Source organism: Capricornis sumatraensis, chromosome 8, assembly GCF_032405125.1.
Source record: "Capricornis sumatraensis isolate serow.1 chromosome 8, serow.2, whole genome shotgun sequence".
Taxonomy (NCBI): Eukaryota; Metazoa; Chordata; class Mammalia; order Artiodactyla; family Bovidae; genus Capricornis; species Capricornis sumatraensis.
In genome coordinates this window covers 33,015,267-33,591,982 of record NC_091076.1, presented here as the reverse complement: position 1 = coordinate 33,591,982, position 576,716 = coordinate 33,015,267, and the positions used below count along the sequence as shown (strand labels likewise).

At 47.6% G+C, this 576,716-nt stretch overlaps 1 protein-coding gene and 1 non-coding gene across 2 annotated transcripts; one reads left to right on the top strand and one right to left on the bottom strand.

The window, feature by feature from the left end:
- Positions 1-66,654: 66,654 nt before the first annotated feature.
- On the bottom strand, positions 66,655-66,727 carry TRNAE-CUC (transfer RNA glutamic acid (anticodon CUC)). Its single transcript has one exon. It is a non-coding gene; the product is annotated as a tRNA-Glu (tRNA).
- A 32,719-nt stretch (positions 66,728-99,446) lies between these two features.
- Positions 99,447-538,667, top strand: TENM4 (teneurin transmembrane protein 4). The gene is made up of 30 exons (XM_068978818.1): positions 99,447-99,669; positions 104,069-104,338; positions 281,735-281,990; positions 291,886-291,984; positions 293,529-293,764; positions 326,934-327,104; positions 334,088-334,302; positions 336,326-336,536; positions 379,664-379,765; positions 381,677-381,871; positions 387,975-388,175; positions 412,404-412,589; positions 420,905-420,931; positions 429,501-429,647; positions 442,094-442,310; positions 465,405-465,524; positions 471,386-471,647; positions 474,197-474,464; positions 476,452-476,595; positions 478,726-478,975; positions 480,834-480,854; positions 487,737-487,969; positions 492,093-492,247; positions 497,852-498,729; positions 514,651-514,823; positions 519,545-519,780; positions 523,096-523,392; positions 526,837-528,451; positions 534,867-535,009; positions 537,909-538,667. Exons 1-30 carry the CDS (start codon positions 99,447-99,449, stop codon positions 538,665-538,667), a joined length of 8,310 nt encoding a protein of 2,769 aa, XP_068834919.1.
- Positions 538,668-576,716: the final 38,049 nt, after the last annotated feature.

The window sequence follows — 576,716 nt, the reverse complement described above, 5'->3', positions numbered from 1 at the left end:
TTCTCTTGCCTTGGAGCTTCGGATCTAGAACATGGGCTCAGTAGCTATGGCACATGGACTTAGTTGCCCTGTGGCATGTGGAATCTTCCCATACCAGGGATCAAACCAGTGTCCCTTGCATTGGAAGGCAAATTCTTAACCACTAGACCACCAGGGAAGCCCCCTCATATAGATCTTGTACAAATTTTGTTAGATTTATACCTATGTATTTCATTTTTCAGATGTGTGGCTGTAAATAGCAATGTGGTTTTTAATTTCAAATTTCACTCGTTCGTTCTTTCAGTATGTAGGAAAATGACTGACTTTTGTATATTACGTGTATATACATACTTGTATATTACTTGTATATAAACTTGTATTTTGAAACCTTGATGTAAGTGATTGTTAGTTTCAGGAGTTTTGTTTTGATATGTGTTTGCTGGTTTTGGCCACACTGGGGTCTTGCTGCTGTGTGCAGGCTTTCTGTAGTTGCAGTGAGCAGGGGTTACTCTCTGGTTGCAGTGCACGGGCTTCTCATTGTGGTGGCTTTTCTTCTTGCAGAGCACAGGCTCTAGGGCCCGTGGGCTCCACTAATTGCACATGGACTTAGTTGCCCCGTAGGTTGCGGCATCTTCCCGGACCAGGGATCAAAACTATGTGCCCTGCATTGACAGGTGGACTCGTAACCACTCGACCACCAGGGAAGTCATTGAGAAGTGTTTTGGTGCAAATTCTTTTGGATTTTCAAGGGGATGACCGAGGATGAGATGGCTGGATGGCATCACTGACTCGATGGACGCGAGTCTGAGTGAACTCCAGGAGTTGGTGATGGACAGAGAGGCCTGGTGTGCTGCGATTCATGGGGTCGCAAAGAGTCAGACACGACTGAGCGACTGAACTGAACTGAACATAGTCAATTGTGTCATCTGCAAACAACGACAATTTTATTTCTTTATTCCCAATCTATATCCTTTTGGTTTCCTTTTCTTATTAACATTATTACATTAACTAGAACTTCTGGTACGATGAGAGAGGATGTCCTCATCTTGTTCCAGATCTTAACAGAAAAGTGTCAAGTTTCTCATCATTAAGTGTGATATTAGCTGTAGAGTTTTTGTAGGTGTTCTTTATCAAGTTCCCTGGTGGCTCAGACGGTAAAGCATCTGCCTGGAATGCAGGAGACCTGGGTTCAATCCCTGGGTCAGGAAGATCCCCTGGAGAAGGAAATGGCAACCCACTCCAGTACTCTTGCCTGGAAAATTCCATGGATGGAGGAGCCTGGTGGGCTACAGTCCAGGGGGTCACAAAGAGTTGGACACGACTAAGCAATTTCACCTTTATCAAGTTAAGAAAGTTCCCCTCTATTTCTAGTTTGCTGAGAAATTTTTATCCTGAATTGCTATTGGATTTTGTCAGATTTTTTCACATGTATTGATACTATCATGTGACTTTTCTTCTTCAGCCTATTGATGTGATAGATTACATCTATCTATTGGTTTTTGAATGTTTGATCAACCTTGCATACCTTGGACAAATTCCATTTAGTTGTGCTGTATAATTCTTTTTATACATTACTAGATTCAATTTACTAATATTCTGGCAGGTATTTTTACATCTCTGCTCATAAAAAATATTGAACTGTAGTGCACTTTTAATGTCTTTGTAGAGTTTTGGCATTAGGGTAGTTCTAGCCTCATAGAGGGTGGGCTGCCATCTATGGGGTCGCACAGAGGCGGACACAACTGAAGTGACTTAGCAGCTTAGCAGCAGCCTCATAATGAAAAGGCAATGGCACCCCACTCCAGTACTCTTGCCTGGAAAATCCTATGAACGGAGGAGCCTGGTAGGCTGCAGTCCATGGGGTCGCTGAGACTTGGGCACGACTGAGCGACTTCACTTTCACTTTTCACTTCCATGCATTGAAGAAGGAAATGGCAACCCACTCCAGTGTTCTTGCCTGGAGAATCCCAGGGACGGGGAGCCTGATCAGCTGCCGTCTATGGGGTCACACAGAGTCGGACACGACTGAAGCGACTTAGCAGCAGCAGCAGCAGCAGCAGCAGCCTCATAGAATGAATTAGAAAGTATTCCTTCTGCTTCTGTCTTCTGGAAAAGATTGTAGAGAATTGGTATAATTTCTTCCTTAAATGTTTGGTAGAATTTACCAGTGACCCCATCTGGGTCTGGAGCTTTCTGTTTTAGAAAGTTAAGTATTAATTCAGTTTCTTTAATAGCTATAAGCGTATTCAGATTTTCTATTAGTCCTATTTATTTTTAACTGCATTGTTACAAAAATATTAGGACACTACAAATTGCTGGAAACAAACAAAGTGAAGCATAGCCATGACTAAGCACCATGACTACCATTTGTTAAGTGCTCCTGCTGTTGCTGCTGCTGCTGCTAAATCGCTTCAGCTGTGTCTGATTCTGTGCAGCCCCGCTCCTACAGACCTTCATTGTGTAGCGTGCATTGTTATTCTCAGTCAGCAAACAGGAAACCTGATGCTTAGAGAGATGAAAGGACCTAGCCAAGGCAACACTGCCGGTCCATATCAAGCAACATCTAGTTCTGCCCGATTACTTCCCTAGTGTTCTAGACACTGCACCATAATGCTTCTTCAGTCTTTAGGATAAATAGTTTTTATGTATCTCGAGGCCCCTGTGAGAAGACCCCTGTCTGATTTCAGGCTCCGATTACCTCCCCTCTGGCCACATTCCTATTATGGTAGCTCCACCCTCAGGCATGTCTGAGTATAGGATACAGTCAAGAATACAGGGAAGTTCTGGTAATCCATCCCCCCCTTCTCTTTTGTTTACCAAAAATGCATTTTTAGAACCATGGTAATGAAGCTTGAACAGCAAAATCACTGTTTACCCTTTGCATGGTCCCTTGGTTAAGGATCAGTCCGTACCTAAATATATTTATACAAGATGGCAACATTGAATTTCAGTGGCAATCCACAAACTCAGACCTTAGCCTTTGGTGTCAGAGATACTGATTCAACTTCCAAAGCTACTGTTTTCTCGCTGTTTGCCCATGGGAGAGACCCTTAATCTCTCCAAGCCTCCGTTTCTGTATCTGTAAATTGGGATAGTGTTGCAGTGCTGAATTCATCAGAGGGTTGTATGAATTAAGTGAGATAATGCCTATGAAGCACTGCACTTAAAACAGGCTAGACCTGTAGTGAATGTTAGCTCCAAATCACACTGAGTGCTTGTGTGTATGTGTGTGTTGGCTGTTCAGTCATGTCCACCTCTTTGTGACCCCACGGACTGTAGCCCATCAGGCTGTTCTGTCCATGGAATTCTTCAGGCAAGAATACTGGAGTGGATTGCCATTACCTTCTCCAGGGGATCTTCCCTACCCAGGGATCGAACCCAGGTCTCCCGCATTACACGTAGATTCTTTACTGTCTGAGCCACCAGGAAAGCCCCTTTGAGTGCTTACTATATGCCAAGCCCTCTCTTGTATCCCCTGCTTGATCTTCAGATATGTTCATTGTCTGTCCCTAATAGTAAATGGTTTTTGACTGTACATTCTCAGCATTTTCATTTTTATTTATAAATTATATCCATGATTTACTCTCAATCCATGTACTAAACACTAAGAAACTTTAATGTTTCTTTTTGTAAAATTGAACAGAGAAAGAGAGATGTTCAGATATTTTCTTCCCAAATCCCAAAGGGATGGGTGGTCTTGAGCACCCTGTTTTGGGAATCTCTGGTTTAGCTTATTTAAGACAGAGACTGGCCAACTTTTTCTGTAAAGAGCTAGGTAGTAAAGATTTTCATCTTTGCACATTCTCTGATGCAACTACTCAACTCTGCTGTGTAGCCCCATAACAGCCAGAGAAAATAGGCTAACACATGGGCATGGCTGCATTTTAATAAAACTTTATTTACAAAAACAGGTGTTGGCCACAGCTTGCAGGCCTCTTTCTAAGACAGTTTGTCCTGCTGGTTAAAGGACTGCCCAAACCAGAAGTACTTGCAAATGTTGTGAGATAATTGGTAAAGAGGAAATTTTTAGGTGATGGATACTATAGCTCTTTCTAAAGTGTACAAAGTCTATTTTATTCTGATCATCATCATTGTTATTATTAAAATTAAACCTTTTCTCAGACATAAGTGAGCAAAGGCACTGGCTTCCTTTTACTAACCTAATTATGTAGGCATGATATGGAGTCCTGGGTAAACAAGAGCAGCCCTAGCTGAGCCTCTGCAAAGGAGAGAGATTTTTCTGTTTGATTTTCTTTCTCAGCTACTTCTAACCCCTTCACCTGGTCCAGATACACACACATGTGAAAGGACAAGGTCTTTTCTGTGAAAATTAAGGGTCCTGAGCAGAGACATACAAAAGATTAGTGACTTCATGAAGGAAGTGGCTTGTCCATCACTCATTCCTGCTGCCCTCTGCGTGCCAGGCGCTGTGCTGAGTGGGGGAGGGGCACGGGGAGGCAGAAATGACTGAGAGGCGCTGTCTGCCCTTGAGGAATCCACTCAGGAGTTTCTCCCCTGTCAAGGTCCCCAGGGATCTCCGCATTGCCAAAACCAGTGGTCGTTGCAAGGTCCTCACGTGACTTGACCATTTGACTCAGATGATGAGCTTTTCCTTCACGTGTTCTCAGGGACTCCGGGCTCTCCTGGTCTGTCTCACCTCACCACCTACTGCTTCTTCTGCCTCTTTTATTCCTTCCACTGAATCGCAAACCTGTGAATGCTGGGAGGCCCCAGGGCCCAGTCCATGGGCCTTTTCTCATTCTACTGTCTGCTTCCTTGGAGATTTTATCCAGCCTTAGGGTTTAAAGGGATTTAAATGTAGATGGTTCCCAGATTTTTATCTGCAGCTTGGAGCTCTGTCCTGAACTCCTAATGCACACATCCACCCAAATGGGTAATAGTGCTTTTCAAACCCAACACGCCCAAGCCCGTTCCCAGGTTTTCTCCCTCCCCATCACCAACCTGTTCTTCCCATGGCAGCTCAACTCCGTTCCTTGCATTGCTCAGGCTAATTTCCTGAGAGATTTATTGTCTCTTCTTTTGCTTTCCTGTGCCGCTTCGCACATCCAATCCATCAGCAAGTACTGTCAGCTCCACCTTTAAGAGCAAATGAAGAATCGAGCCACTTCCCATCACCCTCACCTGGTCATTTCTCACCTGGATTCTCGCAGGAGCATCCTACATGGACTTCCTGCTTTCTCTTTGCTCCCCTCCCACCTGTTCTCATCATTCTTCTGCTCAAAACCTTCCAGAGTCCCCATCTCAGAGGAAAAGTCAGAGTCTTACAGTGCCCGCAGGGCTCTACACACCTGTCACAGCAGCATCTCACCCTGATGCCCTGGCCTCATCTCGCTCTCTCCCTGGCTCCTCCCAGTCCAGTCATGCCAGACTCCTTGCTGCGCTGCTAACACACCAGGCACTCTTCAGCCATAGCCCCCTGGCCTTTGCTGGACATGTAATGCCCCCAGCTACTGCAGAGCTTGCTGCCTCACTTCCTGCAGGTGTCTGCTCAATGTCATCTATTCATGGAGGCCTTCCCTGACCTCACTGGATGAAGCAGACCACTGCCACCAGTCTCCCCCTCTTATTCCCCTCTATTTCTCTTCATAACATTTACCATCATGTAACCAGCAATATGTCATATATTTGTTGTCTGACTTCCACATTATACTCCAACACGCTGAAGCTTTGTTCATTCAATGCTCTAAACCTGAAACAATACCAATAGGTGCTCACTGAAGCTTCACAAAGGCATTGAGGAGGGAGAAAAAAAAAAGAAAAGAAAAATGGTCTAATATCCACTAGAGCTTAGCACTAAGGCAATTATGTGTAGGACAGTGGATGCGGTAGCTCTGAAACTATGGAAGCCCAAGGGGGCTGCAACCCCTCACTCTTATTTTAATTAGAGCAATTCTTCTTGTATCTGTCTGTATACTCAACACCAATATAAATTCCATTTTAGGGGGAAAATTCCCACTGCTAAAAAAAAAAAGTATTTAAGCAATTAATTAAAAGCAACCGTTCCAGGCTGTGGATGGCCACCTGAGGGCATGGAGGTGGCATGATTATGTCTACTTATCATGAAGATGAACCTGGCATGGGCGTGGGGGTTAGCAGCACATGGCTGAGACCCAGAGCAGAGAATTCAGTAGCAGGGTCAAGGTGGAAGATAATGACACTGTGAACTTCTCAAGCAAGGAACCAGCAAACTCCCACTTATTGTTCTAATCTGGTAGAAGGACGCTAGCAGCTTCCTTTAGCCCATGCCTTTCCTTCTTGGATGAGTGAAATGGGTGTGATTGTGTTTCATGCACTAATACCATACCATTACTGCTAAATCCGTACTATATCCTCTGTGTTGCTGTTTAGTCGCTAAGTCACATCCGACTCTTTTGTGACCCCATGGACTATAGCCTACCAGTCTTCTCTGCCCATGAAATTTTCCAAGCAAGAATGCTGGAGTGGGTTGCTATTTCCTCTTCCAGGGGATCTTCTTGACCCAGGAGTCAAATCCATATCTCGTGCATTGCAGGCAGATTCTTTACCGCTGAGCTACCAGGGAAACCCTTTCCACTATTTATTACTGTATACTAAAGCCTACATCTACATGCGTGTATAGAAACTTGTCTGCACGTATACGTGAATGTGCGTGCAGCTTCATCTTGGCTAATTAGCTTCCTTGGGTCTTGGAGAAGGAGGCAGAGTAAACATGAAGGAGTAAATAATTAGGTGTCAAATAATTAAAAGTACTGTTGAGAAAGAATGTCTTTTAAATCTTTTTTTTTTTTAATTGGGTTTTTAACATGACTGACTTGGAAACTTTCTCTCAGAAGATGTGTTGATTGACAGACTATATAGTTATTAATAACATGCAGTCAATCTGCTAGGAATATATTAAGTGTTCAGGAGAGAGAATGTCGGAGAATGGCTGCCAAGAATTCAGGCAACAGTCTCGGCTTGGGGCTCATCGTTCTCTTGGCAGAGAGTCAGTGGCTGTTGCACAGAGCTGGAGGTGGTGGTGTGTAAGACTGCCTAGGAGTCTGCATCTTGCTGTGCTGAAATGTTGAGCACTTCTAGGGAGACCAGAAGCCATCAGTTAAATGATCAGTCCTGAGTCGGACACAGCTGAGCGACTTTACTTTCACCTTTCACTTTCATGCACTGGAGAAGGAAATGGCAACCCACTCCAGTGTTCTTGCCTGGAGAATCCCAGGGATGGGGGAGCCTGGTAGGGGGCTGTCTATGGGGTCGCACAGAGTCAGACATGACTGAAGTGACTTAGCAGTAGCAGCAGCAGGAGCAACAGGAGCATGGGCAGTACATTCAGCAAACAGTTTAGAGTCAGAGACTCCTAACCAATATTTTAGGCTCATCTATAAAACTGGGTGGGTGAATTTAAAAAAGTTAGTGTCATATTTTATTTAAAAATTATCTATTCTTAAAAATTTAGAAACCTCAGATGAGCAAATGGAAGAGAAGAAAAAATTAGGTTATCCTATCACATAAAATCACTGCAGATGGTGACTGCAGCCATGAAATTAAAAGAGGCTTACTCCTTGGAAGGAAAGTTATGACCAACCTAGATAGCATATTGAAAAGCAGAGACATTACTTTGCCAGCAAAGGTCCGTCTAGTCAAGGCTATGGTTTTTCCAGTGGTCATGTATGGATGTGAGAGTTGGACTGTGAAGAAGGCTGAGCGCCAAAGAATTGATGCTTTTGAACTGTGGTGTTGGAGAAGACTCTTGAGAGTCCCTTAGACTGCAAGATTGAACGAGTCCATCCTAAAGGAGATCAACCTTGTGTGTTCATTGAAAAAACTGATGCTGAAGCTGAAACTCCAGTACTTTGGCCACCCCATGTGAAGAGCTGACTCATTGGAAAAGACCCTGATGCTGGGAGGGATTGGGGGCAGAAGGAGAAGGGGACGACAGAGGATGAGATGGGTTGGATGGCTTCACCAACTCGATGGACATGGGTTTGGGTGGACTCCGGGAGTTGGTGATGGACAGGGAGGCCTGGTGTGCTGCGATTCATGGGGTCGCAGAGTCAGACACGACTGAGCAATTGAACTGAACTGAACTGAACTGAACCACATCAGAATAAAGACTGTTGCTCTTTCTGCTGAGTAAACACAAACACAGAGACACACTCACCTTTCTTTAATTTCTAAAAATAGAACCACACTCTATATTAAATTTTGTGATCTGCCTTTTTCACTTAACGATGTGGGCTTCCCAGGTAACTCAGCTGGTAAAGAATCCACTATCTGCTTGCAATGCAGGAGACCCCATTTCTATTCCTGGGTCGAGAAGATCCCATGGCGAAGGGATAGGCTACCCACTCCAGTATTCTTGGGCTTCCCTGGTGGCTCAGATGGTCAAGAATCTGCCTACAATGCGGGAAACCTGGGTTCAGTCCTTGGGTTGGGAAGATCCCCTGGAGGAGGGCATGGCCGTCCACTCTGGTATTCTTGGCTGGAGAGTCCCCATGGACAGAGGAGCCTGGTGGGCTACAGTCATGGGGTCACAAAGTCAGACACGACTGAGTGACTGAGCACAGCACAGACATCGTTAAATATTCATCTTCAGAATCATTTTGAAAGGCTGTGTAGTATTTTATCCTACAGAATACCAGAGCATATTTACATTTCTCCTGCTGACAGACATTCAGGTTGTTTCCTGCTTTTCTTCAGCTCTGTGCTCACTATTGCAGTGAGTGCCCAGTGCCAATATTCAGCCAGTTGGCACTGATACAGTAATCCAGTCTGCTCTGTTTCCATTAAGGGATGCTCATATCATTATGTACTTTTAATATCACTCTTGGAAACATCTTTATATAAATCCAGGGATTCCTTGGGGCAGTTTTTAGAACTGTGAGAATTTCTGGGTTATTGGAATTCAACGTGTTCACAGATTTTTGCTGTATTTTGAGAAACTGACCTCTAAAAATCAAGTCATAGGTAACAGCAGGTTGGACAGTCTAGGAAGCCCTTCTGAGCTCAAACCTTCTGGGGCATTTGTTCAAGCAGTTTGATGAGGAAGGGAAGCAAGAAATAGAAGTTTTGCCTTGGAGTCAAAGACCACATAGATACTGACATAGAGCTGTTGTGTTATCAGTTGGGGTCCTGGCAAGAAACAATGGCATTTGTTTTAAGGGATAATTAAGGGAGGGGTGTGAGGAAGGGGCTGTTCTTATATGTGGCAGGATTGGGGGCAACCACAACGGGTGGCGAAGCCCCCTGGGGTTAGCAACAGCTGGGAGCTGTGGCCTAGCATAGCCTGATGGGTGGAGGGAGGGAGCCGGCCCTGGGACCTGGAGACAGCTGTAGCTGTCTAGCAGCTCTAGCTGCAGCTCTAGCAAAGGGCTGCCCCAAAGAATTGTGCCCACCCCCACGGGAACACGGCCACTGCCAACCCACAGCCCTGCAGCCAGCTTGCCAGGAGAATAAATACCCCAACCTCAGCTTCTTGCCAGGGCTCCCATTGCTTGAACCCAGCGGGCAGCCACTGATGCAGGTGAAAGAGTGGCCTCCCAGGGCGTCACGCAGGCTGGAAAAGGGCAGGGAGGCTCTGGACAGGCACGTTGAAACATCTGACCGGTAGAGCCATGGACAGAAGCAGGGACATCAAGCTTTTATTTCAAATCAGGCTCTGAAGACTGAGGGAAGGCTTGACTGAGGAAAAAGAAATTAAAGATGGTGAGGAAAGGAGGGGCTTCCCTGGCAGTCCAATGGTTAAGACTGCACACTTCCACTGCAGGGGGGCGTGAGTTCCATCTCTGGTTGGGGAAGTACTTTATGCCAGATTGTGCTGCAGAAAAATGGGCGGGCAGGCAGGGCGGGGAGGGGAGCTGGTAAGGAAATGAAATCAAAATTCTAACCCTGTCTTTTGCCTGCTCTGGAAGTATCCAAGACATAAGAGGGTATGAGTCAGGAAGTCCCTCCCCTGGGAGCATCGTGAACTGGGTTTCACACTTGCCACCTCTGTAAGCCTCTCCCAGCACAGTTTCTGAAGGTTTTCAGTAGCATCTGGGCAAAGAACAGACACAGGGAGGATGAGGTGGGAGCGGGGGCGGAAGCAAGATAATCTTATGTAACTTACATCCTTAGGAAAACTGTTTTGCTTTTATCTTAAGAAGTGCTATTTATGAATTCTCCAGGGGGTTAAAAAGCCTGAAAGATGGGTTTTTGATGAGATGTCAATAGAAAAATCTCTTGACTCCTGGAATTAAATGATGCTTTTGTTTGGGCTTTCTGCATTTCATAAAGGCCATCTGTTTTCGGAAACACAAACTAGAATCTCTAGCCACCTTTTCCCATATAACCCTCTGTCTCTTTGCACAAATGACGATCATCCCTTTGTGATTCATTCCTGAAGATGTTTTTCTGGGCTAAATGCTGGTACTAAATTTGTACTTCAGTTTTCACCTTAACCCCGCAATGATCCTTGCTCAACCAGCGACTGCACTATTACAGCTTTTATTTCTCCAGTCCCAGATTGTAACGCCCTTGGGTTGCCAGGGGCTCTGTAAGGCTTTATGCAGTCAATTTCTCCGATTTCTCACAGGATACTCAAGGTCTTTGGGGGGGAGCCAATAAATAGCACCCCTCTTTCCATCTGAGCTCTGAACAAATTGAGAAATAAACAGAGGGTGGCAGATGGAAGCCAAAATATCATGTTCATTACTGGTAATGAATAACTTGGCTTGGTATAAGAGCCAAATTGACTTGATAATTGGATCCAGGATTAGGCAGACTGACCCACCTGGTCACGGGCAGTGCTGGGTGGGGGCAGAGGAAGAGCCAGACCCTTGGAGGGTTCGCAAAGAGCGTTGCAAGCTGCCAAGAGGAGGAAGACTGGCACTCAGCTGAGCTTGCCCAGGTCCTTCTGCCTCTGTTTTTACCACCAGTGTAACTCATTCCACTCCCTGTGAGTAGAGGGACAGAGGGGGCTAGGAGGCTCCTTCATGGGAAAAGAAATATCCAGAATTAGAGTGACGTTTTCTTCCCGACAGTGACGTGGGTCACACAGAAGCTATAAGGTGTGCCTTGCATGAGTCTAGCACAGCTGTCCCTCAATATCTGCGGGGGCAGGGGGGGCGGGGGGAGGTCAGTTCCAAGACCACCTCCCCCTTGTGGATTCCAGAATTTCAGGATGCACAAGTCCCTTATCTAAAATGGTGTAGTCTTTGCAGTATAACCTACCTCATCCTCCTCAGTACTTTAAATCACCTCCAGTACTTATAATACCTAATTCACTGTAAATGTTATGTTGTTTAATCACTAAGTCATGTCCTACTCTTTTGGGACCCTGTGGACTGTAGCCTGCCAGGCTCCTCTGTCCATGGGGTTTCCCAGGCGAGAATACTGGAGTGGGTTGCCGTTTCCTCCTCCAGGGGATCTTCCCACACAGGGGTTGAACCTCTGTCTCCTGCATTAGCAGGTGGATTCTTTACCACTGAGCCAATGGTAAACAATAGTCCTTAGTAGCTTAGTCAGTAAAGAATCTGCCTGCAGTGTGGGAGACCTGGGTTCAGTCCCTGGGTCAGGAAGACCCCCTGGAGAAGGAAATGGCAACCCACTCCAGTGTTCTTGCCTGGAGAATTCCATGGACAGAGGACCCAGGCGGGCTACAGTCCATGGGGTCGCAAAGAATTGGACACGACTGAGCGACTAACACACACACACACACACACAATACAATGTTATGTAAGTATTTGTAAATACAATGTAAATGCTATGTAAATAGTTGTTAGTATAGCAAATTCAAGTCTTATTTGGGGGAACTTTCTGGAATCCACCCCCCAAATTTTTTATCCACTCACAGGTGTGAAACCTGCCAATTGAGGGCTAACTGTACATAGAAGATACTCAGCAAATACTTCTTGACTGTGTGTTTGTTTATTTATCACATACTTATTGAACAATGACATAGAGTCAAGATAAGGAGTTTAGCTTTTTTATTCTATAACAGCTCAGTTGGTAAAGAATCTGCCTGCAGTGCAGGAGACCCCGGTTCGATTTCTGAGTCAGGAAGATACACTGGAGAAGGGATAGGCTACCCACTCCAGTACTCTTGGGCTTCCCTGGTGGCTCAGCTGGTAAAGAATCTGCCTGCAATGCTGGAGACCTGGGTTCAATCCCTGGGTTAGGAAGATCCGCTGGAGAAGGGAAAGGCAATCCACTCCAGTATTCTGGCCTGGAGAATTCCATGGACTGCAAGGAGTCAGACACAACTGAGCACCTTTCACTTTCACAGTCGAGAGCTGCTAGAAGATTCTGAGAAAGGGAGAAACATACCAGATTTACATTTTTGAAAAATTGCTCTTGTTGCCTTTTGGATAATGGATTGTGAAAAGAACATGTGTGGAAGTAGGGAGATGGATTAGAAAGCTTTTGCTGCTGTCCACGTGAGAAATGATGATGCTAAGATGAGGGTGAAGTCAGAGGAGAAGGAACAAGTGGGGGACTACTTGTAGTTGGGGTTATCAGGATTTGCTGATGGATTAGAGTTGGGCAGGGGGTGGGGTGGAGAAGGAAGACAAGGGATGAAGGGAGAAGAATTGTGGGGGATCTCGGTTTTTATTTGAGCCACTGAAAAGACAGAGGTAAAGTAGACAGAGAAGGGCAGGTTTGGGGTGGATGAATGCATGATGATGCCCCTGGGTTTCTCAGTCTCTTCTGGAGGCCTGCCATGGACTGACCATACATCCCTGTTTGCCTGGGACAGTTCTGGTTTATACCTGCTGACCCACCATAAGTGTTCAGAATGCTTCCTTTCAACCTCAAAGGCGACACGCTTTGGATGGTAAAGTACCTGGTCACCTAAACTTAGAATTTTTGAGCTTGTTGAGAATTGTTGGAAAAGTGCTTTGCAGTGTGTAAAATAGTAGATAAATGTAAAGCATCAATCAGCATTAGCTATGTTAATGAAGATTTGTCCCAAAACTGAATCTTCTTTGCTCATTAACTTGCATGATTATTTTAGATTATATTCCTGTGCTGTCTGATTCACCTTCTGTGCTTTGAGGCTCCAGAATGGGACTCTGTTCCCAGAATATCCTCCCCCCATTCCCATCCCCCACCCCCATTCCCCCCCTACCCCTCTCCCCTCCTCCTCGCTCCTCCTCCTCCTCCTCACTCCAGCCCTCCCCCAGTCTTCAGTGATTTCTGAATCACCAGACTCCATAGCCCTGTGGGGATTCTCCATTTAGGGAAACCCAATGGTTAATGCTTTCATAGATCAGAGTTTTGTTAGGTATTAAACAGTGGCTCCCTGCTCTACAGTGTTTCTTTGGCTAAGTTCACCTCAAGGGAGACAGTCTCAAAAAACAGTCCTCACTCATCCTGGCTTCCGGAGTGGTTTGTGAAAATGAAAATATCCACATTGCAGCCGCCTTCCCTTCTTGAGAATGTCTAAATATACAGCGGTGCCCACAGAGGCTTTTGCATTTCACACAAATGCCAGCCTCTGTATGTTGGCTGGATGAGGCATGTCGAGATTTGGAGAAAGACAGCTGTGGATGCCTGGGTTCTGGTCCTCACTCTATCCCTTTGTGGATACTGACAAAAATACTCCACCATTGAGGTCTTCATCTCTTTACCTATAAAACAGAGCAAGGGGGTCTCTCTGACCTTTGTAATTCCTTCCAACTCACCACTTATTTTCATAATGTCGTATGAAAAAGCAATGCTTTGGAGCCAGGGAGAGTTGTATCACAGCCCTTATTTCTCAAGACAAATTTAAACTGACTTGAGCCTTCACACACAGACTGGTGCAAGTCCTGATTGTTCTCTCATGGTTCCCTCCCCTGTTTGCCTTCCCAGCTTATCACACTTCTACAATCTCCGCCACCCCACCCTGCCCAGTGGTCTCACACTGTGCTTCCTGTATTCGTTTGCTGGGTCTACCATAACCGTGTACCACAAACTGGGTGACTTCAACAGCAGGAAGTTATTGTCTGGAGGCTTGAAGTCAGAGAGCAAGGGGTGACCAGGGGGCTGTGAAGGAGAATCTGCTTGCCTCTCCCACAGCTTCTGGTGGTTTGCTGGCATCCTTGGTATTCTTTGCCTTGTAGAAGCATCTTTCCAGTCTCTGCCTTTATCTTCATGTAGCATTCTTCCTGTGTGAGTGTCTGCCTCCAAATTTCTCCTTTTTATAAAAACATCAGTCATATTGGATTTGGAGCCCACCCTGCTCTGATCAGGACTTCCTGGTAGTTCAGATGATAAAGAATTCACCTGCAGTGAATGAGACCTGGGTTCGATCCCTGGATTGGGAAGATCCCCTAAAGAAAGGAATGGCAGCCCACTCCAGTATTCATGCCTGGCGAATCCCATGGACAGAGGAACCTGGTAGGCTACAATCCATGGGGTTGTAAAGAGCTGGACATGACTGAGTGACTAACACAAGCTACTCTGATATAACCTCATCTTGACTATATCTGCAGTGAGCCTATTTCCAAATAAGGTCAGGTTCCGATGCCCTGAGGGTCAGGACTTCAGCATATGAATTTGAAGGGACCCAATTCAACCTGTAATACCATGCAGGTATTGAAAAGCTCGGTTTTGTTCAATCCACTGCTGTAGTTAGTACCATTATACCTTATGAATAGGCCCATCGGTCTCCCAGTGTAGCAAAGTCTCATTTGCCCAGCTTCCTACCCAAGCCTGCACGACCCTTGAAAGGAGAGGGGTCTTCCTGATGCTAAATGTTGCCCCTGATGTTTCCCACTAGACTTCTGAGACCACTAGGTCCCTTAGCAGCATTCTCCTCCTAGCACTGCCAAAGTCCCACCATCCCAGAGGTGTTTAGAAGTGAACATGAAGTACTCATGGGAATGCAATGTGTGCGTATTTAGTCGCTCAGTCGTGTCCGACTCTGAGACCCCATGGACTGCAGCACACCAGGCTCCTCTGCCTATGGGGATTCTACAGGCAGGAATACTGGAATGGGTTGCCATGCCCTCAAGGCCAGCCAGTTCTCTTTAGGGGGCAAACCCCAGGCCCAAGAAGCAAAGTCCTGTCTCATTCTCATTCTTCCTTGGAATGGAGGGGAAGAAACTTACATTTTCTCCAAATTAATGTCAGGGCCCCCTGCCCTCTGCAAGATGGCTTTCTTGCTCTATCAGCAAAAAAAGAAGACATCCTGCTATGACATATGTGATCAGTGAGCATTCTTTGAGCAGCTATAGTGCATTGTACTTGGTCCTGGGTTCAAAGGTGTCAACTCCATGTTCTGCCCTCAATTTACAATGAATGGTACCAGTTTCAAATAATCAGTTGGTACCCAGTCTCCCAGAGAAGGGCAGGGACTTGCCCAAGGTCATGCAGCAGGTATGTGTCAGAATTAAAACTACAGTCAGTGTCCTCCAGCTCCTCCTGTGTGTGATAAAAAGCCGGTGTGGCTTTCCACCTGCGTGCCAGGACATTCTGAACACATGCCTTCTGCCTCCTGACAATGCTGCCTTTGCCCTGGTCTCTGACCATGGTTGGACTGGCTGTGGCTTGCGGTTAAGTGTGAGTCCCATCGTCCTTCATGTGGGAGAGAGCGTATAACGTGGTCTGACACTGGATCTAGTAGAGAAAACCATCACAAGAGCTGGAGCATGACCAGAGATTTGTTAAATTAACAGTCTCTGGGGGGCTCCGGTGACTGCAGCACAAATGTGCTGATTACATAGAGAAAGCATGGTGGAAGGGGAAGGTCAGAGGCCCGGGGCTGCATTCCGTTGCCAGTACCCACTGGCTCTGTGATCCTGAGCAGGTGACTTAACCTCTCTGAGTGTCAGTGCCTTCCCTCTCATGACCACTTGATGCCACACTCCTGGAGAGAAGCTTAATTGGTTCCCAACTGCTACGGAAGCCGAGAACCTGAGCCTCATCCCCAGTGAACCAGCTTATCTGTTATCCATCGCTGTATAACAAACTTGGCACTTTAAAACCACAGACTTGGTGCTTTGAAACCGCAGCATTTATGATTGCACCCTCATCTGTGGGTCACAGGCAGCTCTGCTGATCTGTGTGAAACTTGACTGGGCTTATTCATGCATCTAAGGTCAGCTTAGGATGACTCAGTTCAGTTCAGTTCAGTCTCTCAATCGTGTCTGGCTCTTTGTGACCCCATGAACTGCAGCACACAAGGCCTCCCTGTCCATCACCAACTCCCGGAGCCCATCCAAACCCATGTCCATCGAGTCGGTGAAACCATCCAACCCATCTCATCCTCTGTCATCCCCTTCTCCTCCTGCCCTCAATCTTTCCCAGCATCAGGGTCTTTTCAAATGAGTCAGCTAGGATGACTAGCCGTCCCTGTTTGCCTGGGACCGAAAGCATTCTTGGATATGGACCATTTCATTTAAAACTAGGAAAGTCCCAGGCAAAAAGGCGTAACTTGGTCACTCTGGGTCAGCTGGTGGAGGGGCTCAGGGCTGACTGTCGTCTGGGGCCATGGAGGGGTGGGGGTAAGGTCACTGGGCCATGTGCCTCTCGTCATCCAGTAAAGTAAGCGGGCAGCTGAGCACAACTCCAAGAGAGCAGGAGGATGCGAGTTCCGAACTCATGTGTCACCAGCTTGCCTCATTTTATTGGCCAAAGCAAGTTACACTGTCAGCCCAGATTTAACAGAGGGGGAAATAGTCTTCACCTCTTGATAACAGGATCTGCAGTCACAGTGCAAAGGGGCATGAATACGACAAGGGGAACACCTGTGACAGTTTTATGATCAAGCTGCCACAAGCGCTGCGAGCCCTGCTTTCCACAGCAGGTATTGTGTGTACCAGCCCCTGGAATGCACAAGTGTGATGTGAAACAGAACAGGCTTGGTTCCTCCTGAAGACTCTCCTCTATGTACCTTGCTTTCTGTCCATTCGCCTTAGCCCATTTGGTTCATATTTAATGGAATACCCTCCCTTCCTCTTTGCCTGGCCAACTCGTATTTTATGGAATGCAGGTTGGTAGTTACTTCCTCCAGGAAGCCCACCTGGACCTCCAAGCCTGGTCTGCTCACCGCCCTGGACCCCCACTATGACCTCTATGCTTCCCCATATCTCAGCACTGATCACTGGCACCAGTGCTGTGGAGACTGGGAACTCCCTGATGTCAAGGTGGTGGGATTCGCCTCTGCATCCTGGCAGCTCACCGAGGGCAGGGGAGATGCGTGCGGAGAGGCGACTTGAAGTCACTGCTAACTAAAGATCCAGCTGGAACGGGACCCCAGGGCTTTTTGAGCCCCTGAGTTATCATCCTGCCCCTTCCACGTGGGCCCCCGTCAGCTGCAGACATCAGCATCACCCTGCTCCCATCTGCCAGGCACAAGACAGTGATCTAACTGTGGCCCCACCTCTGCAAACCGCTTCCTGCTTTTTTGGGCCTTGGCACTGTCTGGGGTGAGAGTCTGCACACAAACGACAACAGTGATGTGGGTGTCAGCGTGAAAGTCAGGCCTGTGGCAGGCTCTGCCTGCCACCATGCTGTGACTCTTTTTGCAGAGTCCTTGCGGCTGCCCGGCACTGGTGCCCCTGGCCTCAGTCCTGCAGGCCCTGTGGACACGGAGGAGCCTGGTTTAGGGAGGGGAGTGTCAGACAGTCGTAAGGTCCTCCCCTTCCCCTCTTGCCTGCCCCCATTCTTCACCCATGCCACTATCCTTGCAAGGGTCGCATTCTCTCTGCCTGGAGAGTTCAGCCTCTGCACTGGACTCGCTGCCTCCACACTCGCACTTAATACACTTTCTAAAAAGCAGGCCAACGTGGTGATTAAGAGCCAGACTCAGAGCCAGACCACTCAGTTTCTGCCTCTTCTGCCTGGGCAGCCGGAGGTGATTTTCTTAACCTCTCTGCGTCGCCTCATTTTTAAATGGGGATGTGCCTGCATCTTCCTTCTCTGATGGCTCAGCAGGTGAAGGATCTACCGGCCATGCTGGAGACATAGGAGACCACAGGTTGGATCCCTGGGTCAGGAACATCCTCTGGAGGAGGAAATGGCAACCCACTCTAGTATACTTGCCTGGAGAATCCCCATGGACAGAGGAGCCTGGCGGGCCACAGTCCATTGGGTCACAAAGAGTGGGACACGACTGAGCTCAAGCACAGATGGATACAAACCTGTGTCTTAAGGTTGCTTTGAAGATTAGCTGCAGTGACATGTGTAAGGTGACGCGTATAAAGCGGAACATTCCCTGGGGCGGTTATTGCTCAGTACGCGTTAGCCAGCATCGTTATCATCTCTTGCCCTGCCTCGGACGCTTCAGTGGGTCCCCAATGGACACAAAATAAATGGAGTTTGAGCTCCTATCTCAAAGATCAGACTTTTTTGCTCTTTGCCCTTTCTGCTTCTTCCTGCCTTGAACACCGATAGACTGCTTGGGGGTGCAACCACCATCTTGCAACTGGAGGAAAATGTTAAGGATGACAGAACTGTAAGGGAAAAGGAACCTGGGACCTTGATGACACTGTTAGACTGCTATGCCAGCCTGGAATACGTTCCCCCAAACTTTACTGCATGAAATGAATAAACCCCATGTTTGTTTAATAGGGGGCGAAAAATCTCAGCTTCTATGCCTCACATTCACGATTCTGCAGGAGCTGGTCCCTTTTCCTTCTGCAACCTCATTTCTGAAATTGTATCCCCTCCTGCATTCCTGTTCCTTGATTTTGTGTTCTAGACATACTGAACTACCTGGGATTCCTTCCACACACCGCTCTGTTTTGAACCTCTCCATCGCTGAGTGTGCTTTTCTCTCTTTACTTCTGTCTAAAACTTCCTGATCCACTCTCACCTAGTTTCTGCCTGGCAAACTCCTATGCATCCTGCAAAACCCTACTCTGATATTAACTCCTCTGTGAAGATGGAACCGACTTCTCCACGCATCCTGGGCAAATTAGTTACTGCCTGCATACAAAATTGAGCTCATTGTCTGAGTTTGTTTCCCTTTCTGCCTCTTTCTAGTAATTCCAATCTCTCCATGTCTCAGTTTCCTCTTGAATAAAATAATAGGGTTTTGTGAAGGTTAAATGAGATGATAAGCATCAGTCATTCAGAACAGCCAATAATAAATGCTTAGTAAGTGCTAGCACCCATCCCCTTCATCATTCTTATGCTATCAGGCTTCTCATTCCCTCTTGCTCATAAACTCTCAAGGGCAGGGGCTTTTTGATTCCTCTCTGGAGACCCTCTCCCTAGTATCATGCCGGGCAACACACAGTGGACATCAGGAAGGGTGGCTGAATTTGCAGATGAAAGTCTGTTAGCAAGAAGAGCACGCTCCAGTCTCTTAGGCCTGGAAGAGGTTCCTGATCTGGAATCTTTCAGTGAGATCACAGGTGGGGCTTGTCTTGACCTGCATCACCTCACAGGAGAGAATCAAGAGATAAGTCCTCCATGGAGCATAAAGGGCCATCCAAACACAGCAGCACCACTGATGCTGGAGACGCGTGGCTGTGGTGTGCATGGAGCATGACCCAGGGAAACCTGCTCCAGGGCTCCAGGCCCCGCTGGGTCAGGTCAGACCCTGAAAGACTCCCTGCTCAGAGTGAAGAAGGCGTGTCCGATTCTCCTGTGTTGTCAAAGAAAAAGTTAAGGCAAACCTGGGTACCTCCGACGTTTCCTGGCTACATAGCTTAGATAAGTGATTTCAGGTCTTTGAGCCTCAGTTTCCACATCTCTTACAATGGGTTTATGGCAGAGGATTGCTGTGAAGATCAGATGTAACATCTAACATGAAGCACCTCAGACAGCGCCTGCAGACAACAGATCCTCAGCTAGTTCCCTTTCCCTTGTCCCTCTGAGACTTTTCCTCCCCACCGTCTGTACACTTGGGCCCAAGGACTTCCATCCTCCCAGTGACAGGGTTTCATTCAGCATGTGGTAAACCGGCTGGTTCTTGAGATTAAACCTGCTGCTCTCACCCAGGATGGGTCTGAGAGCCCCCAGATGGAGAGGCACGTCTGCAGAGACAACTTGCTTTCCCCAGAGCTCAGCTTGCGCTGCAGAGATGGCCCCACAGGGCTAAAGAGCAGTCTAGTCTTGTGTGGACACGGTCTGCGGGATCCTCATGTGGCCCCATGCTGCGTAGCTCAGCACACTGAGCAGCTGATCAGGACTGCTGGCCCAAGGAGGCCCTACTAGGCTCCAGCCCTGTTACCTTGGGTCCAGGAGAGGGATCTTCCAGGGCCTGCTAACCAGAGCCTAGGACCCCAACAACCAGACCACAGGGGTGTCTGAGCTGCCAAGGTGGGTGGAGAAGAAGGACCCAGAAGGGGACTGTGGGCTACCATTTCATCTCTCTGAGATTTGGTTTCCTTGTCTGCAGAAGGTGGTTAATGAAGATTCAATACAGTAAAGGTTGAGGTCGAGGGGAGTGAGAAAATAATACCTACATTCCTGGTTTAAGTTAAAAATTAACTGAGACGTAGCAGAGTCAGGTAATAACATAGCTGATCACCACTAGTCAAATGCTAACACTGACTCAGCACTTCGTGTCTGTCGGTCTGTGTTGTGAGCACGTCATGATATAGCTAAGTGAGTCCTCTCAACAGTTCCGTGAAGTAGGTGCTATCATCATCCCCATTTTACGGATGAAGATGCCACTGGAATTTTAGTTAATTTACCCGAAACCACACAGCTAATAGATGGGAAAGTAGGACTGGGTCCTGGTAGCCTGGCTTCAGAGGCCATGATCTTGATGACTGCACTGCACCGACGATGGAAAGCTGCAGCTCTGCAGACAGAGGGGCTCACTAAACCCTGCTTCTAGAGTCAGACAGCCCTATGCGTTCCCTGCAGGAGAAGAGAGGCTGGCTTTCTGGAGGCTGTTTTGGGGGCACGGGGCTGCAGGGGAAGGCAGATCCATTTCTGCCAAACCCACCCATCCAACAGCCATCCCTCCTCTCAGAGCTTGTGTTAGTTTCCTGGGTCTGCTGCAACAAATTGCCACAAACTTGGAGGCAGAAGGAGAAGTGTATTCTCTCACAGTTCTAGAGGCTGAAATTCTGAAAGCAGGTTTCAGCGGGGTCGGTCCTTCCTTTGCGAAGGCTTTGCGGGAGAATCCGGGCCTCTCTCGCAGCTTCCTGTGTCCCTTGGTTTATACGTGCACCCTTCCAGTCTCTGCCTCCATCATCACGCGGTATTCTCCACTGCGTGTCTGGATCCTTTTCCATCTTTGCTAAGGACATTCTCTCATTGGATGTAGCGTCCACCCTGATCCCACATGACCTCATTAGATCTTTACCTTAATTACATCTGCGAAGATCACAGTTCCAAACAAGATCATATTCTGAGGTTCCCAGCAGACATGAATTTTGAGGGGAAGCTGTTCAACCACAACAGAGAGGATTAAGTGAGGGAGCCGGAGAAGCCAAGAGTGTTCCTGTAAAGGAAGTTTCTCCATAAAGAAACACAATGCAGGAGATCTCTCTCGTCTTAGTAAATATTAGCTTGGCTGCTTTACTGTAGATCAAAACAACATTGTCCAGGGCATAACAGATGCTTGTTTCTCTTGCTTATAAAATCTCAGCTGGGGACATAGACAAGCTCTGCTTCATGCAGTTCTGCGGGGACTGAGGTTTCTCTGTCTCGTGATTCTACTGTGCACCAGGATGTGACCTCAATTCCAAAGGCAGAGATGGCTCACTGGAGAGGGCCATGCTTTAGCTGGCATGTAGTGAAGTAAGGAGCAGAGGGCAGCCAGTTTCCTCCTAAGGACACAGCCAAGAAGTTGCATGTAACACCTCTGCTCACACCCATTGGCCAGGTGTTAGCCAGTCATGCCTCACTGCAAGGGGATCTGGGAAATCTAGTCTTTGGCTGTGAGGTTATGTGGACCAGTGAAAACTCAGGAGATTCTATTTCTAGAAGATAGGAAGCTGGATTACTAAGGGATGCTAGCATAAAGGATGGGAAGCCCCTGGCACTGGGAAGCTAGTTCAACAAATTATAAGTTTGATCTTCTGCCATGACATTGCTAATAACTTCTCATTGGCCTTGTCGCCAATAAACCTCTACATTGTCCATTGACCGTGTCACCTGTCATCACAGTAACCCGAACGCAGACCGATCGTGGGTCCACAGTCCTAAGACAGTCTGCTCCTTTTCACACTCCTTAACCCGCCTCACAAAGTCCACTGCTCTCCAGGCCCGTCTCCCCCTCCAGCTGGTCCCTGGACCCCAGATGACGGATCCCTAGAGCAGGGAGGCTCTCCAAGTTCCCTGTGTCTCTGACCGCCAGCAATCTCCCATGTCCTAGACTCTGAGCCCTGGGCGCTGCAGGCCCTGCCCATGCTGAGCAGATGCCTTCCTGCGTGCTGGAGGAGTTTGGAGAATTTTCTGGCATTGGAGGGTGAAAGTCAAAACAGTTGTTCCAAGAACATCTGTTCCTGAGTGGCAAGCATAGCCTCTGCACACCAGGACACACGCCTGCACAGTTCAGCAAGCTGGATGGTAAAGGGAAGCGATGTTCTGGGAGTGAGGACTGATGGACCCCGCCGTGATGGAGGCTGGCCTTGCTGGAAGGGTGCTGTGCTGGGAAATAGGAAGTAATAAGTGTCGGAGGTGAGTGAGGGCCCAAGGGAGTGACTGCATGGAAAGAGGCAGTGAGTGCATGAAGGAAAAAGTGAATGAAAGGGTGAGCAAATGAGTGAGTTAATGAGGAGCAAATGAAGAAACAAATAAGTTAGTAAATGAATGAATGAGTAGATGAGTAAATAAGTGAAGAAATTAATGAGCAGGTGAACCAGCGAGTGAATGAATGTGTCTAATTTTAAGTGAATGAATAAGTGTACGCTGGAGGAAATAAATATAGTGAATGAGTGAATCATTATGAATGAGTAATTAAAGAAAGAGATGATATGTGATAGAATAAGTGATTGAGTCTATGCTTGAGTTGAGCCAGCAGTTAGATTACTCTTCTTTTTCTGGGCAGCAAGACTGGAATTGTGGGGCAAGACAGGAGTCTAGTCTAGCTGGAGGCCCAAGGTCAGGGGCAGCATGGCAGAGCCCAGGTTCCAACCCTGGTGCCTTGTACCAAGGGGTATCTGTAGCCCCACTATGCTTTAGCTGTGTGACTGTATTAATACTTTGGAAGGGAAAATAATCCTCTCTCTTTCTTAAACAACCTTAGCAAAATTCAAGTGCAGCCAGAAAAACTTAAGCTTCTAGAGGGATTTTTTATTTGCAAAAATATATTAAAGGTAGATTTTCTTTGGATCATGAATGCATGCACATTTCCCAGCAAGTTCACAGGACATCTTGAGAAGAGATGAGACAGGGCATCAGAGGATACGGTGTAGACTGCCGGGTGCTGGGAGCAGAGTCCCTGGGTCCCATGTGAGCTGAGAACAGCCTCTGGAAGCAGAGGGAAGCTGCAGAGCATGATGGTGTTCGGTTTGCTGGTAGGACAGATAGTGAGACCCTTTCTGCCTTTTCTCCGAGCCTGGGTGAGTTAGAATGTGCTGGTCAAGAAGTTTTGATGGCAGTTCATTTCACCAGGCCCTCTCCAGCACTTGCTGGGGCAACACTGCTGTGGATAGGATGGTGAAAGTACTGTCCCGGGACAGAGCAGCAGGGCCGCCAGACAAACCCACCTATGTGAGATGGGGGAATCATTGTGGAAAGGAGAGGCTGTGTGACCCCAGCAGAAGGAGGTCAGAGAAGGTGTCACAGGATAGGCGGCGTGAGGACTAGACCTCAGAAGGGGGTGAGAAGACTGAGAGAGTTCAGGCAGACATGCAGCCTGAACTGAATCGCGGGTCGGGAGCATAGTGAATGTTGGTGACATCCTCAGCTCTGAAAACTGCCTGGCTCAGCACCAGGAAAGGGGCCTGCTGAGGTCACAAGGCAGGTCCTCGGTGAGGTGCTTCGTGAGCATTTGTGGGTTGCATGAATGAAGTATAAAAGAAGGAGACACAGAGCAGGGAGGAGAAAGGAAGAGAGAGAGGTTCACTCCGAGTTGTAGAGCAGATCCTTGGAGGGCAGCCCAGGACTTCAGAGATCTGTACAAGGGAGCAGGTCCAGGGGAAGGCGTTGGTCCCTGGGTGCCCTGTGGTTGAGCCCAGGTCAGCACCTGGCACACAGCTGACATTTAGTATATTTGTTTTGAATAAATGAATGAAGGGCTATTCCCTGTGAGTAGGTTCTTGAATTTGTATCAGGATAAGACAGATCGGATGACATCACATGAACATTGACCTCGTTACTCCTTAGCTTCTTTCTTTTCTTTTTTTTTGGTAACCTCAGTCTCAGTGGGGTTTACAAACTGGAAGAGCCTTCAAGAATGACCTCTAAGCATCTGCTTTAGTGGGTGAGAAAACTGAGGCCCAGGAAAGGAAAGTGGCTTGGCCTTCTGCGTTTTCCGCTTCCGATGGGATCTAGAATTACCAAAGTTCTAGAAGCCCGGATTGTTTCCTGTGATGCCAAGAACCAGGAGGCCTCCCCGTCTCCTCTCTGATCTCAGTCTTTCTCATCGACATGAGAGATCTCTAAGGCCCCTTCAGGTCCTCCCCCCCAATTCGTCTCATTCACCCCACAAATACTGAGCATCCGCACAAGTCGGGTTCTGTGCTATACCCTGGGCTAGACCAGAGGGAAGAATTCCTCAAACCCACACCAGGCCTCCACCCACATCACATCGTCTCAGCTCCTGTCGTATATTTTTTTTATGCTTATGTCTCTGCTGTTCTACTCAAAGCTTCCCAGGGGTATTTGTCATTTTTGTGCTGTCTTAAATTCTTCCTGGAGCAAGGCACAAAGTTAATGCATAGATTAAACAATATATTGATTGTTACTTTTTTGTACCCAAAAACTCCTTTCCCTGTAAGCATTCACTGGAGATATTCATTGGAGACAGTCAAATAAGCAGATAATGTCGCCAGGGTGAAAACTGCACCAGCAAGGGAAGCCCAGGGGATGTGGAAGCTCAAAAGATGGGCCCCTGATCTAGACAGTGTATCAAAGGCTTCCAGAGGAGATGAACTTCAGCTCGGTGTTCAAGGACAAGAAGGACTTAGGGGAGGAAGAGGTGACGGAGACGAAGGAAACGGCATGTACAGAGTGCTGAGCCCTGAGAGAGCCTTGACCATTTGAGGATCTGCTGGTCAGTTTTTTAAAAATATTTATTTGGTTGCATCATGCGGCCTCTGAGTTTCAGCATGCGGGATCTAGTTCCCTAACCAGGGATCAAACTCGGACCCCCTGCACTGGGAGCTCAGAGTCTTAACCACTGGACCACCAAGGAAGTTCCATCTGTTGGTAATTTTTGACGATGCTGAAATCCCCCTCCTCACCTCTCCCCTCCCCAGAATTTCCTGGGGACTATCTGTTATGCACAATAGGAACAATAGCTGGAAGGGAGCTCTGAGCTGTCCGCACTGACAAGCAGCTGGGGAAGAAGCCCTTATACATCGGACTTTGAGAATGGGGCTGGGGTGCTGGCTTCTGCTAAAGGTACAGCAATGCAGGGCAGACTCTAAAGTCACTTCCCAAGCTGCCGGCCAACAGCCAGAGCTGAAGCCCCGTTGCCCCAGAGCCTGTGCATTGACTGAACACCCTTGGCTGGCCTTTCTTCTGCACAGGTGTGTGCCACGAGTCACAGCAGTTTGCGCTTTTCTTGGAACTGAATCTCACCTCTTTGTGAGCGATAGCTTAAAACCGTTTTTAAAATATGAACATTTTTGAAGTTGAATTAGTCCCCTGGTCAACACCGTGTGGGTCGAGTGGAATGGCTGGGAGGAGCAGGAGGTGGTGGATGGAAAGCAGAGATGTGAGTCATTGAGCCCCATCAGGAGGCAAGTTCAGAAACCCAGAAGGGCCCCCAGGCACACATCTGCATGCTCTTGTCCCAGGAAGGAAACTAAGGCCAGGATGTTCTTAGATAGGAAGGAGGAAGGGGAGAAGGGCGGAAGGAGAGAGAGAGAGAGTAGGCAACTTCTTTTGGAAACAAACACCCACTGTTACTTACACATCAGATAGATATTAGGCATAATCAGCAGGTTTCCAAAGTGCTCCAGAGTCAGTCTGGCTAGGTTGCTCTTGTTGAGGTTAATATGAGGAAATAGCATTCTTAAGCACCCATATTAACCTGTCTGTTGTTTTATGGACTGTGACAGCTGCATTTTACATCTTAATGGCTAACCATTTATTTCCCTCCAAAAAAGGGGCATTTTTTTAGTCCATGAAGCAGGCACTCAAGCCCAGAAGCTTTGCCCCTCGAAATGAATTTTGAGGCAGAATCTCCAAGCAGACACAAGTAGCTGCCACAAACAGCTCCCACTCCTTCCAGGGGTCCCCAAATTTTGCACCCATACCCTCCAGCAGAGTCTCTCCCTCTTTAGCGTCCTCCTTGGTTCGCCCTTCTAGGCCTTTCTGCCAGCTGCTGTGGTCTCGGGAGAGTCAGGTCACTCTCTGGGATAACAGTGCATGGAAGGGTCCTCAATGCAGAGAAAAGGCCCTGGGAGGTAGGAGAAAGAGCAGAAGGACCCAGCTGGACCAGCTTCGGAGAAGAAGAAGGATGTGAGCTGGGTCAGGGGAGAAAGATGAGGAGTGGTCTTGATAAGAAGAATAGCCTCACTTCGGTTCAGTTCAGTTCAGTCGCTCAGGTGTGTCTGACTCTTTGCGACCCCATGGACTGCAGCACGCCCGGCCTCCCTGTCCATCACCAACTCCCAGAGCTTGCTTAAATTCATGTTCATTGAGTCAGTGACGCCATCCAACCATCTCATCCTCTGCCGTCCCCTTCTCCTCCCACCTTCAATCTTTCTCAACATCAGGGTCTTTTCAAATGAGTCTGCTCTTCACATCCGATGGCCAAAGTATTGGAGTTTCAGCTTCAACATCAGTCCTTCCAGTGAACACTCAGGACTGATCTCCTTTAGGATGGACTGGTTGGATCTCCTCGCAGTCCAAGCCTCACTTACATAGTGCCAACCCCATGCCTGACCTTGCTCATGAACTTAGAATATATTATTTAATCCTCACAACCACTCTCAGAGGTAGGCATCGCTATGATTCCTTTTTTTCTGAGTGAATGAGGAAACTAAATGAGGCCCACAGATGTGAAGTCACTTCCCGGAGGAACACACTTCTGAGTGGAGAAGCCACGTCACGCTGGGTGTTCTGGCTCCATCATCCACAGTTTTCACCCCCTGCTGCACATCCTGTGTAACCAAGCTTTAAGCTCACATTCCTCCAACAAGTGTTGATTGAGCCCTGACCTGACCATGTGCCACAAACAAAACAGACACGCTAATTGAGAGGCTGCTGTGTGCCTGGCCCCCTGAAGACACCACCCCCCAGCACCGAGGACATCCTGGTGACGAGACAAAAGTGGGCCCTGCCCCCCTCTAATTGGAGAGGCAGACGTTCATCAGCTGTCAGTCAAAGAAGTACAAGTGCCCTACAGAAGAAAACCTGCCCCCGGAAGTGATTCCCAGTCTAAGCTGAGACCAAAATGGTAAAGGCAACTCCTGGAAGGGGAAACAGAATTTGCTGCCTGAGTATAATGGCCTGAAAGATGGCTGGCTTGCATAGAGCCAAGGGAACAAGGGGACAGACAGGAAGATACAGTCAGTGTATCTTTCTGTGACTTGGGAACAAAAACAATGTAAACTAGGATGCGCTCGAGGGTCTGAATGAGAGCAACAGGTGTTTGGCATAGTTTCCAAAGTGTTTCCAAAGTTTTTCACACTCACCCTCTTTGGTCTGAAAGCAGTCTGGTGAAGTGGGCAAGTGTGGGTGAAGTCCCAACCTAAGTGATCAGAACACTGAAGTTCCCCTGAAATGATCCCTAAGAACTGAGAGCGTGAGAATGAGGGTCCCGGTCTTCCTACTCAGGGGCTGGTTGGGGAGGCGGATGGGAGAGGAGGCTTTGCAGGCCGTACACGGTGACAGCTTCGGTGCCCTGTGACCCTGTGGCCAGGGGTCCCCTCGCAGGCTGTGGGTGGAGCTGGGAATTGTCAGGGAAAAAGAGAGTTTCCTCTTCCCTTCTAGCCAGGTTCTTCTGGCTGGTCTGAGAACTGAACTGACATAAGACAGATAAACAGGAGAAAATGGAAAGTGTAATTACTGTATTCATGGGAGAGAAAGAAAATTAACTCACCCAGGAAAACTAACTCACCAAAATGGCTGAAACCTCCACCTTAAATACCATCTTCAGCTAAAGTTGCAAGAGAATATTGGGGATAGTGATTTCAGACTTCAGGGAAGGAAGGCAAATGGAGAAGAAAGAGAAAATATTTGGTAAATAAATGTTTGCTGGGCCATGCAGAGACAGTGGGACAGAGTGTGGCCTCTTATCCATAGGTCCTGTTCCCCCCACCATCCCCAGTCCATATTCTTGTTGCAGCAAAACACAGAAATGAGACTTTTCTTAAATAGAAATGACTTTTCTGATAGAAAAGAAAAATAAGGAAACAATGAACTGACTGGGGAAACAGCATAAACAGACCTGCAAGAGTTAAGCAACCTCGGTTATTCTTCTGCTGTTACTACCAGCAAACACTTGTAGCTGGACTTGTCCTTCACAAAGCTAATTACTCTCTGACTCCATATGAATTACACTCTGCACCTGGCATTCTTTTCTCCCTACACACCCTCATAGCATTCTGCACATCAGGAAGAAGGTCACAGGCCAGATAAACTTCAGAAAAGACCAATCCCAGTTGCCAAGTTGCCTGATGCCAACTGTGACCATTTTGAAGTTTTGCACAAGAAAAATAAAACACAAGACCTTCATCAGGATATAAAACCTTTCCCTATTCCCCAGGGAGTGGGACACAGTTCTTAAGACTGTAGCCTACTATGTTCCCTCTCTGCCCGGCAAAGAATAAAGCTCCTTTTTCTTGTGCCTCCAAAACCCTGTACTTCCTTTTAGCATCAGTGCACAGAGAGCCAAGATTTTGGCATCAGTATCTCTGGTGATAGCTTTATTTGGGGAACAGGCCCTCTATCTAAATTTTCTAGGCATCTAGGGGAAAGGTCAAAGTTTCTTCCTGAGTCTTTTCGAGCCTCGATTGTTTTCAGTTCAAAATAATCGTCATACTAAAGAGACATTGGGGGAGGGAGAAGAGAGCAAGTTTCACGTCCCTGCAGAAGCGAAGCTGTCCAGTGCTGTGCTTGGCACTTGGTCACTGCTCAGTGAATGCTGATTCCCCTGCCTCTAATAAAGAGGGTGCAAGCATCGCTTTGGTTTTGCACACCACCTAGCCACCATCCTTACCTTCTGTGTCAGTGTGTGTTTTGGCAGTGTTTGGCACAGTGCGTGAGAAAGGAGAAAGTTGTTCACATTCCTAGCCCGCAGCAGGATCCCTGTTTCCCGGCATCACAGTGTTCCGCCAGGAAGATACTGTGAAAGGTAAATGGATCGGCCTTTGCCTGGATTCTGCAGAGAGAAACTCGAGGAGACAACTTTCCAGCTTTTCCGCTGCCCCAGCCCTGGCGCCTCACCACAGCATACTCTAGTGCTTTGGACAGGAGCATCCCTCATCAGAGAGAGCTACTTTGGGAATGTCTTCACTCGAGAAGAATCACTAGCATTCACTCACAAAACCCTTCTGATACATTTTTCTCATTTAATCACCATGATAATCTTGTGAGGAAGATACGTATCTGTCAGCATTTTGTGAAAGAGACTTGACAAGGTTGTCACTCATGGAACACATACAACAAAATCCAAACAGAGTTCCTCTCTGACCCCCGCCCAGCCTTTTCTTGGCCTTTCCTTGGTCCAGGCTTCAGTAGTCCCTACTCAAAGACATCACAGCAGACGTTCCCTGCCCTTGGGTATTCTTGCTCATTGGAAGGATGGTTAGAACACCATCCCGGCCCCTGCAAAAATGAGCATGGATCCTTCATGGGGTAGGGGGTGGGGGGATGCTGTATTCTAGAAGTCTTGCTTCCCAGGCAGCCTGGAGGCCAGAGTTACAGTCCCCTCTCTGTGGCACATCCATCAGACATCAGTAGATGGATGCTGGCCAGCATCAAAATTGTGGCATCGGAAGGGGCTGGAGGAGTGTGGCTGGCTCCCAGCCTCTTAATTTTCCCATTCTGCTGGAAGGTCGTGCTCATTCGAGCTTTCAAACCAGAAATAAATTATTATAATCCATTTGCTAATTACACCACGCTGAAGCTCGAGACGCTGTAAATTGCAGCCGTGATAGAGCTAGATGAAGTTTCGGGGAGTTTATTTTTAGCCTTGCAGAGAGCACTCGGTTTCCTCGAGGCTTCATTTGCAAGTCTAGGAGGGACAGGGAAAATTTGCCTGCATGGTCCTTTCTGTCCTGTGACTTCGATAGAGTCATTGAACCTCCCTTGCCCTCCTCGGTAAAGCAGGTGACTGTCATGGTTGATACTGAAGCACTGTCTGTCTCTAAGGTCTAATTCTCATTTCCTGACTATGGAAACTAGAATGTGTTCAGATGTCATCTTTCCCTGCCTAGGTCATCCTGGAGAATATCAGGAGCCATCACCCCAACATGTGAACTATGAGACTCAGGCCTCAGAAACCTCAGGTTAAGTGGATGCATGGTCCCCCTTTCCTGATCCTTTTTTTCGCGGGGTGGTCAGGTGGAAAAAGGCAGAAGGATTTTGTATAGGATGTTATGTGCACTTTACACCAGCTGTGTCTGCAGCTAGGTGCTTGCCTTTGAGCAGCTGTTGAATGGCCTTCTCCATTCAAGGCCAGGGTCACCAGTGTCAGCTGGGCAGTCACACTTGAGTGTCTGTGCGCCAGGCACTGGACTTGGTTCTGAAAACATCGTGAAGGTGAAGTGGGTGCAATGCCGAGCTCCAAGGAGACCAGCAGGGAAGGTAAAGCAGGAAATGAATATGTTGAAGTGCTTTTTGAACTGCAGTGTTAGCCACGGATGATAAAAGTGCCGAGTGTCATCAGCGATGTCACAGACTCACTGTGGTGTGCAGATCCTGGTGCGTTCGTGCCTGATGGGAGAGGAGAATCAGGGAAGGCTTGGAGGATGAAGGGGTATTTGAGCTGGGCTTGGTGTATCAATAGGATTTAGAAATATTAGGGACTGGGTAAGGGAAATTGCACAGACCTTGGTAACCTTGGAAACCACCCTGACCAGATCACAGGGATGGCAGTCCCTGACCAGTCAGCATTCCCAGATACCTAGCAGAGCACGTTTCTTCCCTAGACACCATGACCTCCAGCAAATTTTCTTCAGTTTTGACCAAAGTATGATATGTTTTTTTTTTTCAAGGGCTGAGCATAAAACATTCTTTGTTTGGATGCTTCTGGGTAAACAATCTTCTACCATATTTGTGTGATTCTTGGGTGGATAGACGGATACGTGGTCAGATGGATGAATGGATGGTTTGGTATCATTATCGAGCTGCCACAGGAAGGAGATGGAAACAATTAAACTGGCTGGGCTTGTGGGAAACGTTAGGGGAAGAGGGCCGTGGCGCTGAGCCTTGAACAATGGATAGACTTTTCTCGGCTCACAGTGCAGATAAAGGTCTTCCATTCCAAGAGCAGCAAAATGGAAGCATGAAGTGCATGATACTGTGGGGGAATGGTGAGTTCCAGGGCTTAGGGGGGGAGGGTGAGTAAATGTAGTAACTGAGAGCACAAGCTTTGAATTAGACAGATGGTGTTTTGAATCCCAGCTCCGCCACATAGTAGCTGAGCGATCTTGGGCAAATTATATTTCTTTTCTTAGCTTCTCCTTTCTCATCCATTGAAAAAAAAAAAAAAGGCGGGGTAGGGGGTGGTGGTGGGTAGTATTAACAAAAGCTATGCCCCCCAGGTGGCTATTGTGACGATTAAGTGAAATAGTGTTTAGCACAGTGACTGGCATACACTTAGTGTGCACTTAATAGATAGCAGTTTATGCTTCTTATTTTATTGAAACAATTCTAATTAAATTATGAAACTAATAATGGTATATACCAGTTTTGCATCAACAAATAAGTTATGAAAATGCCGATTGAAGCCACAGAATTGAAGAAAGAGGGGGCTCTGTAGTCTTTCATATATAAGGATGAGACAAAGAAAAAAGAACTAGCAAGAAGCAGGAAACATCCTTGGAGGTAAAGGAGAATCAGAACAGATTGGGGTTGTAGATGCCAAGGCAGAAGGGTTTCCAGAGGGGCCGGTGACACTGCTGGAGGGTGACCCAGGGAGGCCCCTGCAGACTGAGGAGTCTTTGGAATTTGCAGTGGCAACATGATTATGATCTTAAAAAGAACTCTCTGGAGCCCCACCGCAGTAATTTGTGGGGTGTGTGGGTGTGGGGGAAGTAGTTTAGATGACTCTTTCAGGAATTCTCTCAAAGGAGAGGAAGAACTTGGAGTGGGATGGAAGCAAGGTCACTGGAAGGGCTGAGTTAGAGGAAGACTATTTAAACTCAGTTGTTTGTCTTTCTAAACCCATGCCTCTGTTTGATCAATGTAACATCACTGTCCCATTCCCAACTCTGATGCTCTGGTACCCATCCGACAGCACTTACCCCAGCCCCACTGCGGAGCTGTGCCTGCCGAGATTTCGCCTGGGTTTATTTCTTATAATCGCATTCTAAGAACAGTAGGAATTTAATGGTCTGTTTAAATAAAGCAGATAAGAAATGATGTTGGCATTGAGAAGGAGATAGATTTGAGAGTCAGCAAGTAGATCGAACTGAGAGAATATAAGGAGTGAGCCGAAGGGGAGTCAGCGAAGGGCCCTGTGGTCTGGCGTGGAGGGCTGAGTGAACGGCCATGCCTGCTAGTGGGTGTGTCCCTGCTTCGCGTGGGTCCTTACCCCCACCCGCCTGGGCAGCAACCCACAGGCTTATGGAGAGTAAGAAATCACATGGTAGGTGTGCTCATCGTTTGGAATATTTCAAATGCTTGATAAATCTAGGCCATTCTTGTTAATATTGTGATAAGCTAGAAACAGCGCATCTGGCTCTCTTTACTTTGTACTCTCTCTCTCTGCATAACCTCTTCGTCAGGAAGCATAATTCTAAATGGCAGGAGGGAACTAATGTGCATTGCTCAGGTACCTTTCTACAGATAAGGAAATGGGAGAGGCAGGGGAGGTTTTTAAAAAACTAGCCTGAGATTGCACCTAATAACTAGAAAATACACTTTCTTCTAAGCACACATGGAACATTCACAACAACTGACTACATCTTGGGCTATGAAATGCATCTCAGTAAATTTCAAGGAATCAGTATCCTGCAAACCACATTCCCCCACCACAGGACAATTAAGCTAGAAATCAATAACAGAAAGATGAGTTTTAAAAGATGCTTTGGGCAGGGGATAAATAGTTTGGGGAAAAAAAATGCATTGAGAGAGATTCACAAAAACACTTCTAACTAACTCATAAGTCAAACAAGAAATGATCATATGAATTGTAAAATACTTATAAATGATAAGAGAAATATCAGATATAACATGTACACACTGCTATATTTAAAATGGATAGCCAACTGTATCAGTTCAGTTCAGTTCATTTCAGTCACTCAGTTGTGTCCAACTCTTTGCGACCCCTGAATCGCAGCACGCCAGGTCTTCCTGTCCATCACCAACTCCCGGAGTTTACCCAAACCCATGTCCATCAAGTCAGTGATGCCATCCAGCCATCTCATCCTCTGTCGTCCCCTTCTCCTCCTGCCCCCAGTCCCTCCCAGCATCAGGGTCTTTTCCAATGAGTCAGCTCTTCACATGAGGTGGCCAAAGTACTCGAGTTTCAGCTTCAGCATCAGTCCTTCCAGTGAACACCCAGGACTGATCTCCTTTAGAATGGACTGGTTGGATCTCCTTGCAGTCCAAGGGACTCTCAAGAGTCTTCCCCAACACCACAGTTCAAAAGCATCAATTCTTTGGTGCTCAGCTTTCTTCACAGTCCAACTCTCACATCCATACATGACCAATGGGAAAACCATAGCCTTGACTAGACAGACCTTAGTCAGCAAACTAATGTCTCTGAGCCAACTGTACAGGGCCTACTGTATGGCACATGAAGCTCTGCTTAGTGTTACATGGCAGCTTGCATGGGAGTGGAGTTGTGGGAGAGTGAATACGTGTATACGTATGGCTGAGTCCCTTCCCTGTTCTCCTGAAACTACCGCAAACAACATTGTTAATCGGCTATACCCCAATACAAAAGAAAAAAAGAATTTAAGTGGAATTATAGCTAAGACAGTACTTAAAGGTAAATGTATGAACTTAAATGCTTGTATTCAGAAAGAAGAAGCACTGAAAAATTGAAAAATGGACTAAGGATCGAATTTAATAACAGTAGTTAACATAAATGGACTTCCCAGGTGGCACTAGTGGTAAAGAACCCACCTGCCAGTGTAAGAGATGCTAATTCGATCCCTGGGTCTGGAAGATCCCCTGGAGGAGGCCATGGCAACCCACTCCAGCATTCTTGCCTAGAGAATCCTCATGGACAGAGGAGCCCGGCGGGCTACAGTCCATAGGGTTGCAAAGACTTAGATGTGACTGAAACGGCTTAGCACACAGGCATGCATGCAGTAAACATCAGAAAATAAGATAGCCCAGGATTGTGCAGTTACAGGTGGTAGAGCCTGGATTCAAACACACATACGGCTGCTTCTAAACCCCCACTCTCTCCACTAGAGCATGAGCCTTGCTCTGCATCATTCTCCCCAGTATGCCCAGTGCCTGGAAATTAGTTTTCTCCCTAAGAGTCCGAGACCTGAGCCTATAGGGTAGCTCCCTGTATCCACAGGTTGATGATCAGTCCTGCTCACTTACTCATCCATCCTTTTCTTCATTCATTGATTCAGTATTCATTGAGTGTTTGCTATGTGCCAGGCACTGGAATCCCTGTCTTAGTCACTTTTCCTCTGAGTGTTCAAACCCAGTCTTCAGCCTGGGCCAAAGCTGCTGCTGCTGCCCACCCCGAACCCCCTCCCCGCCCCCCTGTCCCCAGCTGCCTGAACCTCAGCTGCTGCCTGTCAGAACAGCAGCCTTGTCAGAAATGACTGATTTCTCTCTTGTCTCTTTCAACAGGTAGACTGAAATTACCATGTGTCCAAATTAAAATTGCATACTTCAAGGATTATTTGAAGGACTATTCTTAGACCCTTTTAAGAAGATTTAAAGAAAAGTGAGTTGATTTTTTTTTTTTTTACACTTCAGAGAGTATTCATGATTTAAGTTAATGATATGGGTGCTTTTTTACTCTACTCCTTAAATATGTGTTAATAGGTAGACTTTATATCCATTTATATTATAAGAGATTTTTTTTTAACCTAAAAACAATGAGCAGGGAATACAGTATTACTGCATGGCTTCCCTGTACGATTTTAGTACATTTAAAAGGCTTGAGAAATTTTAGAGATGAAAGGGTCTTAGAGGTGTGGACCTTTGATAGAGAGAGAGAGAGAGAGATAGATAGATGGATGGATGGATGGACAAATATAGATAGACAGATAGATAGATAGATAGATAGATAGATAGACAGACAGATAGATAGATAGATTTGGCCTATGCTTGGAAAGCTCCAGGGACTAATGAGGAAGTGGTTATCTCCCCCATTTGGAATTTTTACTCAAAAAAGTCTGGCTTTGGTATCCACTATATCCACTGCTCCTCACATCTTGCCAAGCCTGTTTTTCACCAGACAGCCCTAACAATGGATGAGGACAAAAATCATACCCTTCCTTGAGATCTTTTCGTATTCTTTGTCCCTCCAATAATGCCTTATAATTTGCAACACTGTTAATGCCTCCTTGAAAAGAAGGGTCGCCTAGAACAGGGGTCCTCACCTCTGGGCTGTGGACTGGTTCCTTCTGTTGGATCAGTGGCAGCATTAGATTAGAAATAAAGTGTTCAATAAATGTTATGCACCGGAATCATCCTAAAACCACCCCCTCATCCCCAGTCTGTGGAAATTTGTCGTCCACAAAATTGGTCCTTGCTGCCAAAAAGTTGGGGGCCGATGGCCTGGAATACAGACAGTGCCCCACCAGCATCTTTTATTCCATGAGATCCGTGAGAATCAGAGGAAGATAAACTTGAGGAACCACACCTGGGTTCCAGGCCCAGTTCTGCTGTGATGACGCTTTCAAGAAAGTCCCTTCATCTCTCTGACCTTGAATAGGAGGATAGGACAAGATGGTCCTAAGATGCTGTCTCCTTCCACGTGGAAAGTTTTGCTGACTCAGAGTAAAGAAGCTGTGGCTTCTCTCTGTCCCAGGCACTGGAATGGGCCAGGACTTGGGGATCAGTAAAAAATACTGCGATAAGCAAGCATTTTATAAGATAGTCCAGGGATGTGGGTACAGTCCCAGTCCAGTCACTTGCTGACCATGGGGTCCTACGCTGTCACTTCTCTTGAGCATCTGTTTCCTCATTTATGAAGGCAGGTTATTAACACATATGGCAAAGGATTCGTGTGAGGTGTGCTGGGATAATGCGCATAAAGCGCCTGGTACCTGGTGCGTAGGAAGTGTTCGGTAAACTCCTAGTAGCCGCAGAAGTGGTGATGCTGTGCCTTACCTCCAGCTGGAGGAGAAGACGGCAGGTGGCAAAGACGCTAACAAGAGAGAAGTGTGAATCTGTGGGCATGCTCGTTAGGGATGGGGGAGGAGTGGCCACATCCCGTAAACTCTCCTGCAAACACAAGTCCAACTTTGGAGAGTTCATGAAATTAAAACTCTGTTCAGAATCAGACAAGGAAAGATTGGTTGCTGTGGAATATACAGTTAAATGGGAAACTTGTAGAGAGGATCTGAGGAGCTGCAAAATTCTACCAACCTCTGGCAGCTGACACAGCCCTAGTCATGGATAGTTAGGATTGGTATCTGCAGAAGGAAGGTCCTTGGACCCCCCAGTAGACCTGGGGGCTGGACAATCATCATGTATTTTTATAAGTTCAGAAGGCTGGTTGTGAGGTTGAGATGAGAGATTAGCTGTGAACAAGATATACAAACTGTAAAGCACCCTCCGCACCCACATATGTTTCTGTTATTTGTGCATTATGAGATGGTTCACTACTTTGGACATCAGGAGACGGGGAAAACTCCACATGTAATGAAGCAGTAGGGTCCAGCCCACAGATTCCTGAGCAGGACAGCATGTGTACATATGCATGCACATGTCTGTGTGTGTGTGCTCACATGTGTGTGCACGTGTGAGAGCCCCTTTGGGTGTGTCAACACTCTCCATGGTGACTGGCAGCCCAGAAAGAGGATGGCATAGTAATGAAAACAGGCTGTGGAGCTGGTCCGCTTTGCTCTGTAACTGTGTGACCTTGGCCGTGTTTTTCCAGGAGTGTCCCAGCCTCTGTCTTCATGCAGCCTTAAGAGTGTATATGCCGGGCTACTCTGAGGGAGGGAACTGCTTAGAAGGTACCCTTCACACGAAGAAGGCACTCGGAATGTGTGTGTGCCCTTCTTGCATGGTCATCGGAATTTGTCAGAGTTCAGGGAAAGTCCTCTTGACCTGTTGGCTGAAAGGAACCTCCAAAGGCATCTCAGATTCCACTGGACCCTCCCCTGAGGGTCTGGGCACCTTGGTGGATGGAAAGCCCACGTGCGTGAGCACGCTCTCCACCCTCTGCAAAGGCTCATTCCGGAGGTGCTCCCACACCACCCTTCTGAGTCCCCTGCCTCAGTCTGGGCTGTGGGGCTGGTGACTCTTAAATTCAGGAGGACTGAGAACTGTGTTGTCATTGAAGGTGTAGAACAGGGTTGCTGTTTAAATTGGGAAATTATGATAGCTGATAGCATGGCCTTTGTTCTTCAGACACCTGCTAGCTGTTGATACCAGATCCTGCCCCAGGCTAACACTGCAGCGGCAGCCACTGGCCAAAGGTGTCCCTTTCAGGGTTTCTAGATCCAAGGAAAACTGCATTATTGTGTATCGCAGTGTTTTTCAAATTATGGGTTGTGACCCATTTGTGGGTCATGAATTTAATTTGGTGGTTCAAGATCATCGTGCATTAAAGTGAAGCAAAGTAGTCCAGTAATCCATAGAGTGGGTGAAGATATTTACATTATGTGTATTCAACACAGGTCTCATATCCAAAGTAGAGACATTTGACCTTGGAACAATGCAGGGATTGGGGCACTGACCCTCTCTCTGCACAGTTGAAAATTCCGGTATAATTTAGAGTGGCCCCTCCATTTACATGGTTTGTCAATATTCCAGGCTCTGCATCTGCAGATTCAACCAACCATTGTCTATATAGCACTGTAGCATTTGCTGTGGAAAAAAAAAATCTGTATTTAAGTGGACCTATGCCATCTAAACCCATGTTGTTCAAGGGTCAGCTGTGTAGTAGAAAGAAAGAGGAAACTCCAACAAATAAGGAAGGGAAAGACAAGCGACCTAATGGAAAAATAAGCAAAAGATATTTCAAACAGACACTTCACAAAGGAGGTTATCCAAATAGGCAATCAGCATATGAAAGCATTATCTGTTATCAGGAAATTACAGATTAAACCAGCAATGAAGTGCCACTATACACCCATGAGAAGGGCTAAAATGAAAAAGATAGACAATATCTTGCATTGGCAAAGATGTGAAGCAACTAGGCAGTAAAGAATTTGCCTGCAAAGCAGGAGACACAAGTTCGATCCCTGAGTCCAGAAGAGCCCCTGGAGGAGGAAATGTCAATCCACTCTAGTATTCTTGCCTGGAAAATTCCAGGGGCAGGGGAGCCTGGCAGGCTGCAGCCCATGGGGTCGCAAAGAGTTGGACACGACTGAGCAACTGAGCATGTGTGCACGAAGCAACTAGAACCCTCATATATGGCTGACTGGAGAGTAACTTAGAATGATGACTTTGGAAAACAGCCTGGCAGTGTCAACTAATGCAGAGCGTATGCAACTAGCCGTTCCGTCCTTAGATACACACATGGGACATGCATACACCTGTCCACCCGAAAACATGACCAGCAGCAGCAGCATAGATAAACGGAGGTACAGCCACACAATGGAATACTGTCCCCAGCTGTATCAATGGCCCTCACAAGTATAACGTTGAAATAAAAAGCCAGGTGCAAAGAAACTTTGTGACAACGTTCATCTTAAGTATGCTGCTGCTGCTAAGTTGCTTCAGTCGTGTCCAACTCTGTGCCACCCCATAGACGGCAGCCCACCAGGCTCCCCCGTCCCTGGGATTCTCCAGGCAAGAACACTGGAGTGGGTTGCCATTTCCTTCTCCAATGCATCAAAGTGAAAAGTGAAAGTGAAGTCGCTCAAGTCGTGTCTGACTCTTTGCGACCCTATGGACTGCAGCCTATAAGGCTCCTCTGTCCATGGGATTTTCCAGGCAACAGGACGGGAATGGGTTGCCATTTCCTTCTCCTCATCTTAAGTATAAAAACAGACAAAATTAATCTATATTGTTAGAAATCAGGATCCTTGAGGGGAAGGGCTAGAAAATGGGCCGGGCACGGGGCTTTCAAGGTGTTGATAATGCTCTGTCTTTTGATCTGAGAGCTGAGTACATGGGTGTCTTCAATTTGCGAGAGCTTATCCAGCTCTTTATGATACATACATTGTGTATATATATGTATATGATATATATGATATATATATATACAGTGCTTCAATAACAGTTTATAAAACGAATGTGTGAATTACAGTAAATTACAAATGAATAAAGAGGACTAGAGAACACAGCAGGTAGTAAGGGCAAGCACTGCTAAGTGAAACTCGGGTTACATGTGCATCCAGGCTGAGCTGAGATGTCCAATATACTCCTTCCAGTGGAGACCAACAACCAGAGAGCCGCTGACGGTGTAGAACCCGCTCCTTTTAAAGACGGAGAGTCTAAGGCCCAGAGACGAGGGAACTGAGAGAGAGCTGGGAGGAAAGCAGGGGAAGAGCACTGACTCCAGGACTCCTCCCGACGCGGCGTCTCCCGGCTCCACTGCCAGTCGGTGGGATGGCGCGTTCGGCTGGCTCCATCTGGCACCGCAGTCTCCGGGGACAGCCCCGCGCTTCAGTCCAAGGGGAGCGGCTGTTTTCCCACCACAGACGGGCAGGGGCCCAGCTCCAGCGCCCCACACGCCCTCCCCGCTCCTTCCTGCCCCTTCCTGCCTCTCCTGCCCGAACTGCCCCTCTCAGAGCCCCGGAAACACCACCGCACTCACCGGCGCTTTCATTTGTGTAAAACAACTGCCGTGCCAAAGCTAGCTCACGCCTGTGGAAGTTAGACAACTGTGAAGAGAATACATAGGGAGAACACGATTCAACAAAGCGCTGAGTCAGTCCTGGCTCTGTGCTCTTGTTACAAAATGGTGAGACCATTCCGCAGACCTCTCCTGCGAGGGGCCGGGGGCGGCCGGCGTCCTTCCAGGCAGGGCTTCACAGAGGAGGAGAGCGCTCTGCGGGTTTTAAAAGGCTCAGGGTGAACCTTGCTCAGGGCCTAGAACCATCTGCAGTAGGAGGGTCATGTAACGTCAGGGGCTTTCCAACTGTGTTGGCTGTGATGCTCAGCACAAAACACCTGCGGCATCTTCACTCAGCACACAGCCCCGCCCAAACAGGGAAACGGGCACAGTGTAGCCCAGGCCTCCCCAGGACCAGCGTCTAGCTGGATCCTGGAGATGGGGTGCCACAGGGGGCCTCAGAGATGGTTTCAGGGAAGCCAAGAGGTTTGAGCTAAGGATCAAAGCAAGGGAAACTGCCCAGGCAAGATTTCTCAGGGCTGGCCAGCAGATGAGAACCTCATTTGAGTGAGAGAAGCCATCTTGCATTCTGGAAAGTTCCATAGAGTCAGGCTTGAAGAAATGTGTAGTGAAGATGAGGGTCCAGAAGATGTGGGCAGGGGCCAGCTGAAGGCCTCTGTGCCCTGACCCGGTATGTCTGGGGAGAAAAGGAAACATTGCCTGAGGTTCATACGCGGAAGACATGCCTGTAGCCTTGGAGACGGACGCAGAGATGTAGGCAGACACAGGTATGAATGTTGGTGCAGTCCCAGAACTTTGCTTCACAGCATTCGCTTATGCCATTTGCAAAAAGAAAAAAAAACTTTTCTGAGCAGACTTCTGATCCAGGCCTGGCTGATGGCAGAAGCTGGAGTGATGAGAAAGACAGATTTCACAGCCTCACCTTCCTGCCAGTGGCTTAACGGGTCAAACCCAAACACAGATTTGACGTGGTATTATTATTCCAGGGCAGAATATCCCAAACAGTGTTTTATGATACGTCAGCCCTGCAAAATGTTGTTTGGAAAAAAAAAAAGGTTTCCATGTTGAACAATCTGGAAAGTACTGCACCCTGACCCCACTTCTGGGGGTTCTCACGGCCTCTGCTACTCTAAACGCTCTGAGAAGTCCTGCAGGGGGGATGCCCTTCTAATGTTTCCCAAACTTACTTGCTCCAAAACTCCTTTTTGCATGTCTATTCAAATCCCTCTGTGTTTCCAAACTGATTTGGTGAAAGTCTATCCTAGCAAATGGCCTGAAGGCTGGTGGGAAGCTCTGAGGAAGGAGAAATGGACTGTGCCTGGGTGCAGACACAGAGAGCTCCCTGGAAGAGGTAGATATGGGGTACACTGTAGAAGGCCCAATCTGAACCCAGCCTGGGGTCTGGGCCCCAGCAGATGCTGGGTAAATAATTAGTAAATGAAAGAGGACTTCCCTGGTATCCAGTGGTTGGGAATCTGCCCGCCAGTGCAGGAAACTGCATCAAGATCCCACTTGCCACAGAGCACCTAAGCCTGCACACCACAGCTACCGACGCGCACATGCCGTGGAGCCTGTACTCCACAACAAGGGAAGCCTCCACAATGAGCAGCCTTGTGTACTGCAATTAGAGAGTAGCCCCCCGCCCCACTGCAACTGGGGAGAGCCCGTGGTCAGCCGTGAAGACCCAGCACAGCCAGAGAGAAAGAAAGGAATGAATGGCTTTGGTGAAAAGAGTTCAGCTTCCTCCGCGAACGCTGGAGGCAGAAAGTCCATGCAGCACTGGGGCTGTGCAAATGTGGTGTTGGCAGTTGGATGCACGATCTCTTTCCTCACACTGGCACCTCTCTCCTGACTGTTTTGGAAAAGGCAACAGGAGGCAGCGAAGGCAAAGGGGCTTAAGGCCACATACTCTGGGGCCAGACTGCCTCGGGTCCCAGCTCCATCATGTCCTCACTGGTTTCTTGGGCAACCTGACAGAACCTTTCTGTGTCTTATCACCTTCATCTGTAAAATGGGCCTAAAAGTAGTGTTCAGCTTCACTGTGTTCCTCTAGGCATGGCCTTTAGACGGATGTGCAATAAGCACGCCATCACCGCTAGCAGTCCTCCTGTGTTGGCTGCTTTCTATCATTGCCTCCCGGGCCTTTGCCCGAGCTCCCTTCCCCAGCATTTCCCAGCAGCCTGCGGTCTTTATGTTTCTGAGGGGGGCAACCTGCACATTTGTTCTCTTTCCATGAGCATCACGGAGGGCCAGGCTGAGGCTTCTTCATTTTCAGTAGTCGGGGCTGTTTGAGGGAAGGCTTGAGTTCCACTCCTCATTATTAGCCTGCAACCATTCCGGCTGGGTAAATATTTCAGAAGGATTTCAGCTCATCTATTATTAATTTACTGCAAGCAGTTGCTGTACTTTCCAGAATAGCTCTGCCTACAGGTGTTTTGTCAGCCTTGTCGAGTTCTCCTGATCTTAAACGCTTTCCGTGGGGTGTGCTGACACTGTCCCTCCAGCCTTTGTCTCCCCAGGGAAGGATGGGCAGTTGTATGAGCAGTGGGCTTGGGGTCCTTGCCGGATCCTGGGTAGTTTGGACAAAGATGCTGGTGGAGTCTTGTGCTTTACGCTGCTAGTTTCAATATCACAGCTGACGTACAGCCCGGAGACCGGGGGGTCATCCTTGAGAGCATGCTCCCTTTCATGGCCTCTTGTCCAGTCGGTCGCCAAGTCTTAGCGGTGCCATCTCCAGAACCTCACAGTCCAATCCCTTCTCTCTTGCGCTGCCCCCCCATCAGCTAGTCCCGGCTGCCGTCCTGCCCATCTTCCAGGCCCCAGCTTCCCCGATGGCTGAGCTACTTCAGAATCCTGTTTTGTGTTCCCAGTGAGACTCCCCCACCCCAATTCTTTTTCAATCACCTTCCAATTTTTAAATTACATGTTCCAGTCTGGCGTCTCTGCTGAACCATAAGACCAGAGATTGAGTTCATCTTCTTAACAAATATAAATCTCCTCACAGGTACCAACGGACAAGACTGTGCTTTTCCTTTCTCCTGCCTTCTGTTTTTTTCTTCTTTCCTTTCTTTCACCTAATTACGGTTAAAAGGAGCCTAGTGACCAACTAGTCAAATTCCCTAGAGGAACCCCAAGGCCATGGTGGGAGGGAAGGAGGCAAAACAGGCAGGACCCTGAGCTCCCAACCCCTCACCAACCCAGAAGTGACCCTTTATCTCCTTTAGACATGAGTCTTATTTTAGATTTTCTTTAGAGCAAGTAAGGTGGTTCTTCTATGCTGAAAGCTTTTGAAAACGCTGATCTGTTCGTATATTCTCGTTTCTCAGAGCAAGAATGTACCAAGTATTTTGAATATGTTCACTCATAAATAGAGTGTCCCTGACGGCTCAGATGGTAAAGAATCTCTAGTGCCGAAGACCCTGATTCGATCCCTGGATTGGGAAGATCCCCTGGAGAAGGAAATGGCAACCCACTCTAGGATTCTTGCCTAGAGAATCCCACGACAGAGGAGGCTGGCAGGCTACAGCCCATGGCATGGCAAATAGTCAGGCACGACTGAGTGACTAATACTTTTACACTTTCACTTATAGACAAGGAAGGTGTTATCCTCATTTCAGAGATGCAGAAACAGGTGCCCGGAGCAGTTAGGAAACTTGTCCGTGATCACACGGCCAGTGTGCTTCACGGGTCCAGAATTCCTATCTAGTATGGTCAGACTCCAAACTCTTTCCACTGCCACCTGCTGCCTCTCCCAAGATCCATCATCCAGGAAACAGTGGCTTCCCAAGCCAGCCTCTCCAGCTGGCACAGCATGTGGCCAGAGACAGATTGCTGGGATTTAATTGGGCACCGCTTGCTCAGAAGGACAGGACCTTCATTTCTAGGGCTTCCTGGCTGTGTGGGCTGTAAGATGCTAGGCAGAGAGAAACGGATGCTGTGAAAGCCAAGGGAGAGCTGGGCTGCGCCCCCGAATGGTCCTTTGTGCCTGAAACAAAGTGGCTTGAGCTGGGATCTCTGAGTCCCCGGTACCTTCACCACACCTGGGCCCTGCTTCCTCTGTGCCAGGAGCTTCTCCCAGGGATGTCCAGGGCAAAGTGACGACCCAGGAAAGTAAAACTGCTCTAGATTCTACAAGAAGACAACATGTGTCTTACCATGAACTTTTCATGTCTCTTTCCTTTACTTTGTCCTCATGCCCAGGTTATTTTTACTTTAACTTGGAGGTAAAGTCTGGCTTATTTAAACAGCGGTGAAACAGAATGGAAGAAGAGAAAGCTGAGATCTTACCCCGGGCTGCCTCCAGAACTCACCACGTGACTCCCTTTGGACTTGTCACGTGACTTCTCCAAGTCTCAGCTTCCTCATCCATCTTTACAATGAGTGTGTTTAGACAAGATGCCCTTGCCCACCATGGCAAAAAGCGTTCAAAGTACTGAGTTTCCTCCTCTACTTTCCCAGATCCGCTGTTATTGCTGTGTGAACTTGGGCGAGTTATGAAGGCTCTCACGGTCAGCTTTATCGCCCGCAGAATGGGGCAGTGATAATGCCTATCTCACAGATTTATCGTGGGGACTTAAAAGTAAGGCACTTAGAATGATGCCCAGCACGTCGTTCCTAGTTTAGTTTGCTGCTGTGGTGGTGGTCGTGATTGCCTCCCCTCATGGAACGGTACATTATGATTCTGCACTTTTGTTTGCCTAGACCATGTCCAGTGGTTTGTAGTCACACTTTTAGCTTTCACTGGCAGAGAAAACTACAGTGACAGATAACTGCTTTGGATTCAGTAACGTTCAAACACAATGTATATTCCTCATAACACCCCTGCATATATTGTGCAAAACATCAATGCTGTTACAATCCTCAGTGAGCCAACATACAGGTTCCTAGATTGTTGCAGGAATAATATGCCCTCCATTAGAAACGTCTGATCTAGGATCATTGCAGTCTCCTCCAGCGTAACTCATGGCACAAAGTTAATGTTTGAATGAACAAGTGACTGAAGGGATGGATGGATGGATGGGTGACTTTGTTTTTCATTTGCCTCTCGATTTACTTTGAGCAGAATAATAAGTGTGTATTTGTGTTCATGTGGGTATGTGTCTATGAGCATTTTCAGAGAAAGCCCAAGCTATTTCTGTCCCGAGGAAGAAGATAGTCATAGTTTGCATATTCGCCTCTTTTTTAGTTTACAGGGTCGTTTTTCACTGGAATCATTTCAGCTCTCTGGCTCTGACAAAAGATAAGCACCCCCTCTGCCTCTCCCAAGCCTTCCTCCTCCAACAATGAGGGCTTTGTGCTGGCAAGACTGCCTCTAGCTGTCTCTTTCCCGAGGCCCCACAGCCTTCTCTGGCTTCTCTCAGGAGTGTTGGTGGGGGAGGGACACAGACAGTTGAATTCAGGGAGCAGTGCCTATGGCCTGGTACCAACTCCACAAGTCAGGCCAGGGTAGACAACTCCATATCTGTTCTGGGATACAGGCAGCCCGGTTACCTGAGCTGGTCGTGCAGCTATCTGCAGCCAGCGCCCTGGGAGTCATCAGGCTCTGGTTTCCGGGAGTCTTTAGCTGCATGCCCAGGGGAGGATCAGAGCTGGGAAGGATGGGTGGGAGATGGTAGAGGGATGGGGAGTCACTCTCAGGGTGTGAAGAATTTCACCCCATCCTCACAAGGGGCTGCTGTGGCTGCAGCCACTTAGGGCTTCAATTCACTAATAAGATTAAAATGCCAACAGCCTGCCTCTACACACACACTTAGGAACACATTGGCCTGAGCTGCTTAATGAGTGTTAGTCAGGAATCGAAGAAAGGCCCGGGCAGGCGCCTGGCTGATGCCTTGTTGATTAGAACACTAAATGTGTTGCCCTTTGAAAGCCAGCACTTGCTGGAGAACAAACCCAGGGCTGAGATTTCCTGGTAACCCTTACATTCCCCACTGTTTCCAGATGTTTACAAATCATAAGCTGATCTGGGTAAGGCAGGGTTACAAGGACATCTGGATAATGACAAGGACAACAATAATGACTGTTACCCCAATAGTGGGCTTCCCTCGTGACTCAGTAAAGAATCTGCCTGCAATGCAAGAGACGAGGGTTTGACCGCTGGGTTTGTTAGATCCCCTGGAGAGGGGAATGACAACCCACTCCAGTATTCTCTCCTGGAAAATCCCAAGGACAGAGGAGCCTGGCAGGCTATAGTCTATGAGGTTGCAAGATTTGGACACCACGTACTGACTAAACCACCATCCCAAGAGTAAACAGTGGTTATCTAAACCTGGGTGCCTACCAGAAACACAGAGGGTTAGTTTGTTTCTTTGTTGTTTGATTTTTGTGATTTTGAAAATACAGACTCCTGGGTCCGATCCCTGGAGGTTCTATTTCTTGTGGCCTGGAGACCCAGGAATCTATATGTTTAACAAGTACACTGGATGATTCTGATACTCCTAGCTGAGCCCTGGCCTCAGGAACTGTTACTCTGTAGAATAAGGCCACCCTGAACCCAGACTGGCATCAGACTCTCCCTTCTGAAGCTGTGGCCTCAGGCCTGTTGCTCAGCTCTAAACCTCAGATGCATCATCTCTAAAAAAGGATTAGACAAAATTGTACAGCCACTATAGAGAACAGTATGATGATTCCTCAAAAAATTAAAAATAGGATTGCCATGTGAAAAAGCAATTCCACTTTGGCATATATGAAAGAATTGAGGGCAGGGACTTGAAGTGGTAGTTGCACGCCCGTGTTCATAGCTGCATCATTTACAATAGCCAAGAGATGGAAGCATCCCAAGTGTCTGCAGTGCCCGTCAGTGGGTAAAGGCATAAACAAAATGCGGCATAGATACACAATGGAGTACTAGTCAGCCTTTAAACAGGAATGCCATCCTGACACATGTGCAACATGGATGAGCCTTGAAAATATTAGGCTAAATGACATAATCAGTCACAAAAGGACAAATACTACAGGATTCCACTGTAAGGTACTTTACCAGATTATAGAGACAGTAAAATGCTAGTTGCCAGGGGCTCACTTGAGGGGTAAAGGAGGTTCATGGGTACAAGGGTTTCAGTTTTGCATGAGATGGAATGAGTTCTATAGTGGGATCTTGGTGATTCACAACGAGATGAATTCATATATTTAATGCCACTGAACTATACACTGACTAGGGGTAAGAATGGTGAATTTTAGGTTGTATATATTTTACCACAATTAAAAAAGAATATAGCTAATATCTTCCCTCCAGAGTCATTCTGAGAACAGCATACTATAGCATCTGTTAAAAAACCTAACACGATGCCTAACACACGCATAAAAAAAGGTTTCTTTTCTCTTCATCATTTGCCTATTCGTTTCATAAACATTTTCTTCCCTGAGAGCTTTTTAATATTTGTTTCCCTACAAAGATATGTCTGAAGGGAAGGGGAAGAGGGAACTGATGTTTGTTGATAGCTAATTATGAGTTTTTGACCCTTATTTACCCTTGAGAAGTGGGTCTTCCCACTTTACAGATGAAGAAACAGGCTTAGAAAGGGTAAATGACTTACCTAAGATCACAAAACAGAGACAGAGTAGAGCTAAGCTTGCCTCGCTGTACCCTTCTGAGCAGCTCTTAACCTACAGATGGCTGAAGAAGCTGGCTGCCACTCTCCAAGGAGAATATGCATAAAGTTACTCCTGTTGATGGACTGTGATGTCAGTTAAGGCAGTGCAAAATCTGGTTGGGCATCTCTTCCAGAGAGGAAGCAGAGCCTTGACAGAGCCTAGGCTGTGTTTGGCCTCAACCTGCGCTGGCCCTTTGCTCAGAGCCGAGCTCCTGACAGCCCTACCTGTCCTACTATTAGGCAAGACGCAGTCTTGCTCAGCACTCCTAAAGAACAGCCTCTTCCAGAGATCAGGACTCTCTGACATCATGTGGAGTCTAAATCAGCCTCGAAACTAGCCACCTGCCCCCTTAGCCCAAGCAGGAGAGCCGTGTGCCCCTCACGGACAAAGGGATGCTGATTACCGTGCAGCATATCCAGTGTGAGATGAAGAGAGTGAGAGAGAGCTGATGAAGGAGAGAAGTGTGGGCACCGTGTGGGCGGGACACCAGGCGTGTGGTTACTGCCAAAGTCAACATTAAGGGTAAAGTTTTATTACAAATGCGTGAGCTGAATTAGACAGCAAGCTGAGTAGCTGCATTTTCAACATCATCATCACAGCAAAGTAAATAACTAAATTGGATGCTCAAATATATATTGAGTATATATAAACATCATGATGATGAGAATGATGGAGGTAAATTGAGTAGCTGAACTGGATAGTAAATTGGATCGCCAAAAAAAATTAAAAAATAAAAAGTGTCTTTATCATACCCGAATCCATGCTAAGCATTTTATACTAATTTCCTCCATCTTCCCCTAAAAAGTCCTTTGAGGTATATACTATCATCACTGTTTTACAGATGAGGAAAACTGAAGCCAGGGGACTTAGGTGTTCAAGGCAGTACAGCTAATGCTGCTCTACAGTTGGAACCCAAGGTCTACCTGGCCCCAGACAATATCATTTCTTACTCCAGCAGATTTAGTATGTAGTAGGTGAATCAGAGTTGATTATTCATTTTCAGAAACAAAATCATTTACTTGTTTTATAGGAGGAGTCCTTTGAAAGGCAACTCTTATACTATGCATTTAACATAAAACCCTGATTATAAAGATTCATTTAGGTAGAGTGGTTCCAAGAATAATCCTTCCCATGTGGGTGGCCGTAATACTGTATTGCCGAGCACTGTCGCAGGTATCATGTTAAGCGTCAGTTCGACTTAGACAAAGGCCTGTCACTCTTTCCTCTACAGCCATAGCATATATTCGGTTTTTGTCAGTGGTTAAACAGCACCCCACTCCAGTACTCTTGCCTGGCAAATCCCACGGATGGAGGAGCCTGGTGGGCTGCAGCCCATGGGGTCGCACAGAGATGGACACGACTGATGCGACTTAGCAGCAGCAGCAGCAAACAGCAGGCGCTGGTGCTGAATTTGAATCCCAGCTCTACCGCATACTGCCTTTGCAAACTGGGGCAAGCTACTTAGCTTCTCTGAGTCAGTTTCTTCATCTATGATCATTCGTGCGTGCTAAGTTGCTTCAGTCATGGCCAACTCTTTACAACCCCATGGACCATAACCCTCCAGGCTCCTCTGTCCATGGGATTCTTCAGGCAAGAATACTAGAAGGGGTTGCCATTTCCTTCCCCCCCGGGGATCTTTCCAACCCAGGGATCAAACCCATGTCTCGTATGTTTCCTGCCCTGGCAGGTGGGTTCTTTACCACTAGCACCACCTGGGAAGCCCATTTATAGCCCATCATCTATGAAGTAGGCATAATGACTGAGGATTTTTATATAAGAATGTTAGGCCCTTGCCCAGAGCATCACAGAACAAGTGAGGGATGTCACTTGTAATCTGCCGTGTTCACCCCGTGACCTTCAGGAGATGATTTGGCTCCCTGCATAGGAAGCTTTGAGCAGACTAAGGCGGATGGGTTCGTGTCTCAGGGTCAATCAGTCTACTGACTTTCTGCCTTATACTTCAGTCTTGTGTATACTTTCTAAGGATCTTCCAGATCTCATTAACTGAACTGAGACACTGATGAATTTAAGTTTCTGGAAAAGTCAGGCCAATATCCTGACCCCAGGGGGCAGAAAATTCCCCAGATTCTGCTTCTGTGCCTCATTTCCTTACCCTGCTCACTGGATTCTGGTACCCTGAGCAAGCACTTTGGAAGGCCCAAGTAGAAACAGCCTCTGAGACCAGGTGGAAAGTTGGAAACCCTTGCCTTCTTTCAGACACTAGAAATCCTCAGGAACAAAGGCAGTTGGATACTGAGATCTGGAGTTCAAGAAAGAGGTCAGGGCTAGAGACTAAGACTCCGGCTGCAGGCCCAAGAGCAGATGCAGTTGCCCAGGTAGCGTGAGATGTGAGGGTGCAGCGTGAGGTGAAAGGTCAAGCTTACGGCGGTGACTCAGGGGAAATGAAGACCTGAGCTGGTCCACGGCAGTGGGGATGAAAGGAAAGTCACGGACATATAGTCGATAGGATGCGATCTCTGCTGGTGTGAGAGCCAGGCAACAGAGATGGGGATGACTCCAAGTTGAGTAACTCCCAGCCCCTTCCTCGGCCCTCTCCAGCCTGAGCAGGTTGCTCCCCACTGAGCCTCCCACCGTGTCTCTTCACGGCAAACCCCACAGTGTATTGTGATTTTCTCTATGTGTGTGTCAACGTCTCCCACATTTCCACCATCCGGGTGCAGCTTCACGTGCTCTCAAGTCCTGAATCAGATAGGAGTATGCTCCACTCCTCCAGCCCCTTTCTGTCTACTCATCCTGATTCAGTTTTCTTCACAGCTCTACCCTACAAAGATAATTGATTATTTGTTTATTGTCTGTCTACCCTGACTGGCACTGAAGCTTGATAGAGTGGGGACTTGGCCTAATTTGTTCATGACTCTGTACCTAGAGCCCAGAGACAGCTTAAGGGGCTCAGTAAACAGTAGCTAAGTGTCCCCTGGCTCCTTACTTGCCCAAGCTGAATACGTCCCATCCTCATAACCACCCTAGTCATAGCCTGGAGGCCCTTACTTACACAACAGTCCAAAGACTGTCTGCATTATTCTGCCCTGAATAATTAGACTGTGATTTCTCTTGAACATACTCTGATGAACAGGTACTGTTACATAATTTGTGGGAGAAAGTGCAAAATTAAAATGTGGATCCCTTGTTTTAAAATTAAGAATTTTGAGATAGCCATAGCAGAGCATTTAACCAGGCATGGACCTTTCTTTGTCTGCCTTGGTGTCTCAGGTGGTAAAAAAATCCACCTGTCATGCAGGAGACACAGGTTCGATCCCAGGTCAGGAAGATCCCCTGGAGAAGGGAAGGGCAACCCACTCCAGTATTTGTGCCTGGAGAATTCCATGGACAGAGGAGCCTGGCGGGCTAAAGTTCATGGGTCACAAAGAATCGAACACGACTGAACAACTAACACTTTCTTTGGCTTCCCTGGTGGCTCAGAGGTAAAGTATCACCCTGCAATGCAAGAGACCTGGGTTCTCACACACACAAGGGTCTTTCCTTAGTGCTGGTCTTTGTGTGACTACACGGGTCACACACACATTCGTGTGGCTGGCCCTACAATGAGGACCAGATCTTAGAAGGTTGTAAACACCAGTCTCAGAGTTTCTATTTTGTCATAGAGAAAATAAGGAACAACAGAAGGATTTTGAACAGAAGTGACATTTAAGTTTTTGTTTTTGGTGAAAATTTGCACAGGTTAAGAAGGTATAAAGCCCTGTTAATCTCTTCCTCCTGCACCCTCCTTCCCTGAAGGTACCAAACTTAAGAGTAACCAGTGACTGTTTGGTTAATTTCCCTTTTTGAGCTTTGGTTTTTGTTTTCTGTGTAATGTAATTAGGATCATAGTTCAGCTACAACATCTTGTCCTGCTTTGCTCATGTGACGGTGGAGGAAGAGGAGAGGGACTTCTTAAATGCACGCTTAGGGGAGACGGGCCTGGAAGCCAGCTTACAGAGCAGACTAAGGGTACAGAGTTGGCACCAAGGACTGAGATGGAGGCATTTATGGGTCCTGGAAGAGAGAACCAAGGAGGCCCTGGATTAAGGAAGGGATTCTGGCCTGGAGAAGTCCATGGACAAAGTCCATGATGGGGTCCCAAAGAGTCGGACACGACTGAGCAACTCTCACTTCACTTCACTTCACAGAGGTAAGAGTGGAAGGACAGTTTGGGAGCTGGAGTCACTCTGATGGGAGGTGACTACAGCCCCCAGACCTTTTGAATTCTCTTGACCAGTTGGAAAGAGCATCAAAGTCTAGCCCTGTCTTTCAGGGATTGTGCACGCTACGACAAGCACTGGGGTCATTTCTCAAACACAAGAAACGTGTTTGGCTCTTGCCCTCTAGAGCTAGACTTGCCCATCGCCCTCCCCTAGGGCGCAGATTCCTAAAGCTGGGCCCACCCGCTGCTGCACCCCCGACACACACCTGACAGCCCATGACAATAGCAAATGGGAATCCAGGGAGAGAGCAGGTGGGGTCCAGGTTCCCAGGGGTCAGGAGACGCCTGGGGGTTTAGATTTGCCCATTTTGTTGGTAATCCCCAGTGCCTGGGCTGGCAAAGTGGAGAGTTAACATTGTCACTGGATCCTTAATTGTGCGTTTCATGAATTTTCATGTTTCCTCTTGCAGGCTTAATGTCTCTTTCTTGGTGAGTTTTTTTGTACTTGAGCATAAGAGCCTTGTAATTACAGAGTGTTGTGGATTGCAGAGGGTGATTAAAATGGATTTCATGAAATCTGAAGCTCCCCACCTTCCCCCACTCTGCTCTGTCTCCCCTTCTCTCTCACACACACACACACTCACAGACACACACATACATACAGAGCCAGCACCAGCACACACACACACTCACACACAGAGCCACCACCAGCACACACACACACACACTCACACACACACACACTCACACAGCCACCACCAGCACACACACACACACTCACACACACACACACTCACACAGCCACCACCAGCATACACACACACACAGATCCACCACCAGCACACACACACACACTCACACACACACACACACTCACACATAGCCACCACCAGCACACACACACTCACACACTCACACACACACACTCACACAGCCACCACCAGCACACACACACACACGCACACACACTCACACACGGAGCCACCACCAGCACACACACACACTCACACACAGCCACCACCAGGACACACACACACACACACTCACTCACACACACACACACTCACACACAGCCACCACCAGCATACACACACACACAGAGCCACCACCAGCACACACACACACACACACACACACTCGCACACACACACACTCACACACTCACACACAGCCACCACCAGCAGTCCAATGGGCGGCGGGGAGTAACTCAAGCCAGAATCCCGTGAAGTTCGGAGACTCAGGCTGTGAGGACATGAGCTTTCTTCCCAGCGCTCTTCCTCCCTGGCTCTTGGCCCTGCTCCCAGACGGCGTGCTCCCTTTTCCTCCTCCTCCCTTTCCTGAGTGAAGTCCAGCTACATCCCTGACCCCCAGCCAACTCTGAGCCCCAGGGCTGGCAGCTCTCTCACTCGCAGCAATCATAAAACAAGGAGTAGGTTTTCGTCATTGCTTCTGTACAGCCGTTAAGTGTGTCTCACTCACCTTTGCCATCAGCCTTTGCTCCCGTCCAAAAGGGTGGCTTGCTTTGAATAGGGGCCTGAAGGTTGCTGAAGCCATGAGGGTATAAGAATTCCCATCGCAGCATCTTTTTTCCTAGGACAAGTTGGTTCCTGTTGGCAGTGAGACCTACTCTACCTTTCACTGAATCAGGGAGGGCTGGCTGGTGCTCTGAGGACACTTGAAAGGATAAGTGACCTGGGAGTGGGGCGTGGAGATGTGGGAGGGGGTGGCTGGAAGGCTTGCTAGAGGAGCATCGTGGTAGGACCCTGGGGAAGGACAGCAGAGAGGGGCTGCTGCTTGCATGGCACCATATTGTATCTGGGTTTCCATGGCATTTTCCCCACTAGAGTTGGGGGGGACTCCCCAACATGTGTGTGTTAATTGCTCAGTTGTGTCTGACTCTTTGTGATCCCATGGACAGTAGCCTGCCAGGCTCCTCTGTCCATGGGGATTCTCCAGGCAAGAATACTGGAGTGGGTTGCTGTTTCCTTCTCCAGAGGATCTTCCTGACCCAGGGATCGAACCCCAGTCTCATGCATTGCAGGCAGATTCTTTACCATCTGAGCCATCTTTGCTTGCAAGGCACCATATCGTATCTGGGTTTCCATGGCAGTTTCCCCACTAGAGAGTGGGCTCCCCAGAATGGCCTGCAGTCTAACCTGTCTCTGTGACCCCTGTGCCCAGTATGCGTCCCAGCACACTGAGGAGGTGCCCACAGTGCTCCTGCTTAGACAGAGCTGATAGCCATGCGCTGGATGAGTCAGCCCTGAAGAGGAAGGGAGGTCCTTCACTGCACAGGCCCAGGGAAATAGCCACAGCTTAATCACCTGGGAAGGCTGGGCCAAGCGCTTGACTGGCACATGGCCTGTCTCAGATAGCCTGCCCTGGAGTCCAGTGCCACCCTTCCAAAGTAGACTCATGCCACCCATCCTCCCAGAAGGGGAGCCTGTGGAGTGGACAACCTCTTTCTTGTCCTGAACTTTTAAACTTACCTGACATGTACATCACCATGTACCTTGCTACCTGGGCTTCCCAGGTGGCTCAGTGGTAAAAGAATCCGCCTGCCAATGCAGGAGACACAGGAGATGTGGGTTCAGTCCCTGGGTCGGGAAGATCTCCTGGAAAAGGGAATAACAACCCACTCCAGTATTCTTGCCATGGACAGAGGAGCCTAGAGGGTCGCAGGCCATGGGGTCACGAACAGTCGGGTCGCAGGCCATGGGGTCACGAACAGTCAGACAGGACTGAGCAGCGGAGCCCACACACACACACACATGTACCGTGCTAGGTCTGTGGTTTCCACTTCAACGTGTGGATCCAGGAGCCTCCCACAGACAGTCCTTTCCTCTCCCCGGCCAGCACCATCACCTAGTCCTGCTCAAACCGCTGACAGGCAGAGATGGAAGCTGCTGAGAAGATCCGCATGACCTCTTTCTCTCCCCAGCATACATTGTCCTAGCAGCTCCTGGTGCTGGGCCATAGTCTCTGGGCCCCAGGCTGGAACTCCCCACCCCGGGTGCCCACTGTGAGTGAGTGACCTAACAGGGAAGTGCAGCCAGGGGTCTCCTCTGCTCTAGCATGGTTAGGGAGGGGGCTGCCCGACCAATGCAGACAGCCCTGCTGCGTAGCCCTGGGTTCTGTGTCTGCACATAGGAGGCTGACTGTGAGCTTTGCTGTGTGCTTAGTTGCTCGGTCAAATCCAACTCTTTGTGATCCTTTGGACTGTAGCCAGCCAAGTTTCTCTGTCCATGGGATTTTTTCAGACAAGAAGAATACTGGCATAGGTTGCCATTTCCTTCTCCAGGGGATCTTTCCCACCCAGGTATTGAATCAGGAACCAAAGGACTTGAACATCCATGGATTTTGATATCTATGGGGATCCTAGAGCCAGTCCTTCTTATATACGAAGGGATAACTTGATAAGAGTTGGGCAGCTGCATATCAGGTTTGCAGCAGTGATAAAACCTGGTCCCACCCTGAAGGCGATGCAGGTGAGAGGGTCTCCTATAAAGAGGGTAGGCACTGGGCTCTGAGAGCAATCAGGATGGAGATGTGCAAAGTGTCTCAGCTGCAAACAGGAGGATGTTATTATTGCTATGAAAAGGATCAGGAAAGACTTTATGGGAGAGATGATATTTAAACTAAGCCTCAAAGGATAAGTAGAAATTCACCAGCAGGAAATGTCTTTTGGGCCAGACCTTGGAAGGAGATAGGCAGAAAATAAGTGAAGAAATGAAAACAGTAATAAGAGCAGCTGTATTAAGTACTGACAGAGCACCAGCTATAGCTTCTCTCATTTAGTGGTCCTTGCTACAGTGCTATAGGTGCCCCCATTTTGCAGCTGAGCAAACTGAAGCACAGAGAGGCTCAGTAATCAGCCAGAGTCATGCAGCTAGGAAGTGGCAGAGCTGGGATTCAAAACCAGGCTTTGTTCCACAGGCCTCCTTCTTAGGAACAATGCACTTCTGAATGCTGTATTTGGGAGGCACTGGCTGGCTCTTTCCAGACATGAACTTATTAGAGCCTCTCAGTGGCCTTTTGAAATCCCATTTTACTTGTGGGGAAACAGACGCTTAGAGGGCTTGCCCAGCTTGTCCAGCTTCCGCAGATGGGCTGGGCATTTTTCAATTTTTATTTATTTGGCTGTTCCAGATCTTAGTTGCGGCGTGTGGAATCTTTAGTCGTGGCATGCAAAATCTTTAGCTGCAGCGTGTGCAATCTAGTTCCCTGACCAGGGGTGGAACCCCAGCTGCCTGCATTGGAAATGCTGAGTCTTAGCCACCAGACCACCAGGGAAGTCCCTGCTCCGGGCTTGGAACCTCAGCCCTCCTGCCTGGCTCCAAAGTGCCCTCCCTCCCTCCACCGCATGGCAGAACCAGCCTCTGGTTCCCTGAGTGTTTTGCACTTACTTCCTGGCTAGAAGGCCTCCTGGGATCACCCCCTCACTGAGGAGATCACTGCCTCCCTCCTTAGACAGATAGCCAGCTCCGACAGAAATCCACACGTGTGCCCCGCCTCCCTACTACCCCAGCATCGTAAAACAGGCGACGGAGTTTTCCCGGGCCTGCTGGCGGCAGAGAGGAAATGACTATGAGTATGTTTGAGTCTGTGTGTGTTGGGGCAGGAGGAAGGGAAGGCGGCCAGAGAGAAGGGGAGGACAGACAGACAGAAGATCCTCATCTGGACACTGTCATCAGATGTGGACCCGTTTCTGGCCCAGGGGCACCATGGTTACCAGGGCCGGTGGCCAGTGCCGTCGCTGGCCGGGGAGCACCTGAGGAGAGAGGGCAGATCTGTTTTACTGTTTGATTCATAGATTGCCATTTTCCAATTACAAACGTATTAGTACCTGAATGTTGAGAGGATGAGATGATTGGATGGCATCGCCGACTCGCTGGACGTGACTTTGAGCAGGCTCCGGGAGTTGGTGATGGACAGGGAAGCCTGGTGTGCTGCAGGCCGTGGGGTCACAAAGAGTCAGACACGACTGAGCGACTCAACTGACTGACTGACTGACTGACCTGAATGATGCGTCCTCCTGAGCACATAACATCTGGAGGCGTATGACACCCTTTTGGCCCTTTTGGGTGGCATTCATTTGGATCCCTTTGTTCCGATGGTGTACCAGGGTTCTCCAGAGATGGAGAACAAATCGAATATGTATATAAAGGGACTTATACATATATATTTGGAGAGAGAGAGTGCAAGAGAGAGAGACTTTAAGGAGTGGAATTGGCCCACAGTTGTGGGGCTGCCCAGCTTGAAATCTGCAGGGTAGGCTGGAAATTCAGGCAGGAGTTGATGCTTCAGCCTTGACATAGCATTTGTTTCTCTGAGAGACCTCAGTGTTTGCTCACAGGGCCTTTCAACTAGTTAGATGAGGTCTACCCATATCACTGAGGGTAATATCCTTTATTAAGTCAACTGATGTTTAGATGTTCACTTACATCTACAAGACACATTCACAGCACCACCTAGATTAGCATTTGATCGAATGACTGGATGTTATAGCCCAGCCGGGATCCCACATAAAACTAATCGTTACATATGGTCTTCAGTGCCCCTATTGTCATTTTTTCCTTTGTAATATTTTTTAAGGAGATACTTCAGGACTAGGTAAGTATCCTGTTTCTCATCAAGTCGTTTCCCCCTCAGTTTGGCATCTGTTACTGACTTTTGCTGGAATCCATTTTTACGATTACAGTTACATAAAGAGCTTTCCCTGGGGGAGGGGTTGGGAACTTGGTTTCAGGCCCCGGCTCTGCCGCTCAGTGGGTCCTGGGACCTGGGACATGTTACCCGACCCTCCCGAGCCAGGGTCCTCCCTGCTTAAATAGAGGTGACAGCACTTACCCTAAAGGCTTGGAGTGCTTACTGAATGCAGTAACAGATACCAAGAAGGCCCTCCCCGGAGTCTGGCATTGAAGGCATGAGACAGACACATCTATGCCTCAGTGAAGTAATGGTTGGCTTGTCCCTGAGCCACACTGGTTAGCCAAGGGATCTGAGGCCAGTGGAAAAGTCCCTTCAGCCAAATGGGATGCAGTGTCAAACCCTACCATTAGCACTGACTCAGCAACCTTGACCAGCTGTGACAGGAGACGCCATCTGAAAAGCGCTCCCAGAGCTGGCTGCATTCAGGCTGAGTCCCGAAAGACAAAGGGAGGAGAAGTGCTTCTGGTGGAGGCAGTAACCTGGGCAGTGGAGGTGGGTGGGGCAGAGGGCGAGGGTCATGGCTGTCTGGGAAACTTGCGTAGGTGTTTGTAGTTTCAGTTGCTCAGTGCTCGGCCTCTTTGTGATCCCATATACTGTAACCCGCCAGGCTCCTCTGTGCATGGAGTTCTCCAGGCAAGAATGGGACTGGGTAGCCATTCCTTTTTCCAGGGGATCTTCCTGACTCAGGGACGGAATCCGCGTCTCCTGCATTGCAGGCAGATTCGTTACCGTCTGAGCCACCAGGCAAGCCAGGTGTTAGTAAGTTCTCCCAAGAAATCACAGAGGGAATTGCCCATTTGTATTGTCCTTTCTCCTGTTATTACTATTATGATTAGCATCGCTATGCTTAAGTAATATTTAGCCGCAGTCTGGTATACACATTAGAAAGCAGCTCAGTCTTCTTGGGGGGAAGCAGCATAGCATAGTGGTTACGATATGGACTTGAGCCGGAATACTTGGGTTCGAATCCCAGCTCTGCATTTTACTAGTTACAGGACCGTGAGCAAAATCAACTTTTCAGAGCCTCTGCGTCCTCCTCTGTGAGACGGAGGTGACAGTAATAGTCGCTTCCTCCCAGGATTGGAGTGATGGTTAAGTGAGTTCATGTTTCTTAAGAGCTTAGCACGGTAACTGGTAGGTGCAGAGTAAGCAATGTGCTTACTTGTTGGATAAATAAGGAAGTATATTTCAGATATTTGCTCAGAAAGTTACTGTTTTCTTTCCAGCTATTCAACAACAAGCTATCAATGCTCTCATTTATCTCCAGTCTACTTACATTGCAGTTTGCTTGGCTGCTCTGCTGCAGAGCCAGTCACTGCTGTCATAGAAAATGCAGGCGATGGGGGTGGGGAGGGTCAGGAGATGGGAGTTCTGGTCCCGTCTCTACCATTACCCTGCACTGTGACCTTGAACATGACAGAGTCTCTGTCTAAGCCTCGATTTTCCCTTCTGTAAAGTGAGAAAGTTGAACAGAGGATGTCAAAGAGCTCTTCCAGCCTGAAGCCCCGAGTACTGGTGGCCTGTGCGTGGCTTTCCCTAGAGGGACAGGCAGGGGACCAGCACCTCCTACACGCCAGGCACTGCTGGGCTCTCCCCTCACATGCTATCTGCTTGTGGTCCTCACGGCAACCTGGTAAAGCGGGAGTTTTATTCTCACATTACAGTTGGAGGTGCCAGGGCTCTGGGAGATGGGGCCCCCTGGTCACTCAGCTGATAAGGCTCACAGCCAGAACTCCAACAGGATTTCCTGTCTCCAAGCATTCTCTTCCCATTACACTGGCTTCCTCTCAGTAGGTGTTCAGCAAGGTTTAATGAAGGAGTGAGTGAGTGAGTAAGTGAATGAACGAAAGCATCCTTGCTTACTTATACTTGGGGAAATTTCTCCTCTATCTCGTCTTTCAAGTAGCTACACTTTGGAGCTAGACAGATTGGTTAGAATCCTGCCTTTGCCACGTGCGAGCTGTGTGACTTGGGGCACCTTATTTAACCTCTCTGGGACTGTTTCCTAGTCTTTAAAAGAGGGATAGTAATTTCTACTTCATACAGCTATCTTGAGGCTTGAAGGAAGAGCATGTGTGAAACATTAGTACAGTGACTAGAATCTAGGTAATCTCTAAAAATAATATAACTTCTTGATTGTGGCTGTATACATCAGTGGTTTTCAGATCTCGAAATGTCAAGGAAAAGCCAAATTTCAAAAGAAAAGTTGCCAACTTTGTATTTTGCTAAGTAAGCCGATAAAGAACACAATTAGCATATTGTCACACAGTTAATTGATAACGGTAACTCGAATCTGCCCGGAACTGAGCTGGTTCTCACAACCAACCAACCGCTTGATTACCTAACTCTTGCAGAGAGCTGCCAGGGTCAGCCCTTTACCGGTCTGGTTTAGATACACATTTGCCAAAGCGAAGTTTGGAAATTCCTTTAAGTCAGCACCAAAAGGTTGAAACTAGCTGGGGAAGGAGGGCAGAAGATAGGTGCTGACCAGCCTGGCCTAGTTGGCAGGGCCCTCCAGCTCTGCCAGATGGAAATGTCTCTAAACTAGGAGTCAGAAGAGGTAGTTTTAGCCTCAACTCCCCTTCCTATTTACTATGTGACCTTGAACATGTCCCTTCTTTGCCATGAGCCCCAGTTGACTCCTCTCTAAAATAGGGTTGCTGCAATAGCCGTGCTCGGCCAACCTCTCAAGGTCACTGTGAAGACTGGGCGCCACAAAGGGTGGATTGCAAATGATAGCCTGTGCTGTGCTGTTTACATATGAGGGATCAGCACCACTCTGCTATCTGACTGCAGTGAACGCAGCCGAGGCCACAGCTGGGAGGGGCAGGGGCAGAATCAGATTTAGAGGGTGTGAACCCTAGAGGATGGTGAAGTCCATGTTGTCACACATCTTTTGTTCCCGGGCTTCCAACCTGGAGGGTTTTACCCAATGACAGCCTGGATTTGTGGGGGACACAGGTGACATGAATTGTAGGGAAGCGATGACAGAAGTGAGAGTTCCAAATGAAACCAAATTCCATTCATTGATTTTATACTAGTTATTAAATATGGTGAGAGGAAGAAAATAGTGATTTCCCCCTTTTGAACTGAAATTGAGGTTGGTTAGCGGCTCACACCGGAGAAGGCGATGGCACCCCACTCCAGTACTCTTGCCTGGAAAATCCTGTGGATGGAGGAGCCTAGTAGGCTGCAGTCCATGTGGTCGCAAAGAGTCGGACACAACTGAGCAACTTCACTTTCACTTTTCACTTTCATGCACTGGGGAAGGAAATGGCAACCCACTCCAGTGTTCTTGCCTGGAGAATCCCAGGGATGGGCGAGCCTGGTGGGCTGCTGTCTATGGGGTCGCACAGAGTCGGACACGACTAAAGCGACTTAGCAGCAGCAGCAGCGACTCACACCTGTGTTGTATTAAGTTGTGGGTTCAGTTGGGTATCATTACAAAATTTAATTATAAATTGCTCTTCACTGGCATGTGCCTGTATAGTTATTTCAAGAGACAACCTTTCAAGGTAGTTCAATCTTGCAAGATAGTCAATTAAAAAAAAAAAGTGTCTACCATAACACTGCTACAACTAAGCCTGGAATGGCTCAACCACTAGCTCTGCGGGGCTATCCAAGTGGGGCTTCGGGCCTTTGCAGGGGTGCTAAAGCCATGGGGGGCTTTATAAATCTCTCCAAGTAGACAGGAGTTGCCCAAAGGATGGAGGGAAGCCAGTCTCTTTCTCAACCCTCTCTGAACCTTGCAAAGTTCCTGTGCACAGTGGGACTCCTCACCTGAAAAGGGGTTCCGTTCTTACGACCTACCCAAAGGCTGATAGTAAGTTCGTACTGCTTGGCCCAATAGTAACACTTGAATGGACATAAGCGAAGATATTTGTACAAAGATGCTCCTTTGCAGCACTGGCTGTCATAACCAAAGGATGGGGACAAGCTCAAAGCTACCTGCAAGGACTGGTTAAATCCAGTAGGGTCACTTCATACAGGGAAATGCCATGTCCCCTTTAGAAACAGGGGTGGCCATCCAGGTATATGGATGTGAAATGTATCCGTGATATTGTGAGTAGGCGGGGGGGGGGGTGGGGGGTGGGGAGGGGGGCGGTGTGTGTGGAGCGGAGATTAGAAAGCAATATAAATAGATTGCATCTTAAAAAAAAAAAAGAAGTGTGTGACCACACACATGCAGAAAACACCCAGGAAGGTGTTAACTGTGATTCTCTGAGTAGTGGGAACACAAGGGTCTTTATGATTTCCTTTAATGCTTTTCTGTGTTTTAGGCTGCTCACAAAAAATTGCTTAAGTACCTGCTAGAGAAACATCCTCCCTTTGGAATAACTTACAGGGTTGTTGGGAAGAGACAGAATCAACAAGTACACAATTAATTCCTAGTGCTGATGAGTGCTGGGAAGAAAATGAGGTCGTTAATGTGAGAGAAACTGACGGGGGGAGGATGAGACCAAACTTAGCAGGGGTGAAGGCGGCTCTACAGAGAGGCCGCTTAATGAGACCTGAAAAATAAGAAGCCCTGAGATGAAATCTGGGCCAGGGGTGTTCCAGGAATGGGGGGCAACTAATGCACAGCCCCTGAGATGGAAAAGAATTTTGTACAATAACCATGCATTATTTCTATAATCAGAAAAATAATCATTCCGGTCTGTTCGATCCATTCAAGGAAACAGAGGACATTTCGGAATCTTCCTGTGGCAGGGGCCCGATCAGAAAGCAGTAGGAAGAAGACTGAGGCACTCGGGAAGGGGCCCTCCAGCTACCACGGTGAATGATGCTCTAAAGGGGAGTCTCCCAAGAGGCCAACTCACATATGCCTCGCTTTCCTTGAGGCCGTGTTTTCCCTTTACATTTTGACATTTCTGAAAGCAGAAGGTGGCTTATAATCAATGTGTCATTTAGACACATTGTGCTTTCTTTTCTTTTTCTCAAAAGGGCTACCACTGAATTGATGATGTCCTTACAACTGCTGGTGTCTTTGGACTGATGAAATAACAGCGGTATATGCAGGGGATGCTAAGAAGACCAGCCTTGGGAAGTGGAAGGACCTTGGTGAAGGTCGATGTTTCCTCCTAGAGGGGGAGCCCGGTGGGACCACAAGGATGGACTGTGTCTTCTCCATCTCTGTGCTCCGCCTCCAAGCACTAGCCGTAGCCATGCCTTGTGCAGGGCCCCGGGGTGCAAAAGTGCCTACAGAGTGTCCCTGGTGGACTCTCAGGGAGCAACTAGAAAGGGAGAGGGGCCTGTAACCAAGCAAGTACAACTGTACCATGTAAATACCAGGATAAGGAGAAGTTCTAGACGCTGGGGGAGCCAGAGGTGGTACCCTTGACTGCTTGGGTGGGAGGGGAAAGCTTCTGAAGAGATTACTGGGCAGACAAGGCAGGAAGGGCATCCAAAACAAAGGGACGGAGGCCCAGGCCAGTATCTGCAGGTAATGGTGTGGAGTGTTGGTGGCCAGGCAGGGTGTACACAGACAGCACCCCTCCACTGGAGGCTCTGCTGGGCCTTGGATGTGTGTCAGAGGAATTGGAGACCTGGAGAGATATGAAGCCAAGAAGTGACATGGTGACATGCTGTGATGTCCAGTATAGTAGCTATCCATCACAGGAGGCTACTGAAATTAATTAAAATTAAATAGCATTTTTAAAAAGCCATGAGAATACTTGAGAAAAAAGTTAGACTCAAGCCTCAGTTGCTCAGTCGCACTGGTCACCTTGGCAGATCTCTGCAGCCACATGTGACTGGTTAGACGTATGGACAGTGCAGATACAGAACGTGGGTCTTGACAGGAATTTCTTCTGGACGGCACTGCTTTCAAAGGCTCCCCTGGGGCTGGGTGGGTGGGCAGATGGACAGACGGAAGAAGTAGCAGTGACCTTGGTGCTTACTGTGTGCCAGGGACCACCTATGCGTTTCTCACCTGTTCTGCCTTGAACCCTCACCACACCCCCCAGAAACATGCACAGTTCCACTCGGTGGGCAACTCTGGGGACCACTGATATCAGCTTTTGCTAACTTTTTTCCTGATCAGATGCTGGCCTCTTCTCAATCCTGGCTCCTATTGCTTGTGTTTTCAAAGTGTTGGAGCCTTAGCTTTGCTAAAAAAGGTCACCAACTCACCAACTCATGGTTGGCTAAGAAGGTGCTAGGTGGGCATCCTCCACATTTCATGAGTGCCATGCATCCTCGAAAGGAAGTATCTCCAAGTCTTCTCCATCTCTGTGTTTCCAATTAATGACCCAGGTTTCCAGTTAATGACGGCAGCTGTTGGCCTGTTTCTTCTGTTTAGTATTTTCCCCCACAGAAAATGGAGGTTGTAGCATCTACTTCTGCTTCATTAACTACACTAGAGACTGTGACTGTGTGGATCACAGCAAACTGTGGGAAATTCCTCAAGAGACAGGACTACCGGACCGCATTACCTGCATCCTGCAAAATTTCTATGGAGGTCAGGAAGTGACAGTTAGAACTGGACATGAACAACAGACTGGTTCAAAATTGGAAAAGAAGTACGTCAAGATTGTATATTGTCACCCTGCTTATTTAACTTATATGCAGAGTACAGCATGCAAAATGCCAGGCTGGATGAAGCACAAGATAGAATCAAGATTGATGGGAGAAATATCAATATCCTCAGATATGCAGATGACACCACCCTTATGGCAGAAAGCAAAAAGGAACTAAAGAGCCTCTTGATGAAGGTGAAAAAGGAGAGTAAAAAAGCTGGCTTAAAACTCAACATTCAATAAACTAATATCATGGCATGAATTTCCATCACTTCATGGCAAATGGATGGGGAAACATTGGAAACAGGGAGAGACTATATTCTTGGGCTCCAAAATCACTGCAGATGGTGACTGCAGCCATGAAATTAAAAGACGCTTGCTCCTTGGAAGAAAAGCTATGACCAGCCTAGACAGCATATTAAAAAGCAAAGACATTACTTTGCCGACAAAGGTCAGTATAGTCAACGCAATGGTTTTTTCAGTAGTCATGTATGGATGTGAAGGCTGAGCACTGAAGATTTGATGCGTTTGAACTGTAGTGCTGGAGAAGACTCAGGAGACTCCCTTGGACTGCAAGGAGATCCAACCAGTCCGTCCTAAAGGAAATCAGTCCTGAATATTCTTTGGAAGGACTGATGCTGAAGCTGAAACTCCAATACTTTGGCCACATGATGCCGAGATCTGACTCATTGGAAAAGACCCTGATAGTGGGAAAGAGTGAAGGCAGGAGGAGAAGGGGATGACAGAGGATGAGATGGTTGGATGGAACCACTGACTTTATGGACATGAGTGTAAGTAAGCTCCAGGGATTGGTGATGGATGGGGCAGCCTGGCGTGCTGCAGTCCATGGAGTCTCAAAGAGCTGGACACTAATGAGCTGCTGAATAACAACAACATACTAATATGGGCTTATTCTGTACTAGGCACTGTTTCAAGCACTTTCCAGACTAACGCATTTAATCTTCATAAGAACTTTATGAGTTTTCTATTATTTCCCCCACTTTACACGTAAGAGAAATGACTGAGTCTTGGAAAGGTGCCATAACTTGCCTAAAGTCATCCTTTGTTCAGCTAGTAAGTGGTGGTCCTAGGATTTGAACATACACTGTCTGACCCTGGAGTCCAGTTCGTAGCCATGGCGCTCCCATCATCAATCTTATGGAACTACAAGACAGCTGCTAAGTGTACTTTCCACCTGTTTTGGCTGGGGTGGTATGAGAACTTGACTCTGTGCCAGAAACCCTTGGCTGAGTGTTATGCCCAGTCATAGCACAAATGCCTCACATTTGGAGGGCCCTTTATGTCATTTTTTGACTGCTTCTCTGCCAGGAGTAGTTATAGCAATGGTCATCCTACAGTTATACCGTTCTCTGGTTTACAAAGCACCTTCATTTGCATGTTCTCATTTCCTCCTCTCATCAGCCCTGGAGGAAAGTGAGGTGAGAACTACAGTTTACTCAATTTCATACAGGGAGACCAGGGAAATGAAGGCACCTGGTTGGGATCCCTGTGTCCCTCTGGGATGTAGTTGTTTCTCAAATTCTGCTACCATTGGTCGAAGTTTCAAAGTCAAGCCAGCACGGGAGTTGGAAAGCCATGACGCTGGGTGCCAACGCTGTAGTATGCCGAGGTCAGGACACAGTCTAATAAGCGGAAAGCATTTCAGAAGAGCTCAGAACCTCCACTTACATTTCTGAGATGTTGCAAGACGCAGCAAGTCCACAGCAAAACTACATAAAGCCTGCCTTCTCTGCATTCCCTCCACTGCGCTTACAGACAATAGCGTCTCCTATGCCTCTTTTACAATATTTTCTATGAAATGTTTTAATAATAATACTCTTTCATAGTGAAGAGTATTTATAATAAATGTGTGTGGTTTAAAGAATTGATGAGAAGCCCTCATGTCCTTACCAGCTAGCTTAAGCAACAGAACAAGACACTGCCTTCACAGTCCTGGGGGCTCCTTCTCAGCCCCTCATCCCAAGGAACTGCTGTCGACGTGTGTTCCCAGTTTGGTCTGGCTTGGTCAGCTCTGGCCACTGCAACAACGCACCATAGACTAGGTAGTTTATAAACAGAAATTTTATTTCTCAGAGTTATGGAAGCTGGTATAATATCCAAAGTCAGAGCGCTGGCAGACCCAGCATCTGGGGAGAGCCCACGTCCTGGTTCATAGACAGCCTTCTTTTCACGCTCACCTTCCGTGGCAGAAGGGGTGAGGGAGCTGGGATCTCTTTTGTAAGGACACCAACCCCATTTATGACCTGATCACCACCCAGAGGCCCCATCACCTAATTCCATCACACTGGTTGCAACCTATGAATTTTGAGGGACATAATGTAGTTTATAATGTAGCCCTGTAATTTTTTTTAAAAAGTAAATATAATATAGTCCTGGAACACCTTCCACCCCTTTTTTAGAGGGCCCAGGTGGAATCTTTTTTCAGTGAAAAGGAGTAGACGATTAGGGACGTTAGTGCACACACGCTGAGAGGAGGTGAGAAGGAGCTTCCTCATAAATTTTTTAATTACTTTTATTTATTTATTTGGCTGTACCGGGTCCTCGTTGGGGCCTGTGGGGTCTACTTCCCCGACCAGGGATTGAACCCGGGCCCCCTGCGTTGAGAACACAGTGTCTTAGCCACTGGACCACCAGGGAAATCCTGGTAAGCTTATTCCTGGAGCAGTTTGTCACCCTGTCACCTGAAGCAAAGCCTCTTCACCATGTGGACTTCTGAGCTTGGAAGGGGCTGGGGTTTCCTATGGTTGTCATTTATTCTAAATATACTAACTGAGCACTTTCTGTGTTTCAAGCAGTGTCCTAGGTACAGGGATGTGGTGGGAAAATCCCTGACCTCCAGGATTTTACTGTCTAGGAGGGGTCTTGCCCTGCTCCACTACTGTCCCTCCATTCTCCCTTTGTCCCTGACTTACTCATCTTCATATCTTGGGGTGGGGACAAAATCTGTTGATAAATATCAATGTGCTTGGAAGGCCTGAGGCAGATCCTGGCTGACTTGTTTGTAACCAGTGCAACCCCCGAAATGAGGTGTGTGTGTCGCAGGAAGGCTGGAACTTTGGGTACTCACACCTGCAGTTACTCCGCTCTGCCACTAGATGTCAGTGCTTCGTCAGGGGGTCAGGGAGCTTAGGGTGATTCGCTTTTAGACTCAAGTTGTGAAAAGTGCCAAATAACTGCCTACTGTGTCTTAGTTGCTGATATGTATTATTTTTATGTCATTCAATGCTCATAAAAACTGTAAGAGTTAAGCATTGCTCACAGAAACTGTCATCCCCATTTTACAGACAAGGAAACTGGGGCTCAGGAAAGGGGTCTAAGTGGCAGTCTTGCTTTTCCGATGATCCAGCGGATGTTGGCAATTTGATCTCTGGTTCCTCTGCTGCTGCTGCTGCCAAGTCTCTTCAGTCGTGTCCGACTCTGTGCAACCCCATAGATGGCAGCCCACCAGGCTCCCCCGTCCCTGGGATTCTCCAGGCAAGAACACTGGTGTGGGTTGCCATTTCCTTCTCCCTTTTCTAAATCCAGCTTGAACCTCTGGAAGTTCTTGGTTCACGTACTGTTGAAGCCTGGCTTGGAGACTTTTGAGCATTACTTTACTAGTTTGTGAGATGAGTGCAATTGTGCAGTAGTTTGAGCATTCTTTGGCATTGCCTTTCTTTGGGATTGGAATGCAAACTGACCTTTTCCAGTCTTGTGGCCACTGCTGAGTTTTCCAAATTTGCTGGCATACTGAGTGCAACACTTTCACAGCATCATCTTTTAGGATTTGAAATAGCTCAACTGGAATTCCATCACCTCCACTAGCTTTGTTCGTAGTGATGCTTCCTAAGGCCCACTTGACTTCACATTCCAGGATGTCTGGCTCTGGGTGAATGATCACACCATCATGGTGATCTGCTTATATTGTACAAACTAAACAGTTTAATAAACCATTTTTATCTATATCATCTAATTCAATCCAAACAGTTATCCTTTGAGGGAGAGTTTTTGATCTCCATTTAAGGATGGGGAAAGTGAAGGTCAGAGACGTTCACTCATTTCCCAAGTTTTGGAGCTGGGATTAGAAACCAGGTCTTTCTAGCTGCATTACCACATTCTTTTCATGCTGAAATTGCCTGGAGATGATAAGGATGGGCTTCATAATGGTTTTCAATGGCTACGAGATATGACTTGTTAACTGCATTTTGCAGATGGAGCATCTGAGCCCCAGAGGGGACCCGCCTGTCACTTGCCCGTTGCAGCACAGCTGGAACTGGGAGAGATGGGGATGAATGCAGGCAGCAGTCCACAAGCCAGTTAGTGTCTCTTTCTGCTTCTGTCACTAACGGGAGTGAGAGAGCTCCCCATTCCTAGAGGGGTGGGGGCAACTTCAAGATGACTGTCCACCAGCTCACCTGCAGAGTGAACGCTCCCAGGACACCTGTCTGGAGGTGACGGTAGCCAGGACCCTGCTTCCTACCTGGAGGCTCCCTGGCTGTGTGGAGGGGAGAACAGCACACAGCCAGATGCCTTGCTTGAAGCAAATTCCGAGGGAGTGATGAGCAGTTGGGGGAGGAGGCTGCCAGGAGTGAGAGGCCAGGTGAAGGGTCCTGGGGGCAGAACTGTGTTTGGCTTTGAGGAGAGGGGGGAATCATGAGAGATGAGCAGAGCAGGGTGTGATGTGATCAAACGGTATATGTGAAAGATGACTCTCACTGAGCCGGGGAGGGTGGGAGAGATGTGGGAAACCCACACGGAGGCTTTGGAAGGTGCAGACCCAGCGGTCTGGGCAGCCCGGAAGGACGGCGGACGACCCTGAGGACAGTGGATCCTGTGAGTTGGTCATCACCCCTGAGTCTTGGTCATCATGCGTGGTTCTTTGCAGCCTTCATCAGTTACAGGATAAACACCTCCCTTCTTCTCGGGGCTCAGTCTGTAGCTACCAGTTCAGCCTACCTTGGGTCACCGTCTTCTTGGTTTCACTAAGTTATCTGCATAAATTGAGGTTTAACTTGCTTGTGGTGGGTCTGCTAACTCACTATTGCAGTCCAGGTGGTGTTCATTCATGAAAGCCTCTTCATGTTTTATATCAGATTTGAAAGGCAAAGGAACTTGTCATGTAAGCCCAGTGAGGGGTTCCTGGGTGAGAAATATCATCTACTGTAAACCTGAAGTTGCCAAACGGTGTGGAGCCAGATCCACACATTCTCTCTCCTGTAATGTCTTGGAAATGCCACGCGGAGTGTTGATTTTTCTATTCTCAGCTTACAGAGCAAAATGGCATTCACTTTTACTATTTATTTTTGGAGAAAGTTTAGGAGGAAGGAAGGAGAAATTCCTTTGGCATATTTCAAAGAGGACAAAAATACAACCTGACTTTTGTGTGGTGAAAATGTGGGAAATTTCAGTTTCTGAGTGTCTATGCTGGAGGAAGCAGGCTGAACTTTGAGTCCTGGTTCCTCGGGGCCTGGACCCAGAGAAGGGAACAGCTGGTAGGTGCTGAGCTGCACTGGAAAGTCAGCAGGCAGTTTATGTTAGAAAATTCAACTTGGGGCTCCTTTCCGGGCCTCCAGGGTCACGGACTCCAGCGGTGAGAGAGATGCTGTCTTAGTCGACCTGACGTGCCCAAAGGAAAGAAAATCTCTCCAACCGGTTAACTCCTTCAGCATGGTTGGAGAAGGCAGCACACGGTAGTGATGGGGCTCCAGGCCTCTAGCCCTGTGCCAGTGACGCAGCCTGCCCTTCACATGTCAGCCCACCTCTGCTCCCTCATCTGTAAAATGGCAACACTTAGAGCCCTGTTTCAAGAATCACTGTGGGCACTCTATGAGATGTTGAGCTACTCTTTGTCTAGTGTTAGTTGCTCGGTCGTGTCTGACTCCTTGCAACCCCATGGACTGTAGCCCGCCAGGCTCCATGGGCATCTCCAGGCAAGAACACTAGAGTAGGCAGCCATTCCCTTCTCCAGGGGATCTTCCCGACCCAAAGATTGAACTCAGTTCTCCTGCTTTACGGGCAGATTTTCTTGCTGCCTGAGCCAGTAGGAAAGCCCTTACTCTTTACTTATTGCTGCTGCTGCTGCTGCTAAGTCGCTTCAGTCGTGTCCGACTCTGTGCGACCCCATAGACGACAGCCCACCAGGCTCCCCCGTCCCTGGGATTCTCCAGGCAAGAACACTGGAGTGGGTTGCCATTTCCTTCTCCGATGCAGGAAAGTGAAAAGTGAAAGTGAAGTCGCTCAGTCATGCCGACTCCCGAGACCCCATGGACTGCAGCCCACCAGGTTCCTCCATCCATGGGAGATTCCAGGCAAGAGTACTGGAGTGGGGTGCTATTGCCTTCTCCAACTCTTTACTTAGCATGTGCTAAACAAATACTAATAATTGCTAATATTAGATTTGTCACTGAAATTGTATTTAAGCATACCCAGGAACAAATTAAAAGTGTATGTGTGTGTGTGCATCTTAGAATTGGTCTTCCAAAAGAAAATAAAACAAATTTAAATGTGTGAGAAAGGAACAAATTGTTCCCTTAGAGACTGGGATACCCTGGGAAATTTCCTATAAGTTGCTGAGACCATGTCTTCTCCTTGCCAAAATATTCCAGGGAACAGAGGAGAAGCCAGCCAGTGGCCCAGCTGTTGGCTTTACAGGGCCCAGGATCCATATGTTTGGCTGGGTTTGTCCTTCTGGCATTCTAGCCTTGGGGGCGGGGGGTTGCACGTCCCCAAGAGCGGCTGCCCTGGGTGCCTTCCAAACAGCTGCTTTGCTGAAAAATGGAACACAAGGGAGGTCTGAGACTCACCAGAGGAAGGGCGGATCCCAAACCCAAAGGCAAGCAATCCCAAAGCCGTGGAGGGAGAGGGGGACTCCCAGGGGCTGGCGCGCACTGCACTGGAAGTCAGTATCAACGAGCTCCATCTGGGAACCTCCCCGGCATCAACAGCACCAAAAGCTTGACCCAGCACTTTGGCGGTACATCCTCCCAGTTCATCTCATTGCCTTGGCAGGCCTTTCTTAGTGACTGTGGACTCCGAGTCAGCCCTGGGCTGGTCCCCAGGGGAAACAGGCTGGTCACAACAATAAATAACTGGTTGATTTCTTCCCACAAGCCAGTCTGGTGCTGGGCGCTTCCCGGGGATGGTCCTCATCACAGTAGGTCTCTGAGTCGAAGGCTGTACCCCCCGCTTTGAAGAGTAGAAACGAAGACCCAGAGAGGTCAAGTCCCCTGCGGAAAGCCACACAGCTGGGAAGAAGCAAAGCTGGGATCCAGATGCAGGCTCTGACTCTAAATCCGCACCTCTGGCATGTGCGTGGTTGCCCTGGCAACATCTGGCAGAGGAGCAGAGATGGCACTCACAGGGCACTTCATACACCGTCTCTGGGTGAAACCCAAGCTGGCCTGCCTTAGAGGCTAGCTACTGTGATGGGAACACAGCAGGTGAGAAGTGAATATCGCCAGCTGGGGCCCCTCTGAGCTTCTGCAAATCGGATGAAGATACTTTGCCAGAATACTGAAACTGTCATAACTGGGTGTTTTCTGGTACCTCCTAGGTAGATGTCTTTAAATAGCATGAAGGACTAGAATTGCCTGACCCTGGGAAGTTACAGCTTCAGGGAGCAGTGAGGAGCAGTTTGCGCCCCTCCCATCAGGAAGACCAGCCTCAGGCAGGAAGAGGACTCCAGAGGTCGCCAGGCCCATAGCTCTCTGGCAGATTGCAGCCCGGATGTCGGCCCTGGCAAGGCAGCTCGTCTTGTTTTATAAACTTCCCAAGGCTGGATAATAACCGCCTCCTCTCATCACTCATTCCAGTTTATGAAAGAGCTTGAAAGAGTGTAAAGGAATGTGTACTTCCTCTTAAAGGTAGAAGTTTAAGTTTTATTTTTCTTGGTCGAGAAAGACTTGCTGAGTGTGGGGTGCTGCCCAGGGAGGCAGGGTGTGACAAGCAGGCATTGCTACTGGAGCTCGGTTCCCCTTCTGTCCTGGGCACCTCACCTGACCTCCCGGAGCCTCCACATCCTCCTGTGAAAAGGGGACCGTCCTGGCTCCCTGGAAGGGCTGCCAGCAGGCCTGAAGGTTGGCTCTAGGGCTGCAGCTGTCGGGAGCTTCTTGACTGCAGCCCGGAGCCCGTTTTTCCCAGAGTGGCCTGGCCCTGCTTCCTTACTGCTCTCCCATCCCCCATCAGACTGGACCAACAGTGCCCTGGCTGCTCCAAGATCCTGGAGGTGACACGCCTCCCGCCAGGCGTGGCTGGCTCTAAGCCCTCCTGCTGCCCTGGGGAAGGAATAGATGTAGCCCTGAGCTGGCTCTGGGCTCAGATCCTCTCACCCACCCATCTCTGGGCTAATGCACAGCTTGGAGCTGGTGCAGGCCCTGCTCTGGGGCAGCCTGGAGCCGCCGGCAGCCTCGTAAATCAGGCCCCGGCCTTTGAAGCTTCCGCAGGCTCCTGGGAGAGCCTGAGAAGCTTGATATTCTTGCCGCAGGATCTCCTCCCCCCTGGTCTGGAGTCTGCAGGGTGACTGGGGCCTGATTTACCGAGGTCTCTGAAAGCATCAGCCCGGCCTGGGAGAAGAGGCCCAGGGAAGAATGAGTCTGCCCTGTGACCTGGTCTCCGGTCCAGGGAGACCATGGGAGCTGCCCTGAAAGGGGGGTTACCTCCCTCTGGGCCTGTGTGGGCGACAACCCCCCAACCCCTACTGGAATTTGGCCCTCCTTCCTGGAAAGATTCATCTCTTCCCTTTGGCGTCCCTTCAGACAAGACGGGGGAAGGAAGGGGCTCCAGAGCTGACTCCTGGAGGAGAGAAGGCGAGGCAGGGGGTCTGGATTTGGAATCCGATCCAGGGCCCCGCGGCCCAGCTCCAGCATTTCCTAGGTGTGTGGCCTTGGACGGGTCTTCTCACGTTCCTGAGCTTTGGTTTCTGTTTCTGTCACTTGAGGTTAATAAGCGGCACTGGTGTGGAGTTGGTGAGACAGGTAAATGAGCCAGCAGACGTCAGGCCCTCTGCCCCATGACCTCCGCTCTCCGACGAGGTTCTCCCAGCTCCTTTCTCCTCCCTCGTGGGCCCAGCTCCACGCTTGGGTCACTGTGCAGGCCTGTGCTCCCCGGGCAGGGATCTGTGAATGACTCTACTGGACCAGTCGCTAGAACTCTCTGTCACTCCCTGTCCAGGAGCCGCTATCGACATGCGGCTGTTGTGCTTTTGAAATATGTACAGGACTGACTTTTATCTCACTGTGGATTAGAAATTTAAAGGTAACGTGCTGCAGGTGGCTCTCGGCTGCCATACTGGACGGCATAAGTCTGGACCATGAGGAAGACTGACACGCACGCACTGACTTGCGTATGTGTGACCTTGGGCAAGCCGTGTCACCTCTCTGCACTTCTAGTTTCCTCATCTGTAACATATGGGCTGTTGGTACAACTACATGAAGCCGTGAACTGTGCCTCATTCATAGACACAGCTGTTCTTTATGATTAGTGTTTATTGAGCCGAGAACAGTGAGAGGAGCAGGCGTGAGCCCGTCTTTGGGACACTGTGCAGGTGTGATACAGAGATGAGGGGGCGATTCTAGTCCTTCCCCCAGCTTTTGCTGGAGTCTAAGTCCCAGGTGGCGCTAGGAGTAAAGAACCTGCCTGCCAATGCAGGAGACGTAAGGGATGTGGGTTCGATTAGTGGGTCGGGAAGATCCCCTGGAGGAGGGCATGGCAACCCACTCCAGGATTCTTGGCTAGAGAATCCCATGGACAGAGGAGCCTGGTGGCTATAGTTGATAGGGTCGCAAAGGGCTGGACATGACTGCATCAACTTAGCATGCAAACTAGTCCCACTCTGGCTGGGCCCTCCCTCTTCTCTGCTCTGAAGACTTTCTCGGTAGGGACCATAACTGTGCTCAGGATCAGCACCTCCCCATGATTTTCCATCTTAGCAGCTTGACTCCCAGAGTTTATCATCAGACAGCATGAGAGAGGATGGGGCCTTGAGTCGGGTGGGGGCCCCAGGTTTATGGGGTAGGGGAGAGGAAAGTGGGTCCTCTTCACCATCCTTTCAAGGTGATTTTTAGTCCTCATACCTGTCACTCCATGGTCCCAAGATGGCCTCCAGGGCATACATGCTATCGCATTTAAGATGAGAATTGGAAGATAAGTGGTGTCACTTGCAACCCTCCCCAAACCTCCCTCTGCCCATGGACTTCCTTTTCTGTCTGATTGGCTAGAAGTGGGTCACATGATTATCATTAGCTGCAAGGGAGGCTGGGAAATGGCAAAGAGAAAACAGGCTTGTCTTGATGGCCTTAGCCACACCATGGTTCGTTGTGCAGGGCTGAGCACGTGGCTTTCCCAAAAAAAACTGGACTTGCATTAGCCTGGGAAAAAAAAGGGTCTTGAGGTTGACCACTAATACCGCCTGCCTTGGTAACATTGCAGTTAGTACAGCACTTTACAGTTTACCAAGACTTTTGATTTGTGAGTTTTCAAGTTTGTGAGAGAGCATAGGGTTTGGAACCCCCATATTACAGATGAGGACAACGAAGCTTTGAGAGGTAAGGTGGCTTAGTGGGCCAGTAAGCACTAGATTCCAGTTGTCCAGACCCTCCAGCTGCCTCCTGCGGATTGGAAAAATGACCCCCCTGAGGGCAGGGACTAAAAGTTACTGATTTTTATACCCCAGATCTTTCTGCCTCAATGGCCAGCCCCAAGTTAGGTGTTCTGTAACTGTCTCATGGATGTATTCATGAATGTATCACTTTAATTTGTTAGTCCTCATGCCTGTTACTGAGGATTTTAATTCATTAACTAGATCCAGAGTGCATGGGATGGGAGTAACGGGAGTTGGCCACCTACTTTTCCTTCAAAATAAAGAAGCATCGTCCCTTTCCAGGCCTGGCTGCATGTCACTTCCTAGCACCCATGCAAGGCCTGTGAAAAGACTGAGGCCAGGCTGAGGGGACCCCTCTCATGGGGAAATGGTTCACACACGTGACTCAGCCTCCTGACGACTCAGTCCTGAGGCCACGAGTGCTCCCTCAGGGGACAGTGAGAAAGTCTGTTGGGAAAGAGACGGGGATCAGGAGCCAGTAACCATGTGCCTAAAGAGTGAAGCTGCCTGGCTCCATCGACCTTGATAATGGTTCAGCTCAGTAAACATCACATCCATTACCGCAAACCTGTGTTAAGAACTTGAACTCGTTACTTTGAAACCCAGGCTGGCCCGCCAGACTGGGTGCTCCTCAGAGCAGACTCTGAATCCTGACTGCATTCCCAGCAAGTGGTAGCACAGGGATGGGGTAAATAGATTAGTGTTAGTCTCTCGGTTCTGTCTGACTCTTTGCAACCCCATGGACTGTAGCCCACCCGAATCCTCTGTCCATGGAGTTCTCCAGGCAAAAATACTGGAGTGGGTTGCCATTCCCTTCTTCAGAGGGTCTTCCCAACCAGGGATCAAACCCACATCTCCTGCATTGCAGGCAAATTCTTTACCATCTGAGCCACCAGGGAAGCCAGGGTTAGGGTGGTTGGCTATAAAGAAGGAAAAGGACCAGCCTTTGCCTCCAGGATTCATTGTCTTTTGAAGGAGACAGTGAAGTGAAAGTTGCTCAGTTGTGTCTGACTCTTTGCGACCCCGTGGACTATACAGTCCATGGAATTCTCTATGTCAGAATACTGGGGTGGGTAGCCTATCCCTTCTCCAGAGGATCTTCCCAACCCAGGAACTCGAACCAGGGTCTCCTGCATTGCAGGCAGATTCTTTACCAGCTGAGCTATCAGGGAATCCCTGAAAGAGACAGACACTCGCCTAAGTGATGAACACAGATTCCAGCACACTGAGCTCTCCAGCAGTTGTGCAGGCCCTGGGCTGGGGTGGGGGGAGTGATGGGGCCACAGGTAGGGGAGTCAGGCAGCAGGTGAGAGAGGAGAAGGGATCTGAGGATGCTCCGGGAGGATTTAAGTCTGGCCTCCATGAAAGGAGGGCATTGCAGCCGCCAGCCAGCAGGGGAAGGGTAGCCTGGATGGAAGGCCCCGTGTGTACCATGTGTACGAAGACCTGGAAGTGGGAGGGGACAGGTGGGCAGGGAAGACTGGCACTGAGTCCAGTGTGTTTGAGAAAAGGGGGTGGAGATGACGCAGGTACCAGCAGGTATCAGGATGTGAAGGGCGGTGCTGACATCTTACACTCCTGTACTTCTCAGATCCCAATATCATAGGAATCACCTGGGGACCTAATTGCAGGTTCTCATTGAACAGGTCTGAGGTGGAGCCTGCGATTCTGAATTCTAAACTCCAGATCATGCCGATACCACTACTCTGTGGCTCGAGCTACTTTGAGCAGTAATGCTTTAGGCAATAGAGAGCCCCTGAACGTTTTGAGCAGCAACATGACTGTCATCTGATTTGCTTCTTAGAAAAATCACTCCAAAAGCAGTGAGGATTCAGCAAGGTAGAAGTATGCAGACAGGGAGAGAGATTTATTTTTTCCTATATCTATAACACCTAGGATGGTGTCTGGCTCATATCAGATAATCAATAGATATATGTAAAAGAGTAGATTAGCCATTTATGATAGAGCTTTTACGTGAGAAGACAGAAAGAATAGATGACTCAAGTTATCCTAGGCCAATAAGCCAATATTATATAAAACACTCCTTCAGGCCAACAGATTGGGAATGTGTCTTAAGGCAGCGGTTTTCTACCTTGTTTCTGGCCAAGGATCTGATTGCTTAAATGAAACCCTAAGTGGAGGCCCAATATGTGTGTCAGATAAAAAATAATTAAGTGCCCTGGTTGGTGCGAGGGACCCTGGACCTCACACCTCACTCCTTCCCCTTTCTTTCCTCTCCTGGTGGCTGCATCATCAGACTCTGGAAAGCATCAGGTGCCCCCCACGAAGCCAGCCCAACACCTCCCCTGCCCTCAGGCTGGGTGAGGCAGTCCTTCAGAAAGATTATGGATGGAGGTTATCTGTTTCTGGCTTGGCTTCCCCTACCAGACAGTGTAGACCTGCAGGAAAGGACCATTCAAGAAGACCACCTCAGAATCCTTGTGCCTGGCACAGGGACCTGGTCAGACGGGGCACTCAGGGAAGAGATGGGCAGAGGTGGACGGGTGACCCAGCAAGTCCCAACGAACGGGCTTAAATTCTCAGAGCCCCAGGCACATAACCCTGTCCCTTCCAGGCAGCAAAGATAGTGTGGGCAGCAGAGAGGTGCAGAGGATAGAGCTGAGATTGTAGAGTAAGACAGTTCTGGGTTCAGATCCCACTCAGGCACTCACTGACTGTGCAGCCCTGATAAGTCACAAGCTTCTCTGGGCCTTGGCTTCTCATCAATCAAACAGAAGTAACAGGTCCTCCAGCGGAGGGATGCAGTGGAGAATGAGTGGGTTCGGGTGCAAGCAGCGCCTTCTAACCCAGGCAGCCCTCCTACACGCCGCCGCTGTCCCCGTCCACAGCCTGCCTTTCTTGTGCGCAAATGTCTGTATGTTGCATTTAAGCAGGACGCATCAGTCACGCCGACAAATCTCTGTGCCCCCGGGTGGTGTTCCTAACCAGTTAGAGGTTTGGCATTTATTCTCAACTGCTTGTTGTTAAATTTTTCAAATAGCCAAGTATTTAAATATCATCAGTCTGATTGCTCCCAGAGATTTGTAACTCTTGTGCTGTGCCGGCGGGTGTTCCAGACGGCAGCTGCAGCCTCTTGGAAGGGACCAGGGATGGCAGAATGAGGAGATCGAGTCCCATCGCTGCTCCTTGCCGGCTGGGCGACCTTGAATACAACCCTTCGCCTCTGGGAGCCTTGATTCTCTCAATAATGGGAACAAATATTTGTCGAGAGCTACATCCACCTGCTCCTGTGACACTTCAATGTCTGGATATAACTGATAGCCATCATCTTCATGATATGGTCCAGAAATTGAACCTCTTCGTGTGGGCGTCCAAATCTCAATCTTTAAAAAAAGAGCTGTGTGACTTAGGGCAAATCCACGCCCCCTCCGAAACTCAGTTCATATGAAATAGCAACACTTTGGCAAGCAAGGATCACCAGGTACATCCTGGGTGCCCAGTAGATGAGAGCCACTGTTTGTATTCACCCTTTATATATTATTGGCATTTGCTTGGAATCACAAAGCCAGGTCTCAGAGTGGGGTTCTGAGCCAGAACCCCACATTCCTGCCTGCTTGCCACATTTCCCTGCTGAAATGAGGATGTAAAACCTGCTTCTCAGGGCAGCAGAGGGTGGGTGGAGGGCACCTGATTATCAGGGCTGTGTAGACTCTGAAGTGCCAGTTAGGAAATGCCCCAGCATTCTGTTTTCTCTGTGTGACCCCAGGGCCTCTCCCTCTGGGAAGGTCAATCCAATTGCTTGTCAGAGACTGTAAATTATAAGCCCGGACTTTCTCTAGATGGCGTTCAGCATCATTCCACAAGCCCTTCCCATTTGCGTCTCAGTTCAAGGCTCTGATTTAAACACCCTTCTCTTGCACTCAGGCGAAGAAGAAGGGAAAGGGAACAGGCTCCTTCCTCTGGCATCAGGCCGAAGGGCACGCAAGTCAAGAGGGTTAAGGCCAAGGGGCCAGTTTCCAGCCATCTGGCCTCTCAGTGAGGCCTGACCCTCCTGGGGGCTGATTCCTGCTCGGTGATGCTACCTCAGGGTGAGCACAGAGTCGGAGCCAACCACAGCCCTCTCTCTGCAGGGCATTCAGGTTTCCCAAGGCCGCTGCTTTAGAGTCCGCTCTCCTCTCCTCTTGGCTCTGCAGAGCCGGAGGAGGGCTAGGGCTCTGCTCTGGAATGGTTCCAGAACATGCCCCTTCTCCAGGCCCCCAGAGGAGCCTGTGGGTCCTCAGAAGAGGTAGGGTGGCAGCGCTACAGATAACACCCCATCTTACAGATAAGGAAAGAACAGCCAAGGATGCCCTCCCTGCCTGTGGCCCATCCCTTGTAAATGCAGGGCTGAGATCCAAACTGGAACATTGTTCAAAATGGATACCCTTATCTTTCCAGGACAGCGGGCCTTGCATCCCAGCACAGCTCTGGGCACACAGGAGTACCTTTCTAGTAACTATTTGCTCAGTGAGTAGGTGAGTGGATAAATAATGCTAAACGGAGATATTGGTATCCTGATGTAATAGTGTAGCTGGGGTGGAGAAATCTAAAACTTCAGGCCAGAATGCAATACCTTTTTTTTGATGGTTCTTCTTGTTCATTTTTTTAATTTATTATTTTATTGAAGGATAATTGCTTCACAGAATTTGGTTGTTTATAATAGCAGTAGCAGCAATAGCAGTAGTCACCGCCATGGCAGCCAAGGGCTAAGTGTGTTCTAAGTCCTTTGCACGTGTTAACTCATTCAGGTCTCCCACCAACCCGATCTTGCAGGCACAGTCACTCTCTCCACTTTGGCTGTCAGGCATGGAGTCGTTAAATAACGTGCCCTGCTTCCATAGCTGGGGAGTGACAGAGCTGGGATTTGAACCCTAGCCGTCTGACTGCAGGGTCCATGCTCTTAATGGCTCGGCACTGCTTTCTCTCTACCAGAGAATGGCCTCCTCTGTAAGCTGGAGACGGTGATGACCGACACTCTCCCTGTCACAGCTTTCCAGGTCTTGATGACTTCTGAGATGTGAAAGAGCTGCACAAGGACAGTGGACAGATCTGAGGAGCTGCCTAGGAGAGGCCAGGCTGGGTCCTAGAGAGCGTGACCCACCGCCCTGAGAAGTAAAGAGCCCCACCCACCCCACGTCCTCTCTGGGCTGGAGTCAACCTTGAAGACTGGCACCATTAACCACTGAGCTTAATTAAATTAAAAATCGCTCAGTCGTGTCAGACTCTTTGAGACCCCTTGGACTGTAACCTACCAGGATCCTCCGTCCACGGGATTTTCCAGGCAAGAGTACTGGAGTGGGCTGCCATTTCCTTCTCCAGGGGATCTTCCCGACCCAGGGATCGAACCCAGGTCTCCTGCATTGTAGGCAGACACTTTACCATCTGAGCCACCAGGGAAGTCCCTAACCACAGAGCTTAACAACCCCTCAAAAAAGGCAGAATTAATGGAGTGGCAGGAAGAGCTTCTTAATAAAAACAAATTGAGGGCTACAATCAGGAGAACAAAGTGAGGGTCTGACCCCAGGGAGCAGCACTGCGGTGACCCAGGCGTAACATAAGCCAGCAGAGGGGCCAGGGGCCAGAGCTTCCCCACAGAGAGGGCTCGGGCCCTCCCAGAAGGCAGGGGCAGCTGCAGCTGCCACGGGGGCCTCTGCTCAGCCCACCTGAGCCCACTGAAGCTCTGAGCAGTCCGGCAGCCCTGTCCTCTGTTCCTGGTGGCGGCTGCGAGGGTCACAGAGCCTTCTCAGCTAGAATCTGGGACAGAGTGATTAAGAGCATTGTGAGAATGTCACCTTTGTGTACCGAGCAGCGGGGAGAGACCGAGAAGAGAGAAGGGGCACCCGGAGCAGGAGGGATACAGAGCTTAGTGCTCACATCTGGGGGTCCCTTGTGAAAGGCTGAGAGCAGAGCTGTTCAGCGGCCCCATGTCTGCTGGGTGTTACAAGTTTGACTGGGACGCCCCATGGGGATTTGGGACTGAATGGTACAAACAGCGTGAGACTAGTGCTAACAGGCACCTCTGATCCCAGGCCCTGGGGTTCACACTGCAGCACATTTCTGTCCAGCTGGAATCCTGGTTTGATCAGAATCCTCTTAGCATGGCGATTGGCATTCCTGAAACATATGGAATTCATCCAACAACATTCCTGCCTAACTGTGGGGTAGTAATTCATTTCCTTGTCTGTCTCACCCTCGAGATGCACAGAGAATTTCAGACAGACCTTTGCACTTAGAGGCAAAGACCTGGGCTGCATCTAAGCACTGCCTCTTGCTAGCTGTATGACTCTGAAACAAGCACTTCACCTCTCTGAGCATCAGTTTTCAGTCTAATACAGGATCGTGATATGGCCTCTCAGAGGCATTTGTTCATTTATCCAGCCAGTCATTATTTATTAAGTGCCTACTCTTCACAAGGCTCAAAGCTCTGGAGATTTGGTGCTAAACAAGATAGACTTGATCTTCATCTGCTTAGAGCATATAATTAAGCAGCCACTCAAATATAAATGTAATTTTGAAAAATTCCCCAAAAATAGGTATAGGATGATGGATTAAATCATCTTAAAATGTGGGAAAATGTATAAACTCTTAAGTATACTCTTTAAACATTAGGTGTTATTCTTACTGTCCTCATAGCATTTCTTCACTTTTTAAAGGTACTTTAATGATATGAGCCTCAGTTTCCTCATCTATAATATAGAAATTATAATAATACCTGTATTAGGTAGCCCTCATGACATATCACTGTAAAATACAGTGGCTTAAAATGATCATTTAAAAAGTTGTTAAAATATAGTTAATTTACAGTTTTGTATTAGTTTTAGATGTACAGCAAAGTGATTCTGAAATATATATATATATATATATATGTAGTATACAGGGGCTTCCCTTGTGGCTCAGCTGGTAAAGAATCCACGTGCAATGCAGGAGACCTGGGTTCGAGCCCTGGTTGGGAAGATCCCCTGGAGAAGGGAAAGGTTACCCACTCCAGTATTCTGGCCCGGAGAGTTCCATGGACTGTACAGTCCACGGGGTTGCGAAGAGTCAGACATAAATGAGTGACTTTCACTTTCACGAATATATATATATATATATATATATATATATATATATATAAAATAAATACATATGCATGCTAAGTTGCTTCAGTCATGTCCAACTCTTTGCAACACTATGGTCTGTAGCCTGCCAGGCTCCTCTGTCTATGGGATTCTCCAGGCAAGAATATTGGAGTGGGTTGCCATGCCCTCCTCCAGGGATCTTCCCAACTCTCGGATCGAACCCATGTCTTTTATGCCTCCTGCGCTGGCAGGCAGGTTCTTTACCACTAACACCACCTGGGAAGCCGTGTGTGTGTGTGTGTGTGTGTGTGTGTGTGTGTGTGTGTGTATTCTTTTTTTACATTCTCTTCCCTTATAGGTTATTATAAGATATTAGGTATAGTTCCCTGTGCTATACAGTAGGTCCTTGTTGGTTATCTGCTTTATGTATAGTAGTGTATATGTTTTAATCCTCAATTAATTAGGAGTTTGGGATTAAAATGATCACTTATTGGTTCCTGCGTCTGGGGTTCAGAAATTCGGGCTGGGCGGAGCTGGATGGTTTGGCTGCTGCCCTCTGGGCTCACTCCTCTGGCGCAGTGTGCAGGGGCTGGTTGCCTCAGCTTTGTGTCTCTAGCAACAAGCTGGACAACCCGGGCCTCATTACATGATATAACAACAGTAGCAAAAGAAATCAAGGCCAAACACTCACGGGTTTTTCCTGCCTCTGGTTCCTGGTTGACAATGTTCCTCTGGCCCCTTGGTCAACAATCACATGGGCAACCCTGGAGTCAGCAGGGAGACTCCTCAAGGGTGTGGTGTGAGAGATGTCCTTACCAGGGCAATGTGCCCCCATTTCTAAACTCCAGAGGTGTCCTGAGGGTTTTGTAGCAGGTACACAGCGCCCCCACTGGTGGGGTTTGTCTTAGCGCTAGCACCTGCAGGTACTAGGTGCTTCAGAGTGGCTTGTTGCTGTTTAGTTGCTAAGTCGCGTCCGACTCTTGCGATCCCATGAACTGTAGCACGACAGGCTGTCCTGTCCGTGGGATTCCCCAGGCAGGAATACAGGAGTGGGTTGCCATTTCCTTCTCCAGGGGACCTTCCCAACCCAGGGATAGAACCCACATCTTCTGCGTTGGCGGGTATGTTCTTTACCACTGAGCCACCAGGGAAGCCCTAAGAATTGGTAGATGAATATGAATCTGAGCAGTTTGCTGCCTTATTGGAGTAAAGAAGACTTCACACAGGAAACAAGTAGCAAGCAGTTAGTCAAAACGACATGTGAAATATGGCATCGTGGCTGGAAATCATAAGATGCCAGAGCCATTTCTGATATTGAGGCAGCATCAGGCTTTTGAATTTTCAACTCTAGTGTTTTCATGAATGACAATGACCGAAAAAGAACCTTTTCGAAGGGCAACCAGGCTAGAGGCAAGGCAGATGGGAATTAAATTAGGAGAAGGCACAGAGGTACTTATCCTCAATAATAATGTAACATTTACTCCTGGTGGTTACTGAGCCCTCATCTATGTACCATGCATAGAATTAAGCATTGTCACGGATAGCCTCATTTAAGCCTCAAACCCTGGAAGACAGTATATACTATTCCCATTTTACAGGTGAGGAAAGTGAGACTCAGAGAGTTTCTTCATCCAAAGTTGTACAAGAAGTACATAGTAGGTCCCAGGTTTAAGTCTAGGTTGGTCTGACTCATAATACCTATATTTTTTCTCTTCCAGGCTGATCTTTTTTTTAAAAAAATTAAGTTATATTGATCTACAATATTATATAAATTACAGGTGTACAATATAATTTTTAAAGGTATACTCCATTTATAGTTGTTATAAAATACTAGCCCTGTTCTCGTGTCATGCAATATATCTTTGTAGCTTATTTTATGCATGCTAGTTTGTACCTCTTAATTCCTTACCCTTCTCTGATACTCCTCCCTTCCCTCCTCTCACTAGTAAACTGCTAGTCTGTTCCCTATATCTGTGAGTCTGCTTTTTTGTTATATTCCCTAGTTTGTTGGATTTTTTAATTCCACATGTTAAGTGGTACCATGCAATATTTGTCTTTCTCTGTCTGACCTATGTCACTTAGCATAATACCCTACAAGTCCATCCAGGCTGTTGCAAACTGCAAAATCTCAATCTTTATATGGCTGAGTGGTATTCCATTACGCCATCTTTATCTATTCATCTGTCAGTGGAAATTTAGGTTACTTCCATATTTTGACAATTGCAAATAACGCTGCTATGGACATTGGGGTGCATGTATCTTTTAAAATTAGTGTTTTTGTTTTTCTGGATATAAAATTGATGGGAGGGGAGAGGAAAGGAATTGCTAGGTCATATGGCAGTTCTATTTTTAGTTTCCTGAGAAATCTTCCTACTGTTTTCCACAGTGGCTGTACCAATCTTAATTGAAATTTTTGTTAAGATAATTGCAGTTTTCTGTGCAGTTGTAAAAAATAGTCCTGAGATATCCAGGGTCCCCTAGTCCCAGTCTCCCCCAGTAGTATAGTAACATGTTCCAAAAATACAGTAAGAGAATAGGTATTACAACCAGGGTATGGACATTGGTGCAACCCACTAGTTTTATTCAGGTTCCCTCGATTTTACTTGTACTTATTTGTGTGTGTGTTTACTTCTACACTATTTTGTCATCTGCATCCAATCAAGATGGTGAACATTTCTGTCACCACAAGCACCCCTCTGCCTGCCCTCTTCTAGCCACACCGCCTAATTCCCACCCCTCCCCATCCCTAACCTCTGGCAACTACTAACCTGTTATCCTTTGCTAAAAGGGTGTCATTCCAAAAGTGTCCTATAAATGGAATCATGCAGTGCGTAGCCTTTGTGCTTGGCTTTTTTCACTCAGCATAATTCTCCAGAGAGTCATTAGTATCATCAGTTCATTCCTTTTTCTCACCAGGCAGTATTCCCATGGCATTCCATTTACCTGGTCATTCGCCTATGGAAGGACACCTGGACTGGTTCCCGTTTTTAACTATTCTGAGTAGGGCTTCTGTGACATCTCTGTACAGATCCTTGTGTAAACATATGTTTTCATTTCTGAGGGGTAAATGCCCAAGAGGGAAACCATTCGTTTGTACAGTAATTGCATGTTTAGCTTCATAAGAAACTGCCCAGCTGGTTTCCAGAGGGGCTCTACTGTTCTGTTTTCCTACCAGAAATGTATGAGCGGGTGATCCAGAGTCTCTGCACCATCGGCAGCGTTCAGAGTTGTCCCTGTTTTTCACCTTAGCTCTCCTGAGGGGTGTGTGGTGACACTGGGGCTTTCATTTGCATTTCCCTGCTGGCCGGTGATGTTGAACATCTTTTCGTGTGCCATCTGCATATCCTCTGCTGTGAAATATCTGTTCATCTTTTGGCCATTTTCTAATGGGGTAATTTTTTTTTTTTTCACTACTGGGTTTTGAGAGTTATTTATGTGCTCTAGATGCTAGGCTTTTGTTGAATATGTGGTTTGCAAATATTTTCTCCCACCCTGTAGCTTGTCCTTTCATCTCTTTGACGAGTCTTTCACGGAGCATGAGCTGGCGTTTCTATGAGTTCCAACTGTATCGTTTTGGGGAGGGATTGGGCTTTTGACATATAGCTTGTGGTTTTCACCACTGAGCTCCTCTGGAGCTTGACGGAGAGAGAGCATGATCTGGAGGGAAGTGGTAGGGCTTCTCTGTGAGATTTTAAGGCAGAGATAAGGTCAGTGGGAAGTCTCCCAAAGGAAGGAAATTTCAGCTCACCATCCACCATCAGAATGAACTAAGGTCAGACTTAAGGTCTGAACTATGTTAGGAGCAAGCAGCGCCATCGGAGATCAAGCAAAGGCTGGCTGGGGTCCATGAGAATGCAGAGGGAAGCAAACAGCGATGGGGCTGGCCCACTACATCCTTGATGCTCCCTTCTAACTCTGGGAATAGAGAGAGTGGAATCTGAGTTACCTCTACCTGATGTGATGCATCTGATAAATACATCCCCCAGAGACCATCCAGCTTGCAACATATAGAATGGCTTTGGATGGCCATCTGGACCACATTAGGGTGGGTTGACTCAGCCTCCACAGGAGGTAGCCAGTGATGCCATAAGGCTTGCAGTCGTCCTGTCTTAGGGCTGAAGGCACCAGTCAGAGGCTGAAAAGGCCCAGCATCAGGGTCGGGGCTTCTTCCTCGTCCTCTGTCCCCAAGCCTGTGGGCCAGGGGCAAGGCCAAATGCCCTAGCTCCACCCCAGCCTCCTCTTCTTCACTCAGACTGCCAAGGAGAATCCCTTTTTTATGGCATTTCAGTTCAGTTCAGTTCAGTCACTCAGTCATATCCAACTTTTTGCAACCCAATGGACTGCAGCACGCCAGGCCTCCCTGTCCGTCACCAACTCCCGGAAGTTACTCAAACTCACGTCTGTTGAGTCGGTGATGCCATCCAACCATCTCATCCTCTGTCATCCCCTTTTCCTCCTGCCTTCAATGTTTCCCAGCATCAGGGTCTTTTCAAATGAGTCAGTTCTTTGCATCTGATGGCCAAAGTTTTGGAGTTTCAGCTTCAGCATCAGTCCTTCCCATGAATATTCAAGACCCGTTTCCTTTAGAATGGACTGGCTAGATCTCCTTGCAGTCCAAGGGACTCTCAAGAGTCTTCTCCAACACCATAGTTCAAAAGCATCAATTCTTCGGCGCTCAGCTTTCTTTATTTAGGAGACTTAATTACCACAAGCAAAGTCCTTTGAGGCCTTGGATGAAAGGGATGGGAGCCATGCAAGCTTGATTAGGTGTGTAGAACCCTGGGCACAATTAGCTCCATGAGAGACTGGCCCTGCCTTTATCTGTCTCCAGTTCTATGTGACTTAACAGCAGCTAATTATTGAAGTAAAAATTGCCTGACCACCCAGCTGCTGGAAAGAGGGCCCTAATTTCCATTAAGTCTGCCTTTAATTATTGGAAATGGCAGCAGCTTCAGGCAGTTGGGGGTTCCCCATTTTTACGAGCCTTTTCCTCCACCTCTTTGAGACTTGAGTACATGGAGATGGAAGCAAAATTCTGCCCAAGCCACTTCCATCTCCCTTACTTTCCCACTGGACATCCATTTCTGGGGCACCTTCGCTGATAAGCTTTGTCTGCGGGGAGCACCCCTCCTGGCACCTCTCACAGGGGGCTTTGCACCTTTCCAGAACCCCTGGCCCTTGACAAAGCACTCTGAATTCCACTCTGTCTGTGTGTGTGTTTGTGTGTGTCTGACTGTCTGGGAACATAAAGGCAGACCTCAGGCATGGATTATGTGGGACCTGCCCCCCCACCCCGTGTTGCAAAAGAGAAAACAGAGGCCATGGACAGAAATACAGGGAAGCTGAGAGCGCCTGGCTCTTCACTCGTGGGCTGTCACAGCCTCTGAGCCCCATCTCCACCTCCCCATGACCATAGGGCCCTGGGCCGCTCTCAGAGGGCCCAGCAGTTGCAATCTTTGCACATCTTAGAGTCCAGATTACATTCTGGGATCAAAGGAATTAGTGGTAAAACCAAGAGTCTCACCATTTCCAAGAGCCGTAAACTGGCCCTGCTTTTCCGTGGGGCTGGTCTTCCCCTCCAGCTCTCCCCACTCAGGGCTCCCCTGCTTGCAGAGTGGTGGCCTGACCCAGGAACCCCAGGTCATTACAGGGTAAGCCTTGGATACCACAGGGGATGTGCAATTAATCGGCCTATCTCTCCCCACTCCTGCTTATCTCAAAGTGTGGTTTCAGTATGAACCCATCAAAAATAAGAAATCAGTGCAAGATCCTTGTATACATCTTACAGACAGTTGAGAGGGTTTCACCTCTTGCACTGGTTTTCTAGGGAAAAGGAAAGGGGGCCCTTTTCAGGGGGAGATGCACTGCAGAAGAGACCGTTTCTCAAGGTGTTGTTCATGGAAATACTGAGTCTCAGCAGACAGGGTGCCTCCCTTTCCAGGAAGCCACACAGGTTTGAGCTGCCCCACGGGAATACGGAGCCCAGTGCTGAAGAGAGGGTGAGGGGCATGCAGACTGTGCCCCGTGAGAGAGGCATGTGAGCAATCCCGAGCACTCTCCTCCTGCTGTCCCTCTGGTAGCTCCTTTGGGCTTCCCTGGTAAAGACGGTAAAAATCTGTCTGCAGTGCGGGAGACCTGGGTTCGATCCCTGGACCAGGTAGATCCCCTGGAGAAGGCAATGGCAACCCACTCCAGTATTCTTGCCTGGAGAATCCCAGGGACAGAGGAGCCTGGCGGGCTACAGTCCATGGGGTCTCAAAGAGTCAGACATGACTGAGCGACTAAGCGCAGCACACAGCCTCCCCTCCTCAGCTCAGGTGCCACCTCCTTCAGGACACCCGAGCTGCTGTCCCTCTGCACCCGAGTGTCTGCCTCAGCTGCTCTTTTATGTTCACTGTGTTGGAATCACCGTAGACACGTCTGTCCTCTGACTGCTTCTGGTCAAACTACTTGTCCCCCAAGTCTCACCCTAGATTGTTTTAGGGGAAGGAGGGTTGTGGAGAAGGAAGGATTAATTACTTGCAGCAAGTAAGGAGAACAATGGGGACCTTTCACCAAAGCAGTTCAACAGTTGAGTTGCTCAGTCGTGTCCGACTCTGCAACCCCACAGACTGCAGCACACCAGGCTTCCCAGTCCATCCCCAACTCCTGGAGGTTGCTCAAATTCATATCTATCAAGTCGGTGATGCTATCCAACCATCTCATCCTCTGCCGTCCCCTTCTCCTCTTTTTACCAAAGCAGTGTCTCCCCAAAGAGCAAAGTTGGGAAAATTTTAAACTAAGGGTATGTGCTCTTTGTGAAAGGACTTGAGCAGAGGAGAATTGAAAATAGAATGGGGGCAGAGGTTGACAGAGCCCAAGCTTTATTTGACTGAGGTCAGGATGGATTTCATCCCATCTTCCATCTGAGTGTGTGAGGACCTTAGCTTCTAGAGTCAGGACTCACTGAAGCTCAGGTTCTTTATGTCTCATGGCAGAAACGATTCAGTGAGAGACAAAGTGATAGATAAGTGGATTTATTTCGAGAGCTACACATTCCATAGACAGAAAGTGGTCTGTCTCAAAAGGCGAGAGAGACCCTGAAGAAACGCAGTCCACAGACCGGGGGCCATCTCAGAAGGTGAGAAACCTCACCCTAGGTCTGATGAAACTTCATTAGACGGGGAAAGGGAGTGAGATGGATGAACCTGAGGAAAGGTGACTGGGATGGTGAGATGCTCCATCTGATGAGAAGACTCAGGACACACAGATTGGTCCCTCTTCAGCCCAGAAGGCTGCCAGGGCAAATTGTTAGACTCAATGCCTGAGACCCCAGGGGGCAGAGCTGAGGCCTGTGAAAGGAAGCTGAGAGGAAGCAGGTGTGGCTGCATGGCAGGAAGCGCAATCCCGCAGCCACAGCTGTCTCTGGAGGCAGTCAAGTCCCCGGCTTTGGAGGTGGTGCGACCGCCCAGTGTGCGTGGGACATGAACCTGCTGACCTTTGCTGGTGCTTTCACCCCTAAGACAATACATGCCACATTTTCTGACTCTGAGATGTCACCATTTGTAAAGGGGAATCATTGGCAGGCAAATAGCTTTGGGAGAGGAGACTGTAGTTGGAGGAATCCGGACACTGCAGCCCCAGTGATAGCTCTCGTTGGCTGAGGACTGACTTTGTTCCATGTCCTGCATGGGCTCAGCCCTGGGGGTCAGGGCCGGGGCCGCCCTGGCGGGAGCTCCCCCAGCCAAATCAGAGGAGCTGTGCCCATACAGGCCCCTTTGGTGCCCGACCTGTGACAAGCCTTGCAACAGAAGAGTGACATGGCTTCTGTGGGCAGCAGGACCATCTGTCACCTGCCTGCCAGCCACTGATGAGGGATGTCCCCACAGCCAGGCTGGGCACAGGGCCACAGTCCACCATGTCCCCAGGGAAGCCCTTTCCCTGGCCCACAGTGCTGGCTTTCTGGGCGGGAACACTTAGAGGTGAAACCATACAAGTCTAGGTCAGATGCTAACTTAGTTGATCAGAAGAATTAACATTGCTTAAAACACAAGGTGAAAGAACAAAGAGAACATTTAAGCACGTTAGGATAATGGGTGACCTGAGAAGCAGTACGGGTTCTGATTAAAAGCTTGAGCTTGAGGGTCACAGAGACCCAAGTTTGAATCCTGGCTCTTCCCCTTCCTTGCTGTGGTCCTCTGGGCAAAGCACTTAACCTCTAAACATCCCAGTTTCTTTTGTCTGTTAAAAGAGAATGGTTCTGGGGTGTGGTGCGGGCTAAATGAGGCAACGCACGTGAAGTTCTTGCCTTTCACTGCCCATGTCATAATCACTGTCTCAGCACTTTAAAAGGCAGGGGATTCCCTGATGTGTCAGGTCAGAGAAATGTGCTCTGGGGGCTGCCACAGGGAGCACAGAGCACCTGGATTCCAGTCTTGGCATTTTGTGTGAATGGAGCATCCCTTTGCTACTCTGAGCCTCAGTTTCCAAATCTGTAAAGTGGGGATAATGGTGCCTGCCTCTGTGGCTTGTGCATAAACCAGCACAGTACCTGGCACAGATGAGGTGCCTCTCTCCCTGGCATTCACCTTCATTCTTCATGCTGGAATTGAAAACAAAGGACTCGCCAGAGCAGACTTTGAAGGACTAAGGAAAGTAAAAATTTATGACGACTTTCTGTACGTACACACACGCGCGCGCACACACACACACACACACACACACACACACACACACACTGCCCAGGACTTACATTTTGCAGAGCACATTTTAGCTCTGAAATATTTATGGGCACTTTTTGACACAGTAAGAACTGAAAATATCACCGTGTGCTTGTGTTAAGGAAAACTTATAAAACTTTAGTCCAGTAGGAATTCAGTCAATTTCCTGGCTCGTCTCTGGTCGTTTCTGAGGTTGCAGGGAAACCCACGGTGGTAACAGCCCCCATTTCCCTAAGGCTCTGGCAGGGGCAAAGGGTCCTCGGCAGGGCTGTACGTCTGATGAGGTCTCTGTGTGAATGCTCCAGGCCCCTGCCCCTCGTAAATATTGCTGGAGCCCATGTGCAGGGCCCAGGTTGGCTTTGTGAGTTTTTCCCAAACACCAAAAGCTTTGTTTCCCCATCTCCTCTTCTCTTCCTGAATCCCACGTCCTTGCCTTTCTTCGAGGCCTGCTCTTGCCCCCAGAAAACCAGCTAGAGCAAGGCTCTCCGACCTCCAGGGTCTAAGGCCTGCTCATCTGATAGGAGCTCATGTACTAATAGCAGGCATGAAGTGCACAGTAAATGTGATGCACTTGAATCACCCCGAAACCATTCCCTACCCCAGCCCCAGGTCCACGGAAACACTGTCTTCCCTGAAACCGGCTCCTGGTGCCACAGAGGCTGGGGACTGCCCAGCCAGAGGACACGCTCTGCTGGGATTTGCAGGCCCAGGCTTCCTACCACCTGCCTTTTCACTTTTTACTGTCCACTTACGCTATCATCGCTCATGGAAATATCTTTTTATTTCTTCTACCAGCCTGCTCACTCCTCACCTCTCAAGCTTGACCTGAAACCTCTTTCCCTCTCTGAAGTCTGAACTCAGTCTGTTCCCAGTCTCCCTCACCACCCACCACCCGCCCCCCCGTCCCAACTTTCATCCAGGCTGTGACCTAGAACGGTCTTCCTCAGACTCTAGGTTGGCAACCCGTCCATACTTCTATTTTAGTAGACTAGAATAAAAGATAGAAAACATCAGATTCCACTCTTGGGGAAAGATTAGGCATGCTTTTTGAAGTTTTTTGTTTTTGTTAGAAATCTGTGGATTCAAGTGGGTGAAATAAATGTACTTTTTACTATAGGTCAGAGCAAATGGGAAAATCGCAGATCGAGACTTCGTTTCTCTCCTTACCTCAAGACCGTCTGGCCTGGCTCGCTTTTGCTTGACTTTCTTTGGTCATGGTTTGGATGTCGCTTTCTCTGGGCGGTGGTCCTTGACTCGCCTCTGCACCTTTGGTCCACCTGACCTACATTTGTGGCCATTCTGGTGGGCCTCCCCAGCCTAATTTGTCTAGAAACTCCAAGCTGTAGGAAACTCGTTTGTCTTGTCCACGGAAGCCTCACACAAGCCTCGCAGAGCAGGGCAGGGAGTCAGTGTTGTGGGAGGCAGGGATGGGAGGAGAGGGGAGGAGGGGAGGCAGGAAGGCGGTCTCATGCCTCGCAGCATCTTCCGCAGCACTTAGCAGGAAGGGTCCTTAGCAATCATTTACCAAACGACTTAACCTCTGGCTCTAGGTGTGCAATACCTTTCTTCAGGATTAAACATTTCCTTCTGATTCACATCTAGACCCTGACATTTGGAAGCCATGTGATTTAAGAGTAAATCACTTAATCTCTTTGAGCTTGTTATCTCATTTGTAAACTAAGAGTAAATAAGAGAAAATATGAAATAAGAGGATAACATCTAACCTGCGGAGTTGTTGCAGGGATTAGAAACAACACCTACAAAGCGCCCGGCATGAGTAGGTGTTCAATTAACCGCTGTTTTATCGTCGCTGCCTCTTTCGCCGTCATCAGCGTGTGTCTCCACATTCGCACACTGCTCAAACCTTCAGATCCATCTGCATCCAGCTCCAAGGAAAAGAAAGAAATATATACATATGGATTTTAGAATCACTGGCTTACTGGCTGTGTGAACGTTATCACCCACCTGGCTCACTGAGTCCACTCTCTAAACTGAGAAGTGATTGGGAGCTTATCTGGTTAACACTCTGCGCTTCCAGTGCAGTGGGCATAGATTTGATTCCAGGTCGAGGAACTAAGATTCCACATGCTGTGAGGCACCGCCACCAAAATAAGAAGTAACTAGGGTTCGCATGGGTCTGTGTGGGAAGCACCAAGCACAGCATTCAGTGCAGACTTGATTCTTCCTGACCTTTGTCCAGAGCCCACGCTCCTTCACCATAGACAGACCAAAAGTGAGGAGAAGGTCGTGCAACTATGGTGGTTTAGTTGCTAAGTTGTGTCCGCCTCTTGCAACCCCATGGACTATAGCCCGCCAGGCTCCTCTGTTCGTGGGATTCGCCAGCCAAGAACACTCGAGGGGATTGCCATTTCCTTCTCCTATGCAACTGTGGTTCATGGTTTCTCGAAGCACCCTTCGTTGATGGTACCTATGGCTGACACCCCAGAGTGGCAGGGAGCTGCCGCCGCAGAACTCACATCCTGCTCATCTCTGGACACGAGTTCTAGCACAAGACTGGTCTCTAACAGGTTGTGGAAATGAACTCGTCTGCAAAGGTAACTTTGTGTGCTCAGGGCTCACCTGTAGAAGAGTTTCAGCGGGCAAGAGGGGTGTTTCTGGTAGAGGTGAGTTGGGCTGTGGATTCTTCTGCAGCCAGTGAGAAGAAGCAGAGAAAGGGTCAGGTGGGGAACTCGGAGGGCAGCAGGGTAAGGAAGGACTGACTGCATAGGCATGGACGTGTGCGGGAGCGTCTGTCCTCCAGCCCATGGCGGGGGTTGCAGGGCTGAACTGACACCCTTCCCCAGCACTGCCCCCACCCCTCCAGGGTCTCAGCATCCCTCTACTGCATACCCTTGCTCCATCAGGAGCTTTTCTCCACCGTCACTTCTTCCATCCCAACCTCTTTTTCTCTCGATTAAATGCCAGCTTCAGTGTGAACCGTGACCAATCTCCCATCTGTTTAAAAGAAGTAAATATTTACTGAATTACTATGTTAAGACTAAAATGGAAAAAGTGAAAAGGAAATGAGAGCAAGGCAAATGTTCTCCTTGCCTCTCCTTTGTAACAGGGAAGCCATGAATTTGAGAACTGTGTTCTTAATAATTTGTAATTACTGAGCCTTTGCCTCAAAGCCAGTGTCTACAGTCAACAGGTACACGGTGATAAGAGGCATAGTCACCCACCAGTTTAACAGCCAAAACTGCGTCTCCGACTTATTAACATGTTTTTCCGAGGGGCTATTCCCTCTCCAGTTATAACTGACATCTAACTGGAGCCTTTTAAAACTAAAATGTGGGATTTTTCTGATGGTAATAATGGCTAGCATGTATTTCTTTTTTTTTTTTTAATTTTATTGAAGTATAGTTGATTTCCAATGTTGTGTTTAATTTCTGCTGTACAGCAAAGTGATTCAGATATATTGATTTATTTATATTCTTTTCCATTATGGTTTATCACAGGTATTGAATGTAGTCCTCTGTGCTATACAGGAGGACCTTTTTCTTTATGTATTAACTCATTTTATCCTCAGAACAACCTAAGAGGTTGGTACTATTTTAATGAGCAAACTGCAGCACAGAGAGGTTAAATAACTTGACCGAGGTCACACAGCTGGGAAGTGCTAGACATGTACTTCAAACCCAGGGTGCCTTTGAAATTTAAAAATAATCCATCCAAGCAATGCCTTTAGTTCAGTCTCAGTTGTTCCTAGCACACATGGCCTAAATGTAACTACCCACAGTTTATATCGCTTAAGATTGGTAAGAAGCTGCCAGGTAATTTTATTTATTCATTCACTCAGCAGGCATTTCATGAACACTCAGGAGGCCAGGCCTGCCTTCAACCTACTGCAGTCAAGAGGAGATGCCAACGTGAACACAGACCATCTAGCTAGCTGGATGCTCTGTGGTGCAGCAGGCAGGCACAGAGGTGTGAAGGCCACAGAATTAATGTCCAGGAAAGTGGCTCAACGGTGGAGAAGGAAGGTGGGCCAGATGGAGAAGAGCTTTCCATTTTGACCAAGAAAATGGAATTCATCCGGAAGGCTCCACAGAGTAGCTAGAGGGACAAAGGCAGGCAGTGGCATGAACTGGCACAGCCCATAAAGGTTGCATCATTCAGGTGTTATATCCATGTGCTGAGTTGAGTTGCCTGGATCCGAACTGTAGCTCCATCACTCTAGAGCTGTGTAACCTTGGGCAGGATACTTAGCCTCATTAATTTCTCATCTGTACTTTGCAGAGAACTCTAGTACCTATAACACTGGATTGAAGTGAGAATTAAAATGTTATCACATATAATTATAGTAAAAGTTATGAAGTAAAACACTCCCTAAGTAATAGCTACTAAATATAACAGTATATTGGATATTAATAATGGCATTATTCATATTACAAACTATTAGTGACCAATTAACATTAAAATTAATTGAGTGCTTATTATCATCACCATTATTATTGTTACTTGAAGTAATGGGTTGGAGGTAAGGAGTCAGAGGGAACCAAGTTGAGGTGGCAGTCCCCATAAATCCTTATCCAGATTAGGCTGAGCCATTGTTGTTCAGTTGCTCAGTCATGTCTGATTCTTTGCAACCCCATGGACTTCAGCACGCCAGGCTTCCCTGTCCTTCACCAACTCCCAGAGCTTACTCAAACTCTTGTCCATTGAGTCAGTGATGCCATCCAACCATCTCACCCTCTGTCATCCCCTTCTCCTCCTGTCTTCAGTCTTTCCAAGTAGAAGGGTCTTTTCCAGTGAGTCAACTTTTTGCATCAGGTGGCCAAAGTATTAGAGCTTCAGCTTCAGCATCAGTTCTTCCAATGAATATTCAGGGTTGATTTCCTTTAGGATTGATTGGTTTGATCTCCTTGCAGTCCAAAGAACTCTCAAGAGTCTTCTCCAACACCACATTTCGAAAACATCAATTCTTCAGCACTCAGCCTTCTTTATGGTCCAGCTCTCACATCCATACATGACTACTGGAAAAACCATAGCTCTGACTATACAGACCTTTGTTAGCAAAGTAATGTCTCTGCTTTTTAATACTCTATGCCATAGCTTTTCTTCCAATGAACAAGTGTCTTTTAATTTCATGACTGCAGTCACCATCAGCAATGATTCTGAAGCCCAAGAAAATAAAGTCTGTCACTTTTTCCATTGTTTCCCCATCAATTTGCCTTGAAGTGATGGTACCAGATGCCATGATCTTCATTTTTTTGAATATTGAGTTTTAAGCCAGCTTTTTCACTCTCCTATTCACTCACTTTCATCAAGAGGCTCTTTAGTACCTCATTGCTTTCTGCCTTAAGGGTGGTGTCATCTGCATATCCAAGGTTGTTGATATTCCTCCTGTCAATCTTGATTCCAGCTTGTGCTTCATCCAGCCTGGCACTTTGCATGCTGTACTCTCCATATGAGTTAAATAACAGGGTGACAATATACAGCCTTGATGTACTCCTTTCCCATTTTGGAACCAGTCCATTATTATATGTCCGGTTCTAACTGCCGCTTCTTGACCTGCATGCAGGTTTCTCAGGAGGCAGGTAAGGAGATCTAATATTCCCATCTCTTTAAGAATTTTCCACAATTCATTGTGATCCACACAGTCAAAGTCTTTCATGTAGCCAATGAAACAGAAGTACATGTTTCTCTGGAATTCTCTTGCTTTTTCCTATGGATGTTGGCAATTTGATATCTGGTTCCTCTGCCTTTTCTAAATCCAGCTTGAACATCTGAAAATTCTCAGTTCACATACTATTAAAGTCTAGCTTGGAGGATTTTGAGCATTACTTTGCTAGCAGGTGAAATGAGTGCAATTGTACGGTAGTTTGAACATTCTTTGGCATTGCCTTTCTTTGGGATTGGAATGAAAATTGACCTTTTCCAGTCCTGTGGCCAATGCTGAGTTTTCCAAATTTGCTGGAATATTGAGTGCAGCATTTTCACAGCATCATCTTTTAGAATTTGAAACTGCTCAGCTGGAATTCCATCACCTCCACTGCTTTGAGTGAAAAGCCAGTATTGGGCTATGATTTAAGTTTAGAGAGTTATAATCAGCCATTTTCAAAAAATGAAAGAGAATGAAATAGGAAATATGAGAGTGCATTGCCCCTCATGGTAGTAACTTTTGTATCTTTTTTTTCCATTTCATACAAACACACTCACATACATATATCTGTGTATCAACTCACAAGAGAAGATATTTTTCAAACTATGGATTTTAGACAGAAGTATTTTGCAGGCCCTGGACTAGAAAGTATCATCCCCTGTCTTCCCTGTGGTCTTGGTCCTCAGGCACGTAGAAGATCATTGCTTGACAGCTTGTGTCAGGAGGCCTAGCATCAAGAGGGCAGAGCTCAGGGCCCTGAGGCCCCAGGAAGATGATTTGATCTCTGTGTATCCTAGATCAAACCCCCTCATCCCAGCACTAATTTCCAGGGCCGTGTTGAAAATTGAGCCCCCCAACATGTCCCTTATTCATTTTAACTCGCTCTAATTATAACCCTAAGGCGCTGTAGTCTGCCTAGCAATGCTGGCTTTGCCACTAACTCACCATATGCCCCTGGGTAGGAGATGGTAGGGCTCTGGGTCATTGTGGCCTCATGTATAAAATGAGGGGTGAATATAGTTGTCATATGTACTTCATGGTTATTTTGAGGCACCAGTAAAGTCACAAATACTTGCACTCTTGAAGATCATGGAGAACTATGTAGAGGGAAGTCTGCAGCAGACACTCAGGATCCGTGATAAATCCCAAAGGCATCTAGTGGTAACCTCAGATGTTTTCTTGCAGAGAAAGTGCTGCAGTTTTCTGGGTTAGGACATATGACCCCATTTGAGTGGGTCCAGGGGCCCCTTTAATAAGACAGACAAAGGTTGCATTGGAACCTAGCTAAGCTCTGCCCTGGGGGACTTGGGAAGGAAGAGTTCAATCTCAGGCCAAAGGGATACCGATACCTCTGATGTCCATGATCAGAGGCAGAACTTGGGTCAGTTTTTCTCTGGCTAGTGGTTTCCATCAGTGTGTTTAGTTTGGCCTACATATCATAATGGATAACATTTAAAAATCAGACATTTTACATCCAAGTCTAAATTTCCAGCCTGTCTTAAAAAGTCACAAGACCCCCTAAACTCCTATGTCACAGCACTGGCAGGCACTGAGCACCACTGCCCCGCTGGACAGACCTACCACCCTCCTTGTTGGTCACTGAGACTCCTTGATGACAGCTCTTGCTCTCTTGCTTCTCTATTAGCACCATGACACAACAGCACATTTTGTATGCCCATGTTGCTCTGAAAAGTGGAACGATGAAAGGTCTGAGAAGGTTGTATGTTTCAGAAAAGAGCTCTAATCATACTTTGTCCCGGATATTCTGCTTTCCTCCTGTGCTGACCTCCTGACTCTTGCAAGGGGCTGGCTACATTTGGACCCCAAAGCCAAAGGAAGACATATAGAAAGAGAAAGAGGGTGACATGACAGCTTTTAAAAATGTCAGTCTAGGGCAAAATAGTCAAGATGCGGAAAAGAGGAGAATGGGAGATGAGGAGCTTCCCATCAATCAGATACCCTGGGAAACCCCAGATGTAAACAGCAGGTGCTGTGGCACCTCCAATGAGATGGACAAGTCTGGAGGTGAGGGAGTTCTCTGATTGGCATGGTTGCCAGGACCAGCCTACTTGTAAGGACACTTTTGTGTGGTGGGAAGGAGGGAACTCACCCGGGAATAATAAAATAGGAAAACTGGGGCTTTAGAGTCAAACAGACCTGGTTTCAGATCTTGGCTCTGATACTCACACCCAAGTCATCTTCAAAGACGTTTGACATCGCAGTTTTCTCATCTGTCAGATGGAGATTGGTTGGCAGGTTTATTAAATATGTATGAGAAGCACCAGGCTTCACCTTCCTTGCTTACTAAGTCACTTCAGTCGTGTCCGATTCTGTGCGACCCTATAGATGGCAGCCCACCAGGCTCCCCGTGCCTGGGATTCTCCAGGCAAGAACCCTGGAGTGGGTTGCCATTTCCTTCTCCAATGTGTGAAAATGAAAAGTGAAAGTGAAGTCACTTAGTCGTGTCTGACTCTTAGTGAGCCCATGGACTGCAGCCCACCAGGCTTCTCCGTCCATGGGATTTTCCAGGCGAGAGCACTGGAGTGGGTGCTAGCGCCTTCTCCAATGTATGAAAATGAACAGTGAAAGTGAAGTCGCTCAGTCGGGTCCGACTCTTAGTGACCCCATGGACTGCAGCCCACCAGGCTCCTCCATCCATGGGATTTTCCAGGCAAGAGTATTGGAGGGGGGTGCCATCGCCTTCTCCGAGGTGCAGTAAGTCAGGAGTGAGCGAAAGTGTTAAGGCCCCTGCTCTCATGGTGCTTACATGTTAGTGCAAGCAGAGAGACAATAAGCAGGTAATTAATTATCTAGTGGTGATAACTGTGGATTGGGTGCTTACACCTTGGCTCATTTCCAGAAAAGTTTGGAGAAAATAAAAACATCTGGGGACATATGACATTTGATAAAATAATATAGGTAAAGTGCTTATTGCAGTACCTGAATGTAGTCGTTATTTCACATATTCTTAAGGAGCCCCTATTCTGCGTGAGGCCCTGTCCCAGGGCCCCTGTACACATGTGATTCCCATCCAGGGGGATTGAAAAACTGGTGCCCCCTGGCCTTCGATGTCAGCTTTCTTGATACCCGTCACTGAAGGAGAGGCTCCAGGCATCTTCACAGGTGGAGAGGTCACCGAGCAGGACAAGAAGGGGTTCATCATTACCGACTTTGGGTGCCAGTTCCCCCTGTGCCGCTTACAGCTGCGTGGCCATGGAGCCCTCAGTCTGCAGAGCCTGAGGACCCTCATCCACAGCGCTGCAGGGTGAAGCGAGGTCCAGGATGGACCCCGGGCTCGCCTCTCCCTCCTGGGTCCGCAGCTCATGCCCTTTCTTTGGTTTCTCGGGCTCCAGACCACTCGGCCCTGAGCGAGGCGAGGACCCTGTTCGTGGATGTGGAGGAGCGCGGGCCGGAGGCCATGGACGTGAAGGAGAGGAAGCCATACCGCTCGCTGACCCGGCGCCGCGACGCCGAGCGCCGCTACACCAGCTCGTCGGCCGACAGCGAAGAGGGAAAGGCCCCGCAGAAGTCCTACAGCTCCAGCGAGACCCTCAAGGCCTACGACCAGGACGCGCGCCTCACCTACGGCAGCCGCGTCAAGGACCTGGTACCACAGGAGGCCGAGGAGTTCTGCCGCGCAGGTGAGGGCGGCCGGGTAGGGGTTTAGGATGCACCTGCCCACGGGTGTGCCCAGGGGGAGGCGGGTAGGGCCATGTGGCCCGGCTGGGGTCGCGCATGCGCACAGCTGTGCCCTGGGACGGCGGCGCACGTGGTTTACCCTGGGGCTGTGGGTGAGCTGACACGCGAGCCCAGTGGGGTAGAGCGCTCCCCGTCAACGCCAGCTCTCCTCTATTTTGGCCGCCTGGCTCTGGTCAGAGCCCTCGGCTGTAGTCCGCTCTTGGTTCATTCATTTGCCTGCTCACCCCTCTTGTGGGCGTAATGAGACCCTTAGGTCCTGGCTCCGTGTCAGCCCCTGCCTGGGGTTGAGTTCTGAGCAGTTTCCGGCTCTCCTCCAAGCCTCTCCGGTGAGAGGCCGTGAGCACTCTTTACTACCCTGATTTGTCTCGAGGATTCATGAAAGGACGCGTTTACGAGGTAAGTGTGATAGCACCAAATGCTGAGTAAGTCCTAGTTATTGGTCTTGTTGTTTGTTCCATGTGTATTCATTTGGCGAACATATCTTAGCAGCTTCTCTGCATTAAGCACTGTCCTGACCTTGAGGCTATGAGTAGCTCAGTGGGCTTCCCTCAAAGTTCAGTTGGTAAAGAATTCGCCTGCAATGCGGCAGACCTGGCTTCAGTCCCTGGGTTGGGAAGATCCCCTGGAGAAGGGAAAGGCTACCCACTCCAGTATTCTGGCCTGGAGAATTCCATGGACTGTATAGTCCATGGGGTCGCAAAGAGTCAGACAGGACTGAGGGACTTTCACTGACCTTGAGAGGAAGATGCTGGTGATCTGAGACCTAAGAATTTAGTAATCTGGGGGGATATCTTGGTGCCTGACTCCCTCTCCTTCAATCCCTACACACCACAGTCATGAAAGCCTAGCCATCCAACTCCAGAATACCTTTCAAATCCATCCCTCTTCTCTATCCCATCAGCCACTGTCATCTCTCTTGGGGATTGACCGCAGCCCCTCTTCACTCAGTGCTGCCGCCTTTGGGCCATGCTCAGCCCTGCAGCTAGAGCGAAGTAGAGCCTGACTCCCCATGTCTTACCTACTGTGAGTTCCTCAACACCAGAGGGCTTTCCCCAAGTCTTTGTCTTTCTGGGCTGTTTTATCCCCTGCCTTTCCACACCCCACCACCCACATCCAGCCCTGCAGGGCTGCTCATTATTCCCACCCCAGCTGTGATATAAGTGGCCTACCCTGGTGCCTCAGTGATTCCTGTTTTTCTGCCTGCAGAGCCTCTTCAATGCCAGGTAGGCCCCTACAAGTCCCTGACAGTTCACACGGCCCTCCCTGATTCTGCCCTGCCCACTCCCCTTCCATGGACAAGGTTGGCAGGGGGCTGTGCCATGTAATTTATATGCCTTCTGATGTTGTTAGTTAACCTTTACAACAACCTCAATGATTCATTTGCCCAAGATCACAGAGACAAGAGGAGCTGGTCACACACACACACACACACACACACACACACACACACACACACACACACACACACACACACACACACACACACACACACACACACACACACACACACACACACACACACACACACACCCGTAGAGCCTGACAGCCTAGCTGGCCTCTCCCCCAGGCACACACACACACACACACACACACACACACACACACACACACACACACACACACACACACACACACACACACACACCCGTAGAGCCTGACAGCCTAGCTGGCCTCTCCCCCAGGCACACACACACACACACACACACACACACACACACACACACACACACACACACACACACACACACACACACACACACACACACACACACACACACACACACACACACACACACACACACACACACACACACACACACACACACACACACCCGTAGAGCCTGACAGCCTAGCTGGCCTCTCCCCCAGGCACACACACACACACACACACACACACACACACACACACACACACACACACACACACACACACACACACACACACACACACACACACACACACACACACACACACACACACACACACACACACACACACACACACACACACACACACACACCCGTAGAGCCTGACAGCCTAGCTGGCCTCTCCCCCAGGCTTCCATTCACGTGGAAAGCTGACCTGTTAGCAAGACTGCCTCTGTTGCTTTAAAGGCAAAGGGTCTTCAGCTCTTTCCCATTTGTGGTTAACAGCTCAGACTCTGACATCAGACAGACCTGGTTTGAGTTGTGACTCTGCCATTGTTATTATCCTAAGTGTCTTCACCTGGATGGTGTGGTCACAGCGATGCTTCCTAATTATAGAGTGGTGGGGAGAGCGAGGACGACGGTAGATGGAGCGCGTGACACTTGCATAAAGCAGATGCTTCAGAAATGCTGCCTGCTTCTGGTTGCCATCTCTGGGTCTCAGTGAGGGGACGCGACCAGTGGTGCCAGAGCTCTCTTCCAGCTCTGTGCTGCTATGCTTGGTGGAGCTCAGTGAGCCCTGCCGGGACCAGAAGGAGCCGCTCTCATCTTCATAAATAACACACAGAAAGCATTCTCAACTCATAGGCAGGCATGGGCACTGCAGCCTGCAAAGTTCTCTTCCTCCCTTTGCCTCCCTGTGAAAGTCACTCACTCGTGTCCGACTCTTTGTGACCCCGTGGACTATATACTTTATGGAATTCTCCAAGCCAGAATGCTGGAATAGGTAGCCTTTCCCTTCTCTAGGGCATCTTCCCATCCCAGGGATTGAAACCAGGTCTCCCGCATTGCAGGTGGATTAGCCTCAAAAATCCTACGATGTTAGCTAAGTTCTCTCCTCCCACCTTTATCCACCCCCCCAGAGTGCTTGCTACCAAAGTGTGTCTGTCTGATTATTTAACTAACTTTCTCTGAGCTACACTGTGCCAGACTGGACACAGAACTGACCAAGACCCTGGGCAGTGGTGGGGGGAAGGCACAGGGACTCTTGGTAAGAGTGATGCCCATGACTGGGAGAGGAGGCCATCTCTGCTGGCTCCCCTCCTGCCTCGAAGGCAGTTCCTTCTCCCTTCCTTTGCCAGTTTGACCTCTTCAGGACTGCTCCTGGGTGTCGTGCCCTTCAAAGCACATACAACCTCCCCTTGTCTCTTCTTACTCCACTCTTCACATTTACTCTGATCCACAAACCTCTCCTCTGAACTCCCACCCTCTGTGCCCCCAGAACTCTTTCCCTGCATCCTCCCATACTTAGGGCTTTAACCCTTCATATGGTCTGGGTTGTATCTCCCCTACTGACTGTGAGCTCTGTGAAGTCAGGAACCACGCCTTGCTCATTGCTGTACATCAGGAAAGACCCAGGGCCGGCTTGGTTGGGTGAAAAGTGGTGCTCCCTGATTGCAAGTCCATTTCCCACATCAGTGGTTTAACTGAAGTATGATTCTCAGTGCCTGCATCCACCTGTCCTTCCCCATCTCCCAAAACACTCATGAGAATGTTAGAAATCAGGAAGAAGCCGTGCCTGATGGACACTGCAGAATGTGGAGGCTGTTTCCCGTTGAAGCTAGTATCCCGTTTGTCCCGCAGACACTGATCCCTGAATGAGCTGCCCTCATCCATGTCTTCCTGGCCTCTGTCTTGGGCACCTCCAGGCTTTCCCGGGGCTCAAGAGATCTGCCAGCAGCCCCAAGCCTTGGCTGTGTGCTTGGCTCCCTGGGTTGCCCCAGAGCCTGCTCACTCCTGTTGCAGCCCACTGGCCTGACAAAGCAGAGGGCAGAGGCTCCTTCCTTGTGCAAAGCCCACTTTTCTCAGCCTGTCACCATCTTCACTTTCTGGCTTCAGGCCTTCCTGACCTGGCCAGAAAGGAGCGTCGGGTCCTGGGGAGCCATTGGCATCTCATGGGCTAGGCTTCTGCCTTATTCAGGAGCCCTCCTTGCTGGCAGGCCCTCCCCAGCCTGGACGAGGAGAGCAGAAGCCCTCTATCAGCTGAGCAGACGTGTATTGAGCCCCATAGGTTGGGTCCCAGGTTGTGCCCTAGGCCCAGGGATTTAGGGATGAATGGGGTACAGTCCTCGGCCCAGTGAAGCCATCTCCAGCAGAGGGTCCAGGCCCTTAAGCAGCTCTGCTCTGCAAAATGCCCAGACCTGAGGACTCTCAGAGGGGGCCCAGAAAAAGAAGCATTGACTTCTGCACAGAGTGTAGGATGAGGGGAGACTTCAAGGAGACTTCAAGGGCTGTTTGAGCTGGGCCTTCCATTAAGGTGTGGAGGGTTTGGGCTGGTGGGGAGGACGTGGAGGAAAGGCCTGTGCATCGACCCTGTGAGTCAGAGGACAAGAGTGAGTCCTGGAGCAGGGATCAGGCCTCTGGGGGGTGACCCCTGCCATTACCCTAACCCAGCTCCCTTGCCTTCCCTCCTAGGCACCAACTTCACCCTGCACGAGCTGGGGCTGGGGGAGGTGACACCCCCGCACGGGACGCTGTACCGCACGGACATCGGCCTGCCCCACTGTGGCTACTCCCTGGGCGCCGGCTCTGACGCCGAGCTGGAGGCGGACACCGCGCTGTCCCCCGAGCACCCGGTGCGGCTGTGGGGCCGCAGCACGCGGTCGGGACGCAGCTCCTGCCTGTCCAGCCGGGCCAACTCCAACCTCACGCTCACCGACACGGAGCACGAGAACACGGAGCCTGGTGAGTGGCCTGGCCAGCCCGCGCCGTGAGCCGGGGCTTCCAGGCCCCGGGGTTTAATCACAGTGCTGATTTTCCGCCCCATTACCTGGGGGCACTGGTGAAGGCGGTGGAAAATTGCCTTGCTCTCAGTGGTCAGAAGGCAGAACCTCTCGCAGAGTCACATGAAATACCCCCACCCACAGATGACAGGCCAGAGACGGGTCGCAGCTCTTTTCTTCCAGATGAGGGGGTGCCTAAGGGACAGGATTATGGCTTACAGGCTGCCTGTGCGTGGAGCGGAGGGGCCAGAGGGCAGCGTAACCCACCCCCTACTGCCCGCCTTCTGTGGCCTCAGCCGTGCCCCCCGCCCAGAACTCTGCTCACAAGCCTGCAGCCACCCTGGGCACTCGCCGTGGGCGCTGCCGCACCCCAGGGTCTTCTGCTGATGGGAGGGTGGCTTTTGCACAAGAGCTGTCGTGTTGGAGTAGCTTAAAACTCCCATCTCTCCCCCAGCTTTCCCATGATCTCATCTGCAGATCTTAGGAAGTGCTGGCTCTGGACTCTAGTCCACTCTCATCTCCGCAGCCCTGTTCCAAGGCCAGAGAGATGCTGAGGGAGAAAGAGATGACAGCTTGTTCGCGCGCCTCCTTGGTGCGGGGGAAGGAAAGGGAGCCAGGTTTCAGGCTGTTCTGCCTCTCTCTGGAGCCTTGTTTGGCAGATCTCGGAGGGATTCCGAGTTGAACGCAGGCCTGGAGCGGGCCACCTAAGCGAGCTCTCTTTCCGCGATGCCTCGTGCTCTTGGGTCTCTGGGCAAAAGAGGTCCCCACGGAGGAGGAGGCTCCTGCTGGACTTTTTTTTTTTTCCTCAGAAGTCCAGGGAGGGGTTCTGCTGGCCCCTGCCACACCAAACGTGGGAGGGGTGACGTGGGGAGGGCAAGCTGAGTGAGAACAGGAAGAGCCAAGCTGCAAACCAGCGCCCCCTACTGGTTTCCAGCTCTAAACGCAGCATCCTGTGTGATTCCTGCCCAGGATTTGGGGGGAATTGGGGAGCCAGGGTGGGGAGAGGGTGGACACCGGGTCAGCGGTGAAGGCTTAGGTGGGTTCGTCTCTAACAAGGATGCTCCAGTGAGTTATATGCACAACACAGTCCCAGGTGTGGGATCATGCAGGAGTCTAGGTAAGGATACTGTCCAGTGGAGAGATGTGATCTCCAAAAAGAGTCAAGAGCAGGAGGGTTGCAAATCCTTGTTCTACCCCTGCTGCTGGAGAACTCGGGCTGTTTCCTCGGGACCCTGTGCACTGGGTTTAACAGATGGGGGCAGCAGCAGGTGATGGGCCCCAACTTGGTAGTTTCACCCTCCCTTGACACTCCACCAGCCCTCTCTGCGCTGGGGAGCCATCCACACCCTTATCCTCTTTCCCACCAAGGCCCAAGCCCAGCCAGAAACCCTCCTCTCTCTTCCTGACTACGCACTGAATTTGATGTGTGAGGCCGGTACAGAGAAAGTGGTGTCCGAACCAGGAGGCAGGCAGCTTCAGGTCCATCACTGACCTGGAGTGTAGCATTGGATAAGTTAGATCCTTTCTCACTATAGATGAGGACCTCAGTTTCCTCACCTGTAAAATAAGCAGTTTTAATGAAATCAGCATTCCTGGTGTTCTGAGAATGTTAATATTTCTTAGTTTGAAGGTGGGGGTGGGTAAAAGGGAGTGCTCTGTGGTCAAATAGTGTAGGAAACATTAAGTTCAAGGAATTTGAACCAGTTTCCTTACTGCAGGACTTCTCAGAACCTTTAACATGTTATTAATCATGCTGATGGATATATTAGCAAGCAGCATCCCCCAAATTGACCTTAGAATAAAGAACCCTTTATTCTCAAAAGATCCAATAAAAGCAGTGTTCCAATGAACACTTGGGGGGAATAAATGAGCCAAATCGCTTGCAGACCCTTTTAGATGTAGGATTCTGTGATTGAAGTCCTCACATTGGAGGTGAAGGTGTATAGGAGGAAAATTATAAACATAATAGTTAATACCTGCTGCTGATTATTAGACCCCTGAGCACAATGCCAAGTGCTTAGCTGTCTGGTCTCATTTACTCATGCTACAGCTTGTTGGAGGAGTGGGCAGCCTGTGGACAAAGTCCACATGGAGGAGGGTCTTGCTAGGGTCTGGCAGCTAAGACTTAGGGAGGGTGGCAGAGACCAGGACAGCCTCTCTGCCCAGGGTAGGTTTTATCATCCCCACTGCACAGAATAAGAAGCACATAGCCCAGAAAGGTTTAAGAAACCTGTGTAGGTCACCTGGCTAGCACGACTTGAATTCGGGCCTGTGTGACTCTTGAAATCTTTACCCTTGTAGCCCTAGTCATAGTGAATTTCCTCTGCAGCAAAGTACTCGGGCTGCTTGTTCATCGGAAGGTTCTCGCCATGGTGACAAATGATCATTTTTCCATAAAGTCATGACAGAATGAATTGCACACCACCCACATTATTGTGTATTCCCTGAGAGCTGAATTGCAGCTGAATTAAGCCTCTGTTGGGTGATAATGACATAATCAACGAGCCTGGAGAGCCTCGGCCTTTGATAGTGGGGACAGGGGGATGGCTTCTTGCTTCCCTGGCCATACCACACTCGCCTCCCGAGCATCCATCCCCATGCTGGGCTGCAGCACTCTAACGCTGTGCGCAGGGAAGGTGGGCAGGCAGATCCAACACCTCCTCCCTTCCAGGCCTGGACTTCCAAACCCACACATCCCTCAAGTGCCCCTGCCCCTGTCCTCTTGCTCCAGGTTGGAAAATTACATTAGTGTCTTTGTTATCTGAAGATCTGAATGACACTGTCGGCCAGGTTGACCTAATTGACGTGAGTGCATGCTCAGTCCATCAGTGATGTCTGACTCTTTGAGATCCCCATGGACTATAGCTCACCAGGCTCCTCTGTCCGTGGGATTAACCAGGCAAAGATACTGGAGTGGGTTCCGTTTTCTCCTCCAGGGGATCTTCCTGACCCAGGGATCGAACCCACATCTTGTGCGTCTCTAGCATCGGCAGGCTCTGTTGTACTGGAGTTTAAATAATGACAGTGGCTCATGCTGAATGTGAATGAGCCATAGGAGTGACTCCCCTTTATCCCCCGAAGAGGTTGATGACGTTCTCGTCAACCTCAATTACAGCCAAGGACTGGGGTTCAGAGGGGAACGGAGAACTGCAGGCGTGTGTCTAGCGGAGCTGGAGCCCCAAGGCTCTTTGCACGAGTCTCTGTTCTTTCGAGGCTGCGCTCCTCTTGTTCCTGGCCCTCCTGCTCTCACTTCTTTCCCCAGTGCTCTCCTCTCCTTCTCTCTCTCTCATCCTCCTGGTCCCAGTTTTCTCCTTTATCTGTGATGAGAAGTCTGATCTTAGCATCAGAACAGAGCTTGACTCCACTGGACGTGTTGGCCGACGCATCTCAGTGTGGCCAGTTTTCAGGGGCAGAAGGAGGCCAAACTGAGGGCCTACCATGTGCCGAGACACTGCACGTGGGCCATTGCCTTCAACCCTCATGAAACAGCATGGCATTCCCATTTCCCAGATGGGAAAACTGAAGTTCCCAGAAGGTCTACTGACTTGGCTGGAGATTGTTCAGCCAGTAATTCAGCAGGTGGGCCAAGCCTGGGTTTGAACTCAGGTCTCTCTGCCGCTATAGCTGAACCTTCTGCCCACCTCTACTTGAATCAGCAACTGAGGACATCAAAGCATGACCCCTAGCAACGTCCAGCCACGGGAACATTGACTGCCTCCACACCCAGCCTTGCATTAGTCAATAGTAATTGTCAACAGTATTGATAGTGGTGGAGGCTTTTGCTGAGGCCATGGTGAAGCTGCAGGCAGCTGCCATCAATAATAACTTTTATGGGGTCCATTAAAGCCAATTTCTGCCCCTGAAGGTTAATGTCAGCAGCTTTTATGTCACTGCTTAATATCCAAAATAAATACAGAATTGACTGGGTAATGTAAACACAAATCTCTCCCCTCAGGGCTGTCAGGTGGAACCAGCCCTCAGGCCTCCCCCCTGCTGAGCTGGGCCACCGCAACGAGGAGCTGGCATCATGCCAGGGCACACAGTTGGCATTCCATAAATGTTTTTTTAGAAAGCAGAGGTTGCATTTGCGCTCCAACCACAGGGTCGGGTGGATGCAGTGCCTCTTTAGCAGTTTCATCCTGTGATATGTTCTGCAGCTGGGCTGAGCTCCTTCCGTGGACCAGGCATCGTTCTAGAATCGAGAATCTTGGTAAATAGCCAAGAGGGGAGATAGAGCTGTGACAGCTTTTCCGCTCTGTCTGTCGCGGGCAGGGTGGAAAAGATGCAGTCCTGGCATCTAGTGAGGAGCCTTGGTCCCAGGTCTGAAACCTTGAGCACGTCACCTCGCCTCCCTACCCAACAGTTCCCGCATTTCTAAAACTGTGTGCCAGTGGCCACGTGGGGCCAGAAGAAGGGAAACGGGGAGTTAGGGTTTAGCAGGTACCGAGTTTCAGTTTGGGATGGTGGGATAGTTCTGGTTACACAGCAAAGTGAGTGCACTCAATGCCGCCGTTACCGTATGCTTAAAAGTGGTTGAAAGAGTTACCTGTGTTTTACCACAGTAATAAAAAGTACAAAAACAGCATGCCGTCTTTCTTCCTTGAAGTGTTGCTGTGAGCCTGCACCACAGCTTTGGCAAAGCAGCTGGTCTATGCTGGTCCTTAATGTCTGCTCGCTATTAATGTTCATTGTTGAAAGAGCTGTGGGGTGACTTCGGAAGGAGCCGTTCACTCTGCCCTACGGGTCCAAAGGCTCTTTCCTCCATCCCACCCACACAATGCACCTGGGCTTGCAGGCCAGCTGAGCAGGATTGCGCTGAAGGTGAGGGTTCTGAGCGAGATGCTCCCAGTGGAGGCAATTGCTCGAGCAGGGCTTGGAGGCATAAAGAGGCGTGGTGGGCCTGGGACACAGTAAGAATTTACTCCCAGCTCTAATCCCAGAGGCAAAGTGATAAATACACATGGAAAAGAAACAATGAAACAGAGTCACAGTTACCCCCCAAATTATCAAGCAGCCTGGGTGTCGAAAGGGAAATTACTGGTTAACCCAATTAGGCGGCCAAATTGCTTATTGAGAGTCAGTAGATTAGGTGAGCATCTTCAAGCTCGATGAGAAAGCTCATTACCAGTTTAACTCCATTTATCCTCTGCCCTCCCTGGCCCAGTGCTCATGAGACTTCGTTTTTATTTTTATTTTTATTTTTTTTCATTTTTCTTTTATTTTGCAAATAAGTATAGCATGGCATTGTAATAGTTGTTTCAATTTGTATTTTATAATTAATAGTGAGGTCAATTTTTTCCCCACATGTTTGTTTGCTATTTTCATTTCTCCTAGTGTAAACTGTCTTTTCTTTTTTTTTTTTTAAATTTTTATTTTTATTTTTATTTTTTTAAATCTTTAATTCTTACATGTGTTCCCAAACATGAAACCCCCTCCCACCTCCCTCCCCATAACATCTCTGTGGGTCATCCCCATGCACCAGCCCCAAGCATGCTGTATCCTTCGTTTTTAAAATCTTGTAAGAATAGCTATCACTAATTCCCTAGAGTACTGCAGCTACCCAGCCATGATACACAAGGCTTCCTTTTCTAGGACAGGAAACTGGGTTCCTTCACTGCGGTAGAGATTACATCCCTATATTTGACTACCCTTCTGCCCACTAGCAGCCTGCACTCCACCCTAGAAAATAGAGGTGCCCAGGAACGAGGGTCACTTACTGGACAGTTACCCACATAACAAGGACTGCAAGCCCCCAAGTTCCAAACAGGATTGAGAAGGGCCTGCAAGAATCAAAGCATCTGGGAATCTGGGAGCTAGAAGGGACACGGAGACACCTAGTCCATTGATTCTTAACTTTTTTTCCCCATTTCCTAGCCAAGAAAGCTAAGACTCAGAGAGGTTAGGTGACCTGCTGAAGGTTGCACAGCTGCTGCTGCTGAGGCTAAGTAAGTTACTTCAGTTGTGTCTGACTCTGTGCGACCCCATAGATGGCAGCCCACCAGGCTCCCCCGTCCCTGGGATTCTCCAGGCAAAAACACTGGAGTGGGTTGCCCTTTCCTTCTCCAATGCATGAAACTGAAGAGTGAAAGTGAAGTCGCTCAGTCGTGTCTGACTCTTCGCGACCCCATGGACTGCAGCCTTCCAGGCTCCTCCGTCCATGGGATTTTCCAGGCAAGAGTACTGGAGTAGGGTGCCATCGCCTTCTCTGGTGGCACAGCTAGTAAACGGCAAAACCAGGGTTTGAGTCCACACCTGTCTCACACCACTGCCCATTGTCTTTCCTGACCACCACCCTCTTCTACTTGTTCTGTTTTATAGAAACAGAATACCCAGGCCTCCCACATTGAGGTGGATTCTTTACCATCTGAGCCACCAGGGAAGCCCATGTTTCCATTAGCTCAATGCTGTTAATAATAATATACATAATCTGGGAGATGAATCTAGCTGTATCCAGAACATAAACTTCCTTCTTTGTCAGTGTTAGTAACTGCCAAAAATTAAATTGAATCCCTAACCTGTTAGAGCTGATCAGGGCCTAGAGATCATCATACTGGGGGGGGGGGGGGGGGGTCGGGGGTCGGGGCGAGGGAATGGATGCTGCGGGGCAGGGGAGGAAGCTGGCAATGAGGCTGTTTGGAGGAAAGCATCCGGGCGGAGGACAGGGCAGGTACCAGGGTCCGGAGGCAAGGAGGCCAGTGCGGCCAGGGCGCAGAGGAGGTCAGACAGGGGAGGTGAGGCGGGACGCGTGCAGGTCGCTGCGTGGGGAGTCACAGGAGCCTCCGAGCGGAGTGGCAGGGTCATTCTGGAAAAAGTGTGGAGCGTCGGAGCAGGAGGCTACTGCAGGAGTCCAGGAGAGAGGATGGGAGCTTGGGTCGGGGCATGGAGGCTGTGGGGAGGGGTTGTGAGCCTGGTCAGGGGCCCCCGCTGCCCTGTCCTGGTCCGCTGCAGAGCCTCGTAAGCAGAGAGGAAGACCGCCATTTTCTTAAGTCTGGTGGCGGAAATGGGGTCCCGGTACTCTCGGTGTGTGGAGGGCTCACACCTGGTCCTCCTGGCCTCACAGCTCCTTCATCCTGGCTGCAGGGTCCCTGAGCACTGGCCGGCCCCACGCCGCTCCCCACTTCCTCGCAGCCTCGGTCACCGAGCTCACCCCTTGTCCCCGCCTCACCCTGTACTCCCTGCATCCTGACCGAGCCTGCTCCCAGCCGCGCCGTGCCGCCCACGGGAGGCTCTTTGCCCCATCTTTTTTTGTATCATCTTGGCTTCAGTGTGTCCCTGATTCCAGCCCTTCCTTCTGCTCAGCTGCCTCAAACTGCCTTGGTCAAGTCAGCCTGGGGCCTCCTCGCCACAGCACCACCGCTGATGGATTTTCTGTGATCTCGGAGCTGGTATCCGACAGACACTAATGTGGCTGTTCTTGTGAGTTCCTGGGGAGGGTACTTGAAATACACCCCAAATTCATTCCCCTCGGTGTACACTGCAGCGCTCCCTGGTGGGCAGTATGTGCTAATACACGTGCACCCTGCTTCTGAACTGGCAGGCGGGGAAAAGAGACAAAGCTACTGTAAATTAAGATAGATTGTATTCTTGAAACTAGGTTAAGGCTCACTGTGTGTGCAGAGAGGTACAGTAAGCCAGAGTTTTGCTTTTGATTTGAGCCAACGTGACTTTCAATTCCTGTGGAAGCAAAGATGTGCACAGTGACAAAGTTCCTACCAAAAGACATTTATTTGCAAAGCACTATTTCCTATTGTCAGCTCAGCTTTGTCCAAGGAGAGTGGCTCTTGGTCTGTTTCAGCTTCATATAACCCCGGATGATTTCAGGGAGGAAAGGGAGTAACCAACGCTGGGAAAAGAGCTCTCTGCCCACAGGAGCCTAATTCACTCTGGGTTGTGTGGAATCCAGGGATGAATCTAGTTTCAGTTTTAGACGCTTGTCACCGGGCCCAGGGTGACCTTGAGCAACTTACTTCTCCTCTCTGGGCGTCAGTTTCTTCACCAGCCCAAGGGAGTCTTTGGACTCTCAGGCAGTAAGATAACTGGGAAGGAGAATGGGCTTTGGAGTCGGTCTCAGGATCCCAGTTCAGCCACTCAGGAACTGGATGATGTTGTGCAAGTGATTGAATCTTACTGAGCCTCAGTTGCTTCACCTGTAACGTGAGCATGAATACTTCCCAACGTTGTAATGTGCACAAAAGATGTGTGCACATGAAAGGTGAAGGGCTTCCATTTCCCCCCTGTGGACCAAGCCTGACCCTGAAATCAGTGGTGCATCTCAGCACCGTCATTTAAAATCATAATCATAAATGGATGGGAGAGGAGTGGAACAGAGTACATCAAACATAGTGAAGTCAGTATTATTTTGTGAATTTTTATTTTAGTTATACTTTACACACAGCACCTGTACTAGGTCGTCATGTATAATGTATTTCTTACTCTGTAATTCAGTAAAAAAATAATAATAATCATAAGTTTAAAAGATGATACTTGGCACACACCAGGACCTGATGAATGTTAATTCCTTTCCTTCAAACCCCTCAGCTTGAAGATTCCGTGATTCATGATGTCATGTGTGTATGCATGTAAGTCACTTCAGTCGTGTCTGACTCTTTGCGACCCATAGACTGTAGCCCACCAGGCTCTTCTGTCCATGGCATTCTCCAGGCAAGAATACTGGAGTGGGTTGACATGCCCTCCTGCAGGGGATCTTTCTGACCCAGGGATCAAACCCAGGTCTCCTGCATTGCAGGCAGATTCTTTACCACTAAGTCACCTGGGAAACCCTCATGATGTCATTGTTGTTTAGTTGCTCAACCGTGTCCAACTCTTTTCAACCCAATGGACTGCAGGATACCAGACTTCCTTTCCTTCACCATTTCCTGGAGCTTGCTCAAACGCATGTCCATTGAGTCGATGATGCCATTCAACCATCATATCCTCTGTCCTTCCCTTCTTCTCCCCTCAATCTTTCCCAGCATTAGAGTCTTTTCTAATGAGTTGGCTCTTCACATCAGATGATGTCATAGTCTTACCTAAAAACTATTGGCATAGTACTTCTAGGGCTCTCCTATGGAGAATAAGCGTGTATTGGGGCAGGGCCCCATGATTCAGTTGAAAGAAGCTGAGCTCTGGGATCAGATGGAGTTGGCCGTCTCGCCCCCTCCTCCCCCAGCTTCCTCTTATGTGAATGGCTGTGGTGGTGACTGATAAGCCCTTGGGTAGCTAGGATCAACAGGAAAAGCACCCCAAACAGGATGAGCTGACTTAGAAGGATATAGGAGCCTGCTGCTGCTAAGTCGCTTCAGTCGTGTCCAACTCTGTGCTACCCCATAGATGGCAGCCCATCAGGCTCCCCCGTCCCTGGGATTCTCCAGGCAAGAACACTGGAGTGGGTTGCCATTTCCTTCTCCAGTGCATGAAAGTGAAAAGTGAAAGTGAAGTCGCTCAGTCGTGTCCAACTCTCAGCGACCCCATGGACTGCAGCCTACCAGGCTCCTCCGTCCATGGGATTTTCCAAGCAAGAGTACTGGAGTGGGGTGCCACTGCCTTCTCCTAGAAGGGTCATAATCTGGGTTCACATAACCTGCTGAATCTCTTCATCAAAGGTGACTTCTACTGACTACTTTATTGTGTGGATATACATTAAAATAAGCTTAGAGAGGTTAAGCCCCTAGAATAGTGCCTGGTGCATCGGTAGTGATATATAAGCATACAGTGTTGTTATTATCATTCCTACAGTATTTTGTGATTTACAGAGCGTTTTCACATTTTGTTTAAAATTTGCAACAGCCTTTGAGGTAGATGTATCTCATCACTGTGTAAAAGCTCTCTGAGATCATACAGCTGGAAAGTGGCAGAGATGAGATTCAACCCCAGGTCTCTCAGACCCTATACCCACGTGCTGCTGTTCACAACCACAGGCACACCTCAGAGATACTGTGGGTTTGGTTCCAGACCACTGCAGTAAGATAATACTGGGATAATGCAACTCACCCTTTTTTTTTTTTTTTTGGCTTTCCAGTGCATCTAAAAGTTATGTTTATGCTACACTGTAGCCTATTAGGTGTGTAATAGCATTATGTTGAAATATATATATATATACATACTTCAAATTAAAAAGAAACTTTGTAGCTAACAAATGCTATCATCTGACAGTGCAGGACTGCCACAACCCTGCCACACACAAAAAAATAAATATGTCTGGGAAGGGCAATAAAATGAGGAGTGCCCAAACATATGGCAGCTGGTCAGCCTGTCTTTCTGCCAAAGATAACTCCCCAGTTGCCGAGGTCAAGTGTGAAAAGACTCTAGCAGCCCTGATTTTCCTCAGACCAGTATCTCCCAGTCAGCTCCGTGGGAAGGATCTCAGCCCAGGCTTTCTGTTCTGGAAGAAACTTCCCTTCAGAGGAATATGCAAAACACCAAAGAGGGCTTTTCCTTCCACCACCGTTTAGCACCCTGGCTTCCTAGATGAGTGTGTGGTTCTTCGCTTTGTAGGCTCTTTACTGCAAACAAATCGCTCTCCAGAATGTGCTTCCAAGAAGGAAATAATCGTATGGAACAAACCAGATTCAAAGTGTGTTGTCAACAAAGGGCAATTGTGTGCCGGTCCAGCTGCTGGAAGAATGGCCGAGGAGGGAAAGAGCAGGCCTCATGCATGTGAAGTGGGCTGTGAAAAGGCCAAGGAGCCTCTGCAAACGGGAACCAAATGGCTAAGCATTGCAGGCAGATTCTCCACCAAATGAGCCACCGGGGAAGTCCCAAGTTAGAAGTCAGCCTGGGCCAAGCAAGGCTCCTTGAGCATCTCCCTCCCTGTGGCCCCACATGGGAGGAAAAGGAGAGAAGCTGCTTAAGCCTAAAGGATTTACCCTTCCTACCTGCATCCACCGCTTGCGGTCATTTATTACCTCAGCCCTAGAGCTAGTGCTAAAAGATGCATTTTAGTTGGAGAAAATGTCGTGTTATTTCCCCCCCCCCCACCCCCCCGCTAGATCTAGCAAGCTCTTCAAGTGTCTGTGCTGGCATTTGGCTGTTCTCCTTCACGCTTAGGAAATGCGTCAGAGCTCACAACACCATGAATACCCGACATTTCATCAGTTATCACGTGGCTTTCTCTGGTCCAGGGCACCTGACCCCACACCCTGTCTTTGAACCCTGATAGTGGACCTTCGAACTTGGAGCCCGTGTCATAGGGTTTAAGGCTCTGTGAGTCACTGGAAGGACTCACGGGGCTCAGCACAAAGTGAGACTTGTGGCTAAGATTTACTACAAGAAAAGAGTAAACAGCAAACCAGCAAGGGGGAACGATGCACAGGGCGGAATCAGGGGAAACCAGACTCGAGCTTCCAGTGGTCCTCTCCTAGCAGGGTCATTCAGGACATGCTCAGTTCCTTCAGTAGGGAGCTGTGCTGTCCCCCAGGGAAGCTCAAGAGGGACCCCTGGTCACAGATTTTTATCAGGGGCTGGGTCACATAGACACCCTCTGCCTAGCATGGGCCAAAATGCCAGTCTCTCAGAGGGAAGCAGGTATTTAGCATAAACCTCATTATTTGTCTGCACAGGCTAGGCACAGTCAGCCACCCTTCTCATTTAGAGATTTTATATCAGGCAAGAATTGTTACAGCCAAGTTCCCAGATGCCGGCCCAGAGCCAGCCCTGCAAGCAGACCTCTCTAAGGAGCTCGGGCTGCTGTGTTGACTCTTCTGCACAAGCCTCTCGTCCTCCCCTTCTGTTTCCTAGTGAGTAACCCTGAGTGCCCACCCAGCGTATGTATACATACCTCTCAGGTCAGCTGTGCAGACCTTTCTCTACTCTCTATCTTTCAGGTGGTAACCGTGATTATAAACATTCTGGATAAGAAATGGCTTGATAAATAAAGCTCACTATTGGTGCTGGTGATGAAACCAGAGGAAAAAAAATGATGGATCTTAGGAAAAAGGCAAGCACGTTGAATAATCTGACAGCAGGGCAACGCTGCTTGGTCTATAGCTCTGTGGATGGTCTGGGGCGGGGGTAGGGAGGTTGTGAAGCTGAGTGATGGGACAGGTGCTGTGGAGGTGTATCTCCTTTCAGTAGCACGTGGCAGGCAGTGTGTCAGTGTTGCGCGAACGCTGAGTTGAAGCAGGCATGCTCTCTGGCTGCTGGGGTTTTTGGTGTAGAGAAGAAAGACACACAAGCTAGGCAGTGTCCTGCAGAATGTCACGTGAGTGCCATCAGTGACCCGAGGTGGCCAGCAGGCAGAGAACCAGCAGAAGAAACCTGGCCCTGCTGAGGCAGCTGGATAAGGTGATTTGTAAGACCTGTGGCTCTGAGCGCCCATCCAGGGGGGGCTGGGCCAGGACCACAGGAAGAACATCCATCACGATGGCATCTCATGCCAACCAGTCCTAGAATGCACTGCTCAAGAGTTCCAGTGGCAAAAGGCAGCTTGAAGGCTGTGGGTCCAGTGTGCCTGTGTGATACAGAAAGTAGGTGAGGGGAGAAACCTTTACCTGTGGGCAGGGGTGAAAAAATCCCAGGACCCCTCTGCTAGGGCAGGACAACACCCAGGTCCCTCCTGTGCCTTGTAGCCAGAGACAACCAGGAACTCACCTACAGTTGAACCAAGATGAGTTTGTTGACTCTCTGCCGCAGTGGAGGACACGCACCCTGGGGGGTTCACTGGGTGTCTCAGTAAGGGGTGTCTGAAAGGAAGTACAGGATGTGGCCTTGTACTGGGTGATTTGGGGACAGGTGGGTTCAAGGCAGCAGGGAGCTTTGCTGTGGATACTGTCAGAAAGCAGGGGTGAGTCTGTGCCTGAGTATCTTAGTAAGCCGTATGTATACAGAAGCCAGGAAGAATGAAGTGAGGTCACAGTTGCATTTGGAAAAGCAGCAGTGGTTACCTTAGCTGGGATTGGGCAGGCTTGACTCTTTGGGTCATATTGTGGTTTGGACCACTTTTTTATTTTTGTCTAAGTTCAGACATGATCGCAGAGTGGCCTTGCCTTTGTCCAGGCCCAGCTGAACAGTTGCTTGTCTGAAGTTGGCATGTGAAATTGTCTATATTCATCATTAGAACGTTACTGCCTAGCTCTGAGGGCCAGGCAGTCCTGGCTGTTAGGAACTGTTTCTGTCTTCCTCATCCCAAGACCCACTGTCCCAGGATGCAGCTGGTTCTCAAGGCCCTTCAGTGGGCTGTCCCACGATAAATCTCAGCACCCAGGGAAAATAGTAATGGAAATTACTTATTTAATAAGAAGTACTATTATATTGGGCCTCCCCAGGTGGCTCTGTGGTAAAGAATCCACCTGCTAATGAAGAAAATGCAGGTTTGACCCTGGGTTGGGAAGATTCCCCTGGAGGAGAAAATGGCAACCCACTCCAGTATTCTTGCCTGGAAAATCCCACAGACAAAGGAGTCTGGCGGGCTGTAGTCCATGGGGTTGCAAAAGAGTCAGGCACAACTAAACAACGACTGTATTACCTCATTACTATCAAATAATTACTTACTTGGTAGTATATGCTACTCAATAAATAAAAAAATTATTTATTGAATATTTATTATAAGCCAGGAAGTAGATGATCCTCTTTAAATATATTTAGTCTTGTTTCATCCTCTTGCTATCTTGGCGGGATTGGTATTTTGGCTTTTGGTAGATAAGGAAATTGGAGAAGGCAATGGCACCCCACTCCAGTACTCTCGTCTGGAAAATCCCATGGACAGAGGAGTCTGGGAGGCTGTAGTCCATGGCGTTGCTAAGAGTCGGACACGACTGAGCGACTTCTCTTTCACTTTTCACTTTCATGCATTCAAGAAGAAAATGGCAACCCACTCCAGGTTCTTGCCTGGAGAATCTCAGGGACGGGGGAGCCTGGTGGGCTGCCGTCTGTTGGGTCTCACAGAGTCGGACACAACTGAAGTGACTTAGCAGCAGCAGCGGATAAGGAAATAGAGGCTCTGATAAGTAAAGTGACTTCCTGAGGACCATCCATCTAAGAAGTGGTGGAGAAAATTCACACACAGATCTGCGCGACTCCGAAACCTGTGTTTTCTCTCTGCCACGGGGTGTCTTTGACATGTAGGGATGTGTGGGCACTGACAGGGATGGTTTGCCAAGCTGCAGCTGAGACCAGTGTTGGTCCAGAGAGTGTGACTGAGAGTATCTGAGAGTATCTCTGAAACAGGTCCAAAGTGTCCTCACAGACAAGGAGTTTGGGCGACCCCTGAAATGTCCCAGGTCACAGACTCCTAGACCCTGGCAGAGTGTGGTGGTCCCCAGGAGCAGGACTCACAGCATCAGCTCAGGAAACCCATCCTGGCATCCCCAGAGGGGAAAGGGGGGCTCAAGCTATTTTTCATTCCTAAATAGTTGGCTGATCCATAAGAAAAAGAGCTGCCCATTACAGATTAAGTTTGTTTTCCACCGTGACAATGTCTTAATGAAACTTAGCATCTTCAGCTCAAAAACTGGGGGAAAACTTTTAAGTCAGTGATGGCTAACCTTGCTGTCCTCTTCAGAGTTCATCACTGTTTAACAGCTTGGGGACAGGCATGGAAAACCTGTTGACATTGGTCCCTTAGCCAGAAGCATCATTCTTCTTTCAGTGGTCTATTTTGTATTGATCCAAAAACCTTTTCTCAGAACGACGTATCTCTAGGCAAGACCGTGGTTTATTTATCTCTCTCAGTGTAATCGGGACCTGGCATTCGTAACAAGCTGGGCTTCCCAGGTGGTGCTAGTGGTAAAGAACCTGCCTGCCAGTGCAGGAGACCTATGTAAGAGATGCAGGTTCAGTCCCTGGGTTGAGAAGTTTCCCTGGAGGAGGGCATGGCAACCCAGTCCAGTATCCTTGCCTGGAAAATCCCCCAGACTGAGGAGCCTGGTGGGCTACAGTCCATGGGGTCCCAGGCACCCTGCAGATCAGAAAGAGCAGGCAGAAGAGTGTCACTAAGGCTTACTGGATCCTGTGTGAGTTTACTAGCGTTGCTGCAAAAATTACCGCAAGTTGAGTGCCTTAAAGCGATCGGAATGTACCGTCTCACAGTTCCAGAAGGCTGAAAGCGTGTGCCCTCTGCGACCTGCAGGGGGATGCTCCCCTGTCTCTTCCTGGTTTCCAGTGGGCTGCTGTCAGCCCCCGGCTTGCCTAGCTTGTGCAGCACACTCCAGTCTCTGCCTTCATCATCCGTGGCAGCGTCCGCGTGTGTCTCTGTCTTTAGCGGCCGTCTTCACATCAGAGCACCGGTCGTACTGAGCCAGCAGCCCATCCTACTCCAGTCTGACCTCATCTTAACTAGTTACATTGAATACGGCCCTATTCTACACGAGGTCCACGTTCTGAGGCTGAGGTACTGGTACTGGGGGTTAGGACACTCTCAGTCTTCTTGAGCTGCTGTAACAAAAACACCATCCACTGGGAGGCTTAAACAGCAAGCATTTATTTCTCACCATTCTAGAAGCTGGAAGTCCAAGATCAAAGCGTCTGCAGATTTGGTGTCTAGGGGGACCCACTCCTGCTGCTTCTCACTGTTTTCACACGGCAGAAGGGGTGAGGGGGCTCTTTGGGGGTCCACTTTCAAGACCTGATTACCTCTTGGAGACCTCACCTCCTAATGCCATCACCCTTGGGGGTTAGAATTTTATCATATGAATTGGGGGTAGAGGGGGCAGAAGCATTTGGTCTGTAGCAGACTTCAGCATACCTTTTTTTTTTTTAATTAATTGTTTTTGGGGGAAGGATAATTGCTTTACAGAATTTTGCTGTTTTCTGTCAAACGTCAGCATGAATCAGCCATACCTTTTCAGGGGAAAACACTTCAGTCCATAAGAGATGCCTGTTAGGTTCCAGGCACCATCTGGGGCCCCACCACCCCTCAGCAGCCTGGCTCTTAAGTGAGTCTGCAGCTTCTCAGGGCCCCCAGGAACCATTTTGGTCTGAAGGCTGTGGCAGTTGAGCCTCTCCCCGCTGGACCTCGGGGCCCGAGTCCTGCTGCGGTGCCCCCTTCCTCTCCCTGGTGTGCGCCACCTCATGGCCAAGGGATCGTCAGATCAGGGCACAGGGTCTTAGGGCTGCTTCCGAGTGAGTGATGGATGAGACTGTGTGGGAGACCCTGTGGCCTTGCCTGTAACAACAAGGGGTGTGAGTACACACACGTGGCTGTGTGCAAGGACTCAACACGCAAGGCCTCCTGCTTTCAGTGTGTGGGGTTTAGGGCCGTGTGTGTATGTGAGGTTCAAGTGTGAGAGATGTGTACCCATGACCGTGTCGGAGTATGGCTGCAAGACAAGGTCTATGTTGTTATATTGGCAGAGGGTGGGGGCGGGTGGGACAAACGTGTGACAGTGTGGGGATTGTATGAACAAGGATGTGTGGGTCTGGCTGTCCGCAAGGGTGTGTGTGTGTGTGTGTCTGTGCCCGAGTGAGGGAACGGGTGGGGAATTCCACTGAACACCTGTTGTATTGTAGACTCAGGCAGCCAGCAGAGGTGAAGTCTTTCTTCCCATGGAAATGGGGAAGAAAGGCTTTTGGGGGGCTTTTATTCACTTTGGAAAAAAAAGAAAAAGCGGCCTCATCCAGTTAGTGGTTGTTAATTAAGAGCAGGTCCCAGGAAAGCTGCCGTGCAGCAGCACCAATAAATCACTCATTAACTACCCATAGCCGCCCGCCTCCATGCCCGCTTCTCTGCGGCTGGAGCCTCGTCTGCAGCTGGGCCAGGGCCTGGCCACTGTAGGCTCATCAGAATTGGGGTGGGGGTACTTACTGCTCAGTCCCCCCCATTCTAGGAGCATCCCCGGGGTACACTGGAAGACAGGGCTGAGCCTCCGTTCACTGGCTCATGCATGGACTCAAGTACAAGTCTCTACACATCAGGACCTCCCCATCCCACCCCTTCCGGCCTCATCTCCCACTGTTCGGTGTTGATTTGTGTTCCAGCTTAAGGGCGTCATCATAACAGCCACACACATGCCTGACAGTGGTGTCATTAGGCATCTACCTGGGTCGCTTACAGAAGGGAGCAAGCATGCAGTGGGTACACAGGAAATACGTCCTTGCCAGACCAGCCCCTGGCAACTTTCTCACCAAAGCAATGGTTTAAAGTATTGAATGCAGCTGAAACTGCCATAGACTTTCCCATAGGAGGTGGGAAAGGGAGTAACTGCTTAGTAGGTACAGAGTTTTTTTTTTTTTTTTTTGTAGGGGGAGGGGTTGATGAAAATGTTCTAGAATAGATAGTAGGAACGTGGCGCTAGTGGTAAAGAACCCGCCTGCAAACTTGAGATGAAACTTTGATCCTTGGGTCAGGAAGGTCACCTGGACAAGGAAATGGGAACCCACTCCAGTATCGCTGCCTGGAGAATCCCATGGACAGCGGAGCCTGGTGGGCTACAGTCCATGGGGTCACAAGGAGTCAGACGTGACTGAAGCAGCTTAGCTTGCATGCATTCAATGATGGCACAACATTGGGAATGTATAAAATGCCTCTGAGCCGCACACTTTCAGATGGTTCAAATGATAAACTGTATATTTTTCTATAATAAAAAGCCAGTTTAGAGCACCTTATTCACCACGCTCTCAGCACACAGTCATTGAGGGCACCTGTAGCATCAGGCCCTGGGGACTCAGAAGTGTTTGGGATTAGGGGAAGTAGACAGACACGCAGCAGATTGATGCTTCCGATTGACACTTCCTGTTTTAACAGCAAACTGTGTACCCTTAAAACACTGGGAGGTTGCTGTGTTTGCCCCTGCTTTGTAGTGAGCAAACTAGGAATCACAAGGGCAGGGACTTGGCCAAAGTCACAGAGCTCCTAGATAGATGTGAACCCAAGTCTAGCTGCTGCAGACCCATCATATTCCCAGTGCCACGTGCTTCCTCTTCCTCCCAGTTTCAGGCCTGGTGCTCACCATCTAACTTAAGGACAACACAGCCAGAGGCTGGAGAGCCCGTGTGGATGGCAAGCCAGACATTGCCAAGTTCACTTCTCCCCGCTCCGCCGTGTTGAGGGCCCTAGCCTCTCTCCTCCTCAGTTCCCCCGGCCCACTCCATCGTCAGCACTGCCAGCACGCTGATCTTTCTAATCTGATCAGCTAGCTGCTCCCTGCTAGGTGTTTGTATTAGTGCCCCAACCTTCTTCCTAAGCAATAATTTCAGGACCCTGTGACTTTGGAATGACGTTCTTTATGGTTGTGTTTATTTTTGAAAATGTGTAGACTCAATCCCCATCTCACAGCCTCTGCTTTTGTGCTTAGCTGAAATGTGTTGAAAGACTTAGAGATAATTACTGAATATTTTCCCTACATGTAAAAAAGATATTTGCTCTAATGAGGCCATTCTTTAACCTGGTTGGGGTGCAGTGGGGGGAGTGTTAGAATTAGAAGCCTTTGTTTGGTTCAGGAAGCTCAGGAATCCCCATCTCGGAGGCCAAGCCCAGATGTAACCCTGGAAGCATGAAGTTCAAAGACAGCGAGATCATGGACTGGTGCAAAGCTGGGTAAAAATATATCACCAATGCCCTTCCTTCAGACACTGGCGCATTAGCTAGGATCTGCACGTAGTTTCGGTTGGCCTCAGTGCAGAGGTACTTCAGAGAGAGGAAGAAAAGGTTAAATCCCTCTTCTGGAACCAAATGGAGATAAAGAACAGTCCACTGGTGTGGGGGAAAGAGGGTTATGGGGGTGGTTAGTGTAGGCTATTTTCTTTTGACTCTAGATCTCATATTCTTTTCCCGAGGCTTCTTTGTTCACGCATCCATTCCTGCCTTCATTCATTCATCAGATGTTCACAGAGAACCTGATGCTTCCAGGTCCTGTTTCAGTGATTATAGACAGAAATCTGGGCTTCCCTGGTAGCTCAGGTGGTAAAGAGTCTGCCTGCAACGTGGGAGATCTGGGTTCCATCCCTGGGTCAGGAAGATCCCCTGAAGAAGGAAATGGTGACCCACTCCAGTAGTCTTGCCTGGAAAATCCCATGGACAGAGGAGCTGGCAGGCTACAGTCCATGGGGTCACAAAGAGTCTCATGTGACTGAGTGGCTAACACTTTCACTTTCACACTTCCATGATTTCTGTAGCAGTCAAATAGGTTAATTATGTCACAAGAACAAACAGCCCTAATATCTCAGTGGCTTTGCAGAGTTTATTTCTCACATCACATACTCAGCACATCGGAAGTGTCAGAGAAAAGGGTTTTTCCACAGTATCTCTCCAGGACCCAGGCAGAGGGGCTCTGTGATCTTGTAGCTGCATTGCCTGGAGCAAACAGCCTTTTTGCCTGCTTCTCACAGCCCATAGGCCTGACTTAGTCACATAGCTCCTCTTAACTGCAAGGGAGCAGGGAAGTATATACCTCCCTTGTACCCAGAAAAAGAGAACCAGCTTGGTAAGCACCAGGAGCCCCTACACCACCTAGCATAAGAAGGGCTGGGGTATGGGCACAGTGGAATATCTGCCCTTGAGATGTTTCCATTCAGTAGAAGGGACGAGTGAAGAGACGTAACAGCTCAGGGAAGTCAGGAGAGGAGGGAAAGGATGTGAAATCTGAGAGGCGGGAGATGGGGGTGCTGCCAGGCTGGCCAGGCGGTGCATGGCACATTCACGCGTGCAGGTGTTGTGTGGCTGCTAAAGTGTATCGGGGTGACTAGTGTGCCAGGTGGTAAGCCTAGAGAGGCAGGTCCTTAAGCATCACCTGTTGGTGTCTGAACCTTATTCCGGGGGGGAGGGAAAGCCAGCGAAGGGTTTTACGCAGGGATGCAAGCCACCCTCTATGTGTTTCTGGAAAGATCACCCTAGGTTCCACCTGAAGGTGGAGAGGAAGAGATGGGTGATGGCCCCCAAAGTCAGAGCAGCGGTCGTGGGGACAGAATGGAGAGGTACTTAGGTGGAGGGACCAGTAGAATTTGGTGACTGACTAAATGTGGGCTGTGGAAGAGGAAACGGATGCAGGCCTGTATTTGATTGGAGTAGCACCGTGGATGAGTGTGCAAATGCTGGAGCACGATGGTGGAGAAAGATGAATAAGCTGAGTGGTAGACACTGTTGAGTCTGAGGTGCCTGTGAACCTCCAAATCAAGATGTCCATGATACACTTGGATGTTTGGGCCTGAAGTGTAGAGAAGAGTCCACCCACCTCTCGGAGCATCTAAGAAATTACAGGTATAGGGGGTAACCTCAGCCAAGAAGAGCTCTTTCCTCCAGGGATCTCACCTTGCACTTCTGTGGGGACCGGAATTGTTTTTCAAATTGTGTTTCAATCTGAGTGCATGCAAGATGGAGTCATTTCTGGCTGGTCAGCTTCCCAAGACCCAGCTCCTGAGGTTGAGAGAAGTCACTGCTCTCTGCGCTTCTGCAGCTCCCATCGTGGTCTCTGTTCAGTTGCTACCCTTGTTCAGACATCGAGTCCCCGGAGGGCTAGCTAATGCTTATTCATCTGGCCTGGTACCCAGGTGCTTAATCAGTGTTTCTTGAACAAACAAATGAATTAACCAACTGTGGGGCTTCCCTGGCCACTCAAATGGTAAAGAATGTGCTTGCAATGTGGGAGACTCGGGTTTGATCCTTGAGTTGGGAAGATCCCCTGGAGAAGGGAATGGCTACCCACTCCAGTATTCTTTCCTGGAGAATTCCATGGACAGAGGAGCCTGGCATGGCGGGCTCTGAGCTTTTGTAGCCCCGCAGTGTGGTCTCTATCAAGCTGCTATCATTGTTGAGTCGCCAAGTCCCCAGAGGGCTAACTCTTGTTCATCTGGCCTGGCACCCAGGTGCTTAATCAGTATTTCTTGAACAAATGAAAGAATTAACCTCCAACCATGCAAAACTGTTGGGTCCCTGGTGGGAACATAAATAGTACTTCCATTTTCCAAAAGCCTTTAATAAATTATAACTCACCAAATTAAAATAAACATTTGTTTATTTTAATAACCAAGTCTCTGGAGGAGTCTCTGGAGGATTTGACACCTTTTCATCTTCAAAGTGCTTTCAAACCAAGAGGTGGCTTCTCTCAAAGGTCCCTCTTTGAAAGTTTTAGCTTGTAAACAGATACAGAAATGTATTAACATTCAGGAGCAAAGATGCCTCCGGCCAGTTTTAAAGAAAATTTTTCCAGGAAAGAAAAGCAAACCTTTGATTTTTTTTGTGTGCCTTCAGGTGTTCCAAGGGTTGCATTAAGCGCTTTCAGTATGTTATTCCTTCCATGCTTTTTACGATGTAGGTACTGTCATTCCTACTTAAGAGATAAGAAAACTGAGGCCAGAGAGATACAGTGATTGGCCCAAGGACACAGAGCTGGTAAGAGGGAGAACTAAGAACCTATCTTAAGTTCTTCTCACTCCAGGACAACTGACCCTTCCTTTGCATCACGATTTCTCAGCTTGGGTCTGCAGATTACCTGTAGTAGATACACACAAGGTGTAGATTCTGGGTCCCCATACCACACTTACTGGATGAAACTCTGGAGAGAGAGGCTTGACATCTGTATTTTACTTTTATAAACATGAATTTTTTATTAATCTATTTTTGTAACTGAAGTACAGTTTACATGTGATGTTAGTTTCAGGTATACAGCAAAGTGGGGAATCTGCATTTTAAATAAACTTCCCAGGTGCTTCTTATGCACACTGAGATTTGATAACCTACATTTTATACCCGTAGTGGAAGTCTAAAACTTAGATTTTTGTCTAAAGGGATGAGCAGGAAAAAAAAGGAGAACTCTAGGCCCTGAACACCACGTGCCTTTCACTGAGCTTGGCAGCGCTGGCCTCCCGCACACTAAGTGCGGCAACATCTCCCCCGACCCCACCCTTCCATCCCCGCCTTCCCAGGCTGCACTGGCTGACATGGAAAGCTTTCTCTGTTCCCTTGCTTTTCATGGCAAGCTTGGGTTGATGTTTTTTCTCTGCTCCATATGGATTTTGCAATTAACTCACTAGAAAAGTAAATCACAGGATGCCTGGAATAATAAGTGCAGTGAATACTAGGTCCCAGCCAAGGAGTCTGGGACCGGATCCAGCGCATGACGAAGGTTGCTGGGTTGGTGCAGGAAGGAGGCAGGAGGCAAGAGGCGGGCAGGTCCTCAAGGCTGCACAAAGGCAGCAGATGGAGGAGGAGAGGGGACCACTGCTGGTTGAGATCGAGCACCTTTTGTACATGTTCAACATATTGCTCAGAGTTTTACATTCTTCATTTCACCAATTCCACACAGCTCTTTTTGGTCAATATTACTGTTCCTATTTCACAGGAAAAGACCCTGAAGCTCAGAAAGACAGAGACACTTCCCAACTCCCTGCTTCTTCCAGCAGCCTTAATGCCTCCTCACTGTAATCTTTCCTTTCTCTGAGCAGCTAGAGTCAGAAGAGCTAACAAGCAGGCAACCCAAAGATAGTTGGAAACAGTGAGAACTGATCTTGAGGAACCTGGCTCCTCACCTGTGAAATGGGACGTTAACTGTGGCCAGGTGGCAGGGCTGCTGTGAGTACTGAATCCGACCTCTTACATGGGAGCACTTCAGACACGGCTTGGGCTTCCCTGGTGGCTCAGACAGTAAAGAATTTACCTGCCATAAGGAGACCTGGGTTCAATCCCTGGGTTGGAAAGATCCCTTTGAGGAGGGCATTGTAACCTACTCCAGTATTCTTGCCATGGAGAATCCCATGAACAGAGGAGCCTGGCAGGCTACAGTCCATGGGGTTGCAAAGAGTCAGGTGTGACTAAGCACAGCACACACACGGCTGGACACACAGCAGATGCTTGGAACATTATTCCCCTTGTACTTCCACATTAGTCACCTAAACCATTTCCTGTCACAGAATAAGTGGCACTTTTTTCAGAGGTGAAACACCCACTGGGTTGCTCAAGAAACAGGGATGCTCTCAAGCTATCTCAAGGAATAGAGTTTATAGGAGGGTTATAGGTGGACTTCCCTGGCGGCTCAGATGGTAAAGCGTCTGTCTACAATGCGGGAGACCCGGGTTCGATCCTGGGTCGGGAAGATCCCCTGGAGAAGGAAATGGCAATCCAATCCAGTACTATTGCCTGGAAAATCCCATGGACAGAGGAGCCTGGTAGGTTACAGTCCATGGGGTCACAGAGAGTCGGATACGACTGACATATGGAGTCTTTGGAGATAGGTTGACTGATAAAGTAGTTGGCATGGAAATCAAGAGTAGGTGTCAAAGCATCCTGGTTTGTACTGGATTGGAGAGCTCAGTGGAGGTTCTGAATAGTAGGTGGAGGAAATAAGTCTTTACCTGACACCCTCGTCTGCTCAGGACACTTGGCTGTGTTTTGGCTTCTTGTTTCTTGGAGCGGTATTTCCTGCTTCTTGTTTCAATTTCTGAGAGAAAGAATCTGATTAGCTGAACCCATCTCTACGTATCAAGCCATAGGTCAAACGTAAGTGGGTGGAGTCAGACAGGGCAGTCACGTGATAGGCACCTTGGCAACCTAGGCCGGGAAGTAAGCTGCCTGCTTGGGAAGAGGCCATGGGCGGCCCAGCACAAGGTGATCTCTTTGCCCCAGAAGGCCCCTGTCTGGACTTTTCCCTCCAGAAGAAGAAAGACTTTGTCGTCTTGGTCTTTCTGTCCTCTCATGCTGGCCCTGCATGCAGTCTTCAGAAAAGGCGGGTAAAGAGGAAGAATGAACCAAGGGTGGAAAGATGCAGAGAGGTCCCGTTTGTTCTGCTGCCTGTGGACTTTTTACAGAAATGGCCTCACTAAAGATTTGGGTGCCTGCGTCTGCATCTGAGGCAGTCCTGCTCCTGCCCACCCGCTGGTAAACGGAGTTCTTTTCTGTGAAGAAACTCTGCCAGGGACTTTTTGCACTCCTTCCCTGTAATGTCCACATCCAACAAATCTATTCAGTTTACAAGTCAAAAGATGTTTTTCTTCTTGCTTCCAGAGCTTAAAAATCATTCTGGCTTCTTTTTGCTTCTCACCGCTTCCTGAGCAGTGAAAGACGCTGGGATGTGAGCCAGGCTGATGGTGCTGGGGAAATGTCAGGCTGGGGTTTGTCCTCTGTTCTGTGGCATTCAGTCTGCTGTCATCACAGCTCCAAAACCCTTCTGGGGCTCTAAGGCCCTAAGGCCCTTCTGGGGCCTCTAAGTGGGTATGACTCAGCAAAGCAACCGGAGCAGACAGACACGGGGAATCAGGAAAACACTCTGGCTCCTGACGAAGTCTGACCCTTGTTTCTTAGGACAAAGTGGACAGGACTGAAAAAGGAGACACCACTTTTTAGGCTGGAGTCAAGGAGTCACCTACTTCCTCTAGAACTGCACTGTCCACGGGAGCTTATGAAAATGTCCTGTATCTGCGCTGTTCCGTACAGTAGCCATTAGCCACGTGTAGTTATCCAGCACTTGAAATGCAGCTGGTGCAGTGGAGGAAAGGACTTCTTTATTTCATTGGTTTAATTTTAAATCTAAATGTAAATAACCATATATAGTTAGTGGCTAGCATCTTGGACAGGACGGCTTTTGAATCAGGAGTCTATTTCCAGTTTTCTGAGGGCAAGGATCAAGACTTATACCCAGGGCCTCAATGCCTAGTGCAGTGGCTACCATGGGCTCACTGGTATTCACATGAGTGAATGGAGTAGACACTGATAGTGATGAAATGGAGACTGCTTTCATGTATTAATAGAAGGTAAAATCACAGGATATAGAGTTCATTAGACTTGAATTCATATTCTGGGCTTCCCTTGTAGCTCAGTCGGTAAAGAATCTGCCTGCAGTGCAAGAGACCTGGTTTCGATCCCTGGGTTGGGAAGATGCCCTGGAGAAGGAAATGGCAACCCACTCCCATATCCTTGCCTGAAAAATCTCATGGACAGAGGAGCCTGGTGGACTGCAGTCCATGGGGTTGCAGAGTCGCGCATGACTGAACGACTGACACTTATTTAGACTTGAATTCATGTTCTGACTCTGAAATTTACTTATCTCTATGCCTGTGGGAATGTTACCAACATCTTTAAGCCTTTTGCATCTGTGAAATGGGTACAACGCCTACCTCTTTCATAAAGTTATGTTATGAAGAATAAATGAATTGACATATACAGTGAGTAGAACAGTGCCTGGCATTAAATAAGCCCTGGCATAAAATAAGAAGTACCTTCATAGAAAAGACAGAGAAAGTGAAAAACAGCCCTGCTGGCAACCAGACTGTGACGTTCTCAACAGATGCTCTGAGCAAGACATAGGCAGAACCTCCCTGTCACCATGTTTAGGGCATAAACAATAACAACCTTGGAGATGCCTCATAAGATAAAGGCCTGTTGGCATTAAGGCTGACTCAAACATTGCTTCTCAGGCACAAGTCCTCTTGCTTTGCTCCACCGTATGAGTCATTTTCTAGCAGCATTGTTCTGATGTGATTAGGAAAGAATTAAGTTTTTCTGATGATTCTCACACAGGTCAGATTTTTGAAAGGTATATTACAAATGCATATTTAGTTCCCTTGCCCCTTGCATTCTTTGCTTTGGATATTCTGATGGATTTGAATGAAAACCACGTGCAGAAGTGTCCACTGGCTTTCTTGGGCAGGTTTCAGTTACTTGGGAGGAACGATATTTACATACAAGTCAGGGAGAAAAGTCTCTCGCAACAGCAAAGAAAATGTGAGAGGCATGGTGGTCAATTAAGGAAGGGATTTTCCTTGAGGGTTTGAGCTAAGCTATTCTCTAGGAGCCCATGGCCTTAAAAAAAACATGAAGCAGAATGAAAAATGGTGTGCTTAACTGTAGAAACTGAAAGTGATGTGTTTTCCAGGTTCTTGTTGTACTGTTACTAACCAAGCAGAAATCCCAGCTCATCTTTTCTAAGAATATAGTGGTCAGGGGGAAGTTCTCATCAGACTTCTAAGACTGGTAAGAAGCCTGGCCATCTAATTAATTCCTAAGGCCCTGCCCCACCTCTGAAACCAGTGTTGGGGTCACTAGGACTTGCCAAGGGACTGTCATTTAAGAACCACACTGGGTGGAACTGTGTGTTGTGTGTGTGTGTGTTAGTCGCTCAGTCCTGTCTGACTCTTTGTGACCCCATGGACTGTAGCCCATCAGGCTCCTCTGTCCCTGGGATTCTCCAGTCAAGAATACTGGTATGGGTTGCCATGCCCTTCTCCAGGGGAACTTCCCAACCCAGGAATCAAACCCGGGTCTCCTGCATTGCAGGCAGATTCTTTACCATCAGAGCCGCCAGGGCTGTGTTGTTTAGAGCTCCCTTATATGTGCAGCATCCCAGGTGGCGCTTGTGGTAAGGAAGCCACCTGCCAATACAGGAGACATGAGAGATGCAGGTTCGATCCCAGAGTCAAGAAGATCCCCAGGAGGAGGACGTGGCAGCCCTCTCCAGTGTCCTTGCCTGGAGAATCCCACAGACAGTGAGCCTGGCGGGCTACAGTTTCTAGTGACACAGAGAGTCAGACACGACTGATGCAACTCAGCACACAGATGTGCAGCAGCTGATGGCAGGAGAGCCTCCTACTGGGGCCACTCTCGAGGCCAGAGTAACAAGTTGATGAGAGAGCAGAAACAAGACGGTTTCACTGTCTCGGCATTTCCATTCCACAGCCTCCATCCACCACTTGAGCTCAGTTGCTGGAAAATGCATGTCCACTTTAGCTAAACTGGGATATCTAAATCTCCCTGTGACTCTTTGGGGTTCTCTCCTCCATTGAGGTCAGAACTTCCTCCTCACTTCTGCTCCCCTTGGATGTGTTTTGGTCAAGCATCCGTGTCCCACCTTTTGGGGGTTCAGCTCTCCAGTTATTGTGTCTTCTGATCCTTTGGCTCTTACTTCCCTGCAGAAAAGACCTAAACCCTGAGTTGCCTTTTTATTGTGAAACCAAGATCCCTAGGAACTCCATACCACCACTTACCCCACCTCTTGAGGGAGATTCGTGCATTAGGCTTAATTCTGGCCAGTCAAGGAAAGCCAGTGGTGCCAGGGCTGTAGGATGCTTGAGAGAAATGGCCGTCTTGGAATTTCTACAAATCAAGGAGAAGCATGAAGGATTTGAGTAGTTATGCACCCTGAAGCCTTGCTCCTCAAACTGGACCTGCAGCATGAGCTAGATAGAAAGACAGACTCTCAGCCCCGCTCCACACCTGCTGGATCAGAATCCGGTTTTTACGAGATCCCCAGGTGATTCATCCACATGTTGAAGCTGAGAAGCACTACCCTAGAATTTTAAGAAAGTTGATTTCAGAAACTTACGAGAAAATACTAGGTTGCGTTTGAAGGCCAGACACTTTGAAAAGATGATTCAAGAGGGTTGAGAAATGAAACAGCATAAGACCATCTTTTATGTCTTTAAACATCAAATGTGGAAATAAATAGGAAAACATCTGTATAAATACAACAGTGATTTCCTCAAGAGGCAGGTAGGACAGGGTGGGAAGGAGTGAAGGAAAACCTGCGTTTGTTTTCGGCTTGCTTCCTTGAATTCAAATACGTGAATACACTTTAGTGTTACTTTGGAGATAAAAAGTATGCAAATTAACTTACACAACAAAAGAAGGACGTATGATTTGGGTAAATGTGAGTTTGACAGCACAGCGAAGAATAACCCCAGGAAGCACAGGCATTTCTCAGATGAGCCAAAATTGAAGAGGGACACATTAACAGCCTACTTCCCAGTGGTGGAATTACAGGGTGGTTTTGTTGTTGTGGTTTCTCTTGTTCTCTTATCTTTTTCTGGTCTGAATTTTTAAACTATCCTGCATTGACTGTGTATCCCTATATAATAAGAAAATTTGCCCAAAAATGTTTTCAGGAAGAATTACTGAAGCAGTGTAAAGAGACATAAAGCTAGCAGGGATGCACAGGGCAATGACGGAGATCTGTGCATTTCAGATGACTACAACTAATGGTGAGCTCAGAGATTTTCAGTGTAAAAGATAAAGGCAACAAAAGAATGTTTCAGATGTTCTGGATGTCATGTCTAGAGCCTCTGCTGTGTGCCAGCTGCGTGCCAGCACGTAGCCTGCAAGGGAGCATCATTGCCATTGCAGAGCTGAGAGGAAGAGTTTGGGGGAGGCCCAGTACCTGCCCTGAGGTCAAGGAAGGCGTGAACTGGTCTTCAGGCGACAGCTGTCACTCTGTGCCCTGGACGCCTTGGTTCAGAACAGGAAAGGCATCATGGTAGTCTGAAGGTTAACACATAAGTATAAGCTGAACAAAAGGCCTCATGTCCTCATCTATTCTAGAGCAGTGGTTTGCCACATTTTAGGGGAGCTGCTCTTCAAGAACATGGGGGCTGTCTCCATCTGTTTGAGCTGCTGTAACAAAAAACAAGCATTGGGGTAGCTTATAAGCAACAGGAATGTTTTGCTCACAGTTTTGGAGGCTAGAAGTCAAAGATCAAGGTGCCGCATGGTCAGGTTCTTAGGAGAGCCCTCTTCCTGGTTAATTGCCAATGCCTTCCTGTGTCCTCATGTGGTAGGAGGGAGGACTCTCTGAGATCTCTCATCCTTTAATAAGAGGGCACTAATCCCATTCACGAGAGCTCCACCCTCATGACCTAATCAACCCAAGAAAATGAAAGTGAAGTCGCTCAGTGGTGCCCCACTCTTTGCGACCCCATGGATAGTAGCCTGCACCAAGCTCCTCCGTCCATGGGATTTTCAAGGCAAGAGTACTGGAGTAGGTTGCCATTTCCTTCTCCAGGGAATCTTCCCAACCCAGGGATCAAACCCAGGTCTCTCACACTGTAGACAGACGCTTTACCATCTGAGCCACCAGGGAAGTCCAATCAACCCAAAGTCCCATCTTCTAATATCATCAGGTTGGGCATTAGGGATTCAACATGTTTACTGGCAGGAAAGGTGGTGTGAACTGCCACACATTCAGACAGCAGCAGGAGCCTTAGCTCCAGCCCTCAGGAGCTCCTGAGATCTCCTCTAGAAATCTTTGGGATTCTGCTAAGCACAGTGTGAAAACCTGTTGCAGAGCAGAGGTTCCGTCTGAAAGTCTGTTCTGTGAAAAGCTAGTCCCCCAGTTGACCTGAGAAATGAAGGTTCCTTAACGTACATGGAAACCTCTGCCGCTGGGTCTCACGCTTGGCGGTGTGCTATGCGCACCAGCGGGGCACGTGCCCTGACGTCCCACAGCCCTGTGTTAACCCTGTCAGTGGGCCTTTTCCAGGCCTTTTCTAACCTTAGATGATGTTTTATGGAATGTCCCTTAACAGGAATAGTGTTCTGAAAAACATTTTTTGAGGTTCTTTTTAAACCCTATTAAGACCTAACTTTAAAAAATAATTTTTTTTAAATGAAACTTCCACAATATTTGCTACATGGTGGTTTATGATGTCCAGAGAACATTTTGTGCTTTGAAGAAATTTCTAGAGAGCTAAAAATGCCTTTAATTATACCCACAAGGAGAGTGGGGACTCCAGTCTGTGCCTCTCGGGGCTGGGGCTTAACAAGGAGGCACTAGTGTAACATGTGGGTCACACTAACTGTGCCGCAAATTCTAAGGTTTCCTCGGCCCTCGCAGCAGTGAGAGAGGAAAAGGAAACTCAAAAACTGATATTCATGAGCCGGCTCTACCGTTGGACTCTCTTCAGGGTGGTGGTTTCTACTTTTAACTTATTCAACGCACATAATTAAAGCTGCTTTGAGATCAGGTGCTCATGAGTGCATCAAATCCCAAAATTTCCGGAGCAGCTGTAATTGCTAATGCCTTTGCAGTTTACAGAACTGCTTTCAAATCATTGTCCTTAGAACAGACCTGATTGAGCTGGGTGTTATTATGCCCATTTTACAGATAAGAAAACGGAACATCCACTAGTGACTGGTGGAGTGTGACCCTACGCTACTCTTCTCTCTCTCCGTCCTGTATTTTTTCCTCTTAATGCTAAGTTGCCTCTATTGTTAATGAGTATAGCAGCATCCTAGGTTTCCTGGGGTAGACTCGATTTCAGGGGATGAAGAAACTAAAATCATTAAGTGCTTAGCAGCATGTAGTTTATTTGTATCTTTGTAGGACTTTTCAAATAGCTTCATAAATCAAAAGTCCACAAATCAAATCGGTTGGTTTATTTATTTAGGGTTAGGGATAAGCTTCTAGTGCTCTGATAAGAAAGAGAGCTATTTTTATTAAATGTCTGTTAGATAAATAATATCATGGGCTGAAACTCTGCTGTGACAAATTCCTGCCAGTTCACACAAGCATCAGCGGAGTTTTATTGAAGCATAGGAAGTACATTGTGTGGCGAGAGGCAGCCTGATAGACCAGGAAAGCTTGTGCTTTGGTGCTGAATCATCGTGGCGCTCTGAGTAGTCTTGTCCTTATCAGAGAACTAGGGAAACGATAATGCTTTACTCACAGGCTTGTCAGGAGGACTAACCCTGTGATCGTAGGTGCCTTGTGCTACAATGTAGGGCATCAGGAAGTTGTAGCATCCTTCCTCCCTTTGGTAGAATCTGAACATCAGTATTTAACTCTCCATCCCCAACTCCTACCCCTCATTCCTCCTCTAGGGTACCCCCTTCTCCCTATTTTACATCAGTAAATTGAATATTATTGCACACCCACTGTTGTGTCTACCCTTGTGCCAGCCACTTGGGATGGGTCTCATGGTGCAGTAGAGGAGATATGCAAGTTCACTAACGCATCAGGGGGCTGGGATAGATACGTGCAAAGAGTCAGTGGGTCACCACATAGTGCAGGTGTAGTTCTTCCTTGAGAGGGGGTTTAGGAACACTTCAGAGGGTGGGCGATGTGAAACAGAGTCTTCAGAGATGTGTAGATGGATAGAAGGTGGAGGGCAAAGGCAGTTACTGCTCCGCAACTTGCTAAGCTCTATCCCACTTCTCCCACTGAGGCTGCACTCTGTAATTTTTACTCCAAATGAGCTAATTGCTGGCATGTTCTTCCTGGACAAATGAATAGCAGCTTTTGGTCATCAGAATAAGTCTGGAGGGCCTGCAGTGTGGGGAAGATATATTAATGTCTGGTTTTGGTGCTAAACTTTTTATTTCCTAGCACCACCTTTCCTTGGGAAAATAAGGGGAAACAGTCTAATTATTTATAAAATCCTCTCAGTCTTTGGTGTGCCTGCATGCTTAGTTACTTCAGTCATGTCTGACTCTTTACGAGCCTATGGACCATAGCCCACGAGGCTCTTCAGTCCATGGGATTCTCCAGGCAAGAATACTGGAGTGGGTTGCCATGCCCTCCTCCAGGGGACCTTCCCGACCCAGGGATTGAACCCGCATCTCCTGTGTCTCCTGCACTGCAGGCAGGTTCTTTACTGCTGAGCCACTTTGGGGTCCCTCACAAATGCTTAAGGACATCTTCAAGCAGTTACCTTTCTCTCCAAGGTGAGTTATTCGTCAAAAACACAGACTTCCACCAGAACCTTCTCTTAGGCTCTTGGTCCCTGGACAACAGTGAGCCTCAGCTGAGCAGCACTTGATAGCCTGCACATTTGAAAGGCTTTCAAAAAGCCTACGTATACACGTCATGTACTCTGCAGTATTGCAGGAGACCGTTTGGGGAAACTTCAGTCACCAGAGGCTCTTCTCATCGGAAGAGCACTCGACTGGCAGTGTGGGGACCTGGGTTCCAGGCGTGGCTCTGCCACTCACATTCCCTGGACCCTGGACCCCTCAGCTGTCACGTGCCTCACAGTACTTCATTTGTGAAAGGAGGCGGTGGGAACAGATGTTCCTATGACCCTTTCCTGCTCTGAGGTCTGAGTCTGTGCATTCCAGGAGGATGACGGGAAGTCCCAGGCGCAGAGCTAGCTCCCCGTGGGTGTGGTGGTGAGGATCCCCAGGTCCCTCGCTGGGTGGTACAGCCGATTGTGTTCCCATTGGGCTTCTCTGAGTCCTGAGCCACTGTCATCTCTTTTAAGGAAAAACAAGATGACAAAGATATCTGTTTTTGTCTGTTGGGGCTCAATACATCTTTACTGATGGTAGTGGTCTTAATTATGGTGACAAAAACACCTCGAAATGAGAGCTGGGATCCAGGGTGGAGGGTGAGGACCGTGGTACTCCCATAGCGAGAGCTGTAGCATGTGGGGCTTCTCAGCCATCACATTTGGACCAGATAGTTCGTCATTGCAGGGTCTGTCCCATGCATTACAGGATGTTTACCACAATCCCTGGATCTGCCCACTAAGATGTCAGTAGCAACCTTCCTCACTATGACAGAACTGTCTCCAGACATTGCCAGATGGCCCCTGGGGCTCAAAACCGCCACTGTTGAGAAACCGCAGGCCTAGAATGACGGCGGAAGCAGCATTCACTCAAGTTGACCCGCAGGCACTGAGTTGTAAGCTGGTGCTCGTCTTGTCAGGCCCAGCATTCCCCTTTGAGCCTCTGTGCCCACCTCACGGATCACATTATCCTTCCGCAGGTGCAGCCCTAAACCCCTCACCTTGACCTGCTCAGCCCCAAATCCTGTTCTCATCAGTCCATTAAGCAAACAAAGTCTGTGTGCATTGCAGGCCTGGATTCATGCTGGGTTCTGAGAAAGCAGTGATAAACTCCAGACTCAATCTCTGACTCCCTACCACCACCCCCCATTCCAGAGCTTACTGCCTGCTGCTGCCACGTTCCTGCTGTCCATCAAGAGGCTCCTTTCTCTTCTGATTCCCCACCCTGCCAGCTCTGAGGCCCCAGGCCTAGGCTGTGGTCAGAGGCAGCCCTTGGTCTTCAGCCCCCAATATAGTCTCCATTTGGTGCTTCTACGATGTATCTGTCCTACAAATTGGGTCCCCGCCAACCCCTCTAAAATACTGTCTGTCTGTAAGGAGGCATGTATGCAGTCAGTCAACAATGACGTACTGAGCAACTCATATATGCCAGCACCTGTGTTCTCTACACTGTTTATGTCTCTTTATCTTCAGTCTCATTCAGTAGAGTCTCAAAGCAGAGACATTACTTTGCCAACAAAGATCCGTAGAGTCAAAGCTATGGCTTTTCCAGTAGTCATGCATGCATGTAAGAGTTGGACCACAAAGAAGACTGGGTGCCAAAGAATTGATGCTTTTGAACTGTGGTGTTGGAGAAGATTCTTGAGAGTCCCTTGGACTGCAAGGAGATCCAACCAGTCCATTCTAAAGGAAATCGGTCCTGGATATTCATTGGAAGGACTAATGCTAACAGCTGCAATACTTTGGCCCCCTGGTGTGAAGAGCTGACTCATTGGAAAAGACGCTGATGCTGGGAAGGATTGAGGGCAGGTGGAGAAGGGGCAACAGAAGTTGGAGATGGTTGAATGGCATCATCGACTCAATGTACATGAGTTCGAGCAAGCTCTGGGAGATGGTGAAGGACTGAGCTGCAGTCCACGGGGTCGCAAAGAGTTGGACATGACTGAGCGACTGAACAAAATACTCTTACGTCTCTTTATTTTCAGTCTCATTCAGTTAGTACTTGGGAGCATCTCCTGTGTGTCACGCACTGTGCTGGGTTCCCACGGCTCAGGAGTGAGCAAAACCAGACGTGGTCCCTGCAGTGTGGTGGGAGGTGCGGCCTCTCACTGCAGAAGCATCGCCCACATAAATGTCCTTTTTGCACCTCTCTGCCTCCATCTGTGTCTTCTTCTCACTTTCCCTCTGCCTCTCCCTTCTTACCCCAGTCTCCTTTCTCTGGCTCACTCCATTTTTCATCCCCATCCATAACCAGGGGTGTTTGCTGGGGCTGGCTAAGCACCTTCTCAGGGGCACTGAATCTCATTCAGATCCCTGCATCCTGGCTTCATCCTGGTGGGAGAATTACTGTCATTTAAGGGGTCTGCCAATGCTGTTTGACAGGAGTCAGCCAGGCCAGGTGCTAAGGAGGAAGAATCACTCCTCCCGGGGGGTGGTAGCATACGTGAGGCCCATCATCGCTGAGAACTGGCCCGAGCAGTGCACAGCTCCATTCTGCCCACTGTGCCACCGAGGATGTTCCCAGACATGGACACGGATCGAGGGCATGACGCAGAGAAGGATGGCTTCCGACACCTGTGTGGGGTCCTCTCCCCTCCCTGCCAGGTTTTGCTTGGTAGCGCGTCCAACTGAGACGGTTCTTTCACTTATTGAAAGGGCACAGCCTTCCCATCCTCAGGCCAAGGTGGCTCCAAGGCCAGCATCTCAGCCAAGGTGAGAGAGGGTCTCTGAGACTTCGTGGTTTACAGTGAGGACTTGGGAACCCAGCCATCCCAGCCCAGTACTTGGGCTTCACGTACTGGCCCAGGTAAGCCTGAGCAGGCGCCTTCACTTCTTGGAAGCTCAGTTTCCACTTGCGCAAAATGGGAGTCACTTCGGAAGCCACAGCACTCAGCAGGAGCGAGGAGTCTGTTAAATCACGCTTGTAGATGGCTTCGCACAGTCCCTGGCACCGGAAGTGCTCTGTTAGTGCCAGCTCTGGCCCCTGCATTACTCTCTGGGTTTCCCAGTTTCTTCCTCTGATGACTGCTGATTGCTGAATGCAGAGAAGGCAGGGTGCTTGCTTGGAACCCTGGGTGCATTCTGATTGGTGGGGCTCTGCCTAGTGTCTTGCGCTAACTTCTTCCAAGGCCCTCAACCTCCCTTTCTTTCACTGGAGCAGTGCAGCTGTTTAACAGCTGTTCCCTTTGTTCAGGAGATCAAGTTCACTGTCGGGTGATATGACTTCTCCTCATAAAGGACTTGGGGATTTCTCAACATGAAAGCTGGTACCAAAGTACATAGAGTTATGTACTTATCAATAGGGCTTCCTGCAAAGAAGCCATGTGGATGGAGAGGCCTCCCGTCACAAACACCAGCTCTCTCATGTCCCATTTTATGCCCAGGCCCCTTCTCCTTCACCCTTCAACTTTGTAAGTCCTTTCTGAACTGAGATCCCAACTGCGAAGGGCCCTCTGGGGGTGGGACTGAGAAACGTGGATGCCTGGAGGTTTGGAGGAGTTCTGAATCCTTCAGTTCTCTTGGGTCTTCCACTCCCACCGGGCCTCCTGGGTTTCCAAGACAGCCAAACATCGAAGATGCAATAGATGGCTGCATTTGGATGAGAACAATTTAATGATCCAGAAAGCAGAGAACATAGGCGGGGGAGAAACTAAACCAGCCGTACCCTGCCTTCAGAGAGAAAGAAATGGATTGTGCATGGGGGAAGGTAGCAGGCCTAGGCAAAACAAGCTTCTGCTGCCGTCAGAAGAGTGCTGTGATCAGCGCCCAGAACACAGATTCGAATGCAGCAGACGGGAGGCTGGGGGCAGGGATTGCAGCCCTGCAAGATTCCCTGTGTGGTACCTCTCTGCTAGACTCTGAGCTTCTTGAGGGAAGGGGCTGGGTCTGAATCTGTGTGTATCCCCAGCAGGTGGAGAAGGCACACAGCGAGTCAGCTGGAGTTGCTCAACCCTGGGGTATGAGTATCCTTGGGCCTGAGTGGAGGTTTTCAGGGAAGACAAGGGTGACCTGTATTTCTGAAGATACGAGGGGAAGCTATTTGTGTGTGAAAACAGATCATGTGTGTATTGTGGAGGATGCACAGCTGGAGTGAATTCTTAAGATGAAACAAGAGTTTAATGAAATGTCAGGCAGCTGACCACGTCAGGCCACTCTCTCATACTCTTTAGGGCAGTGGATCTCAGGTTTTAGGGTACACACATACTAGCTGGGACACTTGTTCAACTTGCAGAATCCAGGGCTCCCCACCCAGAGATTATGATTGACAACAGTTTTAAGGTGGCCTCAAAAATCCTGGGCACATTTCTTAGTGCCCAGGCAATTTCAGTGCAGCGACACTCACACAGGCCCTGTCTGGGCAGGAGGACACTTGCCCTCTGCTCTTTCTTCCATGTGGTGGTGGATGCTGTCAGGCCTCACCCAGATACCCCGCAAGACGAGGCACTCATTTTCCCAGATGCCAGGGAGTGCTGGCAGCTCATGGCTCCCGCTAATTTTGTGGGGGTGGGGAAATTGCCTTCTCTGAGGGAGCTCTTCACCCAGCCCAGGTTGACCCTGGAGGCCACCAGCATCCAATTAGTCCTTTATGGAGAAGGGGGTTGGGAGTGAGGATTGTCAAAGGGTCTAGACTCCTCTGTACGATTTGAGATGACTCCAAAAGGCAGGCTCAGCTCCAGAGCTCTGACTGCATTGCAGCTCCAGGCCTCTGCTCTGTCCCACTTCCCTCACTCCCTTCTGGGAGGTGATCTTGAGAACAAGAAATCTCCCGCCAGGAACTTTCCATCCCAGAGCCTGTTTCTCAGGGATCCTGACCCAAGAGGCAGGGAAACGTTAGATGGAGGAGAGTGCATAGTCTCGTGAATTAGACAATCTGATATGTAATAGTAGTTGTAATTGTGGTTCAGTCGCCCAGTCATGTCTGACCCTTTGTGACCCCATGGACTGCAGCATGCCAGGCCTCTCTGTCCCTCACTATCTCCCAAAGTTTGCCCAGGTTCTTGTCCATTGCATTCGTGATGCCATCCAGCCATCTCATCCTCTGATGCCCTTTTCTCCTTCTGCTCTCAATCTTTCCCAGCATCAGGGACTTTTCCAGTGTGTCAGCTGTTCACATCAGATGACCAAAATTACTGGAGTTTCAGCTTCAGCATCAGTCCTTCCAACAAATATTCAGAGTTGATTTTCCTTTAATTGACAACAGTTTTAAGGTGGACAATTGACTTGTTGATCTTTTTACTGTTCAAGGGACTCTCAGGAGTCTTCTCCAACACCGTAGTTCAAAGGGATCAGTTTTTCAGCACTCCACCTTCTTTATGGTCCAGCTCTCACAACCGTGCACAACTCCTCGAAAGACCATAGCTTTGACTGTGAACCTTTGTCTACAGAGTAATGTCTCTGCTTTTCAACACCCTGTCTAGGTTTGTCATAGCTTTCCTGCCAAGAAGCAAACGTCTTCTGATTTCATGGCTGCAGTCTCCATCCTCAGTGATTTTAGAGCCCAAGAAAAGGAAATCTGTCACTACTTCCACCTTTTCTTCCTCCTTCTATTTGCCATGAAATAATGGGGCCAGATGCCATGATCTTAGTTATTTTAATATTTAACTTTAAGCCGGCTCTTTCACTCTCCTCCTTCACCCTCATCAAGAGGCTCTTTAGTTTCTCCTCGCTTTCTGCCATTAGAGTGGTATCATCCACATATCTGAGGTCATTGTTGTTTCTCCTGCCTATCTTGATTCCAGCTTGTAACTCATCCAGCCCAGCATTTCTCGTGACGTGCTCAGCATATCGATTAAACAAACAGGGTGACAGTAGACAGCCCTGCTGTACTCCTTTCTAGATCTTGAACCAATCCGTTGTTCCATACAGGGTTCTAACTGTTGCTTCTTGACCCGCATACAGGTTTCTCAGGAGACCGGTAACACAGTCTGGTATTCCCATCTCTTTAAGAGCTTTCCACAGCTTATTATGATCCACACAGTCCAAGGCTTTGGTGGAGTCAGTGAAACGGAGGTAGATGTTTGTTTTTGTTTTAATTCGCTAGCTTTCTCTGTGATCTGGTGAATGTTGGCAATTTGATCTCTGGTTCTTCTTCCTTTTCTTTATACTACCCTTATTGGGAATTGGGCTGAGGATTGACTTTGTCCAGTCCTGTGACCACTGCTGGGTCTTCAGATTTGCTGACATATTGAATGCAACACCTTGATGGCATCATCCTTTAGGGTTTTGAATAGTTCTATTGAAATTCCGTCACATCCACTAGCTTTATTAACAGCAGTGCTTCCTAAGGCCCACTTGACTTCGCGTTCCACAATACCTGGCTCTGGGTGGCTGACCACACCATTGTAGTCACCTGGTTCAGCTGGACATTTTTTATACAGTTCTGCTGTGTATTCTTTCCATCTCTTCTCTTTTTTTATTTCATTAAAAATATGAATTTATGGAAAATATTTTTCATTAAAAATGATCACATTATCTATAGTATAGTTACATAGTATTTTATAATGCTGACATGGCATTTTAATCAGTCTTAGTTTTTGGTCCATCTCTTCTTGATCTCTTCACCATCTACTAGGTCTCTACAGCTTATGTCTTTATTGTGCTCATCTTCAGGCAAAATGTTCCCTTGATATCTCAGATTTTCCTGAAGAGATCTCCAGTCTTTCCCCATCTGTTGTTTTCTACACTGTCCATTGAAGGAGGCCCTCTTGTCTCCGTGCTGTTCTTTGGAAATCTGCTTTTAGTTGGATGTACCTTTCCCTTTCTCCCTTGCTTTTTGCTTCTCTTCTTTCTTTAGCTATTTGTAAGCCCTCCTTACATAACCACTTTGCCTTCTTGCTTCTCTTTCTCCTTGGGATGGTTTTGTTCACTGCCTCCTGTACAATATTGCAGACCTCCATTCATAGTTCTTCAGATACAGTTTACAATTTCTTATCCCTCGTAGTAGTAGTAATTAAATGGCAACAGCAGCAATTCCTTATTGGGCTCTTACTACGTCCTGAGTGCTTTATATTTATTTTTTCCCTAAATCTTTACAACAATCTGATTGCCTCTGTGTGTGTGTGTGTGTGTGTGTGTGTGTGTGTGTGTGTGAGAATGCACACTCAGCCATGACTGACTCTTTGCAACCCCATGGACTCTAGCCAGGCTCCTCTGTCCATGGGATTTTCCAGGCAAGAATACTGGAGTGGATTGCCATTTCCTCCTCCAGGGGAACTTCCCGACCCAGAGATCAAACCCTCATCTCTTATGTCTCTTGCATTGGCAGGTGGTTTCTTTACCAACTGTGCCACCAGGAACATCCCAACAATAACGTGATTACTACCCCGTTTCACTAATGAGGAAACGGGGGCACGGAAAAGTCAGGCACCTTGCCCAAGGATTACATAGCTACTAGGTGGTTGTCAAATCCACCAGACTGGATGGTGGTAGAACCTCAGTTCTACCACTTTACAGGGGTGAAATTGAGACTCTTCCCAGCAATAGCTGGGCTCTTCTGTGCTGGAGAACCCAGCTAAGCTTGGGTGTCCTAATCTGTGAAATGGGGGTTGTGGTGCCTACGTGGTAGGACTGTTGTGGGCTGAATTGAGGCTCAATCTGTATGAAGTACTAGTATGTCTGGGCCCACAGGTACCAGGTGGACAGGTAGGCCTAGTGATCCTGCAGCCTTGATAGGTACTCAGTAAATGCTTTTCAGAAGATGCATGAAGGAGATGTGTGCCCCCACAGGAAGTCCTGAGATGGTTGAGGTCAAGGAATGTCAGAAAAGAATGGCCAGGAAAATAGGAGACATGGATTTAAGGGAAGATGTGAAGTGGACTAAGATGCAGGAAAAGGAGAAATTAGTCCCATAAATCTGCAACTGTTGAGAAGGCAGGAACATCAGCTCAGGAGGCTGAAGACAAGGCTGAGAATTCTGGCTTCCAGGTCTTCATAGGAACTGTGACATGGGAGATGCAGGGTATTCTGATGGGATCCAGGCTCTGTGGTCATCTAGCCCAAGAAATCATCAACCCAAAACCACTAAACTTTGACTTGATGAGGATCTCATCCTGGCTCTATCACAAAATAGTTGTGTGTTATCTGTAGCAAGCCACATGCCCTATTTGGAAATGGAGGTGGAACTCAGAACTCATGATTTCCAAGACCCTCCTAGCTCAGAAACTTGGCGACTGCATGAATCTCTACATAAAAGTCCCTTAATTTGGTGAGAATTGCTAGCCCTCTGTGGTTTGCTGAAGGAAACCACAAATGTACTGTTAGAAGCATTTTCTGCCCTAACCTCTTCCTCTGAATTGCTCAGTGTTCTATTTTAGAACTTTTATGTCCAGATAATTCTAAGTTCAAGTCTCTTGTTTAGTTCATGTTCACCCCTTCTACGCCTCCTCGCTCTCCACTTAACCTCTTGTGTTATGTGTGTCTTTCAGCATCTTTGAGATAAACATCTTTATTCTTCTTCCTATTCCTGTGTCAGATTTTTTTTTAAGCAGTGGGACAAGGTGATGATCTCAGGATGAAACATCCAATCAGAATATCTAGAATTCCAACTTACAGAGTCTCATTGCTACCCCCAGCATCCTCCCCAAAACTCCCACCTCTCACCCTCTCTCTTCCTCTCCAGATACAAAGATACATAGGTCCATAGATTAATGCCTAGATAGACACACATCCATCACACATGCAAAAGGGCACCAGAATCTGTACAGCATGGCCAGCTCTCCACAAGGTTGACTGGAGGGAAGGCTCCCAAGAAATTCCAGCTGCATTGCTCTTGACAAGGCCCAAGAAGCTCTGTCCCTTCTCCTACGCGATCACGCTGATTAATCCATTCTGCGAAGGAAGCCCACAGCCACTCTGTAGGGTTTGGGGATCAGACTGCCCGGTTTTTTAGTTAGCCTAACAAGTCACTGGATTCCCTTCACTGCAAAGCTGGATAATAATCACCTTTCTAGGCTGTTGGAAAGATTAGGTGTGACTAGTCGTAGAAGAGCTGTAGCCTGCCTGACCCACGGTAAGCATTCTAAGAAGCACTGAAGTGTTCCTCCCGATACCATTGCTGGGGTCCCAGGAGGACCAAACTGTCTGCGTTCAGTCTTTGAGGACCTTGTGCTCACGTTCAGTTCCTGCTCAGTTCTACCAGGTTTCCTTGGCAAAGAATAGTCATAGGCACTGTGTCCGTGGTACTCTTTATAGACTTTCCTTCTACTCAGCGGGTGATGATCATTTGTTCTATTGCCTGACTACTGTCACACAGGGCTCTGCCTTGAATCCTGTCTGCTAACACTTGTTGTTCCTCCCCAAGACAGCAGTGCCTGGTCGGTGGGGCAGGCTCCTTAGTCCCTGTTACACGTTAACTATCTCTGACCTCATACCCAGGGTCATGCAAGACTGCCAGAGTAACCTTGATAAATGTGAAACAAAATAAAGGTCAAGAGAGTAGACTTCAGGTGCTCTCCACGCATAAATAAGTAAATAAGTTTGTAAGGAGATGATATGTAAACTAGCTTGACCATAGTGATAATTTTATTCTGTATGTGTATATAAAAATCATCATTATGTCCCTGGACTAGATACAGTTTTCACTTAATAAATACACTGCCCAGTTTTTTTTTTTTTTTTTAGTCAACCTACCTGTGATTCTTCTCAGCACCAAGAAACACCTTCCAGTTCACAGCTGGTCGGGCCCTGCCCTGAGTCCTGCTCACACACGCCATAATACAGTTACTTTCTGCTGCTGTCCCACAGGGACCGGAAGGCTTGCAGCACCCAGGTTATTTAAGAGAGGAGATCTGAATGGGTCCATTCTATTTCTGCCTCAAGGAAGATAACTCACACACACACATGCTCTGCACACATACACTCATAGTGTGCACGTGACCCAGGGCTAGCCATGATGGTCATATGCAGACTCATTTTCTCTGTAATTTATTAACAGAGTTTGTCGTTGCTCTCCCTACATAATTCACAATTAGCCTGCATTCAGCCTGACAGCACCTCGTTAGGTCATCCACCCCCAGGCCTCCCTCAGGAATGTTCATCCCAGCAGCTTGACCCCAGGTAGAAAATGCTCAGGTTTGGGAGTCAGATCAGTTTGGCTTTAAATAAAGTTACTGCCCAGGTGACCTTACACAGGTTACCTTCTGAGGCCTCAGTTTTCTCATTGGAAGAATGGAGATAATAATAGTATCTATCCCCGGTGGCTCAGAGGTTAAAGCGTCTGCCTCCAATGCGGGAGACCCAGGTTCACTGGAGAAGGAAATGGTAACCCACTCCAGTATTCTTGCTTGGAGAATCCCATGGACAGAGAAGCCTGGTAGGCTACAGTCCATGGGGTCGCAAAGAGTCGGACACGACTGAGCGACTTCACTTACTTACTTATCCCAATAATAATATCTATCCTGGAAAGTGGTCGTTGAGGGCTATTTACCAGCGAAGGGTTTGACACAAGCTTGGTAAATGGCTACTACTTATACTGTGTCTGTGGTCTTGGGCAAATCTCCCAAACTGAGGTTGGAAACCTTGCCCTGTGAAAGCATATACAAAACTTCACAGAGCCACGGAGACGTTGATTAGCGTTATTATCCATTAAAAAGCACAGACTGACTTTAGTGACTGTGAGACCATACCTGCTGTCTGAAAGCACCCAGCTGTCCCCCAGTGTACTGACTAAATTCACTCATCCGTTCATTTATTCTGATGTTCTGCCAGATCTTCCTGGGTGTTGGTTGGAGGGGTAAAAGTGGTACACATGCATGTGACCCAGAGCCCAGGAACTCTCAGACTAACTCGAGGGACAAAGAGGCGCTTCAATAGCCGAGCCCTCTAGCAGGAAGTGGCAGTTCTGTGAACTAGAGAAAGGAGTCAACCTACCCCTGTTTTTCCCTTCCCCTGGCATCGTCCTAGAGTTCCCGAAGTATCCATGGTAATTATCATACTACCACCTCTGGCAGGCTTTTCCCGGGGCGGTGAGGGGCGGGGCTTCTGTTTTCAGGTGAGGCAGTTCCTAACATCCTCACCCCTCTCCTTTGAGAAAAATTGGTCCCTCTGGCAAGGGCTGGTGAGGAGCCTTGGCCTGGGAATCAAGAGGCCCAGTACCACCCCCAGCCCCACTGTTTCTTGGTTGTATGGCCTCTTTGGCTCCTCTGAGCCCACTTGCCATCTGTAGAAGCTGGACAGAGTATTCATAACGTTGTTCAAGATGACCTCTGTTGTAGTACAAGAAGGTGCCATACGCATGTGCCAAGATGTTGCTTTTCATGAAAACTCAAGCAGCAGTGCTTTATCTATCCCTTCCCACATGCAGGGCTGTGCTGGGGTCTCTGGGGGATGTGAAACCGGCAGGTGATGCCGTCCCTGCCCTCAGCCGCTCACCTCCTTAATGGAGAGAAAAATGAACCCAGGTGACCTCGGCAGGGAATGAGAGACTACAGGGAAACAGATCTGGCTTTAGAGTGTCAGCTGGTTTGCTAGATATTGAACCTGGCTTTTCCATTAAGGTACCTCTTTACTCCAGGGCTGGGTTTCCTTGGATGTGAATCATTTTATAGTATCCTGTCTCTCTCTTGAAGCTGCATAGACCCCTCCACCCTGCCTGTCTTGTCTCCTGGGGTCCTTGTGATCAGATGAGTTGAAGAATTAGGTGAGCAATCTGTAACCCGGAGACTTAGAAGTTTGGGGAGGCTGGAAGACACTCAGATCCCACAGACCAGCCACTCCTTTTTACAGACCAAGATCCAACAGGTCAGAGGTGTCGCCAGCATCCTCACAGCCAAGGTCGGTCACAGAGTGGACCCTAGAACCTGGATCCCTGGCTGTCAACCCTGTTCTGAGCCTTCCCCAATCCTTCCTTACATTAGTCCTTCCCACTATGACATCTCTTAGGTCAACTTACAAACCTCATAGACAGATAGAGGCAAATCTTAATTGCCCCACTTACTAACCAAATGATCTAGAGAAGCCATTTAACTTCCCCAAACTGTAAAATGGTAATAATAATGCCTCGTGCTTCTTTCATGGTGCCATTGTACAGATGAGGCCTCTGGCAGTGGCAGTCAGTAATAAATGCTAGAGAATCAGGCCACCCCAGGGGACAGAGGGGCAGTGAGTGGTGCCCAGATTTCAAGCCTTGCTTGTCTCCCGAGGGTCAGTCCACACTGTCAGCCCTTCAGGAGCTGTTCCTAGGTGCTAGTCCACCCTGGTCCCCTGGACCCCTGCCTGGAGCACAAGTTTCAGTGAAAGTAAGACAACCTCTCTTCTCACCAGCCAATTAAGGAGTGCTTTTTGCTGCCACATTAATTAACCGTGAAGCAGATCCTTGTCATTAGCTTATAGAAGCTGAAAAATCATTAATGGCCCTTTTCACACTAGTCTTGAGGGCATTCATTGTGATAAATCTTGATTTGAATCCAATTCATCCTCATTTTCATTTATTTTGATTGTGAGAATAGAGGCTTTTTTTTTTTTTTTTTTTGACACATTGGGGATTAGAAGGGCCTAGCAGCTATCTTAGGTATACTTGGAACTAAATAAATATTTTGAATAGATGAATGGATTTTTTAAATAGTTAGGCAAGTGGAAGAGTACATGAGTGAAGCATATAGGCGAGTGGTCAGAGGCACCGGATTTGGAGTTACAGTTCACGCAGTAGTCTCTATCCGTGCCTTTCATGCTGGAGTTCTGAGGCTGGCAGGTTATTTCACTTCTCTGAGCTTCAGTTTCTTGTGTGTCAAATGCGGATGCCAATCCTCATCTCTTGAGGGTACTGTGGTAAGCAGAGACAATGTACATGAAGTCCTCAGCGTAGTAACTGACTCATGCAGACGCTCAGGAAATGGTAGTGGCTGCCATCCCCATCCTCGTCACCACTGTCTTCATTATAATCACCGTGTCAATATGCTCATCATTGTGATCAGCAGCATCTTCATCCATCGTCACCACCATCTTCATTGTCTTCCTCATCCTTATTTCTTGCAGAGCTTTACAGACTTTGATCAGAGTTCATCTTTGTCCTTTCGGGGAATATCAGTTTCAGGAAAACAAAGCGCTATCTTTTCTGCGTGTGTCTTTTAGAAACCTTCGCTTTTGAAATAATTGCATTTCCAGACAGGACCCTTTATTCCGCAGTCTGCAGAGTAATTGCGGCAGCCACTACCGCGCTGAAAGGTTTCCAGGGCCGTGTGAATGGAGGAATGCATGGGAGTGAGGACTGCTCTCCCCTGGGGTCCTGGGACTGATTATCTCATTTGCCTTTAATCACAAATCAGCACAAAGATCCTTTGCTGGGTCTGTTTACTGCATAGCTGAGCCCAGTGGCACATCCTTTGAAGGTCTGTGGATGAACAGCTGTAGAGAAGGGCACCCTGGGGTCACGGAACGAGGGGCAGATTCTCATTCCCACCTGGGGTTTGCATTTACTGTTGGGCCTCTCTCATCCTCAGTCTCATCATCTGCAAAATGGTGTTTTTATAGCATCTTCCAAGTTTTTTTGTGTGTGACAATTAAATGGTACAGATTAGGGTGGACAAAGAGAGCAGCGCGGTGCCTGACTCAGAGCAGGTGGTTGGTGAGTGTCCGATGGTTTGGTGGAGGCCCACAGGGTGACTGGATCCCACTCACACTTCATGTTAGGACTCTTGGCCACCCTATCTCTGTCATCGTGGGTTTTCTCACCGTCAGTGACCCTGGGTTTCTCTGCACATCTGCTTTCACTTAAGAATGGTTGAGCCACGCCACCTAAATATCCCCCATCACCCTCCTGTTACCCTCATTCCTCTGTTACTTTCTCAATCCAAAGACAAAAGACTTTTCTTCTAAAGATGGTCTGGCCTTTAGAAGCTAAGGGGCACATGGAGTCAACAACATTCTAAAATGCTAGGTGCCCTCTACTCCTGATCTCCGTGTATAGGATAAATGTCTAAACCCCACACTCCTCCTTTGGATGCTCTGGGGAGTCCAGTGTCATCATATGGTTGGAATTCCTCATCTGCAGCTGCTTCACAGTACCTTGTCCATACCCTCTGACCCCTGCAGTACCGTCAGCTTAACTTCCAACTGTACTGGAAGGCTGAGGCTTCCTCTGGCCTGGAAAGCCAGCTATGCTTATGGGGCAGGTCAGAAGAGACAAGGAATTAACACCCACTGGAAGCAGCTCCCAGTCAGTGGTTGAGGGGTGTGTGTCCCTGCTAAGTCGCTTCGGTCGTGTCTGACTCTTGGAGATCCTATGGACCGTGTCCCGCCAGGCTCCTCTGTCAGTGGGATTCTCCAGGCAAGATTACTGGAGTGGGTTGCCATGCCCTTCTCCAGGGGATCTTACCAACTCAGGGATCAAACCCACATCTCCTGCACGGGCAAGTGAATGGGTTCTTTACCACTAGCACCACGTGGGAAGCTGGTTGATTGGGCTCGATGTATAATTACCTCAGTTCCCTCACTGTGCAGGTGGGATAATTCAGAGGATATACCCATTACTGGCTGCCTCCCCTGTCCTGCCCCTTCTTCACCCATGTTGCTTTTACTCTGAGATGCTACTTGCTCCTGGATCTCTGTTTCAGGATTTGCCCCTTGGGGAACATAAACAGTCGGACCCTAGTCTTAGATAAAGGGAAGATGTGACCATTCACTCAACAAAAATTTCTAGAAGGCCCATGAGTGAATCAAAGAATGGCCCTTGCCTTCAGATGCCTGTATTCCTGGGAAAAGACTTGGACACATTCAAGTTCACTGTGATAAGGGGCTCTGGAAAGGGCTACTCTCTGAGCTGCTGTGAGAAGACAATAATGTATATAAAATTTCAAGTGATTAATTAAAATTCAACAAACATTTGTTGCATTATCTGTTATCGGCCAGACTCTGGGCTGGCCCAGGAGAGATGCAGAGATGAATAAGATACATCCTCTACCCTTGAGGCACTTGCTGTATGTTGGAGGGGATGTAAGCAGGAAAGGTCATTTTAGCACCGAGTGATGAATAATTGGTGGAGGTGTGCAGCTGGCTGCAGAGGGTATCATGGGAGCTCAGAGGAGCAAGGCACGTGCTTAGCAATTGTTGTTTTTCTTCACCTGTGGAATCATCTCTATGGACGTGGATCTAGCTCGAGGCCTGGCATAGAGTAGGTACTCCACTGATGTTGGCTGAACTGAACTGAGCAGTTCAGTGAGGGGGAGGACAAGACCTCTGACCACATAATTATTTTGCCCAACTGAGAAACACCTTTCTCCTTAGATCATTGATCTTGAGGCCCAGGTGGTTTGAATATTATCAGTCTTGGCAGATAACTAGGTCAAAAATACTTTTTTTTTTTTAATGCCAGAAAAACCCACATTTATATTCCAAGGTTTAAAAGCATTTAGAGGTGGGGTGGGGAGGAGAAATCAGAGCTGTGGGCTATTGTTCATGCTTGGCTGATATTTAATCAGTTTGTTGGGTCTTAATTGAGAATACGGCTCCAATGACACATAAATTCCAACGATCAAGCCAAAGCTAATGAGTCTTCCTTATTATTTATCTTACAGTAGTGATAACCTTTTCATTATTGAAATATAATTGCCAAATGTGATAGTTAATATTAAAACAGAATTAGTAACATGAGCTCAACATTTGGAAAGAAATTTCTAATAGCGCTTTTTATGCCTGCAAAAATTAGTGTTCAGTGTCAGTCTTTACTGCAGGGTTAATTAGTGGCTGAGCCTCCAGGAGACCCTGATGCTGGGAAGGAGTGAAGGCGAGAGGAGAAGGGTACGACAGTGGATGAGATGGTTGGATGGCATCACCAACTCAATGGACATGAGTTTAAGTAAACTCTGGGAGTTGGTGATGGACAGGGAGGCCTGGCGTGCTGCAGTCCATGGGGTCACAAAGAGTCAGACACGACTGAGCAACTGAACTGAGCTGAGCCTCCAGTAGAGACCAGTCCCAGCTGCTCTCCTGTCCAGTAAGGGGGTTCTCTTTGAATCCTCTGAATCTGTTAGGGAGCCTGGTGGTGTCTGCACCTGAAAGGCAAGAAGCTTTGTTTTAGCCCAAGTGAGGGCCGTTGTTAATCTAACAAAGTGATGAGTCACGAGAAAGGGATGGGGGTATGGGGTGTGAAAAGATGAGGGCACCATGGGGTCCCCACAAAGCTCAGAGGCCGGTAGGCTGGTAGGGCCCTGAGATAGTGATGCTGTGCAGTGCCAGGCGCTCTGTGCCCGGGGGCTTATCCCACGTCTTTCCCTTTCACATTTATTCCCCACAGTGCAACCACTTCAGCCCATCTTGCAGTTCAAGTCTCACTTCTAAGAATTCCCCTTTGAGCCTTGAGGCCCTTGGCCTTCCTCACCTTCCAGCACTTCCTTCGAATCCCACATGGCTCTGCTTCCACCTCTCTCAATTCCCCCTCTCCCAAGACTGAGAGCGCGAGCAGAGTGTATCTCACAGGCTTTTTCTTCTCTGCTCCTAGCATAGAACCTGTTTATAGTACCGAACACAGTCTGTGCAAGGTGATCAGCAGACATTCGCTGAAATCATGAAGAAATGAAATCGGGACGAACATGCTCCATGGACGGAGTAAAGGGAGTTCCTCTTTGAGGGCTTTCTGGAAGAGGAATTTGACTAGGAGCTCGAAATATAGGGAAGGTGATTCTGCCTCTTCCAGAAGAGTCCGCAGTTGATGGGAAATGGTAGCCTGGGTGGTTTAAATGTACAAGAGGTGGGCTTTGGAGGGGCCGGACTGTCCTACTCTGCGTCCTCCACTGATAGCCTTTTTCTTCCCCCTTCCTCCTGCCTTTTTTTTTTTTTTTTTTTTTTGGCTGCCCTGGGTCTTCACTGGGGTGCGTGGGCTCTCTGCTGCGGCGTGTGAGGGCTTCTCTCTAGTTGTGGCCTGCAGACGTCCCTGGCGGCAGAAGGGCTTCTGGTGCGTGGGCTCAGTAGTTGCATTTCTCTGGCTTATCTGGTTACAGCTCCCAGGTGTAGTTGCCCTGAGGCCGGATCTTAGCTCCCCTGCCAGGGGCGGAATCCCTGTGCCCTGCATGGGAAGGCAGATTCTCCACCACTGGACCAGCAGGGGAGCACTCCCTCACCCGCTTCTAAGGTTCAGGGTGAGGCCCAGGTGTGGCCGGCCCTCGGCACTGACTCCATCCAGGCCTCCTGCCTTGCCGCCCCCGGCTCTGCCAGGCCCTGGTCCAGGCCGCTGGTCAGAGCAAAGGGTCCAGCCCTTGGAAGACTTGGCCATCTTCTGTAGGAACAGGCGATGGCGCTGTAGGCGGAGGCAGCCGGTCCGACAGAGACACGGAGGTGTGCCAGGAAAAGAGGAAGTTCAGAAAATACCTCTGGATATTTTGTGTAACGTCTTCACTTTATTTCCCCAGAAGTGAGTGAAGTCACTCAGTCGTGTCTGACTCGTTGCCACCCCATGAACGTTAACCTACCAGGCTCTGCGGTCCATGGGATTTTCCAGGCAAGAATCCTGGAGTGGGCTGCCATTTCCTTCTCCAGGGGATCTTCCCAACCCAGGGATTGAACCCGGGTATCCTGCATTGTAGACAGACACTTTACCATCTGAGCCACTAGGGAAGCCCTCAGTTCAGCTCAGTTCAGTTCAGTTGCTCAGTCGTGTCCGACTCTTTGTGACCCCATGAATCGCAGCATGCCAGGCCTCCCTGTCCATCACCAACTCCCGGAGTTCACTCAGACTCACGTCCATCGAGTCAGTGATGCCATCCAGCCATCTCATCCTCTGTCATCCCCTTCTCATCCTGCCTCCATTCCCTCTCAGCATCAGAGTCCTTTCCAATGAGTCAACTCTTCGCATGAGGTGGCCAAAGTACTGGAGTTTCAGCTTTAGCATCAGTCCTTCCAAAGAAACCCCAGGGCGGATCTCCTTCAGAATGGACTGGTTGGATCTCCTTGTAGTCCAAGGGACTCTCAAGAGTCGTCTCCAGCACCACAGTTCAAAAGCATCAATTCTTCAGCGCTCAGCCTTCTTCACAGCCCAACTCTCACATCCATACGTGACCACTGGAAAAACCATAGCCTTGACTAGACAGACCTTAGTCGCAAAGTAATGTCTCTGGAAGCCCTAGTTACCACCAAACCATGGCTGCTGAAGCTAAGAGTTCTCCAGAAGAAACCCCAGTGAGGAAGCTGCACTAGCTCATCTCTACAATCCTGCCAACCCTGCCAGTCTAAGGGGGCTGTCAGTTTAAGTCTCGCTTAAAAAGTCAACGAAGAACATGTGGGTTAGCTTGGTTGGAGTGAATCACCACTCCCTACCCTGCTCAAATCACATTTCACATATTAAACCCATTCTGAATATAAAGAGAGGGTGGATGGAAAGTCTCAGGAAGCAAGTAAACATATTCCAAGTAATCTCTCTCCAGTTGCTCTTCCCTCTCAAGACAAAGATAAGCACATTGTTTCAATCAGGCCTGTGTTTCATTTCCTTATCTTAAAACTATCTCCTGCCACATTATAAATAATCAGCTTATTGGTGAGCCATGCCAGGTATGTGTGTGTGTGTGTGTGTTTGTGTGTGTGTGAGTGTGTCTGTAAAGGCCTATGATGTGTCTCGGGTAGCACTTGGGGTCCAGGCAGCAGTCTTGATCCTTAACCGACCCAAATGAATGAGGCGTCCCCCTGTGTGGCTCACCAAGGAGGCTGTTGGCAAGATAGCCTTAATTTAGGGTGGCTGTATAATTTGTTGTCCAAACTGGGATACTTCTCAGAGTGAATGGCATCTCTGTTAATAATAACACTGGAACAACAGACACAAACCAGAATCATCCCAGGCCAACAGGAACACATGCTCATCCTAGCTATAGGGCTCAGGGAGAAGAAACATCTAGTGTTAGGAGTTTGAGCATGCAGCCAGCCAACAGGATTTTATTTCAAGGTCACACGACCCATTCTTCCCCAACCCTGAAACTGGCGTTGCCCCCACAGCAGGCAGCCCAGGGATTTTCCAGCCCCAGGGCTTCCCAGGTGGCTCAGCTGGTAAAGAATCTGCCTGCAATGCAGGAGACCTGGGTTCAGTCCCTGAGTTGGGAAGATTCCCTGGAGGAGGGCATGGCAACCAACTCCAGTGTTTTTGCCTGGAGAATCCCCATGGACAGAGAAGCCTGGTGGGCTGCAGTCCATAGGGTCACAAAGAATTGGACATGACTGAGCAGTTAAGCACAGCACATAGTTCCCCCAGGTGGTGGTCCTTGGAGGACCACCATTCCCCCAAGAAGGACGTGCTACATAACTTGAGGAACCCAGTGCAAAATGAAAATGCAGGCCTCCCTGTGCAAAGATTATTAATAATTTTAAGGCAGTAGCAGCTGAGCACTGAATCGAGTATAGGATCTTCTAAGCCCAGGGCTCTGTAGGGTTACACAGGCCCCCACACCCACGAAGCTGGCCCTGCTCCCCAGGCAGCCGGTGCTGTGTTTGAGTAGCTGATATAGGATAGATACTTTCACTCTAGCCTGCTTTCTTGCTTCAGTTATATTTCTCATTTAACTTTTCGAATATGAAATACATTCACATGGTTCAAAAATCAAACAGCATAAAATGGTATACAGTAAAAAGGCTTTCTCTTATCCCTTTCCCCTCTCAACTTCCCACCCAATTCACAACATTCCTCATCACCTTCCCATAGGTAACCACGTTTTAGCGTATGTGTTATCTTCCCAGGATTTCTTTATGGAAATATAAACACACATTCTTGCATTTCTCCCTGTTTTAAAACCCAAATGTTGAGTACTAAACAGATCTTCTGCGCCTTGTCTAGAACACTCTTCCTGGTGTCCACTCACTATTCGTAGTAGTTTGTTCGGCTAAAGGTGCCCCTTCTGATCACCTCCTGTAGAACCACAGAAACAAGGTCAGATCTTCCTCCCTGGCAAAGTCCTCCAGAGATATGAACACAGAGACCAGTTCTGCATCTGCTCCGCCTCTTCCAGCCTCAACTTCTTTTATCCAGACTCTTCCTTCAGCCCTTCCTCACAGGATCTGAGGTCTGGGCTTCCCTCACATGTCTGTGACTTTCTGAGTGTGGGGGGCCCAGATTTGGCCAACTGGTCTACCCTGCACAGAGCAGAGTGACATTGATCCCTGCCATCATTCTTGTCACCCAGCTTGGTAGTAATAAGGGCTCCAAGAATAAATGGGAATTTATTCTGTGCCAGGAACCATGTGTACCACTGGGCCCATCACTTTCACCCTCATGACAGCTCTCTGTAGAAGGTGGTATGGTCAGTCCTTTACAGATGAAGCATCTGAGGCTCAGGGAGCTCACACAAGTGACAGGGAAAGGAAGGATCCAAACTCAGGTCTTTCCACCTCCCCCCTCAGTCATCTTGGGGTCTTTGGGTGACCCCCAGTATGAGGCTGGCAGCCAAATGTGATCTCCACATACATACCCCTTATGCACGTGATATTAACAATGAAATTTCATTCAGCTAGTTTTTCCCTGGAGAAGCCAATGGCACCCCACTCCAGTTCTCTTGCCTGGAAAATCCCATGGACGGAGGAGCCTGGTAGGCTACAGTCCATGGGGTCGCTAAGAGTCGAACACGACTGAGCGACTTCACTTTCACTTTTCACTTTCATGCATTGGAGAAGGAAATGGCAACCCACTCCAGTGTTCTTACCTGGAGAATCCCAGGGACGGGGGAGCCTGGTGGGCTGACGTTTATGGGGTCGCACAGAGTCGGACGTGACTGAAGCAACTTAGCAGCAGCAGCAGCAGTTTTTCCTGGGCCTGGTGAGTGCTGTCTCTTTCCTTATCTGTCTTGTCATTTAATAATTTCTACCTTGACTCTCAAGGTAAGCTCACCCATTTCTATGCTTTAAATAGCAACCAAATTCATATCTTTAGCCCAGGTCTCTCCTCTAAACTCTGTACTTCTACCTCTGACTGTCTGTTGACATCTCTAGTTGGATGTGTGGTGAGTGACCTTCTCAAATTAGCAAAACTAAAACAGAATTCATAATCATGACCCCCCAAAATCCTGTATCTCCCCAAAGTCTTCCCCATCTCGGTAAATGACACTATCTACCCACTTGCTCAAGTTAGAAATCTCTTTTATTCCTGCCTTTCTTTCAGCTGGCATATCCAAATCATTCACAAATCCTATTGGTTCCACCTCTAAAATTGTGTCCACAGACCATGTTTATCTCTAACCATAAGCTCATTAATTCAAGACCCCATGGTCTCTCACCTGAACCACTAGGGTATCCTGTTCACTCTTTTCCCTTTTTCCACTCTTCGCTCCCACACAGCAGATCTTTGAAAGATATAAATTAGAACATTATTATATTCCCACATAAGCCCTTCCATGACTTCCCTTCGTTCCTAGAATAAAATCCAAAGCATCTGCCCTCGTCAGTGTGACTCTCCAGCATCTGTGATTCAGGCTCCTTCCTGCCTCTCTACCTACCCTACCTTGGCCACACTTGCAGGTCCCTGACGCATCAAGCTTGGTCTGTAAACTTTGGCCTGTAAACTTGCTATTCCACTTCTTGGAACGTCTTCTGTCTACCCCTGGCATTTTTTTGCCCCTCTCATTCTTTAGATCTAAACCTAACAGTCACCTTCTCAGGGAGGTCTTTTCTGACAGCCGATCTGAGTTAATACCTTGGTGTCCTTCCTCAGAAGTCCTGGGTATGTACATCTATTGCAGCACGATGGCCATTCATTCTGATTGCGTGTGTGCTGGTCGTCTCTCCAGGCCATCAGCCTCGTGAGGGCAGCAGACGTGTCTCTTCCTTTCACCACAGTGTCTCCAGCGGTGAACCTAGCCCTCCGCACAGAGCAGACTTTCAAATGCTGTGGAACTCTTTCTCCTCTTTTCTTTGGTGCTTTCTCATAAAAGACCTTACTAGAAAGCTGCAGTATAAATTTTTCTTACCTTTTGTTTTAATCGGATAGCTTTTGTGCCCTGGGGTAGTGGAACTCTAGCGATGTCTCTTAGAACACACATACGCACATTCCTTTTCCTAAGGAATCAGCTGTGTAGCTTTCCCCGTATGGTCATGATCCACACACGATGTGGAAAGAGGCGGCCACTGGTATTCCTGACACCTGTGTAGGCAGCAGATGCTCTTGCGGTTACCATGGTTCCTGGCAGCACTCAGCGCAACAGACGTCGTTGCAGTTGTAGTGGCTCAGACCAAGGACGCAGGAGCCAGACTGCCCAGGTTCCCGTCCCAACTCTGCCTCACCGCATCATCTCTCCAGCGGGCTGGTAGGAAGGGTACCTGCCTCCCATGGTAGCTGGGAGGACTGCATGCATCAGCAGGTGAGAAGTGTCTAGTGCCTGCCTGGCCGGAAGTACTTAGTGAGTGAGTGTGGTCATGAACATCATTATCACGTACTGAACTTCTTAAATATATTTTCTCCCAACAGCCTAATGAGGTATTTTTCTTTCGGTTCTGTTCAGTGAGCATTTCCTGTATCCTTCTGCCAGAGCCTGAGATACAGGGATGAATCGGTCCTAATGGGGCCCCCCTACTTCTTGGGAGTATCACACAGCTCTTGGAGAGTGAAACCATGAAAAAGTGTAGGGTCAGAGTGTGCCTGCGGAGAAGGCGATGGCACCCCACTCCAGTACTCTTGCCTGGAAAATCCCATGGATGGAGGAGCCTGGTGGGCTGCAGTACATGGAGTCACGAAGAGTCGGACACGACTGAATGACTTCACTTTCACTTTTCACTTTCATGCATTGGAGAAGGAAATGGCAACCCACTCCAGTGTTCTTGCCTGGAGAATCCCAGGGATGGGAGAGCCTCATGGGCTGCCATCTCTGGGGTCGCACAGAGTCGGACATGACTGAAGCGACTTAGCAGCAGCAGCAGCAGCAGAGTGTGCCTGAGTGTGTTGTGGGGTACATGAGTGTGCCAGTGTGCCAGTGTGCCCATGTGTCAGAGGATGTGCGGTCCCTCAGTGTGTCCAGATGTCAGAGTCTGTCCAAGACGGTCAGGGTATGGTTCAAGTCTGGGAGGGTGGTTAGCCGCTTGGAGAGCCCTCTGTAGATCCACCACCCTTAGCCTTCCTGGTTGTAAAAGTCGTGGGAACCAGCCAAGGCTGCGGTAAGGCTCTCTTGCCCACCTTTGCCCATCTTCTTATCTCCGAGAGCCCACTTTCTCTGTGGTTATAACGTGATTTGCAAACAACAAGTAAAGGGCAGTTCTCCTTCAAAAGGGTCTTGCTCACTCACTCATCACCAGGCCCCCAACCCAGCTGCCCCGCACCCTCTAAGAAGAGCCCGGGCGGTCAGTGTGCAGCTGACTATACCATTTGGGGCCTAATGAAGCGACAAGGCATTGCTCTGCCCTGGACCTGGGTGTTCAACAGTTATTGGCTGCTGAAGGCAGACATTAAGGAGAACCATTTTAATTGATTAGAAGGCGCATGTGCCGTATGGGTTTAGTTCGAGGGCATTTTGGAACAAATAGCTTTGCCATTGTGGGCCTTAATTAGATAATAAATTAATAGGTAAATGGATCCCAAAGTTCCAGTGGCCTCCCCCACTCGTTTGCCAGTGCCACTGGGGAGATGGAGGCTTCCTCCTGCATTGCTGGAGGGCTGTGTGGGAGAGAATAGAGCGGCCGCTGATGGCTCATCAGGTCTGATCGGCTCTGGCATCATGTAGATAACATTTAAATTAGATGCTGAAGCAAAGGGCAGCTTCTCATTATAATGTGGAAATGGTAACAGAGCATGACTCCCAGACTCTCTCACTTCTTTGCTATCAGTTCATTCAACAAATATGTATGGACTGTCTACCATGTGCCAGGGACTGTGCTGGGCACTGGGGATACACAGCACAGAGAAGTAAATGAGACTGTCAAGTTTGTTAGATAGTAAAAAAAGAAAAGGGGGGGGCATAGAGAAAAAGGTAGGAAGGAGGGAAGTCAAGACTATAAGGTAGGGAGGTCAGTGGAGAGGGAGGTTGCAATTTTAAATAGAGTGGTTAGAAAAGTAACTTAGGAGATGACATTTGAGCAAAGGATTAGGGGCAATGAGGGATGAGTCAAATGGGAAAGAAATTTCCCAGCAGAGGACCCACCAGTGCAGAGGCTCAGAGGCGGAGGGGCAGAGGGTAGGGGTCTGATGGGTCTGAGGGCGAACAGGGGGGCCAGACGGGCAGGGCAGCTGGATCGTGTGGTGCCTTGGGGCCTCCACCGGGGCTCGGGCCGTGGCTGGGAGTGCCATGACGAGCCTCGGGGTGTCTCCTCATCCGTGACTGGCAGGGTGCAGTTGCAGTTGATCTGGCACGGCAGACGCTCATCATGCAGGGGGCAGCACCTCCTCTGGCCCCCTGGCCAGATGGCGTGAATTGATCACAGCCCTCTCTCCCAGTGAGGCTGATTTGGCCTTGGCATCTTGGCCACCCAGCCTTTCAGGAGACCCACCAATCCCTCCAGAGCGCTAGACTCCAGTCACTTCCCCTCGGAGTCTGCACCAGACCTGCACCAACAGGGCAAGCAGAAGGACACAGGCCTGGGCCTGCCAGTCCCAGGGCATCAGCAGAGGGGTGGGTGGGGAAGGAATCATCAGGGAAATAGCCACAGCACAAGTCTGATAAACACTACAGACACAGGGATGTTAATTCTGCCTGGGGAGGGCCTCGCTGAGGGGGAGACATTTGAAGATAGGATGTAACCTAGAGTCATCAGGCTCTAGATGAGTGATCACACCATTGTGGTTATCTGGGTCATGAAGATCTTTTTTGTACAGTTCTGTGTATTCTTGCCACCTCTTCTTCATATCTTCTACTTCTGTTAGGTCGATGCCATTTCTGTCCTTTACTGAGCCCATATTTGCATGAACTATTCCCTTGGTATCTAATTTTCTTGAAGAGACCTCTAGTCTTTCCCATTCTATTGTTTTTCTCTATTTCTTTGCATTGATCACTGAGGAAGGCTTTCTTCTCTCTCCTTGCTATTCTTTGGAACTCTGCATTCAAATGGGTATGTCTTTCCTTTCTCCTTTGCCTTTTGCTTCTCTTCTTTTCTCAGCTATTTGTAAGGCCTCCTCAGATAACCATTCTGCCTTTTTGCATTTCTTTTTTCTTGGGGGTGGTCTTGATCACTGCCTCCTGTACAGTGTCACGAACCTGCATCCATAGTTCTTCAAGCACTCTGTCTATCAGATCTAATCCCTTGAATCTGTTTGTCACTTCCACTGTATTAGGTCATACCTGAATGGTCTAGTGGTTTTCCCTAATTTCTTCAATTTAATTTTGAAATAAGGAAAAGCTATGACCAACTTAAACAGCATATTAAAAAGCAGAGACATTACTTTGCCAACAAAGGTCTTTATATTCAAAGCTATGTTTTTCCAGTAGTCATGTATGGATGTGAGAGTTGGACTGTAAAGAAAGCTGAGCACCAAAGAATTGATGCTTTTGAATTGTGGTGTTGGAGAAGACTCTTGAGAGTCCCTTGGACTGCAAGGAGAGCAAACCAGTCAATCCTAAAGGAAATCAGTCCCGATTATTCATTGGAAGGACTGATGATGAAGCCCTAATACTTTGGCTACCTGAGGCAAAGAACTGACTCATTGGAAAAGACCCTGATGCTGGGAAAGATTGAAGGCAGGAGGAGGAGGAGATGACAGAGAATGAGATGGTTGGATGGCATCACCAACTTGATGGGACATGAATTTGAGTAAGCTCCAGGAGATGGTAAAGAACAGGGAAGCCTAGTGAACTGCAGTCCATGGGGCCACAAAGAATTGGATACAACTGAGCATCTGAACTGAACTGATGTAGGATCCTGGCTTGGAAAACCTGATCCTACCAGGGGAGAAGGTCTTCTGATGGAGGGGGACCATCAGGGGTAAGCTGATACATAGGAGTTAAAGTTAGACGTGACCCTGATGGTGACTTCTCTGTGTCTCTGTGAGTCAAAAATCTGGAAATTGTGCTGAAGGAATTCAGTTGCATTCTCCCTATCCCATTTCTCTGGATATATATGTAGCAAGCCTGTGCTCATCCACGCTCCTCTGAAGGTTAGTGACTTGGGTTCCTGTTTGTCGGGAGGGCTTCAGCAGGCCACTGGGCTGCTGCCTACCAACTTTTATACAGACATGCCTGAAAGTGGGAAATCAGCTGGAGACCCTTCTCAAGGAGAGGTGGTTGTTGTTCTGTTGCTCAGTCATCTCCAGCTGTTTGCAACCCCATGGTCTGCAGCATGACAGGCTTCCCTGTCCTTCACTATCTCCTGGAGCTTGCTCAGACTCATGTCCATTGAGTCAGTGATGCTATCCAACCATCTCATCTTCTGTCATGCCCTTCTCCTCCTGACCTGTCTTTCCCAGCCTCAGGTTCTTTACCCATGAGTCAGCTCTTTGCATCAGGTGGCCAACAGTATTGGAGTTTCAGCTTCAGCATCAGTCCTTCCAATGAATACTCAGGACTTATTTCCTTTAGGATTAACTGGTTGGATCTCCTTGCAGTCCAAGGGACTCTCAAGAGTCTTCTCCAAGAACACAGTTCAAAAGCATCAATTCTTTGGCTCTCAGCCTTCTTTATGTCCAACTCTCACATCCATACATGACTACTGGAAAAACTGTAGCTTTGACTATACAGACCATTTTTGGCAAAGTAATGACTCTGCTTTTTAATATGCTGTCTAGAGTTGTCATAGCTTTTCTTCCAAGAAGCAAACATCTTTTAACTTTGTGCCTGTAGTCACTGTCCAAGTAAGAAGGAGACGTAAGTTGTATCAAAAGGAAAGAAATTGAATCAATAACTTTGATTAGAACTTGACTTCATAAATTAGAATGACGAATCAGGTCACTGGATTTTTTTTAAGGCTATACAATTTTTTTTTTTTTTAATGATCCTTCCTTGGAGGAACTGTCTTCTCTTCTTCATGCTTTGTGATCATGCTAATGATTTTACTTGTGATCACCTTCAAAATTATATTCATTTCTCACTGTTTTCTACCAGCTGTCAAAGCCATGAAGTCAGGTTGGCTTTGGGCACTGAGCCAGCTCCCTGGGGCTGGGCAGGGGCTGAGTGAGGGGGATCAGACCCTAGTCAGGGCAGCTGGCCCCTGGGGAAAGAAGAGGGGTGCAGGCAGAGGATCTGGCCCCAGATCCCATGTTCAGAAAGCTAGGCACATAGGCCAAAGACGGTGGGGAAGTTAGCCTTGGAAGAAGTTCTCCTAGAAGCTAGGCAGGACTGGCCTAGGAGACCCTTGGTCAGGTCACCAGAATGGGCACTCAAACCAGAACTATATTAGTCAGGCTCTCCAGAGAAACAGAAGCAGTAGGGTAGATGTAAACAAAGAGATTTATTACAGGGATTGGCTAATGCAGTTATGAAAGCTAGGAAGTCCTTGATCTGCCATCTGCAAGCTGGAGACCCAGAAAAGCTGGTAGTACAGTTCCTGTCCAAGTGCACAGCCTGAGAACCAGGAGCCCATAATTCTCACTTTAGGGGCAGGAGAAGACCAGTGTCCCAGCTCAGGCAGAGGGAGTGTATCTTCTCTTTCTCCACCTTCTTCTATTCAAGTCCTCAATGGATTGCATGATGCGTACACACCTATACCGAGGAGGGCAATCTGCTTTACTCAGTCTGTGGATTCAAATGCTGATATCCCTCACACACACATACAAAATAATGTTTAACTAAAGACTGAGCACCCCATGAACCAGTCCAGCAGACACGTAAAATTAGCCGTCACCATTTGTCATGGTTCAGTCACTCAGTCATGTCTGACTCTGTGACACCAGCATGCCAGGCTTCCCTGTCCTTCACCATCTCCCGGAGCTTACTCAAAGTCACATCCACCAAGTTGGTGATGACATCCAACTGTCTCATCCTCTGTCATCCCCTTCTCCTCCTGCCTTCAATCTTTCCCAGCATCAGGGCCTTTTCTAATGAGTCAGCTCTTCCATCAGATGGCCAAAGTATTGGAGCTTCAGCATCAGTCCTTCTAATGAATATTCAGGACTGATTTCCTTTAGGATTGACTGGTTTGTTCTCCTTGCAGTCCAGGGGACTCTCAAGAGTCTTCTCCAACACCACAGTTCAAAATCATCAATTCTTTGGCGCTCAGCTTTCTTTATGGTCCAACTGTCACATCCATACATGACTACTGGAAAAGCTGTAGCTTTGACTAGACGGACCTTTGTTGGCAAAATAAAGTCTCTGCTTTTTAATTTGTTGTCTAGATTTGTCATAGCTTTTTTCCAAGGAGCAAATGTCTTTTAATTTCATGGCTGCAGTCACCATCTGCAGTGATTTTGGACCCCAAGAAAATAAAATCTGTCGCTGTTTCCATTGTTTCGCCATCTACTTGCCATGAACTGATGGGACCAGATGGCATGATCTTAGTTTTTTGAATGTTGAGTTTTAGGCCAGCTTTTTTGCTCTCCTCCTTCACTTTCATCAAGAGACTCTTTAGTTCCTCTTCACTTTCTGCCATAAGGGTGGTGTCATCTACATATCTGAGGTTATTGATATTTCTCCAGGTAATCTTGATTCCAGCTTCTGCTTCATCCAGCCTGGCATTTCTCACTGTATTCTGCATACAAGTTAAATAAGCAGGGTGACAATATACAGCCTTGACGTACTCCTTTTCCTATTTGGAACCAGTCTGTTGTTCCATGTCCAGTTCTAACTGTTGCTTCCTAACCTGAATACAGATTTCTCAGGAGGCAAGTCAAGTGGTCTGGTATTCCCATCTCTTTCAGAATTTTCCACAGTTTGTTGTGATTCACACAGTCGAAGACTTTGGCATAGTCAATGAAGCAGAAGTAGATATTTTTCTGGAACTCTCTTGCTTTTTCTATGATCCAGCAGATGTTGGCAATTTGATCTCTGATTCCTCTGCCTTTTCTAAATCCAGCTTGAACATCTGGAAGTTCCCGCTTCACGTACTGTTGAAACCTAGCTTAGAAAATTTTGATCATTATTTTGCTAGTGTATGAAGTGAGTGCAATTGTGTGGTAGTTTGAACATTTTTTTGTCATCACCTTTCTTTGGGATTGGAATGAAAACTGACCTTTTCCAGTCCTGCAGAACCATGGCCACATCAAGGCCAAAACGAGTTTGGAAACTAAGAGTGAGAATCTCCTGTGTAAGAGCTTTGTTAGCAGATGAGAGGAACACAGCTGACACTGTGATTCTGATTCAGTGAATCATTCAGGGGCCCAGGGGTCAGTCTAATGGGACCTATAGTCAGAATAGTGCTCAACCAGAAAGGAGCAGGCAGGGGGCAGAGGCAGCCCCCTCTCAGGAGCAGCGCAGGGCAGAGCCCACGGCTGGCCCCATCTGTGATGAACCCTGCCAGGCAGAGGCCAGAAGATAAGGCATTATCTAATATTTGTTCAGAGTCAGGGTGAACATTGTTTAAAAACAAGAATATTAGCACATCCTTAATAATGATGAGCTTAATGAAGAGGGGAGCACACCTACCGTATGTGTCAAACATTCTACTGTGGGCTTTCTTCATTTCTCATGGACAACTCTGAGGCCCAGCATAGAGGTCAGAAGACTAAGGTCAGAAAGGAGAGAGGTACATTGTCCAAGGTGCTAGTCAAGGACACAGTCTGACTATAAAGCTTGTGTTCTTTTCTCCAAACCACTGTGGGCCAGATACCGTAGTGGTGCTTTCTACTAGGGTCTGTGCCTGGCCTTTCCATGCTGTGCTATCACCTGGCAGACCGAGGGAAACTTCCCTGGGACAACATGAGTCAAAGGAAGACGTCTACTTTGATCACCCCAAGCTGCCTCTGATCCCCAGCAGCCCAAAGTGCTTGCTCTAAATCCCGCTGCTCACTGACTGGGAATCTCTATGGTGCAGAAACAGTGATTTTAACTTCATGTCCTAGTGCCTGGCACATAAAAAGGATCATGCAAAAGTAAGCAGGTGAGTCAAGAGCCAGGAGAGAATGGTGTGTAAGGAACTTGAGGTGCTTCAGAAAAAGCCTAACTAAGAAATGGGAGACTTGGATTTCAGACCATCCCTGCCACTGACTTGCCCCAAGACCCTGGTCAAGTCTCTGAGCCTCAGTTTTCTGATCTGTAAAATAGGGAGGTTCAAGTAAATGATTTCTAAGATCCCCCCAACAAAAATATTACATACTCCTGTAGCCTGGGAATCAGGATTCCTGAGTCCAAGGACTGACCATAATACTTAATAGGATTTAAGAACTTGAATCTCAGGTGCTAGTGTCAAACCCCTAACACAGGGCATTTATGACCCCTGCCTTGGACTCTCCTTGAGGATGTATTTGTTCAATTTCCAAGTAGGCTGCACGCTCATTAAGGGGCTGTGTCTTACTCATTTCCATCTCCCCAAGATCTGGACGTGCAGGGTCAGGCTAGTGAGAAGAATCCAATACTAGACTGAGTATATGCAGCTAAATTTGGGCCCTGCCTGGGTACCCCTTTCTACCTAACTAAAGCTTAAATACCACCACCACGCCAATATACACACCACAGGGTAGGACCGGGACATTCTTGGAGTGACCGTTCTATAGCTAACATACGTGACTAGAAACCCATGTGTGTCCATTTTAGGTTTTGCTTAAAATGTTTGCCAGGAATAACAAATCTATTAAAAAATGGGTTTTGGTTCTTTTTTTGTAGCAAATATGGCAGCCTTTTATTTCCGTAGTAAACAGGAAAGCACGAAGACTCTCATAAAGCAAAAGAAATGCAAACAGATGACACACAGATGGGTAGAATGTTCAACCTTACTATTAATCCAAAGATGCAAATTAAAATACAACGAGATGGCATTTTGAACTTTGCAAATGAGTAGACATGTTAAAAATTAAAGATCGCAGTGCTGATAAGAGTGTAGTAACAGAGGCATTCTCATGTAAGGTAGTTAGAAGTGTAACACCTTTATGAAAAGCAAGTTGCCCAGACGTATCAGGCCATTTTAAAATATGACATCCCTTGGTCCAATAATTCTTTTAGAAACCTATTCCAAAGAATTCCTAGGAAATATAAGCAAAGCATTACATTACCAGATGTTCATAATGTCATTATTTATAATAAAAAACCAGGATTCAGCTCCATATCCAATATGGAAAATAGAACTACCATTTACAGTATATCAACGTAATGGAATATTATAAAGTTACTTAAAATGAAGTCTACAAAGCAATTTTCATGACTTCAAAATGTTTATCATAAAAATGTGAAACAAAAGTTATAAAACCATATCATAGCTATGTCCAAACTATGTCAAAAACCCATCGGGATAGATGGGTACACATAAGAGAATGCTAACGATAGTACAGAGTGGATGATGTCATCACCACTCATTCTTCAACCTTTTTATTATTTTATTTCAAAATGCATGTTTTTAAAGAATGAAAGAGAAGAAAAGTTTTCTGGCAGCCAGAGCGAGCAGGACCCCATTTGTCTTTGCAATCACCAGAACCCGGCTGCTAAGGAAGCCTGTTAAACCCAGGGTGGCAGCGCTCTGGTGCTGAAATCGCTCTGTCTCTGGAGCATATTTTTTCTTTACTGAGGAAATTGCTTTCCATAAAACCAGCTCTCTGACACCTCCGAGTACCGGGGAACCATGCACGCCCGCTTTCCTGGGGACATTCTCTAATGGGGAACTCCATCACGTTCCAGCTTGGCGCTTCCAACAAATCCCAGCCAGCCATAAAAAATCTTTAGCACCCTGTATGCAAGACTGATTGCAGAGGCCTCATAAAAATCCCATTCACCCAGCAAGAGCTGCAGGTCTAAAACTCTCGAGGCCCCTGCTGTTTTAAACCCAGCGGCGTGGTGCACTGCTAAGCAATGCCTGGTAGAACTCGACACAGCAAGTTAGGATGGGATCTGGGGCAGAACTTGGGGAAAACACGAGAAAGGGGGGCCTGTGCAAATTGTGCAGTGTACAGTCATGACTAAAAAGCACCTTCTCGCTGCTCTCTGGGGCAGGGGAAGTAGGCTTGGCAGAGTACGGGAGAGGATGTAGGGATGATGGCTATTGTTTGGGAAGAGAAAGGTGTTATGAGCTGTGTGGGTGGAGGGGTGAGTTGTGAGGGGGCATCCTCCTCCCATACTTCAGTTCACTTGGGAGAGAGACGCCCCCTTTCCTGACTGCCCTAGAAGGGAACAGGGAGCGCACAGGCTATTCAGTACCCCTCTGCCCTCTGGAGGGACCTCCCTGACTCCCAACTACATGGTAGGTTTCAGCATCCTTCCGGCAGTGGCCAGATGCCCTTTTCTGTGCATGCAGACAGCTTGCGCTTTCTCAGTTATTGTGCCCCATTGCACAATACAGCTGCTCTTCCCTCCCTCACAAGGATCCAGGGTGCCTGAGTTCTAGCCCCTGCTTAGCTCCTTCTTAGCTTTGTCACACTGGCCAAGTCACTTTATGTGGTCTCTCAGCTTTGGTTTTCTTCTGAGTAGAACGAAAATAATAAAAGTACTCTCTTCCCCTCTTCCCAGGACACACCCCCTCTACCCAATGTGTAAAATGAGAATCATGGCTGTCTCATAGTGTTTGGTAAAGAGTCAGTGTGATACCTGATCTGGGTTAGGAGTTCAGTCACTAACCTGCCCTGTACTTCCCTGAGTGTGAGTTAGACTTCGGAGTACTGCTCAGAGCACCGCTTCTAGGTCTGTGTGTGCTGTGCCTATCCTTGGGGTGTTTGGAGTAGTGTAAGTGAATCCTCCATTTTTATGGTTTCTGACATTGAACATCAGCCTGTTTAAAGTTCTCCAAATAGACATGGTGCCATTTATTTTCTTGGGGTTGCAACCTCTAATTGAGTTGAGGGATATAGATGATTAATAATTAGGGAAGGAAAAGGAGAATCAGAACAGTGTTCTGACTTCCTCGGAAAGTATCCCCTTTCCTGAGAGGCGGCTGGTTATCCTCTGGTTATTGCACCCCATGCTTTGCTAAATCAGAAGAGGGATGAAGAAGCCTCGTGTTTCTTTATGTTGTTGATTTATAATGTCTGGTAACAAAAAGCACACCTTGTATGATTTCAGACCCTCTGTATTTATTGGTATTTGTCTTGTGGCCTCACATATGGTCTTATCTGGCAGAGTGTTCAACATTCACTAGGAACGTATGTGTGTCCCACAGTCCTTGGGTAGAGAATGTTCTATAGATGTCTCAGTTCAGTTAGTTCAGTCGCTCAGCCGTGTCTGACTCTTTGCGACCCCATGAATTGCAGCATGCCAGGCCTCCTTTCCCATCTCCAACTCCCGGAGTTCACTCAGACTCACGTCCAATGGTACCCCACTCCAGTACTCTTGCCTGGAAAATCCCATGGGCAGAGGAGCCTGGAAGGCTGCAGTCCATGGGGTTGCTGAGAGTTGGACACGACTCACTGACTTCACTTTCACTTTTCACTTTCATGCATTGGAGAAGGAAATGGCAACCCACTCCAGTGTTCTTGCCTGGAGAATCCCAGGGACCGGCTGCCGTCTATGGGGTCACACAGAGTCGGACACGACTGAAGCAACTTAGCAGCAGCAGCAGCAGCATGTCCATTGAGTCAGTGTTGCCATCCAACCATCTCATCCTCTGTCGTCTACTGGGTTAGTTATAGAGTGATCAGGCCTTATATCCTTACTAATTTTCTGGCTAGTTTTTCTATCAGATGTTGAGAGTAGAAGTATTAAAATCTCCAGTTATTGTTGTTAAATTGTCTGTTTTTTCTTTCAGTTCTGTCAGTTTTCTTTCATGAATTTTGAGTCATTAAGCACATACTCATTTATAACTGTCATGTTTTCCTAGTAGACTGGCTCTTTGTTTCTAGAAACATTTCATGTCCTGGATATATTTTATCTGATATCATCAGACCAGTCCAGCTTTTTTGCAGTTTCTGCTTTTATGATAAATCTTTCTCATTCCTTTACTCTCAACTTGTTTGTGAATTACAATCTAAGGTATGTCTTCTTTAGATAGTGTATAATTAGATATTGCTTTTTATCTGGTCTGACAATATCTGCCTTTTAATTGGCTCTTTTAGACCAGTCACACTTAATAGCTCTACTGATATTATTCAATTTATATCTGTCACTTTGTTAGCTGTTTTCTATATGTCCTTTGTCTTTATTTCTCTGTCACTACTCTGCTGGGCTTCCACAGTGACTCAGCAGTAAAGAATCCACCTGCAGTGCAGGAGACGCATCAGACATGGGTTCGATCCCTGGGTCAGGAAGATCCTCTGGAGAAGGGCATGGCAACCCACTCCAGTATTCTTACCTAGAGAATCCCATGGACAGAGGAGCCTGGCAGGCTGCAGTCCACGGCATCACAAAGTCAGATATGATGAAGCGACTGAGCATGCATGCACTCTACTATCTGTTTTGGGTTTAAATAAAAAAAATTTTAATGTAGCATTTTAATTCCTTTGTTGATTTTTTAACCATATTTTAAGGGTTTTGTTAGTGATTGCTCTAGGTATTGTCCTGTGTGGCTTAAATGATCATAATCCACTTTAGATTCATACTAAATTCCAGTAAAACCTAGAAACTTTGCTGCAGGATGACCATTGCTTTCTCCTTCCTGATGCTATTATTAATATATATAATGTACAGTATATTACATGTATATTATTGTACATATATCATGTATATATAGCATATTATTCTATATATTATATAGTATATATATAACCTAAATTCAGTGTTTCTTTATATAATCTTTTGTTAAGAAATGTTGAGAAATGAGAAAATATGTATATATTTTTATGTTAAGCAACTTATTTTCCATTTCTAATGCTCTTCATTTCTTCCTGTGGATTTGAGTACATCCAATATCATTTCCTTTCAACTTGAAAGACTTCCTAAGACAGGTCTTCTAGCAATGAATTCTCTCCATCTTTGTTTATCTGGGAACATCTTTATTTTGCTTTCGCCTTTTAGTTAAGTTTTGTTTGATATGACATTCTTGGATGACAGCTATTTTTCTTTCGGCTCTTCTGTCCTCTGTTATCTAAGATAAGAAGTTAGCCACTAATTGTATTGGTGCTCTGCTATTTAAAAAAAAAAAAAAAGTGTCATTTTTCTCTGACAGTTTTCGGGATTTTCTCTTTCACAGTTTGGCTGTCATGTGTCTGTGTTTGACTCTCTTTGCATTTATCTTATCAGGGGTTCATTGAGTTTCTTAGATATGTAAATTAATGTTCTTCTTCCCGTTTGGGGAAGTTTCACCTGTTATTTCTCCAAGCAGTTTTTTCTGCCCTTCCCTCTGTCTGCTCTTTCTGAGACCCTTAGTGTATGTCTCTTGGTGTGCTTAATGCTATCCCACAGGTCTCTGAAGCTCTGTTTACTTCAAACTTTTATTTTCCTGTTCTTTCCATCAGATACTTTCTCTTGCTTCATTTCCCAGGTTACTGATGTTTCTATTGCCATCTTGAGTATGCTTTTGAGCTGTTCTAGTGAATGTTTGTTTCAGTTACTGTGCTTCAACGCGAGAATTTTCCTTTGTTTTTTAAAATTTTTGTCTCTTGAGATTGTCTATTTGTCGATTGTTGCCATACTTTAATTTCTCAGACATGGTTTTATTTAGTTCTCTGAACATTTTTTAAATAGCCGCTTTGTAATATGTATCTGCTAGCTTCAACATTTAGGGACATTCTCAGTTTCTATTTACTGCTTTTGTTTCTGGTTAGAGGCCATAGTGTCCTGTTTCTTTGTCTTATAATTTTGTTGTTGAAAACTGGATATTTTAGTTACTATATTATGTTGACTCTGGGTTCTGATTTTCCCTCATGAAGACTGTTGTTACTACTCTTTTTTTCGGTTTTTGTTTTTTGTTTTTTCTTTGTATAGAACATGTATAGGTTAAATCAGTGAAATCTTTCCAATTCCACAATTTGATCACTTGTCTTTTTTTTTTTTTGTATTCTTGCCTTTAGGCTTCTGTCTGCATAGCTTGTGTTCAGTCGCTCAGTCATATCCGACTCTTTGTGACCCCATGGACTCTAGCCTGCTAGGTGTCTCTGTTCATGGAATTCTCCAGTCAAGAATACTGGAGTGGGCAGCCATTTCCTACTCCAGATCTGCATAGCTTGCTGCTGCTGCTAAGTCGCTTCGGTTGTGTCCGACTCTGTGCGACCCCATAGATGGCAGCCTACCAGGCTCCCCTGTCCCTGGGATTCTCCAGGCAAGAACACTGGAGTGGGTTGCCACTTCCTTCTCCAATCTGCATAGCTTAGTGGCCAACAAATGACTGGCTAGAAATTGTACTCAAACACGTCAAGCCAAGGATTCTGCCAGTGGAGCTGTGTGTGGACAAGGAGCACATTCAAAGTTCAGGTCGTTTTTAAGTCTGTTCTGGGTTTGCTTTCCATTTGATCCTTTTGGGATTTCTTTGGAAGGAATGATGCTAAAGCTGAAATTCCAGTCCTTTGGCCACCTCATGCGAAGAGTTGACTCATTGGAAAAGACTCTGACGCTGGGAGGGATTGGGGGCAGGAGAAGGGGACGACAGAGGATGAGATGGCTGGATGGCATCACTGACTCGATGGACGTGAGTCTGAGTGAACTCTGGAAGTTGGTGATGGACAGGGAGGCCTGGTGTGCTGAGATTCATGGGATCACAAAGAGTCGGACACGACTGATGACTGAACTGAACTGATCCTTTTGCATGTTTTCGATGGCTACACACACCTTCAGGGTTGACCAGAGGTTAACCAGGGGTATGTAGATAGCTTGAGCCTAGTCTGAATTCCACTTTCATTTACATCTCAGCCAGGATCAGGCTTGCCCCAACCATGACTAGTGCTAGTCAAGCCGCTGGCCTTTCCTGCTTGCCTGCTGCCAAGGGTTATAATTACGATTATAATTCCACCGACAGTGCCACTGACCTCGGTCACAACCCACTGCTCCAAATCAACGGAGCCCCTTCAGACTCAGCAGCCAAGTTGCCAGTCCTCATGCAACCTAACCCTGGCAGGACCTCTGTACTGACTGAGCTGGAGGAGAGGCAAAGAGCACAAAGCAGCGACGTCACTGAACCCCATTGTTCTTGAAGTTAGTTTTTTTTAAGCATAAGCACCTGTGAGACTGATATATCATTTTCGTCAATTTCCGGAGTGTTAAAATGGTGGTTTCGTCAGTTTTGTTCAATTTTATAGCTCCTTTCAAGGGGAAAGAGCTTGTCGACATCCTCACTCTGCCATAGCCAGAAATAACCCCTATAGTTTGGAAGTCCTTTTACATTCGTGGCCTCGTTTGATCCTGACTCCTAAGTAAGATAGACAGAACAACTATTCTTAGTCCTATCTCAAAGGTGAAGAAAATGAAAATCAGAGAGGTTAAATAATTCGCCCAGTATCACCTAGCTGGAAACTTGTCTGAGCCAGAATTCCAGCTTGCTTTTCCATCTTTCAGGGCCTTTTCTATTATGCCATGGACCCTGAGCAAAGATGCTGTCTTAGTTCAGGCTTTTAATAAAAAAATACCTACCATAGACTGAGTGGCTTAAACACAGACATTTATTTCTCACAGTTCTGGAGGCAAGAAGTCTAATATCAAGGTTCCAGCAGATTTGGGTTTTGGTAAGGGCCCTCTTCCTAGCTTGTCGACAGCTGCCTTCTCACTGGATTCTCACAAGGCCTTTCCTCAGTGTGTGCACAGAGAGAGGGATCGCTGTCTTTCTCTTCTTAGAAGGGCATTAATCTCAGCATGAGGGTTCTACCCACATGACCTGATCTAAACCCAATTACCTCCCCAAAACTCTACCTCCAAACACCATCACATTGGAGGTTAGGGCTTTGACCTAGGAATTTGGGGGGATGCAAATATTCAGCCCATATGGAAGCTAACTCAGATCTAAAGCTGCCTCAAAGCCTAGAAGGGCTTCCCTGGTGGCTCAGATGGTAAAGAGTCTGCCTGCAGTGCGGGAGACCCAGGTTCAATCCCTGGGTTGGGAAGATCCCCTGGAGAAGGAAATGGAAAGTCCAGTATTCTTGCCTGGAGAATTCCGTGGACAGAAGACCCTGGCAGGCTATAGTCCATGGGGTCACAAAGAGTTGGACACAACTGAGCAACTTCACTTTCTTTCTTTGTTTGCTTTCAAAGCCTAGAGAATTCCACTGGTCCCTCAAGTTTGTCAGGAGCTAAACTTCAGGAGACAAAGAATAACGCCAGCCTTGCAGGCTGAAGCCGAGGGCCGTCCCTCCTCTCACCACCTCTTCCTCCTCCGGCCATCATACTGAGGGACCCTGTGCTCTTTCTGGGGGTAGCCCCTGAATTATAGCTATGGCACATGTTTAGTTTGATGTTAAGGTTTTAACAGTCATTTTCTTTTTCCAGCTTCCTCTGTTGAACTGTCCAGCAGAGAAAGGTGACATTTGCTTTAAGATCCAGGGATTTACAACCCCTTGAGTCAGAATATTATCTTCTGTGCCACAACAAAGGCTTACATTTGCAAACTTCCGAGCCCGACAGGATTTGCTTGACTCTCCAGAGAGTAGTCTAAGCTCAGCACTCTTGGAAATGACTGCGGCTACCTCTGAAGTAGCCTCAGAGCCATCGGCATGGGCAGGTTCTCCCAGGGAGAAAGTCCTGGACTGCTGTGTTGTTAATGTGCCGTATGACTCCAGATGTTAGAGCCAATTCCCTAATGATGACGCGTGCCTGCTCAGTCATATCTGACTCTTCGAGAGCTCATGGACCGCAGCCCACCAGGCTTCTCTGTCCATGAAGTTTTTGAGGCAAGAAGACTGGAGTGGATTGCCATTTTCTCCTCTAGGGGATCTTCAGACCCAGGGATCGAACCTGGGTGTCCTGCGTCTCCTCCGTTGGCAGGCAGATTCTCTACCCTTGAGCCACCTGGGAAGCCCCTGCCTAATGATGGTGGTATTGAGCATTTGCCATGGACTAAACATTATGCAAGGAGCTTGACGTATAAACCCTGGATGTCCCCAGACCTCCTCGACCTATAATCTCATTGATTGTAGGAATCCAAATTTTCTGGATTTTCCCTCGATGACTTGTGAGGGGAAAAACTCATCCCTAGTCTTTTCTCGAGACTTTCTGTGAGACTTCAAGGGCCTCACGTGTTCTCAACAAGAAGTCTGCTCTGGTCCCTTTATATCACATTCCTTGTTTACATTCTCTCTTCCCACAAGCCCATAGGAAGGCGGCACCATGCCTCTTGCCTTGAAGCTGGAGTCCACGCAGCACCATTCTTCTACCTGAGGGGCCTAGCCGTAAGGTGTCCCAAAGCTGCAAACCCTCAGACTTCCACACCGTCCACACTGCACCATAAACATTCTGTTCCCTCGAGAAGGAGCAGGATGGACCCTCACCCTAATTCTGTGCTAAAGCTTGGCCCTGAGGCACCAAAGCAGCATTGCTGCTGTTCAGAATGTAATATTCCTTCAGCTTCCGAGAAAGGCTCAGACCTGACCCTGGGCTCAGGCAGGAGAGCTAACCTCCCTATTTCTGCTGGGGGTCCTTTGCTATATAATAAACTACACAAAACTCAGTGACTTAGGAAAATAGCCAGGTGTTATTTTTCACACAGCTGGCTGAGCAGCTTTGTGAGTCCTGCCCAGGGTGCTCGTGAGGCTATGGTCACTGGGGTCCAGAAAACCCAGAATGGCTGTGCCCCTATGTCCGGTGCCTTGACAGAGTCAGCTGGGAGGCTGGCGTCTCTCTCTTCCCCAAATGGTCTTTCCCCTTGGCTAGCTTGGTCTTCTTTCAAGGTGGCTGGATCTCAAGAGAAAATATTCAGTAGGAAGGAAGCAGAAGTTACTGGTTCTCTTAAGGTCTGGGCTCAGGATGAGCACAGTGTCCCAGTCCCTGTGATGGCTATTTCAGTTGGTTAAGTAGTCCCAGGGCCAGCCAAGATTCAAGGGAGAGAAAATAAACCCCACTTGCTGAAATGAGGTAGTGACAAAGAATTTGCAGCTATCTTTAATCCACTGTCATCCCGGCAGTTCCTGAGGCTGTCCCCAAGGAAACTTTCCTCCTTGCGGGCTCTCTACTCTCCGTGTAAATTAGTTGAGTAGCTGAATGCCTGAGGAATCTATGATCCCTCATGAACAAGGTCAGTTGACTCTCAGGGGGAACCACACCAGGGATTTCATAAGGTCTTACTCAGTCAAGAGAAGTGGATTTTGTTATTCTTCAATTTACAGATGAAGAGACTAAACTCGGAAAGATTAAATGATTTGCCCAAGGTCACAGCTCCTGCTGCTAAGTCGCTTCAGTCGTGTCCGACTCCGTGCGACCCTATAGACGGCAGCCCACCAGGCTCTGCCACCTCTGGGATTCTCCAGGCAAGTACTGACCAAGCCAGGATTCGAGCTCAGATCAGCCTAAAAAGCCCGAAAGCTCTTTTTGTTTACCCCATTCTGCCTCTTATGTCTCCAGGCCTTAGTTGTCTCCAGTGTGAGTTATGAAGTTAACTGAAGAACAGAATGTTTTTCAGGAAGCATTATAGCCCTAAAATTGTATTACTCTTCCCCTCCTATCACCTTCCTGGTGGTGCTAGTGGTAAAGAACCTGCCTGCCAATGCAGGAGATGTAAGAGACGCGGGTTCCATCCCTGGGTCGGGAAGATCCCCTGGAGGAGGGCATGACAGCCCACTCCAGTATTCTTGCCTGGAGAATCCCATGGACAGAGAACAGTCCACCGCGTCACAGAGTCGGACACGGCTGAAGCGATTTAGCACACTTGCTCGCACACATCACCTTCCTAAGGAAACCCATCTTCACCAGCTGCCTTTCCTGCTCTTCTGCATCTCTGTTGACAAGATTTCCTCCCCATAGGATTTGTTTGTAAGCGTCTGCTACTGTTTTCTTTTGTTTTTATCCAAATGACTCTTACACAGAAAAGTGAAAGTGAAGTCGCTCAGTCATGTCCGGCTCTTTGTGACCCCATGGACTGTAGCCTACCAGGCTCCTCCATCCATGGGATTTTCCAGGAAAGAGTACTGGAGTGGGGTGCCATTGCCTTCTCCAGGGGATCTTCCAGACCCAGGGATCAAACCCAGGTCTCCCGCGTTATAGGCAGATGCTTTACCATCTGAGCCACTAGGGAAGTCCTCTTACACAGAGGTCCTTCAAATTCCTGGTGGAAGAGAGTTAAATTCTCACAGCTCCTAGTCCCATTAATGCCTTGAATATTCGGTACGTTTCCTGCCAGCTCAGTCAAGGGTAGGAGTTTTCAGGGTATCTCTCCCTTGCTTAAAAGCTTTCCTGGGCTTCCCCGTTGCCATCAGGGCAAAATCTAAGCTCTTCACCTGACACACAAGGCCTCTCAAGGTCTGCTTGGCTTCTCCCGTCTCATCTCACACGGCCACGCTGAGATGCCTGCAGCTTCCTGTAGCTACCTTTGTCTCTATCGCCTTTGTTCCCCTTGTCTAGAAAGCCTTCCTCCACTCCTTCTGTCCCTTACTCTTTCTTGAAGACACAGTGCATGTATCATAAAGGAAGCTAGACCTAAAAGTCTGTGTCTCTCCTCCCATAGCACCTCAGGCATAACATTGTCATCTCACTCACTACTTTATGTTGAAAGTAACTATTTATCTCTCTCCTTGCAAATACTGTGAGCTCCCTGAAGACAAGAATTGTGTTTCATTCTTCTCACACCACCTTCCTGTACCACTGCAGTCTTGCACAGAGCAGGCATCCAGAGAACGGTTGAAATGAACTCAGATTGGAACAAGCTGTAAACTCCATTAGGGCAAGGCTCCATTTGTCTTATTCATCACAAAACCCCCAGTGCATAACACACAGCAAGGGCTCAATAAATATTTGCTACTCATGCTGTTTCTTCTGCCTGAAATAAGACTCCTTATTCATTGCCTTATGTCCAAATCCTACCTATTCTTCAAGTAACTATTCCAGTTCCCCATTTTCCACACCTCCGCCCTTGGCCCTGATGGAGTAACTGGAACTGGACTAGCTGTGCTACCATAAACAATTGTGAAAATGAACAAAATGTATGAAATTACTGTTTTCAGATATTGGACGAAAGGCAGCACAAAAATACGGTCTCCAGGAGAAATAAAACAAACCATTTGAGCTGGTGGTTACCCCAGCTCTCAATTTAGAGAAACTTTTTGAAGCTTAGAGGGGAGGAGAGGTCAGACAGACTTCAGCTTTCCTACTGAGTTAGAGACAAGTGACAAATCTGGATTTGTGTGACAGGGTAGTAAGAGGAGAGAGTTGAGAAATTTACATGGACATCCTTTGGAGTCTCCGGCCACATACTAAGCTTCACATATGTAGGGAAAGGTCCCAGAATGCTGGACAAAGGGCATCTACTGGGGAAAGAGTAGCTATCGGGGAATAAAACACCACCAGGCAGCTGCACGCTAATGCTCACACAAAGCTGAGAGATGTTTACGTTCTAAGCATCCAGAGTAGAGAGACCTTGTTAAACATCCCAGGCTTTCTGTTGAGACCCCCAAAAGACCATGCCTTAGGAATAGTGTTAATATACACATACAGTCTACTTTAAGCCTATTTTAATGAAGCCAAAATAAGCTTTGAAAAGATCAAGCTAATCTGCAAGTAAATTAACTGCCTACCTAAATAAAAACTCAATACTTTTTAAAGGAAGACAACAGAAATTCAGACACGGAACATCCTAGGATCTGTAATGTGCAGTGTACAATCAAAAATTTCTATATATGCAAAAGAGCTAGACATAGGACCCAAAACTAAGGGAAAAGTGAGTGCATGCATGCTAGGTTGCTTCAGTCATGTCCACTCTTTATGACACTCTGGACTGTAGCCCTCCAGGCATGGGAGGGCTATCCATGGGATATCCATGGGATTCTCCAGGCAAGAATATTGGAGTGGGTTGCCATGCCCTCCTCCAGGGGATCTTCCCGACCCAGGGATTGAACCCACATCTCCTGCATGGCAGGAGGATTCTTTACCACTGAGCCACCAGGGAAGACCAAGAGAAAAGTAAGTTGATAGAAATAGAAATTACAAAGATGACAGAATTAGCAGATAAGGACTTTGAAATGGCTACTATAAATATGTTCAAGGAGTTAAAGAAAAATACAAATGTGAACGAACAGATAGAGAATGTCAGTAGGTTAGTGGAGCCAGATAGAAATTCTTGAATGGAAAACTAGAATATGTGCAATGAAAATTTTCAGATGGATTTAACAGTAGGTTATATACTATAGAAGAAAAGATCCATGAACCTGAATGTAGAAAAATAAAAATTATCCCACTGAAGCAGAGGAAGACAAGAAAAAAAGATGGAACAAATGAATAGAAATCTCACTGACCTATGGGACAATATCAACTGGTTCAATATGTAATTCAGTTCAGTTCAGTCGCTCAGTCATGTCTGACTCTTTGCGATCCCATGGACTGCAGCATGCCAGGCCTCCCTGTACATCACCAACTCCTGGAGTTTACTCAGAGTCATGTCCATTGAGTCTGTGATGCCATCCAGCCATCTCATCTATTGTCCCCTTTTCCTCCTGCCTTCAATCTTTCCCAGCATCAGGGTCTTTTCAGATGAGTCGGCTCTTTGCATCAGGTGGCCAAAGTATTGGAGTTTCAGCTTCAGCATCAATCCTTCAAATGAATATTCAGGATTGATATCCTTTATGATGGACTGGTTGGATCTCCTTGCAGTCTAAGGGACTCTCAAGAGTCTTCTCCAACACCACAGTTCAAAAGCATCAATTCTTTGGTGCTCAGCTTTCTTTATAGTCCAAATCTCACATCCGTACATGACTACTGGAAAATCCATAGCCTTGACTAGACGGACCTCTGTTGGCAAAGTAATGTCTCAGCTTTATGATATGCTGTCTGGGTTGGTCATAACTTTTCTCCCAAAGAGCAAGCGTCTTTTTATTTCATAGCTGCAGTCACCATCTGCAGTGATTTTGGAGCCCAAAAAGATAAAGTCTGACACTGTTTCCACTGTTTCCCCATCTATTTGCCATGAAGTGATGGGACCCGATGCCATGATCTTCGTTTTCTGAATGTTGAGAGTTAAGCCAAGTTTTTCACTCTCCTCTTTCACTTTCATCAAGAGGCTTTTGAGTTCCTCTTCACTTTCTGCCATAAGTGTGGTGTCATCTACATATCTGAGGTTATTGATATTTCTCCCAGCAATCTTGATTCCAACTTGTGCTTCTCCCAGTCCAGTGTTTCTCATGATGTACTCTGCATAGAAGTTAAATAAGCAGGGTGACAACATACAGCCTTGACGTACTCCTTTTCCTATTTGGAACCAGTCTGTTGCTCCATGTCCAGTTCTAACTGTTGCTTCCTGACCTGCACACAGATTTCTCAAGAGGCAGGTCAGGTGGTCTGGTATTCCCATCTCTTTCAGAATTTTCCACAGTTTATTGTGATCCACACAGTCAAAGGCTCTGGCATAGTCAATAAAGCAAAATTAGATGTTTTTCTGGAATTTTCCTGCTTTTTTGATGATCCAGCAGATGTTGGCAATTTGATCTCTGGTTCCTCTGCCTTTTCTAAATCCAGCTTGAACATCTGGAAGTTCTCAGTTCATGTACCGTTGAAGCCTGGCTTGGAGGATTTTGAGCATTACTTTATTAGTGTGTGAGATGAGTGCAATGGTGTGGTAGTTTGAGCATTCTTTGGCATTGTCTTTCTTTGGGACTGGGATAAAAACTGACCTTTTCCAGTCCTGTGGCCACTGATGAGTTTTCCAAGTTTGTTGACATATTGAGTGCAGCACTTTCACAGCATCATCTTTTAGGATTTGAAAGAGCTCAACTGTGATTCAATCACCTCCACTAGCTTTGTTCTTAGTGACGCTTCCTAAGGCCCACTTGACTTCACTTTCCAGGACGTCTGGCTCTAGGTGAGTGATCACACCATCATGATTATCTGGGTCATGAAGATCTTTTTTGTATAGTTCTTCTGTGTATTCTTGCCACCTCTTCTTAATATCTTCTGCTTCTGTTAGGTCCAGACCATTTCTGTCCTTTATTGTGCCCATCTTGGCATGAAATGTTCCCTTGGTAGCTCTAATTGTTCTGAAGAGATCTCTAGTCTTTCCCATTCTGTTGTTTTCCTCTCTTTCTTTGCACTGATTGCTGAGGAAGGCTTTCTTATCTCTCCTTGCTATTCTTTGGAATTCTGCATTCAAATCTCTGTGTCTTTCCTTTTCTCCTTTGCCTTTCGCTTCTCTTCTCTTCACAGTTTGTAAGAACTCCTCAGACAACCATTTTGTCTTTTTTGCATTTCTTTTCCTTGGGGATGGTCTTGACCCCTGCCTCCTGTACCTCAACATGTAATTCAGTTCGGTTCAGTCACTCAGTCATATCCGACTCTTTGCGACCCCATGAATCGCAGCACGCCAGGCCTCCCTGTCCATCACCATCTCCCGGAGTTCACTCAAACTCATGTCCATTGAGTCAGTGATGCCATCTAGCCATCCAACATGTAATTAGGGTCCATTTAATATTTGATTAGAAGTTTTTAGGATCAAAGAAGGAGCAATAGGAGCGAGATGAGGATTGTGAAATATTGATGAAATAATTACTGAAGTTTTTCCAAATTTGTTATAAACCCACTGATCCTAGAAGTTCAACAAACCTAAAGAATAAACACAACAAAAATCATAATTCATTTGTTGAAAATCAATTATAAAGAGAAAACTCTTTAAAGTGACCAGAGAAGGACACGAGTTCCTCCTTTTCTGTAAGCTAGTGTCTCCACGTATAATGCTGCCTCTTCTTCACACTGTTATCTTTGTGCTAAGCTTCATCTCCCCTCCAAGATTTTGGACTTTTTGATAGCTAGGAATTCATCTTACTGTGATGCTATCGCAGTGTATTACTACATCTTGCCAGTAGTAGCTGCTCAGCAAATGTTTGTAGAGTGAGTGAATGAAGAACTTGAGTGACTGAAAATAAGAATAATGCAGATTGTTTATCAAATCCTGCACCTCTAAGCAAGCAGTTGCTAATAAGCAATAGGTTCAGGTCATCCCACAAGGGAATTATACCTCCTCCTTCAAAGTAATATATTTAAAACTGCCATTCATCAAGTATTCACTGAATGCATGGCACTGAGGTGATTCCTTTATACACACCTAAGTCTTGCAATGAGAAAGCTAAGGGATAGATGGTTAAGTAAATTACCTATTACATAGATAGTAATGGTGTTGCTAGGATATCCTCTCAAGATTGATTTTTTTTTAATGGTGCTTTTCACCATTTTGCTGTGCTCCTTACATCCCCATTTCTTAATCATATATTTTCATACTTCTGTGCTTTTGCTCATGGTATTCCTTTCGTCTCTACGCCTTTTCACTTATCCACCAGTTAAAGCCCAGTTCCTTGCTCAAGGACACATCAAATGCTGACTTTGGCAGGAAGTAGGTTTATATACCACCGAGAATCTGTAAGGTGGAACCCAACTGAATGCCTTTGCTGTTTTAAGCCATTGGGATTCTGAGATCAAAAGATGTTTTCTCCCCTAAAGAACCACACAATCCAATCAGATAGAAAGTCCCATGACAAGTGAGATGAGTACAGGACAGGAGGGAAGTGTGGGGTCTTGGAGGACCTTAAACCAGCCTGGGCTTCCCAGGTGACACAAGCGGTAAAAACCCCACCTGCCAATGCAGGAGACCTAAGAGATGTGGGTTCTATTCCTGAGTCAGTTAGATCCCCTGGAGGAGGGCATGGAAGCCCACTCCAGTATTCTTGGCTGGAGAATCCCGTGGACAGAGAAGCCTGGTGGGCTACAGTCCATGGGGTCACAAAGAGTTGAACATGACTGATGCAACTTAGCAGACATGCAAACCAGCCTGGGGTGATCACAGAAGCCTTCCTGGAGGACTGATACCCGAGATGAGTCTCAAGGATATGGGGACTGCCCAAAGTATAAAATACTGCAGAAAGGAAAAAAATCCCTGTGCCTACATCAGAGAACACAGTGGTAGAGGGGCCAGTCATTGGGATGGTGGGAAGAAATCCTCTAAAAAGCTGCCCTTTCTTCCTGGTCTCTCCCTCTTTCCAGCAGGTTTTTGTAGGCCTGAATTCCTATTCTTTTCCTAAGGGAAGTCTGCAGTGACTCTTAACTCCTGCTTACCGGAAGGCACAAAGAATTAAATTCCTTTTGAATGGATCTGCTCCAAGAGTGAGACATTAATGGCTCACAATTTTTCAAATTTAGGGAAAATCCATAGTTGTCCCAACTGTATAGCTTGGTATTACTGGATAATCAAGCACAACTATCTTCTCAAACTAGAGTGGGGGTTTCCCTGCCCCCTTCCCTGCTCTTCCCAGCCGCCTCCACAGGCAGTGGCAAAGGGAGGGGGAGCCAGTGTTTTGCCTGGGCCCAGGCCCACATTGCTCTTTTCCTTCTAGACTGTATAATTGGCCCTTGCAGACAGAGGTTAATTTCCCACTGTGAATTTCCTACCAAAGTAGCATGAGTCCTGGGGGGGGTGGAACCAGAGGAGAAATTGCTTCCAGGTGCCACCTGGTCTCCTCGCATGGCTGTGAGGGAGGCCACAAAGGGGACGTTCAAGGAGCAAGAGCTTTGGAAGAGCACAGACTGGGTTTGAGCTGAGCTGTTTACTAGCCAGGTTCCCTGGGGCTGGTGGTCTAATCTCCAGGCTTCAGTTTGCTCTTCTGTAAAACCGGGATATACCACCCTATTAACCATGGTAAGAGATAAGAGCTTATATGAACAAACAACCTCTCGGTTGCTAGGTACAATACTGTCTCTACGTGCGTCTGTCTTCCTCCTAGAACACTTCCTTTCTTAGGTATTTGGATAGCCTATATTCTGAATATTTCCCCTCTGTCAACAGGAAGTGATAATGATTTTTTTTCTTAACCCCAAAGGGGATGTGCAGTTTCAATGAGAAAATAGATATATTTTAAAACTCTATGTTTCAATATTCCACCAGTGTTTCTTGGCAGGGCTCCACTGGCATTTTGGCATTTTGTTACCACCCCTGACTCCAGGGTCCTAGGTATCAGTAGCCACTTTTTTAGTCATGGTGACCACCAAAAACCACCTCCAACAACTCCAGTCACATCCACCATAAACACACACGCACACCATGCACCATGGGAGAAACCCCCGCCATGTGACAACTTGATCTCTCCTGTCCAGAGTGTGCCGACTCTGTCCTGTGCCCTGAAAGCATTACTATAGAACCAGCATTCAGATGTGGAGCACTGTGTTTAATGTGTATTTATTTTTGACACTTTTTTCATAATTACACCAGTAACACGTGGTGGCTGAAAAAGTCGAACACTAGAAGTGTGTGACAAGTGAAAAATGAGAGTCCTCAGCATTAACATTTTAAACATTTATGCTATTTTTAATAAAAGTAATACAGCCACATGTTAAAAATTCAAACAGCACTAAAGGGTATGAAATGAGAAGTAAAAGTGTTTACCATGAACCTCATCCTGTTGTGAAGAGTTTTAGTGCATCTTTCTAGAAATTTCTAGGCAGTGTCATATGTGTGTATACACTTTCCAAATACATGTGGAATCATATACTCTATGTGTTGTTCTGAAGGTTGGTGCTGGTCTGTTTTCTCACTGAATAATATATCTTGTAGTTCACTCCCTGTCAGCACATTTAGCTCTTACTCATGGTTTTCAGCAGCCTCAGAATAGCCCATGGCATAGAGGACTTGGTTTTTTCCATCTTCACTGTGACAAACAGTGCTGCAGTGGAGATCATGGTCAGTCCCGCAAAGTCCCGTTGTGGGACTAAGAGGGTACAGACCCTGGGTGGAGGACCACCCAGGTAAAGCCAAACTGAGCCGCAGAAGAGCACATTTCAGGAAGTCGGGCTCCCTGGGGCCCGGACCCGGTGCAGCCATTGCTGTCCCCTCTGTGGCCTCGACAGGCCTCTTTGGGCCATAGTTGCCTCCGCTGTAAAATTCAGGGGTGGGACAAAAGTCACAGCTATTCCTCTAACATATCTGTGGTCTGAAACTGTGAAAATAAGTTCTAGGCTAAACACCGTGACCCAATAAAGGAGGCAGAAATGGGAGCTGATCATTTTTATCCTGTGCACTGGGCCACGACTGCATTCCCGAGGCACCTCAGCTTGGAGGGCAGGGAGTCGTCAGGGAGGCTCCTCCATGGGGCTCGGGAGCAACCCCATGAGGGGAGTGCAGAGGCCCTGGGGCTCCTGAGTCTGCAGATGAGAAGGCTGAGCTGCGGGTTAATTACTCTCTGTGAACACATCGCAGGCCTTCTCTGAAGAGAGCTCTTAACATTCATTCTTCATGTTCTCAGAAGATGAAGCAAGAGAAAAGGAGCTGAAATGAAAGCCCTGGAAATGTTCGTGGGATGGAGAGGGACTTATTTGATGATTAGGATTAAACAAAAAGTAGAAAACAGAATTTGCTACCAAAGGATATTGTGCAAGTCTCTCGTTCTGGATGTATTCAAACATAGTTAGAACATCTGCCTAGAAACAGGAGAACGGGGCCCAAACTCTTTCTGGGAGCCCTCCTGCGTCCTGTGATCCTTCCACAGTCTTTACAGTGCTACGTTCAGATCAAAACGTTCCCTCTGGTGAATGGTAACAAAATCAGGCAAATCTTGACACTAATGATTAGCATTCTAATGAAGAGTTGATATCAAACACAACTGTTGATAGGCTCTAGGGTTCAATAGGGCTAATTTATTAATAAACCAGTTGGAGGCTTTTATTTCTTCCTTGTAAGATTTGACAGTATTCGGGTGAGCGTAGAAGATTAAGCTTAAGGAGATGAAGCTAAAGAAGGCAGTGGCCCAGGTTAGGGCCTGAGCGGTATGGACAGAGCACAGAAAGAAAAAAAAGCTAAAGGGAATCATGAAAACCAGAGAACAACTGCAAACCAGGCTATTTGTTGAGAAACAGCCCCCTGAATCTTAGCCCTCAGGCGGGGCAGCGATGATTGGCCTTGTGATTCCCTTAAGATTCAGGCTCATCTGTGAGGGCTGCTCACCATTTAATCCAAATAGCCCCTCTCTTAGGTATTCGTTTCAACTGCTATGTAACAAATTACCCCCAAATTTAGCCACTTAGAACAGCAACAACCACATTTATTATTTCACACAAGTTTTGTGGGTCAGGAATTCACCAGTGGCTTCACTGGGTGGTCTAGAAGAACCGAAAATTTTCATCACATTCTGTCTGCCTCAACATTCCAGGAGGACAGAGAGCCCAGAAGGAAGAGAGAGCTATGCCCAGTGAATTCAGAGTAAGAATCAAATTTTCCTCAGGGATGGTACCCTTCTCCTGGTACACCCTAGCGTGAGGACATAAGAGGAAAGGCAAGGCTCCATCATATGTGAAGGATCTAAGTGAAAAGCAGTGCCCTGTTTTGTCTGTGTGAGCCTTCTTGCTGGTGCTCAGACCTCAAGGAGCCCAGGGAGACCTGCCGGTAATTGAGGAAGTTGGCTGACCTTCCCTGAACCCAGATCCTATAAAGAAAAAGACTGAGGACTAGAAGCTAAGCATTTCTGCATGACAAGAAAAAACAACATCAGCATTTTATCAAAGGAAAGTGGGAAAATATTTGCATTTTATGGAAGGCATTAATCTTTTTAACATATGGAAAGCCTCAGACTCAAAAAATAGAAAAAATAAACAACCCAATAAGAAAAAATGCAAAGACATTACATCAATTCACGTTGTTGTTGTTCAGTTGTTCAGTCCGACTCTTTGCAACCCCATGGACTGCAGCACACCAGGCTTCTCTGTCCTTCACCAATTCCTGGAGTTTGCTCAAACGCATGTCCATTGAGTCAGTGATGCCAGCCAGTCATCTCATCCTCTGTCCTCCCCTTCTCCTGCCTTCAGTCTTTCCCAGCAACTGGGTCTTTTCCAATGAGTTGGCTGTTTACATCATCCGATGGCCAAAGCATTGGAGTTTCAGGTTCTGCATCAGTCCTTCCGATGAATATTCAGGACTGACTTCCTTTAGGATTGACTGGTTTGTTCTCCTTGCGGTCCAAACATAAATATAAATATCTGATAAACATGGGAAATGCTCAAAGGGACTAATAAAGTGATGAATATTATTTTCATTTTTATTGGAGTATAATTGATTTACAATGTTGTATTAGTTTCAGATATATAGTATAGTGAATCTGGTATGTTGTTTTGTTGTTTAATAGCTAAGTCATATGCAACTCTTTGTGAACCCCCTGGACTGCAGCACACCAGGCTTCCCTGTCCTTCACTATCTCCCGGAGTTTATTCAAACTCATGTCCAATGAGTCAGTGATGCCATCCAACCATCTCATTCTCTCTTATCATCTTCTTCTCCTGCCCTCAATCTTTCCCAGCATCAGGGTCTTTTCCAGTGACTCAGCTCTTTGCATCAGGTGGCCAAATTATTGGAGCTTCAGTTTCAGCATCAGTCCTTCCAATGAATATTAAGTGTTGATTTTCTTTAGAATTGACTGGTTGGATCTGCTTGCAGTCCATGGGACTCTCAAGAGTCATCTCAAGCACCGTAATTTGAAAGCATCTATTCCTTGGTGCTCGGTCTTCTTAGTGGTCCTGCTCTCACGTCCATATATGACTACTGGAAAAACCATGCTTCTAGTATAGAGACCATTGTCAGCAAAGTGATATCTCAGCTTTCTAATACAACGTCTAGTTTTGTTGTAGTTTTCCTTCCAAGGAGCAAGCATCTTTTATTTTCATGACTGCAATCACTGTGCGCAGTGAGTTTGGAGCCCAAGAAAAGAAAATCTGTCACTCTTTCTACTTTTTCCCTTTCTTTTTGCCATGAAGGGATGGGAATAGGATGCCATGATCTTTGTTTTTTGAATGTTGAGTTTTAGCCAGCTTTTTCACTCTCCTCTTTCACCTTCATCAAGAGGCTCTTTAGTTCCTCTTTGCTTTCTGCCATAAGGGTGGTATCATCTGCATATCTGAGGTTGTTGATATTTCTCCTGGCAATCTTGATTCCAGCTTGGGATTCATCCAGCCCAGTATTTCACAGGATGTACTCTGTATATAAGTTAAATAAAATAACAACATACAGCCCTGTCATACTCCTTTTCCAATTTGAACCAGTCCATTGTTCCATGTAAGATATTAACTGGTGTTTCTTGACTAGCATACAGATTTCTCAGGAGGCAGGTAAGGTGGTCTGGTATTCCCATCTCTTTAAGAATTTTCCACTGTTTGTTGTGATCCACACAATCAAAGCCTTTCATGTAGTCAATGAAGCAGAAGAAGATGTTTTTCTGGAATTCCCTTGCTTTCTCTGTGATCCAGTGAGTGTTGGAAGTTTGCTCTCTTGTTCCTCTGCCTTCTCTAAATGAAGCTTGTACATCTGGAAGTTCTCAGTTCATGTACTGCTGAAACCTAGCTTGAAGGATTTTGAGAATAACTTGACTAGCATGAGAAATGAGCGCAATTGCACAGTCGTTGAGCATGCTTTGTTATTGCCCTTCTTTGCGTTTGGAATGAAAGCTGACCTTTTCCAGTCCTATGGCCACTGCTGAGTTTTCCAAATTTGGTGATTTATTGAGTGTGGTACTTTAACGGCATCATCTTTTAGAGTTTTAAATAGCTCAGCATATACATACATCCACTCTTCTTTAGATTCTTTTCCCATATAGGCCATTACAGAGTATTGAATAGAATTCCCTGTACTGCACAGTAGGCCCCTATTAGTTGCCTGTTTTATATATAGTAGTATGTATATGCCAATCCCAATCTTCAGATTTATCCCCTCCCCCACTTAGCCGCTGGTAGCCACAAGTTTATCTTCTACATCCATAGCTTTGCTTCATTTGTAGATCAGCTCATTTGTATCCATACTTTTAGATTCCACATATACACAGTAGCATGACATTTGCGTTTCTCTGTCTTACTTCACTCAGTATGACAGTCTTTAGGTCCATCCACATTCCTGCCGGTGGCATCTTTGTTCTTTTAGTAGCTGAGTAGTATGCCACTGTCCACATGTCCCACATCTTCTGTGTCCATTCCTCTGTTGCTCATATATGCAGGCTTTTGTAAATTGTGCTGCAATGACTTTGGGGTGCATGTATCTTCTCAAATTATGGTTTTATCTGGATATATGCCCCAGAGTGGGATTGATAGATCATATGGTAGCTCTATATAGAGCTTCTTCATCTTTGGCTGCAAAGAATATAATCAGTCTGATTTCAGTATTGACCATCTGGTGATGTCCATTTGTAGAGTCTTCTCTTGTGTTGTTGGAAGAGGGTGTTTGCTATGACCAGTGCGTTCTCTTGGCAAAACTCTATTAGCCATTGCCCTGCTTCATTCTGTACTCCAAGGCCAAATTTGCCTATTACCCCAGGTGTTTCTTGACTTCCTACTTTTGCATTCCAGTCCCCTATACTGAAAAGGACATCTTTTTTGGGTGTTAGTTCTAGAAGGTCTTGTAGATCTTCACAGAACCATTCAACTGCAGCTTCTTCAGCATTACTGGTCGGAGCATAGACTTAGATTACGGTGATATTGAATGGTTTGCCTTGGAAACAAACAGAGATCAGTCTGTCATTTTTGAGATTGTATCCAAGTACTGCATTTTGGACTCCTTTGTTGACTATGATGGCTACTCTATTTCTTCTAAGGGGTTCTTGCCTACAGTAGTAGATATGATGGTCATCTGAGTTAAATTCACCAATTGCAGTCCATTTTAGTTTGCTGATTCCTAAAATGTAGACATTCACTCTTCCCATCTCCTGTGTGATCACTTCCAATTTGCCTTGATTCATGGGCCTAACATTCCAGGTTCCTATGCAATATTGCTCTTTACAGCATCGGACTTTGCTTCTATCACCAGTCACATCCACAACTGGGTGTTGTTTTTGCTTTGGCTCCGTTTCTTCATTCTTTCCAGAGTTATTTTTCGACTGATTTCCAGTAATATATTGGGCACCTACTGACTTGAGGAGTTCATCTTTCAGTGTCCTATCTTTTTGCCTTTTCACACTGTTCATGACGTTTTTAAGACAAGAATACTGAAATGCTTTGCCATTCCCTTCTCTAGTGGACCACATTTTGTTAGAACTCTCCACCATGACACATCCGTCTTGGGTGGCCCTACTTGGCATGGCTCATAGTTTCACTGAGTTAGACAAGGCTGTAGTCCATGTGATCAGATTGGTTAGTTTTCTGTGATTGTGGTTTTCAGTCTGTCTGCCCTCTGATGGAGAAGGATAAGATGCTTATGGAAGCTTCCTGATGGGAGAGACTGACTGAGGGGGAAACTGGGTCTTGTTCTAATGGGCTGGGCCATGCTCAGTAAATTTTTAATCCAATTTTCTGTTGATAGGTGGGGCCATGTTCGCTCCCTATTATTTACCTGGGGCCAAACAATGCTAAAGTCTTTAACTGTGTGGATCACAATAAACTGTGGAAAATTTGGAAAGAGATGGGAATACCAGACCATCTGACCTGTCTCTTAAGAAACCTGTATGAGGGTCAGGAAGCAACAGTTAGAACTGGACATGGAGCAACAGACTGGTTCCAAATAGGAAAAGGAGTATGTCAAGGCTGTATATTGTCACCCTGCTTATTTAACTTCTATGCAGAGTACATCATGAGAAACGCTGGGCTGGAAGAAGCACAAGCTGGAATCAAGATTGCTGGGAGAAATATCAATAACCTCAGATATGTAGATGACACCACGCTTATGGCAGAAAGTGAAGCAGAACTAAAAAGCCTCTTGATGAAAGTGAAGGAGGAGAGTGAAAAAGTTGGCTTAAAGCTCAACATTCAGAAAACAAAGATCATGGCACCTGGTCCCATCACTTCATGGGAAATAGATAGGGAAAGAGTGGAAACAGTCTCAGACTTTATTTTGGGGGGCTCCAAAATCACTGCAGATGGTGATTGTAGCCATGAAATTTAAAAGACACTTACTCCTTGGAAGGAAACTTATGACCAACCTAGATAGCATATTTAAAAGCAGAGATATTACTTTGCCAACAAAGGTCCGTCTAGTCAAGGCTATGATTTTTCCAGTGGTCATGTATGGATGTGAGAGTTGGATGGTGAAGAAAGCTGAATGCCGAAGAATTGATGCTTTTACTGTGGTGTTGGAGAAGACTCTTGAGAGTCCCTTGGACTGCAAGAAGATCCAACCAGTCCATCCTAAAGAAGATCAATCCTGGGTGTTCATTGGAAGAACTGATATTGAAGCTGAAACTCTAATACTTTGGCCACCTCATGCGAAGAGTTGACTCATTGGAAAAGACCCTAATGCTGGGAAGGATTGGGGGCAGGAGGAGAAGGGGATGACAGAGGATGAGATGGCTAGATGGCATCACCGACTGGATGGACATGGGTTTGGGTAGACTCCGGGAGTTGGTGATGGACAGGGAGGCCTGTTGTGCTGTGATTCATGGGGTCACAAAGAGTCGGACACAACTGAGCGAGTGAACTGAAACAGTGGTGGAGGTACCTCCTTCAAAAGGTCCCATGCATGCACTGCTACACTCAGCGGCCCCAACCCTGCGTCAGGCCACCACCAATGCATGCCTCAGCTGGAGACTCCTGGACACTCACAGGAAGTCTGGGTCAGTCTCTTTTGGGATCACTGCTCCTTTCTCCTGGGTCCCAGAGCACACAAGGTTCTGTTTGTGCCCTCCCAGAGTCTATTTCCCAGTCCTGTGTAAGTTCTGGCAGCTCTATGTGAGCTTAATGGTGACCTCCTCCAAGAGGGCCTATGCCATACCCAGGTCTGCTGCACCAGAGCCCCCACCTCTGCGGCAGACCAGCACTGACCCGTACCTCCACAGGAGACACTCAAACACAGTTCTGTCTCAGTCTCTGTGGGGTCTCTGGGTCCTGGTGCTCACAAGGTTTGTTTGAGCCCTCTGAGAATTGCTGGCATGAATGGGGTTCGCTTCTAAATGCAAATTCTCCCCTCCTACTGTCTTGCTGCTACTTCTCCATTGCCCTTGAACATGGGGTATCTCCTCAAAGTCACTCCAACACCATGCAGCCCCACTCTAGCACCTGCCGTCCGTCTTGCTGGGGCCTCTCTGACCTTGGACGTGAGAAGCTCTATACAGTCAGCAAAAACAAGACCAGGAGCTGACTGTGGCTCAGATCATGGACTCCTTATTGCTAAATTCAGACTGAAATTGAAGAAAGTAGGGAAAACCACTAGACCATTTAGGTATGACCTAAATCAAATCCCTTACAATTATACAGTGAAAGTGACAAACAGATTCAAGGGATTAGATCTGATAGAGTGCCTGAAGAACTATGGAGGAGGTTTGTGACACTGTACAGGGAATAGGGATCAGCCATCCCCAAGAAAAAGAAATGCAAAAAAACAAAATGGCTGTCTGAAGAGACCTTACAAATAGCTATGAAAAACAGGGAAGTGAAAAGCAAAGGAGAAAAGTAAAGATATACCCATCTGAATGCAGAGTTCCAAAGAATAGCAAGGAGAAATTAAAAAAAAAAAAAGCCTGCCTCAGTAAGCAGTGCAAATAAATAGAGGACAACAATAGAATGGGAAAGACTAGACATCTCTTCAAGAAAATTAGAGATACCAAGGGAACATTTCATGCCAAGATGGGCTTAATAAAGGACAGAAATGGTATGGACCTAACAGAAGAGAAGATATTAAGAAGTGGCAAGAATACAGAAGAACTATACAAAATGGGCTCAATAAAGGACAGAAATGGTATGGACCTAACAGAAGAGAAGATATTAAGAAGTGGCAAGAATACAGAAGAACTATACAAAAAAGATCTTCACGACCCAGATAATCACAATGGTGTGATCACTCACCTAGAGCCAGACATCCTGGAATGAGAAGCAAGTGGGCCTTAGGAAGCGTCACTAAGAACAAAGCTAGTGGAGGTGATGGAATTCCAGTTGAGCTCTTTCAAATCCTAAAAGACGATGCTGTGAAAGTGCTGCACTCAATACGTCAACAAATTTGGAAAACTCATCAGTGGCCACAGGACTGGAAAAGGTCAGTTTTCGTTCCAATCCCAACAAAGGCAATACCAAAGAACGCTCAAACTACCGCGCAATTGCACTCGTCTCACACGCTAGGAAAGTAATGCTCAAAATTCCCCAAGCCAGGTTTCAGCAATATGTGAAGCGTGAACTTCCAGATGTTCAAGCTGGATTTAGAAAAGGCAGAGGAACCAGAGATCAAATTGCTAACATCCATTACATCATCAAAAAAGCAAGAGAGTTCCAGAAAAACATCTACTTCTGTTTTACTGACTATGCCAAAGCCTTTGACTGTGTGGATCACAACAAACTGTGAAAAATTCTTTAAGAGATAGGACTACCAAACCACCTGACCTGCCTCCTGAGAAATCTGTGTGCAGGTCAGGAAGCATGGACATGGAACAACAGACTGGTTCCAAATTGGGAAAGGAGTACGTCAAGGCTGTATATTGTCACCCTGCTTATTTAACTTCTATGCAGAGTACATCATGAGAAGTGATGCACTGGATGAGGCACAAGCTGGAATCCAGATTGCCGGGAGAAATATCAATAACCTCAGATATGCAAATGACACCACACTTATGGCAGAAAATGAAGAACTAAAGAGCCTTTGATGAAAGTGAAAGTGGAGAATCAGAAAGTTGGTTTAAAATTAAACAGTCAGAGAAAACTAAGATCATGGCATCTGGTCCCATCACTTCGTGGCAAATAGATTGGGAAACAGTGGAAACAGTGACAGACTTTTGTGGGCTCCAAAACCACTGCAGATGGTGACTGCACCCATGAAATTAAAAGAGACTTACTCCTTAGAAGAAAAGTTATGACCAACCTAGGCAGCATATTAAAAAGCAGAGACATTACTTTGCCAACAAAGGTCCGTCTGGTCAAAGCTATTGTTGTTCCAGCAGTCATGTATGGATGTATGGATGTGAGAGTTGGACTATAAAGAAAGCTGAGCGCTGAAGAATTGATGCTTTTGAACTGTGATGCTGGAGAAGACTCTTGAGAGTTCCTTGGACAGAAAGGAGATCCAGCCAGTCCATCCTAAAGGAAACCAGTCCTGAATATTCATTGGAAGGACTGATGCTGAAGCTAAAACTACAATACTTTGGCCACCTGATACGAAGAATTGACTCATTGGAAAAGATCCTGATTTGGGGAAAGATTGAGGGTGGGAGGAGAAGGGGACAACAGAGAATGAGATGGTTGGATGTCATCACCAACTTAATGGATATGAGTTTGAGTAAACTCCGGGAATTGCTGATGGACAGGGAGGCCCGGTGTGCTGCAATCCATGGGGTTGCAGAGTCGGACACGACTGAGCAACTGAACTGAACTTACCTGAACTGACGGTAGCTCTATTTTTAGTTTTTTAAGGAAACTCCATTTCATTCTCCATAGTGGCTATACCAATTTATATTCCTACCAACTGTGTCAGAGGGTTCCCTTTGAAGTCATGAATATTAAAATGAGTTTAAATATCTTTCATCTGTCAGATAAACAAGGGTTAAAAATTTTAAGACTATCCAGGGTTGCTCAGATGGTGGGAAACATATGTTATAGGTAAAACTATAAAATCTACATTCTCCTTTGGAAGATGCGTCAGCCCTATCTTTGTGAAATGTTAGTTATTCTTGTTCTTTGACCCAGTAATTTATCTTTGGGCGTGTAAAAATACTCATTGGAGTGTGGAAAAAAAGATATGTGTGACATGTGTACCTCAAATGTGTAGTGTGGGACTTGACATAGAGTTGGTATCAAACCAGTGACACTTTATAAACAAACACTTGTAAAGCCAGCATGCTTCTAAGCAGTTTCCCTATTTTCATTCATTTAATTCTCACAAAATCCTTGTGACACAAGCACTATTTTTATTCCATCTCATTTTACAGATGATAAAACTGAGGCATAAAGAAACAAAGGACCTTGCGTAAGATCACAGATCTCATCAGTAGCAGAACCAGGATCCCATCTCTGACTGGCTGGCCCTTGATATTTATTCTGTTCCAAATACTGTGCCAGGCTTCATTTACTAATACTTCGCTTACTTCCTGTTCTAAGCCTTATACCAATATAATACGGCAGATGTCCAGTGGGGCCACTGTGACTGAGGAGCGGGAGTTTTTAATTTAATTTTAACTAATTAAAATTAAAGTTTTTTTATTTAAAATTTTAAATGGTTAGTAGCTCCAGAGTCTGTGTTCTTAATCACCCTGCCATTATAGGCATACCTCTTTTTGTTGCACTTTTTTTTTTTAATTAGGCTTCATCAGATGTTGCATTTCTTTTTTTACAAATTGAAGATTTGTGGCAACCCTACACTGATCACGGCTTTTGGTGCCGTTTTTCCAACAGCACTCACTCACTGTTTGTCTCTGTGTCCTATTTTGGTAATTCTCCCAATATTTCAAACTTTTTTATGATACTTATTACAGTGATCGGTGATCAGTGATCTTTGATGTTACTGTTACAAAAAGAGGATGACTGACTGAAGGCTGAAGTGATGGTTAGCATTTTTTTTATCAATAAAGTATTTTTTTAATTAAGGTAGGTACAAGTTTTTAGATACAATGCTATTTCACACATATTAAAACTATATATAGTAGAGTGTAAACAGAAATTTTATATGTACTGGGAAACCGAAAAACATTCCTTTGACTTGCTTTATTGTGATATTTACTTTGTTGCCTTGATGTGGAACTGCATGTCTCTGAATTATGCCCGTGTTAATTATGATTAGTAATACCTGCAATAGAAGCAGCAGGACACTCTTCTGTGTCGTTGGAAGGAAGGCTTTTATGGCAGAGCTGAATCGGAGGGGAACAGCTGCCTCTGGAGTGAGCAGTGAGCTCCTTGTGCCAGGAGGTTTGTCTGCAGTAACCTTGTCTTGAGGGAGATTCAGGCATTGGATATGGGAAGGCAGATAAGGAAAGGGATGGGCAGTTGTTGATATTCAAGGTGCAGTCCAGCCAGGAGACCCTGATCCTAACAGACAGATGCAGTCTACACCCATCATCCCACTAACAGGTCAGGTGAGAAACTGTGTCACCAAAATTTTCCTTTTCAAGTACTCTCAAGGGCATCTCACGCCTCCGAGGAGGAGGAATTAACATTTACTTGATATTTGCCCTGTGCCAAATACCGTGCCAGGCTTGGTTTATAACATTCTAAGCCTTACACCAATATAACAAGGCAGATGTTGCAAATCCCCATTTTGCACTTGAGGACACTAAGGCTCAGAGATATGAAGTAACTTATTAGAGATCACAAAGCAAGAGGCACAGATGGGGCTGAACTTAAATCTGTCTGATCCCGAAGCCTCACCCCCTTGTCTTCCAGATGAGAAATCTGAGGCTCAGAGCAGCGCAAAGAATCCAGAGGCAGGAGGGCCTGGGGACTCGCCCTGGCCCACCTCCCCTTCTTCTTCCCATGGCTGGGATCCCCTCCCCATGTCCCTGATAGTTGGATGAACAGCCACTTCTTCTAGAACATTCCCTGAGGTCTCCTATTGCATAACTGAGAAAATGAGGTTCTGCTTAGGCTGGCAATTTTGCTCAACATCCAAGAAAGTCACAGGCTGGGGCTCAAAGCCAGGGCTTCTGACTCCGTGTCCCTGTCCGTGTCCCTAACCTGCCACCCACTGACTCCCCAACTTCCACTCCCCAACTCCCACCACCCACTGCCTGATCCCACCACCCTATTCCCCTCACCCACCTCATCCTACCCTACCCCCCGCTCCCCTCAACCCACCACCCCCACAAAGATCAGAAATCACCTGGGACCGAGATAGGCCAAATCCAGGGGCTGAGCAGGCCTTGCCTTTTATTCTGATACATCTCTTGGGTCGATAAACACTCTGTGAGTGGAACACCTCCCCTCTGCCAGTCTTCAAACAAGGCCTCTCCTTGCCTTCCAGAGGCCCCAGGTATCCAGCACATACATGTCGCTCATCAGTATCCTCGGTTAGACTGTGAACTCCCCAGGGGCAGAGCCATGCCGTCCATCTGCATCCCCAGGGCCTGGGGCAGGGCCTGGCACACAGCTGGCATCAGTAGTGTATTGTTGAGCGGACAGCAAAGGTGAAGAAGCAAAGCAGAAGCACAGAGGGCAGTTGAGCCAATGACGTGTGGCATTAGCAGAGGTTCCAAAGAGCAGGAGAAGCTGACAATACCAGCGGGTGATGCAGGGCCTGGGATGCCTCAGCTGGGCATCAGGAAATAATATCTGACACGGAGAGCCATCTATTGGCCTTTGGATAAGCCCCTCTGAGGGAAGTGCATTAGCTGGGCCTGGCTGGATTGTGGGACGTTGCAGCTGGGAGGGAAACTGGCAGCCAGGGGAGGCAGGTCCCGAGCGGATGTGAAAGCACCCCCAAGGCAGCAGGGCCAGTGGGGTGGTGAGGAGGGCTCGAGGAGCAGTGTCCAGCTTATCTCCTTGAAGCTTGATGACTCCTGCCTGGACTGGGCTGGCAGTGGGGGGACCCTCTGAAAGGAAGTCGAGGCTTGCAGCAGATGGCACAGTGTCTGGGGAACCCTGTGACCTCTCCTAGTACCTGTTTGGATGGTGGTTCACGTTCCCCCAACAAGGAACAGGACTACTGTGATTTACAACCTCAGGATCTATGACCTGACATGTCACAAAGGCATGGATAGCTGAACAAAGTCAGGATTCTATTAGTAAGGTCCTCTGATGTTGGTAAACAACCCAGAGTGGCTGCTATAAGTGCAAAATGATACAGTTAACTCTACTCCCCCTCTCCAAAGCTGTTAGGGGATGCAGTGAGATCATGGGTGTGAAAGGGTCTTCTGAACCATAGAAGAATTGGCACACAGGATAGATTGTTACTATCCTTGAATAATTTTAATTGCGTCATAGGATAATGATGTATATCAAGTACCATATCAAGTACCATAGGATAATAGATGGTGCTTGAATGCAACCATCCATTCTGCTTGTGGTTGTGTTCATCGAACCATTCTTTCTTATTCATGGAAATCTCACACACATACATGTACACAACTCTGATGGAGATATAAGACTTATCAGCATTTGAAAATAGACTGACACTTCACAGTGATGAGGTGATGGATCTCAATGCTGTCTGCAAGGCTGGATGCCTGGTGTGGAGTGGGTGGAGTTGTTATGGGAAATGACACAGACTTGGGCATCAGACAGGTGTAACTTCCAACCCAGCTTATACGGCTTCCACACCATGTCACGTCAGGCATGTTAGCTACCTTCTCTAGACTTGTTCTCCAATCTGAACCACAGGGATGGTAACCCCTCTCTACAGTACTGTGAGAATTAAAAGGTCACGTGCATCAAGCACAGAGCAGGCAGTGAATCAGCTGCAACAGCAGACGCTGATAGAGAGCTTATGCTGTGCCAGGTGCTTTGATGACCTGACTCTTTAATCCCCCAAAAAACCCTGTGAGGAAGGTATATCATCATCCCTGTTCTACAGAGAAAGAAACTGAGGCTTGGGGAACTTAGCATGCTCCGGCTTCTACTGCTCATAAGGGGTGGAACCAGGACTCAAACTCTGGCAGTTGGCTCAAGTCCATTTCCTGATCTCTGCGTTAGGCTGTTACTATCAGTGACGTCCGTGGCACAAAACCACCTCTGTTGCTGCCTTATTACGGACCTTGGATTCATCCTGTTCACCTCTCCAGGCCCCAGTTCCCTCATGTACAAACCCACAGGTTGGGCTAGAAGACTGTACTTCCTTTTAAGCATCACAGAGAAGTGATGAGGAGCTCAGACTACGGTTGAAGTCGGCCACCTGGGGCCACCTCCTGACTCTTCCGTTCCTATTCAGCCCTGTGACCTTGGCCTACTGGATTGATCCCTGTAAGTCGAAGTTTCCTCATCTCTGTTGAGGGCAAGATTTTGCTGTGAGGATTAAAATGGATGCGTGTCTTTACATGGCTTGATACAGTATTTGGCAAAGAGAAGATTCCCAATCAATGGTAGCTGTTGTTCTTGTTGTTGTTAATAGCAAGTCTTCCTTCTGTCTCCTGCGTAAAATTCCTCGCAGAACAAAAGACTGTGTTTTTCAAAGCAGAAAGCCTGAGGGCAGTTTCTTTTGGAAAATCATAGACTTACAGAATGTAGTCACTTAACCTCCTTTGAACTTCTCTGCTCCCCTCTGCTAAATGGGAATAATAAAGAGAAACTTGGAGAGCAGATATGAGGATTAAGTGGAACAGCATAAGTCAGCTTGGCTAGTGTGTATAGTTGTTCAGTTGCTCAGTCAACCCCATGGACTGCAGCACGCCAGGCTTCCCTGCCCTTCACCATCTCCCAGAGCTTGCTCAGACTCATGTCCATTGAGTCGGTGATGGCATCCAGCCATCTCGTCCTCTGTCTTCCCATTCTCCTCCTGTCTGCAATCTTTCCCAGCATCCAGTGTCTTTTCTCATGAGTTAGTTCTTCGCATCAGGTGGCCAAAGTATTGGAGCTTCAGCTTCAGCATCAGCCTTTCCAGTGAATATTCAGGGTTGATTTCTTTTAGGATTGGCTGGTTTGTTCTCCTTGCTGTCCAAAGGACTCTCAAGAGTCTTCTCCAATACCACAATTCGAAAGTATCAGTTCTTTGGTGGGTCAGCCTTCTTTATGGTCCAGCTCTCACATCAGTAGATGACTACTGGAAAAGCCATAGCTTTGCCTGTATGGACCTTTGTTGGCAAAGTCACGTCTCTGCTTTTTAATAAGCTGTCTAAGTTGGTCATAGCTTTTCTTCCAAGGAGCAAGCGTCTTTTAATTTCATGGCTGCAGTCACCATCTGCAGTGATTTTGGAGCCCAAGAAAATAAAGTCTGTCACTGTTTCCATTGTTTCCCCATCTATTTGCCATGAAGTGATGGGACTGGATGCCATGATCTTAGTTTTTTGAATATTGAGTTTTAAGCCAGCTTTTTCACTCTCCTCTTTCACCTTCATCAAGAGGCTCATTGGGGCTCTATGAGAGCTTAGAAAGTGACCTGTGTAACCCTGGAAATTTTCAGCTATAGAGTCAGAGAAGTTGGGTGACTTAATTCAGGTGGTACTAACCACTGGTGGTTCGAGAGCCCATGGTATAGGGGCTGGCCCTGGATTCCACCAGAAATCCTCCCCACCTCTACTTCAGACGTGTGTGTGCATGTGTATCTGTGTGTGCGTGTGTGCATGCGTGTGTGTGTGCAGGTACACTTAGTGGTGTCCAGTTCCTTGCAGCCCCATGGACTGTAGCCTAACAGGCTCTTCTGTCCTTAGGATTTCCTAGGCAAGAATACTAAAGTGGGTTGCCATTCCCTTCTCCAGGGCATCTTCTCAACCAGGGATTGAACCCACATCTCTTGCATCTCCTGCACTGAAAGTCAGGTTCTTTACCACTAAGCCACCCAGGAAGTGCAGACATACCCAAAGTTCATACTCGTCATTACTTAATTTCAGTCCTCTGCACATGCCTTTCTCTCTGCCGGGGACACCGAAGCCAGCCGCGCGTGCACACCACACACAAGCACAGCCTGCAGTGCCGCCTTCGAGTCCTGGTTCACCTGTAAGCTCCTGCTTAAACACCACTTCCTACAGCAAAGTGCCACTGTTTCCGAGGCTCCAATAATTAAGGGCCTGCGCTTTGTGTCCCCAGCTCCTAGCACTGTAGGGTAATTGCCCATTCAGCGTTTGCTCAGCCATCACAGTGGAACTTCTCAAAGGTGGGGAGAACCCAATGTGATTCTCCTCCCCAGCTCCATGGGGATGTTGGTTGGGTCCCCTGTGGGCCTGCTGAGCACTGAGTAGGCAGGACTAGCTGGCAGGATACTTCACAAGGATGCTTGGCCTGCTCCCCTAAGAAGGGGCCCTCGCCTCCCCTGATAGCCCAGGGACCTATGCCAGATCACACAGAACCCATGCCCCAGCCTCACCACAACACTGCACTTGGCGTGTAGGAACATCCCAGCGTCTTTCCTACCCCGCAGGCACCTCTCTCTTCTCTCATTTCCCAAGCCCCGTGACATCCGAGCCAGATGCAGTCCACGTGTGCCTGCACGAAGCCGTGGGGATGCTGCTTCTCTGGCTCTGCCCGAGAACCCCTGAGGAGATTTATACTCAAGCGTCACCCAGCGCCCTCCCCTCCAGGAAGCAAGAAATCCCATTTGCCAGCAGCGCTCAGCCTCTGTTCCCCAAGGGAGTAGCGTGAGATCTGAACTCATGGGCTCGAGATGCTGAATGTCTTTAGCTTTCAAAATACAAAGTCGTCCCTTTCCAGGTGAGCCCTTTCGGTTAAAAGAAACAAAACGAGCCAACATCTTTGTTTCTTTTCCAATCCAGTGCCCTCCATCAGGGTGACTGTCCTCCCCCCGGACAGTTTTAGAGAGAAGGCTTGCCGCTGGCTAGTTGTGTTGATTTCTGACTCCGTTCTGGTGTCCAGTTCCCCACCCCAAAGCTGCAGGCGAAGCCTGGGTGTAGAGTCTACCCGCTTGGGTTCAGTCCTGCTCCTTCTCCTGAGAATAGAGTGACCCCAGTCTTTCTGGAGCTCATTTGCTTTGTCAGTGAAATGGGAACAATAGTACCTGCCCATAGAGTTGCCACAAGGACTGGGTGGGATGATATATGCATTTGATATAAATGACCGCCAGCCGAGGAAGCCCCGTGCTGGCAAGACAAGGTGGTATGCCAGCCGGAATACAGGCCCTTAAATCAGCTCTAGATTTGTGATTTACAACCTGTAGATCCTGAGGACGTCTCTCGGCCCCTCTGTGCCTCCTATGTTCGTCTTCAGAAGGGGAGCTTCTATAGTATATGAGCTCCAAAAGAACAGTGTAATGGGCTGAATTGCACCTCAACCCCCCCAAAAAAAAGATAAGTTCAAGCCCTAACCCCCAGTACCCCATAATGTGACCCTCTATGAAAATAGATAATTAGTCAAGATGAGATCAACCTGGAGGAGGGTGGGCTCCTAACCCAATATGACCTTCCTTCTAAGAAGACAGCCTCATGAAGACAGAGACAGGAGGAGGGGGAAGGTCATGTGACATCTAAGACAGAGGTTGGCGTGATCCAGCTGCAAGCCAAGCCAGAGGTTGCCAGCAACCACCAGAAGCTAGCACGAGGCAGAGAATGGCTCTCCTGCAGGCTTCAGGGGAGCGTGGCTCTGCCAACATCTGGATTTGGGACTTGTAACCTCTCAAAATGTGAGGCCATACATTGCTTTCATTTCAAGTCGCTCAGTTTGTGGCACTCGGTCCAATAGCCTTGGAAACTAAATTAATACAGGCAAGCATTTCAGATGATTCTGTTTCTCAGGGTGTCCCCAGCTCCTAGCAGAGAGCCTGATGTGGGATGGGGGTTCTTCCGTGATTGGGGAGGGATGGAGTGATGCTTCTGTGAAGGTTACGTCGGAAAAGCGTGTAAAGTGATCACACAGACTACATTCGGTCCATTCTTTTCCCTTCCCTTCCGATGTCAAAGGCTCCTTTCTGTACAGAGTAGAGTTTGGGATTAAAACCAACCCTGTTTTCCTCCCAGTTATTGCCTGCTGCTGCTGCTGCTAAGTCACTTCAGTCGTTTCCGACTCTGTGCGACCCCGTAGACGGCAGCCCATCAGGCTCTCCTGTCCCTGGGATTCTCCAGGCAAAAACACTGGAGTGGGTTGCCATTGCCTTCTCCACTTGTTGCCTAAAACCTCCTAAAGGGCCCCTGGCTTTGAGAGCCTTCCTCTGGGGCCGCTCAGCCTGAGGGAGGCCCAGTTCCTGGGAGGCAGGCTCCCCGGAAGCTCTCCCGGGTTTTTCATGATTCCCTGGAGTGGGGCTAGAGGGATTTCTGGAAAGCTTGGCTCTCAACTACATACGTGCTTTCCCCAAAAAATAATGTTTCAACAAGCTCTCTGGAAACCTAATGGGGAGGAGGCTTTGGCAGAGTGAGCAGGCTCGAGAAAAGCTGTTTAGAATCAGGATATTTATGCAGGAAACTATTTAAGGAAAATTCCTCACTGTATCCATACGTTCACACTGCAGGGCTTTCTGGTGTTTTTTAAAAACCTTTTGTTGAAATATTGATGAATACTCAGAAAGCAACACAAACAGTAACTATGCCATTCTAGCTTTATTTTATAGGGAGCTTTGTTTTTTCCTAGTTAATATTTCCCCAGTTCATTGATTACACTGATCCTTGACCCACCCCCCTGCCCACTATAAGACTCTCTAAAAGAGTGGTTTTCTAGGAAAAACTCTGGCTATGGGCTCAGGTGGCCTGGGCTGGAAGGCCAGATCCACTCTCCCCATCTCTGGGGTTTTGAGCATATTGTTTAACTTCTTTAAACAGATTGTCCTGTTCCCATGGCTGGTGCGCGATCAGGGGAGGAGACTTGAATTTAAAAGCACACGTTCTTGTTTATCACTCTTACTCAGATGATTTTTGTGGCACAGGTATGGGCTTTCCAGCTGACAGACCAAGGTCCAGAACCCAGTCTTGCACCCAACAGCTGAGTGACCCTGAACAGGCTCTCTGTAAGCCTCAAATTCTGCATCTGTCTGCTGGAGAGAGCCTACTGCCTTCACGGAGGTGTGAGGTTTCAGTGAGATGATGTATATAAAGCTTCCGCGGTGCTGCACACACAGTCGGTGCCCAGTTAGTGCCCTCCCCTCCTTCCAGCTGCCTGGCCCTCTTCCATCCTCAGCTCCCTGTTTCCTGCCTCTTTCCTCTTCACCTGATACCTCCACCTCCCTGTAATGTCTGACCAGAAGTGGGGCTTGGCAATCAAGTTGTGCTCTTCCTGTGTCTCAGGGCCTGGAATTTTGCAGCTGTGTAAATTGAATTGGAAAGAGGGTGCTATATATTACGTCTGTATGTATGGCGTATATGTAGATGTGTGTATGTGTGTGTATATATTTTTAAAACACAGTGGCTTTGGGAGCAGCTGTTGAGAAGCACTTTCTTAATCAAAGGTGAGGTGAAGTCGCTCAGTCGTGTCCCACTTTTTGTGACCCCACCGACTGTAACCTACCAGGCTCTTCCATCCATGGGATTTTCCAGGCAAGAGTACTGGAGTGGGGTGCCATTTCCTTCTCCAGAGGATCTTCCCGACCCAGGGATCGAACCCAGGTCTCCCACATTATAGGCAGATGCTTTACCGTCTGAGCCACCAGGGAAGTCTTTTCTTAATCAAATCTCATTGCAAAAATGCAAACTGAAGGTTTCCTATTGAGCAGAGTGTTCTGTGACTGCAGGTTGTTCAAGGCCTGCCATAAATTTCAGTGGCTCCTTGGTCATGTTTTGTCCACAGATTTTGACAGACAGAGATAATCCAGCCTGCCTGGTGCCCTCCCTCTCCCCGACATGCCACAGAAGGGGGCTTCTCTCTGCCAGGCTGATTCGAGCCTCCAGAGGCCTGGATTGTTGTTCAGTTGCTAAGTCATGTCTAACACTTTATACCCACATGGACTACAGCTTGCCAGGCTTTCCTCTCCTTCACCATCTCCTGGAGTTTTTTCAAATTCATGTCCATTGAGTCAGTGATGCCATCCAATCATCTCATCTTCCATCATCCCCTTCTCCTCCTGCCCTCAATCTTTCCCAGCATCAGGCTCTTTTCCAATGAGTCAGCTCTTCTCATCAGGTGGCCAAAGTACTGGAGCTTCAGCTTCAGCATTAGACCTTCCAATGAATATTCAGGACTGATCTCCTTTAGGATGGACTGGTTGGATCTCCTTGCAGTCCAAGGGATTCTCAGTAGTCTTCTCCAACTTCACAGTCCAAAAGCATCAACTCTTAGGCACTCAGCTTTCTTTATGGTCCAACTGTCACATCCACACTTGGATATAGTAAGAATCAAGTAAGATCATGGATGTGAAATTTTTCTGTAAACACTATTCACGTGTAGACATTGTTTTTATTAGTAGCTCGATAAGTTAAAATAGGTTCCAATATGTAGTGGGTACCCACTGTATATGAGATCACTGTGTGGGCTGTGAACATAGGGAGGTAAGTGAAACCAGTCCCTGCCCTCAAGGAACTCACTAAGAACACGCATGCATAGTGGCCTTTGGTTTACACTATGCACGTCTGTAACCTGGCCCCTGGCCACCTTAAGGTTCATTTCTCAGCTCTCTTCTCCTTACACTCCTCCAGCTAAACTAGCTTCTTTGCTGTCTCTCAGACGAACTTGCTTCTGGGGCTTGGACTTTGCAGTTGCTGGGCACAAGCACTCTGCCGGGAAAGCTCTTCCTTTACTTACTTCAATTCTCTGCTCAAATGTCACCTCCTCCGAGAGGCCTCCCCTGACCACCTTACTTAAAACAGCACATTCATTCATGCCATCACTCCTAACCTCTTATTGTAGTAAACTTTTCTTTATAACATTTATCATCTCTTGATCTTGTTCTGCAGAGCAATTTGCTTACCTGTTTTTTTTTAATTTATTTTAATTGGAGACTAATTACTTTACAATATTATCATATGTGAAGTAGATCGCCAGTCCAGGTTCAATTACTTGTTTATTGATTCTTCTCCTCCACTGGAAGGTAGGTTTCTGAGGGCAAGATTTTGTCTTCCTTGCCCATCAGCGATGCTTCAACAGTGCCTGGCACAGGGTAAGCGCAAAATAAGTGTTTGATGAAAGAAGCAGTGCCTGCCTCTCAATAACAGAAAACACAAGTAACTCAGTTTTCAAACAGGCGAATGATCTAAATAGATATTCCTTCAAAGAAGATATTCAAATGGCCAATAAGCACACGAGAAGAATCTCAGCATCATTAGCCATTAGGAAATGCAACTCAAAAACCAGTGAGATACCACTTCACACCTATTAGAATGGCTGTCATCAAAAGTCAGACAATAACAAGTGGAGAAGTTGGAACCCTCTAACACTGCTGGTGGGAATATAAAATGGCACAACTACTTTGGAAAACATCCCAGCAGTTCCTCAAAAGATTGAACACAGTTACCCTACAATCCAGCAATTCCACTCCCAGGTGTCTACCCAAGAGAAATGGAAACTTGTCAGCACAAAACCTTGTATATAGATGTTTGTAGCAGCATTATTTGGAAAAGCCAGAAACAATCCACATTTCCAACAGATGAATGGATAAATAAAATATGGTGCTTCTGTACTGTGCAGTGTCATTCAGCAATAAAATGAAATGGAATCTTGATCTGTATTACACCATGGGTTAACCTTGGAAACATATTCAGTAGAAGAAGATAGTCACAAAAGCACATATTATATGATTCCATTTGTATGAAATGTCCAGAATAGGCAAATCTGTAGAGACGTAGATTAGCTATAGAGAAGTAGATTAGTGACTGTCCAGGGCTACAGAGTGTTGGAAGGAAACGGGGAGTGACTGTTAAATGACTCTGTGGTTTCCTTTCGGAGTGATGAAAATATTCTGAAGTTTATCGTGGTGATGGTCACACTACTCTGTGAGTATCCTAAAAGCCATTGAAGAATAAACTCGATGTGGGTGGCTTGCCTCAGTTCGGTTCAGTTGCTGAGTCGTGGACAACTCTTTATGACCCCATGGACTGCAGCACGCCAGGCTTCCCTGTCCATCACCAACTCATGGAGCTTGCTCAAATTCATGTCCACTGAGTCACTGATGCCATCCAGCCATCTCATCCTCTATTGTCCCCTTCTCCTCCTGCCTTCAATCTTTCCCACCATCACGGTCTTTTCAAATGAGCCAGCTCTTCGTGTCAGGTGGCCAAAGTATCGGAGTTTCAACTTCAGCATCAATCCTTCCAATGAATATTCAGGATTGATTTCCCTCAGGATGGACTGGTTGAATCTCCAGCTGTCCAAGGGACCCTCAAGAGTCGTCTCCAACACCACAGTTCAAAAGCATCAATTCTTCAGCACTCAGCTTTCTTCATAGTCCAACTCTCACATCCATACATGACTACTGGAAAAATCATAGCTTTGACTGAATGGACCTTTGTTGGCAAAATAACGTCTCTGCTTTATAATATGCTGTCTAGGTTGGTCATAGCTTTTCTTCCAAGGAACAGGCGTCTTTTAATTTCATGGCTGCAGTCACCATCTGCAGTGATTTTGGACCCCCCCAAGATAAAGTCACTATTTCCATTGTTTCCCCATCTATATGCCATGAAGTGATGGGACCCGATGCCATGATCTTCGTTTTCTGAATGTTGAGTTTTAAGTCAACTTTTCACTCTTCTCTTTCACTTTCATCGAGAGGCTCTTTATTTCTTCACTTTCTGCCATAAGCATGGTATCATCTGCATATTTGAGGTTATTGATATTTCTCCCTGCAATCTTGATTCCAGTTTGTGCTTCTTCCAGCCCAGTGTTTCTCATGATGTACTCTGCATATAAGTTAAATAAGCAGGGTGACAATATACAGCCTTGATGTATGCCTTTTCCTATTTGGAAGCAGTCTGTTCCATGTCCAGCTCTAACTGTTGCTTCCTGACCTGCATACAGATTTCTCAGGAGGCAGGTCAGGTGGTCTGGTATTCCTATCTCTTGAAGAATTTTCCACAGTTTATTTGTGATCCACACAGTCAAAGGCTTTAGCATAGTCAATAAAATAGAGGTAGATGTTTTTCTGGAACTCTCTTGCTTTTTCTATGATCCAATAGATGTTGGTAATTTGATCTCTGGTACCTCTGCCTTTTCTAAATCCAGTTTTAACATCTGGAAGTTCACAGTTCACGTACTGCTGAAGCCTGGCTTGGAGAACTTTGAGCAATACTTTTCTAGCATGTGAGATGAGTGCAATTGTGCGGTAGTTTGAGCATTCTTTGGCATTGCCTTTCTTTGGGATTGGAATGAAAACTGACCTTTTGCAGTCCTGTGGCCACTGCTGAGTATTCCAAATTTGCTGGCATATTGAGGGCAACACTTTCACAGCATCATCTTCCAGGATTTGAAATAGCTCAACTGGAATTCCATCACCTCCACTAGCTTTGTTCGTAGTGATGCTTCCTAAGGCCCACTTGACTTCACATTCCAGGATGCCTGGCTCTAGGTGAGTGATCACACCATCATGATTATCTGGTGACTTTCATGGCGTATATTAATATCTTAATAAAGCTGTTACTGGGCTTCCTAGGTAGCTCAATGGTTTGTTGTGTGTGTGTGTGTGTGTGTGTGTGTGTTTTAAGTCTCCTGCCAATGCTGGAGACATGAGTTCGATCCCTGGGTCAGGAAGATCCCCTGGAGAGGGAAATGGCAACCCACTTCTATATTCTTGCCTGGAAAAATCTCATGGCTAGAGGAGCCTGTTGGGCTACAGTCCACGGGATCAATAAAGAGTCAAACATGACTTAGCAACTAAGCAACAGAAGAAGCCGTTATTACCAAAAAAAGAAAAATCAATGAATGTCCTCATTTAATATATCTATATCAAAAAGGTCAACTATGTGAAAACCAGAGAGACTCGAGCTACTCTTTTCTCAGTGTTGCTGTGGAAGGTACACCAGGCACTGAGCTTCCCCGGATGAACAGGTGAACGCAGAGTTCTTTCTTGGTGAATGCTTTTTAAAAAAATGACCCTGAGAAACCCGTGAGGAGGAGAGCTGGAGATCAAATGAGCTGAGCCCAAGAAATTTACTGCGTCCTGTTTTCCAAAGACCATTTTCCCAGCATAAGTCATAGAGACAGATGGCCCCAGACCTGCTTCTGAAAATAGCCACTGTCGAGGAGAGGAGAGCTGACTTAGTGGGAGCTGCCCAGCTTGGGGAGTAAGACCCACAGATTCAATGGGCTGGAAAAGAAGGCAGTTTGGACCCTGGAGACTGTGGTTCTGCCAAGCTCATCCCAGGAGGAACCCAAGGCAGAAGCTGTTGTATTTGCTACCTTTCTGTGTGTTTTCTTGTCTTTAAAAAAAGCTTTTTAAAAATCACATTACCACATTTGTGCCTTGAACGAATTAGAAAAATATAGAAAAAAAAAATTATTTGGAATTCTACTGCCCTAAGGTAATAAGCCTTAACATTTTTGTTAATTATTCATACTCACATACTCATATGTAAACAGATGTCACAATTATTTTTATACAGTTTTGCCTCATGCTTTTTTAGTATTCTGTTTCCCATGTCCTTAAACATTCTTTACAAACATGGCTTATAATGTCTGCATATTAACATTCTAAGATAGTATATTCAAAAGCAGAGACGTTACTTTACCGACTAAGGTCTGTCTAGTCAAGGCTATGGTTTTTCCTGTGGTCATGTATGCATGTGAGAGTTGGACTGTGAAGAAGGCTGAGCACCGAAGAATTGATGCGTTTGAACTGTGGTGTTGGAGAAGACTCTTGAGAGTCCCTTGGACAGCAAGGGCATCCAACCTGTCCATTCTGAGGGAGATCCCCAGCCCTGGGATTTCTTTGGAAGGAACGATGCTAAAGCTGAAGCTCCAGTACTTTGGCCACCTCATGTGAAGCATTGACTCTTTGGAAGACTCTGATGCTGGGAGGGATTGGGGGCAGGAGGAGAAGGGGGCGACAGAGGATGAGATGGCTGGACGGCATCACCGACTCGATGGACACGGGTTTGGGTGGGCTCTGGGAGTTGGTGTGCTGCAATTCATGGGGTTGCAAAGAGTCAGACACAACTGAGCAACTGAACTGAACTATACTAAAAGGAGCTAACATTCCATTATAACCGAAATTATTTTTATCCAGCACTTTTTCTAGTCTCCTTTAACCCTCAGAATGACCCTTGGAGGTAGTGGACTACTGTTACTCCTATCTCGTAGAATGTTGGACCACGGAGGAACCTTAGGGTATTCTGGTCTAACTCCCCAAGGGGGAATGTGAGCGTCAGAGAGGTCAGAAGTCCTGCCCATAATCCCACAGCACACTGTTGACCTGCACCCAGACCTCTTGACCTCTAGTCTGTTGCAGCAAACTGTATCTGATGTGGAACTGAATCAGCACTGTCCTCAAATGGGGTGGCCACATAATTGTCCAGAGCAGGACATCTTTAGAGGAAAGGCAGGGAACTATTGTTAACTGATGTGGGATCACAGACGCGCATTGAGGCTGTCACTGGCAAACTAGAACGAGAGGTCCCTCTGGCGCTCTGGCTTCAGATTTGTAGCACTTTGAAACGCTTGGCAACACTGGATTTCAACCCATTTTAAAAAACGATGGTTAACAGTTCTGCAAACCTTTTGTAAGCTGAGACTCTGAGCCAGGCCACAGAGATGAGCAGCTGTGGTCTCTGTGGGGCAGGCTGAGCAGTTTTATCAACAGACGTGACCAACACTCGCTGTTGTCAGAAGCAGGGCATGGTGTCACGGCAGTGGAGTTCCTGGTCCGCTAGCAACCTCAGAGCTTCATATCAGAAGGAGATTACAGTTTTCCTTAATGCCCCATCCTCTGCTCAGAATTGGCTAAGATTTTACTTATTTAGTGGAGCAACTGGCTGCCTTGTTAAGAGGAAATAGATAGGTTGGCTCATGAGGAGAGAATGAATGCATTCGGTTTGGAGTTTTGTTTTTTGTTGTTTTATTTAGTTATTTGGCTGCAGCCGGTCTTCATTGCAATGGAATCTTTTTAGTTGCAGCATGCAGGAATCTAGTTCCCTGACTGGGGATGGAACCCGGGCCCCCTGCATTGGGAACATGATGGAGTCTTAGCCACTGGACCACCAGGGAAGTCCCTGCATTTGATCTTAAGTGGAGGGGCTAGAGTATTTCCAGGAGGGAGACTGAGGAGATGAAACACAGCCAGGCTCCGCAGGAAGGATGAATCCATCAGCTCAGGGTTCCATTGAAACAACCTACTTGTTTAGGTGTCAAGGTTTTGTTTTGGTCTTTTCAGGGTGTCATTTATTGAGTAATTGCTATTTACTGGACACTATGATAAACATTTTATACACAAGCTTCTAAAACGCAGGGCTGCTAGTTAAAAGGTTATCAGGAGGCTCTTCGCCGGATCCAGGGAACTGCCTAATTCAGGGACGAGAGCGCTCCACCCTCCCCACCCCCAGAGCAACAGCGTGTGCTCTGGTTCCACTGTAGGATTCACACTTCCCCACTATGTGAGCAGACTTTGACTTTCCCCACCGGAGCCTAGATGGGGTTTAATGGAGATCAATAAGATTCCATTTGGGTGTTTAGATGGATTTCTCAGGACTGCTGAGAAAAGTGTAAAAAAGTGCATTTTGTTAATGGTCCTTTCTTTGGCAGAGTAATAAATGTATCCATCAACTAGCCCTTCACACTTTAGTCTTACGGCGTATTCCAAAGACAGCTTAGAATGCAGAGTGCTGGAGGCTCTTTCTTGAACACCAGCTTGCCCTAGTTATAGGTTACATTTCAAATGCTAAGGAAAGCTGCTATCAATACACACAAAGGTGTGAGGCACTGAAATTGCTCTTCCTGTAGAGCTCAGGGCTCCCCTGTGATGTGTTCCTTTCATATATCACAGCTGTCTGCCTAACACGTTCCTCTTATACGACGTCAGTAAGCGATGCATATTGATAAAGGTGTCATTGGCAGGCTTGCAGATCTGTCATTGTTTATTCCCGCAAACCAGCCTGTTCTTACTCTCAAAGACCTACAACTGGAGGGATGGTAAAGGGAATCCATGTTGGTTGAGCCCTCACTTTGGGACTTCGAGGCTTCCTACAAGCATGATACCATCCTCCCCTCAAAAGCTCTTTGCTGTGGATGTTGTGACTTCATTTTTAAAAGGAGAAGACTAGGAGAAGTGAAGTGACTCACCCAAGGTTGTACAGCCAGTTATGAACCTGGGCTTTGGCCCCTGGTTTGTTCAGCAGGAATCCTGTAGTCTTTCCACTTTAGATGCGTTTCAGTTGATGGACAGGAATCTCCCCCTCCAGACTCCAAACCAGGGCTGATAAATGTATTTCACACCCCTCAGTGGGCAGAGCATGCAGTTGTGGGTTCTCCCCCAGGTCCTGTGGCCACCGACAAATGTATTCAGTTCTGTAAGCCTCCATTTCTTGACCTTGAAAATAGGCATGGGTTTTCCAGTCCATGGTTATTGTGAAGAAAAGATCTTGTAAAAAGATCCTCCTCCCAGAGGAGGAGCTCTCTAAATGCTTGTTCCCACCCCCATCCCTCGACCACAGGGTGTCTGCCTTCTCTCACTTTGTTACTTTGGTTTTTTCTTTTCTCCACCTTTATCTACTATAAGCGGGAGCTATGCTCAAAGACCTTCTCTCCAGAGACATGCAGGGCCGCCCCTACCCTTCTGCGGCCCCTGGTTGCTGAGGTGAGGCATTCCAGATAGCCCATGTCATTTTAGCAGAGACACAGTGGGAAATTCTACAATAGCAGGTTCCCTTCAGCCGATGATCAGGATACATGGGAAGGTGACCCCAAACCCCGATTCCCTAGTCCTGCCTGTGGCATCGGGCATCCTTATTTGCCTACACATACATGCATCTGGGCCCGACCTAAAAGGCAAGCCCAGATCATGTGGACTTTCAACATCCTAGCTGAGCTGTGAGCCAATTTGAAAGGAAGTCTGGGTGCCGAAGCAGATGCCTGAAGTCTCAAGATCAAATCCTTCTAAAGTACAGTCCCGTTCTTGTCACATTCCTGCTTTAAAAACCCACGTAACTCCCCACCTAAGGTCTGGTTTCCCTTTCCTTGTGTTCAAGGCCTAAACCTGTTGTTCAGAGACTCATTTATTACTTCTCTCTTCACATAGACCTTTGCTGCCATAATCAAAGTCCTCTTCTTCGCTTCTGCCTTCCCTCCATCCTTTCTTCATTTAGCAAATATTTGTAGTACTTTCCAAGTACCAGACACTGTGCTGGACACTGGAGAATACAGCAATGGACAAACCAGGCTGGCAAGCAGGTGGCCACAGACAAGTCCACACTACAGCATAGGAAGTGTTGCAGCAGGAACCCCCAGGAGGCATGCCAAACCCAGGTTTGGAGCATCTGGGAAGCCTTCCTGGAGGTGGTGATCTTGAGATTAAGCCTGGAGGCTGAATGGGGGCTAATGAGACTCACAAGGGTGTAAGTGATGCAGAAAAGGGAAAAGGAAAGGAAACACTCAAGAAGGAAGAACAGCATGTACGGAACCTCAGAGGCGAAATTCTGTAGCTGTGCTCCAGGGGCTGCCCTTCAGATCAGTTCTATGCCGGTGGTGCCCTGAAGCTGTGCAGATCTGCAGACTTGGGCAAAAGAGGGAGCGGTGAGTATGTGGAAGTCAGGGCACGTCAACCAGTCTCAGCACACTTAGTGAGAAGTTACGAGACTTGAGACGCAGAGTGATGCTAGGGAGGTTGCTTGAGACCAGGTCAGGGCTAAGGGCCTGAGGCAGAGTATTCCTCCCTCTGCTGTGGATGCTCAAGCCCCCACCTCTTCATCTCTTCCCTCTAGACTCCTCTGTGGCTCCAGAAAGCCTTCCTTGGTGCCTCCAGTTGAAGCGAGCTCCCCACCCCCCCGCACATCCTCCTCTGCACTGGGCCATCTTCTGTTCTGACAGGTCCCACCCCGGCCTTGCTGACAGCTGCGTGGGACACTCCCCCTGCCCTCCGACCAGCTCCTTGGGGGCTGTGCCTCTCATAGTCTATGCCCCCTCACCTTCTAGCCTGCTCAGGGGGCGTTTAGGAAATGTCTGTGGAATGAAGCAGTGCTCGCCATACTTGTCTGGTCACACACTGCTCTTATAAAGAAAAGATAAAGGTACCCCCCCTCACTTTATATACACATGTTTATGCATACCGACATCTACAGTTTATTGGGTGTTCACTGGCTGCCATGCCATTCTCACGCCAGTATTCTTGCCTGGAGAATCCCATGGACAGGGGAGCCAGGTGGGCTACAGTCCATGGGGTTGCAAAGAGTCGGACAAGACTGAGCAACTAACACACATGTCATTCTCAACACATTACTTGTTTTAACTCCTTGAATCCTCAGAGCGACTCTGTAAAGTAGCTATTCTTTTTTATTTTCTGCTCTCCATGACTTAGATGAGACGATTGAGTCACAAAGCGTGGGGTAAGTTGCCCGAGGTCACTGTTACAGAACTAGCAAGGAGAACAGTAGATTCAGATGTAGGGTCCAGAGCCCTTCCTTTTAATATAATCCTGCACTGCTTCTGAGGATGCCAAATTGAGACAGCAGTGCATTTTATTACATGTGTTTTAAGCAGGAATGCATTGTGTACATTATGAAACATTTACAAAATAGATATTAGAAAAGAGTGACATAAAAAATACTTCTAGAATGTTCTTGCACCCAGGAGATTGTGTTATGTCCCTTCCTGGGGACCACTTAAAAGATGCTGATGAATGAGAGAGAGGAAATTGACATAGTTCCAATAGTTTCTGTTTATCATGGAAACCTCATGAGTTACTGTGAACCTATTAAGGGTCTGAGCTTCTCCTCGTGGCTCGCCTGGTAAAGAATACACCTGCAATGTGGGAGACCTGGGTTTGATCCCTGGGTTGGGAAGATCCCCTGGAGAAGGCAACGGCTATCCACTCCAGTATTCTGGCCTGGAGAATTCCATGGACTGTATTGTCCATGGGATCACCAAGAGTTGGACATGACTGAGCGACTTTAACTTCTCTTATTAAGGGTCTGGCACCTTGTTAGGTGCTTAAATGTTAGGTATGAATGTTCAGAGCAACCCCAGAGGCCTGGGGTGAGGCCTAGAGATTCCTTGGAAGGGAGAAGAAACAAGCATAAGGCCTGGGAGGGACTGTGCTGTTCTTAGCCCAGAATCTCCGAAGTTTGTGATGGAACAAGTTACTTAGTTCTGGAACTATTTATTTCATAAAGCTTGACAGATTTACTCAGGAAGAGGCTGTAACAAGCACCCTGGAACAACAGATCATGTTTCTTAACCTTTGTCTGAAATTCTAACACCTCAGCATGGTCTGGTCCTGGTTATCTCAAGCTCATCAGAAGCTCTGATTGGAGATTAGAAGATGTCTTTGGTTAATAAAAGATGAGGAAATGAATGTATATTTGCTTAATTAATGCAGCCTGGCTGACAAAATCTTTTCAATCCTGGGACTGAAGGGGAAGGGAAATCTTGAATGGAATTCTTCATGGGGTGGTTTCATTCAGTTTGGTCAACATTTGTTAAGCACTGACCCTGGGATTCTGCTTACTGAAGCATGTGCTCGGATGTAGTATCTTTAGTCCTTAAAATAACTTTATTAAAGGGGAGGAGCTCCTAACTTACAATGAGAAACTGGAACACATTGACCCAAGATCATAGAGTCAATAGGAGGCTAGGGTATGATGCAAACTCCTATTCTGTTGAACTTCAAAGCCTGCTGCAAGAAGGTACTGTATCCCAAGGGGGTACATGCACTTTTATATGGGAGACAGCTACAGATAACTCCAAATACACCAGAGCAAATATGATAACAGAACTAAAAGGTTAGTTCAAAGAAAGAAATGATCATCCCTGTAGTGCTATGTGGTGAGTGGTGTCAGGGAAGGGCCTCCCTAGGCTAAACTGGGAACCCTGGTTTGGACGATTTTAAGATAAATCAGTCCATGGGGTTGCAAAAAGTCAGACACGACTGAGCAACTGAACTGAACTGAAGGTAAATCATAGCCCAGATTTTTAGGTGAACCAAAACACAGATGGAAAAGCTACCCAGAGATTGTACCTTGATCATGGATTCCTACTGCCTCAGTTGCTGTTACTGAGTTTCTAATACGAACCAACCAAGTGGGATACACAGCAGCTCTATAAAATGTCACATGTGGTTGGGCTCAGGGGTTGACATGAGCGTCATGGAACCTGCACAATCCTGCCGGATTTGGTCACTGAACTGAGCGAGCCTCTCTTGGTAGACAGACCCCCCGCCCCTCCCCACAAGAATCAGCAGCTCTCTATACCACCTCTTCCTCAGGGCTCTACCAAATCTTGTGACGATGTGTCTGGGCTGCATTTTGTTTCCTAAGTGTTTGGTCTCTGAAACACTGAATGGATCTGGTTATGTTTTAAACCTTCTGTGAGTCAAGGTGGGAGAAAAGCAGCAGGCCCGGCTGTCGAGTGAATGCTTTGCCTCGCACTGTATACCCCTATATGTCTGTGCTTCTGTCCCCTCTCTTGTACACAATGTACTGCACATGCCTAAAGGCCAGACACACGGAGGACTGCAAATTGCCTGTCCCCAGAGGTCCTGTCCCCAGTCGTCACCCCCTGCTTCTGAGAGTTGGGAGTGTGCCCACAAAACGATAGAAAGCTGGCATTTTAGAATCGTGGGACCCTGACACGTTAGAAATCTGCAGTCAAGCCTCCTGACTTAGTGCCCCAAAACTTAGTGCTTCCAAACTCACAGGATGTTAGTGTCGTAAAAGGTATACAGTATTTTCCTCTGAAATGTTAGAATTTAAGAACGCTAGTCTGTGAAACACTTAGAATTCATCTCTTCAGCCAACATTTATATAGTGCCTACTATGTGCCAGGTACTACGTTAGAATCTGGAGAGATACGCAAGTGAAAAAGACTTAAGAGTTCTTGCTCTCTCGATAAGTTTGCAGAGAACGTACTTAAAGTCTTAAAAGTGTCAGATTCTTGGAAAAGTTTAAGTGTGTTGAAATCCTAGAATGCCAGCGGTGAAGGGGGCGCTAGATCATTCTTTCCAGCTCCCCCCTACCTTTTATGAGGCCCAGAGGCTGTTCCAGGCATGCTGGATTAAAATCTGACTAATAAGAACATTATTTCAGTTTGCTAACATCACCGAATGGCCAGCTTCGTAGGGGCTCAGCAATCACCCAGGGTGGCTGCTCGTTTTATTAGGGAGGCCACTGAAACTCAGAGCAGGGCAGCTGTGTGATAGAAGACACAGCTCGCCGCCGGGACTAGACCTCAGGTTTTCAGGCCTCTCTCAGAAAACAGGCAAAGCAGGAAGGCCTTCCCACGTGTTTCCTAGGGGCGCGCTCTTTGCAAGCTGCGCAGGAGGCCAGCGCTTCAGGAGTTTGCACCCACTTTGCCAGAGGCATCAGCCCCGCCCCCGGGCCACGTGTGCAGTAGATCACCCAGTGTTGGAAGCCCCCTCCCCCTGTTGATGCGTGTTTTATTTTGCGCACTCCCCCTCCCCGTGTGCCTCAAAACCAATTTTCATTTTTTTTTTCTGTCTGTGTTTGTCTCTGTGGTTCGCAGGTGCTCCCTTGCATTGTTCATCCGCTTCATCAACCCCTATTGAGCAGTCCCCCTCCCCGCCCCCCTCCCCTCCGGCCAATGAGAGCCAGAGGCGGTTGCTAGGCAACGGTGTGGCCCAGCCAACCCCGGACTCAGACTCTGAGGAAGAGTTTGTCCCTAATTCATTCTTAGTTAAAAGTGGCTCCGCCAGCCTGGGGGTCGCGGCAAACGGTAAGTCCCTCTCTCTTTCTAACTTCTGTGGGTTTGTGTTGTTTTACCCTTTCGTTGGCGATGCTGGTTAATCTGCCTGCTTGGGCTGCTTGCAGGGGTGGAGGGGCCTGGCGCATGGGGAGCTCGGGGTTCGCGGGGGACCTGGCAGTCTCCATGGGCGGGGGAAGCCCCGCTCCTGCCAGGCTGCACTGCTGGGGTCTGTGGGGTTGGGGGGCTGCTGTTCCCACCCCCGTGACAGACGTTGGGCAGACAGAGTTGCAGAATAGAGATGCTCAGACAGATACCAGGAGACAGAAAAATCAGGTAGAACCTGAGTCAGGCAAAGACAGGGAGACAAAGATAGACTCAGAAAATGAAAAGTCAAAAATACCACCGATTGACTGCTTGCTGTGTGCCAGGAATTGTGCCAGCCACTGTCACTTGTTGCTTTATTGGCTCCTCCTCACAACCCTGCCTAAGAGACCGGTCTCAGTGTCTCCACTGACCATGAGGAGGCTGAGAGAAAGGCTTCTGGCATTTTGGGAAGTTCTTGAGGTTTCAAGCTGCCTGGAGACGGGGCCCTGGGGCCCAGGCAGCTGCAAGGCTGAAAGCTGACTGCAGAGAGAGCCACTGGGCTTGAGCAGGGAACTTCCTCTTAGAATCCTGCCCTGACTCTCTTAAGGAGTGGAGGTGTGGGAGGACTCAGTGCAAGACGTCCAGGCTGGCCAGGAGCTTGCAGACTCAAGAGTTAGCATCTGGTCAGGTGCTATGTGGCCTGGGCCAATGTACTTGCAGCCTCTGTGTCTGGCCATGACTAGTCCACTTCTTTGTAAGAATTCGAAGCCTGGAGGGGATTCAAGCCTACAGAGGGGGGTGATATATATGAGATAACCTGGGATCTCCCTGATGGACCAATATGTCCTGATTATCAAAGAAGAGGAAAGAAAATGAGACTCTCTCCACTTAACATTGTAGCTTGTGTGTTGATTTTGCAAACATTTATTAGTAAGTGCCTGTGTGGCACTAAATTCCGGTCCAATTCTGGAAAAGTCGGCAAAGATTCAGAGAGAATAGGCAGGACTAATGGGCTCTGCAGTCAGACATCTTTGCATTAACCATAAGCTTTATTGCTGTGGAATTTCAGACAGGGCACATTGCCTCTAAGCTTTTCCTCAAGTGAGTATAACGTGGGCATTGTGGTACCCAGCTCATGATGAGGGCTTGTCACAGGGCCTGGGATAGAGTTTAGTAAAGGTTAGTCATGGCCACAGTCACCGCCCACCTCCGTCCAGGAAATTTATAGACAGCCTGTGTGTGAAAGCTCCCAGCACACTGCCTGGCCCTTAGTAATACTCAGAAGAGTCAGACTCCTTATCTCTTAGAATCATTATAGCCTAAGGTGATAAAGGAGGTGGGAACCTGGTGTGCGGGTGACTCAGGAGAAGAGCCTCCAGTCTGCCCAAGAGAATCAGGAAATGTTTCCTAGAGGAGGCCTTCCCTGGACCTGAAAGAAAAAGTAGGGTGTGTCAGATGGAGATAACCAACGGCTTTAATAACCCAGGATATTCTGGGCAGAGGGAAAACATAGACAAAGGACCCAGGGTAGGGAGCTGCTGGGATCCTGGTGCCAGCTCTTTCATACCCGGGAACATGGCCAGTAAATAGGCATTAGCTTTGGAAGGGTGTGGGAGGCCACATGGTAAGTGACCTGAGCTCCTCTGGGTGCTGAACTGAGGCTCTCAGGCATTACCCAAGGCCCCACCCCCCCATCCCCACCACCATGACAAAGAAAGGTGGTTTATCCCTGGCTCCCTCCCCTAACCAGGATCTCTCCCAGCCTTTGCTCTCTTTGAAAACCAGACAGATCTTTGGCCTTGGTGGTTCTCTTCTGGCAGGATCTTGAGCCCTGCATCCTCTGTGACCAAGAGCAAAGCCGTCCTCCAGGGCCTTTTCCTTCTGTGCTCCCGAGAGGAGTGGCACTGTCCTTTTGGTGGTTCAGTATCATTACACCTTTATACCTTTTAGCTACCCTTGCTTTAAACTGTGCGGAGAAATAGGGACCTGGGAATGGTTTCAGGCCCAGCTCTATGGCTTACTGGCTATTTATCCTTACAGGACAATCACTGTCCTTCTTCAGGCCTCAGTTTCCCCATCTTGCCAACAATGGAGCAATTTCTAAGGTACTCTAATTTTCTGAGTGTTGTATAGGTGCTGACAGGTGTGCCAGTCAGTAGCCTTCTTAAGCTTACTTGGAAAAATATGTATATACATTGGGATATTTTTTTGTTCGTTTCTAAATAAATAAGCCTTGTAGGTAAAAGAGAAGGCAGGAGATTAAAGTCCTTAATCTCTCCTCTTGCTAATTAACTGAACAAGAGCAATCATACTGTTGCAAGTTCTGCAGCAGACTGATGGCGTTATTGCATTATTGATGTGCAGGGAACATGGGGGACTTCAGCCTACAGCTGTCTGCTCAGCTTCGCTCCTCTTTACTCCGGCTCCCAGGGGACTTAGAGACACTTCAAAGTCCTTCCCTGGGGCCTTGCTCTGAGTGTGCCACTTTAAAGTGAAAAGTGCAAGTGTTAGTCACTCAGTCGTATCCAACTCTTTGCAACCTCATGGACTGTAGCTCACCAGGTTCCTCTGTCCATGGAATTTTCCAGGCAAGCATACTGGAGTGGGTTGCCATTCCCTTCTCCAGGGGAACTTCCCAACCCGGGGATTGAAGCTGGGAGTCACTCTAAAGGTTGGTAATGAATGTGTCCGGTGCCTGAAGGGAGAGTCTCGGCCCTTGGTGATCTGCTGCTCCGGGTTTGGTGGGTCACAGGTGTCACCCTGCCTGCCACCTTCCTGTGCCCCAAAACCCCAAAGCTAGGGGTCTTCCGTGATCCCAAGGACCTGCTGCCATTGGCACGGATCCAGCCCAACAAGTGAGGATGAGTGGGCCCTGCTCCACAGTGGGCCCAATACTTGTTAAGTTTTGTTTCGTTGTTTATTCATGGAAAAGTGTGAAATTGTTTTAATGGAATCATCTTGGTTGCTTCTGTCAGTTATAAAAGTAATAGTGCTTGCTAATTCAAACAGTGCAGAGGGTAACAAGTGAAGTCCTCTTGTACCTCTTCCTCCCAGAGGTATCCACTTTTTAACAGTTTGGTGCAGGGCCTTACAGATGCCTTTTAGGGAGTGAAAATTAGTGAGTAAATACATGAAGGGAGGAGCAAGCAGTGCCTGAGGGCCACAGTGTAGCCAAGAGACCAGGCGTGCATGCTGAGGCGCTACAGTCGTGTCTGACTCCTTGCCACCCTGTGGACTGTAGCCCACCAGGCTCTCCACTATCCACAGGATTCTCCAGGCGAGAATGCTAGAGTAGACTGCCATGCCCTCCTCCAGGGGATCTTCCCGACACAGAGATCGAACTCGCATCTCTTGTGTTTCCTGCACTGACAGGTGGGTTCTTTACCACTAATGCCACCTGGGAGGCCCAAGAGAGCAGGCCTGTAGTCAAGCCTTCTGAAATCGGGCCCCAGAGATGCGACCCTGGGCACAGGACCTTAAACCCCAGAGCCTCAGCTGCAGCGCAGGTGAAATGGGGAAACCCTTCTGGGGTCACTATCTCCCTTCCCTGTCTGCACACCTCCATTCCTTTCCACCAACTGAAGGCTTTAAAGCCCACCCGACAAAGTAGATTAACTGCTATGGCTTCTTTAGAGGCCTACTTCCCCAGAGGCGTCTTTGAGAAAGTACTTTAAATGACAAAGGCAGCCCCTCAGGCTCCTGGAGGGTGAAAATGAAGTTTCCTCTGGCAGGAGGTGACTCAGCACCCTCCTCTGAGGGCTGGCCCTTTGGGAGGCAGCCTTCTGGGAGCCAGGCTGTGTGCTCCACGGGCTCCCGGAGGCCCTCTGCCTCCAGCTGCGTCAACTCCTGCCCCGGCTGCGATCCCAGGCCCTGGGCTCCCCAGAACCGAGCTGCTAAAATCCCCATGTAAAGAGCAGGGAGGTCACGTGGGGCATCACAGAACAGGAAAGGAAGCAGCTCTCTTCTGTCATCAAAATCCTAATCCACTCCAGGGATAACCATCTAGAAGTCACTGATAGATACAAAGAAAGATTTCACTAAGATAACAACTTGTCACAGCTGAGGAGCTAAGGAAGTGGTTAGGATTAAGTAGATCTTTGTCCCTATCCCCACAGAAACTTTTCAAAGGAAATATTAAATGTGCCGTCATCTGGTGGCTCAAATGGTAAAGAATCTGCCTGCAATGCAGGAGACCCGGGTTCAGTCCCTAGGTCAGGAAGATCCCCCTGGAGAAGGAATTGGCAACCCACTCTAGTATTCTTGCCTGGGAAATCCCACGGATGGAGGAGCCTGGTGAGCTACAGTCCATGAGGTTGCAAAGAGTCGAACACGACTCAGTGACTAACACTTTCACTTTTTTTCAAAGTCTAAAGTAGAAGGATTTTAAAAGCTCATTGGTTAATATTTAACAGGGGCAGAAAATAAATAGCTCAGAGAAGGCTGAGGTGAGACAGGAACAGTGGGAGAATTTGCACGTGATGAGCAGCTTTGGTCTGTCGTTTCTTTACATGCGTTATCTTTTTTGAGCTTCTGTTTGTCTCTGTTCAGCAAACTGAGGCTCCAGAGAGGGTCAGGGGCTTGCCCATGGCTTCACTGCTCCTAAAGGGCATGCAGAGACCCATACTCAAGCCTACTTGATTTTCGGGCCTCAGTTTTCTTCCTTTACCCCCAATTTTTTTGTTGTTGTTTTCAGTACCAGATCCTGTTATTTCCGTGTCTTTTTAGTAGGAAGCTGAAGAAGATAAGGGGAAGTCCACCAAAGAAAAGTTGATTTAAAAAAAAAAAAATTACTAGTTGTACTCACCTCACAAACCTTGATGAAGCCTCTATTATGTGAGAGAGGTGTAATCTCGCTGAATCATGGGAACTCATGGAATCTCGCTGAATCTTCCTCTCTATCTTGTGTCATGCCCATCTTTAGTCTCATGGAGGCAACAGCAGGCAATAGAGGTTAAGTAACTTCCCCTAAATCACACAGCTTCTAAGTCGCAGAAGCAGATCTGATTCCCAGGTCTGTCTGAAACCGGAATGAAACCTTTCCCTTGTTCTTTGGTGAGGACTATGGGAGTTTCAAAGATGAATCAGGTCAATGATTTAGACACTAAATTTTGCTGCTGCTCCTTGAAAGCCAAGCCCTGGATGCTGGGCGATCCGTGGCCTTTTTTTTTTTCTTTTTCCCTTTTCCCCCTGCTCCAGGCCTCACCAGATTTCCCAGGCTGGTCCCACTGGTCAACATCACTGATGTTTGGCAGTTTCATTGACTTTCTCAGGTCTTAAGCAGCTGGGCTTATTTTGTTTTGACTTCCAATCCGGCGGAGGAGTGTTTATTTTTCTTTCTAAATGAGAAACACTGCTATGTATGTGAGCTCCTTCCAAAAGTGTTTTCTTAAAACAAAACAAAAAATTCAACTTAATTTAGAACCTATCCCGATTCCCCTGAGGGAGTCTGCCAGGGTCCTGTTAAGTCAGTTTGTGAAATCACAAAGCAAAATTGTGCCTGTTTCCTACTATGGAGACGTATGCAATGAGGCTTTTGTCTCCTTTCTCTGTGAATTTCACGGAACCTGAGTTAGTTTTTCCATGCCAACTGCAGGTACTTGGGGGTCTGTATGATGACCAAGACCCAAGGGTTAAGGACATAGGAGCATGTGAAGTTTTGAGGCATTTTTGTTCACCACCAGCTCTCTTGCCTCAAAAGACTCTTGTTGGTAAATAAATTCTTACACCAGCCATGTCAAGAATGTAAGTCCTTAACTCCTAAGAACAAGACAAATTGATTTCTTCCCTCTCTCCTGCCTTCATCCACGATGACATTTGAAATGTTTGTAGATGTTTTCCTGATGAATGAGGGGTAACAGGCACTGACTCTTAAGCATGAATATCCTCTGAAATAGGTATTTAATTCATAGGGTCAAAAATCCCTTGAATGAAGCCCTTGGAGTTGCATTTTAGAATCTAGGAATTTTTAGATTTAAGGAATAAAATTCAGTACACACATACTGTGTCTTTCTTAACATTCTGACTGCTGGGCAAGCCCACAGTAATCAAATACCTTGATATTTCTGCAGTCAGACATATGAACAGCTACACTGGTGACATTTGAAAAAAAAAAAAAAAGGACTCTGAGATCCATGTCTGTTCAGGTCAGGCTTCGCAACCAGAACAGTTTTGATAAAATTTTGTCTTAGAAAAGAAAAACCTCTCAGTCTTAAGAGTTTTGAGTGTTTTTGGAATGGTGGCTTACGATGGTGATCCTGAATTGCGCCTTTTCTTAAATGGGTGGAAGGGGTCCCATGATTCAGAAAGGCTCATAACAGACAATCATAGAGATAACCAGAAAACTTAGTAACTAGAAGGGAAGCTACAAGGGAGACCTGGGTTTGATCCCTGGGTTGGGAAGATCCCCTGGAGAAGGAAATGGCTACCCAGTCCAGTATTCTTGCCTTGGAAATCCCACGGACAGAGGAGCCTGGTGGGCTGCAGTCCTTGGGTTCACAAAGAGTCGGGCACAACTGAGCGACTAACACTTACTTACTTAGAAGGCATGATACAGGTGCAGACTGCTGACTGGGCAACTCCACATTTGTCTAACATGAGTGCTTGGAAAGACCAAGCCCCTCGAGTGTAGATGTGGGGGTTCAGGAGGCCAGTGCCAGCAGGTTGGCTGACTTGCAGGCCTAGGAAATCAGGAGGTGAGAGGCCAGCTTCTCTATTCTCCAAAGTCTAGAACTTGGAGACTCTGAGTAGGAACCTTCCCTGACAGCCCCTTCGGGTGTGTGGACACCCCCTGCCCCCACCTTTCTTTGCTGCCTTGCTGTCTTCTATACAAACCCCTCCTTGACAGTCTAGGGACCTGGTTATTCCCAAGTCTGATTTCCAGGTTCAACCACTGATTCCTTGAGGCAGGCCTTGTCTGACGTTGTGTCTTCAGAGCTGAGCATATATAGGTGTTGCAGTCAAAACTGGAAAAAAAAGGTTGATATCCTTTCTTCTCTTTTACCAGCTCCCCTCATCCCACCCCACCCCCCAACACCACACACACACACACACACACACACACACACACACACACAAGCACCCTGCTAGGAATGGTGCAGTGGGCTGCATGGGGGATATAACCGGCGACCCACAGAGAGGATTTGCCCCAGTGCAGAGTCAGGGGTCAGAGTACAGCCCCAGACTCCAGGGCCCTCTCCGCCTCAGCAGGTACTTCCCTCCACTAGGACGGCTTTCACCTGCAGCCTCCCTCCAGGGGCGGGCGGCTGTGTCCCCCCACGTGGGAGCAGTGGGGACAGCCACACAGGGGTCACTTCTGGTTTTCGTAGGGTCCACAAAGCCCTTTTTCATAGGTTACCTTAGGCCGACTCTGGTGATTCTAATTTAATCGCCATGTTGGCTTTCTTAGGCCGTAAGGCTTCTTCCCGACCTTGCAAAATAAACAGGTCACATTTTGAGTTAATGTGACCAAATGTCCTGGGAGACCCAGGGCCCTCTAATTAGTCACTCACGTGACGCGATCGCAGACTCTTTGCAGCTCCCTTTCCACATTAAAAGGTACAGAAATAACATTTTTGGTGTCTGGCTTGATTAGACCTAGGAATTCCTAGACCACCCCTCGAGGAAGGCACGGCAGCCCTGCATCTGGGCCATTTCCGCCCGGAAACTAAACCTGGATTGTGTCCCTGTGGGAATGTTTGTGGCTTGCTCCCTGGGGCCCTCGTGGACACCAGGCCACATCTTCAGGCATCTCCCGACAGTTCGGGGCACAGACTATTGAAGAGGCGCCAGGAGGAAAGCTAAGGAGAGCTTGGGAGAGTAGTGTGTCTCACGCTTTGGTAACCCTGGCACTCCCCAGGCGCGTTCACATCCACCATCTCCCGGGGCCCAGAGCTCAGGGCATGAGGTTGGCCGAATGTGGAGAACCACCAGGCAGGAGGGAGGGCAGAAGCTGGGCTACCCCCCTGACTGTGCAGCTTTGGGCCAGTTTTAGATCTGCCCTCATCTGCTTGATCCACACTACGAGGCCCGCCGCCATCCACAGAAGCTGAGTTTTCCAGCTGTAACCGCTCCTGGAATAAGCCTCCTGGTAATCTCGCCTGAGTCGTCCGGGAAACCTGCTTGGGGAGACGTGTGCGCCTTGGGACAGCAGCCCTGCCTTCTGAGCCCAACTCTGCATCCGACCTGCGGAGTGACCCCCACCTGCCCGGTCCTTTGGTTCCTTGGCTGTCTCATCGGGGCGGTGGGAGGACTTGGTTAGATCACCATTCCCCAGGCTGGTTCCTTTGTATGTCACTATCAGAGTCTGCGCTAGAGCAGGGCCCACCTCCATGCCATTTCCTTGCCTTTAAACTGCCTCCTTTCTTGAACTTTTTCTTAAGCTAAGGCAATCTATTTTTAAAAGGAAATTGTATATTACTGCGGCAATTTACTTGCCATAAATAGAGGGTAGCTGTAAAAGATAAATACTGTGGTGGTAAGATAAAGCCCGCTCTAGAACGCCCAGCAGAGATTTGCTTCTCTTTGTTAAAGAGGGATGTTGGCAAGTGTTAGGTGTTAAAAACCTACCAGTACCAAACAGAGACTTCTTCCTCCTCATCAGAAGCTTTCAAGAGGATGGAGGCTATCCTACATGAGAGCAAATAGCTCACTCATTCACCACTTAAAACCATGTCCGTGGGACCCATGGTTCCGTGGCTTTTTCTAGAACTCTGGGTAGGCTTTCAATGCTATACCCCACGGCCTGCTCACCTTGAGAGTAAATATCTCTTGCTGTTCCCCAAACCCCCTGTCCTTCCCCTTCCTAAGTGTGGTCTTTTCTAAGCGAGCTGTTCCCACCTTCCCCTCCTGCCCTCTGCCTCTGTCCTCAGGTCTGAACTGGGTGGTTTGTGCTCAACTGGATTCCCCATTACTGGTTAATAGCTCCCAGCTTAGACCAGGAACCCAAGTGGCTTCCGCTTCTCTCCTGCCTCTTCGTTCCCTTCTCCTCCCTTTTCTTCTGAATTGTCATTGTTGATATAGGTGTTTGAGATTGAATGACTTAAAAAACATTCCCTCTGCTTTAAATGGCCTAAAAGGACTGAAGCCAGAAGGAAAACAGAAATGGCGCCATATGGAGCCATTGGACAGAGAGGCTGTGGAGGCCTGCAGGTCCTTTGTGTGCTGTGTGCCCTTGGGAAGCATGCCCAGCCACTCTGGGTCTCAGTCCCCTGATCTGTAAAAATGGATATTGGCTTTAATAGTACTTTGCAGAATTGTGTCTGTGGGAAACTATGAGCAAGTCTTCTAACAGTGATTGCTGCATAAGAGATACGCGGTGAATATTTGCGTCCTCACTCCCTTCTCCAGAACCCAGAAGGTTTTGGCAGAAATCTCTGGAAGGAAGGCAGATTCCTACACTCTCACAACCTCTCCCAGGCCCGGAGGAGGTACAACAGTGAACAGCTCTGTCCTGGAGGCCTGAGCTTTAACCCCCCTCCCCCTCCTGGATGATTTGCAGAGATTTAGGGTGGGAGAGTGAGCCCAGGCACCAGCTAAACAAACATAGCATGGGGTCCTAGAAACAGAGCCCCCACCCTCTGTGTGGGGCTCCCTGCACTGCCACCGTTTCCCCAGAGTTCCGGGAGCCATGTGTGATACTCGGGACCAGATCAAACACAGTGATGCCTTTTCCTTCTGGTCAGTGGGCCTCCCCCACTTCTTCCCCCCTCCCCTAGTTGAAAGGAGAAGGAAATGACTGGTAATTCATTTACACTTCACTCCCTCTCTCCTGAACGGATCGTATTTCTGCAAATAACTCTGGGAAGCTGTTGCACCGGCTAACAATAATACATATATTTGTACTTTCAGAAACCCCTTTTTGGTTACCACAGCACAGGCTGTGGGAGCATCTACGCCTGATAGGAGCCAAGTTCCTGCCCCTGTTAACTGTGTGACCCTCCCTCTCGCTCAGTTGCCCATCTGTAAAGCAGGCATATGGATAGCAGTCTGGGGTCGATGTAACCGTGAGACGGGATACCATCTGAGACACTGAGCTTACAGGGGATGCTGAGTGTTGACTGGTCTCCCCTTCTAATCTGGGGCAAAGAATGAAATTTGTTTCCAGTCGGTGAGAAGGGTTTCTGATCAGAATTGCTGTTGTGATCACTTCCCTGCTGTCATGGGCTTCCTAGGCGGTGCTAGTGGTGAAGAACCCGCCTGTCACTGCAAGAGACTTAAGAGATGCAGGTTCAGTCCCTGGGTTGGGAAGACCCCCTGGAGGAGGCCATGGCAACCCATTCCAGTATTCTTGCCTGGAGAATCCCATGGACAGAGGAGCCTGGTGGGCTGCAGTCCATGGGGTCACAAGGAGTCAGACACAACTGAAGCGACTTCATGTGCACACACGCACGTGCTGTCAACTGGAGAATAAGCAAAAAATGGAAGCTGAGATAATACTTGCTAGTTTTGCAAGATCCTGCTCCCCTTTGCCACAGTGTTTACGACTATGTCCTCTCTCCTCTGGACCTCTGCAGTAGCATCCTCAGTGGTCTCCTCCCTGCCTCCCATCTCTCCTTGAATCCATCTCTACTGTCCCAGGGAGATCTTTCTAGAGTGCCTACAGGAACTCTTCTTGTTTCCCACCCTGGGGACTCAGGATCCATTTCCTCAGATGGAGCCGAAAGACCCTTCTTCACAGAGGCCCTCCTGCCCTCTCAAGCCACTTGCTTCTGTGGTCCTACTAGGGACCTACGACCGCAGCACACTAAAATGGCTTTTAAGGGGACAGAGGACAATCCTGGCCCCAGGACAGGGCCTGTGATGAATAGCTGACCGTCTTGGGAGCAAAGCCTTCAGAGCACAACTCACTGATTTAGAGGGAAAGCCGCTGAAGCTCTTTCTGATTTGGAATGATATGGGAAGAAATGAAGCACGTTTGCCCTTCAGAACCAATTCAGTTCAGCAAATTACTATTAAAGACCTACTGTGTGCCGGGGCCCAGGGTGAATAGAAAGCATCGACTTATCCGTTGGATATTGAGGAAAGAGGTGCACGTCTGAGCAACTCCGCCCTAAAACAGGCATCAGTGAGGGCAGCAAGGCAGGGGCCAGGGTGCCAGGGTGTGGGGCTGCAGAGCTTTCATGCAGACTGGGAGGCTCAGAGGCTTATCCTGGAGAAAGAGGGGAACTCTCAAAGAGCTCTGCCCAGAAGCAAGCTGTAGTTTGATGGCTCTTTAGGCCTGCAATGGACTGAATTGCGTCCCCTCCCCCAAATTCATAAGCCCTAACCCACCATGTGGCCGTATTGAGGAAAGGTCCTGTAGGGAGGTGACTGAGCTTCTATGAGATCTTAAGGGCAGAGCCCTGATCTGAAGAAACTGGTGTCCTTATAAAGGAGGAAGAGGCACCAGAGCGTGCTCACTCTCTCTCCCCTCAGACATCCGTTCGTTCATGCATCCATCCATCCAGCAGACTTTTCCCAGGCACGTGCTGTGCGTGGGGTCCTGTGCTGGGGAGTTCTGACCAGACTTGTTCTGTTTCTTCCGTGTGTGGCCACGGGCTAGGGGACAGAGGAGGGGGGCTGCACTGGGCCTTGGTGGAGGGCGAGGCTGGCTTCTTCTCAAGCTAAGGCCCCGTGCCCCGCTACCCACCTTTCCACTATCAGGGAGCAGCCTCTTTACGAGACTCAATTTTCCTGGGGTGTGAGGTGGGCGTGGAGTGAGCGGCGTGGACTGAAGGCAGGTGTGCTGTTCTGCACACCTCTCATTCAGAGCCCATCACGGGGGTGGCCGTGGCAGGCGCAGCCTCAGGAAGCAGAACGTGCCTGACACGCCTTGGGATTGTGCGACAGAGGAACGAAGCCCATGACTGTGCGCCTGCAGGGCGCCGGGTGCTGTGCTAGCTGCTTCTCCTGCCCCTCGCTCCCGAATCCGTCCAGCTGACGGGCTCTGGAAGAGCGTAGGTTTGAATGTTGACTCCGCCACGGCCAGCTGAGATGTGTAGCGCATGGTGAACCTCTCTAGTTTTCCTCATGTGTAAAACAGGAGTCATAACAGTATCTACTTCGTAGTGTTGTTAGAATTCAGTACGAAATCATGTATGTGAAGCACTTAGCAAAGTGCTAGGTTATTATAAAGTCTGAAATGAAAGAAAATGTGTAAATGGAAATCACTGTTACTGTGATCCTTATTGTCCTGGTTATTATTTCATGGAACATGGCCTCAGAAAGACTGAGTCCCCTGCCCAAGGCCACACAGGTAGGTAGGAAGGGGCATCCTGCATCCCGAAGCAGGAATGCCTGGCCCAGCCATCCTCTTCCCCCCAGGCTGCCCCTCCTCCCTGACAGCCATCACCCCTCTTTCCTGACAATCCCCAGAGTCTTGGGAAACCTCCCCAAGAGATCAGAGATTTCTTTCGCCCTCACCTTCCCACACCCCACCTCCCACCCCCCGCACCAAGCAGAAGGCTGCAGACACATTTTGGCAGCAGTCCCTGACCCCTGGCCAGAACATCCCAGAATGGAAACTGCTGAGTTGCACTCCTGCTCTTAGCTCTTTTAGGATGCCCCTGTTGGGCCCCTGCATGGGTGACAAGATGATGCATGAGGTCCGGCTAAGAAGCTTATTTGTCTGAGCTGGTGATGATTGTTGTCCTGAGTTGGGTTAATGGTAAGGGGCAGTGGCCCTTTAAAGCCTGGACAATGGGCAAGCTTCTCAGGTCACCAAATCACTCAGCAAATGGCCCGAGTCCCTCGGAGCGCAGAGGCCTCAGCCCCCCTCCTCTGTGCTAACCCTACTCTCCATCTCGTGATGAAGCCACCCCTACTTAGCAGGGAGGAACTCTCAGAATAATGGGGGAGAAAGAATCAAACAGCATTCGAGTGACAAAGGACTTCACAGAAGGAAACTGAGACAGAGACAGGACAAGAGATCATTTAAATCTGGCTTCCCACACGGCCTGTGCCTTCCCAGCTCTGCACCCCCGGATGCATCGAGCCCACAGTGACTAGACGGTTTGCCCAGCAACTCTTTCACCCCTGAAACCTAACACTACAGATTAGAGCTCAGGTGTCTTAGGGAAGCAGTCAGGACCTCTGAGAATCTACCCCTTTCCCTCCTTCTTGACCCTCTCTCACCCTCCCCAGAGCTCTGACTGCAGTAGGTTCATCAGGTCCCTTCACACCCTCCTTCAACCAAAGCAGCTTCCTTTTATCAGATGCCTACATTTGCTTCTGAGCAAGATCCTCTTACCTAGACATGTGTGGATGTGAGAGTCGGACCATGAAGAAGGCTGAGCACCGAAGAACTGCTACTTGTGGAACTGTGGTGTTAGAGAATACTGTCGAGGGTCCTTTGGACAGCAGGGAGATCAAACCATTCAATTCCAAAGGAAATCAACCCTGAATATTTTTTGGAAGGACTGATGCTGAAGCTGAAGTTCTAGTGCTTCGGCCACCTGATGCAAAGAGCCAACTCTTTGGAAAAGACCCTCATGCTGGGAAAGATTGAAGGCAAAAGGAGAAGGGGGTGGCAGAGGATGAGATGGTTAGATAGCATCATTGACTCAGTGGGCATGAATTTGAGCAAACTCTGGGAGATAGTGAACAGAAAAGTACGAAAAATACTGATTGAAATCAACCCTTTCCTGAGAGGAGTTTGGGGGAGCATGAAAACATGCGAATGTATGGCTGAGTCGTTTTGCTCTGCCTCTGAAACTCACCACATCGTTACCTGCCTATGCCCCAATACAAAATAGAAAGTTAAAACAATCCACCCCTTCCTGTGTGAAGGGATGCAGGGCTGGACTTGAAGCCAGGTTTTCTGATTCCCAGCTCTGACTTTCTCGCAGCGTTTGGACTCACTGATGCATGCTACAGAGATTTCTTAAACACCTGCTGCGTGTCTAACACTGAAGTAGGTCCCCACCTATGGGCCGAGTAATATGAAGGCCCTGCCCTCTAGGAGGGGCCCCAGTACTAACATCTGGTCTGATGGAAGCGTGAGACCTGCCCACTGACTTTGGCATCTCGATGGCCCCTGGTGAGCTTGGTGAAGGCATTTTTAGGGTGCAGAGGTGGTTGGATGGGAGTTCAGAGGGCAGAAACAGCTCAGATACCTGATTCTGAGATTGGTCTTTGTGTCACAGATTGCTTACAAAGAAAAATTTACAGTGAGGAGATTAGGAATCATCACCTTAACAAGTGACCAAACTTCATTATTATAAAGCAACAAGAAGTGCATTCCACCACGCATGAGATGCACTTGCCTGAAACATTTACAGAGTCTAATTCTGAGAAAGCAACAGATCCGATTCTCTGGCCAACCCATGCGAACAGCCAGCTCACTGCAAAAGACCCGAAGGCAGGAGGAGAGAGAGCAGCAAAGGATGAGAAGGCTGGATGGTTACCACCGATTCAGTGGACGTGAACTTGGGTCAACTCCAGGAGATGGTAAAGGACAGGGGAGCCCAGAACGCTGCAGTCCATGGAGTCACAAAGAGTTGGACACAACTTAGCTACTGAACAACAACAACACATCCAGAATATAGGACAGAGAGTCCGAGGGGCAACTGGCCTGAACTTACAAAAAGGTTAATATCATGGGGAAAAAAAGGGATAGAAACAGCTGAGGTGGGTGGGATGTTCCTCTAGATTAAAAGAGACACACGAAAAAGGTAACAGCCAGATGTAACACGTGAATCTTGACTGGACCCTAAGTTTTTTTTTTTTAAGACTGTAAAGATGTTTGGGGAAGAATTGGGGAATTTTTAAAATATGGTATATGTGTGTGCTTGGTGATACTGTGGTGTAATTGTTCATTTTCTTAGTTGTGATCATGATGTGGTTATATGGGAGAATATTCCCAGGAGATTCATGCTGCTGGAAAGCATCTTGATCTGTGCAACTTTCAAATGATCAAAAAAATTTATGTAGAGAGAGAACGCCCCGTGGCAGTAACAATGGCAGATATAGGTAAAGAGTTTTTGGGTGTTTTTGTCCTATTATTTTGACTTTTCTTTAGGGTTTAAAGTTAATCAAAATAAAAAGTGGAAGAGATTTAACTTGGATTGGAGATGACACAACAACAGCTGAATTTTGGGGAAGGATTCTTAGGATGGATGAGTCGTGGGCACTCTTTGTAGCAAGATCCCTCACACACTTTTGGGAATACAAAAGTGTATTCTTTTCAGAATACAGAAACCCTCTGAACATTTATAGAGAATTGATAGTCTAGCAGTTGTGATAAAACATGCCCTTCCTGGGCGTGGAGGGGACTTCAGCAAGGCGCTGGAGCCAGTAATGGGAACCACATTGGCAGGAGAGCATGGGGCCACACCCCAGAGCCAGCCCTTCTGTGCTGAGGCAAGACAACTGGAAGGAATTATGTGCCTTCATACTTGTTAAACTGCCTTGGCAGCAGACATGGTTCTGGTAACCTGAGCTTTACAGCGGCACCACCATAGTTAAAGCTGGGCCCGCCTTATCCCTGCACCCTCTCTGTCGGAGGTTTATAGCTAAAGCATAAAACAATTCAACATGAGTTGAAACATGAAAACCTCCTCCAGATTGCAAAGGCCAAGTCTTCTGTTTAAATTTTTCCAAGGAGGCCGCATTTGGGAATAAAACCTTCTCCATCTCCTTCTGCTTTTCCAGCCCTTGGCCAGGCTCCCACATGCTCCTCCCTGCACCTTGCTTTCCACCTCCTACAAGCCAATCAAATGCAGAAGCTGCTGAATCCTGTGGTCGGGAGGGTTCTGCTGTGGCCAGGCGGTCCTGAATTTCTGAGTCTGAGCCCTGAGGCTGTGTGGCCTTGGGCAAGTTGGTTCCCCTCTCTGGGCTTCAGCCTCTCGGTTATTTATCAGTTCAGTTCAGTCACTCAGTCGTGTCCGACTCTTCGTGGCCAGGCCTCCCTGTCTATCACCAACTCCCGGAGTTCACTCAGACTCACGTCCATCGAGTTGGTGATGCCATCCAGCCATCTCATCCTCTGTCATCCCCTTCTTCTCCTGCCCCCAATCCCTCCCAGCATCAGAGTCTTTTCCAATGAGTCAACTCTTCACATGAGGTGGCCATAGTGCTTTAGCATCGTTCCTTCCAAAGAAATCCCAGGGCTGATCTCCTTCAGAATGGACTGGTTGGATCTCCTTGCAGTCCAAGGGACTCTCAAGAGTCTTCTCCAACACCACACTTCAAAAGCATCAATTCTTCGGTGCTCAGCCTTCTTCACAGTCCAACTCTCACATCCATACATGACCACTGGAAAAGCCTTGACTAGACGGACCTTTGTTGGCAAAGTAATGTCTCTGCTTTTCCATATGCGATCTAGGTTGGTTATAACTTTTCTTCTAAGGAGTCAGCGTCTTTTAATTTCATGGCTGCAGTCACCATCTGCAGTGATTCTGGAGCCCAAAAAAATAAAGTCTGACACTGTTTCCACTGTTTCCCCACCTATTTCACATGAAGTGATGGGACTAGATGCCATGATCTTCGTTTTCTGAATGTTGAGCCTTAAGCCAACTTGTTCACTCTCCTCTTTCACTTTCATCAAGAGGCTTTTTAGTTCCTCTTCACTTTCTGCCATAAGGGTGGTGTCATCTGCATATCTGAGGTTATTGATATTTCTCCCAGCAATCTTGATTCCAGCTTGTGTTTCTTCCAGCCCACCGTTTTTCATGATGTATTCTGCATATAAGTTAAATAAGCAAGGTGACAATATACAGCCTTGACGTACTCATTTATTACAGGGTTGCCCAGCCCATCTAGGTGTGTGGTCACTGAGTGCATGGAGCCTGTACACATAGTAGGTGCTTCTGTAAATATGGTCTTACTGGTTATGTCAGAATGTGTCAAATGTATAGAGATCTGTAGTGAATCATTGTCTTATTTTGATCATGAAGAAAAATGCATCCAAAATTACTCTTGTTTTTATCCAAAAGGTAGCCAAAGTACAGTTCTTCATGGAAGAGAAATCACGTGGAGGGTCACAGGAAAAGAATTTTATTTTATCCTCTTATTAAGAGTTTTTGGTAAGAAGGTAGATAGGCTTTGAAGTCAGGCCGAGGGTCAAATCCCAGGGGCAGAGTGACCAAGGCCAATTAGAAGTCCATTCTGAGCCTCCGTCACTTTATCTGTGCAGTGAGGTGAAATAACACCAACCTAGCAGGGTGAGTCGGGGAAGGCAATGGGACCCCACTCCAGTACTCTTGCCTGGGAAATCCCATGGACGGGGGAGCCTGGTGCGCTGCCGTCTATGGGGTCGCACAGAGTTGGACATGACTGAAGTGCCTTGCAGCAGTAGCAGGGTGAGTGATGAACCAGCATACGTTACAGAACGCTCTTAGCCCAGCACCTAGCAAATAACAAGCATTCAGTGAACAGACACACAATCAGTACTGAATCTGAGACGACCAGGAAGACCCCTGATACCCAAACCTGCCTCTCAAATGTTGTTCTTTTGTGTCAGGAATGACAGACCAGGGTCAGACAGCTGACATCAAAAGCTCTGCCCTGCAGACCTTCCATTGGATGATAAAAAGCACTGTGATCTCTGCTCTTTTGAAGTTGTCCGTCGGCCTGACCCTTCAAGCTACTGGGGGTTTGTTGGGGACGAGAGGACACTAAGGATGTGAAGAAACTTCAGTTTGTTATTTCAGAGAACCTTCAGATAGGGCAAGCTGAGTCCTGGGTTCCCAGGCTATATGGTCAGACAAGGGGGACAACCTTCCTTGGCCTGTTCTTTTGACCAACAGAGCTAGAGATGGGCCCAGCATCAGGTTCTTTGTTTTTTTGTTTGTTTCTGCCTGAATCAGGATGCAGAGCGCCGGACTGCTTCAGCACCCAGCTCTGCCATGTGACACTGTAAAGTCCCATTAGCTCCTTGGTCCTCACTATCCTTATCTCTGAAGGAAGGGGGGGAAAAAAAAAACCCTGCAGTGCTGGTCTCTGCAGCCTGTCACGTGGCTTCTAGGAGATAAGGCACGTGGAAGCCTGTATATGAAGGCAACACCAGGAGCATGCTTTCCAGCCAGGGGGGTCACTAGGCATTTCCCTGTAAAGCTAAATGAAAACAGAGGATTTTTTTTTTTTTTTTTTTTTTTACTGAAATAACTTGGTAAATAGACTACTTAGTGAATGGGAACATTGCAAGTACAGGCAAGGAGATAAAGAAAATTAATATTTCCTTCCCATCTGTTACCCTTAATTTATTCGGCTTTAGCATCTAGACCCTTGCCTGCGTTTTTCCACACTGAAGTAGCACATCTGGATGGACAAGAACTGCAAGCAGGTCATCTGCACTAATCGCTAAAGATCTAGATACCTTTCTCTACTTGAAACATCATGGTTTTCAAATATGCCTTGAAAATCACCATGCCTCTGGACAGGTGAGAATTTATGACAGGCAGTTAAATGATGTGTATTTGCCAAATGTGTGTTTTCCTTGCTGCAGCAGAGGAAGTCATATATAAAAAGGGCAGATGAGGGTAGGAAGGGGTGGGACTTGCTTCCTGCTTCTTTGTTGGATGGGTTGAATGAGTCCCGCCTCTGCCTCCCTTGGGATAAGGGCCTGCTGCTCATGCCGTCCCCAAGCCCTCACCCTCATACTGGGGTCCCTTTCCTTTTTCCCCTCCCTCTTTCAAGAGTCAGAGTCCTTCTTGGATTGGAAACTTCAGAAAATGCCTCTCCTTGGACTAAAAAATTGCCTCGAAATTGGGGTGCAAAGTCACCCGTGTCCTTGGGGTCTCCCACCCCAGCTTAGGGGCTGCTGGCTGGGAACTGGGAACAGCTGAGTGTTTGTCCTCTGAAAGGTACACCCTTCATACGGATCTTTAGCCAAGGTCCCTTTTGGGGGCCTAGCAGCAGATGCAGATTTCTGGGGTGGGAAGGGTCTGTCCTCAAGACCCTCACAGGTTCTTGTGCCATCTCTTGAGGGAAGAGCTTCCTTGGGTTTGAGAGTCTGCTCAGAACTCCCTGGGCACCCGGAAGGCCCCATGCACCTTCAACCTTACAGATTCTCTCGGGAAAACACAGGCTTTGGAGTCAGCCAGTACAGGCCTCACGTCACGGCTTCTCCAGTTTGTAGCTACATAGCACTGGATGGTCTGTGTCCCTCTCTGACCTTTATCTTTGTCTTTTGCATAATAGGGGTGATAGTTCTTATATCAGGGAGCAGGCGTGTAGTTGGCAGGACTGAGTCAGGTACTGTTCGTGGAAAGATGAACAGGCACCCTGGCGCATGGGAAACACAAGAACAAGTTGGTCCTTCCTTCCATCCATGGGCTTCCAGAAGATCAGCTGCCCTGAGTCCTGCCCACAGAGCTTGTCCTCATGGACAAATAAGGGATCTGAGAAGGGGAAGCAGATCAGCCTTTGCATTAGAGCAGCACCAGCGGGCAGGGCCGGCTGCCCATCACTTCACCCCAGGGGTGCGTGCGAGTGTGCTGAGTCACTTCAGTCATGTCTGACTCTTAGCCCACCAGGCTCCCCTGTCCATGGGGTTCTCCAGGCAAGAATACGGAGTGGGTTGCCATGCCCTCCTCCAGGGGATCTTCCCGACCCAGGCATCAAACCCGCGTCTCTTACATCTCCTGTGTTGGCAGGCAGGCTCTTTACCACTAGTGCCACCCGGGCTGGTGGTGGTGTTCGGTCACTAAGCATGTCCAACTCTTTGCGACCCCATGGGCTGCAGCACAGTAGACTTCCTGTCCTTCACTATTTTCCAGAGCTTGCTCAAACTCATGTCCGTTGAGTCGGTGATACCACCCAACCATCTCATCCTCTGTCGTCCCCTTCTCCTGCTCTCAGTCTTTCCCAGCATCAGGCTCTTTTCCAGTGAGTCAGCTCTTCCCATCATGTGGCCAAAGTATTGGAGCTTCAGCTTCAGCATCAGTCCTTCCAATGAATATTCAGGACTGATTTCCTTCAGGATTGACTGGTTGGACCTCCTTGCAGTCCAAGGGACTCTCCAGAGTCTTCTCCACCACCACAGTTCAAAAGCATCAATTCTTCGGCGGTCAGCCTTTATGGTCCAACTCTCACATCCATATATGAGTACTGGAAGAACCATAGCTTTGACTATATGAACCTTTGTCAGCAAAATGATGTCCCTGCTTTTTAATATGCTGTCTAGGTTGGTCATGGCTTTTCCCTAGCCCAGGGTTAATCCCATGCTTGTCCATGTTTAAAAGATCTCATCACTCCTGCTTGGAATGGGAACAACGACCTCACAGGATTGTGCTGGAGACCTACTGAGACCACGTGTACATTAGTGTCAGCACAGTGCAGGCACCGTAGTAGACGCTCAGGAAATGTTACATCTTACAATATGAAATCTGGTTCCGGACAGGCCAAGAATGCAGTCTGTGTTCTGTCAGAGTCAGCTCCCTGCCCACTTCAGGGACAGCTTTGTGAGGTGAGAGTGAGTCAGGGCAGCCGCGGCCTGCGGGGAGAGCCTGCTCTGGATTGTGCGACATGCTGGGGTGGGTGCCAAGAGCCAGAGCCGAGTGGTCCGTCTTCTCCTAGCTGCCCTGCCCCAGCACCTGCTTCGGGGGTAGGGGGGTCCTAGCTAGAGCCCTGCTAGGGCTCACCTTCCTGCCCACCAGCCGTGAGGCCAGGCTGCTTTCAAGTCGTGTCCCAGTGGGTGTTGCCAAGCCCTAAACAGAACAGTCTAGCCCACCCTCCACTCCCAGCAACTCGATCAAGTGTCTTAGGCAGGTCTCCTGGCCTTGGCATGTGGGCCCACCTGCCAGCCCCCCGGTGTGCCACTTGCCTGTTCCTCAAACATGCCTGGCCCCTCTCACGGCCCTGTGTTTTTCTGCAAGAGCACCTTTGCCAGGCACACGTGGTGCTGAGTGCTTTCACATGTCTTGTCTCTCAATCATCGCAGCAATTCTAAGGCGGGTATAGAATGCCGCATTATGCCCTCTTCACAGGTGAGGCGACTGAGGCTCAGAGCGATCAAGCAGCTTGTCTCTGGTTGGGCGGTGAGCTCAGGGCAAGCCCCCAGGGGTAGGGGGCAAGAGCTCCGTGGCTCCCCTGGCTGGAGGGGCCGCGCCTGCCCTGGCATCCCCAGGGCAGGCTGCGCGTTCACTCTCTCACTTGACAAAGTGAGGCACTTTGTCGGGATCTTTCGGTAGCTCTTCGGCAGAAGGGCTCAGGGCTCCGATGAAGACAGCTTGAGGCTTTAACAGACAGTGGCTTGAGGGTGCTATTTCTGGTGCTGGGCCCCGAGAGAGAAGAGAAAGCAGCTGTAGAGATGAGGGTAAGTGCTTGGCTTGTCAGAAAGGTAATCCCCCCACACCTGGGCCCTGGAAACACAATCCAGGGCCCTGAGATGCACTTTCATCTGTCACCAGGCGTCCCCAGGGTGACCTGCCCCACGGTATCCAAGCTGGTGGGGCTCAAGTTACAGGGCCCGTTCTCAGGGCCCTTGAGTCCCAACAATGCCTGTTTGTCCTCTGGAACTGCCATCTCCAGGGAGGAATGTTAATGGGACCTACAGTGGAGGGGGGGATGGAAGGGAGAGAAGGTTGACTTCAGCCTGAGCCCACTCTCAGGTCAGCCTCTTGAGTGAGCTCATCCAAGCATGTTTCCTTCCAAGAGACACTCAAAGCAGCCCCTGGAAAGAGGATTCACCCTCTGCCTTTTCTCTTAAGGGAGTGTGGGGACAAGGGTAGGGTGGGTGTCTGTTTAATCTGGGCCTTAGTCTACCCCTTAGCAGAGCTTGCAACTAACTGAGAAATGCTTTCAAAAACAGGAAAACTGGAAACAGCTTGGATGTCCAAGAATAGAAAGTCAGTGAAATAGCATGCATTATCTTCCGTTCATATGATAAAGTTTTAGGTGGCTAATGGAAATCGTTTTCAGATAATATTTAAAGATCTGAAACACTTGTAGTATAACATTAAATGGAACAAACTTGGATAGAAAACTGTATATACAGTCTGAACCTAATTTGATATGGAAATGTTTACATATGTATAAGAAAAGACATAGAAGGAAATAGACCAAGGAGTGTTAACAGTGGTTATTTCTAAGTGTTCTGGTTGTGATAGAGCTTTTTTTTTTCTTTGTACTTTTCTCCTTTATATATACATTTTCTAGTGAAAATGTTACTTTTTTATTATTTTTAAATTTATTTATGTTTCTGGTTGTGCTCAGTCCTCGTTGCCGCACATGGGCTCTCCCTAGGTGTGAGAGCGGGGATGACTCTCAAGTTGCGATGCTTCTCACTGTGGTGGCTTCTCGTGTTACGCAGCACCGGCTGTAGGCGCTTGGGCTTCAGAGCTGTGACACGTGGGCTGAGTAGTTGCAGCACACCGGCTTAGTTGCTCCACAGCTTGTGGGATCTTCCCGGACCGGGGATGGAACCCGTGTCCCCTGCATTGTTAGAAGGATTCTTATCCACTCTACCTCCAGAGAAGTCCTGAAAATGTTATTTTAGAATCAAAATAAATTTCTTTCACTCCTAGTTTATTGCCGACATTGTGCTAGGTGCTGGGGATAAGAGACTCAGAGGAACTGAGCCCCTGCCCTTTATGAGTTCATAGTAGCTCATGGGCATAAAAATATATAAGCAGGTTTTTAAAAATATTTTTTAACATCAGCAACAGCAGCGATTTATAGTGACACATTTGTTAAGTGCTATGGAATGTTCTAAATTCTTCATGTATGTTTACACTTAAACCTCACAGCTCCACAAAGCATGTAGTTATTGACCCATTTTCCTGACAGTCCAGGCTGCTATGGGAACAGAGAGGTTAATTCTGTCTTGGGAGTGGCCAGGAAGGCTGCAGTCAAGAGTTGGTACTTGTGCTGACTCCTACAGCACGCACGCCCGTTCTCCAGGCAGGCAGAGCAGGGAAAGGTTTTCAGGTACAGAGAACACCACCAACAGAGGCCCAAGGCAGGGAGGAGCACAACCTTGTTATGAAGTGGCCAACACCGCGCGCCGTCCTCCCCAAAGAGGGGCTGGAGAGGCCTTTAGGGCCACCGTGTGAACGGCATAGGAGATGGTGCTGAAAAGTCTGGGCGTGAGTCCACTCGGCAGTGGTGAGCCATGAAGGAGTCCTGACAGGGTCAGCTCTGCGCTGGAGAAAGATGGTGCTGGCTTCTTCAAGCCCATGGAAAGCTCCACCAGGGAGAGCAGAGAGAGCACTGCTCCTCCGGAGACCAGTGTTGCAGGAAAATGCATCTCCGTTCCAGCCAAGGCATCAGAGGAGGAGAACGGAAATGGTGGCGGTGGGGAGCCCACCAAGTGTGTGACTTCCTTCACCCTTATCTGCTTGTAGACAGTCGCTGCAGCCATGTGGACCCCAGCCCTAGGAGGAGAGGTGTATGTGCACAGAGGTGTGTTAGCCATCTAGACAGGGGGAAGGTGTCACTACCGGAAGGGAGACGTGGAAATTCCAAATGGACTTTTAGTTTTGAATGCAATTTCTGTGCTTAATTAGCCCCAAACACTTCTGTCTCTGCCATAAAATCAAGGGAAAGTCTTGTGTGGCAATACTATGAGTATGTATTCCAAGCTCAGCGGGATCTGCGTTTATTGCAGAAGTCCCCAAAGCCCTCACCAGAGAGCTGACAAAGTGCTGAAAGCTGGGGAACTCCTCGTTCCCTTTGCTGGGGCTTTAGCTAACACAGGGATCGCCACACAACGATCTGCTTGCAACAGAAGGACGTTTCATCAAGCTGTCTCTTACCCTAACATCGTCTTTCCTATGGAAATACCCCTTTTTCAATGAAGCATTGATTAGCAGGGTCTGTTGTTTTTGTTTTCGACTTTTTAAAAAACTTTACTGTGAAATACAAAAGCCTGGGACCCACTGAGCCTTTGTGCCTTATTGATCTATACTTAGTGTCAGGTTTGGGGAGAGATGCCAAGTTGAACCAGACGCTTGAAGACACCATCACAAGTGGTAACCCCAGGTAGGAAGCGATGAGTAGCATTTAGAAAAAGCTGCATGTTATCACAGGGGAGATGCTGGGGGGAAGTACACAAGAACCCTGTTCTGTTCTCACAACTTGTAGGTAAATCTAAAATTACTTAAAAAAATAAGTTTTTTAAAAAGGCTAGTACTGAAAGTGAATGATCAGGGGGCCAGTAGGTAGGTAATAGAAAAAAGTCACCTGGGTTTGTCACTTAAAGCTGCATACGAGAGAATTTTGACCATCAAGCTAGGAGTTCACACAATCCTGTAGGTAGTGTGGAGCCACAGAAGGCTTTTGACTAAGGCTAAGCAGGAATCCCTCAGAAGAAATGGAGTAGCTATCATGGTCAACAAAAGAGTCCGAAATGCAGTACTTGGATGCAATCTCAAAAATGACACAATGATCTCTGTTCATCTCCAAGGCAAACCATTCAGTATCACAGTAATCCAAGTCTATGCCCCAACCAGTAACGCTGAAGAAGCTGAAGTTGAACGGTTTTATAAAGACCTACAATACCTTTTAGAACTAACACTCAAAAATGATGTCCTTTTCACTATAGGGGACTGGAATGCAAAAGTAGGAAATCAAGAAACACCTGGAGTAACAGGCAAATTTGGCCTTGGAATGGGGAATGAAGCGGGGCAAAGACTAATAGAGTTTTGCCAAGAAAATGCACTGGTCATAGCAAACACCCTCTTCCAACAACACAAGAGAAGACTCTATACATGGACATCACCAGATGGTCAACACCAAAATCAGATTGATTATATTCTTTGCAGCCAAAGATGGAGAAGCTCTATACAGTCAACAAAAACAAGACCAGGAGCTGACTGTGGCTCAGATCATGAACTCCTTATTACCAAATTCAGACTCATATTGAAGAAAGTAGGGAAAACTGCTAGACCATTCAGGTATGACCTAAATCAAATCCCTTATGATTATAGAGTGGAAGTGAGAAATAGATGTAAGGGTCTAGATCTGATAGACAGAGTGCCTGATGAACTGTGGAATGAGGTTCGTGACATTGTACAGGGGACAGGGATCCAGACCATCCCCATGGAAAAGAAATGCAAAAAGGCAAAATGGCTGTCTGGGGAGGCCTTACAAATAGCTGTGAAAAGAAGAGAGGCGAAAAGGAAAGATATAAGCATCTGAATGCAGAGTTCCAAAGAATAGCAAGAAGAGATAAGAAAGCCTTCTTCAGTGATCAATGCAAAGAAATACAGGAAAACAACAGAATGGGAAAGACTAGAGATCTCTTCAAGAAAATTAGAGATACCAAGGGAACATTTCATGCAAAGATGGGCTCAATAAAGGACAGAAATGGTCTGGACCTAACAGAAGCAGAAGATATTAAGAAGAGGTGGCAAGAACACACAAAAGAACTGTACAAAAAAGATCTTAATCTCAAACTACCGCACAACTGCAGTCATCTCACATGCTAGTAAAGTATTGCTCAAAATTCTCCAAGCCAGGCTTCACCAATACGTGAACCGTGAACTTCCTGATGTTCAAGCTGGTTTTAGAAAAGGCAGAGGAACCAGAGATCAAATTGTCAACATCCGCTGGATCATGGAAAAGGCAAGAGAGTTCCAGAAAAAAAACTACTTCTGCTTTATTGACTATGCCAAAGCCTTTGACTGTGTGGATCACAATAAACTGTGGAAAATTCTGAGAGAGATGGGAATACCAGACCACCTGACCTGTCTCTTGAGAAATCTGTATGCAGGTCAGGAAGCAACAGTTAGAACTGGATATGGAACAACAGACTGGTTCCAAATAGGAAAAGGAGTACGTCAAGGCTGTATATTGTCACCCTGCTTATTTAACTTCTATGCAGAGTACATCATGAGAAACACTGGACTGGAAGAAACACAAGCTGGAATCAAGATTGCTGGGAGAAATATCAATAACCTCAGATATGCAGATGACACCACCCTTATGGCAGAAAGGGAAAAGGAGCTAAAAAGCCTCTTGATGAAAGTGAAAGAGGAGAGCAAAAAAGTTGGCTTAAATCTCAACATTCAGAAAACGAAGATCATGGCATCTGGTCCCATCACTTCATGGGAAATAAATGAGGAAACAGTGGAAACAGTGTCAGACTTTATTTTTTGGGGCTCCAGAATCACTGCAGGTGGTGACTGCAGCCATGAAATTAAAAGACAGTTACTCCTTGGAAGAAAAGTTATGACCAACCTACATAGCATATTGAAAAGCAGAGACATTACTTTGCCGACTAAAGTCCATCTAGTCAAGGCTATGGTTTTTCCAGGGGTCATGTATGGATGTGAGAGTTGGACTGTGAAGAAGGCTGAGCGCCGAAGAATTGATGCTTTTGAGCTGTGGTGTTGGAGAAGACTCTTGAGAGTCCCTTGGACTGCAAGGAGATCCAACCAATCCATTCTGAAGGAGATCAGCCCTGGGATTTCTTTGGAAGGACTGATGCTAAGGCTGAAGCTCCAGTACTTTGGCCACCTTATGCGAAGAGTTGACTCATTGGAAAAGACTCTGATGCTGGGAGGGATTGGGGGCAGGAGGAGAAGGGGATGACAGAGGATGAGATGGCTGGATGGCATCATGGACTCGATGAACATGAGTGTGAGTGAACTCCGGGAGATGGTGATGGACAGGGAGGCCTGGCGTGCTGCGATTCATGGGGTCGCGAAGAGTCGGACACGACTGAGCGACTGAACTGAACTAAGCACTTGATAATCAGAGACTGACCAGTTGTAAAGAAGTGAGCCTGGAAGCAGTTGAAATAACCCAGGTGGGAGAGGACCGTCTTTAAATGTGTCCTGCGAGTCTCTAAATCACAGGTAAAGAATCCACCTGTCAGTGCAGGAGACACAAGAGATGTGGGTTCAGTCCCTGGGTCAGGAAGATCCCCTGGAGTAGGAAGAGGCAAGCCACTCCCGTAGTCTTTCCTGGAAAATTCCATGGACAGAGGAGCCTGGCAGGGTACAGCCCGAGGGGTCACAGCGGGTTAGACATGACTGACTGAGCACACAGCCCAGTTATTCTCTAAAAAGAGAAGTTCCCCAGAGTTTCCCAAAGATATTTCACCATGGAACCCTCTTAAGAAATTCTCTCAGGACTTGCATCCAGCAAAAAGCACTTCAGGGAATACTGGCTGGCACTGAAAATGCGAGGAGCCAGTATTTGTAGCGCAGTCCTTATGGGCCTCTGTGTTCTGCGAGCTGGAAACCATCACTAAACACACTCAGATCCCTTTGTGCTGGGGAACTGAGTGTCCCCAGACCTCCCCTTCCCTCTCCAGCTGTCAGCCTTGGGGGCGGGGGTGGGCGGGTGGACCCCCTGGGGTTACCACCCTTCGGAATGGGCAGGAGGGTCTTCTGTGGGTTCTGTAACAATGGCAGAACAATGGTATCATGGATGCCTGGGACACACTTGCAACCCAATTTTCTCTTAAATTGTGAGAACGAGAAACCATTTGATGTTTTTCTAAGAAAGCATTTTTGAAGGATTCTTTAAATGTAATTTTCTAATTGAGTAAGTCTCTTAACCAACCTCCCTTTTTTGCATTCGAATGAACAAATATGGGAGTCTTTCCTCTTCCTCCTCCTTATAGATGAACTCCGCCTTGATTTGAACCTGTGTGCTATAGTTACGGTGGCCTTTTGTCCTTCCCCACCTTACTCTACCTTGTGGTTGACTTGAGCTTGAAGATCACTGAAATACTCAGGTTGTTCAGCATTTTCACTCTAGTTCATTCAACCCCTGATTTTGTCACATCTACTAGTCTCTGCCGGTTGTTTGACCTTCAGCGAGTTCTTTAACCTCTCTGAGCATGGCTTTCTTATCTTTGGTATGAAAGGAGCAATCCCTACCTCCTCGAGCTAGAGCAGAAAAGCACTGGGCATGTAGCCTATTTAGAGCTTCCCTGGTGGTTCGGGTGGTAAAGAATCTGCTCACAATGCAGGAGACCCGGCTTTGATCCCTGGGTCAGGGAGATCCCCTTGAGAAGGAACTAGCTATCCACTCCAGTTTTCTCGCTTGGAAAATTCCATGTACAGAGGAGCCTGGTGACCTAGAGCCGAGAAACGCTGGGCATGTAATATATTTAGGTACAATATAAATATTCTTTACAAGGGTCTGTTTTTAGGGATTGGCATTGTACTCTGCACTTACCAGTTCCTCAGAAGTGCTTATTGGGTGAGCAAAGGTACCTCCATGCAGTAGCTGCTGGTCTAACAAAGATATTAATTAAGAAGCTAATTGCCTCCTTTAAGATTGTTACATATTTTGTTTCTGGTCTTCCTTTCAATCAAAACACTTAATTTGGTGATAATACAACCCTGCAAGGCAGGGGTTATTGTTCCCATTTTATAAACTTGGAAAATGAGGCTCAGAGTAAAACTTTATGAAAATTCAGATCTGATTCCTAAGTCCGTGTCCTTTAAGGGTACACCAGGAGTGAGGAGATCCATTCCGCCTTTCACTTGTATAGTCAACTCAACAGTTACTGACATGTGCTGGGTGCCAGACAGAAGACACAGTCCAGTGCCCCAAGAACTCACCTTCTGCTTGAAGGAGATGAAATGTGTGTAGGAAACTTACAAGGCAGCCCGGTAACACCTCATTTATCCCTCACTGGGGAATGAGCTGTTATATTAAGTGCATTTTACAGATGGAATCACAGAGCTTTAACTCAAAGGGACCTTAGAGAGCTCATTGCAAAAGCCCTTTTTATTTTAAGGGGAAGAAAGCTCAAGGACACGGGATGACCTGCTCAAGGTGGCTTTGTTAGCTATGGTCAAACCAAGACTAGAACCCAGCTCTTCTGATTTGCAGCCTAGGACTTTCAAAATATGTTACCAGTTTTCTTAATGAAGAGTCCATGTTTCCTTGGAATCGGTGTCAAGTGGATGGTTCCCGTCTTAGACTTTTCTGCATGTTTTGGCCTTATCTTCATAACCCGCACCGTTGTAACACGCGGCTAGGACACAGCCGTGCCTTTGAACCCACAGGTGTGTGCCTGGGATAGTTTGCTCCTGCTGCAGCCCCAGGAAGCCCCCTTTACCCAAGCGCCTCGGGTCATTTCCAACCCTCAGAAGCACTGTGCTGGTTTTCTTTATACACACACACTCATAAAATTGATCAAACTCTGGGAGCTTTATAGTTAGATTTTTACTGGGCTAATTAGTTGTGGTCAATTACTTCATTTCTCTGAGCCTATTTCCTTACCTGCAAAACAGGCCCGGTACAGTAACCTATCTCATGGGATTGTCAGACAAGGAGTGAAAGGTGTTTGGAACATAAGAAGTGCTCACCTCCCTCCTTCCCCAGCTTTTCTTCCAAGGGTTCAAGAAACTCTTAAAAATTGCACACTTCCTCACCTGCAAAGTGCACAGCAGTAATGAAATAGAACCAAAATAAGTGTTGGCTGTGAAGAACAACCCCCTCCTGAGTAGTAAATCAAACGTTCCTCTGCTTCAGAAAAAAAAGGCACATGCAGTATGTCTCATTCTTTCCTCCCAGGACGATAAAGAGGGCTTTAACATCGAGCATAATTCATATCATCTCCAGATCCTGGGCCATAGCACCTCATGAAAGCTATTAACACATCTCCCGCCGCCTCCTTTATGAACTCGCATAAAAGCAGATCAGGTGAGGCCGCTCTAGGTAATGGCCAGTCCCCCCAGTATGTGAAATTTGACCTGATGTGAAGCAATTGTTTGAAATTCACTCTGGGCAGAGAGAAAGCCTCTGGGTGCTATGCGTAAGCACACTTAATAGCGCTCTGGGAGAGATTCCATAGACTTGGACGGAAGGACGTGACCTTTGGACAGTCTAACCCCGAAAAGGTGAAGATACCCGGGTCTGCAGAGGGGCCAGGGTTTCCCGCAAGACAGAGTCTGGCACAGGTCCCAGGGGACTCTTGTTTTCCGGAGACCCCTCTGCTCCCCGCTTGGTGGGTGAAACAGTGAGGGCTGATGATCGAGGGCTTTTTGTGGCTTTTGTGTGTGCTTCTGCCCTGCAGCTTTGTTCCCCCCCTCTAAAACGGGCATGTCAGACTGGAAAATTCAAAGATTGGGTGGGTCTCTGAGGGGCCTAAGTGAATACAAGCGGGAGTGGGGCCGCAGCCCCGATTTGTGTCTTTGCAGACCCCCTGTCCTGCAGCATCTCCTCAGCCCCTTTCTTGGCCCCAGCTGATCTTAACTGAGGGACCACCCTCCTTACACACTGGACTGCCCTCCCTGGGGACATGCTGCCCTTTGCTCAGTCACTCTGTCGTGTCTGACTCTGTGCGACCCCATGGACTGTAGCCCACCAGGCCCCTCTGTCCATAGGGTTTTCCAGGCAAGAAAATTGGAGTGGGTTGCCATTTCCTCCTCCAGGGGTACCACCCTGAGTACTTGCCTAATCGATGGGGATGTTTTCAATTCCCAGGAGTAACTCACACAGACAGAAGTAAGGTCTAATTCCCAGTGTGTCTTTAGACCAGGAGACCAACAAGCAGTCCTGTCCTTTTCCCCTTTGCCCAAGAGTGTGTTTGGAATTTGTGTCTACAGTTGGTAAACAGAAATAGCCACATCTAAGAGGGCCCTGAGCTCCTTGCAAAGCAAGGAAGGGAAGAGGGGAGCTCAGGTTTATTGAGCACCAGCCAGAAGCATCACATGTTCTTTTCCAGAGACAAGTATGCCTCCCTTTATCCTCCAGAAACTGCAGCCTGGGTCGGCAGGGGAGACCCTCGGCTACTCTGGCTACCGGGGCGAGTCTGCCCACCTGTCACACTTTCTCCTCGGTGGCCAGCTTCCTTGGCCTCCCAAGGCTCCCGAGATTTAAATTCAGCCAGCCAGCAGCAGCAGCATTCTCTAGCTCGGATGTTGCAAAATTTCCTTGGCATTTATTGTGGTTGGGTGTTTTAAGCATATTTTTATGTCTTGCCTGGAGCCTGAATACAAGTTACAAGCAACACTGAAGACCAAACCAAGAAAGAAAAGGTGGGCAGCCAACCTTGTCACCTTAGCTCATCTTTAATTATGCCTTAATTTAGGACCTAGGAAGTCGACAGAGTAAGACTAATAAGGCTACCTTGAGTTTATGCAGCATTTTAATTTCCCAAGCTCCTTCACAAGTTTTATAATAATAATTGCTGCCGTTTACTGAGCCCCAGCCTTGTGAAGTTCTTTATATATGCTCTTTCATTTGTCTCCTCAGCCTTTTAAGGGAAGTGTTACCCACTTCTTGCAAATGCAGAAGTCCTTGTCCAGAGGAGAAGTGCCGGGCTGCCTCTTGTCCCAGCCATGGTCTGGAGACCTGATTCACTGTCAGTGCTGGCTACTCAGCTGTACGTGGTGCTGACCGTGATGCCGGTGGCTAACTTTTACTGAGCACTTTCTGAGTGCAAGGTAGCCTACTAAGTGCTTTACAGAATCATTTACTAAATTCTCCTGTAAGCCAGGGCTTCCCTGGTGGCTCGGTGACTCAAGTTTGATCCCTAGGTCAGGAAAATCCCCTGGAGAAGAAAATGGCAACAGTATTCTTGCTGAGAAAGCCCATAAGAATAGGAACCTGACGGGCTACAGTCCATGGGGGTCACAAAGGTGTCAAGACACAACGTAACGGCTAAACAACAGCAAAGCAACCTGTAACCCAAGACACAGGTATTATTGTTATCGCTGCCACTTGTAAATGAAAAAACTAAAGGACAGATGTTTGTTAAACGGCTGAGTTTACACCAGTTGGAAGGAGTGGAATTCACATCCCGCCTAAGCTGGAATCCTGATCTGACTTCAGAAAGCATTTACTACCGTTCCACACCGTGGCTTTACCCCTTAGCAGTACAGGGACCCGAGGCCAGTCACTTAACCAGATTCTCTGTGAGGGGAATAACAGCATCTACTCACTGGATGTCTGTAGGATTGAATGAGATCACAGTTTGCCACAAGCCAGCGGGTGTTAATGAAGAATATCTCTTGCATTCCTTCCTTCCTTATGGGATCAGGGAGTGAAAGTGAAGTGAAAGTCGTTCTGCTGCTGCTGCTAAGTCGCTTCAGTCGTGTCCGACTCTGTGCGACCCCATAGACAGCAGCCCACCAGGCTCCCCCGTCCCGGGGATTCTCCAGGCAAGAACACTGAAAGTCGTTCAGTCATGTCCAAATCTTGGTGATCCCATGGACTATATACTCCATGGAATTCTCCAGGCCAGAATACTGGAGTGGGTAGCCGGTACCTTCTCCAGGGGATCTTCCCAACCCAGGGATCGAACCCAGGTCTCCCACATTGCAGCAGATTCTTTACCAGCTGAGCCACAAGGGAAGCCCAAGAATACTGGAGTGGGTAGCCTATCCCTTCCCCAGTGGATTAAACAAGATGCCAGTTTGCCAAAAAGCCAGTGGGTGTTAGTTTTAAAAAAGTCTCTTTCATTCCTTCCTTATGGGATCAGTAGCCAGTAATTGTTTACTGGTCGTAGTTCCTATTACCCATTTTCTCTCTTTCCTATGTAATGACTTTGAAAACCTGTGTTTTAGGCTGTGTTTGAGAGTCAGACAACCCCCTGGCCGCAGCTGACTCCCTGCTTACCTTGCCTTCTTTCAGGGCCATGGAGATCTTTGCTTCTTAATATGTACTGGGGCCTTTGTTAGGACTCCGAGGTTACATGCCTCAAAAAATACTGGCTTTTGGAAAAAGAATGAGAGAGGAGAGAGAGAAAAGAGGAAAGAAACTTTGCAAGTCGCATGGGGAACTCATAGGCAAGTCCCTTCTCCATAGCCTGTTTTGTCATTTTCTTGACGACTGGTGGGCAGTGAGAATCCATGGAGAGCTGGCACCTTTTTGGCTGCTCAAAAAGTACCCTAACCTCCCTAAAAGGGAGGGTTAACAGGCTGGGGGAGAATTGCTGGCGGCCATCAGAATGATGAAGTGAAATTTCAAATTACATTAGATGTTTGCTTAAGGAACAACAGATGAGGCCCTGTGGATTCTCAAATCCTCTTGGCAACACTGCAAAATGAAAGCAGAACCATTTGGAACCCTTCCCCCGGACCGTATGAAGTCTGGGCCGAAAAGATGACCTTTTAAAGATAGCTTCCTGCCTCTGAAGGGCCAGAGTGTGTCGAATTTTTCTTTGCTGAAGGCCTGGTTTTAATCATTGCCACAGTCAAGAAAAAGGGCTCTTATCCACCCTGTTCCCTTGTTTAAATACATGAGATGTCCTTCGAGTTTACAGTCAAGATTTTGGGGGATAAGGTCCCTGTCCTTTTCCTGGGAGTCTTTAGAGTGTGACCTTTGTCACAATCAACAGCGTTTGCTGAGAACCTGCTGTGGCCCAGGCCATTTTGCAGGGATGGTAAATCTGGTCTTCCCAAAGATCGTGGCACTGAGGTTCTGTGGTTTGCTTATTTTATAGATGCACAAACTGAGCCTCAGAGAGGTTAAGTCACTGCCAGATTCACACACAGATAAGGGATGAATGACAACCAGCACTCGATGCTGACGGATAGTCCCTTCTAGAACTTTTGCTCCCTGGGGAATGCCAGCTCAGCAGGCCCCTCTCCAGGTTGCAGAAGCTCTCAGGGTAAAATTAAAATCAGGCCTGGACAGAGGTGCGGAGCTGCCCATCTAAGCTGTTCAGTCTCTCTCTCCCCCGCCCCACCAATGCAATGAGTCCTTCTGTCCAGAATCTCGATTTAATTAATCTTCAAAGGAAGCTTTGCTGGTAAAACGGGCTCCCCGCAGAGCAGCCTTTGTTTTCCACCTTTGGTGGCTTAAAAAGGCCCGTTTCGTCCCAAAATGGCAATCTGGGGGTGGTGAACTTTTGACACAAGGAGAATAATTCCTTCAAGAGAAAGTCTGCAGCCACCTGAAGCTTGGTTTAGCTGTATTTATGCAAATCAGCCCCAGCCTCAGCAGGACGTTATCAGCTATTATAACAGGGTCTCCACTTTACCTCCCCCCAGGGGCCCAGATCCTCAGTCTAAATCTCAGATTTCCATAATAAAGGCCACCATTTTCCATTTTTCCACTTACTCTCGGAGAACCCTTTAAAGACCCAGGCAGCCCCTTTGTGGGATGACTTCCCTGGGTCCCCTCCCCTGGCCCTCTCTCCCTCTGGTCTCTTCTGAACCTGCTGGGTTTTTTTCCAAGGGAGAGATTAAGTCCATTGCAAGGGACCTTTTAATTAAACTTTTCCCCTCCCACTTCTGGAGTTGCTGGAGATTTCTTTCAACTTCTCCTTGGCGATGCCTAATCACTGTAATTTAGCAGATTCTGTAATTACTTGCCATGCACGCAGAAGCGGTTTGATTGCTGTTTCTTTGTCCTGCCTGTCTCAACCTCAACCGACAGTGAGCTCGCCCTCCTTGGATATCTGGACCATCCCGCAGGAAGGCAGTCATCTGGATTTACAGGCAACCTCTGAAGGGGCCGGACTTAGGGGCAAATGGGGCCAAAGGTGTAGGTGATGAGCATTTGACAGGGGCGGTTCGTTTCTGCTCGAGGTTGCAAGTGTAGACATGTGTCTGCCCTGTGCCCCAGGTCTCCCCAGTCAGCTTCACACTTGGCTCAGCTGGCAGTCTCTGGGCAGGTGAATTTTTCATTCTGCAAACAGAAGGCACAAAAATGTAGAAGTGCCTAAAACCACCACACTGGGAAAAGGTGGCGTTATCTTCTTGCTGGTGAGGAAAGTGACGAATCCTTCCCGACTTAGAAGTGATGGATGCATGTATGCTAAGTCGCATCCAACTCTTTGCGACTCTGTGGACTGTAGTCCACCAGGCTCCTCTGTCCGTGGGATTCTCCAGACGAGAATACTGGAGTGAGTTGCCATTTCCTTCTCCAGGGGATCTTCCCAACCCAGGGTTCGAACCCAAGTCTCTGAAGTAACCTGCAACTGTCAGACGGGTTCTTTACCATTGGCACCACCTAGGAAGCCCAAGAGTTATGGAGCGCTGGTTCTTCAATCGTGTCCAGCTCTTTGCGACCCCATCGACTGTAGCCCACCAGACTCCTCTGTAGAGCATGGCATTCTCCAGGCAAGAATACTGGAATGTGGGTTGCCATTCTCTTCTTCAAGGGATCTTCCCGACCCATGATTAAACCCGAGTCTCCCTCATTGTAAGCAGATTCTTTACCCTCTGAGCCACCAGGGAAGCTGATGGAACCTGGGTTCAAATCCAGCTGGCCCTTACAACAGAGCCCATTCCATTCAGCCAGCAGTCCCTCCTGGGTGCCTGTCTTTGTGCTGAGTACATCTCTTATATTTTCTTGTTTAATCCTTACAACAATTACTGACCATATTAGTATATACTTGGTTTAATTATTTCCATTAATTATGTAGAAAACAGAAACAGTTTCATAATGGAAGTGAAGCAATAAGTACAAAGCCACACAGCCAGCAAACAGGAGAGCTGGGATTTGAATGCATGTGGCTCTGATTCCAAAACCTACCCTGGGACCCCCACATTTTGCTCCTTCTTTTAGTATGTGGTGAGTTCTCCTGTGCTCTGAGCAGTATTTCCAAGCTCTGAATCTTTTCTGTCAAGCCCCTTGCAGATTTTTGAACTATTGGCCCATCATTTTAATTGTTTGAGCTTTATCACCCATTTACATATCCTAGTAGATGAGAGTTGTTACATTAAATGACAGTGACAGAGTGGTGTTTTTCCTCTCGGGCTAGGGGAAAAAGTCCTCTTTGCTTCTTAAAGCATAATGTCACCCTCTTGACACTTCCCCCTAGCTAGGGGGTCACAGCCTCAGCCTGGGGCCTTGCTTCTCGGGGCTCCTGCCTGGAATCGGCTACAAGGCGTGCAGCTGCAGCACAAGGGGTGGCTGAAGGCCCAGAGGCTGTTCTGTTTGGAGGGCTGCCGAGGAGGGACCCCAGCCCTCTGCTTGAGAGGAAGCGTGGGAGTGGGTGGCAAAGATGTGCCAGCTTCAGGGAAGGCAGCTGCCCCCACACCTCCAGGACCCTGACAGCAGATGACAGCAACTGGAGGGCCAGGAGGTGTCAGCTTGGTGCTTCCCTGGGGAAGGCTTTTGGGCCCCCTGGGAGCTGGAAATGAAAGCTCTGGCTATCACTGAGGGTTGCTTTGAGTTAACCGTGATTTAAGAGAGAGAGAAAGTGGGACTTTTTCTTTTTTCTTACTCCTGTGATGGAAGGGAAAGAGCTGAGCCTGATTGAATGTCAGCTCTGATAGCTTCTGTGTTTTGCTGGAGTTCCTGACTTGAAGGTCGCTGATCGCAGAAGTTGGCAGAAAACTTTACACACATCTTCTAAGCCTTAAAAATGCTGAGTCCTTCACCTTAATCCAGGAGTATTGTTAAGTGTCATCTTGCATGTCTGGTCCTGGGAGCAGCTCAAAGATACTCGTGTGCCCTCCCTTACAAGGGAGGCCTCTCGGAGCCAAGTTAGCCACTATTCAAATCCCATCCATTTCCCTAGACTATTTCTCTTTTTATTTTTGATCAGGATAAACTTTTACATTTATATCCTTTCCCTTGACAGTGTTCTAAGGTTTCTTAAGGAGAGGGAGTGGTGTAGACTCCCTTACAAATTTTGTTTGTTTTTTTCTAACATAAATGTAATATATCATTGGTTCTTTTCCTGGAGAATAAACCGAAATAAATTCCTGTGCAATCCCAATAGACAAAGGGAATATGTCAGTTAAAAAAAAATGGCACTCAGGGCTTGCAAACAACTTTAACATTAAATCAGTGTCTGTGCTAGTAGCCACAATGCACACAAGCATGTAATTCATCAGAAATGAGCTCCAAGCACACAGCAGAATAATCCATGTGAAGGCTTTCCAACACCATGCTCACACATGGACTAAAAGCAAATGCTTCAATTAATCTCAGTGCACCACAACCCCCCAAAATGTGAATGGTTTATAAGAAAAACACATTTTGGTGACTATCGATGTTTTATGAGAAGCAGCAAAAATGTACAGTATCATAAAGATTTTAATCTTAATCCCCCAAATCTAGAAAACCATCATCTGCGAAGCCAGGTAACTCAGCATTTCCAGAGCCTTCAAAAGCCATGTCACTAATGGATTCCAGATGATTCTCCTAATTAGTGGTGTTCACAAAGTAAGAAAGAGTGAACTTGATCTGTCAAATACCACCCTGCAGCTCTGTTCACTGGGCCCTTTCTCAGAGTTTAACATCAGACCTCATGTGAAAGCTATTCCCTTACGGCTTTTTCTTGTTGTTGAAACTTCATTTGTAATGATTCTTAAAATAATATGTACACAAAATTTTTAAAGTTAACTTTCAGTAAATTGTTTATAATGAAGAAGCAGCAGTCCCTTGCCCTGGCCCTCCCCACTCCCAGGCCCCACTCCCAGCAGATGGCTCTGATCTCTTGCAGTTGTTTCCCCTGCTCTTTCTTATCTTCATGTTTCCAAATCAGGTACCGATAGTGGTATTTCTTCATTTATCAGTTTTAGCTATTATCTGTTGACTTCCTGTAGTCGAAGAACTCCCATGCTACCTACCCTCTTGCTTTTCATCTCTTCACAGTCCTCAGATGATTGTTATAATCACTTTTGGATAAATATGTGGGCATTGGTTATATAATTATGGTTATTTAAAATAACGGGCTTTTGCTTTTGTTTCTTTTGCTCCCGAGCCAAGCAGTGTGCTCTAACCATCTCTCCTTTCTTTGCATGCCTTTTATTTTTCTTGGAGCTGTTGACTGCCTTCCTTTTATTGCCTTTTTGAGAAATGGCAAATGGTTTGGTGTAGCTAAGGGATGTGGTGAAAGGTTCTTTCATATCTTAAAGAACCTTGAATGCCAGGCTGAGGAACGTGAACTTTTTCCTAAAGAGAATGAGAAGCCATGGAAGGGCTTTAGGCAGGGAAATGAACTTCTGGGGCATTCCTCTGAGAACTGTGTAAGAGAACCACATAGAAACAGTTTGCAAACTGACATGGAAGTGTATTGGAAAGCATCTGCGTTCTCCCCATCTCTCCAGCATAACTGGTGCCATCTTTAGGCAGCCCTCGCACTTGGAAAGGTGTTTGTCAGGTCACTAACAGACTCCAGTTCTCCTGCTTTTCTTCCCCACATATATCAATACATTGTAAGAAAGGATAAAGATCCTCTCCCTGACTGCCCCCAATTGGAATTTCCCAAGATTCACTTGAAACTCTTCACTCATAAAGTGGTCCAAGTTGTAGACAATAGGAAAACTATTCCTGCTCACTCCCCCGAATCCTTTTTTTTTTTAAAGTAATAATACCTAACATGCGCTGACGGATAGAATTTGTGCATAACCCATCATCACTGAATTAGATTATACTACACCCAAAATGCAGCTCTTAAGCTGAAGTCACACAGATTTCAGTGAGTGCTTCTCGCTTTGTTTTGTTTTGTTGGGAGAGAAAAGAAAAGCTAGAAATAGTCGAGAGAATAATCCAAAATAAGTAAGATTTGGAAGGTTATTTGAATAAGAATGGAAAAGGGGTTTGTATCCGTGGCAGTGAGTATGAAACTAATTTTGCAGAATCACAGCTTCGCTGTCTTAGCCTGGGTAGGTGAGCTGGTGACTAGCATTCATGAGGAGGAAAACCCCACTGTGATCGCGATCGGGGAATGTCCAGATTTCTGAAAGAGCAGCTCACCAACTGTCTCCATAACATGCAAAGTAATTGAATTTGCTTGTCAAGTTATTTAAATTTTATTACTATAGTTACAAATTGCTATTTATGCCCAAAGGGCTTTAGAAAAAAAAGATTTCTGCTGCTTTTACTTTCAGTCTGGAAATTCAGCTCATAACCAACTCATCAGCGGGAAGCGCCGTGGCAGACATCTGTCCGTTAGGGCCCAACATCATCATCATCATAATACCTGTCATTGCCAGAGCCCCTGCTGTGTGCCCAGGCACTGTCCTGGCAGCTTCATCAGTGGTTACCACTCTTGGTCTTCACTGCAGTCTCATCAAATGTGACTCCTGGCCCTCTTTTTCCAGCGGAGGAGAGAGACTGGGCCTTGCCCTAAAGTGTGCTGTTGGTGCATGGCATAATTGGGATTTAAAACAAAGCTGGTCAAGTCAGTGTCAGTCAAGATGCTCTAGGCTGTCATTAAAAGAAAACACCAAGCATTAGGACCTAGACTGTGTCACATAAAAGGAAGCTCAGAGGTAGGGTGGGCTTCAGCATTGGCTGTTCCAGGGACCCACAGTACCATCAGGGACTCGGGCTCTTTCCACGTTTCTGCTCTGCCAGCCTTAGGCTGGGTTCTGCCTTATAGTTGTACGATGGCTGCTAGTAGCAGCACAGAGTACGTGCTCCTTGTTGACTTATTGGACAAGAGAGATCAGCTTCCTATTGCTCAGTAGTAAAAAGCAAAGAAGAATTTGTCTTGGCGCTTCCAGCAGACCTCCCCATCAAAGTTCACTGGCCGGAGCTTTTGGCACGCGCTCATTCCCGAACCACTCCCGGCCCACCGGATGGAATTGCCCCTCAATCTCTCAGGCCCCTTGTGTGGAGATGGGTTCCCCAGACTTTAGTGTTATTACTCGGGAAAGAGAAGAATGGAAGCTGGATCGAAAAACCCTTTCCTGTTTCCAGGACAGGCTATGTTATTTGTGGGACCCACAGCAAAGTAAAAATGCAGGGCCCCTTGTTGGAAAATGTTGAAGAATTTCAAGGTTCCAGCAGTACATGAAACGGGCTCTCTGAGGCTGATCGCACACCCGCGAAGCCAGCCCTGGCCATGCCATGCTGCCTGCAGCCCATGGTTTTCAGTTGTTTACTGATCTGTCTTCCATTCAAGCGCAAGGACCAGTCATTCCTGTTTGTCACTGTGTACCCTGTGCTTCCTTCCGTGCCTGGATTATAGAGGGTGCTCAAGTTTTTTTTAAAAAAATACAGTGTTTCAGAAAGAGATTCTGGGCTGATCTCATTCCCTGGCCAAGGGCGTAGCTGTCAGGACGGTGGTGATGTGGAGGATGGCTTGAGTAGCAGCTCCACACCGCACACTCTGCATACCGCCGCCTCCTTCCCTCTGTTCTGATGTTGACCTGAGACTTCTCTGCTCCCCACTGGACCTCCCTCATGCCGCTGTTTGTATTTGGTGCCTGCGGGACAGTTTTGTTGAACTTACTTCCCTAGTTCTAAAGTCCACGGCCCTTTGTGACACCTTGCTGCACCGTAGTCACATGCTTGACCCAGATTCCCACACTTGCATCCATTCACTTCTAGTCCTTGAGTCACTGTGCAAAGGATTTTCTTTTTGATGTGACAACCTACTTCTGGACTCGTGACTCAAAATGCCGTTTGCTTTGGCATCAGGCCGATCAGTGCTCTTTTATCATACAGGAACGTAGTCATCATTTTCTCAGCAATAGCTGAGTCAGCTTTTGTAGCAAGCAGAGCACTGTGAGAGTCCAGGGAGAAAGAGATTGAAGGAAGTGTATAAACATGTGCGCCTCATTGGAGACACTGGGCAAAAACCCAGAAATGTTAAGTAACAAGAACTGTTATGTCTGAAGGCATCAGGAGGGCAGGACTTTCAGTTGCTCAGTCATGTCCGACTCCTTGCAACCCCATGGACTGCAGCACACCAGGCTTCCTTGTCCCTCACCATCCCCCAGAGTCTGCTCAAGTTCATGTCCATTGAGTCGATGCTGCCATCCAACCATCTCATCCTCTGTCACCCCCTTCTCCTCCTGCCCCCTGTCTTTTCTAGCATCAGGGTCTTTTCCAATGAGTCAGCTCTTCATATCAGGCGGGCAAAGTATTAGAGCTTCAGCATCAGTCTTTCCAATGAATATTCTGGGTTGATTTCCTTTAGGATTGACTGGTCTGATCTCCTTGCTATCCAGGGGATTCACATTTTGGATGGTGCAGGCCATGCTCCCTTTTTCCTGCCTGCCTGCCTTTGCTCAAACTGTCCCTGCATATTTTATACACTGTTCCTATCAGTTATTCCTACCCATCCTCCAAGGCCTCCAGAGAATGCCTCTGAGAAGAGGGATAGGAACGATCTTCAGAATGTCTGTTACTTGTTGGCACCTGGAAGGTCCCTGCTGCCTTCTCCTGGGTGCTGTCGCCCAGTTTAGCAAGAGAACATTAGTCCCTTCCAGCCCCATTGTGCTCCAGTACACCCTGATACCAGCAGCTCCCTTGCTGCACCTGTTAGGGCTCATCTCTCGAAGACCATCTTCCACAGCAGACCCAGTGCCGTGGTGTCCAGGATGATATCCATGCCTCCCCTGCCCTCACTTTACACTTATTTCCTGACATTGTACACAAGAGGTTCCAGTGAGAGGTGGTTGACTTGACTTTGTACTGTGAGCCCCGAGAGGGAAGGATCTGTGGGCTTGAGCACCCTGTGGGAGTGCTCATGATCTTCAGAAGTCTGAGACCCAGAGAGGAACAGTTGGCATGTGACTCAGCCTAGTGATGGGCTCAGGGCAAGACCGCCTTGCTGTCCACCAGACATCAGGCTCCCCGAGAATGACTCCTCCATCCTGGCCTTGGCCCAGGCCTTCCATCTTCCACTTCCAGGCCTTCCATCAGTCGCTGGGAGAGCAGGATCCCCCTGGGACCCTGCTGGCAATGCCTGCCTGTGTGGTTACAGCCCTGTCGTGCTGCACGATGGGCCCAGACACAGCAGACATGGAGTGTCAAGAGAAACTGTCTGTAATTATGGCTCAGACCTCAAGTGTGAGTGAAAGGGGCAGTCACCCTCTCCCTTCATGGAGGCTTTTGACGTTTAGAAATAAGTACTCCTAAGTGCCACACTCGGAGAAGGCAATGGCACCCCACTCCAGTACTCTTGCCTGGAAGATCCCATGGGTGGAGGAGCCTGGTAGGCTGCAGTCCATGGGATTGTGAAGAGTCGGAAACGACTGAGCGACTTCACTTTCACTTTTCACTTTCATGCATTGGAGAAGGAAATGGCAACCCACTCCAGTGTTCTTGCCTGGAGAATCCCAGGGACAGGGGAGCCTGGTGGGCTGCCGTCTATGGGGTCTCACAGAGTCGGGCATGACCGAAGCGACTTAGCAGTAGCAGCAAGTGCCACACTTGTGTTCTAGAGGAGGAGAAACAGAGATGTATATCTGAGGTTCCTTTGGGGAGAGTCCACTTGTCATTGGACGTGAGTCACTATAACACAACATTCCCTCAGCTCTTGGGAGCTAAGACATCTGCTGGGTCACAGTATCTCAGAGTATTCAGAAAGAACAACCCAGGCTTCTCCCCCATTCCTGTATAGATGTAGGTGATGCCAGCCTACAGCTGGGACCCAACAAGCAGAGACATCATCTTGCCGACAAAGGTCCATATAGTCAAAGGTGTATGGACGTGAGAATTATAATGCATAGATAGTCATGTATGGATGTGAGAGCTGGCCCATGAAGAAGGCCGAGTGCCAAAGAATTGGTGCTTTCGGACTGTGATGCTGGAGGAGACTGTTGAGAGTCCCTTGGACTGTAAGGAGATCCAACCAGTCCATCCTAAAGGAAAGCAGTCCTGAATATTCACTGGAAGGACTGATGCTGAAGCTAATGTTCCAATACTCTGGATGGAAAGAGCCGACTCATTTGGAAAGGACCCCGATGCTGGGAAAGAATGAAGGCAGGAGGAGGAGGGGACGACAGAGGATGAGATGCTTGGGTGGCATCACTGACTCAGTGGACACGAGTTTGAGCAGTCTCTAGGAGATAGTGAAGGAAAGGGAATCCTGGCATGCTGCAGTCTGTGGGGTCAAAGAACAGTCAGACACTTGAGCGACTGAAAACAGCAACACACCAGGGCTGTTCCCGCTTCACTGAATCTTTCTGATTCACAGCGTCAGTGAGGGGCCGGTAGAGGAGTCTGTCCTTATCAGGTCCTGGGTTTGAATCCACCACTTCTCTGAGCCTCAGTTGCCTCTTTGGACACATGAGGATGATAGGGGTCAGACTTCACCGTGCTGTAACATGGATCAGTGAGCATATATTTACAATACCTCATGCAGTGCCTGGCATGCAGGAGGCTCAGCTTCTGCTGACAGGAGTTGGCGGTGGGGGGGGGAAGGGAGAGAAGAAAGACCAGCACAAAGATGTATTCTCTGACTGAGCTGACCCAGGAGGGGTTAAGAGTAACAGCCGCAGCCTCGGGCATGTTTTTCTCCATTTGGAATTATTCTGCCTGATTTGCATGGGCAGTTAAGAGGATGGAGACATTAAAAGTATTTTGGGTAATATCTTGTGTGATGACTTCCTTTCTGGGGTGATGCCTAACATGTATCAGATGGCTGCTTTCGCCTAATTTCGGTCATTAGATTAGCAAGGGATGAGGTAGTTCATCCTCAGGGAGAAAAGATAAATCAGTGAGAGTGAAAGTGATTAGCAGCTGTGTCCGTGAGTAATGCCACAGGAGGACGAGGGCTTGGACGAGGCGGGAACCATGGTACTGTTCCCGGTGGATGGTCCTTCTCTGCCGCCAGGCTCAGCACCGCAGCTGCTCCCGTTTCCACACAGGTCATGGTCCACTACCCAGACGCAGACGTCCTCTCGTTATTTAACATCCAGAGAGCTTTACGGGACACTTTCTCATGAAGTAGAAATGGTCATATGTTATAGTAGTGGAGCAGTCTTCTATTAGGATGTTTGTGATCATCTGCTTAAACGCTGGTAGTGTCAGAACATAGGCACCTCCCATGTAGCAAGCCCTGGGCTGGGTGCAAGGGACGTGGAGCTGAAGAAGGTGCTCTGGGCTCACAGTGGGGGACATGCACGTGCACACACAGTGTTCTGGGCGTGCTAGAGAAGAGACGCTGTCATGGCAGTCCATGGGGCCAAAGGAGGGAATGGCAGGTCTATCTGAAGACTGTGCAAGGACTTCGGTGTAGCATTACTGTTGAGTTGAGGTTCGGCCTCATGGATGGAAGAGGGGGCCAGGAAAGGGGCTTTTGGCTGAGTAAGCAGTCAGAAAGGGTTAGACAGGATTCCTTGTCGCAAAGGATGGAAACCTAATGCCACCTCTTTTTTTTTTTTTTTTTTTAAGAAAAGGTAATGGGTGTCATTTTCCCATCACTGTAGCTAGATACAGACATTCAAATATATCTCCATGAATCTCTTTCTCCTGACCATTTCTCTTTGTTTTGGCCTCGTTTTCACACAGGCTTTCCCTATCCGATGACAGAGGGACCCCCCACCCCCACCCCCCGCTGCCCACCCCGCCACACACACACACAAACTTAATAGTTTTTTAAAGCCAGGGAAAAGAAAGTGCCTCTTGCCCATAGCACCTACAAAATCCCCACAGGACTAGAGTCAATCTAGGATCGACTCTGATTGGCCTGACCGGGGTCATGTGTCCATGCCTGAATCAGACACCTTGGCCAGAGGAATGATGGTACCTCCTCGGCCTCCCTGAAGCCAGTCCCATCCAAATTCAGAAGCTGAAAGTGGGGCTCCCCAAAACAAAAAGAGAATTTCTATCAATAGGAAAAATGCCAGGCCAGCAAAAACCACCTAGGTACCCTAAAGAGACAAAGGCACGGTGGGTGAAAACTGCCTCGAGCAAGAGGAATGCTGCGTGTCTTCCAGAAAGGGAGGTTACATGGACAGTCTTTGCCTCCTCCTTGCTCCCGTTCACTAAGGCCTTTGTGATGCTGTCCCCAGTAGAGCCCGTGGTTGCCAGCCTCTCCCGCTCCATCCCAGCTGCTGTGGCTGGGCCATTACGTGCTAAGTGCTTGCTAAGCTGCTTCAGTCATGTCCACCTCTTCATAGTCCTATGGACTGTACCCCGCCAGGCTCCCCTGTCCATGGAACTTTCCAGGCAGGAGTCCTGGAGTGGGTTGCCATTTCCTTCTTGAGGGGCTCTTCCTGACCCAGGGATCGAGCCTGCATCTCCTACATCTCCTATGCTGGCAGGGGGGTCCTTCACCACTAGTGCCACCTGGGAAGCCAGGTTGCCAGACCCTTACAGATCGTGTAAATATAGAGGTGCTCTGAGTGGTTGCCGTTATTGCAAACGGCCCAGCTAGAGCCCGTGTTCATCGTCCTGCTGTAAGAGCGCGCTGGCCAGTCTGCAGGGCTTCTGCTCGGTGAGCATAGCGGCTACCGTGCTGTGTGCTCAGCACTTCAACGACCTACTCAAGCAGTAGAGTGGAGGGTAAAGAGCACGGGCTCTGAAGCCACACCACTCGGATTTGGAGTCTGTCTCCATCATGCAGGTCTGTCCTTGGGCAAGGTAACATGGTATCTTTCTCATACTGTAGTTTCCCCACCTGTAAAACAGAAATGGTAATAGTAACTACCTCTTAGGCTTATTATGAAGACAGGGTTTTATGTGCCGAGCTTTTAGACTAGTGCCTGGCACATACTCTGCACTATATATGTGTCAGTGCCTATTATTTTTCTTATCATTATTGCCCTTATTATTAATCAACTTTACAACAGTCCTGCAAGACGTAGCTGACTGTCTTCTTTTCATAGATGGGAAGGTTGAGCCTTGGAGAGGCTAAGTGACCTAAGATCAAACAGCTTGTGGGTGGTAGAGCTGGAGTTGAGATCCAGGTCTTCTGACTCTGTATTTTTCCACCTGTTAGTGCCCTTCTGCGTAGCACCAGACATCCATCCATCCATTCATTCATTCACTTCATGTCAGCGGTAAGCCAGGTGCTAAGGATTCATCCACTACATCCTCTTGGTCCTTTCACACATTCTGATCAGCTTTATATGTGTTCAATTAAAAACAGGAAAACAATGAACAATGAGTTAATTAATATATAGCTTGTGTGAAAAAGTATTTTAAAACACAGGTTAGTTGTGAGGGGATTATTAGTAGAATTCTAGGAGTGAAGAGTTTGGAAGTAACTGACAGAAATATTTGCTGAGCAAATGAATCAGGCCTGGTTCTCTCCATTCACACAGGGAAGAACTGAGACTCAGAGAGGTGGGGTGACTGGACTGAGTCCCAGTGAGACCAGGGCAGGGCTGGACAAGGGCCCAGCCTTCCCCCTGCCTCTTAGGATAATGGGCACAAGTAGGCTGACTCAGACTCACTGAATACCTGGATGGGCACCTTCTCTCCCCTCACGTCGCTCAGGGGAGTTAGCGCTCTTACTTTGCTTTCATCTGCATAGTCCAGAAATGAGGGAAGCCTCTGCCCAGGAACTAACTCAGAGCAGGCCTGCTGCAAATGTTCAACAGATGTTGGCTGAAAGTGATGAGCAAGCCCCTCTAAATATCCTGAAATATTACTCTGATTTCTGAGTTGCCCCAAGGAATCTCAAAACAGGAGAGGTCAAAAGGAGAGAAAGAACGTGGAAATAGCTATTCTTGTGCTGGGCGTGAGGTTTGATGGATGCCTGGGAAGCAGGGGCAGGACAGAGAAGTAGAGTCGGCAGGCCTGGTCTTGGGTCCAGCTCTGCCTCTGTGACTGTGGGTGGGGTTGCTGACGACTCCCCTCTTACTCTCTGTATTATCTGGACAAGTCTCTTAACTTCTCAGAGCCTTGGTTATCTCAGAGCTGGAAGGGGGACAGTAATACATGTTTGCAGAGTTGTTTTTAGGATAAAATAAGATCACACATGTAAAGAATTTAGCATTGTCCCCGACATGGTAATCACTCAGTAAACAATGAACGGTAGGATTGTAGGCACAGTAAATAAACATTTATGTTAGACTTACAATAGAATAGTACGTGTGTTCAGCACTGGGAAAACAAAGCTCACAGTCTAGTAGGAAACTCACTGTTCTCTCATTTAATTTGCATCCTGTGAGTAGGTATAATTATCTGGGTTTTTTTAGATGCTCTCAGAGCTGTGTGTTCTCTCGGTCACACACCTAACAAATGGCAGGGTCAGAGTTTAGACCCATGTCAACCAAACTCTGAAGCCTGTGTCCTCTCCCAGACACTGAGCTTGGCCTTTCTACTTAATTCTTCCAGAAAACAGAGGATGCAGCCAGGCAAAAGTTGACTTCTTCCACTTACCTTATTTAAAAAAAAAAAATAAAGAAAATGTAGTATGACGCTCAGGCGTGGGTAGAATTCCCGAGGGACATGCCTCCAAATCCAGATTTGCTTCAGACTCATCAGGACGCAAGGCCTGGAGTTCACCCCTCCAGCAGTGTCAGCGGGCCTCTGCATTGCATCCTACGTTGTCAAGAGACATTTTCTTCAGGAGACCCTGGGCTGCAGAAATGAGGCAGAGCAGTAATCACGGTGGTTTATGAATATAACTGTTTGATTAAGGTTCTAGGCTAGCTGCATTATTTGTTTCACAAACCCGAGATGAACTGATTGGTTTCTCTCTCTCTCTCTTTTAACATAAGTAGATTCTGAAATTGGAAAAATAAAAGATTCCACAGCCGAGAGGAAGGAATTAACTTGGGGAGTAAGCCCAGGTGGCGCCCACAGACTGTACACTTTCTGCATTGAAATGAAGTCAGTGCCATCGGGTGCCCCAGCTACAAGGACTTACTTGCCCTGTACGTGGCATATGGTGCCGTGGACAAGAAGGGGCGGGAGCTGGGGGTGGGTCCCCTTGGGAGGGCATTGACCAGGAAGGAGCGTAACACTTAACAGGGCATTCTCAGCCAGAATAATCATCATCATACCATCTACGGAGCACCTGCCATGCTGGTGGGGGTAGAGGGAAGGGTAGGAAGTAAGCCATAGCCTTTCTGAAGAAGATGGGAGTTGAAATTAGATCTGAAGTCCAAGCTTGGCATTGAGCAGCTACGGAGCATGACCAAATTCTAAATTCTCTCTTTCCGCCTCAGTTTTTTCATCTGTGAAAACAGACATAACGAGAGCTAGCATTTAGTGAGCCCTCGCTCTGTGCCACGATGCTCTTCACGCTTTACACGAGTCCTACCAGCCACCCATGGGTGCTGTCTCCACGTTTGAAGTCAGGAAAAAGAACCGCACAGCTGGGAGGGGGTGGAGTCAGGACTCAAACCCAGGCCGCCTGGCCGTTGAGCACACAGTGGTGGCATTGCGTTCCTCACACACCAGGCTCAGGGCGTGCTGGGGAGAGGAAGTGAGGAAAGTGCATCAGAGACGCTTAGCAGAGCAGCTGGCAGCCCAGGAAGCCTCCAGGACCTGAGGCCTGTACTGTGATTACATTCCTGAGGTCTAGGGGTTGAGCTGGATTCCTTGCCAAGGACTTCAGGAGGACACATTCCTTTTATCTGTTCCTAGTGTGACTTGATTCATGGATGTTGATGCATGGAATACCTGGCTAAGATCTCCTGAGCTTGAATCAAAAGGCAAAGCCACATATGGTCATGTCATATATGATGGAAGAAATCTTTCTGATTGTATAATCAGGTGGATGTTCTCTGCCTTTCTCTCTAAGTGGGGGCCCTTTATGGTGTGAGGAGAAAGGTCACAATCTTTCTGGTGGGGATCTCATGCTGGCTTGTGACTTGCTGGGATTGGGCCGAGGTAGAAGGCGTGTGTTTGCATGCACTTTCTGGAGGCTCGGAGGGCAGGCTTGTAGGCTCTGCACCTGGCCAAGCTCGTGAGCCCTGCAGGGCCTCAGTTTCCTCCTATATGAAAGGATGATAACACCTGCCTCTTAGGATTGTCATTCTAGTGTGTCATCACACAGTAAGGCTTTTGTGGTCCCCAAACACCTCATCCATGCGACTATTGGCATGATTGTTGTTCAATTAAAACAAAAACCTATGAGAGGCTTTGCATTTAATAAATTGCTCAATACATAGAGTTTAAGTACTTCCAGATTTGTTTTTTCTTCTTCCTTTGCCTCTAGGCACCTAGATTCCTTCCCCCCGCCCCCGCCCCCCACCCCGAGTATAAAAAGCAGAGAGATCTGCTCTGGGATCTTGGCTTTTATTATTTCCTAGTGTTGTGACCTTGGACAGCTTTCTGTAAAGCAAGATGTCACATTTCATAAAGTTGCCCTGAATGCTGAGGCCTGAGGTATCCCATTTGAAAAATGTCATAGGCAAAGGTGGAGCAGGCCGATGAAGCTCAGTGTCCTAGTCTGTAAGATGGGGTAATTAAGGCCCACCTTCAGTGTTGCTCTGAAGATGAGATGAGGAGAGTTTCCTGAGAGCCCTGCTTATAGTCGTGTGTCAGTAAATATTCATTGTCCTCCCTGCCAACAGCCTCTTGGTGTCCACACCTGAAGACCCTGACTGGACAAGGGCTTCATTCGTTTCATTCAGCAAACACTTCCTGACATCTTAAGAGCCTCTAGAGGGAAGACAGCTAAAGGTACACGGAAGCCAGGTCCTGGTGAAAAGACAGATCTGATCCTGGGCTGCCCCTGCAGACCCCACAGCCCAAGGGGAATTGTAATTTGATAGGATTCTAAGGAGCATTGAGAGGAAATTCCTAGTTAACCTCAACTGAGTCCTTCTATCTGAGAGTCCTGTGCTAAGGGCCCTACATGCACTGTCCCACTGCACCCCTGAAATAAGACTAGGAAGCCGATGGCGCTATCATCCTCATTTTACAGATGGATAAATCAAGGCTTTCGGAGGTTAAAAACTCACCCAAAGCCATAGAGCTAGTAAGTGGTGGGACCTGGTTTCAAACAGTTCCTTCCGGTTCAGCCTCCTGGCTGCAGTGGCATGAAACTGGGGTCCTGAAAAAGATGTGTAGTGTGGCCGAGGGTGAGTGAGAGAAAGAACCCAAGACAGCTTGAGCCTCAGCCATAGCGCTTAACCACACACAGTGATACTTCGTGGGTTCCAGCAACTTGTAACTTCATCCAGGCATGTCAGGGTCCCTTCTGGGAGAAGGCAGCTTTTCCAAAACTGTGTCATGCATTGCTTCAGCCATGTCCAGCTCTTTGTGACGCCATGGACTGTAGCCCGCCAGGCTCCTCTGTCCATGGGATTTCCCAGGCAAGAATACTGGAGTAGGTTGCCATGTCCTTTTCCAGGGGACCTCCTTGACCCAGGGATCAAACATGGGTCTCCTGCATTGCAAGTGGATTCTTTATTGCTGAAACACTTGGGAAGCCTTCTTCAGAAATACTGGTGGATATAAAATGGAGAGAGAGATGTGAACATGATGGGAGAGATTCACTTCTCGGTGTGCTGGTATTTAGCCTCCAACAGGGCCGATGCTTCCCCCGTGGCTCAGCGGTAAAGAATCCACCTGCAATGCGGGAGACTTGCAGGAGATGTAGGTTTGATCCCCGGGTTGGGAAGATCCCTTGGAGAAGGAAATGGCAACCCACTCCAGTATTCCTGCCTGGAAAATCCTATGGGCAGAGGAGCCTGGTGGGCTACAGTGCATCAGTTCAGTTCAGTTCAGTCGCTCAGTCGTGTCCGACTCTTTGCGACCCCATGAATCGCAGCACACCAGGCCTCCCTGTCCATCACCAACTCCTGAAGTTCACTCAAACTCACATCCATCGAGTCAGTGATGCCATCCAGCCATCTCATCCTCTGTCGTCCCCTTCTCCTCCTGCCCCCAATCCCTCCCAGCATCAGAGTCTTTTCCAATGAGTCAACTCTTCGCATGAGGTGGCCAAAGTACTGGAGTTTCAGCTTAGTATCAGTCCTTCCAAAGAAATCCCAGGTCTGATCTCCCTCAGAATGGACTGGTTGGATCTCCTTGCAGTCCAAGGGACTCTCAAGAGTCTTCTCCAACGCCACAGTTCAAAAGCATCGATTCTTCGGTGCTCAGCTTTCTTCACAGTCCAACTCTCACATCCATACATGACCAGTGGAAAAACCATAGCCTTGACTAGATGGACCTTAGTCAGCAAAATAATGTCTCTGCTTTTCAATATGCTATGTAGGTTGGTCATAACTTTTCTTCCAAGGAGTCAGTCTCTTTTAATTTTATGGCTGCAGTCACCATCTGCAGTGATTTTGGAGCCCAAAAAAATAAAGTCTGATTCAGTTTCCACTGTTTCCCCCATCTATTTCCCATGAAGTGATGGGACCGGATGCCATGATCTTAGTTTTCTGAATGTTGAGCTTTAAGCCAACTTTTTCACTCTCCTCTTTCATTTTCATCAAGAGGCTTTTTAGTTCCTCTTCACTTTCTGCCATAAGGGTGGTGTCATCTGCATATCTGAGGTTATTGATATTTCTCCCGGCAATCTTGATTCCAGATTGTGTTTCTTCCAGTCCAGCGTTTCTCATGATGTACTCTGCATATAAGTTAAATAAGCAGGGTGACAATATAATTGGGTGTAATTTCTGAGCTATGAATTGTGTGAGCAGACTAGGAAAGCTGGTCATCAGGCACGTGGCGTCTTTCAGCTGGATTCCCAGCCACACACTGCTTCTTTAGTCCCTTCCCCTCACCTGTCTCCTCCCCAGGCTAACAGCCTCAGTCCTTTGCTTGCCTCTGTAGGAGCACAGTTTATAAACCCCTCACCACGCAGGGAAGCCACGGAGAGTACTGACTAGCCCCAGAGGCGGCAGGGGAGGATCAGCATCTATAGCACCAGTGTGACCACCCCCCGCCCCGTCCACGTGTCCCTCTTCTGGACCCAATCCAGCTGATCAGCTCAGCCTGGCCGTCAACCCCCGCCTCCCCCCTGCTCTCCTCCCATGGGTGCAGCCCATCCAGCACACCGCAGACTCCCACTGAGCTGAATTCCACCTCCCCCACTCCCCCACTCACCCACTCACACAGACACAGACACACACACAGACACACTCACTCACACACACACAGACACACACACAGACACACACAGACACACAGACACACACACACGCAGACACACACACACGCAGACACAGACACACACACACGCAGTCACACACACACAGACACACACAGATACACACACGCAGACACACAGACACACAGACACACTCACACACACACAGACACACACACAGACACAGACAGACACACACACACAGACACACACACACGCAGACACACACAGACACAGACACACGCACACAGACACACACACACAGGCAGACACACACAGATACACAGACACACACACACAGACACACACAGACACACACAGACACAGACACAGACACAGACACACACACACAGACACACACACACAGGCAGACACACACAGATACACACAGACACACACACACAGACACACACAGACACAGACACAGACAGATACACACACACAGACACACCCACACACAGACACAGACACAGACACAGACACAGACACACACAGTCACACACACACAGACACACGCACACAGACACACACACACAGATACACACAGACACACACACACAGACAGAGACACACACACAGACACACACACACACACAGACACACACAGAGACACCCACAGATACACACAGACACCCACACACAGACACAGACACCCACAGACACACACAGACACACACACACACTCACACAGACACACACACGCAGACACATAGACACATACAGACACACACAGACACACACAGACACAGACACACACACACACGCAGACACACAGACACAGACACACACAGACACAGACAGACACACACACAGACAGACACACACACACAGACACACACACACAGACACACACACACAGACACACACACACAGACACACCCCCCCCATAGGTAAGGTTCCTTGTTGATCTGGGACTTGACCTAACCGTTTATGGGTCAGACCACTTTTGAAAAGGGCAAGAAGGTGATAGTGGAAGGAAAGAAAAGTTCCTTGACAAGCAGAAAGCTTTCCCAGGACAAGCTCTGCCCTGAGGTGGACACAGCTCTTCGTTGTGGGGAAAGCCGTGTACCCAGGACAGATCCGCTGTGGCTGCGGCCAACCTTTTCTGACCGGTCTGTTCGCATTTTGCAGGCCGGGACTCCCTCTAATCCAGTTCTGGTCTCCAGTGTCACGCACAGGCCCTATAGAGCATGACCCCTGTGAGGGGAAGGAAAGCAGAGAAGCGGGGAGGAGGGGAGGGGAGAAAGGGCTGCGTGTCTCTTCCTTCCCGCCTGCCTTTCTGCCTGCCTTAGTGGCCAGACACACAGCACAGTCTTGGCCGCAGCTTGCTGTGGACACCTCTCACAGGCAGGTGCTCGTTGACACATACCCCAGGTTCATCTGCCAAGAACGATGCAGCCTTAGATTTAAGACGGGGCCCCCCAGCTCCCCCTCCCGTGTGTCACCTGGGGACCCTGGGGCTCAGGTAGGCTAAGCGCCTTGCCTAGGTCACACAGCAATTAGCAGCCGATAGAGATGAGCGCAAGAATGCGGTCTGGGCAACGCATGTTGGGAGAGCGGTCTTGCAGGTTCAGATGGGGGCACCGCCAAGTCCTTCATTCACAGACTTAGAACAGATAGCTCTTGAGTTGCAGCGACTCTGAAAAAGTCCTAGCAGAGGTGCTTACACCTCTTCCGGACAGACTCTGACCGTGCACCTCCCTCCATGTCTGGTTGAGGCAGCAGAGGGCTGCTCACCCACACCCCGCCCTAAGAGAGCATTCCTCGCTGGAATGAGGAACCCTGAGTGCGTTTGAATGAAGCCTGGGCCTTCCAGTTCACCTGGTGATCACTCTTGACAGTTCGCTTTGAAAGTGTGGAAGTAGGGGACAGCCCTCTGAACCCCTGAAAGCTGCCCCTCGGGCCCCAGGCCCTCAGAGGGGGGCTCCAGCCTCTCCCCCACTCCCCCAAAGCCCCCTGCTCTGGGTGCCCGGGCTCCGCCCCATCCTGCTGCCTCAGGAGCACATGTTTCTCGGCCTGTGGGCCTCTGCTGGCACCAGCCTCCTCTGCTTGAAGCCCCTCCGCCCTGTGCCACCTCAGCATCTAGTTTAAGTTCTCGCTTTTCCTGGAAGCTTCCTCAGACCACCCGACCTGTAACTTTGTGAGATGAGGCTCACTGTCCTGCAGCAGGGCCTCAGACAATGGGAGCTGGGGAGTGACCTCAGCCTCTCTTCCCTCCATCCAGTCAGTGCCCTGCGCTGCTGAAAACTGGCCAAACCCCCCTGGAAGCCAGGAGCAAGGGAGCCCAGGTGGTGCAGTCCTTAGTGGTCACGTCCTGTGACCGGGAGGGAGTGAAACTGGGGATGGGGGTGGAAGCAAACAGGATAGAGTCTGCGGTTGACTGTCTGCCCATCCTAGACTAACGCCAGCGAGACCCACCCTGACTGGGTGCCTGTAGGGTCACCGGGTCCCACGCGTGCCTAGCCTTTCTGGCCCCTCCTGCCAGACACCAGGTGTGTATAACAACCAGAAAGCAGCCCCTCTCGCATTTCCAGACAGCCCTGTTTGGAAAGCCACCACCCTGTACAACGGGGCTTTTGCACTAGTGTAGACACTGTCCTTTCTTCACTGTTTCTCACACGTGCGTGCGGGCTCAGTGCTGACTCTTGGCGACCCCATGCCCTGTAGCCCACCAGGCCCCTCTGTCCATGGGATTTTCCAGTCAAGAATACTGGAGGGGTTGCCATTTCCTCCTCCAGGGGATCTTCCCGACGCAAGCATTGAACCCTCATCTCCTGTGTCTCCTGCGTTGGCAGGTGGATTCTTTACCACTGAGCCACACAGACCAGCACTTTAATAGTCTGAACATTCACCCGAAGTTCTGTCCTGACTCCATGAACCAAGAGAGCAGAAACTACCCCAGTGTGACCTCAGGGCACTCCTTTTTTTTAAATTAATTTATTTTAATTGGAGGCTAGTTACTTTACAATATGGTAGTTGTTTTTGCAGACAAATGAATAAGAAAGCTCTGGTACATATACACAAATGTACTATTACTCAGCTATTAAAAAGAATGCATTTGACTCAGTTCTAACGAGGTGAATGAAACTGGAGCCTATTATACAGAATGAAGTAAGTCAGAAAGAAAAACACCAATACAGCATATTAATATATATATATGGAATTTAGAAAGAGGGCACTCCTTTTTACTCCCCATCAAGAGTGCTGGAGAGCAGCTTCAGCCTGTTGCCCTGCTCGGCCGGGAGTTGGTGATGGACAGGGACGCCTGGCGTGCTGCTTTCCATGGGGTCGCAAAGAGTCAGACACAACTGAGCGACTGAACTGAAGGACGGGATCCCTGTGTATTCATTCCGTGGTAGTGCTTCCTCCTCCCCGCCATCTGTGAGCACCGCCTGGAGTCCCTGCACACTGGCCGAGACACGGCATGGTCAGCACAGCAGTGGAAGTGAACGGAAAGCATGTGTCCAGGGAGGGGAAGGATGGGCAGAGAGCAGCACACACAAGCGCAGCCCTGACCCCATGCTCAGACCAGCAGTTCCCATCTGGACGCTGCTGTTTTCATTCCTTCTGAGGCAATGAGAATACGCTGATAGTTATCTCTGATTCTTACACTGGGCCCTACGGTTTGCAAGGCGATTTCCTAGACATCTGACAAGAGGCCGCAGCTCAGAGAGGTGCAATGAATTGTCCACGATTACATAGCTTGAAGGAGACAGAAACAGAGACTGGAAGTCAGGCCATCAGATCCCAGCTGCTGACGGTGGTGACAGAGCTCTGTGGCCTCTCTAACTCGGCCGGGGAGGTCAAGGTTCATTAGCTAAGCTCTCAGCACCGCTACTGAACCAGCCTGAGTCAGTGGTAGTTGATGGCATTTTAATGGAAACCAAATCACTCTTTCTCTTGGCATTCTCAGGCCGCTGGAGTTTTTGTGTTTTATCATAATTAAATACCATCATCTTTCATATCTGAAGTCTTTAGGGCCCGATGAATGACTGCAACACACCCTGGGTCGTCATTAACTCCACAGCCAGGAGACCTTCAGACGCCTGGCGGCCATTTCTCGGGGTTGGAGGTGGGTGTCCAGCCTGGTGCCCTTTCTCAGAGCTGCCGTTGGCCCAGATCATAGGGCTGTTGACACATTCGGAGTCTTTGCCTGAGCTGAAACTCTGGAAATTTATGTCTTTGTCTCATGAACATGCTCTTATAAAAGTATAGCAGCATGTTTCACTGGAGTCGCGCTGGCTGTCAGGATCCCTGAGGCTGATCCAGGTCCTGCCTGCAGCCAGCCCCGCTTGGTTCATTTTCCACGCAGCCACCGGGATCTGCCTCAAACACAAGTTTGATCTTGGCCCCCCTGCTGCAAAGCCCAGCAGGGCACCCTCTCACCCTCCCAGTAGAGGCCAGGTTCTTCTGTTTGGCATCTCCGGGCAACCAGCACCCAGACCTCCTTCCGGTGTCTCCTCCTGGCCTCTTGCCAGCGCCTCCTCGCAGCCACCCTGCCCTGGTCAAAGAAGTGCCCCAGGCAGCCTCCCCGCCCCCCATCTGTCTCTCTCTCGACCTCCACACCTGCATCACCCAATGCCTAAATGCCCCTTAAGACACAGGACACACGTCACTTGTCATGAAACCTTCCCTGACCTTGATGGACTAGCCTGCTCGGTGCTCCTCAGGGCCGCGGTGTAGGGCTAACAGGAATGCAAGGAGCGGACACTTGGGGGCCATGCGCCATGTGACAGGCACGGGTGCTTTCCCTGAGTCCGCTCCCTCTGTGTATGTAAAGTAGAGTGGTTAAGAGAGTGGACTCTGGGGCCAGATGCCTGAGTTCAGATTCCGGCTCCATCACTTGATGGTTTAGTAATCTTGGACCAACTTCTTAGCTTTCCTGTACATTAGTGTCCTCATCTACAAATTGGGGAGTAATAATAGGACCTTCTTTACAGAGATGTTACAAATAAATAAAGCACTTAGCGCAAGTCACATAGCAAGTGCCCAATAGATGTTAGCTATTATCATCTCCTCATAATGACTGTTTCGCATAGTATCTGTGGGTGTGTCTGTTTTACTAAATTGTGAGCAGCTCAAAGGCAGGGACCAGATTTGTTTCAGCCCTGGACCTCTGTGTATTCGTTCTGTGGTAGTCCTTTCTCCTCTTCCTTTCATTGCATTGCTATTAAACACTCACTCTATAGGTGAGGAATTAGAGGCTCAGAGAACTTGAGTAATTTGCCCCAAATCATGTAGCCCGTCAGGGACAGAGTAAAGGCTGCACCTCAGTCTGGGAGGCTCCGGAACTCTGCTCTGGCCCCTCCTTTTAACATCTGTCCCCTAGACACTGGCTATCTGTCGAAGCTAGGGCTCATCTTCATCTTAAAACGCCTCAAGTCCATGTACACAGCGCAGGGCTGTTCAGTGTTGCTGATTGACTGAACAGCCCCAGGGGCCCTCTCCTTAGGGTATACCCTGAACCCAGGACTGAGCAGCACCCTGCTTTGCTCTGAGATGCTCGCCCAACAAAGAAAGGGGCCTCATCTTTGAAGCCACGGAGGGCCTGTGTGTCCAGTGTAGCTCTGCGCGTCAGGCTGCAGCCATCCTTGTGGCTTCTGACCTACACATCAAGCCACAGGCACCTTCCCGAGACCAGGGCTCCCAGAAGCCAGTGGGTTATCCAGAGTGGGGCTCACCTGTCACCGAAGAGAACCTCGTTTCAGCCAGGCATGTGCCTACTCTTTCTTTCTCAAGACTCTCTGCTTGGGCACCCCTGTTGTAAATGCTGTAATCATCACAGTGACAGTTTAGCTCTTTATGATTTACCTGTTCAGCATGACTTTACCGTAACGGTAGAATTAATAGTTACTCTTCTTCACAAGGAACACAGAGCAGGCTGCCAGCCTGTCAGGTTGGGAAGGGTTCACGACACGTGACGTGTGCCCTGTGTCTAAAGGGTATTCTGGGCATTGGGTGATGCATCTGTGGAGGTCCAGAGACAAAAGATGGTGAAAGTGGGGAGAGCACGTGGGAAACTCCAGAGAAGTTAGGTGTCGTGATCAAGGTCACACAGCTTACCCATGGTGGAGACAAACCCTGAACCCAGGGCTGTCTGACATCAAAGCCTCATCTCCGCCTATCACCTACTGCTCTGCCCGGGGCCCTGAAGAAGCCTCACTGTGGTCTCAGTTCAGGGAGGTGCAGCCCAGAGGCACCAGTGTTCAGGAATTTTGTGCATATAAAATGAAAGTCGTATGAGGTGTTGGAGGGAACCAGCAAATGTAAATATATGTGAGAACTCACAGGAAGCAAAAAAGCCTTCCCAGAAATTCAGGCTTGCAAAACTCAGATAGGCAAGTGGCCTTTCCTGACAGAGGCGTGCAATGTAACAGTAAAAGTGACTCGTATCTGGGTTGATTTGGACACATACTCGTTGGCTGGATCTATGAGGAGAGAGTGTAAGCTGGGATTACAGCACAGCCTCACAAATGTACCAGTGCTTACCCCCGGGGTAGCAAGGGGCCCACCCACCTGCTTGGCTGACCCCTCCCCCTTCCCGCATTCCACAAATATTTACCGGGGATGGGGGTTGTGAGTGGAACATGGGCCTTGCCCTCTGGGCACAGCTAAGGGCTCACTGTGCATTCAACACCTGAACAATAGGCATCCTCCAGAAAGGAATGATGCAGGGAGTGTACATCCTTCACAGTGCGCAGACCAACGGCCAGGAAGGTGACATGAGTTATCGGAGGGCGTGCCCCCGGTGAGAAGGAATCAGGAACGAGTTCTCCTCTTAGGCTATCTCTGTCTCATACCAGCCCTGCCACTGAAAGAGGATTCAGTACATGCTGAATGCATGAACGGGTTCTGAGTTCCCTCTAAAAATGAGAGTGTAAATGGGGAGGATAAGAGAAGGGAAGAAGGCCTGTCTGTAGGCTCTCCCTCCTGGCCATGGGAGCCACTCAGCCCAGAGTCTCCGTTCCGATCAGAGAAAACGTTTGCTTCTTGGGAAGCTCATGTCTCTGAGTGTACATCCACTGCCAAGCCCCAAGCACAAAGCCTTTCTATAGGAAACCTGGACGCCGTCAGAATCTCCTTTTCTAACGTTCTCAGAACCAAAGGGAAACAGAGCCCCCAGCCGAAGCCTCTGGAACTCTGGCTCCAGGCAAGAAAGTCAAGGACTGGCTTGCCCCATGGTCTAGAGAGCTCAGGTGGTCTGCTGTCAGTTTAGGCCTGCAAATAAGCTTCACACTGGCCTTATCCCCCTGGATAGACTGTCCAGGCCACTCACATGAGCCATCCGCTCAGTAAACCTATATTGAGCATCTGTTTGTTTATAGAAGCTGTGATCAACAACCCAGAGGGAACAGGGAATTTATACCCACTGGAGGAAGAAAGGACATAAGTAGGCATGCTCTGGGAGGTAAGGAAAAGGTGCACCGTCCAGGTTACCTGCTGTTAGCATTCAGTGGACGAAAAGGGAACTTTGGGGAGGATAGATCAAGGAAGACTTTCTAGACGAGGTGGCAGTTGAGCCGAGCTGCAAAAAATAGAGTGGGTTTGGACCAGAGAATTCCTCACCCCCACAGGAGAATTTCCTTTTAGAAGCTTGCACTTGAAAGCTCATCATTTCAGGACTCTTGACAGTAAGTCTAAGCAGTTATCAAGCAAGAGCCCAGCATTCCACTTAGTCACGGAGTTGGGGTCTATAGGCTTACAGGCCAGCCTATCCTGTCCCAGACGTTAGATGCTTGCTCTCTCTTCACCGAGGGTCTTTTTCCTGCCTTTGGTTACAGACTGAGATGGTCAAGCAGGTATCTATGTTGTATGCAAAGGCACCATGGTTTGGTAGACAGAATAACAACTATGGATTAATAAGGACCACTCACTAGTTTTGGAAGCCTCAGCTTCCTCTTCTGTCAAATGGGAATGATAATGAGACTGCCCTCTAGGGGCAGTCATGAGCATTAGGAAAGTTAAGGTGGTGAAAGGACACGCAGTATGTACTCAAATACATGGCAGCAACTATTAATATCCATTAGGTGAAATGCCAAGGGAAGGCTGACTGCTAATGACGGAATGGGGCAAGGACTAGGTCAGCCTTCTCTGCTGGCCTCCTGATTACCACTGGACAGAAGTGCCCTGAACTGGGAGGCCAGGGATAGGGAGGGACACTCAAGCTGCCCAGGAGGCTGCTTCTCCTGCTGGCTTCTGTATCCAGGCTCCAAATGTCTCCATTAAAGTGCTGCCTGAGAACAGGTGACCAAAGCAAATGAACCTCCATATTCTCACTCTCCAGCTTCCTTGGTAGTTCAGACAGTAAAGAATCTGCCTGCAATGCAGGAGGCCCAGTTCAATCCCTGAGTCAAGGAGATCCCCTGGAGTAGGAAATGGCAACCCACTCCAGGATTCTTGCCTGGAAAATTTTGTGGACAAAAGAGCCTGGCAGGCTACAGTCCATGGGGTCTCAAAGAGTCAGATACGTGAGCACACGTGCACATACCACACACACGTTCTCTCTTTCTCCCTGGTCCACGGCCATGCTTTCTCTGAGTGGGACACTCTGCCTGTTCTGCTGGCTCCCAGGATCTCTCCCTTCCCCTCGAGGAGCATCTCTGTCAGACCAGAGCCAGCATGGCATGTCTTCAGAGGGCACCATTCATGTTCTGTGGCCTTCCTGGAGACCGTCTTCACTGGAGTCGAAATGTTAGCCACTGTGTGGCCCCAGCAGAGCACTTGGCCTCTGAGACAAAGGTGTGGCCAGACTGGAGGGTGTGGGGAGGGAGGTGATGACAGATGAAGCTGGAAAGACAGGTGTGGATCAAATTCCGAAGAGATTAGTAGACCGCTGTGGGCTTTATCCTGAAAATAGCAGTTCGTAGGAAGGAATCCTGATCTGCTCAGATGGGTTTCTGTTTCTCTTCCCTTGTATTGCTACCCAGCCTCACTCCCACCAGACTTGCTTTGTAACTCGTTGGCATAAAGGATTGGGTTACCTAAAAAGCAGAGCGCCTTCTGCTAAGAATAGCCGTGCCACTGATAGTGCCTCGCACTTGATTGTGATGGTTTCCAGGAAGCTGTCTCCTGAGCCAGGGAAAAGCACAGCCTTTGCAGTATCATACCCACCCGGGTTTAGGATCCTGTACCCACAAACTCTCAGTCCCCTATGTGAGATACAGCGTTCTCAAGAGGGACGAATGACGTGGACTACTTCGTAAACTGTGAACTTCAGGTGTATTTCCTTCCCATTGACTGTCTCATTTGATATCACTGTGGCTTTGTGGTTCCCTTACTAAACTCTTTTGCCCATTTTATAGTTGAGAAAACTGAGGTGCAAAGAGGTTATGTGAAATGTCCATGGTTATCTTGGTCTTAGATCTTTCTCTTTTTAAAAGCATTTTTATTGGAGTATAGTTGATTTACAGTGTTGTGTTAATGCCGGGTGTACAGCAGAGTGAACCAGTTATACGTGTACATATATCCACTCTTTCCCTTGTAGGTCACTAAAGAGTTTTGAGTACAGAGTTCCCTGTCCTTATCAGTTATATATTTTACATATGTATATATGTCAGTCCCAAATGTAAATTGGTACAAACATTATGAAGAATAGTATGGAGTTTCCTTAAATAAGCATAGAACTACCATTTGATTCAGCAGTTCCACTCCTGGGCATATACCTGGAAAAAACCATAATTTGAAAAGCTCCATGCATCCCAGTGCTGACTGCAGCACTATTTACAATAGCCAGGACACAGAAACAGCCTAAATGTGCGTTGACAGAGGCATGGATGAAGATGTGGTACGTATACTTACCTGGCAGGGGAGATATCATGATCATGAGGATTTGGTGCATATATCCAGTGAAATATCACTCAGCCATAAAAAAGCCTTAGGCCTCTTGAAACTGAGGCAGTAACCCTGATGACCTCTGAATCACCTTCAAGGCCAGCATTCCCTCTTCTTGGAGAATAGCGCACATTCGACGCCAAATAGCTTCCTTGTCCTATTCTGTAGAATCTGAGTTTGACAGCTGTCCTTCATGCTGTCTCCATCGCTGTTGACTCAGATTGGCAATGTTCCTTCTGGGGTGGCTGGCTAGGTCCATGGTTCATACCCATACATCTTCTTACCGAATTTTCCATCAGCCCCACCCATGGTGTTCTCTTCTGCACATGCTTTCTCCTTTTTTGCAGTATGGGTGGACTGAGAATTTTTCAAATCTTTTTGCTTAACAGTTCTTTCTTCAATTCATTTCTCTCTTCTCCTATTTCATTCTAAGCTGCCAGGAGGAACCAAGCCACTTCTTCAACACTTGGCTTCAGAATCTTCTCAGCAAAATATCTAATTTTTTTTGGCTCACAACTTCTACCTTCCACAAAACACTGGGACGTGAGCATAAGTTCTTTGCCAAGTTCTTTGCCACCATGTAGCAAGGATCACCTTTTCTCTCGTATTCCAGTAACATGCTCCTCCTCATTTCTGAGGCCTCATCAGAATTGCCTTTAATGTCCACTATTTCTATCAGCATTCTGTACATATGTGTTTTTGTATTCCCTAAAAATATGGATGGTTTCTCTACACATCTCTTCTTTTTTTTTTTCCTGAGCTCTCTCCAGAATCACATCTAACAGCCCCTCCACAGCAACATAGTCTTTTTATTTTTTAGCATGCGCCTCAAAACTCTTGCAGACTCTACCCATTACCGAGTTCCAAAGATACTTCCACATTTTTTTAGATATTTGTTCCAGCATAATCACACTTTTGGTTACCAATTTCTGTCTTAGTCAGCTTGGGCTGCTAAAACAAAGTACCATAGACAGGGTAACTTAGACCACAAGCATGTATTTCTCACAGTTCCAGAGTCTGAGAAGTCCAAGATCAAGGTGCAGGCAGATTCAGCGTCTGGTGAGAGGCCTCCTCCCGATATGAGGATGGCCACCTTCTTGCCATGTCTCCACATGCTGCAGAGAGAAAGTGCTAGCTCTCTGGGCTCTTTTTCTAAGGGCACTAATCCTGTCCTGAGGACTTCACCCTCGTAACTTTATCTCAACCTTGTTACCTCCAAGAACCCCACCTACAGATACCATCGATTTGGGGTTAGGTGTTCCACTTATGAATTTTGAAAGTGAAAGTAAAAGTCGCTCAGTCATGTCCAACTCTTTGCGACCCCATGAAATAGTCATGGAATTCTCCAGGCCAGAATACTGGAGTGGGTAGCCATTCCCTTCTCCAGGGGATGTTCCCAACCCAGGGGTCAAACGTCTCCCGCATTGCAGGCGAATTCTTTACTAGCTGAGCCACCAGGGAATTTTGGAGGGATCTAAACGTGCAATTCACAACAATAGTTATGTGATTAATAAGTGGCAAAATCTAGAACAGAACCCAGTTTCCTGATCTTCTTTACCCTCGTCGTACTCTTAGCTTCCAAAGCCCAGGCTTCCTGTGAGTATAGCTTAGTGGATGGTACTTAAGATGGTACTCCAACACTCCAAGTACTTAGAAGGAGTAAATAAAATATTAATATTTATATATAAATATTTATGTGAATATATATAAAATATATATAAATAAAAATTTTATCTTAGTTGCCTCATCTGTAAAATGAAATGCAAGCAATACCTGCTTTGTAGAGGGTTGTGAAGATTAGCTGAATTAACACAAGTAGGCTCAGAATAGTGCCTGGCACATAGTTAGCACTCCAGAAGTGTAAGTGGTGCTTTTTAACCGCCACCCCAACCCCAGACACCAGCATGGCTCATTCCTTTTACTCAAAAGCCCATTACTGACCATCTGATCTAAAGTTTCATCACTGCCCCGACATACACAGGCCACAGCCTCCTTCCCGGCTTTGTGTGTTCTCAGATTTATCACCATCTTGGTAAACTACATATATTTACAGATATTTGCTGTGCTGTTTTTAGTCATTCAGTCATGTCTGACTCTGCAACCCCATGGACTGCAGCCCGCCAGGCTCCTCTGTCCATGGGGATTCTCCAGGCAAGAATACTGGAGTGGGTTGCCATGCCCTCCCCCAGGGGAATCTTCCCAACCCAGGGATGGAACTCAGGTCTCCCGCATTGCAGGCGAATTCTTTACCGTCTGAGCCACCAGAGAAGCCCAAGAATACTGGAGTGGGATGCCTATCCCTTCTCTAGGGGACCTTTCTGACCCAGGAATTGAACCAGGGTCTCCTGCATTGCAGGAGGATTCTTTACCATCTGAGCTACCAGGGAAGCCCAAACTATATATATATATACGTACATACAGTTTACCGCGATGGTGAATATATATGTATATTTGGGCTTCCTTGGTGGCTCAGATGGCAAAGAGTCTGCCTGCAGTGCCGGAAACACGGGTTCGATCCTTGAGTCAGGAAGATCCCCTGGAGAAGGGAATGGCTACCCACTCCAGTATTCTGGCCTGGAGAATTCCATGGACAGAGGAGCCTGGTGGGCTACAGTCCATGGGATCGCAAAGAGTTGACCATGACTGAGCAACTAACACTTTTGCTTTCATACACAGGTAAGTATGTATATGATTTGTTTACCTCATTTGTTTCATTTGCTGTATAATCTTATGTATAATTAGTGATATCCAAATCTTATCATGCCTCAGAATCACCTGGAGGGTTTGTAAGGTCAGATTTCTTGGCCCCACTCAAAGGTTCATGGTTCAGTAACTCTGGGTCAGGACCCAAGAATTTTCATTTTTAGCAAATTCCCAGGTACTATTGAAGCTATGGGTTCTGGCCGTACCCTAAAAGTATCAAAGAAACAGCATGAAGTTAGTGACGTGTGTTGTTGTTTAGTCACTAAGTCATGTCTGACTCTTTGTGACCCCATGGACTGCAGCACGCCAGGCATCCCTGTCCTTCAGTGTCTCCCAGAATTTGCTTAAATTTAGGTCTATTTAGTCGATGGTACTATCTGGTCTTTTTTTTTTTTAATCTTTTTTGTCTATCTCTCTAACTCAGATGCAAGCTCAGTGAGGACAGGACTTTTGTCTGCTTTGCTCCCCAGCAGCTAGAGTAGTAGATACTCAGTAAATGCCTGTCGAGCACTTGTTTATTGACTGCGTGATCGCGCCCAGTTGGCCGGTGCCCGTGGCTGCCGTGGGGCTTCCTGGGTGCTCAAACAATGTGGGAGACCTGGATTCTATCCCTGGGTTGGGAATATCCCTGGAGAAGGGCATGGCAGCCCACTCCAGTATTCTTGCCTGGAGAATCCCATAGATAGAGGAACCTGGTGAGCTACAGCCCATGGGGTCGCAGAGTCAGACACGACTGAGCGACTTGCGCTTTTCACAGCTGGCCTGGCTGCTCCTGCGTGGCCCCTGTGTGGTCCCCATGGGGCTATCCCCACCTCGCTGACCGTGCGTGTTTGTGCCCTAGATCACCCAAGCGGTCTGCAGAACCATTCTCGACTCCGGACACCGCCGCCTCCACTCTCGCACGCCCACACCCCCAACCAGCACCATGCGGCCTCCATTAGCTCCCTGAACCGGGGCAACTTCACGCCGAGGAGCAACCCCAGCCCGGCGCCCACAGACCACTCGCTGTCTGGAGAGCCCCCCGCCGGCGGCGCGCAGGAGCAGACCCACGCCCAGGACAACTGGCTGCTCAACAGTAACATCCCACTGGAGACCAGGTGCGGGGCGTGGGGCGGGCTGGGGCCCTGAGGACAGGAGACGGCTGGGCTGAGATCCCCGGGGCTCTGGGGCCCTGGCGGGGCCGTGCTGCATGCCCACCACCGGGCTTGTCCTGGGCAGCAGGGTCTCAGGGATCCGACTCTCTGGCTGCCAGAGAGAAGGGCCGTGGGATGGGGGGCAGAGAGCACTGGGGCTCAAGAATCACGCAGCTCTGAGGTTCAGGGCTATCCTGCTGCTCACTGAAGGCGTGAGCTTGGTCAAGCGGCCTCCCCCCTGCGCCTCCCTATACTACACCACAGGGCTGCTGCTGGATGGAAGGCGCTGTTGTAACAGTAGGTGAGAGCTGCTGTGTCTAAGCAGCCTGGCATGTGGCAGAGAGCAAGCTCCCAGGGTCTGATTTGGGCCCACACCTCCGCCATTCCCTTCCATAGTTGGTCCCCCTCTGCCTGGCGTGGCACCTGTGTGGTGCCATGGGGACCAGCTGGGGACCAGGCAGGAGCAGCCAGTGGGTAGGTGGCTGCTCAGTGACCATCTCCCCTCCCCTCCTCTCCTCCTCCCCTGTTGGCCTAGCCTCTCTATCCCCAAAGCCCTAACAAGCCCTAACACGGATATATTCGAGTTTGTGTGATAAAATAGTAATCCTCACAACTTGATGAAGTAGGTATGATTATTGTGATCCCAGCTGACAGGTTTGAAAGCTAAACTCAGGATAAGTGACTAGTTCAGGTCCCATCACAGTCCACGCACAGCTGAGATTTGAACCCAGGTGCCCCGGCTCCTGGGTATGGGGCCGTCTCCCTGCACCACCACCACCTGCTGCTGGGCTGGACCTTACCTCTCCTTTCTCCCAGCCTCCTAGGATGCTCCTTTCAGCTCAAGGATCTCAGTCAGCCTCAGTTCCTAGCTGTCTTCCTTCCCTTTGCTACATCACTGTTTTTCCCAAGTGGAGATGATTCTTTTAAGATTATGAAAACCATACAAGCCTACTGGGCAAAGCACAGAAAGATATAAAGATGAAAATTAGACGCACCCATCAGCCTGCCATTCTGAGACATGCACTCTTGACCTTGGGGGACGTAGCCTTTCTCTACTTGCTCTGAACCAAGGACAAAGTGTCCCAGGCTGGACGTTTGGAACCTCTTCTGCCCTATTTCTCAAAGTAGTGGGAAACAGAGATTTTAGCTTCTCAAATTCCTGTTCCTTATCTGGGAAGAGGACACAAGTCATGTCACATTTAAAGAAGTGAAGTTAATCCACACATGGGAAGTGGACCCATCTGACTCTGCCTGCCACATGGCCGTGATACTCCCACGTTGAACTCGTGGGTCCAGTGAGAGAGAACCAGCATCCTTTTGTGTCATTTTACCCCTCGTACAGTCACTTTTTCCTAAAGCACATTTCTCACAGGTATGGCGCAACCCCTTCCCCAGTCTCTTAATTAATATGTCTGCTGACAGCCTTTAAAATCATGTGTGACTTTTCCCTGCGTGCTTCATTTGCTCTCTTCATGGACAGAGTCAGATAATTGTGTGCCCCCCCAAGCAGAGTAGCTTAATTAGATCCCCAGTATTCCCGAAGTGCTTGCTGAATGACAGCGCATGATCAAAGGTAGCCAGCAAGTAATCAATGGCTCTCGTTCTCTGAACGGAGTGTGGCAGCCACTCCCTCTGCCTAGATGTTTGTGCTTCTCACATGGCATCAGAGTAGGTGGCTCTCCAAGTTTCTCGAGGGATAGGAAGATAGAGGAGAGGACCAGCAGCAGGGTCGGTCTCCTGATGGCTCTTGGAGATGTGAGGGTGGTCCCAGCTTAACTCTCCTGCCTGGTCAGCCAGTGCCCATGTGCCCATGTGCCCTCTGTCCTCCTACTTCCACTGCTCAAACCACAGGAACTTTGCTTTCTCTCTTCTTAACTAATATTTTATAGAGCACTTAGGAAATAGAAATAAGCCAGAAAAGAAAGTTACCCATATCCACCACCAGACAGTAATCATTATTAACATGTTGGCATATACTTGTGTTTATGTAACATTTTCTTGCTTATCTAAATCCATGTACATATAACACATAATCTTGTAAATTTAATATTCAGTGTATGTGTGTACAGATGAGTGTACACATATGTGTATTTATCAGTATTTCAGCAAAACCTTGGGCCTCACATGCCCCTGTGCCTTTGCACATCCTCTTTGCACAGCTCTCTGCCAGAGTCGCCCTCCTCCTTCCTTCTTGGTCTAGCAAAGTCCTACTTGTCCTTGAAGACCCAGATGAAATGCTGGAGGAAGGCTTCGTCTATGACCGCAGAGTTCTGTGCCTCTAAAATCAGCCTGAAACTGGGAGAGGTGCTTAGTACAGTGGATAAGACAATCAGAATTCTGGCTCTTAATACCAGCTGGTCAACAGCACAAAACCAACCAATAGCGTTTATGAGGGAGCCATGTCAAGCCTGGAGATAATCGCAGGTAACTGACCAACTTGGTGAGGTGGGAAGGATGCAGGCTTTATAGATCAGCTGGATGTAGACCCCTACCTTGGCTTCAGCGCTTCCTGGCTGGGAAAATTCCTTAGCATCTTTGAGCCTTGATGTCCCCATCTGTAAATTGTCTTAGCTTGGGAGCTAAAATACGAGCGCACAGCACAGTGCCTGGAATTAAAAGACGTGCCATAAAAGCTGTTTCCCTTTTTCTCCCATGTGTATCTGCTCCCCATATCAACCCTGTGAAGAAAAAGTCATCCAAAAATATGTATTAAGGTGCTGCTCACCAGAGGAGTTGAGAGGAAACTGTGGGTTCTCTCTCTTCTTTACTTTGAAGAAGTGAGTTTGACCCTGACATTTTGAGGGCGCAAGTGATGATCCACTCACTGTAGTGAGTTGTTCAAAGCACGGGTTTAAAGGTCAGATGCATCCTACAAGCAGACCCCCACCCCAGTGCTCACTAGCTGTGGACCTGGCCCTTACAATCTTCGTCTCTAAAGAGGAGAGAGTGTTAGGGAATTCCTGTTCTGACGATCTATTGCTGCATAACCTACTACCCCAACACTTAGCAGTTTAAAGACCACCAGTTGATTGTACTTCACAGCGTGAGTTGAGAGTTTAGGAAGAGCTCGGGTGGGCTGGCCCTCTGCTCTACATGGGGTAGACGGGAGGCAGTTGTGGTGTCTGGCTGTTGGCTGAGCTTGTCTGAAGGATCCAAGATGGCTTTACTTTACTCATGTCCCTGACACCCTGCGGGAGACCGCTGGGAAGCTGGGCTTGGGTTGGGGGCGCCCTCTCCTTCTCGTGTGGTCTCAGGCTGTCTCCACATGGCAGCTCAAGGCTCCACTGTGCTGAGACGAGAAGCCGTTGATCCTCCTAATATTAGCCTTGGCCTAGAACTGGCATGGTGTCACTTCTGTCATATTCTGTTGGTCAGAGCAGTCACGGGCCAGCCAGCTTCAAGGGAGAGACAATAGACCCCATATCTCAGAGCGAGAAGAGCTGAGAATTTTCATCCTCCTTGAATCTACCGTAACTGCCTCATCAGGATGTTGGGGCAGTTACAAAAATAATGTCTGCATAGGTCTTGGCACACGTGCATGCTCAAGGGCTTATCATGTAGTTATTTGTTGTCCACTAAATATTCAGCAATGCCCACTGTGTGCCAGAGAACAGACTCCAGCAGTAGGCTAGAGATCAGCACTGGAAATGTGTTTTAACTGCCTTGCTTCAGGATCCCCCAGCACACAACACAGCCTTGCCGCCTGATGAGGGCTCGATAAATATTAACACGCAAGCAAAATGGTGTGAACGAATGATGGAGCAAATGAATGGACGTGTGCGCTCACCTGAGGCCTGAGCGGGGCACAGGGGAGATGTTCCAGGGGCCCTGGTGCTGGGGGACTGCCTGGTGAAGAGCAGGAGTCCCCGGGGAGAGGCAGGGAGGAGAGGTGGGCCTGGGGAGACGCAGACTGAGCTCAGCCCAGGGAGCCCCGGAGAGCAGGGCCTGTTTGAGACACCCTGAATAGCTTCCCCAAGCCCCACCAGCAGCTGGGCCTCCCTCCCGATGCCACAGGCCCCTCCCTTGGTAGAGAGTGGAAAATAAATAGCTGAGCAAATACCCTAACAGCTAGTAGAATGACCAGGAGGGGTTTCTCTTGCATGCCGGCAGGAGAGGAGAGGCTAGTGGAAGGACAAAGAAGAGGAAGGACTTGATTAACCTGTTCCTTTCCCTGCCCCGCCCCGCTATGCCACTGGCACTCCCCCAGGGTGACTGAGGCCCCCAGGGAGGAAGGAGATGGGATCCAGCTGCGCTCCCCAGAGCTGGGCTGCGATGTTGCTTTAAGCCCTGCAGGTGCGTCTGTGGTCCATTCTGGTGGGACCCACGAGTTGAGAGTCCCCTAAAACCCGATCCCCTTCTTTCACAGTCTGCGACATAGACGTGTGATTGAGTTCACAGGGCCTGCCTGATGAATAACCCGACGGGCTCCTGTCGGATGAAGGGGAAGCCAGAGCAGAAGGCAGCCAGACCTCAGCTCTAGCTCATCTGATCACAGGCCTGGTCTGGGAGCCTGGGGCCCACTCCACGGCCACACTCCATTGGGGGAACAGCCATGCCCACCCCCAGGGATGGGAGGCCTTCCCCTGGTCTCCAGCCCAGCCCTGACCCGCTTCCCAGAAGGGCACACGGTGTCTCCTGGTGCCCCAGGCCAGCTTCTGAGCATTGCTGGGAGCCAACAGAACCCCACGGACTCTGTCATTTGGTGATTCGGTCAAACATACACAGCCACTCCCATGCAGGAAGCACAAGGTCTCGTGAGGGAGGCGGACCCACAAATGAAGAAAAGTAGTCAGGGCTGTCTGCATAATGCTCTGACCAGGGAAGCCTCCCAGCAGAGAGGACGGTGTGACCGCCCCCTCCCCTGCTTAGAAGCACCAAATAATAACCATAACAAACACTCAGAGAGTCCATACTGAGTGCGCTAATGAGCTTCCAACCAGGGAAGCTCATTAGAGACTCAGTGCCAAGGGTTTTATTGAGGGCTGGTCACATGGACACCTTGCCTCCTGCCTGGCATGTATCCAAAATCCAGACTCCCAGAAGGAAGGCAGGTGTGTTCAGCATAAACCCTGGTGTTTGTGCAAATAGTTGAGGCCCAGTGAGTCAGTCCCTCTAATCAGTTGATGGTGGGAACCCGCCTGAACCCTGAGTTCCCAGACACCAGACAAGCAGACACACCAACCTTAAAAGCATGCCTTTAAAAGGATAGCTGTCGGTACTGCTATCTCAGTTCTTCCGCACCCCTCTGCTATCGTAGGTCTTCCGCACTTAGCTCTTATTATCCTCCTCACTGGAGAAGTGAAGAATCTGAAGAACAGAAAACTTAAGAAACTTATCTAAGGAGCCACAGCCAGTGAAGGGCAGGGCCACAATCCATACCCGGGCCAGCCTACTTGGAGTTTCCGCCCCTAACCACTGTCCAGTGCTTCCTTTCTGATTATTAAAGGTAGCGTCCTGGGGCATGTACGCGTGGAATTTCAGGGGAGGAAGGAATTCTGAGATGACAGTTGTGCAAAGTCCAGGAGAGAACTTGGATTTGGGGGGAGAGAGCTAAGAGTTGGCTGAAGAGGGAGCTGCAGGGCTTCCCTGCGGAGACAACAGTAAATAGGGATCAGTGACCCTTGAGTTCCATGAACAGGAGGGTGCACTTTACCCTGTGGGCCCAGGGGCTGGAGTGGCAGACGTGAGGGTGAGGAGCTGTCACCATCTTTCAAATCGAGAGGGACATCATGGGAATGGCATGGAAGACCTGGTTCACTTTTCTTTGTTCATCCTTCCGCTCAAATGCCAGCTCCATAACTAAATTTAAGTGGTTTTGGCTGAGTCTTACACCCCAAGCACCTTGTGGGAGGGTCTCAGCTGCAGGGTGTGGGGTGTGATCCCTGCCTGTCCTGCTTTATCGGCGGCTGTCCCAGGGCCCTGTGGGTGGAAACCTGGTCCAGGACAGTGGGCTTGTGGTGAGAAGACGGGCTGTGGAATGGGATGGTCCCAGAAGAACCACTGGCCACTGCAGCTCCCCAGCCACTTCCTCTCCCAAAGCCCTGTCATCTGCGTTTGGGAGACAAGCTCATCAGGCCCTGGGTCAAAGAGATGGAACCCCGCTTCAGGCAGCTCAGGAACTGATCCAGGGCCTCCCCTCAGGCTTCGAAGGGAGCCAGTCCCCTCCTGCCTCTAAGAGGAGCTCAAAGTACAGTCTAGCATTACCCTGCAGTGCCCTCTCCAAGCCCTTGGCTGCTCTTTCCTGATAGGCAGCTTGATTAAGTTGGAGAGATCTGGGTTTGAATCGCATCCCTAGCTTTTCATTGCTGTGTGATCTCGGGCAGTCTCTTAACGTCTCTGGGTCTCAGCTTCCATATCTATAAAATGAGTTAACAACACCCAGCAATGTGAGGGTCAGATGAATCTGACGGCCATACCTGAGCTCCCAGCAGCAGTGAGCTGGAGACCCTGCAGGACTGTGACCCAAGGAGGGCTCAGCAGCTCAGGGTCCCCATCAGGAAGCCCTCATCACATTTATGTTTCAGAAGAACCAGAAACCCAGATGTTAGGGACAGAGGTAGACACAAAATGTACTCAGGACCCTTGAACTGGGCATTGGGACACCGGAGTTTTCATTCCAGCTCTGCCACTGACTTGCTATGTGGGTGGGAGTGGGGCATGTGTCTCTCTGGGCCTCAGTTTTCTCAGAGTCAGATGAGACCTAATAAACTGACCTAGAACTCAGCTTTGAAAGTATGGAATAAGGCTTCTTATTTTAAGGCAAAGGCTTCCCAGGTGAAACAGTGGTAAAGAAACTGCCTACCAGTGCAGATGATGCAAGAGATGTGGGTTTGATCCCTGGGTCAGGAAGATCCTCTGGAGGAGGGCATGGCAACCCACTCCAGTAGTCTTGCCTGGATAGAGGAACCTGGCAGACTACGGTCCATGGGATCACAAAGAGTCGGACATGACTGAGCACACACACAGCACAGTTCAAGGCAAAAGTAGCATCGGAATAGGCAGCATTTCAGCAAGTACTCATGTGCCCCCAAGTTCCTGAGTGATCTACATGACTGACACCTGAGTTAGTGTGGATGTGGAGGCGCTCTCAGGAAATGACAGGCACTCTGTCACTCTAGAAACCCTTTTCTGTTGTGTTGCCTTTTCCCTTGTTTGAATGGATCTGTGCTTTCAGGAGATAGTTGCCCATTCTCTCTCTCTCTTTAAAAGTTTCCTTTAAAATTACAAAATTAAAATCGCTCTTATTCCAGACACTGGAAAATCCGCACTGTTAATATTTTGATCTTTATCCTTTGTCCCTTTTCCCTGAATATATTTACTTGCTACTGATACATCTTAAAGATTAGATTTGACTGTCTGAGAGCACAGTCCTCACCTAGTGATACAGGCCAGACCCCCGTGTGTCCTGGTGAGCATGCCACGTGGCCACTCTCAGGCCCCAGGAAGGCAGCAAGAGCTCAGCTCTGGGGTCCCTGGACAGGGGAGTGAGGGCCTGCCCAGGCTGGGCAGTATAGACTATGAAAAGACTGCAGATGTCCTCCTGAAATGCAGGGAATAGAGGAAATAATAATAAAGCCCCCCCTGTGCTACCCTCAATTAAATACCAACTATATGCTCATGATATGCTAGGCACACTCTCCTTGGTGTACCCCGTCACCCGCAGTAGTCAGCAAATATTTATTTGAGTTCTTTCTACCGTCTGTCAGGCACTTGCAGGCCAGGGGCTGAGAGAGGCAGACCTTCGTGACCCCAGGGCCTGTGTGCTTCTCGCTGGGTCAGGGGACCTCCCGTCAGAAGGCCTCCCTGCCTGGGGGCAGAAATGGGGCCACTCCGAGGGACTTCCGCTCCCCTGTGGGAACTCTGGGCTCTGTGGGATGCCCCAGGGGTGGCTTCTAGATCCGGCTGCCACCCAGACTGCTAGGTACCCACCAGCATGGTGGTACTCAGAGGCTCGGCTGCAAAACAGTGCTGTCTGTGCCCCCACAGTCCCTGGGAAGGCCAGGGGAATGGTGCCCTGAGACAGTACTTACAACCCCTCCTTTCGCAAGTATGTGGGGCTGGGCAGGTTATGGGCAGAGAGGGCCTGAGCAGGCCTGAGCTCCTATGGCTGACAAACTCAGGCTTCAGTCTGGCTCTGCCATTTGCTTACTATATGATAGAACCTTGGGACTTCTCCAGGCCGTGCCATGCATGCCAGCCTATAAAACAAGGATGCAGTGGAGACTTTGCAGGGTTGTTGAGAAAGAAAGATTTACACTGGATAATAGTTGCACAGCTCTAGACAGTGAGAAGTATACAGTGGATCTAGGGTGCGTGCACACCAAGTCCCTCAGTCGTGTCTGACTCTGCAACCCTGTGGACTGTAGCCCGCCAGGCTCCTCCATCCATGGGATTCTCCAGGCAAGAGTACTGGAGTGGGTTGCCGTGCCCTCCTCCAGGGGATCTTGCCAACCAAGGATCGTACCTACGTCTCTTACGTCTCCTGCATTGGCAGGCAGATTCTTTACCACTAGCACCACCTGGGAAGCCGAGATGTAGGTTAGGTAGCCACTGTTATAGCTAGCCTTGGTATTTCTGTAACCTTTGCCTAAACTCTGAAAATACTTCCAACATTCCTCTGTTGCTCCTATAGCAAGCTGTGAGTTTAGTATTATTAGCCCCATTTTACAGATACAGTAGTGTAAGATTAGAAGAGGTTAAAGTGTCTACACAAAGTCACACAGCAAGAATGCGGCAGAAAGGGGGCTTGAATTTAGTTTTCCAGTTCTCAAGATCTGGTCAAAGTCAGAAGGATAGTATGTGGCAGGGCTGGCCCCAAAAGGTGACTTTATGCAGTCAGTCCTTCCCTGAGGCACAGATAGCAGCGGGTATCCACCACGGGCTTGTTCAAAACAATTCAAGTGAGGTGGCAGCAACCCTGAAACATTAGGAAACAAGACGCCATGCACTTGTGTGTGAGTGGCGTCACTTAGCAGGCACAGTTGAGACCAAAGTGGCGAGTGTGTCGACCTTCATTCTGGGTCCCAGAAGGCCTCAGTGCCCTCAAAGCATGTGGGGGACGAAAGAGCCCCCCGTCTCTGTGGAGCTCTGTCCCTGCCAATCAGTCATCACCACCCTGCCAAAGGACCCTGACCCTCCAGTATCACCTGCAACCTGGGGGGCTCGTGAGAAATGCAGATCCCCAGACCCCCCAACACCCAGTGACCCCAAATCTCTGGAGCTGAGCCTCAGCAAAGCATAGCTCTCCCGAGGATTCCTATGCTTACAAGTTTGAGAACCACTGCTTTAAAAGCAAAGGGCCCAAAATGCTTGTCTGTCTTTTTCCTTTGGATGAGCAAACTGAATATCTCTGGCTGTTAAAGCAGATGTAGGCAGGATCAAGCAGAGGAGAAAGCCAGGCTCTGGAACCAGATAAACCTGGGCTCACATCCCTGCTTTGAACCTTGCTAGCTGGTAGCCTCAGCTTAGTCCTGGGACCTCCCCGTGTCTCCATTCCCTGCTCTGTACAAAGGGGACGACACTGCCTTCCTTGTACCATGTCTCTTTGAAGACCTGAGATAAATGGGTATCACGCGCCTAGCTCAGCACATGAGCCATAATCAGTCTTCGCCAGTCAGAGATGCGATGTGACGCACACAGCTGGCAGACCTACAGGTCTGTATGGAGGGTGCTCCCTCCAGATGCTCTCGGCCAGGCAGACCCCGGGCACCGGGGGCTTGCCCACAGCCCCCTTGCCTGGAAACTGCCCCCTGCTGGTCTCACGCACAGCCACAGCAGTCAGCCGCTCTCCGTGTTTCTCTACTCTGCCCTTCATCGATGCATGACTCATGGCTTCATTCATGTCTCCATGTGTGTGTAGAAACCTAGGCAAGCAGCCATTCCTAGGGACATTGCAGGACAGCCTGATTGAGATGGACATTCTCAGCGCCTCCCGCCATGATGGGGCTTACAATGACGGGTAGGTGACGTCCCCATGCTCCTCCCCTCTGTGTGTGCTCTCCCTGTGGCCCCTGCTCCTGCATGCTGACCCTGAGACCTTTCCCTGGGACCTCCTTGGGGAAGTGATGAGGCCATGTTGCATGCCCATCCCCAAGCCTGTGTTCAACTTGCAAGAGTTTATCCTTGGAGTACCCTATCCCGCAGCATATTAACAGCAGTCTTGTTAATATGGTGCTCCCGGCATCTCATTGGCTGCCTCTGACATCCGGAAGCCATCTCATGTAGCCGCCTCTATGCAGCACAGGCCCTGTGTTGTATGTATGCTGGCCCTGGTGCTATATTCTGCGGCCCGAGGCCTCTTGCACCGCAGCAGGGTACAGGAGCCCTCTCAGTCTTACCTTCTGCCCTAAGACTCCGGGGGCATGCAGGGCAACCAGTGCACCCCGTTTCCCAGGATTTCCTGGCACCTAATTCGGCCACAGCAATGTGCTTTGACCTTGCCGTGCTGCCCTCAAGACTATGGCCAGGCTGCAGGACACAGTTGCCCATCTGTCCTCTGCCACAGCTGTTACCAGGGGCCTGGAAGGCAGCAGGCTGGCTTCTGGGCAGAGTTCTTTGAAGGCATCTGCTGACATTCGCTGTGTAACAGCCACTAAGGGACTCTTGACCTTGGCAGGGTTTAGTAGTGGTTTCTTGGTTCGCACCCCTACCAAAGTGAACGTGAAACTGAGAGTCACTCAGTCCTGTCCAGCTCGTTGCAACCCCGTGGAATATATAGTCCATGGAATTTTCCAGGCCAGAACACTGGAGTGCATAGCGTTTCCCTTCTGCAAAGGATCTCCCCAAACCAAGGATCGAAGACCCAGGTCTCCCGCATTGCAGGCGGATTCTTTACCAGCTGAGCCACAAGGGAAGCCCAAGAATACTGGAGTGGGTAGCCTACCCCTTCTCCAGAGGCTCTTCCAGACCCAGGAATCCAACGGGGGTCTCCTGCAGTGCAAGCAGATTCTTTACCAACTGAGCTATCAGGGAAGCCCAACTCCCTCTAAAAAAAAAAAAAAAAAGTTGGTATTCCATTCCTCCACCATGGTACAAAAGCGAAGGATGCATTGGAGGGAGAGGAAAAACCGGCGGTTTCATAATCTCCGGGGGACGGGGAATGGTGATGGTGGCCAGAATAGGATTTTCGGCGTTTTCCAAGTTACTGCAATAATTTTAGAAGACATCTAGTTCCTTCTCCAAGAAAACAGCATCCCAGCCCCACCGTGGCTTCCCAGGAAAAGGATCTCAGCACCCAGCCTTCTGTCCAGCTGGGGTGGGTTCCCCATGGGCAGGGCTGTCCCACCCCTGTTTCCGTGGAAACGTGTCTCCGTGTGCCCTGTTCTGTCCGGCACATGATTTTCCTTTCTCTCTGTCCCTCCTCTCCTCCGTGGCGGCTCTCTCTTTCCCCGTCTCTCTAGGCTCTTCTGCATGCTTCCTCTACTGCTGCCTCCACCCTCAGGCCAGTGTGGGCTCCCGGGGCGCCAGCTAACCCTGCCGCCCCCGGCTTCTCTCCGTCCACAGGCACTTCCTCTTCAAGCCGGGAGGCACCTCCCCGCTCTTCTGCAGCGCGGCGCCGGGCTACCCTCTGACGTCCAGCACGGTGTACTCGCCGCCGCCCCGGCCCCTGCCCCGCACCACCTTCTCCCGCCCGGCCTTCAACCTCAAGAAGCCTTCCAAGTACTGTAACTGGAAGTGCGCGGCCCTGAGCGCCATTGCCATCTCGGCCACGCTGGTCATCCTGCTGGCGTACTTTGTGGGTAAGTACCCCCGCCCCGCCCCAGCGTCCCTGGGGGCCCCTTCGGCCCAGAGGGCAGTGACCGAGACACCTGTGGGCGGTCAGAGCTCGAGGGGTGAACCGTGCGGGCTGAGCGCCCTGGGCCGGCCAGTAACGATGCCCCCTGCACCCCAAGACTGTCAAGGGGGGCTCTGGGACCGTCCCCTCCTCCTGCATGTACACCAGGAAGGCGGCATGCGTGTATATCCTGGATGTACATCCTGTTGGCCCCCTCGTGTGATGGAAGCCTGGCGTCATCTGTGGCATGACTGTCATGGGGGGTAGTGACTAGAAACGAAGTGGCAGGCTGGGAGGCTCGACAGCAGGCTGGCCTCTCCTGTGGGTGCCAGGCCGCTGCAGCGAGGAGCAAGGAGGAGACCGCAGGCCCTGGGGCTGGAGGGAAGCTGCCGCAGAGTGGGCTGTGCTGACCTCAAGCCAGGAGAGCGGGTCTGAAGGTGAGGGTCTGGCCGGGCCTTCTAGGGGAGCCAAGGTCCAGTGGGAGGCCGCGGTTGGGAAGGGCCCCCATGAGCGGTTGGCGCTGGCTGAGGGGACACACAGGCCGGGGGGCAGCACAGACCAGCCTGCCTAGCTGAGCCCAGGGCTCCCACCGTGTAACACACCCCTCTAGGCCCAGCGCCATGCCTGTGACACCCCCACTGCACGCTCTTCTGATGTATTTGCAGCGCAGTCGGGTGTCCTGCTTCCGACCCCTGCCTTTGGCCTTTGGTCTGCTCCCGGGAAAGATGTTACTCCGGAGAGAGGCGTAGAGTCCGCTGCCTCTCTGTAAATCAGCCTGTTAGTAACGGCATCCACCAGGGTTGGCTTAACCCTCTTTCCTTCCCAACCTTCAGATTCTATCATTCTAAGATGTATGGTAGGTTAGGCCAGCTTGAGAAGGCCTGGAATCCACGCTCAGGCATTCTGAGATCCTTCTGTTAGCAAAGGAAACCTTGCTGTGTAAACCCAATAAATAGAAATGAAACTCACTGGCAGAAGCCAGAGGAAGACAGAGTGCTGCCTGCTGTGGAAAAGGACTCTGTGACAAGCAAAGTCACCATGGGTGGGAGAGGACTGTCTCGAGAGGTAGTAAGCACTGTCACAAGAAGTGATGAATAGAGCACGGCTCCCACTGGTTTGGGAGGAAGAGACTCAAGCCTAAATGGGGGTCTGGGTGATGTAAGCTGTAAAGTCACTTCGCTCTCAAGATCTTTAAGTAAAAACAAGTAATCAGGAAGATGATAACCCTCCAAACAAAGACTCCTTAAGCACCTGGAGCTGCAGTAAGCCTTATCTGGCATGCCGGGTCTCTCCTCCGCTTGTGAAGATCGGGTTGGAGAATCTCATGGCACCAAGATCAGGCTGGCATATGTGTTTATCTGCTCTTCTGTCTGATTGATTCGCTGTGGCCGCCTTGAAAAGCTGTGCTGAGAAGCCTCCCAAGGCTTCGTTCAGACTCCGTGGAAGAGTCTGTGACTGATGGCTGATGTCTGTTGTGGTCACAGGAATGGAGAATATTGATGACAAGCCGAGTATTTTCCACCCCTGCTCTGGGTCGTGGGGTAAAAAGGAACAGCCAAACTGGGAGCAGTCAGCTCCCAGCCAGGCTCTGCAAGAGCTTCAGGATTGACATGGATCGGGTAACCGGGGAGGGTTGTGGGGTTCCAAGCACGGCCACCTGGCGCAGCAGTTTCTCCGTGGCATCACCAGTACTGTAACCCCACCGACCACTAGCACAGCCCTTGCTTTTTACTGACATTATTATATTTCATAGATGAGTTGACTTTTTTTTTTTAGCTAATCCCAAACTCCTAATTTACCCCCTCCCCACCTTTCTCCCTTGAGAACCATAAATTTTTTTTTAATTTATTTATTTTTAATTGAAGGATAATTGCTTTACAATATTGTGTCAGTTTCTGTCATACATCAACATGCATTAGCCATAAGTATATATGTGTCCCCTCCATCTTGAACGTCCCTCCCACCTCCCACCCCATCCCACCCCTGTAGGTTGTCACAGAGCCTCAGTTTGAGTTCCTTGAGTCATACAGCAAGTCCCCACCGGCTGTCTGTTTTACATATGGCAGCGTACACGTTTCCATGCTACTCTTCCCGTCCGTCCCACCCTTTTCTCTCCGCGTGCCCACAAATCTGTTCTCTCTGTCCACATCTCCAGTACTGCCCTGCAAACAGGTTATAGATGAGAAGACTTTTGAATAAGCAGTGTCACTGTTCATCAAGAGACAGCAACTTGTTTTGTGTTAAAGTCGTAAGGTTTATACTATACACTGTGTAACTTAGTTCAGAAAGTCTAAGTCTCTATTTGATTAAATAACCTTTCTTTCTGCCATCCATCCCATGGGCTTCTTCCTCTCCCATTTAGTAAGACTATATCATCAACCATCTAAAAGTAGGGGCTACTGTGGGAGCTGGTGAGTTTCCTGTCTAGGAAGAGTACAAATAGTGCTTAATGACCACGTAAGCAAGACAAAGATTCATTCATTGAATAGGGCTTGTCACTGGAGGACCTTTCATTTTCCTTCCCACATTGATAATGTCAAACTCCAAAAACAGTCACAGCCTGGAACCTGACGTTTTATTTGGTGAGAATTTTTAGGACGCCACACCTAGGAGACAGACTCTGAATAACCCTGACATAATTGCTCCGAGGAGGTAGGCTGCAGGGTGGGAGTCAGGATATACAGAAGTCTGCAGCAAGGGACAGGTAGTCTGAATATCAAAAGATTGTTTTTAATTAAGGAAAACCAGGTATCTCAAGGAATTTGGCACTTTTCTATGTATGGGAGGATGAAAGAGGCTGGGCTCACTGAAGTCATTCCTCTCATATGTATCTCAGCTATCTGAGGTAGGCGTTCTGCTTCTTGATTTTTCACATCCTTAGTTCCTTGTTCACCGTAGGGAGTAGCAGCAGCTCCTGGATCATAAGCATTGTTCTCCCTTTTGGGTGCCCTCAGGGCTCAGAAATTCACGCTTGGGGGCCTGAAATTGCTGATGGCTGCGACATCTTTGTTTACTGATACGGCAGGAAATACTCCATTTCACAGTAGTCTTAGAATCTACAATTTTGTGAATATTCTTTTTCATTCAGCAAACCAAACAAGGTGCCTTCTTTGAGTCAGGCACTGTGCTGCGCTAGGGCCAACAGCATGTCCCCTACTCTTGAGGTGCTGCCAGCTTAGAGGCAGCGATTGATCCAGCATGACCCCATAGTATATTACCTGTGGCATGGGGAGCAGCTGTGGGAATACCCAGCCCCCTCCAGGAGGGGACCCGAGGAGACTTTCTGGCGAAGGTGCTGTTTTAGCTGAGTCTTCAGGTCGCAGCCAGAAGTAGACACGAAGGAAAGGAATTTCGCACTAAGCGATGGCTCCAAGTCCTGAAAGGAGGCGATCTGGTGGCAAAGACATTTTCCGTTTGAAGACTTTGAGGGGCATGGGGGCCACGATTAGAGCTAATGTGGGAGAGAGTGGTCAGATTGTGAAGATCACTGTGGAAGCCAAGTTCAAGACCTTACTGGACGGGCAACAGGGAACCCCTGAAGGGCTTGAAGCAGTGGCAGGACACGTTTGTCTTAGAAAGTTCAGGGTGGAGGGAGGAAGAATGGGCCCTACTGCCTGAACAAGTCAGGAGAAGATGAGGGCTTCAACTCAGAGGGTGACAGTGTTGCGGGGGAGGCGGGTGGTTGAGGTCGATTTGGGAGAATTTGGGTCTCAAGTCAGGAGAGGTCAGTCCACTGAGAAGGTGTTCCTGCCAAGAATAAATACATCCTTCTGCCAAAGCCTGAGGTATATAGACAACTTAAAACAGAAGTTTAGGATCCGTATCCAAGGGCCCGATCAGAGAGGCAAGCCTGGGGGCTTCCCTCTGTTAACCTGGAGATTCCGCAAGGAGGCTTGGGGGCAGAGCTCGCAGCAGCCTGAGTCTGGATTCCACTCCCAGCTCTGCCACCGAGCAGCTGTTGCTCCCTGGGCAACTTACTTCCCCTGAGTCCTGATTTCTCCCTCATAGTCCACTACCTCGGGAGGATGCTTCTGAGGTTGGAGGAGGAGTAAGCTAAGGCCGTGCGTGCATTGCGGGTGCCGGCTGGGTCCCACGAGTCCTCTGGGGCTGGGTTGCAGCCTTGTGCTTGCTCTGCAGCTGCTTGGCCTTCCAAGGGCCAAGGGTGAGCTCTCGTTGGCTTGGCCATCATCTCAGGCCGTGATGACTACCTTGTAAGGATCTATCAATTATTCAAAATCAAATTAATTGTCTCTGCTGCGCACAAATATCCTTCACAAAGACTTTTGCCAGCAGACCAGCTGATCTCATCAACAGGCAAGAAGCACAGATCTTTAATTAGATTTTGATGAAAAATTGTGTTTAATTTCAAGTGTAATCAATTATTAATTACTGTAATGAGCGAGTCTGACTGGGTTTACTAATTAACTCATTTAAAAATTATGAATAACCTTTTCATTTGTAATTATTTTTTACATCCTATCAAGTTCCAGAAAAGAATTGCATCACCTCACCAGCAGAGAGGGAGTTGAAAACAGAGGGCAGGAAAGAGATGTTCTTTCTCCGGGGTCTGCTCAGGGCTGCCACGTCCGGATGGAGCTCAAGATCCACTTGACTTTCAGTTTCTTTGTTGGAAAGTTTATTGAGAATGAAGTAACTGGTGACCTTTCATTTGTAGACACATTGGCCGCTGTTTCATAGGGAGATGGAGAAGCTGGAGTCGGCACTGATTACCCATAAAGGTTGCAGGACCCAGGGCCTCGCCCTTGGGCTGTCTTCTCATCCCCTGGGATGTTACTGTCTGTTCTGCCCTGGGCTGGGAACCTAAGGAGGACCCTCACTGAGCCTGGGGGATCTCTTATGGATCATGCAAAGATGTGTGATTTTTGCCTCCGAAGGACACCCTTTACAGAGAGGCCACCACTGGGGTGGGTGTCTTGCCTTAGACATCCACTCTCTCTGTGAAGGTTTTCAGGTTGGTTTAGTCTCCATTTGAATACCCTACCTTTTCTTTCCCAAAGAAAAGAAATCTGTTCGCAGAACGTAATGGGGAAAGGAGGGTGTGAGGGGAAAGTTCGTTGTAAGTCGGACCGTGAAACTTGTGTCGTCATGGCGATAATGCTTTATTTGATAGCATTTAATCATTTTAAAAACATTTTCACCCCAAGAAGCAGTGTGGTTTAGAGTAGTGGAAATAACAGGGGTCACTTTTTGTGATTACTGACCAGGGCAGTTCGCTTCCATCATACCCTGTCCACTCGGCCCTGACTCTTCGAAGCGCTTTGCTTGTGTTTTCTCATTGAAATCTGCCAGTGGCCTGTGGGTTATTATCCCCAAATTACAGATAAGGACATGGAAACCCTGTGAACTTAAGTAACTCATCCACTGTTACAGTCAATGGCTAGACTGTGCACTTAGCCTCTTGAGCTGACGCTTTTAATCTGGTTTTTTTCCCTCTCTTTGGAGCTCACGGTCTTAAGCTTTATGCTGTAACTTTCCCATCTTAGTAGTGTAGTGTTAGTCGCTCAGTCGTGTCCGACTCTTTGCAGGGCCATGGACAGAGTTCAACAGGCTCCTCTGTCCATGGGATTCTCCAGGCAAGAATACTGCAGTGGGTTGCCATGCCCTTCTCCAGGGGATCTTCCGATCCAGAGATCAAACCCAGGTCTCCTGCAATGCAGGTGGATTCTTTACCATCAGAGCCACCAGAGAAGCCCGTCTTAGTATATGGTATTCTAAATTTTTGCTATGTACCTAGCATTGGTCCAAGCCATTACTAAATAGTTACCATCTCTCTGAACACTCACAACAGTTCTGTGTGTTCTGGAAGAGGAAACTAAAGCTCAGAGAAGTTAATGCTTTGCCAGGGTCGCACAACTGGTAAATGACACAGGGTTTCAAAGGCCATATTTTCAGCCACTACCCTGTAGCTCAGATGATGGAGGATTAGAAAACCCCATTCAGATCCTAACTCCATACCTTGCTGGCTGTGTAAACTTGAACAAGTGGCTTAACCTCGCTGAACTTCAGTTTCCACATTCCCTATGGCTGATGTGGCTGGAATGATTAGGCCCTTTTTACAGGAGAGGAGACCGAGGGTAGCATTGTGGTTGAGAGCCTGAGTTTTAAAATAGGGCTGTGCTGTGCTGCGCTGCACTTAGTCACTCAGCTGTGTCCAACTCTTCGCGACCCCATGCACTGTAGCCCGCCGAGCTCCTCTGTCCATGGGGATTCTCCAGGCAAGAATACTGGAGTGGGTTGCCATGCCCTCCTCCATGAAATAAGGCTGCCTGCTTTCAAGTCCCAGTTCAGCTGCCTAATGTGCTTTGAGACCTCAGGCAAGTTAATTTAACCTCTATTAGCCTCAGTTTTGGAGAAGGCAATGGCAACCCACTACAGTACACTTGCCTAGAAAATCCCATGGATGAAGGAGCCTGGTGGGCTGCAGTCCATGGGGTCACTAAGAGTCGGACACTACTTCACTTTCACTTTCACTTTTCACTTTCCTGCATTGGAGAAGGAAATGGCAACCCACTCCAGTGTTCTGGCCTGGAGAATCCCAGGGACGGGGGAGCCTGGTGGGCTGCCATCTCTGGGGTCGCACCAAGTCGGACCAACTGAAGTGACTTGCCAGCAGCAGTAGCATCCTCAGTTTACCCATCTATAAAATGGGAATAATCATAGTGGCCACTTCACAGGGTTTTGTGATGTTCCAGTAAGATAATTTGCATAAAGCAGCTATCCCACTGCCTGGCACAGAGTGGGCTCTCAAGAAATGTTAGATACTGTTATGATTATTAATAGGATCATTAGTACTGTTAGCATCCCATGGAAAAGTAAGTCTTGAGAGAGAACTTGGGCCAGCATCATCTCACGGCAGTGCCTAAAGGCTCCCCAGCCTGTGTTAGTCACAAGGGCAGCTGACAGAACAATCAAGGAGACCTGTCAGAAAGCATTTGTAGGGATGTCTCTCTGTTCCAGGGAAGCAGCCGCAAGAATCATTACCCCAAAGCACCTTGCGTCATTTCTTTAACTAGGACAAAAGTTGATTTTTGCTTCCCTGCTAGTCACCTCTATCCAGATAAAACCAACAGCTCCCCTCAAGTTCTGAATCTTGCATAAAAAGCAGACACTGAGGACTGCAGAAGAGCATGGAGTCATATTTGAGGTCTCTTCAAGCACCTGTCTAGCCAGATCAGCCTTTAAATCTGGAGATTTTTTAAAAGGCTTGTTAATAATACAAAAACCAGGAAGAGCGTTACATTTAAATGGAGACCCAGAGATTACCCTGGGATGCTGGTTTATTTTGTTGTCAGGTCCAGGTCCCTCCAGAGGGTGGGGCCTCATTTGGGTGATTTCTGTAAAGAGAGCAGGTGTTCTGATCTGACTTCCCAGGTGGCTTAGCGGTAAAGAACCTGCCTGCCAATGCAAGAGATGTGGATTCAATCCCTGGGTCGGAAAGATCCCCTGGAGGAGGGAATGGCAACCCATTCCAGTATTCTTGCCTGGGAAATCCCATGGACAGAGGAGCCTGGCAAGCATGAGATCCATGAGCTCTCAAAGAGTTACGTACAACTGAGTGACTAAACAACAGCGTTCTGATTGGGAGAGAATATGGGGTTCAGTGGAAATAGCTTTGCCACTCTCCAACTGTGTGACTCTTCTGGACTTTGGTTTCCTCATCTACCATTGGGAAGAACAGTAGTACTTCCCTCTGGAGGCTGTTAAGCAGGTTAAATAAGGCATGTGACAAAGGATGAGTCTCTTGCTGGTGGCCTCTGGAGACAGCTGCTACCTGTCCTTGGACCTCAGTTATCTCAGCCAAGGATGGGGTGGGAGTAACTGATCCTCTTAGGTCCTTTCCAGTCTGCAAATTGGTGCTCATAGGAAGTTGAGCCAAATCACTGAGGGTGCAGTCCCAAGTGTGGGCTGCAGCAGCCTCTGGGTAATGCAGAACATTCCGACATGCTCCAAAACCATGAGGGACTCTGTTAAAATTAGGTTGCATTTTTCACCTCCACCAGCAGCTGACTGAATTGGGGAAAAAAATTCAGAATCCTTGTTCAAAGTGGTGATAGTTTAATTTATAAGTGAGAATGTTATAGAGCTTAATTGCTGCTTTTCAAAAGGCAGCTTCTAGAGAGCATTGCTGGTTGGGATATTATTGCAACTCGTGGTCTGCAAGAGCTTGAGTCATCCAGCTCTTCAGGTTACCTGGGCAGTTTTGACAGGGATGGACTTGGGCACTCAGTGTGACTTGCACAGACTGGGGCAGCCTCCCTCATGCAGGCATGGACCAGGCACAGCTATGCACGTGACTTCCTCATGGCAGCAATCCAAGGAGGAGTCTCAGATTTCCCTTCCTGTTTGGTAGTGTGGTCTCCCATCCTAATGTCTTATTCTCTGCTTCAGTTGTTGTTCAGTCACTCAGTCGTGTCCGACTCTTTGTGACCCCATGGACTGCAGCACTCCAGGCTTCCCTGTCCTTCACTGTCTCCCAGAGTTTGCTCAAACTCACGTTCATTGAGTTGATGATGCCATCCAACCGTCTCATCCTATGTTGCCCCCTTCTTCTCCTGCCTCAATCTTTCCCCAGATCAGGGTCTTTTCCAGTGAGTCGGCTCTTTGCATCAGGTGGCCAAAGTGTTAGAGCTTCAACATCAGGCCTTCCAATGAATCTTCAGGGTTGATTTCCTTTAGGACTGACTGGTTTGAGCTCCTTGGTGTCCATGGGACTCTCAAGAGTCTTCTCCAACACCACAGTTTGAAAGTATCAGTTCCTCAGTGCTAAGCTTTCTTTATCATCCAACTCTCATGTCTATACATGACTACTAGAAAAACCATAGATTTGACTATAAGGACCTTTGTTGGCAAAGTGATGTCTCTGCTTTTTAATACACTGTCTAGGCTGTCTCGGCTCCAGACTCTGTCCCAACACAGTGCTTGGCACAGAGTAGCTGTGCTCAGTGAGCTATGACTGAACCAAAGACTTGCAAGATGGTAAAATCTGCCAAGGTGTTTCTAGGCAGAATAGTGTGGGCATAAGCATGGTGGCAGAAATGTGCGTTTTATGTCCTAGGCCTTGAGTACAGGTGAATTGGATGTGAAATGAATAGAGGAAGCATTAGAGACAAAAGCCAGGGTGATTGAAGCCCCTGCTGCCCCACAATTATGCCCACTTGGTTCCACTCCTGCCATATCAGGATCTCAGATGCCATTGGCTTCCTAAGCACAGGCCTGCTGCACTCTGGGCCTGGGTGTTATTAGTGAGCAATAAGGCTCATTTTCTTCTCTTTCTCTTCGACTTTGTATCAGGCCTTTTGGATAGAAGCCATAGATTTAGCTTTATAGCCCAAAGAATGGGAAACAGAGATGATTGAACTTGATCTTTTAGGAGGAGGAAAAAGTGATAAAGATACAGAAACCTGTAAAAATACAGGATCCTGTATTAAAGGCGTTCTCTCCAAGACTGATGCCTTCATGCTGCTCTGTGGGAATTACTAATAGCAAGATATATATAGATTGTTCTCTTTGTAACAGACCCCAGACATATATCCTTCAGCCCCCCTCAAAAGGAGGACTTGAAGAGGCCAGCATGGCTCCCCGCAGTCGTGTGCAAGGCCCGGCTCATGGGGGAGAGGGCAGGCTTGCTCTGTGGGACTGACGAGGGCAGAACAGGGACTAAAGGTGAGAATGGTGGGGACGGCTGACTCTGGCTCGATGAGAAACAACTCCTCTCAGGGACAGCAGCCTGTGAGGGGGCGCTGCCTGTGTCTGCAGCCAGAGGGGAGACTCAAGTATCGCAGCTCTGCAGATCAGTGGCTGCCATCCACATCGTCCTTCTGCCGTGACTTCCGATGCCACCCACACCAGGACCTGATCTCCTTCAGATGAGTTTCTGCACCTGTAAAATCAGAATAAACAGCCAGGACTAGCTGAAGTGAGTAAGTCATTCACAGTGCTTCAGCTCAGCCTGAAAGAAAATTGTCCGTCTTACAGAGCTCCCTCCTTCCCCATTCTCGCTTATCCTCCCGTTGGCAGGACCCCACCAGGAGCCAGAGCTCAAGGGAACCCACTCGTCCCGACCATGTGGCTCGGTCCCGCAGGGCACAGAGCAGGGGGCAGAAGGAGAGGGTGGGTCTGGAGGGTGAACGGCTGACACCAGTCTCCCCACTCTCCAGAGTTCTTGCCCTGGCACCGGTCAGGGCTCTAGACTGAGACCCACACGCCACTCAGGTGTGGCTCCCTTACCTGTACATCCACTCAGCCACCAGGCCCCGACTGCCTGTTTTTAAGATCAGATTTAGTGAGATACAATTTACATGTAGAAAATTAATGCTTTTTAGGCATCCCATGCTATGAATTCTGGCAGCGTTGTGTGACCATTACTACCGCAACACACAGAATATTTCCATCACCCCAAAGGTTCCCTTTGTCAAGTCGGTCCTGTCCATCCTCAGACTCGGGCAACCACACACCTAAGACCCCGTCTCCATAGTTTTAGGTACCGTCTTTGAGACGTGTAGCAAAGAAGTGATGTATTTACTGGATTCAAAGATCAGGTGTTACCTGCCATAACCTTCAAACTGTAAGGCTTCTAAGTGTTATTGAGAAAAGTTTAAGATATAATTTTAGAATTCAAGATATGAAGGCAAAGAGCTGGAACGTTTTAGGTTTCTCTGTGTGTCATACTTGACCTCCTTAGAGGACTGCAGCCAAGACCACCATGTCATCAGCATGAATCCACAAGCGTAGGCCCTCCTCCCTTTTTCATGGACCATCTTTTCAGGAACATATTTCTAAGTGTTAACACAAAAATCTCGTTCTAGTCAAGTTTGATACCCCTGTAATATTTGTGCCATTATTATATCATTGCTTTCCTCTATTTCCAACTGTTTGCTGTTATAAACAGCACTTCAGTAACTGGAAATAAAGAAAACCTGCTTTTTTTCCTCTCTCACTGACTTTGGGGGGGGGGTGTTTCCCTGAGCAGGATTTCTGGGTCACGAGGTACAGACAGTTCAAAGCCCTCATGACTCAACTGCTAAGGGTTCCTCGGAAGGATAGGGCTGAATCCCCGGGTCTCCAGCTAAGTAGCCGGTTTCCCTGCCCGTTTGCGGCTTTGTGTCTCCTCTTGGGTCAGCTGGTCCAACAAGTGGAGGTCAGGGAGGTTACAAGTGGCCCTGAGACCCAGAGAGGTAAAGGAGCTTCATTTGTGGAGGGAACCACCTGCCTTCTCCCAGTCAGTTCCTTCCGAAAGCTTAGCTCACATGTCCCTTTCTCAGCGAAGCTCCTCTGATGACCTCACACTAGGCCAGGAACCCAGTCATACACGCTCACAGTGCCAGGAGCCTCACCGTCATCGCAGCTGGGGCCTGGGTCTTAGCCCGACTCAACTCTGTCTCCACTAGAATGTAAGACTTGCACTGTAGACTGTAAGCTCCGTGGGGGTGGGAGTGATTTTGGTCTTGTCCAGCACTGTGGCCACAGCTTCTTGTACCAGCATGTGGCAGGATGTAGCCTGTGTTCAGCAAAAGTGTGTTGAAGGAGAGAGAGGAGGCAAGAATGTTGGAACCAGAACCCAACGGATATCGCAAGGCGTGGAATGGAGGGAGAGAAAATGGTAAGCATAGAAGCTTAGGCTCTTACAGGGAACAGAGACCAAAAGCCTAGAGGCAGGGAGATTGTAGGAGAGTGAAAAGCGGTTCCTGGAAACGAAGGGAAGGGAGGCCAGCCAGGGGTGGCGTGAGGCACAGGCCTGGCGATGGGCCCTCGCCTCTTCCTCCCAGCTGCAAGACTGAAGTGAGAAGCTCGCTCTCTCTGAGCCTCGGTTTCCCCCTCCAGTGAAAGCAGATAATAGGCTATTACAAGGAGGCTGTAACAACAGGGCGCCTGCTTCTTTCTAACGAGAGCTACTAATGAAGGAAGTCTGTCTTCCCCTCCCGCCAGCAAACAAGGTATGTTGAATGTGAGGGCCAAACAGTCCTCAGTTTGGAAATGTCTCAAAAAAGAAAGGACCTGAGTTTATTAGGATATTCATGTTTTGTAACAACAGAAGCTACAGAGACTGACAGAGACAGCACACTCTTCCCAGGACTTGGGGGCGGCGGTTGGAGGGGGGGCGGTGGGGGGGGCCTGCCCCATGAGTAGTTCCAAGGCCCCTGAAGAGGCAGCATAGCTCATAGTCGGTCAGGGACCAAGCTGTGTGTCCAGAATCCTCCTTCCCCAGCTGCACCCTGGGCGTGTGGAAGAATTGATTTTTCCAGATTTTTAGCATCCTTGGAAGAAACTGTCCCCAAGTCCTTGTTTCTGTTCTGAACTAATTACTGTGAAATAATTTAATTGCATTTAGATGCAGAGAGAAAGTGAGAATAGTCTCCCTGATGTCTGTTTTTCCACTACTGCAAGCACCTATTTACAGAGAAGAGGTGGTCACTCAGGGCTGACTTAGAGCTATAGGCTGGGGACAGAGATGAGGAGACCCAGCCAAGCAGCTCTTCATTGCAAGGGTGGGAAGGGGAGAGGGAAGCAGGAAAGAGAGGAGCGGGAAAGGGAAGAGGAGGTGAGTTGGCTGTAAAAAGCACAGTGTGTCCTTCCTTCTAGCAATAAAACAATGGAACCACAGCTAAACGGCTTCATCCTTCTAAAGACAGCAATGTAGTCTAAGAGCAAAAGCCACAGACTTTACCTTCTCGTCAAGCTCACACAGGTTTCTTCATCCCTCCACGTCTTGGTTTTCTCATGGATAGTTTTGTCCATTAATATCCAAGAGGTGTCTTGAGCATTAAGAGGCAGAGCTACAAAGGTTCCAGCCAGGCGGGTGGTCCCTGGTAGGCGCTGAGGATATGTGGGTCTCACTCTTCCAGGCAGCCAGATCACCCAGAGATTTGAGCCCCTTTCAGATTCAGCAGCCAGGGCCATCTGCACACGCAGGGACTTCAGGGAATCTGGTTGTAGTAGAGGGAGCTTCCGAAGACTGAGGTTCAAGACAGCGAGGAGCATTCACTGAGCCTGTCCGCAGGGCTCTGTCCTGGGCCACGGGGACCGACAAAGCCAGATAAGCTAGCATCACTACCTTGAGTTTTCCGTGGTTTCACGGAAAGCCAGATGCGTAAGGAGCCGAAGGCAATCGTAGACAGATGATAAAAGCATGTTACTGGGGTTTGAACCTTATCCCTGTGGGAGTCCAAAGGAGAGAGCAATTCATTGCAGCCGGGAAGATCAGATAAAATTTCCCCAAGGCATTGAGCCTTGTAAATCAAGGAAGATACTGAAAGAGAAGCTAGGAATGGCTTTCTGAAAGATGGAACAGTCCAAACAAAGGCAAGGGATGCTAGATAGAAATGTTGGCTGTTTTTGGCACCTGTCTCAGAAGACTGTTAAAATACCCATTTGTGCTTTGGACTTAGCACAGGCCTCGGTCTCTCTGTTACTGAAGGCTCTCAGTGCAGAACTACAGAAACCACGGGGACTGCAGGAGGGTGCAGGCTGCCTCCCCGTTTAGAGCAGAGGCTCCACTGGGCCGATGCCCAAGAAATCCCTTGCCTTCACATGAGGCCTTTCAAACCCATCAGTCATCCCCAGCATCCCCGCACTGTAGAAGATTATTAACTGCTTTTTTTTTTTTTTTAATCCTGCAAACCCCAGATATGGAAACTGAGGCCTGCTGCGATTAAATTACTTATTTACCTGGAAGGACAGCTAAGTCATGGAGCTGGGTCTAGAAACCAGGTTTTCTGATTCCAAGTCCTTTGTCCCTTCATTAGACCATGCTGCCTCTCAGAGCCCTCCTCCGATATCTTCCCCTGCTGCCGCACCCCTGCGGCCCAGAGCAAACAAGGGGGACTTTGCCATCCTCTCCAGGGATGTCCTCTGCCCCTCCCGCCCCCTTCCCTACCATGACCTCCTCTGATCTAACAGAGGTGGCAGCTCACATGCGTCAAGAGCTAGGCATGTTCTGCTACATGTATTTCTCATTTAAGCTTTCAATGATCCTACCCATCCAACAGACATTTGTCAAGTACCAGCCATGTGCTGGGCTGCCCGGGGCCTCAGATGGTTCAGAATCTGCCTGCAATGTAGGAGAGAGACTTGGGTTCGACCCCTGGATTGAGAAGATCCCCTGCAGGAGGGCATGGCAACCCACTCCTGTATTCTTGCCTGGAGAATCCCCATGAACAGAGGAGTCTGGTGGGCTACAGTCCATGGGGTCGCAAGAGTCGGACACGACTGAATGAGTGAGCACAGCACAGCCATGTGCTAGGTTCCATTCTGTTTTTATTTCCATCTCATAGATGAGAAACTAAGGCCTGAGGAGAACAAGTCAGTTTCCAAGGCCACGTCACTACTGAGTGTGAGAGCCAGAATTCGCCCCAGAGCCTGCCCTCTTCACAGTGTGCTCTTCAATTCCCATAGCTGGAGTTGGGCTGGGGTGGGACTGGTGTGGTTTACCGATCTGAACTGCTGAGAGGATGCAGGGAGCTCCTTACTAAGAGAGAAATTACCTTTTCTTATGGAAAAAAATGGAGCATCCATGACCGCACACCACCCCCACCCCGCCCCACCCTGGGACGTGCCTTGTGCCAGGATTGCCATGGGTATCCGTGGCACTGAGTGGAGCTGTGGTGTGCACGCAGAATGCTCCAGGATTGGAGAGCAGAGGAGGCTCAGATGACATCAGGGACCTCGATACACATTGCTTATTGAGCCCTAGTCCCTTGTGTTATCTGATTCGCTGTCCTCCAGGCTTCATGGGGCTGTGGCATTAGCTTGTCACCAGTGTAACATTTCATTTCAGAGGAGGCCTTTCCTGCTAGTGTTTGGCAGACAGCTAGATTTATTGCGCCTTTGAGCCTGGAGTTAGATTTTGCTCATAGCCTCCAGAGGGGGAAGAGGGGAAAAAAAAATGCCAGTATCATTAATTGTGCTCTGGCCTGCATTTCATCACATTGTCCTAAATTTTACCATTTAGGCCATCTGTAGAATTTTACAGCAAGACAGGCTCATTGAACTTGTGTGTGTCTTAGTGTGTGAGTCTCTCTGTGTATATGAGCACATATATGACTCTGCCCACTAAGCAGGCAAAAAGGATATTTGAGAGGAGGTAGAATGGTGAGGTAGCAAAGACTCAAAATGAGAATTTTAGAAGTAGCATTTTTCTTTACCTGAAAACTGAAAACTCCTCTTTGGAAACTTGTTTATACATCCTCACTTTTTTGTAAAGCATTAAATTCATTAAATTGTTCTGTGCATATCCCTACTTGTGTCAATCTGGGGCTGCGTAGGAAGTTTCCCATGTAAATCTTTACATTAGTCTGTCTGTTAAACCTGGGTGTTCTTTCTTTCATTGATTAAACAACATAATAATAATGTCTTATATTTTCAATACACTTGACAATCTATGAAGGATTTCCTTAAATTTAATCCTTATAAGAACCCCAGGAGATTATTTTCTTTCCCTTTCTACAGATGGAAAAGTTGAAGATCAGAGTGGTTAGGTGACTTACCTCCAGATGCATAGCCAGTTAAGGCAAGAGCTGGGAGCCTGGCTCTCTCTGCAGATCTGCCCCACTGGGCACATAGGTGGACAGAGGAGCCATCAAGTGTCAGGGAGCACCTGGACACAGGCTGTTGGGGCGGTGGGCACAAGAGAGTAATGGCTAGGACCCGGGGCAGACGGCAGAGCAGAGGGCACTTTTGGCCATGGGCTACGGTGGAAATTCTCACAGAAGATGTCAAGGTTTGAAGTTGGCCTTGAAGGATGGGAGAATGATTTTAAACATAGGGAAGGTAGCGGCTATTCCACATAGAGGCATTGCATCAGTGAAGCCTGGATGGACAAGAATGTTCAAGGAACAGGAGAAACCCACACAGATAGAGGCTCCAGGACAGGGAGAAGCCATGAGGAGTGTCAGGTACTGTACTTGATAAGCCTTCCAAATGCTGGAGTTTTCTAAGCCTCATGAAAAATATCACCTGTGTTATTTCTACAGTTTCACATCTAACCAGAAAGGCAGTGTGTGTATAGTGGTTGGGGACGGATTCTGGGCAGTCTGGATTCAGTTCAGATCTGAAGTGACTCTGCCTCTTATGAAATGTGTGACCTCGGGCAAGTTGTTGGACCTCTTAGAGCCTTAGTCCCCTCATCTTGCAAGTGAGGATAATAGTAGTACCTACAGTGTAGGGCTTTGCAAGGATTAATTGATAATAGCTTCCCTTGTGGCTCAGATGAAAGAATCTGCCTGTAATGCAGGAGACACGGGTTCGATCTCTGGGCTGGGAAGATCCCCTGGAGAAAGGAATGGCCACCCACTCCTATTCTCCTATTCTTGGCTGGGAAATCCCATGGACAAAGGAACCTGGTAGGCTACAATCTATGGGGTCACAAAGAGTCAGACACAACTGAGCAACTAACACAGACACGTTTATCAAGCACTAAGCAGAGTGCCTGGTGTCGTTAATGACAGTGGCTGTTGTTATCGTCATCATCAACACGGTGCCTGGAACTCTGGGCTGTCCTAAACTTCCTAGCCAAAGGACTGAGCTAAACAAGGGTCCCTAGAATATCCAAGAACTGAGTGCCTGGTTCTGTGCTCAGACAAGGCAGAGAGGCAAGAAAATGTAGTCTAATTCCAAAGAGCTAGAAAAGACTTCCATGGGCAGGAGACTGGGAAGCTGTGGGGAATCAAAGAGGGACGCTGCACACTCTGTTCCATGAGAGTTTACAACATTCTTTCAAAACGCTTCTCATTATAAAGAAATAGCATCCCTCATTACAAATCCAGGTGGCAGACTCAGTGTTAAGCTGTCCGCCCTCATTCTTCCCACTGAACTGACTGTTCCGGAGGGGAAAGGCCTATCCTAATAATATATACACAAATTAAAACTCCATTTAGAGGTACATCGGGGACCACCTCCTAATTGACTTTGATCACTGAGAAAAAAAAAAGAAAGCCAGTTACGTGGTTGGTTTGCCAAAGGAAACCAGGCAATGGGCTGGTGCCTCACGGAGCCCTGTGACAGGACATTTCTCTAGTAGCTATGGAAATGGAACCTAGCAATAGGCACATCCTCCCGCTGGAGCTCCCAAGGTGGAACCAAGCCCCTGGTTGCTTCGGCCCACTTTGATGGTTCAGTGGCGGGGACAAGGCCTCACATGTGAGAGGCTGGTCCTTGGCTAAGTTGGGACACCTTTTATAGAAATGCTTTAGATAGCTTGGTGAATAGCCTTGGTGCTTACTTGCAAGCACCATAAAGAAGGGGAACCTAGAGAGCTCCAGAACAGCCTTCTGCCTCCTCCAGGGAAATGACAGGCACTTTCCCGGGTTTCCCAGGTCAGCTGTGTAGCTCTACTAGGGCAGGGCTGGCTTCACACCCCAGCAGGAGCACCTGGATGGGCTTGTGACCCCCGAGGGTGTCTCTGCTTCCTGGATCCTTAGTGACACCTTGAGTTTGAAGAGGGAAGTGGCGTGTCTTCCGCTTCATGGAGTCGCAGTGGCGTCGCTTCCTTGACTGCTCTGCCGTCCGTGATTTGCTCAGAAGCTGCACGTTGTTCTGATCAGGATGGCGGGGAGGCCTGCCCTGGGCTCTGACAGTGGTCTGCGAAGGACTCAGGGCATGCCGTGACCCAGAACCTGGGTTTGGATCTTGGTGCCGCCAGGACGAGTGGTGCAGTGATGGAGGATTCTGGACCTTGGTTTTCTAGAGATGCAGGATCAGGTTAATAATATCTACTTGGTCACTCCGTTTTGCGGTCCTCGTAATCCATAAAGTGGAGATACAATCTTGCTTAAAAAGTGGTGGGATTAAACGATGGAACGAACGTGCACCCTCCCCCACTGTGTCAGGCACGTGGTGCGACGTTTAATGAAGGAAGCTGTTATTGTCTCAGTAACAGTCCTAATTACGTCTCTCTCCTTCCTCTCCTCTGTTTCTCCTTCTCTCCTGTGGGCCAGATGCTGGGGGCTTGGTGGAGACAAGAACATGATCCCTGCCTTGGAGGGAGAGCCCCCTGGTGAGCTGACATCACCTGCCCCGGGGGTTCATTCCCTCTACTTTAGGCTCAGAAAGATGACTCCTCTGGTCTGAGGGTGCAGCCCCTGTTGGAGGCACAAGCCCTGAGCGGGGCTTTCTTGCTCTCACAGCATTTTCTGCTGTGACTCAGTGCCAGCGTCATTTAGCAGAAAGGGCTCCCAATGATGAATTCAGAGACTTGGGCTCAGCGTTGTTCCAGCCTCTGCCCCAGTCAAGCCTAAGTCCCATCTCCCCAGCGAGTGGGGCTCAGGTTCAGTCAGAGCAACATCCATACTCCCCCAACAGCCACCAACCAGAACAAAACTCAAAGAGTTCTCCACTTCTTTGAGAAATCTCCTTACTTCACTTTCTCAGTGAAAACCTTAATATACACTGCAAATGTTGGTGATGATGATACCAACATAGACAGCTACCCTCTGGTAGTCAATTTGAGCAAATGCCAAGCAGCATGATAAGTTCGTGAAATATATTCTTTCCTTTCATCTTCACAAGAGTTCTTTGGAGCTAGACATTATTATCACCATTTTATAGAGGAGGACCCCGAGACTCAATGGAGTTGAACTACAGGAATGAAGTCATATAACTGTAAACACAAGAACCAGAAACAGAACCCAGGGCTGCGTGGCTATGAAGGCTGTGCTCGTAACCACTGTGTTTCACGCCTTCTATTTTCTTGTGTCTGGAAGCAGCACAGCAGGGCAGGAAGAGGTTGGATTACTGGGCTGAGGTCCGTCCAAGGGGTGGTGGAGGTGGCCAACCCCTAGACTAGTCATGCACGGAAGAGGTCTTAGTAGAGCCTGTTGGGTGAAAGGTGCCCTGAGAAGACAGCTTTCTAACTCCATTACTGCAATAATAGCTGTTTACTCCATTCTGTACAAATTAGATTTCAGCCCCGGTTCCCCTACAACTTGCTGTGTCACCAGTTTTCAGTGCCCTCCAGTTAAGCTGACCTTTCATCTCTGCGCTGACAGTGGGTGTGCCCACCTCCCCCTTCTCTAGCACCCATCCCCTCCTCAACTTGTTTTACAGAAATATCGAGCGGCTGCCAGCAAATCCTTGCTGAAAGGCCTCCTTTCCCCACAGCATTGCGCAGTGCAGAAAAATGATTAAGTGTGCCAGAGTCCATTCTCCAGAAAACACTTAATTTGGGGTTGAGAGACAGTAACCCTGATTGTTGCAGTCAGGTTTATCCAGAGAAGGGAAGAAGGGCAATATATTTACTTGATTTAAAATTAGCGCCACGTAGTCACCAGCAGGATCCTGTCAGGCTGCTTTATACTGATTCCGCTTTTAAAAACTGTTTTATCCATTGGGCAAATATCTCTAGCTCCTTTGCTCAAAAGCTGGCAGCTGATGGGAACAGGGTAGTGAAACAGCCCTCAACTCAAAGGAATTTTCAGCTGGCATTTTTGCAGTTGGCATGGGAGGGAAATTAGGGGCCATGTATGGAGAGGAGGAAAGGTGATGGGCAGAGTTGGCTTAAACAGGTCTTTCAAGGGATCTCGAATTTAGGAAAATCAGAGCGAAACAACAGCGATGATGACAGCTGCCATTTGCTTTGTTCCTATTGTGTGCAGGCACAGTTCTAAACAAATTACGTGTGTTACTCCATGTAACCCTTTAATGTAATATTGCTGTCTCTTTTAAAGATAGAGAAACTGAGACTCAGAAAGGAAAAGTCATTTATCCAGAATCAGGACCCTAGTAAATGATATAGCTCTGAAGGCTCTGGATAGACCCCCACTTGAGGACTGATTCTGCCAAAGTCACTTACTTGATTTTGCATGGTTTTGACTGTGGAGGTCAGCCATGCCTATGGCAGTCAGGGTGTAAACATGGAAAGTATCTTAGGAGGTGTCTTTGGGCACATCATGTAGCCTCTATGAGCCTCCCCTTTCTTCATTTGTGAAATGGGAATTCAGTTCAGTTGCTCAATCGTGTCCGACTCTGCGACCGCATGAATCGCAGCACGCCGGGCCTCCCTGTCTATCACCATCTCCTGGAGTTCACGCAGACTCACGTCCATCGAGTCAGTGATGCCATCCAGCCATCTCATCCTCTGTTGTCCCCTTCTCCTCCTGCCCCCAATCCCTCCCAGCATCAGAATCTTTTCCAATGAGTCAACTCTTCGCATGAGGTGGTCAAAGTACTGGAGCTTCAGCCTTAGCATCATTCCTTCCAAAGAAATCCCAGGGATGACCTCCTTCAGAATGGACTGGTTGGATCTCCTTGCAGTCCAAGGAACTCTCAAGAGTCGTCTCCAACACCACAGTTCAAAAGCATCAGTTCTTCGGCACTCAGCCTTCTTCACAGTCCAAATCTCACATCCATACATGACCACAGGAAAAACCATAGCCTTGACTAGACGGACATTTGTTGGCAAAATAATGTCTCTGCTTTTGAATATGCTATCTAGGTTGGTGATAACTTTTCTTCCAAGGAGTAAGTGTCTTTTAATTTCATGGCTGCAGTCACCACTTGCAGTGATTTTGGAGCCCCCCAAAATAAAGTCTGACACTGTTTCTACTGTTTCCCCATCTATTTCCCATGAAGTGATGGGACCAGATGCCATGATCTTCATTTTCTGAATGTTGAGCTTTAAGACAACTTTTTCACTCTCCTCTTTCACTTTCATCAAGAGGCTTTTGAGTTCCTCTTCACTTTCTGCCATAAGGGTGGTGTCATCTGCATATCTGAGGTTGTTGATATTTCTCCCAGCAGTCTTGATTCCAGCTTGTGCTTCTTCCAGCCCAGCGTTTCTCATGATGTACTCTGCATAGAAGTTAAATAAGCAGGGTGACAATATACAGCCTTGACATACTCCTTTTCCTGTTTGGAACCAGTCTGTTGTTCCATGTCCAGTTCTAACTGTTGCTTCCAGAACTGCATACAGATTTCTCAAGAGGCAGGTTAGGTGGTCTGGTATTCCCATCTCTCTCAGAATTTTCCACAGTTTATTGTGATCCACACAGTCAAAGGCTTTGGCATAGTCAATAAAGCAGAAGTAGATGTTTTTCTGGAACTCTCTTGCTTTTTCCATGACCCAGTGGATGATGGCAATTTGATCTCTGGTTCCTCTGCCTTTTCTAAAACCAGCTTGAACATCAGGAAGTTTACAGTTCACATATTGCTGAAGCCTGGCTTGGAGAATTTTGAGCATTACTTTACTAGCATGTGAGATGAGTGCAATTGTGTGGTAGTTTGAGCATTCTTTGGCATTGCCTTTCTTTGGGATTGGAATGAAAACTGACCTTTTCCAGTCCTGTGGCCACTGCTGAGTTTTCCAAATTTGCTGGCATATTGAGTGCAGCACTTTGACAGCATCATCTTTCAGGATTTGAAATAGCTCAACTGGAATTCCATCACCTCCACTAGCTTTGTTCCTAGTGATGCTTTCCAGGGCCCACTTGACTTCACATTCCAAGATGTCTGGCTCTAGATTAGTGATCACATCATCATGATTATCTGGGTTGTGAAGATCTTTTTTGTACAGTTATTCCGTGTATTCTTGCCACCTCTTCTTAATATCTTCTGTTTCTGTTAGGTCCAGACCATTTCTGTCCTTTATTGAGCCCATCTTTGCATGAAATGTTCCCTGGTATCTCTAATTTTCTTGAAGAGAGCTCTATTCTTTCCCATTCTGTTCTTTTCCTCTATTTCTTTGCATTGATGGTGGAAGAAGGCTTTCTTATCTCTTCTTGCTATTCTTTGGAACTCTGCATTCAGATGCTTATATCTTTCCTTTTCTCCTTTGCTTTTCACCTCTCTTCTTTTCACAGCTATTTGTAAGGCCTCCCCAGACAGCCATTTTGCTTTTTTGCATTTCTTTTCCACGGGGATGGTCTTGATCCCTGTCTCCTGTACAATGTCACAAACCTCATTGCATAGTTCATCAGGGACTCAATCTATCAGATCTAGACCCTTAAATCTATTTCTCACTTCCACTCTATAATCATAAGGGATTTGATTTAGGTCATACCTGAATGGTCTAGCAGTTTTCCCTACTTTCTTCAGTTTGAGTCTGAATTTGGTAATAAGGAGTTCATGATCTGAGCCACAGTCAGCTCCTGGTCTTGTTTTTGTTGACTGTATAGAGCTTCTCCATCTTTGGCTGCAAAGAATATAATCAATCTGATTTTGGTGTTGACCATCTGGTGATGTCCATGTGTAGAGTCTTCTCTTGTGTTGTTGGAAGAGGGTGTTTGCTATGACCAGTGCATTTTCCTGGCAAAACTCTATTAGTCTTTGCCCTGCTTCATTCCCCATTCCAAGGCCAAATTTGCCTGTTACTCCAGGTGTTTCTTGACTTCCTACTTTTGCATTCCAGTCCCCTATAATGAAAAGGACATCTTTTTTGAGTGTTAGTTCTAAAAGGTCTTGTAGGTCTTCATAGAACCGTTCAACTTCAGTTTCTTCAGCGTTACTGGTTGGGGCATAGACTTGGATAACTGTGATATTGAATGGTTTGCCTTGGAGACAAACAGAGATCATTCTGTCGTTTTTGAGATTGCATCCAAGTACTGCATTTCAGACTCTTTTGTTGACCATGATGGCATGTTGACCAGAAATGGGAATCCTGATCGTTTTCTCAAGGTTTGTGTAAGGACTGAATGAAATAGCATATGGAATTCCCCTTGCCTAAATGTCTGACTTATGGCATAGACTCGAAACCAGAATTTTCCTGCTCTGCTCTATCATCGTTTTTGTACCTCTTGCTTTTTCCGAGACTGGGTTGTGGAACTTCCTTTTTAAGGTAAACAGCATGGAAATGAGTTTGGAAATCAGTGCAGAAAATTCGTCACTCATCCTACACTGTGATTCAAAGCCTGATGTCATTTTTACATATGTCTTTCTAGATGTTTTTATATAAACATACATTGCATGCAAAAACATGCAATTCTGTATCCTACCTTTCTTCCCCCTTAAAATTACATAATAAGCATTTGCCCTCATTGCTCATTGTCAGTTCAGTTCAGTCTTTCACTCATGTCTGACTCTTTGCAGTCCCATGGACTGCAGCACGCCAGGCTTCCCTGTCCATCACCAACTCCCGGAACCTACTCAAACTCATGTCCATTGCATCGGTGATGTCATCCAACTATCTCATCCTCTATTGTCCCCTTCTCCTCCTGCCTTCGATCTTTCCCAGTATCAGGGTCTTTTCCAATGAATATTCTTCGCATCAAGTGGCCAAAGTATTGGAGTTTCAGCTTCAGCATCAGTCCTTCCAATGAATATTCAGGACTGATTTCCTTTAGGATGGACTGGTTGGATCTCCTTGCAGTCCAAGGAACTCTCAAGTGTCTTCTCCAACACCACATTTCAAAAGCATCAATTCTTCGGCACTCAGCTTTCTTTACAGTCCAACTCTCACATCCGTACATGACTACTGGAAAAACTATAGCTGTGACTAGATGGTTCTTTGTTGGTAAACTAATGTCTCTGCTTTTTAATATGCTATCTAGGTTGGTCAAACTTTTCTTCCAAGGAGTAAGCGTCTTAATTTCATGGCTGCAGTCACCATCTGCAGTGATTTTAGAGCCCCCGCAAAATAGTCTGTCACTGTTTCCATTGTTTCCCCATCTATTTGCCATGAAGTGATGGGATCAGATGCCATCATCTTAGTTTTCTGTAAGGTGAGTTTTAAGCCAGCTTTTTTCACTCTCCTCCTTCACTTTCATCAAGAGGCTCTTAGTTCTTTGCTTTCTGCCATAAAGGTGGTATCATCTGTGTATCTGAGGTTATTGATATTTCTCCTGGCAATCTTGATTCCAGCCTGTACTTCATCCAGCCCAGCATTTCTCATGATGTACTCTGCATATAAGTTAAATAAGCAGGGTGATAATATACAGCCTTGACGTACTCCTTTTTCCTATTGGAATCAGTCTGTTGTTCCATGTCCAGTTTTAACTGTTGCTTCTTGAACTGCATACAGATTTCTCAGGAGGCAAGTCAGGTGGTCAGGTATTCCCATCTCTCTCAGAATTTTCCAGTTTGTTGTGATCCAGTCAAAGGCTTTGGCATAGTCAATAAAGCAAAAATAGATGTTTTTCTGGAACTCTCTTGCTTATTTGATGATCCAGCGGATGTTGGCAATTTGATCTCTGGTTCCTCTGCCTTTTCAAAATCCAGCTTGGACATCTGGAAGTTCACAGTTCATGTTCATGAAGCCTGGCTTGGAGAATTGTTAGCATTACTTTGCTAGTGTGTGAGATGAGTGCAATATTGTGGTAGTTTGAGCATTCTTTGGCATTGCCTTTCTTTGGGATTGAAATGAAATCTGACTTTTTCTAGTCCTGTGGCCACTGCTGAGTTTTTCAGATTTGCTTGCATATTGAGTGCAGCACTTTCACAGCATCATCTTTTAGGAGTATCAGTTATTTTTCATAATGATTAGCTTGCATTCCATCCAGTACCTGTATCATAATTTAGCTCAGTCATTCTCCTGTTTTAAGACATCTGCATTGCTTCTGATTTTCTTAATAACACACTGCTGTATACATCTCTGTGTATATGACTTCTGAGCTTGAAACCTTTGAATAATGTGGCTTTGGTGCAAAACCAGGAGTAGAACTTGGGGAATGAAACACTGTCAGTTTGTGACTGTTACTGTTTTGCCTTTTTGCTTTGTGCTTTCCACCTTATAGGACCATAAATAAGAGAACTCCAATGAGTTATATTTTACAGAAATGATGCAATTTAAAAACAAACAACAATCAGCTGGGCACTGACATAAAGCAGAAAACTAGGCAGCCATGCACCTTGGTTGGGTCCCGCTGCCTTTTTTTTTTTTTTTTTTTACTTTATCTTACTTTACAATACTGTATTGGTCCCGCTGCCTTTTGAAGCAAAAAAAAAAAAAAAGCCACTGGAGCCAACAGTTTCTTGATTAGAGCTTCATCTCTCATCACTACCTGGAGCTGCTGATTCACAAAGGCAAATAGCTCTGTGCTTTCGGTTTGGGGAAGGGAGCATCATGTGACAGTAGAACCTCTCCTGTGCTTACAGGGGTGACTCCTGCAAAATGACTGTGTTAATCGCCTCCTGCTGGCTGGGTGCTGGGTTGGGGGGGCGGGGGGGACTGTCAACATCTGAGCCTCTACTGAGCGTTTTTCTTAAAAATGTCAAGATGGAGCTTGCACTTTCCCAGCCTTCTCTCATGTCTTGCTGGGCAGGAAAAGGCGACTGGAAAATGTCAGCCCTGGGATCAGAGGGACCAGAACAGAGGGAATAAGAAAATTCTCCCACCCTAGCTCCTGGCTTTTAGAAATCATTAACATTTCAACGTGGGTGATCCTGTGAACTCATTACCTTTCCACAGCCTTTCTCTGAACTCTTTAACATCTTTTCACCTTTTTATTTAATTACAAACTAGTTTAAAGGGAACACCAGTATCACGTTCCTTATTTAGATCACTTTCCGTGTACTTGGGAGAGTTTTGGACACACAGTTACATAAATACCGCAGGGTATAATTTAGATAATCCTGTGATGTACATTGATGATTACCATTAATTCCTCTAGAAAAGGGGATTACGATGATTATAATCTACACTGTTGCAATGGCCTGGTCTTAAAGCAGACTGAAGAGGACCGTGTGTACTTCTGAGCCTTTTAGGATACTTGGTGGTTACTTCCAAGTCCTCTGGATAGCATGCACTGACTGCTGTCCACAGCTGTAAGTGAGGGCTGCTGTGGGGTAAGAAATATTATCACCAGGGGAACCCCCACAGATTCATTGCAGCCTTTATTTGCTGGTAACTTTGTATTACCCGTTTTAATCTTCTATTTAAAGTCAACTATATGAAAGAGGAATCTTGGCTGGGGAACACAGGCTCCTGAGTTTGAAATTTCACCTCAAACTTTTACCAGCTCTGTGGTGTTAGGTAACTTACTCTGAAGTATCTCAAAACTATAGCCCCATAGCTCAGTTTCTTTTCAGTTCTGATCTCTGCTGGTCCCAGCCTACCGTGGCTTGAAGCAGGGCTTGGGTTCCTGGCCAGAGATTGAGGTCACGTCACGTTAGGGAGAGCACCAAATCCTAGCCACTGTGCCCGTGGTGACAAGGCCCTGGCCCTTCAGCTTTGCAGAGAAAGAACTCCCGCAAAGATGAAAAGTAGTAAAACAAGTACTCACTAGGGGGAAAAGAGAGTACAGTCTGTGCGGATAGACACATGCTGAGAGAGAGTCACGCCCTGGTGGTGGTTTGAGTCGCTCTTATGGGGCATGTCTTCCTGGTTTCCTTTGGCCTGTCATTTTGCTTTGCCTAGCTCTGAGTCTGTATTTGGTGTGTCTCAGGGTCCTCCCCTCTGTGCGTGTTCATCCCTTAACCAAGATGGACTCTGGCGAAGAGACTTACGGGGAGTTGACATCACTTACTATGGGGTAGCACCCCCTCTCTTTTGACCTTCAGGGAGCCCTTCTGCACATGTGTAGTTGGGACGGTCTCCTTGACTTTGAGAATGAGGAATACGTGGTCTTTTATCTCTTCTCCTGGCAGGGCCCAGCCTCCTCCATCATCCCGCCTTTGCGGAGTTTCTGCTATTAGGAAGTTTCTGTCCACAGGAAAGAAGCTCAGCAGGCTGGGGCCCATCCGTCTCCTGACTCAGTTCCATTGTACCTATGTGCCAGTGGTTTTTCAACCCATCTTTCCATGAGGATTACATTGATTACTATAAATTAAGAGTTTGGCATGTAGCATGCAGTCCAGGTGGGTTTCCCAGGTGGCGCTAGTGTGAAGGACCTGCCTGCCAATGCAGGAGACATAAGAGACCTGGGCTTGATCCCTGGGTCGGGAGGATCCCCTGGAGGAGGAGGAAATGGCAACCCACTCCTCCAGTGTTCTTGTCTGGAGAATCCCCACGGTCAGAGGAGCCTGGCGGGCTACAGTCCATAGGATTGCAAAAAGTCGGACATGACTGAAGTGACTTAGCATACATGCATGTATGCACTCCAGTTTATACCAGGTTTTGAGTTACTGTTGTTATTATGATCAAGGACAAAGAAAAATGGTTGCTTGAACTTGTGTTTCCTTTGGACAGTCTCTGACCAAGTAAGCTTTGTGTGCTTTGGCAAGAGGAGAACAGAGCAAACCATTTTCCTTCCTTCTGTCTTTCCATTGGGTGTAAAACTGACCACCCATCAAACAGTACAGTAGAAGAACTGAGGGGCCCCTAGCATGACATATTTAAGACCGGATCGCAGGTTAAAGGCCCCTTTCATTCTGGCACTAAGATGACATTATTGGTGGAACTTGGCATCTGACTCTGTATCCTTCTCCTCTGTCTATATCTTACCTTCCAGCTGGCCATTTCTCAGCCCAGTTTTGGTGGCCCCGTACTCACTTGCCTACCACCAGCCTCCAGAATTATTCCTGGAGGGCTGTGTCTCCTGAGAGTCCAGTTACAGCTGGATCCAGACCTGGCTTCCCCTGTTGGTTTCCAGGAGCACTTCTTCTACAGATTGACTGAGAGACCTGCCAGCCTCACAGCTGTGGGGGCCTCTATTTATGATCACTGGGTGGGGCGTGGGGGGCCAGGCTGAGAAGAAGGGGTGCCGACAGCCTACCCCATCCAGTGGTGGGCTGCTGTGCCCTAATTAACTGCCCTGGAACACCAGATCTTGTTAGCATTTTCATCTGGAATACTTTTTCCGCTGGCTTTTCTTCCCCCTCCGCCTACTTTTTTTTTTTTTTTTTTAAGCAAGAACTTGATTTTGCATCTTATTAAAATAAGAGGTAGCTTTGACAATAAAAATGTTTCTCTTAACAAAGCTGTGAGAGTCTATTCATCGTGGGATTAGTTAATTCTCCTGACCTTTTAACAAGACGGCTGTTTTTGCACACTTAGATGAGATCATTGATTCTAACAGGGAACGAAGCCCTGCTCGTTTAACTGCGTATATCTGAGTTGTCCGCAGTTCAGGCAATTTCTCCATTACCTTTGGAGTTGCCAATAAATAGATTGAAACAGTAAGAAGGTAAGCAGAAATGTGAGCTAATTCAGCCCCGGAAGTAGCAGCATAGTCACTTCTAACAGGCAGGTGAATTTTATTACTATTGGAAACTGCACAGGGACAGTAAGGAGCAGTCTGAAGCACTTCGTTGAGTGCTTGGTACCTAAAAAGTGCTTCATAAATGTGAGCTACTGTTTTATCAGTATCATCAACACTATGGATATAATGGTTATAAAATACAGCGATCACACATGGGTAGAGTTTATAATATGCTTTGCCATATATTATCACCCGAAGTGAAATTGTTAGTCATTCAGTCGTGTCTGATTCTTTTTGACCCCATGGACTGTAGCCTGCCAGGCTCCTCCATCCTTGGGATTTTCCAGGCAAAAATACTTGAGTGGGTTGCCATTTCCTTTTCTAGGAGATCTTCCCGACCCAGGGACCAAACCCGGATCTCCTGCTTTGCAGGCAGATTCTTTACCATCTGAGCCACCCGGAAGCCCATATTACCACATAAAAAGAAGAAAGTGAAAGTGAAGTCATTTCTGACTCTTTGCAACCACATGGACTGTAGCCTACCAGGCTCCTTCATCCATGGGATTTTCCAGGCAAGAGTACTGGAGTGGGTTGTCATTTCCTTCTCCAGAGGATCTTCTAAACCCAGGGATCGAACCCGTGTCTCCCGCATTGCAGGCTGACACTTTACCACCTGAGCCATCAAGGAAGTCCTATATTACCACATATGATGTAATAATTCTTTGAAATATCTTTATCCTCACTTCTCAGACGAGAATGCTGTAGCTAGGAAGTGCCAGTTAGGATTCAAAGCCAGTTTTCTTGCCGTCAGTCCAGCACACTTTCCCCTGCGTCATAGTAACCAAAGAGAAAGCAGAGGGTCAGATCGCATCTCTGGTACCAGTGTACACGGCCCTGGTTAAGCCAAACTTGTGTGTGTCCTCGGTGGGTTTTGTTTGTACCAGGAGTCGGAAGGTTGTGCTGCGCTCCACTCTTCTCTACAGGTTTTTGCATCTTGAAGACACAACCGCTCAAGACCACCATCAGTGACCATTCCACAAACTGGGGCTAAATAACACAACTTTCTGTCCACTTCACAGGATCCTCTGTTGCTGCCTTAAAAAGACATGCGAAAGGCTTAGAGTCAGCTTGCTGTGTAAAGGGGGGTGTCTTTATAATGCCCACCCACCTTGTTGGATAAAGAAGCTAGTGAGAGGCAGAATGGCAGAGTGGGGAGAGCCTGTCTTTTCTGGCTGGAGAGGGAGATGGTTTGTGACTTCAGGATTCAGAGTTTGGGATTCTAGGCCAGACTCTGCCACTTGTTAGCCATTTAACCTCCCATGTAAATTGAAGTCTTTGTGTCTTAGTGTCTTTTCATCAGCAAAAATGGGATTATCACCTTCTAGGACTGTTGTGAGAATTAAAGGAAATACTCTATTTACTGCTTTTAGCACAATGCCTGGCACATGGAAAACACTCATGAAAGCATAGTTTCATAATTATCATCATTTTAATTAACCTTCTGAGTTAATTAAGCATGCACATCTGTAAATTAGGTCAGGTAGAGTTGGGTGAGGTTTAGAGGTAATGTATGCAAATTACCCAGGACACTGCCTAGCAAGCCGTTGGCCCTCTGTAAAAACAATTACCGTGAGCCTTCATATTTCTTGTCAATTGGTTCTTTGCTGTCTTCCCCTGGCCCTCTTACTGGGTCAGCCACCGCCGCCTCTGGGCCTTCCAGTCCTTCTGAATGTTCTTTGTTGCTTGTCCATCTCCTCTACCTCTGAACTCTTGCAAACAGGGAGTATCTGATTTGGTTCTGGCTCTCAGTGTCAGCCACGGGTCCTGACTTTTAGAAAATGTTCATCAACTGAGCAAAGGAGTGACACTGCACAAGATGCTGTGAGTCAGGGACTGGAGTAGTACTTAGCTCTGTATGTAGGGGATCAGAGAAGGCCTCCCAGAAGGGGTAAGTATGGCCCGTTGATAAGGCTCAAGTTTTAGATCCTGAATGGGATTTAAGCAGACATTTCTGGAGAAGGACACGGCAACCTACTCCAATATTCTGGCCTGGAAAATTGCATAGATGGAGAAGCCTGTAGGCTACAGTCTATGGTAGGCTGCAGTCTATGGGGTCGCAAAGAGTCGGACACGACTGAGTGCCTTCACTTTGTACTAGCTCACAAACCTTTTTGGAAACATGCTGCCTGCTGCTGCTGCTGCTGCTAAGTCGCTTCAGTCATATCCGACTCTGAGCGACCCCATAGACGGCAGCCCACCAGGCTTCCCCATCCCTGGGATTCTCCAGGCAAGAACACTGGAGTGGGTTGCCATTTCCTTCTCCAATGCATGAAAGTGGAACGTTAAAGTGAAGTCGCTCAGTCGTGTCTGACTCTTCGAGACCCCATGGACTGCAGCCTACCAGACTCCTCCATCCATGGGATTTTCTAGGCAAGAGTACTGGAGTGGGTTGCCACTGCCTTCTCTGACATGCTGCCTAGAGCATTGTATATCTCAAGGCACAGTATCCTTTCTTTAGTGTCTACTGATCTCTTCTAGTTTGCTCCAGAAGACTATTTAGCAGTTGCTACATTGCAAAGATATTTTTAAAACAGAAATGCATGCACGTGAATCAAAATCACAGAATTCCCCCAAATCACAAAAATTCGGACAATCAAAATGTACAACAGATATGTGATGAAATGTAAAATGTAAATCAGTCCCCTTCCCCAGGCCCTTAGCATCACTTCCTTTAGAGGGTGTGCCCACTGTTACCAGTGTCTTTCATATCCTTTCAGACTCTATACACAGAATCGTTTTCTTAACCCAAAGGTGGAATGTCAAAGGCTTTTGGGCTGCAGTATCTGTGGCGTACAGGCTTAGTTGCTCCAAGGCATGTGGAATCTTCCCAGACCAGGATCAAACCTGTGTCTCCTACGTTGGTAGGTAGAGTCACATCCACGTACCACCAGGGATGTCCCTCCATTTGTATTTTTTTCCTGAGTGTGTGCGAAATCGCTTCAGTTGTGTCCAGCTCTGTGCATCTCTATGGCCTGTAGCCTGCCAGGCTCCTCTGTCCATGAGATTCTCCAGGCAGGAATACTGGAGGTGTATTATTGTTCTGCATGTTACCTTTTTCCTTCCCAAAAATTGTATAAAAAAGTTTTCTCATTCTTTTTTATGGTTGCACAGTATATTGTATGGGCTTCCCCAGTAGCTGAGCAGGTAAAGAATCCTCCTGCCTTGCAGCAGCCACAGGCGATGCAGGTTTGATCCCTGGGGGTGGGGGCGGGGCGGGGAATAAGATCCCCTGGAGGAGGAAATGGCAACCACTCCAGTATTCTTGCCTGGGAAATCCCATGGACAAGGCAGCCTGGCGGGCTATAGTCCATGGGGTCGCAAAGAGTCGGACACAACTAAGCACACACACAGTATATTGGATAAATATAACTTATCTGGCTCCTTATTTGTGGACTGGTTTCCAATGTTTTCAGCTTCCCTGGTGGCTCAGCTGGTAAAGAATCCGCCTGTAATGCAGGAGACCTGGGTTTGATCCCTGGGTCGGGAAGATCCCCTGGAGAAGGGAACAGCTACCCACTCCAGTGTTCTAGCCTGGAGAATTCCATGGACTGTATCGTCAATGGGGGTTGCAAGGAGTTGGACATGACTGAGCAACTTTCACTTTCCAATGTTTTGCTATTACAAACAATGCTGTAGTAATAACCTTGTTCAGTTCAGTTCAGTCGCTCAGTCATGTCCAACTCTTTGCGACCCCATGAATCACAGAACGCCAGGCCTCCCTGTCCATCACCAACTCCCGGAGTTCACTCAGACTCATGTCCATTGAGCCAGTGATACCATCCAGCCATCTCATCCTCTGTCATCCCCTTCTCCTCCTGCCCCCAATCCTTCCCAGCATCAGAGTCTTTTCCAATGAGTCAACTCTTCGCATGAGGTGGTCAAAGTACTGGAGTTTCAGCTTTAGCATCATTCCTTCCAAAGAAATCCCAGGGCTGATCTCCTTCAGAATGGACTGGTTGGATCTCCTTGCAGTCCAAGGGACTCTCAAGAGTCTTCTCCAACACCACAGTTCAAAAGCATCAATTCTTCGGTGCTCAGCCTTCTTCACAGTCCAACTCTCACATCCATACATGACCCCTGGAAAAACCATAGCCTTGACTAGATGGACCTTAGTCAGCAAAGTAATGTCTCTGCTTTTGAATATGCTATCTAGGTTGGTCATAACTTTTCTTCCAAGGAGTAAGCATCTTTTAATTTCATGGCTGCAGTCACCATCTGCAGTGATTTTGGAGCCTAAAAAAAATAAAGTCTGACACTGTTTCCACTGTTTCCCCATCTATTTCCTATGGAGTGACAGGACTGGATGCCCTGACAAACCTCATTTTGTGTGCATGTGAGCATATCTGGGGGAGAATTGGAATCTCTGAGTTCTAGAGTAAAGGGTATGGATATTTTATTTTATAGCTTTTGTCGAACTGCCCTCTCTGTAAGGTTTGTACCAGCTTATGCTCACACCAAACCAGCTGAGTATGAGAGTGCTTATTTTCTGTTCTCTTCCAATACTGTATATTTTCAGCCTTCTAAAAATCTTTGCCAAACCATATGTGAAAAACAATATTTCAAAGTTTAACTTCCATTTCTTCTACCTTGAGTAATGTGTAGAATCTTTTCATACAGCTGAGAGCCAGGTGCATTTCTTGTTCTGTCAACTGTCTGTGCATCTCCTATGCCTATTCTCCTACTGGGTGGTTGGACTTTGCTTATTATTTGTAAGCATTATTTTGTATTAAGGAAGTTAAGCCTTGGTGATACAAGTTGCCGTTTTCCCCTGTAGATTATTTTTAATCTTTTGAAGCAAAAGGCCTAGACCTCCTAAAAGTTCCCCCATCCTGCCCCTCTCCCTGCGCCCCTAGACTGTGAGCCCTTGAGGGCAGGGTCCATGCCTGGGTCATCCCTGTGGCCCAGTCCCCCTCCAGAGCTCTCTCCAGGGCCTCTGTGTTGAACTGAACTGAGTTCCCATGTTCCCCACCCCCACCTGCCCTCCCCTATGGCTTGGGAGTCCCATTTCCACCTCCAGCAGAAAAAGATGACTTTTCTCATTGCTCACCACAGCCATGCACCTGTTTGGCCTAAACTGGCACCTGCAGCCGATGGAGGGGCAGATGTATGAGATCACGGAGGACACAGCCAGCAGTTGGCCTGTGCCAACGGACGTCTCCCTGTATCCCTCAGGGGGCACTGGGTTAGAGATCCCTGACAGGAAAGGCAAAGGAGCCGCAGAAGGTAGGGTTGCTGTGTTGTTCGTGTCGTGAGTCCTCTGTGTCTGCCTTTGAGCCGAAGAGACCGCCATCCTGCGTGCCATGTGCCTGACTCACAGCTCCATGCCCTGGTGCTTCCTCCATCCCCCCGCACTCCACGCCGCTGCCGGGCCACCCGTGTCTTCATCGCAGTTCCTTGTCACTGTGAGCTCGTTGCGGGGCTTGGGCAGGGCTCATGGTGCTCAGCGGCATCTCATCCCATACCTCGAGGGAAGCATCGTGGGCTTTCACACTGCTAGGCGGCTGTCTTTGATGGTGTGGGATCATGATACGGCTTCCGGGGCAGCCTCGTGGCATGAATGGGCGTCTCTTGGAGAGTGGGGTGTGTGGCAAGGTGGGTAGAGGGTGTGATGTACACGAAATATCCTTGGACCTTATGGTTTAAGGGAAACACCAGTCCCACTGTTCTAGCATTTTCCTACTGTGTTGCCTTGAGCAAGTCACTTAATTTTCCTGAGCTCGTTTCCTCATCTACAGTTGCAGTAATTGTTAGTGTTTGTACAGTATGTTTGTTCAAACCTTTTTGTGAAGAGCATTTCACGTTTAATTCTCACAGAGATCCTGTGAAGTAAATATAATTGTTTACAGCCATTTTAGATGCAAAAACTAAGGACCACATAGATTAAGTGACTTGGCCAGAGTCACACTGCCAGTAAATATTGGAATTTGGGACACGGCCCAGGTCTGTGGGCCGCGGGGCTCTTGCTGTCTCCATAAGTTGCCCTACCTGACTCACCTCATGGTTATAAGACCGTGAAGGAGATGTGAATAAGGACCCCACTGTACAATGAGACACAGATGTTTCTGTATTAATGATGGAAGTGGTGGTGACGTTTGGGGTTTGGCATTCTTGAATGGGACGTCCATAGACCCATTTTTTAAATTTCTTAGGGGTCTTTCTAACATGCCATCAACATATTGATAAATTCTGTCACTATCAACCAAGAGTGGCAGACCCACAAGAACTGGTACCAGCAAGGAGGTCTGAGCTCATGGGCCAGGCTGGTTGTCATTCTAGGGAGTGTGACCATCCCTTCTCACGTGACCCACTTTTTTTTTTTCTGGTATTACCCCAGTCAGCAAAGTGGTTACAGCTGCCCCCAGTCTTCACTGCATTTCCTCTTATCTCAGTTAACTTTGGGTCGTGGCTTCTGAGCTTCCCTGTCCTTTTAAGAGTTTGTCTTCTAGTGATCAGTTTGGTTAACAGAGTAGCATATGGCTAGTCACAGCAGTTATTCATAACCTCTGAATGGTCTCAAAATCCAAAATCAACTCTTGACCAATGACCACTTTTAAGGAAACTGAGGGCATTTCCGCAGAGCCCAATCAGAATCTCTGCCTGCTATTTTGATGGGCAAAGCCAGCCTTCTCCTTTATAAAGATTTTAAGACTTAAGACATTGAATAATTTACACTTGCTTTGCACCTTAATAGGATATGGAGGGAGCATGGATGGATGGGGTCATGGGAAGAACTCTGGGTTAGGAGTCTACAACCCTGAGTTCAAGTTCAGCTGCTGCCACTCGTGATGCCCTTAAGCAAATCCCTTGAAAACCTTTCTCGGCTTCATATTCATCTTCATTAAAAGGAGGTGATTGATCTATACTATCTCTAAGGTCCATTCTAATTCACAAGCTCTACATGCAAAATTAGTAATAGAATCATCACATGATTAACCAGATTCTTCTTTACAAGTTTTTAGGTTGGCCCTGTCCATGGTCCTGCCTGTTGCCTTGTGATTCCCATGTCAGCTTATAGTGTCAGATGCCATAAGTGAATACGTAAATGACAACTGTCTTTAGTATCATCAACTGCAGATTTAAGATATGGGTAACCCTCAAAGATCTCATTTAGAAAAATGTGAATTTTCTGTATGATTTCTATCAAACTTTCTTTAAACAGGACCTGAGTCTATCTAAAATCTCCCACTCTAATGAAATTAGTTTGTGGATTGCTCAGATTTTGCTTTGTTTTTCCTAAGGAGCAGGAGGTGCAGATAAGAGATAAAATTGCACCAGTTTATTGGTTTACTCTCATTGGAATATTTTTGCTTAAAGGGATTATCTGTCATTACTAATGCAATTGGAAATCCTGTTTACAAACCCCCAAAATGCAGTGTGATGCTGTAAAGTGGTCAGCGTCAAAAGCAATTACTGTGATAAAAAATTACATCCGTCTGGAGAAACAGAGGACAAAGCTTCCCAGAATTTATGTGAGACTGTCACAGCGTTCTTAATTTCTTTTTTTAACTGTGACGTTAAAAATCTCGTTCCTTAGACATATCTCAAGGGGGAAAGCTTCTAACCCTGATGTGAGCACACATTTCCTGTCCTTTGAAGGTATCAGAGAAGAGAGCTGATTCCAAAATGAAGATTAGAGCCCCATTGCACAGTGATTAGGGGAAGCAGTGTGGTAGAAAGAGGACAGATGGGCCATGGAGCCCGACAGTCCAGGGTTTGCGTCCTGGTCCGGCCATGTATTGGCTTTGCCACTCCATTTCCTTTGGCCTTAGTTTCCTCATCTGTGGAACAAGGATGCCTCATACCTATCTTTCCAAAGACTGGTTATGAGGAAGTATTCAATGAATGTGAGTTCCTTTTCTTCTTATTCATTTAAATCCCAAGCCATTCCATGTCTGTCATTAGAAATCTCAGAATTCCAGACTAATTAATATTCTGTCCTCAAAGATTCTACAGAGTTTGGGGCATTCTTGAATATTTTTAAAAGATGTGTATTTTTTAATTATACAAATGAAGTATATGATGAACCCAGTATTTTAAAGGCTCATCATGTCTCTGAGAATAACATCAAACTGCAATATATCCTGTATTTTCAAAGTGGCTATAACCATTTCAGAGCTGTCATGGGATGGAAACCAAATACAGCAGCTTTCTGAAGTAAAACCACAAGAACTTATGTTATGCATTAATGGAGAAAGGGGGAAAAGCATTGAATAAACAAGCATTTCTGATGGTTTAATTGGTGGGCTAGGTTAGCATTTTCTTCTTTCTGCAATGAAATCAAAATTGCCCATCAGGTTGAACCATGCAAATTGCTACATACAGGCTCAGCTGGGCTCTCAGCTTATTTTGATAACCAAATAAATTTCAAACAGTTGCTAAGGAAACTAAAGAATTCTTTGTGCGAGTTATTGCATTGAAAAGAACCATAAAAGGTAGAGGGAGGGGGAGAATGTTGGTTGATTAGGAATTCAGACCCTATATGGATAAATCTCAGTTCAAGAAAATAAAGACAGTGAATTTGGGAAGTGCATGGGGTCTTAGTTCTTCCAACTCTCCCTTATTTTTGACTGAGCTAGCCAATCATTTCAGCAATTTGTTGAGAAAATTCTTTTAGACACGATTGTCTATTTCCAGAGCATTGCTCTGGGAAGCCTGAATCTATATGTCTTTGTAAAGAAAAGGACTGTTACCAGTAGAATCTGCTTTGTGAAGCCTAATCGTGCTGTTGGGGGTCCCTAATTCTGAGTTAAGCTCTTTGTATTCTGTTAAGCCTCTGGGGCACTCACTCATTGTATTGTGTCCTTAGGAATGTTTTGAGATACTGTTTCCCTTTAACTTTGGGGTCTATGTGTGGATCCTAGTTCATAAAAACTGTCAATTTTTTGTATCCCAGGATGGCAGAATGTGCTCCAGTGGGCCTTGGATCTTCCTGGTCTAGCCTTGGTATCTAGCCTTCTAGGACTGCGAATTAAATCAGATCTTTACTCTTAAAGAGGGTTAATGTACTCTGCTATCATTGAAAAGACCTTTGAAGAGTTTTAATTAATAATTTATCAATTTGATGTTCTGAGAAGCCATATTCTAATAAATAAAGAGGCACCCCAAATGGCTTCATCTCTGAATGGTTTCTTTCGCATTCTGAGCCTCAGTATATACATTTTAATAATGTGAGGATTAAGTATACCAATATATGTAAAAATGCCCAGTACATAGTTGAAATTTAATGAATGATAGGTAATACCATTAGTACTGCTACCTCTATCTTTATTGTTATTGCTACTACTGATATTTGTTATTATTATTGTGTTCCAGAATGTAGGTACGGATAACAAGAGTTAGATACACAGGACTTTTCACCTCCACCTGCCTCTACCCTCTGCCCCCTCTCCCTACTCCACCACTGATGGGTATTGCCATGTCGTGGAATATTTTCTATCCTGGTGCTCACATATTGGTGCTCAGAATTAAGACTGAAGACTCTTAGGTTATAAGATCTGGAGAGAGAAAGACAGTAAGGGTTTTTGAAAGACAGAAAAGGATGAAGGTGGTTTTACTCTGACTTAGCCCAGCAAGTGTCACGCCTCTTTCCCTCCAGCCACAGGTACTCGGCAGGCTCCAGGTCCCTCCTCCTAGAAACTTTCATCTCATCCCTAGCCAATGTGGGGACCACTGGGGACCGATGGGAAAGAATGATAAAGGTTAAATTCCAAGATGGGCACGGTCTTTCCCCTCTCAAACTTTTCCTTAAAAGACTAGGGCCATGGCCCCTTCCCTAAGGATCTGGACAGGGCGACTTCTAGGACAAGCCTCACTTGTGAACCTAAGCTCCAGATCCTAAGCTCCATCATAGAAACTGCATGAAAATAAGCTCAAGACTCCTAATTCCTAATTCTTTCAGCCAAGAAAGTCAAGGTCCTGGTGAGGTGCTGTGCCCTAGACCAGAACTTACTGTTTTTATATCATGGTATACACACTAAATATAAATTTTGTAATTTTTTTCCCCCATTTTTTCCAGCTTTGGTGAAATAGTTGAGTGCTAGAAAAGACTATTCCCTTTTTGCCACTCCTCTGGGGGTAAGAGCCAATTTATGTATGCCTCTTGGGCCTGCAGACCTCTGAAGAGTCTCTGGACTTGACCTCTGCCCTGTGAAACTAAAAGCTTGGCTAATTCAATAGCTGTCTCTGAAAAACATGCTCACTGGAGGGGAAATGAACAGTACAGGGCTCTCCAACAGCATGCCAAAAAGTGGGAGAAGTTTTCATTATTTATTCTCAGACATAGGAATTATGTGAATGCAGACAATTCTCAAATCCCATCAGCTCTGACTCCCACCCACTCACAAGGAGATGAGGTCTTGGAATTAGGAGTCTCCAGCTTATTTTTTTTGCAGTTTCTAGGAGTAAAAAACTCAGAGCTCATCCTGCTTTTGTGTCTTAACTCCCTCTAGTTCTGCTTCCCTCACAGAATTATAGGCTGAAGGGTAAACTGTTTTTCTACCTGGACTATAAAAGGATTGTGGAATTAGGAACCCCAAAGTCAGATAAGGAAGAATGTGAAAATGATTCTCTTCCATCTTAATGCTTTGTGAATTTGGCTTCTGTCTTCGAACTTTGAACCACAGTGTCGTGGTTTGCGTGTGTCTGCATTTTCAAGGTAAAAGTCTGGGGCACATTCCTTCCATAAAGGAATTAAATGCAAGCTCTTCCCCATGCTAATGACAGTATACTAGTAGTGCTTTTATTGAGAGCGTGCGTTTTAACTTTTCTGTTGGCATATTTTTAATTAAAATAACATTTAATGGTTTGAAGCTAAAAACCTGATGTTTCTGCCTGGGAGTTTATAAGGGAATGATAACATATGGAGAAGTTTAGCATATAAAATTGAATTTTATTATTTAAAACAGTAAAATATTTTATGACTACAACAATGCCCTGCCAAGCTCCATTTCAGCATCAAATGTGCTTTGTAAGGAATCTTACAAAGCTAGGGGAGGAAAAAAAGACACTTTAATTTCTTATTCCCCAAATGCTTTTTATAAAAAGTTCCCACAAATGTGTTTTCTTTACAGATGGATTCTTGGTCTTGAAAGTACCTCTTCCAGCATCTCTAGCAACACAACAAACCTTGAAACTAGGATACCCGGGGGTACTTTCTGATGACAAATAAGATGGAGCCCGTTGACTTGATTTTGGCTTGTTCTTGTCCTAAGGGTGGTCTTCTAATGCCCCTGTTCTCCCCTCCTGCCCCCTGCCAACTCCTCTGAGGGCTGATGTCTGGCAGGAAGTTAGGGTTTATATTTTTCATGTGTTGTGTTTAATTACTATGTAGGGGAAGTTTGATAAGCAGCCTTCCTTCCTGGCACTTGAGGTACCCCCAGAAAGCTGTCACTCTCCTGATTGGTGACAGAATTGGGCGAGAGGTCTTATTCTCAACCAGCCCCTACTCCTGTAGCCTGCAGGGTTGGTGGCCTGGGTTGAAATCCAAGTATGTCAAAAGTTTTGTGCCTAACCTTGAAAAGTCTCCCCAGCTTTACCCACCTTAAGCACAACGATACTCATTGCCCTACATCCCAGACAAAGAAGCGTTTTTCAGAAGTGCTTTCTCTGTTCAGATGTACCGTCTTCCTCATTCCCCCCCATCCCTACCCCTGCTCCCAACACAAACCCTCATCCACATGTCTGAGCCCCAGAATTGGACTCCAAGATCCTAGTGAACTTGAAAAATATCTGACTCCGCTCAGATCGTGCTTCCCACTGCTAGGGAAACCATTCTAAGCTGAAAAATTAATAGCACCTTATTCCCTCTATCTTTTCTTTTTTAGCATGCATGCTTTTACACACACGTGGGTGCACAGACGCACAGAGTTATTCTCATGTGACTGCGAGTGATTATTTTTAGATCAAAATATATCTTAACAAGCTCTAGAATTATGCAGTAAACAGATGGCCCTTGGGGAGGACCCATTCTGCTTTGGAAGAATGCATATTTTTAGCAGAACAATTTGAGCATCGTTGGGGAAAAAAAGGTTCTGGACATTCTAACTCCTCAATGGGAGAGTCTAGGGCAGGGAGTGGGCTGGCCCTGGAATGTTGCAGAGAAGAGGTGGGAGGCAGAGGAGAGCCCTGCTTGTTCAGATACTCTGATCCCTGGTTTCACTTGTGGCTAACGGTGATGTTTTTGTCTTCCCTTCCCCGTGTCTTGGTAGGAAAGCCCAGTAGTTTCTTTCCAGAGGACAGTTTTATAGACTCTGGAGAAATCGACGTGGGGAGACGGGCTTCCCAGAAGATTCCTCCTGGCACTTTCTGGAGATCTCAGGTGTTCATAGACCATCCTGTGCATCTGAAATTCAATGTGTCTCTGGGAAAGGCGGCTCTGGTTGGCATTTATGGCAGAAAAGGCCTTCCTCCTTCACACACACAGGTAACCAGAACCCTATGTCCCCTTTTCCTCTCCAGGGGCTCCCACCTCAAATCTTAACCAAAGTCAAGAAACCTGATGCTGAAACCGGGATCCTTGAGCTTGGAGGGAGTTTCACATACTTTATAGTCCATTCATCCATTTGCCCTCTCTCAGATCCTACCTTTCAGATGAGTATGGCTGTATCCTTGGAGCTTTTTAAGAGGAAGGAGTTGTAGGGAATCTCTCAATAGCCTTTTTACTAGTACCCAGTCTCCTAAGTTAAATTATCCAGGAAATGCAACCTAGAGAACAAAGCATGCACACTGGAGCTAAACGGACCTGGGTTTGAATCCTCTCGTTATCAGCTGTGTAACCTGAAGCCTGTAGCATCCTCTCGGAGCAAGCTTCCTGTCTAGTAGATGCTGATAACAATGCCCACTGCGCAGGGCTGCTGTGAACAGTGGAGAACCACATCTAGAAGACAGCTAGTGCAGGACCTGGCTCAGAATAAAGGATCCCCTCCTCATCTCTTGCATCCCTTCTCTCCTTCAGGGTTTCCCATTTACCGGGACACATGTGCACCAGAAAAACTTTAAAACTCAAGCAGGATGACTGACACTTTGCCAGTCATGATGGGTAAAGAGCAGACTTGTGTGAGGTCCTCCCTGCCCTGAGTTTGGAATAACATGAATCACAGGCATCCATCAGACAGTCCCTGGCCAAATGTAGTCTTTGTGACCCCCAGCAGGTACTTAATTTCTAGGTAAAAGCAAGATAGAGACATTTGCTAAGGATGGAATTGCAGAATAGTAGAGAGAGCCTGGACCCCTGATTTCTTTATTTACTGGTCCTGGGTTTCCTGTCCCTAGACATTTGTCACATAAGACAGGATAAATACTCTTTTCTTTTTTCCTTAAAAGACAGATAGGTAGACAGTTGCTCAGTTTGCTCACCAGTAGAGGAGGCGATGGCACCCCACTCCAGTACTCTTGCCTGGAAAATCCCATGGATGGAGGAGCCCGGTTGGCTGCAGTCCATGGGGTCACGAAGAGTCAGACACAACTGAGCAACTTCACTTTGACTTTTTACTTTCATTCATTGGAGAAGGAAAGGGCAACCCACTCCAGTGTTCTTGCCTGGAGAATCCCAGGGACGGGGGAGCCTGGTGGGCTGCCGTCTATGGGGTCGCACAGAGTCGGACACGACTGAAGTGACTTAGCAGCAGCAGCAGGACTTCACCACCTGCCTGTTGTTAGCACACGTGACTGTCTTCCCTCGAGTCTCCCATGCTACCAGGCTTGGATCAATTGGAAATTGTATTATTTGACACAGCATGTAATTATTGATGGAGTTTTGCGCTAATCTAGTTTAGTTCCCCTAAAACTGCACCCTGAAACTGGAGCACTGAGAAAGGATCATTGACAAAGGGAAGATAGATATAAATCAGATTTTCCTTTGCACTTGACTGACATTTAAGGCACACCCAGTGAGTGCTCCGGGCCCCATCCTAGATCCCCAGGATTCCCTCCCGCCATCACCTGCGTGGAGTCGGAGGAGTTCAGTCATAAAGTGACTGGGTTTCTAATCACGTGCCCATCAGAAAAGCATAGCTAAAAAAAAAAAAAATAGCATGGCTGTCCTGATTGATGTAAAGGTGCAGAGTCAGCCAAAGGAAGACGCTCCACACCCCAAATTACAACCAACTGACGCTTGAAAATAATCTACTAATTGTGCTGCACTCAGCAGCGGATCAGGAGAGTCCCACCGTGCAAAATGGGGTCTGGGAAGGAGGTGGAGTGGGTTGGCTAACCTCTGCATCGCTTTGGCCTCTCTCGCCTGTTTCATCTGTGTCTCCCTGCGCCCTCCCTGGGCGAAGCCTGAAGAACTTAGCCTTTTCATCTGTGTCTCCCTGTCCTCCCTGGGAGAAGCCTGAAGAACTTAGCCTTTTCATCTGTGTCTCCCTGTCCTCCCTGGGCGAAGCCTGAAGAACTTAGCCTGGTGGTGAAGCAGGCCCACTGCTAATCATGCTCTCTTTGTGCTTCAGTTTGACTTTGTGGAGCTGCTGGATGGAAGGAGGCTCCTGACCCAGGAGGCACGGAGCCTGGAGGGACCCCAGCGCCAGTCGCGGGGAGCCGTCCCCCCTTCTAGCCACGAGACCGGCTTCATCCAGTATTTGGATTCAGGAATCTGGCACCTGGCTTTCTATAATGACGGGAAGGAGTCTGAAGTGGTTTCCTTTCTCACTACTGCCATCGGTAAGGAACCTCCACCGCTCTGGGGTATGTGGGGTATTGTCTCTCTGGGTGAGGGGACACCAGGGGTCTTAGGGGTTGAAGCCGACAGCGAGATGTATACTGCCCAGGGCTGCAGAGGCCAGCTGGACCCAGCATGAGGCCATCTCGACCGGGCTTGCTGGACAAAGGGTAGGAGTGAGATGCAGGGAAGTGAAGGGAGTGACAGGAGGAGCCGTAAGGCCGTGCAGGTGCCCAGTACTGCTGCCCTCCACCTTTCTCTCTGATCTGTGGCCTGGTGTGCAGACCAGCCACTTCATTCAAACACCGAAGGGTGAAACTGACAGGGAGACAGGAATTCTTGTCACTTCCCTCCAGCACCTATATCCGTCCTTATAATCTATCTTGGTTCAAATCACTGATGTATTATTTGGATTTCTTTTATGTGTGATTTTGCTTGCTTGATTATTTTGCTTTTAGAGGCAACAACCCCTGGCAGATGAGAAAAAAAAAAAGTAGATAAAGGCTTGGAGAGAGGCTGGAAATAGCCGTGCAAAGGGCTGGGTGAACAGTGTGCTCAGTCAGAGGGAGGTTTTGCTGAGGACTGAGATACTGAGATGCCCTGAACTCTGGTGGACAGTGAGCCCCTGTGGTTTAAGTGAGCTCTCAGCCCCGTCATGTCCCTTGCAGTGGAAGAGCTCTTGTTCAGAGCGAGCCCCTTGGCCACCCCAAAAGCCTGGGGGTGTCCCAGGAGCATGGCATCCTGTTTTAAGGCATTTCTCTTCTATACCCACATGCTGCAAAGAATTTGTCTCCTCCTCAATCCACCATGATGTGATGTAGGACATGGTGGTCTCTGGTTCAGGTCGAAAACATTTCATCTGAGTTCATATAGAAGCTCACTGACATAGCCTGGAGATAAAAATCCCCTACAGGAAAATAAAACTTCCAGCAGACAAAACTCCATGAACTAGAACGCTTGGTGTTGAATTTTCTGCTGAATGAAAACTTCCGTGAAGTTTTGAGTTCTCCTCAAAGCTCTGTCTCAGTCCTTGGCTGAGAGTCTATCTGATATGGGAAATGGAATTTGAATAAAAACCTCCGAATCTGGTCCTTAGTCCCTAAAACTCTTGCAAGAACCTGGTTCTTCCATCTTCACAGCAGTAGCATTTTCAGGCCATTTTCCTCTTATTTGCAATTTTGCCCTTAGCATCAAGGCAGTGAATACCTTCCCATTAAATACAGTGAACAATGTTTAGGATTCAACTGTGACTGCAGGCTCTACATTCTACCCTCTTGGCAAAACGAGGGAAGTGGGGCTGTGTTGCATGAGCCCTGGGGTAAGAAATAAGACTTTGTGCTGTCCTCATTTTCCACGCGTCTGCCCTAGCTGCTGGTCTCTGAGTACCCCAAGGGCAGGGACTTGGCTGGAATCTTCTCCTTCCCTCAGCCAGCCCACACGGCGGCATCACTCAGTGCAGGAGGGAGTTGGGGTGGGCTTCCCTCAGGGCCCCGTTGGCAGCTGCTCAGTTTTGGCAGCTGCTGTCTTGTTGGTTTCCTCCATTAATGCCTTCTTTCGAGGTGGAGTGGAAACTGTGCTCACTTCTGAATCCCCACCACTAATTTGTGTTTTGGCCCTGCACAAATTCCAGCTCCTGGTTCCCTGAGGTTCTGGAATTTGGAGGCTGCAGCCTGATGGTTAGTGGTGACGCAAAGCCTCTCAGCGCCCCTTTCCCCATCATGGGAGAGTCAGTCGTGGTCGGCCGTGGTTCTCACCATCAATTAGGCTGACACTCGGCGGGGTCTGCCCGGCTCCAGACCCTGTTTCTTTTCTCTTTCTGAGCTCGGTAGCTTCAGATCAGAGACATGATTTTCAGGTCATTAACAGTCCCTAAGTTACAGCTTCATAGTCTCAGAGCCTGATTCCTCTTAGGCGCAGCATCACGCTTGCTCAGAACTAAGGTCTCCTACAATCAGGATTCTGTATTTTTAATAACTGAGCACAAACATGAAAGGATATTAATACAAACCCCCAAAGAAAACTACTTTTAATTAGGAAGTGCCTCTCAGAGAAATAAAGCATCGTACAGGTAGGTACTTTTGCCAACTCTCGTCTTGTCAGAGCTTGCTGACCTCTTTTGCCATAATTAAGGAGACGGTGCTGCTTTTCCCTCTGGTTCTCCCGTTCTCACCTAAATGATGAAATCTTTCTTCACCTTCCTTAACCCTGTGATGCCTTTCAGAGCAGATAGGTGGTACCGTGCTTCTCAGAGTTTTGTGGAACCACCTGGCATCTTGTTAGAATGCAGATTCTGCTTCAGTCAGTCTGGGTGGATGTTTAGAGTCTGCCTTTTTTTTTTTTTTCAACTGAAGCATAATTGCTTTACAATGCTGTGTTAGTTTCTACTGTACAACCGGTGCACCAGCTGCCTGTACACACAGATCTTCTCCCTCCTGAGCCTCTCTCCCACCCTTCTCGGTCGCCGCAGGGCAGCGAGCTGAGCTCCCTGCGTCGCACAGCAGGACCCCAGCAGCGATCTGTTTTACACATGGCAGTGTATCTACGTCACAGCTACTCTCTCAGTTTGCCCCACGCTCCCCTCCCCCCAAAAACTGTGTCTACATGTCCTTTTCTATGTCTGTGTCTCTGTTTCTGCTCTGGAAATAGGTCTGTATGTGGTAAGTTGCATCAGTCGTGTCTGACTGTGACTGGACTGTCACCCACCAGGCTTCTCTGTCCGTAGGGACTTTTCAGGCAAGAACACTGGAGTGGGTCGCCATGCCCGCCTCCAGGGCATCTCCCTGCCGCAAGGATCAAACCCACATCTCTTATGTCTCCTGCATTGGCAGGTGGGTTCTTTATCACTAGCGCCACCTGGGAAGTCCTGGCAATAGGTTCATCCGCACATTTCTCGAGATTCCGCCTATATGCGTTAATATATGATACTTGTTTTTCTCTTTCTGCCTTACCTCACTCTATACGGCTGACTCTATGTCCACTCACATCTCTACGGATGACCCCACTTTGTTCTTTTTGTGGCTGAGGAACATTCCATTGTGTGTATATAGCACATCTTCTTTATCCTTCCTTCTGTTGATGGACATTTGTGTTGCTTCCATGTCCTGCCTATTGTAAACAGAGCTGCAAGAAACATTTGGGATACAGTGCCCAGTGAGATCCTGCTCATCTGTGGCCCACATTTTGAGTAACAAGGGGTTACAGTATCTCATGGAGGGGATCTCAAATATTATTGTGCAAAGCAATCACCTGGGAAGCGTGTCTAAAATTCAGATTCCTGGGCCTTCCCCTGGTAGGCCTGAGGCAGAACCCAGGTGATCCTGATTCTGGTGGGCAGTCTGTCAACTTAGCTATGAAAACAAATACCTCCTGAGCTCTGCTTTCTCTTCCTTCCTTCTCCCGCTGATCCATGTTAGCTCTGCGAACGTAGTGTATCACGTCGCTTCTCTGAGCCTCGTCTTCCTTATCTAGAAAGGGAAGTGGTAATAGTGTTTGGCGGTCCCCACCGTGATGATTGGAGAGAGTGAATATGCAGTGCCCAGTCCAGGCTTCCGTGCCTGGAAGTGGTTAACGTTCTCTCCCCTGCTGCCTTCCCAGTCCACCTTTCTCTTGCTGCCTTGCTGACCTGTCTGTCTTCCTTCAAGTTACAGTGATTGTTTAATGAATGCCTTTTCTTACTTTATTGCAGAAATAGACTGACTCCGACGTTGCTATTAATCCCTCTCTCCCTGAGAGTCCCTGGCGTTGAGTCTCTGCTGTCTGTGGTCGTTACCTGTGGGCCGTGAGTTGTAATTTGTCTTGGCAGCTTAATTAAAAGTTTAGGTCTTGTTTTAGTGAAGTCATTATGGTCCCAGTATACAATTTTAACTCTCAGGTTTGCTTAACACACAGTCTGGAATACGACCCTCCCTTCATTACATGCTGAAGTGCAGAGCTAGAATTTAAGAGGATTTGAGATGTCAGAATCCAGAGTATTTATATCTGTTTGTAATTAAGTAGCGGGAGAAATAATTGTGTTTAATTTAACAAATGGCTGTATTGTGTATGGTTTTGCTTTTCCCTCCATTTAATGCGATCCAGCTGATGATCTTATATTAGTTTATCTCTTGCCTTGAAAAAAATCTAAAAGCACTTTGCAAATTGTGTATACAAATGTATACACATGGAGACACGCTGTTGACAGAGGGCCCTCTGAACCGGATGTGTTTCTGTCTCACGCACACGCACACGCACACGCACCACCGAAACCAAGCAAGTTTTATAAGAAGATGTGGCAGCTGTTTTAAGAAAAACTGGCCTTTCCCTGCATGCAGAGATGGATAATTTGAAGGCAATGTTTCTGCTTCTGTCTGGGGATAGGTAACCTTGCTGACCCCAAGTATTGAATGAAGTAGGAGGGTTATTTGTTGTTGTTTAGTCGATAAGTCGTGTCCGACTGTTTGTGAACCCATGGACTGTAGCCTGCCAGGCTCCTCTGTTCATGGGATTTCCCAGGCAAGAATATTGGAGTGGGTTGTCACTTCCTTCTCCAGGGGATCCTCCTGACCCAGGGATCGAAGCCATATCTCTTGCGTCTTCAGTATTGGCAGGCAGATTTTTTACCACTGAGCCACCTCGTAAGCCCAAGGGGATTATACCAGTAGCTATAATTCACCATCACCATTTTCACAGGACTTGAAATACTTTCTTGAAGCCCTGCAGTAACTCCATTTTTATTTTCACCTCCTGCTGTAGATGAGGAAGTTGAGATTCAGGCATGTTAAGAGGAAAGCTAGGACTTGGATTTGTATCTGTCTCACTCCACAGCTCATGGTCTTCCTTCTTTAGCCATGTGCCTCTTTTCCAAGATCAAGCCCCCTTTTTTGGATATTACGTTTTTTTTCTGTCTGTTCATTCAATAGACATTTAGAGAACACCTACTGTGTTTTGGGGACCATGCTTAGCTTTTTTCTGTATGTGAGAAGGAACCTCATGAGAACTTTAGACAGTTTGCCTTTTGATCTCACCTTTACAGATGAAGAAATTGAATCTCAGAGAATTTGATTGACTTGCCCAAAGTTATTAAGGGCAGAGCCAAGATGGAAACTTGGTCTCTAAATCCTGCATTCCCTCCATGATGCCAGAGTGTCTTACTATTTGCTCTGATGCTATTAAATATTTTATTTCTATTTGTATTATATGGAATATAATTTCCCCTTTATTAACTCTGTCCCCTTTATATAACTTTCCCTTTATTATTTATAACTTCCCCTTATTAATATAAGTATGCATCTTAAATCAACACAGGAAGCTTTCTTGAAAAGTCATTAAAAAGACTACGGAAAAAAAATCTCACACCATCCAAAACTTAGAAAATAAAAACACCTCCATATGCATTGCTTTGCAACCCCAAGACATGACAAGTCTCCAGAGAGCATCTTATCTTTTCACTTTGGTTGATGCTGAAGCATAAGAGGACAGATCACCCTGACGTTGTGACAGTGTGAGCCAAGTTGAAAAATAACAGAGCTGCCCAACAGTGGATTAAGAAACCCAGAGAAAAGAAATGAGAATCACTGTTAGACAATATGCTGCTGCTGCTGCTGCTGCTAAGTCACGTAAGTCATGTCCAATTCTGTGCGACTCCATAGATGGCAGCCCACCAGGCTCCCCCATCCCTGGGATTCTCCAGGCAAGAACACTGGAGTGGGTTACTATTTCCTTCTCCAATGCATGAAAGTGAAAAGTGAAAGTGAAGTCTCTCAGTCGTGTCCGACTCTTTGCAACCCCATGGACTGCAGCCTACCAGGCTCCTCCATCCATGGGATTTCCCAGGCAAGAGTACTGGAGTGGGGTGCCATTGTCTTCTCCAGTCAGACAATATAGACCCTGGTAATTTATGAGAAACATGCCCTGGTCTTCCTGGTCTGAGGACGTTCATGCTCATTAAAGAGGAGAGTCCTTTGGTTCAGGCTCAGGCAGCTGCTGTAAGTTGACCTATTCTGTGTCCAGGACTAGAAGCCAATGTCGCCCCCACTTCCTCCCTCACTTCTTCCTCCCTTCCTTTCCTCATCTGACAGTGATTGCATTCCCAAATGATCACGCGCTTTCCCAAGGCGGAGATACAGAGAAAGTATGAAGCAGACCTGGTGCTTGCCTTTGACATCCTCACGGGCTAGTGAGTGAGGCTAAGTGAGGCTGAGCGGAAGGCGAAGCTGCCTACATAGTGCCTTGGCCAAAAAGTTCGTTCAGGTTTGTCTGGAAGATGTTATGGAAAACCCGAACGAACTTTTCGGCCAACCTAGTACGTGAGGAGGAGGGAAAAAGACTTGGTTCAGTCTCTTTACAGCATGCTAGGCAGCAAGGACTTTCTTATTAAAAAGAGCTTCAGAGCCCTTTGCATGACACCTTCAGCAGGCTGGCCAGGAGGTCCAGAGTGGTTGCAGGCAGACCTGGCTGCTACAGCTGCTCATATTCTCATTTGACCAGCGTTTGCTGGTTTGTCTTTTGCATGCCATGTCCTGAGCAGGCGTTGGTGTCCATGGTATAGTAAATAGCCATGCTTCTTACCCTCTGGAGTTTACAGACCAGCTTGAGACAGTGTGATGTAGACTCTTAAGTTTAATTTCAACCATCCAATACACATCTAAATATATAATTTGTTTTTGTTGTTTAGTCATCAAGGCATGTTCAACTCCTTGTGACCCCACAGACTGTAGCCCACCAGGTTCCTCTGTCCATGGGATTTCCCAGGCAAGAATACGGGAGTGGGTTGCCATTTGTAAATGGTAAACATTCACTGTGGTAAAGAAGAGAAGAGAGTGCCCTAGGGAAACAAATAAGGGACCTCATTGAGATGGCTGGAGCAGGGGTGGAAAGTTGTTGTTTAGATAAAGGTTTGGGGAGAAAATAGACCCAGCAGAGGGGAAAGCATGTGCAGAGGCCCTGGGACCGAAACGAGCCAGGAGTTCAAGGAACTGTGATATGGTCGCATGTGGGATGTGGATCAGACACCTGATACCTGAGATACTAGCAGGCAGGCTGTATGGGCACGTGAAGTTTCATTTTGTGTTGTATTTGAATTGATCCTGACAGTAGTGGGAAACCATTGTGGAATTGTGAGCTGGAGTGACCTAGTTTGATCTACATACTGGAAAGTTTCTCAAGCTGTAGAACTGGGACTCTGGTTAGGAGGCTGTGTCCGAGGTCTCAGCAGAGGCTCAGGCTGGTCTGGGCCAGGACGGAGGGCCTTGGAAATGGAGATAAATGAATCCTTTTGAGTTGTTTACCTGCTCTTAGAGATTATTGGCAGCCCCCAGCTGGTAAGATACTGTCTCCTAAGAGAAAAGATTAAGGCAAGAAGAGAAAAGGGTTTAGGGATGGTCTGTTTTAGGAATGGACAGCCAGGAGAGCCAACCAGTCCATCCTAAAGGAAATCAGTCCTGAATATTCATCGGAAGGACTGACGCTGAAACTGAAGCTCCAACACTTCGTATAGCCACCTCATTGGAAAAGACCCTGATTCCGGGAAAGATCAAGGGAAGAAAGAGAAGGGGACAAGAGAAGATGAGATGGTTGGATGGCATCACCGATTCAATAGACATGAGTTTGAACAAATTCCGGGAGATAGTGAATGACAGGGAAGCCTGGTGTGCTGCAGTCCACGGGGTCTCAAAGAGTCAGTGATGATGTAGCCAGTGAACAACAATGTTTTAGGCATGAGGACAGGCAGCTGAGGAAAAGTGACTGGGAGAAACACTGCGGCAAGGGCCAACAGAAAGAACTTAGATATTTCCAGGCTCCTGCATGTCAGCATTTCAGCCTTCTTCCTCCACCCAGAGTCTCCATTTCACTTTTGGTTTATGCTTCTCCCACTTTGGGATACAGCTGGCAGGAGCCTCCACAAACTGTTTCTTTATCTAAATCATACTTTTAAAGGTAAGAAAACCAAGGCTTAGAGAAGTCACACGACTTGTCCCGGGTCACACAGCCACCAAGGGGCCAAGCCAAGATGGTAATGACAGTAGTCTGTTGACTGAGCCCTGGCTCCATGCCAGGCGCTGTACAGGCTGCAGTATCCGTTCCCAAACACCCTGGAAGTTAGAGGACGTGCGTTTTCACGTTACAGATAAAGAAACCAAAGCTCAGCGATCTGATGCTATTTGCCAAGATCTCATAAGTAGGAAATAGAGCTGGGTTAGCAACCCAGAGCTCATGCTCTCTCTCTTACATTTTAGCAACCAGGTTTCTGGCGTGCGACGACATCTGTGTGTGTCCTTATACACTCTCATAGTCAGAGAACCATCAAGGAAGCTGTGGTCTTAGAGATCATGGCCTTCGCATCTCCTAGGCTCACAGGGAGCCTGCAGTGGGCTTACTGTCCAAGGCTACAGGGTTCTCATCTGCCTGGCCCTGAAAAATATCCTGATACTGTGCTCACTCCTGCTGAGGGAACCCCACTCCCACCCTCATTCAGGTGGGGTTTCCAATAGAAAATATTTTAGCAGTGATGGTTTAATTTTTATATAACAGATGATTAATTTTTGTGTTCTGAGAGCTCTCCTTTCCCTCATTTGATGCAAGCAGCTTCTCCTCCCCATATTGCCAGCTAGCTTTACCATTACAGAGCAGTGGCCTTAAGAGGGTTCTTACACCTGATACCCTTTTCTTTCACTTTTTGGGATGGCTGATAGGTGGGACATGATTAAATGCATTGCCTCCTGTTCTGTGGCACCCTCTGAGAAAAAGCCCCCAACCAGGTCGACTGGACTTGGCATTGGTGTTAGATAGCTGAGGTTGTCACTGTGGCTGGAGAGATGGTGTGGTCCAGAAAAAGGGCAGAGGCTTTGGAGTGAAACAGACCTGGGTTTGAGTTCTGACTGCACTATCTATGAGCTGTTGGATGCTGGGTACATCTGAGCCTCACCTTTTGTTAGTAATAAAACCCACTTTAGAGAGTCTGACAGTGACATGAAGCTGGGTGATTCATTCCAAGTTCTCAGCACGTTTTTAAGTGTCTCTTAATTATTCAACATTTGCTGAACCTTAACTTGGTTAAGTGCTGGAGACTCATCAGTGAACAAAACAGAAGCTTTAGCCTCGAAGAGCCTGTAGTCCCCTGGGAGACCTGACCCTCTCATAAATAATTCCAACAGAATGTGGTCTGTGCCCAGAGAGCTCTGGGCAAGCGCCCATGGGGCAGAGAGGTGGGCAGCTACCTCTGCCAGGGATGCAAATGGAAGTTGGAGGCACAAAGAACTTACTGTGAGAAAAGTGCTTAGAGAGCTGGAAGGCAGTGTACAAACACTCAGTAATTTACCAACTTAGGGCTAGAGCAGAAGTGAGAACCAGAAAGGTATTCTGAAGAGTTACTCTAGAATCATAATAATAATAAAGGAGAAATGGTAACCATCTCTGCTCAATGACAGATGTGGTCACTGTAGAGCAGGCAGAAAACAACCACTTTTAGCTTTTAGAGATGACAAGAGAGAGCCTTTGAGCAGTGACTCACAGGACATGAAGCTAGGTCTTCCGAATCCAATCTGGAGACTTCTCCTGGAGCCCAGATGTGGGCACAGGTCCCTGAACAAAGCAGACCCTCACCAGAGGGTCAGTGAGTACCAAGTGAAAGGTCAAAGTTCACAGGCACTTCCTGCCACCTAGAGCCTTCTGCGGACATTGACTTCGGAACAGCTTGAAGGAAGGAGGGCACGTCTGCCACTTCAGGTGACTGCTCAGCACTTGACTGAAGAATGTTATTTCTGTTGGGGGAAATTCATGCATTTCACGGCTGCTGGATTCAGGAAAAGAAAGTGAAAGTCGCTCAGTGGTCGCCGACCCTTTGCAACCCCATGGACTATAGCAACTTTGAAATGGGTTCAAGTCTGCAGCCTTTCTGTGCTGGAACTATTGCAGCTCAAAAATGCAAATGCAGGTTTCAGAACATTCCAATGCCTTAACTGCTATTTCATTTTCTGAATAATTTTTAAATTTTTGGTTGCACTGCATCTTCGTTGCTGCATGGACTTTCTCTAGTTGCTGCAAGTGGGGGCTACTCTTTCTTGAGATGCTTGGGCTTCTCATTTCTGTGGTCTTTCTTGCTGCAGAGCACAAGCTCTAGGTGTATGGGCTTCAGTAGTTGGGGCTCACAGGCCTAGTTGCTCCTAGACATGCAGAATCTTCCCAGGCCAGGGATCAAACCCATGTCGCCTACATTGGCAGGCAGATTCTTACCCATGGTATCACCAGGGAAGTCTAACCTGTTACTTGCTCTGATAAGTTCTGTCTTCTGATTCAGTAGTGAAAGAGAAAGTGAAGTCGCTCAGTCGTGTCCGACTCTTTGCGACCCCATAGACTGTAGCCTACCAGGCTCCTCTGTCCATGGGATTTTCCAGGTAATAGTACTGGAGTGGATTGCCATTTCCTTCTCCAGGGGATCTTCCCAACTCAGGGCTCGAACCCGGGTCTCCCGCATTGTAGACAGACACTTTACCGTCTGAGCCACCAGGGAAGTCCCTGATTCAGTAGCTGCTGCTGCTGCTAAGTCTCTTCAGTCGTGTCCGACTCTGTGCGACCCCATAGACGGCAGCCCACCAGGCTCCGCCGTCCCTGGGATTCTTCAGGCAAGAACACTGGAGTGGGTTGCCATTTCCTTCTCCAATGCATGAAAGTGAAAAGTGAAAGTGAAGTCACTGAGTTGTGTCCAACTCTCAGAGACTCCATGGAGTGCAGCCTACCAGGCTCCTCCATCCATGGGGTTTTCCAGGCGAGAGTAAGGAGGCTCTCAAATGTCACATTCTAGATTCAGGTTTTGTCGGTCTTTACAAATTCCTTCCCACCTCTCTGAAACTACTTGGCAAAACTCATGTTAACAGCTACTGTTTTTTCACTGCATAGTATATCAAAGTATCATCCTGGATGTTTTAGATACACCGTTTCAGACCCTTTACAACAGGCATTTGTAAAAAATGCAAAGTAGGTATTTTTTCTCCAGAGAAAAGTGGGATTCATCATGTTTAGATGACTAGGCAGAAGTTTCATACCCAGTCAGCAAAAGAGCCAGGGTTTGAATCCAGGTCTCTCTGGCTGCCGTGCCTACGCTTTTCCTCTTGTTCTTTGTCACTCAGGCCTTTGTTGTGAGAGTACCTGGTGTATGCACTGGAGGCAGGTAGACGGCATGGATGGGATGGTGCCTGGAGCCTCGAAAATGAGTTCAGGGCCAACCCGGCAAGAACTTTTTAGGCAGGTTTGAAAGTCTGGTTTTTGAAGGCAGTGAGGAGCACAAGATAGTTTGTAAGCAAAGATGTAGCTTGGTTTGTGCCATGGAGCCATCTGTTTGGCGGCGGTATTTACAAACGGGTTACTTTCTCAGGCTAAAGCAGGAAGACCAAGTGGAAGACTTTCAGTATCCAGTGCAGTTAGATGAGAGAGGAGGGCCTGAGTTGGGCCAAATGCCTCTGTATTACAGAAAAGAAAGGATATATTAGGGGACATTATAGACTAGTTTTCTTGACCACTTTACTGTCAGGGAGAGGCAGGAAGTGTCAGCCTTGGAGAATAGGTACCTAGTGATACCTTGAGTTAAACTAGGAAATAAGAAGGGGACGTGGGCTTGTTGGGAGAAGGAAGGGGGAAGATGGTCAGTGCACAGTAGATTGGAGCTGCTCGTAGAATTTACAAGCGGGGGTCAGTTTTCAGTTGGCCAGTGGTCAGATGAATAAATAGGCGTTAACTTGGGGCAGCCCTGACCCAGAAACAGGGACCCAACAGGTGCCTTGGTGTGGATATGAGAAGGCAGAGGCCTGAGAAGGGAGTTTAGCGTGGAACCCCATCACTGAGCGGGTGGGCGGCGGAGAGAGACGCAGAGATTTGCCTTTGAGAAAAGCTGGGGAGCTGATGACAGCAAACCGGTCCCTTGGGGGTCACTGGCAACTTCAGTGGGAGCGTTTCCACCCCCGTGCAAGTAGAAGCAGGGTCACCGCGAGGTCAGGAGCGAGCGAGCGGCGTGGAGGAGAAACGACCTCTCCTAGACAGAGCGGGGGACGGAGACGGATGGGAGTAACCTGAGGAGGAGGCAGGTTCAAGGCAAGGTTTACACAAGGTGGGGGGAGCCCTGCACGTGTTGTCAGCTGCGGGAAAGGAGCCAGGGGAGAAGGTGGGAGGCCCAGGAGAGAGGGGAGATGAGGAAGGAAGGAAGGGGGGCAGGAGGCACCGAGCGGACGCAGACGCGGGAGGCTCGTCCGAGGACCGGCGGAGACACGCGGGAAGCAGAGGGCCGTGAAGACAAGACGAGGTGGAGCCCAGGCTGGAGGTGGAGCGGAGTGGAGGGCAGGGCGGGAAGCCCTCTCCCGCCTGCACTGCGTGTGTTCCGTTCCATGCCCACGCAGCCTCGAGGCGGCACTGCATCAAATCAGCTCTGTTGTATCAAAGAGCAGGAACGAGGGGGGAACGTGGCTTAGTGGTTAGAGATCAGATCTGAAGCCAGACAGCTGAAAGCCACACAGTTAGCAGTGTGACCATGGGCAGGATTCATAACCCATCAGTGCCTCAGTTTCCTTATCTGAAAAACGGTGATAATATTCAGTTCAGTTCAGTTCAGTTCAAGAAACGGAATTAATATTTGTTAAATACCAAGAACAGGGTGCGCCTCATTATCCTTGCTATACAAGGGCATGTCATTGTTACTGGCAATAGCAGTCACTAATAGTTTTCGGTGCTTACAGGGTTCCGGGAGGGAGCTAAGTGTGGTACATGCATTATCTAACTTAAATTTTATGACAATCCCAGGGAAGCAGGAGAAATTATTTGCTTTACATAGACGAAGAAATAAGGTCCAGAGAAATTGCCCACAGTCACACAAGGAGTAAGGGCAGGGCGAGGGTTTGAATCTAGAACGGTCAGACTCCAAATCTGCACTCTTTCTGCACGGGGTTCTCTACACTTTCCTTGGGTCCCGTGTCCTGTGGCAACAAGTAAGCAGCTGAGGCTCCGCTGTAAGGACACTGCCACGTGTGTGTTGTTAGCTCTTAGTGTTCGTCTGGGCCAAAGAGTTTGCACCTAAGGCTCTCTCCTGAGAGAAGGAGCTCTCTTTTCCTCACAGTCAAGCACAGGTTTAAGTGAACGCACATCTATCAGAGGTTTGGGAGGGTTTCTTTCTGCTTAAACAGAGCAGAGGACCTTCTGCTGAAATGACAGGACTGTGAGTGTTATATGAAGGGTTATAAAAAAAAGCGCGGGCCAGAAACCTCTGAACATCTGGTTTCACTTTGAGTAGCTGCTCGTTCATGGCCTTTATCTGAGCGGCATTCGTGTTCAGGGCTAATAGAAGCATGGTTTGTTTCATTCCTGGTTCACATTACGTGTCAGCCAAATTTTTTATTTTCATTTGTGTCATAGGCCAAGGAATCGATGCACGAGTGCAAGGAATAGACGGTATATTTTAGAAAAGTGAGAAAAAGTCCTTGGCACTAGCATGACGTTTTTCACAAATAGAGTTTGAGTTTTCTCAACCCTATAAATGCAAGCTATTCCTTAGGAAGCTTTCACCTGGGAAATCGTGCCACTGTGTCTCTGTTTTTTAAATGACTGAGAGAGAAAGTGAATCTCTCTGAAGTTTTCATAGGTGCCAGTTAGTAGACTAAACACAGTTTATTTACATTAACTCATTTTAATTCCCATAACCCACCTGTCCGTTGGACTGCAAGGAGATCCAAGCAGTCAATCCTAAAGGAAATCAGTCCTAAATATTGGAAGGACTGGCGCTAAAGCTGAAACTCCAATACTTTGTCCACCTGAGGTGAAGACCTGCCTCATTGGAAAAGTCCCTGATGCTGGGAAGGATTGAAGGTGGGAGGAGAAGGGGATGACAGGATGAGATGGCTGGATGGCGTCACCGACTCAGTGGACATGAGTGTGAGTAAACTACGGGAGCTGGTGATAGATGGGGAAGCCTGGCGTGCTGCAGCCCATGGGTCGCAAAGAGTTGAACAAGACTGAGCAACTGAACTGAACCCACCTGTGCCATCGGAGTCATTATCCCCATTTCCCAGATGAGGCAGCGGATTGCGTTCAAGGTCACCCAGAATCAGAGCTAAGATTCAGATCCACGTATATCTCATTCACACTTATTTTGCAAATTTCCAACACTTTTTGAATACACTGTGCTGAGGTTTGCCTTTTGTCTTCAGTAAATGATAAAAACACCCCTGATCACAATACTAGGTCATAATGATATTAAAAAAAGAAAGACAAAATACTTACTGTAATAAAGAACATCGATTTCACATAAAAAGTCAGTGCTTCCTGGTTAAATATTAGACAAATTCCTTTTAAAGCTAGTAATAAGGGCATATCTATTAATTAGCATTATTTTAGAAGTTCTGGCTTAAGTGACATAACACAGGAAACAGAAAAAAGAGACAAAGACAAAGCTATCATTATTTGTAAAGGATGTGTTTGTGTTCCTAAAGAATACAAAAACATCAGTCAAAAAACTAATAAGAATTCAGGGTTTCTAACTGGGGTACAAAAAAGCTTTTCAAAAGTCAATAGATTTCCCACATACTTGCGGTAACCAGTTATGAAATATAATGAAAAATGTCCCAGTCAAAAAAAAATCAATAAAAATTAAAACATCATCTTAATGAGAATTATATGTGACCTATGTGACAAAAACTGTGAAATTCTATTGAGGGCTATAAAACAGGACATGAATAATTAGGAAATATAACATGTTCCTAGATGAGAAGGTGAACTACTCTAAATATGTCAATTTATAGGCTTAATGAAATGCCAAACAGAATCCTAAAGGGAATTTGGGCAATTTGATTGAAGGTTTTAAGACTTCACCTGAAATAATAAACAGATGAGAGTATGAAAGAGATTCCAAAAAGAAGAATGAAAGGGCACTCATCTTTAGAGATATTATATTAACATGCCCTAAATCTAAAATAAATGATCTTAAGAATCGAGCAGATTTGTGAAATAAAATTGCCTAGAAATAGTACCAGTTATATGTAAAATTTTAGTGTGTGAGAAAAAAAAAAAAAAGAACTGCAAATTAATGGAGAAAGAAATGTTCGGTCAATTAATTTTGTTGGAATAACTTTAAAAAATAAATCAATTTCAACCAGAGGCTACCAAGTGGTGTTTAGAGGGATGGACGTGCTCAATAGACCCAGAAGAGGATTTTTATCCTGCAGTGTTGGCTCAGGATTTAAAATTTGGATGATTTCCTGTGAAACTATAGGTTTATGGCTTACCTTGAAAAGTTAGAAGGCCAAAACTCCTGCAGGAACAAGCCTCTGCCCCTCAAATACTGTCTTTCCACCCCAGTCTCCACTTCTCCATCTTTCTCTTCTGCCTGACCTGCTTTACTTCTTTAACTTACCTGCCTGGACCCTAGGAGGAATTTTAGTTTTTACCCTCTGATTCAGACTTCATCTCACACCGTAGGCCAAAATAAATTCCAGATGGATTAAAGAGGTAAATATTTAAAAGTCAAACTCAAAGAGGGTAAAACCCAATATTTGCATATCTCTGGCTTAAGAAGGACTTTTAAGCTTAAAAAGTCAGTGAAGAAATCACAAAAAACGACTAGCAAATGTTCACATAAAAATGTAAAACTTCCATATGTGTTATAAGACATCAGTATAAGAAGAAAAATAGTAGAATGGGGAAATACTTGCAGTAAAAATGAGAGACCAGGAAGAGTTAATATATATATTATATTAAGGTGCATATGCTATGAAAAAATTATGACTTCATAGCTATATGGCTAAAACTCCTGTAGGAAAGCTTCCAAAAATATATGTTGGATTGTCCAGATAGTTCTCTTGGGTTTTTCCATAATATGGTCGAGAAAAACCCAAATGAACTTTTTGGCCACCCAGTAGTATGCTATCAACATATGCGAAATATTTTTAACCTAATTAGTAATCCAAAAAGGGAAAATTAAAATAATTTTGCATCTTTTTAACCTAATAAATTAGGAAATCCCCGAAATAAGTTAATACCCAACCCCAAAGGGGCTGCAGTGAAACTGTGCCCACTTATAGTACTACCTGCGTGATGAATCAGTACAACCCTTTGGAAAAGCATATTGACATTTTGTATTAAATCATAAAAATAGTCCTATTTTCAACTTCTGAGAGTCTTTCTTAGACGACTAGGAAAAAAAAAACCGCTTTCTTGTCTCAGCACTGCTTACAATGTGAAAATTTAGGAGAAAATCCAATGTCTAATAATAAGAAAATGTATAAGAAAATTATGCAGTATTCACTTAATATTATTCAGCCATTAAAAATTATCAAGACTATGACACATGGGGAAATGCTTGTAATTTTCAGCCCCACAAATTAAACATGGAAGTTATGCTTACAAAATGAACACATATATTAATAACAATGCAGTTTGGCTAATCCTGGTAGCTCAGTCTGCCTGCAGTGCAGGACACCTGGGTTCAATTCCTGGGTTGGGAAGATCCCCTGAAGAAGAAAAAGGCAACCCACTCCAGTATGCTTTCCAGGAAAATCCCATGGACAGAGAAGCCTGGCTGGCTACAGCCCATGGAGTTCCAAGAGTCGGACACAACTTAGTGTCCATCACAGTTTAGAAGCAGAATTTGGACTTGAACTCAAGTCTTCCAACTCTGAGACCACAGCGATTGCCACCTGCCTACTTCCTGATGTGGAATCAACAGTTACAGTAACAGTTCAGCCACTCAGTCGTGTCCGACTCTGTGACCCCATGGACTGCAGCACACCAGGCCTCCCTGTCCATCACCAACTCCCAGAGTTCACTCAAATTCATGTCCATTGATTCCGTGATATCTTCCAAACATCTCATCTTCTGTCATCCCCTTCTCTTCCTGCCTTCAATCTTCCCCAGCATCAGGGTCTTTTCAAATGAGTCAATTCTTCACATCAGAGGGCCAAAGTATTGGAGTTTCAGCTTCAGCATCAGTCCTTCCAATGAATATTCAGGACTGATTTCCTTTAGGATGAACTGGTTAGATCTCCTTGCAGTCCAAGGGACTCTCAAGAGTCTTCTCCAACATCATAGTTCAAAAGCATCAATTCTTTGGCACTCAGCTTTCTTCATAGGCCAACTCTCACATCCATACATGACCACTGGAAAAACCATAGCCTTGACTAGATGGACCTTTGTTGGCAAAGTAACATCTCTACTTTTTAATATGCTGTCTAGGTCTGTCATAACTTTTCTCCCAAGGAGTAAGCATCTTTTAATTTCATGGCTGCAGTCACCATCTGCAGTGATTTTGGAGCCCAAAAAGATAAAGTCTGACACTGTTTCCACTGTTTCTCCATCTATTTGCCATGAAGTGATGGGACCCGATGCCATGATCTTCGTTTTCTGAATGTTGAGCTTTAAGCCAACTTTTTCACTCTCCTCTTTCATTTACATCAAGAGGCTTTTTAGTTCCTCTTCACTTTCTGCCATAAGCGTGGTGTCATCTGCATATCTGAGGTTATTGATATTCCTCCCTGCAAGCTTGATCCTATCTTGTGCTTCCTCCAGCCCAGCGTTTCTCATGATATACTCTGCACAGAAGTTAAATAAGCAGGGTGACAGTATACAGCCTTGACATACTCCTTATGCTGAAAGCTCAGCTTCTCTGTACAGTGGTGCCGAGTCAAATCTCAGAGGCAGAGTTCTGGATGAAGTGGAAAAGGACAGCCTTTTTACTTTGCCTGGCAGAGTGGGCCACAGTGGGCTAATGCCCTCAAAACTGTGAGTCCCCACTTGGGGAAGATAGTAAGAAAACTTATAGTAGTTGTTCAAGAAGGGCGTGATGAGCTCCTGGACATTCTTCTGATGGGCTGGTGGTGAGGTGAGAAGGAGTCAGCATTATCAACCTTCAGGTCCAATGGGTCTGGGGTCTCCATGCTTGTGGGCAGCCTACCATCTCTAACTGTTAACTTCTCCCGCCTGGAGGGGGTTTCAGCATCTGCAAAACAGCTCAAAGATACTGTGGTGTGTGTCCATCGATGGGGACTCAGGACCTTGCCCCAAGTCTGCTCTTAAGTGTTTTGTTTCCTGTATCCCTTCCCTTCCCAAATTAACAACTGCTTGAATCTGCCCCTTGGAACTCAGGGAAGGTCACGGAGGCTGAATGAAGGCTGTTTCCTATAATCAACGCAATGAGGGCCACAGAAAGGCTTTGTGCCCTGCAGCCCCAGAGGGCCCTGCGCAGTATCAATGTGACATTTAGAGAGTGTTGATCACAGTGTCTGTCAGGGTAGCATTTGGAGTCTGGTGCACTTTTAAGCTGAGCCTAATGCATTATTTCAAAGCAATAGCCGATGGGGCTGTGAAAGAAGAGACTTTTATCTACGTGATAGACTCTAAGACCAAGAGTTTTCTAAAAGTTTCCTCCTCTCCCTGGTTGATACAAGTGATAAAATGAGCAAATTTGAGCACCAGAAAAAGCACTTGAGTTGAACTAAATCTGGGGCCAGTATCATTTCTAAGCACTGCAGGTGCCAGGACACGTGTGTCTTCAGGTCTCTATTACACACCTGTGTGTGTATGTAAATATTTTCACTGTTTTCTGTTTCTGCTTTTTAAAGAATTCATTAAGTTAAAGCCATTAACCGTGAAGGCATCCTAGCCTTCTAAATCAGCTTTGCTTGAAGTGAAAGACAAGACCGCAGGTGGTCCCTCCATCCTGAATGCCTAGAGTTAGAGGATCCTGGAGAGGGTTTAGTGGGATTCACTTCAAGAAAGAAAGTAGATTCTGGAATCCTGAGATTTAGAAACGTGAGCCCACTGTTGTTTCCTCCATCCTCTATACACAAAGCAGACAAGAATTTTCTGCGTAGCAAAGTTTCCTGTGACAGTAATAATCCCTTACGTCGTGGAGGACTTTTAGCTTACTAAGTATGATGGCATACAGTCTTTCCACCCTTATTTTGATCTTTACAACCCAGTGAGGTAGGATGACACTCAAATTATTGTCCCTGTGTAGTAGAAGCAGCAGCTAAGGTTCAGAAGTTCAAGCTCTTTTAGACTCTTTTCTTGGTCCAAGATCACACAGCCTGTATATGGACAAGCCTGGGTTTGAATCCAGTGCTCCTGTTTGATTGATTGACCCATGCATTCATTTATTCTTGCAAGCATGCATTCATCCAGTATGTTTCTTGCCCACCTTCTATATGCCATGCACTCTGCTTGGGCAGTCCTGACAGCTGTGAACACGGCAGACAGGGAGCTGCCCCGGCAGGTCTCAGGCAGCAGGGAGGAGGACACTGATGTGCAGTGGGACCTCATGAGTTGTGAAGACCAAGGGTGAGGTCATGGGCAGCACTTGCCCAGGCAAGCGAGCCTAATGCGAGGTGGGGGCAGGGAAGGCTGCTTTTGAGTACACAACATCTAAGCTGAGACCTCAAAGAATCAAACAGGGGGAGAGCAAGGTGAGTGGCAAGTGATGAGAAAGGATGAGGGTTTCAGACAGATGCCCGAGGACCGCCAGTGTTTCGCGGTTGGAGGAAGAGTCAGAACAGGCAGATGGAGGGGATGGGGTGAGTGAGTAGAGTGGCAGAAGTATCAGAAGATGTACCATCTCCAGAGGTGTAGGAGGAGGAAAGCTTCAGGAAGGAGGGACTAGAAGATAATTCAGATCTTGCTGAGAAGAACCTGTTACACTTAACTCCCACCTGAAGTCCCACCGTGGTGAGGACAATGGCTTCAAACAAAGAAACAAAGAACAAACCCCTGAAGACCAAAAAAAATAGGAGACAGTAGCCTCCAAGAGATGTCAGCAGGCTTTTGAAAACAGAGCAGATTGAGTTAGCAGCGTGGGGAAAGCTGAATACTGAGCATCTGAGATGTCAGTGAGGAGCAGGGCCCCAGGAAACCTCAGGACCAAGGCACCAGCGGCTGCAGAGGATAGGGGTGAGGCCCGGTGCCAAGCATGGCTGGACCCGCATTCATCTGACTCGAGCAGCTAGAGAACAATCAGCGAGACCCTGCGGTTCCCTCCCTCACCTCACACAGTCCATCAGAACACCAGCCCAGTGTCGGGGTAAAGACAGTTAAGCCATGCATGGTCCTAAAACCTTACCTCCTGTCCACCTTTTCTCAGGAAGCTTCTAGAAAATGCACTCCACCAAAATAATACAGAGCAGGACAGGAAGCAAGGGGCTCAGTGAATGAGAGAGCAGTCTCAGAGTCGGGGTGTGTAGCAGGCCTAACACAGACCAGACCACAGCAGTGCACAGGGCTCCAGGAGGGACGTCTCCAGGCAGAAAGAAAACAGTTGACCCAGCTGGCTATGTGGTGTGTTTGACCACATGGGAAACTCTGTTTCCGAGTTAAAGACTCTGCCTGCAATGCGGGAGACCTGGGTTCGATCCCTGGGTTGGGAAGATCCCCTGGAGAAGGGCAAGGCTACCCACTCCAGGATTTTGGCCTGGAGAATTCCATGGACTGTATAGTCCATGAGGTCACAAAGAGTCAGACTCTTTCACTTTAGTTCCTTGCCTAATGTGAACGGAGTCATTAATAAGAACACAGAAAATTAAGAAAGCAAGAAATAATGCTTTTTCCATCAGATTATACTGGACAGAAGTAGTGAGTAACAGTAGTAGGAGGTGACATCAAATATAAGTCGTAACTAGCTGCATAAGCACAGCATTTAGAAATTTTAGAGTAACTAGAAGAAATAGACCAAAGAGTTGAGAGCAGTTGTTTGGAAGGTGGCAAGGAGAGGTGTGGATGGGGCAGAGGTCTGCTGTTTATAGTTTTCATTGTAAGCTTTGTAATATTGACTTTTTAAACTACATATATGCACTGCAGTGGTTTAGGGAAAAAATGCTGCAGAGTTTAAGACAGAAAGAATTGACAGGTACCCATCAGGGGTAGTGATGGGAACATCAGCCAAGACCAGCTGGGTTCCTGCTGCACCCCTCACTCAGCCCAGTCCACCTGGATAGCTTATTTGAGAGGAAGTTGCACCTCCAGGTTTATTTACAAGTCAGGGTGCATTTATTTCACTCCAGGAAGAGGGTTTGTTCTTTCTAAGCCTTCTTTTTCCAGAGGAGTCCAAGGTAAGGATGCCGTGGTGACAGAGACATGGAGACAATCTAGCAACCTTTCCGTACGGTGTGATGCTTGGGAGGATACGTTTGAGAGGAGACATACCGACACCAGCCTTCCCTTTGAGTTGCCTGGAGTAAAGCTCCTCCAGGCCTGCAGCTCGGACTGTGGGGCATCTCTCTGGTCCCCACGATTGGCATCCATCAGCTGACGGCCCTTCAGGGCCTCAGTTCCACCCATCATCATACATTTCAGCCCTGCTGCCCCACCTGATCTTGAAAACACCTGCCTTTGAACGCGTTCCTCTCTTTCTAAATCCCAGAGCCCTTCTCTGCCTGCAGACTGTCTGCCCAGCCCTCGGAGCTGAGCTGCAGGGCTTCATGAGGGGCCCAGAGGTGTTGCTGCCTCCTCCAATGGTCTTTACACATTTGTCCATTGCAGGCACTTACCACATGGTCACCCATCTTCTTGGCACCTGGATCAAACGGTGAGGACAGAGACTGTGCCTTCATTCTATCTCCTCTAACCACTTGTCAAGCCTTTGTCTTTCTCAGAGCCATGAACTGGGTGCTAGGGCTCCAAAGGAGCTTAGACCCCACCTCGGCACTCCAAGTTCTGATTGCACTGGAAGAGATGGGTGTGGATACAATCAACTGCAGTGCAGTTTCACCTGAACCACACAATAGCTCGAACAGCATGAGAAAAGGGGTGCAGAGAGGGGAGCAGTTGAACCAGTTAATCTCTAGCAACTGGCACGTAGTAGGTTTTCAGTAACTAGTTGTTTAGGAGACCTAACAGTTTTGGACTCTGCATTCTTGGGCAAGGCATCTCACTTCTCTCAGCCTCCCTTTCCTCATCTGAGAAATTGGGATAATGATACCAATCTCTTACTCATCTTCGGGTAAGAATTAAATGAGATATTGTTGTTGTTCAGTCGGTCAGTCATGTCCGACTCTTTGCAACCCCATGGACTGCAGCACACCAGGCCTCCCTGTCCATCACAAACTTCCAGAGTTTACCCAAACTCATGTCCATTGAGTCGGTGATGCCATCCAACCATTTCATCCTCTGTCATCCCCTTTTCCTCCTGCCTTCAATCTTTCCCAGCATCAGGGTCTTTTCTAATGAGTCGGTTCTTTGCATCTGGTGGCCAAAGTATTGGAGTTTCAGCTTCAGCATCAGTCCTTCCAATGAATATTCAGGACTGATTTCTTTAAGGACTGACTGGTTGGATCTCCTCGCTGTCTGAGGAACTCTCAAGAGTCTTCTCCAGCACCGCAATTCAAAAGCATTAATTCTTCGGCATTCAACCTTCTTTGTGGTTCAACTCTCACATCCATACATGACTACTGGGAAAAAACCGTAGCTTTGAGTATATGAACCTTTGTCAGTAAAGTGATGTATGTCTCTACTTTTTAATACTCTGTCTATATTTGTCATAGCTTTTCTTCCAAGGACCAAACATCTTTTAATTTCAGGACTGCAGTCACCATTCACAGTGATTTTGGAGCTCAATAAAATAAAATCTGTCACTATTTCCATTTTTTTGCTGTCTATTTTTCATGAAGTGATGGGACTGGATGCCATAATCTTCGTTTTTTGAATGTTGAGTTTTAAGCCAGCTTTTTCACTCTCCTCTTTCACCTTCATCAGGAGGCTTTTTAGTTCCTCTTCACTTTCTGCCATTAGGATGGTGTCGTCTTCATATCTGAGGTTATTGATATTTCTCCCGGCATCTTGATTCCAGCTTATGATTCATCCAGCCTGGCATTTCACATGACGTACTCTGCATATGAATTAAATAAGCAAAGTGACAATATACAGCCTTGATGTACTCCTTTCCCTATTTTGAACTAGTCCATTGTTCGATATCCCATTCTAACTGTTGCTTCTTGACCTACATACAGGTTTTTCAGGAGGCAGGTAAGGTGGTCTGGTATTTCTATCTCTTGAAGAATTTTCCGCAGTTTGTTGTGTTCCGCACAGTCAGAAGTAGATGTTTTTCTGGAATTCCCTTGCTTTTTCTATGATCCAACGGATGTTGGCAATTTGACCTCTGGTTCCTCTGCCTTTTTTAAATCCAGCTTGTACATCTGGAAGTTCTTGGTTCATGAATTGTTGAAGCCTGGCTTGAAGGATTTTGAGCATTACCTTGCTAGCATATGAAATGAACAGAGTTGTGTGGTAATTTGAACATTCTTCGGCATTGCCCTCCTTTGGATTGGAATGAGAACAATATATAATGTATGCGATTAGCATGCTTATGGCCATGCCTAGCACATAGTAGGACTCAATAAAGGATGGTGGTGAGGACTAGTGTTAGTATTGTTACCTTAAGTGTCTAAATTTATTTCTTTATTATTAAAAAGCTGTATCTGTACTTGAAATCTAAGAAGCTTAGATGTAAAAGTGAGAGGCCAAGTCCTCTAGCCAGGGGTCCCCCACCTCCAGGACCTAATGCTTGACGATCTGAAGTGGAGCTGATATCATCATAATAGAAATGAGGTGCACAATAAATGTAATGCACTTGAAGCCTCCTGAAACCATCCACAGCCCCCTCTCTGGTCCATGGAAAAACTGTCTTCCACAAAACCAGTCCCTGGTGCCAGTTAGGTTGGGGACCGCTGTGCTGGCCCATCTTTGACTCTCAGAGGATGTCTGTCTCTTCCGCTGCTGTCCTGGCAGTTGAGTGTGAAGGTTGGGATTTCCCCAGAGTCTGGGATGGAAGGCTAATTACAGTCAGCCCTCATGAATTAAAGCTGCTCTCCCTCAGCCTCCCAAAGCATCAGCTGGCTAGAGCAGCCGCCCCCTCAAAGCAGACTGCTCTGGAGAGGATACACGCCGCTGTCCCCTGGCCAGCCACCAGGAGGGGAGGGCCAAGCAACAGAAGGCTCTGCAGCCAGAGGTGCAGCCTCCACAGGCTCAGAGCTCGGGTTCAGGGGGCCTTGTACCCCAGCCCCAGGAGGAGGCAGGAGACTCAGCAGGGAGAGTCTGTGCCCTGGGAGGGGGATGATCTGTTTTGGCAGCTTCTACTCCCTCCTTTGGAAGCCTCTAGACCCAGCCCTCGGCCCCTTCAGGTTAACAGAGAGCAGGTGCGGCTCCCGCAGGTTCTTGTGTGAATGCGCACGCACACATGTGTGTGTCCGTCCATGTGTGTGTCCGTCCACGTGTGTGTCCACACGTCCTGCCTTTGGTCACTAGACTCACACTGGGGCTTTAGCAATGGATCAGGCCAGTCTGCAGAACAGGCCTCCTCTGTTGCGGGCACGGCCAGAGTCCTCAGAGTGAGTGACAGCAGTGAGAAAAAGTGATGGGTTCCCAGGAAATACCTCTAGGATTCTAGGGGAGACCAGGCCCTTACAACTCATCTTTCACAGAAAGTGGACGTGCTTTCTGTGGGGTGTGCATCCATACTTTGGAGGTATAAGCTGAAAGGAAGAGAGAGTTCAGCGCGCCGTTCCCCCATGTGGGTGCATCCCGTAGGCTGCAGTGTGCCACGCAGGTGGGAGAAACCTAACTGTGTCCTAACCCCATCAGCCCGAACTGTGCAGAGGCGATGTTAGCGCAGGGGCTGCTGCTACCCCAAGGTGAGGTCCGGTGCCTCTTGTCCTGTTGGCATAAAGTGCACATACTTGCACGTGCAGCAGGAAGGAGAACTCAGTTCAGGTCTGTATGACTATGCCCATTTTTCAGAAAAGGAAACTGGGGCGCAGAGAGGCCAAGTGACTCGCTTACGGTCACAGGAGGAGGCAGAGTGGATGAGAATGCCAGGGCTCTCAACTCTCAAGCCTGTGCTCGCTCTGTCACAGCACTCAGCCTCTGACTTGGCCTGGACAAAACTGGGTTTGCTTCGTTTGATGTGTTTTAGCTTGGTTATGTTTTACTTACCAATGATGAGACATTTGGGGCTTCCCCGGTGGCATTAGTGGTAGAGAACCTGCCTGCAGTGCAGGAAACACAGGAGACACGAGTTCGGTCCCTGGGTGGGGAAGATCCCCTGGAAGAGGGCATGGCAACCCACTCCAGTGTTCTTACCTGGAGGATTCCATGGACAGAGGAGCCTGGCGGGCTTCAGTCCATGGGGTTACAAATAGTCGGACACAACTGAGCAACTCACATACACACACACACGCGGAATGATGAGACATTTACTGCCAGCCCTGCTAATTGCTTTACAGTGGTTATCTCATTTACCCCCAACCCTGCTATGAAATAGGCAAGTAGGAAAACCATGATTCAGAGACCTTATATGGTTTTCCAAGGGATGTGCAGCTGGTGAGAGTCAGATCTGGAAATCATACCCAGGTTGTCTGATTGTATGGTCTGTGCTCAGTCCTGGGTCAAGGAGTCCTGAAAAATTATGCCAGAGGTGGATCCCGCTCTGAGGAGCAGAGGGGTTGGAGGCTCAGCCTGGGAGGCAGGGCCCAGCCAACCACATCTGGGCAGTGCTCACACTCCAGCTCAGTGGACAAGTGGCAGGAACCTGGGACCTGTGAGGAAGGCTGGCCAGCCACAGGGTTGTGGTCTAGTGCTCTGGCATGCAGACAGCCTAGCACATGGCCTGGCCAGCGTTTCTTTCGTTGGGGAAATTGAGAGACTTTCCCTTCATATCAGGCCCAGACAGGGGCTAAAATTTGTGTTAGAGCCTAGTATATGTCATGTCCAACTCTTTGCAATCCTGTGGACTGTAGCCCACCAAGCTCCTCTGTCCATGAAATTTTCCAGGTAAGAATACTGGAGAGGGTACCCATTCCCTTCTCCATGGCATCTTCCCAACCCAGGGCTCGAACCTGGATCTCTCTTGTTGCAGGCAGATTCTTTACCATCTGAGCCACCAGGGAAGTGCATAGCCTAGTGTATAGGTGGCTTAAAATCCTGCTGCTGCCAGAGAATCAGAGGTGGCCAGAAGTTTCCACAAAGTTTCAACAGCAGTCACTATTTCTCATTTCCTTGCAAGACACGTAGCTTTTACTTCTGCCCAGGGGCTGAGGGAGTGATAATATCTAGGTGGCTAGAGCAGCTATAAAATATTTAGCTTGAACATATAATTACATTACCATGATCTCTAATAGGATTTGGTGTCAAGCAGAACTCCAACTTGGCCTCTGGCCCAAAGATACAGACCCAAGTTATTACACTGAGTGTTACCCACTAGATAAATAAGAAAGAAATACTGTCCCAATCATGGCATGACTGGCCAACATGCATTATATTTATTGTAAAGAAAAATCCACCAGAGTCTGAGAATGTATCCATCTTGTCAATAATCATTTTTTTGTGTTGTGTCCTAGCAGAAGTAATTCTAGCACATAATTCACAGATGCCATCTTGACAGGTCTTACAGGAAGGAAGAATGGGGGCCCCACAAAGTTTTATTACCAAATGTTCCCCAGACATATGGGTAGTGCTGTTTTGAGGGGTAGAAAGCCCCAATATTGTATCTGGCTGAATGGAATAGGCCCAGAGGAATAGAAATGAAAATGAGGCCATGGGTCTGGGAAAAATTTATAAAAATGAAATTTGAAAATAAATTTAAAAAAAAGAAGAAATCAGCAAGGAAATAAACAAGCCAAACCCCACAGAAGCAGCCCAGCCTTAGAATTTGAGGCCAAACACACCAGAGGCCATGAAGTCAACCATACATGGCCTTTTGTCATTTGATATTTAGCAAGTGTTGACTGAACAGCTGCTCTGGACAAGGTGGTGTGCCAGCCACTGGGGAGACACGGACAAGGAAAGGGATGGGAAATGGATTCCTTCTCTCCTCTCGAGGAGTTTGTCGCTTACTAGAGAAAAGGAGCCAGCCAGTGCTTATAAATAACTAGACTGCAAGGTAGACAGCTGTAGGTGATAAGCAAAAAGTAGATATAAATTGCTGTTTGGATTCATATGAGAGAGTGTGAGATCAGTCTTGCTAGGAGGAATCTGGAGAGGTGTCATGAAAGAGGTGGTGTTTAAATGGGGCTTTGAAGGTTAAGTAGGACTTGGACAAGTGGAGGGGGTTGAGGGGAAGGCTTTGCAGGCAAAGTCATCAAGGGGATGTGGGTTTAGGAGGGGAGCGGGGCAGTTTGGCTGCAGCCCAGAGAGGACATGAGAAGGACCCTTGTAGCAAAGAATTTAGGCTGGGAAGGGAAACTGGAGCAGTCAACTCTTGGTTCCGAAAACTCAGGCTTTCTCCTCCCTGGTGTTTCCCAAACCTTAGTTTTCAAGATTATTTCATATCATTCAGTTCAGTTCAGTTGCTCAGTAGTGTCCGACTCTGCTACCCCATGAATCGCAGCACGCCAGGCCTCCCTGTCCATCACCATCTCCCGGAGTTCACTCACACTGGTGTCCATCGAGTCAGTGATGCCATCCAGCCATCTCATCCTCTGTCGTCCCCTTCTCCTCCTGCCCCCAATCCCTCCCAGCATCAGAGTCTTTTCCAATGAGTCAACTCTTCGCATGAGGTGGCCAAAATACTGGAATTTCAGCTTTAGCATCATTCCTTCCAAAGAAATCCCAGGGCTGATCTCCTTCAGAGTGGACTGGTTGGATCTCCTTGCAGTCCAAGGGACTCTCCAGAGTCTTCTCCAACACCACAGTTCAAAAGCATCAATTCTTCAGTGCTCAGCCTTCTTCACAGTCCAGCTCTCACATCCATACGTGACTACTGGAAAAACCATAGCCTTGACTAGACAAACCTTAGTCAGTAAAGTAATGTCTCTGCTTTTGAATATGCTATCTAGGTTGGTCATAACTTTTCTTCCAAGGAATACATAGACTGTATTTCAAAAATTGTGTTTTTATTTTAGTCAACTAGAAAAGATATAATTAGGTAACTCAAACTATTATTCTGGATTTCTTTTTTAAGTAAATTTGTTTCAGAAGATAAATGAGTCTAAAAATACGAAGTGACTCAGAGGACAGCTGGTGTGTGGCTATGGCAGCAACATACAGGCAGTACCCGAGCGAGTGATGCCTGGAAGCGAGACTCCCAGCTGGGGTCCTGTGTTCAGAGGCCTCGGGGGCCCAGGCAGGAGGCAGGGGTGTGGAAGCTGCAGTCTGGGGTTGTGGGCTACCTCAGTATTTGGGCCTCTCCTAAATGAGGAGAGAGATTGCTGCCATGCTGGATCTCCCAATTTTTTAAAGAAAAGCCACCATTCAGATTTTTCTGTGAACTCTCCTTTTTGAAAAATTCTGGCAACTAATTCAATTTTTTTAAAACACTGCACAAACAAAAGCGTCCATAGGCCTCTGTGATAGTGACTGTAGATGCCAAGGAACAGGGTCTTTGTCGGGGCCCTGAGAGACTCAGTTTCAGGATGACAGCTCAGGCCTCCAGGTATAGGACAGACTGACAGGGACAAGGGTGGAGGCAGAAGTTCCCTTGGAGGGCTGATGCAGAGATTCAGGCCACAGGTGATGCCAGCCAGAGGTCAGCATTTTCCAACCAAGACCTGGCCACCATGGACCTTTTAACCTGCAGGTGTCTAGGCCATCTTTCTTAGTTCCGTGCATTTTCAGACGTGACTGTCCTGACATGAACAGAGCGGGAGGGGATTGGTTTTCTGCGTGGTTTATAAGCAGCATCAGCCTTGGTGACGAGCCTGGATAAAAGATTGAAGAATAATTACCAGTCCCCCCCCCCCCACCTCCTCAGAGCCTTTTTCTGTTCCTCCATTGTCTGTCATCACAGCGTAATCCAGCACAAAGTGATGCTCATTAGATGGGACTCTATAGCCAACAGTCAAGTTGAGCTTTTAAAAAACTGGGGGGAAAAAAATCTGATTTCTTAACTAATTTGTTCCAAAGACAGACTTGACATGTAGTTCGCATGATGATCAGCAGGTCACTGCGTGGGAGCAGCAAAGATGATTGTTCTCCATCCGGCTCTCACCCGACCCCCATCTTGCCCAGGACTGCTTTGCATTTCAAAAGGCTGCCTATTCTTTAAGAGCTATTCAAACACTCCCTCCTGGAGGGCCAAGCCCTCCTCTTTGGAAGTGGTCCATGAGTTCTCTTGCATTCTTGCATAGTTTAGGTCTTTGGGTCCTCTCAGTCTTGTTTTTATAAACCTGTGTGTCAAGTCCCAGCCTTTCTTCAAGATCAGTAGTTCTCAAAGTGGTACCCAGGCCATGGGCATCAATGTCACCTGGGACCCTACCCCAGATCTATTAAATCTGCTACTCTGGAGATAGGGCCCAGCAGTCCATGTTTGAACAAGCCCCTCAGGGAACTAACCTAGGATGAAGTTAGAAAAAACCTGTGCTAGGGACAGGAGAAAGCAGTATTTCCTGAGCACCTTCGAAGTACCAGGTGTGTGCTTACACACACACACACACTCTCACACACACACACACACACACACACAGTGGTTTTATATAATATAGACAATTGTGTAAGGCAAATAGTTTTCTCCTTCCACAGATAAGTAAACAGATTCAACGACTTTCTGTAAGTCTCACCCGTAAAAGTACCAGTTGACATTTAGACTCAGGTCTGCCTGACTTCAGTGGCTTGTTTGGAGCCTTTTTCCTTCTCCTTGAGAACAAGGACCACTCTTCAGGTCCTCCTGATGGCATCAGCCCAGTGGAATCAATCAGCTTGTTTGAATGAATGAATGATCAGTGAGCAAATGATAGAACCATATTGTTGTCCGAGTATGCTACAATGTGAGTGGTAGGAGCTATATTCTGAGTCTTGAATGCTGGCAGGTGTGTTTTGAAACCAGAACTTCAATGAACAAAATGAGAAATCAGTACCATTTGGAATTTACTAGTCCTGCCAGCACCCTTTGTGTCATCCTCACTCGATAACTGAGACCAGAGGCAAAGAGACTGGGACCGGCATGTTTTCTTATTGAAATGGCAGTTGTGGGGTAGGGAAGAATCCCTCATTTAGGTGGGAGGAGAAATATAGATTTTAATACTAGCCCTGTCACTTATTAGCTGCATGAACTTGAATGAGTTCTCTGCCTTTGTGTTCTCATCTACAAAATGGGGAATAAAAAACAGCACTTTCCCTTCCTGCATACAGAGTGATTGTAAGGCTCAAATAAAATTGTAAGCAACTGTACATAAAAATGCTTTAAAAACATCATGCCTTGCACTTACCAGTTATCATCGAAGCCTGGTAACTCTCAGGTAGAGCTCATCATAAAGTCCAAGGTGAATGGATGTGTCAAGGGTATTTTCAGTTGCCAGAAGCAAAAACACTCTCAGGCCACCTCAAGGAAAGGCAGGTGTGGTGGTAGTAGCTTCAAAAAGCTTCACATGGCCTGGGACTAAAACAGGCTCTGAAAAGCGGTGGGGAGGCCAGGCTGCTTCCCAGCCCCGTCCTGCTCTCCCCGGGGGCAGAACAGACTCATGCCTGGCTCTAAACTCCCACTCTGTTTACCTCTCCCAGCTGACAGGCCGGCTTCCTCTGATCACCCAGGACTGCTGCTTCTGATCGTGGACTCCCCCCTGCCCAGGAAAACCTCCCCAGCCCCTCTCTTCCTATCATGTCTTTTCGCTTCCACTCTCATCACCAGCTGCTGTATTCCCCAGGCAGATTTGATTTCAAATACTAGAATTCGGCCAGAACCTCTGTGCAGCAGCCCCTGTCTGAGAGCACCAAGCAGCCTATGAAAATGACTCTCCTTGGGTTCCAGCTGTGGCCAGTCATCTGGTCTACCTGTGCCTACAGCCCAGGCAGGAACTAGGGGCAGAGTATGGCTCCTCAGGAGGAGGCGTGGATGAAGGATGGATAAATCTGTAAAGGAAGGAAACATGGATTCACACACGAGGGCACACACCTCTCCTTGGAAGGTCCTTGTGCTCTTGAACAGCGTGGCACTGGGCAGTCTCATCACCGCTTGCCGTGTGTTTCACTGGCCTCCCTGGCATATGCTCACAGAGCCTGGCAGCAGACTATGCATGGGCTGAGTTCCCTGGGACAGGCAGCAGAGCCATCTGCAGGCCCTGGCATCTGGGAAGGCTGCTGCCAACAGCCCGGGGGCCAGAGGTGGGAGCTCTTAGCCAGAGGCAGCCAGTGAGGCATCTGCTCTGTGTTCCCATCCCTGGGCCCTCCTTCCTCGGTGACTCACTGGAGACGCCGCTCACATGATAGATTAAAATGTGAAGCTAGTTATTTGAGGACACGGCAGAGAGGTTTAAAAACATGAGGTCTGCTCTTAAAAGAGCAAACTTCCCTTCCCTCCCTCAGGCCATAAACATCATGATGATGGTTTATTTTCTCATCTTTTTCATCTGTTAGTGTAGATGTCTAAATACTGACGATTTGATTTGATTCATTAGATCCCAGGATGTTTGGCCTAAAAGATCATATAAGTCATCCACTGTGCTGGGTAACTTCCTAAGCCAGAGGAGATGCTCAGTAAATGTTTGCTGAATAAATTTAATGAATTTTGGAGATGAAAAGAAAGTTGCTGAGAGTAAAAGGGTCTTGGCTAAGGTTGCCTAAGAAGCTGCTGGCAGGGGTAGGACTAGAACCCAAGTTTGTCTTTTTTTTTTTTTTTAAGTATAGTTGGTTTACACTGTTTTGTTAACTTCAGGTGTACAGCCAAGTGATTTAGTTATACATATGTGTGTTTGTATGTATACATGTATATATATTCTTTTCCAGATTCTTTTTCATTATAGGTTGTTACAAGATACTGAATGCAGTCCTCTGTGCTATACACTAAATCCTTGCTGTTTAGCTGTTTTACATATAGTAGTTTCTATCTGCTAGTCTCAAACTCCTAATTGATCCCTCCCCATTTACCCTTTGATAGCCATTAATTTTTTTCCTATGTCTGCGAGTTTATTTCTTTTCTAAAAAAATTTTTGGAGTATAGTTGATTTACAGTGTTGTATTAGTTTCTGCTATATAGCAAAGTAAATCAGTGATATATATATGTATATGTCCACTCTTTTTTAGATTCTTTTCCTATTAGGTCATTACAGAGTATTGAGAAGAGTTCTCTGTGCTATACAGTAGGTCCTTATTGGTTACGTATTTTATATTTAGTAGTGTGCATACGTCAATCACAATCTCCCAATTTATCCTTTCCCGCTTTTCCCCCTTGATAACCATAAGTTTGTTTTCTGCATCTGTGACTCTCTTTGTTTTGTAAATAAGCTTATTGGTACCATTTTTTAGATGCCACGTGGAAGTGATATCATATACTAATGGTTTTTCTCTGTCTGACCTCGTTCTGTGGGGCGATCTCTGGGTCCATCCGTGTTGCTGCAGATGGCACTGTTTCTTTCTTTTTAACAGCTAACGAATATTCCACTGTGTATGTGTATCACACCTTCTTTATCCATTCTTCTGTTGATGGGCCTTTAGGTTGCTTTCATATATGAGTCTGTTTCTGTTTTGTAAATAAAGAACCCAAGGTTCTTGACCCAATCCATGCATGTTCCCTTACTCCATGACTCATAGCATCATGAAATTTTGGATTTGGAAGATGCCATATGGCCTGTCGTAATCTCCCTGCAATATCCCAGTCATGCATTTGCCCCCTCCCTCAGTACATCATTGACTGAAAATGTGTGACCTTGTAGCTCACCTCGTCTATTCATTTGGTCATTCAACTAACATTCATTTAACATGTGCTATGAGTCAAGGATGGTACTATTTACTGGAGATTCAGAGATAAATAACACATTTCCTGCCCTCAAAAGCTTACAATATTTGGGCAGATACACAGCAATAGAATATAACCCAACAGAGTAAGGGGTGTTCTTCTCTATTGGTTCTTGTACTGAACCGACTCCATTTCCCAAGGGCTATAGTCCTCACTATACTGATTTACTGAGCGTGGCCCCACCCATCAGAACAAGACCCAGTTTCCCCCTCAGTCAGTCTCTCCCATCAGGAAGCTTCTGTAAGCCTCTTATCCTTCTCCATCAGAGGGCAGACAGACTGAAAACCACAATCACAGACAACTAACCAATGTGATCACATGGACCACAGCCTTGTCTAACACAAGGAAACTATGAGCCATGCCGTGTAGGGCCACCCAAGATGGATGTGTTATGGTGGAGAGGGCTGACAAAATATGGTCCACTGGAGAAGGGAATGGCAAACCATTTCAGTATTCTTGCCTTGAGAACCCCATGAACAGTATGAAAAGGCAAAAAGATAGGACTCTGAAAGATGAACTCCCCAGGTCAGTAGGTGCCCAACATGCTACTGGAGATCAGTGGAAAAATAACTCCAGAAAGAATGAAGGGATGGAGCCAAAGCAAAAACAACACCACAACAAAGTTGTGAATGGGACTGGTGATGGAAGTAAAGTCCGATGCTGTACAGAGCAACAATATTGCACAGGAACCTGGAATGTCAGTTCCATGAATCAAGGCAAATTGCAAGTGGTCACACAGGAGATAGCAAGAGTGAACTTCAACATTCTGGGAATCAGAGAACTAAAATGGACTGGAATGGGTGAATTTAACTCAGATGACCATTATATCTACTACTGTGGGCAGGAATCCCTTAGAAGAAATGGAGTAGCATCATGGTCAACAAAAGAGTCCAAAATGCAGTACTTGGATGCAATCTCAAAAATGACAGAATGATCTCTGTTTGTTTCCAAGGCAAACCATTCAATATCACAGTAATCCAAGTCTATGCCCCAACCAGTAATCCTGAAGAAGCTGAAGTTGAATGGTTCTATGAAGATCTACAAGACCTTCTAGAACTAACACCCAAAAAAGATGTCCTTTTCAGTATAGGGGACTGGAATGCAAAAGTAGGAAGTCAAGAAACACCTGGAGTAACAGGCAAATTTGGCCTTGGAGTACAGAATGAAGCAGGGCAAAGGCTAATAGAGTTTTGCCAAGAGAACACACCGATGTCATAACACACACCCTCTTCCAACAACACAAGCGAAGACTCTACACATGGACATCACCAGATGGTCAATACCAAAATCAGATTGATTATATTCTTTGCAGCCAAAGATGGAGAAGCTCTATACAGTCAGTGAAAACAAGACTGGGAGCTGACTCTGGCTCAGATCATGAACTCTTTATTGCCAAATTCAGACTTAAACTGAAGAAAGTAGGAAAAACCACTGGACCATTCATGTATGATCTAAGTCAAATCCCTTACGATTATACAGTGGAAGCAAGAAATTGATTCAAGGGATTAGATCTGATAGAGTGCCTGAAGAACTATGGATGGAGGTTTGTGACATTGTACAGAATACAGGGATCAAGAACATCCCCAAGAAAAAGAAATCTGAAAAAGCAAAATGGTTGTCTGAGGAGGCCTTACAAATAGCTGTGAAAAGAAGACAAGCAAAAAGCAAAGGAGAAAAGGAAAGATATACCGATTTGAATGCAGAGTTCCAACGAGGAGCAAGGAGAGATAAGAAAATCTTCCTCAGTGATCAGTGCAAGAAATAAAGGAAAACAATAGAATGGGAAATGCTAGAGATTGCTTCAAGATAATTAGAGATACCAAGGGAACATTTGTGCAAAGCTGGGCACAATGACAGAAATGGTCTGGACCAAATAGAAGCAGAAGATATTAGGAGGAAGTGGCCAGAACACACAGAAGAACTGTACAAGAAAGATCTTCATGATCCAGGTAATCACGATGGTGTGATCATTCACCTAGAGCCAGACATCCTGGAGTGCGAAGTCAAGTGGGCCTTAGGAAGCATCACTACGAACAAAGCTAGTAGAGGTGATGGAATTCCAGTTGAGCTATTTCAAATCCTCAAAGATGATGCTGTGAAAGTGCTGCCCTCAATATGCCAGCAAATTTGGAAAACTCAGCAGTGGCCACAGGACTAGAAAAGGTCAGTTTTCATTCCAGTCCCAAAGAATGCTCAAACTACCACACAATTGCACTCATCTCACATCCTGGTAAAGTAATGCTCAAAATTCTCCAAGTCAGGCTTCAATAGTACATGAACCATGAACTTCCAGATGTTCAAGCTGGTTCTAGCAAAGGCAGAGGAACCAGAGATCAAATTGCCAACATCTGCTGGATCATAGAAAAAGCAAGAGAGTTCCAGAAAAACATCTACTTCTGCTTTATTGACTACGCCAAAGCCTTTGACTGTGTGGATCATGACAAACTAAAAAATTCTGAAAGAGCTGGGAATACCGGACCACCTGACCTGCCTCCGGAGAAATCTGTATGTAGGTCAGTAAGCAACAATTAGAACTGGACATAGAACAGCAGACTAGTTCCAAATAGGGAAAGGAGTACATCAAGGCTGTATATTGTCACCCTGCTTATTTAACTTACATGCAGAGTACATCATGAGAAATGCCAGGCTGGATGAGGCACAAGCTGGAGTCAAGATTTCCGGGAGAAATATCAGTAACCTCGGACATGCAGATGATACCACCCTTATGGCAGAAAGTGAAGAAGAGCCTCTTGATGAAAGTGAAACAGGAGCATGAAAAAGTTGGCTTAAAACTTAACATTCAGAAAACTAAGATCATGGTATCTGGTCCCATCACTTCATGGCAAATAGATGGGGAAACAGTGGAAACAGTGGCTAACTTTATTTTGCGGGGCTCGAAAATCACTGCAGATGATGACTGCAGCTATGAAATTAAAAGACACTTACTCCTTGGAAGAAAAGTTATGACCAACCTAGACAGCATATTGAAAAGCAGAGACATTACTTTGCCAACAAAGGTCTGTCTAGTCAAAGCTATGGTTTTTCCAGTAGTCATGTGTGGATGTGAGAGTTGGACTGTGAAGAAAGCTGAGCGCCTAAGAATTGATGCTTTTGAACTGTGGTATTGGAGAAGACTCTTGAGAGTCCCTTGGACTGCAAGGAGATCCAACCAGTCCATCCTGAAGGAGATCAGTCCTGAATATTCATTGAAAGGACTGATGCTGAAGCTGAAACTCCAACACTTTGGCCACCTGATGCGAAGAGCTGACTCACTGGAAAAGACCCTGATGCTGGGAAAGACTGAAGGCAGGAGAAGGGGACAGTAGAGGATGAGGTGGTTGGATGGCATCACCGATCTAGTGGACATGAGTTTGTGTAAACTCTGGGAGTTGGTGATAGACAGGGAGGCCTGATGTGCTGCTGCCCATGGGGTTGCAAAAAGTCAGACGCGATGGAGCAACTGAACTGAACTGATAGTCCTCACTTACTGGACCTCTGCCAAGTTATCAAGGCTACAAAACAAAAGGTTAATCCTTATTTCACATAAAAGCGCTTTAGGTATTTTTAAGCAGGATTCATACTCCCTTAGTCAGCTGAACTACCAATTCCCTCAAGAATTCTTTTTTGAAATGTGATTTGAAGTTCTCTTAACCCCCTGGCTGCTCTTCAGTGGACATGCTCCAGTCATTGCTCTCTTCAGTGTGCCTTCTAGATACGAACAACTGGGCTCCATATACAGACTGAGGGTGCAATGCAAAGTTGAACTTCTGTCACTCCCTGCAGGCATTGCACATCCAAAAATTAGACCAAGGGAACAAGAGTTGCCTCGGCCACCAGCTGTTCTATTGAGTCTGACTGTTGTGCCGTGCCCATGACCCTGACCTCTTTTCTCCATTTCCCCCTTGCACTCCGCTCAGCTGCTCAGTACAACTAACGTTACTGAGGACTCACTTTGGGTGTCACACTCACCAGCCTCTTTGGAGAACTAGACATCTTGCTTGTCTTCAAGGAGCTCACAGTCTCATTGGTGAAATTTGGTTTGCCTCCAAAGACATAATTAATAAAGAATGTAATCAAGGGAACAATCTTCCCCCTAGACCCCTCCTTGGAGCTGCTCATAATAGCAGTTGGTAGACTTCTGGGTAGGATTGAAAGCAGATCCTCCAGTTCAAATGCCAGTGCAGAACTGGCTTCACGCCCAGGCTTTCAGGAGCTTTGTCAAATGTTTGTCATTGCCTTGACCTTGACTACTGCAGACTGAAGCCTTGAGTTCCATCATCTGCAAAGAAAGCTGGGACACCTACAGAGAGTGATGTCTCTGAGGCCCATGGAACAGCCTTCCAGCACCTGGCACCTGCCCAGTGCCAGTCTGGAGTGTTCAGGGAGAAAGCTTCACTCAGATATTGGCATGAGCTGGCCTGTGTTTGGGCTTCTGGGAGGCAGCAGGTTTAATTTGCTTTGACAGTGCTTTTCCCCAGGAGGAAATGTATCCAGACACCCTGCCTTCCTCACATTCAGCACACTGCCTGTCTGCTTTCCTTTTTTCCTACGGGGAGTTTCTGTGTGTTTTATGTGTGTGTGTGTGTGTTTCCCCCCAAGAAACCATGTTGCCTTCTTTGGATTCATTAGACCAAGTCCATGTGTTGCTTTGGTTCACAAACAGAAGACATGTGTGACCTCCCTTAAAACCAAAATACCAACTCTGCCAAGTCCTGGGCAAACCTCTTTACATGCACAGCGTTACACTATTTGCTCTTCAGACTAACCCCCTGAGGTGGGTGCTATTATTAACCGCATTTCACAGATAGAAACATGTTTAGAGACAACTTTTCCAAAGGGCTTCTAACTAGCACAGCACATGCGTACCCAGTAAGTCTCTTCAGTCGTGTCTGACTCTTTACGACCCTAAGGACTGTAGCCCGCCAGGCTCCTCTGTCCATGGGATTCTCCAGGCAAGAATAGTGGAGCAGGTTGCTGTGCCCTCCTCCAGGGGATCTTCCTGACCCAGGGATTGAACCCAGGTCTCTTAACTTCTTCTGCATTGCCAGGTGGGTTCTTTACCACTAGTGCCACTTGGGAAGCCCAGCTAGTATGGTACCAGAGCCCATACTTATGGTCCAGGCCACCTACCATAAACTTTGACTTCAGACAAAACTTGATTCACCTACCAGATTCACCCTTGTAGCTCTGTGACTTCAGCTCTCGGTCTCCATTTCAGACTGTGAAATGGTGGCAAAGGTACCAATTTCTTATATTTATAAGGAATAAATTAGAATATATGAGAGGCCTTTCCCCATTCCATGTGAGAGAATGAGAGGGTCTCTATTAGAGTAACTGTAGAATTAACACTCCACCTGTGCATTCTAGTTTGTTTCCCTCTTTTTTTTTTTTTTTTTTGGTTGTCAATAATAAATCCAACCCCTCTTCAGGATCAAAGAGGATGTAATAGATGGAACCTGGAATATAAATTTCACCAGCGATGAAAGTGAAAGTGAAGTCGCTCAGTTGTGTCCGACTCCTAGCGATCCCATGGACTGCAGCCTACCAGTCTCCTCCGTCCATGGGATTTTCACCAGCTATAGTTGAGTGATGTATTCAGCCATCCAGTTGGCTGTTCTGGAATCCATGTTCCCTCCTTCTTGCCTGAAGCATTAGCATCCAAACTCCTAAGGAGAAGGAGGCATCAGAGAGTACACCTCTCTCGGGCAGTAGGTGGACCTTGGCTCTTTCGACAAGTGCTTTCAAATAGTTGCCAGCATCCACTTTTACAACCTCAGCAGAGACGAGAAGCAGAGGAAGGAGCTGCAGGCAGCAAGGGTAGCCTTCTGTTAGCTGGGACATATCCCAGGTGAACAATGCATGGAGGAGGTGCTGGGCTGGAGGGATAAGTGCTGGGTGAGCAGAAGAGCGAGACAAGGATGGCTAGTGGGCTAGGAACTTGTTCACAGCTGGTTCCTTCTGTCTTTGGTGTTGGGGTCCAGCCTCAGGCTCAAGTCACTGCAAAGGTCTGCTTGCTCAGAGCAGGGCCTGAAGTGAGCCAATGAAGGAGACAGGCCTCCTCTCCTCTCCTTGCCATTCCGCCTGTGAAACAGCAGTTGAGCAGGCGGTTAGGCCACCCAGTAGCCCTCTGACAGGCAGGATGTTCCCCTGTGGTCTCCCCTTGTTTTCTACAAAATCAGGCTCCAGGATTTCAAAAGAGAAAAGCAGGGCAAGTGGCAACTGAAGGCAGGCTTTCCCAGGCATCAGCCTTAGACTCGGGAGACATACTCACCAACTGTGATCATCTTTCACCTTGACATGGCGATGCTACTGGATTATCCATGGAAAAGGGAGGTGAACAGACAAATAAGGCACCGCTGTGGGCTCACTGAGGCCTCTGTGTTTTCCCGTCTCCTGTGTTTTCTCCAGGAAGGAGCATCGTTGTGTTTCTGTCCTTCTGCAAAGGCCCCTTTGTATTTTGAGCAATATTTTGTTCAACGTTCAGAGAGCACGCCCACTCAGAACACATGTCCAGAGAACAAGCTCAGGAAGCATTTAAACTCTGAATTCCAGTATTGATGGAAGGAAAAACAAGTTCCTGAAAATCACATTTCTAGCAGAACCCACTGTTGTGATAGAAAAGCAAAAGCTAGGGGAAAGCTCTGTTCTCCAACATACCATTTTACCCAATTATGAAAATCAGTTATGTACAGGCATCTGAACTTTTAATTCAGATCTCAGCAGACCTAAGGTACACCTTCTGCTACATGAAGGCCGCTGCAGTTTAAGCATGAGCAAAGCAGGAAGGGACTATAGGGGGGAAAACTCACCAGACACTAATTGGAAACATAGCAACATGTTTATGCAATAAAGTTCACACTTCTCCCAACTTCTGCACTAGTGTTTAGCTTAGAGATATTTGGTCAATGGAGACTCATTATTTGTAGGATTCCAAGTGGACCCCAAGTAGTTGAAATCCTTCCAAGCAGAAGAAAGACTGTATACATAAACATTTCATCAAGGAGAAATAGTCTCCAAATGTCTCGCTTCTACTTCCATGTTGCCATCGTAAAATTACTCCATGTCTCCTAAATTCCTGCGTTCGCTGACACCAACAGCCTGTGGCAAGTTTTGTAGCAAACAAGCTTCTAGTCTGTCAGATTCAGCAACCAACACAATATTCAGTCACAGAAAATACACCTTTTCACGAGGAAGACGTTTTGGATTTAACAGGTTTGTATCCTACAGACTTCATAAATCAAAATTTAGAAAGTCTGTGACCCTTACCTGCAACCAACCCTGTTAAAAGCACAGCTGGGAATTATGGCTGCGGTGTTGGGAGACAGATGTTATACCACTGGGTTTGAGCAGACCTGGACCATAGGATTTCAGACCTGCGAGGGCTCTCTGAGATCATCTAGCTGAATTCTTTCAGGGACAGCAGCAAACGTTCATTGAGACCCTTCTTTGGAAACCAGGGCAAATGCATAGGTGAATAAACTCGGCTTCTGTCCTCAAGAAGTACACAGTCAACCATGTCGGCTGCCTGGTCCTTCAATAGGAGTGACAGAAAAAGTCCCAGGAGTAACTTAGCCTGTTTAAGAAATGAGGAAGGCTTGTCCAAGGAAGTGACATTTGAGTTGGATTTGAGTAGGAGTAGGAGTCGCCCATCAGGGGAGAATGGGAAGAGCTAGCGCAAGGATGAAGACACAGGTGCAAGAAGACCAAGGACATGACCAAGGTCCTGGAGCCCTTCCGTAGTGGAGCAAGAGGTGGAAGCAGGCCTCTGGCTACTCTGTCCTTTATTCCTTCTGCAAGACTGCAGGTGGAACCCACCCTCAAATTGCACCACTAGCCTGAAGCTTAAAGTGAAAACAATCTTGCCTTAAACTTTACTTAAGATTCTTATTTTTATTTATGTTTTTGTTTGTTTGACTGCACTGGGTCTTCATTGCTATGCATGGGCTTCTCACTGTGTTGACTTCCCTTGTTGCAGAGAACAGGTTCTAGGTTGTGACGTAGGCTCTAGAGAGTGTGAGCTCAGTAGTTGGGGCACACAGGCTTGGTTGCCCCATGGCATGTGGAATCTTTCTGGACCAGGGATCGAACCCATGTTCCCTGCATTGGCAGGTAGATTCTTAACCACTGCACCACCAGGGAAGCCTCTCTTATTTTAAAAAGAATATTAAAGAGAAAACATCCTAAGTTATCCTTTATAAAAATAGTTTCTAAGATGCCCCTCCTACCATAGAGGCTTTACAAACTTAAAGGCATGTAGATTCTTCCCACGTGGTGCTAGTAGTACAGAATCTGCCTGCCAATATAGGAGATGCAAGAGACCTGGGTTAGGAAGATCCCAACCCAAATGGAGGAAGAAATGACAGCCCACTCCATTGTTCATGCCTAGAGAATCCTGTGGACCTACAGTGGGCTACAGTCCATGGGGTCGCAGAGTCAGACACAAGTGACTAAGCATATTTTTCCAGGCAAAGCCAGTGGAGAGCTGAGATGCTCAGGGCTCTGGCTTGTGAGCCTTGCTCTGCCGGGTCCCAAACGGCTTCCAAACCCTTGAAATGAGAATACAGACTAGATTAGACCCTCTTGTTCTTAACTCTGTGTTGGTGTAGTATGCTGTTGATATTATCAGACAGACAGCAAGTAAAGGAAATTTCCCACTCATTTGCACATTTGAACCCCTTTTCAGTCATTTCCAAGTTGGTAATGGCAGACAACTAGGCAAAGACCTTTCTGGGAAATGCCCTGTGCTGTGAGCTCCTCAACATCTCCCACCTTCCACCATCTACCCATACTCAAGTCATCCTTCACGCTCATCTCCTCTCAGAAGCCGTCCTCTGCTGGTTTTGCCCCATATCAGCTGCCGTTACATTGGTCCTAAGTGATTTCCTGGTGATTTAAGACTTGCTGCCCTTGTCAGGATATCTTTTCTGCACAGAAGCTTATAGAATTTTAGAACAGGAAACAGTCCCGGGCATCATCTCTGCTATTGCCTTCATGTCACCATCTCTGCTATCACCTTCATTTCACATATGAGGAAGAGGAGGCCCAGAAATGGTGGGTGGGGAGGAAGTTGCTTTAGGTCACCCAACATGATTCCGGAAAAATGGGCCCCAGAGTCAGGTCTCCCTAGATCCCTTCAAGCTCTGAAAGTCCTAGAATTCACTGCCTTCCAACTGGTCCTTTGTTGCCATCAGGACGGGCCTCACTGAGTCACACATCTGCCTCGTTCATTCCTGGTTGTGGCTGAGAAGTTCCTTCAAGGTCCAGATGACACAGCATCATTGAGGAAAACCAGGCTTGGGGTCCGAAGGCCTAGATTCACATTCTGCATCCATGAATTAGCATCTCTTGAGGCCTTCAGCAAGTCCCTTCGTCTCTTTATCAGCCTCCTCGTGTTGTTATTGCTGTTCGTAAAGTAGGAATATAGATACACTTGAAGATTTGGTGGCAGCAAGATGAAATAAGCTTTGTGGAAATAAGTGGCACAAAGAAGCCATTCAAGATACAGTGGCTTCTTCCTTTATGCCATATCTAGCATGACTGAGAAATGGGCTGATCCAAATAAACAGATTTTCTATATAGCATGTGTATTAACTGGAGCTACAATCCATTGATTAGTTTTTTTTACTAAAAGCTTCCTGCAGTGAAGCCTGTATTTCCTTGACATGTCACACAGATGATACCAAATGTATCAGGATGCATTAGAGAAAGGAGCAGCCCTGCAGAAAGTGGGCACTGATTGCAGATGCCAGGGATATGGGGAGGGCAAAGGGGGCGTGAAGGAAAATTCCAATGCTTTTTGAAGGAGCTTGGCTCTTTTCATTTTGGCAAATGGGGGGCAGGGGGCACTGAAGAGTTTTTAGTAGGAGGACAGGCTGAGATCTGTTTCAGAGAGGTGGCTCAGACTTCTGGGTGGTGAATGAATCAGGGTGGGAGGAGGAGGCCAGCCATGAGGCTGTAGTTTTAGCCCTGTAAGAGATGGTGGAGTCTGGACTGGGAGATGGCGAATCAGAGGTGGGAAGAGACCGATTTACAAATCCCCAGTAGCTTTGTGGGGGAAAAAAAAACTGGATTCACAGATTATCAGCCCATTATGAGAAAAATATAAACCACAAAAAAGTGTCAAGACCATAGGTATCACCCCATCACCCAGCCTCCAAAGATAACCACTAATGGGTTAAACCATGCATTTGCTCCCAGTGTTTTTAGCTGAAAAATTTCTCTGCATTGTAGATACAAATTTGATTTATGAAAAATTGGTTTAGGGGCATATTTCCCCAAACACATCTCTTAATGTCAGCTGAGATGTACCTCAGCAAGAGTAAACAGAACATACATTTTTAACTTGATTGACTCCTTTCAATGACTGCGTCAAAAGCACTGGAATATGTGGGTCGTGGTTAACCCGAGGCTGGATTCCCGCGCCCACTGTTTGGGTAAGGAAGCCTCTGTTTGCAGCTCTGTTTCTCTTTTCTCCCACAGAGTCGGTGGATAACTGTCCCAGCAACTGCTACGGCAATGGCGACTGCATCTCTGGGACTTGCCACTGCTTCCTGGGCTTCCTGGGCCCTGACTGCGGCCGAGGTGAGAGCCCTGCCCCACCCCGTGGGCCTGCGGGTCCCAATCCTCAGGCCAAGGGCAGAAATCCCGGCCAGCTCCCGCCTCTCGCGAGAAGGGCTCCCAGGGGCCGGTCCGGCGGAGCCCTGGGGGGCAGGTCTGCAGGCAGAGCCCTGTCCCAGTCGTGTTATCCATGACGCATGCCCGGGGAGGTCAGGAGGGAAGGGCGGCCACAGGGAACCCCGTGTCCATTGTAGGAGCGAGAGGGGTGGCCACGGGGTCCTTTGCAAAAGTAGATTTCCCCTTGGAGGACCAATCAGCATTTGCCAAGCGTCTTTGACGTGCATCTGCAGCGAATGTGGTTTGTCTCTGGCCTTGGGGAGGGCCTGAGCTGTTGCTCGGTTGATGTCTTATTACAACACAAGCGGGGTATTGGCAGAGACCACCGAGGGGAGGGACTGGAAGGCGAGACTTCTCTACACGAGACCCTAATGCTGCCTCCTCTTCAGGCATGTACGATGCTAATGGTAACCACTGTGGGGAGCGTTTAAAGGCTGCCTGTGATTTGCCTGAGCATTCAGGTTTCGTTTCTGTCCTGGAAGAATTAACGAGAAAAATGCTACAGGATGATCGATGGTCCTGAGAATTTGGCACTCCTTTTGGGGAAAGGAAAAGCCCCCTTCCTTTGTTTCTCCATCTCCACCTCTTGCCTCATCCCACCGGTGTTTGCTTAGCGCCCTTTAGGACTTGGTCCTGTGCTGGACACCGAGGTTGCAACACTGAGCAAGACTCAAGCCCAGGACCTCTGAGTCGGGGAGAATGACAGAGAAACAGATGATGACAAAGCAGTCCGTGGCAGGTGAAGCAGGCTAGAGCAAGTTAGATGCAGAAACCTCTGTCAGTGTGGAAGGGTCCTAGCTTGGGTGCAGTGAGGAATAGGAGAGGCTCTCCAGGTGAAGTGACATTGGAACGGAGACCAGATCCTTGAGTTTGTTCATCAGTGGAAGGCAGAGACGGCTTTCAAGCTGAGGACACAGCGCCCTCCAAATGCATGCCGTGATGCTGCTCTGGGGCGTCTGCTTATCCTTCCTAACATGAAACAGCATAGACTCAGGCTGACGCAGCAGAGCCAGCAGCCCTGAGGAAGCATAGTGATTACCTGCTGAGTGCTTTAAAAAGGAAGAAGGCCAGGTGGGAGCCGGGGGAAGGTGGTGCAGAGAGAAAATGAGGTATTCCTCCTAACAAGAATTACTGTCTCATCCCATATGCACTTAAGAGTCGTGTGTAAAGCAGCCTTATTGTATCTCGGTAAGGCTGTCGGTACTTAGAGCACAATGCAACGTAATTTATTTTTATATAGTGTCCTTCATACAGATGATCACAAAACCTTTTACGCTAAGTGGCAGAGTAGTAAGATAATACTTTAAAGAGCCACATTGGGCCCAGCTATTCTCTTATCGGAGCAGTGGCATGTGGGGCTTGAGTGGAGGCCGGAAAGACAAGGAAAGCACTGGGTTAAAGACACGAAGTGGTCCAGCACGTGAGGACGGAGGAAGCGAAACGCAGCGCTACTAGGAGAGTGCTGCTGGAGGGGTGCGGGGCGAGCAGCAGGCCAAGCTGTCTTTTGCAGCCAGCCCAAGGAACAGACTGAAGCCTCCTGTCTAAGGAGCCTGGCAACCACCGTGCAGCCGACAGTAATGAGGGCGACAGGAGAAAGCAACGTTCAGCGGGCCCCAGCTGTATTCTTTAGGCCCTGCACTCTATACTTTAACCCACAGTTCCAGACGTGTTTTAACTGGAATGAAATAAAGCAAGAGAAGCAGACAGGTGGACACATATGGGAATTATGGCAAAGTACTTGAAGCCTGGGGGGGGAAGGGACAGACGGAGTATACCAGGGCGCACATCCACGCCAGGCTCCCGGCGCTGTCTCCGCAGCCTCCTGCCCCGTGCTCTGCAGCGGGAACGGCCAGTACATGAAGGGCCGGTGCCTGTGCCACAGCGGCTGGAAGGGCGCCGAGTGCGACGTGCCCACCAGCCAGTGCATCGACGTGGCCTGCAGCCACCACGGCACCTGCATCATGGGCACCTGCATCTGCAACCCCGGCTACAAGGGCGAGAACTGCGAGGAAGGTAGGACCCCAGGTGGGGTGGGGGCAGCTCGGCTCCTCCCCGTGAGACAGAGATGGCAGGCGAGCCTCCCCGGGAGCAGAGGGAGTCTCCAGAGCAGGCCCGCGACCGCCACCCCCGCCCCGAGCCAGGACGTCACTGGCAGCAGTCACTAACCTAAATGGGGAGGACAGGTCCCGCTCAGGGAGGGGAAGAGAAGGGTGTGTATTGAGCACTAACCTTATGCAAGGTTCGGGGCCAGAAGCCCAGTGTCATTTAATTTCCAGCACTAGTAGGTACTGAAAGTGAAAGCTCAGTTGTATCCAACTCTTTGTGACCCCATGGACTGTATCGCCCACCAGGCTCCTCTGTCCATGGAATTCTCCAGGCAAGAATATTAGAGTAGGTTGCCATTTCCTTCTTCAGGGGACCTTCCCGACCTGGGGATTGAACCCAGGTCTCTTGCATTGCAGGCAAATTCTTTTATCATTTGAGCCACCTAGGTGCTAGTGGTAAAAAAAAAAGAAAAAGAAAAACCTGCCTACCAGTGCAGGAGACATAAGAGACACATGTTTGATCCCTGGGTTGGGAAGATCCCCTGAAAGAGGGCATGCCAACCCACACCAGTATTCTTGCCTGGAGAATCCAGTGGCAGAGGAGCCTGGTGGGCTACAGTCCATGGGGTCGCAAAGAGTCGGATATACATGAGTGACTGACTGGGCATGCACACACGCGTACTAGGGAGGGGTAGTCATCTCGATTTTATAGTTGAGGAAACTGAGACTCAGGGAGACAAATGACCTGCCCAAGGTCCCGCGGCTGGTGGATGGCAGAGCCGGGTTTGGACCCAGTCTTTCTAGCTCCACAGTCTGAGGTCTTTCTCCTGCCCTTTAAGCATCTCTGTGCTCCATTTCTGAATATGCGTCTCTTGTAGACCTCCAAAGGTTGCCTTCCGTTGTCACACCCCTCTGCATGTGTGTATGTGTCTATGTGTGTGGTCTTGTTTGTAGCTCCTAGGTATTCATAAGCGTGTCTCCCTCCTTCATATAGTAAATACACAGCTGTACAGAACGAGGTTTAAAAGTGAACTGCTAACTCAACAGTGACGTCAGTTGTTCCCCAGGAAACCTAACCGGGTGCGGTAAGCCGAACTGGTCTATCTTGCAAATGAGAACCCTGAGGCCCAGGGAAGGGCATCGACACGCCCATGGTCTTAGCCCTACCTGATGGCAGGGCTGGAATTCAGCCCAGGTCTTCTCACCTCAAACCCTGTACTCTTTCCTCCTAACCACGTGGGATTTCCCAATGAGAGGAGGGGCCTTATCATGAGCAATAGAGTGTAGCCGTCAGGAGTGCACACTCTGGCGTTAGATGGCAGTCCTGGTTCTGCCACACTCGCTAACCTCAGACTCCTCATCTGTAAAATGGGAATTCCTTTTCACAGAGGGTCATTGTGAGGACTGGGTTAAATGACTCACGTGAAGCACATGGCTCAGTGTCTGACATACAGGAAATGCCCCCTGAACGTCAGCTCTTTTCATTAGCAGCTTTCTGGAGTCAGCTGAAGCTTGTCCCCTGTCTCACTGCTTTCACTGTATCCAAGGCCTTTTGAAATGGACGGACCTTGAAACCGATGGGCGATGCTAATGGTCATAACCTCCCACTGTTTACTGTCTAGGGCCCTGGCACTTTCTCCAGTGGGTGCAAGAGGCTCCAGGGAGAGCTAGTCTTCTAATCTACTGGGGATGTAAGAAGTAGTCCCCTCTCAAAGCATCATTTCCCCTAAAATGAGAGAACATAATGGGCCTGTGTTAAAAGAACGGGGAGCGGGAAGGGATTAGTGTCTGGAAAGCATCCGTCTCCTCTGAGAGACGGGCTGTCTGCGCTCCCCAAGTGTGACTGGAGGTCCTGATTCAGACCTATTAACTTTGATGCGGATTACCTCGGGCTGTCTGAGCTCAACCAGGGGCCCGGTTCCCTTGAACAAAGGCGTTGGCTTTCTCATCCTGACGTTGCTGACCTTCATCTGCTTCCCCTTTTCATTTTCATCCCTTGAGGTGAAGACACTGTGAAGGAAAGAGAAACAAAGCGGAGATCCCTCCTGAAACGGTGGGGCCGTCCCACCCTGGGTCCCACTGTGTCGTGCGGGTCAAGGAGGAGAAGTTGTCCTCCTCCTGATCAGCCTGTCCTGGGCAGCGCCCTGGAGGGCCAGGTCACTTACAGAGAGATAGAAGTTGTTTAGCAATTTGAGTTACATTACTGTTTGAAAAGAAGTGTTTTCACTCCTGGCTGTTCCGAGAAGGGCCATCTGGTCCTGATTCCTCTTATTTCTGTCTCTCTGCTGAAGCATCCTTGCAGACTCCTTGTGTTTCGAGTGGGGGTTTCCTGGGCCTTCGTCCGATCCCCTGATCCCCTGTTTGCTCTAACAGGGTTCACTGTGTTTATAAAACATCAGCTAACAAGCTGACTTCTTTCTTTTGAAGTTTTATTGTCCCGTTTTTTTTTTTTTCAAGCCTGAACTGCACTGACAGGATGCTTAGAGGGAGCTGGGGGAAGGGCAGAGGGGCCCGACGTCGACATTTTACCGTGAAAAGTGAGCCGCTGTGTTTCGGGTCCTGAAGTGCCTCGGGTAGCTTGTGTGGTCACCGAAGCGTGGAACATCTGGGGGGAAGAGCTGTGTTTGTGGCCTGGCCACGCAGGCCCCATCATCTCATTAGTAGGCCAAGTATCTGCCAGAAACTTTGGCTTGAATGGCAAGCTCTGCAAAGGGAAAAACAAAACATGACTGCTTGGCTCCTCTTCTAAGAAGAAACTAAGTTAGACTGTCTTCTGCCCAGAACCGAGCCCACCTCCCTGCCAGCTTCTCCCGTATTTCTTCATCTCCCCTAACCCCAAGCCTGCTGATCTTCCCATGCTACACACAGCATCCTACCAAATAAATAATATCGGGGAAACAATCCCAGTGTGATGGAGAGAGACCATTTTAATGCCATCCTAGGGTTCCCGCTTCCCTAGAGGCCCCAGACAGGGCGCACAGATGCACAGTCAATGTGGGACCTTCAGCAGAGGGTCACTGTGGCATAGATAACCACCCTGGCTTTGGGCCCGTGTTCTGGCAGGAACCTCAGTCAGTTCAGCCAAGGTTTCCTGGAGCCGCCATGCCCCCAAGGCACGGACCTCCTTAGAACTCCTTTGCGCTGCTCCACACTTGCTTTGCCAAGCTGACCTCCCGAAGCAATGATTAATTGATGATGAATTGCCTGGAGGTAGCCCCTCAACAGTTCTTTCTGCTCTTTCTTCCCTGCCTGGACTAGCTTCTGAGAACTTCGGATTCACTTTGCTGGTTCCTGGGTCCCCATCAGACTTATTATGTCTTAGAAACAGGACCGTGACGCCAAGGGCCTCTTGCTGAACTTGGCACCCTCTCGACTTGCTCCACTAACAGTGCAGATTTATAGATTCGACCTCAAGGGCGCCTCAGAGACAGCTTCAACCCCACGCTGGGGTCCGGGCACTCACGGAACGGGAAATACCTTTACAGGTCTTAGGATAGGAACTGCTGAGTCATTTCCCGTCAAACTGGAAAATTCTCTGGGTCTGGGGAATTATCCTAGCAGCCTAATGGGCCAGAATAACCCTTCTGAGGTCCTGGGATCTGAGGCAGGTCATAAAAATTTATCACTGCTATTATTTTTATCATTTTTAATTAACAGAAACTCCAGCAGGTCATGTGCAAGCCATTATTAAGTGGTGTCCAGAGACTGCAAGAGAAGGGATTCTTTGCCTTCCTGGCTTTATTAATTCTCCACTTTGCCCCTTTCTTTCATTTTGTTTTCTTTTTATTTCTATTTTTAACCATTTTGTGTGCTTATGTCTGTATTCACCTGTTACGTGTATTTTGGAACCAGTAAGGTTGCAAAGGAATTAGCAAGACATTTATACCAGGAAAGAACACTTCAAATTAAATTCCTCCCCTTAACCACTGTGTAATCTTGGACAAGTTATTTAACCTCTCTGTGCTTCAGTTTCCTCATCTGTGAAATGAGGGTAACAGTGGTATCTACCTCAAAAGGTTGTTGTTAGGGTTAAATCAGACAATGTATATAAAAGGTTTAATAGCAAGATATAGCATAGAAGAGAGACTCAACACTAATTATTATTGTTACTATTGCTATTATCGTTGCTATGTTTTTAATCCAGTGGTTGCTCCAGACCTTTGATCTTCTTACATACCACTCAAGTAGTTACATTGAATGCCTTTAAAAACCCAGTGAAAGAGCTTTCTTTATAAGCTAGCCCTCAAAATGAACAACCTGTTCCCAGAATGGTGCTCTTCATAAAGTCTCTGCCCATGTGTGTCTGTGACTCTGATATACTCCGGCTAAGTTCCCGACTCTTGTGGAAAAGTCAGATACATTGGGTTATAAAATTTAACTTAATAGATCAAGTAAAAGCACATCTGAGTTGTAAATGAGTGCTAACCACAATCTGCCCAAGTCATGCACTGAATGCCCTGGTAGAGTGGACAGGTTTGAAACAGTTTACAGTTTATACTGCCCTTTTAAAGCCTCAGTATCATTTGGTCTTCATAGCAACCTGAGAGGTAGGTAATTTTACCAAACCTGCTTTATACATGGAAACCCAAAGCAGATATGTGACACAGCCCTAGTCATAGACCCATTTCAGTTTGTCTTGTGACTTTTGACCTTAGGACCTCAGAGGTCAAAGGCTACTTTATTTCCTCTGCAGCATATGGCTTCCTCATGAGCCCCTGTAAGGAAGAATCTGACCACATTCATAGAAGCAGCTCCATCAACACTCTTAACAACGGCTGCACAATGAGCCCCACCCTGCCCCAGACCTCACCCTCCCCTTCCAGTTGCAAGACAGATAGAATCCCCTCCCTCCCTCTAGTGCACGGGTGATCTAACAGCTCTTCAGTTGACTAGAGAACACGGACCAGCCGTTTGCCAATTCTGTCTCATCTCTACTTCTTTTTGCACTTTTCACGTGCACTGGAGCCACATGCTAAGTTAGCCCCTAATACGCTGCTTCTCCTTTTTTCTGTGAGATGCTTTGCGGAGGATTAACGGTCTCTGGTACCTTTGTGTAACTCCGCAACTAAAGCTTTGGTTTAGAAAAATTAGTCCCAGGGGCAGGGCTATCACTGGATTCAGAATCAGACAGACCTGTCTTCAGATTCCGCGCTGGAAGTCCTCCTATAAATCATTTACCTCACTGAGAAAACGAAACCTGATGAGGTTTATGAAGCATTTCCTAGCACACTAGCAAAGAGCAGGTAACTCACAATGTTCTCCTCCCTGCTTCCGGGGTGGGGAGGTCTCTTAAGACTGCTTAGGCCTTGGACCCTAAGAGCCCTGTGGGGAGTTGCTTGGTTTTAGCTACAGCTTCGTAGTTCACCACCCGCCACCCCCCCGCCCCCGACTTGAGGAGAAGCTAAACACAGCCACTGTATGTAATGTTGAATAATCATGGAAATGTTTGCCTGGATGCACTTCCAGACAAATATGTGTGTGGAAAGTGAGGCTTGAAAGTTTGTCTCGATCACCAGAATCTGGGGAAGATGATAAAATCTAAGGGAATTTAAATGCAGAATAAATTATCATTTAAGTTAAGGAATTTCTTTATTTTAGTCCCACATTCAAGGAAATAAAACTACATCGTAATGTGGCAAACACAAATAGTTTCTTCTCTGATGATGTTTCGAGTGCCTCCCTTGTGTTTGGCGGTATTCTAGGAGGCGGAGCTACAGAAGGGAACGAAACGAAGCCTTTCTCTCCATTGTTGCAGTTGTTAGGGATGTGTGCCTTCCTCTCTGCACCCTCAAACCAAGAGGTAGCCCCAGGTATCCACATTTTACAGGCGTGGGAATTGAGACTCGGGAGATAAACAGTTGACCACTGGGCGGAGTCAAGAACCCGGGTCTACTGTTGCTAGAACCATCTGCTTCCCTGTTATCAAGTGTTATCAGCACTTCCGTGGACATCTGGGTCCTTCTCCTCGATCATGTGAAGCTGCTCCAGTGCAAAGCATAGCAGTTTGTTTAAAGAAGCCTCCCGCCTGGTTGGTCCAGTACTCACCTGTGCTCTCTCCCCACGTGTCACAGTGGACTGCATGGACCCCACGTGTTCGGGCCGAGGTGTCTGCGTGAGAGGCGAGTGCCACTGCTCTGTGGGCTGGGGAGGCACCAACTGCGAGACGCCCAGGGCCACCTGCCTGGACCAGTGTTCGGGCCACGGAACCTTCCTCCCAGACACCGGGCTTTGCAGCTGTGACCCGAGCTGGACTGGACACGACTGTTCTATCGGTAAGTGTGGGGAGAATAAGAGAGCAGCATAGATGGAGGGGAAGGAGGCTTCCACTGTGACCTGTGCACCTTTCCGTCCTGTTCAGGGCCCTGACCCTGACCTTGGTCGTGCAGCAGGTGATTACCCAAATCCCTGAATGCTTTCTTCTTCCTCTGAACTCCAGCCTCAACACCTCTACTCTTAGGTGAACAGAGGATTCATATCTTCACACCATTCCTTTCATAGTAATGGCCTTGAAAGTCAAAGCATCTCCCCTTAACCACGTTAGTTACAGTAGATGCGATTCACTGACTTCTCACGTTCGCATTACAGTGGCCATCCTAGAGGCAAGGCCACAGGGAACAGTGTACCTCCCTGAGTCCTGCAGGGATGGGCTTTGGTTTCACCTCTTCCCGAGGATGAAGTCCAGATTCAATATAATGTTTAGGGCACTCAGTGATGTGGCCCCCACCTGCCTTTCTGGTCAGATCCTCTACAAGGTGGGAAGTTCCAGGAGGATGGCACATATCTCTTACCCCTACATCCCCGCAGTTCAGCACACCCTTGGCCCACAGCAGCTACCTGGTAAACACTGATGAGTGAGTGAATGACAAACACACAACTGAGTGTGCTCTGTGTTGTGGTGTTTGGTTCACCCCAGAGTTTACACATGCAAAGTTTAAGGGATAATATGTGAGCACCCTCTGTTCCAGTTCAGTTCAGTCGCTCAGTCGTGTCCGACTCTCTGCGACCCCATGAATCACAGCACGCCAGGCCTCCCGCCCATCACCAACTCCCAGAGTTCACTCAAACTCCTGTCCATGGAGTCGGTGATGCCATCCAGCCATCTCATCCTCGGTCGTCCCCTTCTCCTCCTGCCCCCAATCCCTCCCAGCATCAGAGTCCTTTCTGATGAGTCAGCTCTTCGCATGAGGTGGCCAAAGTATTGGAGTTGCAGCTTTAGCATCAGTCCTTCCAAAGAACACCCAGGGTTGATCTCCTTCAGAATGGACTGATTGGATCTCCTTGCAGTCCAAAGGACTCTCAAAAGTCTTCTCCAACACCACAGTTCAAAAGCATCAATTCTTCGGTGCTCAGCTTTCTTCACAATCCAACTCTCACATCCATACATGACCACAGGAAAAACCATAGCCTTGACTAGACGGACCTTTGTTGGCAAAGTAATGTCTCTGCTTTTGAATATGCTCTCTAGGTTGGTCATAACTTTCCTTCCAAGGAGTAAGCGTCTTTTAATTTCATGACTGCAGTCACCATCTGCAGTGATTTTGGAGCCCAAAAAAATAAAGTCTGACACTGTTTCCCCATCTATTTCCCATGAAGTGATGGGACCGGATGCCATGATCTTAGATTTCTGAATGTTGAGCTTTAAGCCAACTTTGTGAAAAACATTCTCCTCTTTCACTTTCATCAAGAGGCTTTTTAGTTCCTCTTCACTTTCTGCCATAAGGGTGGTATCATCTGCATATCTGAAGTTATTGATATTTTTCCCAGCAATCTTGATTCCAGTTTGTGCTTCTTCCAGCCTAGTGTTTCTCATGATGTACTCTGCATATGAGTTAAATAAGCAGGGTGACAATATACAGCCTTGACACACTCCTTTTCCTATTTGGAACCAGTCTGCTGTTCCATGTCCAGTTCTAACTGCTGCTTCCTGACCTGCATACAGATTTCTCAAGAGGCAGGTTAGGTGCTCTGGTATTCCCATCTCTTTCAGAATTTCCCACAGTTTCTTGTGATCCACATAGTCAAAGGCTTTGGCAGAGTCAATAAAGCAGAAATAGATGTTTTTCTGGAACTCTCTTGCTTTTTTCATGATCCAGCAGATGTTGGTAATTTGATCTCTGGTTCCTCTGCCTTTTCTAAAACCAGCTTGAACATCTGGAAGTTCACGGTTCACGTATTGCTGAAGCCTGGCTTGGGGAATTTTGAGCATTACTTTACTAGCATGTGAGATGAGTGCAATTGTGTGGTAGTTTGAGCATTCTTTGGCATTGCCTTTCTTTGGGATTGGAATGAAAACTGACCTTTTCCAGTCCTGTGGCCACTGCTGAGTTTTCCAAATTTGCTGGCATACTGAGGGCAGCACTTTCGCAGCATCATCTTTCAGGATTTGAAATAGCTCAACTGGAATTCCATCACCTCCACTAGCTTTGTTTGTAGTGATGCTTTCTAAGGCTCATTTGACTTATTTATACTCAAATGATTTAATTGAAATGCACCCCATTGTTTTTAGTCATAGGTATTCTAGATTTGTTAAAGAGTATATCATTACCTTTAATTATCTAGGTGAGAAGTTAGATTGAAGTTAGCTGTGGGTATTGATCAATTTCTTCACCCTAAATCACCTTCCCCACTGCACCACACTGTTTAAACAAAGTGAAGGTCAGATCAGCTCATCATCTTGTATACTACCAGTTTTGGTAGTGGTCAGGAAAGATGGTTGACACCTTTGTAAAGATGAGATCCTGTGCAGCATTCATGCCTTTGGGATACTTGGAGTTCCCTTTCCCCACTGAATAGAGAACTGATGTTTAAAATGCAGTCTAAGGGTCTTCCCAGGTGGCTCAGTGGTAAAGAATTTGCCTGCCAGTCTTGGAGCTACAGGAGTTGTGAGTTCCATCCCTGGGTCAGGAAGATGCCCTAAAGGAGGAAATGGCAACCCACTCTGGAATTCTTGACTGGAGAATCCCAAGGACAGTGGAGCCTGGCAGGCTATAGTCCACAGGGTCGCAAAGCATCAGACATTACTGAAGCAACTTAAGCACACTCGCAGGCATATACACACACATGCAGTCTAATTTGGACTTTGTTTGCAGAGCTCATGTAAAGACATCACAAATGCAAATGCATGGAGTCTTAGGAATAATTTTTTTATATAGCTCTGTTTATAGCAATATAATGAATGTTCCTTTTATAGCTACACTGGGTTGTATTGTTCATTATATGGCCACAGAGCTAATTTATGATAGAAATATAACCATCCATGCATTGTTAATCCCCAGTGAAACTTCACAGCATCTGATGGAGGCAGATTTAACTTTGAATGAGATCACTAAGGATTCTTTTCGTTGGCCCTTTAGAGGGAGAGAGAAGATCCCACTGAAAGGGACTTGAATACAGCTGTGGGGGCCCGTCTTCCTAAACTCTGTGCCTCCTGCTCCCCACAGCTGGTATCAAGCACAAGGTCTCCAATCTGAGGCACGGAGCTCTGTGCGCTAAGAGGAGTCCCGGAGTCTGACGGCCGTGAGTTCAAATGCCGACCCTGCTACCTACTAGTTGTAACTTTGGGCAGGTGGCTTCACCCCTGCAAGCTGTAAAATAGGGATAACGAGAGTACCTACCTCATGGGGTTAGTATTTGGGAAATCATTATTCAGAGGATTATTTAAGGTAATGCATACAAGCAGTTAGCATGCTACTCAGCCCTTGATATGGGCTCAGTTAAGGTTAGCTATGTTACGGGTATGATTAAAACACGCGTTGGTGAGAGCCCTCGATATTAACAGAGACATTTGAGAGAGGCAAGATGACATGTGGCCTTTGAGAAAGGCGGATGATAGTTTTTAAATCTCTGACCTATAACTGACTGAAACAGTGTCATGATTGCCAGAAGGCCGGGGGTTTAAAAGATGACTTCAGACTTCCCCTCTCCCCTTGCAGTAGCGGTAACAATTTGTTTGTTGAGTCCTTCACAGCATACAGAGATCACTCTACCTTCCTCTTTTTCACACACACACACCCCACATACACACAGAGAGAAGCAGCAACAGCTGGTGAGGCGGAGTGACAGGTATGGTGTGGTCCCCATCCTCACACTGAGGCTCAGCAGCTTACGTGAGGCGCCCAGCGGGAGCTGGGAGTCCAAGCCCAGCCTGGCCTCTGCTGCCCAGCACCCCGCACCGCTTCCCATGGCCATCACTTCTCTTTGGACGCCACTTCCCGACAGACGCTGGTTTGAAGGCTAGTGAAACTGGTGTGGCTGGTGGTTGTCTCTCCCTTCTGTCCCAGCCATACCTGCCTGGGCTCCGTCCTGGCTCTGCACCTGCTAACTGCCTGACCTTAGCAAGGGATTTGACTTTTTTTTTTTCCTTTGACCATGCTGTGCATCATGAAGGATCTTATTTCCCTGACCAGGGATCAAACCAGCACGTGCTACATTGGAAGTACAGTCTTAACCACTGGGCCGCTGGAAAAGGACTTGATGTGACTGTCTCTCCCTTATAAAACATGGAGATAGTACCATACCTGCCTCAGAGGGCCATGTGGGGATGAAGCTGTGCAGTGCAGGTGCACACAAGAACAGCGCCTGCAGAGGGGACACTTCATGATGCCTCCTCCCTCCCTCCCATCGGCACTTCCACCGAGTGAAAGCTGTTTGAAAACGATTGAGTTTGGGCCCTAAAACTAAGCAGGGCAGGCCTCACTGAGTGGATGCCCCATGACCGAGGGACTACCTTTGTTGTGCTCAGGGAGTTGGCCACAGGGCCATGAACAGGCACTGAACTTTGTTTCAAGGGACCCGGTCCCCCCTAGTTGAGTGGCTTCAGGAAGTCGCTTCACCTCCCTGACCCTAAGTTTCCTTTTAGGTAAATTACCTATGAGCTTATTGTACATATTCAGTGAGAAAGTGCAGGGAAAATGGTTAGCACATGGTTGGCACAACTCAGACCCCCGACAAGGGTAGCTCAAGTCATGCCATTTGTGTTATTTGCTCTGGGCACAGCAGGACTGAACAGGCACTGCCCGGAGCCCTTCCGTCAGGAGCTGCAGGCCGGGAGACGCATCCTGAAGGACTGGCTCTAGGTGGTGGGGCTGGCAGAAGTGAGCCCCCGCTGTCTGGCCCCCTGAGGAAGGAGAACCCATCTCTTGCCTGAGATGAGTGTCTTGCCTGTTTGGCACAGAGAACAGGATTTAATGAAAGCAGCTTAAATCAACACGCCCTGTACTCAGCAACTAGCCTGTAATGCAATGTGAGCTGACAAGTTTCCCAGCACTTCAGTTAGGTTTGTGGAAACAGTGAAGTCAGATTTTATACAAGTGTTTACTCAGGCCCCTGGGTTCTCAACAGCTTGGCTTGCCATTTTGTCTCAGAAATTCCCCCTTAATTCCTGCCTCATTGCTGTGGTCTTCCCTCCTGACAAACCATATAAGATAACTGTTTAAGTCGATCCCTGTGGCCTGGAAGAGCACACGTTATATGTCCCAGCCCCTACCCCAACACACCTCCATCCTCGACTCTAGGCCCAGTGGGACTTTACTGCCTCAGTCTTTGGGAACAGTTGTTATGATGGTTGTGATGGTGATGATGGTGATGATGGTAGTGGTTGTGATGATGGTGATGGAGGTGTTAGTGGTGGTGATGGTGATGATGGTGTTGATGAAGGTGTTGGTGGTAATGGTAGTGGTTGGGATGGTGATGGTGATGATGGTGTTGATGGCAATGTTAGTGGTTGTGATGGTGATGATGGTGTTGATGGTGATGGAGGTGTTAGTGGTTGTGATGGTGATGGTATTGATGGAGGTATTAGTGGTGGTAATGGTAGTGGTTGTGATGATGGTGATGGTGATGATGGTGTTGATGGCAATTTAGTGGTTGTGATGGTGATGATGGTGTTGATGGAGGTATTAGTGGTGGTAATGGTAGTGGTTGTGATGATGGTGATGGTGATGATGGTGTTGATGGCAATTTAGTGGTTGTGATGGTGATGATGGTGTTGATGGTGATGGAGGTGTTAGTGGTTGTGATGGTGATGGTATTGACGGAGGTGTTAGTGGTGCTAATGGTAGTGGTTGTGATGATGGTGATGGTGATGATGGTGTTGATGGCGATTTAGTGGTTGTGATGGTGATGATGGTGATGGTGTTGACAGAGGTGTTAGTGGTGGTGATGGTAGTGGTTGTGATGATGGTGATGGTGATGATGGTGTTGATGAAGATGTTAGTGGTGGTGATGGTGATGATGGTGTTGACGGAGGTGTTAGTGGTGGTAATGGTAGTGGTTGTGATGGTGGTGATGGTGATGATGGTGTTGATGGCAGTGTTAGTGGTTGTGATGGTGATGATGGTGCTGATGAAGATGTTAGTGGTGGTGATGATGGTGATGGCAGTGTTAGTGGTTGTGATGGTGATGATGGTGCTGATGAAGGTGTTAGTGGTGGTGATGATGGTGATGGAAGTGTTAGTGGTGGTGATGGTGATGATGGTGTTGATGAAGGTGTTAGTGGTGGTAATGGTAGTGGTTGTGATGATGGTGATGGTGATGATGGTGTTGATGGCAATGTTAGTGGTTGTGATGGTGATGATGGTGATGGTATTGATGGAGGTGTTAGTGGTGGTGATGGTAGTGGTTGTGATGATTGTGATGGTGATGATGGTGTTGATGAAGATGTTAGTGGTTGTGATGGTGATGATGGTGTTCACGGAGGTCTTGGTGGTGATGGTAGTGGTTGTGATGGTGTTGATGGTGATGTTAGTGGTTGTGATGGTGATGATGGTGTTGATGGAGGTGTTAGTGGTGGTAATGGTAGTGGTTGTGATGATTGTGATGGTGATGATGTGTTGACGGAGGTGTTAGTGGTGGTGATGGTAGTGGTTGTGATGATGGTGATGGTGATGATCGTGTTGATGGTGATTTAGTGGTTTTGATGATGGTGATGATGGTGCTGATGAAGATGTTAGTGGTGGTGATGATGGTGATGGAAGTGTTAGTGGTGGTGATGGTGATGATGGTGTTGATGAAGGTGTTAGTGGTGGTAATGGTAGTGGTTGTGATGGTGGTGATGGTGATGATGGTGTTGATGGCGATTTAGTGGTTGTGATGGTGATGATGGTGGTGTTGATGGAGGTGTTAGTGGTGGTGATGGTAGTGGTTGTGATGATGGTGATGGTGATGATGGTGTTGATGAAGATGTTAGTGGTTGTGATGGTGATGATGGTGTTGATGGCAGTGTTAGTGGCTGTGATGGTGATGGTGTTGATGGAGGTGTTAGTGGTGGTGATGGTAGTGGTTGTGATGGTGGTGATGGTGATGATGGTGTTGATGAAGATGGTAGTGGTTGTGATGGTGGTGATGGTGATGATGGTGTTGATGAAGATGTTAGTGGTTGTGATGGTGATGATGGTGTTGATGGAGGTGTTAGTAGTGGTGATGGTAGTGGTTGTGATGGTGGTGATAGTGATGATGGTGATGATGGTGATGATGGTATTGGTGGTTATGGCAGTGGTTGTGATGGTGGTGATGGTGATGATGAGGATGGTAATGATGAGGTTAGTGATGATAATGGTGATGATGATTGCTACTGCTATTGTGTTACAAATGGGAAAGAGCTGGAGAGAGGAAATGACTTGCTCAGAGTAACTCAGCTAATCTGTGGTAGAGTTTGAGTTAAGTGTAGGCCCTCTAAGTCCTCACCTCTTACGTCAAGCCTTATTTCTATCCAAAGAGGTTTCTTTGCAATTAGTCTTGTCTTTTCCCCTGAGAAGCCACAGGATGAAGCATTAATTAAAGAGTCATTGGTCTGTTAATGCTCACCAGGTACCAGCTACTGAATTAAGTGCTTTTCAACCATGATTTTAGTTAAGGTTCATAAGAAACCTCTGATGTCAGTATTATAGTTTCATTTTCCAGATAAGGAACCTGAAGCTCAGAGCTGAGTTAAGTTCCTTACCAGCACCCCCTCATTTGTAAGTGGTACAGCACAGAGTCAACCCAGATCCGGCTCCAAGGCCTCTCCTAAGCTCCTCTGTGTGCTGAGAGATGTATTATACATGCACCTCTCTTGCCAAACCGTCTGCCCTATGAAGGCAGGGTCTGTGATTCTCCCTTGGGCACAGCCTGACAGCCAGCAGGTTCTAGTGCTTGCTGAACGAGTGACTCATGCAGGGAATTATCAAAGAAGAGCAAGGAGTTTCCTCTCAAGGCTCTGCCCAAGGAGATCCCAGCACACTACCAGCCAGGCAGTCTAATCCCTTCGACAAGAGCTCCACCACCCCCCACGCCCCCAACACATACACATTACACTCGGCAAGGCTAAAACCAAGTCCCTGGGCCCCTTCTCACTTTCCAGACCTAGCTCACATTCATCTCACTCATGTGCAGGGCCAGCCAGGCAGAACCCATCCTGGACAAGAATGGCATCATTTCACCTCCTTCCAGCCCTCTTCCCCAGGGAGCAGCCCTGCAGGGCTGGATGCCTCCTCAGTTTTGCATAAAGGGGTACAGTGAGCAGCCCCGCTGAGCAGAAGGATTCCCTCCCCACCCCACCCCACCCCCAAGTGATTTAGTTAGCTTTTCAGCCTCTTGGCTCAGAGCTGCTTCCTAAAAGGGGAGGAATTTAACCTCTTTTGAGATGGTCCTTAAAATTGGAAAAGCCTACCTTTCTTTCAGAGCCTAACAGCTCCTAAGGAAGATTTCAGGCTCTGCGGCATTTTCCAGAATACCATTTCCAATTCGATCCCTTAAACCCATCGCTTGCCCCTTCGCTGGCTCTCCCTCGTGTCTTCCTTCCCCAACACCCTAGCCCAGTCATCTCAGTCCTCAGCCTCATAAATTCATTCCTCATTTCCACTGCTCTGTGGGCTCACTCCAATCTTGTCTTCCATAAATGACTTTTATTTGAGAGGGCCCTCTCGCTACATTTTATTCCTTTGGGTTTCTGGCTCATAGAAGCAGTACATGGCAGAGATTCGGATTGTAAAATGCTCATGCTGGTGGTTTATGATTCTTATCATTTCATTGCAACTGAATTTCATGGAATAACAGGTGGGGATCTTTTAGAGATTCAGTGGTATGGATTTGGTGGTAGCATGTACACTCAGAAAGAATTGCATGGGATTTGGAGTGGGACCAAGCTAGATTTTTTAAATCCAGCTTATCCAAAGAATATGGCTAATGATACCTGCCTTTCAGGGCTGCTTTTCAAATTAGCTTTAATTTGTACATATAAAAAGCTTGGCATGGTGGCTGGCGCTCAGCACGCAATAAATGAAGTATTAATGTATATTTTTAGAATGCATGATTAAAGCTAAATTAGCCAGATAGTCCTTTGACACTAACCATTGAAGTCTGAGGGAAGTTTATATGCTGAAGGTTTGAAGCCAAACCTTGACTGGAGTCTGTAGGACCTTGAACACCTCACTTTCTTTCTCAGAAGCTTGGTTTCCTTGTGGTTTCTGAAACCGTCTACCCTCGGCTTCCCCCAGCCCCTGCCCCACTCTGATCATCAAGTCTAAACAAGGGGTGGCTAAGATGCCAACATGTTTATCCCTAGACCCCAGCACAAGGGCGCCAGGGTGCTAGCATCGGGCTCTACTCAGGGACCGGTCTGAGAGAGGACCACAGCCCCCACAGGGCATCCCAGCAGAGTTCCAGTGGCCACCCACTGCTGAGAGGCACACCCGTCCACTCCATCCTCTTGCGGTCCTTCCTGGCCTCCCCATGTGCTGGGCCTCAAGGATCTGCACTCCTCAGGCCCTGCACTAGTGCTTGGCCTGGGCATCAAGGCTTAGCCTTCCTCAGGCCATTCAGGAGGCAGTTCCTAGTCATACAGCATTAAGACCTCTGACCAACATGTGTGCGGCGGGGTTGGGGTGCACGAGGGCAGGCATGTGCGCTCGGCCACAGGGAGCCCAGGGAAGAACCTGGGAAGGTCCTCCTCGAGATGGAGACCTGTAAGCCAGACGGCAGAGGGGGCCGAAGCGGGGCTCCTGGGGGCAGGGGAGAGGAGGCCTGTGCAGGCAGCGGGGGCAGCATGTGCAGAAGCACAGACTGGTCCTTCCTCTCCGGACTGGAGACTAGGAGCCCCGGGGGTGGACGGCGAAGTGAGGCCAGAGGGGCAGGCAGGGTCCCAGTCACGGAGTCCACTGAACGTCCTGCTGTGAATCCCAGGGTGAAAATGGTTTCAGTTCACAATGAAGATTTTCCTTGCAGACTCCACGTTGAGGCTTTTTCTCGAACTCTGTCAGTGCAACTTAGCCTAGGTCCTGCATCAACTCACAGGGACTTTCTAGAATTCAAACTAGAGCCTCTGAGTTTCAAATTTCTTCTCTAATACTGTCCTCCCCTACCAAAAAGAAAAGAAAAACAGAAAGCATAATTAATAACAATAATGACCAGATAGATACAGATCAGAAAAGCTCTGTTACCAATTAAGTCACAGTCGACAGTAAAATAAGCCCAATGCTTTAAAAAAATAAGCTGAAAGTAGCAACAGAGTTTAAAAAAAAAAATAAAGCTCTAAACATAGCAGTTGCAGTACTAAATTTGGAAAAAGGTAATTCAATTTTATTTACGAGGCAAACTATAATTACGTTTAGATTTGAGGGAACAGAATTTAATTCTTATTAATGACAGAAAGACTGAGTGAAATGCTTTAATGCCAGAGAAATTGTCTTCTGTTCATGGATGGGAGAGAAAATTAGATTCAGTGTGGAGCATTCTCCCCTGTCACAGGTCTCATTTGTGTAGCAGGAATTGTTCCCTCTCTGAGAAGCATCAGCTTCTCAGCACAGAAAGCACAGGACTGACATCCAATTAAACGTCAAAAGGAAATGATCGGGCTGGGCTATTTCTGTATAGGTATGTTATAGGAGGGGAAGCCCAAGGTTAGAATTTCACCCAAGGAATCATATCTGTTGAGACTTGACATTTGCCGTGCCCCTTCCCAACAGTCTAAAATTGAAGTTCAGAATAGTAAATATTCAAGAAATTGACAGTGAAGCAGAGAAGGCAGAGGGTATGTTGGAAGGAGGCAGAGACGAGCCCACCAGTTGTCTGGGAAGTAGTGTGGATGCTTAGACACAAGGAGATGGTCAGTTCCTAAAATTTAACCAAAGACTGGGAAATTGGGCCCAAAGAGGTGTGCTGCTAAATACTGCCAGAGGTAAAGTTTGATAAACCGGAAGCTGGCAGCTTAGTAATTTAGTAGAATTTTTCCCAACAGCCCAGGAACATTTTTGTTCACAATTGGAGCCCTTCAGTATCCAAATATAAGCCCTCCTGAAATTGGGCTTCAGAATTAGGTTTCTGTTTGGATGCCCAAGCTGACAACCTTGTACAGACTCTCTAGCTGTCTTCCTGAATCAAACTGCTGGTATGGTAACTTGTAATTTTAAAATATTGACTTTTCTTTGAATGGATATTTTATTTACATTTTACAGAGCTTCTCCATGTATGTGCTTCATGATTTATTTGAACAATAAATACATAAGCCTCTTACATTCAAGACAGTGTTATTCTCTGGAAACCAGGGTTCAGGGAGCTTGAGTGACTTTCCCAAAGGCACTTTGGAGAAAAAAAGAATTCAGATCCTCCTTCTCTGGGTTCAGAGCCCACGCTTATTCCCTGGATAACTTTGCCATTGGCTGTTACCAAGGTTGACTCAGACAGTAAAGAATCTGCCTAAAATGTAGAAGACCTGGGTTTGATCTCTAGGTCGGGAAGATCCCCTGAAGAAGGAAATGGCAACCCACTCCAGTATTCTTGCCTGGGAAACCCCACGGCCATGGAGACTGTCAGGCTACAGTTCATAGGGTTGCAAAGAGTTGAACATGACTGAGTGACTAACACTTTCCCCTTTCTTCTAAGATTTACACTGATACTGTCTGCGGATCATGTATCAGGTTGACAAGGTGCCACTTCATTTGGTGACACTGCATAAATTGGATCACGACCAGTGCGGACCTGGTGATACTACCAGGGTTCGGGAAAAGAGCAGTTGCTTTCAGCTGGGGTGATCAGAGTGGCTTCTTGGAGGAAGTGAGATTTAAGTTGGGGATGGAGGTTAGATTTGAGTTGACAGAGATGGAAGAAAGGCTAGCACTTTGCAGCAGCCCATTGTGGAAGTAAAGATTTACAGCAGGTACATAGATGAGATAGACCGTGGCTCTAAGAAAGAGAAGTGGTTTGCAGTAGCTTGCTGCTGTTCTTTTATCACAGCGTCATGTCTGACTCCCGTGACCCCGTGGACTGCAGCCCGCCAGGCTTCTCTGTTCATCGGACTTCCCAGGCAAGAATACTGGAGTGGGTTGCCATTTCCCTCTCCAGGGGATCTTCCAACCCAGGGATTGAATCTGCATCTCCTGCATTGTCAGGCAGATTCTTTACCACTGAGCCACCCCCGGAAGCTGAAACTTGGAGTAGCTTAGCTTAGGATATTTGTGGCGGTAGTGAGAGGAATCAGAGGTGAGGAAGTTAGCAGGCATCAGATCATGAATGGCCTTGAACGAGTTTAGATTTCATCTGTCAGTGGAAGCCACTGGGACGTTTCAGGCAGATCTGCGACACGGTCAGGTTTGGCTTTAGCAAGCTTTCTCTAATTTTGACATGCAGTTGGAGGTGCCTAGGGGACTTCCAGGAGGAGGTGATCAGGACAGAGTTAGATGGATGAGCACATGACTGGATGGAGAGGCAGGCCTTCACAAAAGCATGTCAGGGCTGGAGGTCTCCACACCAGATGTCTCTCAGTTTCCCTACTTGGACCCTTTCACGCAGGCATTGTTTCAGCCCCAGCTAAAAATACACATCCCAGTCACCGGTTTTGGTGTCTCTGCTCTCCAGTCCTGGCTTGTTATCCTTCAGCTACGTCAGACTGTGTGAAGGCCTCCCCTGTGCTAGCCTTGAGCTCCCCTAATCAGGAAGCCAGAATACCCTCCAATTAAGATGAGCAGTTCCTACTCCCTGCGATAGGTGCTTCACAAAGCTTGAAATTCTGGTCCTTGGAGAATAGATTGGAGACTGCTCTGCACTGACATACTGGAATCCACTTTTCTGCTTGGTTTGAGAGCTTTCTGAGCTCCCTGAGTGAGGTGAAAGGCCATGTGCTCTCCAAGGCTCGTTAGCTTCCTGCCATCTAGACCTGGGAGCCGAGGTGGTGCTTGGAGCAGCTCTGCTCTGCCGTGCCAGGGACAGAGGGCGAGAGGCACAGGAGAGTGACTTGGCTTTGGCCTCAATGTCAAAAGGAGACTAATTACTGTGAAGGAGTCAGACGCCCTTTTCCTGTGCCTCCCTCCCTTCTGGCTGCTTCCTGAAACCTGCGCTGAGACGAAAAAGCCATCTGCCCAGTTTTGTGGGGGAGGGAGGGAGGGAGAGAGAGAGATGCTATATTTGAGCCAAATCATTCAAAATGCAGGGATTTCTGGCCTGTGGAAGAGAAGGTTAAATTGCAATTAGCCTACTGTGTGCCAGGCATGGTGGCCAGCTTTATGCCCATTTATACACCTAGATAGACTTGAGTTCCTTGAAGATAGAAGTAATTTAATACCATTTCTGAATCCCCAGCATCGAAGGGTGCCTGTCACATAGTAGATGCTCAATATATTTTCAGTTTTCAGATTCTGTCTTTACTGCTGTTTTAGAAATGACAAAAATAAGACTCAGCTATGTGCAATGTTTGTTTCCTGGAGCTGGGAAGTATCAGAGCTGACTTTTATACCCAGCTTGCCTAAATCAAGGCCTCTGTCTTGTGCAAAATCACAGGGCCTTGAATAGTTACATGGAGTACCCTGCCTCGGGGCACTGGAACCTGGCGGATGCAGTCTAAGGATACATTTTCTATATCAGACTCAGTGTGGGATGCAGAGACTAATCTGATGGTGGGAGGGTTCTGGAGGCAACACAGGCAGACTGATATCTCTGATAAAGAAAGGCTTGCATAGGGTGCTTTGGGAAGGCAGGAGATGAAGCCCCTTCCAGTTGGGAAATTGGAAGGCAGCTTCAAGGAAGAGGTAGCCTTGGAGCCAGAGTTGAACATGTGAAGACTAGGGGAAAGGAGCACCTGGACCATGGAAGCAGCCTGTCCAGAGGCACAGAGGAGAGGCCACAGAGCGGTGAGCCCACCCCCTCTGTTAGCCACTTGGCTGGCCCCGTACCTGAGCATTTCCTAAGGCAGCCGTCAAGCGCTTGCTCAAGTACCACCCTACATGTCACTCTGCACTTCTGTATTTGGCCCATGTTGTCCGCAGGATGGTTAGAGGATCTCTAAGATAACTCTTCTTCCAAGGAGGAAGCATCTTTTAATTTCATGGCTGCAGTCACCATCTGCAGTGATTTTGGAGCCCAAGAAAATAAAGTCTCTCACTGTTTCCATTGTTTCCCCATCTATTTCCCATGAAGTGATGGGGCCGGATGCCATGATCTTAGTTTTCTGAATGTTGAGCTTTAAACCAACTTTTTCACTCTCCTCTTTCACTTTCATCAAGAGGCTTTTTAGTTCCTCCTCACTTTCTGCCGTAAGGGTGGTGTCATCTGCATATCTGAGGTTATTGATATTTCTCCCAGCACTCTTGATTCCAGCTTGTGCTTCTTCCAGCCCAGCGTTTCTCATGATGTACTCTGCATATAAGTTAAATAAGCAGGGTGACGGTATATAGCCTTGACATACTCCTTGTCCTATTTGGAACCAGTCTGTTGCTCCATGTCCAATTCTAACTGTTGCTTCCTGACCTGCATATAGATTTCTCAAGAGGCAGGTCAGGTGGTCTGGTATTCCCATCTCTCTCAGAATTGTCCACAGTTTATTGTGATCCACACAGTCAAAGGCTTTGGCATAGTCAATAAAGAAGAAATAGATGTTTTTGAACTGTGGTGTTGGAGAAGACTCTTGAGAGTCCCTTGGACTGCAAGGAGATCCAACCAGTCCATTCTAAAGGAGATCAGTCCTGGGTGTTCTTTGGAAGGACTGATGCTAAAGCTGAAACTCCAATACTTTGGCCACCTCATGCAAAGAGTTGACTCACTAGAAAAGACTCTGATGTTGGGAGGGATTGGGGGCAGGAGAAGAGGACGACAGATGATGAGATGGCTGGATGGCATCACTGACTCGATGGACATGAGTTTGAGTGAATTCCAGGAGTTGGTGATGGGCAGGGAGGCCTGGCATGCTGCAATTCATGGGGTCGCAAAGAATCGGACACGACTGAGCAACAGAACTGAACTGAACTGAAGATGCCTCCTCATGCTCTGGCTGTGAAAACTGCCCTTCTAAGTTTTCCTCCTCTTTTTCTCTCTTACCCCTAAACCCACCTAAAGGCAATTCCCTGGCCACGTCCAAGCCACTTCTTGCCCAGCATCTCCTGGCTCACCCTCCTTCTCATCCATTTCCCCCTTGGTCCTTCATCTCCAGCTGCCTTCTTCCATCACTCTCAGCTCCCCATGTCTGCACCTATCTTCCACATCCCCCTTGCAAAACCCAGGGTTATTCCAGCTACTCACTGTCCCTGATCTTATGGCCGGGCCTCAGAGCGCCACAACCCAAATCACGGCGTGCTCATGCTCTTTAGCCTCTCCTGAGGCCTTCCAGCTGCAGTTCATCCTGTACTTTGCGAGTTCTTGTGCTCAGTCCCCAGGGGGCTCTTTCAAATGTCCACATCTCTCCATCAGCATCCTGCTCAGTGGAGGTTCCTCCTTCACTGAGAATCCCGAGGCCATGGATTAACGCTCTCTCATCATCCTCGCCTGTGCCCTGCACAGGTCTCTGCCGCTCACCTATCCCGAGGGCACGAGGCGCAGGAAGCCTAGCCTTCTGATTAGGCTCCACATCCAGGCCTCTCCAGTTCTTGAGAGGCACCTCAGTTGCCCACCCCTCACCTTGCTTTCCCCAGTATATCTTCAAACTGCACCCCACACCCGGCTCTTCTAGAACGTAAACATAAAATAATTGCCATATTCAGAACTTCCCTGTAGCTCAGACGGTGAAGAATCTGCCTGCAATGCAGGAGACTCAGGTTTGATCCCTGGTTCAGGAAGATCCTCTGGAGGAGGGAATGGCAGTCCTCTCCAGTATTCTTGCCTGGAGAATCCCATGGACAGAGAAGCCTGGCAGGCTACAGTCCATGGGGTCGCAAAGTCGGACACGACTGAGGGACTAACACTACTGCTGCTGCTGCTCTACAAAAAAAAGGTGTGCGTGACGTTAGGCACATTACATGATGCTCGTTCAGCCCCACGTGAGCCTGAGATGCTGGTGTCTCTATTTTGAAGGTGGGAAAGCTGAGGCACAGAAAGTTGGAGTAACTTGCCCAAGTCACATGATAGATGGATGGGTGGATAGATGAACGGATGGATGGAAGATTGATGGATGAATGGGCAGTTAGATGGCCTGTTGACGGAAGAGCTGATTGGATGATGGGTAGATGGACAGATGGATGGGCTGATGGACAGGCAGATAGATGAATGGAGGCTGAAAAGACAGCTAAAGAGACAAATGAAAGGAAGAGTACTGAACACAATAAACATTGAGTCAGGGTGAGAACGGAGACTCAGATTCTGATTTCGGAGACTTGCTAGTCTAGCTGGGCTGATGATGTAATACATAATTAATAAGGACATATGTCACATTACATCTGAGGTTTTACCTAAACCAGATCCTGCTGCTTACAGACCAAAAAAGTTGTGTTAATCATAGTCACCTTTCATTCTAGCTAAGTGCCTCTGAGCAAGTCACTTAATTTCTCCAAGCTCTTTGCTCAGTGATGATAAGGGAGTACAAATGTAACTGCAGGGGTGTTGTGAGAATTTAGTGAGATATTATTTGTGTGCCATCAACAGTGGTTCTATAATTTGCCCTTATATTTTGCCCCAAATGCTGTTTAGTTGTAGGGACACACTTAAAGTATCCAAGGACTTCATGAGAAATTCCCTAAGGAATTTTCAAGGACCAGGATTTCAGACAAATTCCCCAAACTGTGCACTAACTCAGATGAGCTAGTGATGCAACAGAAAGTCCTAGTGGAAACCATTTAAAATTCAGTTCAGTTCAGTTCAGTTCATTTCAGTTGCTCAGTCATGTCCAACTCTTTGCGACCCCATGCCAGGTCTCCCTGTCCATCACCAACTCCCGGAGCTTGCTCAAACTCATGTCAGTGATGCCATTTAAAATTATTTAACACTTACTAAAATTTCTTAACATCACTCTAAGAAACTCACAATACAGACTTATTACAGTCTTCCCGGGAGGTCACAGCTCTGCTTTCACATCCCTGGAGTTTTAAAGACAGCTTCACCTACATCTGTTCCTTGCTCAGGAAGAAGGCACACAGATCATTGCATGAGGTCTCCTCTCTCTCCCACTTGTGTCAATTTTGAGCATCTTTCCAAGTGGAAGAAATTTTATAGGAAAATTATATATAAGTCTCTCCCTTTGGAGGAAAGACACAGTTTCCCTTACCAGTTATTTTAATGAAGAGGATTGTAACGTAAATCCAGACAAATTAAAACATAGCTGTGATAGGTCCCAGGCTTTGTCCAGGTTCATATGGGGATTAACATTTAATGAGAGGAGCCTGGGGCAGCCTTTCCCTCATGTATACACTTTGGAGCACAGGTAACCAACAGCCAAACCATATATATTTCCCCAACCTCTTCACCTCTTCATCATGTGTCCACCTGCTTCTGCATCATAGAAAGGGGGTGGGTGTGGCCATTGGTGTGAAGGAAGATGCGAGTGAGCGTGTAAGAACTGAGACACTTTAAGGGTGCGAGCTCCAGTCGGAGGTTGGAGAAGATAAGTTTCTAAGACAGTTAAATACAAAGGAGACTGACCCCCTGTGTGACTGTATTTAACCAAGTAAATTGGGTACAATATGGCTCTGAGATAGAGTTGAGCCAGCTGATATAACGTCTCTTCCATGAGTTTGTTTTTTTTTTTAATTCATCTGTTCTTTCAGCAAATATTTATTGAAGGCACATGCTGTGCCAGGTCTGGTGCCTGCTGCCGGGGACCCAAGAATGAATAAACGCTAGAGCCTGCTGGCAGGTGGGCTTCCAGTCTAAAGAGAAGATAGACACAGACCCCAGTGAGGCAGGGCACAGGGCGGGTGGGGAAGGGGAGGTGCTCTGGGTGTGGCTTTTCCCAGCAGAAAAGCTAAGGTGTTCTTGGGCCTGACCTGGTTCGTCCCCAAGGCCCTGCACAGTTGAGCAAGAACTTTACAGACTTGGAATGAGAACTTTAGGACAGTTAGGGATTTCTGCCTGATTTCAAGAGGAAGCCGAGTGACACACATAGATGGTTTTGAAGCCTGTTTTGTCTTGGCTGGTGGTACTGTGCTGTGTAACTTCATACCCAAAGTTTGAGGCCACTGCTAGAAACTGGTTTGCTCTTCAGGGAGGTGCATCTCTTCCAGGTGACTCAGAGCTGCACTGATACTGGGTGTCTGGTTGATGTTGTTCAATCGCTAAGTCATATCTGACTATTTGCAACTCTGTGGACTGCAGCTCACCAGGCTCCTTTGTCCCTCACTGTCCCCCAAAGTTTACTCAGATTCATGTCCATTGAGTCACTGACACTATCTAACCATCTCATTCTCTGCCACCTCCTTCTCCCCCTGCCTTCAATCTTTCCCAGCATCAGGGTCTTTTCCAATGAGTCGACTCTTCACATCAGGTGGCCAAAGTATTAGAGCTTCAGCTTCAGCATCAGTCCTTCCAATGAATATTCAGGACTGATTTCCTTTAGGATGGACTGGTTTGATTGCCTCACTGTCCAAGGGACTCTCAAGAGTCTTCTCCAGCACCCCAATTCAAAAGCATCAATTTGTCAGCACTCAGCCTTCCTTATGGTCCAACTCTCACAATTGTACATGACTACCGGAAAAACAGGATGCCTTAGGTCCCCATCAATCAGTTGTGTGCGTAACAGGATGTACATGGCACAGTTTACAGAGCACATTTCATATCACAGTTACACATTTGCCCTTTGCTTCCGTTATCACCACTCACCATGTAGGGGACCATTACTGCTGTCCCCATTTGGGGGAGAAGTATGATGCAGAGAGATTAAGTACTTCTCCCAAGGACTCCATGAGAACCCAAGGAGACTGGGCAGCCAAAGTCTGAAGCCAAGTCTACTCTGTGGATCGTACCCTGTAGTACATCAGAGGATTCCACCAGTCCCCAGTCTTCCAGCATTTACTCAGAAAGTACTGATGTGAATCACATGACTGTCCCCTAGCCTTTAGCAAATGCTTGCTTGTGTCAGATATGTTACATAAGTCAGAATTCACATCTGAACCGCATTGCACCACACCCCATTTCCTTTCTTATACGAATATGTGTGTGCCGTTTATACCCTGACTGTGTGCCAGGCTCCATGCTAGAAGCTTCAGTTCTGTTCATCTTAACTCATTTAACTTCATTAGGTTACATGCATCTGCCATGCTAGGATGTCCCTTCTTAGAGTCAGGAAAGAGCCGTGTCTGTCATGCTCACCATTGGATCCCGAGTGCCCGCTGGGAGCAAAGAAATTCAGCAAACAAGTCTCGGCAGTAGTCAGTGTCATCCGCAGTTTACACCTGAGATGTAGGAGCTCTGAGCGGAAGTTCACAAAGTGCCACTTACATTACATAAAAGGTGCAGGAGAGCTCAAAGCACATTCGTTCACATCATTCTATTTGGTTTTCACCAGCCAGTCTGGGAAGTTATATCTGCTTTAATGCCAAAGCAGAATCGGAAAAGGAAAAACAAAGCAGTTCCTTTTATTTCAAGGGGAAAAAAATAATAATAATTGATGAACATAAAAGCATAACAATGGGCCTACCTTTTGCGGCTGAATGAGAAAGTAGTGTCTCAGGCTTCTGCTCCCTCCACGAGGCAGCGGGCCTCCTGCACTCAGGCAGGAGGCGCATCTTCAGAGGAGAACCTCAGCACCGACAGGTTGCGTTGCCATCAGTTAGCACCCCATAAACATCAAGGTCACCCCGTTCAGGCCCCTTCCATTAAAATGTGCAAGAGCTCACAGTCCAGCTTGTAAAAGGACTGATGGAGGGGTGCCTAGCCACCAGGCAACCTCAGCTCTGTGCCAGGGCAGCACGTTTTGTGTAAACTGGTGGTAAATGGATGTTTACCATTTTGTTTGGAGGGACAGCCCTGTGATCTCCAGAGGAGAAAAGTAGGCTCAACTGATGGGGGAACCTGCGTAGAGAATCTTATTGCATTTCACACACAGCCAGGGTCTGACCTGAACGTAACAAAGGATGAGCAACAGAGCCAGAAACAAGGGCACATCTTCTGGAAGAACCAGAAGGTTCGCTTGGAGGAGAGCCCGCCCCTGTCCAGTCTGGGACTCAGTCTCCACATCTGTGAAACGTCTGTCCTGCAGCGGTGTGCTGAGGATTGTCAGAATGAGGCGAAAGGACCAGAGGAACACACAACCGTGTCGAATCCCCTATGCGCTCTGGGTCTTGGGAGCCTCACCTCTTGGAAGGATAGTAGCCAGGTGTTCACACAACATTGCAGTGATAGTTAATTGAGGAACTGTATGTGAAGAGGGCTTTGTAAACTGTGAAACCTGTGTTACGGTATTAAGCAGAAGTGACTTTCCCCCACATTATCTCATTTGATCTAACACCAACCCTGTAAGATTGGTGAAGTGGGAGTTATTTATCCTCATTTTACATAAATGAAATTGAGATTTAGTGAATTGCGTAACTGGCACCTTGAAGATTACCCAGCCAGTAAGGGACAAAGCCAAGAACAGATCCCAAATCTGTCTGATCCTAAGATCCAGGATTCTTTATTCATTGCACATAAGCAGAAAGGTGCCAAAGTGAGTACCAGCTGTAAATCACTCAGATGATCTTAGCAATCAGTTTGTGCTTTCTCTGCTCAGCGATCTCCTGGGGGCAGAGACTGTGTCCTATGGAGCTCTGTATTCCTAGCACCAGGCACAGTCTCTGGCACAAAGCAGGCAGGCGTGGACTGTTACTGGAAGAATAAAGGAATCAGGATAAACTGTACATCAGGGCCCTCTGGAGTGGATGCTGTCACCATTCCCATTTTGCAGAGGAAGGAAGTGAAGCTCAGAGCAATTGAATCTGCTGTCTGAGGTTCCACAACAGGCACAAGCTTTGGAGTCATACCTGATCCCAGGTATTCAGGTCTTCCATGCACACTGCCTCCAGGTTAATTAGTAAAAGAATGAACTACCCAATAGTGAGGACCTGAAGTGAGACCCTCAAATGCTGGGGAAGACCTGCCTCTTCTGCTCTCAACCCTGTGACCTCCAAGTGCCCCATGACCCCCAACACTGAGACTATGAACCCTAAGAGCCCCGCGGCCCCCAACACCTAGGCTTTGGCCCATACAGCCTGTCCCTCTCCAGGCTCACATCTCAGTGAACAGAAGCATTGTTTGCAGTTTACTTTCACAGCATAAACTGCCGCCTGGGAAATATGCTGAGTAAACCCAAACAAAGGCTAAGCTGACCTTCCCTGAAGCTCTCAGGTGGAGGTATCTGCCAGACCTGAGTGCAGGCCCACCTCCGGAGGCACCTGGGTGGATGTCCTTGCAGCGCTGTGCCGTAGGGCTAGAAATTTCAGACTCGAGATACGGGGAGACCCAGGGACCCGAGACTGTCGGCCTTCATCTTGAGGGAAGTCCAACACACTGTCCATGGGAGCGAGAAGGGAAAGAAGCTTGAAGAACACCTTGAGAAATCCCCCTTCCTGGAGGACTGCTGGCTGTCCTGACACTGCTCCACAGCCGTACCCTCACTCAGGGAGTTTTTACAGCAGACAGACAGGCCTGGACTGACTGTCAGCCAGGCTGAGCAGGGTGTACCTGAACTGTTTTAAATTCTTTGGCACCAGTAACCCCAGGCATGCGTGGATTTGTTTCCAACAAACCTTAATTAAGGGTCTTTCTGTGCCAAGAACCATGCTGGGTATTAGGCCTAGAGGCAATCAGAAGACTTCATCCAGCCTCAGGGTGTCCTGCGTCCGACAGTGACACACACAGAAGTGGAAGAGCAGTCTACCATGTCATCTGGAAAGGCATCGAGCAAGATAGCCGCCGCCAGGTGAATCATGGGCAGCTTCTCAGAGGAGCAGGGGCCCAGCCCTGCGGATGGATGAGGCTGTGCAACATGGAGGATGTTTACATCAGAGACTCCCACAGTCTCAGTTGCCGTCTGGTTCCCCCTGCAGTTGATAAGGAAGCTGACACCCGAAGAGGGCAGATGACCTCCCCAAGGTCACGCAGGAGATCAGTGGCTGAGCAGGCATGAACCGTGCAAACCCAGTCCTTGGATATCCAGTGACATACATCACTGTCCTGAGAAATCTTTCTTGAGTTAGTGATCTTGCCACACCACTTTCCATTGTCCACTTCTGCTGGCCCTGAATGGCAGTAGAAATGCTGAGGGGCAGCATCACCAGCAAAGTCAAGGAACCTGACCAGGGTCACAAAGCTTCTGCTCCTGAACCTGGTGTAGAGACCAAATCCCGTGACTCCAGGTCAGGGCTCTTTCCTCACATTTTCCAGCAGCCTCTTTCTCCTCTGGGTAGCCAGGAAACCTGGTGTGGTACCGTAGGCACGCCCTCCCTCTCTAGCTAGTTTGCTGGCCAAGCTGTCAGGTGTAGGAACACCTCAGATACGGACATTCTTACTGTTGTTGTCTTTTTTTAACTCTTGAGTATTTTTCAGTTCAGTTCAGTCACTCAGTCATGTCCAATTCTCTGCAACCCCATGGACTGCAGCACAGCAGGCTTCCCTGTCCATCACCAACCCCCAGAGCTTGCTCAGACTCATGTCCATCGAGTCAGTGGTGCCATCCAACCATCTCATCCTCTGTTGTCCCCTTCTCCTCCTGCCTTCAATCTTTCCCAGTACCAGGGTCTTTTCCAGTGCATCAACTCTTCACATCAGGTGGCCAAAGTATTGGAGTTTCAGCCTCGGCATCAGTCCTTCCAGTGAATATTCAGGACTGATTTGCTTTAGGATGGACTGGTTTGATCTCCTTGCAGTCCAAGGGCTTCTCAAGAGTCTTCCCCAACACCACAGTTCAAAAGTATCAATTCTTCGGCACTCAACTTTCCTTATGCTCCACCTCTCACATGCATACATGACTACTGGAAGAACCATAGCTTTGACTAGACAGACCCTTTGTCCGTAATGTCTGCTTTTTAATATGCTGTCTAGGTTGATCATAGCTTTTCTTCCAAGGAGCAGGCATCTTTTCATTTCATGGCCACAGTCACCATCTGCAGTGATTTTGGAGCCCAAGAAGTTAAAGTCTCTTATTGTTTCCATTGTTTCCCCATCCATTTGCCATGAAGTGATGGGTCCGGATGCCATAATCTTCATTTTTGAATGTTGAATTTTAAGCCAGCTTTTTCACTCTCACTTGAACATTTTAGCCATTGCCTCGTAGATTAAGATGAAAGTTCTGAGCCTCTGAGATCTAATTTTATTTTCCTTCCTTTTTCAAAAGTACTTAAACTGTTAGCAACTTTGAAATCAGAAGTACAGCTTGGAAGGGGTAATGGGCAAATGCAACTTGATGCGGGTGCCAGTCAGTCTAATTGGAAAGAAATTAAAGGTGTTGGGATTTTCTTTTGAAGAACATTGGGCCACAAGGCACAGAATCTAATTAGGGTCTCCATCACATCCCTGGCCAAGAGCATCAAGGGCCCCAGTTGTTCAACCGGTTTCCTAAAAAGCAGTTGTTTTCAGAGTCTCCACAGCCTCTGCCTGTGCAACCGTGAAGATGTCACCGGCCCCAAACCCGAGGGGCTTGTGAATCAGGTCATGTGTGTGTGTGTGTTGTGCCATCTCACAATCAGGCCTTTGTGAAGGGCTGGGCAACTCCACTCTGGCTGTGAAGTTGCCCTCACCCCCAAGCCAGTATTGCTTTGAATGGGAAAGGCCATTTCAATGGTGCTTGGAGTTGGGGTGAAGCCATGAGCAAATGGACAAGGCATAAACCCAGCAAAAGCCCAGAACAGCCACCCAGAGTTACCCCCGTGGGGTGCTGGAGGGCCAACCTCTCTTTCATCCCATCTCAATTAGAGTCAAGGCTGGAGTGAAACGCAAGCCCAGGACCCTTCCCGCACCCCAGCCAAACCCACAAGCACTTGACTTGGCGATGAGGGACTCATCCTCGCTTTGTTTTCACACATAACTGGTTTTCAGTTAAATCTGACTTTCCATCACATCTGTTCCGAAGGCTGGTCCCTTTTGGAGTGGCAAGCACAAAAGTGGGGACAGGCTGGCCACAGGGAGAAGCAAAGAGAGCAGAGGCAATCCATCCTGTTCTGATGAGGAGAGGGGCTGGGGACAGGCCTCCACCGGGAGAACTATTCTCTCAGGGGGTCCTTGTCCACAGGGATTAGCCCCAAGCCTCTGGAACCCTGACAGCTCACAGAGACCAGCAGAGGGGAGCCAAGTGTGACCCTTGTTCCCCAGAAAAGCTTGCTCAGTGCCTGTTTTGTCTCCCCCCGCCCCGCCCCGCCCCACAGAGATCTGCGCTGCTGACTGCGGGGGCCACGGCGTCTGTGTGGGGGGCACGTGCCGCTGCGAGGACGGCTGGATGGGGGCGGCCTGCGACCAGCGCGCCTGCCACCCGCGCTGCGCGGAGCACGGAACCTGCCGCGACGGCAAGTGCGAGTGCAGCCCGGGCTGGAACGGCGAGCACTGCACCATCGGTATGTGGGCCGGGCCCGGGCCTCCCTGGAGGGCTGCACGCTGCGTCTGCCGGGCACTCTGGGGAGCGCCTATCGCATGCGGGAGCTGGGCCAAGAGTCCTTTCATCCGACGACATTATGGTCAGCTTGTCCTAGACAGCAGTTGGATTTGAATTCAGTCAGGGGATTCGGAACCTTTTCTCTCCCAACCTGCATTTCCTGGGTCTTGACCAGCTGGTAGCATACCCTGGGGCTCGCTCTGCCCAGGCCAAATGGATGACAGCTTTGTGTTAAGGAGCTGGGGTTGAAGAATGAGGCAGATAACTCTACCGCTGAGCAACTGTGAGCAAGGTCTAAGTGTCTCTCGGAGCCTCAGTTTGCTCACCTATGAAATGGGGGCAAGCATGCCGGTAAAGAGCTTAGCACAGGCTGGCACATTGTACTGCTCATTACATGTAGCCCATTAAATCAAATTTATGGTCTGGTTGGGAGATCTTGGTTCTAGCACTGACCCCTCCCACCAGGGCCTCCTAGGCCTGTACTCCCAGAGAGGCCTGGAGTCCTGGAGGAAGCTTCCCATAGGCCCCAGGCCACATCTGCAGCCCATTAGGCCTGGGGTCCTCCCCCTCACTCCTGTCCCCGGCTTCCGTCCTGTCTGCCTTGTCTCCTTTCCCCTCTCCGGAGGGCTCCTCAGCACTAGCCCCTGCTGAAGCAGCACTGTTGGCAGCTTTCAAAACAAGCTGATCACTCCATTCCCTTCTTTCTGCCTTTCCTGCTGGTTTTGTTGATTTTAAACACAGCCAGACATTTGCTTGGTTTATTATCCTGGAATGAACACTCACCGAAACGTCTTTATTGAATCAACTGGTTTGTGTATCTACGTTTTAACTTCTTCCCTTCCATGGTTTTTTTTTTTTTTAAAGAAAGGATCTGTGATCAGATGGTGAGCACATGGCTTTAGGAGGCAGGACGCTGGCTGCCTCTCCAGCTCTGAAAGTCCCCTCCTGAGTCTAACAGAAACTGGGAGGCAAGCCCCAAAGATTTTGAGGGATGAAGGAATTTTGAACAAACGGAGCTCCCTCTTATTTCATGTTTTTTTTTTTTTAACAGCTTCATTCTTTCTGTTTTATATCCTGAAATTAGTTTTTATTGATCATGTCCACCCCCACCCCATCGCTCTGTTTATAAATGGCTCTGGAATGCCTTATACTTATTAACATCAATAATAATGGCTTCTGATATTTGAGTATTTACAGTGTAGCCAGCTCTGTGCTAAGGGCTTTGACTGCATCATTTCATACACCCAGCCATCACCCCATGAAGGCACGTGTATTATCCCCTTCTTTGCAGGGACCCGAGGCCTACAGTCACTTAACCATTAAGTAGAATGGGAACTTGAGGCTTGGTTTTCTGAGCCACGGTGAAAGCCCGGGTTTTCTGCAGAGGCCTCCAGCTCTTGTCCTTCCCAGAGGCTGGGCCCTCCTATTCCAGAGGCGCTCAGAGTCCCACAGTTAGTTTGCCAGCCAATGCTCTTGCCAGCACGCAAAGCTGCTCCCTCCGGCGCCAGCAGCCCGGCCTGCTTTTCCATAGCAGAACGTGCCGTGGTACCGCCCTATGCGCCTCTGGGTGGCTTCTTTCTGTCAGAGTCATCCTATCTCATGACAGCCCTGGACACCCCCGAAAGAGAAGTGGCCCGAGTCACTCAGGAGGCCCGCCTGCTTCTTTAAACTCGGCTCCGCCTTCACCTTCCCTTTTCTGCATGACTAAGGACAGGCTGACCTCTTAGCCTCCCAGACCAGAAGGGGACCTGTGCTTATTAAAACCAAAGTCAGAGCCCAGAGAGAGTGCCTCTGTTTTCTCTCACTTGCTTACAGAGTCCTCAGCTCACCCCACCAAGTTGCACAAGGTTTATGGATATCAGACTTTTATAAGATTAAAGTATCTCGTCTGAGTCAAAGGACGAGGGATTTAGGGAAAGTCTCCCCTCATCCAGTCACGGATGATTCATGGCAGGGCTTGGGGGTGGGTGGTGCTCCATCTAGCGTCTCGTGGATGATCATCGGCCCGACTTGAAGAGCATCCCTTTGTTTGGATGCCAAGAAGTCAAAGCAGGCCCTCCCACCTCCCCTGCACACCCAGCTGTCACTCTGTAAGAGCAAATTCCACCTTGGGATTGCAAATGCTGTTTCCCCTCCAGATAAGAAATACATCAAGGTAAAAGTGCACACGATTCAAGAGGAAGGTTGACAGTCATAAATACCAGAAAATGTCACAGGACATTGAAGAAGCAATGGGCTAGTCATAGTGACTCAGATGAAAGGACGTTGGCCCGGAATTCTATTACCTGTCATTGTGTGGTGAGCGTTTCCTTTGTCCCCGTCTCGTCTCCCCGCATGGCAGCTTGCCCTCTGTGCGTCTCGCCTGTGGCCAGCTGCATTCCTGCCAGAAACTCAACACCGTAGTGCCAAAGGAACCCTCCAGTAACCTTGTCGGTAGAAGGGAAGGGGGTGCGAGATACAAAGGAGGGAAACAATGGTGGTGCCTTCTTTTTTCTTTTCAGAACAGAAAGGAGAAGGAGAAGCCTCTCTTTAATCTTTAATGGCAGCAAGAAGCACTTTCTTCTATTTCCAGGGAACTACACTCCCTGTGAGGATCATTTAGGAAAAGCAAAAACTACTGGTGTGAAAAGTTAGAAATTTAAAATGTTAAATTTTCTCTTGTAATCAGGCTTCCTTATTATATGAGGGTTGATTATAGCGCAGCTAGTTCCTATGTTGCAGTGTGGTTTTGTCTTATAGCAGAGAAAAGGCCAGGATCCACAGTGCTGATTCAGTCACCTCCATGCAGTGGGCGCCAAAGAGAGCAGAGCTGTTTATTTGCACACTCCTGCCTTCCATATAAACAGGAAAGAATGACTTGATTATCTAATCACCAGGGTAGAAGAGTTTAGACAAGTCTGAACTCCTTGTGACAAGTCCCCAGCATAAGAACCTTCTTAACCCAGTGACATTTCCCAGAGTAGATTGTATAGCAGGAATTAAGAATCTCCTTTTGGAGATCTGGGTCCACCTTTTCTTTGATGGAAACTACTTGATTTTTTTTTTTTTATTAAATAGATTAGTTTCAGAATGAAAGGAAATTTGGCAGTGGCTTCTTTAACGACTATATTTTTGTCAGAAAACAAGAATATTTTGAATCTTAATTCTTTATGTTAGGAAATATCCATCTCTTTGCATCTTCAAGAAAGGTCTTGGTGAAGAATCACCGTGGCAGACCGCATGGTCGCTGGGGACTTCATTTTCTCTGTCTACGAAACACAGATCTCAGGATACAAGGGGCTGGGGGAGGCCTGCAGGGACACTGGCATTCCAGCCCCTCCTCCACTGCCCACAGACCGCACATCCATCATCACCTGCTCCTAAAAATAAAAAGGGGTATTTTCCTTTTCACTCTCACTTACTTGTTTCTAATACACCCTAGTGTAAATGGAACCCAGTTTCCCTAGTCCAGAAGTTAAGGTAGGATGCAACATGGATTCATTTCTCAAGTCAAGACAGAGTCATCAAAAACATATTTTTGGACATCTTTTCCAAGAATTTTATGGATCTTTTAAAGGCTGGGGCTTGACCTCCTATTTCATTAGAGAAAGCTGCAAATCATAGCTAAATTTAAGAAGGTGTTTAATTTTTCCTGTTTCTTTGAAAACATCAACATTTAAAATCACGTCTGTGATGGTTACTTTATTCACTTCCCTTGAATATAAAGTCCCAAAACACATATGGGAAATGCTAGCTTCTGATTACATTTGTAAAATTCCAACCTTGACCCCAAAGCTGTGATTGTTCAAAATGCCAGATATACAGAATTATTTACTAGGCTTCAGGAGAGCTGTCCAGTCCTATAAATCCTGATTCTTAAACAAATCCTCCTCTGGGAGTAAAGATCAAAATAATACTGCGATGATGCAATTACTGGAGTGAACAAAGCCAGCCTTCACAATGCAGAGGGATTATAAAAGAAGGCCACACAGTTGTCTGGAGTCCTTTGTCCACTTTTGAATACTCGCTCTTGAGTTTCTTTTGTGTTATCAGACAGTCCTCAAGCAATAGGACTCACAAGCACTCAGAAGATATCTGCATCTGTGAAATAATCCTATGCTTACAGTTCAGTCGCTCAGTCATGTCCGACTCTTTGCGACCCCATAAACTACAGCACTCCAGGCTTCCCTGTCCATCACCAACTCCCGGAGCTTGCTCAAACTCATGTCCATCAAGTCGGTGATGCCATACAACCATCTCAGCCTCTGTTGTCCCCTTCTCCTCCTGCCTTCTGCCTCCTCAAAGGCATGCTCTCACATCAGGACCCAGGAGTTGCAAGACAAATGCTGACAAGGAGAAAGAGAACATGGACAGGGATCTGCCCCCACATTGTCAGAAGAGGAGCTTGATTAGTTGATGCTCCTGGGAGCTCTCAGCCCACACGTGATAGGAGTGGCAAACTGGAGACCAATTAGTGAGCTCTGTGAGTCCCTCCCAGGGTGGGTGCCATGGGCTACATATTCCTCACTGATCCTTTATCCAAAGAGAGAAGAGCATTAACGTATCCAAGAACTCAACAAGAGTATCTCTTGGATGATCTGTCATCCATCTGAAAGAAGTTCAGATGACTATAACCACCCCAGTTGTCATCACCTACCATAGTGATCCTTGTTTCATCTGACCTAACACGTACCCACCGGAGAAGGCAATGGCAACCCATTCCAGTACTCTTGCCTGGAAAATCCCATGGATAGCGGAGCCTGGTAGGCTGCAGTCCATAGGGTTGCTAGGAGTCAGACATGACTGAGCAACTTCACTTTCACTTTTCACTTTCATGCATTGGAGAAGGAAATGGCAACCCACTCCAGTGCTCTTGCCTGGAGAATCCCAAGGACGGGGGAGTCTGGTGGGCTGCCGTCTCTAGGGTCACACAGTCGGACACAACTCAAGCGACTTAGCAGCAGCAGCAGCAGCAACACGTACCCACAATACAACTGTTAGAGTCAGCTGAGGCTCCTGGAGGATAAGAGTAAAAAGGCTTCTTGTTGTGTCCTTCACAGCCTTTGATAAGGGGCCCCTTATTGGGATTATCTCAAGAGAAATGTTTATAAACTTCCATTGGTACAAGCAAGCAAAGGAGAGAAGCTTTCATGTCGCAGGTCATAGAAATACTAAAGAGAACTCAGACCTCACAGACTTCCCTCCAGTCAAAGGCCCAGAACTTGTTTTATAAATAACTGTGTGCTTCCACGGTTTCCAGTTTCTTGCATAGTGACAGGAATATAGCAGAAGCTTGAGAATCGTGTGCAGTGTTGAAAAGACAATCATTGTCTGAGAGGAAAATGATTCTACTCCCATCGTCTTCATCCTAAAATCTGGAAGAAAAAGATGAAGGAATCTGGGGACACCCTGAATCCACCATGCATAATGCAAGCCTAGGGACTTGACACCATATTTTCTTACAGTTAGTGCTTTAAAATCACAATGAAATTTTAATGAACTCTTCTCAAGGGCATATGTGCCAAGATTTTCAAACAGTGAAAGAAACAACAGTGTGGACTTCTGCACATGCCTTTTATAAGTAAATGACATTGGACTTCAAAGACCCAATTACCACTTTCATTTTCAGTAGAGACAAGAAAGCTCTTTTCTGCACCCAGAGAACCCTTGGACTTGGTGTTGCTTGGACTTGGTGTTGACTGGCTGTTATCAGCGTTTGGATTCACAGTGTGGCTTGAGGTCTCTATGTAGGGAAGGAATCTCAGGATTTGTGGAGCCCACTTTTGTCTCCTGAAACCCACAATGTTGATTGCAACCTGAGTCTGCCTCTGTCACATACATTGGCTGCCATTCCTGCCTGTATCTAATAAATTAGTAAGCATTTGTTCAAGGTACTAAAAACATGCTTAATAGAGAACTTTATTACTAAATAGTTCTTATAAATGAAATGACATTAGAAGAGAGAGCAAAAGCTCTCTGAGGTCAGCCCCTGAACTTGGGGAGATTAGTCTGCATAGTGGATATAATCTTTACTCATCACCAGAGCCACAATATTACCACTGAGTTTGGAGACAACATTTTTCATGGTCTGAGAGCTCCCTCCATATGGATGCTGCACAGCTGTCTAGCCATTTGGATCCCAACAGTGGCGTCTCATCCAGCTGAATCACCCTTGCCAGCCCCCTGAGAGAAGTCTAGGCTCACTCCATCTCGTCTGTAGCTGGGTTCAGAGTTATGACCAGAATATATGATTAGGACCCTTCACAGAACTCTGCAGATCAGAAAGCTAAGAACACCAGCTGAGCCAAGAAATCCCGTATGTTGGCTCTCCGATGGCGTATCCCGGGAGATGGTCTCTAAGCAATTTTGGATCACTTTGCAAGCTTAGATGAACAAGCTTGACTAAGATGAAGGCTGCGAAAGCACCAAGCATCAGTAAAGAGTTCACCTTCTCCAGAGGCGCTTCCTGAGGTTGTTTTTCCATGCGGGGTGATCCTGTTTTCCACCGTCTGTCCGTTCACAGTTTTGTTTGTTCGGTCCTGCATAGTACACCACTCCCCTTTGCATTTCTTCCTTACATCCTGCCAGCTCACGGACTCTGCAGGATCTTTGAGAATGAAGGGGGAAGCACGCAAACCCGTTTAAACTCCTCTTCCCAATTTTCCACTTGGCTCTGCAGCCTCTGGGAGCGTATTTCATCTTGAAGCACAGACCACAAGGAGGCTTGAACTAAGAACATAGCCTTTCATCCACGAGCCTTTGGAGGCAAATATATATTGATGAACAGCAACAGTATCTGTCCTGTCCAGAGGACTGAAAACATAAAATGTATGCTTTTTTTTAATGAAGAGAGTAAGAATGTTCTCACAGTTTATAGAACCCTAGGGCTTCCAGATAAGGCCTCACCACTGCAGTTGAGCCCTCTCTTATGGACTTCTGGTTCACGTGTGAAATCAAGCTAAGTGTAGGGGCCAGCCCAGCTGAAAACATCAGCCCTTCAGGAGGTAGCCGTCTCCCCAGGTTTCTTGGGAGCACTTGTGAGGGAGCTGTAGAGGGGGAGATGTGAGGGAAGCCCCTCCAAAGGCTGTGACCACAGCCTAATGGGGAAGGTGAGATAGGGTGACTGATGTGTGCTGGGGATGAAGAGGTCTGCCCTGCTCCAGACGCACAGCCAGGCACCCACATATATGCACAGCAGGCTTATTTCAGAGCCATGTTTGACACCCATCCTCACCAATAGGTTCCTTGGTGGCTCAGACAGTAAAGAATCTGCCGGCAGTGCAGGAGACTCGGGCTCAGTCCCTGGGTAGGGAAGATCCCCTGGAGAAGGGCACGGAACTCACTTCAGCATTCTTGCCTGGAGAATTCCATGGACAGAGGAGCCTGGTGGGCTACAGTCCATGGGGGTGCAAAGAATCGGACACAGCTGAGCAACTAACATTTAACACACTCACAAATAAGCAAAACCTCAGATTGCCAAATAATGCACTGCTTGAATATAACCCCCCAGTGGTGATGTATGATCATAACAATGGCGTATGCGCTGGAAAACAAAGCATACATCATTCTAAATACCTTTTTGAGTTCATCAGAGTTGAGAAGGGGTCAGAGTTTCTTTTCTTTCACAGTGACCTCCACTGACCTGCACCTCACATTCTGTGTAAGAGGCACAAAGGAGAGACGCATCTCACTTAGAACACCAAGCATTCTGCATTCATGTGGGCGCATGTGTCCATGGAAAATACAAGAGTGGCAAGCAGATAGGCTAGCAGTAGATTTGACCAAAGACTCAACCCAGTCCCATAGTGCATATCAGAGATGACTCACATCTTGCCTGTCTCTGAACCCCAACCTTCTGCGGGCACCTCTGTCCAGACAGGATTTCCTCACTCTCGCACAGCAAAGGGAAGGTGGATGGTGCTCTGGGCAGACAAAGTGCTAGTTTTCCGCGAAGCTGACGGATCAGGAGCATGGCCACTCTCGCAGCTTCCCATCCTTCTCCTCCTCCTCCCAGTTTCCTTATCCACATGTCCTCTTGCTTATATGACCACATTTCCAAACGCCTGGATCCCAGAGTGGGTTGACGTTCCTTTTGGCCCTTCCTGGAGAATGTGCTTGCTCTCCCTCCTTCTCTCCCGTGTTGTCCTGTCTTTGGTTTTATTTTCCTCTCCCTGGCAGGTCTGTCCCACATGTGGGCTGTGGCCCCCTTTGTCTCCTCGGCACCTGGCATGGTTGTGTGACAGGCAGTGTTGCACTTTCTGGATCCTACCTTAAATGTGCTGTCTTTTATTTCCCAAGCGCACTATCTGGATAGGGTAGTTAAAGGTATGGTCTTCCTCTATTTCCCTGTTGTCTTTGTGCGTGTGTTTGTGTATGGGCATAACAGAAGAAATGTGCATCTAGAAATACACATGGACCCTCTAAGCGTGGCGTCCCGAGGCTGCCACGTCCCGGACTTTGTCACAGCATCCACTGCCCCGCGGGCAGGGTTTTGACAACGAGACAGTTGATATATCTGGAGTGTCCTTCTTCCCTGCTCGCAAGTGCTCAATCTGTTTTTGACATTGCCATCGTGCTGTTATCCTTCCCTTCCCATACACCCTTTCTGCCCCATCTCATGTCACCCTGCCCATCCCTGTGGCCCCTGGTCCATCAGAATTGAGTTGCTGGGTACCAGGGTGCATGGTCTGAGGCAGGAAGCGACAGAGACCCTGGAGCCACCTAAGAATCTTTTAAGAACTCCATTCCCACTAGATACTGTGCCAGGCTCTGGAGAAATGAGGGGAAAACAGACCTCTGATCTCAGGGAGTAAATGGTCAGTTTGTTTGGATTTTTTTTTTTCCTCTCTTCAGAGAAGGCCTGACTTAGTTAAGTTTTATCTTTGCAGAGTGTTCCCCACAGGCAAAGTAACTCTTGCCATTTACATTAAGTTGATGGGACCTAATTTCGCAAAAAGGCCTCACTGCTGTAAGAAGAGGAGAAGGCAATGGCAACCCATTCCAGTACTCTTGCCTGGAAAATTGCATGGATGGAGGAGCCTGGTAGGCTGCAGTCCATGGGGTCACTAAGTGTCAGCACGACTGAGCAGCTTCACTTTCACTTTTCACTTTCATGCGTTGGAGAAGGGAATGGCAACTCACTCCAGTGTTCTTGCCTGGAGAATCCCAGGGACGGGAGAGCCTGGTGAGCTGTCGTCTATGGGGTCACACAGAGTCGGACACGACTGAAGCGACTTAGCAGCAGCAGCAGCAGCAGCTCTAAGAAGAAGTCTCTGAACGATCAGATATGTGTGTTCCAAAAAGGCTCCGAGATCCCAGGGGGGAAACACCGTGCCATCTTCATCTTTTTATCCTTAAGCCCTCACACAGCACCGGGCCCCAAATATATGCTCAGTGCTTAGGGACACACACTCTGGGGTCCGACTGCCAGAGCTTGAATCTAAACTCCAACACTTAATGAATGCAATGGCCGACCTCCCTCCCTTCCCTTCAAGAGTCCTTGTAAAATGAACGTGATAACAGAACTTGCCTCACAGGGCTGGCACGAGGACTGAGTAGAGTAGAGAATGTGAAGTGTTCAGCACGTGGGCAGGAGTGGAGCTCAGTAAACACTAGCTGTGCTGTTTTATCATCGTACTGTTAGCCTTGCCCTCAACTTGGAGAAGGACTTCATTAGCCAGGCTAATTTTTGAAACTGTAAAGAAAAAGACTGAATTGGCTTTTAATAAGAGATAGCAACTGCTGTTTAAAAATTCATGGAAAGGATTTTAGGGCAACCTAAATGACTGAATGCTTTTCAACTGGGATATCTCTGCCAAATACAGCAAAGGTGATTGTGGGGCCCATCCAATGGATGCCTGGTGTTGAGAAGCAAGGTTCCTTGAATTTTACATACTGGCCTTCAACCAAGAATAAAATTATTGCAGCAAGAAAGAGTCACACCTCTGAGCCTCTTTAAAATAGGCCTTTCACACATGATCATCATCAGGGGAATCCTCAAGATGGATTAAGTTTAATAATGTCACCATCTATTTGGTGAATGTTTTTCCTACTATGTGAAGTTTTTCCATATCCATGAGTCTTAAGTGAGTCCTGTGAATTTTTTTTAAGGGAACACATAGAATTATACTCATTTGATTGGAAAAGGAAATTAAAGTTGAAGAAGTTGAGTGGCCTAGCCTGGATCATACTTGTAGTATGTAGCAGAACCAGGATTTTGTATTTCCTGGCCTAATCCATATTTCCAATATTCTTTCTTCTGTCAGAGTCATGAAGAATGTCCCATTAACTTCCAACGTTCTTCCTCTAAACCACATCTTCCAAGCTGACACCTTCACCAGGAAGTAACCCACATTCTCTCTCGAGCCACCTGTTCTGATCTGCAGTTCAGAAAATATTCACCAAACCTTGAGCTAGATTAGGTCAATGAATCATAAGTCACTTTAAAAGGCAAATGTTTCTTACCAAAAATCTAGTTCTCCACCAAGCCCCCATCGGACTGTCTCTCTGGTATAATGGGTGCTGCTGCTGCTAAGTCGCTTCAGTTGTGTCCGACTATGTGCGACCCCAGAGATGGCAGCCCACCAGGCTCCCCCGTCCCTGGGATTCTCCAGGCAAGAACACTGGAGTGGGTTGCCATTTCCTTCTCCAATGCAGGAAAGTAAAAAGTGAAAGTGAAGTTGCTCAGTTGTGTCCGACTTTTAGCGACCCCATGGACTGCAGCCTACCAGGCTCCTCCATACATGGGATTTTCCAGGCAAGAGTACTGGAGTGGGGTACCATTGCCTTCTCCGAATGGGTGCTAGTAATTCCCAAAAAAGAATTCAGAGGTTGGTATATGTAAGCCTGGGACTTTTCAGAGTAGAGTATTTTGCAGTTCAAAGACAAGCCAGCTTTTGTTCTTTCTGTCCACTTGCCTTGGTAGACACTGGAGAGACAACAGCCACCCACCAAGTATATTGACCTCCTCCTAAGTGTGAGGAAATGTGGAGCCACACAACCGAGGCCCCAGCCTCCCAGAAAAATCACTAAAAATATATTGTCACTAAAACACTAAAAATAGTTCCAACAAAACATGGTGAGGGTTGTGATAGAGAACATCCCATGGCCACTTAGCAATGAGAGCCCTCCCCAGCTTAGGCAGGGCCTCATAGACCAAAACTGTGGGCCATGACATAGCATACGAGAAGCCGCCGAAGGCTTTTAAAAGCAGGATACTGACTAGATGGGGCTTCCCAGGCAGCAAAGAATCTGCCTGCCAATGCAGGAGATGCAGGTTCTATCCCTGGGTTGGGAAGACCCCCTGGAAAAGGAAATGGCAACCCACTCCAGTGTTCTTGCTGTGAAAATTCCATGGACAGAAGAGCCTGGTGGGCTGCAGTCCATGGGGGTTGCAGAAGAGTCGGACATGAGTGAGTGAACAGCACGCAAATGACTTGATGACATTTACGATTTGGAAGGATCAATCTGGCCATATTGTGGGAAAAGTGGAGAAGGAACATTTAGGGGCAAAGAGACCAATTAGGAGGCTATTGCTGTCATCTAGGTAGGAGATGATGGTGCCCTTGTCTAGAGAACTGCCTGGAGGGGTGAAAACACACAAGACGACCAGAACAAGAAACGTAAACGGGATAGGTATGTTGTATAGCTCCTCTACCACATAAATAAAAGCTAAATACCTTCAAGGATTCTGAAAGTCTTCTAGCTTCAAAGGAGTCTTCGTAGGCTTAAACAAGAGGTTGGAAATAAAGCAGTCCCTTGTCATTTAAAGGGCATTGTTTCTTTTGAAAAGCCTAGCCCTTCTCTAAACCTTAAAATTATATTATTTTGGGCTCTGGAAAATGCCCAGTATGAATCCTTCCAGAGGGGATTGTTAACGCCACTTGGGCTCTCTGAATTATTGATGTGTTTTAGGGTTGTGGAATTAATGAGTTTTAGCAGCAGGTAAGGAAGGGCGTATTGCTTTAAGAAAGTCAACAGGTTCCCCCCCGAGAGGAGGCCCCTTCATACTGGCTAATGGGAGGTGTGATGATCTCAAAAGCAAATTGTTTCATGAGAGCAAACCTCACTCAAGCCACAGGTACTCCAGGTGTCTCTGAAACCCTGAAACCAGCTGGACAGTGCAGACCCTCGGGATACAGACTGGTCCATTTAAAGAAACTGACCGTGGAAAGAGCGTTCCTGTGATTTTACATGTAGAGTGGACCCTCCCTGAGAACACGGGCTCTTCCTGGCAGTTTCAGAGCTGCACAGAATGTGTGCACCAGGCCCTGTGTGCTAAGCAGAGCTCACTAGAGCAGGGCTTCCCAAAGAGGGTTTTGTGGAATAGAATTTTCCACATGATTGTAAATGATTGGGGTGGCAGCAAGGAGTTCTGAGGTCAAATTGGAAAATGTTCCAATAATCAAATACATAGGTTTCCTTGTTGTAAGACTCCCCGGAGGCTTTAATGTGTTTAATGTGACTTTCTAGGATGAGAATATAGGATATTTGTTTCCTAAACTTATTTAACTATAGAGGTTTGTTTTTGAGGAACTCATAGAACTGGTAGTTCAAAGAAGTCACTTTGAGAAGCATTGTTTGCAATTATAAGACCCGTTTTAAATTGTCCTGGAACAAAAGTGAAAGTGTTAGTCGCTCAGTTGTGTCTGACTCTCTACGACCCCATGGACTGTAGCCCACCAGGCTCCTCTGTCCATGGGGATTCTCCAAGCAAGAATACTGGAGTGGGTTGCCATGTCCTCCTCCAGGGGATCTTCCCGACCCAGGGATAGGGATCGAACCTGGGTCTCCTGCATTGCAGGCAGATTCTTTACCATCTGAACCACAGGCAAGCCCCATCCTGTCTTAAATTGTCTTGGAACAAAAGGTATAGATAAATAGAGTATAAAAATATTGAGGGCAGAGGCTATATCTCATCTGTGTATATCCCAGAATTAATCCATGCCTGGCATCCAGTAGGTGTTAAGTAAAGTTTGTTGAAATTAAGAACAGAATTATCCAATTTGAGGTTATTTTGACCTTCTCTATTGGGTGGTAGTACTGGAAGGGCCTAACAGAGCGTCTCATCCAAACCTTTATTTTGTATTGAGTTAGCCAAAAAGTTCCCTGGGGTTTTTCTGTAAGATGTTATGGAAAAACCCAAATAAACTTTTTGGCCACCCCAATAGATGAGGAAATTGAGGTCAAGAAAGGACGAATTGCTTTGCCAAGACCCCACAAGTTAGGCATGCAGAACCTAGCTCTCCCGCCTCATCCCCTGATCCATTTCAGCTCAAATATATGGAGTACTGGCTCTGTGCAAGGTACTAGTTTAGGTCCAAAATTGCCTTTGTGGAGGTTACATTCTAATGGAGAGAGTAGACCTTAAATTATTGCAAAATGAATTACTTAAGTATGTTTGGGACAGTTGCTCTCAAGAAGGACAGAGCACTAGGAAAGCCAGGTGGGCCTGGGCTGGGACTCGGGGGCCCTGAACCCCTCTATCTTACTGCTTCCTGCTGAGCTGCATGTTGGCTCCATGACCACGGCACTGGGTTTGTCTCAGCTCTCTCTGGCAAGGTTTGTATTCACGAAGACCATAGCTTTTGACCCAAATGTTGAACAGTTTGGACTGACAAAGTGTTATTTTTTGATTCGTGAGTTTCGTAGTGAAGTTGGACCAATACAATGTTAAATAAGTCCAATAATAATAATAGCAGCTATCATTGATTAAATGCCTACCTGTGTTATCCGCTGTGCTAAACAAGTGGTATACATTATCCCATTAACCTTCTTAACAGCTCTTTGGATTGGGTATTAGCTCCATTTTACAGATAACACAACTGAACTCGGAGAGTTAAATGATTTGCCAAACATTGCATGGGATTCCCCAAGACTCTGCCTGCTAGTGCAGGAAACCCGGGTTTAAACCCTGGATCAAGACAATCCCCTAGAGAAGGAAATGGCAGCCCTCTTCCTGGAGAAGGAAATTGCAGCCCACTCCAGTATTCTTTCCTGGGAAATCCCATGGACAGAGGAGCCTGGCGGGCTACAGTCCCTGGGATCACAGAGTCAGACGTGACTTAGCAACAGCAACAAAGGAAGATCGTGGCCCTGGGATTTGACCGTTCTGTCCCGTTCCAAAGTCCACATTCTATATAAGGTTTGGTTTTTATTAAAAATTTAGGATTAAATGGTGTGAAATCGACACTGCCTTAGACCATCAGGATCTGAACAATATAACCAAAAGTTACTTAGTTTTGGAGAGAATGTATGTAGAATGCCTAGCACAGTGGTAAGCCATAGTAAGCCTTCAGTTTACAGCAGCTGTCGTTGTCTTCACTGTCCTGAAGCATCTAAATCAGGGTTTGGCAGACCAAATCTGGCTCATCCCTTTTTTATAAATAATGTTTTGTTGGAACACAGCCATGCCCATTGGTTTACAAATTGTATGTGGCTCCTTTCAAGCTATAATGGCAGAATTTGGTAATGACGGAGCCAAAAAGACCATATGGCTCACAAGGCACAGTATTCAGTAGCTGGACCTTTTAAAAAATACTTTGCTGACGTTGATCTAGGTAATTGCCTCAGTTTTCTTTTTGCCTTTCTATGGCCCCTATCTGGGGTTATGGATACAACTTATGATATGACAGTCCCTCTACTCAAACTAGAGAGAAAGTCATGACATGGAGAAGACTCAGATATTGTCTTCAAGCTGTATGTCAGGCTTTGTGTGTCATGCATACATTATCTTATTTAATCCTCCCAACAACCCCATTTTATAAGTACACTGAGGCTCAAAGGAATTAAATAAGGTGCTTGGGTCTTACAGCCACTGAATGACAGAACCAGCCTTTGATATGACTCCCAAGCTTGTGCTCTCATTCAAGAGAAATTCTTTGCATCTTACACAAGGCTCCACCTTGGAGCAAGAGAAAGCAGTCTACTACTATCCTTAACAATTGGACCCTTGTTCCTCCGAGACTAATTTCAACATATGAGGCTTAATTTAAAGCAAGTCTCGGCTGGATGGAGAAAACTTTAAATGGACTAATTGGAGAAAGGAGGGAGGGAGCTTGTAGGTGCTTAGATCAGGAGTGGCTGAGGTCAGCTTCTGAGACAGAATGCCTGCACGTCACAGCACTGCTCCTGTGCTTCCCAGCTGCTGTCTCGAATCCTTCTGGGTGACCCTGCTGGTGTCGTCCTGCTTCTCCCAACAGGCTTCTGCCAGGCAGTGACCCCCATAGTCTATATTTGCTTCAGAGTTTCTGTGAGACTCCCTCCTGGGCTGGGAGTACACACTCAATAAATGTTTCTTCCTTCGAATGGGAAACACAGTGGCCAGATAGACTGGTGGCTATGTTGAACATCTCAAGTATAAATGAACATGTTCTTTTCTTCTACTTTGTAATACCAGTCAAGGATAAAAAGGCCTTGAAACACTACAGTTTTAGATTCTAATTGATCTACCATTTAGTGAGTGCCAACCTTGGCCTAGGCCTCGTACCAGACAGCCGTATCCATACTTGCTTCACTTAAGAGTAAGGAGTCAGTTTTCAGTTATTTCATGATAGAAAATTCAGTTCATAGCTGTATTTGTAGCAGTTTGTTGCCCTTAATAATAAAACAAGTTTTATAGATGGCAGAGTGCTTTCACATCCATACCTTCCCCTGAGACTGAGCAGAGCCAGAAAGAAGCTATGGAAGGCATCCTGGTGAGGCGTTTTTTGATGGCCCCTCTAAGAAAGGAGTTGGCAGATTTGCTAAAAATGAGGACTTGATGAAAACCAAGCAGCAAAATAGGAGCAGGAATGAAGCATGTAACTTAACAGATTCTTGAAAAGGTGGTAAGCAAGAACCTGCAAGCTTCCTGGAACAATAACAACTCCCACCTTATGATCTAGTCAAAGCAGAACTCAGGCAGAGTCTAAATATTGCCTGACCCTCCCTGATTAAATCATCCCAGCCCTCACAGACAGATGGCCGCTCCCGTGTTTGGTTCCCGCCATATTTTATACATCTCCCTCAGGGCACTTAGCAGTGAAATATTTTGCTCATACAAATCTGTCTCCTTTGATAGGCTGCATGCTCCTCAAGAATAAGAGCTAGGCCTTATGCATGTCTGCACCTCCAGTGCTAGCCCAGAGAAGGTGCCTAATAAATGACAGGCAGGCGGACAGATGTACAGATGAACGCAATTAGGGGAGAGTGGCCTGCCCGCACCTGCACTGGCATTCCCAGACAGCCCTCGTTAGCCGCTCTGTGGCAGTCGTCCAGGCTGCTCTGAGTGGCTGAGGATCAGATGGGAAGAAAAAGACCCCAGGACTCTTCCTAAAGCAAAGACAATTGTTCAGGAGGAAATCGGACAAAACAAATGCAAAGCCTAAGGTCCCATACGATGGACCTAGTCCCAAGGCCTGAGAAAAGTACAGCCCTTTAGAATGAGAACCAGGTGTGCTGAGGGGACAAGAGGAGTAAACGCAGAGATGATCATTCGTTTGTTTTAAACAAAACAGAGGCAGGAACAACCGGCAAGAGTGAGCAAGGAGTGAAGAATCAGCCCCAAAGCTCCACTGGCCAGATTTGGATAAGTCCACATCCATTGACTCTGGCTCTAGAATCCTGATCACTTTGGAAAGGGAGGGTTTTGGGTACAGAAGGTGTGGGCTTCAGACCTAGCCCCGCCACCTCCTGACAGTGCCACGTGGTAACCATGTGGTCTGAGCCTCTGAGTCTCAGTAGCCTTAAATGTAAGGGGCAGTTCTAACGATAGGCACCCCCAGGTACCGAGGGCATCAGTGTGCTGACGACTGTGAAGGTCTTCTGTGAGCTGACAGGTCAAGTGTGAGTGTGTGTGAGCACAGTCTGTGCCCATGGTTGATCAGACCCTGATTCTGGTTGCTTTGCCTTGCAGAGGGTTGCCCTGGCCTGTGCAATGGCAACGGCAGATGTACCTTGGACCTGAACGGATGGCATTGCGTCTGCCAGCTGGGCTGGAGAGGAGCTGGCTGTGACACGTCCATGGAAACCGCCTGTGGCGACACCAAAGACAATGATGGAGGTAGGGCTCTGGCACCCAAGGGCCCCGTGCGTCTCCAGGGCAGTGGGAGACGCAGAGTGGAGGGTGAGCATTACTGAGTGAATAGGCCACCAGCCCACCAGCTGTCCAGTCCAGGGGGCCCTCAGGGTAGTCATAAGACAGCAACTGTCATCTAAGGAATAAGCACGTCTCCTTGTTGTTCCATTGGAATTAATTAAACTTAACTGATGCAAACAAAATCCGTTGCCATCTGACAGCAAGTGCAGAGGAGAAGGCATATGAATGAAGGAATTTTCTCATAATGCATTAATGGAGTGAGTTGCCTAGCAAAGTTATGAGATTCCCGCACTAGAAGTGGACATGAAGAGGCTACCCCAATTCTGTAGCACAGAAAGTGCCAGAAAGGATGCTTCTCCAGGGGGAGGGTGATTGAGTTACCTTTGGTCGAGGTCCCTTCTCCTCTGGTTCTGGTGATAACGCTCACCAAGAGTCCTGGGGGCCACCTTTGCCCCAACACCTTCTGTCCCTATGGGTTTGTAGTAGAATTCATCTTTGCTGTTGGCTTTTGTTTTTTTCAAGTGCTGGGCAGTCAGAATCCTGAGGAAGAGAGGCCTACTCTTGTGGAACGTGTATTAGCTGAGAATGAATAGGCCAAGGTTCTAATCCCAGTTCTGTCTTTGGCCCTCTGTGTGTCACTAAGCAAGCTACTCGAGTCAGTGGGCCTCACACTCCCTACTTATAAAATGAGGCCCTCGGATCATCAGAGCCCTTCCAGTCTTTATCTTAGTCCTAGGATTAACCTTTGTCTATCTGTTGTGTGAAACTTGGATAAATACAACCACAATGTGCTTTAGTTTCCTACTTGGAAAATGGGATGATTCTTTGTGCCTCTACCAATCTCAGGGGGTAAATAGAATAAAAAGATATTTGAAAAAAAAAAAGATCAGAACATTTAGCCCTCCTTTTCGAATGATGGCCTAACAGTTGACCTCATCAAAAAGATGTGTTTATGCAGCTTCTATGTTTATGCCAAGGGACTTTCTGGTCTAAAACTGAAAATCCAAGGCCAGAAACTCAGCATCCCAACATTTGGGAAGCTTCTACTTAGTGCGGTTCAACAATAGCAGAGCAGCATGAGGACTGAAAGGCCAGTGTGTGTTGTCGTGATTATTCTGGTTCACTTGCCTCAAGTTGGCTCCAGCTGCTCTGGGCTGTTTCAGACCACTGGTCTTTGTCCGAGCCCCCCAGCTTTCAGACCTTATATCTGCTGCCTGAATCCAGGAGGAGGCCAAGCCCAATGCATCCAGTCCTTGGCCCCGTGGAGTAATTTTCCACAGGGAGCCTGTGGGGTTGGGCCACGGTAGGCAGGCAGAGACAGCAGGTCCATGCTCTCCTCCTGAGACCTCACAGGACTGAAATGTCCCTTAACCTGAAACGTGCAAAGCTCATTAATTCTTCTGCTGCATAAATATCCAGAGTTCCCTGTTAGGGGGCCAGGCACAGGGATGAATAAGTCCTGTCCCCACACTGCAGGAACTCAAATGAGGGAGAAAGACCAAAGTGAAGTGCTAACGGACAGTGAGACGGGCTGGTGCAGAGTTCCATATTGACTATCGTGGGGGTAGTAAAATGTTCATCAAGAAGGCCATGCTTGAGTAGGCAAGCTTTATTGGAGAGAGCTTTCCATTTGGAGAAAACATCACAGGCAGAGCAAGGGCACCGTGTAGCCCCGCCTTCCAGGAAGATAAAGGACAATCATGTTTGATCTTCATAAGAAGGAGATGTCAACCTGATTATCCCCCTAACTTCCCCCTTCACTTTGCCTGTGTAGACACAGTTCCATGACCAGCAATGACATTCATGTAGTTAGCAAAGAAAGGGAGAGGAGCCATACCATGAAGTCATTCCCTTTTCAGGAATCCAGGGTGTTGGCCAAAGCCTTCAGAGGGCTGTTGAATATCCATAGCAAAAGAACTGGATGTCCTTGAGAAGTGCCAGGAGAAGGTATAGCTCCCCAAAATGCACATCCCAGAATAAGTCGTAAAACAAGGTCCATTTACTCCATCACATGAAGCACAGTGCCCACGTACCCTCTGTTCACTGTCCTGCAGAGCTAGCCTCCCAGGGCCCAGACTCCCCAGGGCTGACAGGGCAGGTGGGTACGCAGGAGCCCAGAGCCCCACAGCCCTGGAAGGGCTTCTCATCATTGGAAATGGGGCTGAGCCAGACCCCAGGGGAACAGAGCCTTCCCCAGCTGTCATGGAGGTGAACCAGCAGGAAGTGGAAAAGAACAGTCAACAAATCGCCAAGTGCAGGAGAATATACCTCTTCTATCTGCGGAGCATGTTTGGACTGGAGTGAGCTTTTATATACTTTCTAGCAAAGCCACACACAAGTACTGTAACCTGAGGTCACTCACTCAGCAAACATTAACTGAACCTCTCCTCTATATCAGGCCCTCTCCTGGGTTCTGAGACTTCAGAGACAAGTAAGACACAGTTGCTACCCTTGTGACGTTCACAGTCTGGAGAGAGAGAGAGAGAAACAGCACCTGTCACAGATGGGATAGAATCATGGCAGTGATAAAGGGGCATCCCTCATGCAGCTGATGTTATCAAATGCCTGGTACCCTCCTGGGAACTGTGATGTCCCATGGGGCTTCCAGTCTAGCCAGGAAGACATCCAAGGATCATCCTGGTTGGGAAGACAACGGGCTGAGGGGACCACACTGTTGAGGGAGCTTGACCTTGGGTTCTGAACTGCGAAATGAGGCAGCAACCCACCTCAGGACCCTCTCAGTTTGGTGGGCTCTCTACCCATTGGAGGAGCCAAGAGGAAGGGGAAGGGGTCCCTCCCCCCGGCTTTGAAGGATGGCACAGATGAAGCAACTGCAGGAGTTAGGCTGTCCCCAAGTGCTGAAGGGGGCAAGACTGTCCTCCCTGGCCCCTCTGGGTCTTGGCCAAACAGGGGCAGTTTTAGTGGAGGGAGAAACAGGGCAGACTCTACCCAGCAACATGGGGTGAGCCAGAGTAAGCACTTGGCTGTCTGAGGTTTGGTCAGGCACACATTCGTCGGGCTCCTGCTATCTCCCAGGTCGCACACTCCTTTCTCAGAGGATATCAAGACCAGCAAACATGGCCCAGCCTCTTCTCCCTCAGGAAGCTCAGTTATTTTTAAGAAATCGTTATTCACACATCTAATGGAGCAGAATGAATGAGCACCTTTATTTCAGTCATGATGTGGGACACAGCAGGATCCCAGATAAATAAGCCAGAAAGTGAAAATTATGTCACTCAGTCATGTCTGACTATGCAACCCCATGGACTGTAGCCCGCCAGCCTCCTCCGTCCATGGGATTTTCCAGGCAAGAGTACTGGAGTGGGCTGCCATTTCTTTCTCCAGGGGATCTTCCCAAACCAGGGCTCGAACTCAGGTCTCCCACATAGCGGGCAGACTCTTTACCATCTGAGCCATCGGGAATCCCTAAATAAGCCACGGTGGAGGGAAAAAAGTGTTAGAGTCTCGCTGAGTGATTGCTCTTGGCTGATGTGACTCGGGGGCTTGGAGAAGGAATTCGCAGCGGTTACTGTGAGTAACAGGACTAGAGAAGGCAGAGAACACAGACTTGAGCTCCCTCCTCCTGCCCTGCCCATTACAGACAGGAAAGCTGGGGCCTGGAGCGGGGAGGTGATGTCACAATCATCAGAGTCCCACAGAAAGTCAGTAACACGGCTGGACTCGGACCCGAGACCCTTGAGCCATTCTGTGTGATCTCGTGGACCGCCACCCCATGGTGTTTCATCTTCCTCCCAGACGTGTAGTGTGAGAACTTAGTCCAATCTAAGTAGGCTACAGCAGTGCCACAGGGGGGACCAGAGATGACAGTGATAGCTCATATAAGCAACTGGGCACCCAGCCAACAACACTGGGGGGCGCCTGGTATTCTGATACCCTCACTGTCTTTATGATGAGGAAGCTAGGGCTTAGCAAAGGGAAGCATTTGGCTCAGGTCACACAGCTAGCAGGTGGCAGAAACTGTATAGTCCCTGGGGGCTGGCCACACAAGAGCTTTCCAGCATGCCTGGACCTCAGACTCACGATTCCATCATAAACCTAACCATGGCCCTGCAAGTTATCTGAAAACTCCTGGCTTCTCTTCTCTCCCAATTTGCTAGGCTTAACGCAATTCTTTACAAATGAAACTTGAACTTCAAGCTTCATGAAGAAAGCTGTTGCAGTGGTTTTTAACTGAGACCCCCGAAAACGTGTTTCACTGTATGGCTGAGTCGGGTTTCGCTTTATTGGTTTGTTTCTGTTTTCGCTTATGGTTGTCTAGATTTTAAAGCAGAGAACAGATCCTGAATGTGAGTTAGTGACTCCCAATCTCTTAATCCACTGTCAGGGCTGCCCAGTCAATCTAACCTGCCTCCAGATTTCACTCCAAGCCCTGGTTGGTGAGGGGCAGCAGCAGGGCAGGCTGGCAAGCAGAGACCCTGATTCACCATTTGGTATGTTTGACAAAGAAGATGTGCCCTATCCTTACGTGCCCTTCAGAAAGGCCCCTGTGACACGCTGTCCCATGCACCTTCTCACATGTTCTCACCGACCATCTGAGGGGGCATGTGTGCCCATTTCAGAGATGGAAAAACTGTGGCCCAAAGATGCTTGTTGTGTTTGTTCAGTAACTAAGTTGTGTCCGACTCTTTTCTACTCCATGGACTGTAGCAGGCCAGGCTCCTCTGTCCCCTACCTTCTGGAGTTTACCAAAGATGCTAAGTGACTATAAAATAAGAATAACAAGGCCTGCCTTGCAGGGTTGCTGTGAGGACTACAGAGGGTGTATTTAAAGGGCCTGAGAAGCAACATACCACAGTGATTAGAAGCAGGATCTGTACCCAGATGGTCTGGATTCAAATCCTGGCTTCCCCATTTGCTGGCTGTATGACCTTGAGTGAGTTATTCAACTTCTCTGAGCCTCAGTTCGTCACTTGCAAATGTCATCTCTCTTTGTCTTGCTCCTTTCCACCTGTAATCACAGAAGTGTGATGTTTATTATAAAATAAATACTCATAAATAAATATTCATATATAAATCACTTTTAAAAATTAGAATTATATTCTCTATAAAATTTTACAGTCTACTGTTTAGACTTATGATTAGACTGTATTTTTCCATATCGTAATATATCTTGACCATTTTCATCTTTTAGTTAAAATTTGTATTCCAAACTGCTACATGCTTACTGCTAGAAGGAAAAAAAAATTCAAATATACATAAATGAAAACAGTAGCCATCATTTAGAGAGCATCTCTAAGGGCCAGGGGCTGGGCTGGACATTCTGTGTCCATAAACTCCAGCCCCTCGTGAAGCACTTGAAAGGCAGATGCTTAGAGGCTGGGAAGCTGAGGCTCACGGAGCTGATGAGGCTTTCCCAAAGTCACACCATGAATCAGTGGGAAAGCTAGGATGCAAATGGAAGCCATGCTTAAAAAGAAGTCAAAGAAAGGAAACATCCACTGGAATTTAAGCACCCATACCCCTTGTGATAAAGGATCTTAAAGCAGCTTCAAAGTGTGTTCATCTCTGTAGACTCTGTTGGCCCCATAAAACAATCATGGGTTGCAATTCAGATCATTGATAGATGCAACCTGGAGGAAGAAATTTCAGGAAAACTGAGAACAAAGCTCTCTGTCCTCCCTTCTCCTCCTCATCTCCCATCGTTGGCACATAGAGCCATAGAGTTTGGCCACACTTCAGACTATCTCTAAACCACATTTCTTGTGATAAGAGACAAGAGAAAAATTGACCTTTAAAAATCCTGCGTTCTGAGGAGCAGATAAAGATTTTGCAAGCCTTTTCACCGAAGGCACAGAATTTATTACAGCAGATGACAAAAACTTCTCCCAGATGTGTACAGACGGGGAGGCACATTCCACCCTCCACCCCCCGGGGCCTCCCCAGATGCTGCTCACAGCCTGCCATAAAACACGTCTGGGGCCAGACTGCAGGCAGCCGTGAGATGAGGTCGGCGGGTGGGCTGCTGAGCCCGGGGAGGAGTTAAACCTGCAGAGAGAGCTGGCTGGACTGGTTAGACGCTGTCCACAGGCCCATCAGGCTAAGGGACCATGCAACCAACTCTGATGAAAAGAGTTTGCTAGGCCACGAATTGCCCACACCCGCCCCTAGCTCTGCTCTCCTTTCGACTTCTTCTTGCCCATCCTTCTAGTCTCAGTTTAAGCATTCCGTCTTCCAGGAAATATTCCAGCCCTCAGCCCATATTGGGGTCCCCTCTTTGGGCTTCCACAGCACACCCAATTGGGGACCCCAATATGGGCTGAGAGTTCCTTCTTCCCCTGCACATGGTTATCTCGCTCTGACTTGCCACACTTGGGAGTCCTTTGGAGCCGTGACGGTTTTCTTCCTGTCTGTCCAGTGCCTAGGGCAGGGCCCGCCAGCCATGTGGCAGACACTGAAGGATCAGAGCAGACCTGTCGTGTGTGCCCGCTTTCTAAGGAGAGGAGCAAGCTCTTCCTAGGGTGGAGGGGGTGCGGGGGGAGGGATGACTTCCGTCACACCCTGTAGCCCTCGATGGGCCCAGTCGAACTGATGGAGCTGTTTGACTTGGGATCCTCACTCATTCATTATTCATTTTTTCATTCATTCAACAAACGTGCTCACGGTGCATAGGGCAGTGTGCTATATGCATATGGGATAAGAAGCAAGTCACGTCTGCCCTCTGTGGACGGGGGAGCCAGGAAACGATAGAGAAAGAGATGCAGGCAGTGGAGTAGGGCCTGAGTTTGGAGACAGAGAAGAGACCAGGGCCCCAGCTGCCACTGCACTAGCGGCGTGATTTTGGGGTGAATCAACTAACCTGATCCCAGTGTCCGCTTTGTAAAGATGAGAAGGCCAGCTCCGTCACCACCTTCTACAGAACCCTCAGTGCCTGTCGCTTTCTGTGAACGTTCCAGCAGGCGGCCACCAGGGTAGATGGGCCTGTGGCATAGAAAGGCCACAAAGTGACTGTTAGGCGGGTTAACCCCAGGGGCTGCCCTCCGCTCCCCCCAACAACTGATGGGGACACTGACAGCGGAGAGGGACTTGGTCGCCTGAGGCCGCAGCATGCCCTGGCAGCTGTGAAGATCATAACACAAACGGGGAGCCACTGTGGTCAGGACTCCGACTGATGGCACAACTCTTCACCCGTTCCTAGGTGGCACCCCTCTCTGCAGAGGGTGATGGACACCAAGGCTTTTTTCATTGAAGTTCTCATGGCTGGAGAGTGACAGGCTCAGGGAAGGAACCCTGTCTTCAGGCTTCTTAGCCTGGATTCTTTCTCTCCACTTGCCCCTCTCAAGGTCAGGGACACCCATGGGCAGGCTGGGCACTGAGGAGGAATGCAAGAGCAGATGGCGCAGCCCTCGTCCTCCAGAGGGTGGCACAGGACGTACATGGAAGTGTTAGCAGAGCCTTGCTGCACACATCGTGTGGCGTCTCGTCCCCACGTGGCATCTCGTCACCATGTGGCGTCTCATCACCATGGGACTTCATGTTCAAGGGTCAGGAGAACAAGAACTACTCTGGAAGGTTCATTTAGTGCCCCGGAGATGTGGCCACCTTTTTCTTTTTTTCCCAACCTACCCTTCCTTCCTTTTTCTCTTGCCTGTCTTTTTTTTTTTTTTTTTTTTTTCATTTGACTCCTGTCTTTTTAATCTCTATTCTGCCTTTTTACTAGCTGTTTCCTTCTCCCTTCCCTGGACCCCTCTCTCCCACCAGAGGCCGCGGCTGGGTGCAGCGTTGCTGAATGGCTGGAGCCTGAACGGCCTCTGACCCTTCAACTGCCCTTCTTCACTTCCACCATATAAGGAGAGAGAGGGGGCCTTAGAACTATATGGGTAAAGGGAATTTCTGGAGGAAACGTGTAATTTCCCCCAAGTTGGAGTTTTAGGGTTTAGGAGGGCTTTATTGAAAATTTGAAAGAAGTAGAGGAAAACCTTCTCTATTTTCCTGCTGGGTTTGGGAGTTTTGCTTTTGCTGTTACGATCCCAAAGGTCTCTCAAGGAGAATAGGCAATGCAGCAAACACGGACAAAAGTCAACCAATGTGTGTATAACATACAATTAAGTGAGAGAAGTGCATGGAGAATCTAAATGTCTTCAGCCAAAACCTGAGAATCTTGAAAACCATATATTGCTGTGTTTCTAACCTACCCCCAAATTTACTTTTCTATCCCCACAATATACTTTTTCTTCTTACTATGACTTTTCTAAAATTTGTCATCCATGCCGAAAAGGCTGAAACCGTGCAAGAGTCTCGGTTACTGTGAGCAGCTGTATACCCTGCTGCAGGCTGCCATATGCTGCATTTGAAAATACAGAGAAGGGTTTGCTTAGAAGCCAGTCTCAAAAACTGTGGCTCTGATGAGAATCTCGTGGGCCCTACTCATTTTAAAACTATTGTTATGTATCTCATTTAGCTGTGATGGTCTCTATTAGTAGGGTTTAGCCCACATTTACAACTCAGCAAATATTTGCCGATTGAATGATGAGGGAGCTTCCACATAGGGAGCTGTAGGCGGGCAGCATTCCTGGCCGGACATCAATCACTCTGTAAACAGCTCCACAGTCCCAGAGTCTCTCCTAAGAGCAGGGTGTGTGATATGTCCCCATTCGGAGAACCTCAATCTTCAAGTCCCCTGGGGTCTCTGCTTCCCTAACTCGTAGGCGTGTTGCTGTGGCTGTGTTTCTCTGATTCAGTTCTCCAAGGCCAGACAGACCATCTGCAGAAAGAGCTGCCCTGAAACACGGGTGTAGGGAGGGCAGCTCTGTTACTGGGATCCCTGTTCAAGGGAAGCACCCAGCCAGGGGCGAGTAGTGGCTCATGTCTGTCAAGCCCTTGCTCAGGTGCTGGTCTTCGTGCTAAGTGTGCTACGCCCGTGATCTCACCTAACCCTCCCAGTGTCTCTCTGAGCAAGGTCTGACTGTTCATGTTACAGACAGGTGAACTAAAGCTCAGAGCCCTTACGGAGACCTTAAAATTTCTACCCGAATAGTCAACTAGATCATCACCAGGGCCCTCTCACCACAAGGAGCAGCAATTTTGTCTAAGATGGCATTTTTCTAAAGGAAAGAAGTAAGGGGTATGGAAAACCCCAGATTCCAGAGGCATGGATGAAGCTGGAAGCTAAGGCAGTGGGTGGGGACCCTGAAATGAGTCAGCCATGGTCTCTAAGAGCCTGCTGGGTGGGGAGGGAGACAGAGAACACGAGGATTATAATACAGAGAGATGAGTGCAGTGGTGGAGGTCACCAGCACGCTGGAAGAGCACAGCAAGCCTCATAAAGTCGGGTTTTCCACTTAAATAGTTCCTACATCCCTTCAGGGACAGACAACCTTTTCTATTTCACAAAGAACTGAGTTCAGATTCCGAGTCAGCTTCTTTACTGACCAACTGTGTGATCTTGACCAAGTCACCTTACCTCTTGGAACCTCTGGTTCCTTCCCGTCAAAAATGAGGGCTATGGTGGTGACAGTGGCTACTTCACAGAACTGGGAAGATTCACGGACATTTTTCTTGCAAACATTTCTTGGAAAGCATTTAGCACAGTGCCTGGCCCTCAGTGGGGCGCAGCTGTGATCATCATCATCGTCATCGTCATTTAATACAAAAACTAATAGTAGTCATTCCTGGCTAACCTTCCAGCCAGGACCAGAGAACAGGAAACCGCTCTTCCAAGGTGCCACGAAGCAGGGTGTTTATGAAGAGGTGAAAGACTGGTTTCCAGGGACTGCTCCGGTGGTAAACAAGAACAGGCAGGAGCTAATAAAATTTCAAATTAGCCATGACTTTTCACGGCCCTTCAATTGTGCCGGCTGATTTAATGGTCAGCGTCCCTGCTCGCCGGGATTGAATAATGGAGCATTTCTGCAGAGTTATGGATGCGGCAGCTGAATCTGTCATGCGAACATCAATAGCAGAATGCAAATAACCCTCAGCTTGGGCTGTAATTATGTGTTTAAGCAATGTCTGACAGGAGCAGCCTGAGAATGTGTGATGGGGCCAGCCAACTGCGGGAGAAGACAGGTGCTTGGCTCGGCAGTTAGCTGCTGGACCTGGGAGCTGGGCCAGGAGGCACGAGGCAGGACCCAGGACCCGGCCCGAGTGAGGGGAGGCCTTTCCGCCACATCTCTGGTGAGCACACGCAGGACGGTTGGCCCCCACTCTGGGGAGCCATGTTCCAGGGTCAGGAAGAGAAACTGCCTCTTGTGCTGTGCTTAGTTGCTCCGTCGAGTCCAACTCTTTGCGACCCAGTGGACTGTAGTTCACCAGGCTCCTCTGTCCATGGGACTCTGCAGGCAAGAATACTGGAGTGGGCCGTTCCCTCCTCCAAGGGATCTTCCCAAGCCAGGGATTGGACCCAGGTCTCCCGCATGGCAGGCTCCTCTGTCCATGGGACTCTGCAGGCAAGAATACTGGAGTGGGCCGTTCCCTCCTCCAAGGGATCTTCCCAAGCCAGGGATTGAACCCAGGTCTCCCGCATGGGAGGCAGATTCTTTACCATCTGAGCCACCAGGGAAGCCCACCTCTTATTAAGCACTTATGATATATCAGGTATTCTGCCAGATTTGAGGACATATACTCTGTCTTTCACGTAAATAAGAATTATGTAAGTAGCACTCTTATAAGTCACAGTAAGAGATGTGAGAATCTAAGGCCAGGGAGTTTAAGTAACCTGACCAAGGTCACACAGTAGTAAGTCTCAGAGCCAGGATTTGACCTCTGGAGCCCATTCTCTGTACCACTGTGCTGCCCTCAAGGAGGGCAGAGCAGATGGGCCTTAGACACCATGCAGAAGTTGGGAGAGAAGGACAAGGGATTTTTTTTGTCCCAACTTATTAAGGAAAAAAACTGGGTTTCAGGGAGGTCATGGAGCTTGCCTGAGGCCACAACACCCTGAGACTAGTAAAGAGGCTTAAGAGTGCATGTTGTATGTGCAGTAACCCTATGGCCAGCCTCTATATTATAGATCCACGGAGACAAGAGAAGGAGTATATCAGAGTTGAAGAGATGGAAGTGAAGAGAGGTTAAGTATGGGGACTCATTCAAAGCCATTCTTCCAGGCAGTTCTGGGGCTTGCACTTCAGAGTCTGAGCCTCGGGATCCTCCCACCATACCACACTGTTTCACAGAATTGAATGAAGATAATGTTTTTCTGCCTTTTATGGACTTGATTCATATGTCATTTAACTCATTCCATTGTCACTCATTTATTTAACAGTCAGGTCTTAAACACCTGTGCTATGTGCTGGGGCTACATCAGAGACAACCAGAGCAGGACCCATGCCCTCAGGATGGTGGGGAAGTTTGCCCAGAATCACTGGAAGCAGGAGACACAGAACCCCAGCCTGCAGAAGGACACACGTGCTCAGGCTCTTCTCTGCCTACAGAGCGCACAGGCTGCCTACAGTACTGCTCCGGGCAGTATTGGCGTCTCGTCTATTTTAAGCTGTTCTATTGGGTGCCCGTAAAAGCACTTTGGGATAATGAGACCAAAAATCTGTGGTCTGGTGGAATTTCTTTCTTTGCACTTCAAGAAGCTGCAAGGTGCAATATAATTTTCACTCCTAAAGAAATCCACCCATGTGGTAAAGAGAATTCTCTGCTAATGACAACTTGGTCAGTGACCTGAAACCATCCAGCAAACTCACAAAGCCCCTCTCACAGAAGGCAGAGGCGGCTCCCCGCACATGTGCCTCGCAGCTGGGGGAGAGGCTGGAGCTCGGCCGCCTCTTCCTCACCCCCAGATCCCGTCAGTCTATCGTTTTTACCTCTCTGTTGTCTCTCCAAAACCACTGTCTTCCCTCATCCCCACTGTTCCTCCTCTAGTCTCAGGAACCGTTCTCACTCCTGCTGCATGGAGGCCCCGGCTCCCACAGCTCCTTTGTCCTTGATACAGGAGATGTGCTTTCAGCAACACAGTGACTTTCAAGTGAAGTCATCCCCTGCTTAACACCTTTCAGTAACTCCTGTTGTCCAGAGGGTGAAATACAGACTCCCTAACGTGGCCCGGGAGGCCCAGCTGTCTGCTTCTGCAAAACTCACAGCCTGATCTTGTGCTGTTCTCCTCACTTTCTGAGCCCAGCATTTGAAATTAGCGATCCAAATTGTCCAGTGTGTTCTCTCACCTCAGGGCCCCCAGGCATAGAATTCCTTCTATCTCTCTGAAAAGAAAATAAATAACACACATCACACTGCACACTGGCTTGTCCATCTCTCCTACTAGACTAGTGGGGTGGGACCTGGAGCCCCTGAATCTCCTTGGTGCCCAGCAGAGGCCTCAGCTTGTATCAGGCACTTTGATACCGTCATTCAGTGAGTGGAAAGTAGAGAACTGAATGGAGGCAGTGTGGACAAATGATGCAGATTGCACATAGCAGTACAAACGCCCTGCTCTGTCACCCCTGCAGACGGCTTGGTGGACTGCATGGACCCCGACTGCTGCCTCCAGCCCCTCTGTCACGTCAACCCGCTGTGCCTGGGCTCCCCCGACCCTCTGGACATCATCCAGGAGACACAGGCCCCCGTGTCCCAGCAGAACTTGCATTCCTTCTACGACCGAATCAAGTTCCTCGTGGGCAGGGACAGCACGCACATCATCCCTGGGGAGAACCCCTTTGACGGAGGGTGAGTCCAGCTCTGGCCGTGGTTCTCAGAACGGGAAATGAGCCACCTCCAGGGCTCCATCTGTGTGGCTGGGAGTGGGAGGAGGCTGGGAAGGGGTACACAGCACTGAAGGCTCTGGGTGGACCATCGAGGGGGCAGGGAAGCGGCCTCAGGTACCCACGTTTAGAAAACTGCTCTCCAAAGCATCTGGAATTTTTACGAGCAGAGTTGTATTGTCCTCGCTGGGTGATGGATGGAGAGAGTAAGAAATCAAAGGTCCAAGGGGAATCTTGGATCAATACCCACTTTGCAGTCCGATCTTACTGATGCCCCGGTCTCCAGATGAGCTGAAGGCTCTGACAGTCTTCTCCCTCAGAGCTGATGCCGGGAGACTTTAGGAGGCTGGGCGGTGGGGCTGCCCCTGCTGGCACCCAGGCACATGCCCAGGCATCCTTTCACCAGTGTTCAGCGGTGTCTCATCTACTGGACAGTTTGGTACCAAGGTCTGCACTGTGCCGAAACTGCAGACTTGAGTGGAGCACAGTCCCTGCCCACTGGTCACTCACAGTCCACTAGGGAGACAAAAAGTCGTTCCAGCGTGATAGGCCAGATAGGTGCCCACAGGATGCTCTGGAAGCATAGAGAAGGCGCTTCTGGGCGGGAAAAGGCCAAGACTTAAGAAGTGAGTCTTAAAGATGACAAGTAGCTCAGCCAGGCAGAGTTTTTCAGGGAAAGAGAACAGCTTCTGCAAAGACCCAGGGGCAGGAAAGAGTACACGCATGCATGCTCAGTCATGTCCGACTCTTTGCAATCCTATGGACTGTAGCCTGCCAGGCTCCTCTGTCCGTGGGATTCTCCAGGCAAGAATACTGGAGTGGGGTGCCATGCCCTCCTCCAGGGGATCTTCCCAGCCCAGGAACCAAACCTGGGTCTCCTGCATTAGCAGGCAGATTCTTTACTGCTGACCCACCAGGGAAGCCCAGGAAAGGATACAGGAGCCAGCAAAAGGCAGCGCTCTTTGCTCTGCTCCCCAGATCAGGGTCTCTGACCTCAGGAAAGATATCTAAGCAGGAGGGAATTGTGATCATTTCTTTTGAATGTCTTCCAAGGTAGTGTGTATGCCAGATACACACTGAGCTTTCTCAAAACGTCAGCCCAGTTCAGCTCAGCAGTCACATACTGTGTCTTCTGTGTTCATGCCTCCTGTGCCAGAGAGTTCCTGCCCTAAGGGAACAGGGTAGGGGTAGGGAGGAGGGACAGGAAGAATGAGTGACATTCCCCCAGTTCTATTTAAAGAGGGAAATCCGCACAGCCAGTCATCAGCTTCATCGTCAGCTGGGTCTGAGGAATGCTGGAGAGAGGACTCTTTTACTGAGATGGCTGGCAAGGGCAAGGAGGACCCTCACCTCAATAGATCACCCAGAACGTCTGTTTGTAGTTCAGAAGCAAATCTGAAACTCACACAGAAGTTAGGGCTGAGGATCTTGATTCAGGCGCCATCAACAAGCAAGTGGTAGATGAAACCGTGAACACCCCAGGTGTGTGATCCAGGAAAGTGTGGAAGGAGGGAGGGGCAGGAACCTAAGAAGGACTCCTGGGGAGTCACCTTGGGAAGTGGTATTACCATCCTCAGAGAGGAGCTGGGAATCCATGGAGGAGGCCCTCTCCTGGGACGTGATGGATCTGGGACTCCAAGGCCTAGACTGCTCCAGCCCTTCCACACAGGGAGCAATGACAAGATGGGAAGAGAGAAGTCAGGGGAGCGCCCTGAGCCCAATAATCGTGGCATCCTACAAGTGTGTCAGAGCATTTGGACTTTAACTTTCTTAGAGGTGAGAGTATGTGAGGGTCCCCTTCAGCTCACCCTGAGAATACCGAGAGCCTCAGAGGTTAAGTGATCTTCCCCAGTGCATAGGCCAGCGAAGTGGCAGAGCCAGGAGCAGAAGCAGAGTGAGGAGAAAGCTACTCATTTATCTTGGCCAGAAATTCTGCTTTTGTCTCCAGGTACAAAGCTTTCTGCTCTTTTTATTCAATTGTGTGATTTTGTATGTATGCTTGTGGGCCTTCCCGTGGCGTGAGTTCTTTTAATCAACTGGATGTAGGAATATTACTCCTACCAAGGGAGATATTATTTAATACTTGCTTAACCCTTCTTTACTGGACTGTCATGGGATCTGATTAGGGCTCTGACTGGTTGGCTGCCGATGGCTCTTCTGATTAAGGGGTGTTCTCACCATGCCATGCTGATCAGTGCCAGTGGGGACCATGTGCTCTGGTGCTTCACCAAGCCTGATGCTTACATTGTCACAGATCACGTGGCACCTACCCAGGAATTTAGGTATCGTTTCTAACAGTCTGACATGCCCTTAAGGAGCCTGTCCGGTGGGGAACTTGAGAAACCTCTACTGGAAGAAATGGGCTGCTCAGCAGAGAGAAGAGAACATGGGCTTTGGAGCAAGGCCAGCTTGTGTCTTAGATCCGGGCTCTGCTACTGCTGAATGCACGTGGCTTTGGGCAAGGGCTTAATATAGTGAATATGTAAATTTCTGCTGCTGCTAAGTCACTTCAGTCATGTCCGACTCTGTGCAACCCCATAGACGGCAGCCCACCAGGCTCCCCCATCCCTGGGATTCTCCAGGCAAGAACACTGAAGTGGGTTGCCATTTCCTTGTCCAATGCATGAAAGTGAAAAGTGAAAGTGAAGTCACTCAGTCGTGTCCAACCCTCAGCGACCCCATGGACTGCAGCCTTCCAGGCTCCTCTGTCCATGGGATTTTCCAGGCAAGAGTACTAGAGTAGGGTGCCATTGCCTTCTCCCATGTAAATATCTGCCAACCCTCTAAACTGAGTCTGCCACAACAGGACCACATCTTACTCACTTTCACATTTAGTAGTTGCTCAAGATAAATATGCATATATATTACCTTGAACAAGAAAAAGATGGAAGGAAATAAGGAGAAAAGGAGGAGTGCGGAGGGATAGCGGAACGGAGAATAGTTGGATGTATTGTCCGTTTTATTTAATTTTATACTGAGGATTCAAGAGTCCAGAGAGGTTCAATTATCTGCTGAAATCACATTACCAGTTAGTAGCAGAAGCAGGAGTAGAAGTCAGCTCCCAGATCATTGTTTATGTGTCTGTCACCTTCAGTTACATAGCAGAGGCTTTGAAAGCAGAGACCATTCATCTCTCCAAACCTGTATGACTTAGGGCAGAGCCTGGAATAGAGTATTTGCTCTAAAATGAATGGATCATGGAAGCTTCCAAATGTTACTGCAAACATTCCTTTTACCTAACGTTTGCCTAAATCATCATGCCCAGCTCCTCACTCATCTAGATTCGCGGGAAACAGCTCCTGTGTTTCACTACTTTCACTACTAAGTATCCCCAGATTCTAAGTGACTGGAAACCTACAAACAAGGCACACGTGTGTGCCAAATCACTTCAGTCATGCCCAATGCTTTGCGACCCCCTGGACTGTAGTCCACCAGGCTCCTCTGTCCATGGGATTCTCCAGGCAAGAATACTGGAATGGGCTACCATGCCCTCCTCCAGGGGATCTTCCCAACCCAGGGATCAAACCCAGGTCTCCTGCATTGCAGATTCTTTACCAGCTGAGCTACCAGGGAAGCCGTATTCTACACTGCAATTTGTACAGTCTGAACAGAGCCCGTTTAACAGGTTCCAAGAAGCAGGCTGTCACCCAGTGACCTAACGGCATTTCTGAGCCTGGCAAGGAGCCCCAGCTGTTTCCTGTGAGGTACAGGAGCTTCACTCTGCAGATTCACTGCTGTGTGACTGACTCTGGGAGATCCAAGTGTGAGGCCTGCTGGGACTATGAGATGGAGAGGGATTCAAGGCCAGGTCGGAACTGACAGGAACACCGTCCTGTGGGAGAAGCCAGCCAGCCAGTCCTCAGTATACAGGCTGTCCCCTGAACGCCTTTCCTCAAGGCCTGCCCACGGCAGGGACGAGGAACCAGAGGGGCTGCAGTGCACAGATGACACCAGCAGTTCCTGGGGGCTTCCCATGCCTCTGTGCAGTGCCCCAGCTGGTCCATAGGAGCAGGAGTGGCCCGCGGGGACTGACGGGAGGGCCCCGGCCAAGCAGGGTACATGCTGAGCTGGGCCGGGCCGGTCTCCTTGGAGGGAAGCACAAAGCCCAACTCAGAACTGAAGCAGAAGTGCTGCCAGATGGACTGGGAGTGAGGAAGGCCTCCCCCAGGGGCCCCATCGTGCTCATCTGTATCCCCAGAGCCCAGCACAGTGCTGGGCCCAGAGCAGGTGTTTCTTACAGGTTTTATGAGTGCAGTAGCTCAGACTGACACTCTGCCTCTGATGTGCTCAGCTCCACATTAAGTGAAAGAGGTATCAATGACGTCAGCTGACCTCAAGTAGGTCTACAGTAGGAGGGCCCAGATCAGGCTGGGGAACCCCCTTCAGCAGATTAGGTGGTTTGAATACCATCTTTCCATCCGGGCCTGGATGCCTGGGGCCCTTCAGCCTAGTAGATCACCTGTCCCTCCCCTGGACTCATGGGGAGAATAAAGTGCAGGGCGCCCTCTATGGAGACTTGAGTGGGAAGAAAGGAGCCACTCAGGTCTGCAAGCAGAAGAAGGATCCCTAGCTGGATCGTCAGTACAAGAAGGGCAGATAACAGTACCTGGGGATCAGACAGCTGGGAAGGGGAGGACAGCATGAGATAACTCCTCCTCTAAGAGCACTTGAAAATCCCATGGATGGAGGAGCCTGGTAGGCTGCAGTCCATGGAGTCGCTAAAGGTCGGACACGACTGAGAGACTTCACTTTCACTTTTTACTTTCATGCATTAGAGAAGGAAATGGCAACCCACTCCAGTGTTCTTGCCTGGAGAATCCCAGGGATGGGGGAGCCTGGTGGGCTGCCGTCTATGGGGTTGCACAGAGTTGGACATGACTAAAGTGACTTAGCAGCAGCAGCAGCAGCAGCAGCAAGAGCACTTGAGGCAGCTATTTCTCTGTGCCATAACTTTGATCGTATCCCTTAGCTTGCAAAAGACTGGCTGGATCAAAAGGGCTGGACACAGGGCAGAGAGTGCAATTCTGTAAATACTTGTGGATTGCCACTGCTGGACAGGTTAGCGGATTATGGGAAGAGGAAGAAACACCGCCAAGTTACTTGACTAGCAGTTTAGAATATGTTCGAGGACCCTGGGTTGGTAAGAGGAAGAGTGTGATGCTGTTAAGTCTTCTTGGGCTCCTCAAAACCTGATAGGTTATCAGCTCACTCAGGCAAGTGGTTGGGTAAAGACAGATTCTATGAAAGTCAGCCAACGGAACACACTGAACCCAAAGAGAAAAGACTTCAGGAGTCACGGGAGCTTTAAGAAAGTAGGCGTGGGTGAGAGCATTCATCCCAAAGGAGACAGAGGATCATATTGTATAGAGAGGGTCAGATCCCATGGAGAGGAGAGAATGGGTGGGCACAGAGAGGGACAGAACTACCAAGCTCTGTTTGCTGACTGTTAATCAACAGCTGTTCTGCACTAGGCCTGTGACCAGATATGCATCTGACCCCATTCCACTGGGACTTCCAGTGTGTCCCACGCCCCACTGGTCATTGAACCTCTAGTGCCTAGCAGAGGGGTTGTTGTTCAGGTGCTCAGTCGTGTCCAACTCTGTGAGCCCATGGACTGCAGCATGCCAGGCTTCCCTGTCCTTCACTGTCTCCTGGAGTTTGCTCAAATCATGTCCACTGAGTCGGTGATGCCATCCAACCATCTCATCCTCTGTCATCCCCTTCTCCTCCTGCCTTCAGTCTTCCCCAGCCTCAGGTCTTTTCTAATGAGTTGGCTCTTCGTATCAGGTAGCCAAAGTATGGGAGCTTCAGCAGGGGTTGGTACAGACTAAACCACGTTGAATGGTAGATGAGTCAGGGAGTCAGCCAACCAGCTGCTGCTGAATGCCTGAACAGAGCAGAGAGTGTTTTCAGAGTTCAAAGGCAGGGGCATCCCTCCCAGTGCAAATCCAGGTCCCTGAACTCCACAGCACAGGGTCTGTATCTGGCCCACCTTTGTGTCTCTAGCACCAGCAGAGGGCCTGGCTCAGAGCAGGCGGCAGTGACTGGTCTTGCAAGTGAATGAGCAAACAAACAAACGAACTAACGAGTGAAGACTCCTGGCAGGACATGGCCTGTGGCCTGAGACAAAGATTTCAGTGAAGAGGGTTGACCACTGAAACGTTATTTATCCCACTTCAGGTCACAGCAGCCCATTAGCATATCATGAAATCAATGTAGTCAGTCAAAACTAGTTTTTAAAGAATAAAGAAGTAAATTTAAATAGAAAGGGGTGCAGTGGTGTAGAAAGTATCAGTGGAGCACTCTGAAAGGATATGTATTTCATGACACTTCGTGCATGTGTGTGTGCGTGGGCATGTGTGCGTGTGTGCGTGCATGTGTGTACTCTTGAATAAGCTATCTTGCTTACTATGGGTTTCTGTTGAACGAAATTTTGAAATGCATTCTCTACTGAGGTGCCAGCATGACTTTGCATGATAATCAGGGAACGGAGAGAATTTTAATGTGGCTGGAGCATAATTGTAGTGATAGTATTTTCCAAGTCAAAAGTCAAGAGACATGCTTCAGTGTTTGAAATCAAGAGAGTGTTGAGAAATCGGGGGTGGATGACCTGCTGTGCTAGAGGCCGTGGAGGAAAAGGAATAACAGGATTTTGAGGCAAGAAGAGTAGTTTGGGGCAGGAACTGAGAAAGATCCAGCCCTCGGCGGTTCACCAACCAGACCAGGGCATTTCGCCTCAGGTAAAACTGCTACAAACAGAAGTAAAATAACCTTGATAGCGCAAAAACCTTCAGAATTCCTCTCAGACCCTTTATAAAGGCACAAAATTGCCACAAAGTTTGGAAGTAAGAGGTTAGAAGAGGAAAACATGATGGAAAGAAGGAAGGAAAGATCATGCGTGCAATGTAGTTTTTTGTCAGCCCTCTGCAGATCTAAAGCCGTATGCAGGTGTCCGGACAGAGCCGGCCCAGAAATGCATTTGCAGGCCACTCCTCCCCCTCCCCGTCCCCAGGCCTCAGACATCCCTCAGATAGCCCGCAGAGAGTCTCAGCAGTAGAGATCATCTAATGGAGTTCAAATAAACACCAGCTTCCTGACAGCTGGCCTCTGAGCGAATTTATTATTGAATTATACTCCTGCCTTTTCAGAACAAGCTGAGCTGACAGGCTACCCCATCAGTTTAAAAGGGGGGGGGGCGGTGGTGAAGGGGTGGGGGGGCAGGGAGAAAGACAATGATAAATTACCCTGATGGCAGATAGAAGAAGGTAAAGATCCTGCTTCCTCCAAAATGTCAGCCATTATATATTATTCATGTTGGGTTTAAAAAAAAATCCCTCCCCACATTGAAATGAGTGTTTATGATGATAAAGCAACTAGGTGAATTTAATTCAGGATGCAGGCAGCAACTTCTCACATCATCCTGATAAGCAGCTAACAACTCTTCCTCTGCCACTTGATCATCCCTTTATTGATTCCAAAACCGAATTACGATCTGTTTGCTCTGTAGCCTGAGCGTTTTCCTAGCTGTCCATCACAGGAAGCTTTAGCCGATGATGCTGCGCCAAAGCAGGAGCCACGCGGGGTTTAGAGGGAGAGGCCGCCGTACGTTCCAGTCCTTGGGCAAGTAAGAGCAAGCCACCGCGGGCGAGCGAGGCTCAGCATCCTCATCTGGAATGTGGGGTTGCTCATTCTCACCCTGCAGGTTGTGCGGAAGAGTAAATTGGAGAAAATTCCCAGGAAGCTGGCACACAGCACACATTCAGTCATAGCACCGAATATTTACCGAGGATGTTCTATGTGTGAGGCATTGTTTGAAAGGCTTGGTGAGGTTTGTGAGTGGAAACATCTTTACATCTCCCCTGAAACCATGTGACTTAGGGAATTCATCTTTTCCAGATAGGAAACTGAAGCACAGAGAAGGTGAGTAACCTGGCTCAGGACAGACAGCTTGTGAGTGGCCGAGCCAGCCTTTGACGCCAAGATGGCTCTGGAGCCCACATACCGAGCCTTTGTTCTCCTCTGCTAGGTCTTGCATATTCCCACCTCCACATCTTCAGGCAGGAAGTGTATACAAGGTGGGGCCGCTGCAACTCTGCAGCCCGAGCTGGCCCTTTCTCTCTGCTCCCATGCAGCACACCCAGAGGCTACCGTGCAGCGGCTCTCAGTGCTCCCGAGTGTGGCCTCAGAGGCAGGCGGCGGGGCTTGATTGTGACCCCCACCCCTTGCCAGCTGCATGACCTCACTTTCCTCATCTGTCACAGGAGGACAAAAATTGGTACCTTGTGGGGATGTCTGAGGATTAAAGGAGATATGAAACACTTATGTGTCAGAGCAAGTAGGCATTGGACGAGTGCTCATTGCCATTATCACTTAGAGCAAACGTTCACATAGATACAGCCGATGTGAACACTGGCAAGGACTTTTGTATTCATATAGGTTTCAGTGTCACTGTGAGAACTGGGAGGGAAATGAGAATCTTAGCCTGAAACGCTGATGTGGTTGTATAACTGATGTGTGGGTCTGAGCATTGCAGCAGGCAGAGGTGAAGGGACCCTTGAGACCAGCAGCCCTTTGTGGTAGAAAAGGAGCCTTTGAGGCTGGAGGAAACTCTTGGCTCAGCGAGGCAGTAGCAGGGCCTAAGTCCTCAGTGAGGTTCCCAGGCGATAATTCCTGTGTCTGTTAAGTCAGGGCGTGTGTGCGTGCTAAGTCGCTCAGTCATGTCCAGCTCTTTGCAACCCCATGGACTGTAGTCTGCCAGGCTCCTCAGTCCATGGGATTCTCCAGGCAAGAATACTGGAGTGGGTTGCCATACCCTCCTCCAGGGGATCTTCCCAACCCAGGGATTGAACCCACATCCCTTAACGTTTCCTACATTGACAGGCAGGTTCTTTACCAGGAACTGTCTGCATTTCCATCCAAGACTATAAGCTCCAAGCACAGAGAAGTTAAAATATTGGCAGGGCATGTACTGATATTGTCCTCCCTGGAGAATACAGGGTCAGGACTTAACAGATGTCTCTGCAGCGAATCTGGTCAGCTCTCCAGTGCAGTCCTGGGGCCGTGGAGAGCTGGCTCTTAGTGAGCGCCACAATGTGGGGCTGCAATGAGGAGATGCTACAGGGTTGGTTCTGTGAGATTCTAGGAAAAGCCTGAATGAACATTCTGGCCAACCCAAAATCTGTGGGCCGTGTTCTCACAGAGGAAGGAGCTCAGCCTGCCCACCTCCCCCACCTCCCCCTCCTCCTCCCCCCACCCCTGCGGGGTCCTGTGACTCCCCCCTGCAGGTCTACCCTGCAGCGTCTAGGCCAGCCCCAAGCTGAGGTGACTGACTTGGAGCAAGCCTAGGTGCCCAGCTTCAAGTCCTCCTACTGTTCCTCTGCCTGACCCTTTATGTGCCAGCTCTGCCCAAGGGGTTTCTGTCTTGTCCCGGAATCCCAACCTCATTTCCTACCCCTAAGTTTCTGACGTAAGCACCCTGGCAGTCCTGCTCAGCCCCCAACCCTCCCACCCCTGACTCCTCGAGTCTTGCTTCCCCTGGGCTGGCTCCAGCCCCTGCCGCGTCTGGGTCTGGAGCTCCTCCCTTGCTCTGTGTCGGAACCTGGGCCTTGTTCCCTGGTGCACGGGGCATTCACATCCAGCTGGCCCTGGGAGCCCCTCACCACGGCCTGTGCCCTATTGGTCTTCCACCCGCCCCTGGAAGGACCGTTCCCTGGAATGCCGCCTGTGTGTGGTTCTGCACCTCAGGTCCGGCTGAGCTGATTTCTGCAGCCCCTTCCCGTGTCTCTGCCCAGCCCCCATCCTACCCCAGGAAGTGGATCTAATGTCCACTCCATCGTAGTTTCTCCTTTTGGGGTTAAGTAGCAAAGCCTCCCTTTTGTGAGGGAAGCAAGGCCTGTCCTGGAAGGCAGGAAGACAGGACACGCAGTCATGAAACGACCTTGTCCACTGAGACTCAAGGCAGAGCTGCCTCAACCTTTTCTACCAACACAAGCCATCCCCTGAGGAATCCTCTTAGAGGCAGGCTTCCGGCTGCATGGCCCAGAGAACAGGCTGTCTGGATACACTCTCACCTTCCCTGACCCCAGGGGCACATGGCTGATGTCTCTGAGTTGTGTCCCCTTGCCCGACCAGCGCTGTCACCCAGCATCAGGAGCCTTGCTCCTCCAAAGTGATCTCCATTGGCCAGTGTCTCTCCATCCTGCCCATCCTCTGCCACAACCAGGACTCACTTCTCTGGAAGTACAGTGTCACAAACAGTCAAGGGCTCTGTTCTTGTGTGCACCTTTGTGGACCAGCAGAAACTGTTCCAGAGAATTCCTGTGGTAGAATCAAGTGTCAGCTTTCAACAGCCAGGTTGCCCCCAGGCTTGAATGATCAGATCTGTGGCCTGGGAGCACATGCTCCCTGAGTGTCTGAAGTAGCTCATCAGCCACAGAAAGTTAGGAGATTACAGACCACTGTCTTCTGGGCTCTGCAGGAGGCAAGTCTAAAGGCCCAGAAGACACGTGTGGTTGCAGGACCATCTTGTCATTGGATGCCCTCAGGTGGGCTCAGAACATCACAGCAGACCTGCCCATGCCCCAGCCTCAGTGCATGATGAAGGGGGAGCTTCACCCATCTCTAGGGATCGTGTCCCTCACCTGTAAATGAGGGGCTTGGACCCTTGCACCCAAAGGACTCTTCTCATTCAGAGTTAAGTTCCGACTCACCTGAAGAAGTCTGTGGATTTCTTCTTTCCTCTCCCCAGACATACTCAACGTCCAAGAGGAAAAACGTGTTCTGTCATGAACTGGAGTACATCCCTATAGCATTCAACCCACATACCCAGCAAGTGATCTGGGAGCCTCTGGTGGAGTCTGAACTGAGCCCAAGTCCAAGTGAAAGAACAGAGTCAGGGTTCTTGGGCAGGCCTGGCGCCGATGTTAGCTGTGGTGTGTTTGTCTATCATACTAGAATGACCTGGTGGGCAGCTCCCTTCTTTTTTTACCCCTTGCTAGCTTTACTTCTAGATACAAGGATTGTTCATAAAGTCAAATTGTATTCATTCCAGAAGGTGAGTTCCTCATGCAAAGGGATTTTGTCTCATTTGCTGTTAGTAACTTAACTGTTTAGAATGCAGTGGGAAATGAACCAGAAACCACTGGCACTGCTCTGGTCTAGTGGTCACAGGAGAGGAAATGGATGCGTAAGCATCTTCCCTATCACCCAGAACCGTGTACAGCACAAAGTAGCTGCTCAATTAAATTTCCAGCAACTGAACCCTATTCTCGTTTACCTGGCCTTTTGTCTCTGATTCTCTTCCCCCAACCCACCCATTGGGGAAGGAAATGGCAGCCTACCCCAGTATTCTTGCCTGGGAAATCCCATGGACAGAGGAGCCTGGAAAGCTCCAGTCCATGGGGTCACAAAAGAGTCAAACATGACTTGGCAACTAAACAACAAGAAAAACAACCCACATATATATTTTTCACTTTGGGCTATGTGGAATAGTTATATTCATATTTCTCATATTTTAATATTATTCATATTTCATTTCCATTTTTTTATTATTAATATGATCTCCATTTATCTTTTTACTTAACATTTAATGAATGCACACTAATAGACCTACTTCTGCACTAAGCACAGAGTTATAGAGATGAAAAGGACATAGTTATTCCCCACAAAGAACTCACAATCTAGAGAAGATAAGGTATTTGAACAGATGAATACAGTTCAGTGGGAAAAGTACATTGTGCTTTCCTCACGAAAGGAGGGAGTGGGTTCTTTGTCCTGGAAAGTCAAGAAGAGCTTTCTTAAGAGGCAGGCCTTAAAGGACTGATTAGCAGGGAAGTGGAGAAGTCATTTGAGGCAAAGGAACCAAAATGTAGACAAAGTCAGGGAGGCAGGGAAGTGCTTGCCCAGACAAGGGTATGAGAAGTAATTTAACATGGCAGCAACATCAGATGTGCTATAAGAGTGTGGATTTTATCAAATCAAGTTCTGTTGGCTTGCGCCTACCAAGTTAATTGAAAGACATACGTAGTAAACCTAGGAAGAGCATTGAAATAAGTATTAAAGAATGAAACACAGCTCGAAGTTAGCTGTTTTTAAAAATCTGTTTATTTTTAGCTGCACTGGGTCTTCGTTGCTGCGCACAGGCTTTCTCTAGTTGCAGCGAGCGGGGGCTGCTCTTTGTTGCAGAGTGAGGGCTTCTCATCACAGTAGCTCCCTGTTGAGGAGCACAGGACCTAGGCACATGGGCTTCAGTAGTTGCGTTGCGTGGGCTTAGCGGCCCAGCAGCAAGTGGGATCTTGCCAGACCAAGGATTGAACCCATGTCCACTGCATTGACAGGCGGGCTCTTAACCACTGGATCACCAGGAAGGACCCACAGTTATTGCATACAGTAATATACGGTATATTAGAGCTTAATTCATACAAAGAAAGCAAAGACGCCATTGTAACTCAAGTGCTATACAGTGGTCCCCGGGTGGCTACCCAACACGGCCCATGAAGTACAGAAGGAAATATTAGAACATCTGTCCACATTTACTTACCTTTAAAAGTAAGAATAAATGTTTCCTTGGATGGAACACTCGTCTTTCTCTGAGTTGCTTGGTCCCAGTGTTAGTTGGTTATATCTGAACCAGCACACAAGGTTTTCTGAGGCAGGTGAGGATCTACTCTTCACAGAGCTTTACTGGTTTATTCTTACAAATAATAGAGCTTTACCATATAGTCAAAGCTATGGTTATGCCAGTTGTCATGTATGGATGTAAGAGTTGGACCATAAAGAAGGCTGAGCACCGAAGAATTGATGCTTTTGAACTGTCTTCAAGAGAAGACTCTTGAGAGTCCCTTGGACTGGAAAGAGATCAAACCAGTGGATTCTAAAGGAAATCAACCCTGAATATTCATTGGAAGGACTGATGCTGAAGCTGAAACTCCAATACTTTGGCCACCTGATGCGAAGAGCTGACTTATTTGAAAAGACTGTGATGCTGGGAAAGATTGAGGGCAGGAGGAGAAGGGGTCAACAGAGGATGAGATGGTTGGATGCCATCACTGACTCAACGGACGTGAGGTTGAGCAAGCTCTGAGAGATGATGATGGACAGGGAAGCCAGGCATGCTGCAGTCCATGGGGTCACAAAGATTTGGACATGACTGAGCAACCAACAACAACAAAATTATACAATGATTGTGTTGTGTGTGTGTGTGTGTCTGTAAAACCAAACTTACATAAAAAATGGGGTCCAGTGACATAAAAGAATTTTTGCAAAGTAAGATGCTAAGTGCAAATATTAGGTTGGTGCAGAAGTAATTGCTGGTTTTGCATTGTTGAACTTGGCCATTTGCTATTAGAATACATTCTTAAATGTGGTTATGTTATACATCATTTTAATGTACATTTCTTAGCTTTATGTTTTTTGCTAGTGAATTATTACTTGCTGTTTATTCTATATGTATTTTAGACTATAGAAATGATGTTAGACAAAAGGCAAATTCAAGCAGTTTTCTTATTTGAGTTCAAAATCAGGCAGCAGAGACAACCCCCAACATCAGCAACACATTTGGCCCAGGAACTGCTAATGAACTTACAGTGCAGTGGTGGTTCGAGAAGTTTTACAAAGGAGATGAGATCCTTGAAGATGAGGAGCATAGTAGCCGGCCATCGGAAGCTGACCGTGACCAACTGAGAGCAGTGATCGAGGCCGATCCTCTTACAGCTACGTGAGAAGTTGTCCAGGATCTCAGCATCAACCATTCTATAGTCATACAGCATTTGAAGCAAATTGGAAAGGTGAAAAAGCTCAGTGAGTGAGTGCCTCATGAGCTGACCACAAATCAAAACAATTGTTTTGAAGTGTCCTCTTATTCTATTCAACAGCAGACCATTTCTTGATTGGATTGTGACATGCAATGAAAGTAGATTTTATATGATAACCAGTGATGATCAGTGGTTCATCATAGTGATTGGACCAAGAAGAAGCTCCAAAGCACTTGCCAAAGCCAAAGTTGCGCCAGAAAACGGGTCATAGTCACTATTTGGTGATCTGCTGTCAGTCTGAAATACTACACCTTTGTGGGCCCTGGTGAAACCATTACATCTGAGAAGTATGCTCAGCAAATTGATGAGATACAGCAAAAACTGCAATTCTTGCAGCCAGTATTGGTCAAAAGAATGGGCCAAATTCTTCTCCACAACAATGCCCAGCTGCATGTCACACAACCAATGCTTCAAATGTTGTATGAATTGGGCTACAAAGTTTTGCCTCATATCCCATATTCAGGTTACCTCTCACCAACTGACTACCACTTATTCAAGCATCTCGACAACTTTTTGCAGGGAAAACGCTTCTACAACCAGCAGGACGTAGAAAATCCTTTCCAAGAGTTCGTCGAATCCTGAAGCACAGATTTTTATGCTACAGAAATAAGCAAACTTATTTCTCATTGGCAAAAATATATTGATTGTAATGGTTCCTATTTTGATTAATAAAGATGTGTTTGAGCCTTGTGCTTCAGCCTCCCAGGCAAAGAGTCTGCCTGCAATGTGGGAGACCCAGCTTAAATCCCTGGGTCAGGAAGATCCCCTAAAGAAGGAGATGGCAACCCACTCCAGTATTCTTGCCTGGAGAATCCCCGTGGACAGAGGAGCCTGGTGGAATACAGTTCATGGGTTTGCAAAGAGTTGGACACAACTGAGCGACTTCACTTTCACTTTCACTTTTGAACCTAGTTATAATGGCTGAAAATTCACAGTCCAAAACCGCTATTACTCTTGCACCAACCTAATACCAGCTGACAGTCAGAGGGCAGAGCTGATATTGCTACTCCTGGTACAAATCTGCCTCAACTCCACGATGAAGGATCGTTAAAAACAGAAATGATCATTCTCATTAGACCCAACAAAAAGGGAAACAGAAGATTCAAAACTGTCAAGACTAGTTGAAATATTCATTTTTGTGCATTAAACCTTGTGCCAAGCATACATTATGCTTTTCAGTATTAGCTAATGACGGTAGCACATGTGTACAACTTACTAATAAATATAAATGCATCCATGGAGCCTGCGCAAAATGTTTACAGAAAAGGTTGTGATCCAGAAGGGCTTTCAGAGCCCTGCTGATGTTAGCTCTGATCTTTTAGGCAGCTAAAACAAATTGAGATTCTCAGTTTTTAGTTGTGTATCTGTGTCAGATGGTAAGTAGCCGAAGAGGTGAAGTAACTCTCCTGAGTCCTCATGGATAGTAAAAGAAATATTTTCTTTAATGTACTTTTTAATTTTTGGCCATACCACATGACATGTGGGATCTCAGTTCCCCAACCAGAGATTGAACCCACACACCTGCATTGGAAGCACAGAGTCCTAATTACTGGGCCACCAGAGAAATCCCATAAATGAAGTCCTGGATTTGAATCCTGGCTCTTCAGCCACTCTTGCGAGAATGGGCAAGTCCATCCCCTGCCTAGACTTTATTTCCCCACTTCTGCAATAAGAAGTGCGAAGGAGATGATCAGGATGGTTTCTTCTCACATGACAAGGTGGAAGATATCAGGCTAGAAAAGCTGGTTGAAGAAACAGAGGCAGAGCCCCAAGATGGAAAGATCAGAAGAGAAAACTGCAGAGCGGCCCATGTGGCCAGGCTGGAAAGAAGTCTCAGAGGCTGCCAGGTGGACAGGGTCAGACTTTGACCGGGAACCCCCTTGATGGAGGTCATATGACAGGCTGTGAGGTGGGGCTTCTCATCTGGGCCCACATAAGGTTCTTACAGGACTTCCCTGGGGGCTCAGACAGTAAAGAATCCACCTGCGATGCAGGAGAGCCAGGTTCAATTCTCGGGTTGGGAAGATCTCCTGGAGGGGAGGGCATGACAGCCCAGTCCAGTATTCTTGCCTGGAGAATCCCCATGGACAGATGAGCCTACAGTCCATGGGGTCGCAAACGAGTCAGACATGACTGAGCAAGTAACACACTTTTTTTTTTCAAGGTTCTTACAAGAGGGTAGAAGAAGTGTAGTGGGTGCTGGAAAGATCCCCCATCAGTCAGCATGAGTTAGGAGAAAACAGTTTAAAGGGTTGGTACAAGTCAAGCATATAAACCTGTTTAAAGTAGGTAATGCGGAGGAGTGATTTGCATAACCGACAGTGGCAGACAGTAGCAAACGCTCCACAGCAGAGAAAAGGCCAGAGTTGTCTTTGCACCTTGATAGATCCCAAATGATGACTCCGCTTTGCTGAATACCAACTTCATTAGCTGTTTCCATTTAATAACAGCAACAACAACAACAACAACAACAAAAAGTCAAGCTGCAGTTTTTCTTTGCTTTTGTCTGTCTGCTTGTATAATACACAGTGAATAAGAAATCTAACTGAATTTCCAGCAGTCTTTTTTTTTTTAATTTTGCAAAATTTTAAGTGTACAGAAGAGGAGTAGGGCTGCAGGCAGAGGTGGGCAGATCCTCTCAGGGAGGGAACCAAGCCTTGGGATGCAGCTAGCTTGTGGCCACCTTGGAGGCCCAGCTTCGGCAGCCCTCCGTGCCCTAGCCACATCGCTGTCAAGGTCACGTAGCTTAGAGTTCTTTGGTATCTCCCTCACCTTCAGTTACAGAAATGCATCCGTTCTTTATTCACTCAGTAAATAATTTATCAAGAGCTTACTCCGCTCCATGCATTCAAATTCCAGGGCGAACCCCTGTGTTGGCAGAGGCTTTCTTTTGCCCACTCAGAAATGAGCATCACCCATGCTTGGTGTTGGCAATCCAACAGTGAGGGGGCTGTGGTCCCTGTCTTCAAGGAGCTCGTAATCTGCTGGGATCACAAGTTTGCCCGATAGCCTGACAACACTCAGAGTCTTTGCAGAGACAGCCTGGGGGTGCAAGTGCTGGGGTACCACTCCAGGTGGGGTCTGAGGATGAGCAGGTGGTTTTCAGGTGAAGAGAATGGGTGGGAGAGTCCATGTAGGGGGAAAAATTTAGAAATAAGTGTAAGCATTGTATGAGCTCCATTAAGATTCTGAAGCCATGTGTAGTAGGGCTGCTTGAGCTGGATTGAGTAGCACCAGATTAAAGCCATCATACATCCCACTTTACATCCACCTGGGAAAAACTTCAGCCTGCATGAGCAGATGAGAGAATGGAGGTCCAGAGAGACCAGGTGCACTCCAGGGTCGTGCCAGAGTCAGAGCTGAGATCCGACCTCCTGCCCAGGGCTCTTTCACTACAGCCCTCCACTTCTCCCCGATGGGCAGCTCGGATGAGTTTTGTATTTGCTTGGTTCTATTTCACAGTGGTGTTGTCTCTCCAACACTTTCCTCTCATGATCCAAACCTGGCCACTGTCCCCGGGAAGCAGTCAGGCAGATCTTCCCCATCGCTGGCGTCAGCCAGGGCACCTCAATCAGGCCCAGAGTGTATGGTTGGGCAAATGCCAGAGTGTTTGACACCCCCCCCACCCTTGGCCTGGCACGAGCGCTCCTTCCTGGCAGAGTTCACCCAGCCTAATTGCTTGTTTTGTATCCCAGCTGCCTGACATATGCCAAACCCATGTGTTGACTCACTGGTGTCAGACAACTATACTCAGACGTTTCAAATTGGCCTTGCTGAGCTCCAGCCAGCAACTGGGGACTAGAATCCATGTATTTCTATAAGCCCAGCACCTAACAGTGCCTAGCTTTGAGTAGATGCCTCGTGTTCTACATTATGTGAATTTCAGTGAGTGCAGGTGAATAACACTGTAGTTAGAAGAAGGACCTGGAAGCATTAGGAGACCTAGCTTTGAGCCCATTGAGTTCTCTGTTGTATGACCTTGAGCAAGTCTGCTCTCTCTGAATTTCAGTTACTTGATCATTTCTCACCTAATAAGCACTCAGGCAGAATATTGCATGCTTACCCAGCCCTCGGAGATGGAAGCATGTGGGATAGCTGTGCAAATGTGAATAGTATCACTGGATGACAGCCACATCGTGGAGACATACTTGGAAGGTTTAGAGCAGCCTAGCAGAGGGGTGATTAATTGTGCCAGGAAGAGTTGGCAACAGCCTCACTGAAGTGATGACAGCTTAGATAGGACCCCAAGAATGAGTAGAAAATAACCTCGTTCTGCCAAGACAGTGACCATAGAAAAGCAAAACTCGTCAGCTCTAGGACTGATGGTAAGAGGATCAGATAAGCCAGCCAAGATGCCAAGTTGGTGGCAGTGATTTGCACCTTGCATTAGTGATTTCTCACCAAGTCCATCTTCCATTACGGAATTTCACAGTCAAAGCAGCACCTATTTCTGAGATGCACTTATCCTTAGTATGAGGGTCAGTGTTCCAGTGGTGGACGAAGCTGGCTCATACCAGTTCACAGGGACTGTTTATTAAGTGTTTAGGAATTCTGCAAGCTAGTTCTTAAGCACAATAATTATTTAAAAACTACATAACATCACAAATTATATTAAAAGCAAAGGTAATAATCAAAACTTAGCACTTCCTAGTTATTTCGCTGTTTTCTCATCATCTTTGTTCTGGAGTTTATTTAGGTCTCTTGAGTCTCTATGATGGAAATACTGCTATCTCATGGTATCTGGCCATCTCTTCCCAACTCTGGTTGTGGTGACATCTTATCGGTAGTATGGAATCAGCTATGGTGGAAGTCTTTACACCACAGAAATAGGCAAATGCCGCAAGTTAAAGTCACTGTTCTTTGGAAAGCCAGTTGTTAAACATTCGCCACTGCCCCACTGGTGGCATCCAATAAATACCTTGATGAAGAAAGAAAGCGTTTGGGAGCCCAGCACCCACATCTCTTCAGACCTCCCTAGATAAAAACACGTGGCAGGAGACACATTTCTGAGAACCATCCATGGAGCGGACTCCCCCAACCTCTGTTGTTTCATGGAAGACTTTATGTTGAACTGGGTTTTTCTTGACAACTGAAAGTCATGGTCAAATGGAAGGAGGATGGAAGTGTTTTTCTCCAGGACTCAATTTCTGAGCCAAATGCCTGTTTTGGTAGGAGGCCTCAGTGGCCCACTGGGGTATAGGGAGTCAACTTAATCTTCTCCAGAATCCCAGGCAATCCACAGGAGCCCAGGCTAAAATTACATCTGCTCAGGCTTGCCGAGGTGGAGGTGACGTGATGGCCAAATGGTGCTGATTTAATGTTGCCCAATTATCAGGAAATCCCTGAAGGGAGATAAATCAGAGGCGGCTAGCCTGCCTGTGGATGAAGGGCAGCAGCCAGGGCAACCCCCCAAAGGAAACCATCCCCAGAGGGCTGGTTATCGTCCAGACAGACTCAGAAGTCACACATGTCCGGGGGAGGCTGGAGAGGAGCCAGCACCAGGAGATGCGATCTGTTAGTAATTCTCTAGAAGGACAGAGTTCCAGCAAATAAGAAATCCAATTTTCCTCCATTAGAGAAAGCATCTCTTAGTACTGGCTGAATACAATTGATGGAATAAATCTTTCCCATTAGCGGAGAGATAATTTTACCTAAATATATTGGGAGACCTTCAGAACAGGAACGGAGAGTCTTTGCTGAGCTTCACCTGCTTAACTTGCTTGCCATGTAATTGCATTTAGACCAAGGGCCTCGGAAGGAAACCACTGACTGAATTAACATTAACCAGATCGTGTGTGGTGGGGGGAGAGAGGAGTGGGCCGGGTGGGGCTGGGGCGCTCAGTGCATTGTGGGTAGTCATCCCTGCCTTCAGAAAGGACAAGCTCACACCGGCGAGCCCAGCTGCTTACAAGCCTGGTGTTAATTGCTTTTCTCATCAAACAGAGAAAAGTTTATCACTCTAGGAAGCTAGAGAGGTAGGTACCTAATAAAGCAGAGGCAGAGTTTAAGATCTTTTTTTTTTTTTTTTTTTTATGAACGCCCACAGGCCTCATCACTAGCTCTTCCCCAGGTCAGAAAAAAAGCCTTCTGAACTGAGGTGAATGGAGAAGGTGGTCTGGACATCAGTGCCTGCATCTTTGCCTAAGATTTGTCTTGTCCGCTAGGGCTGTCTCCCCAGCACCCTGATCCCTTAGGATCTTGACACCAGTGAGCATCTCCACGTCCACCCGTTGGCAGTGGTGTGCTGACCGGTCTAGAGTTGGACCCAGAGCTGAGGCCTGGACTTCCGGGCTGGCTCTGCCCCCTACCTCCCTGTGTGGCTTGGAGCAAACACCATGATGTCTGTGGACCGAGTTCCTCCTCTTCCGCTAACTCAGTGATTTTCAAACTAGCCTTCCTCTGGCTTCTGCAAACAGTAAGACTCCACAGAGTTGCCTTCAGGACCATCCCAAGCAGAAAAGGGGGCCCCACCCCTACTTCATCCAGAGATCTTGTTTTTAATGGTTTTCCACTTGGGGATCCTTATAAAATATCATCTGCTAAGAAGATACTGTTCCTAAAATATTTGAAAAACATCATTTTAGATGATCTGTGATTGTTCCTCTTATTTACTCAGTTCACTGTTTATGTTTGTTTAAACAATCACCTCCCTGAAGAGGGACATGGCAACCCACTCCAGCGTTCTGGCCTGGAGAATCCCGAGCCTGGTGGGCTACAGTCCATGGGTCTCAAAGAGTCAGACATGACTGAAGCGACTTAGCTCACATGCAAACAGTCACCTAGTGCTAGTAGGCATTCCCAGGTTCTCGAGAGAGAGAGAAAAAAAAAAAACAGTAGACCTTGACCGTGGCCTTAAAAGAGTTGGTGATCCAGTGGAGAGGAGAAGCGTGTGCTGTGTGGCAGGCCATCGAGGGGTTTGTGCCGAGTTTCAGAAGAGACTGTGACTAGTTCTAATTAGGGGCATCAAGAAAGGCTTCAGGGAAGAGGTGTTGTTTGAAGCTGGGTCTTTAACGATGAGAATGTGGGGAGAGGGTTGCAGGATAATGACATCTGAGGAAGATGGAGGAGCATCGCACAGACACAGAGGCTTTAAACGTTTGCCTGAGAAGTTGGGGGAAAGCAGATGGCTTGTTGCCTGGAGTATAGGAGAGCAGGGAGGTGGTGTTGGGAGAGGTGCCACGTTCCAGAACCCGCTCCAAGGGGACCTCACCTTTTGCCCTTCTCCTTTCTCCTGTGCCAGATGAGAGGAAGTGCCCTCCATCCTGGCCACTTTCTTCACTGTCTGCTTCTAGTGAGACTGCTGGGCCAGTATGTATGCCATACATGCTGCCGTGTATGCAGTTACTCTGAAAGAGATGGAGAACAGAGAATCAAAGAGCTGTGACCAAGCCAGGATCTGAACCCAAGGCACATGACTCCACATCCGTATGCATAACTATACTGGGGCTTCCCTGGTGGCTCAGACAGTACCGAACCTGCCTGCAGTGCGGGAGACCCAGGTTCTGTCCCTGGGTCTGGAAGATCCCCTGGAGAAGGAAATGGTAACCCACTCCAGTATTCTTACCTGGAAAAATCCATGGACAGGGGAGTCTGGCAGGCTACAGTCCGTGGGGTCACAAAGAGTTGGACACGACTGAGCAGTCATGCAACCCAGACGACTGTACTGTATGGTTGCCTTGGATCAGTTTCGTCTCCTTACAGCATTGTACAGTATCTGTAGAAGATAACCTGTAAGTGAGACATCTGAAAATTGTTCTCAATAATAATTCTTTAGGGAACAGTTTGATGACTTAGTAGGTTAGTGCAAGAGTAGTTGTGGTTTTACATTGTTGAACTTTGTTATTTGATATTAGAATACATTCTGAAATAAATGTGGCTTGTTATACATCATTTTAATGCATATTCCTCCCTTTATTATTTTGCTCCTGACTTATTAATTGCTGCTTATTTTTACTTATTTTATACTGTAGAAATGATGTTAGACAAAAAGCAAATTCAAGCAGTTTTTTTTATTTGAGTTCAAAATGGGTCATAAAGCAGCAGAGACAACTCACAACATCCATCATGAATTTGGCCCAGGAACTGCTAACAAATGTACAGGGCAGTGGTGATTCAAAAAGTTTTGCAAAGGAGACAAGAGCCTTGAAGATGAGCCCAGTGGTCGGCCATTAGAAGTTGACAGTGACCAGTTGAGAGCATCATCAAAGCTGATCCTCTTACAACTGCGTGAGAAGTTGCCAAAGAACTCAGCATTGACCATTCTATGGTCATTCAGCATTGGAAGCAAATTGGAAAGGTGAGAAAGCTCCATCAGTGGGTGCCTCATGAGCTGACTGCAAATCAAAAAAAAAAAAAAATCATTGTTTTGAAGTGTCATCTTTTATTCTACGCAACAACAGTGAACTATCTCCTGATCAGATTGGACATGCAATGAAAAGCGGATTTTATCGGGCAACCAGTGATGACCAGCTCCGTGATTAGACCAAGAAGAAGCTTCAAAGCACTTCCCAAAGCCAAACTTATACCAAAAAAAAAAAAGGTCCTGGTCATTGTTTGGTGGTCTGCTGCTGGTCTTGTCTGCTTCACTAGAGCTTTCTGAATCCCAGCAAAACCATTACATCTGAGAACTATGCTCTGTGAACTGATGAGATGCACCGAAAACTGCAACACCTGCAGCCAGCATTGATCAACTAAAAGGACCCGATTCTCCATGATAACACCTGACCACACATCACACAACTATCATTTCAAAAGTTGAACATATTGGGCCATGAAGTTTTGCATCATCTACCATATCCACCAGATCTGTCGCCAACCAGCTATCACTTCTTCAGGCATCTTGACAACTTTTTGCAGGGAAAACACTTCCACAATCAGTAGGAGACAGAAAATGCTTTCCAATATTTCACTGAATCCCAAAGCACAGATTTTTATGCTACAGGAATAAACAAACTTATTTCTCATTAGCAAAAATGTATTCATTGTAATGGTTCCTATTTTGATTAATGAAGATGTATTTGAGCCTAGTAATAATGATTTAAAATTCACAGTCGGAGGACACATTAACTTTTGCACTAATCTAAAAAGATTGAGGCAGTAAATAAAAAAGTAGTGCTCATGTTGAGTGGATACCATGAGCCCCTGGATGCCAAGATCTATCTGAGTGACCTGCCTTCTGCCTTCTTACCTGCTAGCCAGGGTTCTATCATCATAAGTAGGTCATGTTATTCTCTCTCTTCCACCCACAGGCATGCATGTGTCATTCGTGGTCAAGTCATGACATCGGATGGGACCCCACTGGTTGGTGTGAATATCAGTTTTGTCAATAACCCTCTCTTTGGATACACGATCAGCAGGCAGGATGGCAGGTAAGAGGACTTTTGGCAACCAGTGCTAGTAAAGGCCCTGTACTCATGGTCTTGCCAACATAGCTGCTGCTGGAATGACATCGTGCAGAGAGGATGGGACCTGGAGTCAGAGGACCTGCATCCATGAGCTCCACCCTGCAACTCGCTTGCTGTGAGTGAGGTCTTATAGCTGGCTCTGTCTTGAGTCATCTTGGCTCTAAATTAAGCAGTTTTTTCTTATTTGGTTCTCAGAGTAAGCACTAGGTACCTTACATATATTTTCCTGTTTCATAGCTTATGATATAAAATACTGTCACATGGACCATTTTCTACAGACCAGACAGCTCCTAAAGTCTTAGCATTCCTGCTGCCACCTAGGTCTATGGAAGCTGCTGATAACTGAACTCTGACCTTCAGATCCCGGTGAGGACCTTTAGGTTACCAGCCTGAATGAAGTCAAGTCTCTCTAATCACTCTAGCTCCCCCGTTTGCTGGCCATGTGTTCTTGGACCTGTCTCCAAGCCTCTCTCGGCCTCATGTTCTTCATCTGTTAAGTGGTCCCTAATATCATCAGTCTTACCCAGTGGCATGGTAAGTATTCGGCTCTTTGATTGAAAAACGCCATGCACATACTAGGTGTTTAATAAATTTTAGTTCCCTGCCCCACTCTGGTTCACCCTGTATCTTCAGGGTCTAACACATAGTAAGTATACAATAAATATTAGCTGTTTATTAAAATTACAAATTGAGAAGGTGATGATTCCACTGCAAGCCATAAGACTATTTCAGAGAGAAGGGGAGGGAAAGGAGGAAAATGGGATATTTAGGCTGTCAGTGGTGACAAGTCCTCTATTTTTAATAAAATCAGGTAGTGGCACTCCATCTGGCTGAATGTGGGCCCATAAGGTTGATTTTCACTCTGTGTTGGAAATTGTGCCCCAGCCTGATTGATTTTAGCGCCTCTTTAATCCAGTCTCAGATGTGAACGTGTCCTGGCCGAGGTGATAATGAAGTAAAGTCTCATCTGTTTGTAGACACGTGTGCCTCTTAGATGGGACTGGCATGCTCTGCATGGGGGGCCAACTGCCCCCTCCTCACCCCTCCTCCCCCTCCCTGTGAATGGAAGAGGTTGGCGGCCAGTCCCCAGGGGCCGTCTTCCCCAGGCCAGGCCTCTGACCCCCAGAAGCACCTCAGTGTAGACTCGTGCTACAGCACAGAGAAGTCTCCTCCCTCCTGGTGTTTTTCCCACCTTCCACCTTTGGGCTGCCTGCTTTATGGAAATGGCAGATGTCAGCATTGTAGGCAACAGGTATCCTGACTACATTATTACCTGCTGTGAAACAGTCATCAAAAAGGAGTCATGCGGGCTGCTTTTTTTTTTTTTTTTTGCCATAAAACTTGTCCAGGAATCTTCCCGGGCAGTCTAGTGGTTAAGACTCCATGCTTCCACTGCAGATGGCAGGGGTTCAATCCCTGGTCAGGGAACTAAGGTTCTGTATACTGCACAGCATGGCCAAAACATTTTTTTTAATTAAAAAAAATAGCTTGTCCATCGTTCTTATGAGATAGCAAATCGTCCATCCTCGGCTCACTGTGCTTGCTTAGGATGGGTCCGTAAGACACACCAGAGTGCACTAAGTTTGGTGGGCCGTGGGCAGTGCGCACTTAGCACCTCCAGGCTCTGATTCCTCCTGCTGCGCTGTCCCTGCAGTCTCCGCATGAGAGCATGGTCGTCCTGGGTGGTAAGTGCCAGTCGTATTTCCTGCACTAACCAACTAAATCACACCAGAGTGGCCAGACTCTGCCACAACCTAGAGCCTGAGTTTCAGAACAGTTCTTACCAGTGCATTTATGGAGCTTACATTTTCTTCCCATCTCAGACACTACGTAATGCATGGGAAAGTCATTACTTATTCTCTAAGTGTTACTTACTCTCTGAAGAGCCCTGTTTGTTGCATGTGAATGGGGCGCATCTTGCCAATTTCCCTCCCATGTTTTCCTGACTCACCTTCTCTGTTACCTCTCACACCCAGGAGAAACTGAAAGGCTAGAGACACAGCCTGGAGATAATAGTATATGCAAGTCCAGGGCCCAGGTCCAATTCATCTTTGTATTCCTCACTTGTGCTGCAGGCACTTTGCCTTTACCCAGATGCCCATCCCCTTCACACTTACACACACACACACACACCCTCACAGTTACACACACACACCCTCACACTTACACACACACACCCCTCACACACCCTCACACTTACACACACACACACTCACACACCCTCACACACCTTCACACTTACACACACCCTCACACTTACACACACACACACACCCTCACACTTACACACACACACACCATGCTGAAATGCCAGACCTCAAGTTGTAAGAAGATTTCACAAACAGAAGACAGTAGCAGGGAAGCTAGCCAAACAGATCATTATAAAGATGGAGAATAGAAGTCATGAGGAAAAATTTAGAGGAATTAGCAGACAAGAGAAGCAGGTCAGAGTCACTGAAGCACAAAGCCCAGGGGATGGAGCCCAGTGCTTTCCTCATCCATTATCTCCTCTGTCTAATTAATAACTCTGCCAAGTGACAGTGATCACCAACTTCATCTCACGCGGGGAGACTGAGGCGCAGGCAGGTGATGTCAGTCGCCGTGGACCAAGTAGCAGCGCTCTGGCCAGCCGTCACTAAGTTTGGCTTCATACAAGAAGCAGGCCTTCCCTTTGAGGTCAGAACCATAGCCGTGTCCGCAGCGAGGTTTCCCTTCAGATGAGCGGGCCTGGCTCTTGGCAGAAGCCACCCCCAGCTGGCTCGTGGCCTTGAGAAAGTGTCTTTTCATTTTGTCTTCATTCCCTCCCCACACTTATCCTCATGTGAAGGGAGAGTGTAAGTCAGGCCACAGTCCTGCTTGACAGTTAAAAATGTTCCGTCACGCTGTTCACCTGACACTGCCACAACAGTGTTGACCGACTGTACTCCAAAACAAAGTGCTTTTGGTTAAAAAAAATGTCCTGTCCACAACAGTGTTGACCGACTGTACCCCAAAACAAAGTGCTTTTGGTTAAAAAAAATGTCCTGTCCACAACAGTGTTGATCGACTGTACCCCCAAACAAAGTGCTTTTGGTTAAAAAAAATGTCCTGTCCACAACAGTGTTAATCGACTGTACCCCAAAACAAAATGCTTTTGGTTAAAAAAAAAAAGTCCTGTCCATGACAGTGTTGATCGACTGTACCCCAAAACAAAATGCTTTTGGTTAAAAAAAAAAAGTCCTGTCCACGACAGTGTTGATCGACTGTACCCCAAAACAAAATGCTTTTGGTGTTAAAAAAAAATGTCCTGTCAAAGTACCAATGCTGTCATTTCTATGACAGAAAACTTGTTCCCTGAGTGTTTTCCCCAAACAAAGCCAACACCTAAACTCTTAGCTGAAAATAAACACCTTCCCTGGTTTTTCTCTATCATCAAGTATCAAAGGATGGTGGTACCCAACTTCCTCTACACAGAGGTTACATGAACCTAGAAGGGCCTCAGTGACGAGCAGTCAAAACAGATAAAAAGGTTTAGCATAACACAGAGGAGTCAGGGTTTGGAGCTTGGGAACCCAAATCCGAAGGCACCATCTACCAAGAGCAAGATTTAATGCTAGTTCAGTGCAAAACCCCTGCAGCTTCTAGAAGAGGGAAGAGCAAACTGGAGCAGTGAGGCTAATCCTCCCAGGTGTGTTTATCTGGGATGAAAATGAGGTCCTGGGGTAGGGTCCCAAAAACCAGCTACACAGGTAAACACTGGATTGACTTAGAGTAGCGGCCCAAGGAGGGAAGGACTTAGGGTGCTCAGTGTACAGTCAATTCAGAAGAAACTGACAGTGTCACTCATGCATCCATTCTGTAAATTGTTCATATAACCATGAAACACTGGGTGAAGTTTGGAGAGACTGAGCGAAATCGGTGTCCCTGGGTCTGAGTGAATGTGGGGATCCAGTGCACAGTGATGTGGGCTCTTAGGAGGAGTGTACATGGTGCAGAGGGGACCTGGGGAGGGGACTGGAATCCTGAGTGGGCCAGGAGTTCGCAGAAGCCCTTCCTCCAAAAGAGCAAGATGAGGACAGGCCTTGGAAATGCATCCTGAGAGTAAGAGCTGAAGGGCTCTGTCCAAAGAGACATCAGAGCCGGGAGGTGGCAGGTGGACAGGATCAACGTTTCCAAGTCCTAGAGGACTGTCCAAGGCAGAGGCAGACTAGTTTGAAGTCACCCAAGCAGGAAGAACAAGGCCTAGTGGCTAAGGCGCTGTAAGGAGAGGGAGCCAGGCTCACTCCGCCCACACACCCCCACCCCACCCCGCAAAAAGTCTACTAACAGCCAGGACTAACCAGAGATGAGACAGTCCTCCTGGGGCCAGAGCATCTCATCACTGGGAATTTGGCTCCTTGGAGGTGATTCTGTAGAAGGAAGTACAGCATCAGATTCAGAGAGAGGACTAGGTCAGATGGCGGTGAAGTTCACTTCCAGTGAGTCAGCTGTTACTTGATTTTGAACTTTCTGTTTTGATGGGGGTGGGTCTGAATTAATCTTGTTGAACATTGAACGTGAGATCTTAAGAAGCAGCCACACACTCTACTTGACAAAGCAGACACTGCTTGCAGAACTAGGGACGCATCTGGGCTTGCCACTGGGCCTCCTTTGCCATCTTCTATAATGTGAGCTTGCCTGGTTTCTGGCCACAAAGCTGCAGAGTCCCCAGCTCAGACACTGTATGAGGCAGTGTTAGAAGCATGGGGCACAAATGGGAACTCGGTTTCCTGGGATTTAAAAAAAAAAAAAGTTCCATGCCAAGGCTTGAATGGACAAGTACCCTGCCAGGTTTGTCTGCAGGTGATGGGAATTAAGATGCTTGAGTAAAAGCAGAGCTGCCAACAAGTGCCCGGTCATCCCCAAGGGGCAATGAACAAGGGCTGCATGACCACCTCTCAGCGATACTGCCGCAGAGATCTCATCTCATCTCAGAGTTTGGGACTCCGTCTCCTGGTTCCCCTTTCACTTAAGTTATGGTGATTCTAACCACACCCTCCTCTAAACTTACTTCACCGTTTGTAACTCCAGAAGCCTGGTTGAGTATCATAATCAGAGTTAAAGTTACTATTGTTGTTATTGTTATTTAGTTGCTCAGCCATGTCCAACTCTTTTTGCGACCCCATGGGCCTGTAGCCTGCCAGGCTTCTCCATCCATGGGATTTCCCAGGCAAGAATACTGGGGTGAGTTGCCATTGTCTCCTCCAAGGGGTCTTCCTGACCCAGGGATCGAGCCTGGGTCTCCTGCATTGGCAGGCGGATTCTTTACCACTGCGCCACCAGGGAATCCCTAAAATTGCGGAGGAGTCACAGAATCTTAATGACTTAAGAATTTATTGGAACCTTTGCCTTTTACAGATGAGACAGTTGAGAATCAGAGAGGCTAAATGACTTACCCAAGATCACACAGTAGCCCATGGCAGAGCCAGGACTCAGCTTAGGGCTCCTAACGCCGGGCAGGGTTTGCTCTGCTTTATCTGATAAACTTTCACTGAGTTCAGCTCTAAGAGGCCCTAAGTACCAGAAGCGCCACAGCAGGGGCTCATCAGCGGTCCTGTGTCCTGCTAAACGGTTCTCCATAGCAGGTTATTATATGGTCTTGGCAAATTCTCTGTGGTGAATCACTTTCAAAACGATAATGCCTCCCGGGATCTGGGTCACTGTGCGTGACTGCGGTCAGGTCTTTGAGGTGTTAGGGTCTCCTTCAGCAAGTGCGGAGACCCTTTGGTGTAATTTTTCCTCCTTTCTCTGCCTGCCTCCTCCTTTGCCTGCCGCTCCTCTCATTCACACCCTTCCCTCCCAAACAGCTTTGACCTGGTCACCAACGGCGGCGTCTCCATCATCCTGCGGTTCGAGCGGGCCCCCTTCATCGCACAGGAGCACACCCTCTGGCTGCCTTGGGATCGCTTCTTCGTCATGGAAACCATCGTCATGCGGCACGAGGAGAATGAGATCCCCAGCTGTGACCTGAGCAGCTTCGCCCGCCCCAACCCGGTCGTGTCTCCTTCCCCGCTGACGTCCTTCGCCAGCTCCTGTGCAGAGAAGGGCCCCATTGTCCCGGAAATCCAGGTACACCCGGGTTTCTGAGCTGCATTTCTCCATGCTTTCATTTTATTTAGGGGGTGGGGGAGGATCTCAGAGACAGGGGACAGAGAGAGCCATCAGCCCACCACCCGGAACCGGTGGCCAAGACCCCACAGCGGGGTGGTGTCAGGCTATGATGACCACCCCCTTACACATTTAATACACGTGAGCCCTTTAAAGTGCCTGGAATCCGCCAACACATAATAAATCCCCACTCCCTCTCCACTCTGCCATCCACGTCACTTCTACGTCCCCTTTCCCCAACTTCCATTGTCTCCCCTCTCTCATTATTTCTGTTAAAAATAGCGATGATAATTTCCACCAAGAGGAGTGAGACAGGAGGTCCCAAATGTTTGCATCACACTGAAGATTAAATGAGAAAACGTGTATGAGATGCCTCACACAGTATCTAGCACCTACTAAGTGCTCGACAGATTTTAACCAGTATTATTATGAAGATTATTTTACATGCTCCGCCTTCAGGCCAGTTAATGAGTGCTGTGGCTCAAATCCATGCACGTAAGTGCTTTACTCCATTATCATTAAAAGGAAGTAATTTGGAAAAATGCGTTTTAATCTGATAGAAATCAAGATAGATTCTTTGCCTTACATAGCTGTGTGGAGTTGAATTTCTTTTGCCATCCGGGCTCCGTTTCTCATGGCAGAAAGGAAGGCTGGGAAGGACAAGGGATGACAGTGCAGAAGCTGGAGGAGAAGCCCCAGCCGTCCCACCAGCCTAACGAGAGCTCTGGCGACCAGCAGCTTAATGATCTCTAGTGTTGGGGCAGCAGGGCGTTTAGACGTGTTCGTGTGTGTATTTCTTGCCTGGCTAAGCAGGCACATTTCTCTGCTGTGCCCTATTGAGTGGCTTCAGACGCAGCCCAAAGGAAGGAAATGCAGCCATTTGGGAATTCTCCTTGCACCCTCAGGTTGAAACTTCACTCCTTTTCAGAGATTCAGCGCCTGTCTCCTGTCTCCACCACCAGGCTGACCTTTCTTAGGAGATGGTTGTCGGTGGAGATGGAGCTTGCTGGAGAGGGATGGTTTGTTACTCAGCCCTGGTTTGGCTCCAGCAAGACAGCTTCCCAAGAGCAGGGACTTTGGGACAAATGAGGTGAAGGGTCCCCCTCCTCTTTACAGTGCTCCCTGGGCTGAATGTCTACAAGCCTGGCTGGGTCACAAACCTTGCTTATTATCAGATATCATGAAATACATGATATCTGGGTTTCCCCAGTCCTGTCATTGGCTAGCCTTTGCAAGTACAGGGAGGTGTGCGTTTTAAAGGGTATGTTAAGGAAAGTATTACTAAATATGTATGAGCGCATCAGGATGGCACTCGAGCCCTGCTTTGCCTAGAACTTGTGAGCCGAAGCTGGGGAAGATTGCTGTCATACAGGCCCCCATCCCGGAAACATCATGTGTTCAGGAGAATGGAGCACCAGTGAGAATTCATTCCCATCTATGACATGGACAGAAAGGAAGAGGCCTTTCTTTGTGAAGGCCCAGTTCCCCTGTGAACACGAGAGTAAAATAATCACTGTCCTTTTAATGGATACGTTAGCCTCAATTGATTTGACGTCCCCTTCTTGAAACAGAGCCCAGAGCATCAAGCCGATAAAAGTTCTCCCCTTCAGCCACATGCTCGGCGTCTTGGCCTTTCATTTCAGTGTCCTGTCTTGGAGCTGAGCTCTTTGCCCTAGCAGGTGAAGCACTGCCTTCCCCACCACGCTGTTCCTCCAGCATAGCCTTGGAGCACGCAGGCTCTGAGCAGCCCGTCTGCCCTCTTTCTGCTGGTGAGCTGAGGCCATTCGCTCCTGGTTCCTGGCAGCCTGTATTGCCATACCCGCCTAATAGCTCCATCAACATCTCGTAGCCTCTGTTTACCCTCCTAAAGGGGAAAGTCACTTGTAACAGATCTTACCTTAGGAAGGTTTTGAGAGAGCAGCAGTTCTTCTAGTTGAGACAGCTCTCCACATTGATCCCAGGGCAAGGTCTGTCTTCATAATGCCCCCTGCTTCCAGCAGCAGCAGCAGCAACAGCCACAGTACCATCATCCTGCTTAGAAACATTTATTGGGTAATCGTTACGTGCTGGGCCGTATATATACGTGACCTTCCTGGTCTGCAAACTAACCCAGTGGGGAAACTGCAACGCCGAGGTTCCGTGGGTCTTCTGGGATGGCACAGCAGGTGAATGAGAGGTGACATTAAGTATTTTTTACACGCGTTATCTTATCCTCTCACTAATGCAGTGAGTTGAACATCGTCCTCCCTGTTGAAAGGAGGAAGAGCCAGAGGCTCAGCGAGGCGGGGATGTGCCACTTGAGTGTGTGCCCCGGACACCAGACCTCTGGCTCTTGCCTTCCTCCCCCACTCCCTCCTCCCTCCTCCTCCCGCTCCTCTTTGCAGTCTGCTTCCTCCTCCTTCCCCCTCTTCCTCCTCTGCCCCTCCAACACCCACAGTCGGTGGGGCTGTGGCCGCCTCCCTTCTGCCAGTGATTCCGTGACCGTCACCCACTGTGATCTGTCTCTCCAGGCTTTGCAGGAGGAAATCGCCATCTCCGGCTGCAAGATGAGGCTGAGCTACCTGAGCAGCCGGACCCCCGGCTACAAATCTGTCCTGAGGATCAGCCTCACCCACCCCACCACCCCCTTCAACCTCATGAAGGTCCACCTCATGGTGGCGGTTGAAGGCCGCCTCTTCAGGAAGTGGTTTGCCGCCGCCCCAGACCTGTCCTATTACTTCATCTGGGACAAGACGGACGTCTACAACCAGAAGGTGTTCGGGCTCTCAGAAGCCTTCGGTAAGCCTCCCCACTGCAGGCCCCAGCGCCGTCCTCAGGAGACAGGAAGGTTCAGGGGAACAGGGCTCTTGGTCTTCTGCCCTTGTTTGATCCTTGCTCCAGTTTCATTCCCTTTCTAGATTCAGCAAAGGCAGAGTGAGGAGGCAGAGAAGAAGTAACGTAAAAAGAAAGGAGAGGAAGGGAGAAGGAAGCAAGGCAGGCAGGCAAGAAGAGGGTCTGTGGAGCATCTGCTCTGGGGGGTGAACTCGCTATACGCTGATATCTCAGTTAATCCTCACAACCGCCCTGTGAGTCAGAAAGTGTCCTCGTATTCTGCACGAGGAAGCTGAGGCCCAGAGGTGAGGGGACTTCCCAGGGCCGCACAGGGAAGGAGCTGGGCCGGATTTTCCCCAGAGCTCCCCTGCAGTTTTGCATTCCGCCCCCTCCCCACTGGGCATGCTGGGAGCCAAGATGCCGTCCCTCGCTGTTCACAGTCCCTTCTGGAAGCCAAGCTGCTTCTGTGGTCTCTTCAAAAGCAATGAAGCCTTGCCACCTCTTTCAGGTGACGTGAGAGCTCTGAGTGCTCTCCAGCCCGTCAAGGCCTCTCTGCACAGACACTGGGGCTGAGGGTTGCTTTCCTGAGATGACTGGGGACCACAAAAAAGCAGAGAGTGGCTCCTTGCGGGGCTCAAGGTCACAGGGAAGAGACCACAGGAGCACGTTCCAGCACATCCCGTCCTGCTGTGGGGAGCCAGCAGTCTCTCCTGGCACCTAAAGGAAGCTCTAAAGAGCTGCCCAAGTGTTAATTCCCATCTTGAGCATGTGGCAGGGTATTGCCCCCTGGAAAGCAGTGTCTGCCCAGAGAGATACTTGGAAGAAACAGCATTCCTGTCTCTGCCAGTCCCTTTCCATAGGGCGGTCACAGGGCTTTTCACAAACCCAGCCTTGGGGTGTCCTCCATGGTTAGCCTGCCCCCCAGTGATCCCCTAAGGAGGCCTGGATCCATGAAACAGAAGTGAAACTGGAGATTTTCAAGTTTTGAGACCTCAAAGCAACTTCCATCTTTCAGAGTACCCTAAAGGAGCTCCTTTTCCACATATTCATTATCAGTGATTTTAGATTTTTTTTTTCTTTGTTCAAGTACTTCCATGTTCATCAATAAAAATGTGATAAATAGGCCCAAAAAATAGAAATAAAGTTATCCATAGTCCTATAAGCAAATAAAACTACTTCTTAACATTAAAATTTATTTTCTTTCTTCATGTATAGTTTTTTTAAACTTTGATTTAGTACCGTATATAACCTTTAACTCAGCATTACCCCTTAAGCACTTTCCACGTCACCCATGACCTTCATAACCACCATTTCCAGGGGCTGATATTCCTCAAGCGGATGCTCTTGGTTTGCTCAACCTCTCATCCCCTTTCAACCTTTAGATTACTTCCAGCTTTCCGCTATTATGAATAACACTGCATGAAGACTTTAGTACCTAAAGTACTTTCCACACTAAAGACCATTTCCCTGGAATCAGTTGACATGGGTCCTTAAAGTATTTAGAACATTTGTTTAACATTTCCTAATGATGTGCCAAGGTCTTACCCTATGGCTCAGATGGTAGAGTCTGCCTGCAATGCAGGAGACATGGGTTCGTTCCCTGGGTCGGGAAGATCCCCTTGACGAGGGAATGGCTACCCACTCCAATATCCTTGTCTGGAGAATTCCTTGGACAGAGGACCCTGGCGGGCTAGAGTCCGTGGGGTCACGAAGAGTCAGACGTGGCTGAGAGACTAACACTTTCACCTCACAGTGGTGTACCATCACACCCCAAAAAAGGGTGTTCAGGCTCAGCCTCCCTGGGCTAGTGTTGCGTATAGGTCTCGTTGCTGCTTAGGAATCTGATCCTTCTTTCTTTTCAAACCAAAGACAAGCAGGGGCCTTGCATGCAGATCTAAAGCCAAAGAAGAGGCTTTGCTCACGTGTGCATTTTGTGCATTTTTTTTTCCTACAGTTTCCGTGGGTTATGAGTATGAATCCTGCCCAGATCTGATCCTGTGGGAGAAAAGAACAGCAGTGCTGCAGGGCTATGAAATCGATGCTTCCAAGCTGGGAGGATGGAGCCTGGACAAGCACCATGCCCTCAACATCCAAAGCGGTGAGTGGATTAGTAGAATTCCAGGAGCCAGGCCATGGTGTGAGTCTTGTGTCATGCGCTTTGTTCCCTGTGAGGCAAAAACACATGTATACACACACTTCAAATTCCATAGGCTCCTGTGTGATCCACTGGTCAGAAGGGTTAATATAAATACTCCTTGGCAACCTGCTCTGTACTCGTCCCTACTGGGTGCCGGGGATACAGAAGTGAAGGGCTTCAAGGGCTTACACTCTGGGCAAGACAAACACTTGTCAGGCAGTTTTCACACCATGCCATGGATGGTGCCATCCCAGAGGGAAGCTGGGAACACTGTGGGGGCGCAGAAGAGAAGCCCCTGACTCAGCTTCTTGGTTCAGCAGGTTGTGTCTTTGGAGAGAACTTCCAAACTGGGTCTCCAGGGCTCTACAGCATTAGCCGTGTATATCCAGCAGGAAGGATATTCTGGGCAGAGAGCACAGTCCATGCCAAAGCCCTGAAGCCTGAGAGAGGAGTGATTGGAGAGAAAGGATCACTGCGCTTTGAGCACAGGGTGGAATGAAGGGAGTAGCAAAAGCCGGAGTGGGGGCCTGAGCAGCTGGAGTCCCAGGTAGGAAGATTAGGACCTTCAGCTCCACCCAGAGGCAAACCTCAAGCCTCTGAAGGGTTTACAGCATGGAGTGCCACTGGCAGATCTGTATTTTAAAGGTTATTTATTTATTCATTTCCTTTTGGTTGCAGTGGGTCTGAGTTGCTGCCTGCAGGCTGTCTCTGGTTGTGACGAGCTGGGGCTACTCTTTGCTACCATGCACGGGCTTCTCATTACAGTGGCTTCTTTTGTTGCAGAGTGCAGGCTCTAGGCTCACGGGCTCAGTAGTTTTGGAACATGGACTTAGTTGCCTCGCATCATATGGGATCCTCCCAGACCAAGGGTTGGACCCTGTGTCCCCCGCACAGGCAGACGGACACTTAACTGCTGGTCCACCAGGGAAATCCCAGATATGTATGTTAGATAGCTCCCTGGGACTGTGTTTCAAGATTGGACAAGTAAATATGGTGATGATGTCAGATCTGTCCTACCTAATCTGTAGATGCAAGAATGCCCATCAAAGCCACCGCGTATGGAGGGCAGGGATTAACAAACTAATTCTGAAGGCTGTAATAAAATAAAAATTTATAAATAGCTGTGGCACTCTTTAAAATAAGAACAAGAAAGAGGCACTTGCCAGATGTTAAGCTATCTTAGGAAAACCATAATACCTAAAACTGTGTGATGCTGTTTACAGGAACAGATACATAGATTCCATAGGATAGAACAAGGCGTCCAGAAACTGACCTGTGAGTAGTAGTTAGGACTCAGCTTGGTCATAAGTGTCAGAAAAGCCAAAATAACTGCAAACAGAAGTCCGGAGGTGAATGAAGTCCAGGGCTAGTGTAGACTGAGTCTCCTTCATGCATGTCTATGAACATCTCTCGGTATCTCCTCTATGTCAGGTTCTGTGCTAGGCACTGAGACACAGAGGGGGAAGGACATTGTCTCCACACCTGAAATGGTAAAGAGAGGACAGATAAGTGCAATAAAGAATTCTGTGCTGTACCATTAACAACAAGGCAAGATCCTCCACCTACAAAAAACCACTACTTGCCGAAGCATACAATGATGCTTACCTTTTTAGTAATAAACTATTTTTGAAAATAAGGTATGTAACTTCGGGTTTTTTAAGACAGAAAGCTATTGCACACTTTAAAAAAAAACAGTTCTGTGCTGTGATGGAGACACAAACTTGGCCCGTGCAGTGTGTACAGTTTATTTGAGAGTCAGTGAAGCTGAATGGTTCAGAGCCGGGATTCAGAAGTGCTCCTCCTGTCATCTGTGTGATGTCATACATCAATACGTGATGTCAGGGGTCCCCTGTCAATACCGGGAGGGTAACAGCACCCATCTTACAGCCTTGCCCTGGGAATTCTATCAGCAGAGCAGCGTGTCCTGTCCAGGACAGCCTGGGTTTCCTTATGGGGTGAGGCAGCCTTGGAGCTGGGTCTGGAAGCAGTAGGCAGGGATCTGGCATCCCTTGCAAAACCAGGGCAACTCTGCAGCCACAGGGAGAGCCACCCCAGCCCCATCACTGACTCCGTTCCTCTGCCCTTTCCCAGGCATCCTGCACAAGGGAAACGGGGAGAACCAGTTTGTGTCTCAGCAGCCGCCTGTCATCGGGAGCATCATGGGCAATGGGCGCCGCAGGAGCATTTCCTGTCCCAGCTGCAACGGCCTCGCCGATGGCAACAAGCTCCTGGCCCCCGTGGCCCTCACGTGCGGCGCCGACGGCAGCCTCTATGTGGGAGATTTCAACTACATCCGAAGGATCTTCCCCTCCGGGAACGTCACCAACATCCTGGAGCTGAGGTATGTTTGGTGAGGCCTCCCCCACGGTTCCTAGCATGTCCCTTCACCACCCTACGGGCCCACCTGGCAGGACCCACTGGCCCGAGAAGGGGACAGAACAGAGCCTCCCCGGTCACTTCCCAGAGGCTGACCTGTGAGCTGGAGGCTCTGAGGCAGCCAACGCCACCCTCCACGGGGCACGGAGATGCAGACAAACCACCCTGGGGACAGGGAGACACCCTTGCCGTCCAGATGATGGAGGAGGCGGCCAGCCACTGAGTTGGACTCCTTGGAAGCCCTTCAATCTTTTTCCTGCTTCCTGGCACCAAACCGGGGCTGCGGTTGGTTAGAGATGGGGGAGCCCACCCTCCCTTTCAGCAGAAACTGTGCTGGGTTTCTCAGGGCTGTTTTAGAGAGTGGACTCTGCCCATCTCCTGGGCTGGAGTCCATGTGAGCAGGATGGGCCCTTGAGCTGGGAAGTAACCAGGGGAAGAGGAAACTCTCTCTTGCAAGGCCTCTTCTATTTGCCTGGTGTTAATAAGACCACTCTGCTAGTATTATTTGCTATTATTTACTATTAATTATTACTGTTGCCCTTGACAAATAAGATAAAGGAGACTCAGGGAATTTAAGGAACCTGCCCAGGGTCCAGCTTGGCAGAGCCAACCCCAGAAGGCCACCACACAGCTCTGCCTTGCCAAAGCACCGTCACGGGGCCCAGAGGGGGCCACCTTGGCTGAGCGCCATGTTTACTTATCCCGGAGGTGAGTGCCCGCTGAGAACCCCTCTCTGCAGGGCACACGGGAGAGGAGGGGAAGGCCGGCCGGCTGGCCACAGCCGTCACCGCCCTGCAGATGAGAGCACTGTGTTCACCCGCCCGACCCACAGCGGGACAAAGGAAGTGGGGAGCTCTTTGGCCATGAGAACTCACATTCTGTAGACTCATAGGAAATCAGACATCAGGCGGAATGAGAACCAGGCCATTGACAAGAGAGTCTCTGCCCATTTTGTTTTCTCTCTTTTACGAGTCTGACCAGCATAGATACCTGCCAGGGAGGTGGGAACCCTTGAGTGTATTTGCTTCAGTCCTCTAGCTGCTCCCCTTGTCTTCCTCTTTCCTGTGCCTTAATGGAGAGAGAGCCACAGGCTAGGGGTCAGCCCACCTTGGCAGAGGAACTGAAACCGGACCACTTACCCTCTCTGGACTTCCGTTTTCACATCTTTTAAATTAGAGACCCCACTTTCCCTGTCTCCCTGCCATAGTTGTAGAGAGATCATGGAAGAAAGATTGTAAGGGAGGGAGGAGGAAATTACATTGGGGGAAAAAATAATTTATTGATAGGTTATCATCTCAGGATATTTCCTTCCCGTCCTCTTTCCCAGGACTGTTTCTCTGTGTCACCTTCTCCCCTGCAAGCAGAATGTAGCTCCCATTCTCCGTTCTATCAGGAGGACGATCGTGGTGGGCCACACAGGTCTGGGTCACTCTCAGTAGGGCAGCGTGCACAGAAACGGAGACACAGCAGTGAGCGTATCTCTGAGTGCGCATCTCCAGGCAGGGGAGGAATTCACCACGCCAGCCTCTGGCTTAGCCCTGGTGCAAGCAGCCACCCGGGTCAACCGCACCCTCTTCGGCTAGAGTCAGCAGTGTTGGTGCAGGTGAAACCATGCCGCTTCCGTGATATGTAGCTGCTTATAAGTGAGCTCACTGACAAGTAATATCCAATATGAAATATATCAGTGTCAGAGCTGCTAAGTCTTTATTACAGTATTGTACAGAACCATTGCTGTCAAGTTTTCAGGCTGCTAATAATACTTCTAATCCTGTTGCTAACACTTCATTCTTTCTTCTATTCCCTGCTGTCCTGTCTTCTGTCAGAAATAAAGATTTCAGACATAGGTAAGCCAACCAGTGGAGAATTTCCTGTCTCTCCCTGCCTTGTTGCATGCTGTATGGTAAGCTGCACGTGTCAATTTCAGATCGCTCCGTGGCAAATGACTCCTCTGTGATTGGATCTGATTGGGGGTACATCGGCTATAGTGAAAGAAAGTCATTAATAATGGTGAAGGCGGGTAGGGAGAGCCCGAGCTCCTTTCGTCTCTGGCACAGCACAGCATTTATTTTGGTCGTTTGTGGACATGACAGGCTGAGTAATAGGGGGAAATTTTAACCTTGGCAGAGTAATTTGCACACCCTAGTCTGATTATCCTGGGCATGAAGGAGGAGATTATCCCCACTGTGTTGAGTGACTTGGAGGATCACAGTGGGAATGCCGTGAGAAGGACTCAATCAGGCAGAGATCCTGGCAGAAGATAGGCTGCAGATTCGTCCGTCTCTGGGCATTCCAGGTGCCTCGGGTTTGGAGGCTGGGACACCAAGGGACCGCTCCAGGAGGTCTGCCAGCAAGGCCAGATGGGGGAGGATGTTCAGGCCATACACGCCACCCACAGGGAGAAGCCCCAAACAGGAGCTTTGTCACAGAGTAGATCTGTTGTGTAGGCTCCCAGTGGCCCTGCAGCAAGCAGCAGTGGCCCTCGTCAGACACACTGACGTCCCCGGGCTGTGGCGCTCGTCCGCCTCCTAGGTGACGGTCACCCCAGAGTCCCCCCGCCTCCCACGCATCCAGGTGTCCTGGCAGCAGCCATGGCACATGGGGGGTGGCTTGCACTAGCACCCACGTGGCTCTCAGTTACCTGGTGGGCGCAGATCAGGCTGGCACGTGGGTGGACACGTACTTGAGATAAGGACAGTAGAGAGTCAGACAGATCCCAATCCAACAGTGAGTATGTCCGTGTCTGTGTAATTATAGTAATAGCATGGCAATCATATATATTCTTTTAAGATAATAATAGTAATATGTAGAGGGCACTTAATGTGTAGTAGAAAGCAGGTTAAGCGTTTTACATGGATTATAGCAATGCACCCTCAGACCGCCTTTGAAGTAGTTTTTCATGATACATCCAATTTACAGATGAGGAAACCGAAGCTCTCAATTGTGTGACCTTGGAAAACTGTTTAAATCAATCTGAGCATTAGTTTCTAATTTGAAGATAATAAAATCTCCCTTGGAGATTGTTATATGGGATACAGAGGCTATTTATAAAGTATCTAGCATTGTGCCAGGCACTCTAATGAGTTGTTATTATTTTTATTATTGTTATTGTTACTATCATTATCGTCATCATAACAATTAGATGATGATGATTATGTCGCTGTCTATCCTGAAAAGGAATTCAGTCTTCTTACAACCAAAGACACATGTATTAAAGTAAATTAAATAGAATTTGGGAACAAAAGGAAAAAGGAGAAAACACATATATGTGATTACACGTCAGATAGGACTCTGAACTTAATTGTTTTCAGGGTTTATGTTACCAGAAATGGGAAAATATGCCCCCTTCTCAGAGGAGCAGTATTTTTCCTGACACTGAAATAGAATAGAGATATCCAAAGAACTTGGTACGGATGTTACTGAACTATGAACTATATGTGCCCTCAAGTTCAGTTTTTTAGCAAACACAGTGCATTTCATATGAAGATCTTGGATGGAAACCTAGCACTTCCCATTAAAACCTCCAGTCAGTGGTGGTGACTGCCTGGGCCACAGCTAGGAGACGGGGGGACCTAGCTGGCAAGAGTCAGAAGCCAGGGTGCTCGTCCAGCTTTGCGCGCATTCATGTGGCCTTGGGCTGGTCACACAGCTTTCCTGCTTTCCAACGGCATCATCTATGAATTGAGTCATGATTTTGGTACCACTTGTTTGTGCAGTTTAGTGATCTTTTGATGTACCCATGGTGTGATTTCAGAGCTGGCTCCCTGCCCTCTCTCAATGCATTGTTTTCTCAGGTGCTAAAACCTATTTTGAAAGTGAACCAAAGTAGAAGGGAAAAATGGAATTTCTTTCTGCCTTCCAGTTTTCTAAGGACAGTCAGGAGGGAGAAGACCTGGGCTCCAGCTCTGATTTTAACTAGCACCTGGATATTGGCAAATCCCTCCCTCTCTCAGAGCTTTAGTGTTTCCATCAGTAAATGCCAGAAATGGAATAAAGAAATTCTGAAATTCCATCCTCTTAGTCCGTTAGCATTTACTGTTCCAGCTGCTCCAAGGAACTAGAGGCTCAGGCTAGGACTCAGCCTACGTGGGTGTATCTCTCTCTCTCTCTTTTGCCTTTACGACCTTAATTCAGCCCACTACTCTATGCTGCGCTTGCTCAGCATAGAGACCCCCAGTCCCCTGGGCATTGTCCTCCCTGCCTTCCTTGAGGGATTAAGGGTCCTCTCCTCCTCCCAGATCTCTCCTCTAGGGTCATGGAGGAATGTCTGAAGTCTGTTGTTCAGAAGTACATCTGAACAACAAGTCTCTGTCAAACCCAGCTACACATACTATGTTAATTCGAAGAGATTCCTTAGTTGCCTCAGAAAATAGGTTAGACAGACAGTATTAAGTATGACATACTGGTGTTTTTCATTGTGCAGTAACATTGTCCTCAAAGTAGCCCTTGGAAGTAGTTATGATTATCCCTATTTCTCAGATGACAAATAATTGAGGCTCAGAGTAATAATTTGCCCAAGGTCACCTATCACGTGGGTGACGGGGCTGGTGTTTGAACCCCTGTCGGTGTGGTTCCAGTGCTCAAGCTCTTTCTACTAGTTCCAAGAACCAGTGGATTAAGGTCTGCCAAGGCTGCTACCTGATGTGGTCAAAGGACACCCCTTTGCACAAAGCAGGTCTTATTCTGAAGGAGAGGGAAAATCCCCACTCAGAACAGAGGATAGGTTGCCTTTGGTGCCAAGAGACTCCTGGGCTCACAGCTCCTACTAGGAAATTCTCTACATTGTCCAGATAGAGGTTAGAGTGAGGCCCACTGCAGCTCATTTACTTCAGGATTAATACCTTATAGCCCCTAAGATTTTGCATAATTTCCAGAGGCACCGAGGTTGTGTTTAAGGAAGTGGGAAAGAATTCAGGTCCTCAGGAACTCCTGCGCAAACTCTGGCAGTGGAACTGTGAGCCCACTCTGTGCCCAGCCCTGCCCAGGATACTGCGGATCAGAACTGGATCAGACAGGGTCCCTGTCCACAGCACCAGGCCTGGGGTCTCAGCAGTGGGCCATGTCCCATCTCTCACATCTGTGGTTTGCAAAGTATTCTAAGGAAGGCCCCACTCCTCCGAGTACAGATAAGCAACATCGGCATCCTCTGAGAACTCATTAGAAGCGCAGACTCTCGGATCACACCTAGAACTGCGAAGCTGAAATCTTCATTTTAACATGATTCATGAGCACGTCAGAGTTTGAAAAGCTCTGCTCTAAAGGCATGGTTTCCAAAGCCAGCTGGGCCTCAGGAGCAACCAAGTGATCTTCAAGGGACAGATACCCAGGCCCTTCAGATGTGATGGGTGAGGGTTTTAAAAAAACTGAAAAGTTTTCCAGGTGAATCTGATGTGCAGCCGTGTTGAGAACCATCACCCTACGATCCTTAGCAGTGGGTGTTTCCTGTCTGTAATCCCAGAGAAGCCAATAGGCATTTACTCACTGATTCATACAGTTAGCAGGCCTTTCTGGAACACTGACTCTGTACCAGCTCGGAGCTAAGCACCAGGAACTTGAAGCCTGGCCCTGCCCCTAAAGAGTCCAAGATGTCCTTGAGGAATCAGACAGCCAAGCAGAAAAGGGTCTTAAGGTGCTGGAGGTACTGAAAGTATAATGTGCTGAGAGTCTGGTGGAGACACAACAGAGGAAGGAGGGGCAAGCAGAGACCCCAGAATCCGGGAGAGGTGGGTATTCCAGAGGAGGTGATGCTGGAGCTAAGTCCTAAGAGATGAGCAGGCGCCCTGGGCGAGGAAGGCAGAGGAGCTTCCTAGGCCCTGAGGAACAGCACGGGGAAATAGAGCGAACACAGACTCTGGCATCCAGCCGATCAGAGATAAACACCATCCTGCCACTTAGCACTTTCTGGGCCTGCTCAAGTTTCAGGGTTCTAAACATCTCTCATCTCAGGTTTCTAAAGCAGTTTTTTTTTTTTTTTTTTTTAAATAAGCACCTGCCTTCCATGGTATTTGTGATGAAAAGGAGGTGGTGCATATAAAAGGCTGGCACCATGTCTGGGACAAACTGGCGCCTGGAGGTGGCGGCTGATGCTTCCACACCAGCAGCCCGTGCATCCGCAGCTCTGCCCCCAAGACTGGGGGTGCAGCTCCTGGGAGAGGTCGGGGTGCTGCTTCCAGTGCAAGTGGCCTGAGGAAGAAGTGAGTGGAAGATTGTCCAAGAGCTCTGCCACCTGGAAAGGGCCACTGAGCTATTGAGCTGTATCATTTCATCTGATCCTGATGATAAGCCTGTGAGCAGAGCAGGGCAGGGACACCAGCATCTGAGGCTGAGGAGCCTGCTGCTGGAAACTTTTAGGTGGCTTGTCCAAACTAGAACCCACATTCTCTCGGTTCAAAAGTAGTGCTCTTTCCCTTACGGTTAGCTGATGAAACCCCAGCCTCAAATTTGTTCTGGGGCACAAAAGAGGGGGCCGCTGAACAGTCAGCCAAATGCCACCCTCTTCTGGAATTCACCGATCTGAGAAACGTCACCTAAGTGGCGCTTCTCTGGGTCGATGCAGAAAGCCAAAATCTTGGGATGGGGGGGCCTACTCTCAGTGGACAGGGGCCCCACCATATTCCTCAAGGACCCAGTTTCTGCCTTGATGAATAGCACCTGTTTGTTATGGGTGATATGAAAAGAAATTGACCTCCAGCCATCATCAAGAATCAGAAAGCTCAAGGCTGCCCCAGCATTGCAGAGTAGGATCTAAGGTCAGTGCATTTTATTTAGCCAGAATCAATGTCATCTGGGAAAATTAAATCTGTCACTTGTTATAGGGAAAGTCACAGGGGACATGTCTAGCTAAATAGGGCATCTCTCCAGTTACCACCATTCCTAAGAGAGAAGTTACAAGAAAGCTAAGTGATTTGATTGAAAATACTGTTTAAATAAACTAAAAATGGAGATCTCATGCACTTAATGCCTGCTGTGGGCTAGAAAAGCATCAAGCTGAACACTGGAAATACAGAAAAGAATAAAATCCCATCTCTTCCCATCAAGTAGTGACAGGACTAGGGAGACAGAGTGGAAAGTCAAAGTGTTATCCGCTCAGTTCTGTTGGACTCTGCAACACAAAGAGTTTCAGGCTGATTCGTTACCACCTGAGCCCCCAGGGAAGACTTTGGGAGACAGACACATAAGTAAATAGCCAGAGCATTATGTCCAGTGTCCTGTAACCCAGATATGATAAGATAAGAATCTCAGTGCATAGGGAAGAAAGGCTGGAGGAGGTTTGACAGAAAAGGTACCATTTGCGCTGACACCTGAAGAGTGGATAGCAGGTCAGCAGGCTGAGAACGGGAGGATACAGGATGGTCCCCAGAGCAGGAACCACAGGTGCAAAGAGGCATGAAGACATGTTTGAGGGACAAGTTGTCGGGATGGCTGATGACAAGTGGTGAGGGAATGGCCTAGACTGGGAAGAAATTGTAAATCATTACGACATGATAGCAAAATTCAGCTTAATAAGAGATACCTACTCTTAGTCTTCTCCGAAGGTAAAAACAGACATAATGACTAATAATTAAAATAATAATTAGGATTATCAAGTGCCTACTGTGGGCTTCCTTGGTGGCTCAGACGGTAAAGAATCTGCCTGCAATGCGGGAGACCTGGGTTCGATCCCTGGGTTGGGAAGATCCCCTGGAGGAGGGCATGGCAACCCACTCCAGTATTCTTGCCTGGAGAATCTCCTTGGACAGAGGAGCCTAGCGGGCTGCAGTCCATATGGTCACAAAGAGTCGGACACGGCTGAGTGACTACGCACAGCACACACAGCATTGTGTGCCATGCACTATGCTGAGTATTTTTCATATAATTTATATAACATTTTATATAATGTTCCCAATATACCAGCAAGGTTCACATGCCCATTTTGCAGATGAAGAAAACTTGAGGCTCAGGAGACCCGGTCAGTTGCCCAGGTTTCAGAACCACAAAATGACAGAGCTAGACATGGAACCCAGACTGATTTGAATCCAAACCTGCACAATTTTTCCTGCCCTGTGCCTGGAGATGCGGCCTCGTCTCCGTCATCTCTCTGTACAGTCCCCATCTAGCTTCACATCTGTTAGCGCGTCCTGCTCTCTGTGGCTGTTTTGCAGAAACAGAACTATCACCGGCACAGCTCCCATTTCTTCTTCCTTGGCTGTTGCTGCCAATCACAGACTAATCATGTGGCTCTTTGGGTCTGGCTGCAGGAAGGAGACTAGTGGGCCCCTGATAAGTGTAACTTGAGTGTCAAAAGAAGACGCCGTTGACACTGGCTGCGGTCCAGTCTGGCTGGGACCTTAGCAGTCAGTCCCAAGATGGGGGTGGAGCTGCTGTAAAAGCTGCATGGGGGAAGAGCTTGTGTGTTGTTTTGTTTCGTTTTGAACTGTTTTTTAAAGTCAGATCCTTTCGTGTCTGGTCTGAATTTACAGACCACCTCTGGTCAGCCTCAATGGATAATCTTTTTAAAGAAAACACAGGCATCGCACTGTTGGCTGGGCATGACAGTCATCAACAAGAAGCGCTTGCATTCATAGTTGGGTGAGAAGCAAAGGCCAACCACAGAGGTCAGGAAAATTGGGGAACCATCACCCCAAAGAGGGACATTGTCTCCTCTTTGGCTTAATCTCAAGTCCTGTATCTCTGGCTGCCTGTCAGGAAAGAAGAAAGTGCTCACCAGCTGGTGTGTCCTTGTTTTCCAGTCACAGCCCAGCACACAAATACTACCTGGCCACAGACCCCATGAGTGGGGCTGTCTTCCTCTCGGACACCACCAGCCGGCGGGTCTTCAAGATCAAGTCCACGGTGGTGGTGAAGGACCTCGTCAAGAACTCTGAGGTGGTAGCGGGGACAGGTGACCAGTGCCTCCCCTTCGATGACACTCGCTGTGGGGATGGTGGAAAAGCCACGGAAGCCACACTTACCAACCCCAGGGGTAAGGCTTGGCTTTCAAAACTTTCTCAGTAGCATTCATAGGGGTAGTTCCATTTCCAAAAGGTAAACCTGTTTATCATTGCAAAAAGTGGGAAAATGCTAAGAACTCTACAGAGGAAAGTTTAAGCTGTCATAATTCCACCTGCCAGAAATATTCCCAATTAATATTTCCTATCTTTCCCCCTAGCCTTTTTTCTAAGTGTTTGTGTGTCTCTAATGCTCACCAGAAACAAACCAAATTAAGTCACATTAAACAAGTTGTTTTAGTAACCTACTTTTTTTCTAAGTGATATATCACGAATATTTCTCCATGTCACTAAAGAGTCTTCTATGAATTTGCTTTTAATGGCTATATAGTATTCCACCAAATGGATGTCCCATTATTTATCAGTCCCCTCCTGTTGGATGTATATGCTGCCTTTCATGTCATTGTTTGATAAAAAGAAAAAAGTGGTAGTATATCATCTTTGCACATGTTCATGTCCAATAGGATGGGTTAACTCTGAAGTTTCAATTTTTAGTCCTTCCAAAAATTCCATCTCTTCACACCCACACTTACTTTCCATTCACTTATTCAGCAAGTATTTGCTGAGTATGCAGTGTGCTGTGTGTGCATAGATAAGTTCACTTTTGCAGAAAAATCAGACTTGAATGTGAATCACAGAGATGGGAGAGGGGGAGAAGTGCTCCCTGAGGTGCAAGGAGAGAGAACTGTGCATTGAGAGTCCAGAGCCAAGGGACGCCCCTGTGCCCAGGAGACTGGAAGGCTTTTTGGAGGAGAAGCCATCGTTGTCAGCAGACATCCATCAGCACGTGTTCACCGTGCTGGCCCTAGAGCCAATGACCTATGGTGTCTAAGCCACAGGGTCCTTGTCAATAAAATAGGAGTAATCATATCGTCTGTGTCTACCTCCTAGAATTGTGCTGAGAGTCAAAATTAATATGTTTCATATGATGGCCTATAAAAATGTCATGAGCGATAGTTTTCTTAAGTAGTGCCAGATATCAGGGCTTGGTTTCAAGTGTAAGCTGTAGACTTGTGAAGTCAGGCAGTCCTGTATTTACGTTCAGACAGTGCTACCTGATGGGAATCCCTGGTGGCTCAGCTGTTAGGAATCTGCCTGCAACGCAGGAGATGCGGGTTTGATTCCTGAGTTGGGAAGGTCCCCTGGAGAAGGAAATGGCACCCCACTCCAGTACTCTTGCCTGGGAAATCCCACGGATGAAGGAGCCTGGAGGGCTAAAGTCCACGGGGTCGCAAAGAGTCAGACACGACTTAGCGACTAAACCACCACCACTATGCCGTTGCCGCCTAATAGCTGTGTGACTTTGGGTGAGTTGTTAAACCTCTCTGAGCCCCATTGTCCTCCTCTAAACAGAAATACACTGTACAGTTGTAGTCCAGATTAACTGTTATCGGAAATGTAAATACTTGCTTAGGACAGTGGTGCCAGGCCCATGATAAACATCTCATAGATGGTAATTCCTACTCCTGTTATATTGTATGCACAGAATATCACGTATCATCACTTACATGTCTCTACCACATACCTGAAGTGATCAGGCAGTAACTCCATGGGGTAAAGTCTGTGACACTTGTGGTTAATCTCCTTCTGAATTACGATTTCCTCATACTGAGAGAGTAGCCTGAGTGGAAAGAGCACGAGGCTTGAACTCAGGGAGCCTGCATTATGATTTTGCTCTGCAGCTCCCGGCTCTGGAACCTCCCCTTGTGGGCCTCAGTGTTCCTTTAGTAAATGTGCAGATTGGGCTAAATGGTCTGTGAGAGCCCTTTTGGTGGCAATGTTCTGTTCTCTTAAAATTAAAACAGTTTTTTTTCTGAGAATTTTTATTCTCTCAAGATCTTTTCTCATTTGCTCCACACACATGTGTTCTCCACCCTCCTCTTTCACACACACACACACACGCACACGCACACGCACACACACACACACACACACACACACACACAGATGTAGTGGCAGGGAAGTTGCCCCAAAGCCTGTAATTAACCCAGATAGAAATGACAAGGGTGCCAGGATGTGCGGACACTGTGCAACAGCGAGGAGAAAAGATGTCCATCTATTTAGCACAACAAAAGGAGACAAAAATGAAGTCATTAATCAGAGCACACATCACTTCTATTAGCCTGTGCAGCCAGCTTTGTAAACAAGAAACCCAGTTGTTCCTGGAGCATTCATCAGTCCTATAGCAGATGGAGGAGAAAGACCAAGCACAGCCACACAGACAAGAAAGCGCCTGTCTTAAGCACCTGTGCTTAAAAAATGAAATTAGTTTATATTCTAAGCAGGGACAGGAGGAGGACGTCCCCCGCTTTAAGGCTGCCGGTCCTCCACGTGAAATCACTGTTCAGCCCTGAACAGCCTAAGGCAGCGGGCAGGAGAAAGCCCAGCTCCCGTGGATGTTCATCATGCAGAGGCCCTTGGCTGTCCTAACCCCACCCTCCTGACCAGTCATAGACCTGTGGGCCCTTGAGAGCAAGCCCAGAGTGGGTTTCATGTTCTTATAATTCTAAGTCGTTACAGTAATCAAGGGCTAACTATCACAGGTCAGATGTTATTACCCGCATTTTATCCATGAAAAAACTGAGACTTGGAAGTGAAGTGGCTACCCCAAGGTTATATAACTGGGAGGCTTTTTAACTTTAAACATCTCCACCTCGTGAAGCTTTTTCTGACCCCTTCTTTCGGTTCCTGCCCTCAGAGAAAACAAGATGAAACTGACCAGAATCTCCTTTATTTCCCCATGAACCGCTGTGGCTTGTCTCTCCCTGAGTCCAAAGTCATTCCTGTGCCCCCTCAGCTAGACCGTGCGTTCCTCAGGGGCACACCCTGTCTGTCTCTCGGCCCCAGGACCCCTCAGCGGTTCACACTTCTATAGGGTATGTCTGACTCCTGTGATTCTAGACCTGGGGTGTCAGTATCACCCATGAGCCTTGGTCCTAGTCCCAGCCACCCTGTGAATTATTAATGGTATTTCCGGGAGTGAGACCAAGCAGATGAGTGTGTATAAATACAGGTATTTAAAGATTCTTCAGGTGATTCTTATCCATATCACTGGTTAAGAAGTCCTCACTTACTAGGGTGGTTCTCAAACTTTGATTTGTATCTTTTTACATCATTATCACCCAGGACACTGGTCAAAAATACAGGTAGATGTTCAGGCTGCACTTGAGATTTTGTGAACCGGGTTCCTGGGGGAGTGGTACATTTTAGCTAGCTCCCAGGTGATTGTCATACGCATCCAAAAGTGAGAAATATAGATCTAGAACAGTCTTTTCATCTCATAGCTAAGAAAACAATTGCAAGGACATCCAGTGACTTGCCCAAGGTCACACAGGTGGCCCTGGAGAAAGTCAGCAGGGGGGATAGTCTAGCAAATGGAGGGAAGGAATGTTGAATAATTCATTGTGCCTTTTTTAGACATTAAATTCACCAATATTCCCTACACAAATCCAAAGGATTCTTTTTTAGGCTCTATAATTCTAAAATAACCACTGAAACTAAAATAGTAATAGAGAACTCCCTGGCGGTCCAGTAGTTAGGACTCCGCACTTCCACTGCAGCGAGCCTGGTTCAATCCCTGGTCAGGGAACTCAAATCCCGCAAGCTGCATGGTGTGGCCAAAGAAATTAAAAATTAGAATAGAATAACATCAAATAGTAATAGACTAGAAAAGCGTGAGGGATGATTGTCCTGGAAGAAAAGAAAAATTACTGCCATCAAGGGGATTTGATGATTATAATTTCAGGTCTTCAGAAGTAGGTTAATTTACACAGTCCACCATTCTTTCATTGAAAATGTTCCTCCTTGCCACTGCCTCTAATGCTTAACTCCCGGCAGTTATGAGTCCAGGTTTTGTTTATGACTGAGATGATAAGTAAATATCTCCAGAGGCAGCAAGGTAGAACAACCAGAGGCCTGGGGAATCTGAAGACCTGGCTGCTGATCCCCTTTGTACGAGCCCTTGGGCAGCTGTCTTCAGAGAGGGGATAAATGTCATGGGGAAGATCTAGTCAAGTCATAGAGGAGATGTGCCCATGAGTATGCGGGTTGTTGACCACCTCGAAGGCCAAACGTCCTGTTTGGGCTTCTCCACCCCAGGCATCACCGTGGACAAGTCGGGGCTGATCTATTTCGTGGACGGCACCATGATCAGACGCGTTGATCAGAACGGGGTCATCTCCACCCTGCTGGGCTCCAACGATCTCAGCTCGGCCCGGCCCCTGAGCTGTGACTCTGTGATGGATATCTCTCAGGTAAGGAGAAGGTTTTGTCTGCTGGGGCCCTGGGTCGGCATGCTTGTCCTCTCACGGGCACCCGGCTTGCCTGCTGGCTGTTGGTCTTTGTATTGCACAAGGCTTGTGAGCACACTCTTGGTGCAGGGCCTCTTAAGAGCACTAACGACACGCAGAGGAGTCCAGCACAGTGTGGGGCTCTGGAAGGTCGCCATCAGAGGTGACAAGCGGGTGACACAGGAAGACCCGGAGGACTGAAGGAATCTGCCCCATGTAGCCCTCGAAGGCAGGAGAGCTCATACAGTGTAAATCTAAATCCGTAACCTCATGAATGCACAGATACTTGAACATTGCCCGTTCTCCCTCTAGGCTGTAAGCTACGTGAGGACAGGAATTCTGTCCATCTTTCCTCTGCTGTAACCAGGTTCCTGGTACACAGCAGCACACCCAATACTTGTTTGTTGATTAATTCATTAGTGGATTGATTGAATCCCAGCTTTACCACTCACCAGCTGTATAACTTTAGACAAGTTGCTGAGGTCCTCTGAGCCTCGCTTTTCATATCTCTAAAATAGAAGTAATTGATGTTGTCCTGGCAGGACTGCCTTGAGAATACGGAAACGATGTATGTAAGAGCTCCGAGTGCCACTCAGCGCTCTGGAGGTGATTACTAAACAGAAATTCTAGTCCTGCTTTCACAGAGGAGGTGACTTTGTGCTAGCTTGTGAAGGTTGAATAGGAGTTTGTTGGGTGACAGGAAGAAAGGAGACATTTCACACAATGGAAACTGCATGTGCAATGGTACAAAGATGTTAGTGGGCCGGAAACATTCAAGGAACATTGGAAGATTGAACACTGAACATAGGGTTTGTAGACGGAAGTAGCAGGAGTTGGAGCTGGAGGTGTGCTTTGGAGCCAGTTAGGAAAGGACTTACCTTACCACACCAGGGTTTGAACGTTAGCGAGTGCGCTCCAGGAGCCCCGTGTAGACCCAAGAGAGACACAAGGTTCTGGCTGCTGTTCTGCGTGTCCCTGGTTTGTCCTACAGTGACTTGAGAAAGGATGTGTCCTTTATTGCTCAGTCCTTGAGTAGAACCTGGCTGGTGCTGAATCAGTGAATATCCATCTTGTCAAGATTAGCAAAGCCAGAGATCCAAGGAGGTTCAAATCGCATTAAATTTCAAGTTGGTGTTAGCAATGGGCACACTTGGCTTTTAAACACCCTCGCTTCTAGGGGAGCCTGCATACAGGCCCTTTGCCACTCACTGCCAACCTGCTGCCTGGGTTCAACAGGTGACGGAGGCTGGGAGGCTTCCCAGCTTGTGCCCACCCCTGCTCCCAGCGTGTCACCAAGCCCCTTCCCTGGACCTCAGGGCTGCTGCCGGCCATTCCACAGCTGCCTGCTTCCCTGTCCGGTGCTGGTGTGGTTTCCCTCTGTACCAGCTACTGATTGTTATGCTCCCGAGTGGGAATCTGTTCTCTGCCACCCGTCTTTCCAATTTGGCAGGCTTCCCCTTGCTTGCTCGAGGGTTTCCCTCTCCGGTCTGTAAGCAAGCTTGATTTACCCCGTCAGGAAGCGGCCACAGCCTGAGGATGTTACGTCGAAGTCTCTTCAGTTCTCCAAATAAGCCCTCCACCAGCCAGCACAGGGTGCCAAAAAATTTCAATCCACACGTTGGAAAATTGTCTAGATTTAGCTGGAGGTACTGCCAAGCACCCAGATCAAAGGCTTGGGAGACAACTGGCATATTGTGGAGGCAGGAAAAAAAATCCATGCTTAAATTCAGAAATCCTGGACTGAAATCTCCTTGCCCCCGGTCCTCAGCACCCTCGTCTGAAATGGAAGCACACGATTCTTTTTACTGCGTTCTCTGGCATAGCGATAAACTCTTATACATGCATATGGGAAGGGGCCTGGCTTTCATCCTCAGAGCTTCCTCTATCACAAACACGCAGCTGCTTTGCTGTGTGGAGCAGGGAGGTGAGGCAGAGAAATGGGAAACCGCTCAGAGGTAAGAATGCAAAGGGGAGAACCAAGGAGCTCGCTCAGACTGAAGACCAGGTGGGAGGAGAAAATAGAGAGAGGCAGAGAGTAGAGACGTGATGGGAGATGCTGCCATCTGTCCGGAGCATCCGTTCAGAACCAGGCCTGAGTTCTCAACTCTGCAGCCTGCGGTCACCACAGACACTGAGTATCACCCTGTCCGTAGTCCAAAATGATTTCCTGAGAACGTACTGTGTGCAGGCACTCTTACAAATGGGGACACAGAGATAGATATAACGACTTTCCTTATTTAATTGTCACCATAATCCTGCATGGAGTCGCAAAGTTGCAAAGAGCCGGACGCGACTTAGCGACTGAACAGCAGCAATAATCCCTCAAGGTAGGTATTACATACCCCGTTTTATAGATGAGGAAACAGACTTGGTGAAGAAAACTGTGATTATAAATGCAGAGCTCTGTGCTAGGTTCCCTCAGGGGTGCAGAAAGGAAATTTTTTTCATGATATCATGTAAAACGTTTTGAACTTCTTTCCCGTATGTAGAAGGGGGTAATAAATATTACATAAGAGCCCCACACAGTATCTGGCAGCTAATAATGGGCTGTAAGTATTCATTCTCTTTGTAATTTACAAAGAATTTCCTTGTGCATCGTCTCGTTTGATCCTCACGACTACTCATACAAGATTTATTAGCACCGTCTACATATAAGGAAAGTTCAAAGCACTCATGTAACTTGAGGAAGGTCACACCTGTGGTCACTGGTGGACTGAGTTAAGAAGTGAAGTGTCCGGACCCCTAATCCCTCCCTCTTTCCATGCCATTCACCAGTCAGTCATTTGTCCATCCATTTGATGATCTGTTTTTGCAAATAACTCTGCAATGAGGCAGTCAAGTCAGGGAGCTTTGATAAAGGCACAGCGTGCTCTGGGGAGCGGGGAGGGAGCTTGATTCCATCTCAGGATGACAGAAGTGCGAGCTGGAGGGACCTCAGCTCTCCTTTCTAGTGATGGGAAATGAAGCCTTCACGTGATCATTGATCATCGTGAGCATCGCTAACAGGGAGGTAAAATCAGAGCAGCGTAGGGACTTGGTCCAGAACCATCACACCTGCACGGTGACTCCAAGTGCACTTCTTTTGCCTTCTTCCCTGGGTGGCTGAGTGCACGTGGGCACACAGGAGAGAGTAGGAGAGGCTTGTCCTTCCTCCTCCCCCCTTCCTCTCCCTCTCCCTCCCAGGTTCCCCCCCCACCACCCCCCCACCCATCAAGGAGCCGTCTTTTCATCGTAATGACAGGCAGAAAGGTCTCAGCAAGCATGTCCCCAAGGCGCCACAGGGCCAGAGGGCATAAAATATTTAGCAGCCAGTGTTGACAAGAAACGGGCTTTAGGAAATTGAAAATTCCCCTGTCACTTTAGAGTAAACTGTGTTCTTGATGCAGCCAAAGGCAGCTGTGATGCTGTGCTCCGGGGAGTGCTGGGAAGTGTGAAGGGAGGCAGCCCAGCCGCTGGTGCTGTGCCGTGGGGCAGAGGGGGCCCAGGCCGGGAGCGAGGAAGCACGCAGACCAGACCCTCGGAGCAGTGCAGCTGGCAGGGCCTGCTCCGTGCTGAGAAGGGCCCCGAGCTCAAGGGCCGGATGGAGGTGGCCACGTCCCAGAGGTGTATTGTCTTCTGGGGTTTCTTTTCACTATAGTCAACTCCCATATGCACATTTCAGGAAATAAAAAAAATTTTAAGTGACAAAGGAGAAAGTTAAAATTGCCTCTCCTCCCAACACCGGTTAACATTTCAGTATATAACCTCAAGCTTTTAACCCCACTTCTGTCCATCATTTATCTACATTATTGTTGTCTGGTTTCCCCAGTTGGGATCACACTGTGATTACAGTTCTGCAGACTGTTCTTTCTACTTAATACATAGCAAACATCTTCCCATGTCGTTAAATATCCATCTGTAACATCACTTTTAACTGCTGCACGGAGTGCTCTAACCTATGGGTGAATGAAATGGGCTATCATTTCTTCAGCCAGGTCTCTGTCATTGGGCATCTGGGTTGGTTCCAGCCTTTCACCATTATTAAAAATGGCTGTGATAAGCACTTCTGTAGTCAGGGGTGTACAGGAGTAAATTTCTGGAAGAGAAATGGCTCATTCAATGGTATAACATTTATTTAAATAAGCCCCAAGTTGGACAGAGTGTCAAGGACTTTTGGGGGGCTCAGGATCCTAAGGCGAAGAGTTCCCAGCCGTGGGGTGGATAAGGCAACTGGAGGCAGCAGCTGTCCGCCTATGTGCATTGTGGCTGGACCTCTCTGGGAACACAGCTGGCAAAGGGCTTCCCTTAGTGCCAGCACCTCCCAGGGCGAGATACCCAACATCCCAGCCTCCAAGGCCACCAAGGCAAGAAACAGCATCCTCACCTTAGACCTGCCAGGCCGCAGTCCCCTGCATGCCCACCTGCAGGCCAGCCTCCTGTGATCCTTGCTGGCATCCTGGCCTGGCTCAGAGGAGGCTCAGACCTGGGGCCCAGGACCTCTGAACCCTCCATTCCCATAGCTGACGTGTTCATCTCTCCCAGGTGGACTTGTTCTCTGAGGTGCTAGAAACCATCATCCAAAGCAAGGTATCACCAATTTCAGTATGTGTGTGCAGGAGCCTCCAAGGGGTTTTGTTGAAATGCCAATTCAGATTCAGTAGGTTTGGGGTGGGGCTACCTTTCTGCTATACGGACCAGCTCTCAGGCGATGCCAACACTCTTAGGCCAGAGATCACCCTTGAAGGAGAAGGATCCAGTTTTGATTCCAAGGCACATATTAGGATCATCCAGGATGCTTTTGTGCCTTTCCCAGAGCCCCATACCCAGGGATCTAATTTAATTGATTTAATTGATCAGAAGTGGAATTTTAGCATCAATACTTTCTTAAATCACCACGGGTCCTTCCTGTGTAGCCAGATTTGAGAATCACAGGTCTACAACTACGTCAGACAGGGGCCAGGGTTGCTTTTACTTTACATCCCCAGCCCCTAGCCATGTGCTACTCCATGAACTCAAAGCACTGAGAAATCCTCTGTCATGCATTTAGCGACGATTCACGTAAAACCTTCCTTAAGCCTCTAAACAACTTCTCCTTCAGCCTCCAGACTCCATCTGCCTTCCCCTCCCACCTCCGTAACATTAGCTGCCATTCTTTGACCGCTTCTGGGAGGTCAGACCCTCGGGACTATTATCATTGCTTATCTCACAGATGTGAATATTGAGGCTCAGAGAGGCAAAGTAACTCGCCCAAGGTTCTGAGTGGGGGAACGGGGATCTGAATCCAGGCCTGTCTGACTCCGTAGTCTCTCCTCTCACCTGTTCCTCTTGTTTATGTGTTTGTTATCCCCTTCTCTGTGTTTCGTCAGCCAAACGTAGACCATCGGATGTCTCGGCGGGGCTCTCGCATAGTTTCTGTCTGATCAGGGGCTGACATCCGCGGATGATGACAGGCTGCTGCCTGCTGATCAGGCAGGGCTGCCTGTGCTGGCGCTTGGCGCCCTCTACAGCGACCCAGGGCTCTACGGGGTGTGGGGTGATCAGTGGTGGGCACCTCGCCAGGCCTCTGAGTGTCCGTGTCTCCATTATCAGGTTCGCCTGGAGTGGCCCACAGACCTAGCCGTCAACCCGATGGACAACTCCCTCTATGTCCTGGACAACAACGTGGTCTTGCAGATCTCTGAAAATCACCAGGTGCGCATCGTCGCCGGGAGGCCCATGCACTGCCAGGTGCCCGGCATCGACCACTTCCTGCTGAGCAAGGTGGCCGTGCACGCGACCCTGGAATCGGCCACTGCCCTGGCCGTCTCTCACAATGGGGTCCTATATATTGCTGAGACCGACGAGAAGAAGATCAACCGCGTCAGGCAGGTCACCACCAGCGGAGAGATCTCACTGGTTGCCGGGGCCCCCAGTGGCTGTGACTGTAAAAATGATGTCAACTGTGACTGTTTCTCTGGAGATGATGGTTACGCCAAAGACGCGAAGCTGAATATCCCATCTTCCTTGGCTGTGTGTGCTGACGGGGAGCTTTATGTGGCCGACCTTGGGAATATCCGAATCCGGTTTATCAGGAAGAACAAGCCTTTCCTCAACACCCAGAACATGTATGAGCTGTCCTCCCCGATCGACCAGGAGCTCTACCTGTTTGATACCAGTGGCAAGCATCTGTACACCCAAAGCCTACCCACGGGAGATTACCTGTACAACTTCACCTACACCGGGGATGGTGACATCACGCTCATCACAGACAACAACGGCAACGTGGTCAACGTCCGCAGAGACTCCACAGGGATGCCCCTCTGGCTGGTGGTCCCGGATGGCCAGGTGTACTGGGTGACCATGGGCACCAACAGTGCACTCAAGAGTGTGACCACACAAGGGCACGAGTTGGCCATGATGACATACCACGGCAACTCTGGCCTGCTAGCCACCAAGAGCAATGAAAACGGGTGGACCACGTTTTATGAGTAAGTGTCAAGACCAGGCCGTTTGGGGGTTTTGTTTCATGGGTGCACTGTAGAATTAGAGGTCAACTGATGAAGTGTTCATTTATGGATGTTTTTTATTTTAATTCGCTGGAGATTCAAACCATGACCGATTACATGTTCTGCATGTTAATAACCCACATGATTACTCCTAGGAAGGAACATCGTGTGGTAGGAAAGGCATGAGCTCTGAAGTCAGAGAAGCTGGGCTTGAATCCAGCTTTCCCTGTGGACTTAATCTCTCTGGGCCTCAGCTTCCACCTCTGTAAAACAGAAACCTTCCCCCATGGACTCACTACAGGGAGGTGACATAGATGGAAAATACTTGGTTAAGTGTCAGCAATTGTCCACATAATCCAAGTCCACATCTTTTTTTTTAATTAGTTTATTTTTCATTGAAGGATAATTGCTTTACAGAATTTTGCTGTTTTCTGTCAAACCTCAACATGAATCAGCCACAGGTATACATATATCCCCTCCCTTTTGAGCCTCCCTCCCATCTCCCTCCCCATCCCACCCCGCTAGGTTGATACAGAGCCCCTGTTTGAGTTTCCTGAGACATATAGCAAAGTCTCGTTGGCTGTCTATTTTACATATGGTAATGTGAGTTTCCATGTTACTCTTTCCATACATCTCACCCTCTGCTCCCCTCTCCCCATGTCCGTAAGTCTGTTCTCTATGTCTGTTTCTCCACTGTTGCCCTGTAAATAAAGTCTTCCGTACCATGTTTCTAGATTCCGTATATATGGGTTAGAATATGGTATTTATCTTTCTCTTTCTAACTCGCTTCACAAGTCCACATCTTTATGATTCAAAACTTTTTCTTTCACTTTTAACATTTTAGATGGAACTTATGAAGTGCATTAGATGCCTCCCTTTCTGTTATACAGGCATAAATCTTTCTTTTATGAGTCAAGGTCATTAACAAGAAACAAGGCATTTGATGCTGCCATATTGATCTCAGAGAAACAGCAGTGTGTAGTCCTGAAGAAAGATCTCAGCTCCCTGCCCTGGGATTGAACCTGGGTAACCTGGATGAAAACCAGGAATCCTAGTCACTAGAAAACCAGGGACTAGAGGCTAGAAGTAAAGGGGTCCTGACTCTTGCCCCAGTTTGAAAGCAAGAATGTTTCAAGGAGGCAAAAACTGTAAAAACAGGAAGTTTATTATTAGAGACACAACATAATGTCTGGGAGAGCACACAGGAAAACAGTTTGTTTATCTGACTCAGAAGCAGGGCAGAGAAACACATCCAGAAAGAAAGGGATGGTCATTCTCTGCAGTGAAGAGGAACACAGTAATTCAGAGAGACATACCCGGAGACGAGTGTGGGCATCCGGAATGAGGAGGCGCACAGTAAGAAGGTGATTTAAATCACTTATCTAGGATTATCCTTCTGAGTCTTTGTTTACTTTTGACCCATTGTCTAGTTTCTTTCTTCACCTGTGACTGGTCCTAGGACCCTCCCCAGGATGCGTGCACAACTTTTTGCTAAGGTGGATCCCACCACAGAGGCCTGTGGGTGCATGTCCATACTTACGGGGCGGGGTCCCCTCCCTTTCGACCCCCAAGGAGCCTCCCTGCACTTGGGCAGGCAGGGAAGTTGTCCTTGACCTCAGGAGTGGGCCTCTTACTGCTTTACTTTAGCAGAGCTCAGCTTTTGCCACTAGCTTTGTCCTTGGAGTGTCTGGGTGAGAGCAAAGCTTGAATTTTACTCCACTCAACAAATAGCAGGTGTCTAGCCCGGGGGCCCATCTGTCTCCTACCTCGATATGAAGCTGGTTCCCGGAAAATGAGGCTATAGACCCGTCCATTCCTGCCTGAAGTGATTCTAAACGGTTCTTTCCTTAGCGCCTGTGCCTAATCCTTAGTTTTACCACCTCCTCCCTCCATGTGGCGCTATCATATCATTGTTCCAATTGTGGTGGCCGACTTCAGTAGCTCGCTTCCCTTCTCTTCATCCAGGGCAGGGGTTCTTAAATGGTGTAGTCAGAGAACCAGACATGCAGCTTATTATAATCCTCGCCAAAATTAAATATGTATATATATCTCCAGGGTGTTCCTCTATGAGGTATTTTAATGAATAGACTTGTAACATCTATTTCTACTTAGATCCTTTTTAAGCTGCTTTTTGAGGTTTTAGCCATGTCCCACACAACTGAGGCTGTCAAATATTAGACAAGTACATGGGAGAGAGGGAAGGAACTAGCCTCGCTGCCCATCACTGATGGGCTAGGAACTGTGTTACTGTATTCAGGCCGCGAATCATCTCTGGAAGAAGCAGAAACGGAGACGCTGAGGCTCAGAGAGGCTCATTTGTCCATTACTGTCTAGTGAGGCCTCACAGAACAGGGGTCACGGCCCACATCTGTCTGATACCAGAGCTCATGCTCCTGCAGTCCTGCCCTGCTGCCCCGTACAGAGTTTGTTAATCCCAAATGAACTTGAATCTTTGAACCCTAAGTTTTTCTCAACCTTGATCAAGCATCAGTTTCTCGCAATCCTAGCGTCCCAAACAAAAGGAGCTATCATAGATTTTTGAATACAATTTGCACCAAAAAAGAAAAAGTCACAGCAGTTTGTACAAAGTTCACTGGCTAAATTCCCTTCTCCAAACGGGCACCTTGTTAATTACGAAAATAAAAGACAAAGATCCAAGAAAACAGCAATTATCTTGATTAACTCATCGAAATGGAAATACATTAAATAATTCAATTTTCTCCCAGTTGCCCAATGGAAATCCCTTATACATTATTTAGCCAATACAGGGGTTTCTTTGTCGGACCAGGTCGGTGCCCTCGATTCGGTCTCAAGGTCACTCCCTCAAATCGCAGACTGAATGCTTACACGTCACTGCAGCCGTTACTCTCAACCAGCCCTGAAATTGAAAAGCATGTCCTACACCTCTACCAGCAAGGATCCCCTTCCCCTCTCCCTGTCTTCCTTGATGAAATTATACAGCCATATTTGATGACTTACGAAGAAGGAAGTTAGTACCATCACTTTTTAGAAAATTGCACTTGGAATTCCACAGTATCGACTTCATAGCTGTATTCAGAAGCAGAAGATAAAAGCCCTAAAAGAGACAAGTGAAAGTCACTTTTTTTGAGATCCAACTGTGTACCAGGCTCTTTCTCATTGAGTCTTCACAGCAACCTCAGATGGTAGAGATTATCAGTCCTGTTTTTCACAGATGATCAAACCAAGGCACGGAAAGTGTAGGTAACTAGTCTAAAGTCACACAGTGAGAACTGAGCAGAACCAGAACACATGTCCATGCTCTTTCAACTACACCAATTGGGTTCACCCAGATTCTTTGTAACTTATCTGTATGTTACGGACTAAAGTTGTATCTTTTTCTTAGGGATAGTCTGGGGTTCAAATTTTCAGGGAAATAAAATATGGAAAACGATATCTGACTCATTATAAGTACTCAAATGACAGTTATTGCTATTGCTGTTATTATTATTTCAAGTAATATTAGTATTAGCATTTCAAGCAGTAGTATTAAGTAATTGCTGAGATGTTGTTTGGGCATGTAAGGTATTTACCTGGCAGCAGTTGCGAGTCAGCTAATCAAAGAAGCAGACCAAAGTTGTAATTGAAGTTAGTAGAAATTAGAGGAGGGCTTCCCTGGTGGCTCAGATGGTAAAGAACCTGCCTGCAGTGCAGGAGCCCCAGGTCTGATCCCTGGGTTGTGAAGATCCCCTGGAGAAGGGAATGGCAACCCACTCCAGTGTTCCTGCCTGGAGAATTCCATGGACAGAGGAGCCTAGTGGGCTACAGTCCATGGGGTCACAAAGAGTCAGACACAGCTGAGTGACTAACACACGCACGCACGCGCACACACGCATGCACACACACGCACGCACGCACACACAGGAATTAGAGGGCAGATCAGAAGAGCAGACTCAGGTGTCAAGTCTGAGGGATGAAGGGATGAACCAGGAAAGGGGTCAGATTCCTGAGAATACCCAAAATGGATGGGAAAGAATTATACAGGATGGGTCAAGGAAAAATGGTTCAATTCAGGTTGTGAACATAGCAAGGATACCAGATACTTATTTTTACTGGATATTTGCCATGTGATTTCAGGAGCAGGCTGGCTTCCAGACCCAAGTCTCAATCAGACCGAAATAATGCCTGACCTACCCCATTTTAGGGCCATTATAGGAATCAAAAGACTAAGTAAATGCTGAGAGTGAAAATACTTTGCAACCAATGTTGCTCCCAAGAAGTTATGGTATAAAAATTATCATTATGGTATTTCTCAACACAGATTTGGACAGATTTTGCCATTGCACATTGCTCCAGTGAATTTCCTACTTTTAGGTCCATGAGGCAGCTTAATAGATTCCAAACCAAAATGCTCTAATACTTAAAAAAAAAAAAAAAAAAATCAGCCCAGGCTTGCCTATAACACAGGCTATTACTGAAATGAATTTTAAGTTGGCTTTATCGACCCTCTCAACAGATTAATACATCTAACATGAACGTCTCACATGTCAGAGCAAGCAGCTTGACTTAAAGTGTTTATAATTCTGGGGAATCGAGGATCCTTTTCTTCTCTCAACCCAGAGATCTGCCAGTCGGAAACCTAAAAGGGGTCTGTAATGCTTTCATCTCTAGCCTGTGGCGGCATTAAGTTCAGACGTGGGCTCCTGGGCTGGTGGCATTTGCTGGCGAAGAAAACGGCCTGACAAAAGGAGGCAGGTTCCAAAATTGGCTTATTAGATGGGCGTGAGTAAGTTTCATAAGGGAAGTGGCTCTGGCACTCAGAGCCCTGTGACAGCTCCCATCATCCTTATGCTCAAGCTATCTACCCTGAGACCCTAACTAATGCCTCTCTGTACACACTTGGGACTTGCCAACTAGGAGGTGCTCAGTAACTATTTTATGAGTGAAATTTACATTCGGGAGGGAAGGGAACAAGAAGGGAAGGAAAAAACACACACTGTCCTGAGAAAAATGCTAGGTTTCCATCGCAGCTGCAGTACCGCCAGTGCTCCTAGCCGGAAACGGAATTCAATTCCAATGGTTCCAGTGAGGAGGCTTCGCTTCCCATCTTTGCTTGAGGATATAAGAGCCAGAAAAGGCATTGTTCCCATCCTTACAATGAAAATAAGCCAGACAAGTGGCAAATGCATGAGTTTTCCTTGAACTCCTTCTCTGAGGTCACAGGGCAACCAAGTGGCCAGGCCTTTTACAGAGTGCCACACCACAGACAAGATGTGGGTGCCAGCTTCCCTGGGGCGGTTGCAACCTGTCCCTGGGGAAACAAAGCATTCAGCTTGGGGAAATTATGAAGCCTAAATGTGTCCTGGCAGGAGAGTATGTAGCCCTTGGAGGCTGCAGATATTGGGAGAGTCCACAGTCTCCAAAACTTTTCTCCACAAACCCCAGCAGGTACTACAGAGAAAAAGTAGGAAAATAATCCCTTGTGGTGGACCCGGAGGAGGGGTACAGCAGCTGCTAAGGGAGGGGGTTCAAATTTCTGCCTGCTTCACTCAGACCCTTCTCACCTGATCTCCCATATGGAACAAAAGCCTTAATCTGTGGAGAGAACAGTGAACACTATTCTACTTAGGCCCTAAGGAAAAAGAAAATTCTAACTACTGCTGGAAGAGAAGCAGGAATACTTAATGGGCCCAGAAGAACAGCCTGAAGAGGCCACACTCCTGAGATTCAGGGATACTTGCAAATATTGATATAAGACTGAGGCTCAATCAGAACAAAAGAGAATTCTCTCAAGCTTGCCACCCACCACTGCTAGCTAAAAAGCTAAACATAACAATGAAAAGTGGAATACTACTGGGAAGGAGATAAGAAGGACACAAGAGCCTAAAAAGAGACCCTTTCTAAGGCTGGGCACAAAGATGGGACCTAAACCTGAGAATAAAGTAGGCACATTGGGAAAAAAAAAAAAAACCCTCTGGCAAACTAGTTTCACACCCTAAATACAAGATATTGCTGGAGGAATGTAAAGCCTGTGACGCGTTAAGTTTAGCCGTAGAAATAACACATTGCAAAGCCAGCCCAAATCCTAACTGAATTAACTTAAACTCTCTCACTAAAGCGCAAGCAGGAGAAAACTCATACCCAAAATCTACTACCTCAGTCTCTGCTGCGCGACACAAGATGTCACACTTTCAACCGAATCTACAGAAAGGCAAGAAAAAGCAGCACTCTCCCAGGATCGGAGGTATCGCCAGAAGAACACTCAGATGTGACGCAGATGTTGAAACTGTCTCTCAGGAATTTAACGAAGATTACGTAGGGAATTCCCTGCTTGTCCAGTGGCTAGGACTGTTCGTGCTCACTATGAAGGGCCCAGGTTCAACCCCTGGTCAGGGATCTGATACCCTGCAGGCCCGGCAGCTAAAATAAAATACTGTCGTGGAAAAGATGGAAAACATGCAAGATCAGATGGATATTTCAGCAGAGAAATGGAAACTGTAAGAGAGAATCAACTGGAAATGCGAGAAATGAAGAACCTAGAGGTGAAAATTGTCTTATGGGTTTACCAGTAAAGTTGAAACAGCTGAGGAAAGTAGATAGATCAATAGAAATTATCCAACCTGAAACACAAGGAGGAAAAGAAGAAAAAATATAGAAAAGGGCATCTAAGAACTGGGGGACATCAACTGCTCTAGTATACATTTAATTAGAATTCTGGAAGAAGACAGAAAGAGCAAGGCAGGAGAAACATTTGAGGAAATAATGGTTGAGAACTATCCATATGTAATTAGACACCAAAACCACAAACCCAGAATCTCAGAAAGCACCAGGCAGAATAAGTACACACACACCCACAGGTATCTATGCATATCCTATTCAGACTGCTGAATACAAAAGGAAAAGAGAATCCTGAAAGCAGTGCCATACGGGGCTTTTTTTTTTTTAATACAGAGGACCAAAGATAAGAGTCATAGCAGACTTCTCATCAGAAGAAGAAATTTGAAAAGAGAAATACATATAAACTAGAAAACAGAAATGCTGAAAGAAAGAAGAAATCTGTCAACCCAGATTTTTATATCCTGCAAAGAAAACATCTTTCCAATGGAAAAATGGTATAGAGGTATAGGCAAGAATAAGGGAACCAAGAAGGATGGTGAGGCTCCCAGGCACTAAACACACTGAATAACCATTACCAACCCTCGGGCTGAAGGGCAGGGCAGGGAAGTAACAAGATATTGTTACTAAAGCCCAGTGGGAGTTGCAGCCATGTAGAAGGCATCTGGCAGGAGCTGTAATTTGGGGTGGATGCATCCGTTATTAGAAATATGGGACCAAAAGAGAGAGAGAGTAGGGAAAACTTCTCCTCTTGACCTTCAGTCTCTCACCACTGCCTGCCATTGGCTATACCCAACCAGAAGCAAGCCCACAAGGGAGGCTCCAGGGATGCAGTCTGCAGAGGTCAGCCTGTCAGAGCACAGGGCAGGGTAGAAAATGAGTCTGAGGAGGGAACAGGATAAACAGCACAGCCACAGACTGGCTCTGTGACACTGTTCACATAAGTGGCAGAGCAGACAGGGTTCAATCCCAGATCTACCTAAGAACTTTCTAGCAGATGCATGGCCTCAAATATAACATTGATGAGACATAAGACCTACAGAGGTAGGGTGGGCCAGCTCTTAGAAATCCTGAAGGCTACAATTCATTGTTGGGAGTTCCTGCTGCTGCTGCTGCTGCTGCTGCTGCTGCTGCTGCTGCTGCTGCTGCTGCTGCTGCTGCTGCTGCTGCTGCTAAGTCGCTTCAGTCGTGTCCAACTCTGTGCGACCCCATAGACAGCAGCCCACCAGGCTCCCCCATCCCTGGGATTCTTATGGGAAATGGGCAGCAAGGACAAATTTTTATTGCAGAGCCAACAAGCAGCCTGCCTCTGCTGCAGTTTTGGAGTAGTTACCGTTTAGATATGCCACTCTGTTACAGAGACCTAAGGTCAAGGGATCTGTTGGTGTGCACGGGCTGTGAACTGTAATTATTCACAGAGAATACAGTGGCCATTTCCTCTTGTTGATGATGGTGGTGTTTGGAACAATCATAGATGAAAGTCCTAAAAAATCAAATCTTTATTTTCCAACTAAAAAGTGCCCAATCAGCAAAAAGTTTACTATCAGAAAGGCAATGTGGCATTTTCCTCACCAAGCGCGTGTAGTGAAGTGGATCAAGGTGTGAAGTATCGAGTGTGAAGAAGAACACTTGCAGTATGTGTGAAGAGAGCTTCCAGTGGTCCTCTTCTGAGAGCCAAGTTTGCAACCAGTCTATGAATCTCCTGTGTGTGTTCTTTCTCTGTATTCCAAAGATGCTTTGGAAAAACAAGTGAAGAAAAGTCGGTGGGGGGAGATAGTGAGAAACCGATCACCTGGCTGTCTCCATCACACCCCCAGGTGGGGGCTGAGCATCACTGTAGAGTCAGCTGTAGCGGAAGCAAAGAAGAGCGTCGTGAAGAGAAAGCTGTCCCTCTTCTCTACCCACTTCAGAGTTCCAAGCGCAATCTTTTCTTTAACGTAGTTGAACACAAAGGTTTTGATTTGTAATGGCACCATCTTTCCAGGAAGCTCGATGACAGAACACAGGCTTTAAGATCAGACAGACGTGACAGAGTCTTTATGCCTCTGTTAGCCATGGGCTCTTAAGCAAGTTATTTATCTTTCTGAGCCTCAGTTTCACTGGTTATGAAATGGTGACAGTCATGTTCACCTCCAAAGATGGCTGTGAGCACAGTGCTCCATACCTAAAATGTACTGTATGAATATTAGTGAACTTTCCCTTCCTCACACAGAAGGTGAGGGGTAACAGGGGTGGAGTGCTTAATTATTCTCACCCTAGCTCTTGAAAAAACAATATCATCTACTATTCATTCACTCATCCAAGAAATATGTAGAGTGCCTTTTACATGCTGGCTCCTGCAACAGGCACTAAGAATACAAACAAGGTCCCTGCCTTCATGGAGCTTATCTTCTAGTAGGAAAAGAGACAATAAACAGGTAAGCAGGTAAACAAGATGTGAAGTGAAAACAGTGAAATAAGATAATGCAGGGGCCCCCAACCTCCAGGGTCTATTGCCCAGTGATCTGAGGTGGAGCTGATGTATTAGCAGTAGAATAAAGCGCATGATCTGTGTAACATGCTTGAACCATCCTGAAACCATCCCCTGCCCCCAGTCTGTGGAAAAGCTGTCTTCCACGAAACTGATCCCTCGTGCTGAAAAGGTTGGGGACTGCTGATTGATGTGATCAAGATGGGCGGACCCATCAGAACGGGTGACCAGAGAAGGCCTTGCTGAAATAATAACATTTGAACTAAAACATGAGTAATAAAAGGAACCAGCCCTATCAAGGTTAGAAGGAAGAGCATTCCCAGCAAAGGAGACAGTCAGCACGAGCACCCCGAGCCTGGTTTGAACTCAGCGTGTTCAGAAGCAAATGGAATGGAAGGCAGAAAGTATGAAGGAATAGGCTTCAAGGTAAAGTTGGGGAAAGCAGGGGAAAAAAAAGAATGAGCAGACCATTCTATCTACACTCACTCATTCACATTATTGAGCATCTAGTGTATGGAAGATTCTTCAAGAGATGGAAATACCAGACCACCTGACCTGCCTCCTGAGAAATCTATATGCAAGTCAAGAAGCAACAGTTAGAATTAGATGTGGAACAGCAGACTGGTTCCCAAATCGGGAAAGGAGTACATCAAGGAGTATAGTGTCACCCTGATTATTTAACTTATATGCAGAGTACATTATGCGAAATGTTGGGCTGGATGAAGCACAAGCTAGAATCAAGATTGCTGGAAATATCAATAACTGCAGATATGCAGATGACACCACCCTTATGGCAGAAAGCAAAGAAGCACTAAAGAGCCTCTTAAAACTCAACATTCAGAAAACTAAGATCATGGCACCCAGTCCCATCACTTCTGGGCAAATAGTTGGGGAAACAAGGGAAAGAGTGACAGACTTTATCTTCTTGGGCTCCGAAATCACTGCAGATGGTGACTGCAGCCATGAAATTAAAAGACGCTGCTCCTTGGAAGAGAAGCTATGACCAACCTAGACAGCATATTGAAAAGCAAAGACATTACTTGGCCAACAAAGGTCTGTCTAGTCAAAGCTGTGGTTTTTCCAGTAGTCATGTATGGATGTGAGAGTTGGACTAAAAAGAAAGCTGAGCACTGAAGAATTGATGCTTTTGAACTATGGCTTTGGCAAAGACTCTTGAGAGTCTCTTGGACTGCAAAGAGATCCAACTGGTCAATCCTAAAGGAAATCTGTCCTGGGTGTTCACTGGAAGGACTGATGCTGAGGCTGAAACTCCAATACTTTGGCCACGTGATGCAAAGAACTGACTCATTGAAAAAGACCCTGATGCTGAGAAAGATTGAAGCTGGGAGGAGAAGGGGACAACAGAGGATGAGATGGCTGGATGGTATCATTGACTTGATGAACATGAGTTTGATCAAGCTCCAAGAGTTGGTGATGGACAGGAAAGCCTGGTGTGCTGCAGTCCATGGGGTCACAAAGAGTCGGACACGACTGAGCGACTGAACTGAACTCTATGCCAGGCACTCCCCTAAGTGCTAGGGATACATCAGTGACTGAACAAAAGTGCTTCCCTCAGGGAGTTGACAGTCTAGTGAGGGCAATCTCATGGGGTCCCGCAGTCGCTGGAAAGAGCTGGCATTGAAATCTGTTACCTTGTTTGATCTTCACAGTATCTCCCTGAGACAGATACTATTACCCATGTCTTACAGAGGAGAATTCAGAGGCACACAAAGGTTATGCTGTGTAACCTGCCTGAAATAATACAATTTGTGATGGGGGTTGGATGGTTAACAGGGGACAGAACTGAGTGCCTGCCTCTAGGGTTGCGTTGCTGGCAAGTGTAGAGCCTAGATTTGAAGCCTAAACCACCTGGCTCCAAGGACCTTCCCACAGCGACCTGTCCCTTCTGTTCTTCTGTGATTGGAAGAAAATTGGCCAGTAATTTAAGTAAAGCTGCAACAGATATATCTAAACCATTGGCCAGAAGTCCTCCCTCTTGGGATCAGAATCCAGGCACTGCAAATAGAGACCTGTCTCCAGCATCCTGCTGGGAAACACCCGCATCCTTTCCCTTAGCAGCTGGGTAGCAGGAAGGGAAAGGGACGCCGAGGCGGCCACGGGGCAAAGGTCAAGGTCCAGAGAATGGATAGCCACAGCTCCTCCCCACAGAGGCAGAAGCAGCAGCGTTCGGATGGGATAATCACAGGAATTGATCAGGTGGCAGAGAGAGCCAGTGGCCTTTCTCAAGCTCCAGAAAGTGGTGAAATGAGTGAATAAGAAAATTCTATAAATAAATAAGAAAATTCTATAAATGGGCTGTGCTGTTTGATGTTCATTTAATTAAGACATTCAGTCCTAATGGAAAATATGAGGAGTGGAAATTACTGCTTTTTGACCATCTCCTAGAAAGCCAGATCTTGACGGCATCCAGCCTTTTCATCGTATCGTCTTCAGGCTCAATTTAATTATGTATTACAGGCCACCTTCGATAATAATTACAATTGTCTGCCTTTATGCAAAGCCTCTTTCTAGCTTGGAAGCTAAAACTCTGGGGAGATGCCAACGGAGATTGCTCAAGTATCGTTTAGTGAAAGCGGTTGTTCCTGTATTTGTGCATTCAGCAGATGTTTATCAGGGACTTACTGTGTGTCAGGTCTCTGTAGGTCCTGCAGGGGGTGGCATGTGAGTGCATCATGGTCTCTCTTCTCTGAAGAAGCAGGAAAGAGGCCTTGCACATGCAATCCTGCGTTCACTTATCTGTTCAGCCACCATCCCCTGATCATCTTCTCTCTCCCAGCCCCCATGCTAGGGAAGCTGAGATGAACTGAAGGCCAGTCCTCCAGGGTCCCGTGGCTGGCAGATGCTGGAATCCAGATTCCCAGCCTGACTGTCTGACCTCACGATCCTGTCCTAACTCAGGTGCTCCAAGGCCAAAGCGGGAGACAAGTTGTCCCTCAGCGGTTGTGATGCAGAGGGCACATTCCAGAGGATCACTGGGAGAAGAAGGGATGGGAGACCTGTAGGGGGTGGCGTTTGAGCAGGGCCTTGATAGAAGTAGCATCAAGGTGACATGAAATTCTCCAGGCAAGAATACTGGAGTGGGTAGCCATACCTTTCTCCAGGAGATCTTCCATACTGAGGGATCAAACCCAGGTCTCCTGCATTGCACGCAGATTCTTTACCATCTGAGCCACCAGGGAAATCCAGTGAATAATCTATCAAGTCAAAATTGTAAGACTGCAGAACTCCTTTTTAAGTATTTTTCATGGTGTAATAAAATCTTTTTTATCCAGTTAGGCCAGGAAATTAGATTAATAAAGAGTGTGTACATGGATCATAGGTATTCAAAGAACCAGACTAGAACAGCATACCCATCCCGTGAAACTGACAGACTGAAATGGATCTTCCTGTTACCTTCCAAGATGACTGGGGATCTGACAGCACTCAGCTTGCTCGTAGACTGCAGTTGAAGGGACAGAATGGGGTTTATGTTGGAGGGGTGGGGGGTTAGCGGGGAGTCTTGATTTGGGGCTCAAAAATTTGGGATGCTCTAGTGATATTTAGCCTACAGGTTGTTATTGGCAGATGTCCTCTAAATGAGACACTTCTAAAATTACCAGCAATTAAAAAAGTCCTCTTCCCCAAGGTGGCCATGCTCATGAGGCATTACTTGCCTTGTCACAGCACTTTTCTTTTCTTCTTTTTTTTAATGTATGTATTTGGCTGGGGTCTTAGTTGCAGAGCTGGCGGGCCCAGTAGCTGTGGCCCATGGGCTTAGTCGCCCCCGGGTACATGGGGTCTTAGCTCCCCGACCAGGGATGGAACCCACGTCCACTGCATTGCAAGGCAGATTCTTTACCACTGGACCGCTAGGGAAGTCCTGTCACAGCACTTTTCTGATGATGAAAATCATCCATGTTAGTTATTCAAAATCTTGAGACTATAAAATGCATATAAAGAAGCAACTAAAACCCCCTTTAATTCTACTTCCCAGAGATAGCCACTGCAAAGATTTTTGTGAAATTCTTTCCTGTTTAAATTTCCAGCAGCCATAAAGGGCTAAAAAGCACACCAGCCTCTCCCAGAGTTAACAGGAGCAGAGCTGTGAGCTCCTCCAGGTGAGAGAGGCCTTAAGACAGACAGCCCAGATCTTTAACCCGAGAGCACCCTCAGTGGTCTTTTGGAGTCATGCCCTCACCCACTCTGAGGGGCACTCTGCACCTCTCACCCTCCATTCCAGGTCAGGCCTCACCGCTGCTCCCCGCTGAGCCAGACTGACCTCCCCTAACAAGAACCCGACTCAGTACAGAGAGAGAAAAATGAGAGAATCATGACAGGAAACAGTTTTCCAAACCCTTTAACTGCCTCTGAAAGTGAAAGTTGCTCAGTCATGTCCAACTCTTTGCAACCCCATGGACTGTACAGTCCGTGGAATTCTCTAGGCCGGAATACTGGAGTGCATAGCCTTTGCATTCTCCAAGGGATTGTCCCAACCCAGGGATCGAACCAAGGTCTCCTGCATTGCAGGCAGATTCTTTAACAGCTGAGCCACCGGGGAACTGCCTCTCCAAGAACCCAAAGGGCTGATAGGTCCGCACAGCCTGGCCCCGCCACCCCCAGGCCTGAGGAATACGGTTGCAACCCTTGCTCTTCTTGCCATCATGGAAAGGGCATCCGTTCGCCTTCCTCAGACCTCAGCACTGAAGATTCAGCTCTCCCAAAGCCCCTTGGCCCTCCCCCTAAAGTCAGTCTTGAGTCGAGGACTGGGATGATTCACTCAAAAGACCTTCACCAACACTTCCTCTGTGGCAGACTGTGCCCGAGACTGTTATCATTCCGTGATCAGTGCCAGCCAGCCATGGCGACAGAAAGAGCGGGTGGATGGCAGAACCCACGCAGCATCCAAATCTGACCTTGAGCAGAAAATTGCTCAGGAAAGGTCTGCCTGGGCTCACCTACCAAGTCTCACCTGAAACCATAGGAGCTGCAGGAACCCAGGGGCCCATCAGGAAGCCAGGCCCAGCTGAAGGAATCAGGAGAAGAGCCAGGATGGAGCTAAACTTTCAGGCCTCGTTTCACCGTAGTTAAAACCCTTTGCTCAGGTGCCCAGAGAACAGCTTTACCCCAGTATAAAAAGCTGAGCAGAAAGAGAAGTCCCGTGGGAGACCCGGAGTACATGAGGGAGACGTATACAGCTGAACCCACGCTGCAGGCTTGAGCCTGAGCAGAAGTCAGAAATATGAGCACCTGAGTGAAGAGCTTTATGCCCATTCACCTGCACGCGTGCCAAGTCACTTATGCCCATTCACCTGCACGCATGCTAAGTCACTTCAGTCGTGTCCAGCTCTTTGTGATCCCGTGGACTGTAGCCTGCCAGGTTCCTCTGTCCATGGAATTCTCCAGGCAAGAACACTGGAGTGGGTTGCCATGCTGTCCTCCAGGGGACCTTCCCCACCCAGGGATCAAACCTGTGCTTCCTGCATTGGCAGGCAGGTTCTTTACTGCTAGCACCACCTGATATGCCCATGCCCATCCACATGCAAGTCCAGAAAGGCTCTTCAAACCTACCTGTGAGTAGCCAGCTCCCTGCCGTCTGCCAGCCACTGTGTAGCAGGTAGGAAAGCACACGCCATGGACACTTGCAAACAGATTGTCTGGAAACCCTCTGAAGACAGAGAAGCAAGGGTCGGCTTGGAAGCAGGGAGATCGAAGTCTAGATTTCGACTCTGTCACCCTTAGCTGTGTGACCTGGAGCGAGTGACTGCACTTTCTGAGTGTCCTCCAAAAAAGAGCTAATCTATGTCTCTTAGACTAGTTGTGAGGGTTAAGGGGAAGAATGTATGAAAGTACCAGCGCCATATCTGAATGCCATATTGTGGGGGCTGAAAAAATTTCGGTTATTTCTTTTATCATCAGAAGAATGGGAAAGAGAATTGAGATTCACTTGTGATGCTTTAGAAAGACCACACCAGAGCAAAGCTGTGGGTTTTGAGCGCTGCTTGGTGCCAGATGTGAAATCCAGTTGTGAAGGAGTTACAGGAACCCATCTGTCTAGTCCCCTTCTGTGGCAGCAGAATCCTGGTCTGAATTCAAAGTCCCCTTTTCCCAGGCTCTGTGGCTTCCTAGGAAGCCCCATCTCTAGTGCTGGTCAGGAGAAACCTGTTTAACCAGTTCTTGGTTGTGGGGGAGGGCAGTGGGGGGAGGTTTGAGAAGGTATTCAAGCATCCACTTTGACTCCTTGCCTCTGGGAGTCGCCCAGCTCTAAGACTCTGGATCATCCATCTCAGGTGTGGGTGTGGGGTGGTGTGGTGTGTGTGTGCACACATGCACGTGCTAAGTCATGTCCAGCTCTTTGTGGCCCCGTGTGAACTGTATGTAGCCCACCAGGCCCCTCTATCCATGAGATTCTCCAGGCAAGAATACTGGAATGGGTTGCCACTTCCTCCTCCAGGGGATCTTGCTGATACAGGGACTAAACCCGCGTCTCTTAGGTCTCCTGCGTTGGCAAGCAGAATCTTAACCACTAGCGCTACCTGGGCCACCATCATGTGGCTCTTAGTGAGTATTAGTTCGTAGCAACAGGTCACTTCCACACATTGCTCACAGGAATCCTGGAGGGTGGGGAGGGTATCTCCACCCTACAGAATTAGCAAAGGAAGACTCAAGAGAGAGAAGTTGTCTGCCTGCAGCTGAATATCAGCAGGTGGAGTTGTGTCCAAGGAGATGCTGGAGACGTGGAAATGTATCCGAGCAGAAAGAAAAGTGGAACATGCAAAACCATGGCATCAGGTAGAACAAGCCAGGCTCCAGCAGTGGCACCATTATATCTCTGTTACTCAGAGCCACCCCTTGGTTTTCAGGTACGACAGCTTTGGCCGCCTGACAAATGTGACCTTCCCAACCGGCCAGGTGAGCAGTTTCCGAAGTGATACAGACAGCTCAGTGCACGTCCAGGTGGAGACCTCCAGCAAGGACGATGTCACCATAACCACCAACCTGTCTGCCTCCGGTGCCTTCTATACACTGCTGCAAGGTAAGCCAGCCGGGGGACTGGGGACTTGGAGACAGTGGGGTGGGGAGGCCCCCTTTGGAGAAGGATGACACGAGAAACGAGCTGCTACTGCTGCAGCTGCCAAGAACAGAAAAGCGTGGCAACTGGTTTCTTACTGTATCACCACCTCATTTGCAAAACACACCAGCCTGAGCCCTGTAGAGTCTCTCCCCCAAGCTTCAGAGTAATAGTTCATTGTCTCATCCCATTATCAGCAGAACAAAGGGTAGAGAATCCATTAGCTGCTAATCCAGGTGACCTCGCTCTTCTGCCATCCCAGTGGCTCCCAGATTAAAGACTGACTCTCACTCTGGTGCCTGGCAAGGACAAAGGACAAGAATAATTAAAGGACAAGAATAATTGCACCTAATTCTGAAAGGGATTTGGGCCTTGGAGAAGGCCTCCCTGAGTCTCGGGTGAGAGTGCCTTGTTCCTCTTCTAGGAGTCTATGGAGAAGAGACCCTTCTCTGTGTCCATCAGATAAACCCTGATATGAGTTGATCTTTTAGCTTCAGATAAATCACGAAGAAGTAACCTTGCTGTGAACTGTTTGCCATAATTGTTCTCACGGGGCATGGTGACTCACGGTGGAGGTTGCAGCTTTGTTGGGCCTAGTAAGCATGAAAGAAAAGAGGGATCACTAGGGAAGGTCTTATTTGATGTTTTTCCCTGGCATACTCCCCAAAGCTTTGACACAAAGCCCCAAAGAGTCTTGGTCTGAGAGTCAAAGCCCCAATTCTAGCCCTGACTCTGCCACCCCATCACCACGGCCCTCAAGTTTCTACTCTGGGGAAAGAAGGCAAACGAGAGCCATGGTGGATGGTTCCCTGCACCTGCTCTGATCCTCAGTTTCTGGGTCTGGGAAATGGGGCTGAATTACAAGTCCTACTCCCTAGGGTTGCTCAGACAGTTTCTTCAGACAACAAACAGAGGGAGTGGCATGGGCCAGGCACGTAGTACTGCTTGGGAAGTACTTGTTGGATTGATTAATTAACAGGCACTTTGATTTACCATAAGAGAATAACCATGTGTTTCCACAAACATTTTTACCCCAACTGTAGTCCTATGCCTTTAACAAAACTCAAAGGACAGTATCAGTTTTCAATCAAAGAAAGAGAAATCAAGCCCTGGGATTCCTTCTCCACCAAGCACCTTTAGCAATGGGTTGGGACAGACCCTAGGTATTTATGCGCCGACTGGGTTATTTCCAAGAAAAGGTACCAATTCCTAGCCAACCAGGGTTCTGGCTGACCAAGGACGAGAGGGCAGCTGATGACACACAAACATCTTATCCTTCAAACCTGTTTTTTTCCCCATGATTAAGAATTGCCTCTTCTGCTCCATACGTCTAAGCCGGCTTGCAGCATTTTTCTCAAAAGTTAATGCAGGCCTTCTAATAGTTAGACAATTTTTTAAAATTCAAAAATGACACATCTCCTCAGTTTTAAAATGTACCATCAATTTAATAACAACTTTTCAGGTGGAGGGGGTCGGGAGACGCACTGCTCAAAATCCATACGAGGACTTAAGACACATTCCAATTTCAGAAACATTAAAATGTGAAAAGTCCATCTCGGAATCCAGGAAAGCTCATACCTCTTTTTCCTCTTTGGTACCTCTGCCAAGCTCTCTTTCCTCATTTCATACCAGGCTCAGATGCTTGGTTTTGTAGCTACTTCAGTAGAGTCTTTGTCAAAAAAGCTCGTTCGGTTTCATCTTATGTCTGAACTATGGGAAGAAATAAGAAGCAGCTTCTAATAAGCGGCAGCCTTGGGAAACCACAGCTCACATTAAACAGGGATCGTTTTGAGATGGGGCCTCTGCAGATGCTATTCCATCCGCAGGCACCATTAATGGACGTATGTGGCTTCAGCAAGGAACAGCTTTAAAAGATAAATTGACACAGGCTCTTTCACTGTTCAAAGGGAGATTGTCAGTGAATAATGCATGGCAAGTTTCAGGCAGATTTTAGAATTCTGCGTGTGTGGGAGAGAGAAGGGGAGAACGATGGTGAGGGGAGGGAGTGGGGGGGAGAGAGGCCAATCTGATGCCATTCTCACAGGGAAGATTCAGTGAGGGTTCCCTGCAGAAACCGCTGTATCCTCATTGCCTGACACAGCCCAGTGTGTATCTGGTCTGATCCAGCAAATGTTTGCTGAGCACATGCAACAATAACAACGATAGCTAATGTTTTGAGCACTTCTTCTGTGTGAAGTATATTTTTAGTATTTTATATTCATCATCCTTTTTAAATCCTCACAACAACCCTCTGAGGTATGATTAATATCTCCATTTTTCCAGATGAAGATAATGAGGCATCGAGAGGTTAAGAGGCTTATCCAAAGTCACACAACCAGTAGGTGTTTAGACCCAGACAAACAGGCTCTAGGACACATTCTCTTAAGCATGAATCTGCAGGCAAAGGGGAGCTATGGAAGGACCATGACTGGTACTAGAAAAGTTCACTCTGGCAAGTATTTAAATGGGGCAGAGGAGATGGAGGAAAGATGATGAAAGACAGATGTGACAGTGACCAGCACAGCGCCTGGCACACGCAACTAGTGGTCACTGACATTTACGTGACACACACTAGAGGCTGATGCTCTTCTCAGTCTTCATGGTCATGCTCCCACTTAATCCCGAGAGGTAACAGTACAACTGTGATCCCTAATGAACAGATAAAGAAACAGAGGCCTGAAAGCCTAAGGAATTTGCCCAAGGTCTTGCAGGAAGAGAGCAGCAGAGGCAGGGCTTGAGTCCAGGAGGTCTGGCTCCAAAGTCTGTGCTCTCAGTCTCTGCGCTAGTGTGTTTCACTGTTCACTAGGTCATGACCAACCTAGACAGCATATTAAAAAGGCAGAGACATTACTTTGCCAACAAAGGTCCGTCTAGTCAAGGCTATGGTTTTTCCAGTGGTCATGTATGGATATGAGAGTTGGACTATAAAGAAAGCTGAGCGCCGAAGAATTGATGCTTTTGAACTGTGGTGTTGGAGAAGACTCTTGAGAGTCCCTTGGACTGCAAGGAGATCCAGCTAGTCCATCTTAAAGGAGATCAGTCCTGGGTGTTCATTGGAAAGACTGATGCTGAAGCTGAAACTCCAATACTTTGGCCACCTGATGCAAAGAACTGACTTGTTTGAAAAGCCCCTGATGCTGGGAAAGATTGAAGGTGGGAGGAGAAGGGGACGACAAAGGATGAGATGGTTGGATGGCATCACCAACTCAATGGACATGAGTTTGAGTAAACTCCAGGAGTTGGTGATGGACAGGGAGGCCCGGCATGCTGCAGTCCATGGGGTCACAAAGAGTCGGACATGACTGAGAGACTGAACTGAACTGAAGTGTTTGAGAGCTCATTCACTCACAGAGTGGTGAACCCCTGCACCACTCAGCTGCAGGACCACTGTTGAGACCTGGAAAGAGACTAAGGAGGGGGAGGCTTTCGTTCTAACCAGAGGAACAGGGAAGCTTCTGGGAAGAGATGACGTTTACACAGAGCCTTGAAGGAAGGGCTTGGGTTCGCATTTATTAAACAGAGGGGCAGTGCAGACAGAAGCAGCAGCTGACAAAGGGCAAGAGGAAGGTGACTGCAGTAAAAACTCAGGTTTTTCCATTTTTAGAAAAGAACACAGTGTGCATTTTACAGCTGAAATTTACTTTTTCTCCAGAAGGTTCTATTAGCTACAGACCCTAATTAGAAATCAGGTTTAAAATTTCAAAATTAAGTCTACTTTTAATTCATTGTCATATATATACACATATATGTGTCATATATGTATATATATATGACAGTGATTTAAAACATATATATTTGGCATTTTGTCACTGATTTACATATTGGAGCTATTTTTCACCTTATTGTAAAGAGTGTTGTTACCATAGTGGGAAAGCCTTAAAATGTTCAACCCTTTGCTCTAGGACTCCTACTTTTAGGAGTCTATTTTGATTAATAAACCAAAGTGGAGACATTGATTTATCCAAAAAGTATATTTTTAGTAAATATATAATTCACATACTATTAAAGAGTATAATTTAGTGGTTTTCAGTATATGTACAAAGTTGTGCAACCATTACCACTATCTAATTTCAGAAATTTTTTTTATCACCCCCAAAAGGAAACCCTATAGTCATTAGCAGTCATACCCCTTTCTCCCTTTCCCCACTACTTTCTCTGTACAAGTTGGCCTTTTGCAGACATTGCATATATATGGACTGATTCATATATCAGGTCTTTTGTGCCTGACTTCTTTCACTTTAGCATAATGTTTAACAGATATTTATTTGCAGTGTTACAATCATGCAGAAGTGGAAATAATCAGAATATCTATTTGAGGACCAATTGAATAAGTTCTGTTATTTCCACATAATGGCATAGCATATACTCATTACGAAAAATGTTATGAACATATTCAACAATAAAATAACAGCGATCAGTAAAAACTCTATAAGCAGCCATTTTTAACCATAAATGTATTCAGAAATATTGTGAAATCTGGGAACATACCAAAATATGTACAGTAGTTTCCTTTGGAGATTGAGCTCACGGACCTCCATATATTTCTCTCGTGTTCTTCAATGACAGTGCTTTGTTTCTGTGGTCAGAAATGTAAGCATATTTGAAGACCACACCCCTGCCTCTGCTGCACAGCTCCGCCCCTCCTCAGCCCTCCTAAACAGAGTCCCCCCTCATCTGTCCCTCAGACCAGGTTCGGAACAGCTACTTCATCGGAGCAGACGGCTCCCTGCGGCTGCTGCTGGCCAACGGCATGGAGGTGGCCCTGCAGACAGAGCCCCACCTGCTGGCCGGGACCGTCAACCCCACCGTGGGCAAGAGGAACGTCACACTGCCCATCGACAACGGCCTCAACCTGGTGGAGTGGCGGCAGCGCAAGGAGCAGGCTCGCGGCCAGGTCACCGTCTTCGGGCGCCGGCTTCGGGTGAGCAAGGCCTCCCAGCAGGGGTGGCTGAGTCCTGGGGGGCCAGGGAGGAGGAGGACTCAGAACTGGGCTCCTGTCTGGAAGCTGACACTAGAGGAGATGGTGCTCCTGGGCCTCCGTTTCTTCATCCACAAAAGGGAACATGTTAAGCAAGTGTACATGATGAGAGTCTCATGTATTTTTCACTTGTGCTAGAGAAACGATCTCTGGCTTGATGTTAGTCAGTTCTGAGTTGGGTTTCCAGCTTCTGCTGTTCCCTGAGTGCATTTGGGCAAATCCATCACCTCGTAAAGCTTCAATTTCATTATCCATAAAATGGGGACAATGAAATCAATTTACGAGTTGCTGTAATGATTAGAAATAATACATAAAGTGTCTCATATGGAATCCTGATGCTGGGAAAGATTGAGGCCAGGAGGAGAAGGGGACAACAGAGGATGAGATGGTTGGATGGCATCACCAACTCGATGGACATGGGTTTGGGTGGACTCCGGGAGTTGGTGATGGACAGGGAGGCCTGGCATGCTGCAGTTCATGGGGTCGCAAAGAGTTGGACACGACTGAGTGACTGAATTGAACTGATGGAATCTGGCACATAAAAGTAGTCAGTAATACCTATTCTAGTTGTCATTGTTATTCTTATCACGCATTGCTAACATACATGAAGATTTAGTTTAGCTCTTTGGACCCTAAGCCACTTCTCCTTCCAGGCAGAGTTATCCTTCCTTAATGAGCAAAACAACTCCACCGTGGGCATCACTGCTGGGGCTGGCTTCTGGAGTCTGGCATCCCAGAGCACTTTTCTGCATGTGGATGCCCAGAATGAGCACTTTCGCTGCCTCACTCCCATGTCTTTGTAGTGTGGCCTCTGCCCCAGGGCCGGATTACCTAGCTCCAGTTCCCTCCAGCTTCAGAAAAGGCAGGCGATGGGGAGAGGGAAATGGAGCACCCTGTCCTGACGTTCAACACAGCGCCTCACAGACCTCACACAGGTGCTCCATGCAGCCTTGCTGAGCTGCAGGGCACCCCAGGACTGGGCCACATGTTCCTGATTCCTCAAAGCTGCAGAAACATCCTCATGCAACCTGGTCAGGGCTGTCTTGTACTGCACCCCACCCACCACCCCCCTCCCCAGCCATTTCTTGCAGAGAAAGTTCATTTAAGGCCCTGTTTCCTGTAGGAGGTAACCAGGGGTCCAGAGAGAGGAGGGAGTTTTCCAGACTCGAATAGCTAGGCAACAACTGGAAATACGCATACTGTCTCATGGTGCCTTTCTCATAGCAGACAAGTATGTGACTGATTCAGTATCACACAACTGGAGCCCAGCAAACAGGGCTTCCTGTGGTCCTCAAGAATTCAACAGCTATCTATCTGATGTAGGAAACAGCCTTCCGCTGATTCCCCAAGGAGGGTCTAGCTGTCTGTGTTCTCTATGGGACACTGTCTGCAGACTCAGAGCCCGCTGTGTGAATTCTCCCGGAGTCCTTCACACACATTGGAGGCAATGGGCTAAGTAGAAGGCTTGACCTAGGTTTGATTCCTGCCTGGGGGCCATGTGTGTAGCCTTGAGCAGCTCCTCTGAGCTTCAGATTCCTCTGCAGAAACCAGATGATACTTTTGAAGCACCTAGCCGAGTGCCGGAAGACCCCAGGTGCTCAATAAAGAGCTGCCATTAGTGCTGTTAGGATTTCCTCTCTGCCGCATGAACTGGACCAAAAGTTTCCAGCCATTAATGGGTCCCTCTCCTAGGCTGAGATGAATGACGCTCCAGTCGGGTGGCCGCCACCTCCAAGTCCTCCCAAAATAAATGGCCACCCACAGTGCCGGCATGCAGAATGAGAATGTTAGCTGGGTGCACCTCCCCGTAATGCAGTTCATTTTTTATACAACTGGGAACTTTTTTAATAAAGAAAGATGTAAAATCTCATTGCTGCCACTGCCGAGCACAGGAAGCGTTAGGCAGTTCCCCAGTGAGCTGCTTAATTCAATTTTATTAATTTTGCTGCAGAGGTGTAGTTCCTTTTCACTGGGGGCCCTCCATGGGGAAAGGAGCACAACTGGCTGGGTGGTAGCACCTTGTGGGGGAGTCACAAGGGACCTTCCCAAAGATGCTTTGTAGGACCCCCATCATCGTTGGTGGTATAGAACTGGCTTCTCCCTCTGCCCTCTCTGCAAAGAACACAGCTTCAGCCTCCAACACCTCTGATTTTCCATGGGAATTGTCTGCCATACTGTTTTTGCTTCTGCAATTGTGTTTGATTACCCCTGGGAAAGCAACCTTATTATAACCAGGCCATTCACAGCTAAAGTCATCTCAGCATCATCATTATAAATCTTGATTTTCAAGGCTTTAGAATTTGTTTGGGGAGAAGGGTGAGGCACACACGTCTCTACTTCCTCTGAGAATTACCACGATCATTTGCTGTCATTTAATGGCTCCAGGTTCCTCTGTCCATAGAACTTTTCAGGCAAGAATACTGGAGTGGGTTGTCATTTCCTACTCCAGAGGAATCTTCCTGACCCAGGGATCGAACTCACGTCTCCCACATTGGCAGGCAGATCCTTTACCACAGTGCCACCTGCCGGGAGCAAATGTTCCAAAACCTAGGACGGAGTTCCCCAGGCAACCCACAGCCAGAGAAGGCATCCCAGACTCACACACACTGCCTCCCAGGGCCTCCAGGAAGAAGAAGATGCCTTGGGAGCTAACTGAGATGACCAGGAGGCCCTGGTTGTGGTGGCAGAGGGCAGGAGAGACCCCAGAAGGGACAGGGAGTCTAAGGCCCCAAGAAGGGCCACAGATCCTATGTTGGCATGTTGCAGTGGTGAGAGTCGAATCCAGGCCCAGTCACTCACCAGTCCCAGGATCCGGAGCCCTGTCGTTGACTGTGGTCTACCTGGTGTCAAACACAAGAGCAGCACCTGGCACATAAAATATGGGGTCAGGCACTGACTTACTGGGCCCACACGGCCGCTCCCTTTCCAGGAGGGAGTTAAGAAGGACCTGCCTGTGTCTCCTCATCAGGAGACTCGCACTAGGAAATCAGGAGACTCGCACTAGGAAATTACATGGACCGTATATGCTACCATTTACCCAGACTCTGCATTGTCTTTACCCTCACAAGCGCCCTGTGCACGACTGTTCCCATTTTACAGATGAGGAAACTTGACAAGAGCTGACAGGTGACAGGGCCACAGTCCAAACCCTTGTCCGCTGCCACCCAAGACCTGTGCCGTCTCCTCCACTCAGGGGCCTCGCAGACCGAGTTCCCGATGTCTAGACTGACTCTCTGTGTCCGCCTACCCCTTCTCCAGGTTCACAACCGGAACCTCCTGTCTCTGGACTTTGACCGCGTGACGCGCACGGAGAAGGTCTATGACGACCACCGCAAGTTCACCCTCCGCATCCTGTACGACCAGACGGGGCGGCCCAGCCTCTGGTCACCCAGCAGCAGGCTGAACGGCGTCAACGTGACCTACTCCCCGGGGGGCCACATCGCCGGCGTCCAGAGGGGCATCATGTCTGAGAGGATGGAATACGACCAGGCGGGCCGCATCACATCCAGGATCTTCGCTGATGGGAAGACATGGAGCTACACCTACTTAGAGAAGGCAGGTGTCTGTCTCCCTCCATGACTGGCCTTGCCATATAGAAGATCTTCGTTCTGCTCAACCTAAGCCCAGGCCCAGCCTGCTGACCTCAATGGGATAGATCTGACCTGTGTGGTCTCCAAAAGGAAATGTTCAGGAAAATCTGGATCAAGGGTCAGGGGCTTCCTGGGTGGAGTCTGGATGGATTATGGTGATAGTATGACAAATGGAAGCTTCTGGGGTGGGAGAATGTAAAAGTCCCACCTGATAGATGGGAGGTAGGCCCAAACACTGTCTGGACTTATGGAGCAGGATTTAGACTCTGCTCCCAGGTCTAGGGTGCCTGGTGTGACCTGGTCACAGAGAACAAGGCGGAAGCCAGGGAATTAGTATTAAGCAAGAGGTGCTTAATCCTGCGTGTCACGTGCTAAGAGTGGCATTAGGAAGTCTTTCTGCTTCAAATCAGGCTTCATTTCATCCTGTTGTTGTTCAGTAGCTCAGTCGTGTCTGACTTTTTGTGACTCTGTGGACTGCAACACACCATGTTCTTCACCTTCTCTGTCCTTCACCATCTCCCAGTTTGCTCAAACTCATGTCCATTGAGTCGGTGATGCCATCCAACCATCTCATCCTCTGTCGTCACCTTCTCCTCCTGCCTTCAATCTTTCCCAGCATCAGGGTATTTTCTAATGAGTAGGCTGTTTGCATCAGGTGGCCGAAATATTGGAGTTTCAGCTTCAACATCAGTCCTTCCAATGAATATTCAGGGTTGAGTTTAAAATTTGACTGGTTGGATCTTCTTGCAGTCCAAGGGATTCTCAAGAGTTTTCTCCAACAGCACAGTTCAAAAGCATCCATTCTTCAGCACTCAGCCTTCTTTATGGTCCAGCTCTCACATCCATACATGACTACTGGAAAAACTATAGCTTTGACTATACGGATCTTTGTTGGCAAAGTAATTAATGTCTCTCTCTGCTTTTTAATTTGCTATCTAGGTTTGTCATAGCTTTTCTTCCAAGGAGTAAGCATCTTTTAATTCCATGGCTGCAGTCACCATCTGCAGTGATTTTGGAGCCCCCCCAAAATAAAGCCTCTCACTGTTTCCATTGTTTCCCCATCTATTTGCCATGAAGTGATGGGACCAGATGCCATGATCTTCATTTTTTGAATGTTGAGTTTTAAGCCAACTTTTTCACTCTCCTCTTTCACTTTCATCAAGAGGCTCTTGAGTTCCTCTTTGCTTTCTGCCATTAGAGTGGTGTCATCTGCATATCTGAGATTATTGATATTTCTCCCGGTAGTCTTGATTCTGGCTTGTGCTTCATCCACCCTGGCATTTCACATAATGTACTCTGCATAAAAGTTAAATAAGCAGGGTGACAAGATACAGCCTTGACATACTCCTTTCCCAATTTGGAACCAGTCTGTTGTTCCATGTCCAGTTCTAACTGTTGCTTCCTGACCTACATAAAGATTTCTCAGGAAGCAGGTAAGGTGGTCTGGTATTTCCATCTCTTTCCGAATTTTGCAGTTTGTGGCAATCCATATAGTCAAAGGCTTTAGCATAATCAACGAAGCAGAAGTAGATGTTTTTCTGAAACTTTATTGCTTTTTCTATGATCCAAAAGATGTTGGCAGTTTGATCTCTGGTTCCTCTCTGCCTTTTCAAAATCCAGCTTGAACATCTGGAAGTTCTCGGTTCACATAGTGTTGAAGCCTAGCTTGGAAATTTTTGAGCATTACTCTGCTAGAGTGTGAAATGAGTGCAACTGTGCAGTAGTTTGAACATTCTTTGGCATTGTCATTCTTTGGAATTGGAATGAAGCTGACCTTTTCCAGTCCTGTGGTCACTACTGCGCTTTCCAAATTTGCTGGCATATTGAGTGCAGCACTTTCACAGCATCATCTTTTAGGATTTGAAATAGCTCAACTGAATTCCATCACCTCCACTAGCTTTGTTTATAGTTATGCTTCCTAAGGCTCGCTTGACTTCACATTCCAGGATGTCTGGCTCTAGGTGAGCGTTCACACCATCATGGTTATCTGGGTCATTAAGATCTCTTTTGTATAGTTCTTCTGTGTATTCTTGCCATTTCTTCTTAATATCTTCTGCTTCTGTTAGGTCCATGCTGTTTCTGTCCTTTATTGTGCCCGTCTTTGCATGAAGTATCACCCTGGTATCTCTGATTTTCTTGAAGAGATCTCTAGTCTTTCCCATTCTATTGTTTTCCTCTATTTCTTTGCATTGATCACTTAGGAAGGCTTTCTTGCTATTCTTTGGAACTCTGCATTCATTTCATCCTAGGAACTAGGAATCAGAAAAGGCCTCTAATCAAAAGTTGGTCTCAAAGAAGAGAAATGGTCATTTTGATGCCCAGATGTCTTTTGGCCTGTTACCTACTGACTTATTCATGAAACAGTCTGTATTTCATGCCACAGTTCTGATACCCAGATCCTGGCTTTGTGTTCAACACCTGGTCAGCTGTCCAGGCCCAGGCTCTGCTTGATCTGTGGCCTATCTCCCCTACCTGCAGCATTCACATCCACAAGGGTATTATTTGTGGTAATGCTAAGAGATACCCTGAAGGTCATCCAACATGACCTGAAAATCTGAACTCAGAGGGAAAGAATTTGCCCATGGCCGTACACTGAGTCTGTTATTAGAAACCAGGTTTCCCCATTCCCATCACAGCCCACCCTACCCCTGGGTGGGTGTATGAACTGTTACTACATAAACAATTATCCAAAACCTTAAATGTCCTTCTCAGACATGTCTTATCCTATAGGCCATAAGGAGTCAACAGAAGCTGTTTAGCAGGCAATAGATATTATCAGGGGTTTTCCAGGTGGCACTAATGGTAAAGAATCTGCCTGCCAGTATACTTAGAGATAAGAGACATGGGTTCAATCCCTGGGTTGAGAAGATTCCCTGGAGGAGGGCACAGCAACCCACTCCAGTATTCTTGCCTGGAGAATCCCATGGACAGAGGAGCCTAGCAGGCTGTAGTCCATAGGACTGCACAGTCAGACATGACTGAAGTGACTTACACGCACACACACAGACAATATCAGACTGTGTTTAATCATTCTTGCTTGGGTGGGAAGATTGAGAAGGAATCTGGAGCAAGGGAGCCAAGAGAGAGGCTGCTGCAAATATTTATATTTTAGGCCAGTTCTCCCAACCCCATCTCACACTGATCATTTCTATACCCCACAAAGGGGCAAACAGACAACGCTGCTCACTGTAGGCAGGCCAAGGGTGGAGAGAAGGCCTTCTCTTAGCACATCTATACCCCATTGCATTATCCTAGGGCACACTGATTGGAAAGCTCTGGTTTGGGCATAACTTAGAAGAACCACTGGCTTCCTTGGCCTTTCATTCTTTTCCTTTAAGTCTGGGGCTCACAGACCTCCCCTCCCTCCCCAGCACCCTCCTCTCATCTCTCGGTTTTCCTCTCCCTCCAGTCTATGGTGCTGCTGCTCCACAGCCAGAGGCAATACATCTTTGAGTTCGACAAGAACGACCGCCTCTCTTCTGTGACCATGCCCAACGTGGCGCGGCAGACACTGGAGACCATCCGCTCAGTGGGTTACTACAGGAACATCTACCAGCCCCCTGAAGGCAATGCTTCAGTCATCCAGGACTTCACTGAGGATGGGCACCTCCTCCACACCTTCTACCTGGGCACCGGCCGCAGGGTGATATACAAGTATGGCAAGCTGTCCAAGCTGGCCGAGCTGCTGTACGACACCACCAAGGTGAGCTTCACCTACGATGAGACTGCTGGCATGCTAAAGACCATCAACCTACAGAACGAGGGCTTCACCTGCACCATCCGCTACCGTCAGATCGGGCCCCTGATCGACCGCCAGATCTTCCGCTTCACCGAGGAAGGCATGGTCAACGCCCGCTTTGACTACAACTATGACAACAGTTTCCGGGTGACCAGCATGCAGGCTGTGATCAACGAGACCCCGCTGCCCATTGACCTGTATCGCTATGACGACGTGTCGGGCAAGACGGAGCAGTTCGGGAAGTTTGGTGTCATCTACTATGACATTAACCAGATCATCACCACGACGGTCATGACCCACACCAAGCACTTTGACGCCTATGGCCGGATGAAGGAAGTGCAATATGAGATCTTCCGCTCACTCATGTATTGGATGACCGTCCAATATGATAACATGGGGCGAGTAGTGAAGAAGGAGCTGAAGGTGGGACCCTACGCCAACACCACCCGCTACTCCTATGAGTACGACGCCGATGGCCAGCTGCAGACGGTCTCCATCAATGACAAGCCACTCTGGCGATACAGCTATGACCTCAATGGGAACCTGCACTTACTGAGCCCTGGAAATAGTGCGCGGCTTACCCCACTACGGTACGACCTCCGCGACCGCATCACCAGGCTGGGCGACGTGCAGTACAAGATGGACGAGGATGGTTTCTTGAGGCAGCGGGGCAGCGATGTCTTTGAGTACAACTCAGCCGGCCTGCTCATCAAGGCCTACAACCGGGGTGGTGGCTGGAGCGTCAGGTACCGCTACGATGGCCTGGGACGACGGGTGTCCAGCAAGAGCAGCCAGAGCCACCACCTGCAGTTTTTCTATGCAGACCTGACCAACCCTACCAAGGTCACCCACCTCTACAACCACTCTAGCTCTGAGATCACATCCCTCTACTATGACCTGCAAGGGCACCTCTTCGCCATGGAGTTGAGCAGCGGAGATGAGTTTTATATAGCTTGCGACAACATCGGGACCCCTCTTGCTGTCTTCAGTGGAACAGGCTTAATGATCAAGCAGATCCTGTACACGGCCTATGGGGAGATCTACATGGACACCAACCCCAACTTCCAGATCATCATTGGCTACCACGGTGGCCTCTACGATCCACTCACCAAGCTCGTCCACATGGGCCGGCGGGATTACGACGTGCTGGCTGGTCGCTGGACTAGCCCAGACCACGAGTTGTGGAAGCATCTTAGTAGCAGCAACATCATGCCCTTTAATCTCTACATGTTTAAAAACAACAACCCCATCAGCAACTCTCAGGACATCAAGTGCTTCATGACAGGTGAGGATCAGGGCTCATTCAGAAGGCAGGGAGCTCAATTGCTCTGGTCGTTAGGACCATCTTTCTTGACAAAGCCAATATGGTATAATGAGAAACATTTACTTTCTCTTAGAGTAGCATTTTCCAAAGTATTTTTTAAGAAACACTAGTTAAGAGAAATGCTCTGTAAAAACTGGTTTTGGCATCAAGTCAGTTTGATAGGATAACCACCATTCCAAAATTTTCATGATCCATTTCAGCTTAAGAAAGGCTCTGTGAAGTCTTGTAGCAAAGGGAACTGTTTCATATAATTTCATATAATTACCCACTGTTTTTCCAACTTGTTTAACCATGAATCATAACCCCTTTTTTTTAACCATGAAACCCTAATATTTCACTGGATGCATCCCTTAAGATGTATTCTGAGAGTTTCTGACCCAAAGATCAAGCTGGTTATGTGTCCCAGATAAACTGAGTAAAGGTATGACCAAAAAAAAAAAAATCAGAGAGAAACAAGAAATCAGTTGTCTTTCTTATTTGGGATGATGTAAATGGAAAATTCAGACTTAGGAGACAGAACTAGAGGAAAGATCCATTATTTCTAAGCTATGACAGTCACAAAATTTGCTTAACTTCCTTTGAATTCCGGTTTCCTGATCTATAAATTGAAGTTAGAATATCTACCCTGACTCTAATAAGTTAAATATGCATATTGTAAATCCTAACGCAACTACTAAAAAGTAAAACAGAGGCATAGCCTATCAGTCAATAGTGGAGATAAAATGAAGACTAAAATAATAATCCAAACAGGGGAGGGGATGAGGGAGCAAAAGGAACAAAGAACAGATGGACAAATGGCAAAAAAACACAAAAAAAACCCTGGTAGTGAAAGGTTGTTGTTGAGCCGTGAAAGACTCTGAGATTCTTGGTCTCCGGAGAAGAGGAATTCAGTCCGGGGCCAGTGACGAGGCTTGATTGCTCAGAGCTTTTGTGTAATAAAGCTTTATTAAAGTATAAAAGAGATAGATGAAGCTTCTGACATAGACATCAGAAGGGAGCAGAAAGAGTGCTAGTCTTTAGCCAGGTGTTTCATATCTGTTAGAAAGCTCTTAATCAGATGAGAGAGACACCTCAAGGCTGACAGAGTTTCACCAGCCCCTCTCCCACAATATGTATTTTTGAGATAGGATGGCACGAGGTGTGTCATCCCCCAGCCATAAAGCAGTTGATATGAATACTGGTTTGTTGAGCTATTATAAACCCAAGGTTTGAGAAAAGAAAAAACGTTAGTCTTAGGTGGAACCATTTTGAAGAAAGGCAAATTCCAAAGCAAATACATAGTTTCATTAACATGCTTAAGAGAAACATTTCCATAAGAAAAAGGCATTGGTGAGCTCAAGGTTTGAGAAAAGTTAAGTTCAGGTGGAACCAGGTGTTGTCATGGCAACAGAGAATTTTAAGAGAAAAAAATCTGACACATGCAGCCTATTTCCTCCGTTTGGAGACCCCTGGCCTTCCTGCCTGTTATCCTCTCAGTAGGATGGTTGCAGGGATGAAATGAAATATGTCTGATAATCTGCCTAGCACAGCTCACGGCTCGTGTTCATTCCTGTTCCTCTGCTATCCAATTTTAAAAGCAGGCTTTGGTCTTCACTACTGTGAAACCAACTTGAGTGTAAAGTGCCCCAGAGGTCACTCATGCCAGAAATGCCTCCAGCAGACTCCTCCCAGCAAGCAGCCACTGCCAGGTCAGACCTCACAAGTTAGAGAAGCTATGGGAATTCAGGTCTGGTTAAAACCAGCCCTTTTTATAGAAGAGTATGTGTACTGGGCAAAAAGTTGGGCATGACAACTTTCCCCCTCTTTTGTCCTATGATACCACCCTCCTGCCGCATAATTTAAGGCCGTTTCCTTCATCCAACAAGGGCCTCCTCTGTGCAGCCACTGTTTTAGGCACTGGGGATAGAAAGACGATCCCTGCCCTCCAGAAATTCACCCTGCATGAGGCCAGAGAGACCCGCGCTGTGAAGTGTGAGAGGCCCGCGGTGAAGGTTTGCCATGATGGTCAGCAAAACCATCAGGAGACATGTCAGGAGACACGGCTGATTCCACCTGGGGAGCCCCTGATGCGTGAGGTCCGCTGACGCGTAGACTTTCACCAGGAAGAAGGATGATCCAGGGAGAGGGGGCTGCACACGCTAAGGTGCAGAAGGCAGCGTGTACAGCCTGCACGAGTGCCCCTTAGGCACGTGGTGGCTTCCTGGGCCCCCAAACTTGGTGGCTCAGGCTGGACCTGTTTCTGCTGACAGAGGCCTAGAGGATTAGTCTTCTTTCAGAGAAGAATTCTAGACGGTCCTCTAGAGAGCTAGAGTCCCAGCAGTGGGCAGGAAGAGAGGACACAGTGGTAAGCAGGTGAGATGAATACCTCCTTTGGACCTGTGGACGCACAGGAATATCCCAGCAAGGTTGCCCATCATTCACCCTGCTCAGCTCACTGACAGCCCTAGAGCATCTTAGTGGGTTGAAAGGATGTTCAACTTACATCTGTCTGGATTAAGCTTGCCCTGTGCCTCATCCTCCAGTGAGCTTCCTATGAGGTGACTTGGCAGGTTCCTGTAGCTGAAGAAAAAATGGAGCGAAGAACCATTTCACTACCAAAAGCCAAGATGCAACTAGTTCTCGCTAGACCTAACCATTTAGCTTCCACGTAGGTTACTTGCAACCTCATTCACATCCAGCAATGATGGTGATAAAAAGGGCATCTTTTTCCAAAGATTTCTTCAAGGGTCCTGAGATAGACTCCAAGAAAGGGTCTGAGGGCTTCCCAGGTGGCTCAGTGGTAAAGAATCTGCCTGCCAAGGCAGGAGACACAGGTTTGATCCCTGGACCAGGAAGAGCCTTTGGAGGAGGAAATGACAACCCACTCCAGTATTCGTGCCTGGAGAATCCCATGGACAGAGGAGCCTGGGGGCTACAGTCCATGGGGTTACAAAAGAGTCGAACACAACTTAGCAACTGAGCATGAATGCATAGGGTCTTAAGCCTGTATTGGGTAAGATTTATATCACATGATGACCTCTGACTCAGCCACCATGGCTGGGGAGATAGAATGTACTGATTGGCTTAGCCTTGGTCATTCACATACTCCAGTGAGGAACCCTTAGGTGGAGTCAGCATCCCTAAAAATACACGCATATCTCAAAAAGAAAGAGAGAAAAGGCAGAATGGGATGCTAGGAATACAACTTTAAAATGTCCACCACTGATCCCTCAGATACACCTTTGCACTTGACCGTCCCTGTTGCCTGTGAGATGGGCAGTACTGACCCCATTTACAGAGGCAGAAAGTGAGGGTCAGAGAAGAAAAGGAACCGGCCCAGGTAGAGGGGGCGAGGCTGGGCGTAGACCGCTGCTGTGTCTGACTCCGAAATCCTCATTCTTAGGTGAGTTCTCTCTGTAAAGTGCACAGCGGTGTTCATGTGGAAGGGATTGTTTTTCTCTGTCACTGTGCCAGGCAGCCACGCTGAGGTCTGAGACGGATTGGTGGAGAACTATTTAATGTGAAGGAACGCCTGCCTCTGATGTCATAGGAAAGAAAGGGAACATTCCCAACTCTTTAGAAAAGCACAGGAGAAAAGCCAGTGAATAAATCAGTGTTCAGCGTTTTTCCTAAAGGCATAACGAGAAAGTTTCCCACCTTCCATCACTTATAATTAAGGCCCAGGCCTCTTTTCAGCCCCCTGGTTTCCTGGGAATTTGCAGCACTCCTGATAGAAGCTTTCCTCTGCAACTACAAATTCAGATGCAAGTTCTAAGCCTCAGGCAAAATGGCTCTGTAGCCATTTTTTTCCTCTCCATTCTGTTTGTTTTAATTTCCCAAAGAACCATCTGCCATGATTCATAGAATCAGAGATACTTAGAAACTCAGTGAGAATAGGGACTTTGGAGAAAACTGATCCAAGCACCTCGTGTTTCAAATGAGGAAACAAAGGTCCAAGCACATGGAGGCATAGGTGTTTCTTCTTCAAACACAGAAGAAACCCAGAAAACCTGCTATGAGCCAGAACCACACTGAACACTTGAAAATACAATAAGTTCCATCATTTATGTAACAGAACAGTTCCTGCTATATGATGGCTAGTTCAAATGGTAACGCTGTTAGTATTCTTCCCCATGACTTGGTGAAACTATTTCTCCCATCAATTTGCAGACAAAGAAACTAAACCTCAGAGAGATTAAGGAAAATGTCTAAGATCACACGGTCTGTGAGCTGGGGAGCCAGTGTTTGGACCTGGGTTTTGTCTTGCCTTAACCATGTTCTTTCCCTTATGTGATCTCTCTAGAAGTAGAACTTGGGTTTTCAGTCTTCTCTTTCTACCACCCCTTCGCTTCAGTACCTCCAGGCTTCAAATGCAAGAGATGGACTCTGTAACATCCAAAAAGCAAAAACAAGCTCCCCCCCAGAAAAGGCAAACATGAGGCTTTTAGGGTACAGGCAACATGGGATGAGGTTGTAGACCCCCAAGGGGCACTTGCGTTGTTGGGATGGACTCTGTTTCACCAATGCCTGGACCCTAAGAACCACCCTGACCAGGGGTCTGCCTGCTTGGGAAGAAGCCAAAAGCAGACTTGCATGCCCACTGCCCAGAGCTGCTGGCTCTGGGACTAAATTGTGAATCCTGCCTTCTCCTGACTTTAGATTCAAGCCTCTGGTCACCAGCTGCCTTGGGATCTTCGGCTGCCCCTTCCCAAGGAAGGCTGAGCCATGCTGGGACACAGGCTGTCTGTCTGTCTCCTGTGTGTGTGTTAGACACTCAGTTGTGTCTGACTCTTTGAGACCCCATGAACTGTAGCCCGCCAGGCCCCTCTGTCCATGGGGATTCTCCAGGCAAGAATACTGGAGTGGGTTGCCATGCCCTCCTCCAGGGGATCTTCCCTTCCCAGGGGTCAAGCCTGGGTCTCCCGCATCTCAGGCAGACACTTTACCATCTGAGCCACCAAGGAAACCCTGTCTGTCTCCTGTAGACCCCAGATCACCTCCCACCTGCCACCTCAGGCTCTTCCTGCCCCAGCCACCATTTTCCTCTCTCATTCTCTCTCTGCCCTGCTGAACTGCTGTCTGGTTACCCGAAAGTTCCCAGTACTCACCTGCCCACTCCAGGCCTTGCCTTACACAACAGCTTTTGCCTGAAGTGCCCCCGTCATCTCCATTGAAGTCTGACAAAATTTATGCAACTGTCAGTGTCTGGCGTAAAGGCTACCTTCTTCATGAAGACTTGTCAGCCTATAGGACCGAAAGACTTCTGCGCTCCCCTCGGCCTTTTTCTCGTGTCAGAGTTATCCACGCTATGTGTCTCATCTCCCCTCCAGGGTCCTGAGTGTGCAAGCTGAAGGTCTGTGACACCAGTGCTGGTCACGGAAAAGACCCTCAGCCACAGAGGGCTAAGTAACTGATGGCACACCCTCTTTCCTTTCCTGAAGTCTTTTTTTTTTCCCCCTGAAGTCTTGACTTCCTGATTCCATTCTTCAGTGAGCCAAGTACTCAGCTGGGATATTGTCATGAGCATTAGTAACCCCCCAGGAATATTATAAAAACCAATAAATCCAACGCCTATGGGGCTCGATCATCAAACCCAATATAGAGACTGGAAATGAAGGCACAGGGAGGCTGGGTGACATCCTTAGGCTGTCGGAGTAAATAAAAGGCAGAATCGGGGGGAACTCTCTGATCTGTGGTCAGGCCATCTCCATGGTCTTCCCTGGTGGCTCAGCGGTAAAGAATCTTCCTGAATGCAGGAGACATGAGTTTGATCCCTGGGTCAGGAAGATCCCCTGGAGGAGGAGATGGCTACCCACTCTAGTATTCTTGCCTGGAGAATCCCATGGACAGAGGAGCCTGTCAGGCCATAGTCCACGGGGTCGTCAGGAGTCGGACATGACCGAAGCAACTAAGCACAGGCCAGTGCACTTTGGCCCTGAGATTCTAATCTCTGCAGAAAGGACTATTTCCTAAGTGAATTTTCTCTTTGAAAATCCTTCATTAAAATCCTTCCTTCGGGTGTGGGTGTCTTCTGTGTCTCCTGTCGATGTCTAAGGTAGATGCAGAGCGGTCTTCATCCATCAACAGCCGCCCCTGGCTATGAAGCTGAAGGTCCGTGGGGTAGAGAGACAGTAGAAAGAGGAGTCGGGAAGCCTAGGTTCTCCATGTGTGACATCACTCTCAGATTCAGCCACAGGAGGGATCACTAGGTCCCAAGAGCACACTCGGCTTCCACGCTGTGAAACAGTCTCCAGCGTGCTTGTTGACTCTGCCCCCAGCCGCCCACCACATCCTCACTCTCCCCAGCAGCCTTACTCTAGGCCGCCTTCTCAGGGTGCGTCACGTCCGAGGTCCACTGACTCCACAGGGATGTTTCTGCTTCTTCTCTCCCTCCCAGATGTCAACAGCTGGCTCCTCACCTTTGGATTCCAGCTTCACAACGTGATCCCCGGCTATCCCAAGCCAGACATGGATGCTATGGAACCATCCTACGAGCTCGTCCACACACAGATGAAAACTCAGGAGTGGGACAACAGCAAGGTAATTCACGCACGTGGCTGACATTACAGGAATGGGTCCCACCAGCGCTTCAGAAAAGCTTAGGCCAATAATAGAAACCAACGTGGTACGTTTGCAGTGCTTACCAGGAACTGTTGAGCAGATAACTTAGTGACCCCGGCAAGTCACTGTGGACACAGCCGTAATGGTGCACAGATCCTCATGAGCCAAATTAAGGAGTTTTGTATGTTACACTGAGTTTGGAGTTCGGCACAATGAGCCTTTGTCCCAACCCAAAACAAGAGTACAAGGAGGAAAGGTGCGTTCTAAATATAAATGTAATATTTCCTGAGCACCCTCAACATGCCCCTGCCCTTGTGTGAGGTGTTCTTTATAAATTAACAACAAAAATATCCCCCTGTATCATTGTTATCATTTTACAGATTCAGTGCCTGAGGCTTTCAAATGCCATCCAACAAAGATGGAGTAGAGTGGGATTCAAACTCAGATCTGCCTGCAGGTCCTCAAAACAATGTTGCTCTCTCCATCTTCCATTCATGACATGAAGACTCCCAGAATTTTACGGCTATAAAGATCATAAACGTGGTTGCACCCCACCCCCTCACTTCCTGAATCCATCTGTTCGCTGCTTCCCACTGCCCCCCTCATTCATAAGATCTGTACAAGGAGCTGGCTCTTCCAGACCCCATGCTGCAGGCAGAGACTGGGCCTTCCAGGGGACCCCTGTCCCAGGGGACGAGAGACTCAGGAGGAAGTCTGGGTTGCAGATGGCATACAGCTGGCAATCAGAAACTGATGCATCCACATCTCTTACTCCGGCCAGATTCCATGAGGTCTCAGCCTGGCTGTTTCCTTCCCCTAGACTCTGGAGAACATGATGCTGGACCTCTGTTGTCTGATGGCACCTACAGCTTCCTCTCCACACTATATTTTCATTTCTGCCTTCTTTCCTGTATCTCCACTAGACCCTGAGCCCCAAGGGGGCAAGTAGTGGGTCTTATTTGGTACCCTGTCTACCACCATGCACATTTCTCAGGTGCCCGGAAGGAACACTTTTTGTTGAATGACCAAATAGTTGAAAGAGGTAAACAACTCTGCGAGTTCAGCCTTTTCCCCTGCTTTGCAGAGGAGACCAGAGTTGAGAGAAGAAACTTGTCCAAGGTCAGCTGCAAAGTAGCAGAAAGCAATGAGGGCCCAAGCCCACCTGGTCGCAAAGCCTCTCTCTCTGTGGCCTTTGCCCTGCCCCCTGCCCTCTCCAGGCCCACCGTCCCTCCCCTCCAGGTCCCCCCAGCTGCCCATGGCACTGTCTTCCCAGGGCTGCTTCCAGCCTCTCAGCTGCGCCCCAACTCCAAGCTCCCTCCGCCACCCGCTCCCAGAGCCACAGTCCCTGACAGCCCCTTTGCCAGCCTCTCTCGTCAATGAATTATTGATTTCTGCCCTTGGCAAGCATCGGAGATCTTTGTTGTTGAGCACTCTGGCTTTCATGAAACTCTAGGAAATAATTGTTCACAGACAGGGTTCTATTAATTATAAAGAGGACTTAATTTCAGTGAGAAGCTGATGGGCCTGTTTCTAAAGCCGTTTGCCTGAGTTGCTGACAAGGCCCTGCAGCCTGCCTGAGAGTGGCTTCCCATAGCTCCCTGAGCCACGGGAGGGACAGATATGCCAAGGAGACAGGCCCAGCCTGTTCCCTAAAGCAGCCAAGAGCAGGGTCACTTAAGGAGCCTCCAGGAAGCATTGCAGAGACAGAGGCCATCCTTGGAAAGCATTTCTAAATGTGGCAGAGAGCAATAAAGCAGATTAAGAGGATTCATGGGCTTCCCAGGTGGCACTAGTGGTGAAGGACCTACCTGCCAGTGCAGGAGACGTAAGAGATGCAGGTTCAGTCCCTGGGTCAGGAAGATCCCCCGGAGGAGGGCGCGGCCACCCACTCCAGTGTTCTTGCCTGGAGAATCCCATGGTCAGAGGAGTCTGGCGGGCTGCAGTCCACAAGGGCACAAAGAGTTGCACATGACTGAAGCGACTTAGCACGCACACAAGAGGGTTCACATAAACCACTGCTTTCCATCTTACTAAGCCTCTAGCCGAGAGTACACCTCGTCGTTGCCTCACCTGGCATCACCCCCTCATCCTCAAGTCCCAACTCAGGTGTGACCCTATCCTTGAACCCTGCCTTCTCCACCTCGCCTCTCTGCCTCCAGGCTGACATATCCTAAGCTGTGTTTGCTCCTCCCAACTCCAGTAGCTCTTGAACTGAGCCTCTAGAATCAGAAAGACCTGGGTTCGAATGTTGGCTTGAATACCTACTACTGTATGACTGTGGGCCAGTCTCAACCTCTTTGAGCCTTAGCTTCTCAGATGTAAAACCAGAATAATAATACCCCTACTGTATAAAGCTATTGTGAAGATCCAACAAGATAATGAATGTGAACTATTCAGCTCAAAGACCAAGACATGTTGGCTGTAGCTATTCCTGTCACCTCTCTTAGGCCACCAGTCCTCACATTTGCTTGTAGTTATTCGTTGTACGTTTGTCTTTCCCCACGAAACAAGGAGTTCTTCAAGGACAGGGATGATGTCTGATTCACTGTTGTGACCCGTGCCGAGAAAACAAGTGAGCCCAGAGTAGATGCCCCATGAACAGCCTCTGAGTGGAAGGAAGGGTTAAATACATGGGTGCTTTTACGGCGAACCCTGGATAATGGGTCCAGCATCACCATTTCCCAGATCAACAGAGTGCTTAACAGCAGGACTAGATGCTACTAGAACAGGGGCTGGGTGTCCTAGTGGTCAGCAGTAGAGCTAGATGCTACAGGTTAGTATCTTTCTATAAGTTAGACTTGGTCATGCAGGCTGATTCTCCAGTTCCCTGGTGGTTTCCCCACTTCATTTCATTCTCTCTTTCTCCTCCCCACATCAGTCTATCCTCGGGGTGCAATGTGAAGTGCAGAAGCAGCTCAAGGCCTTCGTCACCCTGGAACGTTTTGACCAGCTCTATGGCTCCACAATCACCAGCTGCCAGCAGGCCCCAGAGACAAAGAAGTTTGCATCCAGCGGCTCCGTGTTCGGCAAGGGGGTCAAGTTCGCCTTGAAGGATGGGCGCGTGGCCACAGACATCATCAGTGTGGCCAACGAGGATGGGCGGCGGGTGGCTGCTGTCTTGAACAACGCCCACTACCTGGAGAACCTGCACTTCACCGTCGACGGGGTGGACACCCACTACTTCGTGAAACCAGGGCCTTCGGAAGGCGACCTGGCCATCCTGGGCCTCAGCGGCGGGCGGCGAACCCTGGAGAACGGGGTCAACGTCACCGTCTCCCAGATCAACACGATGCTTAATGGCAGGACTAGACGCTACACAGACATCCAGCTCCAGCACGGGGCACTGTGCTTGAACACGCGCTACGGGACCACTCTGGACGAGGAGAAGGCGCGGGTGCTAGAGCTGGCCCGGCAGAGAGCCGTGCGCCAGGCCTGGGCCCGCGAGCAGCAGCGACTTCGGGACGGGGAGGAGGGCCTGCGGGCCTGGACCGAGGGCGAGAAGCAGCAGGTGCTGAACACGGGACGGGTTCAAGGCTACGATGGCTTCTTTGTGATCTCAGTCGAGCAGTACCCGGAACTGTCAGACAGCGCCAACAATATCCACTTCATGAGACAGAGTGAGATGGGCCGGAGGTGACAGAGAGGACCATGGCCGGGACTTCTTGCCAAAGACAGCTACTCTTCTGTGGCCGCGGACCTGACTGTGTTGTACTTAAAAAAAAAAAAAAAAATCCTTTTTTTAACAAGTGCAAAAAAAACAACAAAAAGATACTTGGTTGCATTGTAACTCATGCAACATCCTTTTTTTTAAGAAAAGTAAAACAGATTTGGCCTTCACACATTTTTTGCAAAGAACAGAGGGTATTTTTTTTTCTGTAGTGTGATCACAATGAAAACTTAACTGTCTTTTGTTCCCTTTTCCTTGAGGAGTTTTCCTTGTTGTTTGGGGCACGTTTCTCTTCTCTGAGATCCAGCCCCTGGGGTGTGTCCTTGTCTGTCCCCAGGTCCCCAGTGTGATGTGAGACACGAGTGTCTGTGCTAACTTGTCCCATGTGCAAGGCTATCTTCCACGGGGGTCAGGCAGGAGTGAAGGGTGCAGAGAGCCATGGGCCGATAGCAAATTTCCGGAGGGCCTGGAAAGAGGGTCTGCAGGACCCGAGGATCTCTGGCCAAGCTCCCGCAGACAAGTGGGGGTGCTTTTTAACACTGTGTTCCATGCCCCCGGAGGACCATGGATGGTTTCATCTTGCTCTGGGGAATTTCATGATCTCACAGCACCTTTTTCAAGCTGCCCCAAACTCCTGTCCAAGCTTTATATTTTGATGCTAAACGAAACCCCCAACCCCTTTTGCAAACCCTGTGTAGTTGTCAGTTGCCACTCCTATGCTGGGATGGAGCACGTGTCTCCCAGGTCTTTTTCCCAGTCTGGCAACCTCGTCCTGGGGGCTGAGAGGCAGAGGTACCCAGGGCGTCCATGGTTGGTCAGTCCTCCCGTGATGTTCCTTATTCAGCTCCTCTTCTCTCCCAAAGCCAGATGTGAGAACCAGTGCTGCACAGCTGGCCCTCAGTGTGGGCACCATGCCTGGAAGAGAAGGTCACCCACAGCAAAAGGATGGCATTGGTGGCAAGGATACCAGCCTGCCTTCCGAGGTGAAGCCCTCTCCCCCAGGACTCTGGGCATCTTCCCTCCATTGCTCAGCTGCCACCACTGAGAACTAGGAGTGTGGAGAGAGGTGCCTGGTGGCCTTCGGTTCCGGAAAAGAGGTTTAAGGAAAAGTCAGCCAAAGAGAGAAAGGCGTGAACCAAGCATGCTTCTAACCAGCTCCCAAAGGCGCCTCTGCTTCCCTGTTAGTGTTGGGCTAACTGCAGAGCTTGGGATGCAGGAAATTCCTTCTGTGAAGTTCTTCTAAAACAGATGACGGCTTCTCCCCTCTAGAGAAGCCCAACCAGGGTTTTAAAGCGAGATGAAGGAGCGAGGAGGAGGGAAGAGAGAACTTGATGTGGCCTGGCAGCATCAAGCTGCCCCTCCAGGACTGGGGGCAGTGCCCGCAGATGCAGGAAGCCAGGCTACAGTTGCCCCTGTGAAGACCCACGCCTGAGGTCAGTGGGTAGAGGCTTGTGGCCAGCCCACACCTGCAAGGCTTGTCCGGGAGAGGCTGCCACCACTGGGCTGGAGAGGAGTACTGAAGGGAGGGAAGAGCCTGGGGCTCCTTTCTCCTGTCTCATCTGCCTAATTACCATCATCATTACCTCTCACAGGAGGCTCTGGGAGACCGGGAGGGGAAGCCAAATGTTCCCTTTTAAGCTGGGCTTCTTAGAAAATGGGACTTCTATGGGTTACATTTTACATTAAGTGTGGAAAATGAATTCTGAGTCTGAGCTCTTTCCCCGTGGAAACCTTGTTGGACTGACAAGCTCACGGCACCTTTATAGCCTTACTCACAGAGTCTTCAGAATATTCCAGCAGTGAACGAAACTGAGACGGTCTCTTGCCGCGTGAGAACTGGCGCAGCGCGCGGGCCGGGGGCCTGCCTGGCGGAGGGAGGCCCCTGCAGCTGCTCGGGAGAGGAGGTCTCTCCTGACGTCGTTCCACTGGGATGAGAGGATGCGTTTCGCTAAGTGCTCTTCCTGTTTCCAAAAAAAAAAAAAAGTGACACTGCCGTGACAGTGCATCTTAGCCTGTTTGTCCACCGCGTCCAGAGCTCGGCCGAGTCAGATGGCAGGGCTTCCAGGCCCACCACGCGAGGCGGGGGCTGGTGGCGGCTCCCATCTGGCGGGATCCTTCTTGAATAGGATGGAAGATAGTTGGGCCTGAAGAACACATTTTGTTTTTCAACCCAGAATAGACATGCCTCTCAAGACTGTCATCTTGATGGAAGGGGTCCTTGAGCAATGGGGCCCTGCACGTTGGCCTAGATGATCAGTTCCACCCTGACCTCCTGACATCAGTCCAGACCTGCTGGGAACGTCAACTTGGAGGTCAGAGCCAAATGAACCACCTCCCCAACCCTCTGACTCTCCAACCCCAAAGTAACAGTGACTCTAAAAGATCCAAGTCACAGAAAATTACTGAACATTCCTTTTCTTTAAACGAATGATGTTCTATTTTTTCCTGGGCTACACACCACCAAGGAGGCCTAGCTGCTGTATGGGAGGAAATGGAAGCACCCCCAGCCTGTAGAGAAAGGGTCTCAAGTGTGGGGCAGGCAGCCTCGTGCACCTCGGTTTCACCTTGTGCTGTTGCTACTGGAGACGGTGCTTCTGGCTTCGGCCCTCGTGAGTTGCTTTGCATTCGAGCTAGCAGGCGACTCAGTGCCTCTCCTCGCAGTGTCTCCCCACTGGGACCAGCAGTCCCAATGTCACAGCAACAGTCTGAAGGCATAAGCCAGCGTTCCCAGTGCCAGCCTAATAGCCTCCAGGCATCAAATCCCATCTTTGATGGCACCTGCCCTTTTGGCATTAACCAACCAAAACGTGTCCCTTCCCTCCAGTGACAGCCCTCCCTCCCTGGCCCTGGTCCATTATTCTGCAGGATGACACCTTCTGTCCCAAGAAGACAGAAGAGCTGTTTGTGGAAGCTTCTTTAGAAGAGCTCCTATTTCCTCCTGTATCCTTCACAGCTGCCATCAGTCTCTCTGTAATCACCTTAAATAGGGCTTCAGTGATTCCCCAACTTCGGTTTTATAAGATGAGATTTCCTTGTCACCCACCCACCAGATAGATATCACTGGAGTGGGGAGCTATGACAACAGAAAGAAGGCAAAGGAACTCCACGGGTAAACCATGGAACAGACCAGTGCCTGATTTCTACCTAGGGATGGAGGATTTGAAACCATTTCTAAGAAACTGACCAGAAGTTGAAAATGGCCAGAGGGTGTGATTCCAATGAATCAGGATGAGGTGGGGCTGGGAGCAGAAGGTGATGTAGATAAGGAAGTGACTAAAACGGGGCGGTGTTTTCATAGACACATAATGGGGGGCTTCCCAGGTGACTCTAGTGGTAAAGAACCTGCCTGCCAATCCAGGAGACATAAGAGACGCAGGTTCAATCCCTAGGTCAGGAAGATCCCCTGGAGGAGGGCACGGCAACCCACTTCAGTATTCTTGCCTGGAGAATCCCATGGACAGAGGAGCCCGGCAGGCTACAGTCCATAGACTCGTAAAGAGTTGGACACGACTGAAGCGACTTAGCACAACAAGGAATCAGATTTGTTTAAAAAAAAATAATAACCTTTTTAGCTATGACTTTTAAGTACCACCTTTAACAATGGCAGGAGTTTCCAATATGCAAAGAAAAGATTTCCGCGTGAAATCTTAGAATAGTTTTACATTGGCAGCCTTGTATCTGCAATTGCCACATGGTGAGGACCATGACACTGAGCTCGGTGCCCAGGAGGAAGGAGTCGGCCAGGCCTCAGCAGGGTCTCGGGTTTGGGGGTTTGTTCCCCTGGTGCTCATATCTATCCTCTACCCCCTCACAGTGGCCACTAACGCCCCAGCCGTGGCTTCCGGTCCCAAGCTAGGGCCCTCCTCCTGAGGGTTCCCAGAAAGAACCCAGTCTCCTTTTCCCCTTGGGATCCTCATTTAGGACTAAAAGCCCTCTATTGAAGGTTCATAATTCCCAGGTAGGTTTATATACTTGTCTGTATTTTATTGGACAGGAGGAAATTAAAGAACTCTGTAGTTCAGGGCCCTTTCATTTAACCTTCGAAAAACAGCAAACTCATTTTAAAGACTCATTGCTCAGGTGATAGAAACTTGATCCTCTCCAACCTTTACATTCTCAAAAAACCAGCCTTGTGTACACGACCGCCCCAGACAGCGGGCCAGTGTTGGGTTTCTTACCCTCTCTGGAATGCCAAAGGCATGATACCGGGTGACCTCATGGTCCCCAAGAACATGTGTTTGATTCTGAGGGCAAACTGCCAGTGGAGAACAAACGCTCCAGCAGGCTCCGCTAGCCTGGCAGAAGCTGAGTCACAGATGTCTGGTGGTGCCCGGCAGCCCTGGATTCACCCACACCGGAATCCCACCTTTCTAGACCCGCCTGATGTTCTTCAAGACTTCTGAACCCGCAGCTTTGGCAACGGGACTCTCCCAAGCTGCCTCTGGACGACCAACACTGGAGACTCTGGCCTTACCGTGTGGAAATAATTTTCCTGAAGTCTGGAACTAATTTTGAGAAGTTTTTTTCTCAACACTTTTGTGTTTCTAACACTGTATTCTTGACTGTGTAAATACCGACAAGGCTGTAAATAAATGCAGATGTAGATACCTTCTAGAAAAGAAAAGAAAAAGGCATAAAAACAAAACCAGAAGTGATCCTGTGTAGCCTTCGTTGACAAATAAAAGAATATTTTGTGTTTAAAGGTGTCCAGTGGCCTTTTGTTTGGAGAACGGTGGCTGCCGGAGCCAGTGCTTTGAGCTTGCACTACAAGAAGCAAACTCCGTTCTCAGGAGGACTGCCAAAGCTCTGCTCCTTGGCCCTTAAGCCCTCCAGGTGACGCCTGTCATAGAGAGGCATTTCCAGAGGACACAAAGACCCTGGGGCTTAACCTCACAAATATCAAAGCACCTCTTTCACCAGCTATGCCCCACTGTTTCCCCGGGCCATATCCCAGCTGCTCTTCTTACTGGCCTCAGGGACAGACTCCAAGTGGCCGGACAGATCAACACTGCCCTAAGGAAACAGCTACACTCTCTCCACTGTGTCACGTCACTGCGTTCCACGTGGGGTGTCACTAGTTGCACTTTCAAAAATAAATATATATTCATCACACAAATTATTATAGCCACATAATACAACTTGGGGGAAAAAGGAAGAAAATTCCTTTAGCATTGTTTTGGATTTGTTTTTGTTTTTTTGCTCATGATATGTATTTTTTTTCCTGAAAAAAAGAAATCTAAGGTAGGTGTAGTCACAGCATACAGGTAATTTTTCACCCTGCCTTTCTCAAAGAACCTCACATTTCACCTCAGGTCTAGAAGTCAGGGATGACAGCTGGTCACTTAGGAAAATACATTTGCAAAGCCCAGCTCCCTAGTGTGAATGGTGAACCTTATGAAAATTCAAATAATTGAGGACAAGAGTGAGAACAGAAGGTTCACTGCTTCCCATTAGCCTTGGGTCTGGCTCACCACCAGGCCCCCCAGGAAGGAGCTTCAAGCTCCAGGCCTCTTCCCTCCACCCGGGCAGCCATGGGCTGACCAGGCACCAATGTCCAGGCTGTCATTTTTCCGTGGTGCCAGGGACGGAGGCTGATCTTAGGTGAGTAATTTACATTCCAAGCTTCAGTCTTCTATCTGTAACAAGGTGGCCCACACCTTTCTCAGTTCCCCCTCAGATCCCCTTAAAGGAGCAGGTATGTAATGTGGCCCATGGCTCTCTGAACAGCAGCACTCGGCCGACTGCAGCGTTCCTCCTCACGTCTCTCTCCCCGGGCCCCTCCCCACCTTCCTTCCGACGTCTGGTACTCTTTCCACTGCACCAGTAGTTCTCAAACTCTGGCTTATAGCAGACTCAGCTGGTGTTTCTCAAACCATAAATTGTGGGGCCCCACCCCCAGAATTTCTGAATCAGTTCAGTCGCTCAGGCCTGTCCCGATTCTTTGCGACCCCATGGACCACAGCACGCCAGGCCTCCCTGTCCATCACCAACTCCTGGAGTTCACTCAAACTCATGTCCATCAAGTCATTGATGGCATCCAGCCATCTCATCCTCTGTCCTCCCCTTCTCCTGCCCTCAATCTTTCCCAGCATCAGGGTCTTTTCCAGATGAGTCAGTTCTTCTCATCAGGTGGCCAAAGTACTAGAGTTTCAGCTTTGGCATCAGTCCATCCAATGACTATTCAGGACTGATTTCCTTTAGGATGGACTGGCTGGGTCTGCATGGGGCTCCATCATGCACATTTCTAACATATTCCCCGGATGATGTGGATGAGAACCTCCACACTTTGAGAACCGCTGCCAACAACTCCTCTTTACACTATGGACACCATAAGCTATTCAGCCTGACCCTCAGATGCCCTTGCTGAAGGAGACCTATCACTTAACAGCCAGCAGAGCCAGCGTATCAGTGTATTGTGTCCTCCTCGGCAAGGTCCCCTCCCTCTTTCCCCACTACACTACAGTCAGTTGCAGGGGAGAGTGCCCCTCGGCAAGATACCCAACATTTCACACCTTGCAGGCCTTTGCACCCAGCACTTCTTCAAGCCCAGCTGAAACATGCTCCCGAAGCCCTCTGGTAGCTCCTTCCCTCTCGGAAGACAATCCCGGTGCCCATGCCACGCATGAGCCACGCACCTTCAGGATGGACTCAACCTGGGCATCCCCAGCCTGACCTGTGTGTATCTGATCCACTGTGCATCCCCAGAGCCCAAAGCAGCTGCCCAGCTGTGGGTCACTCTAAGCTCAGCTTTGCCTTTGCTGCAGGGGTCCACCCTCTCTGGTTATTTGAGAAACAGCGGGGTTGTGGTGTCTGTGCCTCTGATTAGAGGCAAGGGGCCGCCTCTCCTCTTTCTGAATTAGCTGCAGGTGCGAGGGCCTCTCAGAACAAGTAGGGGGCAGGAACGGTGGGTCTCCGCTCCTACTTGCCCCGTGCCCTCGCGGGTGTGTGGGAGATCGGAGAGGGGAGGCTGTGGAGAAAGCCACGACGTGGGAGGAGAAAGGCTTTACAGTGAGTACTATTCAGTTCAGTTCACTTCAGTCACTCATCATATCCGACTCTTTGCGACCCCATGGACTGCAGCACGCCAGGCTTCCCTGTCCATCACCGACTCCCGGAGTTTACTCAAACTCATGGAGTATTATTAGCCTTTTCTTTATCCAGCCGAGGAGGGTGTAGCCTCTTACAGGGCATTGCTCTTAGTCTCACCCACCCTGCCCTCGCGCCCCGTTTATGCTGGTGTTTCAGCAGGCGTCTCTCTCTCCAGCCCCATGCTGGCAATCCCTCTCCACACCTCGGAAAGCTGCCCTGCTGCAGGAGTGCCCACCCCTGCCCCCATCAGGCCATCCAGCCTTAATTTCTCAAGTCCGAATCTATCAGTAATGCCCCATGGCAGTCTCTGACCACCATTCCCAAGCCAGTCCCCCTCTTCAGAGTCTCAGGGTAATCGAAGTTAAAGTTACATTATTTTTTAACCCTTCAAGAACCCAAACCATATTTGTGAAGACCCACGCACCTTGCAGGTGAAACTCCACAATTCAGATTGGGACTCGAACCCACCAGCCAGAATTGGAACCCAGTGAGAACCCAGATTGGGGCTCAAACCCACTGTCTTCTTTTTTTCTTTCTTTCTCTGTGAGGGGTGTTTGGTGGGATCTTGCTTGGTACTCAGGTTGTTTAGCTATGGCACACAAGATCTTAGTCGCGGCAAAACTCGGGCCCCCTGCATTGGGACCGCAGAGTCTTAACCATCATCAGGGCCATCAGGGAAATCCCTAGAACTCACAATGTTTTAACTGAGATTAGGCACCTGGTCTTAGGACTTAATGAAGCTCAGGTGCTTTGTATCTCCTCACAGAAAGAACTTCGTGAGAGACAAAGTGATAGGTAAGAAGTGAATTTGTTTGGAGAGGTGGCACATTCCATAGGCAGAATGTGGCCCCTCTTACAAGGTGAGCGCAGCCCCTGGACAGGCGGTGGTCTCGGAAAGTGAGAGTGCCCCTGGGAGAAACACGCTCCAGAGACAGCGTGGGCCATCTCAGAAGGCCAGAGGCCCCAGAATACGACACGGGCAGTCTTCATAGGCTGGATGTTTTGAGCCAATCAGTGGGAGGATTATTCCAACTATTTTGGAGCAGGGGCTGAGATTTCAAGAACTGGGCCACTGGCCACTTTTGGCATTTTATGATGAGCCTCTGAACTGTCATGGCGCCTGTGGGTGTGTCATTGAGCATATGCTGGTATTTTATAATGAGGCTCAAGGTCTACTGAAAGTCAGATCTCCTGCCATCTTGGACATAGTTGTTTCTAATCAGTTTTTGTCATACCCTCAGTGGCTATGTCATTTTTTTAAAAGTTTGTACCCTGCCTCTTTCCCTCCTGTTTGACAAGGACTAACATCAACTCTTAGGGGCAGTAGAGTCTCAAACCTACCGGGAAGAATGGAAGCATTTTTTTTCCTGCTCTATAATCTGCAAGCCCACTTCTCCGTTTAAGTCATCACCTGACATTGTATGCAGAGCATCTGGGCCTGGCTTTGTCATCCCTTCCTACACCTTTAAAATATACCTATTCCACACTCCCAGAACTGAGTTTGTAGCACAAAAATCTCTTCCCCAGTTTGTGAGATGGGGACAGAGGGAATCATTCTTTCAGACACAGATGTTTGTTATAAGATGGGTGGATGGAAAGATAACAAGTGATTAAATAAATGAATGTCATGGTGGCTGCTGAAGAGGCCTAGAGAAAAAATTGAGTCAATCAGAAAATGTTTAATGAGCATTTAATGTGCGTGTTGACTGGAAGAAAAAGAAAATGCACAGCCTGAAAGGGGTGAGTTATGTTTTATCTGGGAGGCAAAACTAAGGACTTAAGCCTGGGGTAGAGCATTTTCAAATAATTCTGAGAGACTGCTCTGTGAAGGGTAGGGGGAAGCCAGAATATATAGGAGTTTTTGCAACAAAAACTATGTAGTTGGAACTTCAAAAGATCATTGTTAATTAAAGAAGACTAGATATCTCAAGTAAGGACTTTAGCGTTTCTCTATATATAAGAATATGCGAGGGTCTGGACTCAGTGAAATCATTCTTTGGATGAGCACCTCAGCTCTCTGAGGCCAGTATCCTGTGCCTTGTCTCTGTCTCCTCAGGGTGCATCTTTTGGGGAGGGGGCGTTGGCTGCAGTGGCTGAGGGCTTGATGGCAGGCACCCTATTTCTATCCTTAGTTCCCTCAGCGCTCACCTTCAGGGCAGCTGTAATGCAATGGCTTGATGGCTGCAACAGCCTTTATTTACTTATAGCAGACAATGTTTTTCGTTCACAGACGTAAGCAGCCTTGGAGGACATAAAGATGTAACACAGGACCCTTTGCTTATAAACACCACCACCCAGTCAGAAAGTCTAGAAAGATTCAGAAACTAGATTGTGATACCAAGAAGCTCTATCACTGCTCCAGCAGCCTCAGCATCCAGGCTTGCTAGAACTCAGAGGTCGGGTAAAGGAAAGCAGAAATCTTAGAGGTTTTGCCCTGGGGCAGGTACCAGGGCCCAGTCTCTGGAATCAAGGGGCACCATAAGCTCGAGCTCAGTTTTGGGGATAGGAAGTTGCCAGAAGCACAGCAAAGCAGCCAGGGGTTCCAGGCACTACAGTGTGTGGGGATATAAATCGGATGGTGTAGGGCTGTTGGGAGCAGAACCCCATCAGTGTCCAAGGGGTTGATCCAGACCTTCAGGGAGGTGTCTGGGTCTGGGGAGGTGGGCTGGACAGATGCCCTGGCATCCACACTTCCTGACATAGATCTGGTTGTAGAAGGAACCAAGGTCTGGGGAACTTAAGCTCCTCCTCTGCCTTAGCCATGATGCTGTGACAACAAGACCACCCCTGGCTCCCACCTCCTGCCTTGACTGACGCCCCTCATGCACCCCTTGCCTGACAGTCTGATTTTTGCCTACAAGTTAAGACTTCAGCTAGCTTCAGGGGAGGGAAGGGGGTGGGCCAAGTGCTAAGACCATGGTTGCAGCAAAACCACTTTCCATAGTGCCAAAGAAGGAGATCCCAGGGTGCACTGGCTGGAAAGAGGGAAGAATCATAGAATTTCCTGCAAGAGGTGAATTTAGTGAGAAGCTATTAGATGACCACAGAAGACATTTCTGGTGGGAGGAAGGTTCACGTGGTCCTGGGGGAGCCTGGGCCCCCAAGACTTACTCCCATGAACCTAGTCCAGGCGAACAAAAAGCCCCCCGGTTCCCAGGGATCTGATCCCGCATGTCTCAGTGTCTTTCACACAGCAAAACACCCAATGGTTGATGTTTACATTCAAGACCCAATCCCATGGATTTATCTAGATTTGATGTAATAATAAAGATGTAGGTTATGTGCAAACCCCAGCAAGCAGGAATGCCTCCTCTTTCTCCACACTCATAAAGCAGACCAGAATGGAAGTGAGGGGAAACTGATCATAGTATTACAGGGATAATTTTGAATGCGTTCAAATTTATTATGATAGGAATTATCATTCTTCTATTATTTATGACTGATATCTGACTTGCATCACTGTGGGTAGTAACACAAAGACCAGGAGGGATCACTACCTCCTTTTTGCTTCTCTTTCCCTCTTGAGTGGGGGAGTTCTGCATAAGGAAACCCTGCACCAAGATCTGTCTGAAGTTATCACGTAGGGGTCTCAGGAAAAAACAAATGTGTGAAGACAAGAGACAAGGAAGGAAAGAGGACCATCAAGAATGTGAGCTCAGGCAAGGTCCCAGGAGAGGAATTTGGCCAAGTCCAGGGGGAGGGGTTTGTGGAAACAGTCTAAGTCACACCTGAGAGTTGTCCCCAGCCATGCAGAGAGACTGGCATATTTACACATCTGCGCCTGGTGGAGATCAGTTAAGGGGTGTCCCTGGGGATGTCATTTCCCAGGCACCTCTGGCTTTCTGTGTACTCAGCAAAGGGGGCCCCAGCAACCTGAGGACAGCCCGCCTACAAAGAGTCACAGGTGCTGGCTTTTGGGAGCACACAGCTTTTATTCATTCGATCAGAGGTGGTTGGTGGAGTGTCTCAGCACCTGCTGTGCTCTCATTTTCCGCCTCACCGTGGGCGCCTCGTAAATGCTAGCCGACGGTTGGCTGGTGAGGGGGTGCATCAAGGAGAAGGGGACACATTCATGCAAGCGTTAGGCTGACAGAAAGCAGGACCCCCCTTGTTCTGCTTACCGCCATACCCCTGGCACCTGGCGCAAGAAGTGTTCGTACACATTTGTTAGGAGAGTGATAAGTGAACTCCACAGTGATCCTATGCTCCAAGAGCTGATCCAGGGTCTCCTTCGTTTTCCCTCCCATTGCTTACTTGATGCTGCCAGAGGCCTGTGGAGCACCCAGGAGGAGCTCTGTAGACCTCACCACATGGTAAACCCACTCACTGAGCAGGCACCCCCAAATCGGAAGGCCCCGATGTCTGCCCCTGTTCTGTCCTGCTTGGGTGTGTCTGAGGACAAGCAGTGCTGGCTAGTGGCAGGGGCAGGGGTGGGCTCAGAGAGGTGCAGTAGGTGTGGGCTCTAGACCCAGGGTTTGTCCTGTTAAACCTCATTAGAGCCTATGGCGGTATTCACAGTAGGTATTACCACCTCCCATTTTGCAAATGAGGCATGTGAAGCCTGGAGATGTTCATGATTTCTGCTATGGAAATGGACTCAGAATCTGAATCTAGGTTTGCTTAAAGGCTGTTTCTCTGATGTCTTAAAGCTGGGAAGCAAGGGAATTGCTGGGGTGAGGGCTTCCTGTGAAGACTGCTGATGGCCAGCCACCTCTCAGGTAGCCAGCAGGTCCCCTGATGACTCTTCAGCAGACACAAGCCGCCCCCCCAACCCTTGACACAACTCCAAACTCAGGACTGTCTCAGGGCATGAAGATGGTGCAGTCATCCTGGGCCCTGTACTCAGAAGAGCCCGCTTAATGCTCTGTCACCATCTTGAAATTCTAAAATCAGGAGTCGTGTTTTCATTATGCACTGGGCAGGGCAGGTTATATAACCAGTCCTCTGTTTCCACAACTGCTTACCTGGTGTGGCCATACTTTCAGCGTTCTAGACCATCCTCAGGGCCCCTGAGACAGAGGGTGGTCCCTGGACCCCCAAGGGGTGCTGTGGGTGAGAAAGCCTTTGTACATCTTTAGGGGAGTGTGGGGACTGAAGAGAAGCAGCCCAACCTGTTCCCAGCACCAAGCCAGGGAATCTCCAGTCAGTGGGAAACAACCCCGTCCTCTAAAGTGGCAAAGACCTGGGAAAGAAGCAGGTGCAGGGACAGTGGGGCACAAAGAAGCCACGAGCCAGTTCCATCCATGGATCGGGGGAGCTAGCACCTCAACTGACTCGAAAAGAAGGGAAGAAAGTAGCCGAGCCGCAGGCAGAGCGCCTGGTGAGGTAGGGGCACTGAGCCGTCCTGCAGCAGCTGGGCGTGGCTCCTGGACGAAGGGGGCGGGGCCTCGGGAATCTAGTATGGACCGGGGGGCGGAGCCAGGCTTTTCCTCTCCGCCCAGCCCCCTTCAAAATCTGTCCTCCTGTACCAACTGAACTGACTGTACCTGTACATTGTCCGAGAACAGTCTCCGTTTGCACCAAGGTGTTACCAGGTGGCTAATTTATTGAGATGAGGGGTCTAATCTTCTCCAGACAGAGGTTTACCAGTCCTTCCTTGTACAGGGCAGGTGATGAGTTTTCACACTGATGGCACCTTCACATTGATAATGCCACCTAGTGGTCACCTGTCACACCTTCCTGTCTGTCCAAACTGACATGCAGAAAAACACGGTGAGACCATTCAGTTCAGTTGCTCAGTCATGTCCGACTCTTTGTGACCCCATGGACTGCAGCACGCCAGGCTTTCCTGTCCATCAGAGACTCCCGGAGCTTGCTTAAACTCATGTCCATCGAGTCCGTGATGCCATCCAGCTGTCTCATCCTCTATCGTCCCCTTCTCCTCCAGCCTTCAATCTTTCCCAGCATCAGGGGCTTTTCAAATGAGTCAGTTCTTCACATCAGGTGGCCAAAGTATTGGAGTGTCAGTTTCAACATCAGTCCTTCCAATGAATATTCAGGACTTATTTCCTTTAGCATTGACTGGTTGGATCTCCTTGCAGTCCAAGGGACTCTCAAGAGTCTTCTTCAACACCATATTTCTTTGGCGCTCAGCTTTCTTTATGGTCCAACTCTCACATCCATACATGACTACTGGAAAAACCATAGCTTTGACTAGATGGACCTTTGTTGGCAAAGTAATGTCTCTGCTTTTTAATATGTTGGTCAAAGCTTTTGTTCCAAGGAGCAAGTGTCTTTTCATTTCATGGCTGCAGTCAGCATCTGAAGTGATTTTGGAGCCCAAGAAAATAAGGTCTGTCGCTGTTTCCATTGTTTCCCCATCTATCTGACATAAAGTGATGGGACCAGATGCCATGATCTTCATTTTCTGAATGTTGAGTTTAAAGCCAACTTTTTCACTCTCCTCTTTCACTTTCATCAAGAGGCTCTTTAGTTCTTCTTCACTTTCTGCCATAAGGGTGGTATCATTTGCATATCTGAGGTTATTGTCATTTCTCTTGGCAATCTTGATTCCAGCTTGTGCTTCATCCAGCCCAGCATTTCTCATGATGTACTCTGCATATAAGTTAAATAAGCAGGGTGACAAGATACAGCCTTGAAGTACTCCTTTCCCGATTTGAAAAGTGTTTGTTTTTCCATGTCCAGTTCTAACTGTTGCTTTTTAACCTGCATATAGATTTCTCAGGAGGCAGGTCAGGTGGTGTGGTATTCCCATCTCTTAAAGAATTTTCCAATTTGTTGTAATCCACACAGTCAAAGGCTTTGGTGTAGTCAATAAAGCAAAAGTAGATGTTTTTCTGGGACTCTCTTGCTTTTTCCATGATCCAGAGGATGTTGGCAATTTGATCTCTGGTTCCTCTGCCTTTTCTAAAACCAGCTTGAACATCAGGAAGTTCACAGTTCACATATTGTTGAATCCTGGCGGAGGATTTTGAGCATTACTTTGCTAGTTTGTGAGATGAGTGCAGTTGTGCAGTAGTTTGAGCATTCTTTGGCATTGCTTTTCTTTGGGATTGGAATGAAAACTGACCTTTTCCAGTCCTGTGGCCACTGCTGAGTTTTCCAAATTTGCTGGCATATTGAGGGCAGCACTTTCACAGCATCATCTTTGAGGATTTGAAATAGCTCAGCTGGAATTCCATCACCTCCACTAGCTTTGTTCATAGTGATGCTTCTTAAGGCCCACTTGACTTCGCACTCCAGGATGTGTGGCTCTAGGTGAGTGATCACATCATCGTGGTCATCTGGACCATGAAGATCTCTTTTGTACAGTTCTTCTGTGTTTTCTTGCCACCTCTTCTTAATATATTCTGCTTCTGTTAGGTCCATACCAGTTCTGTTCTTTATTGCGCCCATCTTTGCATGAAATGTTCCCTTGGTATCTCTGATTTTCTTGAAGAGATCTCTAGTCTTTCCCATTCTGTTCTTTTCCTCTATTTCTTTGCATTGATCGCTGAAGAAGGCTTTCTTACCTCTCCTTGCTATTCTTTTCAACTCTGCATTCAAATGGGTATATCTTTCCTTTTCTCCTTTGCCTTTAGCTTCTCTTCTTTTCTCAGCTATTTGTAAGGCCTCCTCAGACAACCATTTTGCCTTTTTGCATTTCTTTTTCTTGAGGATGGTCTTGATCACTGCCTCCTGTACAATGTCACGAACCTCCATCCACAGTTCATCAGGCACTCTTTCAGATCTAATCCCTTCAATCTATTTGTCACCTCCACTGTATACTCATAAGTGATTTGATAGGACCATAATAATCCGTTTTCTGCTCCTGCTCTTCGTGTGGTTCAGATGTCCATCATATAGGAATCCTTTTGAGTTACACAGCATCTCCAGTGCTAAATAGGGACCTTTGGAAGATACTCCCCAAAGCAAAACACACCCACACACACCCCCCACACACACACACACACTCACACACACACTCACACACACCCACACACACACACACACACTCACACACACACCCCCACACACACCACCACCCCCATACACACACCCACACACACACCCAGAAAGGGGACAGAGATAGGAAATCAGCCCTAGATGTCCCTTCCTGCTCTTCAGTCAGTCCCTTCTCAGCCTTGGGCCACAGGGAGCAGGGTTCCTCAGTCCTGAACTTGCTGTCCCCAGCAACATGCAGACAACTGCAGACACCAGTGCTGAGCTTGGGTTTGGAAGAAGGTAAGCAAAACAGCATTCATGACTTGTGGAGTTGGAGACTTCCCTTCGGCCTCTTCAAATGATTAATAATTATACCATCAATAAAAAGAGAAAGGGGTGGGGGAGCTGGAGGCAGTACTGCTGTTTCTTGAGAGCCATTCCTCACCGCATGCCAGACAGCCACCCCAGGCCATTCGATAATTTCCTTGAGCACCTTTTTTGCAGGTGCGTTCCATCTGTCCCAGAGCAAGGCAGTGTTCAGATGGGAATTAATATGCATTGGGTGCCTACTGTGTGCCAGGCACTTTCTTAAGCACTTTAAATGCATTTGCTTGTTTAGTCCTCACCATAGAACAACCCACAAGATACTATTGCCTACCCCATTTTGCTGATAGAAAAACTGAGGCCCTTCTAGGACATGCAACTAGTAAGTTGAGAAATTGAGATTTGAACCTAAGGACTGCTGGTCCTTTTTATACGGTTCATGAATACTGCAACACAGTGCAGGAATACTGGGGTGGTTTGCCACTCCCTCCTCCAATGGATAACATTTTGTCAGACCTCTCCACTATGACCTGGCCATCTTTGGTGGCTCATAACCACCCTTCCAGTGTAGCTTGTAGCTCCATTGACTTACGCAAGCCCCTGCGCCACCAGGATCCATGAAGGGGTGCTGTGTAAAGCGGATTAAGAAAACAGTGAGGGACAAGGAGACCTGGTGTGCCGCAGTCCATGGGGTCACAGAGAGCTGGGCACGACTTGGCGACTGAACAACAAATCCCGTTCCAGGGCATGCACTTTTAATCACAATCCCAGTTATCTTAACTGATAGACAAAAAGAAAATGCATACACCTGGTGGTATACGGAGTTTTCTGGGAAAGGAGACTATGTGATTAAATCTTCAGAGTGTGTGTGCATATTTACTCATTTGACAAACTTTTCCCAAAGGACATCTTGCTCCAGGTGTGGGTAGGAGCATAGTTTTAAACTATCCCCAGTCTGATGGGGAAGAGAAACTAAACCAGGTTGGACTTGTGCACAGGTGATTCAGGATGGCGCAGAAAGGCACTGGGACAGGAAGCAGGGTCCAGGCGCAGCTAGCCAAGTAGTGCCTGAACTCTGATCCAGCTGGGTCAGAAATACCTCTCTGTCCAGCAGATACTGAATCCTCAGCAAACTGCTACTAGAACCCTACCTGTATCTCAGAAACTCCAATTCTCTCCCATCATTTTTAGGCCTCCTACCTAAGAGAAGGGGAATACTGGTGATGAGGCAGGACCCAGCTTCTTAGAGCAAAACAAGACCAGCTCCCGCGCCGGCCCGGGGTTCCGAATAAACGGGCCTGAGCTGCCATCTACTGGCTGACTGGAGATACTGCATGGGACAGTGCTGCAGTCAGACCTTCCTGCCCAGGTGCAGAGGGAAAGGGACCAGAATCCTTTGGTCCTCCAGCAGCCGCGAGAGGGAAAGGCTGTCATCTCCTGTGTTTTGTGAATGAAGAGGCTGAGACTCTTGAGAGCTGACAAGAGATAGTAATAACTCATTTACCACTTGCCGGACTCTGCCAAGCACCTTACGTTAATTATCTCCTTGAATCATCTCAAGAATCCCGTGAGATTTATCCCCCTTTTACTTGTTGTGTCTCTGAAGTCGCCTTATTCTGTAACAGCTTCACCTTCTTTGTGCTGTTTATTTGTTGGAGACATCAGGTCACTGTACTACAGAAGGTCTCACAACCCGGATTTGGGTGATGGTTCTTCAGACTGTCATTTTGCACTTGACTCCATGTCTCCTACTAGCTGGCATGAAGCTCTAAAGGCTTAATTGAATCCCACTTCAGTTGTTTCCAGCAAGACTAATTCATGTGTGCTTTATATCCCATCCCATCAAGAGGCACCTAAAGTTTGATTGTCTGACTTCTTGTGATGTTGAGATTGAGTGAGGCAATACAAAAAGTGCTGACTGTCTGAGTCTGTTATTCCTGTATTAAGTGGGCCTGGCGTTTATTTTTTTTCTTTTTATTTTGAATCTAGTCTTTAAAGAGGACCTTTCAGGTTCTGGCTTCAGGTAAGATGGAACAACCACAGAATCTGGACAGAATGCACAGAGGTACTTGAGGGCTGGAAAGTGAACAGCAGCAGCTGGATCAGGAGGGGAAAACTAGGATTTGGGGTGCCTCTGAATTGGCAGTGAGTTCATCTTTTTTATTCCCCTCTGGTGTCTGCCAACTAACTCAAGGCAGCTTAAGACTCAGAAATGGGCATCATTGCGGATGGCACTTCAGGAGAAACCCTCTGCTGTAGGCTGGAGGAGTGAGAAAGGGGTATCCTGACTATAGAGACCCACAGACAGCTAAGCCTCTTAAGGGAGGGGAACTATCCCCCTTTGATCGAGGAGTAATGGTCTCAAGGGTGTGGGTGAACCGCCTGCTCCTTTGTTTCTCTCCATCTTCCCACCAGATGGTCCCAGCACAGTTGTAGTAGTTGCAGGAAGTGCATGTCAGAAGCAGGGTAAGTAAAGCCGCAGGTAGCTGGCTGGAAAACCAGAAAGTGGAGCCTCTAGGAGACAGAGGACTGGGGAGACTGGAGGAGATGGCGGGAAGCTCAGGAAGTGAGCTCATTAGGTGTTTGTGGCCTCCCGGCCTCACTCTTGCTGAGCATCCGTGATCGGGTCCTCAACAGCACACCGTAAGCTCGGAAAACCGAACTCTGTTCTGTCACTACTTTGAAGCTGGCCCACTGGGAGTGCTCCAGTAAGTGTTTATTCTCGTTGAAGTAACCCTTGAGGACAGGCACACCCTCAAACAATTTAGACAGAGAAATTCCAGAAAAGGCCTGAGTTATCTCAGTGTCACAGGAATCAGCTTACAGCCCTGTAGATATAATGGGGCTGTAATGGGGGTGTTATGTGTGTGATCACATTTGAGTTTCTGGGGATCTGAAATTAGCCTCCCTCCTTGCTGGGCCACACCCACCCAAACTGCCCAGCCCTGGCACCCGCCTTCAGAGTGCCAGTTCACATGCTCCAATAGGCTGATCAGGGTGCACGCTGGGGAGATGAGCGGCACCTCTACCACAGACGAGGAGGAAGAACACTGAGATTTAGTGCTTTATGGAGTCTAGACGACCCTGCGATGGAAAGCCAGTTCTGCCACCCATGAGATAGGTGACCTTGGGCAAGCCACTTAAGTCCTTGATCTCAGATTTCCCAAATATAAGTTAGGAACAATGTTCCTACCTCACAGTATTGTTGTGCGTTTGCACTGAGATAAGATGTGTAGAGTATGTGATACATTCAGTGCCATTTTGTAAATTTCAAGTAAGTTGCAAATGTTGTTAATCAAATTAAGATGTATTTTATGAAAAGTAAAATATTATACACTTGTAAACGTTCAAGAGTCTTGGATATTTAGTCCTCAATTACACATCATCTATTTTAGCTTCAAAAATAAATGCAATTAATATGCACTAACAGAATGCATAGAGTGTCTTGCACAGGACTTGGCACGTACCACGTGCGTGATCAATAGTGGTTGCTGTCACTGCATCAGCTCCCTTATTCTGTGGAAGGAATTCCACACGGTGAGTTGTGAGACCCTAGACTAGATCACACGGTAAAATCATTGTTACCTTGCTGCTGCTACTAAGTCGCTTCAGTCGTGTCCAACTCCATGCGACCCCAGAGACGGCAGCCCACCAGGCTCCCCCGTCCCTGGGATTCCCAATGCATGAAAGTGGAGTTGCTTGGTCGTGTCTAATTCTTAGCTTAGGAGAGCTTTAAAAAGCAGTACATGCCTCCTTATTGTTTAGGTTAGACTTGGAGTGGCCCTGCCAAAACGGGGGAGGGGTTGAAGGAAATTATCTCAGTGGTTTATACTGATGCTTATGTGTGGACAGGGAAGGCTGGTATGCTGCAGTCCGTGGGGTCTCAAAGAGGAGGACACAACTGAGCAACTGAACGGATGTTCTGTGCTCTCAGACTTTGGAACTTCCATGGACGACCCGAGAGGAGTTACAGGATGGACAGCTGGCCATCGTCATTGTGGGTGCGTTTGTCAGTAAGCTCCTTGAAGGCAGGGATAAAGATGTTTTTGTTTTGTGTCCCTGGCACCTGAGACAAGGTGTGATCCACAACACCTCTTCAATAAACATTGATTAAATCAGTCAGTCCCTGCAACAGGGATTTAGGTTGCTGGTAGGAGGTCACAAGATATCCTTGTTTGGGATAGCCTAGGCTGAAGATGAGGGCTTCCCTGATGGCTCAGCGGGTGAAGGATCCGCCTGCAATACAGGAGACGTGGGTTCCATCCCTGGGTCAGGAAAATCCCCTGGAGAAAGAATGGCAACCCATTCCAGTATCCTTGCCCGGAAAATCTTATGGACAGAGGAGCCTGGCAGGATGCAGTCCGTGGGATCACAGAGTTGGAAACCACTAGCACAGGCATAGCAGGCTGGAGCTGCATCACAAGAGCTGGCAGTAATGGAAAGCTTGTGTGTACACTAGTCTCACCGCTTTGAGCTTATTCCAGTTCAACACTATTTGAGCACCTACTTATGCAAGGTACTTAGGAACAACTTCACATGAAAGTTAAATATTTCTTAAAAGAAAACCTCTGCTAAATAACAAGTGAGATACTCTTATCAATAACATATTGATAATATGTTATTATTGCATTTTTCCAGTTCTTCTTCACAGACCACCCAGGGCCCTCTTGGGGTCACCAGCAGATACTCAGCTCCCTGATTGGGCCCAGGAGTCCATTGATTTGCTGCCACCTTCCTGTTCCTCTGAGAATACTCATAAGTGTCCCAAAACTCAGCTCCCCGAATGCCATCCCTCAGAACAGAAGCCAAAAAATGAAAGATGCTATTTACTCTGACTTTGTCGCTCTGGTTTTCCTCCTGCCTGGTGCTTGCTTTTCATTTGACTTTTTCCAAAATGAGAAGAGAAAAGGACTCTAGATTTCTTGAAGAGATCAGACCCTTCTACCTTGAGAATGCCTTTTTGTAATGTCCACATTTTAAAACTATCAAACTAAACAGGGCAGATTTTAGGTAGGCTTACAGATTAGGATCATTGCAATACATTGCAGCTAAATGTCAGAACTAGATGATGTCAGCACTCATCGGAATGACCAGCTAAGAACTGAGGTGATGTAGGAACTACTTGAGTCCCTAACGTTCAAGAGGTAATATTCCATGAGCAGATGTCAGTTAACAATGTCAGCCAACGAGACATACCACTTCCTGAGCATATGTTGGATGTTAGCTGATCAGTACCGATATTAATCATAGTTGGACAGTAGACAGTCTATAAACACCCAGTTGACACCAAGGAAAATAACTGATTTTGTTTTCTGCTATTGCTCTTGAAGCCCTGACCATATCTCTTGTCACACTTGAGATAAGTTCACTGATTACGTTCCATCTATACCCTGTATATACTTCTATGGTTGGGATTTACTGCCTTCTATCCTAATTGTTTGTTTACCAGTTCCGCACTAGCCTGTAAGACTGTGCTGGGGTTGTGCTTTATACTATTTGCCAAGCCTACAACTGGATTAAGCTCAAAGCGGTGAGCTCCTAGGAGCTCGGGAGTAAAAAACGATTTGGATCTAAATTTTGGCTTGAGAACTTTGTGTATCATCATGGGCAAATTAACTACTCTGGACCTCATAATCTGAATCTGAAAACAGGAATTTTTTTAAATTGAAGTATCGTTGATTCACCATGCTGTGTTAGTTTCCGGGGCGCAGCAGAGGGATCCAGGTATATATATTAGTTTCAGATTCTTCTCCCCTAGTGAACATGGTCCCTTGTGCTATATGGTAGATCCTTGCTGGTCATCTGCTCTGTCTGTAGTTGTGTGTATATGTTAATCCCAAACTCCTAATTTATCTCTCATCCCCTTTTCTCCCTTTTCATAACCATAGGTTTGTTTTCTATGTCTGTGGATCTATTTCTGTAAAACTCCTGTTTTTAGGTATTTTAATACCTAGCTGGAAGAGTTCATTACCACTCTGATGTAATCTACTATATTATAAAGGTTTTTTGGTTGTAAACAGAAAGAAGCTGTATTATTAAGATTCTTTGCTTATAAGCAACAGATATAACTGGCCAATTTGTGGGGGAAAGTGCATTACAACTACATACAGTGTATAATCTGGAACTGGATCCTGGGCCAGAAAGGGAAATCGATAGAAATGATAGAAATTGATATTATTGGGACAAGTAGTATAATCTGAAAAGTGGATTGTATATTATAAAACAGTGTATGTTAATCCTATATTTCCTGAATTTGATCGTTCTATTGTGGTAATATAAGAAAAGCAGCTTGTCCTGAGGAAATAAGTAAGGTGGATTTGGGGATAAAGGAGCATGATGTCTGCAACTCTGAAATGGCTCGGGAAAAATCATAAAATGCAGAGTGCAGCAAAATAAATATGGTAAAATATTCGTAATTAAAGAACCCAGGTAAAGGGTATGGAGTTATTTGAACTGTTCTTATTACTCTAAATTAATTTAAAATAATTTCAAATTTTAAAATATCTTTAAAGAAAAAATAGATTTATTGAAATAATCTTTGAACTTTGCAAAACAACAGGAAGGCTGGAGAAGCAGGCTTATAACCTGGACCGGAACCAGGACAAGAGCTATTCAGCTCTCAGAGTACAGCACTGGGGGGATAAATGACTTTCTTCTTTCTTTTCCCCACTTTGCACAGGACTTGCAGTCCCAGGAGAGAAAGAACTATTTAGTGAATCAAAACAGGGCTGGGGGACAGGATCCAGCAAAATCAACTTCCCAAAGGGTTCAGTATTATATCCCTCAAACCTATGACAGTGCCCAGCTCAGTCGTGTGCAACTCTTTGAGACCCCATGGGCTGTAGCCCGCCAGGCTCCTCTATCTATGAGATCTCCAGGCAAGAATACTGGAGTGGGTTGCCATTTCCTTCTCCAGGGGATCTTCCCGACCCAGGAGTGGAACCCACATCTGCTACTTGGCAGGCAGATTCTTTACCACTGAGCCACCAGAGAAGCAGTTCAGTACTTAAGAAATACAAAAATAATAATAACTTGAATGCATGCTTGTACTCTTCCGTATGACAGGCACAAAAGAAACCTGCCCAAGAGTATAGTTGCCTGCCTTTCTCTTTTGTGGCTCTAGTTCCAAGCGCTTCACCAAGCACGTAGAAGGTGCCCTGAGATGGTTGCTGATTGCATCATGGAATCAGCCTGGCCTGCAATAGCGACTGCAGCTCAACTGTGTGAGTGCTCACTCAGGGGCTATGTATTCTGGCTTACTGATGAGTGGACACATGGTACGCGTCACAGATAGGCACCGTCTTCCACTGTCCATGCCGAAATACAGGGAGATGTGCCTGAAAGTTTTAGAATCACCACCACCCAATGTGAGATTTGGGGAGTCCATCTCAGTCTCTCTAAGTGTTGGTATTTCCATGTATAAGATCAGATCCCATAACAACTAACCCACAAGAGAACTCCCTAAAGCTCTGTAACGATCATAACATAGGTCTCTAATGCATTCGCCTTTCCATTTTCCCAAGTAATTTTTTTCACAATTTCTCCTCTCTCAATCATCATTTTCCTCCATCCTTACACTCAGGTGATGAACCCCTAACCCCTTCCTTTCTGATTATGCCTGGAGGTTGTACAAACCTCTTCTCTTATATTCTGTTATGCAGAATTTAGTTACCTAGTCACATAACCAGGGGCTTCCCTGGTGGCTCAAGATGGTAAAGCCTCTGCCTGCAATGCAAGAGACCTGGGTTCGATTCCTGGGTCAGGAAGATCCCCTGGAGGAGGAAATGGCAACCCACTCCAGTACTCTTGCCTGGAAAATTCCATGGATGGAGGAGCCTGGTAGGCTACAGTCCATGGGATCGTAAAGAGTTGGACCCCACTGAGCAACTTCACTGGTTCACTGGTTAGTTACATAACAATGCCTACCTTCAAGGGAAGCTAGGAAATGTCTTTTTTCTTTTTTAAATAATATTGCATTGGAGGTTTGCTACTTAGTTAATTTATTATTTTTTAGGCTGCACTGGATCTTTGTTGCTGTGAGGACTTCGTCTAGTTATGGCGGGCAAGGGCTGCTGTTGTGTTGCACGGTCTGCTATTTGCGGTGACTTCTCTTGTTGCGGAGCACAGGCTTCAGTAGTTGCAGCACGCAGCCTCAGTCATTGTGACTCCCAGGCTCTGGAGCACGGGCTTAATTGCTCTGCTGCTGCTGGGATCTTCTTGGACCAGGAAATGAACCTGTGTTTCCTGCATTGACAGGCAGATTCTTTACCACTGAGCCACCAGGGAAGCCTTAAAAATTATAATTTAAAACCTACTCATGAGGTGAGCTTTAGGCCTTCTTCGCTGCACTAGAGAATTCTGTCAAACATTTAAGGAATAAATAATACCGATCTTACACAAAAAAAGTTCAAGAAACAATACCCTGTGCCTGTTTGAAATTTCTGCCTTTGTTTCTGTCTCTCTCTCGCCATATATATATTATATATAATCTTTTCCCAACTGATTTGTTTAAATCAGGATCCAAATACTGACCCACACAGTGCATTTGGGTGATATGTCTCAATTTTTCTTTAATCTATAATTTCCCTTCATCATGTTTAATGTGTTTTTATTGTTGAAGGAACTTGTTCTTTTGTCCTATAGAATTTCCTCAATTCTGGACTAGGTTTGTTTCTTCTTTATCATAGTTTTTCATTTGTTCTTCTAACTCCCATATAAACTGGTATTTGATCTAGAACAAGGGTTGGCAACCTATGGCCAGCAGGCTAAATCTAGTCCAGACCTGTTTTTGTAATTCCTGAAACCTAAGAATGATCATTTATATTTGAAGGGGTTGTAACACATAAACAAGAAAAACAAAGGATAAGTGGTAAAAACTGTATGTGGCCCACAAATCCTAGAATATTTACTCTCTTGCTTTTCACAGGAAAAGTTTGCTCACCCTGATTTAGAGATTCCCATCAAATTTGTTTTATGTGTTTGTTTATATTTGCAAGGATGTTCCACATAGTATTCTAAGTATGCTAATTATTTCCTACTGAGGCATATAATGTCTCATTGTCACACTTTAAATGATGTTTAGATTAATCAGTCATTTCGAAGGTGCCAGTCTGATCCATTTCTTATAAAGTTCCCTATAAGTATTTCCCCTAATTGCTTTAGCATCCATTGGTGATTGTTGCCAAGATATTTCATTAATGATTATAAAATGCTAGTTATCTAATTTCATTCCCCTTTGCATTTTTCAGTTGGGGATCTTCAATACAGAATAAATTTCTCATAACTATTTGATTACCCTGAAACACAGTTCAGGAAAGGCAGGACAAATGCTTGTTCCTTTCTTATTATTCACCAATTTTCAGAAAAATAAACTGGTGTTCTGAAATCTCCAGAGGTGGCCAATAGGGCTTTTTTTAAACTTGTTTTTAATATACTATATTATGATGTTTCGAGGTTTACATATTTGATATGTTTCCAAAAACTGCAGGTATTATTCTTGATGCACAGTGTTCCACCTTTGGGAGGCCCTTAAATTTGTTTTTCACATTCTTTTGATAAGACCTCATTAGCACGTGATAACTTCCTCACTTTTCCGCACAACAAGCTGTCTCTTTTTGTGCATTTTCTGCCTGAGACTTGGAATTCATCATTTCTTCAAGCAGCCATAGTTTCATTGGTGGCTCCAGTCAGGCTTTTGCCACCTCCACTCCACGAAAATAGCCTATCAGTGTCACCAGACGCCACGTTTCTAAATCCAGTGGTCATCTATCAGTTCTCATCTGACTTGACCCAAGCCTAATCCTTCATTCCCCCTGAAAATACTTTTTTCACTTGACTTCCAGGAACGCTTCACTCTCCTTTCTCCTCCTTGGTGCTCTTCTTCTTGGTCTCCTTTGCTGGGTTGTTCTCATCTCCCTAACCTCTTAATATTGGCTGCCCTAGTTCTGAGTCCTTGAATCCTTTTTCATTTTTAGCTATACTGACTTTCTTTGAGATGTCATCCGTTCTGTGATTTTAAATACTATCTATATGCCAGTTCAGTTCAGTTCAGTCGCTCAGTCGTGTCTGACTCTTTGCGACCTCATGAATTGCAGCACGCCAGGCCTCCCTGTCCATCACCAACTCCCGGAGTTCACTCAGATTCACGTCCATCGAGTCCGTGATGCCATCCACCCATCTCATCCTCTGTCGTCCCCTTCTCCTCCTGCCCCCAATCCCTCCCAGGATCAGAGTCTTTTCCAATGAGTCAACTCTTCGCATGAGGTGGCCAAAATACTGGAGTTTCAGCTTTAGCATCATTCCTTCCAAAGAAATCCCAGGGTTGATCTCCTTCAGAATGGACTGGTTGGATCTCCTTGCAGTCCAAGGGACTCTCAAGAGTCTTCTCCAACACCACAGTTCAAAAGCATCAATTCTTCAGCGCTCAGCCTTCTTCACAGTCCAACTCTCACATCCATACATGACCACAGGAAAAACCATAGCCTTGACTAGACAGACCTTAGTCGGCAAAGTAATGTCTCTGCTTTTGAATATGCTATCTAGGTTGGTCATAACTTTTCTTCAAAGGAATAAGCGTCTTTTAATTTCATGGCTGCAGTCACCATCTGCAGTGATTTTGGAGCCCCCCAAAATAAAGCCTGACACTGTTTCCACTGTTTCCCCATCTATTTCCCATGAAGTGATGGGACCGGATGCCATGATCTTCGTTTTTTGAATGTTGAACTTTAAGCCAACTTTTTCACTCTCCTCTTTCACTTTCATCAAGAGGCTTTTGAGTTCCTCTTCACTTTCTGCCATCAGGGTGGTGTCATCTGCCAGTTACTCCTAAAGTTATCTCCTGAATTTCAGTCTTATATACCCAACTGCCTATTAAAGTTCTCCACTTGGGTAAATAAAGGTGTCTCAGACTTAACATATGTAAAAGCAAGCTCCTAACCTTGCCAGCCTCCGCCCCCAACAAAAGCCTCCTTCTCTCACAGTTGTCTTCATCTTGGTAAATAACAACTTCATGATTCCTTTGCTCAGTTCAAAATCTTGGTGTCATCCTTGACCCCTTTCTCAACACAGTAACTTCTGTGCACGTACTTTAGAAAATCTTGTTGGCTCTACATCAAGATATATGCAGAATCAGAGCACTTAAAAAAAAAAAAGTATGTATTCATTCAGTTGTTGGTTGTGGCATCCAGGACCGCTCGTTGCAGTGTGTGACCTTCCCTGTAATTTTTACTCTGTGTGGGCTCTCTAGTTGATGTGTGTGTGCTTCGTTGCCCCCATAGCACATAGGATCCTAGTTGCATAACCAGAGATCAAACCTGTTTTCCCTGGATTGCAAGGTGGATTCTTAAACCACTGAACCAGCAGGGAAGTCCACAGAGCACTCCTTAAAGCTTCTTTCCTACAACCCTGTGCAAACCAGGGTCATTTCTCTTACCTCCTAACTGCTCTCTGCCTCTCTTCTTGCCCCCTCCCACTTTGATCTGTGCTCAATACAGTAGCAGTGCATTTTTATTAAAATATAAGTCAAATGATGTTTCTCCACCTGCTGAAAACCTTCAGGTGGCTCTCATCTCTCTCCAAGTAAAAGACAAAGTCTGTCCTCTGACATACAAGTCCCCGTGTCCTGGGGCTCCCCTCTGACCCCCTCCCTCTCTTCCTGCCCACTTCACTCCAGCTGCATACAGGTCTCTGTTGTTCTTTAAGCCTGCCAGACATGATGCCTGATCAGGACTTCTGCAATTGCTTTTTCTGAAACCATACTCACAGAAAACTAGTCAATCTAATCACACTAGGACCACAGCCTTGTCTAACTCAATGAAACTAAGCCATGCCCGCGGGGCCACCCAAGATGGGCAGGTCATGGTGGAGAGGTCTGACAGAATGTGATCCACTGGAGAAGGGAATGGAAAACCACTTCAGTATTGCCTTGAGAACCCCATGAACAGTATGAAAAGGCAAAATGATAGGATACTGAAAGAGGAACTCCCCAGGTCAGTAGGTGCCCAACACGCTACTGGAGATCAGTGGAGAAATAACTCCAGAAAGAATGAAGGGATTGAGCCAAAGCAAAAACAGTACCCAGCTGTGGATGTGACTGGTGATAGAAGCAAGGTCTGATGCTGTAAAGAGCAGTATTGCATAGGAACCTGGAATGTCAGGTCCATGAATCAAGGCAAATTGGAAGCAGTCAAACAAGAGATGGCAAGAGTGAACGTCAACATTCTAGGAATCAACGAACTAAAATGGACTGGAAAGGGTGAATTTAACTCAGATGACCATTATATCTACTACTGCGGGCAGGAATCCCTCAGAAGAAATGGAATAGCCATCACAGCCAACAAAAGAGTCCGAAATGCAGTACTTGGATGCAATCTCAAAAACAACAGAATGATCTCTGTTCGTTTCCAAGGCAAACCATTAAATATCACACTAATCCAAGTCTATGCCCCAACCAGAAATGCTGAAGAAGCTGAAGCTGAACGGTTCTATGAGGACCTACAAGACCTTTTAGAACTAACCCAAAAAAGATGTCCTTTTCATTATACGGGACTGGAATACAAAAGTAGGAAGTCAGGAAACACCTGGAGTAACAGGCATATTTGGACTTAGAATGAAGAATGAAGCAAGGCAAACACTAAAAGAGTTTTGCAAAGAAAATGTACTGGTCATAGCAAACACCCTCTTCCAACAACGCAAGAGAAGACTCTACACATGGACATCACCAGATGGTCAACACCGAAATCAGATTGATTATATTCTTTGTAGCCAAAGATGGAGAAGCTCTATACAGTCAACAAAAACAAGACCAGGAGCTGACTGTGGCTCAGATCAAGAACTCCTTATTGCCAAATTCAGACTTAAATTGAAGAAAGTAGGGAAAACTGCTAGACCATTCAGGTATGACCTAAATCAAATCCCTTATGATTATACAGTGGAAGTGAGTAATAGATTTAAGGGCCTAGATCTGATAGATAGAGTGCCTGATGAACTATGGAATGAGGTTTGTGACATTATACAGGAGACAGGGATCAAGACCATCCCCATGGAAAAGAAATGCAAAAAAGCAAAATGGCTGTCCGGGGAGGCCTTACAAAGAGCTGTGAAAAGAAGAAAGGTGAAAAACAAAGGAGAAAAGGAAAGATATAAGCATCTGAATGCAGAGTTCCAAAGAATAGCAAGAAGAGATAAAGCCTTCTTCAGTGATCAATGCAAAGAAATAGAGGAAAAGAACAGAATGGGAAAGACTAGAGATCTCTTCAAGACAATTAGAGATACCAAGGGAACATTTCATGCAAAGATGGGCTTAATAAAGGATATAAATGGTAGGGACCTAACAGAAGCAGAAGATATTAAGAAGAGGTGGCAAGAATACACGGAAGAACTGTACAAAAAAGATCTTCACAACCCAGATATTACAATGGTGTGATCACTCACCTAGAGCCAGACATTCTGGAATGTGAAGTCAAGTGGGCCTTAGGAAGCATCACTATGAACAAAGCTAGTGGAGGTGATGGAATTCCAGTTGAGCTATTTCAAATCCTGAAAGATGATGCTGTGAAAGTGCTGCCCTCAATATGCCAGCAAATTTGGAAAACTCAGCAGTGGCCACAGGACTGGAAAAGGTCAGTTTTCATTCCAATCCCAAAGAAAAGCACTGCCAAAGAATGCTCAAACTACTGCACAATTGCACTCATCTCACATGCTAGTAAAGTAATGCTCAAAATTCTCCAAGCCAGGCTTCAGCAATACATGAACCGTGAACTTCCTGATGTTCAAGCTGGGTTTAGAAAAGGCAGAGGAACCAGAGATCAAATTGCCAACATCCACTGGATCATGGAAAAAGCAAGAGAGTTCCAGAAAAACATCTATGTCTCCTTTATTGACTATGCCAAAGCCTTTGACCGTGTGGATCACAAGAAACTGGAAAATTCTGAAAGAGATGGGAATACCAGACCACCTGACTTGCCTCTTGAGAAATCTGTATGCAGGTCTGGAAGCAACAGTTAGAACTGGACATGGAACAACAGACTGTTTCCAAATAGGGAAAGGAGTACGTCAAGGCTGTATATTGTCACCCTGCTTATTTAATTTCTATGCAGAGTACATCATGAGAAACACTGGGCTGGAAGAAACACAAGCTGGAATCAAGATTGCCGGGAGAAATATCAATAACCTCAGCTATGCAGATGACACTACCCTTATGGCAGAAAGTGAAGAGGAACTCAAAAGCCTCTTGACGAAAGTGAAAGAGGAGAGCAAAAAAGTTGGCTTAAAGCTCAACATTCAGAAAACGAAGATCATGGCATCTGGTCTCATTACTTCATGGGAAATAGATGGGGAAACACCAGAAACAGTGTCAGACTTTATTTTGGGGGGCTCCAAAATCACTGCAGATGGTGACTGCAGCCATGAAATTAAAAGACCCTTACTCCTTGGAAGAAAAGTTATGACCAACCTAGATAGTATATTCAAAAGCAGAGATATTACTTTGCTGACTAAGGTCCATCTAGTCAAGGCTATGGCTTTTCCTGTGGTCATGTATGGATGTGAGAGCTGGACTGTGAAGAAGGCTGAGCACCAAAGAACTGATGCTTTTGAACTGTGGTGTTGGAGAAGACTCTTGAGAGTCCCTTGGACTGCAAGGAGATCCAACCAGTCCATTCTGAAGGAGATCAGCCCTGGGATTTCTTTGGAAGGAATGATGCTAAAGCTGAAACTCCGGTACTTTGGCCACCTCATGCAAAGAGTTGACTCATTGGAAAAGACTGATGCTGGGAGGGATTGGGGGCAGGAGGAGAAGGGGATGGCAGAGGATGAGATGGGTGGATGGCATCACGGACTCGATGGACATGAGTCTGAGTGAACTCCAAGAGTTGGTGATGGACAGGGAGGCCTGGCGTGCTGTGATTCATGGGGTCGCAAAGAGTCGGACACAACTGAACGACTAAACTGAACTGAACCCACATCCTTGAGATATCATCAAAGCTTACACCTCCCTCAAGTATTACCTTCTTAACAAGAGCTCCCCCAACTGCTGTATATAAAATTGTAATTCTCCCCAGCATCCCCAAGCCGTTTCCCTGCTTCAGTTCTTCTCCACATCACAGAAAACAGTCTAACCCATTTGTGTATTTACTGCCTGTCTCTACTACTAGAAGTTAACGCTCTATGAGGACAGGGATTTTTGTCTAGTTTTGTTCACTGTTGTATCTCTATTATATGTAAGAATACCTGGCACATCGTATTTTTTTAAATAGTAGATGATTAGAGTTGTTGAGAGGATTAAATGACATACTACATCTGAAGCCTTTAGTGTGGTGAATGGTAATTATTGGTATTAACGTTGTAATTATGAAACATTTTATTTCCTCTGCATGAATACCCTTACTAATCTACATCAGTAGAGACTTTCCAAACAGGAAGAGGGTGAGTGTAGGATAGTACTTTGGTAGGGACTGTAACTGACTGCTTCCTGGGCTCTATTCATCAGTAGTCCCTTTTGGCTTCCCCGGTAGCTCAGGGGTAAAGAATCCACCTGCAATGTAGGAGATGCAGGTTGGATCCCTGGGTGGGGAAGATCCCTGGAGGAGGCAATGGCAACACACTCCAGTATTCTTACCTGAAGAATTCCGTGCACAGAGGAGCCTGGTGGGCTACAGCCCATGGGGTCACAGAGATCGGACATGACTGAGCTTGCACCAACAAGTAGGCTTTAAAAAAAAGCATTGGCTTTTTTAATATGATGCTGATTTGATTAAAAAACAAACTTTATTCTCATTATAAAGTCTCCCTTCTCTAAATTCTCAATAAATAAAAATGTGAGAACAAGGCTGTCCTCTGACTCTGTTTATATTGCTTTCAGCTTCTAGAAACCTTTTGCCTACATCCATAGTCAAAATGAAAGAAGTTTAGCCTTGAAGTTGCTGGGGTATTTCAGTTGTACTGGTAACAGCTTTTGTGGTTCACTGATGGAAAGACTCTCAGACTTCAGAGTGGAAGAATCGCAGTTGGGTGCCTTAGTAATGGATGGATTTGCTGCTCAACATCCTCCTTGAGGCGGAGGAAGTACACTGCTGCACCACATGCAGTGTGCTGTGCTATCAGTTCAGCGGCAGACTTCCCTAAACATCATGTTTGCCTTTTTAATGTTTGTTTTTAAGTCCCTGATTGCCAACTCTATCTCCTTTATAGTAGTTGTTATAATTTCCTATCCCAAAATAATTGAACTTAATATTGATCACTTTGTATTCCCTTAGCAGTGTGGGCAAATCATTGTGCATTAGCCCTCCAGCTGACGACTAACACACACACACAGATGCAGGATAGTTTACTTAACAGGTTAGTCTTCTGAAAAGAAGGACACTTAATTATCAATTCATACTGTAGATCAGGAACAGTTAAAGTAGAGAAGGACTCAAAAGAAAACTATTTTTTATATCACTGCAACAGTTACGAACACTTCATATTCACAAGGACTGCTGGGCTCCAAATGATTCAGTTAAGTTCAGTTGCTCAGTTGTGTCCAACTCTTTGCAACCCCATGAACCGCAGCATGCCAGGCCTCCCTGTCCATCACCAACTCCCAGAGTTTACCCAAACACATGTGCATTGAGTCGGTGATGCCATCCAGCCATCTTATCCTCTGTCGTCCCCTTCTCCTCCTGCCCTCGAACTTTCCCAGCATCAGGGTCTTTTCAAATGAGTCAGCTCTTTGCATCAGGTGGCCAAAGTATTGGAGTTTCAGCTTCAACATAAGTCCTTCCAATGAACACCCAGGACTGATCTCCTTTAGGATGGACTGGTTGGATCTCCTTGCAGCCCAAGGGACTCTCAAGAGTCTTCTCCAACACCACAGTTCAAAAGCATCAATTCTTTGGTGCTGAGCTTTCTTTATGTTCCAACTCTCACATCCATACATGACCACTGGAAAAACCATAGCCTTGACTAAATGGAACTTCATTGGCAAAGTAATGGCTCTGCTTTTCAATATGCTATCTAGGTTGGTCATAACTTTCCTTCCAAGGAGCAAGCGTCTTTTAATTTCATGGCTGCAATCACCATCTGCAGTGATTTTGGAGCCCAGAAAAATAAAGTTAGCCACTGTTTCCACTGTTTCCCATCTATTTCCCATGAAGTGATGGGACCGGATGCCATGATCTTAGTTTTCTGAATGTTGAGCTTTAAGCCAACTATTTCACTCTCCTCTTTGACTTTCATTTCTTTAGTTCCTCTTCACTTTCTGCCATAAGGGCGGTGTCATCCGCATATCCGAGGTTATTGATATTTCTCCTGGCAATCATGATTCCAGCTTGTGCTTCATCAAGCCCAGTGTTCTAGCTTGGTGTAAGTTTCAAATTTTCCTCTTCACTATAAAAATGTCAAAAGCTGTTGATTATTCCTAAAGAGCAATTTGAACTTGGATTTCTTTTTTGTTTTGACTTGTTTTTTTAAGAATATTTTCTATTGCCAGTATATTACATTTCAGCTTTGTTATGGATTAAATTGGCATTGCTTTCTTATTATAAATTTTTTATTGAAGTATAATTGACATGTAACAATGTAGTATTTTTAAGTGTACGGTATGATTTAATATATATATTTTTAAATTATTAATTTACACAATAAGTTTGAATAGCATCCATTATCACATAGTTGGAAGTTTTGTCTTATGAAGAAAACTTTAAGACCTACTTTCTTAGCAACTTTCAAATATACAATAATGTATTTTTAATTAGAGTTACTATGGGATATTTTACATCCCCAGATCTTATATCTGAAAATTTGTACTTTATGACCACCTTCATCCATTTGACCCACCAACCTACTCCCCATCTCTGGCAACCACCAATGTGTTCTTTGTATCTATGAGTTTGAGAGAGTTAATTCTTCTTCAGTTCAGTTCAGTTGCTCAGTAATATCTGACTCTTTGCGACTCTATGGACTGCAACACACCAGTGCTCCCTGTCCATCACCCACTCCCAGAGTTTACCCAAACTCATGTCCGTTGACTCAGTTATGCCATCCAACCATCTCATCCTCTGTCATCCCCTTGTTCTCCCTCCTTCAATCTTTCCCAGCATCAGGGTCTTTTCAGATAAGCCAAGTTCTTGCATCAGGTGGACAAAGTATTGGAGTTTCAGCTCCAACATCAGTCCTTCCAGTGAACACCCAGGACCGATCTCCTTTAGGATGGACTGGTTGGATCTCCTTGCAGCCCAAGGGACTCTCACGAGTATTCTCCAACAGCACAGTTCAAAAGCATCAATTCTTCAGCGCTAAGCTTTCTTCACAGTCCAACTCTCACATCCATACATGACTACTGGAAAAAACATAGCCTTGACTAGATGGACCTTTGTTGGCAAAGTAATGGCTCTGCTTTTTAATATTCTGTCTAGGTTGATCATAACTTTCCTTGCAAGGAGTAAGCATCTTTTATTTTCATGACTGCAGTCACTATCTGCAGTGATTTTGGAGCCTGAAAAAATAAAGTCAGCTACTGTTTCCCCATCTATTTCCCATGAAGTAATGGAACCAGATGCCATGATCTTAGTTTTCTGAATGTTGAGACTTAAGCCAACTTTTTCACTCTTCTCTTTCACTTTCATCAAGAGGCTCGTTAGTTCTTCTTTGCCTTCTGCCATAAGGGTGGTGTCATCTGCATATCTGAGGTTATTGATATTTCTCCTGGCAATCTTGATTCCAGCTTGTGCTTCCTCCAGCCCAGCGTTTCTCATGATGTACTCTGGAAATAAGTTAAATAAGCAGGGTGACAATATACAGCCTGAAGTACTCCATTCCTGATTTGGAACCAGTCTGTTGTTTCATCTCCAATTCTAACTTGCTTCCTGACCTGCATACAGATTTCTCAAGAGGCAGGTCAAGTGGTCTGCTATTCCCATCTCTTGAAGAATTTTCCACAGGTGGTTGTGATCTACACAGTCAAAGGCTTGGAATAGTCAATAAAGCAGAAATAGATGTTTTTCTGGAATTCTCTTGCTTTTTCAATGATCTGGCAGATGTTGGCAATTTGATATCTGGTTCCTCTACCTTTTCTAGAACCAGCTTGAACATCTGGAAGTTCAAGGTTCACGTACTGTTGAAGCCTGGCTTGAAGAATTTTAAGCATTACTTTACTAGCATGTGAGATGAGTGCAATCATTCAGTACTTTGAACATTCTTTGGCATTGGAATGAAAACTGACTTTTCCAGTCCTGTGGCCACTGCTGAGTTTTCCAAATTTGCTGGCATATTGAGTGCAGCACTTTCACAGCATCATCTTTCAAGATGTGAAATAGCTCAACTGGAATTCCATCACCTCCACTAGCTTTGTTCAAGATGATGCTTCCTAAGGCCCATTTGACTTCACATTCCAGGATGTCTGGCCCTAGGTGAGTGATCACACCATTGTGATTATCTGGGTCATGAAGATCTTTTTTTGTACAGTTCTTCTGTGTATTCTTGCCACCTCTTCTTAATATCTTCTGCTTCTGTTAGGTCCATACCATCTCTGTCCTTTATTGAGCCCATCTTTGCATGAAATGTTCCCCTGGTATCTCTAATTGTCTTGAAGAAATCTCTAGTCTTTCTGATTCTGTTGTTTTCCTCTATTTCTTTGCACTGATCACTGAAGAAGGCTTTCTTATCTCTCTTGCTATTCTTTGAGACTCTGCATTCAAATGGGTATATCTTTCCTTTTCTCCTTTGTTTTTCGCTTCTCTTCTTTTCACAGCTATTTGTAAGGCACCCTCAGAGATCCATTTTGCTTTTTTGCATTTCTTTTTCTTAGGAGTGGTCTTGATCCCTGTCTCCTGTACAATGTCATGAATCTCCATCCGTAGTTTAATAGGCCCTCTGTCTATAAGATCTAAACCCTTAAATCTATTTCCCACTTCTACTGTTTGACAGTAAGGGATTTGATTTAAGTCATACCTGAATGGTCTAGTGGTTTTACCTACTTTGTTCAGTGCCAGTCGAATTTGGTAATAAGGAGTTCATGATCTGAGCCACACTCAGCTCCTGGTCTTGTTTTTGCTGATTGTCTAGAGCTTCTCCATCTTTCAGTTCAGTTCAGTTCAGTTCAGTCGCTCAGTTGTGTCCAACTCTTTGCAACCCCATGAATCGCAGCGCGCCAGGCCTCCCTGTCCATCACCAGCTCCCGGAGTTCATTTAGACTCACATCCATCGAGTCCGTGATGCCATCCACCCATCTCATCCTGGGTCGTCCCCTTCTCCTCCTGCCCCCAATCCCTCCAAGCATCAGAATCTTTTCCAATGAGTCAACTCTTCACATGAGGTGGCCAAAGTAGTGGAGTTTCACGTTTAGCATCATTCCTTCCAAAGAAATCCCAGGGTTGATCTCCTTCAGAATGGACTGGTTGGATCTCCTTGCAGTCCAAGGGACTCTCAAGAGTCTTCTCCAACACCACAGTTCAAACTCATCAATTCTTCAGCGCTCAGCCTTCTTCACAGTCCAACTCTCACATCCATACATGACCACAGAAAAACCATAGCCTTGACTAGACGGACCTTAGTTGGCAAAGTAATGTCTCTGCTTTTGAATATACTATCTAGGTTGGTCATAACTTTTCTTCCAAGGAGTAAGCGTCTTTTAATTTCATGGCTGCAGTCACCATCTGCAGTGATTTTGGAGCCCAAAAAGATAAAGTCTGACACTGTTTCTACTATTTCCCCATCTATTTCCCATGAAGTGATGGGACTAGATGCCATGATCTTCGTTTTCTGAATGTTGAGCCTTAAGCCAACTTTTTCACTCTTCTCTTTCACTTTCATCAAGAGGCTTTTTAGTTCCTCTTCACTTTCTGCCATTAGGGTGGTGTCATCTGCATATCTGAGGTGATTGATATTTCTCCCGGCAATCTTGATTCCAGCTTGTGTTTCTTCCAGTCCAGCGTTTCTCATGATGTACTCTGCATTGAAGTTAAATAAGCAGGGTGACAATACACAGCTTTGACGTACTCCTTTCCCTATTTGGAAACAGTCTGTTGTTCCATGTCCAGTTCTAACTGTTGCTTCCTGACCTGCATACAGATTTCTCAAGAAGCAGGATAGGTGGTCTGGTATTCCCATCTCTTTCAGAATCTTCCACAGTTTATTGTGATCCACACAGTCAAAGGCTTTGGCATAGTCAATAAAGCAGAAATAGATGTTTTTCTGGAACTCTTGCTTTTTCCATGATCCAGCGGATGTTGGCAATTTGATCTCTGGTTCCTCTGTCTTTTCTAAAACCAGCTTGAACATCAGGGAGTTCACGGTTCACATATTGCTGAAGTCTGGCTTGGAGAATTTTGAGCATTATTTTACTAGCATGTGAGATGAGTGCAATTGTGCGGTAGTTTGAGCATTCTTTGGCATTGCCTTTCTTTGGGATTGGAATGAAAACTGACCTTTTCCAGTCCTGTGGCCACTCCTGAGTTTTCCAAACTTGCTGGCATATTGAGGGCAGCACTTTCACAGCATCATCTTTCAAGATTTGAAATAGTTCCACTGGAATTCCATCACCTCCACTAGCTTTGTTCCTAGTGATGCTTTATAAGGCCCACTTGACTTCACATTCCAAGAGGTCTGGCTCTAGATTAGTGGTCACATCATCATGATTATCTGGGTCATGAAGAACTTTTTTGTACAGTTCTTCTGTGTATTTTTGCCACCTCTTCTTAATATCTTCTGCTTCTGTTAGGTCCAGACCATTTCTGTCCTTTATCGAGCCCATCTTTGCATGAAATGTTCCCTTGGTATCTCTAATTTTCTTGAAGAGATCTCTAGTCTTTCCCATTCTGTTCTTTTCCTCTATTTCTTTGCATTGATCACTGAAGAAGGCTTTCTTATCACTCTTGCTATTCTTTGGAACTCTGCATTCAGATGCTTATATCTTTCCTTTTCTCCGTTGCTTTTCGCCTCTCTTCTTTTCACAGCTATTTGTAAGGCCTCCGCAGATAGCCATTTTGCTTCTTTGCATTTCTTTTCCATGGGGATGGTCTTGATCCCTGTCTCCTGTACAATGTCACAAACCTCATCCATACTTCATCAGGCATTCTATCTATCAGATCTAGGCCCTTACATCTATTTCTCACTTCCACTGTATAATCATAAGGGATTTGATTTAGGTCATACCTGAATGGTCTAGCAGTTTTCCCTACTTTCTTCAATTTAAGTCTGAATTTGGCAATAAGGAGTTCTTGATCTGAGTCACAGTCAGCTCCTGGTCTTGTTTTTGTTGACTGTATAGAGCTTCTCCATCTTTGGCTGCAAAGATTATAATCAATCTGATTTCAGTGTTGATCATCTGGTGATGTCCATGTGTAGAGTCTTTTCTTGTGTTGTCAGAAGAGGGCGTTTGCTGTGATCAGTGCATTCTCTTGGCAAAACTCTAGGAGCCTTTGACCTGCTTCATTCTGTACTCCAAGGCCAAATTTGCCTGTTACTACAGGTGTTTCTTGACTTCCTACTTTTGCATTCCAATCCCGTATAATGAAAAAGATATCTTTTTTGGGTGTTAGTTCTAAAAGGTCTTGTAGGTCTTCATAGAACTGTTCAACTTCAGCTTTTACAACATTACTGGTCAGGGCATAGACTTGGACTACCATGATATTGAATGGTTTGCCTTGGAAACGAACAGAGATCATTCTGTCGTTTTTATGCTTGCATCCAAGTACTGCATTTCAGACTCTTATTGACTATGATGGCTACCCTATTTCTTTTAAGGGA

Excerpts from the sequence above, each read along its gene's own strand:
- TENM4 (XM_068978818.1), top strand. The coding sequence starts at position 99,447 with ATGGACGTGAAGGAGAGGAAGCCATACCGCTCGCTGACCCGGCGCCGC. Across the intron at positions 429,648-442,093 it reads CACCAAAGACAATGATGGAG|ACGGCTTGGTGGACTGCATG; the intron begins GTAGGGCTCTGG and ends TCACCCCTGCAG. Across the intron at positions 535,010-537,908 it reads AGGAGTGGGACAACAGCAAG|TCTATCCTCGGGGTGCAATG; the intron begins GTAATTCACGCA and ends TCCCCACATCAG.